Source organism: Sphaerodactylus townsendi, linkage group LG07 (assembly GCF_021028975.2).
Source record: "Sphaerodactylus townsendi isolate TG3544 linkage group LG07, MPM_Stown_v2.3, whole genome shotgun sequence".
NCBI classification, from domain to species: Eukaryota; Metazoa; Chordata; class Lepidosauria; order Squamata; family Sphaerodactylidae; genus Sphaerodactylus; species Sphaerodactylus townsendi.
This window is the reverse complement of record NC_059431.1, coordinates 90,685,656-91,262,371: the sequence shown is the minus strand read 5'-3', so window position 1 is coordinate 91,262,371 and position 576,716 is coordinate 90,685,656. Positions and strand designations below refer to the sequence as shown.

The window sequence follows — 576,716 nt, the reverse complement described above, 5'->3', positions numbered from 1 at the left end:
TGAGAAAAGCTGAGGGAATATCAAAACCTTAAATGTATGTAAAAAAAATTATTACACTGTACTTACAAGAATTGTATTAAAACATTTACAACCATTTAAAATTGAGGAAGAAATATAAATCCAGGAGATGCATCTCCAATAATACCCCAAAAAAGCACAATACTAGCATGTAAACTGTTACAATTATTGATCCGATAGCAAATAAGCTGTTGCCAAGATTGACCTGATGCATTTTGACCAAAGATCTTCTTCAGAGGTCAAATTTTTATATATATACACACACAATTACAAATCATATATTACCTTAGTATCAAAATAGCCAAACCCGTAGGAAGGGTTGCATATAAATTTCCAGTCAAATGTAGGTCTTTATATGTACTGCAAATAACAGTTTCCACAAATTTAGGAATTCATATTTTAGATAGTATCAGAGTACTTCCAATCTTTCCATACCAGATCAACTTTCCCAGTGTGTGTGTGTGTGTCAGTGCTGAGTCAAAAAAGGAATGAAAATCCTCTAATTTCAGCCCATCCAAGATCTTGAGTATGCATTGTAAGGTGAAAACAGAATGGAGAACTATGACTAAAAATAAAAACCCTAAGATAAGGTAAAATGTCTTGCACCAATTTGATCTGGGTTCAAGTTGATGCTAAGCCTTATTGTTCCTTGGGTGGCACTGGGCTGTGGAAACATAAAATGAGCTGAACATGCTTTTGTGAAAATAACATGACAAAAATGTAATATATAATATATAAAAATGGTCATCACCATCATCACCATCGAATCCATCGTGCTATGTAGCATATTGGGCTACAAGTGCTCTCCAGCATTTCCAGTCTTGGGCAAGTGTTTCAGCCTCTTCCCATGCCTTCAGGTCATGTCAGCCTCTTCAGTGCCTTCAGGTCTTGCTTGAATGTTCTCCAGGTGTTTGGGGGGCGTTCTTGCTGTTGTTTGGCATCAGGAGGTATCCACCTCATTGCTGTCTTTGGGATTTGACCGTTCTTTATGCAAAGGACGTGGCCAGCCAGTTGAAGTCTTCTTGTGCAACGATGGTATGGCGTTTGCACATGCTGCTCCTTCGGAGCACTTCTCCGTTAGTGATGTGGTCATAATATTAGATCTTCAGAATTTGGCGTAGGCACTTGGAAGACATCGAGCCTGTTGTTGAAACTTGTTGATGCCTTCCAGGTCTCGCCAGCATAAATGGCAGTCAGGATCACAATGGAGGTTAAAAAAAATCTAGCATCAATAAATAAGATCTTTTCAATACTGTCACCTCCATCCCTAGAAAGACTTTTAGTTAAATTGTAACAGTAGTAATACACTGTGGCTCATTCCGCACATGCAGAATAATGCACTTTCAAACCGCTTTCAGTGCTCTTTGAAGCTGTGCGGAATGGCAAAATCCACTTGCAAACAGTTGTGAAAGTGGTTTGAAAACACATTGTTTTGCGTGTGCGGAAGGGGCCTGTGATTCACAAATATCCCTCCCCCTCCAAGTTGTTTGTGGTAAAGTCAGAAAATGACATGGCATGGGTGGTCACTAGAAGTAATGTACTAGTTGCCAGGTGACTGGATTTGGGAAATTGTAAATATATCTTATTGGAATGATTATAGTTTTCAAATGATGTAAACTACCATTTCCTTGGGCCTTTTTAATGCTGTGTGGATTGTTCTTGTAAGCTGCTTAGAACTTCAGATATATCAAACAGAGGGAAAGATTACCACATGTTCACCTACTGCTCAAAGTGAAATAGCTTATTAAGAACTAGCCAGGGATCCAAAGGAGGAATGTGTACATAGTAGAGAACCGTGTATCCAATTGAAACTTTGCTCGCTGTTTTTGCCCATAGCAATTGCCACTGTGTGAGTCAAGGTAGATGGGAAAATCTGTGATTTGCAGCATTTTTAAAAAGCAAATTGCTGGTCCACATGGCTGAATTTAGATCAGGGCTATGCTGAGAGATGGAATTTACTCCTTTTTCAAAACACAGATCTCCCAATGGCTCACAAACCGTATGGTTTTCTCTTATGAATTCTTGTCTTTACTTTAGTCCCCAGGCCTGATGGGGTCCTCATGACCACTGGGCTAAACCAACAGCATTTTGAATCCCTGTGGAAAATATTCTAGTGAATAACTTTTACATATTACCATCATAATATTTTGAGGAAAAACAGCTTTGTTGTCAAGGGTGACTTCACCCTGTCTCTGTCTCATGGGTGACTTCACTCATTTTTGGGTTTTGTAATGTTAGAAAACTTCAGGATTTTGTTTCAGGGTGTAGCTAAAACAAATATGGCTTCATCCAATTCATCTGACAAGGAGAACTTAGTTTGCTAAAATGCCCATATGGCTAGACAGCTTTCAAGGGCAGAATTAAATAACAAAGTTGTACTGTATTATGAAGAGATAGAACAATTTATTAGATTAAGCAATGTTTTCTAAACTGGGTAAGAGATAGTTATGATCTCAGAAGCAGGGGAATCATTCCTAATTTTGACTTGAGGGTGCAGAGATAAAGAGATTGAAAAAGCAAGATTCAGCAGTATCCACGTGCTCATTCATGTTTTTTATAAGATATGCATAAATGATATGGAAGGAAGTTGTGAAAGAAACAGACAGGGAACTCTGGTAAAATACGAACTGGATCTCAAAGTCACCCAAGGGAGTGGTCTAGGGAGCCCTTATAGTTCTCTCCTTTCTCTCTCCCCAGAAATGGCAAAATAGCAGACTAGAGGACAAGAAGGGCTTTAGCTAAGGAACTTATATAACTGAGTTGGTCCATGTAACGAACTTGCCCCACCCTGAAGGGCTGGTGTACAGCAGGCCAAAGGGAGAAGGCCTTAGCAACAGCCAGAAAAAGAAAAAAAGGCTCCACAAGGAGAGAACCGACCTGATTGGCTGAAAAAGGTCCAGTAACGTTTGGCAAGAGCTAGGGGGAGCCAGTGGGCTTAGAGCACGGAGAGTGGAGTTCAGTGCTGTTCGGAGTCTGTCAGAGAGCAGAGCAGAGTTGGGCAGTCTGTCAGCTCTGACAAGAGAAGGATTCTGACTCAAGCTGAGGAAGCTTGAGGGAGTGTGTGGAAGGCCCTGAGTCTTGGTGGAGTGTGAACCGCCGCTCAGGTGCCTGGCAGCTAGCCTGCCCAGACATAGTCTGTTCATCCCCTGTTCTAAACCCAGTCATCAGAAGTCCAGTCCGAAAGGGGGCATTTTAGGCCTGAGTAGGGGACTGAGAGGGTAGGTGGCTAGTGTGTGCCAGTCCTACCAGACTTAGACTTGGGGGTATATGAACGAGAAAGGGGTGTGTGGAACAGAGACCATCTAGGGTCTGTGAAGTAACATCTTAAGTGAAGTGCCTGAAACCGTTCAGTTTAAAAACAATATTTCTCTGTAACCGTTAAGCTAGAACAAACTCTCTCTCTAAAACCAACAAGCGTTAAACCTCTCAAAGTTATCTGAGAAGCCTCTGTTAAACCGCAAATAAAAGTTTCAGTTTTTGTTCATTATAAAAACCTCTCCAGTCATTAGTATTTTCGTCTGTGTGTCTGTGTTCCCCGCAAAGGGTGGTGTCTGGGGAAAATCAGTATTGAGTGGGCTATAGAGGAAAAATATTATTGGTGGCAGCGCAGAAAGCAGAACTTATATATGAGTGGCCGGCTTTCGTTACATTGGTGGCAGCGGTGGGATCCGTGTAATATCTAGATCCAGTTACTAACACGCGGAGGAAAGCCCATTTCATTTTGTTTTATTTTGTTTTTCTGATTTGTGAGGTAAAACTGTGAAATTTTCTCCTCACAAATGGCACCACCTAAGACACAAAAGACAGCTGGTGAGGGAAAAGCCCCAGAGACAGGTGATATTGAAACACCTAAAGAAGATCCCTTTCAGGATTGGGAGAGCATGAAACTGAAGCTGGCCAGTATAGATGCTGAGATTGAGAAAGCTAAGATGGCTTCTGGAGTTGAAAAAGCAAAATTAGAGGCTAGAGTGATGGCTGAAATGAAATGCTTGAAGGTAGAAATTGAAATAGTTAAGCTACGGGCTGAAAGGGCCAGAAAAGAAAGAGAGTTTAAAATGGCGGGAAATCGTGAGGCAAACATGAGCCATGAGAAGGACATGTTTGATTTGAGAGTGAGGGAAATGAAGCTCAGAGCAGAGCTGCCCATCCCCCACATTGTTGTGGAATTTCCCTCAGCAGATGAGAAAATGGAAACAGTTTCCAGGGTTGCCAGAGTACCAGATGAACTGGAGGGAAATCTTTTCCCAAATGCTGATGGGAAACCCTCAGAATGGCACCCAGAAGATGCAGTTGGAAGTGACAACGCCAACCCTGCAAGGTGTGCCTTGCCAACGTTAAGAAGTCCAGGAGGCGCAGAAAACTCCTTAACGCCTGACTTTGTGAACCAGGCTGAGTCTGCAGCAGATCCAGAGTTGCAGATGGACGGTGTTCATGCTGACTGGTGCCAAGAAGACCAGAGGCAGGATGAGTTCCTGAAAGAACTAACAGAGACAGCTGAGCTTGCTGACCCCAAAGCTACCAAGGTGGTTCCAGTTCAGTGCCAGGCAGTTCCAGAGGTGGAGGCGAAGTCAGTTGCCAACGCCCTCCCAACGTGCCCAGCGGTGCAGCTGAACGACGTTCCTGCGGAGCAGTACCCAGGAGATCGCGAGACGGTTCCTGTGAGGGAAAAGGAGGCGGTTGCCAACGCCCTCCCAACGTGCCCAGCGGTGCAGCTGAACAACGTTCCTGTGGAGCGGTACCGGGAAGTTCGCAAGACGATTCCTGTGAGGGAAAAGGAGGCGAAGAAGACTGCCAATGTCTGCCTAACCAACTTTGCGAGGCAGGAGGTTCCAGTTCCTGAGACGGATCCAGTATCCAACAAGAACCGGGACATTGTTGTGCAGGACTTGTGCGGAACAGTGCAGGTCTGGCAGAAACATCAAAATGAACTGAAAGCAGCAGCAGCCGCAGACCTCAACAGAGCGCTTCAGCAGCCAACGATGAGGACTGTTGTGAAAGCCCAACATTGCAGCTGCCCAGCAGAAGACCAAGCTGAAGTTTGGCATACCAGACTCAAGAGGAAACTTGAGGGGACCGTGGGAGGTCAATCTGGTATAAAAATGAAACGGTCTGATAGGCATTATTTGATAAGTGTGTGTTCTGGTAGAGGGCACTGTAAGAACGTGCTTTATGATAAAATGACAAAGCCTTACCACAAAAGAGGCAAAGTGGTAAAGAAAGCCAGAGGTGTAAAACCTCAAGCTTTTGATTTGGCAGAAAGGGGTAAGTTTAGAAGGAAATTTACCTTGCCTAATGTGGTGTCACCATCCAAATTCACCACTGCACTCAAAGGGCAACTTAACCTTGCCATGAGTGAGCATGAATGTCCAGCTAGGATTTGGATAACCACCAAGAGGAAGCCTTACTGGAGGGATAAAGGGAAAATTTACCCTGTGCTTAGAGCACCCACCAGTAAAGACATCTGAAGGAAAAGGTAACAGAGAATGTATGTAAATAAAGTACTGAGTTTAAAATATGCTTATTGAAATATAATGCGTATTGCTGAAATGTTATTGATGTATAATATAGGATTTATGGTAAGTTTAGCATGGTAAGAATGTTTATGGTAAGTGAACTTTAAGGTAAAAAACTAAATGCATTTGAAAATGTGAAATTTTTTTTGACAACTGTTTAGTTTTGGTTAACGTGTGTAAGCTTTATTTACACACATTGCTGCAACTAGGCTTGTAGCCTCGTAGTCCGCAATGTTTTAGGGAAAGGGGACATATGTAACGAACTTGCCCCACCCTGAAGGGCTGGTGTACAGCAGGCCAAAGGGAGAAGGCCTTAGCAACAGCCAGAAAAAGAAAAAAAAGGCTCCACAAGGAGAGAACCGACCTGATTGGCTGAAAAAGGTCCAGTAACGTTTGGCAAGAGCTAGGGGGAGCCAGTGGGCTTAGAGCACGGAGAGTGGAGTTCAGTGCTGTTCGGAGTCTGTCAGAGAGCAGAGCAGAGTTGGGCAGTCTGTCAGCTCTGACAAGAGAAGGATTCTGACTCAAGCTGAGGAAGCTTGAGGGAGTGTGTGGAAGGCCCTGAGTCTTGGTGGAGTGTGAACCGCCGCTCAGGTGCCTGGCAGCTAGCCTGCCCAGACATAGTCTGTTCATCCCCTGTTCTAAACCCAGTCATCAGAAGTCCAGTCCGAAAGGGGGCATTTTAGGCCTGAGTAGGGGACTGAGAGGGTAGGTGGCTAGTGTGTGCCAGTCCTACCAGACTTAGACTTGGGGGTATATGAACGAGAAAGGGGTGTGTGGAACAGAGACCATCTAGGGTCTGTGAAGTAACATCTTAAGTGAAGTGCCTGAAACCGTTCAGTTTAAAAACAATATTTCTCTGTAACCGTTAAGCTAGAACAAACTCTCTCTCTAAAACCAACAAGCGTTAAACCTCTCAAAGTTATCTGAGAAGCCTCTGTTAAACCGCAAATAAAAGTTTCAGTTTTTGTTCATTATAAAAACCTCTCCAGTCATTAGTATTTTCGTCTGTGTGTCTGTGTTCCCCGCAAAGGGTGGTGTCTGGGGAAAATCAGTATTGAGTGGGCTATAGAGGAAAAATATTATTGGTGGCAGCGCAGAAAGCAGAACTTATATATGAGTGGCCGGCTTTCGTTACAGTCCACATGACAATATATTCAGAAATTATTCTCCTAAATACATCTTCTGGGATATAAACATTGTGTACCTTTCTACAAAACTATAGTAAATAAGATGCACCTGAATAACCAGGGGCAGCCATTGCTGCCGTGGTGAGCAACGCAGCAAGATAAGGGGCATGCATGGCCTGGCGGCTAGCTGCAGAACCGGGTGCAATGATTGGCTCCCACCGAAAAAGGCGGGAGGAGCCTGGGTATATCTAGACGCCTTCCCCGGTCCGCGCCCTTCCTGGCGGCGAGAACCAGCAAGGCGTGGTCGTGTGTTTGGCGTCTCGCGTAAGGCCTGGAAGGAGACTGGCCTTTTCTTTCCTTTCCTTTCGTAGCTGAATTTCCTTCTTCCTCTGGCCCTCCTCGCTTCTCTCGTTTCAACCTTTTCTTTCCTTTCACCTCTTCTGGGCCGGTCTCGCAGCCGCCATGGGGCCGAAAAGGGCCAAGAGCAGGGAGCCTGCTGCTGAGGCGGCGGTGCCATCGGGCAGAGCGCGTGCTCTGCTGAACAGGGTCCGGGCCCAGACTGGCCCGGGGACGTCGGACGATGGCCCGGTTGTTGGGCGAATAGGAGCAGCGGCGAGGGCGGCCGCGGGCTCGGGCTTGTCTCCCATCGGCAGGGGACGGCCGGTCGGCATGGCGGGACAGTCTCCCCTAGGAGGGGCCCTCCCCGCGGTCCCAGGGGTGCCGGCCCGGCATCTTCCCGGCCCGAACATGTCGGCCATATAGGCACCGATCCTGCCTTGGTCCGCAACCTGGCGGACACCCTGTTGCATCTTTCACAAGTCCTCGGCGGAGCGGCTGGCGAGTCGGGGCCCACCTCGGGGGTCGGGGGCCCTGAGCCCACCGCGCCGGCGGTGGCTGGTGCGGCGCCGGCGGGGGCCTTGAGCGGAGCAACGGATGAGCTGCACCTTTCGCCACCGGTTAAGCGCATCCACATCGGTGGATGCGTCCGTCGGCTTCGGGGCGCGAGGGCAGGAGGAGGAAGCGGTGCGTCAGGGCGTTCCCGTTCCTCCAGGCGATCCCCCAGCTCTTCGTCGTCGGGTGAGTCTACTGAGGATGATGACCCGCAGGCACCTGTGGAATTTTGGGTGCGGGGGGAGAGATTGCCTGCTCTCCCATAGTGCATTGCAAAGCGCAAGCGTTTCGGGGGCAGCTGTGGCGCCATCCCCTGGCCCGGCTCAAAGACGCACCGCGGCAACCAGCCCGAGTCCCACCTCCCCAGGAAGCTCCGGGAGCGGGCGCTGGATGGGTATTACGTGGACATCTTTAAGTTCCCGCGGCGGGAGGAGGAGTTGGGTTTGTCGGGCGGGAAGGCCGACAAAAAACGGAAGGACCCGGCAGCAGCCGAGCGGAATTTTAACAACTGGCTGCAGGGCTTCACCGAATTCCTGGCCCTCATCGGGGCAGCGTATCCCCTGTGGGCCTGGCACCTGGCAGCTCACATGGCTCATGTGCTGCGGGCTCGGGCGCTGGCTGGGGAAACTGTGGCCATCGCTTACGACGAGGCCATCCGCAAGAACGCCTCGCACAAGTGCCTTTTCTGTTGGGACCTCATCCACGACCAAACCTGGATGGTCGTGGTCCAGCCCGCCATAGGAGGGGCGGCGGATCCTCCTGTTCTTACAAAACCTGGCAGAGCCTACCCGGGGCGGGTGGGGGCTAAGGGGTTGTGTTGGGAATTCAACAAAGGTGCTTGCCAGCGGCCAAAATGTAGATTTGAGCACTCTTGCTCCTTTTGTTCCGGCAGCCACAGCAGGATCAGCTGTCCCAAGCCGGCGGGACGCCCTCCCTTTCGGCAGGCCCGGTTGCCCGGCGCCGGGCCCTCACACAAAGATGCCGGTGGCCAGGGCAGTGCTCCCGCCCCCGCAAAACACTGAGATGCTCGCTCAGCTGCAGTCTCTGGCTCCTACACCCGTTCAAGTGGGGGTGCTTTTGGAGTGGCTGCAGCGTTATCCAGACAGGGGGGCTGCACGCCTGCTGGGGGATGGTTTCTCTTCTGGCTTCCGCATCCCATACCAAGGCCCAAGGAGGGCTTACCAAGCCAGCAATCTAAAATCTGTCCACGATCTCCCTGGAGTGGTGGCTGATAAGCTCAACAAGGAAATCCAGGCCGGCCGCATTGCTGGCCCTTTCAGTCACCCTCCTCTCCCCAACCTCAGGGTCTCCCCAATTGGCGTCGTGCCTAAGAAAGCCCCGGGGGAGTTTCGCTTAATTCAACACCTCTCCCACCCCTGGGGCGATTCCGTGAATCATTTCATTTAGGAGTATGATCTCTGGGCTTCCCTTCCCGCCAGTTTCCCATTCATTGGGATGTGATGTGCGACCCGTTTGCCGCCCAGCTCTGATGTAAATAGTTCTTGTTTATATGTTTGTTGTTTAATAAACGGGCTGCGGCCCATTCCTTTCCAGCCTGTCGTTGTGGTGTACTAATAGAGCGAGGGAGTCTCACCATCTACAGCAATTTACTTTTGACTGCACAGAATCCAAGTTTCTAATCCTTTACCTTAAATGACTAAGAAGAAAAGCAGGGTATAACTTTCTACATAACTTGTTGATTTGATAACTTAACTACCTATATATTTAGAGCTTTTGTAACTCTGACATCTTTTAATATGGCTGATTTTCAAAATCATTAAAAGATACTGTGTTCATGCTGCCTTCATGCTTTTTTGTGAAGTAATTATTGAATGCTATTAAGTGAATCATCCTCTGTACTAGCCATGGACTCTGACTTTCTCATTCGAAAGCATGAGCTTTACCTTGAAGTCCACAAATAGTTATTGTAATCTCATTATATATTGGGCAAATATGGATCGACAGAGCTGTAGAACAGGTTTTGTTGTTTGCTTCTAATGATCAAGCCATGGTGCATCACCAATAGAATTTCCTAACCTATTATTTCTCTTGAAGACTTGAATAATATATGCTGAGAGTATGGGTGTATCTAGGGGGCAGGGGCTCTCATGCCCCAGACACCACTCACCTTGGTCACTTTAAGGTGCATTTGACCACCAACCCCTCCCCCCATGCCAGGAAGGGCAAGCAAGGGCCAGGAAGGCTTGTGATTGGGTGAGAAAGGTAGGCAGGTGAGCCTCAATTGCCCACAGGCTTCTCCCTCCTCCCTCACACATGCAGCCAGGAAGAGAAAGCAGGGCCCAGGCAGGCCAGCAATTTGGCAAGAAAGGCAGGCAACCCCCCTTCCAACTCATCGCCTGAACCCTAAGTGATCCTTGCCTGCATGCAAAGGGGGGCAGCAAGTCTGTCCAGAAGTGTGGGGAAAGCTGCAGAGTGCCTGCTCAGAAGTGTGAGTGCTTGCTCAGAAGTATGTGAGGCTAGAGTTGCAGAGCCCCAATGGCGCCAGCACCCAGCCCCTGTAGATGGGTTGTTTCTTTCTAGGCTTCACTACCAGGACTCAGAGGCTGATGCATCCAATCTTTTCCTCCTCCAGGGTGTTAACCAAAGTGGTGGGAGTCTCTCCCTTTTACAGTGGGAAATTAGTGAGAGCAGACTCTTGGCTTAGCAAATGGTCAGGCAAGCGCAGGTCTTTATTGCCTATCTATACCAAGATCAGCTTTTGCAAAAAAATTCTGCAGGAGAGCGAATAGAGCTTAACTATTTTATTTAGGGATAATGGGAGTACATAAGCACACAGTAATCAAAGTAGCAAAACACACACAGTTCTAGGATATAAGCAGTTTTGAGGGAATAAGTTTGGAATAGACGAAGGGAATTTTGGAGAATAAGAGTTATAATAACCTGACCTTGGAGCAGAATAGTCCAATGAGCAGAGCTGAGCAACCCATGCTTAGCTCTGGTAGAAGAACAAAGCATTGTGGAACAATATCATAGAGGTATTGTTCCAGAGATATTCCAGTGTGAAGAGATATTGAACACTGGCTTCTGGGAGATGGGGCTTCTTATAGGGAAAAGGGAACCCTCAGGGTTATGCAGAGTGACCCTTAATTTCCCAACACAAAGAGGAGTCCTGACTTTCCATAGAAAGACAAGAGACAGATATTAAGTGTTGGGTCATTAATCTAATAGGTTTAGGCATTAGCTTGATGGTCCAAGCTTGGGAGTTCCTGAAAGGAAGAAGGTAGCTGATGGAATTACAGCTATAGAACAATGACAATGCAAATAAGGTGAGAGGTTAGTCAAAGGAAGAAGTTCTTGGGCTAATGCAATGCTTGCAGGAACACTTGGGGCAAAAACATTAATAAGTCCTTTGTCTTTACAGAGTGTATGGTCCAGTGCTGGAGATGGGAACATTCTCCAGGGCAGGGATATAATGTTTGTTTAATCCCTTCAGGAAGGGTGTGAGAAAGGCATTATGCATGACTGATCTGGCGAGGGCAAATCCAAACAAGCTTTTACTGTCTCCTTGTGGGTACACTAGCTGATGCAGAGAATGGGCTCCCCATTTTGGCACTGCACTGCTAGGCACTCCAACAGTTGGCAGGATGAGTAGAATCATCATTGTCTTAAAACGGGCGGGGGGCATGGGTTGGTCTGGCAACAAAGGTAGGTCTGGTGTAGCTTTGCTTACCCTGCAGCAGTCTCCCACCTGTCCCACTGGAGTGCTCCACCTGCTTCTCCTTTGAGCCAGCTTTGTTGGCACCCTCTGGCTCCTCTCCTCAGTCTGCAGGTGAAGAAGGAAGATTCTGGAGTAGACTCTGATCTGGGGGGTCGGCAATGCAAAAGGGGAACCATGTCTCAAGGCATCCAAGACTGATATAGAGCTAAGCCATCTTTTGACACTTAAAAACAGAAACAGGAAAAAGGAAAATGCAAGCAAGAGTGAACTTCACTCTTATAGATGGCTTCAGCCAGTGAGGTGTGATATGGAAAGAAATGAACAGGCAATGGAAAAGTCTCCACCTGGAAAAGAATGTACCTGCCACATACTGGAATCTGTGACCTTAATTCTGGAAAACCAAGAACAGCAAAGCAGTACCCAAGAAATAGAGTGAATAAAATCCAATTTTGAGGAAATTAGGGAGGGGAAAAAATCTTCTTTTGAGTTTGTCAAAAAGAAACACCTTGACAAGTGTGACAAGTGGAAGTAGTCAGGGGAGAGAGGGGTGGGGAGCAAATGGCCAGACACTAAAGTTGGGATTAGAGAGAGAAGGAGAGATCAGAGCGGGCTCTTCCAGACTACTTGAAAGGTAATCACAACTTTGCTGCCTGGCCCATTAATGTACTGTGAGCAAACTACATGTTTGGCCATAAATTGTGTGTGTGGGGGGGGGGGGGTTGGATGTACTAGTAGCCAGTATGCTTGGATGGAGGGGTAATTAGAGAGGTTATTGGCACACTTGTAACACATTTTCCAATAATCCAGTCAGTTAATCTGAACTGTAGTTTTTGTTATCTATGGGTCTGTGAACCCACCAGGTAAAATATGAACCCTTTCAAATACTTCTACCTTGGAAAGCCTTATTAGTTGAGAGGGGGCGGGGGAGAAATCCATGAAAGAAGGTTGTAGCATAACAAATAAGATGGAAAGGCTGAGAAAAAACTTTCTCCTGAAATTAGAACCTGGGATCTCCCTAGGAAGTTGAGTGGCAGACTTGGGAGGACAGAGGTAGGTTCAAAAGCAAAGTACTTCACACAATGCATAATTAACTGAAGGAATTCATTATCACAACATGCGGTAAAGGCCATTAGTTCAAATCACTTTAAATAAGGCTTTAGACAAATTCATGAAGGATAAATCTATCATCAGCTGTTACCTATAATTGCTACATGCAACCTCCACATTCGGAAGCAGTACACCTTTGTTTACAGAAAATGGTAGTTTCTACCAAACTTCACTTAAAAATTTTTAGAGACATTTTTGTTGGTATTGGAAACAGAAAGCTCGACTAGACTGAACTTGGTCTAGAACTTCAAGGCAAAAGAGGGTAAAATGGGACACTTCCAACATGTACAAGTTGAAAAACAGACTTGTATGCATCTTGTCTTATACCCAGATGTATTACCCAAGTAGGAAAATAATCTTCTCGCTTACAATTGCATACCCACAATTGTGCCAGAAAATCAAGAGTTGATAGCAAAAATGCTAATTCCAGTGGCAGAAATGTGCTGCTTTCATTTGCTTTGCTAGTTAAGCTTCTGGTACAATAACCTCACTGCCCTGGGGATTTGAAAATCTCTTAGGGAGGACAAAAAAAACATGATCTGTGTGTTCTCTCATGGGTGTTAAGGGGTGGGGGAGAGATAATAAACCAAATTAATAACATGGGTGATTTCCCATTCTCTTCGGTGTACTTTAAGCCAAATGCTTTTATGCATTAAGCTATCTGGCTGTATTGTTGTCAATGATTTCTATGTGAAGTGCTAGAGTTATTTCAATACATAGGTAGGCAGAAAAGAATTCTTTTCCCCCTCTGTCTCTTTTCCACTGCCCACCCATCCTCATTTTTGTTCTTGTCATGTATCTCTTGGTTCCCAAGGTCATCCACACAGAGCTGGTTGCTGACTGACACAATGCCTTTTTCTTCTTTCCAACCGATCCCTCATACAGGCATCTATAATTCTCTTTATTGTTCATTTGAAATGCAACTTTCTTATCTGTGCGGAGCCAAAAGGGCTATTCTAGCACTTCTGACTTATAGAGTAGCAGCTCCATCTTCTGGAATCCGACAGCATAGCTAGATTGTGTTGCCATTCATACTCGGAAAATCATTGGAATGACATTTTGTATTCCTTTGGGAAAGAGAGTAAGCTATACTATCACCATAAACACACCCCAGATCAAGGTGTGGTAGGATGATTTAATCATGGTTTGTAATTGTGATTACACAACATTTTCTTTCCAAGGCATACACAAAGTTAACAGCCTTTTCTCTATTGACAAAAGAGAAATCTATATATATAAAAAGCTAACAGTGACTTTGTTAGTCACGCCCTAACGCCGAAACGGCTGGACGGATCGCCCCCAAATTTTCACATGACGTCCCTTCCTCTGGCTTTATTAGGTTAATTTGAGCTCCCAAATCTCTCCCACTAAAGACTTTGGTATTGTTCACTTCAGCAGGTTTCATTTGTAATTCCTTCAAGCACCTTCCACACACTAGTTGCATACTTCAAGGGGATTTGCTGTTTCTGTTGAAATATGTGTAAACCACCAAAATAACACACACACACACACACACATTTACAAATCAAAACACAGCAGTCATATTCACCACAGTTTTGCTAAGTGGAGCTCCTGCCATTTCTGATCCTAGTCAGAAATTGTTTGAAAATAAATGACTTTTGTGCTTCTGTCAGATAGCGTTTGCGAGATGGACTTTGGAATTTTTGGTTTTGATTTCTGGGTGAGGCTGATGTATAAATACATGCAAATGTGTATGAAGCCTTAACAGCTTAAGCGGCAGAGCGGGGAATCAAACCCGGTTCCTCCAGATTAGAATGCACCTTCTCTTAACCACTACGTCACTGCTGTTATAAAACAGAGACCTTTTTGCCAATCAGATCTAGCACGGATGACTCTTTGGATAAGTGATATAATCCCAACAGCTTTTATGTTAACTATATAGAAAACAAAAAGTTATAGCCAAAAAATGTCACTGAAACTTACAGAAAATAAAATAAATTGAATTATTTCATTACATGTCTGTTCTCTTTTATTATCATTTCAAAACAAATGGAGCTTTTAAAGTCTTTTTTTTTCATTTTTAGATAAGTCTGCACCCTACTATTTACAAGTCTTTCAAGTTATTGAAATTGAAAGCAGTTATTTTAAGTGGGAGGGGTTCAATGGAAAACACAACAGTTTGTTGCTGACTATTCCCATGTTGCTTTTATGACCATGTTTTCCGCTGCCAGAATCTGAATCAATGTAGAGACTTCTCTTTGGCTAGGTCCAATGTTATGCCATCTTCAGTTCCTTATGGAAGATTCCAAAATGTAGCATATTCAGAAAGGCGTTACCCCTATAATGTGGGATGCATTGAAACTATTCAGCATTCTCTATTGTCCTTTTTATTTTGAGATCTGAGCCAACTATATAAGCCGTATTCTAATACATAGGACAAGACTTCCCGATTCTGTTAAGCTGATATTTCATTTGAATAACTCCAATCTTGAATTAAGCATAGCCAGATTTTTGCAAGAAGCTATAAAGTTGTGTCATCCTAAGAATGGGAGATAAATTGTGGTATTTAAAAATGTATTTCTGTAAAAACAGGCCATTCTTATTTTGTTTGTTTTTAATTATATCGTAAATTTTCACTATGTATTATGTAATATGTTTTTATGCCAATAAAGGCCTGTGGATGGATGGACCATGTTTTGTTCTTAGATTACCATGTACAATTCCTCAACCAGTGGCATTCCTCAACAAAACATAAAATGCCCAGCCTCCAGCCGAATTTCTACCCCCCACACCCACTGAACTCCCCTGGCCACACTTTTGCCCCTGTGCAGGAGAAGCAAACAACCAAGCAAGCAGTGCAGCTTCCCTCCCTCCCAGCTTCCTCCCCATCTTTCCAGAAGTTTTTATCTGGTAAGTTGGAGAAGAAGTCAGGAGGAAGGGGGAGGCCATGCCACTTGCTTTCTCTCCTACCCTGCATGCCTTGGAGTGAGCCAGAATCACTCTGGGCGATTTTGCACTCACCATGTGAACTCAAGTTCGACCTATGTTCAACCCAAGTGCTCCCCACATCTGGTGAATCTGACGTGGGTTCGTCCTGCTCTGCTACGTTCTGCCATTAAATTTTCGACTCCACCTCCGAGGTGGGGTAAACCGGTAAAGCTAGGTTGAACTCAAGTGAAGCTGACGGGAGTGGCCTGTTCAGCCAATCACAAATGTTTTGGGCATGTGCAGAACGGAAGACTCGCGCCGGCAAAAAGTGCGCCTTTCCCCCCCGCTTCCGTATAACACTGACGACCATGCGCAGTAACGAAGGACAGATTGCACACCGTTCATAGCAACGAAATGGCAACATTTTTCCTTCACAGCACCGTTTCGCCCAATCAATCACACCTCATCCTTCCTTCCTTCCGGGTGGCATGTTATAAACGTTTGTCATTTTGGAGGGGACGTCAACACTACGTAGCTGTAACATAAAAAAAAATTGGGGAAAAAGGGACGCACGTTCGCATTCCCGCCCGAATGCAGCAGCCAATCAGGCACAACGAGTGAATGACGCGCTGAGGTGATCCCGCCCTCTGAACTTGGCTCCGGCAGGACAATCTCGGCTGCTGTGGGAAGTTACGAGGGGATTGACATAGGTCGACTCTTTCAGCCTGATGAGTTGACCCTATGTCAATTCTCAAGTGCGAAATCGCTCTCTGAGTGCAGAAGGCAAGGCCCAGCAAGGAGGCCAGGAGCACACCCTGGGGAGGCTTTCTTTTTGTGGCAGCGGAGGAGAGTTTGGCAGGGAGTGGTGGGGAGTTCAGCTGGGGGGGCTGCAGGGGAAAGTGGGGCAAAATGCACTTCCTGCATGACCCAGGTGGATGGCGCCTGGATCAAATGACCCCCCTGCCACCTGGATACACCAGCGTCCTTGACCCTTCAGCAAGAGCAGCATACATTAATTTTAAAAAACAGGTCTTTAGGAAATTTATGGATATGTTACCATATTTGTCTCTTTTCTTGGAGCAACAGTTTGTGATTTGAACAGCCCAAAACAGGACTTTGACTTTGAACTATTGATCCCTGGATGGTGATAGCTTCTCTTTTAAAAAAAAGTTTGTTTTCCACTTTCTGTATTCTAATGGTGCTCTTTTCTTGTTCCTTTATCTATAACGCTTTACAAACCAAATGACATTTCAATCACCCAGTATCGGAATCTTGGGGCACTCTTCTACATCACTCTTTTGCTGTTATGATTTTTTTTTCTGGCTCTTTTTCCTGACTGTGGCACAGAAATCCAAAGAAAGGAGGAACATGAATTACCAGTCATTCCGTCCAGTCTCTCCCCTTTCCTCCATTTACTGCAGTCCCTAACCTATGTGCAGTTTGTCCATGCAGGTGCCATGGTCCCCAGGACAGCCCTTTTCTTGAATATTTTCTTGAATATGGCAAACCTAATGGATGGATAAAATGTGGAACTATGTAATGTTTTTCAGAATATTCTGGGAAAGTAGTGTTTAAGAACATGAGAACATAAGAACAAGCCAGCTGGATCAGACCAGAGTCCATCTAGTCCAGCTCTCTGCTACTCGCAGTGACCCACCAGGTGCCTTTGGGAGCTCACATGCAGGATGTGAAAGCAATGGCCTTCTGCGGCTGTTGCTCCCGAGCACCTGGACTGTTAAGGCATTTGCAATCTCAGATCAAAGAGGATCAAGATTGGTAGCCATAAATCGACTTCTCCTCCATAAATCTGTCCAAGGCCCTTTTAAAGCTATCCAGGTTAGTGGCCATCACCACCTCCTGTGGCAGCATATGTTTCTTTGCAGTGGAGGAACAAGTGGTTTTCTATGGGAAATTTGTGGTACATGTTGAGGGTTAGTTTTTCTTGACAGCTGTTCCCCCATGAAATTGACAGACCCTGCCTGCCCGCAGGTGGTGTTTAAGGGAGAGGAATCAAAATGGCTAACAACTTTGGTCAGTAAATCAGCTATAACTCTATTCTGAATGGCTATATACCCCCAATGGAAGTCAGTTTCAGGTAGTCAGCTCAAAGTTAACTCAGCTTCCATCCTTCCAAAGGTCAGTAAAATGAGGACCCTACTTGCTGGGGGTGAAGTGTGGATGCCTGGGGAAGGCAATGGCAAATCACCATGTAAACATAGTCTGGCTAGTAAGTGTCTTGATGTGATGTTACCCCAATGACCTGGCATTTGCACAGGAGACTTTACATTTTTATATCATGCACATCAACAATCAGGTTACATATTAAAATTATGTGAAAGAAACAGCTTTCCTAGCATCACTGACCAATCCTCTCAGGTTTCTGTGGTTTTTCCCAAGAAACAGTTTGTGAAACAGTAGTTTCATCCCCTCTAGGCTTGGAGTTCCCGGCAGTCATAAAATAACCGCAGTTTGAAAAACCCACAGGGTTATATGCTACCACTCTGCTGAGCTAGCAGTCCATTAGAGAAAATGCACCTTTGTCTAAAGGAAGAGCTCCTTTTCCCAAAGGAAAGCTCTACACTTAGCTCAGCAGAGTGGTAGAATACCATTCTCTAAAGCAAACTGTCAAATAGATTATAAGACTTATATGTTTAACTGAAATGTCCAGCATCCTGAATGCCCTTCCCAATATGTGAAGCAGAAACTTCTCACTGGAGAGATCACAGGGCTTCAGTATATGTGATATAGAGCAATGGATCCACATCCACCGTCCACATATATTCTGTGAATTGTGTTCCATTCAGTTATTTTCTTATAATTTGAAAATATTCATTATTTGCACCTCATACATTTTTTACTAGTCATCCCTAGCGGCTCAGTCCTTCTGTCTTTTCAGCCACAGAATTACTGAGAATAATCTTTTAAATTAAAGAGCCAGATGAGGGATAAACCTCAGTCCACAACCAAACTGGGGGTAGGCCTCTAATTGCCTTATTCTAATATTTGAAAATCACTGGACGTTCTTAAGCAAATCCCGTGGCTAATTAGTTGCCCCACAGGAGTAGCGCATGGCTCCAAATATTGGTTCACATTTATTAAATATCCCACACAAAAACCTTCTCTCAGAGCTTTATGCAGCATTGTGCAATCTGACAATTTACTGCTAACAGGAGTGAGTTCCTCCTAATCAAGTTTCTCTTGCTGTGCAACAAATTGTGTTTTCAGATAAATGGGATATACAGCTGCTTAACAAACCTGTGCTGAGTGGCATCCATAACGCTGAATCGTTAGGAGAAAGACCCTTCCTCCATTCCTCGTGGTTTCTCCAGTGAGGCAAACATTGCCTCTCAGAGGTTAGTCAGGAAATGACTTTGTTTTCCCCACTTTTGTTTGGATCCAATGGTTCACTTCCACAATTGAGGGAACAGTTCTTCCTTTGAATGAAGTATTTATATTGTCAATGGAAAGACATCTTCTCCCAAAGAAGGTTTTTCGCCTAACTGAACAGAATAATTCATCCTACAACCCACCATCACAGTTGCTGGCATTTGCCAATCTCCCTGTTTTCCCCTCCCACTAGTGGCCAGACTCAGCCCAGGAAAAGTTTATTCCTGTGGTTGCAGGACCCACATGAAGTAACAGCCATGCAAGATACGAAGCTGTAATGAGAAGGGAGGAAGGAAAACTGCTCCCTCTTGTCTCTTCTGCTGATAAAAGAGGACAAAAAGAGTGATTCTCTCTGTCTTTATCTTCTACATCTTCCAAAGCCATGTAGTTTTTCATCCATATAAGTCCTGTGTCCCCAAGAATAAATTTACCCCAGGCTGGAATTTCTGCCAGTGGAAGGGGAAAGGTGTGAAGGTAGACAAACCTTGTATGGTCCTTGCACTGGATCAAGACTCTTGTTTGCTAATCCTTAAACTACCAAACAAAAGCCCTTCCTTTTCAAAGTCTCACTTCCGCTTGATGCTGTATTTGAATATTGATGTGAAGAATTATTTATTTACAAGCTCTGAAACTGTGACTTTGAGCCCTGCGCCAGCCTACAATAGCCACTTCAACCACTGCTTTTTGTTACCCTCTGGCTAATTTAATTTAGAATGACATTACAGCTGAGAACAGATGTAAAACTAGAATAAACTTAAATAGAAGTGGGTCACGATGAAGGACATAGCAGAAAGAAAGCCAAATTGGAGATGCATCATTTCAGTATAGTAAGTGAAGAAATCTTTTTTTATCATCATCGATAGACTCAGATAAAAGGTTGACCCATCCCATCTCAGGTTTCTTGAGCCAAAATTACATGTATATTTTCAAGAACTTTGGTGGTCATTTAGGAATTTTTTCCCACTTCAGTTGATCTACATTAGCATTGTTCACAAGTTATACTTTCACATTAAGTGTCATCAAATCCCCCCTAGTTAATCTAGTATGTTCCTCTATTTATTAATGCCAAATACTTGCCTATTCCGCCCTGTGACTAGATTCTGAAGCATTCTCATAATGATACAGGTGAGGACAGTCCGAGAGATCTAAACCAATCTGCAGAAGGAAACTGCAAGATGATTCCCATCCCAAAATAAAGAGGAATAACATAGTTCTATATCTGCATGTTTCCAAAGCAAAACTAATACTGCAAACATACCACAGTCTTTCTCTCTCTCTGTTTCTCACACACATATAGACACATTCACAGCATGTGTGTAATTATTGTGGTGTACTCAGCATTTAAATTTATTAGCTGGTAAAAAGTGTCTTGCACCATCTGCTTCCCTACACTAACTTCCTGTAACTAAGAATTCAAAAAGCCCTGGAGAAGAAGCATGAGGTAAAGTAGATTCTCTTAAAATAATTGAACATAATTGTGCATTTAACAGTTTAATGTTAATATTACTCAACAGATGTGCAAATAATAGTAGAGTTATTCATCACAAACCATATGTTGAAGGTTAAGGAGAAATACAAGGGACTGGAGGAACCCTCAACAAGGCTGATTAGTGGTTATTAAAACATGCCACAATTGAGGTCTCAGAAATAATTCCTTGTAGGTTCTGAAATAGTATTTATTATTCTTTTATGCCCTCTCTTGGCCAATAAAAGTAATACAACAAAATCCACTTGTATGTAGGCTGCAATGCAGCAAATAATTTCAAATGCAATTGTACTTAAGGTCTAAGGCTGTGGTTATCAAACTGTGCTCCATGAAATTTAGAGTTTCTCAAAATGTGTCAGTGTTCCTTAATGCAGATAATAATTGCAGACAAATTTCCTGGGAAGGCAGCTTTCCCTCTGTTACCAATTCCAGCTGTCATTCTCAAGTAGTTCAGGATGATGGTGAGACATAAAAGCCAGGCAAGAGCCCCCATGAATTAACAGTGTGCCTAAGGACACTTTGCAGCATCCTCTGCAATGCACACTTCTGTGGAAAGGTTCTGCTTCAAAGTGGGCACGATCCCCTGAAGATTAGAATGTTTGATCATCACTGAACTGTCAACAGAACACTGCACACTGAATTATCTACAATGGCATTGTGTTCAAGGCAAATGGCATAGATCCATCTATGCATGGTGCATGGTGTGTTCATTGCAGACCAGTTATTTTGTCTTACTTTGAAATATTAGGTGTGTCATTTGGGCAGGAACTGATGTTTCTCCAAAGTTCAGATTGACTTCAGTTCTGCATTGTGCCAGTATGATTAATGTTGTTATCGGCACAAAGATGTACGCTCATGTTTGGACTGGTGGAACATCCTACATTTTGCTCATCATGTTTTCCCATCAGAGATCTATAGTTATTCTGGCCCACTGGGTTATCAGATTGGCCTTAAGGTGGTGTGCAAATGATGAATAAGAAAGAGTTTTGCTGTGGGAAAAGAGAATCTTGTGTTTGGGGACAAAGAAGTACCAGTAGCTTTAAGAGGTTTCTAGTTCTAGGACAAAGCTAGAATAGAGATTTTAAACAGTCAAATTGGAAGCTCCTATATTGGTCAGATGCTTACATTTTCATCTTATAACACAGTCACAAATATAACAATAATATAGAATACACAGTATTTCAGCTGTGGTTTTTGTACAGTCACTCACTGATAAATGTAAATATATATGTCTCTGTGTGTGTGTGTGTGTGTGTGTGTGTGTGTGAGAGAGAGAGAGAGATTTAGTGAGTTAAGTAAGTATATGAGATTAAATGGAGACCAATGAGACATTAACAGTGTAACCCTGGCCTCCATCCCCTGCTTTATAAAATATTGAAGTTCATATTATTTCTCATACCATGTGCTGCAAAATGCCAGTTTCCATGTTTGTATGGGTGGATAGCAGAGTGTCCCAGCCAACAGCAAGCCTAAGGCAAAACAGCCTGTTTTCAGAAAACTAATCTATGAGTTACCCCAAGCAATTATCTGGACGTCTCATAACAAGGACATGCATCTTTGATTATCTTACCCTACCAGAGTACTACAGTGACATAACGGAATCTGCACATCTCCTGAATACCACACCTCGTTAAGCTGCTTTTGGAAGCTCCTTGATACTGTGCTTTTGAGAAAACATTTCTTTAAACAAGTGCTTTCTCCTTGCATTTCCTCAACCTATTGATACAATTTCCCTAAAACCAATCAATCCCTTCCTAATCTGATGCCTCAGCCAAATTGGAATAACCTGAGTGGAGGCTCCAAAGAGTTACTCTGCATAAAGCCATTCTGTGCTTCCTGATTTAATCTAAGAGCAATAGATGAGCTTTTGAATAGATGAGCTTTTGATTAGCTCAAGCCAGCAAGTCCAGCATCGGAAATTCCAGAGAATTTAGGAAAACGAAACTTAAACTTCCCTGTTCCCGCCCCTACCTACACAAAAGGATATAAAAATACTGTGCACCCCAACTCCAGTGCTCAATACTGACTTGCACCTCTCTTGGTCTAGTTGGGTTGAGACACGATATCGTCCTTTGCCTGGATTCAGATGCTGGTCATTTGAATCCTTGCCTTCTCCAAGATCTCCTTCAGCTGAATTTAGGTAATGTATGATCCCCGCTTCCCCAACTTCCTGCGCTATTATCCAACCTATCTCCTCCTCCCTGTTTATATCCTAGGAACTGTGTGTATGTGCCTTGACTTCTTGCTGTATGACTGCTTGCAAACAAAATTTATATAAAAATATTTAAACTGCAATTTGGTCTTTTGTGAATTCTCTGCAGATACGTTTCAAGCCGTTTCTGGTATACATAGTCTTAAAACATCCCTACCCAGCCTGCCTCTCACATTGCCAAGCCGAGTTATTTTCCCCATTGCTACTTAAAATAGTTGTGTGCTGTTACACTCTTAGCAGCTGGTGGAGATTCCTTAGAAATAAGTTCACAACCTGTGAAAGCTGGGTAACAACAAAATGGTAACAGTTGGACACCCATATAGTATTTCAATCAGCCAGTAACACTGTGTACCAGACTTTAAAGTTGCTAGACTTCAACAAAAATATTTCAGTGGGACTTCACAGTGAAGCCACTGAGTTGGAATCTGTCACAGATTTGATACTTGGCACTTGCTTAGGTCTCAGGAATGGTGAACTCACACTAAGAAATGTTATGGTTCCTCTTTGATGTATGTTTACATTATTCATCTTTGCATGCCGATTATCACCAGACTACATGTATACCAGCTGGATCTCATATTTATGAAGGCTCTGCACAGACATATCAACTGCTGTATCATACATCACACACCATTCATTCAGCCTCAAGTGATAACTGTATCTCACCCACAAACACTTATTCAGCAAAATATATTTGTTGCACACAACTTTTTGCACACAACTTTAATGTTACACACAACTTTTTGTGGGAGAATTCACAAAGAAAATATTGGCCAATTTGCATGGCAGTCAGTAGAGGCAAAACAAGGACAACTCACATGATCATTTGGGGTCTCACAACAAGGCTAGGCAGGGTACGGCATGGATCTAGAACTTTCAACATTAGCCCTGATAGTCTGATGAACCTTATTTTCTGGCTTATTAGCCGGTGTCTAGATGCTGCTGACAAAGAGCAAGTTTTAATATCATAGTTTGATACTGAAAAGACTTTCATTTTCCTCTGTTCTCATCAGAGTCTCATGGACTTGGCCTATACAATACAATCTCTAACATGGAGAGTTTTACAAAACTGTGAATAACGATTAGGTGAGATTTGCTGTTTGTGTGTGAATTGTCATCAGGTCACAAATGACTTACAGTAACCCATAGGATTTTCAAGACAAAAGGTGAAGAGGGGTGGTTTGCCATTGGCTGCCACTGTGCAGTGATCCTAGACTTTCTCACCGCTCTCCCATCCAGGTGCTAATCAGGGCTGAACTTCCTTCGCTTCTCAGTTCTGATGAGATTGGGCAGCCTGTAGTCCAACATACAGGCACATTTTTAGCTTTTCTTTGTAATACATTGTCTTTTGGAATGTATTTCTTTTTGTTGGGGGTTGTCTGACTTGTTTTTTGATAATGGTATTTGAGCATACAGTTTAATTCCCATCCACCAGAGTGGTTAAAATGGAAAACAGTGAGTAGGTAATTGGAGGAAATAATTGTTCATTATAACTGGCTGCGTAAAATCATTTTGGCTGGCTTTCTGGAGTTTCTTAAAGGTAAAAGGGGGCTCCGAAAGCAAGCACAGAGTTGGCTGCTAATAGCAGAACATCATGTCTTCGGCAGTAATTTGTTCTTCTCTAGGCCACTGTAATAAACAGTATTAGAACAAATGGGCACAGGTTGTACTAGAGTGACTTCACAATGATAACAGAAAAGTATATAAGGCAGAAACTCGGGGCAGACAGTGCCACTTATGAGTTTTTGACAAGCATTGAAGAGAGGCTTCCTCATAATGGTTGGTCAGTTGTTGGATCTTACCCAGTAATTGCATCATTAAAATACAGTGTAGCTGTTTTCAAAGTCCATCTCTTGTCTGTTCAGAGCCTCAGTGGGGCATTTATTAAGGTTAGTTTTCTGTGTAATACCGAACCCATGATAATATCTCCATGGACTGGGTCTATCAAGATCAGTACTGTGCATGTAGACTGGCAGTAGCTTTCCGGGGTATCAGACAGAGGTTTTTCACATCACCAACTACTTTATCCTTTCAAATTGGAAATGCCCAGGTTTGAATCTGGGACCATCTGCAATATAGGTGTTTGTTATAGGCCTATTGTTGAGATTTTGTGGCTGATAATAGGCTTAATCATATAATTTGCCTGAGGACCTGAATTTGGGTATTAAACAGGGACGTAGGTATAGATTTTAGGGGGGGTTGGGGATGGGGCCACGCCCCCACTTGCCCCTGGAGCATGGCCACGCCTCTCCAAGCCCTGCCCCTGGCCTCAGTGCTTATAAAAGCAGCTCTCTGAGGCTGGGAACGGCAGACTCCTTGAACCAAACTTCACCAAACCAGGGTGGGATCATCAGGAGAGTCTCCTAAAGATACCCTGAAAGTTTGGTGCTGCTAGCTTAACAATTGCACCCCTGACAGCAGGCACCCCTCCCCCCAAATTTCCCAAGATTCTCCTTTTAATTCCATCCCCTTCGGCATGGATTTAAAGGGAGAATCTGAGGTCCCCAGTTCAAACATTGAAAGTGATGCTGTTTCAGGGTGGAGATAATCCACCCCAAAATAGCATCACTTTCAATGTTGTTTTAACTGGGGACCCCAGATTCTCCCTTTAAGGTGGATTTAAAAGGAGAATCTGGGCTCCCTAGTTTAAACACCATTGAAAGTGATGCTATTTGGGGGTGGATTCCAGCATCACAGCGGCTGCCCATGGGGGGGCCCACGCCAAACTCAGATTTTGCACCGGGCTCCATTTTCCCTAGCTGTGCCTCTGTTCAAATTAAACATAGATATACTTATAACCCAAAAACATACTACAATATCATGTGCTAAAACATTAAAATCAAGCTAATCCAGTTCTCTTACGACAGACATTACATTCATTACATGCTTACTTTCAGTATATTTAGCCCATATCTTTTCAGCAACTACAGCAAAACATGCAACATTGTAGGTAATTAACAGATCAGTATCACAGAGACATTTTACCAATTTTTCCATATCTGTTAGGCTCCCATTGTCTAAGAGTAATTTATTTAACAATTTAACCCTTTCGTATATAATGGACAAAAAAAATGTAGTGCATTACATCCTCAGGTACATATTATCCACAAGTACAGTCTCCATCACAACTGTGCGGGTATTTGTGGATAGCAATCAGCTAAATAAGCTATAGACATGGTTTGGAAATGAATCAATGTAAAACCCATTCTTAATTTGAGAGGAACAATATTTATCAAATAAGAGGCTCTGACATGATCTTTTTTTATCATGCAAAACCATGGTGAGAACATTGTCTGAGAAGTGGTTAGTTTATCTTTTGCAGCTTCACAATGGAGCATCCGGTTCCTAACCTCAAAACCAGGTATCAGAGGGTCTAATGATCTATCAACAAAGGAATACCAGCCCTTAATGTTAAGGTGGCTTATCCAGATTGCATTATCCCGAGTCATCATTCGGAAGCACGGGTTCAATAGTTAGTCTGTAATCTTTAGTCTGTAATCTTTAATATGGAGGCATTTGTTTTTTTTAATGTGCCTAAATCATGCTGATTGTAACAATTAGCACACACACACTCACAAATTCTATACTGCCATTCTACCCAAATAGAGTTCCCTGAGCCCTCCGGGGGAGGGCAGTATAAAAATCCAATAATAAATAAAATAAATAAATAAAAAGGTGAAGAACATTAAAACAGCATTAAGAAAGTATATATAACTTTTAAAAATTAAATAACAACATAAAATGCATGTGAGGGAGGATGTCATCTGTTCAAACTTGTCTGGTAACTGTGAAACCTTCTTCTGAATACTATGGAATTGACTGGGTCTACTTGTTGGCAAAGGACAAAGGCACCCAAGCCACCCTGCAGTGACTCAGAAGCATTATGACTTCACATATTTCTGTATTTCACCCTAGTATCGAAATCAGACTGTGATGCTGTATTTGGGTGAGTGAGACTCAGATTAAGAACTGGAAAGTGGTTCTCTGTGGATTGTTACTGTTAACACTTCCACACCTCTCTGTATGCGTGAGTGAATATAAAACTATCCTTGCATGCAAAAGGATGAGCCCTCTTGACTGTGATTTGTATGCAATGGAATTTGTCATGAGATCTGGTGGTATCCACTAGCTTCTGTGGGCTTTCAAAAGGATTAGTCAAATTAATAGAAATTAGGTCTGTTTACTATAGTACCCAATGAAACCTCCATGTTCAGAGGATGTATCCCTGTGAATACTGGCTGCTATGGCCAAATAGGAGAAGTCTGTTGTCTGTGCTTGGCTTCTAAGCTTCCCAAAGGCATTTGGCTTACCAGTAGAAAAGCATTTTGATCTGATCGAGCTGAGCAGTGCTTATTTTCTTACACAGTGCAACATACAAAACAGCCGCACCTCCCATATATACACTCCAGTTATGCCTCTGAATTTGCATAGACAAGTTTCATTTGCATTTACACAATGGACTTGTTCCTAGAACAAAATACAAGCAACTAAAGGAAGTGTTATTCTTACATTTGTTTTCTGACCATACAGGCAATAGTTCAATGACATCCTTTCGTTGTCTAGGCAACCAACTGAGCACCTTGGGACCAGGAAGGATGAAAGTCCCAATATTAATTCCCATCTATAATTATTATTATTATTATATATCTCCATATATATATATCTCCAAATTGCAGTTCCCTAAACAAATGAGCTATGTAAAATCAAAAATGCTGACCTAAGGTAATGCAATAATAACACTTCTAACAGGGATCATTACTGTTCAGCTATAGACTAGTCTGAAGTAATAACAGGCAATCTGTATATGTTTCTAAGCAGAGGTGCTATTTCAGGCCATAAAGCACTCCTTGGGTATAATAATTTTGGCAGATAATGGAAACAAATCATAATTTCTTGCTGCAGTGGAATACACTTATGTGCCATCCATATGGCTGCCATGATGTGATCTGTCTGTGACTGCCTGAAAACTCCACTGACAATATGTCCTCTTTTAAAAGTAGAGGATTTCATTTGCGTAAGCCTCCTGAGAGGTTCTACATAGGGTGATGTTTGGTGACATGGCAATTACACAGGAGCCTTCAGAAAGTTGAGACTGTCTTCTCTTATTAGATTGTATACTAGGTGAGGCAGATGCTGTGGGTCTTGAAAAGCTATTGCATCCAGTGCTCCACATTCCAGGTATCTCAGATGACTTAAGGAAACCTTAAAATCTCAAGCAGTTTTAATGGTAGAATTATGTAGCATACATATTTTATTCTTTTCTATATGTAACCTCCCAGAACAAACAGAAGAAGTAAAACTTGATCCTTCCAAATGCCACCTCCTCGCTCCATTTAGACAACTCACACGGCATACAGTGTTGCTCTAGTTTGTGTTTTCTGAAAGTCTACATCAATGACTCTTATCCTGTAAAAATCTTGGAGGGCCTTCAGAATTTTAATATTGTAGACAGCCCTTCTCTACACTAGCAATGGCTTTTGTCAGTGGAAGAAAGTTAGTTTATATTGTATATCCCACCCTCAGGATAAAATACATATGTATATAATTGCTATCAAGTCACAACTGATTTATAATAATCCCAATATGGGGCTTTCAAGGCTAGTGAGAAACAGAGCTGGTTTGCCATTGCAGAGTCCCCCTTGGTGGTCTCCTGCCCAAGTACCAACCTGCTTAGCTTCTGAGGTCTGACGAGTTTGGTGAGAGGAATGTGGTGCAAGGAAATAGAAATCAAATCTAGCTTTAAAGAACTAACTAATGGCCATTGGGTACAAGGGTCTCATTAAACTTTCCCCCAGAGGTTCACTGGGCACCTACTCTCTTGGAGTTTTGGTGCCTGGTGAAGCCTGTCCTCTTCACCTGGCCGTTTGGCTGACTCTTCCTGTTGGGAGGAGATCCCTGAGATGTCTATGCACCCCTCCCTTTTGGGAGATTTTAGATTGTGTTTGGGTTTTTAGGATGGGGTTTTATTGTTTTTTTATGGTCATTATTTTACTGTTGTATGGTTTTTATTGTAACCCACTTTGAGACTGTGGTAAAGGGTAGGTAATAAATGTAAATAAATAGAAATAGTGGGGAAAGTCTTTCTTCCTCACAGAGCTCAGGACAGCTGACAACATACATCTATATATATAAAAAGCTAACAGTGACTTTGTTAGTCACGCCCTAACGCCAAAATAGCAGGACGGATCGCCCCCAAATTTTCACATGACGTCCCTCCCTGTTCTGGGCAGGTAATTGGACCTTCAAATCGCCGAAAGTCCATACCTGAGCCATGTAAAACGTCTTTTTCCTGGCACACCAGGCCATGAAGCTGGCTGTGTTTAACTGCCACCCTTAGAATGTTCGTGCAGCATGTCTGTGGCCTGAGGGCTTGGTATGAGGGCTTAGAATGTTTGTGCAGATGGGCAGAGATGACCAGTGAAAACAGTAAATAGGTAATACTGTTAGGTAATAGGAGTGGAAGTGAAACACATGCACACTTTGCTGTGTGAGACGTCAGGTGGGGTTCCCCCCTCACACGCAGGTAACTTTCATTCTCTGTGCCTCACCCACTGCTACCACACAATACACATCCAGCTCATCCTCACACACCTCACTCTGCCCTCCCTCACATCCAACCACCACTTACCCACTTCCTCACCCATATTCACCACAGCTCTCTTTTACTAAAAGCGAGCTGGAGTTTGCCTTTTTCGTCTAAGAAAATCTGTGGGGTGGGGGCGAACCAACGCTACATATTGTCTACTTTGGTCTGCATGTAACTTTGGATAAAACTATGTGAACGAGGAACTGCATGCAACCCACCTACACATGTAGCATGGCTCATGACACTCATCGTGCACTGCTGGATTCCATAGCCCTATTGGTTGCAGCTCTCAGCAGAGGAGCTGAGTGCTAATGAAGCACCTGAAGAGATGGGTGGCAGTTCATAGGCATGCTGTCAAGAAGCGCACTTACCAGTCTTTAATGAAAGAGAGTCAAATTTTGGACAGTGAAACTGAGTGGAGGTTTAATCTTTAAATCTCCTTTTTATTCCCTGTACAACCATGAGGCAAAATGTGGCTGCATGAGTCCACAATTTATTTACAGAAATGTGGCAGTGATACTCATCTTGTGTGTTTGAGCCCTAAATGATGTTAAATCCCCAGAACCCAAAGCCTGATGGGGCAATGCCTGCGGAAGGAATGATGGGCCTGGGTGATGTCATTCTTTCACAACAAAGCAGCCCACTTATTTCCTCCATTATGTTGACTGCAGTCCACATAATGGTTCGCTTTAGACATTCATACCACTTCAGAATTCCACTAATGGAAGAAGGAAACTCGTCATTATTAGAGATGAGCAGAACCACTTAGTTCCTCTCAGAAAGTGGACTTGGGGATCTGAAATGGATTTCCCAACTCTATTGTGAACACATGTAGAGAATATAGTGTTAATACAGACCCTTTGCTGTGTTTTCATTTCTAATCTTCATGTCGCTTTGAATATCTGAGTAAAAACGTTGCCCTTTCCTTGTTTTTGAACAGCCGACAACTAGTTTTTCATTTAGAGGGTTTTTTTCTTTCACTGTGAAAAGTAGAAAGAATGTTGTATAGTGCACTCACTTCTTCATGCCAGTTAGGATTGCAAAGCCATTACGGCTTCCTTGTTATCGCTTAAAAGTCTGCCTTTCCATTTTGTCTAACAGGCTGTGCATTTGACTTCCTCTAAGGGAGAAGGTGACAGCAAGAGAGAAAGGGACACTCTTTGAAGAATATGTATTTCCACTACAGAGGAACAAAATGGGTAGGGTGAATATCTTCTACTAGGTCAACTTTAGCTGGTGAGAGGATGTACAAAGCTTTCAAGATTTCCAGAGCTCTTCCTCAGGCAAATCTGAGAAGGAACCAAATAAATGTTTCTTCCAAGTGAATGAAGAAGTAATGAGATACCATAAAAACATTACAGAATTAAGACTGGTCTAAGGTGACCATATAGGGAAGCTGGAAAAAGCCAGTATGTTTGTTTTTAACCCTTTGTTTTTTACGTTAAGATGAATGATATTTGCAGCTCATTTGCTGTATACTGAGTCAAGCCATTGGTGTATTAAGATCAGTATTTTCTGTTCTGACTGGCAGCAACTGTCTGTGGTCTCAAGTCAAGGTCTTCCACATCACTCAGTATAACCTTTTATTTTTCAACTGGAGCTCCTGAAAACTGAATTTGCTACCTACATGCAAATGAGATACTTTGCCATGGAGCCAAAGTCTCTCCTTCCACATCCAATCCTACTTGGATTTTGAAGCCATGGCAGGTGTTAAAAGGGACATAATCAGAGGTGATGATGAAATGTAACTTCCAGGACGTACGGTTTTATTTGTTTGTTTGTTTGTTTGTTTGTTTGTTTGTTTGTTTGTTTGTTTGTTTGTTTAATAATCTACCCTTCACACTGAGACTCCAGGTGGATTACGCAGAGTGAGTCATTACAGTCAACAGGATGGAACATTCAACAAACAGTGAAATAGGATTTGAGTTGTCAATCCAACCAGAAGTCTACAAAACTGATCTGAAGCAAAGCATAAGTGTTAACATGATACATTAAATGAACAGTACATTACAGTAGTCTAGTCTTGATGTCATTGTGGCATGGATCCAGGTAGCCGGATCAGCTGCGTCAAAGTAAGAGGCTATTTTTCAAGCTGGGCTGAGTTGGAAGAAAGCCTTTTTTAAAACAATTACATTAACTTGCAGCAATAATGCTGGGCCTTATGTGAGCCAAAAGGGTCCCCTGAACCTCATTGGACGAGGGGAGCACAATGACTCAATACCTCTGCCTTCCCAAGCAGCATTATACGTCTGTCTTTCTAAGGTTTAATTTTCATTTGTTCATTCTGAGCCATTTTACCACAACTTCAGTATCAACTTCAACTTCAACTGACCTTTATTAGGCATATCAGTAAAAATACAAAATACAGGACAGAGCGGGTGTTAAAATAGGACATAAAACTGAACAAAGCACATAAGGTTGGTAGAGACGAGGTGATCAAGCTTCCATTATGTCTTTGACTTGAGCACTTCTAATAAAAATTCAGTGGTTTTTCCAGTTATCCTGCAGTAGGTATTATTCAGCTATTATTTGTATGCTCCGAACAACTTTTTTTATTCCCTAGAGCCAGGTAATTAGGAAGTAGGGAGAGTCTAGGTAATGCATACCTCAGGCAGAAAACATAATATGCTCAAGGGTCTCAGTGATATCCTGACAATATGCACATGTTCTATCTTAAAGTGGAATATTCAACTGTCAGCCCTTAAGAATGACAGAGGGGAATGCATTACATCTAGCTCGAGTAATGATCCATCTCTACCTGGGCTCTGACAGTTGGGATAGACCAGTGATGGCGAACCTTTTCGAGACCGAGTACCCAAATTGCAACCCAAAACCCACTTATTTATCACAAAGTACCAACACAGCAATTTAACCTGAATACTGAGGTTTTACTTTAGAAAAAACGGTTGGCTCCAAGGCATGCGTTACTCGGGAGTAAGCTTGGTGGTAGCCAATGGCTTTGCTTTGAAGCAACTGTGCAACTCTTCCAACGGGTGAATCACAACCCTAGGAGGGTTTACTCAGAAGCAAGCCCCATTGCCAGCAACCGAGCTTACTCCCAGGTAAAGGATTGCGCTTTAGTTCTTCTCATGAAAATCAGTGAGGTTTAACAGCGCTTAACAGGGTTACCTACACTGCCTCCCCAAAACTAGGTCTTAGGTTTAATGCTAATAATCAAGCCCAGGCCAGCCGAGATGTGTGGGGGGGGGGGCACTCTGTTTGCGTGTGCCCACAGAGAGGGCTCTGAGTGCCACCACTGGGATAGACATTTAGCTGTGAGGCTAATTTCAGGATAGATTCCATAGTGCAAGCTGCACTATGTCCTGGCTGCACTCAAAAGAAGTCCTGGCTGCACTCAACAGCAACTGGTATTCCTGGTCCAGTAGCCTTCTTTTTAGGGATAGCCAAATTTCATTTGCAGATTGCATAAAAATGGTTTCTAAGGAGAGACCTAAAGAGGTTATTTTGGCCTCTATACATTTCAACCACAGTATCCAGGCAGGGGTCTAGAACCTCTGCGTATAGTCTGGATATTAATGATAGCCAGACCCAAACTAGGAATGAATATGATCGTAGCCTATGTAGTACCCTACAACATAAGCCCCACACTGATGATAGCTGGACAATACCCTTCTGTAGGAGTTTTAATAGTTGGATGCCATCTTTAATTTTAATTGATATAGAAACTGATTGCTGCTTTTAAACTGTTTTAGTGTCTTATATATTTATTGTTCCATTACTGTTGTGAACCGCCCTGAGCCCTTCAGGGGAGGGTGGTATAAAAGTAAAATAATAAATAAAATAAATAAAAATAAAATAATGGCAGTTATTTTGATCCATCTATGAGGAACAAACCAATCCAATACAGTCCCTGATGCCTACTTCTGCTCCAGGTGCCTCAACAAAATAGCATGGTCCATTACGTCAAGGGCAGCTGATACATCCAGCAGGCAGATTAACAGGAAAGTTAAAAAGATTTCCTGCACCAAACCTGTTGTGGTTCTCACAACTATCAAAACACGTCTTTTCAATGAGTAATTATTTCCATGTTGGATTTACCTAGGAAGAAGTAATGCCACACTGAGCCAGATTCAGGGTCTCCCCTACTGGGAAAAGGGCCATGCCTAGGCTCCTCAAAATGCCCAATTATGAAGGAAACAAAGAATAAAGGGGGGGATCACAAAGAAGCATATTCCTTATCTGTAACCCTGAACAATGATTTTCACTGTATGAAAGTTGCCATTTCATTTTACCCTCCCCCACCCAAACCTCCCCATTTCACCCTCCCCCCACCCCTCACTTTTTCACCCTTCCCCACCCCAAGCCAGCCCTTCCAACCCTCCCTCACTCCAAGTCTTATCTTTCAACCTCCCCCCCACTCTAAGCCACACTTTCCGACCACCCTCACCCCAAGTCTAATTTTTCAATTTTTCAACCCCAATCCTCACCTTCCCACCTACCTCAAGTCACACTTTTCTGACCTCTCCCACCCCCAATCACAGACCCAGGACCAGGTAGATGGCAAGTGTCATGCCTGGGACAGGGGGGGCTGCTGTGGCCAGGGACATAGGTAAGGGGGGGTTCACGGGTTCAACCCCCCCTTACATCTTCACATATTTCTTAAAGGGCAGTTCTCCAAAGATTGCTTAAAGGGGAAAGAACTTCAAACTGAGTTTCAGTTTTAAGCAATCATTGGGGAATTGCCCCTTTAAGAAATATGTGAAGGCTTCACAAGAGAGCAGCCTGCCCAGAGGGCGAGGGAAACTCGCCCCTTGACTGCTAGGAACTGGCAGGGAGGCCATGGCGGTGGTGGAGAGGGGCCACCGCCACCTCCCTGCCTAGCAGCCGTAGGGTGAGGGGAACTCGCCCCTTGGCTGCTAGGCACTGGCAGGGAGGCTGAGGCGGAGAGGGGCCGCTGCCGCCACTGCCTCCCTGCCTAGCAGCCGGAGGGTGAGTTGGTGGTGACAGTGGAGAGGGGGCACTGCTGTCGCCGTCTACCTGCCTAACAGCTGGAAGGCGAGGGAAACTCATCCCTAGGCTGCTAGGCACTGGCAGGGAGTTGACGGCAGTGGCGGAGAGGGGCCACTGCCATCTCCCTGCCTAGCCGGAGAATGAGGGAAACTTGCCCCCCCCCCACCTGCCAGGCTGGAACCCTGATTACTCGTGAGTAAGTGGGGCTCCACACATGGGGGTGCCTGGAGTGGGGCTTGTCTCTGGGCTCCATTTGGCCCCAGTATGCCTCTGACTGCGGACACAAATTCCTAATAAATATGGGGATGCTTTGCGGTGGGCCAAACAGCCATGTTGGGAAGCTCACCTTTTCTTTTTCTGGTTTTCCAAATAGATGGGGAGGGAGCTGTGATTTTTCAGGCTAGCAAAACTCATTACATGTTAGTAGTAAGTTACTTAAAATCCACCTTACAGTAATCTTCTAAATGCAAAAGAAAAGAGAACAAATAGCCCCCCCCTTTAAAAAAAGCCCTTGAAGACTGAAAGAGGATGGGCAGAGATGCAGCCAGTTCTTTTCAGCTGCTTGATAAGAGCTTTGATTTCCCCAGAAAGTCCAGGTACAGCTTTGGGAAATCCGATGCAAAATTCTTTTGGCTTAAATTTCATAGAATTTGGAGTGATTCCCTCCAGCTTGGGGGTCAAGGTGGGGGCGGAGCTTGGGGAGGAGTGGCCACATCCATTGGTGAGGCCCTGCCCCCTGAACCCCGCCCCTTGAGTCCACCCCATAAAAAATTTATACCTACATCACTGGCTGTGGCCCCAGTAAAGCCTATTGCAGGGGGGGAATGCTTGCTCCCCCACCCTTTGCTATGACCCATTGCATCTCCCCCACAATGGGCTTTGCTGCTAGTAAGTAATGTAAGAGCCTTTATGATAAAGTTTATAAAAGATCTGTGATTCTGTGCTTAGGTGCATAAATTCCTGGATTTTTTAAAATTAATTTAAAAAGTTGTGGTTTTTTACGTTTTTTCCTGTGGGGAAAAATCCTAAAATTTGAAGGCACTTTTTGAAGACACTGGGATCTAGGATACTTGACAGAACCTCTGACAGTCTCTTCTTGTACCAATTTTTAGAACAAGATAACAAATCCACATCATGCCCTTATATAAAAGGTATTACATGAATTTGTTTTGTTGTTCTGGTCTTTGTGACATTCTATTTGGCTGCATGCAACTTTCCCTCTATTTTTTTAAATGAGTTGAAGCTCATTGGTCTTTAATATCAAATATATGGATGTGGGGCAAAAGTACAGATTCTCCCTTAGCAAATCCAATTATTATTTGGTTGAGCCTGAGGACAAGAAGTCCTGGAAGGTCAGCAACTTGTGGTCCTAAATGACTTGCCCTGGCGGTGGTGGAAAATGTCATCAAGTTGCAGCCAACAAGTTGCAGGCAACCTGGCAAGAAAACTTTTGAAATCATTGTCATTGCCGGTCTCTGCATAAGATTTCCTTGGAGATCACCCACCAAGTACTAACCAGATCTGACCCTGCATAGCTATTTGCCCTTCCTCCACTGAAACTTAAAAGTGACCTTACTGCTGCCAAACCATGATCATAAGAACTGGAGAAAACTGGAACTGATTTGTGAAAGGATTTGCACATGTTAATTTCAGTGCATACTATGTTGATGAAGAATACAAGTGTAACAAAATGGAATGGTTTTGAGTACCATAATACTGAAGTCCTCAGCACCAACCACAAAAACAAGTAAAGCTTGTCCCTGCCGGAAGAACCAAAGGATGACAATCCTATCATAGCACAGCGAATCTTACAACCACTTTCACACATGACATATGTTTAGGTGTACTACAAACGTAATTGCCATCTCATGATTCATACAGGTATGCTCCTCAGAGAGCTTTGAGGGATTACAAATCCCTCTGGAGTGTCAATTTGATGACAAATGTGCCTTTGCAGTAACGAATGTAAAAGCCCTTATTGTTGAAAAAGTAGAGGAGGGAAGGTGTTACAGCTCAAGCCTCCAAGCTATGCCATCTGCACCTTAATCCTCAGAGTGCTGGGAAAGACGGTACTTGTGATTTCAGATGAGCTTATCGTCCCTTTAAAGAAGTCTGAAATGATCCTTATAACTTTGCAGAAAAATAGCCATCTGCGACCACTGATAAGTGTTTAGTCTGATGTTACATGTGACCTGCAGAAGACTTTCATAGGCTTCAGAACAGGCAGCTGAGTGGTAGGCCAAATGATTTTCATACATAGTCTCTTGCTGTCACTCCACTTAGGCCCAAACTTCCTAGGAACTAACAGCAAAGATGCCATTGTTCCCAATTATCCACCTCCCCCCAGGTCTAGAGATTATGGGTTCCAATTCTGAAAGCAAGCACTGAGCAAATATTGTCTTTGCCTCATTCAGAAGAATGTGAAGGGCCTGGGCCCTCCATTTTAGCATCATTCAAAGGCTAAAAGTGTTTGCCATTTTTTAAAGCACCTAAGATTTTTTCCCTTATGCAATATAAAATCTGCATCGAGAAATCAAGCAAATGTGTGTAATTCTTTGCATGGATCAGGTTTGAAGAAACCAAGGGAGGAGAGGGTACTGAAATCATTCTCCAACTATTACCAGTCTGTTCATTTAAGACATCCATCTGTCTTTTGAGATTCCAGGAGGCATTTCCCACATACCATCAAGCTTATTTGCTTGAAGCAGCAGTGGCGTAGAGGTTAAGAGCAGGTGCATTCTAATCTGGAGGAACTGGGTTTGATTCCCCGCTCTGCCACTTGAGCTGTGGAGGCTTATCTGGGGAATTCAGATTAGCCTGTGCACTCCCACACATGCCAGCTGGGTGACCTTGGGCTAGTCACAGTTCTTCTGACCTCTCTTAGCCCCACCTACTTCACAGGGTGTTTGTTATGAGGGGGGGAGGGCAAGGAGATTGTAAGCCCCTTTGAGTCTCCTACAGGGGGAATATAAATCCAAACTACTACTACTACTACTACTACTACTACTACTACTACTATTATTATTATTATTATTATTATTATTATTATTATTATTATTATTATTATTATTATTATTATTTGTATATTATAGCAATAATATCCTAGAAACTTGTACATGCTGAATTTGTGACCAATTCCACATTCTGTGCTTCCACAAGTAGCACATATATAGTCCTTCCCATTTCACCTTTTATGCATCATCCTCTGAGTATAGGTTTATGACAAAACATGTATTCACATCCAAATTCAAGAGTCTAACAATAAGCCTTCTGGGTTTTGGACTAACAGTGACTACATGAAAATTATCTGGTAAAATGGCAGCATCAGAAAGACATACAAAGATTCCTTCAAAGTATGTGTCAATGACATTTCAACTGGAAACAGTTGGAGCCAAAATAAAAAGTTTTCCCTGTTGCTAAAAAGTCTTCAGTTTTTAAAAAGCTAATAATAATCTGAGATGAAATAGATTTCAGAAAATATGCAATTGTGAAAAGATCAGTCCTCTCTCTCATTCAATTATACAGAAGTATCCTGTATGTTATTTCCCCACAGTCCCTTAATCATTAATTACAGTGTCTTTTTACTGTCTCCCATGTTGACTGCATGTCTGATAGCACAGACTGCTTATCAAGTTGATTTAACACCTTTGCTAATTGCTCTGTGGTGCTAAGCTTTAATTTTCTTCTTTTCATTCTAACCAGGGGTTTTCAAGCAAGATAAAAAAGCAAGAGTCCTATAGCACTGTAAAGACCATCGAAATTTCTGGCAGGGTATGAGCTTTCATGAGTTATAGCTTACTTGGGTACAACTTTCCAAAGCCATGACTCTCCAAAGTTCATACCCTGCCAGAAATTTTATTAGTTTTTAAGGTGCTGCTGAATTCCTGTTCTTTTCTACTGCTTCAGACAGACCAGTATGGCTGTCCATCATGATCTATCGCTTAAGCAAGACTTTCATATGTATTGTTCTCTCTTATCAGTAGCATCTATAGAAGCCACAACACACAGGGAGGTTTTGCAACTGTAATTTCTTTACAAGTTTTTGATGGAGTGCCCAGAGGGGCTGCATTACATTGAGCAGTCCAAAAACAGAAGGACAGCAACGATTGTATCACTCTGGAAACAAAAATCAACAAGTACATGTTAACATTTGAAGAGAGGGTATTATTACCAGATTGACAAACATGTGGGTAGAGGGAACCCATCAGTGTCTCTACTCATCCTGCCAACTTTTAGGGTGCCTAACAGTAACAGTGCCATAATGGGGAGCCAATTATCTGCATTGGCTAGTGTATCCACAAGGACACACTTGCCCTCGCTCATATTACACCTGTATCACATCCTTTTTGAAGGGATCAAGCGAATACAATACTCCTGCCCTGGAGAGCATTCTCATCTCTAGCCCTGTACTATACACCCCTGCAAAGACAAAGGACTTGTTAATGTGTTTGCCCCAAGTGTTCCTGTCAAGTATTGTACTACCCAAGAACTTCTTCCTCTGACTAATCTCTCTGATGATCACCTTATTTGCATTGTTATTGTCCTACAGCTGTAACTTAACCAATTACCAACCTTCAGGCACTCCTGAGCTTAACCCATCAAGCCAATGCCTCAACCCATTAGATTAACGACCCAACACATTAAGGTTGATATTTGTCTGTTGTCCTTCCCCAGAAAGGCAAGACTTCTTTTTGTCCAGAGAGATTAAGCTCTCTTAGCATGGCTAAAGGGCCCAATCTCCCCTATTAAATAGGTACTCACCCAACACTCAGTGCTCAGTGTGTCTGGACCACAGGTCTGGCCACACTGTTCTGGCCAGTACTTTTGGGCTTGCCTTAATCTTCAGTTACTGGTGCATGTCATCTGCTTTCTAAATTTCTTCTTTGGAGCCCAGTGCAAGTCTCTGGACTCTGCTTCATGGACTCAAAGCGACATCAGGATCTGGTACAGCATTACACCTAAGAATCCCCCCAATGAATTTCCAGTGGAAAGAAAAGTATGCAGGAACAGGGAAGAGCCCAGGAAAGGCCCTATCTTCTGTGAGTTGTAGCACCCATGCCACTGTCTTCCTATTTTCTGTGCCACTACAGGCAGGTCAGGCTGGGATCCTAACATTAAATCCTCAGTACAACACAGCTACCACAATCCAACATCGTTACCACAATTGATAGATTAATATTATCAATGGGGGGTTTTAACCACGGGTTTAGATATTTATTCCTGGCTAAACTGTGTAACGGGCAGTGTAATATCACGTGTTGGATTGATTCTTCGTAAGCTGAAATGCAGGGACAAAATCTTTCATTAAAAGGCACTTTCTGTATTCTGCCCTGAGTGGTAGCTGAAGGGAGAATATTGCACCTGGCAAGGGTCAGGGCTCGTCGCAATTTGGGTTCTAAGACCAAATGGAAATACTTGGCCATGGTATAGGGTTTTAATGGTATACCCAAGTGCAAGGGAGAGCAGCGTTTATTAGCCTGCTGCATCAGGTGACTATACTCGAGATCATACAATCTCTTTTTGATAGTCAGCTTTAGCTCATTGGCAACATTAAATCCTATAGTCCCCCTGCACTGGGGAATGGAATGATTCTACTTCTGCATCACAGCCTACTATGTATTCTGCAGTCCCTTTGTCTGGCTAGTTCAGCTGAGGATAGAGGCGTAGCTCCAAGGGAACTGGGGGGGCACGACGCACAGGGCGCACGTGCCTGTGGGGGTGTGGCAAGGGCATTCTGGGGTGTGGTGGGGCATTCCAGGGCAGGGTGGGGGCATTCCAGGGTGGGGCGGGGTGTTCCAGGATGGGGGCGGAGGATGCACCAGTGCACCAGGTGCTTTCCCCCCTTGCTATGCTTCTGGCTGAGGGAAGCTACTTATGTTAACCCACTGGCCTTCCTACTTAACAACTGTTGTTCTGATACAAGTACTTGTAGGGTTTCCAGCTTAGTTGGCAAACCACTCAGGAGATCTTGCAGGGCTTGCCAGGAGATCTCAGGGATTAAAGCACAGGTTTTTAAGCAAATCCTAGATTGACAGTGTGATATGATGACATCACTCCTGGTTTTGCAATGGCACATTCTGCAAATGCCAACAAGCCTACAGGATTTGCCCCATCAGCCTCCAAAGAAGTGGTAGGGAACAGGGGCAAATTCTGAGAGGCTCCCTAGGTACTTGATCTGTTGTGGGGAGACTGGACCACACAAAACAGTCGCTTGATAATCATCTTACTGCATAAATAACGTTTGTCACGAAGAAGCTCTTAGAATCTCATGTCATTTGGATAGGTATAAAGCAACGGAATAAAAGGTTTAAAATGTGCAGAATGAACTCCATGGAGAAAAACATTTGAAATTTGAAAGCTTGTTAATAGAGACATGAAAGAACCTGTGATCAAAGATGCGCAGGCACTTGAGAAAGTGAGAAAACCTGAGAGGGAGTATTGTACTTGAAAGTAATTTTGAGCTGATCAGTATTCCATGACTCAGCAACATTTTCACCTTCCAGAGGCCAGGGTTTGCAGTAATTAAGTGGTCTGAATAGGAATGAGCTTAATTTCTGAAGAGAGCAACACTAAAGTAATGAGAACACACACACACTCACATGCACAAAATCCTGTTGGTGTAGAACAGAAGCAAAAGAAATGGGACTAGAAGCAATAATCCAACTACAATAGATGGTTTAAACTGAAAAAGTTTCTGACTTGCCTTGATGGAATTTTTTTAAAAAAACAGTGTTTTTCAAATGTGCATTAAAAATTAATCTGCTTTTTCTCTTTCCTTTAAATTTCAATCTTAGTGTTTCTTTTAAAAAAATAGCCTAGCTCAAAAAGAAAATCAGAACTAAAACGCATGCACTCTAAAAATGTCTTGAGTTAAGGATTGCTGTTCTATGTAAACGACAGACCCGTGAGGCAAAATACCAGACTTCTGAGGTTAAGCAAAGTGCAAGAATTCATGTATTGTGTTTATTACTGCGAGTTTCTGATTGGAGCAAAGATACTTCAAGAAAATGCTCTCTAGAATCATCCATTAAGCCCATATGATTTCAGTTTTTGTTTAATTGGAAATATTTGTATCTCACCTTTTTTATAAAATACATTCAAGGCAGCTTCCAAGAGTAGTTAAAGCAGTAAGGTAACCTCACAGTAACACTATTAGTTACAATAAAGACTTAAATTGTACTACTATTATGAAACATCAGCTATGAAACAAACCAGCAAACAGCAGCTACACTATCATTAAATGTTAAAATATATGTAAAAGGCTATCAGCACGGCTTCATTCTAGCCGCAGTTCGCCTTGTCCTCCTTATTCAGGTCCCCGCTTGGTGGCCTTATCCTTCCCTCCCTGCTCTTGCCAGCCTCCTGATCCTGGCCTGCCTCTTTGGGCCTGAAACCATCCACCTTGCTCCTGCCCATGTTGCTGGCCTCCTTGTGGTCCTGACAGCCAGGGCCTCCAGGTAAGACATGATCTTGTTTTGCTCAGAGGGGACAGGGCAGCAGAGTCTGGCATCACAGCTTCTGCAGTCCCTGGACACCTTTGGCTCTTGTTGAAAGCAGCCAGATGCTCTTCAAGCCAGGGACCACCAGCAGGTTGTTACTAGCAGAATGTAACCCTCTCTGAGGGACCTATCAGGGGAGGCAATCCCACAGATACTCTGGTCCCATATCATTTAGAGCTTTAAATGTCAGAACTGAAACCTTGAACTGGATTCAGTATTCCAATTGAAGCCAATGCAGCTGATGGAGCACATGTTGAATAAGTGCCCTCCACAATATTCCTGTGAGTATCCATGCAACTACATTTTGAACAAATTGGAGCTTCCAGATCAAACACAAGGACAGCTCGGTGTAGAGTGAGTTACAATAATTCAATCTCGAGAAGTCTAGTGCATGGATCATTGTTGCAAGGTCAGAGCAAGACAGGTAAAGCATCAGTTACCTGACGTGGTGAAGATGAAAAAATGTCAACCAGGTGACATTTGTGACCTGGGCTTCATAGAAAAGGAGGCTTACAGGATCACATCCAAGATCTTGGCAATGGCTTAGGTAACTAAATGTTGATGTCTAACTTGTATTGGTCATTTAATGCAACATACTATGATTTTATCATCCATGCTAGGAAAGGATTTTTAATATACCATTTTGGTTTATGTGAATTTAGATTGTTGTTTTGGGCTGCATCAAACTTACAGAGCAGAAAGATACAAATGTTTAAAATAAAAATAAATTGTTAAAGCCTTCTTGATCTAGAGGTGGGCTGGAGCTACAACAATATTCACCTCAAAGACATTTCTCCTGTATTGGTGCTTTTTCTAAAGCTTAGTGTTTTTTTCAGGTCTCAGGGCAATTTCTTGGTATCCCGAGAATAGTGAGAGAAGTTCTTCAGTTTGCTGGGAAAAGATACCCTTCCAGTACTGCAAGTGAATCTGTTTTTATATAGATCTTCATTATAAATCTCGGTTTATAGAAACATTCAAACTACACTGCTGTTCATGAATATAATTTTGCTGAGCTATAATTGACTAGGCAATAATTCACTTGGGAAACAAGTGGCCCACGCTGCTCAATAGAGAATCATTGCTGCAAGTTCAAGGGGAATGAAATACAATGTTAAAAAACTACTGAATCCAATTAGGAGTGATTATTATAATGTTGCATCCTCATATGGGCTTAATTTACTTTAATGTAAATTCTTTTACTCTAATGAGAAAGATAAGGAATGTAATGTTTATGTGTGTACTCATACATTCTTTTATTTAATGATGATAACATAAATCCCTGTACCAACTAATTAAGTAATAGCTGTTTCCAGTAACAACAATACCATCAGGAGGTTACATTTTGTGGTTCTGTAAATTTGGCTGAGATGTAAGGCCATTTACAGACAATTTTTATAAATCTGATGGCAAAGTGGGTCTAATGCATACTTACATTTTCCTGTCTCATATACCTAGTCAGAGAGTTCTGATCTTTCAACTGCTTCAAATGCCATCAAATGTGTTCAATCAGAGAATGTAGTGCAGCGGTTCCTGTGGGCCCCATGGTGCCTGCCATTGGGTTTCCAGGTATCCATTCACTTTTTTGACAAAATATATCTTCCCCAAAGCAAGGAGCTGAGTTAACTCCCCTCACCTTCTCAACTAGCTGAGGTGGGCAAACCACTTTCTGACCAGGCTTGTCAGATTTCCCACCCCTTCTGCACACCTTTTTTAGGGACTGAGCTGCTTAAGATGGTAGTGTGTGGTATTATAAAAGCAATATAACTCAACCCTATTAGCTACCAGCCCTACAGCCAAAAGGTATAAAGAATCCATTAATTTTACTTTCCAGGCTAACCCCTTGATAAGGCACAAAATAATACTGAGGCAGATTTCAAATAAAATAGAATAAAATATTTATTTAATAGAGGCTGATTAAGCACAGGCAACATGGATTCATGGAACCTATTTCAGTTGCCTGTGCAACCGTTAGCATGGCAGCTGCATGGGCCAGCTGGGATCACTGGGATCCCAGTGGCAGGAGGCAGCATGGTTTGCATGGAAACACTGTGTTTCCATGTGAACCGTGTAGCCAGTGGTGGGATTGAAATAATTTAACAACCGGTTCTGGTGGTGGGATTCATATAATTTAACAACTGGTTGTTTACAAGCACCATTTTAACAACCGGTTCCGCCGAGGTGATGCGAACCTGCTGAATCCCACCACTGTGTGTAAGTCAAGAATCCCCCTACCCGAGAATCCTCCCACTCAAGAATCTACTTCCGCCCAGGAAGCTACACCCACCCAAGAATCCCACCAACCTACCTCGTGGTATGGTGGCTATCTATTAGAGTATATAAGTTTTGGTTGTAAACAATCACACATTGAGACGTTAAGGCACATACACACAGTTCCTAAGTATATAGATAGGGGGGAAAAATAGGTTGGATGTTGGGGAATCTGCAGAGAAGTTCCAGAAGAAGGCAAGGATCTCTATGCCAGCATAGGGACCCAAGTGAAGGACGATATATCGTGTCTCACACCAACTTGACCAAGGGAGGTTCAGGCTAGTAATGAGCAATGAGCTTAAGGTAGCAGGACTTTTATAGGGTGGATCGCTAGTTTAGCGGGGAAAGAGACCTTTTGCATTAGGTTTCGTTTCTTGTCTCTGTGCTGGGTTGCAGGGCTGAGCTAATTAGCAGCTCTATCTATTGTCTATAAACCCCAGGGGTTGGAGCCAATTGGTCCTAAATTATATCAGTGAAACCTTGAATGGTTTATACAGAGGTGCTTCCTAAAGCCTCTGCCTTAAGTATTCAAATTTGGCTGAGGCTTGAGTGAATCAGGAAGGAATCTTGTTAGGGAGATTGTATCTGAGTGGTGGAGGAAATGCAGGGAAGAGGCAATTGTTTGGAGAAATGTTTTCTCAAGAGCACAGTATCAGGGAGTTTCCAAAAAGCAGCTTAGCGAGGTGTGGTGCTCAGGAGTTCTACAGATTCCATTATGTTAACGGAGTACTCTGGCAGGGTGGGATAATCAAAGATTCATGTCCTTGTTATAAGACATCCAGATGATATCACTGGAGTAACTCATAGATTTAATCTCTGCAAACAGATTGTTTTGCCTTAGGCTTGCTCTCAGCTTGGACACTCTGCTATCCACCCATACAAACATGGAAACTGGCATTTTGCAGCACACAGTGTAAGGATTAATATGAAAATCCAATAATTCATAAGGCAGGGGATGAAGGCCATGCTAACAACAGGCTTATTAAGTTTGTTCAGTTACAATTTCAAAAGCTTAGACATTATAAAGATATTTCCTGGGATGGCACAGTTACTTCTGGTTTAAGGATTGTACACACAGGATTCTGGTACTTCACACAGTAACCTCACTCAGCCTTCCTTCAGCCTTCCCGCAGTTAGAAACCCTAAAATTAAAATGTAACCCACTCACTCTGGCAGTAAAACAATAGCAAAACCCCAATACACCAAACTAACTGGCCCCAGGAATTCTTCTTCCCTCTCTGGAAGATCTATTCTTCCCCGGTTATATTTAGACCCACCTTACCTTGGACCCATCAATAACCCACCATCAGTTCTCTTCTCTGGTTATTATATTGCTTTCACACAGCACAGGCTGTTACCAGTAGAACCAGTCAGGTTTTCACATACACACTGCCTGAACTACTCTCTCAGAGAAGATATGTTTAGCTCAGTTAACGCAGATAGCTCTTTACTCAAGGAACTCCAAAATCCAAAAAGCCTCTCAAATTGTTCTTGACAGAGGCCCTTTCCGCACGGGCATTGTATGGCGCCCTGGGGACGGCAAAAACGCAGTCCCCAGGGAGCCATTTGCACAGGGGGCGCAGCTGCTGCACAGCCGCTCCGCCCTCGCGCCGCCCAACCGGCGCCAAGCCAGCATTTCCAAAGTGCGCTTGGAAGCGCACTTTCCTGGAAACGCCGGCTGGGAGCCGCTGCCGTGCGAACGGCAGCGGCTTCCAGGCACTTCCCCCCGACTCCCTCCCTTCACTTACCTTGTCCCTGGCCCTCTGGCGCGTCGCCGAGGCCTGGGGACACGCCCCCCTGCTCTGCGACGCTGAAGCAGGCGCGCAAGGCAGGGGAGGCGTGTCCCCAGACCCCGGCGACGCGCTGGAGGGCCAGAGACCAGGTAAGTCCACCGGACGACGGCACCCTGCGGCGCCGTCTTCCCGGTTCTTTCTGGGACCGTCCACGCGGACGGTCCCGGCAGCGTCGGGTCGGCGTCAGTTACGCCGACCCAAGCACTTCCGCCTCCGTGCGGAAGCGGCCAGAGTTATTCTACTTCCTCTCTGTCGCCCCTTCTGCACAGCACCGGGAGAGTGGGTTGCAGGCGGGATAAAGTAACCTACTCTCCTGCTGTCCTATTGGCATGCCTCCGGGCAGGCAGTGAATGGAGCCCGCAGAAGCAATGCAGAGACACAGGCTATTCTAATAATTCTTGAAAGAATGATACAGTATTTGAACCCAAACCACAGAACATTAGGCCCTTTTATCACAAATGGTAAATAAAGTGACAAAACTTCACAAGGACTATACCACTTCTAGCTACAGGCTGCGATTTCTATGACTAAATGATCCTTCGTATGAAAACTAATTGTTACAGAAAAGCAGCATAGCATATTTTTCAGAAATAAAACTTTTTAGTTAACTTTGTGTTATAATAAACACCGGAAAAAATGAGTTAATCATAAGTTACACAAGCAACTGTGTGAAAGATTGGCCTCCTGGACGGTTGGTTCCCTGTAGGGGAAACTGTTCTGCTAGGGAAGAAGCTCATTTATCTATCTAGGCAGAAAGATACTCCGGTGAGGTCACACTTTCCTCTTGCATGCTGGATACAGTGAAGTTGTAAAGCTAATCAAGTAATAACCCTTTCCTGGGGCATAAATATGATTGGTTTGGAATTATATTTTGCATCTCTCATCTGCTTCAGTGAGGGTATTATAGCAGCCCCTTCTGAACCATGAAACCTTCATTTCTGTCTCATGTCTGTTTTAACGAAGCTTGAGATCTGAGCTGGGGGCCTCCAAGGTCTGTTAAGGAGTGGTGTGGTGTGTTCCAGCATTCCTCTATATTCCAGTGACATGATTCTGAATTGACTTGTATAAGAGTGAACTGAATATCATCTTTAAATTCTATGGGACAAACGGGCATTTTCCATACAGAATGTTTAAAATGTCTTGCAAACATTTTAAAAAGAACCATTTTGGCTTTCCTTGTCCTCATAGCATGAGAAAATAACTCATTTCTGGCAGCAGTGGTTCTTTCTGGGGGGGGGGGTTCTGTGAGCTATCTTTGAAGCTACAGAGATATGGAGACTTGCAATCTGCACATATTACTGATTCTCTTATTGTGTCTCTGTAGCTTCAAAGATAGCTCGCAGAAAACAAAACACACCAACACATTCCCAGAATTGGTGGGCAATATTGATTTTATTCATGTAAAGTCACTGAAATGGCAGATAGCTGCGATGCCAAAAGAGCAGCCATGAATCATCACGGCCGTAGTTGCTGCCCAGGAAGGGCAGGAGGAAGGGCTTCCCAGTAAGGGCAGATGGGGAGCCTCCCAGCCATGCCCCTTGAGGGCAGGCACAACGTCAGCCAGGGGAGGCCAGCCAGTGCCTACAAAAGGCCAGCCTGGCCTTTGTGCCGATCATGTGATCTGCCCTTGCCTGCCCACCTTTCCTCTTTATGCTTTGGTGATGTGTTAATGCATGCTTCTTTGTCATAGCCATTCGGTGGTTTGGTGAATGGGAATTGATCTGAGGGGTCGGGGGAGGGAAGCTAGGGAGCTCCCCCCCCCCATTTTGGTATGAATTGCTATAGCAAGAGGCCGACCGCCCAGCTGAGCATCACAGCGAGGCTACAGTAAGAGGCTGACTGCCGCTGGAACCCCACAGCAGTGGCAAGGGCATCCACTCAGCCACCAGGGCGGCGGGAAGAGCAGCTTGCCCAGGAGGCACCCCTGAGGAGGGCTGCCCAGTGTTACAAATCAGATCAAAATCCCATGCTGCACCTCATGCTTCTTACTGTGTAATAAAATGGTTCGCTATGGCCAAGTAATTTACCCCAGCCAGGAGTGTGGTGTGATTATTGGGTCAAGGGGCTCCGAGAAGTGGTGGCTCCATCCTTGGGCGGCAACTGAGAAAACATCCATGGGAAACATTTAGCAAATGGTGGACAGCATGGAAAATCCTGAAGCAGCAGAAAATGGTGGGCACGAGAAAATGAAAGTGAGAGCTTTAAATTCAGGTAGGAAAAATAAAATGTTGCCTGCTCTCCTCACAGCAAGCAGGAAACATTTTGAAAACATTCCAGTAAAAAAGATTGCGAGTCTAACTTAAAAAAAAACTGTTGGGGGCACAAATAAAACATTTTCAAAACATTTGGGAGGGCAGGAACTGCAGAATTCCAGTCCAAAACACATTTGTTCCTGTTCTGAAAATGTTTTGTTTGTGCTGTGCAGAAAAAGCTGTGATTTCTTGGTACGAGAAACATGTGGAATAGTAACTGAATAAGATCTGGGATGAGGTTGCTTCTCCTCTGCCTTTAGGTATGCAAGCCTGAAAGAAGCATTTCTGGCAAGAGAGAAAATTGGGGATCTCTTACCCCAGAGGCGTAGCTCCAAGGAGACAGGGGGTGCAAGAGCATTCCGGGGGTGGGACAGGGTGTTCCAGGGGCATTCCAGGGCGGGATGGGGGCAGGGGATGCACGGTGCACCGGGTCCTTTCCCCCTTGCTATGCGTCTGTCTTACCCTATGGCTTGTCTTAACTATCCAGTGATTCCAGAAGGTGGTTTCATTATACTTTATTTTTTTCTCTGTTTATTTAAATTTTATTCAGGTACACTTTGTATTTAGGTATAAACCACTTTGGGGGATAATAGAAAGGAAATAAAAATTGTCTAAATAAATACATTATAGTTGCAACTTTAAATTCTGTTCATTTTTACACATCTTGAGCAGAATTAATTTTTTCTAAATTAAGGCTTCTTTCACTCTACTGTAATATTGGAACTTTACATACTTTTCTTACTTCTCTCACATTTTTACTTTACATTTTTATTAGCCCTTTGATGCTATTTTATCAGTTTTTCATAATGTATTATATAATATGCCTGACCTGTTTTCAAACCATTGCACAATCCAGTTAGGGGATGATATTTTCTTCCCACTAATTTCCATACTATTAAGCTATCTTTCTATACTATTGAGCTTCCCATACTAATTTCCATACTATTAAGCTATCTTAGAACTAGCTTACTCTTAAGTACCTAGTTCACAATGTAGCCTGTTGTGTTAACAAGCTTGTAGTTTCTGTATTTCCAAATTGAATACCTAGTGCTTTGCAACTTAAGAGGCTCCTTAAAAACACCATTTTAAGTCTGGAATTATTTCTGTCCCACAATAATTGAATGTAAAGTAAGCAATGAATCCATTAATATCAAGTGTATTCCTAAAACTGAATACATCTGAAGCCACACTCTGTTCAGTTATGTTCACAGGTTTGGATGGGTGGAGCCTGTGAAGGTTTTGTGGGTCAGATCCTTTTTGGTGAAATTGAAGATACATTTCTAATGGACTTTCTGCTTAATCATAGAATAATAAGAGAACATAATTAGTATTCTCACTGGGACCAGGAAAATAGTCAAAGTGTAATTTCTTTTGTTACCAGATACATTTTTGTATAGGCTGACAAATCTAGCTCAGTCTAAAAATGTGTACGTTGTTTGCACCTTTGAACTATCACTGTGCAAAGTTCTGCAGTTGACTCATGGAAATCTTGTAGAGTTTTCAAGGCAAGAGTCTAACAGAAGTGGTTTGCCATTGCCTAGTTCTTGTAATGGCCCTGGACTTCCTTGGTAGATTCCCACACAAATATCAACCAGTGTCAATCTTGTTTAGCTTCTAAGACCTAATGAATTCAGGCTAGTCTGGGCCATCCAAGTCAAGTTATTCTTCTGGAATGGAGCTTCTGAATTCAAAGTCAAACATCTGGGGTACTGAGCAACTTGTGAAGGATCTGGGGGTTGCTTACAATGTAGATTTCTGTGGCTGACTGATGTGTGCTAGTTTGGTTAATGAGCCTCCATGGTCATTATCTGAATGCTGAAGGAGGGCCTCTTGTATAACTATGAACAAAATATTGAATTTATAATTGTGAACTATTATGGATGTTACTTGCAGTAGACCAGACCTTTGCAATCTGTGAGGCATCAAGCAGATCACAATCCACCTAAGGCACAATGAACCTAGGCCTTTTTCTGCCTACTTGGAAATGTTGAAATATACCTACCTGGCCTCCATATTTGGCTGGTGGTTTTCAGCATGGCAGATTGCAAGTTATACGCCCCGGGCTTGTATGAGCTCATTGATTACAGACTCATTCATAGGGCCTTTCCCCACTCTTTTCCATCCCCCCTATGCCACGCGCTGCTCTCAGCACGCTGCATCCCAGGCACGCTCCCGGGCGTCCCCACGACCCCGCGCTCTGCGCAGGGTTATCAAAAAGCACCCTTAAGCAGAGCACCTGGGATGCTGCGTGCTGAGGGGGCGCGACAGTGGCAGCGTCGGGGCGGCTGCGCTGTCACCGCCCCTGTTGTGGGGAGTGCCGGGGGACCCCGTGCTACTCTCCTCAAGTAGCGCGGGGCTTAAGGTAAGTGGGGAAAGGCCCTTTGTTAGAATAATAAAGTATTGCAAGGGACCACTAAATATAAAATTAACACTGTTAAAATTGCAGGTCCTTAAAACTGCCTGAAATTACTTTAGTAGAGGAAATTTTTCCAGAAAAACTACAGACCAGAAGAGTCAGCAGGGTTTTTAATTCACTGTTCAACTGCTAAAGACTATAAGTTACAACATATGCTTGTTTCTTTTTCCCTGTCTCATATGTCTCAAATATTTGAAAGATACTTTAATTTTATTTTTTTTAAAGAAACACACATAATAGTTCACAAATTTAAAAATATGATATATTTGGGAGATTTTAAAAAATACTTCATTGAACAAGTGTACTTCCTTGTGAACTGGAGGAGAAGGCTGGTAAAATTCAAACCTGGAGTTTTTAATCTTGAATCCTTTGTGAATTACATGTAAAGTGCAATCCAATATACCCTTCTAAAGTCATTGATGACAATGGCTTTAGAAAGGTTTATGTCTGCTCAGGATTGCAGTGTTAAACGGCAGGCACTTGCTGAGGAGAATGAGAAGATTTTGTGAGTTTCCTGGTTAAATATTATCAGAAGTGAAACGCGTTGCATGCACAACATTTTTAGTTTACTATAGAAGCTGTTGTGTCTACAGCTATTTGTTAAAGAGTTAGTGTTATTCACACATTAGTAAAGTTATGGATTGGATTGGCCTTAATTGACAACTTTCATCCATTTCTCCTTCTCACTGTAGACTTCCTGCCCATTACGTCATTTCTCAGGGTTTCCCATTCCTTCCAAGGAGCAGCATTTCATAAAAATTAGTTGACTGCCATTGGAGGAGAGAAGCAGGAAAGTCCAGTTGTGCAGATGGAAAATTTACTCCAGGTCCAGCCCCATGGGAGTGCAAACAGAAAGCAAAACTGAGTTGCCTGTAGCATGAACATCTGAAGTACATAATGAGTTTCTGCATTATGTCATCCACTGGGCAAATGGTGTTTATCATGCAATTCCAGCCAAGTAGTTCCACATCCTATGCTTGTGCTACCTAGGATTATCAGTTCCGGATTGAGAAATATCTTGAGATTTTAGAGGTGGAGCACTGAGTGGGTAGGGTTTGGGGAGGGACTTCAAAAATATATAATGTCATAGAGTCCACCCTCCAAAGTTGCCATTTTCTCCAATGGAACTGATCTTGCTCATCTGGAGTTCAGTTGTAATTCCAGGAGATCTCCAGGCAACACTCATACCACCTCTGTCTCTCTCGTTTATCCATCTGGGCAGTCCAGACCCTCAGATCACTGAGCTTGCTTCTCCCTTCCTCCCTTTCCAGGAGCACCAGGCCTAAGACATTCTAAGAGCTGGACCAGTCAACAGCTGTCAATGCTAGGTAGCTACAAGGACTCACAAACTAGCAGAAGGCCCACCATGGACCTTTCCTGGCACTTCCAGCACCAGAAGGGTACACACATGTGTGCAAGGAAAGTTCCACCTAAGCTAGTCCAGCCTAAGTATCCAGTTCTTCTCCTGTTGTTCTGGGATATCCTTCAAAATGGTTACTGTACTGTTTACATTCCCTGGACATTGCCCATTGCTAAGTGTGTTTCTGATGTGAAGTGAGCATGAGTGTGTGAGAGATACAGAGAGGGGAGAGGGAGGAGGGCTATATTGGAGCTGGGAGCACTTTTGTTATCTGATTTTATCATCTTCTCTATTTTTATAATATAGTTCTAGTACCTGGTAGTTCCCTGAAATATCATCAATACACTTTGTCTCTTGACAGTATTCCTATGGTGATGGAGATTACACATTGCTTTTGGGGTATATACCTAATGATGTAATACATCATAGTGTCACTACCTGAACTTTACTGAAAGCATGCCTGGCTTGATCCTACTAGTGAGCCATTTGTTTTCCTGTGTGCTTGAGTTTGGATTATTGTATCAGGGACTGAGAGGGGACCACACAACAAAGGGAATGGTCTGAATTCAAAGCATGTGATCACTTTCAAATGTTGCAGGGTTTTTCTCCTCAGACAGAATTGGAAGCTTTCAGATGCAGCCCCATCCTATGAAATGAAAGGTCTATCAGCTCTTCAGGGACACAAAATGACACATGTTCATGGAGAGCCCTTACTGACATTATGGTGCTTGTCCTAATTTCCTCATCTCATCTACAAGAAATCACATTGTCAACAACTGGAAAGCAAAACAGGAGGACTGAAACAGTTCTTTTGCTTCACCCCTCAGATCTCTTTGGCTTGGGGAGGAATGGCTATGACAGATTGTTCTGATTGCTGATAAATCATTGCATACAGTAATCCAGGATAGTATTCTGGCTAGAAAAAAAAGTGTGCATCTACAAGTTAAACAAGGAAACCATACTGTTTATAGAAATCTCTGGCTTTCGCCTGTATAAGTTTACCAGTATGCAGACAGAATCCTATCATTTGTTTTGTTCTCTAGAAAGCTACTTGAATAGACATAATACAATGGAAAGCTGAATTCTTAAATTAATTTTTTAGAAGAACCTCACTTGCCTAAATCAGAAGCAGTGAACATTTTAGAAGAGAATTCTTCATACTTTGGGATACTGAACTTTGATTTCTTTAAAAGCCTTCTTGCAACTAAGTTAATGATTTGGATAATTTACTTTGGTGAAGAAGCAATTTTCTGACCTGAAGGACAAGATGGATGAATGTGGTGACAAAGTTAACCTGGAGACATACAACTATAATTCATTCTTTTTCTTCTGTAAGTGGTGGTCTGGTACTATTTATGAACCATAGTTCATAGCATCCCATTCAAATCTTTTTTTACTATCATGTCTCCTTTCTTTTGTGAGGGGGAGAAGAAAACAACCCAGTGAAAACAGAATTACATTTCTACCTTAGAATGCCTAGCAACATTGGATGAATACAATCCAGTCACCAACTCCATCAACTGTTTGATTATTTAAATTGAATCTGATATTTTTCCTTACAGCTGACTGTCAATATATATGGGTCACTAATTGCCCACTCTTATCAAGCCAGTTTGGCTGCAGAGGTGCAAAGGATAAGATAAGAACATTTTCTTTTCAATAAGGAAATTTGTCAATATGAGCTTTCTTTGCAATTCTAAAGAAGATTTCACTTCCTCGGTGCTCAGAAAGCCAGCATAGGCTGGTTTAAGCACTGTCTTGACACTTTTATCAGAAGAGAAAAATTTAGAATTTGTTGTACCATTATAGGCTTGCCTGGCACTGGTAAGGAGGCCTTCCACTGGTAAGTTCCAAGCCTGGCAATTGGCATTACAGATTGGGATGGGGACATGGGGGTGGGGATAATATTGGTGATATTGCTAAGTAATATCTGGAAGTGAAGGGGGTAGTTTTAGGAATTTCTGGAAACTCTATGCTACCCTTTTAGTTCCAGGTTATATCTGCAAGTGATTTAGTGATGTCATCAGCTTCATGCTCATTCCTACATATCTCTGCCTCCAGTCCTCCTATTGGTTGGCTTGGTTTGGCAACCCTGCCATACAAATCTGCATGCATTAGCAACTGCAGCCATATTTCTAAAGCTGTCATTTTCTACTGTCTCTGGCAGCAGAGGGTTATCACTACCTATACCCTTTTCAACATAAAGAACCAAGGAGATGTGTAAATCTGCCACATCTTCCTGGATCTTTTTTATGTTAAATGGTCTGCTGGGTCCTAGTACCTGTTGTCGCCCGCCCCCCCTTCCGATTCTCTGTTCACGTCAGAGAGTCATATTTAAGTGCCTCTTCTGTCAACACAATTATTGCCTGCCCTGTTAAACATCGACCTTTGTAAAAAGATCATTTATTTTGCCCGAGACAGCTAATGGCAAAACTTCCCTTTTTATAACGTAGCTCCCACCATTTGTTTCACATGGCAGGAACAGGAAACAAAATGGTGGGTGCAACTTTACAAAAAGGGAAGTCTTGCCAATAGATGTCCGGGGCAATATAAATGATCTTTTTACAAAGATCGATGCTTGCTTAACAGTGCAGGCGATAATGGTTTTGACAGGAGCAGCACTTAAAGACAATTACCTGATGCGAACAGAGAACTGGCACTATTTGCAGCAGTGGAAACATGCTGCTGCACTTCCACCTAAGGACGCAGTATACACAAAAGTAAATGCTGATTAGACAAACAAGGAACTGCTAGTTGTACAAGATCATTGCAACTGCTGGATTGGTGAGGGGTGTCCAGTCCCCAGGGGCTCTTCCAGCTCTGTGATTTTATATCTTTAGAAAGATAGTTCAGCCACTGTGTGTTCAAACTGCACACATGTCAGTGGTTAGTTACAGAATGCCAACTTATATTTTCCCTGTCGTGTCTCTTTAAATAAGGCTGCTTGTTCTTTTAAAAAAAAACTGTGGTTGAGTGATGGCTTCTTTCCTCCTTTCCCCCCTGTAGACTACATTAATATATAACTTTTACATCTGTCCCTTTTGATTTTTGCAGCCGTCTGCAGATGCACATCTTTAAACCTGACAGCAAACCTCCAAGATGACTCATGGGCTAGCCAAATCACCATCAACAGCAAATTTGGAAGTTAATACATTTTAAAAGTTATCGAAGGAGCTGAATAGATTTAGGTCATTCTTCTGCCTTAAAAAAAAGAAGAAGTAACATCCTGCAGTGAATTAATTTTTGAAACAGAAGGTGTCTATGATGACTGAAGGAACAGCATCAATTAAAACTCCAATCTTGCTTAAACCTACTTCATGGAAATTTGTAACATCACGCCATATAACTGTTAAAAAATTAATGTCCCACAGGGACACCTGAGATTTGATCTTCTAAAGTAAACTTAGGCTACAATCCCCCACCTACTTTCAGGACTTATTCTTTATTGTGTTATGCAAGATCTTCTGGAGAGCCCAGTGCTAAAAGCGACCATGTAATTTACTGTATGACTCAAACCAAGAAGCTGACAGATAGACACAGGTTCTTTGTCACCTTTTCAACTTGGACTGTTGATCAAGCTTGGTCAACCTCATGATAGTTCCAAACTCTATGTGTCCAGTGTCTCAGGTTGACACCTGAGGGCTAATCCAGGTATATCGTAAACAATAAAGTGCTAAGGAATTGAATATCACTATGATGAACTCTTGACTAATGAGGGAGCAGGACTCATGGGTCAGAGTTCATCGCCCTGATATTTGATTCCCTACCCAAAGAGCAACGGGCTGCCAGAAACCCTCCCACCTCGCCAAACAGCCAGACCGGGAGGCAGAGCAAATGCCCCCTGCGCCCCCTGCCCTCCCTTCCCCACCCCCAGCAGCTTTCCTTGTGCACTGCCCACTCCCACTCCACCCTCGTCACCTTCACCCCTCCAACACCAAGCTGGGACCTGCGGAGTAGCTCCGCCTCCCACCCCCAACACCCTGCCAGGGCCCATGGAGCAGCTTACTCTGTCACCTTTAAGTGAGGGAGGCCACAAGGTTTTCCCACTGCACAGCCAAACTGGTGGTATTTGATCTTTATTATCTGCTCATTCACCTCACGAGCATACCTTTGGGCCCCATATCCCTACCTTAGCCATTATATAATATTATTTTAAGTAGGATTATTTTAAGTATTTTAAGTATTATTTTAATCTTCAGGCCCAGTATCAGCATATCTCACAATGGGGTGGCTGCCAGAACCCAGGGCTTCTGGTGGGTCCAGTGCTGTTTTACCCCAACCCTACTGGTGTTCTCCCACTTGCTCTCAAACCTTCCCACCACATTCATATCCACCACTCCCAGACCAGGGCCCCTCAAAATCTGAAACTGACTCAGCTAGGTGGGAGGAGAAAGCCCACACTACAACCTCTTCCTGCTGCAAGTGGAATTGAAATGTTGTTCCTATGTGGGACTTAATAGCACTAAAGATTATAGACCTGTGGAGTAAATGAGAAAAGCATTCTTTCAGTTCCAGTGAGACTCAGGCCTTAAAAACACGAATAACAGCAGCTATTAGCTGATTTTGATGGGGTTTTAAAGGCCACTTCTTGAATAGATGAATTAATTCTGGAGAACTACCCCTCTGTCCCTGTCCTGAATAGATGGCACCCACAACGCTAGCCTTGACAATTCCCATCCCTGACATATGTTTGCAAAAGACCATTTTAATTTCTGAGCAGTGGCTGAGATGTTCTAGAAATTTGGTTTTCTGAGGCTTGCTAAGCATCATCTAGAATCTTATAGTGAAGAGACTATAGGTGGTGGCTTTCCTAATTCTACTTTTTCAAGCATCCATGCAGTACGCTCTGCTCATTGAACGAGCTGCTTACATAGCAAACCTACCAGATTAACAATACTATATAGCTCACAGCTTATATTGCATACACTGGAATGCATGGAACTGATACCATGACAAGGCGGGGGGGACGGGGACCTCTTCCACATTGAGAAAGTGTGCTGTGAACAGCAATCACATGACTGTGTTAACAAATCCTTCAAAATTGTTCCTAAAATAAATCAAATCCATCTCCATCTGCAGGTGACTAATTATTAAAATTCAGCTTGTCCCTTTTTCAATAAATATTGCTTTTCAACAAATGGTCCTTCTTTCCTTTTCCTGTGCTGACTGATTTGTATTATGGCTGTTGTAATAACACCTAATTTCCATATAGATTAAAATTTACCTTGAAGCCTATTTACACCCTGATGAGCCAAAGACAATACAACAAAATGCTGATATACGGGTTCCATTAAGTCCATGTTGCATGAAATATTAGAATGCCTTAAACATCGGGATTTACTTCCATAGGTCACTTAGGCAAATTGGACTTTGAAATACTACCATTGGAAAACTTTGCAAGAGAATTAACCATTGCATTCTTGTTTATTTGTTTTGGGAAAGTCTTGTCTGATCACACATGTCTCTGAATTGTATTGGATAAATTCATGGAAGACATGTATCCCACTACTCCACTGAGTATCCCACTACTCCACGTTGCTCTATTTCCAACAGAAGTGCCACTCAGAGAAATTTGATTCAAGTCCAGCAGGACCTTAGAGATCAACAAGATTTTGAGGGTATAAGCTTTCAATAGTTAAAGTTCCCTTCATCAAGTTAGAGGAAGATTTCTTACACTGGAGGAGTCACATAAAATATATGACCATTAACCATAAGAGCTATGAAAGAAATGTCAACATTAATGAAAGTAATATACCTTTACTTACAGGTGCTGGCCATGAATAGTAGGCTCTGTCATTATGTTCTGCTTGTGAGTTTGTCTGAGGCATCTGGCTAGCCACTGGTTGAAAACAAGAGCCAAACCTATAACTTTGCAGATCTGAAAAAATAATTTGTAGGTAAAAATCTCCAATCCGATACAGGTTGTGATGTTTCTACCAACAAATTTAAGTACTTAGGTATCAACATAAATGGTCAACTGAGCAACTTATTTCAAGATAATTATGGGGTAACTTGGAAGAAGATTCAAGAAGATCTATAAAGGTGGTTCAAATTCAAACTGTCCCGGCTAGGAAGAACAGCAAGTATTAAAATGAATATCCTGACTAAGATGAGTTTTCTTTTTCAAATGCTGCCTATATACATTAATGAAAAGATTCTGAATACATGGCAAACATACATTAACAAATTTATCTGGGCCTACATAAGACCAAGAGTAAGATTTAAAGTATTAAAAGATGTGTGTGTGGGGGGAGAGAGAGAGAGAGAGAGGAGGAGGAATAGCATTGCCAAATATTAAATTATATTATTATGCAGCTGGACTAACTTGGATCGCTGACTGGATACTAAACCAGCTCACAATCTGGTAAAATTAGAATTGTGGGTCTTATATCAGGTATACATAGCTATTTATGGCAAGAAAGAACAGATTCAAAGAAAGAGCTGATAAAAAAAAGATTCACACGTAATAAGAAAAGGTTTATTTGAAATATGGAAAAAACACACATTCAAGACTCAGTCCTGCAACTTCACTTCTAAAGTCTTTGATAGAAGCGCACTACGACGTTGAAACCTTGAAGAAGAATGGCAATATACAGTAATATAAAAAGAAGGGATCCAGTGCCAAGGTGACATTCAGGAAAGTCTGTAGCTGCTCCAACACCACTCTCTCAATTACCTTGCCCAAAAATGAAATATTCAAAACTGGGTGGTAATTGGCCAGATTACTAGGATCCAAAGATGGTCTTTTCAAGAGTGAGCAGACCACCATCTTCTTCAGCCGGCATGGGACCTCTCCTTGCTCAAGGGAGAGATTGATGATATCCAACAGGTGGCCTCTTAGCTCTTCTAGACTGGCCTTTATCAGCCAAGAGGGGCACAGTTCCAGAGGACAAGTAGTAGGTCTAACAGCAACTACTATCCTGTCTACATCGGCCTTTGAGAGTAGAGAGAACAGCAAGATCTCTTAGGATTTAACTGTAGATCCTGTTGTCCTGTCTGCAATTTTGAGTTCTGTTTCATAATCATCACAAAAATACCATTGCTGTTAATACATGGTAGGCTGGAAAATTACTGGAAAAACTTCTATGGACTCTGTACAAAGGTAAAAAGAATGCTTTGTAAAACCAGCATCTGCTAAAATGACACAACAGGAAATGCAAATAGCAAATCCTTGCAGAGAATAATGAATGGCTTCTTTTCCAGGACTGGAGAGGTTGGAAAGAAAATCTATTCCCACATCCAGTGTAAATTAGATTTAGATCCTTATTATTATGATCTAATAAATTCAACCAAATGGCATGTTTTAGAAGAGAAAAGGCAATATACTACAAAACCATGTTTATGAAAGATTCAGGTGCAAGGTTCTGTAATTACTATTACTGGTAATTGCATTGAAGTGTTTGTCCAAAATTGTGCTGTTCCATATGCCAGATATCCAGGTTCTACAAATGCCATGGACTTGAAAAAAATATTAACAGTGAATCACAGTAGTCCTTCAAAACCACTAGTCATCAGACACAGATTAGTAGCTCATACATTGCCAAGAGTCAGAATTTTTGGCTCTGATCAGACGCTGGCGCAGGGGAGTAGGGCTTCCAGGTGGCCAGGTCTTTCTTTCTTTTTCCACCACCTGGAAGCCTTCTGGAGGCGGCGTGGCAGCAGCACTGTCCCTGGCTGCCTCAGGATCTGGACTGGGCTGTAATTTAATTTAATTCAGTTAAAACTCTTCGAACTTTAGTTTTCCTTTCATTTATTATCAGCCTTTGGTCCACAGTTTTGATTTTATTCTCTATTTATATTTCAGTAAAGATTTTTTCTTCAAAATTTTGAAATTCAGTCAAAAGGATATCCTGTATAGAGTCTAAAGAGAAGGATAAAGGGGACTTTAAAAATGGTGATTTTTGCAGGAGCTTTTTTCCCTTTTGGCATTTTACTCTTTTGTTATCTATTATAGATTAACCTTCCCCCCTTTTCTCTTACTCTTCTTTTCTTTCCTTCTCTTCTCCTTCTCCCTAAAGTATTTAGTATTCCTAGTATTTCTGCACAAGTCACCAGATGCTACGTTTTCTTCCACCAGAGGCTACGTTCTACTGTTAAAATTCTGCATGCTTTTTTTACCTTTTTACCGTTCTAGAACTGTTTCTAGCTAACTTTTTCTCCATTGCTTTCACACTTTTACCACAATATTTTTCTCGGTACCTTTTCTGAGCTAGCTTTCCTTGAGTCTGCAGTCATACTGAATTGGTATTTACTTCCCTGCCCGTCCAAACACCTGGCCCCAGCAGCTCCATCTATTAATATCACTCCCTAGATGAAAGCAAGCAGAACTTATCATAACCAAAAATAAATGTTTATGTTGTTAACAGCTGTCATTTTTTTAAAAAAATGAGGGTTAGTCAACTGTTCGTTATCAGGAAATCTGCAATTGTAGCAACAATTAAGCTCAGATGAGTTAAATATTTTTTATAGCAAATAAGGCATTCTTGGTCTTTTCTTTATTTGTCATGTATGTTGTTCACATGGCGGTACACAAAGGTAGGTGTGTGTGAGAGAGAGACCAATTATATGCTGCTGTTCTGCTTCGCAGTGAGGGAATGTTTCCTTCAGGGCAGAGATTTCTGTACAGATCCCAAAAGCCCTGCTGTTAGTGAGAGTGGGGCAGACACATAGCAGCAATGGGGACATCCACGGCAGCTTGTCCCGTGCGCCACCATTGCCATTATGTGGCGGGGGTGGGGTGTGTTGGGGTGGGGTGGGGCGTGTCAGGGGCGGGAGGGGTCCGGGGGCAGTTTCCCTTTCCTTCATCACTAGAGTGGGGAAACCCTAAAGTTTTCCCTCACTTCAAGATTTCCACTCCTTTCCATCTCCCACTCCCACCCCCCCATTCTTCACGGGCATTCCCTGGGAATCTATGGCTGGATTTTGCAAAAAGCACAAAATATTGATATAACACAGAAATATCGATAGAGCATAGATGTATTGCTATAGAAAATTTTAAAAAAAGCTAGCAATCTTGCGACAACCAAGATCGGTCTGGAAGGGGGGGCAGGAAAACTGCACAGCAGGCAGCGGGGTGCCTTCTCACATGTACACAGGGAAATGTGAGGAAATCCCACTACAACCCCACTGCGCAGCAAAGAGCCCCCAAAAAAACACTCCATACACAATGTGTGTGTTAGGAATTTTTTCTTTTATCCAACCCTACCATAAGGATTCAGAACCAGCCACAATAAAAGCATAAAATCATAATCTTCCTTTATGTTATTCATTTTATCTACCTGTGAGGTAGACCATCAAACCAAAGAAGTGTGAACCTGGTTCTTCCCCAGCAATTACATTTCCTATTGTTACATTTCCCATAGTTACCACTGTGCAAACCGGGAGAGCTCAATACATATGATTCTTATTTTGTCTATATAGGGCATTACAGCTTTGGATTATAGGATCAGAAACCCTGAATTTCCGGAGTACAAATGCACGTTTATTGAAACTGGATATGCATACATTGCCGGATTCATGTAAAATAGTGGTTGCATAAATGGAAACAATGGGCATACCACGTTTTCCCAGTATGTGCAATAGGAGCACCAGAAATGTAACTGAAAAAGGCTGATGTTTGATATTCTAATTTCACTATGCTGCACCAACAAAACAATAATAAGGAACAGTCCCTTTGTAAGAAGGGTGTAATTCCATTTAGGATCATGCTGCAGCTCTCATAATGATAATGACACATCAAGACAACTGTTGAAAAATAAAAATATTCTTATCAGGAAACAACAGTGCAAATCTGTCTTATATAACCAAATCAAACAGTCTTGGTTGAAGATTTTGTATTATACTAAGAGACAGAAAAGCAAAGTCTTCCTTGCCTACAGTTTTTGTTTCAAGATAGATCTTATTGTAGCTGAATAAGGCCTTTTTGGCACTTATTCAGACAAAATCTCTTCAAGGTGACACACCAAGACCCAAGCTTTGTAAAGCAAGTGAAAAAAATTAGTTACATCAGTTTTCAATAGCTAGTTTTCTGCTGAAATGCTGTTTCTTTGTGTGTTAATCTAAAAAAATGGATTATAATATTTATCCAGATAGTTAAATTTTAAAAAGCCACTGAAAATGTATTTACTTAATTAAAATATTTGTAACCACACGCTGTTTGCTGAGGCATAATCCCAACATAATTAAAACAATAAAACATATCAACATTCAATAACATACAATCATACAGAGAATAGCAGCACTAAGGTAACTTTAAAAATCAACTTTGAAAAGGCCCCGTAGTAGCAGATTAAAAATAGCTTCATAACATTAAAACCTATAGAAGAAATTATCATATAAAAACCAATACAAAATAACAATCTAACAGGAGTAGCTATAACTCAGTGGAATAATGCCTGCTTTGCTTGCAGAAGGCCCTGTTATGAAGTCCATTAATATGATTTATGATGGAGGTAGATTGCCATGTATTGGGCTTGCACCAAGTGAAGCACCAAATTCTATTTCATTAAGATGGAAAGATGGAAATAACACAGTGTCTTTCAGATGGAGTGAGAATATATTTCTGTTCATGATTTCATCAGGTTTCTTCACACTTGACATCTGACATCTGATGAAACTGGTGGTTAAGATTTGTAACATTGTAGGATCTGGGTTCTGGCGACCTGTGGACCAAAACATGTTTCTGGGTGAGTTGTGTTTGGGTTTGCCTGACCCAACACATGTTCCCTACAGTCACACAGCAGCTGCAGAGAATATTATTTTAAAGATCAAAAGGGAGCCTTTTGAAATTCAAGGTGAGGCATGGACATTGGAGGGGCTCCTGCTTCCTCCGCATAAAACATTTAAAGAAACTTCATTTATTCCCCACCACCACCACCACCACCCCTCCACTACCACCCGCCCCCCCAGAATTACTTACCTAACTTTGGAGCAGCGCATAGTATATTCCCAGTATGAACCGGCTCCAAAATTGTGTAATTTCCTGTCTTTATCTTTATCTTTATTAACCTTTAATAGGCATAAATAGATCAAGATTTACACAGACACATTCTTCAGTCTCAAATATAGTTCAGCAGCAAGAAAACAGATCACATAACCTGACGGTTGACCCCAAGGGGCTCAAATCACTTCAGATTCCTTTTTTTAAAAAGAAACAGCCAGAGCAAACAGCAACAAATACCCCTACACATCAATGCAAAAATACAATCCAATATAAAATTGCAATAAAAATAGATCTGTTTAGCAAGTTAAAAGCAAAATGATACAGCAATAGGTATCCTACCATGCAGATTAGACAGATTGGAGACGATACCTATCTTTTATAGGAAGTTCTACGTTTGTTTTATGTATCATATTTTATATTTAAAAATTTGATTCTGTGCCAAATAATAAAAAACCAATTTGGTTTAGTGTACTGGTATAATATATATATATATATATATATACAGTTAAAAGTAATAAAATGGGAATAAATTAGCACTTTAAAATGGTTGTCAGGTATAGAGCTACCATACGTGTTGTATAAGCATTGTAATCTCCAAGAAGAAAACGTATGGCAACAGTAGGGTTAGAAATTTTCCTCGCCACTAGTAAAGGGTGAATTAATCTGAGACGCGCATCTGCATTTATTTGACACTCTAGGAGGACATGGGTAAGAGAGTCAATGGAGCCACAACGACAGTGTCTTTGTTGTTTTGGAATTTGGTGATACCTTCCGTTGGTAGAGGCTGAAGGAAGACTGTTGAATCTGGCTAACATAAATGCCCGACGGTGGGCAACCGGTAAAGTAGCTGCTAGGTAATTGGCTAAAGCTCCATACTTGGGAAGGATGCCCAAAGCTCGAGGAGAACAGACTGGAATTTTGGATGAATAGAAAGCCTGGCGTTCATGGTCTTTCAGTCTGTCTTATAATTTCCTGTCTATTCATTGCAGCATCTGAAAATATCATGTGGGAGGTGGGGAGGCACCACACTTCCAAGCGATCCCCTTCCCATTTTTATAATGACATTCCTTGCAGCTGTCTGTGTGTCTGAAGGGAATGTGAGTTGGATCAGGGAAACCTGGACATAACACGTAACCTCAGGCTGGTGGAACCCAGACCCTACATGTTAAAATTATAAGTAGTCTGACCTTTAGCCAGTGTGGTATAGCGGTTAAGAGCGGTAGACTCTAAACTGGAGAACCAAGTTTGATTCCCCGCTCTTCCGTGGAAATAGATAGTGTGTCTAGAGGGCCAGTTTCTCTCTTGTAGAGTGCATTCTCTGATAAATACCCTGTAAGACACACAAAAGAGTTGTTCAGGAAGGATAAATAAGAATGACTCATGATGCAAGCCTAATTTCACACTGCCTAAGGGAGGCCCACAACATCACATTTAGAGTGGTACATGCTAATTTTATAGATCCTGTTAGCACCATCACCTCTAGCAAAATCTGCTGGGAAGAGGTGTCATAATTCATGAAGAAATAGTCAAGCCTCCAAAGTGAGCAAATTTATATGCCATGTACTGTTTCTCACTAAGGGACTCAAGCAACTAAATGCATCTAATTAAAGTCTGTACGAACATGGTGGCCTGCTACTCATAAATCATGGCTCTGATGCTTCTGTTAAAAAAAAGGACCCTTGCTGAATGTTTATCATATTTCTTGATGTGAATACATTAAGATTCCAAGAGAACCGTGAACTATTTATGAGTCACAATGATGGGATTTCTTGGCTTCAGAGTAATTTTATTACATCTGCTAAAGCTATCTTTAGGATAATGATTTTATGCAAAGTTCATCACAAGAACTCCACTGCTCCTCTATCAGGTATATGTTGTACTAGGTGCCCTGTAACATGCCCAGTTGTTCAGCTAATATGAGATAATTTTGGTCTCACACAGGCATCAAGTGGCTCTGCAACAAGAACAGTGCATCTAATATACTGAGCCACACGGTCCTTTACAACTAACCCTCAGATGCCACATGTTCAAATCTAAAAACGTTGACAATGTCTGCTAAATTCCAAGTGTGTGGAGACAAGCCGCAGCAGTTCATTGAGGGGAAGCAGTCTGTACCTACTTGGCATTTTATGTTGTTAGGATAAAATTAATTATGTTTATTTGTGGAGATGACTGATGACTATGGCTGAAACAGGAAGAGGAAGAAGTAAGGAAGATCCTGCTAGCTGACTAGTAGCAGCTGAAGAACATCTAGCTGAGTTTGTTTCTCCTCTGCTCCAAGCATTTTATCCTGGGCTTAGAAAGAAGACTCAAATACATAGTAACAGAAAAAGAAAAGGATACACTTTCTGAATGGGACTCTGCTCTGGGAGCTACTTGGACTCCAGCAACAAGCTTGAAAGGGCTTGGATCCTGAGCCTTGCTTCTGTTTGATAACCTCTTTCTCCATTGCAGAGGCTATCCTCTGCAACACAGGTGTTTTCCAGGTTCTTAAAAGCTGCATAAACTGCATAAAAGTCTGATGAAGAATTCTGGAGAAGACAAAAGTTTGCACACTGGTATGCCTTTATTTTGTCCTACTAAAAACTTTTCCTCAATTTTTGTTTTGGGAATAGTTATACAGTAGAATTTTCACTTAGTTAATAAATTTAAACAAATCCCAGTCTCTATTTTGGTTTCACCTCAGTTATGTTTCCTCAACTGAGTTTCACTTCTCCTGAACAAAAGAGGACCTAGAGCAGACTGAGGTTCTTTGGGCTTTTACTGATAGGTTGGCAAAAAGTTTCAGGTTCCTTTTTTAAATAAATCAGAAGATAAAGCTTTTTTTAATTATATGGCAATATACATCTGATAATGTTTTCAGATCTAATAACAAGAAACAGGTGTGCTATGTGGATAGTGTGTTGGGAGTTTGACCTAGAAGCCCTGCTTTCTGACCCCTGAGAAGTAAGGTGGGTGGGTTTTTTCGGTGCTTGTACCTCGCCTTTGAAACGCCCTCCCTGTGAGGCTCACCCAGTTGCCAGCCTTCCTTTCCTTTAAGCACCAGGCTAAAATACTGTTTTTTACCCAGGGTTTTAACTAAAAGATTTTTACCTCTTTTAGCAGTTTTAAGGTCCTTTTCCGGCCTAATTGTTTTATCTATATAATGTAGGTCACTTGATATATGTTGCACTGTTTTCATCTCCTCGTTTGTTTTTATGTCTTTGCTTTTAATGGCCATGCTTTAATTGCTTTGATTTATTGCTTTCATTATAAGCTATGTGCAGCAGGTCTCTTGGGAAGTGCCTTGTAATTTTTCCAGACAAACAGACCAGGCTGGCCACAGAACTTAGGTGACCTTAGGCCTGTCATAATATTTCAGCCTCACCTACATCATGGAGGTTGACCATGTAGTTTTTTTGGTGGAAGGATAGGTTAGAAATAAATCGCTGCTGAAGGCATGGCTACATGGCTGATCAAAAATGTCAGTGAGCTATTTCTCATAAGCAAGTACTTTCCATTCATTTTGTCCTCATTCATGTACAACTTCCTCTGTTTCAAGTTCAGGGATGGAAAACTGCATACTTAACGAAGTGAAAGGGTTATTCAGAGTTGCTTTGTCTCTGAACTGTGGATACTGTTTCAGCTAAGCTTCCTTTTTCTTGTACTAACGAAGGCTTTCACAGCCAGATTCAACTGGTTGTGGTGGGTTTTCCAGGCTGTGTGGCTGTGGTCTGGTAGATCTTGTTCCTAACATTTCACCTGCATCTGTGGCTGGCATCTTCAGAGGTGTATCACAGAGAGAAGTCTGTCTATCTAGACACTGTGTTTAGTGAGAAGTGAATGTTTAGTGGGATGTATATTGTCCATGTCCCAGGGTGGGAGCCAATCAGGGTGGGAGCCAATTTGGGTGGAACTTGTTATGCAAATGTGTGATTGAGTGCATTGTATTGCAGGTGGGGTTATCAGTCCATTTATATTTGTAGTTGCGTTTGCATTCCCTGCAGCAGCAGTAGTATTGGTGAATGCAAATTCTGTGTCTGGGTGGAGTCCATTGTCCATTAACTTATCAGGCCCTTGGCCTTTTATTCTGGTGTTTTAAGTACTGGCAGCCAAGCTTTGTTAATTATCAGAGTCTCTTCTTTCTTGTTGAAGTTGTCTTTAGGTTTCTTGTTGAAGTTGTATTTAGGTTTCACTTTAGGTGGACAGAATCACAAAAAAGCTTTAGTCTTCCATTTTATCCCTGCCAATGGCTAACTCAAGCTTAAGATACTGCTAAATATTATAATTTTTAAACAAGATTTTGTCGCTCTAGTAATTTGTAAACAGTAACGTTATCTGTTTATTTGAAACATTTCTAGGCTGCCTTTCCACTCAGATAGGAGCTGAATAGCAAACATCAAAACATTTCACTATTTAAAAAGCAAAATAAATAATATTTCCATCATTCAATAACAACATATAAACAGACATAATACTAAAAAACCCAGGGGATTTTCTTATATGTTAAAAATTCTAAATCAAGTCTTCCAGACCGCCAACCAGCGGAAAGAACACGCCTGCGTATTACGCGCACGTTTGCCTAGTAAACATCCAAAAGGCGGAGCGAAAGAGAAATGGTCTCCTCAGTTTTCTCCCATGACTTCCGTGTCCCATTACCCACCTCGGACTCCTCCATGTAAGGGGAAGGAGGACAGAAATAAACGCGAACACTTGTTAAAAAACATGCAGAAAGGAAGGCTCCCGTTTACTATAGTGCATGTCAGTAATCAGACCGTTATAACACAGTGATAATACGCAAAAATTCAGTATCCCTATTTTGTTTTCTTCAAGAAGTCACCAAGTCGAGCAAAAAAAAAAAAGGGTTTCGGAAATGGGAGACTTATCTATATGTATATGAGGTGGCTCCCCCCGGCCCAGCATTGTCTTTTATGTTTAACTCGTATCGGAATGACAGCCATGAACGAGAACTGGCAGCTTTCCCCTCTCTGGCCCTCACCAAGGCACAGCCGTCAGGTTTTCACCTTTCCGAAGCGCGCACGCGTACATCTCCCGAAGAGCAACTACTCGGAGAACGCGCAGGCGCAATGGGTGGAGCCTCTGCCGAATGTTGAGAGCCAGGAGGGGGTACCAGAGCGTTAACCGGTGTTCTCGGTGTGGTCGGAGCGAGAGCGGCTGCGCGTGCGCACAAGGGAGAAGGGTGGGAGGCACCGCTGGGAGGAGGGCGCCTTCCCGAAGGCGCTCGTGTTTTCCTTCGCGCTGTTGGTTAACCCGTGCGGGTGAGTGACTTCGACTGCCCCACCTGCCGTGGGGTCCTTGCTTTTGGGGGCGCCTCTGGGCTGAATGACCTGTCAAGGAGAGGGGGGGGGGGATTCCCTTTAGCTTCCCTTTGGAAACCAGTTCTGGTCAGAGATGCTGGATGACAGGTTAGGTTCTGATTTCAGAGGCCTCGCTGAGTTCCCAGTCTTTATGAAAACAGCTCTGTGATAGGGTCTGATATGTAGCCCGTTTTATCTCTGTGTTTAAGGCTCGGGGCATACTGTAGTAGTTTATGTAGCCATTTTCTCCCTTCCTTTTTTTCCTTGGAAACAAATTCTGCTGTTCTTGCAATGTGGACTCTCCCAAGTTTGCCCATCAGATTTCCTTTTCAATGTGCAAAGGAGATAATTGCTTTGTGTGTAGCTTACGTCTTTGAAAAATGACTTGAATTGGGGATCAAGCCGCAAACGCAAGTTGGTATCCTAAATTCATGCACTAACTTTTCTCCTTGAGGACTGGGTTCAAGAGAGAGAGGGCACTGGGCACTATATTTTTCCTCTTCTGCCACCTTGCCCCCATTTGGAATGAACGTTAGTGTTGGTTTGGTGTTTGAACTTGAAACGTTCATTTGTGCCTGAATGTGCAAATTTCATATTTCACAGCGCAAATGTTTCACTTTGCTTAGGCAGTAGTGTTTGCTTGTTTGTATTCTGAGCTTTGGCTCTTGTTTTAAAAGCTGCTGGCAGTATTTTAAAAACACGATGTCATTAAAAATGTTACAGATAGTGGGGGGAGGGAGAACCCTATTTAAAAATGTACCCATGAAGAAGGAGGGAGGAGAAGACATTAAAAAGGAATAGATTGAAGAAAATTAAAACCTGAACACAACAATTTTAAAAAATGAAAAATTACTCTCCTCCCAGTAGAGAAGAATAAGGGCCTGCTTGGTGTGGGGTTGATGCTAGACAATTAAGGACTGCTTCTCATATTAGGAGATCTATAGAAAATGTTATTGGCACTGGTTACATATGAGTACTTTGTATGTGCATGAAGAACATATAAAAGCACTTCAGGAATTATTCTTCTAACCCCAGCATCTTTATTTGCCAGTTGTGACTCACAGGTGTAAGGAATTGCCCTGGCTTGAAAATAATAATGGATTTGAAACTGGGATAAGTAATTTCAAATCATAGATCTGCTCCCTTAGGAAAACATTTTTAACCTTTGCCCTTCACCTGTCAAGTAGATATAATATTGAACTGTCTTTTGTGTAGCAATGTAATACCGAATAAGGAAAAGATTTGGAAGCATTTTGCATTGTGATTTCAAAAAGTGTAAATATAACTACTGTTCCTGCCTTTAGCTGACTTGGACCCATGCTAGCAGTGTTGTTCTAGTGACCAGGGCTGACTGGGATTGCGAGCAGAATGAAGGTACTTACAGTCCTATTACTGAAAAATCACTTGACAAGAATGAACATGGGCCATGTAAAGTTACGGAGCTAAGGAAATGATGCCTCTCAACCAGTGGTGGGATTCAAATAAGTTATCGACCAGTTATTCTTGTGGAAGCTTGTGGTCAGGATTTTGTCTGTGGTTGAGATCTTCAGAGGTGTATCACAGAGAAAAGTCTGTTTCACACTGTGATACAGCGTGTGAAACAGACACAGTGTGAAACAGACTTTTCTCTGTAATACACCTCTGAAGAGGCCAGCCACAGATGCAGGCGAAACGTTAGGAACAAAATCTACCAGACCACGGCCACACAGCCCGGAAAACCCACCAGAACCAGTTGAATCCGGCCGTGAAAGCCTTCCACAGTACATAGCAACTGGTTGTTTACAATCACCATTTTAACAACCGGTTCTGCCTTGTATTTAAACATGAGTTTTAAAAGGTCCCTAAATGTTAGGCAACCAGGGAGAAAACACACACGCATATCTAAGAAAGTCAAAAGAATATCTGTGTAAGTGGATTTGAAATAATATTATGCTGGTAAAGTCTATTAAAAAAATGATGATGTTTGTTTTTTTTCTCCCTCTGGGATAATTGGGGGGAGGGGGAATGTAGCCGCTGCTCACCAAAATCTGCCATTGCTTTCTCCCTGCTTGAATATTTTTTGGTCTGTCAGTGCTAGCTAGGCTCCTTTGTTCTGTAAAAATGTGTGCAAACCCCATGACAATATCTATACAGTTACGAGCATTACTTTTAGTGCCAGTGATTCCTGTAGTCGACCCACGCGGTCAGCGTAAGAACGAGACGAGACGCGGAGTGTGTCTGAAGGAATGTGAGTTGGATCAGGGAAACCCATATAACATCGAACCTCAGGCTGGTGGAACCTAGACCCTACATGTTAAAAAAATTATAAGTAGTCTGACCTTTTAGCCAGTGTGGAAATAGCTGTTAAGAGCGTAGACTCTAAACTGGAGAACTAAGTTTGATTCCCCGCCTTCCGGTGGAAATAGATATGTCTAGAGGGCCAGTTTCTCTTGTAGAGTGCATTCTCTGATAAATAAATACCTGTAAGACACAATAAAAGAGTTGTTCAGAAGGATACAAATAAGAATGACTCATGATGCCTAATTTCACACTGCCTAAGGAGGCCCACAACATCACATTTAGAGGGTATACAATTTTATAGATCCTAGCTAGCAACTATCACCTCTGAAAAAAATCTGCTGGGAAGAGGTGTCATAATTCATGAAGAAATAGTCAAGCCTCCAAAGTGAGCAAATTTATATGCCATGTACTGTTTCTCACTAAGGGACTCAAGCAACTAAATGCATCTAATTAAAGTCTGTACGAACATGGTGGCCTGCTACTCATAAATCATGGCTCTGATGCTTCTGTTAAAAAAAAGGACCCTTGCTGAATGTTTATCATATTTCTTGATGTGAATACATTAGGATGCCAAGAGAACCGTGAACTATTTATGAGTCACAATGATGGGATTTCTTGGCTTCAGAGTAATTTTATTACATCTGCTAAAGCTATCTTTAGGATAATGATTTTATGCAAAGTTCATCACAAGAACTCCACTGCTCCTCTATCAGGTATATGTTGTACTAGGTGCCCTGTAACATGCCCAGTTGTCTAGCTTAATATGGATAATTTTGGTCTCACACAGGCATCAAGTGGCTCTGCAACAAGAACAGTGCATCTAATATGGCTCGAGCCACACGGTCCTTACAACTAACCTCGATGCCATGTTCCAAACCTAAAACGCTTGGACAATGTCTGCTAAATTCCAAGTGTGAGACAAGTCAGCAGCAGTTCATTGAGGGGAAGCAGTCTGAAATTCTACTTGGCATTTTATTTTATAGGATAAAATTCATTGTGTTTATTTGTGGAGATGACTGATGACTATGGCTGAAACAGGAAGAGGAAGAAGTAAGGAAGATCCTGCTAGCTGACTAGTAGCAGCTGAAGAACATCTAGCTGAGTTTGTTTCTCCTCTGCTCCAAGCATTTTATCGTGGGCTTAGAAAGAAGACTCAAATACATAGTAACAGAAAAAGAAAAGGATACACTTTCTGAATGGGACTCTGCTCTGGGAGCTACTTGGACTCCAGCAACAAGCTTGAAAGGGCTTGGATCCTGAGCCTTGCTTCTGTTTGATAACCTCTTTCTCCATTGCAGAGGCTATCCTCTGCAACACAGGTGTTTTCCAGGTTCTTAAAAGCTGCATAAACTGCATAAAAGTCTGATGAAGAATTCTGGAGAAGACAAAAGTTTGCACACTGGTATGCCTTTATTTTGTCCTACTAAAAACTTTTCCTCAATTTTTGTTTTGGGAATAGTTATACAGTAGAATTTTCACTTAGTTAATAAATTTAAACAAATCCCAGTCTCTATTTTGGTTTCACCTCAGTTATGTTTCCTCAACTGAGTTTCACTTCTCCTGAACAAAAGAGGACCTAGAGCAGACTGAGGTTCTTTGGGCTTTTACTGATAGGTTGGCAAAAAGTTTCAGGTTCCTTTTTTAAATAAATCAGAAGATAAAGCTGTTTTTAATTATATGGCAATATACATCTGATAATGTTTTCAGATCTAATAACAAGAAACAGGTGTGCTATGTGGATAGTGTGTTGGGAGTTTGACCTAGAAGCCCTGCTTTCTGACCCCTGAGAAGTAAGGTGGGTGGGTTTTTTCGGTGCTTGTACCTCGCCTTTGAAACGCCCTCCCTGTGAGGCTCACCCAGTTGCCAGCCTTCCTTTCCTTTAAGCACCAGGCTAAAATACTGTTTTTTACCCAGGGTTTTAACTAAAAAAGATTTTTTTTTTACCTCTTTTAGCAGCCTTTTGCCAGTCCTTTTCCGGCCTAATTGTTTTATCTATATAATGTAGGTCACTTGATATATGTTGCACTGTTTTCATCTCCTCGTTTGTTTTTATGTCTTTGCTTTTAATGGCCATGCTTTAATTGCTTTGATTTATTGCTTTCATTATAAGCTATGTGCATGCAGGTCTCTTTGGGAAGTGCCTTGTAATTTTTTTCCAGACAAACAGACCGCCTCAGGCTGGCCACAGAACTTGTAGGTGACCTTTACGGCCTGTCATAATATTTCAGCCTCACTCTAGCATCATGGAGGTTGACCATGAAGTTTTTTGGTGGGAAGGATAGGTTAGAAATAAATCGCCGCTGAAGGCATGGCTACATGGCTGATCAAAAAAATGTCAGCGTGAGCTATTTCTCATAAGCAAGTACTTTCCCATTCATTTTTGTCCCTCATTCATGTACAACTTCCTCTGTTTCCCAAGTTCAGGGATGGAAACTGCATAATAACTAAGCGAAAGTGGTTATTCAGGAGTTGCTTTGTCTCTGAACTGTGGATACTGCTCTGTTTCAGCTTAAGCTTCCTTTTTCTTTGTAATTAACGAAGGCTTTCTACAGCTCGTGGATTCAACTGGTTGTGGTGGGTTTTCCAGGGCTGTGTGGCTGTAGTTCTGGTAGGATCTTGTTCTAACATTCCCCACCCTGCATCTGTGGCTGGCATCTTCAGAGGTGCATCGCAGAGAGAAGTCTGTCTATCTAGACACTGTGTTTAGTGAGAAGTGAATGTTTAGTGGGATGTATATTGTCCATGTCCCAGGGTGGGGAGTTTCAATCAGGTGGGAGCCAATTTGGGTGGAACTGTGTTATGCAAATGTGTGATTGAGTGCATTGTATTGCAGGTGGGGTTGATCAGTCCATTTATATTTAGGTTTGCATCAGATCCCTGCAGCAGCAGTAGTATTGGTGAATGCAAATTCTGTGTCTGGGTGGAGTCCATTGTCCATTAACTTATCAGGCCCTTGGCCTTTTATTCTGGTGTTTTAAGTACTGGCAGCCAAGCTTTGTTAATTATCAGAGTCTCTTCTTTCTTGTTGAAGTTGTCTTTAGGTTTCTTGTTGAAGTTGTATTTAGGTTTCACTTTAGGTGGACAGAATCACAAAAAAGCTTAGCTCCATTTTATCCCTGCCAATGGCTAACTCAAGCTTAAGATACTGCTAAATATTATAATTTTTAAACAAGATTTTGTCGCTCTAGTAATTTGTAAACAGTAACGTTATCTGTTTATTTGAAACATTTCTAGGCTGCCTTTCCACTCAGATAGGAGCTCGAATATAAACATCAAAACATTTCTTCACTCATTTAAAAAAAGCAAAATAAATAATATTTCCATCATTCAATAACAACATATAAAACAGACATAATACTTTCAAAAAACTCCAGGGATTTTCTTATATGTTAAAAATTCTAAATCAAGTCTTCCAGACCGCCAACCAGCGGAAAGAACACGCCTGCGTATTACGCGCACGTTTGCCTAGTAAACATCCAAAAGGCGGAGCGAAAGAGAAATGGTCTCCTCAGTTTTCTCCCATGACTTCCGTGTCCCATTACCCACCTCGGACTCCTCCATGTAAGGGGAAGGAGGACAGAAATAAACGCGAACACTTGTTAAAAAACATGCAGAAAGGAAGGCTCCCGTTTACTATAGTGCATGTCAGTAATCAGACCGTTATAACACAGTGATAATACGCAAAAATTCAGTATCCCTATTTTTGGATCCCTATTTTGTTTTCTTCAAGAAGTCACCAAGTCGAGCAAAAAAAAAAAAGGGTTTCGGAAATGGGAGACTTATCTATATGTATATGAGGTGGCTCCCCCCGGCCCAGCATTGTCTTTTATGTTTAACTCGTATCGGAATGACAGCCATGAACGAGAACTGGCAGCTTTCCCCTCTCTGGCCCTCACCAAGGCACAGCCGTCAGGTTTTCACCTTTCCGAAGCGCGCACGCGTACATCTCCCGAAGAGCAACTACTCGGAGAACGCGCAGGCGCAATGGGTGGAGCCTCTGCCGAATGTTGAGAGCCAGGAGGGGTACTCAGAGCGTTAACGGGTGCCTCGGTGTGGTCGGGAGGGAGAGCGGCTGCGCGTGCGCACAAGGGGAGAAGGCGCGGAGGGCACCGCTGGGAGGAGGGCGCTCGCCCGAAGGCGCCTGCTTTCCTCTCGCGCTGTTGGTTTTCAACTGGTGCGGGTGAGTGATTCTGACTGGCCCCACCTGCCGTGGGGTCCTTTTTGCTTTTGGGGGGCGCCCCTCTGGGTCTGGAAATGACCTGTCAAGGAGAGGGGATTCTATTTCCCTTTGGAAACCAGTTCTGGCCAGAGATGCTGGGATTTATGACAGGTTAGGTTCCTGATTTCAGATGCCCCGCTGAGTTCCCCAGTCTTCATGAAAACAGCTCTGTGATAGGGTCTGATATGGTAGCCTGTTTTATCTCTGTGTGTTTAAGGCTCGGGGCATAATTGTAGTAGTTTGCATGTAAGCCATTTTCTCTCCCTTCCTTTTTTTTTTCCTTGGAAACAAATTCTGCTGTTCTTGCAATGTGGACTCTCCCAAGTTTGCCCATCAGATTTCCTTTTCAATGTGCAAAGGAGATAATTGCTTTGTGTGTAGCTTACGTCTTTGAAAAATGACTTGAATTGGGGATCAAGCCGCAAACGCAAGTTGGTATCCTAAATTCATGCACTAACTTTTCTCCTTGAGGACTGGGTTCAAGAGAGAGAGAGGGCACTGGGCACTCATATTTTCCTCTTCTGCCAATCTTTGTTCCCATTTGGAATGAACGTTAGTGTACATTTCAGTTTGAACTTGAAACGTTCATTTGTGCCTGAATGTGCAAATTCTCTATATTTCACATACAAATGTTTCCACTTTGCTTAGGCAGTAGTGTTTGCTTTGTTTGTATTCCTAGAGCTTTGGCTCTTTGTCTTTAAAAAAGCTGCTGGCAGTATTTTAAAAAAACACGATGTCACAAAAAATGTTACAGATAGTGGGGAGGAGAACCCTAGCTTTGGAAAAAAATGTACCTCTATGAAGAAGGAGGTGTGAGGAGTAAAGACATTAAAAAAGGAATAGATTGAAGAAAAGTTAAAACTCCTGAACACAACACCTGAAAAATGAAAAATTACTCTCCTCCCAGTAGAGAAGAATAAGGGCCTGCTTGGTGTGGGGTTGATGCTAGACAATTAAGGACTGCTTCTCATATTAGGAGATCTATAGAAAATGTTATTGGCACTGGTTACATAGGAGTACTTTGTATGTGCATGAAGAACATATAAAAGCACTTCAGGAATTATTCTTCTAACCCCAGCATCTTTATTTGCCAGTTGTGACTCACAGGTGTAAGGAATTGCCCTGGCTTGAAAATAATAATGGATTTGAAACTGGGATAAGTAATTTCAAATCATAGATCTGCTCCCTTAGGAAAACATTTTTAACCTTTGCCCTTCACCTGTCAAGTAGATATAATATTGAACTGTCTTTTGTGTAGCAATGTAATACCGAATAAGGAAAAAAAAGATTTGGAAGCTACTCTTTGCACTGCGTGGATTTCAAAAAGTGTAAATATAACTACTGTTCCTGCCTTTAGCTGACTTGGACCCATGCTAGCAGTGTTGTTCTAGTGACCAGGGCTGACTGGGATTGCGAGCAGAATGAAGGTACTTACAGTCCTATTACTGAAAAATCACTTGACAAGAATGAACATGGGCCATGTAAAGTTACGGAGCTAAGGAAATGATGCCTCTCAACCAGTGGTGGATCTAAATAAGTTAATATTAATTGCTTATTCTGGTATTTCATTAGCCAGAGTCTGGTGGATTTACCTTTATCGTTGGCTTTCAGAGGTCTGTGGTTGAGATTCAGAGGTGTATCATGAGAAAAGTCTGTTCTACACTGTGATACAAGCGTGAAATAGATAATATGTGAAAGCCAGACTTTCCTGTAATACACTTGAAGAGGCCAGCCACAGATGCAGGCTAAAACGCTAGGGAACAAATCTACTAAAGACTAATGCGCCATTAATGTTCCGAAAACCCACCAGAACCAGCTGAATCCGCCGGAAAGCCTTACAGCATTAATATAGCAACTGGCTACTTATAATCACCTATTTCCGGAATAACCGGTTCTGCCTTGTATTTAAACATGAGTTTCAAAGGTCCCTAAATGTTAGGCAACCAGGAGAAAACATTACACGATATCTGCTAAAGAATATCTGCAAGTGGATTTGAAATAATATTATGTTGGTAAAGTCTATTAAAAAAATGATGATGTTTGTTTTTTTTCTCCCTCTGGGATAATTGGGGGGAGGGGGAATGTAGCCGCTGCTCACCAAAATCTGCCATTGCTTTCTCCCTGCTTGAATATTTTTTTTGGTTCATCAGCGCCAGCTTTGTGCCCTTTGTTCCGTAAAATGTGCAAAACCGCATGACAATATCTATACAGTTCACGGCGGCCATTTCGAAAAAAAGCCAGTGATTCCTGTAGGGTCGACCCACGCGGCCGTAAGAACGAGGATTTAGACGCCGGAGATAACACATCTGGTGGATGATCGCCAGCAGCGGAGACCGAGGTCCGCGGTTCCAGCTTAGGCCCCGCCCGCCGTTCCTGCACCTTTATTGTTACCTATCGGTGGAGGGAGGACTGGGGAGTCCGGGAGAGCTGGAGGTCGGGAGGATCACTGCGTGATGCGGATCTCATCTGGCTACGCATGGAGAGGAGCGCATTGCCTGGATTTTAATCCTCACCTGGGGCAAGACCATTGTCCTGCCTCGTGATTGAGCTGTGATGTCTACTTACCTGCGGACTCCATGGGGATGAGGAGGGTGCTGGCGCACGCAAGGTCAGCAGGTCCGCTACGCCCCAACGTTTACTTCGCATGCACTGCTGGGCCGGCAGTGCAATTCACTAAGCATCTCCTCCTTTTACATTTTGAAAACGGGGCCAAACGCTTAAGGGCTGACGAAGGGACGCTTTGTCTCCTCCGGCCGCTTGGCCGGGTTGGATCAAGCCGCTTGTGCAACATTAGAACTTTGCTGCGGGTATGGGAAATGCCAGGGTCCCTTTAAGCACACGCTACAGGCAATATTAGATAATTTGATTGAACGCAAACAAGATCCGGCAACAAGCGCACACAATTAAACCAATGCAGAGCTGTACAATAGCACTCAACCATCCTCCCGCAGCCAGCTCCAGAATAATTCACCAATGGGGCAAACATCATACTTCAGATTAGATACAACTTCTTGTAGCCTACGCACTTCATGTGGATCAACTGGGAATTATCAGAAAGATTAAACAACACATGGCTATGTGATTCTCACAACCTTTGGTGGGATGTACCAACAACAAATAATCAATAGCCGCACGATTGTCTAGCGTCGCTTGATTAAGTTCCTAAGCTGCTCGAGGCCAGGCATCTAGAGCGTGGAGGTAGAGTTGATGACTGCATGGGCACAGCAGGCCAGCCGCCAATAGTCTTAGCATTCTCAGGAAGCAGTCCGACTCACCAGGAAGGCGAGGGAGACTAACCTCGCTCGAGAGGGCTACTCGCTCCGGCTAGGAGTGGGTCAGCGCAGAGCGGAGCCGGGCGGGCGGCAAGGCCCCGGCTCCCGGGTGAGCCTGCAGGACAATGGTGGTGAGGCGAACAGCAGCAAAGAGCTCCGCAGGGAGTCGGGCGGAATGTAGTTAACGCCCTCTCCCCGGCGAGGTCCAGAACTAGCCCCTGGGGAGCAGGATGCTCCCGCAACACGGGAATGTCCTCCATGTGTGTGCAGCTCCAACTGGCCGCAGGCCATTTAATCGGCCCGGCCGGTTCCTCGCCTGCTGCGCGTGATGGGCGCAGGTGTTGGACTCCTGCGGGTTAGCCACCGCCTTGGGTGACAAGGGAAAGGAGCGCCAGCCTAAGGGTTTGACGACGGGTCCTTGGGGCCGGGCCTTCTATGCAGGGAATATCTGATGGATTTGTGGCATTCATGAAGGGCTCAGCCCCAGACTCCGCCAGAAGTCTCCGGTGCTTTGCAGATCGGGAGCAGGCAGGAGCTTAGCAGGCTCCGGAATTCCCAGGTACTCAGCTCCAGGCAGAAAGATGAGACGCTGGCAGCGCAAGCAAACTGCTCCCAGATGCTGGTCTGGTGAAGCCTAGGTGGGCCGCATCGCCATCGGCAGCTGGGCAGAGCAGTGCGTGCTGGATGGTGCCTGAGCTGGGTGGTGACGATCGCAAGAGGGCTGCACAGAGGTTCTCGGTGTCTCGGGTGGTCTTGCTGCATGAGCAGCTGCTAGGGCCTGGCTGGTGGTCAGCCTTTGACGCCTCCCAGGTCATCTGGCTCCTTGGGCTTGGCGACGCAAGGCTCCTGCTGGATCAAGCATGGATCTCTAGGAGATGCCCATCTCCGGGATAGGGGTTGGAGCCTCCTGCCCCATTCCAGTAGGCTGGGTTGGCCTTGCTTAATCGAGTCCACGGAACCTGTAGGAAGAGGGACTGAAACACACACCTCTAGGTTACGTAATTGGTCCTGGCTTTGCGGCCTGGGGCTCTAGAGCCGATGAAGGAGATTGGGACGAAAGTTAGTGCTTAGATTTAATATGGGAAGGAAGAAGGCTTGTTTTATAGCCTGGGTGAAGGTTGCTTTAATGCAACTCCCTCCCAAATGCCACACCTCTCTTTGAAGTTGCTCTGGCAGGGAGGGGCAGGAGGCAGGTGACTTAGCGGGAATCTGGCTTCAGAGCTGGCCATCAGGGTGCGCCATGGTAGGGTCCGAGCCTCGACGGGAGGGAACAGGCTAGTCCTGGGGGGATTGTGGGTATGCATAGCGACCAGCAACATGGGCTTTGGGAAGCACCTTTTGGGGGATGGGTGCATCCGAATGAAGCAATCAGGCAATTAGAGGCAAATCTCGCATTACCAAAGGAGGAAAAGGAAGGGGGGTTTCTTTCGCAAGGAGCTGCACTTACCGCGACCTTCGGCGGCTAATGGTAGTTGATGGTGCTAAAATTTTGTGGATTGAATTATCTGGAACTGGCAGCCGCTCACGACCGCCCTTAAGGGCGGTTTCGGCCGGAGCCTGGCCTTTGCACATGGTAATTGATAAAGTTGCCAGGCGCTTCGGCAGCCATAACCCAAACGGGTTTGGGTATTAGGCGATAAATTTGGCGGCAGCCCCTTTTAAACTGGGCCCGTCCTGACAGTGCTACGGTATCAGGATGGGCCTAGATTTTCAATCCAGGAGGCCAGTCAGCTAATTGGCCCTCCCACTTTACTGGTCGAAGAACAGGCCGAAAAGAGGAGGAGAGGAAACACAGTTTCTGTGGAAATTAGGAGGCAATTTCGAGGCAATTTCATTGGAATCAATGATCCGCGGATTTTGCCTTTACCTATCCCAGACCAGAGTCGCTTTAACCTGGACTCATGAGGTCTCTTCCCAGAGATTGACATGGATGTCTAGAACGATGTATGGACTGTGAGCTTTCGCCGCCAAGTCCTGTTGACTGCGGAGCTGGCGGATGCTCCGTCTTCGCGGTTTGTCTCCCCTACTCCCCAGATGTGCGCGTAGCCTCGCCGCCACTGGTCGCTTTTACTCCGCTGCTCTGATGACGGTAACATCAGCCAGTCCACTCAGGCCCTTTTGAACTTGCGATCCTTCTGCGGCGTAGCCTCCAGATATGGACGGAGCTCCTGGATAAGCGCCCCACCGCGACGGTGGTGTAGGCTGCTCTATGTTAGCTGCTGGGGCCTGAGTCTTTATTAATCGGCAGCTATAAGCGATGTAAGAGAATCGCGCTGAGCGAGTCAATTCCCGCCAAGCAGCCCTGTGGGATGTCGGTCCAGACCTGGAGTGCGGGATGGTCCTGCGCGCGGAGTCGACATCACTCCGGGACGCATGAACAGTCCCTGTTCAGCTGCAGAGGCCTTTGGCAGCATCTTAGCCCAATTGTCCCGTAGGGATGGCCTGGTCATAATTGCCAGTGTTTACAAGAACCCCGGGGAACTTCAGCGAGATGGGCTGCGCATGCTGTTTGTGATGCCACGCAGAGGGGGGGTGGTTTCGGCAGGGCCCGGCGCTTCGGGTCTGCTCTAGTACTCTCCTCCTGGTCCTGGCTTTCAGACGCCTTTCCGCTTCATCGGGCAAGTCGCTTTCTCCAATGGAAGCCCTTCTGGCAACGCGGGCACCGGTTTTGGTGGCCTCCTGGGGAGGACCTCCTCCATCGGGTTGTGGTGGCCCTCCATTGGCTGCCTACACTTCGAAGTGTCCGGTTCACGAAAGGCAGTCATCCTGCATCGTCTCCCGCCGGTGGAGAGCAGCGAGGCTAGCTTTGCGGGCTGGAGGATCCAATGTCCTGGCAAGCCTTAAGCATGTCGCCAGTTCAGGATTTTTTGCTCTAGGCCCGATTGCCCTGCTGCACTCCATGGAAGCTGCCCTATGCAGGCGCATATATCGCCGCCTTTGGGCCTCCTCGCCATCTACTCTGCCTCTTGGAGCATTTTCCTGGAGCCCGTTCCATGCACCCAGCATAGGGCTCTTGGGGGGTTTTGGGCCGGATGGAGGAGAACTCTGGGTTGGCTACTGCATTGGGACTCTTGATAAACGTTTTATAGGCTTAATCTAGAGGCGCATCGAAGGGCGATCGCAGCAATACAACTGGATCGTTGGGATTGGTAAAGCATCACCGTGAGTTGAGCGGCGTAGGCGCCAGAGGTGGCTGGCTCTTACAGCCATTGCTGGCTGGTAAACCTTACTTTCCCAGACCACAAATTGCAGGCCCAGGAGCATAAAGGTGGTTTCCAGTCAACCGGAACCATTAGGTGGTTCCTTGCGATGGCTTCCAGCATGCCTCTCTACGAAGCAGCGGATCGGCTGGCCCCTGCATTGCTTTGGCGGAGCTCGTAAGGATATTATAATTCAGGGCGTACCATAACTCACTAACTATGCCATCCTCCCCAGTATCTGCAAACGGGATAAAGTACAATGCAAGAATATCGGCATCGCCTTCCGCCAGGGTTTCCTTCTTCTGCAGATCGTGGCTAATACGCTCTGCAGAGTTTTGAAACCCAAGGCCATTACGCATGCTTCTGACGGAGGTGCAGTGGCTCGGAAAATGAAGCTACGGAGCAGCAGAGGCGGCTGGAGCCGGAGAGTTTGAAATGGGTGAAGGAGCGTAGGGCAGAAGGAGGACAGGCCCAATTTAGTGGATAGAGAAAATTCCGGGTCAAATTGAAGGTGAAGATCGGGAAGGAGGGCGGCTCAGGCGTAAGGAGCCAGAGGTCTGCAGGCTGATGGGCGAGCAAAACATTGTCTCCACGCCAGTAGCAGCGACATCGGCGCCAGCTTTGCGGCCTCCAGCGTAAGAGTGCCTGGCGTTTTCCTAGGTCCCAGATTCAATGTCCTCTGGGTAAATTTCATGGACATTGAGCCTCAACTTCCTCAACCACCCCATGAGCCCTTCTCTCTTTACGGGGACCTCCTGCCGCATTTCGCTAACGCTTTCGAAGTTCGGCTAACGCGTTTGTCATAAGCCCTGCTTTGGTAAGCTCCCATACTCACCGGTGTTCCGGCTTCTGACGAGAGAGCGTCCTAGGACGCTGGTGTCCCTGGATGTTTCGATCCAGAGGACAGGCGAGTACCGAAACGGTGGTCCCTGGACGCGCCGATCCAGCGGATTTCGGTATCGCTGCCTCTTCCCCAGGCCACGGTGAGCAGGGTGGGAGGGTTCGAGGATTCCCGTGGCTCTCGGCACCAGCTTCTGTAGCCCACTCCACGCCGGGCCGCTGCAGAACGGTGACGAGACGCGGAGATAGCCGATCTGGTGGAGATCACAGCAGCGGAGGACCGGAGGTCCGTGGTTCCTAGCGAAGTCTCCCTGCCTGCCGGTTCGCTCCACCTTTTATTGCTACTCTATCGGGGGCGTGTAGGAGGGAGGACTGGGGGGAGCCCCGGGAGAGCGCGAGGTCGAGAGATCATCATGCAGATGCATGATCTCATCTGGCTACGCGGGCGGAGGATTTTGACGCGCCTGAGCCTAATCCCTCACCTGGGGGCAAGATTTCATTGTCCCTGCCTCCTGTGATTGAGCTTCGTGACAGTTCACTTCTACCCGCACTCATGGGGGGATGAGGAGTGGGGGTGCGATGCGACCGGCAAGGCCGCAGGTCCGTTGGCGTCCCAACGTTCTACTACGGCACTGCTGGGTCGGCAGTGCACTACTACATCTCCTCCAAAGAATCATGGGAACGCTAAAAGAAATATTTCATTTAGAGTTCTCTATGACATGACTATGATGTCCAGTGTTCCATCAAAAGAGGAAATAACTATTTATGTCTGTAGTGTGGATATGCTTCATAGTGATACTACAGAAGAAAGTAAGAATTATCCATCTTTCTCTGTCAGTTCTCATAAAAGCATAGTGCAATTTTAGATGTGCATTTGCCACATCACTGTTTTCTGGCTTTTATAGTATTCCCCATTGTGTATACAAATAACAATTTTGTTCCCCAAAATTTGCGTATTTGGGAGTCGCTTTCCAAAGATAAACGTAGGTGTGTTACTGGAGACGTGCATTTGCTTATGTACTGATGTTCAATAAAATATTATTGAAGCAGCTTAACATTTCAATGTAATATTAAAACTTAACAAATAAAGCAGTAGTAAATACATATCAAGGCAGAAGAAAAACTATTAAAGAATCAGCAGATACAAAATAAAGACAATTGATGGTCTCCGGGCAGGTGGGAAGAGATTGAAAGAAATATTAGTAAGCTAAGCAATTTGGCCATACAGTCTGAAAATATGACCTTGTATTATTACCATGATCACATCAGTTATTTCAGTTTATTAAATCACAGTTTAAATCACAGTTTATTGAATCACTGTTTAAGCTGGTATCTTTGATAGCTTTTCTTCTTATGAGAAAATTTGTATTGTGAGTATTTTTTTTCATCTACATCAACCAACTGCATAAACAGTTGGTTTTTGTGTTCTCCTGCCTTATTGTATTAACGAAGATACATTTTACACTAGTGGTATCCAGCCACGCGTTGCTGTGGCAAATTTCCTCTTCATCACAGTCCGCAACCCACACAGATGTCCATGCAGGTCCAGTGATCCCCAGCATAACCTTTTGGGCTGGTCAAATAGAACCCCTCTTTCCCTTTTCAACAGCAGATTGGATTCACAATGTTGTATTATGGTTTGTAGTTTGTTTAGTATAATTCAGGGATGGTCCAACACAGGCTGGCACTGACAGTTCAGACCTAATTTACCTTGGAGTACGCAATGGCAGAGCCTGGTGGCAGCAGTCGTTATCTAACCACTCCTCAAAGGTCAGGGCAAACCCAACGCTACTTCGCAGTAGGCATTTACAAACCTCAAACCCAACATTACTCTGGAGTAAGCACATACCGCATGTTGGGTTACTTCAGAGATCTCAGATTAGAACTACCTGCCCAGCTCTGTTTCGGAGTTGGCACTCCAGCAGCAGGTCAACCATACCCCTACTTTACTCCAGAGTAAGCCTCACTGCGAGCGGACGGTGTTGCAGCCTGGAGGCAGCCAGGCTCCCAAAACTTGCCAAGCTTCTCAGCAGAAGAGCTCCCTGCTGGGCCCCGAGGCTGAGTTAAGGCCTGCTCTACCGCACCCCGCCTTGGGCCAAGGGAAGGGGGGCTCACCTCATGTAGGGGCTGGCGGCGGCCAAGTTGTTGGTGTGCACGGGGATCTCAGCCCTCCTCGCAGAAGGAGGTGAGTGCCCGCAGGAGCCAAGCTGGATGCTGCAGGTCCAACACGGCGCTGCCCGGTGCATCTGCAGACATCCCTTCCTCTCGCCGGGCTCTCTCTCTCTCAGCCGCCTTCCCTCCTTTTCCCTTAGAAGGCCTCAGGCGGCCTTTCCTGCCGTCTCCCCAGGCTCCTGACGTGCAGACCGGAGTGCTTCAGCCGGTAGCATATGGTACTGTTGCTGCCAGGTTAATCCGGCACTGCTTGGAGGCAATTCTAGTGTGCAGACCACCAAAGGACCATCCCTAGTTTAAGCATACAGCTCTTTTGACAATGTTATTTTTGAAGTGGCAACTTCCTCTGTGGGGGTTCGAAGACCAAATTGTCCAAGACGCATCACAGCATGGGTCGCGTTGCGGTAGCATCAGCAGCGTGCATTGCGTTAACGGCCACAGTGCGTGTTGCGTCACCGTCCAGTAGGTGGTGCTGGTGTTTTTGGGAAAAGACATTTTACCTGGGCCAGGTGTGAAATTTCAGGTATGTGATCATCTAAAAACACGCTTGGATGCGAGTCCTATGTTGTCTGAAAATTTCAAAGCATTCTGTCCAGTAGTTTCGGAGAGCAACGATAAGAAACAAACGGACACTTTGTTTTTTATTTATATAGATAAGAATAAATCAGAGGGTCTTAACCTTTAATTCATTAGTGCTCCATTATCACTGAATGCCCCATCAATTTATTTAGTAAGGCAGCTTACCAAAAACCTTGGCCTGCTGGCAACAGATAATTTTTTTTCTTTTTTGAAAAATACAGCTGTACAACTTTTTTTAAAGTAATACCCTCTATGTGAAATTAACTGTAAAATACCCATCTAAAAAGGCCTTACAGAAGGTGGTTGGCATAGAACTCTCAATGCCTTATTGAGAGTAAAGTTTTCGGGGCAGGAAGGTTTGGATAGCTGGAGCTGTGAGTGAATGGCCAGCTCAAAGGCAAGGCTTGGGAAGGGAGAGGATTTAAAATAGCAAAGCAGCTCATGACAAGTTAAAAAGATGAGGGCACGAGAACATCGCTCTAGACGAGGCGATTTAATATCGGTTATGATGTGGTGTATGTGTAAGATCCGCAGATCTTAGGCAAGATTCAAGTCCAGTAGTACCGTAAAGATCACCAAGGTTTCCAGAGTGTAAGCCTTCAAGAATCAAAGCTCCCTCAATCAGATATCTCTTCATATCTGAAGAAAAAGAGCTGTGAATTTTACAAGCTTACATCTTGTTGATCTTTAAGGTTCTGCTGGACTCCAGTCTTGCTCTTCTACTGCAGACCAATGCAGTTGCCCATCTGAAACAAATCTCAGGCATACATTAAAAACTCCATATTGTTATGGCTGATATCTGTGTGATGCTTTTTGAAAGACCTGTGGGAGAACGTGAGTCTTGGGATTTTATCCTCAAGGTAGGATTAGCAGTGTATTTCGCATTCTCTGAGGAACTATTGCAAGTGTGAAGGAGGTGCCTCGAATCCTGAATTGTGCCCTTTTTTATATTTGCAGGTCACTAGGGACTTTGTGGCCACTGTCAGAAATCGCTGTATATGAGGCAGGCTTCTTCTGTTTCTTATCTTCTGGAAATTTGTAAAACCAAAGAGAAGAAAAAACCAGAAGTGTATCTGCTAGGGATTAACTTGAGTAAGGAAATAGAAGAAACTTGTAAGTTATTTTATTATTTGATAACTTCTGCTAGACTTTCTTTAGCAAGAGATTGGAAGAAAGATCTCCATCAAAGTCTTGGAGATGTGGTCCTTACATGAAGTCGACAAATTGACCCACCTAATTAAAGAAGAAAAAGAAGAAAAATTTGAGAAGATATGGAGTCCTTTTCTTGATTATATGAAGAATTAATATTAAACTGCATAGTAATAGTAAAGGAAAATAACTAGAGTAAATGTAACTAGTAGAAAATATAATATAATGTTTTGAAATTAGAATAAAAGAATAGTGATGAAACCTATATCCCTATTTCATTTAGCAGCTCATTTCCCCTTATTTTTAGTTGTCGTGGTACAAGAAAGACACATTAGATATAGAATTTATAATTACTTCAAATATGAGAACGCCGCCCCAACTTAGAGGCAGAAGTAGTACTTTTAGGAGCGGCAGTGGCATAGGAGGTTAAGAGCTCGTGTATCTAATCTGGAGGAACCGGGTTTGATTCCCAGCTCTGCTGCCTGAGCTGTGGAGGCTTATCTAGGGAATTCAGATTAGCCTGTACACTCCCACACATGCCAGCTGGGTGACCTTGGACTAGTCACAGTTCTTCGGAGCTCTCTCAGCCCCACCTACCTCACATGGTGTTTGTTATGAGGGGGGAAGGGCAAGGAGATTGTAAACCCCTTTGAGTCTCCTGCAGGAGAGAAAGGGGGGATATAAATCCAAACTCCTCCTCCTCCTCCTCCTCCTCCTCTTCTTCTTCTTCTTCTTTATGGATGACGCAGAGGGAAATCGTCTTCGATAGAACTTTGCGAAACATTTATACTTTCAATGATTTAATCAGGGTTTTTTTGTGTATTTGTTTATTCTTTTGTGTGTGTCTGTATTGCAGTATATTTCATCATTATTTAGATTTTATTTGTTAAAATCAATAAAGATGATTTTATATCGAAAATCGGTGTTGGTCTGGTTGTAGTATGTTGCATACATGGACCTTAAATTTCATTGTGAAACTCACATGCAATTGATTTATTCCTCTGCTTGCAACAGAATGGAAATGCATGGCTTTTACATAGAGCAAAGCCAGAAGTAAGTGCAGATGACTTTAAAGCAGTTGTAAAGAGATTGACAAGGGCCTATTAGACGCACATCTGCATAATCTGCTGCGTGGTGGGGCAAATGTTCGTTGCAGCAAGTTTTCTTGTGTGGACATTTTCCTTGAGCTCCCCTTTCACTTTCTATTCTCTCCGCAGCAAGTGACACCACTTCTAGCATGACTTTAATTTGCTTCTTTGCCAGAGTGGGGCAGATTCACCAGTGAGCACAGGTTTGCCCCATACATCTTCCCTAGTCCCATGGCCAGCCTACCTAGCTTCAACCATGATGTCTTCCCCCCATTCACCATGTTGCCAACTTCTTCCTTCTTCCCACTCTCTCGTTGGCATCTTTTGGTAGCCAGCAAGTGGAAGTCAAAGAAAAGAAGCTCAACCACACAGGCTTAGCTGAAACACACCGACCTCTGAAATCCCATTTTGATATCTCGATATAATATTAATAGCCTCTCTCTCCTCCTGCAGCAGTGGCAGGAATTGGGGGTGTGGAGGGGATGGGGAGAGAATATCATCTCTAAAACATGGTCCCCTTCAGCAGTATGTGGTCCAGAGAACTGCCTCTTTCATTTAGGGGGGAGATTATTTTTGGCAAGGGCTACAATATTGATATATCGATATAACAGTAATTAAAAGGCCAGCAATCTTGAGACTACTGGGTGTGATGAGATCTGTGCCTTTAAGAATGACTTGATGGGCAAAGTTAAGAGAATCAGAAAAAGCAGGGACAGGAGAGTTCTCAGCAGAAAAGCTGTAGGGCAAGAAGCGAGTCCATTCTCACATGTAAACAGAAACACGAGGTGACCCTACTACAAGCCCACTGTACAGTGAAGAGCCCTGGGGTAAGTGTTCCATGCATAATGGGCCAAGGAAGCAGAAAAACAGATTGAACAGTATTCACTTGTTGGAGTGTACAGTTCTAAGCCAGAAATAAATATACTTTAAGATATGAGAAATTTTCTTTTCTACTATAACTTTTATAAATTGACCTTTTGTGGATGCAGCTGATTTTAAGTATCTCTGTGATTGATATGATATTTAAGCCTTATGTGTTTCCAACTCATTTTCTAGGTTTTAAGAAAAAGGCTTTGATGATGTGACAACTGGGGTCATTATGTCTGCTCTATGTCCTCCTCCTTCTCCTGCTGTTGCCAAGACTGAGATTGCATTGAATGGAGAGTCACCACTACTGGCTGCTACTTTTGCCTACTGGGATAATATTCTTGGTCCCAGGGTCAGACACATCTGGGCGCCAAAAACAGATCAGCAACTCCTCAGTGATGGAGAAATAACATTTTTGGCAAACCACACTTTGAATGGGGAAATACTTCGGAATGCAGAGAGCGGTGCAATAGATGTGAAATTTTTTGTTTTGGCTGAGAAAGGAGTCATTATCGTGTCCCTAATTTTTGACGGAAACTGGAACGGGGACAGAAGTACCTATGGACTTTCAATTATACTTCCACAAAATGAGCTTAGCTTCTACCTCCCCCTACACAGAGTGTGTGTTGACAGGCTGACACATATTATACGAAAAGGAAGGATATGGATGCATAAGGTAGGTTTCAGCTTTATTGTAATAAGGAAGTAGAAATGTACTCTTTTTTGTTTCTTTTGTTTTCTTACATTTTCATTGAGAGTCTGCAAGTTTCACAATTTTGTTGCTGGTATTCCAGTTGTGTTAATTTTTGCTTCAAGTTGGATAAAAACAACATAAAACAATGTTATGACGTGCATAAAAATAATGAGAAAAGTTAGGTGCCAGGAAACAGAACAGAGCGAGAAAAAGCTCACAGGTTCAAACAAAGGGATTATAAAGGCAACCGTTTTCAAAGGTTGCAACATTTGGTGGCTTCTGAAATTAAGACCATTTCAATTTTTTTCACAAAACTGCTCTGGGCACAGTTTGAACTTCTAAGATTCTAAACACTTTGGAGCATACTACCTAGCCTGCCAATCAAGATCTGTCTCTGCCTCCCTGCTTTCAGAGGTTGAAGATGGATGGTGACTAGTCAGGGCTTTTTCTGTGGTGGCACCTTGCCTCTGGAATGCCCTTTCCCTTGAGCTTCTGCTGGCATCTGTTTAACTTTTGGGGGGGGGGGGGATGCCAGGCCAAATCACATTTTTTTAATCCAAGTTTTTAATTAAGGGTTTTATTTTAGCAGCTTTTTAATAGTCTGCTTCTGTTTTTTGGATAGTTTTTCTTTCTGTTTATGCCCAGTGGCTTGCTCTTTTATTATGCTGTTTTAATTGCAGGCTGCCTTGAATAGAACTCTGAAGGGAAGGCATAGAAATAGATAAATAGCATGGTGAATACATCTTCCTTCCTATGGACAGCAGTTAAAAGTAGATTCAAACATCCTACATTGTGCCTTGTCTTTGAAGTCTTGAGACCGTCATCCATACTTAGAAGAAATTCAGCATTTTCATAATTGCAGCAGTATCCCTAATGCCTTTTAGTACTGTACGACTGTGTGGATCAGTCACATTGATGTACACTTACAAGTGAGTTGTACAGGGGTGGAGCTTCCACAGGGGCATCTGGGGGCAAATGCCCTGGGTGGCCATTGTTCAATTATGTGCGCCCCCCCCCGGAAAATCACCACCCACACTTCTAGCCTGGGCCATCCAGTCATGTGCGGGGGGGGGGCGGGGGGGCAGCGGGCACCAGCCAAGCCCTTGCACCTGGCCTCTTCTGCAGCGTGGCGCCTGGTGGACCCAAAGCTGGCCAGCTCAGCCCTGGTACAGGCACTGCGCCGAAGGATTGGCTGGGCACAAGAACACAGCCGGAGCCCAGCAGCTCACTCCCTGCCCGGTTGAGTTGCTTGCCACAGCCGCAGGCCTCCTGCTCTCCCCAGCCTCCATCAGGCCCAGCAGGGAGGGGAGGAGGCCTGTAGCCGCAGCAAACAACTCAGCCAGCAAGCAGCCTTTTGGTGGGCGGCTCAGGTGCAAGCCACAAGAGCCCGGTGGTCCCAGCCTCCTGGGCTGGCAGGCTCCTGGCCCATCTGCTCCTTTCCTCTGGCCAGGTGAGGTAAGGGGGGGGTGCTTGGGCAGGTCTTGCTCCGGGCGCAATTTCCCCTCCCTACGCCTCTGGAGTTGTACTGTGGTGGGACTCAAATCAAGACACTTATGGCCTAAATGTGGGTTATCCTTTGGGAAGCTACTGTAGAATAGATTCTATTAATCAATCTGCATTGATAGAATATATGCTCTTTACTTTTTGCTTTTGCTTAGAAACCTATAAACCTTTGTTCACAAAATTTCAAGTATTTCTGCTGAAGATATGCCTGATCAAAACAAGTTGAAAATATCTGTACTACTTTCATGTTCAGAGATGTCACTTTGTTTGGGTACTAGTGCCTATCTAGGTGTGTTAGGCAGATACTAGGACCCAAGTGGGGCATTCTAAAACAAAGATGGTCCAGCATGTGGCAGACAAAGTTACAATTCTACTTGGTTCTTTTTTTTTAAAGGATATAGTTATGGAATCCAAGCCTACATATATTCCTTAAAGAATAAATCTCTACAGACTTGTTTACGTTTCTGCATGCCTCTGTATCTTACCTACTGTATCTGGCTCTGTATCTCACCTACCTGTATCTCTGTATCTCACCTACCTACTCTGTATCTCTGTATCTCACCTACCTACCTCACTCTATCTGTATCTGGCTCACCTACTGGCTCTGTATCTCACCTACCTTGCCATCGATACTTATGTACCCTGATACTGCAATGAAAGCTGGTGCATGAGAGGTATTAAACTGCACCTCTTGGTTAAATTGCACTGAAGTATGTAGCCAAAAATGTATCCTTAGAATCTTAAATCTGTTGTCCAGGAGAATAGCTATAGCGAAGGGGTGTTATTCCCACAGACCACAACTTTCTGTGTTTTACCTTCTGTGTTTTACTGTGTTTGCATTTCTTACAAAGCCCAGAAATACTTATAGGGTTCATTGCTTATGATGGTAAAGGGGAGTGCTGGTATATTCTTTCAATGGAATGAGACAAAAGAATGGACTTGCATTTTTACATATTCTGTTACATGAAGCATTTCTACCGGAGGCGGGGGGGGGAGATGTTTCATATGGAAAACTAGCATACCATGGAGTGAATGAGACTTATATTTCTTCCTTAAGGTACTAATTTTTTGCCGAAAGTTCTTGTATGTGGAAAGGGTTTTCCAAAATGACATTCTTTCCAGCTTAGGTCCATTCTACCCACTCAATCTGTTTCCTATGTAAATCAGACCTTATTGTATTTTTCATTAACACCTCTTATAACTACTAATACTTCTAAGCGCTCAGGGTTCTTTTTCTAATTCGTGACAGAGTGTTCTCATATAGTTCCTCTTGAAACTCATCCTGTTCCTCTTGAAATAATATGGACCTCTTTCAGATTTTTGGTTGAAGGATAATAAGTGTGTGAACTGAAACCTAGAGGCATGGGAGTAAGTCTTTCAAGTAATTGGGATTTTATTTGTATGCTTTCTTTCATATAAGCTGCCTTACATGGAGTTGTCTCACTTAAGCCTACAGAACCAGGATTTTTTGTTTTTTTGCTATCAAGTCATATCTGACTTGTGGCGATTCCATCGGGTTTTCAAGGTGAGAGATGTTAAGAAGTGGTTTGCCATTGCTTGCCACTGCATCACAACCCTGGTATTCCTTGGAAGACTCCTAAACAGAGTCGATCCTGCTTAGTTTCTGAGATCTGACAAGATCAGACCAGCCTGGGCTACCCATGTCAGGGTACAGAGCCAGTTAGGCTGAGAAAAACCCTGTGAGTTTTATGAGTGGGCAAGAATTTTAACTCACTGGTTGACGACTTCTTCTCTAACTACCACACAATCTCTCCTGTAAATATACTCAGGATTTGCCATAAAATTGATTTGATTGAAGTACATTGATGTGACTTGCTTGTGTCTCTAGGCTTGTTTTCTAATCAAAATATAAACAGAAGTGGTATGTTGTGCTTATCAACTACACATAGACAAATACTGTTTTTTTTTAACTCAGGAAAGGCAAGAACACATACAGAGGGCAGTTTTGGAGGGCACAGAGAGAATGGAAGATCAGGTAAGAGGGATTTGCTGGATGTGTATAGTAACATACAGTCCAGTTGAAGACAGCTGTGTAAGTTCCCTTGGCTTCAGTGGCTGAAGTAGGACTGTGTGTACTTCTCTCCTGTTGAATTTTGCTCAGCTATAGAAGTTATTACTGTGAATTTTTGAGTGTTGTGGAAATAGTGAATAAGAATGAAATGAAGGAAAATTAGTAAATTGGCAAGAAACATACCCCATTCCCAAACCTCCAATTTTGGAATAACAGAAGTTTGATTATTATTTCCTACTTGTTACTTATTCAGTGCATTTAGTCTATTGTCATCTCATCTAAGTTCTGAAGTTGCTTTTCCCAAATGATTGAAACTTATTTAATAGCTTGGTCTTCATGTTTAGAGATTCATTTTTCAAATTGCATTCTTGGGTTCCTGTGATTTTTGTTCTTTTGAAGCTTGGTAGCTTGGAATGAATCCGAAAAGTAATCTTTGGCAAATTCCTGATTGCTCGTCTTAGTGCTGTCTTCAAAAACGGTTCAGCCTTTTCATGCTCGTGTCTTTAAAGATGAACTCTCTTTTTCTACTGCATGCTCAGCTTTTTTATTTCGTAAAATCTTATTTATTGCACAGGGCCAGAGCATCATTCCAATGCTGACAGGAGAAGTAATTCCTGTAATGGAACTCCTTTCATCTATGAAATCACACAGTGTTCTAGAAGAAATAGATGTAAGTCCTTACGTTAGCTGCATCATGAAAGTCAAGAGTTCTGTCATTCTATTCCTACTTTTTTAATTGCCTTCGGTGAAATAAACTATTACAGGATAATAAATTGGTATCCTTTTGACTTTTTGGCAGCAAAAAGGTCCCTAGGCAGACTTTTTGGGAGTTTCTTTTCTAATACTGATTCATGTCTTATAAATATCTTGCCAGCAGCCATAATTTTAAACTATTCTTGGTTCAATGGCTTGTGTTCTGCATACCGTGCTTAAAATATAGAAACTTGGCAAAAGTGATCTAATATATATTGGTACAATTAAAATTTTAAGAGAATCCAAAGGTAGAATATTCAAGATGGTGTCGTTTTTTTGTGCGGGTAAGAAACCAGCAAAACAAATATGGCAGTATGCATGTATGTATGGAATCTGGATGAAAGTATAACTTTGGGTTATTTTTCTTTTCTGTGTAGACATAACCATAGACTGCAGCAGGGTAATGATCTCTCCTTCTCTTTTGGATGATGCTTATTTACCTTAACCAGAACTAAAGCTCATGGCTGACATCAGCCATGGTTCATGTCACCCAAGATGTGCTCCATTGAAGATTTGAAAGCAGGATTTCAAGCTGGTGTCAGAACCTTGGCAAATAAGCACTATATTCTTTTCCACTGAAAGATCTTAAGTAAAATTGTAAATTCATCCATTACTTCATCCTGGACTTTATTTGTGGTAGGATGCTCCATGGGGATCCTAGTGCCTGCCTTGTTCTGTAGACAGGGAAAGAGCAAAGAGTGAGCGAGCAGAACGTGTGGAAGAGGCAAGCCAGTTTGTGGGCTTACCCCTTTCTGCAGAGAGGTAAGCTGGCAAACTGACCAGCCCAGGTCTCTAAGCTAACCCGTGTGTGTGTGTGTGTTTTCTCCTGCTGGTTTTCCTTCCTGAAGTGAGTAGTTGGGGCGCAGGAATGACTGGCCAGACATGGGGAGGTGACCCAGGCAGATGCATGGGTGAGCAGATGCTCAAGAGAAAAGGTGCCCCTGTCCTGGCAAGACATGGATTGTGGTGTTGCTGCAATGAGGCTGACTCTTCGGCATGGATGTAGGAAGTCTTGCCAAACTATCACAATACGAGATCCTCGAGGTATTAGCTTAAGGCAGCTGCAAGGTGGGGTTTGGAGCTAGCATGCTGGCTCCCTCCCTCCCAATGCATTTTCCCAACCACTGATCTGCTTTTTTATCACCCATTCAGATTCCACAGTAGCTCTCAGCTACCTTAGACTATTTCTCAGACCAACCTACCGTTCAAGGGTGTTACGAAAATAAGCGCATTTTACATATTTATCTTGCTTCAATCTATTCATGTGGGCATGTATGCGAAAACAATAATAGATATCACCCTAATCTGTTTGGAGGGAGGGCAAGAATAAAAATGTTTTAAATGGAATTGCTACTTTTTCCATTCCTTCCACTTGTTTTGCCCCTGTATCTTAACAACAACCACAAGGTGAGCCCAGTTTTCCCCAAATGCCACAACCAACACCCGATGAGCAAGCAGCCAGCCATTCCTTTCTCCCTCCCCTCCCACCCTGTGACAGTCAAGAAGGGCGACTGAGACCTCCAGGGACCACATCTTCCTGCAAACAGAGGAACAGCAGCAGCTGCCTGCTGTGCGAGCTTCCATAATAGGACACTGTTCTGAGCAGGGTAGGAGTGCAACACGACAAGGGCAGCGACATCCCCGGCACTCATTCTGACACACCAGGCTCTTCAGTCCCTGATCCCTGCTACTGTGGGTGCCATCTTACTTCAGCATGTCCAAGCAGGATAGGAATGCAACACAACAAGAGTAGTGACAGCCCTGGAATTCTCTCTGCCACACTAGGCTCTTCAGCTCCCAATCCCAGCTTGCAGCTACCATGGGCGCCATTTTGCTTCAGCGCCTCCACCACTCTTGACTTAGACCAGTGGTGGCGAACCTATGGCACTCCAGATGTTCAAGGACTACAATTCCCATCAGCCCCCGCCAGCGTGGCCAATTGGCCATGCTGGCAGGGACTGATGGGAGTTGTAGTCCATGAACATCTGGAGTGCCATAGGTTCGCCACCACTGACATAGACATTTAGAACTACTTTCACTGTGGAATCCTTTTACTTCAGTCGCACCACCACTGACTGCACTTAGATCTTTCAGTGGAAAAGGGTATAGCTATGGTCAACATTAACCACAGTTAAGACAGATGAGGGAAATTCTGTAGGAAAGGCAGGAGGATGCATGCGATTCTGAGCTTGACCAATGATATATTTGCTCAGCTCTTAACTGACAAGTGCATAACTTTGGGTAGTTCCTTGTTTTGAATTATTCCTGGAAATGTGCTTAAGATTTATTGACTTCTAATGTATTCAACAATATGGTCACATCTGGCTAATTTTCCTTCCCTTGTTTTATTTCATTCTAGATACGTGACACAGTCCTCAGCGATGACGATATTGGAGATAGCTGTCATGAAGGTTTTCTCCTGAAGTGCGATCATTTTTCCCTCTTGATTTTCTTTACTGTTATGTTTCCAAGTTACGCCATCACATCCGGTACAACCCATTTTGTGACTAGGGCTCCATTCTTATCGATTGCTGTTCACAAATAATGGTGCGATTGTGCAGGGCAAAGCGTTTCATTTGAAATAGGCACAGTTTTGTCTCGGGTTACAGTTTTGTGCATAAATGTAATTTTTTTCTGGCTAATTAGAAAGGGTTTTTTTGACATAACACCACAAATTGAGATTTGTAGTAATTGTAATTTCAAATGACCATATAGTTGATTCAAATGAAATGACCATAGTTGATTCTGAGGCTGCATTCAAATATCATAGTAATCCAAGTTTGTGCAAAAACATCGGTTGGTGCTTTACTCATGTGCACACGCCCCCTCCCTCTTCCTGTGCAAAGTGCAAGTGAGGATTTCTGGTTTGAAACATTCTGGTTCCTGTGTGAATAAACTGAAAATTGCTTCCTTCCTGCAAGCCAGGATTTTAAACTGTAGTTTAATCTAGAACCTTTGTTCCTGGAGTATAAACAAGCCCTTGGTTCACCCAGATATACATGTAATTTATCTCAAACCAAATATTTGTAATTCAAGTAAGTAGATGAATGAGTATTCATTCACAAATCATATTTGGTGTAGCTTGTGACATCTGAATGCAGTTTGACTTGATTTAAATACTAGCCACCTGTCAAACTTGGAAAAGTTAACCAAAAGGGGACTGTATTGTCAAAGGCATTCATGACCAGAATCAATTGGCTGTTGTGGGTTTTCTGAGCTGTGTGGCTATGGTCTGGTAGTTTTAGCTCCTAACTCCATATCGTGCCACGGAGAGAAACACAGCTTACCATGAGAAGGTCTCTGAAGATACTAGCCATAGATGCTGGTGAAAGGTTAGGAGCTAAAACTACCAAGCCATGGGCACACAGCCTGGAAAACCAACAGCCCAAAAGGGAACTCTTTGACATATATGCTTTCTTGAGTTTCAACATGTCAAATTTCTCTGCAATCTTGCATTGTGTTTAATTTTCAGAGCTATCAGTTCACACCTGCAGACCTGTGGTTGCTCAGTAGTTGTAGGAAGCAGTGCCGAAAAAGTTAATAAGGTGAATTTTTTTCTGTGCATTATATAAATAAGATTCCTGATTACCAGAGACCAGCATATTACCTACCATCAAAGACATGGAAATTAGTGCTTTTATTCATAAAATATCTAATTAAAAGAGTCTGGAATTTTGAATTTTCCTCCCCCAGTAGCTGTAAATTTTGCTGTGTTTATGGTTTTGGAACTTTAATTATTGGTTGTGTTTAGCCCAGTTTGTCCGATTTTACATACAATTCAAAACGAACTAATTCAACTTAGTGTTATATAGAAGATATGGGAATGGCGAAATTACTTGTTTACATTTAGAGCCTCATTCAAACCTGGAGTTGGTGGGCTATGGCGCTGGTGCAGCACCGTCCCACCACCTCCAAAGGGCTTATCTATGGTGTGGGTGTAGGGAAAAGCCCTGGACCTCCCCATCGCCAAAAAGCCCCATAGGGCTGAATGGACATTCACCACAGAAAGTGTGGCATACATCTGAGGGTCAGTGCGCTGTGCAACTGACCCTAAACCTCGGAAGGGAGCCTACTAATATTGACTCCGTTCCCAAGAACACCCTGGCCTGCCTCCCCTCCACGCTGGTGTCCGAGCAGGCCTGAACTTCTTGGTTCCATGGCAGTGGAACTGCAGGATGCATAGCCACTGATGCATCTGCTTCCTTTGCTGGGGTAAACACCCTGGGGAGGGCAATTGTGCTGGTTTAAGGCCAAGCCACTCCCTATTGCCCTTTCAGTGCCCTCCTCCCGCAGTTTGGATGGGGCTGCGCATCTTCTTTTTCAAGATATGTTTACATAGAGAAGAAGAATGCAAAGAGAAGAATACTTCAATACTAGTGTTTGCTTTAGATGTTGTAATGGCCTTCCTAGTAAAAGTAATATATTAATGATTTGCTCCTTCTATGATGTTAGAGTGGAAAGCATTCAGCCTCTAAATTTTAAATTCTCAAAATGGTGTTGGGCAGGCTGCAATCTTGAACTCTGTTGCAATATCATGAGCTAATAGTTACTCATAGCCCCTGTACAGATAATAGTCAGTTCATTCAATGGAGTTGAAAGCATAATATTGCAATTTATATGCTGAGAAATTCACAGAGCTGAATTTATATCTGGGGAGAAAACATCTGGGTCTCTTGTAATGCATGGTCATTGTGCAGTACGGCACTTGTCATTATAATTAATGTTTGTCTTCGCTCAGTTGCGTTGCCTATGTCTTTTACAATGTTTTTCCATTTCAGATAGTGCGGACTCTGTGTCTCTTTCTTACTTCAGCTGAGCGAAAGTGTTCCAGGCTCTGTAGAAGTGAAACTTCTTTCAAGTATGAGTCAGGACTTTTTGTGCAAGGGTTGCTCAAAGTAAGGTCTTTATTTTTGTTTCCTTAAACTGAACTCTCTCTAAAAGCCAGTAACTTGAATCCTTAATTTCTAACCAATGCATGGAAATGTACCAGTGTTTTTTCTGCCAGAATCACTTCTATATCTGTTTTTCTGACTGGATGTTGTACTTTTTCTTTATATTAAAATGTATATTTCCATCCCGATATTTATCACAAGTGGGGAAAATCTACTTAATTTTTTTACCCTATTCTTCTGCCCTAGTGGCTCCCTAGACCTAGATGATTACAAATGTAAAAGAATTTAGCAAGAAACAATAATACAATAAGCAACTGCCAATTTCAATTATATAAAAAGTATATAAGTAGTCATTCTATTTATAAAATACAGTGAGAGCCATAAACAAATTAAAATTACACAAAAGCCATCACAATAGGTCCTGAAAAATATCTCAACTATTGAAAGAAAAGTCCCTGCAAGAATAGAACAAAAGAGATGGTGAAGATTATGTATTTTTATTTGGCTGAATTCATTGCCAACGTAAATACCTCTTTGCCTTCTGTACAAAAAGTAGATTTGGTAGCTGATAATATATACTGGACAATGTCATAATATTTATGTCATCATACAGGATTTAATTAAAATGCTAGTGTGACCTTGTCTGACAGAACATCAGATTTTTGATATGTAGGAATGGGTAGCACATGTTCTAGTCTGGATGAACCTGTGCTGGATGCATAAAGCTGCGTTACATTGAATCAGGCCATCCAGGTTGGCATTGTCTGCTGTGATTGACAGTGCTTTTTCAGCATCTCAGGCCTGATCTCTTTAACCAGAATGTCAAGGATTGAACCTGGGATCTTCCTTATGCAAAGCATCTGTTCTATCACTGATCCATGGTCTTCCCCATGCATGGGTAACCTGCTTCCAAACCACTTAGGAGTGGAAGGAAGAGTATAGTATTTATAATATGGCGAGCAAAACCACAAAGCAAAGTTCTGTTTCTTCTTCTGACAAATGAGCTAACTGTGGTTTTGTTTCAAGAAAGAGTTGTGGCTGACCAGCTTCCCAGACTGAGTTATGAATTGATGAAAAACATCCTCAGTTTAGATTCCCATAACCTTCTGGATTCAGAGAAACTCACAATTGTTCCTGCTTCCACAATAAGGCATGCTACACAGTGTGACAACCACAGGTTTAAAATGAAAATCCCAATTATAATTTTACTTACTTGGAGATAAGTTTTGATTATGTCAGTGAACCTCTCCTTTGAGTTTCTCATAAAGACGCTGTCTGTCTTGAGCATGCTGTCTTGAATCAAAAGCCTGCCGTCAGTAGTTTGTGAGCTCACCGTTGATGACTTTGAGAGCCTAAGTAGTGTGAAATCAGTTTTTTCCCCTTTAGCTTTCGTCTAGGAAGGCCCTGCTAGTCCAATTCTGCTTGCTGCCTTGGAAGCTTATATTTGAAGGAAATGTGGGACAGAACTCTTTTAAATAATCAAGATTTTGAATGTTGTCTGTACTGAAAAACCACTTTTTGTGGCAGCTTGGCATTATTTAGTTGAATGATCACATCTATTGATTTTGCTTGAACAGTATGAAAAATTTCATGATTTTAATTCCTCTGACTCTTTTAGCAAGTAGGAGGTGTTTTTTTTCCCCCAATTTGACAGGATGTAACTGGAAGTTTTGTGCTGCCTTTCCGGCAAGTGATGTATGCTCCATATCCTACCACTCATATTGATGTAGATGTCAACACAGTGAAACAGATGCCTCCGTGCCATGAACATATCTATAATCAGCGGCGGTACATGCGTTCTGAGCTAACAGCATTTTGGAGAGCCACTTCAGATGAGGAGATGGCTCAGGATACCATTATCCATACAGATGAAAGTTTCACTCCTGACCTGTAAGTATTCCTAGAGAGTTTACAAAGGAATCAAACCTCCCATAGCTTGCATAATAGACTTTCAGATATTGATATTTGTTGGAGGTTCAATATAGCACAATGGGAACAAGACTTTATAGGCTCTATCATTTTGTAGTTGGCCATCATTCGCTGATGACTGCCAGAGATCAGGGCTGAGTTCCCGAAGGAACAATGAAAAACTACTCTGTGTTGTTCCAGTGCAATCCAATACTTGAATGCTGCAAGAGATTTACAATTACGTTTCTAGCACTAGTTTAACAGTGCAGTACCAAAACTGATATACTCAATTATTTTATACTTTTCATTATCTTTACAGGAATGTCTTTCAAGATGTCCTGCATCAAGACACTCTAGTTAAAGCTTTCCTGGATCAGGTAACTACTGGTCTTATCAATACATTAAAACTGAAAATTAATATCTACTGGTTTTGAAGTAGTTTTCTCTGTTTAGTACAACAGTCCTTCACAGAAGATCACTGTAGTCATCAACAAGAACAGCTGCATTTATTTCCATCCCTAGTGTGAGGCTTTCCCCTCAAGCAGGCATGCAACTGGTTCACGATTGGAACCACTACCAACCATAAGCCCCTCTGGACAAGGGCCTTGCCTACTTTCCTGAAACAAAGGGCAGGTGCCACAGTGGTGAATGATGCTCAGAAGAGCCATAGGTAGAATGTCGAAGAGCCACATGTGGCTTCCAAGCTTCTGTTTATTAAATTAGTGGATGTGAAAAGTTTGATGTAAAGCAAATGAAATTATTGAAGGGTTTCATGGCTGGATTCAACTGGTTATCGTGGGTGTTCCAGGCTGAGTGGCCGTGGTCTGGTAGATCTTGTTCCTAACGTTTCGCCTGCCTCTGTGGCTGGCATCTTCAGAGGTGTATCACAGAGGGAAGTCTGTTACACAGTGTAACAGACTTCCCTCTGTGATACACCTCTGAAGATGTCAGCCACAGAGGCAGGTGAAACGTTAGGAACAAGATCTACCAGACCACAGCCACACAGCCCGGAAAACGCACAACAACCTAATGAAATTAATTTCTTGCTTGCTGTGAAATGCTGTATTTGGTAATGCTGGTGGCAATGAGAGCAAAACCAGCCATCTGTGTGTGCTGCTGAGGAGCTGGCAGGAATTTTGTAGGAATGTGCAATGACTTAGAGCTCATACTAGTGCCCAGTGGTTTCTGCTGTAGGTTGGCAATGCTGCTGGTATTTAAATAAAATGAAGTTTATATAGCTGTCCATGCAAGGGATAGTGGGGGCAAGTGGGGAATTCAGGAACATATACTGAATCTTTTCCTGCCAATTTGAACAGGTCTTTCATTTAAAACCTGGACTGTCTCTGAGGAGTGTGTTCCTTGCTCAGTTCCTATTAGTTCTTCACAGAAAAGCCTTAACGCTAATTAAATATATAGAAGATGACACGTAAGTATAAAGCTAAAGGGGAAAATGGGAAAAGTACTTTTGGAGCTGTTTTAAATTAAAGTACTCTGTTTAACCACAGCCTTTCCCCCAATTCCCCAGGCAAAAAGGTAAAAAGCCTTTTAAATCCCTCCGAAGCTTGAAGATAGACCTGGACTTAACAGCAGAGGGCGATCTTAACATAATAATGGCTTTAGCTGAGAAGATTAAGCCTGGTTTACATTCGTTTCTCTTTGGCCGACCTTTTTACACTAGTGTGCAGGAACGGGATGTTCTAATGGCATTTTAAAGGTGCTTGTTTGTGATGTGAGTTGCTATAACTCCACAAGGGTGTTTAGAGATATTAGAGACAGAAATGCAGTGTTGCTGTTTGAAGCACATCCTGCTGTTCAGTGCAATTTAACGCAATGTACACTACAGCCCGCAGGAGAAAGGGGAGCTAGTGCTATAAGGAGTAAAGTCCCTTCAACTGAAGTTCATTTTGTTTATAGTGAGAGTAAAACGTTATTGTCACGGGATTTTTTAAAAATATACAATCAGTCTCTGGTATTTTCTAAACCACCAAGCAAGGTTATGATTTATATTTAAGCAAGAGGACTTTTAAAAAATAGGCTTTTAAGAAGCTGCACTGAATTTAACATGTTCTCTTAATTTTGCTTGGGTGCTGAGGCCCATTTGCCCATTTTTAAAAACTGTGGATAGTAAAACAAATTTCAAAGATGATTTTAAAGATGCTAAGGTCAACTGTGCTTGACAGCATGAGCAGTATTGTCTGTATGGCTTAAAGACAAACTTTGGAAGTCACCAGAAACCTGGAATAACATCTAAGCTTATAAATAGGCATGGGGAATGCAGGTGTGTTGTTACAGGAGACAAAATTGGACCTCGTTCTTCAGAATGTTATTTTTAGACTAGGTCATGAATTACACTACTTTATGTCCAAGTACCAAGTAAGGCTATTCATTGGCTGATTATGTTGGATTATCAGGCATGCTACAGAGTTTTAACGACTAGCATAACTTCCAAGCAGAAAATAGAAACATGAGAATTTGTATTGGACAGAGCGGTTGCCAAATTTTGTCTAATAAACTGTTGAGTAAAATCCAGCTAAACCCTACATTCCTGTGCGCATGTTATTTTTTTTTTTTAAAAGTTTTAAATAGCCAGGCTTTGGATTTGAAATTAACAGGAGTAGCAGTAGTGACACAATTATGGTTCATTAGATGTATTTCTTCAACTCCAGCACATTTACATCTCTTCTATTGCTTTTTCCATATGATATATTTGTGATATATTTCACAGAACACAGAAGGTCTGCTATCTTTCTTCATTCTATACTGTATTTGATGTGATATTTTAGGGCCGTGGTGGCGAACCTTTGGCACTCCAGATGTTGTGGACTACAATTCCCATCAGCCCCTGCCAGCATGACCAATTGGCCATGCTGGCAGGGGCTGATGGGAATTGTAGTCCATAACATCTGGAGTGCCAAAGGTTCGCCACCACTGCTTTAGGGCATGCAGCTGTGTTCACTCTCCCCCCCCTTTCCCCTGGTTGAGGTCAAGTACAGAGGTCTGCTTATCTAAGTGCAATATTTTTGTATTCTTCTTTGACTTGGGAAGTTTTTTCTCTCAAAAATGTCTGTGCCCATTTAGCCAAGATTTTTGTTGCTATATCCATTCTGGAACATTCTATAACCTGTGTTTTCTTACGTGACTACATTCATGGGACTGGGTGGGGGGGAATTCTGTTCTGTAGAGAGACTATAAGTACACCTGTCAGACATTGCCCATTAGTAAGGCACTATCTGTTTAGATGATGTTCAGTTCGTATATCGGAGCCCCACAGATTTCAGGATCTGTCTCAAAAAAGATTACAGTGTAAAAATATTGGAGGGGGTGGCTGTTGGGGAGCAAACTGTCAAAGTATGTAACCTTGTGAACAATGGACATGATAAGAAACCATAAAGGTGTATCTTCCTCTAGCTCAGTGTGGACAAGTGCTATGGGAAAGCACGAAATAACTTGAAATAAAAAAAATATATCGTTCAGTGAACCAACACACCTGCATTTTGCACAATAAGGTTTAAGCCACATGTAGTTGCAATGTCAAGGTCAGGAGCCCTGGGCAGTTTTTTGCAGTTATTGTACAAAAACCTGGATACAAGGGATTGATATTTTTGAATGTATCTAATTAATATGCTTCGAGGAAAGCTGTCAGATACCTGAAATACTATTTTCTACATCTATTACTATATTGACTGTCTGAAAAGTTAATGTTAGAGAGCCTATACAAGTGTTCAATGACTGCATGTGTAAATCAGCTAATTTTATTGCAAATCACTGTGTTCTTGTTTACCCATGTAATTTTACGTTAATGTTGCACTAGCATCTGGCATATGTTTTGGAAATTGCTGGGTAGTGGTTTAAAACAAATGTGGTACCTACTTATCTATGTATCCAGGGTCTCTGTATATTTTTCATACTTCTAGAATTCTGTTACAGCAGGAGATCTGAAAAATCAGTGTGAATTATTGCTGACATGATATAGTGATAAGATGCAAACTTTATCTGCTATTTTATAAAAAAAAGTTGCACAATACGGCATTAAGGGTCGCTAATGATTTTTATGTTACCTGTTAAACTCGTTTACTTGGCTTTAGAGTCCTGTTGAGGAACTGCTAGAGAAGCTCCTAGGCGGACTCCATTGTAAAAGCATGTGCTTAATAATGTTAGCTTTCCTTTTGAAAAATATGTCGTTGGCATTACTAAAAGGTGAAAACACTGTTGCCTGAAGCACATCATAAAAGTTGAAATTTCACTTTGAGACATCTAAATATCAGAAACATGATTCAAATGTTGATGCACTTTTGTTCTGCTTGCACAATAAATAAAATATTATTGCTTCTTTATGTGTTGCTTATCTTCATTGCTCGAAGTAGAATCTAATTGGTAAAACCAATATTGCAAAAAAAATTAGAGTAGTAGCTACCTTTGTTCATTCTTTTCTCTTTGATCTACTTGGCTTGAGCCTAGTGGTTGAGAGCAGTGGGCTCTAAACTGGAGAACTGGGTTTGATTCCTCACTCATCTGTATGAGCAATGGACTCTAGTCTGGTGAACCAGGTTTGTTTCCCACTCATTCATATGAAGTTTGCTGGGTGACCTTGAGCTAGTCACAGTTCTCTCAGAACTTTCTCAGCCCCACCTACCTCACAAGGTGTCTGATGGGGGGAGAGGAAGGGAAGGAGTTTGTAAGCTGCTTTGAGACTCCTTATAGTTGAGAAAACCAGGGAATAAACCCAAACTCCTCAATATTCTAAGAGTTTAGAAAACGGCAGTTCTAGTCTCACTATACCACCCTACTTGGGGGTGGGGGTGGGGGGCAGGGAAGTAGTTGTAGCAGTGTTACTGTAGTGCCATAATATATGAAGCAAATCATCTCTAGTGTTGCTGGTATATTCTTCCCCCCTTCCCACGTCCTTATCACATCAAGACAACGTGCCGTCTTTATGTTTCAAAGTAGCCCTGTTCCAGGCTGTAGGGTCTAAGGTATCTTTAATAGTATGTTCCTGTGTACAATTACTCAACTTTAAACCATTTGTTGTGAATAGGTTTAGACTAGAGTAAATTAGCATAGGGTTACTCTATAAATGACTTGTATCAGCACAGTGCTGATCTTCTGCAAAGGTGATGCAATAAGAGAATCTCCCTGAATTGAACAAGTCTACTTGCTTTCTGGTAAAGGGAGGTGCCACTCAAGGTGAGACCAAGGCTGCAGGTGGTGGTAGTGAATGACAATAGTGAAGCAGAAGTGCATGGATAAAATATGTTAAGTGCTATCTCTTAGATTTGCTCTATCTACTATCAGATTAATTTTAAAGTCACATGTATTGAATATTCCCGTATTTTTTTCAAATAGAATGTCTTGAGACTATATAACCTGCAGAACATCTGAGATGGTTGGGATTAAAGGAGTATTGCTAATATTCCAAGTGGAAGGGATCAAAATTAGAATAGGAACCACATCTGAATATGTTTACGTATAAAAAGTAGAGGTTCTTTTCATTTTAGGAATTATAATTCCTATATATTTTGCAAGAATTTTAGGATAGAGAACTTAAAAGAATTTGTCCTCATGAAATGAACATTTTAGATTTTTGAGATGAAGAATTGGATCCTTCTTTCAGTTTCCAGAGCACTATAGTTGGCGATATCTCATGGTTTCACCCACACCACTCTTTAGAACATCTAAAAACCCTGCTTACTTGGGAAAGATAGATTGTGTGGTGTTATTGTAGGATTGGTCATTCATTTAGCAAGTGTGGAAATTGTAGACGTTATTGTGCATAATCTTGAAGTGACACTGGGATGTTACACAGCTCTAACTTGTAAAGAGGGACCTTAGATGCTTTTCTGGTTTTGAAGATAGCATGTCTATTTAAATAAAGCCAGGGCGAACAGAAGCTTTGGCCAGTTTCCAGTAGACCCCCTGGTGTTTACTGGTTGCTGAAATTCTTGCAAAGAATGCTGGACTAGATGAACTTGCATCCAGGAAGACATTTTGTACATTCTTAAGCAAGTGCTTACGTAGAACTATTTGCATAGGCTAGTCCAGCCTAAACTGGATCTGCACTTTTGCTTTGCAAATTTAAAACACTGGAGTGGGCAACAGAAATTCTAGTATAAAAAAAGCTATAGACCAGGAGTTTGCTAATTCCCCTTTTATGGTATTCAGTTTTATGCACTGTTTTTAAAACTTTTTAAATGGTATGAAAAGTATATGTTCCTGCACTCTAGCCTGATGGAATGTTCCAGATAATCCTGCAATAGCCTTTTGGTTTTAGAGGCAATTGTCTTAGAAGTTTCCGAAACTGTTTATTATGGCCATCATGATTTCTTTCCAGTTCAAATTGGAAGGAGTTTCTTATCATAGTCATGTGCATTTTGTTGTACCCCCCTTTCTTTGTGGAATTTAGTGAAAGAAAGAAAGAAAGAAAGAAAGAAAGAAAGAAAGAAAGAAAGAAAGAAAGAAAGAAAGAAAGAAAGAAAGAAAGAAAGAAAGAAAGAAAGAAGCTGAGGCACTTGCGACCATTGTATTACTTTGTGAGCAGGAATTATGGATTACTGACTATTTCAAATGCTTAAAGCTCCACATGGAGAAAAATGAAGCCATTATTAAAAACAGTGATTCTTGTATGTTTAAACACAATTGACCCACATAGTTTGCATGCTATTCAAAAAAAATTTCCAGGGGCCTGTGTAGGGCAGTGTGTGGTATTGAGCTTTAGATGCCTATTAGAAATAACATCATGTTCCCCTCTATTTTATACATGAAGCAACAATCCTGTGAAAAAATTTAAGCTGAAAGGGAGTCATTGGTCCAAGGTCACCCAGAAATCTTCCATGGCAGTGAAGATTCAGTCTGTAGTCTTCCAAATCCTAGTCTGACACTCTTACCACTAAATCATGCATCCCTGGTGACCCAGAGTACCTCTGCTTTAATAAGGACACAAAAAGGAGATCAAATTTTAACAAAGGAAGCAAAGGCTCTTGAGTTCCATCTTTTCCCCTCTCCCCTCCCTTAGACCTAGAGCTGTCAGTGGCGTTTATACTGCTATGCCTTCCCATACTCTTGCAGCATCTCCATTGGGCAATTGTTGCTGGGAAACATGGCTCCAAGGTTGTTCTGTCTCTGCATCAGTTCTTCATTGTGAAATGCCCTGTTAGGGGACAGAAGGGTCATGTTCGTGACTGATGGGCCCTGATTCATCTCCACCTTTTTAACCTATAGACAAGCTGGTCTCACAGAACTGGCTTCAAATTGCAGACCTGTGAAGGAATCACCTCCTTGGCCTCACCGCAGGGCTGACACCTCTGCAGGATGTGGTTTCAAGGCATTCTGCCACAATCACAGCTGCATAGTTTGTGACCCAGTGGATCAAATGCAACCTTCCAACCAGTATGACAGCTTTCCCAGGAGCTTAACAAACCTGTTTTGTGTATTTTACGTAGCATTCCAACAAATAGGATGAAAGTAAACAGGGACTTGGCAGGATCATAAGTGGGTTTGGAGCAGTTTCCTCTGCCCATTTCTAGTCTATCAAACAGTCATGAGTGATCTGAGCATTGCACCCCAGTGGGATGTTGGTGATATATATCTCAGACTATGTGAGGCTGCAGCTTTTGAGCTAGTCTTGGAGCAGCCCAGCCAAGATGACTGATAGACTTTTTCATTCACTTAAGACATGCTAGCCTCCTTTGTAATTGCTGTCCTACACATTCAGAGCTACAAGTAGATCAGGCAGTCACAGTTTACTTCCTGTGTTGCCTCTTTTAAAATTTGTAAAAAGCCATGACCATTTAACATACCAGGTCCCTCTCTCACCCACATAGACACTACCAGAAATGGTAGCTTAGTCCCTTTTAATAGTCACTCCTCACTGACACAGTTTATTTATACATTATTTGTAGTCTCCCTTTCTCACTGGGACTCAAGGCGGATCACACAGTGAGCCACTACAATCAAGATGGGGCATTCATTGAACAGTGATATAGGATTTGGGATGTAGATCCAACCAGAAGTCTTAAAAACAGAACTGAAGCATAAGTGTTAACATGACACATTAAATGATGCAGCATTACACAACGGGAGCAAACTACAGTAAAATATACCACAGTCCCCAGTAATTTATCCTTTGGAAGTAGTATGCATGCTGCATCTAGCTCCTGAAAATAGCTGAGTTGTGGCATTCTGCATGAGTTTCCAAATTGATTTTGAGGGGAGTCCCTTGTACAGTACAATTGGGGCTGGGGACTTGAACATGGCTTCCTTCACATGCTGCCACTATTTATTTATATCCTAATACCTGTTTCTATATAACCTAAGATCTTGTGTGTGTGCATGTGTGTGTTTTCGAGCCAGAAATATCCAGGTCACAGGGTTAAACAAACAGGTTAACTTTTATTTGTGGTGTTGGCACAACATAGAAGTAAATTAGGTAGAAGTTAACCAAATGTCATTGCAGTTGAATTTTTGAACTACAGTTATCCCTTCCACATCATGACTTTCCTCATCACTGTGTGATATAAGAAATTAAATGATAATTTTTTTTGGAGTTTTGCGGAAGCTACAGACAACATGCAAAGGCCAGCAGACAACACAGAAAAAGTGTGGAAACTCCAAAATGCATAAAATGTACGTATAGTATTATATAATATCAACATATTTTATGTTTTAATACCATAAATATGCACAATTTATTTTTTAAAGTTAAAAGAAAGAAATCAGACTTATTCTCTAGTACAAAGGGAGGGCTAAAAAATGTTGTAGATTTCCAGATGAGGGGTGCACCGTGCCCCTAACCCCAGAGGTATGGAAGGGATAACTGTATTTCCCTATTCAAGCATTTGGGATTCTTGGGTACAAGTTGACCTTTTTCCAATCGGCCATGAGCTTCTCTGCCCTAGCTTAACTTAGGCTCATTCCGCACATGCAGAATAATGCACTTTCAAACTGCTTTCAGTGCTCTTCGAAGCTGTGCGGAATAGCAAAATCCACTTGCAAACAGTTGTGAAAGTGGTTTGAAAAGGCATTATTTTGTGTGTGCAGAAGGGGCCCTAGTTAGATTGACTGTTGTATTCAATTGTCGCTCTCACTAATAGTCCATCAGCTCCCATTGGTTGCTGTTAGGGAGAGGCGGAACCTAACCTGTCCATCACAGTTATGCCTTCTGGACCTTAACATATAACAGAAATGACTTCCAGGTGATCTTTTGACATTACAATGCTTGCCTTTACCCGTCAACTTAACGTTTCCTGGCATCTCTACAGTGATATTACCTTTGAGGTGAACTCTCACCATGGTGTCTTGCCGCTGCCTTAAACTGATTTAAATATAGGTGTGAGAAAGATTATAAATATTTTGAATGAAATAGTATTGAACAGTGGGCAGGATAGAGGGGATACTAGAAAAAATGTGCCACTTAGATTTATTTTGTCTTTTCTCCGAACAGCTCAATGTGGGGTACACCCTTTCCCCATTTTATCCTCACTACAGCCCTACAGCCCTTTGAGTTAGGCTTAAACTAAGTGAGACTGGCTGGCTTATGGTTTCCTGGGTGTGGGGTTGGGCCCAGTTTTCCCCAGCTGTGTAGTCCTTTTAAAACACAACTTTTCTCCTTCAAAATGCTCATAGTAGAATGGGAGGAACTGGTTTTGATGATCAAGATTGAGTGGAGATTGAAGGGTTAATCCCCCTCCCCTCCATTCTTGTAGAGTCCTGCATCAAACTGAGGCTTCTCTGGGCTGCAACTTGCATTTTGTGGACCTGCACTAATCTCATTACGGGTCGCTCTTGAATCCTAACCACTACACCAGTGGTGGCGAACCTTTGGCACTCCAGACGTTATGGACTACAATTCCCATCAGCCCCCTGCCAGCATGGCCAATTGGCCATGCTGGCAGGGGGCTGATGGGAATTGTAGTCCATAACATCTGGAGTGCCAAAGGTTCGCCACCACGGCACTACACTATGGAGGATTTCCTACTGACAGAAGAAGGGGAGGGGAGAGAGAGAGACTCCTGAAACTTTTACTATTTTACTATAAAGGGAGGAAAAAATAAGCTGCCCCACTCCCACCCCCTTCATGCTAGAGTGGGCTCTCTGTTTCTTTCCTCCCCTTTCTTTAGCTTATGTTTCTCATTAACTTTTAGCGAAAGTCATGTCTTAGGGTGTGTTGCTGTTTATTTTGTGTATACACAAAAACTGCAAGCGATAAATGTTTGCCAATTGAAAGAGCTGAGTTTACCAAAAGCACAGCACTGGGTGCCTTTTGCGGTGTCCTTCATGTTTTGATGCTTAAAAGCTAGTTGTCTTTGAAAGACCTCAGGTGCTAGATTAAATCAAAGCTCCTTACATATGATCTCTGACCTTGAAAAGTAAGCTAAACAGTGCTAAATCTGAGCTTCTAAATAGTTTTGATTTAGGTAGGGATGCCTGGCTCCATGTCCAGGCTGAGTGGAATAGCAACGCCTTAAATTAAAGCATTATATTGGGAAACATCTCTTTTTTAAAAAAAATTCTGAATGAGGAATAAGTTCTGAATGAATACCAATATTGAAATACTTACCCTACTTCCTTGGCTTTGCTTTCCAAATGCCTCTTCCCTGGAGAGAAAAATGCATTAAATAATGAAAATGTATGCAAATTTATCTGGCTGTTTATTCCCCCATTGATGGAAAGAGATTTTATGTCTTCTTCTTGGCAGTTTTGGTACATATTCATGATAACTGCTTGTAATTAAATAGTGTCTTTAAAAAGCACTTTTGATATACACTCGTTTCTGCTTTGAATTTAGATAAAATAGCTCCATTAATTCAAACAGCCAGCTTTGATGTTTGTTTCAGCACTTCTTTGAACACGAAACGCTTCAGTCATCTTGAACCCTCTTGGCAGCATTTCAGCCCAAACCCAGCTGTTGGAACTTAGATTAGTTATTTAAATAGTAAAATGGAAAAAAATAGGCACGATCACTTGCTCCCTTAATACACAAGTTGGAAGGATGGCTCTTGTTGCCAAGAGTGCGGGTGAATCCTTTCCTCCTCCTTACACAGAACTGAGAAATTGGCATGGGAAGGAAAAGTGAGATCTGGAAAACCTTTAACCATTCAGATTTGAGAATCTGAATTTTAACATAAAATCACTTGTTGCTAATGCTTCAATTGTGTCTTCATAAGTTGCTTTAAAAATAAAACTAGCCCTCTTTCAGCTCCTTAGATGGACTTCTGACAGCCATAGGTTTACCAAGTGAAGCTTTTCCTGACAAGTGGTGAGACCAATGGTGGAAAAAGTTCCAGCTTCTTAAATTTGTGCTCCTCAGGTTGCTGTTAAAGACAAAGGATTGGATCCAGATCTGCATAAGGGGGATGATTTCTACCCCTTCCTATGTTAGCTGCTTGTGTCACATGCTAGACTGGTCCACAAAGACCCCTCTTGCCCAGTGGTGTATCTTCCTAGGGACAAGGGGTACCCTTGTACCCCTAGTCACCGGGGGCCACTCTTCTGCTGCCTCATCGTTTCCGTGTGCCTCGACCCCATCCATGTTTCACTGACATGGGCCACTGACGTGGGCAGGGCCAGTGTGCTCAAAGACTATTCCTGCCTCATCGTCTCAGAGAACCCCTGACCCCGCCCATGTCAGTGACACATGGACGGGTCAAGGTGCGCAAAACCGAGGAGGCAGCAGGACTTCCTGCTGTTTCCAAGCACCCTCAACCCCACCCATGTCGCCATGAACTCCCCCTCCCTTCCCACTCTGCTGGCTGGATTCCCAGCCAGCAGCCGGTAGTCTCTTCTGACCTCCCCTCTGGGCAGGCCAGAAGAGACTGCAGTCCCTGGCCTCGGAGACCTGCTTTTATAAACACTGAGGCTGGGGGTGGGGCTTGGGGAGCAGGAAGTCCCACCCCTTCCTGCTCCCCAAGCCCCACCCCCAGCCTCAGTGCTTATAAAAGCAGGTCTCTGAGGCCGGGACTGCAATCTCCAGAGGGGAGGTCAGAAGGGACTGCTGATGGCTGGCTGGGAGCCTAGCTGGCAGGGGGAGTCGGGGGGGGGGGGTTGGGCACCCTAGACCTTGCCCATTTCTGGGGTCGAGACACCGGCAGTGGTGGGGAGATGGAGCCTGGGGGCATCAGGGGGCGGAGCCAGGGTGGTGGGGGGGCAGAGCCTGGGGGCGTCCTGGAGACAATTTGTCTTGGGGCGCCATTTACCCCCAGTACACCTCTGCTCTTGCCTCATGAGTGGATTTTCGGGATAACTTATTGGTGAAATTCGAAGGCCCAGAAAGATCCAAGGGGAAGGGAAACACACCTTCCATTTTTTCTGTTTTTTAAAAAATATTCCCAATGAATTTTGGGAATACTGAAAAAGCACGCCTCTTTTTATCTTTTAGAATTTTATCTTTTGAAAGGAGTGAAGTGCTTTTTAAAACAGTTTTCCTCGCTTAGACTATGTAGTGTGAAGCTTTTAATTTCAAGGCAATCTGCAGCAAGTGCAATGATAATTGCTGTTTATTCTGTGGACAAATATACCTTTTTTCAAAGGTACTGTTTTTAATGGGGCTGCTTTAAATGTAGTGAGCAGTACATTTTAAATGATGTATTCTGTCTTGTTAAAGTAGTAAAATGTTTTCCATTTGACAGCGAAGTACTGCATATCTCAATCCCCACCCCCAAATATCCATTGGTGGGGGGACCCAGGTGTTTTCCATAGCTTTGAAATTTCTAGAAATCTTGCATCTCTATGCAGAAGAATATAGCAGGAAAGGGAAGGTGGGAAAGCCAGATGCTGTGGATCTAGGCTCAGAAATTGCTACCACAAGCAGGAACACATTTTACAGCTGGGTTTCTTTGAAAGCCGGCAGGTCCATTCAGCAGAGGACTAGTTTCTTACAGAAGACCTTCATAGAGAGATCCTTTTAGCTGGCTGTTCTTACTGTTCCATACAAAGCAGCACATTAGCAGATGAGCTGTAGTAGCACAGCTCACCAAAACACTTTAGCTGAAGAATTATCTCACTAGGCATGGTTTTACTCACACGTCAGCGTAAATCAGATTACTGTGGAATCATGTGTTTTAATAGGAACAATACAGAGCTTGATGTGATCAGCAGGGGTTAAAACCAGTGCCCATTCCTTTTTTGCCTCCACTGGAGTGACCCATGATCTATTGTTCCTGTGGTGACAATGAAGCAGATTAGGTGAATACTGGTTACTTCAGGGAAAGCCACACTCCCTTGGGCCCACCCTTTCTTGGCCTGACTGGGATGAGGGCAGCTAACAACAACATAATTTTTTTTCTTATGCGTCAGCTATTAAAACAGGAAACATATATTGGCCAATTACGGACAAGACATCTGCTGAGCGACAAGTGCAAATGTGCATTGCTGTATTTCCTCAAGCCCCGTTTTCACTTTTTGTCCCCATGGCAAGCAAGACCACTTCTAGCACAAATCTAATTTTGCTTCACAGAGTGGGAAGATTTGTCAGTGGGCACAGCTTTTCCCTGGACTTCTTCCCCCCAGCCAACCATCCCACTCCTCCCACTGCTATCCGTGTCTCCCCTCTCTTCCCCCTTCCATGTTGCCGACTTCTTACTCCTATTGATGTATTGATAGTATTATATTGTATAATGTACTCAACAATCTCTGCGAGCAGCTGGCACTCCACATGGGCAAGAGCACCCGGCCACCACTCGCTTCCCTAGGTCCCTGGGGCTTCACCTTCAAGGAGGGCTGGGCCACGGGCCAGTGCTGCCCACAGAAGCTGCCAGAGGAACCAGGATGAGGAGTCAGTCCCCACAATATGGTGAAGCTGTGGGTGGCAGGCAACACTGCCAGCCTGCATGAACAGTGCTTCCTGCCAACCAACGGCAACACGGAGGGGGGGGTTGTCTGTAGGATGCCACGCAGTCCGTTTGTTGACTGCCTGAGCCCCAAGTGTGTAGGGGGAAGGGGAAGAGAATTCCTGGTGTGATGAGCTCTGTGCCTTTAAGGTTGTTGATGGGCAGAGTTAAGAGAAGTAAGAGAAGGAGAGGCCAAGAGACAAATTGTGATGCCAGGCTGTGGGCTGCCTTCTCAAGTGTAAACAGCAAAACATGAGGAGAGCCCACTGCAAGTCCATAGCACGGAGAATAGTCCTGAGGTAAGCGTCCCAGGCGTAATCAGCCACTTATTATCAATATTAACATTGAAAAGTCATGCTCAGTCGGGATGTAGCTGCGAAGATCCAATTTGTTCTTTGCCCCCTTCCATGTTGAATTATTCAATAGACTTATGGGCACATCTCCTGTTTATTCGTTTAGCAACTTTTAAAAAACCATGTTGAAAATTGCATGACCCGGCCTAAACGAATGGTCCAATGCAATTCACTGACCCTGGAAAAAAGCGATCCTCTGCCCTCCTGCAAGACAAGCAAAAACGAGGACAAATATACAGGCCAGATGGCCTTCTTTGGCTGTTTTCCTCCACTTAAATCGCTTTTTCCTCTCTGTCTCCCCCTCCCTCTCCTGCTCAAGACGTCAACTTCAGTGACGCTCCTTGTGCCGCTGGCCGGGGCTTGCGATGACCACCAGCGTCCGCCAGGGGGTTTCGTTCCTGCAGTCCGAAATTCAACAGCGTGAATCCCGCCGGAATCCAGGGCGTTCTGTCGATGTCGCAGCGGTGTCGCGCGCGCGGGGGACCCGCACGGGTTTTCCCCCCACGAGGAAAGGCAAGAGGCGCGGGCATGCCTCTCTGCTCGTTGTGATCTAGCGAGGGCTGCAACTGACCTGTTTGGGATTGCACGGGTTTTTTCACCCGCTCCGGAAACCTTGGCGAGTGGAAGCAGCGAGAAAAAGGAGAGAAACTGCAACCAGTCTAAGGATTGAAGGTAAATCCCAGAGGAGTCTCTACCTCTTGGGCCGGGCGGTGGGGTTGTGTTCCGTACCCGCCTTGGTGTTTTTCTTCCCCGTGAATCTGGGATCTCTTAGGAGTCTGGATCCGGAGTAGAGAAAGAAGCAGGAGGGCGTGTGTGTATCTTAGGAGCACAGGAGAATTGCGCATCTTTAATTGTGCAATCGCACGAAGTTGGCAAGGCCTCCTCTTCTTCGCCTCTCCCCCCGGAGCCCTGCAGCAGAATTAGAACCTGAGCCAGCTCAAGTTTATTGGGAAATAAGTTTTGGGAGCGGGGGGGGGGGGGGGGGTTGGGATTGACTTCAGAGTATGGCCGGGATCGCTCTGTTGTTGCAGCTCGTTCCTGGGCATGTTTACTCGCTGGGCTCAGTTGAATAGGGAATCGGATTGCAGACTCGGGGCTTCTATGGTATTGAGAATTGTCTTATTTGGAAAAATCCCAAGGAAGGACCCGTAATTTCTTGTTCCCTATTTCTCTACAAGTGTTTGTACGATGGTTTGAATTAAGAGCCTGCAAATGTTCCTATTAAAAACCTAGCCTCCTTGGAGTCATGTGGCTGGCTGTTGCTTCTGCTCCATTGCTTTTCTCAGGAAGAAGAATCGATATCCGAATATGGAAAGAAGGAATTCCAATATTTTTTTAAAAAAATTGGGCGGGGGCGGGAGTTTAGTACCTGATGAAAGGGGGGGGGGCGGGAATTGGGATGTTGTAGCGTTTGTTAAAACAACCCGTCTACCTAGAAGGTTTTTTTAAAAAAAAAATTAAAGATCCACATGCATGACACAACCACATTCCATAGATCAGACTGTAAGGGTTTTTCCTCTGGAAGAAGCTGGAGATTCGGATCTGGCAGCTGGCCGGAATCTTCTTTTTGGAAATTCTGTCGAACATCTGGATTATCAGCCCCGCCTTTGAATGCAGTGGGAGCTCCCTTCCAATTTTTTTTTTAAAAGATCCTTTCCAGTAAGGACAAGTAAACCTTTTAAACAACAGACACCTACACAGGCAGCGGAAGTCCCCCCCCTCTTTTCAAGCCCCTTTTCAAGGGAAAAAGCAGTGCCCCTCTGACACAAAACAGTGATTGGGCTTTAGTCATGCCTGTTGGTTGTAACCCCAAGATCTAGGCATGAAGAGGTCGTGGTGAAAATGCTTTGGAAATAGCAGAATTATAAAGTCTAATTTGAATGTCTAGAGACAAACTTGAGCAACAGCACATTCCTTGCCCTATTCCATGAGGCCAGAGGGTTATCCCATGTGTGATCACGGCTGTATTTTATTCCCTACTGAAGGGATTTGCCCGGTTTCTGTTAAGAGAGGTCTTATTTATGCCTTGAGGGAGACGCTGACCGGTTATTCTGGGTCTACTGCTTTGAATAGATTTGATGTGTATCTCTGCAGGAAGTTGAAGCCCAAGCTAAGATCCAGCTTCAACAAGTGTTGTCTGAGATGGGAGAGGAACTTGGGGGAAGAATTGAAGGGGCCCCTTCTGAACTCTGGCCAGCCGCCCTTCTGCCGCCCCCTCTCTTAAGCCACAAGGCAGGAATCTCAAAAGCAAGCCCTTTCTCTGGCAACGGCTTTTGTAACCACTGCTGAGGGATGGTGGCTGATGGGAAAGGAGGCCCTGAGCCAAAGTATGGGGAGGCTTGGTGACCTGCTTGTTACCTCTTCTTAGTAGCTGCCAGGCAAAGCTCATTATCGATGGAAATGACACATGGTTATATAAATGAAAGGTCATGTTAATAGTGGGTCATGGCTGGGTTGTGAGCCCAGCTAAATTCTCGCTGTGGTTTCTTGTGCCGTAAAATCAACCACGGGAGCAGCGTATCTCAGAGGATAAATTCTGGGAAATGTGCAAGTGGCACACGGTTGCCGTTTTTTAATGTGGCAAACTTTGGATGCTCCAGTGACTGTTTAAAAACAAATAGGTGTTGTGGAACTTACTAGGGCCTCTATATAATCATGGGTATCCAGCAGCATTTTAATAGTTTTAATTATGAAATACGGGGCTGGAAAACAGCTGGCAAACTGTCATTATAACCCTCTTATTAGTCTACACAACAATTTCCGTTTTCAGAGTGGATAACGAATAGCCAGCTTAACACATGCATTACATTCAATGAAATCTCATATATTTTGAAATGGAAGCTGAGGCTGGTGAAAGATTTTCGAACACAAAAATCTGCCTTCATAACTGGAAAAAAACCCTTGGACAGTTGCTAATTTGATCTGGCTGAGATGTGCATATGTAGTCCTGTCCGCAAAGCAGGGTAGCTTTAGGATGGGGAATTACATCCACCAGCAACCATCCTGCTCTTGGTCTCTCCCCCCGCCCCTCACACACACAATTGTTAGTTAGCTACTTCATAGCTTTTTGTGCAGGGTAAGCGCATCTTAGGCAGCTGACTCTGACAGAGTAACAAATGTCTGCAAGACTCAAGTGCACATTCATTTCTTCTTACAGGTAATACACACCATACTCACCTGAAAGGAAAACAATTCTGAATGTAAGATGATCCCCTAAAAAAAGTTACATGCAGATTTTTTTATTGCTACACATAAACGTAACATATGTGCAAATTTAAGTTGATCCTTTTTTCCCCCATTTATGGCACCTGGAAAAGAACCTCCTAGTTTTCCTGTCAAATAAATAGAGTATATGGAAGCCTGGTGCCATGTTTGCCTTGTTCCTGGGAATCTACCTGTAATACGTTTTTCAAAAAACTGATATCAGATGGAGTTTCCAAAATGAACACTTCATAAAACTTATGAACAGTTGGCAGTCCGTGGGTGGGTGCGTGTTTTCACAGTTCATATTTGAAAAATGGAACCCAGTCTGCTTTTTTCACATGACAAACTCAGGTTTTAGAAGCACGGGTACAACCAAGAAGTTCATATTCTTGTTTAGGTTGTAAAACGTTTTTTTTAAAGGGTTAAAGTTTGATTTGATAGCCTCTGGTTTGGAACACTGAGAAAATCACAAGTTTTCACATGCTAAAATACTTCATATTGAATGACCCTTTCACCTGTGTATGTGTTTTTTTGTTTGCATGTGTGTAGGTTTTCTGTCTGTTGCTGAGCACATTTGTCTTTTGTTATTAAGTTCAGAAGGGATAATCAATTGGCTTTTTAACATTCACACAACTGTAAATGACTTAATTAGTATGTCGTTTTGTAAACATCTCAATATCCTGGAAGAAGTGATGAGTGAGACTTCATCTGGTACATTTCTGTATGCCAGAAACCCCTCAAAGGCCCTGGAGCATGGCCAAGAAATAAAGTTAACAGCTCTGTTTAAAACTGCTGTACACTCTAGATTGCTGGAAACCAACATATCTCGTTTATTTCTTTGAATTGTGTGAACACTGTATATGGTGCTTGGGGTATATCCCTGCTTGGAGCTGTTTACAGTCTAAATATACTTAAAGTGCACATTTTCATGTTTTTTTCTAGGTGCTTGTAGGGTATAAAATGCCTTTTGTTTCTTAAGGAAATTGCAACTGAATGCTCAGATTTTCATGATTACCAGCTTCTGCCACATACTGTACTAGATGCTGTATATGGTTCCTGGTTAATTATCCTGGTACATGTGCATTGATTCCTCTTTCTAGGTTTGTAAGTGGCCATTAAGCAGTGTCAGGGGCTGAAGTTTGGGATGTTAGCTCTGTTGCAGCTCTGTGTGTGTGTAAGTGTCATCAAATTGCTTCTGACTCTTGGTGACCCAATGAATCAATGTCCTCCAGAACACCCTATCATTAACACCTTTGGTCTGACAGACTGAGAACCGTGGCTTCCTTTATAGAGTCAGTCCATCTCATGTTGCCTTCCTGCTGCCATTTCAACTTTTTCAACACCATTTCCTGCTGCCTTCAACTTTTTCCAGCATTATTGTCTTTTCCAGTGACTCTTAACTTCTCATAATGATAGTCTCAGTTTAGTTATTTTAGCTTCTAGGGACAGTTCAGCTAGGTTTGATCTGGCCTTTCAGTGATGTCAGTGTATACAATTGTCTATTTGGTTGCCTGAAAGGTGTTCATGATGAACAAACTGTTGTCTTCACAGAATTATATAAGTCGTTCTCCCACTTCATTTTGTGCTCCTAGCCCAAATCTGCAACTCTCTCATACAGACTCTCTACATATAGGTAACTGTTATCTGAAAACATTCTTTTATTTGCAAAAGTATTTATATACAATACAAAAACACATATATACATTTTCCCATTGATAAAAAACATAAATTATACAAAATTCCAAATATCTTTAAATGCAGTCTAATCTTTCTTTCTTAATCCTGTCAACTGAATTAGTAACATTTGCTATGGGATCATTCTTTTTGCACATACATTTGCAACATGAGTTCCATTATTGTTACATACCACATTATCTGCAACCAGCCTTTTCTATTTGGAACTACCTTTTTTCATACACATGCTATTGACATTCTTGTTGCAGTTATCCAACTGTGATACTCACTTTTAATTCCATTAAAAATATAATTTAAGGAATAAACAATTGGAGAAAATTCAGATGTATGATCTGTTACTGTTTCAGTATTTCTCTGAATTGCAATCCTGATTTTAACCACATCTCAATCATACATGTGTAATAACATACCTTCACATTTGTTAACCTGTTCTATCAATGAAATATATGTCTTCTGACAATTTGGATTACAAAGTGCAACTGCAGAGCCCTGGTATTCAAAGTAAAAAACAATTTTTTTGGGGGGAGGGAGAAGGCAAAAATGTGAAAGAAAGAAACAAGCAAACTAACTTACTTACTTGCTGGAAGACTAATTTTGGGAGTCAGTGAATTACAGTCCCTCAATTTCTGGGTGTTATGTTTTTTTTTAAAAAAACTGTTCACTTATTTACATCTGTTTGTGAGATTTACAGTGCAACCGTAAGAACATTTTTCTGGGAATAAGGACTATAAAATAGTCTTGAGTAGGTTTTTGAATGGACCTATCAACAATTACTCTCTTACAGTGACATCTTAAGCAGAGTTAGCCTGTTGATTTTAATCACTTTAGAACAGTGGTTCTCAACCTTCCTAATGCCATGACCCTTTAATACAGTTCGTCATGTTGTGGTGACCCCCAACCGTAACATTGATCCATTTTACAGATAGTGAACACTGATGCAGAGAGTCTTAGGCGACCCCTGTGAAAGGGTTGTTTGACCCCCAAAGGGGTCACGACCCACAGGTTGAGAACCGCTGCTTTAGAAGGATGTAACTCTGCTTAGAATTCCACTGCCAGTGTCCTTTCCTTCTTTCCAAGAATTTAGAGTGGCTTACATGTTTCCTAATACATTTCCCATCCTGTTAATGCAGTGGAGTGATAATGTGTCTGCAGATCATTTGGGGACTGTTTCATGCAATAGAGTAGTTGTTTAACCACACTATAAAATTCTTCAGGGTGTGTGTGGTTCTAGAAACATTCATCTTTCCTAACCCCTTTAAGAACACTATATATTATTGCATGGGTGCATTCTCAGTGGCAGTAAACTTTCATATGGATAACTTGGTGATCTCAGCAGGAAAAGATTTTTTTTTAAAAAAAGAGGACTTCTCTTGTAACTTGGCTGCGCTTTATAGATTTCCCACCGATGTTCTTATGTAGACAGAGTCAGTTTTTCCCAAAGTCTTACCCAGTTCACTGAATCCTCTGGCACTTGTTAACCAGTTTCCCACATAGGATCGGCACTCCTTTCCCTCTCTGCACAAAAGTGGATGCAATACCTTCGCAGGAACTTTGTTGCACGGAACAGAGAGAACTGAATTCTCAGGTTATCGTTTGTTCAGGATTTTAAAAGTGCTATATGCAGCCTAAGAATTCCACATGGTGAATGATGCAGGCCGTGAAAAAAGGGTTATTGGCCCAGTTTTTGCATTAGTTTTGATCTTCTGTATTTTGGCTGGAACTGGAAGATTGGCAAAATGGCCCCCAGTGAAATACAAACCAAGCTGGAATTGTCATTTTCTGGCGTCCATATCCCTTAAATTTTGAATGGGTTGATGAACAAAAGCTGCTTTCACCTGTTTGTGAAGGAAAAGAAAGATTGTCTTCTATATGATCAATATTTTAATTTATTGCTTATGATTTTTACTAGTTAAGCATTAAGAATGTACAACTGGTTTTGCTGGGTCAGATCAAGTTTTCTCTTTGCAACAGCCACAGTGTTCTGAAAAGCTACAAGAATGTTAGGAGATAGATGAATAATGCCATGGAACGCAGAGCTTCCATTTCACCAAGTATCATGGGGGATAATGACTATTGTATTCTACTGCTACTTATTGTAATAAAGCCAAACAGCCCCATCCAAAGTGAGGGGATGAATCTGTCACTGGGAGCAGCAGGGCCTTTGTGCCAGTGAATTCACCCTCTCTGGGGCACTTACCCCGGCTGTGAAACAAAACCGCTGCTGCCCTCCCCCGGTGGTGAGGTGCAGTGCTGGATGCTGCTGCAGTATCCCTGCCCCTCTGCTGCCACCATCGGTATAGTGGGAGTGAAGCTGGGCGAGGAGCTGACATTAGTTGCTTCCTTTGTGTCCTTTGCTGGCAATACACCGGTGAGACACAGCCCACACTTAGGCCAGCCTTTTGACTGCTGCAAGTGTGTTGTAACCCATTGAGACTTCTTGGTGTGGAGGCTTTTTGCCTTTCTCATATCGCCGGGAAGCCTCTTTGGGGACAGCAGCCAGGTGCAGCTGTAAGCAAAATACTTGATGTTCATTATACTTGTATGTCAGTTGTGAATTAAAAAGTTTGAATTAATTATTTACTTTCCCCCTTATCTATTTGGTACATCCCTGAGATTTTTCCAAAGAGGGAGGTGCCTCATCCCAAGTATCCCACTACCCTTGTTCAGTTGCTGAATATATGTGACAGACAAAAACAGCAGCTGAGTGGATGTCAGTAGCTTATTACAAAAACAACACTGTGGTTGAGGATGTGTTGGGAAATCCATTCAGAGAAACTGACTTGGCAAAACCAGTGAAAATAGATGTTGCAGTAGGTAAGCCAAAAGACTCAGAAGGTTGCAGTAGAAGTATTTTGCAGCAAACTTATTTTTATCAACTCTTCTGTAAACAATAATATACTGTTAAATTCTTTCTAGCATACTTTAGGGTGTCAAGTCAGTCTACTGATCAGAGGAACCTTTCAGACATCTGTATTTGTATGTGTCATGAACAGACCAAGGGCCTGGTGTAATGCTCCCAAAGACATAGGCTGCATTCCAAAGAACACTTTCCTGAAAGTAAGCCCTATGTAATAGGATACGTGTATATAGGATTGCTCTCATAATAAATGCCATCACCTCTCTTTTCTCTTCATTGAGAAGGATCATAATGTGAATCCTAAGAATTCACAATTTTTGTAACCAATGAATGGCTTCAGGTGTGATTCAGATTGGAAGTGTATTCCACAGCTCTGTATCTTGTCAGAAGACCAGTGAGATATACTTCCTCACATTCATTGAGATGTGTCTCTGATCTGTGCATTGGTGGTCTTTGGCAACAGAATCCTAATAATACTTTTCTGCTGTAAGTCTCGTTGAATCAACCTAAATAGGATTCTGAGTAGACCTGTTTAGGTAAATGGCGTAATCTGTGCAAGCACCAGATCATTACTGATCCATGGGGAGATGGCACATCAAGACGTTTACTGGGCAGACTTTTTTACAAGGTGGTTTGCCATTGCCTTCCCAAGTCATCTACATTTTCCTCCCAGCAAGCTGGGTTCTCGTTTTACTGACCTCGGAAGGATGGAAGACTGAGTAGCCAGTTACCTGAAATCAACTTCTGTTGGTATCAAACTCAGGTCATGAGCAGAACTTTCACTGCAGCTTACCACTCTGCACATCAGGGCTCCCTACCTTGTTAGGACTGTTCTCTCAATCAAGAGTTGGTGACCAGTAGCTAAAAGTTCACCAAGCATTATCTCCCCACCTGTCCTATAACCATACCTTTAACAGAGTCGTTTTAAGAATTGTGGATGTAATGTCTAGAAAACGTTTTGTACGCTTACTGCTAAAGAAATGCTAACCACTAATGCATTTTAAAATTATAAATTTCAGAAACAGCACATGTGCAAATGTAATGCTAAATTTTAAAGAACAGAAGTCTTCGGAATTGTAGTACTAGATAACTTAGGCCAGATTGGATTGTTTTAAAACGGGGAGATTTAAATCGATTTTCCTGTTTTACAAATCATATATTTCCTGAATAGAGAATTAATATTTCTGGAAATTTACATATCGTGCAGTTTTGTACAGAACAACTCCAGCCTAAGCACATTGATTAGAGTATCTGTAAATAGCCTATTGTAATGTTGGTTGCCATGTAAAATTGTAGTACTATTTGGCATATTTGCGAATTTTAAAGTATTATTCCTGTGATTTCCTGGAGGCGGGATTGCTAATAGTTCCTAATGCTAGATAAAAAGAGAGCTGCAAACCTTGTGCTTTCATTATGTAATACTATAGATGATTTTATATAAAAAAGTTCTTGTTACTCATTCTGAGAAAAAAAAACCCTTGTCATAATGATTCCATTGAAAAGATAAAATATTTCCTAAGAGTTTTCCTTATGCTCCTCCCAATTTTTAATTTTTCAGCTGGAAAAGTCCTCAGAGCAATAAATGTTTTTCGGGAACTTTTTAGTGCCCCCTCAGGCCTTTATATCTCTATTCCTGAGCAAGCATTAAAACCTCTTGGTTTGCAACTGTGTACAGACTATGGCTACTAAGCCCATGTGCTTTTTTGCACTGCATTTCAGAACAGACAGATTTCTGATTGGATGTTACTGAGTTTGTGTGAGGATACAAAGAAAGGTTATTTAACTGACTCGAGAAACATATTTTGGGGATTCTGGTATTTATGTTAATTGCAGGGTCCACTAGGAAGCCCACAATAATAAATATACAACACTTTTCAGGGCAGAATTAATGTTAGGTGTACTGTGATTCTTTTTGGAACATTGTGTACATGCATCACAACTTCTTTGTAGAAGGGAGACGGAAAGCCAGCTCAACGGAAAGGGGTAAAGAAGACCACCTTTTGGCCCTCAGCTGTTTTCTGCTTTTCAGCCCTCAGCAGCAGCACTGTATTAAAGTTGTATTGAAACAAAACCCCAAAAACTCTGCAAAAAAGAGTTTATGGAACGACAGGTAACATGAAATTCTGTCCATATACTACCATTTATGAGCCCAAGACAAAAATCAGACTCTCCCCCCCCCCTTCATTTGTTCTCTCTTTTACAAAGAAACCCATTATCCAAAGTTACCTTGAATTGTGGGTTTATCATAAATGTAGACTTCAATGTGTTCATTTGTATTAAATTCAGAATCAAACCTGGTTATTTTTTAAAACAAACACTTTAAACATGATTTTACAACTAATATGAATAAAATAATTCTGAATGGTTTAAAGTATAGTAATTTTAATTGGTTTAATTTTCTTCAGTTAATAGTACTCAGTAGTAATGTCTATGAATTTGCTACTTTTTCATGCAGATGAATACATAGACAACAGATCAAGCTTTGTAAAATTTGGATACAGCAGTTGCTCAACAAACTAGTGATACACAACAGTGCTCATTTTATTTCTATTTGTTTTCATATGCTGCTGTTGTGAGCCTTGTCATTTTGTCTGTTTTTTTGTTGCTGATGTTCCCAATAAAAATAAGGTTAAAATTGCACAAGTTTAAAATGAGGAAACAAAAAAAATGGTGCAAGAATTAAAAGTCAGTGGTTTGGTTTGCACAGGTATATGAAGAAAATACTTGAATACATTGAAAGTACTATAACATTGGGGTTGAGCAGTAGTTTGGATCCACTAACATTTTCACAGATGGAGGGTTTTTTGTTAGTGGATGTGACTTCCTTACCTCCTGCCTCTGTATGCTACCCAAAATACCAGAAACAACATCAGGGAGGGAGTCCGAATTCTGCAGTGAGAGGGAAGAATTGGTGAAAGTTCTCCCCGTCACATCTGCAGATACCCTCTGGTGCGCCAAACTATTTTCCCCCCCAGTAGTTTAAATGGAGGGAAATGGAATTTTATAGAGCCGTGGGAAATTTTCCAATTAAATATTTTCTATTTTGGAATGACTAAAGCTGAAAGAGCCCAGGGTCCATGAGGGAGGAGAGTATTATTTGTTCTGTGGGAAGTCAACACATGCAAGCATTCATTGAGACCCTGCTACTTGTTTACTGAGAAGTTGCCATCAGCAACTAACAACTGCAGTATAGCAAGTCCCCACTGAACTGTGGTGGGGATTTGTCCACTGCTTAAATTCTTTATTTCTCCCCTCAACTTTTTAAGTTCTGCACAGAAAAATGATAAGTTTTAAAATTACCTTATTTGTTTAGCATTTCAAGAAGCTGTGTCACAAACAGATAGCGGTTTATTATTTCTACGTGGATCACCTTCCAGGCACATGTGCTGTACTGCTTGTCTTGTAGGAAATAATTTATTCTCTGGAAGTAGCTTTGGACTTGCAGAATCAAAGGATATACTTCATGTTTAGAATCCATCAGTTCCTTCTGCATCTTCTTTAAAGCAACACATTTCTCCAGGTGGTTAACTTGCTGATGAAGGCTGATCAGGACGTTCCTGGTGCATGTTGAGTTCCAGGTATCATAGATCTTATTGTTGATGACAAAACTGAAGAGTAGTTGGAGCATCTTCTTTATAATTATTACTCTTCCCCTGTTGCTAGCATTGAAAAGTTCCAGAGGAAATCCCAAGTCTACTATTTCAGGTAGGCATTCCAGAGGAAACTGTCCACTTGTCTTGCAGAGATCGTATACATCCCTCCTAGTCAGTTGGTTCTGGACAAGAAAAATGGGACATTTGGAAAGTGAAAGTTGACTAGAATATGCAAAGAGCATGAACACAAGACAAAGCTGTAGTACTTGGTTTTGACTTGTGGCCATGACGATCAAGTTGTTAACATATCATCCAAATTTACAAAGCGCAGCCGATAACAGTGACAGCTGCCTTTCCCATTGGAGCTCTTGTGTGATCCAGTATTTAAAGGTGTCCTATCGTCACAGCTGTAACTGCCCCATCTCCTGGAATCTCTTTAAATATATTTTGGAGACTCTGATATAAATCTGCCATCCCTCTGAATTTATTTATTCAGTGTGAGACACTTGGATTAATCATAATATGAGGTTTTTTCCCACCTCCTAGACTCCAAATGCCTTTGAGGGCCATCCTTGGTTACTTCCAGTTTCTATTAAATGTTTCAGTTATCTTCTAGTATTTTTTAAAATATTCTTGAGCAGTATTGATATATTATGTGTCACAATGTACATTCGTGTTGTATATTACATTACGACAGAGCTTATGAATAATTAGAAGATTTCATGTTATACCTTATGTAAAATGTGCAGCATTATGTTCTACTTTTTATGTCTAGGCCTTGATTTTTTCATTATTTAAATGAATGTTGCATTTGGTCATCTATTAAACTGTGAGTTTTGTCCAGTGGTTTCAGCTCAGGGAGGAATCTTCTGGGGGTGGGGTCTGGAATCTTTCTAAAGACTTTCTGTTGTGGGAATGATTCCTTCCTCAATGAAAAGAGCCTTTCCTCCACAAGTAGTTCCTCAGTGAGAACCATTGGATTCTTAATTTTGAGTTAGTAATTTTCTGCCTGCTTCTCTTCAGCACCTAAGTTTTATCATCTGTTTCTTCTAGATAGCAGGGATGCTTTCTTGTGAACCTTTTGTTCCAGCAATTGCTACTGAAAATGACTGCCAATTGAGGGTTTTTTTTAATATTTATCTTTCACAACTTACATATCTATTCAAGGAAGAAAGCCCTACTTTGCATTTCTACTTCGTGGTAATATTGCCTAGCTGGCACCATACTTGAAAAACCGGGTAATATACCATCGGATAATCTGTTTTAGTAGAATTTAACATTGTTCTATGGGAGTCATTGGGGTACCTCAGCTCCTCTGTCACTCTTCCTGGTATCACTTGAATTACTTGTTAGTTCCAGATTGGTGAATACAATCTCCTTTCTATCATGTTGAAGGAGACACAAAAAGAAGAGTTTTAGCTTTGGTTTGGGTGTGCAGGTCAAATCAGAAGATTTCATAACTTTTTAAAATTTGGTCATTGTATTTTTTAATTTTTGCCTTTTTTCTCCCCTTGCACCCCATTTTACGTGTATTCTCTCACATAACTCTTAGGGATAATTTAATGGAAAACATTAATTACAGTTTTGAAACTGCTGGGTAATATTGTATTGACAATGACATCCATTGATTGATGTGGATATTGTAAAACAGTAAAAGTCTGTGGAAAATTAAAGCATTGGCCGTATCGAACAGAAGTAGTGGCAGTATTTTAAATTTAATAGTGCTGGCCCTTCTTAATAGGGTTGGCAGGATCCTCCTTCTATGAAAGTAAAGGGCTCTTCATATTGATAGGGACCACCTCCCTTTGCGTGTACTATGTATGTTGTTCCATGTGCTTAAGTGTGTTGAACCTGTTGAACCTTTTGAGATTCTGCCCTGGATACATATACATTGTAGGGGACACTTAATAGTAGGACCCAAGTTCAAATCACATCTGTATCTCTAAAGACTTCATAGGTTTACAGTGGCTGATTCCGCATGGGCCAAAAACAGCAGTGTGAAAACGGTGTAAAAGGGTTTAAAATGGTGTAAAAGGGTTTATAATGTTTTCACACCATTTTCACACCGCTGTTTTTGGCCCTTGCAGAATCAGCCAGTGCTAAGTAGTGTTAACCCGATTGATTTCAATTGGCTTCAACCAGGCTAACTATTCATCAGATTGTAGTATGAGTGAGTTCTAAATTGTTCTTGGGTGGGGAAGCTAAGAGATACTTAGAGGCATTTGTCCAGTCAATTTCATGAGGGACAGGATCAATTTTGGAAGCTGTTTAGATGATCTGGAAAAAATGATATTCCATGAACATCTCCTGCAGTGTTCTACTGGCCACATGAGTTGATCAATCATGTATATGTGGGCTTTGTGCAAACCTGCCAACTAACTTCTAATGAAGAGGCCCATGAATGTTATGGTTCCTCCAACTACTCCAGCAATGTTGAGCTTGGAATTAATTGTTTGAAACATAACTAATGTGGACAGATCTTAAGTTCATAAGCAGTGTATAATTTACCATTTGTCAATTTATCAATTTATCATTTTATTGTGATATTATATATGTAATGTACACCGCTCTTAGCCCTTCTGGGGAGGGCAGTCTAAAAATGTAATAAATAAATAAATAAATTTGGCATATTAGATTCCTTTTTCTCTAAAACCTGATCTTTTATGATGCAGAATTCCTCTGAGTTTATGGATAGTTAGAAGAATATTTAAATCTCTATTTTTTTCAGCACAAGTACCAGAATTGTCCTCAGTAGTACAAGAATTGACTGACAATCTAATCTTATCTAGTGTCTTCATCTGCAGTAATATAATATGTGGTGCTGTGACTTACAGTCTCAGTTCTCTCCTCCATAGCTGGCTGATTTAATACATACATGGTTATCTTGCTCTGTGATTCTTTGCATATGCTGAAGAATAAGGTGGCAATGAAGTTAGTTGAATAGACCGCATTTTAATTGGATGCAGGAATGAGATTCAAGCTTTGAATGTTTCTTGGAAGAAAGTTGGGACAAAAATATGATAATTAAAAGTTCACTGATTTTCTAGAAGTGTTAGTAGTTATTTCTGTATCTAGTTGTTATTTCTGTATCTTGCTTAGAAGCTTCACAGATCTATCCGAATTGCAACTTTATTTTGGTTTTGGAACAGTTTGTCTCTTCTTCCAAGGAATCTTGAGAATTGTACTTCAGTAGTGGTGAAAATTCTGTAGTGCAGGTGCAAGTGTCTCCTATAATTCTCATGTTCATGTCCAAAAAATGTTCCTTCTGATTGTCTTTTAGGCCTTTGAATATCTGGTAACTCAAGGAATTGATATTTCTAAATTTTCTTTTATTAAGTCTTTATTCTGGGAATATTTAGTAACACAGAAAACCGTTTACAAATTATTGGGGAGCTCCTGAAAATAAAACTTAAGAATAAGCAGGGTCAACTATTTGGCTGCTTCATAGCTTTTTTTGAAACTGTGCTACAATACAAAGCATTTGCAGGGAGCAATCCTCACAGCAATCTCATTCAGAAGAATATATTTCATTTTGGGTTTCTTCTTGCAGTCATAAGCAAAATCCTCATTAGATTTGTTTTCTGACCCTGAACATGATTCTGGGAGAACCTGGAGGTCTCTTCTGCTGCTGTGCTGCACCTGTGCTTTTTTGAAAATGTAGGTGTGTGTACACAAATGATAAAAGATGCATATCAATCTAAGGGCAGTCTTAGACACTACAAAATAAACTTGGGTTCATATGTATGATTCATGCTCAGATTGTGACCTTGCAGATGAGAAAATGGTAATAAAAGAGGACATCAGTTGCTTGGACATCCTGCAGCAATATCTTAAACATTCCCTAATTTTGAAATAGCCAAACACAAGTCAGACATGCACACTTTTCAGGGAGTTTCGCAGTTCAACTTTTCACATTACTAACCCATATATTTGGTTGTTTTCAATTCACTTCTCTATGTAAGTTTTTAAAGCATGCCCTGGAAAATATAACATCAGAAGCAACAGTTACACTCGTGTGGTCATTACAGCATAACCAGTATTACCATAAAATCAACTCCATAGAACACAGTCAGCCCAATCCAGAGGGCCCCGGTGGCTGGGGACAGCACTGCTGCCATGTCACCGCATAGCCAAAACAACTCCAGAGGTCTTCCAGACTGTGCAGGAAGGCACCCCAGAAACTGCCCAGCCACCTGAGAGGGTGGCATAAGTTTAAGGCCTGTTCTGGGGGCATTCCCGGCTCAAAAACTGGATGGATTCACCCTACTCCTCACCCCCATTAATTTTGTTTGCAGAAGCTCTGGATAGTATGTTGCAAAGTAACATTAATGTGATTTGTGCAGATTAATACTTCTACAACTGTTTCCTTCCAACCAGTGGAAATTTGCAATCTCCAAATTTGATTTCAGTTATAGATTAATGTTGAGAAGTATTTAGTTGTGGAGAGCCCAGATTTCTTGAATAGCTAGCTGCAGATTATGATGAAAAAGGACATTTTCCATTTCACAAATCCCCTTTGCAAGTTTTGTTAATTCCCTTATTTCCTAGCACGTACTACACCTGCAACAATTGGCTGCTATCCATGAGTGACGTCTTAGCTTGTTAACTCTCATCATGACTCTGCATAACTTTGTGGGTCAGATGATTAACATCATACTAAGCATTATTTGATAGCAAAGACACTGACTAGACCTAACTGTTCAGACAATACACTCTTAATTACAGTGCCTGCCCTCCAGCATCCTTGGCAAGAATAATAATTGTTGTTTAAATGAAAGCGTTTTTTCAATCAAATGTTATGAGTAAGGAAACCATCATTTGCGTTACTCAGACAGTGGTTTTTTTGTACGTGTGTGTGTGTACGTAATGTTAGGATATAGGGATACTGGACTGGTTGAAATCTAAAATGATCCATTGCAATAAACTGTCCACTTAGATTGGTAGTTTTCTTCCAAAATTACAGACAGAGCTGTTACCAATTCTGCCACTGAGAATGTTAAGGTACCAGTGCCAGGTTTTAAACTTTGGGATCTTTCATCTTCAAAGCATGTACTCTGTTGCTGAACACTGTTCTCCGTCCAATTTTTTTATCATCTCTCTGCGTTATATGTTGTGAAGTTCACTTCCAGTTTATGTTGTGAAGTCACTTCCAGTTTTTAGTATAAGGTAACCCTTTCCATTCCACAACGGAACTGTCCAGAGTGTGAATCTCGCTGTCTATGAGGCTGGTTGACAGACACAGTCCTGGCTTGGGTAAGGCAGAACTGGGGCAAGGAGGCTATCCCAGTCAGGCAGCAGAGGCAGGGTGGTGAGGCGCTCAGATCAAGGCCAGCGCCCTGGGTTCTTAAAGGGCCATGTGCAAAAGAAGCAGAGGCAGTAGTGTTGGTTTGCCCCCACCCTGCGGATTTTCTTAGAAGAAAAAGGCAAACTCCAGCTTGCTTTTAGTAAAAGAGAGCTGTGGCGAATATGGGTGAGGAAGTGGGTAAGTGGTGGTTGGATGTGAGGGAGGGCAGAGTGAGGTGTGTGAGGATGAGCTGGATGTATATGAGAGTATTTGTGTTGTGTGGTAGCAGTGGGTGAGGCACAGAGAGCGAAAGTTACCTGCATGTGTGTGTGGGGGGGAACCTCACCTGACATCTCACATGGCAAAGTGTGTGTGTGTTTCACTTCCACTCCTATTACCTAACAGTATTACCTATTTACTGTTTTCACTGCTCATCTCTGCCCATCTGCACGGACATTCTAAGCCCTCATACCAATCCCTCAGGCCACAGACAGACAGGCTGCACGAACATTCTAAGGGTGACAGTTAAACACAGCCAGCTTCATGGCCTGGTGCGCCAGGAAAAAGACGTTTTACCTGGCTCAGGTATGGACTTTCGGCGATTTGAAGGTCCGATTACCTGCCCGCAACAGGGAGGGACGTCATGTGAAAATTTGGGGGCGATCCGTCCAGCCGTTTCGGCATTAGGGAGTCACCAACAAACGGACGGTTAGCTTTTTATATATATATAGATTATCATAATCTTGGTTTCCAGCATCACTTGTTTACATTTAATGATCTTTTCTGGTTTCTTCATGGCTGCTCTATCCACTCTCAGGCTCCTTTCAATTTCTTGGTTGCAGCTGCAAATAAACTCACATCTAGTTTTCCAAAACTCTTGCTAGCCTGCTTCCCAGTGATTTGAAATCTAGAAGAGTGATGGGGAGACAAGCATTTAAAAATGTGCAGAACCTTTTGAGCATATCATTGGAATGTCTGCTGAACTGAAGTTGAACAGAATATGTTACTTCATAGGATCTGGAGCAAATTTTTCTAAAGTCATGCAGTACTTAAAACTTGCTTATCTTAAAATTGTCCTTTTGACAAATTTATATCTATTATTATTCAGTACACAGGTTCCTGCAATGGCTTCCAAGTGTAATCATTTTTTAAAATTATGCAGTTTACCCTTAAAAAACAGAAGAAGTAATCCAGCAGCAACAGTGTTCAGTATAACCAAATAATCCAAAAGGCTTGAAGTAATAAAAAATAAAATTAAAGTGGGGTAAATAAGAAACAAAATGAACATTTAATTCTAAAGTTCACCTAGCTGTATACCTGGTAAACAGCTGTCGGCAGAAATTCCAAAATCATGATGTCACAACCAGTGGCATAGTGCCAACGGGCAGGGGGGTGCGATGGCAGGGGCGCAGGGCCCACGCATGCCCCGGGCTCAGTTTCCCCTTGCTCTGCCCCTGACCACAAGAGAAAGGATTCAGCCTCTGAAAGCCACCAGCTTTACCTTTTGAATATTAGGGCATGGGCAGGAGTTCTGTAAAATTGAGTTCTTCAGCCTTTCCAAACCCAGAACCTACCTTCAACATCCAGAAAGCTGCATGATCTCATCTGAGCTGCAAGTACGTTGCATGTGACAGGAAATATCATAGGAGCAACCTTGCTATTGGGGAGAAGGCTCTACTTTGCAAGTGTGTGCAAAGCACTGGAAGACTAAATGACCCCAGGATGAGTGAGCTAGGCCAAGAAAGAGAAAGAAGGCAAACAAGAGCTTTGGGGGCAGGGAGGGTCTTCCTGTGATCCTCTTCATAGCTGAGTGACCTCTCTGCCTTCCAGAAAGCAACAAAAAGAAATTATCAGAGCTCATGGCATGAGGTTCTGTGACCTACCTCGGGGTCCCAACCCATAGGCTCAGGGACCACTGCTGCTAAGATCTTAGCTGATGAGTAGGTTCATATGGGAGCAGGCTTCTATTTTGATTTATTATTGTTCTTTCTGAAAGTCAGAATTTTATGAACTCATGGAAGTGTTTCTTTCAAGAATGTCTAATATGTTAATGGAAGGTTTGCTTTGCAAAGTCAGCTATAAGATGAAATAGGGAAAGATATTTCAGAAGAATAATGACAATATAGTGACTGTTGAGGGTTTTTCATTTTTTTTTGTGGCAATATAGTTGTAAAATATGTCATCAATAAGAAAATGTTCTCATAATATGCTATATCCTGTATCCTGTTAAGTTGAAAATATTAGCATACCAGCAAATTGCAGAGATATTTTTTGTCATTTAATGCTGATAAATAAAATAACAGCATTTGTGTATATATGCTTGAATAACTATAATTACTAGAAGAACAGTCTATGTCCCTTGTAGAGAGCCATCATGGTATAATGGTTAAGAGTGGTGTATTCTAGTCTTGTGAACTGGGTTTGATCCCCCATTTCTTTACATGAAGCCTGAGAGGTGACTTTGGGCCAGTCACAGTTCTCTCAAAACTCTCTCAATGCAGGCCATTAATGGCAAACCACTTCTGTATGTTTCTCGTCTTAAAAATCCTATGGGGCTGCCTTAAGCCAGCTGTGACTTGTTAGCACACACACATCTCTTGTGGCCTGCCAAATTAAAGGAAAAAAATCCAACCCAGTAGCTATGCCATTAGTAGTTTGATCAGTGTGTACTTTTTGCTGCCTGTCAGGAAGTACTAAAACAGGACTTGGCAGAGACCATAATACAAAGCTAGTGAGCTGTGCTGGGCATTGTAAGTCGCAAATAAAGCAGGCCTGGGGTACTGGAAAGAAACAATGCAGCCCTATGTAGAGTTACTCCAATCTAAGCCTATTGTTACCTTAGAAGGTAAATGTATCAGCGCCATATGTGGAGGACTAGTATCTTGTGCTATAAACGTGTAATTGGGATCAAGGTTTTTTTTTCTTTTTATTTATTTCATTTATTCACTTCAATTATACCCAGTATGTAACCCTAAGAAGTTTACACCTTTCTCCTCTCTTCCATCTTAGCCTCACAACAATCCAACGATGTAGGCTGAGTGTGTACGAACGGCCCAAGGCACAGGTGTCAAACTCGCGGCCCTCCAGATGTTATGGACTACAGTTCCCATCATCCCCTGCCAGCATGATGCTGGCAGGGGATGGTGGGAACTGTAGTCCATAACATCTGGAGGGCCGCGAGTTTGACACCTACGGCCCAAGGTTACCCAGCAATGTCCCATGGCAGAGCTGTGATTGGAACCTTGGTCTCCCATATCTCAGTCTGATACTTTAACCGCTGCAGCATAGTGGCTGTTGTGTTGTTTATGTGCTTTTGTAAAGTAATTTATTTTTATAAAATTTATTTTAGAAAACAAAAAAAATAATCAAATATAGCAGCTGTGTATTATCTGCTCATATATGCCATTTACCGTGATGGATGTGTACATACCACAAGCAACCCACGTACAGGAAAACAGCCTTTTAAAAGAAAGATCTTCCTTACCGAAACATGTGCCATTGTTCCCAATGATAACTAGGGCAAATTAAGTGACTTAGATCTTTACACATGGCAAAGGCCATATGGTGAAAGAGGATTACTTAAGCATTCTGCTGCTGGATAGTATCAAATAATTCCAGGCATTACAAGGATGTAAAATGGGTCAGATTTAACCATTGGAGGAAAAGGTAATCCTGACCTAGCAAATAACCCTTTAGTGTGACAGCAGACGACATGCGTGGGAGTCTGTCTTTTATAGGCTCACCTGGTATGTGAGTGTTAACTGTTGATGGACTCAGGGTAAGGCCATCCAAAGATGGCAGGCAGGTTTTGTCCACAATTGTGAAGTCCCAAAACCTGGTAAATTTAACCCCTTTTCTCCATGTCAACTTATTTGCTAAGTTCCACTAAATTCAGTGGAAAGCATTTAGATTTACTCAGTTTTGCTGTCTTTGCTTTTGTTTCTTAGCCATATTGGGATTTAATAGAGTCTTGGAACTGGCTTTTAATATATAAGGCTTTTATATTATGAAGGTGGCTTCCTGTCAGGTACCTGAAACATAATTCATTTAGGACTTTTGTTATGGTACGCATCTAGTGCCTGAGAATGAATACGAAACCAGTGTAGGTGATGGAGAACTAGTATAATGTGTGAGATCCAGTTAGGGTTTCTGGTCCTTAGTCAGAAATTCCTGGGAGACTCTTGTGTGTGAGTGTTTGCACATCATAGAGACACGAACAGTGTCCCATGATGGGGCAATGTCACTTCTGGCTATGTAACCAAAAACAATATCACTTCATTGCAGGATGCCCTTGTTATGTCCTGAAAACCATAGAGTTTTAGGGAAATGCTAAACTATCCGGTGATGTGTTAAAAACACTTCTGGTGTACAGCCAGAAATAATGGCATGGCCTCACTGGATGTAGTCCCTCCCCCTCCCCAATTTTCTTCTGTCGATCCATTTAGTGCTGGTGGGAAACTGTGATTCAGGCAAGTTTGCCTACAAAAAATGGGCAAATGGCATCCATAGATCCAGCCAGCTTTTTCTCTGTCATGCCCAATTCTGCTGCTTTACTATAGCTGCTGTACTGCAGGGTTTTATACATATCGGTCCCATGATGCTTAGCATAGTTTTTCTCCTCTGAGCAGGAAGACATCTTCAACTTGACTTGAGCTTCATTCGATCTACTTTTCAGGTTCCTAATATACTGTGTTCAGGATAAAAATGACAGGTGATTTGTGAATTAATCCTCCATTCCTTGGATTGTCTTTGTTCTAGAACAGTGGTTCTCAACCTTCCTAATGCCGCGATCCTTTAATACAGTTCCTCATGTTGTGGAGACCCCCAACCATAACATTTATCCATTTTACAGATGGAGAACACTGATGCAGAGAGTCTTAGGCGACCCCTGTGAAAGGGTCGTTCAACCCCCAAAGGGGTCCCGACCCCCAGGTTGAGAACCACTGTTCTAGAATGCTCACCTTGGGGACAGAACTAGTTAGGCAGAAGGACCCAAGCAGAGCACTCTAGAACAAAGATGGTTCAGGAAATGGCAAATGAGTTCACAAATCTCTTGTCATCCTGAACAGCACATAGATGGTGGTTTGAAAGAACCAGTGAAAGAACACAACCAAAATTGTAGCCTCTTCTTTGGAGCATACCTTTGAGCTCTGCGCTGAAGTCATGTCTGCATCAAATTAATTTCTTATCTCTGAGATGAAGTGCCTTTTCCCCAGGGAATTAAAAAAAAACCCTCTTGTTATGTAGCTGTTCCAGAATCAATCACTTCCTTCCAGTTTATCGAGGGAAATCAGTTGGCATTAACCTGCATCAGGTCTCTGTATGAGCACATGTAGAATGTGAGCCAATGTTGCAGCATCTGTGTGTCTGCCTGTTTTTATGACAGGTGGTGGTTTGTCTATAGGACTTTATGGGTGGTACAGTTTAATCTCATTGTGAGTGCTCTGTATATGTTTTGGAGATCTCTGAAAGTGAAGTCTCACCACCTCATGTCCGAGAGCCAAATCTGCTTCTGACTACACTGATTACTTTTTGTATTCTGTTTGTTAGCCATGCTAGGCTGTGAGGGAATGTGGCATATGCTTAAGGATGAATTGGGCACATGAGGAATTCCAACGGGATGTGTGTGTGTGTGTGTGTGTGTGTGTGTGTGTGTGTGTGTGTGTGTGTGTGTGTGTGTGTGTGTGAGAGAGAGAGAGAGAGAGAGAGAGAGAGAGAGAGAGAATATGAGGTTAGATCAGGGGTAGGGAACCGCCATGCTGACAGAGGCTGATGGGAATTGTAGTTCCTGAACATCTGGAGAGCCGCAGGTTCCCTACCCCTGGGTTAGATGGATAGTTTGTTTCCTGCTTTCATAACCTCAGATGTCTGTTATTAAGGCAAAATTGCCCTGATTTTTGAGGTTAGATGAGTAAGGTGTTTATTTAGCCCTGGATCTGAGTCAATCTACACCGAAGAGGCTTATTTTTGTTACAATTCATACATGTTCGTTGGATAGAAGAGTTGAGGAATGCAAGTTTTCTGGCTTTTATCCATCGTCTCTATTTATGCCCTCATCCATTCCAGGATACTATGAGCTATTAGTTCCACCTTTTGAGATTGAAGAGTCATACTGTGCAACCCTAAGAACATTTTCCTGGGAGTAAGCCCCATTGTAGGTAGACTTGAGTTAGGATTCTGAGTAGACCTGGTTAGGGTTGTTCTTCTAAAATGTGCTGATATGCATATAAGGATGCGTGCAATTAGAAACAGAAGAAGCAATTTTGATCCAATTCTCATAAATTCCTCAGCAGTTTCAAAATGGTCAGTAGAGAAGGTAATTAGGGTTGGGAATGTTTGCCCTGAACCATGCATCCCCCAACACTAATCTCCTGTGCTGGAATGCTGTAAATTAAAAGAAGTTCAATCAGGGCAATTTGGTTTTTCATGCCAGTTGACATATGGCTGCCCTCTACAATCCATGGGTCCTGGAAAAGAGTGGGCATGCTACATTTTAATGGGGATGCTTGTGGCTGTGTGTTGTGTGTGCAGAGGGAAATTCTTTATTTTAATTTATAGACTAATTTTTTTCTGTGCATCTAGGGAACCCCTTCAGTATGCCAAAATTCCTGTCTGTTGTATGGTACTGTTTCCCTGCTCCAGTGATAGGTATAGGAGCATGTACCTGGGTATAGTTTTGGATAGAAGATTTAAAAAAACCCTTTTATTGAATTTTATTGTATTTGTTTAAAACATTTTAATGCTACATTTACATCCAATAGAGTTACATCACAGGGAAAACACATAGAACCATAGATTAATGTGATATTGACATTGGGGAAAGGTGCATTGTGTGGAAATGGGCAGAATCCCAAATGTTTTTATGCAGGTGTACATTTCTGCCTAATGCCCTTCCCTTGACTTGTATTGTCTTACACTCTGTTCATGCAGTTCATAAATCAGCTGTTATTAAATAGCTTGCCTAGCACTGCTGCTGTGTTAGTAAAGAGGTTTTCTTTGAAGCCAATAAAATTAGCACTTGGTGGGGTTTAACATAGCATTGCTTGAGAAGAGTTGGACATTTGTGCAAGATTCCAGACACTCTCCAGTTTGTGCCAATTGAGTCTTTGGACTACTATCTGTTCCTTAAAACTTTCCAGGGGAAAAAGCTGTGGGGGAGGGAGAGAAGAATCTAGTTACATTAATGTCTTGTGTGCATGTCTGGTTTATTCCTGAGAGCACACAGGCTCCCAACAAGATATTAGATTATCAGAGTGTTCTAGCCATGTTGGTTCCTTGAAATGAGAGACTGGAGCAAAAATAAAATCTTGTTACATGTTCAGGCTGATGGCTGTTCAGTTGGGTCAGACAAGGGAAGCAAGTTAGCACCGGCTTGGTTAATAAGATAACTATTACCTATACCTATTACTGCCACAGCGGCTATTTTAAATGTAATCATTGAGACAGTATCTTGGAGACAAATGAACTCAGCTAACAAATCAGATGCTGTCATTTGTTTTAATGACTGTATTACTGAAAAAAAAGTTGTATACTGTATTATGAAGATGATGATGAAAATTTGTCAATTTTTCTCATTAAAATTATTGAGATAGAGTTGAATGCATCTTTCAAATCGAGGAAAGTAACATATAATTTATTTCAATATTGATGTATTTCTTTGCAAGGAATGCAAGAATAGAGCAGTGGTCAGTAGCAGACTTTTCCTGGCAAAACCTGATTTGCTCTATTCCTAAGATGTTGTTGGCTGTTGCCTGTTCAGTTAGTTTTATTTCTAGATGTTTCACATATAATTTCCTGATTATTGATAATAGGCCAATGGGCCTGTAATTGCCTATTTGGTTAAGAGTACCTTCTTTTGTGTTTGTGTACAATAATAGAGATTTGTCATGCATCTGGTATGATACCATATCGGGCATTTAGTGTGAACATGTTGGTCTGTGTGAACATGTTGGCCAGTCCGAGTGGTTCTTAAGCATTTCAGCTGGAATCCCATCTACTCCTGGAGCTTTGTTTGCTCTCAGCTGTAAGCAAGGCTTTTGTCCAAGCTGAGAAAATTGGGGAAATAAACTAGGGAAATAAGCAACAATAGCAAAATTAACAAACTTTGTGAATAAATTATCAATCAGAGATACTCAAGATAATTGGAAAGTGTATTTATATTATGCTTAAAAATGTGAAATGTGAAAAATATTGCTGAAATGGTTCATATCAATTATCAATGACCTTTATGACAGTATATATTATCCAGAAAATGGAAAAAATTAAATAGACAAACAATTAATGATATCATGAAAGATGACAATACTATGTCAATGTAACTCTTATTTTGTGAGAAATTTTTTAGAAATGTATAATAATAATAATAATCTGCCAAGAGTGTCTTAAATCTATTTTGAATTATTAGAATTTTTATGAAGAGTAGCCTTTATCAGTAATTTTTATAATAAAATATATATTTAATTTTATTTCCTTTCTTAGTCTTTAGAACTAACTGTAACTATGATTTGATTCCATTTCTTTTCTTCTGTTAATTTTTATCTATAAAAATGAAAAATATTAATAAAAGAAAGATATTTTAAGGATTTAACTTTTTATTGCTAAACAGCACTGAAAGTAAGTCATATGTGTAGGGAAGTAGTTATGCTAAATTAAAGTGGTTGCTCTAGTTTTTAAGGTAAATTGGTCCCAGGCTGTACAAGGCCTTAAAGGTCAATGCTAGCACCTTGAATTATGCCCTGAAGCAAATTGGAAGCCATTGTAGGTGGAAGAAGGCTGGAGAGATATAGTCCAAAACATCCTATATGTCCGTGGGATCACTGTTTTTGAAATCTTTTGGCAGCCAAGGAACGTGGAAAAATTTGCAATTCTGCCCCATCTCTGTATGCTTCTGGCTAGGCTTGTGAAATCAATGTAAAAATCAAGACCTTACAGGTCCTATGCTCTTTCCACATGTACAATCTCAGTGGATGCAGAGCATGGAAGAAGCAGTGTCTAAACTATCCGAACCCGATGGACTGCCACTATCACTTTGTCAGTGATTCACATAAGGTGAAGTGAAGGCAGTTTCACATTAAGAGAGCGGTTGTAGCCCATTCTTCTCAAATTACACTATTTTGTTCAGCAAAGTGGGTCATAGCCTCAGTGAAACTCTAGTGGTGTTTTTGGGCCCTAATAGAACATGGCTACATCCAGCAGTAGAATGTAGAACATGGCCATGTGCAAGGCTCCCCATTCCTCTGTTTTCCTCCTCTTCTTCCAGCCCTTGAGGCCTATTCCTTTGTGAGTTAGAAATGTTCGTAGAGCTGGACTGTGACTAGATAGCACTGATCAGTCCTGTTCACAGCTAGCTTTGGTTTCATTGAGGCTGAACTGTGGAGAGGCAGAGATATGTGCACATTAGCCAGGGTGATAGCACTTCTCAGCTGACCTCACAACACTGTAAATCTATCTTCTTTCTGAAAAACACAAACATAGGCTGTTATGTGCAAAGAATATCCATAGGGATGTGCTGCAAGGTTTTAGTGTCTGAATCTACTCATAGCCTCACATTTTTGTTTTTGGAGGTCTTATAATCTTTTAGAGGGGTTTTTTTTAAGGTAAATTATTTAGCCATGATGAGAATTTGCCAGAAACATGATTATCAGGGAAACTTACCTTGGTTGGTCTCCTTGATTGTGTGTGTGTGTGTGTTTGTGTGGTGTGTGTAGTGTGTGTGAGAGAGAGAGTGAGGGTGGGTGCGTGCGTGCGTGCGTGCATGTGCGCGTGTACACACACACACACACACACACACACACACACACACACACACACACTTTACCAACAATTGGTATATTTTCCCAATAAATTATTGCTTGTCTTTTAGGCCTGCACAGTTAACTCTATATATTAATGAAGTGTACTTAAGAACTGATGACAAAACTGTCTAGGTTCATGGACAGACACTAAAGGCACACAGGCATACTATTTAGGCACACTAAATAGCAACTCAAACATTTGAAATAGATGTTAGGGGTTTTTATCATTCTTTTAACACTTTGGGGGTAGCAAGGCAAGCCGATGAGGAGGTGACTGTGAAAAAGTCTAATCTTGCAAGAAGGCACTCTAATCAAGTAGACATATCCAAATTCATTCTGACATACTCAGATTCTTCAGTGAGCAATCAGCTTCCTAATCACAATTAATATGAAGATTGCAAGCTACATCAGTGATCAAGTATCCCTTCACCAGTCACAATTAACATAATAATTTTATGCTGTGGGATTTTTAAAAAAATAATGGATACTCAATCTTGCTTGTAGATCCAGTGTAATTGCTGTTTGAAAACTGCTAATCGGAGGAATGTAATAAGGTTTTTCCACTCAATCTGAATGCATGTTTACTAGGCAAGCTTGTGGACTACTGACATATTGCTTGTTAGACATTCAAATGTGCTGTTACATAATAAATTCATACTTCTATATAGGTGATATTGGATGTTGGCCTGAAGACAATAAACAGACTTCTGAAAACTCTGTTCATTCTGCACTGGTTAGGGATGTTTAGATCAGGTTTCATCCTGTGCATAGTAAAATCCAAGTATTCATGCCAACAGATGTGAGTAATCCTGGAGGGAAAGGGATTATTCATTCTAAATAACTAGTAAGTAGCTGCAAGGGTTCCAGGTGTGCCACGTTCATGTATCTACTCACCTTGCTGATTCATTTCCAGAGAGACAGTAAATAACTGCTAGCTCAGAATGAAGATTGACATACTAGGAGAATGGGCTTGTGAAGTGCTGAGAGTGCAGGTTCACAATGTCAGAGGAACACACGAACAGATCTACTGATATGGAGAATCTAGTGCTCTTACCCTTCTAGGCTTGCTTCTCCATTGACTTTTCAGTAATTCTACACCATGGATCAGTGCAGATATTTTCCAGTGTCTTAACCGTACTTAAGAAATTGAGAGCCCTTTCCCTCAGGCTGTAGTTTTTCTCCTTACCTCTCCTATTCGAATTCCTGTTAATGGCACTGACTGTGGTTGGCATCATGTCAACACCTGTTTCAACATGAGTCATAGTTCTGAACCTTTTAACCACAGCTTCAAACCTTGGTTTGAAACTCTCTTGAGGTTTATCACAGAGGTTTTAAAACTGTTTTAACACAGTATTTGATTCAAATTGTAAATGGGCATCCTTCCAAGACATCATGCATAGCTGAATGGCTCTTCATCCAAAACATTTCCCTGAATTTAGAAAACTAGCAGACCTAAGAGAAGACTAGGCTAGAACATTTTTTTGTGTGTGGAAGTATTTTTAGCGAAGGAACATTAATTACAGTACATGTGAGCTCTCACAAGAAAGCTGAAGTGCTGTATCCAAGTTCGGAGAGAACAAGGGCTAGTTCTCAGTTCTTGAAAACAAAATTGTCATCCTTTTGAGTAAAGTCTTGAGTGACCTTTGCACCACATCTTGTTATTGGGGACAAGATACAAGCCATTTCTAAGCGATGAATCAAGTTAAAGGTCAGTAGCTGACCATCTATGTTGTAAGTTACATTCCTGTTTCTAGTGAATTTGGCAGGTGCTTGCTCTCGATATAGATCTCCTGTAGAGACCACTGAATTAGTTCAGATTCCCGTTGTCATTGAATTTTTTTTTATTGGGACTAGTCTTAGTTTATGGTAACATTGAAAAAGAAGTGAATCTTCAGATGGGTTACTGCTATGCTTGTTCTTTTCGTTGCTGGATGTCGGCATGTGTCCTCCTAGGTGGATATCTGTTTAATCTCTGTGAAATCATAAACCCTGCACATTTGATCTTGAATTTCCTTCCTGTTGGAAGTCCAATTTATTCAGTTTCCATTGCTGGGCTGAAACTGAACACTTCCTTTTTATATCCACACTTGTATTGCTTGGAAGCAAAGCTTGGATTCACTACTGTTCATGTTTATTTTTTATTGATCACCTCTCGATTAAAAGGTCTCCAAGGCTGTTTATAGCACCATAAAATAAAATTAAAATAAACCAGTAAAATACAATAAAAACAAATAAATCTGTAAAAAAATGTATAAAATAAATCTATAAAATACAATAACACTCTGTTAAAATCCAGTTACAAAAGAAAGACTGTGAAATTGTAGACATCTGTATAGCTCAGGGGTAGGGAACCTTTAACACTCAAAGAGCCATTTGGACCCATTTTCCACGAGAAAAGAAAACACTTGGAGCCGCAAATAATTTTTGACATTTAAAATAAAGATAACACTATATATAGGTTTTTTTTAACCTTTTACTCTGCTCATTCTGAGAAGCGCATGGATGCACCCGCTCTGCTGCCTGCAGGGCTTGAGCAAGGAGATGAAGTCGGCGGCTTGGCCTGCGCCCGACGCCCGGGGAAGAACCCCGCCTCCCGCTCCAACGGGGCGGGCAAGAGGGGAAGCCCACGGTGCGGCCCAGCCGACCGTGGGCAGTTGGTGCGTCCGCCCTGCTGCCTGCAGGGTGGGCAAGGATGGGGCCGGCGGCTCGGCTCGTGGAGCCACAGTGCAAGAGCAGAAGAGCCGCATGCGGCTCTCGAGCCGCAGGTTCCCTACCCCTGGTATAGCTCTATGTATTCTGTTCGCATGACCTGAGCAAGGCTGTCCATGATAGGACATTTTGGAGACCATTAATTCATAGAGATACCATGAATCAGAACTAACTTGATGGCACATAACTCATAGATGTGTTCTGTCGTTGGTGAACCTCTAATCATGTTAATGCAAGAAGCAGTTGGATCCTAAACAAGGAGACTTCGTTGCAAACTGAAGTGTGAAAACAATTGAAAACACTTAGATGATTTTTCCCTCCATTTTTATTCCAGTAACAATGTACTTTTTCAGAGTTTCAAATATTATGAATTAAGTACCCATGGACCTGTCGCTTTGTAGACACAAAACACAAGAGGTGTGCCTCTTGATTGGAAGGACCAAGTTCAGTGCACTGACTTGTGCAGAGTGACAGTCTGATAGGACCCTCTTCTGGGCAGGTAACTTTGTCATATCTCCATAAGGAGTGGCTGAATGCAGAGGCGTACTGCCTATGGCAGTGGTTCTCAACCTTCCTAATGTCGTAACCCTTTAATACAGTTCCTCATGTTGTGGTGACCCCCAACCCTAACATTTATCCATTTTACTGATGGGGAACAGTGATGCAGAGAATCTTAGGCAACCCCATGAAAGGGTCGTTGGAGCCCCAAAGGTTGAGAACCATTGGCCTATGGAGACATGGGGCCACCCATGTTGCCGGGCGCACACCTGTGGGGCGCCCAGCAGGCTCCTGCCCCCCCTCGCCCACCTCACCCCTGCCGCCCGCTGGCCCCCTCATTCACTCTTTACTTTCCCTGCAGGCTCTGAGGCTCAGCTTCAGGGAAGCTGCCGCTCTGGCAGCCTGTCTCTATGACTTTCTTAAAAGGGAAGCTTTCGCTCGGACAGCCTGTCTCTATGACTTTCTTAAAAAGGGCAATGCTCCAAAGATTGCTCAAGAAATTTTAAGAAAGGTTGCTTAAGCAATCTTTGGAGCATTGCCCTTTTAAGAAATCATAGAAAAAGGCTGCCCGAGCAGCAGCTTCCCTGAAGCCGAGCCTCAGAGCCTGCAGGGAAAGTAAAGAGTGAGTGAGGGGGCGCCCGGAGGGTTTTTGGTCTCTGGGCACCATTTAGACCCAGTATGCCACTGGCTGAATGTAACGTAGAATTGGAGATCCACTGCTCCTAGAGGACATCAACCGATCTTGCAGAGAGACGCAATCAGCCTCTTTTGTGTAAAGGTGTTTTTATGTGGCATTGTATATTGGCAGTTTTTGTTCCTCAGTGCATACAATGCATGATTTGGGTATTGGAGAAAAAAATGCATATCCAAGGTTAACTTCATTTCCTTTCTGCATTTGCCTGCAAGCAGGGCAGGTTTGTTACTGTGTAATATGTCAGTTGGCCTCTGAAAGGCAGGCAACAGGGAGAGTGCAATGTACTGATTCAACTGCTTTTCATGAAACACAAAGCAGCCTTCTGAAGTTTTATTGAGCAGAGTTTCGGCTGTGAAATTTGGAAGCTTTTATTCTGCTTTACAAGACTGTCTAATAAAAGGGACTGTACCTTTGTTTCCCTGCCTGTTATCTGCCATACACAGTAATACAGCAGTTGCCTTTCTAAACTATGCTAACCTTAAACCTCCCATGTGAACAAAGGGAAAAACAGGACAATGAATGGGTTAGGCACATCCTGGGAGGGACATTTATGTAGCATTTTTTCCTGCTACAGTGTCTGTGTAATGGTGTCACAATTCATATAAATCGACATGAGCCATTGTAGATAGTGGAAATATGGCATGGACAAAAGCTTCTTGTTTGCAAAGTGACAGGAGGAATGGTCATTTTGTCTTTTCTACTTCTTATAGGTGGGGAAGAACATGCAGCATTCACCTTCTGTTTAGTTAATCAATAACAGAAGGTTCTTGAGTTCTTATAATGAGTTATTGGCAGTTGTGTTTAAAGAACACCTACGTTTTGCATGAGCATAAAAAACCTGAACTATGCAAACTTTATTTTGCAAGTGAACACAATTAACTTCACTTTCACAGCTCTGGTCAAAGCTCTTTGAAATAGCCAATTTCAGATCTTTCCCTACACAGATGTGGTCTTTGGTTCAATGTGCTCATCAAACAAGGGATTGCAATAAAACCCAGCTATGTGATTAGTGAGCCTGTTTTCAGTTTGATAGACACTTTATTTTTTTAAGTGTAGACTTTAAAAAAGTTATGTGCAATGTGTCTCAAGATAGTAGTTAGTGTAGTTAGTGTCACTGAAGTAGTCTCTGTGTCTCAAGATAGTAGTGTCGCTGAAGCAGTTTAATCTGAACTGAATCTTTTTTCTTTCAATCAGATGAGTTTATTACCATGTGCTTAGACTATAAGCGCTTGCACTCTGAAGTTAACTTTTGCTGCAGGTGGATTTGTTCAGTAACTTTTGCTGTGAGGTGGATTTGTTCAGTGGCACTCAAATCCCCTAAGAGGAGAGGTGAGGAAGGGGGTTCCTCAGCGGAACGTCACATTTGATTTATTTGAGGGCTTCTCGTTTGCTTTTGGCTGAATGTTGGAACAAGGGAGATCTCAAGAGAGAGAACCAGAGGCACTACAGTTTTCTGCTGCAAGTTGAGCAGTAAAAAATGCCTTCAAATGATACAAGTCTGTTTGAAATGTGATTTAGCATTGCTTATCACATTTGCTAAGACGCATAACAGGTAGAATTGTACCGTACTTTTAAGCTGGAATTTTACATGTCCCCCAAGATGAGGTCCCAGTCCCATTATTATTTCCCACCAGAGGAAACAATGAGGTAGTACACAGGTGTCAAACTCGTGGCCCTCCAGATGTTATGGACTACAATTCCCATCATCCCCTGCAAACATGATGCTGGCAAGGGATGATGGGAACTGTAGTCCATAATATCTGGAGGGCTGCGAATTTGACACCTATGAGGTAGTAGAGGCTTGAACAGCAGCAGAAAGTGTGGGTGGAGTAACAACAGCTGTATCATAGCCAATGTTAAAATTGGATATCTCTTGCTCAAAAATCTTAAAGGGTCCACACTCCCCTTTAACCTTAACCAATAGGTTCATACTATCCAAAGAACAGATGGCATAGCGGTTGCTGAACAGATCTTTGCTAATTTCCCCATTCCCATTGCAGCCTCCCACTTTGCATCCAGTGCTATTCCTTGACCCCCAGGAGCACTGGGGGCAGGGGAGTTGTTGCCAAGAAGCTGTAGTGGAAAGGCAAACAACTGGAAAAAATCCATTTTGCATGTTCTGCCATTGTATTCTACATTGGACTGATGCATGTGTTTATTATCTGTGCTTATGCAAATTGTTTGCAGACCTGTAGTTTTGTATTAAAAATGATCAGCCGCGGTAGGTTCTCAAAAAGAGTGAGTCAAAGGCTAACCAGTTCAGTTTTTCCCCCTTTCATTGGTGATGATTCCATCCTTTCGCCTGCAAATGACATGATATTAAAGGCAGAGTAGGCTTCAGAGAGCAACAAGGTTTTCTGAATACATGCTTTAAGAGTCAAAGTTCCTGTCATCAGGTTCTTGTATCTTACACAGGGTGCTCTAACTCCTGAAAGCTTATATCCTGAAAATCCTGGTGGTCTCTAAAGTGCTACTGGACTCATATCTAGCTCTTTTACTGCAGTCCAACATGGCTACCCTCAGGAAATACCTAAGGCAGAAGCTCAAGGTACTGCTTAAGTCTGCATTCATGTCAGCTCTGTATGTTTTGTGAATGGATATATGGAATAGCAAACACTGCAAGACTAACATTGGGAATCAAAGTGGGGCAACAAATAAAAATCCATACGAAAGGTTGTTGTGCCTCAAAGTATCTAGTCCTGGCAGACCTCATGAGTCACTTGCAAAGCTTCTGCATTCCATTAGGATCAAACTCCCTGCTATCAGCATAACCGATGAAATATTCTTGTAAAAAGCAACTTAGTTTAATTAGTTCCATAATATGAGCAAACTTGCCTGGTTGGGTGGTTTTTGTTTTTTTGTTTTTGGGTCGATGTCTTTGGCTTCTGTTCAAGAGAGCCCATTGTGTCACTGCTTGTGTTTAGCACGTTGAAAGGCTCCTTTCCTCCTCAGGAGCCTCATATAACTTCAAGGAGGTGGATCAAGATCAAATAGACAGACCTGGCTTCAGAAAAAATGCTAATTAAACCACAGTGCAGCTATGCACTGTAGAGTTGTGCAAAAGCCAATTAAACTACATTCTTCCTTTACTGGGTTGGGCACGGTGGGCTGTGTTGATTGATTTGAAAAGCAATAAATTTTATTCTTTATATAACATCTATTTCTTAATTATATAAAGTTCAGATAGTAAACCTTTAGCTGAGTTTTGTCCACAGGGAGACAGCCAAGAGATCCATTTCATGCAATAAAATGCAAAAATGTCAATATGTAGAAGAAGGTATTTAAATGTATGTAGACTTGAGGATTCCAAGAGGTTCTTCCATTTGAGATCATGTCATTCTGTCAGTGTAACTCACAATGCATTCACTCAAAATAGTCAGGATTGATGGTTGGTTTTTCTGCAACCACCAAATCCATCCATCACCTTCAGGGAATCAACAGCTGCTATTATGTGATAAGTTCCCTAGAGAACCATCTGAAGATACACAGCATGGATCTGTATGCAAAGATCTAACCAGGAATGATCCTGTAAACCACCTAGATGGGAGACCATAAGGGTGCCATTTCTAAATTGACCCTGAGCTCTTTGGAAGTTAAGTATGGTGTAATAAAATGAAGGAAGGCATGAGTATTTGGTGTGAACTTGCCCTCAGAACCCTGTCTTCTGTATCTTTCATCTTTCTCATTTGTTTATTTAAAGCTATATTTTCAGTGCTTCTGGAAGAGCAAATAATGTAGTTGTACTTGCCAAGTCCTTAAGCATCCAGGGGAGGGGAGAAAGAAGAATCAAGAACTTGTCTTTTGAGAAAACCTGACTGAGGCTTCTGTTTTTTTTCCCCTTCCATATTAGCTATAAGAAAACATGACTTTTTTCATGTGTCATAATTGGTTCTTGTTCACAGTTCCTGGAAATTCATATATTTGGATCTATATATTAGAATTTGAGTGAAGATTAACACTTTGTTTTAGATAAGAAGAAAGACTTGGTAAAATTTGAAATATTTCCCAAAGTTGTTCCTTTTGGTTTGTAAGGTTCCATGAGGAACTTCTTTTTTACAACTGTCATTACAAGAAAAATAGTTGAATCCAGATTAAATTGAAAATTTCCACCCATTCCCCTAATGTTGTTCCTCAGAGTCCCGTATCTTCCAGGAACAGCATTTTGTGAAGATCAGTGGGAGAGGAAAGAAGAAATGTTCCATTCTGCCATTGGAAAATTTAGTGTGGATCCAATCCATAATTTCCACATGAACCTTTTCATTGGGTTGAATAACATATTTAATTTTTTTGCAGATTAAGTACATGTTTCTGTTGGGACATAAATTTTACATGGGTTACTTTTTAAAAAATTGATGACTAAGTACAAGTCAAAGTAAACATGCAAAAAATCAGATGATGCTCTTTTTAGGCTACTGGAAAAAATGTCCAGTTCTCATTTTTTTCTGGCAGACTTAAATCACTGGCTTAAATTCAACGAGTGGGGAGGCTCAGTGGGTAGTAATAATACTGATGGTTAGGAATCTGGCTAAGCTGGGAGTTCCAACATGTAGTACATGGCATTGAAATGCTCTTAGATCCAACGCTGTTCCTGGACATTCACATGGAAGTAGCCAAGAATGTCTTTTACCAGTATAAAGTAATAGCACTTAGCTATAATTGGTGCTGTAGTAACATTTAGATTACTGTAGCACCCTCTACCTTTGGAAACTAAGGCTGGAAACTATGGCTGATAGAAAATGTGATTATTTTGCTATTGCCTAAAATGGGCAGCAGGAAATATATAATGTCAAGTTTGCAACATATCTGCTGGTTCCAATTTGTTTCCATGCCCAGTTTGTTTCCATGCCCTTAAAAGTCCAGGCCCAGAGAACATTAAGAACTGCTTTCTTCCACATCGACCAAGCTTCTTCAGATGTCCTGCTGCATGTTCTTCCATTGCCAGAGGTGCAGTGAGAGTCCACGTATCATAGATTAGAATTAAACTATGATACTAAAATTAGAGGGGCCTGACCTTCCATGAAGGTCAGTGAATAAGGTGGAGTTCACTTGGCCAGCAGTCCCTAAAAGATAGAGGAAGGCAGAGACTCACTGGAAGGCTGTCCTGTGACTCCACAATATCATGTGTGACAGTGTAACTGGAAGTGACATCACCGCATTGTGGTGTTCTCTTGTATTTTCATGAAATTTTTTACAATAGAGTTCGAAGGAACTTTAGAGCAGCCAGTGATGCAGTGACATCACTTCTGCTGTTCTGGGCAACTGCAATATTGCTGCAGCATCACCAGGTATTCTCCCCACCCACCAGTCCATTGAATGCCAGTGGGGAACAGGGGTACTTCAGCTGGACTTTGCCCACTGAAAGCAAGAAATTGGCACCTCTATCACTAGATAGCTTTGGACTTCACCCTCGGTCAGCATGGCATGATTGCATGAGATAGGCATGTTATGCTTTTTTTTAACTTTATTTGCTTTATTTTTGTGTTATTCATGGCTTCTGGCTCTAAAAAAGGCCTCCATGGTAAAGCTAATCAAACGAAAATTCTGTGAAATACCCAGTTGCTGATTGAAACAAATATTTAAGGACATCTCATAAAACAATATTATCATAAAATAATGTCCCACAAAATGTCAAGGATATACCCCACCTACTGATGTTTTCTTGATTTCAAGACATGAACTTCCACTTTTCAATTAAGCAGTGTTTTGTACAGATGCTGGGTGGTTTTTAGATTCTGGTGTTGTTAAAACCATTGATTCATCTTTGACTGCCTGATAGCAGAATTCAGGCTAGAAAAGTGAAGACTGATCATCTTGTTTACAAAGGCTGACCTTTGTAAACTTAACTAAATTAAACTAAACTAGCCACTAACCTGGATAGCTTTAAAAAGGGCTTGGACAGATTTATGGAGGTCGATCTATGGCTACCAATCTTGATCCTCTTTGATCTGAGATTGCAAATACCTTAGCATACCAGGTGCTCAGGAGCAGCAGCAGCAGAAGGCCATTGCTTTCACATCCTGCATGTGAGCTCCCAAAGGCACCTGGTGGGCCACTGTGAGTAGCAGAGTGCTGGACTAGATGGACTCTGGTCTGATCCAACAGGCTCTTTCTTATGTTCTTATGACCTCACTTCTGCTGATCTGTGCTAGTTTGTTTCCTCAGCCCACCCCCCTTTCCTGATCAGTTAGATCCTGCTGGAGAACTTGACATTTCACATTTCATTCCTTTGGAAGAGGTTCCCTGTAATTATTGCATTTTATGAGGGAGATTCACCAACAGCTGCTTTTTTGGCATTGGAGTATTTGACTTGGTAATAAAGGGAATTGATTGTAGAAATTTGACACTGTTTTATAGTTTCTTTGCTATCAATTTATAGTTCATAGTATTTTATATTTTTGCAATCGTGTTTTCAGGCATCGTTAAGAATGCTTGCTATTCAATATACCAATTTTAATTATTGGAAATTAGTTTCTTCTCAGAAATGAGCTTGGATCCAGCAGAGCTATTTATTTCATTATTGCCCATACATCTTGTGCTTCCTTTAGTAATTCGGCAGTGCTTACACAGGACCTCTGGACATTACCCCATCCTGGCATTAATATGATAGTCTTAACAGTATGGAATCATCCTGTGCTTTCCGACACTAGAATTGCAGAATGAAGAAGAGATGAAGAGTGTGTGTGTGGGGTGTGTGTGTGTGTGTGTGTGTGTGTTATACCCCACTTTTCTGTACCATAAGGAATCTCAAAATAGCTTACAAATTCTTCTGTCATGTGAGTTGCAGTGCCAGCCTGCTAAACATCTTACGCAGGCGTCATTGTTTCTGATTAAATGAATGTAAGCTCTGTCTCGGGAGTTTGCAATAGTTTTCGCTGGGTATCAGTGTCGACATGTGATAGCGTTGTGGAAACTGAATCCATGTTTCAGTGTAAGAAAAGGACAACAAATGCTTGAAGTGGCATTCTCCTGGAGGCGATCTCGGGCATCCTGGATGGGTGATTTCCAACCTATACTCAGGGAGGCAGGACTTAATTGATGTCATTTCCTGTGTTGGGTTGGATCCTCCCCTTGATCCCCAGTCTTCTTCCTGCCTGCAGCAGGGAGTGCAGCGCTTGTTTGGAGCTCCAAGCCCAAGCAGTACTTTTCTGTCTACCTACGTGTCTCTTGTGTCCAGTCCTTACTGTAAGTTTGTCTATTCCCCTGTTTTGTCTTCCCAGCCCTCTCCCTCCCAGCCGCAAGCTATTATTCACAAGGCGGCCAGGGCAACATGACTGAGCAGCGCTCTTACGCGCGCTCCTTCTCCCCCCCCCCCAGACTCCTTCGGCAAGTCTGCAGCCGAAAGCACTAGGGCGGCAACCTGTAGGGGATTGCTGGAGCCCAACGACCCTGAAGCCTCACAGGAGGTGCGTGCTTCCTCTTCAAGAGCCGCGACTGCGGCAACTAAAGGAGGGAAAAAGAGCGCGAAAGCCCCGGCTGAGAAGAAAGCGCGCCGGGAGCCTACCGCAGCCCATACACAGAAGCGGAGCACCAGCGTCCCACTCAGGGACGTGGATGGTGAAGCTCCACCTCGCATCCCAGGAGAAACAGCAGAGCAGTTTCGGGCCCCAATCGCGGCCATTGAAGAAAGCCGCGAAACGGAGCTGGGGGGCGTGGCCGACTCGCGCGCCAGCCAGCAGGGCGCCGAAGCCCGCCTTTCTGAGGATTCCTCCCCTTCTTCATCCAGGCAAGATCGAAGGGACATGGGGAGGGAGGGGCTCTCTCATCCCAATCTAGCCACCAATTTGGCCCCCAATCTCGCAGATCCGTCCTCCTGGGCTAACACCTCCCCTGAGTCACTAATGGGGCTTTTCAGAACAGCCATGAGGGGAGGAGGATTTTACAGCATGACAAAAACAAAAAAGCCTTAAAGCGAAAGGGAAAAAAGCACTCTCATACCAAGAAAGCACACAGACCCAGGCACCATTCAAGCTCTTCCTCCAGATCTCGCAGCACCCCCCTCCCACCCCTGCTTATAGGGACCCCCTTAATTTACCCGAGGAGGAGGGTGTCAGCGAAGGGGAGATTGGTGACTCTTCAGAACATTTTTTCTGAGCCTGAGGAGACCCTTTGAGGGTTCCAGTGAGCAGTGCTGCTAGGGGTTATTCAAAAGAGAGGTGATCTTGCTCCCCCTTATGGCCTGTGCTATTTCAGCTTTGGAATTGCAGGATCCCATAGATGCCGAGGACCCCCAGGGCCCATCCACCTCAAAAGATACAGTCATACGTCTGCCCCAAGGGAAAGAAGGGAATACTCCCCCAATCGGGAGGACCCCCCCCCCAGCCTTCCCATTACCAGAGTTCTTCGAAAGGAGAATAAAAAGAGAGTGGCTTAACCTAGAGGCCAGTAAGAGCTGCCCTTCATTTCTCAAGAGCCTCTATGTACCCCCCCGAGCATATCCACAACAGCATCAAGACTCCCCTAGTCGACACCTCTGTTGTAGCTTCCAGTCTGGCTGCCTCACACCAAAGATGGGGAAGGCAACCTGAAAGACCTAACAGATCGCAGAGCGGAAGTTTTCCTGAAACGGATCCATGATAGGGAAGGCTCTGTCTATCAGGGCCCTTTGCCCCTCTTCCACCATGGCCAGAGCCACCATCGTGGTGGTTACTGCCAGTTTCTCTGCTTATGCTTTCCCTAGAGGCCCAAGGCCTAAGAGAGAAGGCGCGTGGAAAGGGTACTGTGCAGTCTCCTATTGGGCAGACTCCACCTTCGACGCCTTAATGCTAACTTCTCGAGCCCTCGTGACTTCGCACCGTGGGTTGTGGAGACAGGCCTGGTTGGAAAGCATGGTCAGCCAACTTCCACTCCAAACAGGTGGTCTCCCCACATATGATTACTTCGGTTCCCATTCGGGAAAGAACTTGACGCCTCGCCCTAGTAGAAACTAAGGGCAACAAGAAGTCCATGCCTAGATATGTCAGGTCTGATCAGTCTTCTTCGTCCTTTAGACCTCTACACCTTCCTAACGTTAACGCATTCTTTGCTAGGTCACCAGGGACGGTAAACGTTGGTTTTCGCAACAGCAACCACAGCAACAACAACAACAAACATTTCGCAGAACGTAACACCTTCAATAGTTCCTCTTTCATTCCTACAACCTAATAATAGCCAAATAGGCAGAGAGGGGCAAGACAATTCCAGAATGATCGAACATCCAGAACCTGACTACATCTTCAGGGTCCCGGTAGGAGGTCATTTCTTCAACATTTTCACCACCAGTGGACAGTATGCGACTATGTAGACAAGTGGGACCAAGGAGGTCACTTCCTCCGGATATCTTCTAGAATTCTCCATCCTTCCAAGGTCCAGGTTCCGAACATACCCCCTTCAATGCAATCCAGACAAACTAAAAAAAGAACCCAAGAGGCAATCCAGCACCTGCTGCGACCAAGCAATCGAACCTGTACCCATCTCCGAACGCTCATGCAAGGTGTCTATTCACATTTCTTCACCGCTCCTCTAAGAGGAACCAAGCGACTGGCGTGCCATTCTAAACCTCCGCTTATGTGAACAGATTCATCCGTCTGCGCAGGTTCAAGATGGAGACCCTCCGGTCCATCGTGGAGGCACTCCTCGTCCAGGCTGCATCACCTAACATCCCTGGACCTCACGGAGGCCTACCTGCATGTCCCCATCAATCCTCTACACAGAAGATTCCTTCGTTTCGCAGTGGGACAAGACCACTTCCAGTACAGATCTCTCCCATTCGACCTCGCCTCTGCCCCCCCCGAAGTTTTCTCGAAGGTCCTTCTAGCACTCCATCATGGGTTTCGGGAACGGGGTATCTTATATACACCCCTATTTAGACGACATCTTAGTCCGGTCCCCGGGTCCCGAGAACAGGCACTCAAGGACATACAGATAGTTATTATGCCTCTCCACCAACATGGGTTCCTAGTCAATCTACAGAAGAGTTCCCTGAACCCATCAACTCGAATGGAGCACCTGGGGGCTATAGTGGATACCCTTCACAATCGTCTCTTCATTCCCCCCTCCAAGATAAGCAAAATTCAGAAGTTGGTAAACACCTTCCTTCCGGCCAACAGGGCCTCTCTCCTTCAACTGGCCAAACTGATGGGACTGTTTATCTCTGTCATAGACATGTTGCAATGGGGCAGATTCCACGCATCTAACACTACAGCTGTTTCTTCAGCCTCTACCAGTTCCAGATAATGCAGAAAAGAGACAGATCCCTACAGATCAACAAGCAACTACGCGACAGCCTAGTGATGACCACGTGGCCGCTCTACAAATATCCTCTAGTGGGATATATGTTCAAGAAACTCCAAGAATAATCCCAAGTCTATTTTGGGGTCTAACTATTAGAACTATGTAACTAAGAGAACTATGCAGCCTTTGTAGGAGACTATAGCATCAGGGAGGGCCAGGATGCCCTCATCGCCGTCCAAGCGCACAAACCTATCCCGGGGCAAAGTCTATCTTTACCCTCACAGACCGCAGCTGTTCACGGATGCCAGCCTCCGTGGATGGGGAGCCTCTCTCCAAGAGGACATTGCACAGGGTGTGTGGCCAGCATCCCAAACCCACCTTCCGATCAATGTCTTAGAGATGAGGGCCATCCTCCTGTCTCCTTCATCACTTTCAACCCAGAACTCCAGAACTGCCACCTCCTAGTCAGAACCGGACAACATCTCTGCCAAAGCCCACATCAACAATCAGGGGGGGTTCTCGATCCCGGCGTCTTCATCAGGAGGCGTACAGCCATTCTCTCTTGGGCAGAGATACACCTGCAGTCCCTCGCGGCAGAACATATACAAGGAAACCCTCAACACCCAAGCAGATTGGCTGAGTCGCCAGTCAATTAATCGCAGGCAGAGTGGGAGACTCCACCTCCGAATCTTCCTACAAATTGCCCAGTCGTTGGGTCAGCTCCACTATGGACCTTTTTCGCCTCAGCCCTCAACGCCCAACCACCTCGGCTTCACAAGGTGGCTCTGTACCCAAGAGAGAGGGGAACAGATGCGTTAATCCAGCCTCGCGGGCTAAAAGGAACTGCTTTACGCTTTCCCTCCAACCCCGGTGCTGCCCAAGCTCCCCAGGGAAAAGTTGGATGGAGGGGAAGCAGAGGTCATCCCAGTGGCAAATCTGCTGGTGGCCCAGACGTCCATGGTTTTCGTCCACCCTTCAACTGGCAACTTCTCCTCCTCTTCATTTGCCCACACCCAGCGACATGTTATCACACAGGGCCCTGTACGCCACCCCAATCCTGGTGGTTCTTGTCTGACCGCCTGGCGCTTTTGAACGCCAAGCCCTAGCACGGAAGGGCTACTCCAACCAGGTCATCGCCACTACTGGTCAGTCTTCCAGAAGGGGCCTCCCACCACGCTGGGTATTTACAATTCCTCCTGGAAGGACTTTGTCTCCTGCTCAAGGGAAATCAAACAGATCCACCTGTCCTCACCCCACAGGTCCTCCAGTACCTGCAGCATGGATTTGACAAAGGCCTCAGGGAGTTCAACTCCATGTGACGGGTTAGCCGGCTCTTCCACTGTATGGCAAAAAATACAAGGCCTACCTGCTACTAGGCATCTAGACATTTTGAGGTTCCTCAAAGGAGTCTCCCAAAACAACCTCCGGGTGATTCATATAGGATTCCCCGCTTGGGAGACTCAACACGGTCCTGTCTGCTCTTACCAGACCTCCTTGAACCTATCCAGGACATAAGCCTAAGTGGTCTGCATGAAGCTACTATTCCTCATTGCTATCACTACTGCCAGGAGGATATCGAGATACAAGCTCCAAGTCAGTCAACCTCAACCAAAGGTGATTCCATAGGGACAGAGAAGTCATGCCTTGTTCCTACCTTTCATCCCTAAAGTGGCATCTGCCTTTTCATCTCAAGCAAGAAATCATCATTCCAGCATTCTGTCCTTCACCATCCCACCCAAAGAGAGACTGGCATCACCTCATGTCAGAAGAGCACTCAAAGCCTTCATTATTCAGATTGAAGCCATCAGGAACACTGAGTCCCTTTTCATTACTGTTACGCCCCTAACTTAGGGCTCAAATGTCCAAAGCATCTCTGAGTTACACGCCAAAGGTTTCCCTGCATCACTGAGGCATGCATAAAGCTCTCCACCTCCGTCTCGGTATCACATTCCATCAGGGTCCCACAGCTAACGAAGCTAGGACTTCATCCCACTAGAGGATATTTTAGAGCGGCCACTGCGGGTCATCAGTCACATCTCCATTAGACACTATAAATTACACACCATTTCAGCTAATGAGACAGCCTTTGGCACCTCGTGGTTTTGGAACATAATTGAGACTAACTGCCCACCCGTAAAGGACACTGCTCGGGAGGTCCCATCCAGGATGCCCGAGATCGCCTCCAGGAGAACGGTCCATTGGTAGACTTACCCTGAAGGGGCCTTCTCCTGGACAGCGATGAGGGCATCCTGGCCCTCCCTGATGCTATAGTCTCCTACAAAGGCTGCATAGTCTTCTTTAGTTACATGTTCTAATAGTTAGACCCCAAAATAGACTTGGGATTATTCTTGGAGTTTCTGAACATATATATATATACCTGTGTTATGTTCTACATGTTACCTTACCTTGTTGTCATTCTTCCTGTTAAAAACCTTTTGAGATCCTAAGTTCTGCTATACTACACAGCTAATCGGAGACTGGGGATTGGTAGAGGATCCAACCCAACACAGGAAGTGACATCACTCAAGTCCTGCCTCCCTGAGTATAGGTTGGAAATCACCCATCCAGATGCCTCATCAGTCCAGGAGAAGGCCCCTTCAGGGTAAGTCTACCAATGGACCGTTTTCATGCTCCCATAGTTAAAGCTGTTTCATTTCATTTTCCTATTAATAAGGAAATTTTCCTATTAATAAGACAATAAGTGTTGGGGAAATCTGATGTATTTTTGGCCAAGGAACACAACAGGTCAAAGCAGGTAAGGTTACTGATTACCTACTAGTACCTTGTGTTGAAATGCTCCTGGTCAGGGGTATATCTACAGAAAATAGCACCTGGGGCAAGCAGTGAAATTGCCCCCCCCCCCCACATCAAGCACTTTCCACCCCCTCCCCTTCTAAGATTCAGCTTGCCTTGACCTGGGTAGCCTGATCGAATCAAATCTCAGAAGCTAAACAGTATACTTTATGGCATTATAGCCTGCTAAGATCCCTTCCTGCCCCAAACTCTGTCCTCTTCTGGCTCTCCCCCCTCCATATCTCTAGTTTTGTAACCCAGAGTTTTCAAACCTACCACTGACCCATTAACAGGTACCAGTTCTTAACTGCTTTTTCATGTTAGCCAGCTGTCAGCCGTACAGAAGTCAGGGCATCTTACAATGTAAATACAACATTGCAAATAAAACAGCAAGTGTTAAAAAATAAACACAAAAGACAACAGTTTAAAATCATAATTTGGACTTCCAATAAATGTTTTAAAAACTGCATTAGTTTGATGCCATCTTAATAACACTGTCTTCAACTACCTGCTAAAGTATGACGGTGAGGTAGCTAGGTGGACCTTCCTGGAGAGGCTGTTTGATAATGATGGGGTGTCCCCTGAAATAGTCTTCTCTTGTATACTCACCTGATTAACTTGTTTGCTTGATGGGACAGTGGAAAATCTTTTACCAAATTGTCTCCAATTTAAGTAGGCTTTGATTATAAAAGTAAAGAATTTTGTGTGACAGAGTCTCCGAATCTTCAGTATTCTTAAAGCTTAAACAAACTCCGCATTTGAGTTAACTTTTTGGTCAAGCTCATACCACGTAGGTGTGGGAAGTTGCATGTCTTTAGTATCACGTGTAATCTGAACACGTGGTACAAGGAATTATTTAAAAATCCAGATCTGCACTAATATAGTAACTTCTGATTTATTTATTTTTGGTTCTGCAAAATATCGCACAGCTTTCTTGTTAAACAGACACACTTTTTTCTTGAATTTATGTCTGGGAACCAAATGAAAGGGAGCAATACTCTGACAAAATTAGAGCTTTGGGGAAATGCTAATAGAGTACCACTATGGACATGACATTTTAAGTGATGGTAATTTTATTAAGAGGTAGCTACCGTATTTATATCTAACTAGCCAGGTACCTACAGTTTTAAGCAATGGTAAGCGAACGTCTGTCAGAAGATGAATGGAATGCAACTCTACTGTTGAGCAAGGTATGAGACATACACCAGCTATGCCAGAGAAAAACTAATTGGCCTTGTGGACAAATGTAAAATGTTAATGGATTCAGTCCAGAAGGAGGAAATTTAAATAATACATTTTGGGAGCTTTGTTGAGGGGAGCTGTTGACTGGGAAACTGGCCAGATCTCCCCCTTCAAGGGCCCACGTTAGCATATGTATAGGATATAGTAACTCTTGCAGTCTTTTGTGTACAAGAAACACCAAGTGCCATTAATAATAAGCAACCCTACTGAGATACAGAATTCGTGATTTCAGCATCTGGTGATTCTGTTTATGCTGTCATAAATAGGTTCTCTGCCTGTTTGTAAGGATTCTCAGTGGGGTTGCAAAAAGCTATGTAGGATCTGAGCAAAAATACAAATGAGAAGAATGTGGGGAAGGGGGCAGTCACTGGAGAACATATGGTTTTAGTATGATTATAAAAAAGAGAACAAGGCCTAAAACAGAATCATCCTAGTTATCATTAATTTATATGTTGGAATGTGATACAATGAAGAAAGTTTTTTCTTCCTCCTATCATATACTCAGAATGTTGGGGCACTAATGTATACACAGATCAGGGTGGACAAAAGTAATTAAATTAAAAATAATGGACTTCAAGGAATTTACAATCCAATCTGGGGAAGGGAAGGGATTTGTGAAGGTGGTGGGGCCCTAAACCAGTGGATCTGACCTTTTTGAGGCACTTACCCCAGTAGTGGGGCAAATCTGCTGGCCAACGGCCACTGTGGCCCCCCATAACGGCCAGAAGTGGCACAGAGCCCTTTATTAGGCTCAGTAGAAAAGCCCTTCATTGGGCTCAATGGGCTTGCGCCACTCAAAGGGGCTCCAGCATCCTGGGAAGCGAAGCTAAGCCTGCGTAGTGGGCACTTTCCAGTGGCATAGTGGTAGCATTCCAGAGGCATGGCCCCAGTGGCATCACCCCTGACTGTCCAAGGGTGTAAATTCTGTAATCTAATATAAACAAAATATAGCAATGGCGACTAATAAATGGGTTTAAAAGAGGGATTGAACAGATTTATGGAGGATAGATCCATCAGCTGTTGCTAGCCATGATGATGAAAGGGAGCCTCAATATTCCATGGCAATAAAACTCTGACTACCAGTACTAAAAGGCAGCACAGAGGCTGTTGTTGGTTTGTTGGTCCTCCAAGGCAAATGCTTGGCCATTATCAATTCAGTCCTGAGTGCAGAGGTGCCAAATGGTTTAGGATGTGGCATGAACCCTGTGCTGGCAGAAATGCCACCTCAAGCCAGTATACATGGCATTTATGCCAACTCAGTAGCACTTTATGCTGGTGCTGTGAAGCCATGTGGCTCTGAAATGTCCAGGTGCTGACACAGCACCAGCACCCCTCCAGTGCAGGAGCCCATGCCAGCGCTGATAGGGTCGTTACAAGGGGTGGAGCCAACTTTATTCAGCTTCCTGAGACCTTCAGCCTGGGAATTCCCCCTTTTGCTGGAGTGCACTTACACTGCCAAAATGGCAGGCACCCCCACCCCCTGAGGGGGCTAATTGCACGATCGTAGGTTTTTCCCTCTTTTCTTACAACATATGCCACTCGGAGCCTCTTTGCAGGTGGCAAGTCTGTTCTGTTCCTGGTTGCTGCAATTATAACACACAGAGGCTGCTTCCGGCACGGGCGGGCGAACGGCGTAGGTCGGGCGATTATGGCTGGCCGATCTGGAAGACGCTTGGACCACCTTGAAGACGGCTCCTTGAAGCAGCAGCCGGCACCGCTGAGCCGGCTGGCTCAGCCGCATTTCACACCTGGTGCCTCGGTAGCGGCCGCCGAGGCTCATTTTCATTCGCCAGGCGCCAAGAGCTTCAGGCGCAGAATGGTCCCCAGGCTTTCGGCGACGCGCGGAGGCCCGGGAGAAGGTGAGTGCCGGGTGGGGAGGCGCGAAGTCAGCGTCGCTCGCTTGGCAGTGATAGCATGCCGCTGCTTTCAAAAGAGCTTGGCGCTCTGGGGAAACGCGCCTTCAGGCCGTTGGCGTTACGGCGGCTGCTGCGTTGCAGCAGCGCCTTACGTCAGCTGAAGATGGCGGCCTGGAGACGGTGTTTTTACCGTCTCCAGGCCGCCATGAATTGCCCGTGCAGAAACGGCCAGAGAGAGAGAGAGAGAGAGAGAGAGAGAGAGAGAGAGAGAGGGAGAGAGAGAGGAATGGGCCACCTATGAAATAGGCTGGGCTCATGAACCAAAGTTCTGATCCAGCAGGACTGTTTTCATATTGCTTTGGTAACCCAGATTGTTTCCATGGGCTCCAGTTGCTACCTGAATGAGTGAAGGCACATTTGTGAACAGGAAAAAGGAAAATAAGTTCTTTTATAATGACTGCAACCTGCTATACTTATGCTGTGTGGAATCCACCGAAGTTGTCTCAAGGTAGATAGGTGATTGCCAAATCTGACCCCATGTGTTGTGGGAAGTAGATATACTTAGACTGCTTTCTCTCTACATAATGTTAGGTTACCAGAACAAAATAACAAGCCTTTACGCAATCTAATTGCAGGGTAGTGATCAGAATGAGTTTTGGGGAATTTCACTGTGGAAGGAATGTTTAGCAAAGTGTCATGGGGACTGAGTTCTAAAGTTAGTTCCTCACAGAGACTCTTTTCCTTGCTTCGTCACAGGGCTCTCCTTTGAAGTTACAAATCATGGGATTGCTGAAAGCTTGCCATCCATTCACTGACTGAAATGATTGTTGAGGTTGTAGACTGGCCTGTCCCCATGGGAACTGCTAGACAGCAGACGTTTTGAAGTACAAAATTACCACATCTAATGTTAGGGACCGTTATGACGCCATAGTCCCTCGGAGTAACCCAGGCAAGTAGGACAGAGTGTATTTTAAGATACCATCCTCTGGTGAAGCAGAACTGTTCTTAATCCAGACTTGAGCTGTAGAAGCTTATGTTGCATCCCTTTGTACTTTGACATGAATTGTCAGTGAAAACATTGATTGCTGTTTTCAACTTGCCTTAATGGGTACTCTGAGATGCAACTTCTCTTTGACGTGAACTTTCAGAAAAAAACATTGATTGCTCCCTTTAACTTGCCTTAATAGGTGTTGTGTGCATGTAATAAACTATGGAGTTGATGAATCCTAGTAGCTGTAGAAGAGAGGCTTTGAATAACAATGCAGACGTTTTGAGACGTCTGCATACTGAGTTCTCTTTTTGGAGCTCTGTGGAAGGGGATAGGGCAAACAGCATCTCGAGTCTAGCCTAGAATTGCAGGGAACCTGCGGTTTTCCAGATGCTCAGGAACCACAGTCCTATCAATTCCTACCAGCATGGCCAATTGGCCATGCTGACAGAGGCTGATGGGAATTGTAGTTCCTGAACATCTGGAGAGCCGCAGGTTCCCTACCCCTGGGCTAGCCCAACCTCAAGACAGGGTTGCCGAAAACTGTCATAATCCCTTGACAAAGTTTTCTTCCTCCCACTACGGCCTAAACCCAATCCAGACTGTGTATTGAAAAAAAATCACTGGACTTATGCATAAATGGCATAGTAATTGGTGTTATCGACATATGCCTAAATAATTTTTCCCATTCCTTTCCTCACATTTATATCCCCCCTTTCCACCAGTGGATTCAGAGCAATGTACACAGCATGTGGCCATTTTATTGTCAATATTGTCCTATAAAATAGATTAGACTAAGAGATAGTGACTAACCACAATTCCCCCCGAGGGGGCTGCTGAATTTAAAGGAACATACCAGGAGTGTCTTGCCTGGCTCCCAGAACCCTCAGCTAAACTGGACCATTGGAATTTTGAACCTGTCCCATCCCACATCAGCTCCCTTTCAAGAGGCATGTTACAGTTCCTGGAATCTAAAAGTAATGTACCATGGGCTTCTGCTTGATTAAATGTAGTGAATTCTTGTAATAGGCTCATCAGAGCTTTAGAATCCAAATATTACATCAAGAGCTGCTGGATAAATCAGCAACCACGGGAAAAAAGTTTTTCTTTGACCTCCTGTCCGGTATTTTTTATTTTCATTTTCCACAATGAACACAGATGAAAAAAATCATTGAGCTTTTCTGCCATCTCCCCAGCTTCCTTTAGCAATTTCTTTATCCCTTGGTCATTCTTCCTGCAGGACGTAGGGAAGTCTCGGGCGATGTAAGTGTTCCTGTTCTCTTCGCTACCCAGGAGGCAGGATCTGCCTTTAAAAAACGTAATTGCTTCCCCTTTGACCCCTCGGCCAGGGGTTAAGATCCCCAGTTGACTTCCTGCCTCTACAGGAGAGCAAGGCTTTTTCCAGAGCTCCTCAATACGCTCAGGACTCTAGGTTTTAGCTTCCCCTTTTCATCTTTCCTAATGTATGTTTGTGATCCCCTCCCCCCTTTCCCTCAACTGTAGCGAATGAGAGATTATTTTTCATCTCAGAAGGCTCCTTACCGTCCACGAGAGCTTCACGGAGCTCTAACGCTCCCACTAATGGAGAGTGGCTAAGACAAGCGCCTTTTACGGTAGTGGCGCTTCACCGCTTTTGGATAGGCGCTTATGCGAAGAATGACTCCGCGTGCTCGCCGACTCCATCCAGTCGGGTCGCTTTGGCGCCGCAGACGGGCTTCATTTTGCGAACTCTGCTTTCTCATGCGGCCAAAACCGCGACGCTTCCTCAGAGCTCTGTTTCGAGTAAGCTTTTTTTCCGTATAGTGGCCGGCAACGATGGCGGGATGGCCGCTTTTCCCCTGATGAGGGGAAACTCTATACCGACAGCCGCGAGGCCACCTGAGTCCGCCCACCGGCCAGAGCTTCTCCACTCAATCCAGGCAGTAAGGAGAATCGCTCCCTCAGCGGAAGACGCAGCCGCTTAAGTCCAGCAGTCAGTTAGTGATGTCCAAATCCGGGCGCCTAAATCGGGCGGGACTAACAACCCTTACAAACGCCATAAGGGCACAGCCCCTAAAAGCTTGGGTCCTGATACCTCCTCCCAGGGACTCAATACGACAAAGAAGCGACAAGAAGCAATATCGAGACCCAGGTGCAAACAAACTCCTTAGAACCCACGGCAAATGTAAATGTGTCCCAGGGGAGTGTTGATGTTGGGCAACCAAACTCCGGGTTCCTGCCAGGAGGGGAGGCCAGGTCAACCTTCTAGATAACTCCAAACGCCTGGAATTCTATTTCTCCCCTGCAGTTTTGCTAACTTACTTATCCAACAACTCCCAACATCAGGGCACTCCAGTACATGCACCTAACTGCCTCCGGGTTGGGTCAGTTCAGCCCCACTCCTAACACATGAATCAGAGAGCTAAGCAGGCATCAGCGTAGGGGATGTGTATAGAAGAAGGAGGAAAAGTTCTCTGACACAGAAGATAGTCAGATCCCCTAGAACCCAGTGAGCAAACCCCCCAGATTTTTTCTAAATTAGAAGACCTTTCCCTTTCCTGATCTCTGCAGAACCATTTCTGCCCTGGATCTCCAAGAGATTCTGCAGAGGCAGAGGAGGTCCCCTAAATTCTCTCAACAACTCAAAACTTATCAAAGGCAGACCCAAGTGGGAAATCATTAGGGATTACTTCCCAGCAGGAGGGAACAGACAAATCGCGGGCTTCCCTCATCCCAGAAGCGCTCTTCAAAAGTTTACTCAGGGAAGGAGTGGCAGAACCCCATCATCTAGCAAAAATCCCCCCCCCTCTAGCTAAGAAACTCTAACGTCTTCTCCCAACGTGTATGTACATCATCCAATCCATGCATGGTTCCCCTAATTGATGCACCTCCAGTCGTGAGCCATCCAATCCGGAGGTAGTTTAGTTCCCAGGGATGGAGATGGCTCCATCAGAGACCCTCTCAAGACAGGAAGGCAGATCTGCACCTCAAAGGGCAATAATGAGTGCTCTAGCCATGTCCATGAAGGCACTTTCTCCCATCCGGCTACTGTGGCTAGAGCACTTCTAGCTTGGCTCAAAAAAAGAATTTCGGTGAACTCTTCCACCCGGTTACTGGTGAGCCATCAAAGTGCTAGTTGAATCGATAGAGGGTCAGAATAGGGAGCCTCACTTTTTTAGCGGATTCCGCACCTTGATGCCCTACTAAGGATACAGATCAGTGGCCCATTCTGTTGCCACCAGATCACTCCATTTGGCTACGGCTCCTGGAAAGTAGATGCCTCTTATCTAGAGGCTGTCAGCCACCCACCCACCATTTTCAGGGAGAGAAACTTTTTGGCCAAGAACTGGATCAAATCCTAGTTAAAGACAAAGCATTGATAGGGAGGAACCCTCCCATCAGCATTTAGACAAGATAGTTCTTACAACAGGGGTTCTCTCCAGTTCCTCTCCAGATCCTTTCATTCTCCTTTCTGCCTTTCTCGAACCGAGACAGAAACAGAATCAAATTGCAGCAAACAATACCAACCCAGTGGAGCTCCAAGAAGGGGATCCTTTCGGCCCTTTAAGAGAGGCGACCGATTCTCCAAGTCAGACAAAACAAATAGGCAATGACTGTGCTCAGATCCCTGTGGGAGGGAGGCTATCTCACTTCAGCCTACAATGGGAACAAACCTCAGATGCTTGGGCCAGGGAAGTAGTTCACTTAGGGTTACACCATAGAGTTCTTTACACTTCCCAAAACACCTGATTCTTCCCATCCCCACTAAGCCCAATCCCACAAAAGAGACACAGAACCCTATGAGCATCCAATTCTAAACACCTTACTCTCCATATACAAGCCATCGAACATGTACCTGCAATAACACAAACACACCTGAGTGTAACTTCACACTTTTTTTATGGTCCCTAAAAAATCCAGGGGATCTCATAGCGCATCCTCAACCTGCAATAACGTGGAAATCAACACATAAGGATGCGCGATGGTAATTCAAGATGGAAACGCTTACATGCACTATCACAGCATCCATCAGGGAAGGAGAATTCCTGACCTCCTCTGCGACCTCACGGAGGCATACCCCACGTCCCCACATCCATCCAAGACACAGAAAGTTCCTTTCCAGCTTCATGGGTGGAACAGGAACACTGATTCAAAAAGTCTGTTCAAGGTTTTGGCTGCTCGAGACTGGCATCTATCTGCACCGAAGTTTTCTCCAAAATCTCAAGTTACCCCCCACATAATCCATCACTTTACGCGGTAAACATCGAAGGGATCCATCGGCCCACCCTTACTTGATCTACGACATCTTAATTCGTCCAAACCAAAACCGAAGCGCACTAGCAGACGCCAAATTAGTAATTCAAACTCTTTCAACACCCGGCTTCCTTATAAACAACAAGTCCAAAAGCTCTACCTAGACCCACAAGTGCAGAATGGAGCATTTAGGGTGTAATTGTAGACACAAGGTTAAATTCTCTCTTCCTCCCAAAATCCAGAAAAGTCCAGAAAATTCAGAAGGTTTCCTTCCTCATTTCCAGAAAGCAAAAAGCGGTCCCTAATGCACCTTGGCGTAGCATCCTAGGCTGTGATGATAGCGATGCCATCGAGCGCAGTTCAGTGGGCAAGAATGCACGCATAGCACCCCCCTGCAGACCTTCTCCTACGCCAGTACCAATGGGACACATCACCCACAAAGCGGGATCAACAAATAACTGTTCCTCTCTCAGTGAAGTCTCAGCCTCAGATGGTGGACCAAACACACAATCTCTACAGGGAAGATCTATCTGGTCCGGTGAAGCGGGCTCCAGATCTTCACAGATGCCAGTCTATCCGGGCTGGGGGGGGCTACCCTGGGAACTCAGATGGTCCAAGGGCACTGGTCACAATCTCAGAAAACCCTTCACATCAACCTTTTAGAGACACGTACAATCCTCCTAGCCCTCCTTCATTTCAAGGATCAGATAGTTCACCAACACGTACTAATCAAAACGGACAATATAGCCGCAAGGGCCTACATAAATCACCAGGGAGGCTCCAGATCGCGACTCCTACAGAAGGAGGCGGACAAGATCGTGAACTGGGCCGAGGCCAATCTATTGTCCATCCAGGCAGAACACATCAAGGGTCAATTGAATATCACAGTGGACTGGCTCAGCCGACAGACCCTGGACAACGCGGAATGGTCGCTCCTCCCGGAGGTCTTCCAACAGCTCATGAGTCATTTTCCCAGTCCAAAGATAGATCTTTTTGCTACTCAGAACAACGCTCAACTGCGCCAGTTCATGTCTCGCTACTTCTGCAAGACAGCCTTAGCAACCAACGCACTGATGGCACCCTGGCCCCAGGAGACGCTCTATGCATTTCCACCCATTTTACTCATTCCAAAACTACTGAGACGTCTGTTCCAGGAACAGGCAACAGTGATCCTGATAGCCCCATACTGGCCACGCAGACCCTGGTTCTCCACCATACTAGAACTAGCAGTGGGGGAATCGATCCCCTTACCTTCCAGACCAGACCTCCTGATTCAGGGCCCAGTATGGCATCCGGATCCAGACAGATTACGTCTAACCGCATGGCTATTGAGAGGGCAGGGTTAGAGGAAAAAGGTTACTCAACTCAGGTTATACAAACCATCCTAGATTCTAGACGCAGATCCACTACCAGAATCTACAATTACACGTGGAAGGTGTTTGTCAAATGGGCCTCCCAAAGACAGGTTAACCCCCAAAAGCCGGGGTTGGCGCACATCCTAGACTTCCTTCAGGGAGGGGTAACAGAGGGCCTTAGAGCATCAACCCTCCGCAGGCAACTCACAGCCCTTTCAACGGTTTGGCCCAAAATCCAGGGTCACCGTGTGTCAGTACATCCAGACATCCTGTGGTTCCTGAAAGGAGTCTCCCAAACACAGACCCCTAAGACCCAACAGGTTCCCTCACTGAACTTTACACACAGTACTATTGGCCAATGCTCACTAGATCTCCTTTTCGAGCCAATCCGGTCCATTCATCTCCATTGGCTGGAGAATGAAACTCTTGTTCCTTCGGTGGAGCATTAACATCAGCCAGTGAGAGTTTCCAGAACTCAGATCACTCAGCATCTCTCCCTGCCTGCTGCAACAATATACATCCGGATAGGGTCATCCTAAGATCAGATCTCCTTCCTTCGACGCCCAAAGTCAGCCTCTAATTTCCATTTAAGACAAGATATAGTGGTTCCTGCCTTTCTACCCCAAGCCCACCAATGATAGAGAAAAATTGTGGCACAAATTAGACGTACGCAGGTCCCTTAAAATGTTCCTGCTACGTACAGAGGATATCAGGAAATCTAACGGCCTGTTCATCAATGTGTCCCATCCTAGGCTGGATGACCAAATGTCAGGCGCTGCTATAAGTAACGCCATTCGCACCTGTATTTCAGAGGCTTATGCTTCCACCAATTTATCGGTGCCAACCGGTGTTACAGCTCACTCTGTCCGCTGTGCTGCTACCAACGCAGCTATTAGACAGCAAATCCCAGTCGAGGACATTTGCAGAGCGGCCATCTGGTCCTCTTCATCTACCTTCGTCAAACACTATAGGTTAGATTCCTGGTCCGCAGTACAGACTGCCTTCGGATCCAGGATTCTGGACCTGGTCAAGGAAAACTGGAATTTCCCACCGGGGAGGCAGGGACACTGGGCGTTGTAGGTCCCATCGCAGACTTCCTACGGCTCTACCGGAGAATGCGGCTATTGGTTCACTTTCCCACCGTGAAGAGCCTTTCTCCGGTTAGGGCGTAGGAAGTCTCGGCCCTCCCTTGGAGCAGTTTTCCTCGGTCCAGATCTTGAATGTTATCCTACTCAATTCCTAGTTATATTTCCTCATGTTAGGGGGTTAGTTTTAGTTTTAAGACTGTTTTCTCTTGAGTGTTGTTTGTTCAGACTACGTGGTCAGTTCGCAACTGGGGATCTTAACCCTGACGAGGGGTCAAAGGGAAGCAATTCGTTTTAAGAAGATCCTGCCTCCTGGTAGCAGAGAACAGGAACACCCATCGCAGACTTCCTACGCCTAACCGGAGAAAGGCTCTTCACGGTGAGTGAACCAATAGCCGATCCAATTGCTTCTCTGGCTGGTTTCACACTCAGGATATTTTAAAAGAAATGTTTATTGTTTGTCTTGATGTTTTAGCAACCAGATCCTCAAATTCTCTTCTTTTCATACCTAATTATTGGCTTAATCTTTTTTTTGCCAGACCCTGTTGTCCTTTCTGTTCAACTCATTGCGGCAGATCTTTCACTTTTTAAAAGAAGCCTCTTTACTTTTTATATCTTCCTTAACATGTATTATAACAATGCAGGCATTCTTTTAGATTTAGTACCTTTCCTAACCTGTGAAGTCTTCTTTCTGGGCTTGAATTCATGTGTTTTTAAATAACTTCCAAGCATAGAGATTTGATTGTCTTATGTTTCCCTTTCAGCTTCCTTTTAACTATTCATCTTATTTTTTAATGAACATTACATTTTTGAACTTTAGGGGTAACTTTCCATTGATATGAGTGCTGAACTTTATAGTATCGTAGCCACTGTTCAACACTCTCAACATCTCTCAACAGGTCTTGAGCCCTGATCAGAACCAAATTCAAGATCACTATCCCTCTGTTTGGCTCTGTAATCAGCTATTTCAGGGAACATGCATTTATGATGTCTAGGAATGTCATTTCCTACTGAATGATGGCAGCACATATTTACCCAGTCATTGTGAGGATAGTTGAAGTCTCCCAGTATCGTAACATTATCCGCTTTAGTTACTTCCCTTACCATCATGGTATAGAGGTTAAGAGCAGTAGACTTTAATCTGGAGACCAGGTTTGATCCACTTTTCTTCCACATGAAGCCTTCTGGGTGACCTTGGGCTAGTCACAGTTCTCTCTGAACTCTTTCAGCCTCACCTACCTCACAAGTTGTTGTGGGGAGAGGAAGGCAAGTATAAGCTGTTTTAAGACACCATAAAGGTAGAGAAAAGTGAAATGTAAAAACCAACTCTTCTCCTCCTCCATTGCAGGATAAGCCTCAAGAGTTTGATCAGGCAGGCGATAGTACAACTCTACTGTTAAGTACCGGTTAGGGGCCAGTATTTTCATCAGTATTGCATCTTTTACAGACAATTCCCCTGATATTTTCAAACTTACAGTGGAACCTCGGTTTTCATTGGTAATCCGTCCGAAAAGAATCAATGAAAACCGAAACCAATGAAAACCGAGGCAAACTTTTCCATAAGAATCAATGTAAATCCAACTAACCTGTTCTAGGCACTCCAAAAACATACCAAAAACACATTTTTTGGTGAATAAGCATAGTGTTTAATGCTGAAAACAGTAACAGACAATAACACTAGGACCAGCTTCAGAGCCAGTGGACCAATGTCGCACCAGAAAGCTGTCCAAAGAAGTCTGTTTCTGATGCCTCTTTAAGATTTATCTGAAATGGGGCAAGACATTGTCATTAAACAAGTTGCAGACACGGCCTGCAACAGCTTTGTCTGGGTGATTTTTCTCCACAAACCTTCACCTTACTGCAAATCAATGAAAACCAAGGCAAATCAATGAAAACCGAGGCAAGTTTTTCACTGAAAAAATCAATGAAAACCGAAATCGATGAAAACTGAAGGCAATGAAAACTGAGGTTCCACTGTATTTGATTCTTTGCTCTTCTTGATATACAACACAACACTTCCCCTATCTTGGCCCTCCCTGTTCTGCAAGGTTGTTTCTCACTAAATGACTGGGCAGAATACTGACTGTGCCTCTCTATATTTACAAAGGTTAGAGATACAATTTTTAAAAGACATGAAAGCTGGAAATAATTGTTCAAGAAAACACATGGTGGCATCCTCAGCATTGGGACAAAGCCCAGCCTTATGGAAATCCTAGACTGGATGACCTCTGTGTTCTTAAAAGCTCAGATAGCTTCATCATAGAACTGCAATTCTTTGTGATTGTAGACAGGTCCTCTTTAGTTTAGGGAAACATTTTGTGGAATTTGATCTGGGGCTGGTAAAATTAATGTGAACAGTTACACACATACTGGCATGTCTGCAGTTATATTTAATACCCAAGGGCAAGCAACCATGCAAATCAAAAAATCCAATTTGGTTAACAAAGTATAAGTGTCATGCATAAATGGCAGGGATGAGGCTTTTAGAGGCAGGGGAAGGATTTGTTCAGTTGGAACTTTAAAGTGAGTTGCCAGTTGTAAGTAGAAGCTGTAATGGGAAATCCAAGTTCAAATTCCTACTCTGCTATGAAAAGTTTTTTGGTTACCTTGGGACAGTCACGCACTCTCCCTGACCCTGGCTAGTATCTGGATGGGAGACCTCCAAAGAATACCAGGGACCTGGTGCAAAGGCAGGCAATGGCAAACCATCTCTGAACATCTCTTGCCTTGAAAACCCTATGGGGTCTCCATAAGTCAGCTGTGACTTGACAGCAAAAAAAAAAGTTGGAAATCACGCCAGTCGCGAAAGCAGAAGTAAGTTACCCACAAACCACTAGGGACCCTAGGTATGCTGAAAGATATTCTTCTATGAAAAAACATTAACAATGACCTGTTGAAACTTGAATATACTGCTGAAGGAACATGCTAACAGAAATTGAGTTTTAAGGGGAGGAACTAGAGAAAAAAATACTGCTTTGGTAAGAAATGTGTGGAGAGAACAGAGGGGTTGTTGGCTGAATTCTTCAGCTAGCAAATCTGTTGCAGCTTTAGTAGCTGGGCTTTGAATAGGGCTAAGACCCAAATCTAGCATCAATGTCTTAATTTATTCCTCTGCAAATTGGCGTAAGCAGTTCGCCAAACGATAAATGTGCCATCACAACAGTTCTGTTTTATTGCTCGTGGAAGGGGATACCAGTTCCTACGGGCTTTACTTGAATAATGGCTTATATTGTTTCTCAGCTCCCAATGCTTGGTGTGATTGTTGCTGCTGCTTGCAATTTCACTGCTGCTATGAACCTTTGATAATCTCGAATGAACTCAGAGCAACAATGAATATAATCATTGTCAGTATAGCAATGTGTCATGGTAAAAGTCATATGTATACTGTTATTTACAATAATTACCTGTAAATTGTGATAAAGGGCCCTTAGCCCAGTGTACAAAAAGGTCTCAAGAGTGAAATAACAGAATAAGGCATGCCTGCAGATTGATCTGCATAAGACAGAGTGGTAGGTAAGGCTAAAACTTCTTTTTTAAACGGATGTTATAATTTGTCAGGTTCTCTATTAAGGAGAAACTACATTGCCCCAGAGCAACCACTGTAGTTGTTGCTGTGGTGCATTACCAGGTTTGGTACTCTTACATTGGAATTACATGTTCATTTCAGAGCACCTTTGTGCACCTGTTCATTTTAGTGGGGCTTTTGGACACCTTGTTTTCCTGAACTACTGCTGAAGTTTGTATCCTCAGTAGTGCAATATACTAGCTCTATCCTGACTCACATCTCTTCAGGAAACCGTGTGACTCAACTGGGTAATTCCATTATGACTAGGGCTGGCTCCTGGGTGACAAAGTACAACTGGGCCTCCCATGGCCTTTTGTATCATCTCTTCTATCTCTGCCCCACATTTGCCCCTTTCCCTTGGGTCCATTCATTCTCTTCTAATCACTCCTCTTGCAGCTGAGGAGGGCCTGCTCCCCTGGCAAGAAAGGGTCACCTTTTTCCCAGGATCCGGGAGGATGGAGCAGGGTGAAAGCATCTTATCATTTCCTGCTTGCCTTTTCCATCCTCACTGTTGCTTTGCTGAAGCCAGAATGTGTATGGGGAGAAAACTGCTGCTTCCCACCCTCCTTCTCTGCCCTCCTTGTTCCTAAGCAGGACAGAGCAAGTTGGGAGGATGTGGTGGCCTGCTTTGTTCTTGTGCCCTGTCTTCTCTGGTGCCCAATGTTGGTGGGGGCAATTGCCCTCAACTCTCTGACTGATGACACTGGTCATGACAGTGGCGGGCAGGAGTAGTCGCCCTTAATAGTAGTCATGAAGCAGTGGCACTGAATTCCTTATTTGAAAGCTGCTGTAGACTACAACAGCAACAACAAATACCTTTAATGGCATAAAAGAGAAACACTTGTAACTAATACAAAAGAAATGCAGTGCACACTAATTCAGGTTCTTTTGCACAACAACTTATGCTAAACATTCAGCCATTTTTGTTGTAATTTAAGGATGTGTTTTTAGATCAAGTAAATGAAAATAATATGTCCTGTTTGCCGTATCCTGTAAACGGCATTTCTGGATATTGCCTTCCAGTAAATTTAATTCCCTAAGTACAACTTTTCTGTGAATTGTGTGTGTGTAAAGTGCTGTCAAGTCACAGTCAATTTATGGTGACCCCAGTAAGGGGCACTCATGGGAAATAAGTAAGCGGAGGTGATTTGCCATTGCCTTCCTCTGTAGAGTCACCCTTCCAAGTACCAACTCTGCTTAGCTTCCAATACCTAATGAGATCAGGCTAAAACCATGCTCTTTTTCCTCCCTGCTTTTCAGTGAATTATAAGAGGACAAACATAATTTTGGCAGCATTGATGAATCCTCAGTTTACACAAAGAAAATGGATGGAATAATTATGGCAATCTGAGAAGAAAGGGCTCCCCTTGTACAGTTATTTCTGTTGACAGAGGGTGCAAATCACAGCAGAAAGGATTGGGAATGATCTCATGTGGGGTTGGTTCACCACAGAATCTCATGAAAGTCATATGATAGATGAAAAAAATGCCTATGCACGGAAGGAGAAAAACTTTTTCCTCCTATTAATTGCAGGATTTGTATCTGCCATTTTCACAGTTCTTGGTTCACATTGATACAGAAGATCAAGATCTGTCTTGCTCTACTAGCTTTCTCTAGAGTTTCTTGGAAACTTATCTAAGATTGGGGTGCTGTGTGTTTTCTGGGCTGTATGGCCGTGTTCTAGCAGCATTCTCTCCTGACGTTTCGCCTGCATCTGTGGCTGGCATCTTCAGAGGATCTGATAGTTGGAAAGGAAAGCAAGTGGAGTATATATACCTGTGAGTAAAGGTCAATAGGTGAGGGCATCTGAATAGGAATGGCCTGGCAAGTGAGTAACAATGAAGTGTAGCATGTGATTCAGATGCCCTCACCTATTGACCTTTACTCACAGGTATATATACTCCACTTGTTTTCCTTTCCAACTGTCAGATCCTCTGAAGATGCCAGCCACAGATGCAGGCAAAACGTCAGGAGAGAATGTTGCTAGAACACGGCCATACAGCCCGGAAAACACACAGCACCCCAGTGATTCCGGCCGTGAAAGCCTTCGACAATACATCATCTAAGATTCATAATGAGATCAGTGGTAGTAGAGGTAGCCCTAAAACATGGCTTTCTAACTGCTGTCAGGCATTTTCTTAAAGGCAGCTGGAAGAATTCTGGACGTTCATTGTATCCAACCATAACTGTGCATTACTTTACAGCACTTCCTAGATTATTCATCATAGTGACCCCACATGACTTTAGAGCACTTCCTAGATTATTCATCATAGCTGACCCAGCTTAGCTTTCAGGATCCAACGAGATGGGGCAAGCCATAAAACGCAACCTAAAAATATTCTTCCACTGTAGTGGTTTAGAAGACAGCTAGTTTCGCTGCTTTTATAAGTTTTAGCCTATTTATGATATTTTATGACTGTATCCATTGTATGCTGTACGCCGCCCAGAGCCCTCCGGGGACGGGGCGGGATAGAAATTTAAAACATAAATAAATAAATAAACATTGTTCTGAAAATAACTGCTGCCCATTCTGGGCACACACAGGCTATTCGTGAATGGTGGGAATGCCTGTTAGCAGGTTGATTATATCTTTGCTACAGTTTGTTTCTTGTTGGGGAGACTTTTCTTCCACTTTGCAAGCCAAGAACCAACTGCCCCCCCCCTTCTCTAAAATATGCTCGTTATTGAAAGTCTGGTACACCTGAAGACCAAACTGGCTTCTAGAACCTAGTCATGATGTATAGATTTACTGGATACGTAGATCAGCTAGAAGGGGTCAAATACATCACTTGTTCTTACCAAGAAAAAATATGGCTTTTGGTTACCTGTTACCTAAATGTGGCTGGAATAGTGTGTTATCCATCCTACAAAAAGCTTATTAGAGTTATATTGGCTGCTACCAAACTTTGTGTGGCTCAACTGTGAAAGTCTTGCCTTTCTCATTGCCTCAGTCTCTGGCTCACTAGATGCTGGGATATAGTTATCATGTGCAAACTCCCATACCAAGTAATGGTGGTCAAGAGTTTGAAAATAGAAAGTTGAGTTGGGTAAGGGTTCATTTAGGTGCACACACTTTGCTTATCATCACTGTCTCTTTCCCAGTGAAGGTGATTCCTTCTTTGTAGCATTGTGATGGCTTTCTATACTACCATATTTATGAAGGTTGTATGTTTACCTTATCTTTCCCTTAAAACAGTTTTTTTTTAAATCAAGTTATAAAAATCATCAGGGACTTATTTCCTCTCGTCCATAAATTTATTAGTATCATAGATGAATTAACTGAATCTTGCTTGGATCAGAAACCACATTGTCATGTGTCTACTAATTCTATTTTTTGTCAGAATCTTCCCTGTTTTACCAACAGAAATATTAAATTTGGTGCCAGCTGGCTGTCTACAGATGTCAGTACTGCAATATTCCAGTGTCCCATTGACTCCCAGTCGTACTGAGTTTACTCATCGAATGGTAAACAGAGAAAACATGATTGCTGGTTTATTTTTATCCTGTATACTTTTGTAGTCATTATTCATCTGTTTATGTGCAAAATAAAACCACTGGCTCCCAAGCTGTGTATTAGTTTATTTCCTTAAAATTCAATCACCTTCTCCCTTCCTTCCACACTCTTTTCTGTCTCTGGTTAACCTTCTTTCTGATGGGTTTTTTTGTTTTTGTTTTGGAGGGAGGGGGTAGGAAGGAAAATTGACTTATGCAAGTCCCCATGTACAATCTGAATTGATACAGCTCAAACACGGGTTTATCTTCAAAGTGAGAAGACTGAAATCCTTTGAAGAATTTGGTTCAGTTGCTGTTGAATTCTGTGAGGGTCAGTGTTGCCTCTTTTATCATTTTTTCCTTTTTCATGAATGGATGTCTTGTGTTCATTGCACTTTTGTTTGTGAGCCACCTTGCAAGTATTTACACTGTGGAAATGTGGCCTTTGGAACTGCAAAGTTAACAGCTACAGCGTACAGCCAAGAAAAGCGAGACAGCAATTTACAAGGAAGAATCTAGCTTGGTAGCCTAGCTAGAGGGATTCTTTGGGCCACGAGTAGTCTTTTGTAGATTTGAAAATAAAAGTAAAATAGTCTCTGACAGGTTGGAAAGTATTACATTTAGCATTAACATGTAGATTTTTCCCCCTCTGAACCTTTAGGAACATGAAGTCTTCTAATAAAGCTTTCAACAGGAAGAGCTAGTGGATGAAGTGTGTCAGCTACAGAAATCTCCTCTGCCCTTGGCTGTCATTCTAGTGCCTCTTCTTTTTGCCTCCTGAAACTTGACAGTTGTGAGACATGTCCATTGGACTCAAGCAAGTTTTTAATAAGGACAAGACTTTTCGCCCCAAACGGAAATTTGAACCAGGGACACAGCGGTTTGAGCTCCACAAACGAGCCCAGGCATCACTGAACTCTGGGGTGGACCTGAAAGCAGCTGTGCAGCTGCCCAGTGGAGAAGATCTAAATGACTGGGTAGCTGTTCATGTGGTTGACTTTTTCAACAGAATCAACCTGATCTATGGAACTATCTGTGAGTTCTGCACAGAGAGGACCTGTCCTGTGATGTCGGGCGGACCAAAATATGAATACCGGTGGCAGGATGACCTGAAATATAAAAAACCTACAGCACTACCGGCACCCCAGTATATGAATCTTTTGATGGACTGGATTGAGGTTCAGATCAACAATGAAGACATATTCCCTACCAGTGTAGGTAAGTTTACACTTGTGTCTCAGAGTGTCTCCCGGAGGGTCATCCTAGAACCTTCTGGACATGAGTTTTTAAACTAGAATTTAAAAATTCTTGTATTTTAAATTCAGTTTATTGTAGATGTTTTCTGCCTTTATGAAGTTGTGACATAAGGTAGTGGTATACTTATGAGCCACCCACACATTTTAAGAAGTTAGATGCCAACTGTATTGAAGGAACAAGGAATGCCTGTGGCTATGCTATTATCTCTGTGGTATCTATGAACTTTTTGTGCTGTGACATAACATAGCAACTCCGTTTACATACTTCAAGAATTAGGAGTTGTGCTGTGTTCACATTGGGTAGCTACACTCTAAAATGTGATTGGTAGCCTCAGGAAGACATGCAAGTTTCTAGACCTTATGAGAAGCTAAAGAACAGAAGAGAGTCATTGTACTGTGTGCAATGTTTATGGCTTTTGCTTTGTCATGCACATTAGTTATGCATAGTGAGTGGCTGCCTCAAAAACATATAGAAGAATTGGTATACTGCCAGAGGTGCTCTATGTGTGATATTAATATTTGGTAGCTTTGTATCTCAGTGATGGATCTTTAATTTTTTATGCATAGACGAGAAAGGTATCAGACTGCACATATTCACTGTTCATTTGGACCCTGACGGATTTCAAAGAATGTCCTATTTTTTGTGGCTAGAGGGAAACTTTGCATCTGCTTTTCAAGGGCTCCTTTGCTTAATGTTATTATTGACATTTTGTTTGGTTGTAACACGTGGTCTGTATTTATGAACCAGCATTATGAACCTACCATTTTCACTGAGCCAACAAACCTGCATCTGAGAATTTGTCTTTCACTGGTTTTCTTCCTAAACCATTTTTTTCAGGTGTGAGCAGGATAAAGACACTTGAAAAGTGACTGGGGAAGAGATCTTGTATTCCCAGGGGAGGGGGGGGTACTTTTTCATCTGGGCGAGAATCCTCCAAATACCCTGACTCTTTAGAAGCTGTATGGGGCAATATTGCTGCTGTCTAGCTGTTTTGTCAGAAATAGGCATTACACCAGTCCTGTCAACTGAGGCACCCAATCTTAAGGAAAGCGACCAAGGTGGGAAGTCTGCATACAAAAGAGAGCAGTAACAGACACAGCAAGTCTATATGGATTCCCACCTTTTGGCAGGCAAGTTGCTAATCATGTATAATGTCCTGATCATTCAACATAGGTAAACCGATTATTTTGCAAGAGGGGTCCAGAAGAACCATTTGTGTGCTGAGAGACAATATACTGTAAATTATTTGTATTGTCAGTAAGTAGTTGCCTCATTCATTTTATTCTTAAATCCCCCTGGCGTCTTCCTGAGAAAGCTATGGTGGTAATTTACCTGCTGTGGAAGATTGATTCCCTGCTGCCTCTTGCAGATTGTTAAAGGGACTCATAATGTACTTTGTTATGCTCTCTCTGCTCCAGAACAAAAGTGAAACTAAAGAACAAAAGGATCGATACAGGATCCTCTGCCAGCTGCTCCAGCGTTAAACCCCTATTTCTTAGAATACACAAATAATTAGAAAAGGGGGCTAGAGGTTATAGGCAATAGGGGTTAGGGATAGGACAGAAAGCCTTGGCGAAGAAGTAGCCTGCCTGGTGCATGTCTGTGTAGAATTAGGATTGGGTCTCCAGCCTGGGAAATTTCTGGAGAGTTGGAAAAAATGCCTGGGGAGAGTAAAGTTTTAAAGGGAAGGGACCTTGGTCTGATGTTATAGAGTTTTCTCTCCAAAAATGACATTTCCCCCAGGGAAAGTAATATCTGTAGTCTGGAGACCAGATGTCATTCAGTGAGAACTCTGGATATCCCCTTGAGTTTGGTAATCCTACACTGAACTAGAGATACAACATTTCTGGAAATTTTATACACACAATTTACTTTCTTATCAAGCCTAATTTGTTTTCTGTTTTAACATCATTACATGTAGCATTTATAATTTAAGTTAGCATATAAAGTTGGGACATGTTTATGAAATGTAGCAATGTAAATGCTTTAGAATGCCATCCAAAGTAGACTTACGCCCTTCTAAAACTTCAACAGCCTTGGAAGAGTGCACCTCTGTTTAGGGTGAAACACTTTTCTTCCAGTGACTATATGAGAAATATGAGTGAGAGCAGTCCTCAACCTGCTACATGTTGTGGAGCCTTAGCACACATATCTTAATTTTTGCTTCCTAAGATGTACGAAACAACAAAAGTTGAAAATAAAAACGTACTCTAATGCTGTTGATTGTCAACATAAAAACCTTCATACTACACAGTTTTAATGAGTTAACTCTTATTGTAAGAAGTGTTTCATTCCATTCCAGAGACATTCCATTTTCCAAAAAAAATCTTTCCATAATGATTTTTTCCCCAGTAGTTCTCTTAAGTTTTCTACTGGAAAAAAAAGTTGAAAAAAGTTTGCTAGATGAAACAAAAACATTTATTTCATCCCTGAGTTTCACATTTCTACAAAGAACTATAAAGGGTAGTCCCAGAAAGCTACATGCTTCTGTGAATGAGGGAGGTATTACTGTCTCTTCAGTTTCAATTAACTCTGGCAATGAGGAGGGGGGAAATGGGCATTTTGTTATCCTTTCCTTCCTCCCCCATGGATAAACTCAACTCTGTTCATCCTGCTGGCAGCATAAAAATTCTGCAGGTGGTTGGCTTGTTCTTTTTGCAAACAAACCCTCTGTAGCAAGATCAAAGAACAGAAAGGCACTGTGAGTTTCAGGCATGCGTGGAACTGTGTTTCTGCCACCGCCACAGCCAAGGCACTGATCTCAAAGCAGGGCAGTCAGGTACAGGAAAGTGTTGGCAGGAAGTGGCCCTGCTATAACATTGACAGTGTGCTGTTTGAGGAAGGAGAGAGATTGGCAGGAAAATAATTGTTGTAACCTGGTAACTCTTCATAAATTTGGATGCCAGAAATATTGTTACTTTTCTTGGAGCCATTTGGATCTGTTTTCCACGGCACCGAAGATCTACCGAACCAGAGAAGCAGCTCCACACGGGGCCGCCTCCAGTTTGGCCCCTCCACTCACCTTTCCTTCCAGCGCTGGGAGGCTGGGAGGCAGAAATCCCCTCTGCCTGACGAAGCAGGCAACCGCCTGCTCCGTGGGGCAGAGAGGAAATGGCGGCCGTGACCTGCCGGATGCCGCCGGCTCTGTCAATTGACCTTGGGGGTTACATCGTACTCTAATATTAGTATTTTTGTATAGCCTTTTAATCAAAAATAGAAGGCGTCTGTCTATATTTGATGCTTCCAGTTTATCCCATAATTTGGCTCTGGATATTGAGTCAAAGGTTGATTTTAAATCTATAAAGGCTGTATAAAGTGAAACTGTAGATTTTGTAGAATATTTGGCAATTAAGTGATCTGAAATCAAACAATAATCTACACATGGTCTTCCTTCCCTGAAGCCATTTTGTTCCAAAGCTAGGTAAATTTTCTGTTCTAACCAGTCCTTAAGCTTCCATTGCAGGTGCTTTGCATACAACTTGCTTATTACATTAAGCAGGCTGACCGGTCTATAGTTAGAGGGATCCCCCTATTCCCTTTCTTAAAGATGTGGACTATTATAGCCACCCTTCAGTAATTTGGCATTTTCCCTGTCACTTCTCCTTGTGCAAATCAAAGCTTTGATTCTTTATTCTTGTGCCATTTTCTCTTTCCTTCCACCAGGTTTTTCCTGTCAAGTTGAGTCAATTTGTGAGATTATGAGTGTGTTGATAAATCATCATTAATATCATCCAGGCTGCTGTAATATGCCCCATGTGGGGCTGCCCTTCAAGATGAGTTGGAACATTTAATTGGTCCAGAATGCTGTAGCTCCTGCCGAAGTGACTATATTAAGCTAGTGCTTCACCCGCTACATTGGCTTTCAGAATTTTTCTGGGCTCAATACTTGGTAGTGGTTTAGATCTTTAAAACCTTATTAACTTAGGCTTGTAACTTAAAAGACGGACTTCACCTTCACCAATTAACCTAGGGGGCTTCAGGAAACAGCGTTAATAGAGCTTCAGTTAGTGGCTCCCTGGATAAGGGAAGCCTGTTTTGTCTGTTTGACTCCCAGCTTTGGAAATCCCCTTTCCCCCAATAGGGTGTTAGCATCTGTTTCCTTCTGGATGGGTTTAAAGATATGCTTTTCCCGGAGGCCTTCGAAATAGATCAGTAAGGAACAGGGTGACAGGTGGAGTGGCATTATTAGAAGGCTGATTTTGTTGTTGTTGTTTTACTACATTTCATTTTTGTTGTACTCCAGTTTCCTTTTACTATATTTACCTGTTTTCATCTACTTTTGTTCTGTTTTATTGTGCTAGACACTGCCTTGTGAGCTTTTTACTTTAAAATGTAATCTGCATATTTACTAAATAAAAATGAATGATTAAAAACTATTTGTATAAATTCCAGGCAATGCACATCTTTCCCAGTATTTTCTGTCAAGGAACCTTGGGCAGTAGTGGGAATACAAATGAAGCATTGCTTCACCTATTTCTGTTTCTCCTTCCATGTTGGTAGGAACTTGTTTCCACTTCTGAGAGGGATGAAGGCAGAAAGCCAATGAGTAGCCTGGAGCATCATCAAGTCTTTCTTCTTTCCTTCAGACACTACAGCTGTTTCCACAAAGGCGAATAACAGCCCCCTAGGGATCATGAAAACACCGTCCCTGGGGTGCTGTTCGGACAGAAGGTTGTCCTGGCCAGCCCTGAGCGGCATGAAGATGCTGCTTTCAAACCTCACGCATTGAGTGAGCTTTTTGAAAAGCAGCGTCTTCCCACTGGCGCACTGCAAACAGCACCGGCGGGAAGACGCTTCTTATCTCTCCATTTCGATTTTTTCTTATCCAGTGCTGTTTGAGGGTTGAGGACGCTGACGCTGGCTCCTCATCAGCGCGCACTCTCTGGGAGGTCGGAGGCTGGAGGAACCTTACTGCAGAACCCTCCAGCCCTCCAGATGAGCGCTGGATGGAAAAGTCAGTGGAGGGGCCAAACCGAAGGTGGCTCTGTGCGGCTCCACCGGGTTTGGCAGATCTTTGGGGTTGCTCGCATGTTACCGTGTGAGCAGTCCTTGAGCCTCCACCAGCATAATTTATGCTGGTGGAGGTGCGTTTCCGCCGCCATGAGGAAACAGCCTATGTCATAAGTCTTAATGGTGGATTTAGGCTTCTGAACTGTTGTCAAGTGTCTAGTTATAAACAGTGGATTTAATTTACTGCTTTGTGCCTTTTCAGTGTGGTGTCCCTTGTATTTGATTCCTTCAGAAGAAGCATACTTTGTCTAATGGATTTGAGCTGTCGTTTCCATTAGCAAATGAATCTGCCCAGGAAAATGTGGGGCACAGTGACGACATCCTTCAGAATCTGTAGCTGTTTTTCTGGGTTAATCTTATTAAATCCTACCTCTTTAATTTTACATGCATCCATGCAAAGTATTTAGAGAGGATTTCAAGAAATGTAGCTAAGAAGGGCTTCTGATAAAGAGCTAGTTGTAAAGGGAGAGAAAATTATTTCAGGACTGTGAATCTCTTCAGATGAATGGCTCTCTCTCATTTCTCTACGATCCCAGTGCAGTTAAGAGAATAAATTAAAAGTAGCATCTAGATGGATGATTTTAGAAGAATTTGGAAATAAGTTTCCCTATGTATTGTCGAAGGCTTTCACGGCCGGAATCACTTGGGTGCTGTGGAGCTTTGGAGCAAGCGGAAACAGAAATTTAGCATTTTCCTGACGTTTCTCCTGCATCTGTGGCTGGCATCTTCAGAGGATCTCTGAATGATCCTCTGTATGATCCTCTGAAGATGCCAGCCACAGATGCAGGAGAAACGTCAGGAGAGAATCCTGCTAGAACACGGCCATACAGCCCGGAAACCACACAGCACCCAAGTTTCCCTATGTTAAATGGAGCTAACAATCGTTAAAGCTTGCACAGATTCTTGACTTAGCTATAGTAAACATTTAGAAGAATAAATACCGTAGCTTTGTTCAATCAAAACTGCAAATGTATCCAGTACTAGAGAGAGCTGTGAACTTCCGCAACCTTTGGTGCCTAATCACATCTCTCTACCATGTAGGAAGAAATAAGAGTTGAAATTGAAACCATACATTTTTAGTGAATGACAAAAAATATTATTTTGCTGTAAAACAGCACATGTTTTTCTTCACTATTTGCATGTCAAAATAGTGAAGAAAAACATGTGCATGTGCCAGATAAAGAGCATGGTAGCTGTGTGTGTAATCTTTGTCCCTGTGATTAAGAACATTGCTTGTTTTAACATTTCTGTTCACAGGAACAGTGCCCGTGTTTTGCGTGCTGTGCTGCAGGTGCATGCTCCCTACCACATGCATTACCCAGCATTACTGGGGAGGGATATGCAGGTGGTGTCGAGTGGGGTTATTTTCCAGCTATCATGCATAGGTGGATGGGCAGGGCCACCATAGTTTTTTCTTCTTCTTAAAGTATTATAAGTATATGTGTGTAAAGTGCTTTCAAGTCATAGCTGACTTATGGCAACCCCAACAAAGGGCTTTCAAGGCAAGTGAGAAGCAGAGTTGGTTTGCCACTGTCTTCCCTTGCAGGGTTTTCCTCCCTTGGTGGTCTCCCTTCCAAGAACTGACCCTGCGTAGCTTCTGAGATCTGATGAGATCGAGTTACACCATGCTGCCTTCCCTCTCTCTTCTTATAGCACAAAGATTAAAAAAATCACAAGCAGAATCTCTGCCTTCTCTTGTGTGTAAAAAGCTACTGGAAGGACCAACATTATTTTGGCTCTGGTCCACAAAAGTTTCTGCTTTTCAAATTGGTCACAGAACTGTTTTTTTCCTGCCATACCGGTTTACTCCTATTTGCTTTCTGGGGATTCTGTTTGTTCATTAGTATCTCTGTAGTTTTAGGTGGCAATCCAGGTGGACATAGTGTTTATCAGTTCTGTTGCCAGGGAAAACTTGGGGGGTGGTTACTGCAATTTGTTAGGCAAGCATCGTGCGGATGTCATAATTAGACTGCATGCCCAAACTGTGCTGTTTTCAGCCTTCCACCCTCGCTTTCTGCTTTTTCTTCTTCAGAAGCTCACACAGAGCCTCTGTTTGGTGGGCTGGCTGATAAAGTGCCCCACAAAACCAATAACTGCTGTTCCAAAATCACAGCCTTCTTTCTAACTAAACGGCCATACTTTTTCTCTCTGACAATCACAAAGGGGTTTACAGAATTATTAGAAGCCAGTGTTTCACTCCAATGCTTTTCTTGTTAAGCTGAATACAGTTCATGGAATCTCTCCCCCCACCCCATTAGTGTACATATAGTTTTCAGAAATAGTCCAGACATGTTCCAGATTCAATTACTGTTAATTGCTTAGGGGATCAACAGTGGTAACTTGTGGTGGTCCATGCCTTGTCATGTCATTTTAATTTGTGGATAGTCTGTTTTGCTCTTGGCACAGAGTCAAGCTCTTTTGAATTTGTACACGCTGAATACATAATTGGTATAATTCAAGCAAGATAGGAGGCTTTGAATACTCAGGAAAGCCTAGGACACAGTAGCAAGATCACTCAGCCTGGATCAGCTACCCCAGAAAAGATTAACACCTTCTTAACACTCTTGGGGAGGGGGATCATTTAGGGTTAGATGAGATTTTGTACATGCATGTCATATTCACTCTTTGCACATCATCTCCAAGAACTGCACATCGCAACAGGCAGCATCAAAAGCACCTCTGGACAAAATCAAGCCCCCAGCCCCCATGCACTTCATTAATTTGTTTTGCCTAATTACAATTTGATCATCCTCTGTGTACATTCATGAGTTCTGTTTGGCTGCCAACATCATGTTGTCTCATACACACAAACAGCCTTTGTTTCATGGCAACACTAGTCACCATGCAGGTTATACAGGAATAAATATATTAAATTTAATCACCAGCCTAGCACTTAGTTATGGCTGACGGAGCTCTAGTATGCTGATGAAGCTCCCCTACAAAATACATCCCTGTTCTTTTTGGTCAAACTTTCTGATCCTTCTGACATGCTCTTGTTGTACCCATTTAGATAAATAATGCAGCCTACATACCTCAAAATGCTATTTGCCTTCTGAGGATGTGTGGGTCTCTGAGGGGTTAAAGCCAAGGGTTGGGGCTTTTTAAAGTCATGCCACCATTAAAATTACTCGTACAATCTTAATTTTGAAATTGCCCGGCTGCCTTCATAACACTTTGCGGTGAACCATGTTCAGAACTACACAAAGAATGGAAAAGGGTGTTGACTTTGAAGAGAAACTGCATCAAATTAGGTTGGGTCAGAATGTAGGAAAAATCATTAAATTTATAAACTGGCAAGACTGTATCTATCATTGGATTGCATAGTGATTCTTGTTCTTTTTTTACAGACTTCTTGAAAATTGAACTGAAGCATAAAATAAGAAAAAAAATGACCTCTGATGATAAAAATGACCCCTTCCCTCCCCTCCTTTGCATGCCACCCCTCACTCCCTCCCCTCCCTTGCATGCCACCCCTCCCTCCCCTCCCCCTCCCTCCGCTAGGGTGGGTGGGCCAGGTCCAGATGCCGGGTCCCCTTCCCTCCCCTCCTTTGCATGCCACCCCTCACTCCCTCCCCTCCTTGCATGCCACCCCTCCCCCTCCCTCTGCTAGTGTGGGTGGGCCAGGTGCAGATTCTGCAGTGCACGAATCCCATTCTCCTAATTGTGTCTTGAGTTTTTAAAACATTCTGTAGCGTTAGAGTGTAGTATCCCCAAGCACTGGTTTGCAAGTCCCACTGAATTTTTGCTGCAGAGAGAGGATGGTCATTGACAGTATTTTGGTTTGGATCCTGTGGTAGAACGAGTGGAAAGGCCTCACAGGGTCGGACCTTCTCTGCTTTCCCCCTTCTCCTTCCATCCTCTGAAAATCCTCTGCTGAAGCGTGTGGGATCCTGGTAGACAAACTGCATTGTGGAATACAGGGCTGCCCCCTTCTACAACCAGAGAAAGCATGGTGGGGTAAGTTTCACTAGCCAAGGACGGAACTGGAGGTGATTTTGTCTAATACTCTGCCAAGGTGAATTTTCCAATGATCAGCAGACAGTTTTCAGGGTTTACAAAGGTGCTGCTGGAGGAAAGGAGATTGTATGGCAGAGTTTATTGATTATCTGTGCGACAAACTGTACAGCAGGCCTTGTGAATTATGTCTAAAACAACTTGGTGTGCTGTAGTGGATAGAGTGTCAGACCCAGATTCAGATCCCCACTGTCCCACTGAAGATTGGTGATTGGCCTTCAGCCAGTCACTCACCCTCAGTTCAAGCTACCTCACAGAATTGTTGTTGACATCAGATTGAGATGGCAGAGGCAAGAATGTTAATGGAAGCTGCTTAGGGTTCCCAGTGGGGAGAAAAACAAGATGTAAATAAATGACTAATAAACTCTTAGGCCACAGTGACCATGGTGGTGGAAAGTACCTTAAAGTTGAATCTGACTAATGGTGACCAAGTAGAGTTTTCAAGGGAAGAGACCAGAAGAATTGGTCTGCACAGCGACTCTGGACTTCCTTAGTGGTCTTCTAGATAAGTATTAACCAAGGCTAACCCCTGCTTAGAAGAAGAAGAGTTTTGATTTATACCTCGCCTTTCTCTCCTGTAAGGAGATTCAAGGTGGCTTACAAACTCCTTTCCCTTTCCCTTCCCCTCCCCTCCCCACAACACACATCTTGTGAGGTAGGTGGGGCTGAGAGAGTTCCCAAAAACTGTGACTAGCCCAAGATCGTTAAGGAGTGGGGAAACAAATATAATTCATCAGCTAAGAGTCTTCTGCTCATGTGGAGGAGTGGGGAATCAAACCTAGTTCTCCAGATTAGAGTCTACTTCTCTTAACCGCTGCACCATGCTGATTTACCTTCTGAAATATGAGATTAGGATAGCCTAGACCATCCAGGTTAGGTCATAGTAAACGCACAGCTTGTTAATTAAATTATTCACTTATTTGCTGATTTTTTGGCTTGTTCTTTCTGCTAGTCACCATAGTGATACTAGGCCAAAAGCTTCTCTTCAACAACATGAAGGTTTAAACTGGAGAATTGTTTGAGACAAAATTGGAACATGCTTCTTCAAGACAAAAAGGTTTGTCCATGGCTTGCTGCTGAACTCCTGACTGGAGAAACAAGGTCAGCTTTACAATTAACTTCCTTAAGAAGAACAGGGAAGATGTCAGGAGAACAAAAGAGCCATATGGGAAATGGGAGTGGAAGGAACCTGCTCAGTGTTGCTGAACCAATTTGCTTGCTGTCCTCTTGTGCCTTTGGATCATTTTTACCTGGACCTATGTAAATTTAATGGGCAGTTGTCTCAACTGACAATTAAGTGCCTACTGGAAGAGAGGATGAAATAGTATAGGCTAGCAGGTGCCAGAGGTTAAAAACACAAGTCATGGAACTACAGCAGAAGAGTTAATTTCACCAGCCTTTAACTTTTTTTCGCTATTCCATATGCCACTATCTAGTAAATGCCAAAATAAGAGTGGGAGGAGACCTCTCTTTCTTTTTAGAAAGGCAGCCTTTTGCACTGATTTCAGCCTTTACCCAGTATGACTGTAAATGTGGTGGTAAAACAGATTTATAAGAGACCTAATCTAAGGAAATGGTGGCATGTAGCAAGGGGAGGTCATCTAATATTTGTTGCTAGTAAATTCCTGCCAAGTCAGCCGTTTTTATTCATCTGCTGCCTGTCAAACAAAGGAAACTGGTGTTAGCACAAAAATATTCATCTAGACTGAGTAGGTGGACACTGCAGTGTTTATACTGTATAACATAGATATAAATCTGTTCTAACCAGGAAAAATTGGAGTGGTTGGAATAAGCAATGTGCACTTTACATATACTGGCCTGTTGCTATTGTAGCCAAGTATAATAAGAATTTGCATCCAGGACGTACCTTACCCAATAGGGCAAAAATTGTGTGATTCTATTAAAAGAATCAACTTAAGAAAATCTTTGCTGATAATGTAATAACTATTTTCCCTAAACATCAGAAGTAGTCTTTTTATAGCATATACTGGTAAGCTTTACACAAAAATAGACAGAATAAACAAAAAGCAATATTCTCAATAAAAGATCCTTAAAGTGTAGTCAAAGATGCCACCTCCAGATTGATGTAGAATTTCATATGTTCTTCAAGTTTGACAAACTGTAACATAATATAATGCAATAGAGATAATGAATGCACATTATTAACTTAATTAAAAATTATTATTGACAATATGTGTATTCTCACTTACTAGTTAACAAAAGTAAAAATTATTCCTTTCAGGATATAGAGATCTCTCTTTGGTCTTCAAATGAATAATATATTTCAAAAAAATACATAAGCAAAATGAGTTGCCAGATGCTTTGTAAATCATAGAATCTTAGAGTTGGAAGAGACCACAAGGACCATCAAGTCCAACCTCCTGCCATTCAGGATATATTCTAAAAGTAATATTCACTTACTGTTAATAAAGAAAATCTAAATTTCTGCAGGGTCAATTTTAAGACTTCTTTTAAGCTCTGCAAAATGTCAAAGTTTTTTTAATATAAAATAAACATTTTATAATAAAAACTTGAAACAAAAATACAATGCACATACCCCTCTGTTGTTGCATAAGCTCTCACAATCTTCACATAGGATCATAAAGTAGGAGGCAGAGAATAACACAGATAGAGTTGATATAGTTAACATGTAATTAAACACAGGTGTTATAAGAAAGGTGTAAAATCTATGGCTTGATTAAATCCCCTTGGGGAAGTAGTTGCCAACTCCAGGCAACTACTTGGTTTCAAGTCTCCTATGTTTATTATCAATTTGTTCTTTGGAGCCAATGCTGTCAACATGGTCTATAACAGAAACCCTCATATCATCTATTGTGTGACCATTCTTAATGAAATGTTAAACAATTGGAGCATCCAAATTCATATTTCTGAGGCATGAACAGTGTTCCAAAATGCATATGTGTAATAGGCGTAATGTTTTCCCTAGATATAAATATTTACAAGGGCATTGAATTATGTAAAATACTTGTGAGGAGTTACAATTACTGAAAAAGTTTAACTGTTTTTATAACCCTGATGTTCAAAAATGTCTTTGCATTCACAAGTGATCTTACATATGGAGCAATGAACACATCTGAAATGCCCCTTGATAAGTGGAGGTATTCTGAAAGTACCTTTAACATCTGCTTACATGAACAAGGGAAGCTTATCAATGGTTGAAGATGGCAACCTGGTAGATCAGATACCAGAGGCCAGTATTTATATATGATTCTCTTGATGGAGGGCAAGTCCTAAATGAGTGAAGTCAAAAGAAGTTATAATGCAACTATTGGTCTCCCTTATTCAACCATATCAACTTTCTCTCTAGCTTGTTTAATGATAGACTATAGGTAGCCTCTATTAAGGAAGTTAACTTCCATTTTGTAATCTTTAGATGTGGTGGAATTCCATTTAGCTCTAAGCATTACACTGTAGAGAATGTTATTTTTTTAAGTAAGGTGGGTAAAAACTCTGCCAAGGAAGATAAGAATCTCTGTCTGTAGGTTTATGAAACAGAGCAACTGCTATGGAGTTGTATTTGGTAATTTTAACTTCAGCATCCCAAAAAGGTATTTTTTCTTTACTATAATCTGTAGAAAATTTTAAATTGGGATGTAGAGAGTTCATCCATGCATTGAAATCTTGTATTTTATTATCATTTTTCATGATGAAAAAGAAATCATCTGTAAAACGTTTACAGAAAACAATTCCTTCAAAAAAAGGGTTAACTGTCTTGTTTAGGATCGTGTCATTTTCAAGGATAGGAATAACTGTGCAACAATAGGAGCTACCTTGCTCCCCATGCTTAAACTACATTTTTGTTTATGCAACAAAAAAATGTGCTCTAAAATAATATCAGATAGCTGAATCAAAAATGTGTGGGAGGTGATTTAGAAGACCTTTAACCAAGGAATCTATTACCATTAGTTCCTTATAAACTCTGAAGCATAGAATCTAGGAACAGTTTTACCACATCATCTGATGTTTGTATAGCCCTGATCTGAGCTGCAAATCGAAAAGATAAAAACTTTATTGTCATTGTGCACGCACAACGAAATTACACACATTCCCCGATGCACATTACTTCAATCCTCACACCCCATCTTCCACACTCCCCTTCCAACCATCCCTACACAGCCCCAGTCACGTTAACGCGACACCATGGAGTTCAGCATAGCCACAGCTCTAGAAAAGAAGCTATCTCTGAGCCTATTTGTCCTTGTTTTTATGGTCCTATATCATCTGCCAGATGGTAACTTTTCAAAAAAAGAGTATGCAGGGTGAGACGGGTCTTTCAGAATATTCCGAACTTTCTTTAAGCAGTGGGAATCATAGAGTTCCTCCAAAGAGGGGAGAGGGCAGCCAATAATTCTCTGGGCAGTAGTGATCACCCTTTGCAGTGCCTTCCCATCTGCCACTGTTCAACTGGCAAACCATGCACAGATGCAGTATGTTAGGACACTCTCTATGGCACAGCGGTAGAAGGTCACCAGCAGCTTTTCATCTTGCCTGTGGCCCCTGAAATGTTTCCAAGTTACCACTTGTTTAAAGTTTGTGATGGGGAGGCGGGGGAACAATGGATTTTTTCACTGTTTTCTCTGCATTGAACATACAAAGAAAGAGTAAAAATTTCACACCCAGCCATTGAGTCTTTGTACAAACCCAAATTTGTTAGTAATGTGATAAGATTATCGAAATACTGATCTGTAACAGTGACTGCTCACTTTTTTATTTCTTTGAAATCACAGTGGCAGCTGCTGCCTGTAGATGACTTGGAAAGGTTTACAGCAAAACAAGTAATGGCATATAAGTAAAAGCTGGAGGGGTAAATTAGAATGTTGCCTTCCGCTGAAATGACTAGTATATTTATTGTCTGTTGTGTCTGCCAGACCTGATTCTTGCTCATTTGTGACTGGGATTTCAGCTGTTATTTCGCTTTTGATATATACAAGGTTAGAGAGCCAGCTTGGTGTTGTGGTTTAGGTATCAGACTAGGACCTTAGTAACCCATTTTCATATCTTCACTTGCACCATGGAAGATTGTTGTCTTGATCCCTTTTAGTTTGGGGAATTAGTCGGGGACAGACCTTGCACTGCAAGAGGGAAGAAGGGTAACTTTTCCCCCAATGTATACAGGGGATTTTCCCTTCAGAAATCTGCAGGAAACCAGAATTTAAATGAAGTTCAACCATTTTATTAAAGAACAAACTAATAAAAGATACACACGCAGACTGGCAAAACACACACATACACAGAGTTTCAAGGAGCCTAGGATATAGATAGAGATAAATGGTAGATTGGGAAATTACAGAGAACATTGAGGGAAGGGTGGTATTTACTGTTCTATGAAAAGGTTCAAGGAAGCAGGGCCAATGCCAGTACTTCTCCCGGGCACAATGGAACAAGGTCCAAGGGTAGCACCAGGTCCAAAAGAGAATGAGAGACAGTGGCCAACACTGTTCACTGGCTCAAGAAAGACATCCAAGTAGCATATGTAAAGACCTGTAGCGGTCATGTTAGCCCACCACAAGCTAGGGGCTCTCTCAGTAGATGATTCCTTTGTGTCTTCCACAAGGATAAGTGGTTCTCCACACAAATCCACTCTTCCTCCCCAAGGTGGACTCCAGGTTCCATAGGCAGGAAGGAGATTTACCTACGCACCCTTTCCCCTAACCCCCAGCACCCAAAGAAAGGGTTTGGCACACCCTAGACTTAAGGAGGGCCCTTAAGTCTTACATTCTACATACTGAGGTGATAAGGCGCACGGACGCCATGTTCATCTCACTGACCCCTCCCAACAAGGGAAAAGGGATCTCCAGCCACGCCATTGGGTGGTGCCTGAGGGAATACATAGCTGAGGCTTATAAGGCCTCGGGGCTGGCTCTGCCCAGGGGCATCACGGCACACTCGGTTCAGGCAGCAGCAACCAGTGCAGCATTCGCTGGCGATGCCTTGGTGTTGGAGATTTTCAGAGCAGCCACGTGGTCCTCAATTTCTACCTTCACCAGGCATTACATGATGGACAGGTAGGTTGTGGCAGATGTGGCCTTTGGCTGCAGGTTCTTGATGCATGTGCTGGTTTCATGACCTGACCCATCCGTTTAAGGGACACAACCACAGACCCATCCGTTAGAAAGTTCCACAATAAGATGTCCTCCTGCTCAGGGGAGAATGACCATTGGACACTTACCATAAAGGGTCCTTCTCCTCTGAGTGAAAGAGGACATCTTGCCCATTGTTGGCTCCTCCCCTAGGAAAAGCCACTCCCCCTGAACTGGCATTTGATTGGACACCAACACAGCCACTATTGCTGGCCTCCCTTCTGGGACAGCCTTCCAAGGTTGCCCAGCCCCTGGCTCCAAATTGTCTTCCAACTCCAGCAAAATTCTGAATAGTAGTCTCCAGGGATGCATTTTAAAGAGGTCTTAAAAGGATCCCCTGAAGATTCGAATGAAAAGTTCAGTATGGAACAGGCAGGTTGGAAGTAATGTTCAGCCACAGATTGCATGCCTTCTAGTCCATAATACTTTGATGTACAGGTTTATTTGTGATTTTGGCAGTGGTTGGGTTCCTCCCATGTAATTACTACCGGAATACTTCCTGTGCTGTGTTCAGTAAGCTTTTCTTATAGGACTTACAGATTCAGGATGTAATTTGGTGTTTGTGGCCGGAGTTCTCACTTCCTATTCACTTACTCACTTCATTTCTACTTGAAGTGCTCACCTTGGGTTCTGTTAGAGGCCACTAACGTTGTTGTGCTGCACTCCTGTCACTTAGGACAGGAGAGTTCATTATCCACTCTGACAAACTAGAAGTATAACTGAATATGTTCTTCCCGTCTGTTTCAGGAAACTTGTGCTCTCCATCTCTGCTAACAGGAAAAGTACTCATGCCGTGTAAAACCAATCTTTGGCATTTTGGCATGCACAGCTGCTGTTACATTCATTCTGAAAACACTTTTCATTAACAAAAATAAAATATATGAGAGACTGGTGAGGCAGTCCTATGAACAGTTCTTGATTTCATTGGGCTTAGACTGGAGTACCTCTGTGCAGGATTGGGCTGCAAGATTAATGGTTTGGTTGTTTGCAAAAAGAACCAAGTGGAGAAGGGATTTCCTTTTTCTGACTTCTTAGGTCAGTGTGTGTTCCTCAGTGGCTCAGTGTTGCTCCTCTGCACTCTAGAACTGGTGGCAGTGAAAGCGTTACATCTCCTAAACGGACTCTGTCTTCGGCTAAGGTAGCTCTTGTCTCCTGCAGCCAGATCCCAGTGCTTCTGATAGTTCCAGTTAGATCTGCAAACTTCTTTGTTGATTGTGGACATACCTGAGCTCATTTGGAGGAGAAGTGGTGAGTTCTCCCTTTCCTTTGTGAACTTGCCCGGGTTTAAAATGTAAAGAACACAGGAATTCTATATCATTAACCCACCCACCCACCCACGGTAGCATAAGTCTCACCTCTTTTGCTACATTTTATCCCTGGATTAGCCATGAAGCAACCTTCATTGGTCTGACAGTGTCAAAATGTTTTTGCCTACTAGAGAGCCAGTGTGGTGTAGTGGTTAAGTGTGGTGGACTCTTATCTGGTGAACTGAGTTTGTTTCCCCGCCTCCTACACATGAAGCCTGCTGAGTGACCTTGGGTTAGTCACAGTTCTTAAAAACTCTCTCAGCCCCATCTCCGTTATAATGTGATGCATGTCTGGTGTGGAGAGAGGAGGGGAAGGAGTTTGTAAGACTTTTTACAAGAGAGAAAACTAAGGTAAAAATCCAAACTCTTCTTTTTCTACTCTGAATGACAAACATTCTTGATGACTTTCTAGTTTGTGAGGCTCACGTCATTTACATTTTTCTCTGGCTTCTCATTTTAGTAAGCCTTTTATTTTTACGGGTGGATTTTAAAAAACTTTTTCCTGTTAAAAATATAAAGGCTTCTTTCTCAAACAAGATAAGGGGAACAGAAAGAAATGAAGGTTAAAATAAAGGGAGAGATAGAAAAAGGTCAGGGAATAAAAAGAAGAAAAGCCTGAAAGGAACCACTGTCCAGTTTACAAGATAGAAACTAGATTTTTCACTTCAGCCTTCATCTCATGAGATTTTGATTGCTGAAGTTGGACGATAACTAGCGTAGCTCTTTTTAGTGGTGAAGGAGATCTCTTGTTACTTATTCATCAGCGGAAAAACTGACTCGACCCAACCTACAGCACTTGTATTTCTAGACCTTTCGAAGCATCAATTTTGGTACATTTGTGAAATTAAGCCAGAATTTAGATCAGGAGCAGGTTTGATATCACTGTCATGATGGGCACTGTAATGTCTGTACTGATGTCTTCTTTTTCACAAGTACAACAAAGCAGAAAAATCCCCTCAGTGACATTTTGCACGCAACTTTTTTTTATAACTCCAGTCTTCAGGTGTTGGAACTAGGAACTCAGGTACAAATCCCTAGTATGCATGAAGCTTGCTGGGTGACTTAGGTCTCTCTCTCTCTCTCTCTCTCTCTCTCTCTCTCTCTCACACACACACACACACACACACACACACACACACACACACACACAAACAAACACACACACACAAAACACCTAATCCACTTTATAGAATTGTTATGAACTGCTTGATGGAACTATTTTCCCTATTCCGAGGCTACAATCCCTAAACTAAGACATGGTGCAAATGAACTATTTCAGAAATTTTAATTATAATGGTTAAAGGAATATGAATGAACCACAAGCTTACTCCCTTCCTCTTTTATGTATAATTCCTCCTATACACATACAGCCTTTTTGAAGTTAAGCATAGTGCATCATTATATCCGCCCACAAATGTATATTAATGCTGCCATAGTTTGTATTAATATAAGAGCAGATGCATTCCAACCCTTGGGAATCCACTTTTCCTCCTGTCTGCAAATAACTGAGGAAGTTTGGCTTGGGCAATTTGGCTCTCTTAACAAGTAATTTCATGGCTTAGAATATACTTATACAAGCCAATGGTTTTCAGATTTCCTTCCCTCAGGGATTTCTTTCTACACTGGCTAACTGCCCCTGGATGTTGCAGAGTATTATAGTAATACTCTAGTGGCACACTCATCCCACCTGTTGCTTTCTCCTACACAGATTGTGCGCTAGAATTCACTCAGCCCTCCCTTATGGCACACACTAGGCTTGGAGATTTGGGTACAACAAATTCTGGATTCAGCCCAAATCTGGGTGAATTTGGGCATATTTGGGCCAAAATCAGCTGAATATGTTCTGCCCAAATATGAACGAATCCAAATGCAAGACATTCGGGCTCTTGGGGGGTATTTTTTGGTGGTTTTTGGGTTTTGGATTGCAGGAGGGCACATTTTTCAAGCTAACAGCACCAAAATTTCAGGGTATCCTCCAGAGGCTGTCTTGATGATACCGCCCGAGTTTGGTGAAGTTTGGTTCAGGGGTGCCAAAGTTATGGACCCCCAAAGGGGGTGCCCCATTCCCCGTTGTTTCCAATGGGAGCTAACAGGATATGGTTCTACACCTTTGACGGTCCATAACTTTGGCCCTCCTGACCCAAACTTCACCAAACTCAGGCAGTATCATCAGGACATCCTCCAGAGGATACACTGAAATTTTGGTGCTGTTAGCTTTAAAAATGTGCCCCTGCAGGCCGAAACACAAAAAAATGTGTCCCTGAAGGCTGAAATGCAAAACCCACCAAAAAATACCCCACAAAAGCCCGAATGCCTTGCAGTCAGATTCGTTCATATTCGGGCAGGACATATTCGGCTGAATTTTGCCCGGGGAAGGGGGCAGGTTGAGAGAGTTATGAGAGAACTCAGCCAGCAGGCTTCACATGCAGGAGTGGGGAAACAAAATAAGCCTTTTAGGGGGCCCATAAAATTGAAAGAAAAAAAACCCAAAAGCAGAGTTCACCAGATCTGGATGCCTCTATCATCAAAAATGTGCAGCCTGCTTGCACACTCAGAAATTCCCCATTGGCTACAATGGAGCCAAGGCGCTGCAGAGCAGAGAATCTTGGGCAAGTTCTCGAAGTGCCTGTCAGGGGTGCATTTTTAAAGCTAGTGACACCAAATTTTGAGGGTTTCATCTGGAGACTATCCTGATGATACAACCTGAGTTTGGTGAAGTTCAGGGGGGCCAAAGTTATGGGCCCTCAAAGGGGTAGTCCCATCTCCTGTTAGCTCCCATTGAAAACAATCGGGGATGGGACACCCCATTTGGGGGTCTATACCTTCGGCCCCCCTGAACCAAACTTCACCAAACCTGGGTGGTATAATCCTGACAATCTCCGGGTGATACCCTGAAATTTTGGTGCTGCTAGCTTTAAAAATGTGCCCCCTGCAGGCCAAAATGCAACCCCCCTGAAAAATACCAAAAAAAACCCAAAACCAGCGAACCCGAATTTTTCGGGTATATCAGAATATGTTATTTGTCTTATTCGGGCATAGAGATAATTTTATCCCCAAATAAATCCAAATCCGAATTTTACCGAATTTCTAGGGTATTGAGCAAGCCTAGTGAACACTAAAGGCAAGATTTGTAAGAATGAGCAAGCTGTCTGTCAGGGACACTTCTCATCCATTATTGAGGTTTTCTTCAAGAAGTTTTCATAAGGAATTTTGGGATTTCTAGGGACACATTTTACAAATGGCCTTCATTTTGTTTTGCTTACAAGTTTAAATAATAGCTCTAGAGGCTATTAAGGGAGAGGCAGTTTAATTCAACCAAATTAACTACCCATAACCTCATTTTCATTATTTCCTGTACTAGCATGTAAGTGTTCACTCCCTTCTGGGCCTAGCCATTGTTAATGAATGTCCTGAGTTTGCTGTTAAATATACTGTGTTTTGTATTTTTCATTCTGTTCTGCATCTGCCCATGATGGCTCTCTTCCATGAAGATGTTCATCCACTAGCTATAATCGGAAAAGTTCTATTTTTAAGTTGATCAATATGATAAAAATGGATAAAAATGGAAACCTTCCTAAGGTAGAGAGGGTTTTTTGGCAAGAGCTGAGCTCTCCTCTGTGTTCTGAAAAAAGGAAAAGACATCTGGACTGAGTGCAAAATTTAGATTTCTCAAACAGAGGTTACATTCTTTCTTGTTTCATTACCTGACTAGTTACCTGGAAATGAAATGTTTTAATTTGCCTGAATCATTGTAATGGGTGAATAAAAAGTCAAGTCTCTGTTCCCCTGTGGATTTCCCAGATGCTGTGTTGAGCCAGGTAAGTGCTGCTTTCTTTTAAATTTTGAACATTAATTCCAAGTGACTAAAGACAGATGTCGAGGCAGCACTTAAAAGACAATCAGCTGTAAATTCCAGCTGTTGGGCTTGACCAACAGGCCAATTGTGCCTGTAGCAGATGTTTCTGCTTGTTTTGCTCTAAATCTGAAATGGGCTACTTCCCCTTCCCTACTACTAGAGCCTAACATTGAGTAGCAAAGTCATCTCAAGGATGCTCAAAAGAGACCTATAAAAGGTCCCATCTGGTCCCACATTTTTAGATCGTCAGCTGTCTGTTAACAACAGAATTATTCTAACAGGAGATGCAAATATAAAAGATCAGAGTTCACACTTTAAGCACAGACTTTGTTTTGAACATATTGGCTGCCCATTCCTTTTATAAAAAAAAAGTGATGTGGCAATGTAATAGGCACCAGACTTTTAAAGCTTGTTTCGACTGTGCAAAAAAGAAGGAGGTTAAATTATGAGCTTTGACTACTGAGTTATTCAGATATAGGCATAGACATTCATTTCCTTTGTACAGAAATTCCCCTACATTTTCTGAAGAAGTTTGAGTTTGTGTGAGTTACACTGATCAGCAAAGCAGTTTTAAAATGTTTAAATGACCAAGCTGAAGGCATTGGGGGCAAGATGGGATTGTATTATTTGGAAGCTAATCTGATAGCCCCTAGAGTACATCATGACAGCTAAATAAAGGATGGAATATTCTATTTTGTACTTCCTTGAGGGAGGGGGTAGCCCCATCTACTATTAGCTTCCATTGGAAACAATGGCCCACTCACCCTAGTGGAGGGAGGGGAGGGGTGGCATGCAAGAGATGCGGAGGGAGGGGAGGGAGGAGTGGCATGCAAGGGAGGGGGCCCAGCATCTGGACATGGCCCATCCACCCCAGCAGAGGGAGGGGTGGCATGCAAGAGAAGGGGAGGGAGGGGGCATGCAAGGGAAGGGGAAAGGAGGGGGAGGGGTGGGAGCTATGGATCCTTGAGGGATCCATAGCTATAAAGGGGTCTGTCTGTCTGCCTGTCTGTCTGTCTGTCTGTCTAGAGATACAGAGATATAGAGATATAGATATATATATGGAAATATGAAAGTAGCTGGTACAGTTGCAAGGAAAATGTATAGAAAAGGGTTGTCCTGATTTTCAGCCTTATGAATTCAAACTCTGAACAGTTTCCTCTGAAAACAAGAGCCCTATTGGATCCGGTCAAGGCTCATGTAATTTAGCATCCTGTTTCCATAGTAATTAGCCAAAGCAGGACAAGCCCAAAAACAGGTCAAAAAAGGCAATAGTCCTTCCTGGGTATCTCTCCCTCCACTTCTCAGAAGTTTGCATTCATTGGCTTACTGCCACTAAATTTATAGGTTCTTTTTAGCGATTGTGACTAATAATGGTTGATAGGTCCATCCTCTAATCTCTTTTTAAAAGCCATCTAAGACAATTACCACATCTTGTGGAAACAAATTCCATAAATTAATTATGTGGTGTGTGAAGCTCTTATTTGTTTTTGTTTGTTTTCTGCCTGTCCTAAACAGAGGTGTACCTAGGCAAACTGGAGCCCTGGGCAAAACCTGAATTTGATGCCCCCTCCCATGGGCGGCAACCCTCCCCCACCATGACCAAACAATGATTTTTTTTCCACCAGGTCATTTCAAAGTCACCATCACATTATAGAACATCCCCCAACTCATAAATCTGAACACAACAATGGGCCATGCCACACAGTAGAAATAATTTTTGGACAACATTTTCAAAATGCTTTCAAAATATTTTATTACTACTATGAAAACATTTTATGGTGTTGTATCCAGTCCCCCCAATTGGGGGAAAAAGCATCACATTCAATGTTATTTAAACTGGGGACCCCAGATTCTTCCTTTAAGGTTGATTTAAAAGGAGAATCTGGGCTCCCTAGTTTAAACAAGTGATGCTGGAATCCACCCCCAAACAGCATCATTTTCAACGGTGTTTAAAGTAGATTCTCCTTTTAAATCCACCTTAAAGGGAGAATCTGGGGTCCCCAGTTTAAACAACATTGAACGTGATGCTATTTTGGGGTGGATTCTCCCCCACCCTGAAACAACATCCCTTTCAATGTTAAAACTGGTTACCTCAGATTCTCCCTTTAAATCCATGCCGAAGGGGGTGGATTTAATAACAACAACAACAACAACAACCTTTATTAGGCATTGAGAGAATAAAAGAAAGAAAGAAAACTAGCATTGGCAGGCAGGGAGTGGATTTAAAAAGAGAATCTGGGGAAATTTATGGGGTGCCTGCTGTCAGGGGTGCAATTATTAAGATAGCAGCCCCAAAATTTCAGAGTATCTTCGTGAGAACCTAGTGATGATACAAAGGTTTGGTGAAGTTTGGTTCAGGGGGTCCAAAGTTATGGACCCTCAAAGGTGTAGCCCCCATCTCCTATTAGCTCCTATTGGAAACAATGGGGGATGGGGCACTCCCTTTGGGAGTCCATAACTTTGGACTCCCTAAACCAAACCTCACCAAACCTGGGTCATATCATCAGGAGAGTCTCCTAAAAACTGCGCCCCTGCAGGCCACAAATGGAAAAAATATTGCAAATACAAAATCCCCCACAAACGAACCTGCAATTTTGTCGCCCACCACAAAGTGGCGTCCTGTGCAGCTGCCCACTTTGCCCAAAGGGAGGAATGCCTCTGGTCCTAAATTTACTTCCAATCAAATTTCATCAGGAGAGAATTAACTGTTGTATTGATGGAAAAAGAAAATCTCCTTTTCTCTCCCTCTCTCTCTTCACTTGTCCATACCCTGAATAATTTTATAAAAATTCTGTCGTATCATGTCCCCATTTGCAGATACTTAAATCCATGGATTAGGGCCATGTACCAAAAAGTTATACTTAAATCCATGGGTTGGGCTGTTTACAGAAAAGGGAGATATTTATATACGCCTGGGAGGACACTGAGATTTGCACAAAAATTCCAAACCTTTTCAGAATTCCAAACCCCTCAAAAAAACAATAGTTGCCTTGTTGGATCCCGTTTAATTTCATTCAGAGTAGCATTTTGCCTGGTTCCCTGTAGTCATGACAAGTGGAGGTCTGACCAGATCAGGACATTTTTAAATGAAGCTCCAGGAGCAGGAGGTGGAAAGTTGCTGGCCAGAGTGAGACCAGTACAGTCACAGCAATAAGCTGTGTCTTGCCCAGTCATAGTTTAATTAGAACTTGTCGTGATATCTGAATGCAGCCCTCATTGGCTACATAAACTGACCCAAAGTATGTATATTGTTACCTCACATGAGATACATGCACAATTAATACAGCATGATGATATTTTAGAGCATGGTTTTATCATTTTGCTCAGTGATAACCACTCTGTGTGTAAGAGAGAGAGAGAGATGCTGGATGAGTGTTTTTGTTAATGAAGTTCACAATAGTCAGCAGAGGTGCTGGCCCACAAGGAGCAAACGGAAGGCTGACAGGAAGCTGCACAATGACATGATGGGATTAACTGGTTGAGTGCTGTTGGGCACAGAAGAAGGAAAAAAAACTCTCGCTATAGAAACAAATGCTACCACTGTGATGTAGGGGTGCCCTTAAAAGAAACACCCATCAGAGCAGGAATTCCCAAGCCTGGTCAAAGAAACAATCTTATGTACTAGAGGGGCTTAAACCTGGTAGGTACTATATGCTCAAAGATGATAGTTATTTGAAAATGGCTAGCAGGGGAAAGAACACTTTGCAAGGGGTTAGGCTTTTTAAAAGCTACTTATAAGCTGGTCTTGCTCAGTCTTTTTGACAGGGATTTATTCACTTACTGATGATTCTCAGTCTGTGTATATTGTAAGTTAAAAAACCTGCTACATATACGTGTGGAACAATTGTGCATGTACATTTCTGAAACTGGAGAGCTCTGCTCAGAACAGTTTGCCTCTTGCTAGAAGACGGTTTTGGCAGTTCAGCCTGAAAACATGTGTGAAGTAGTCAGCCCGATAGGAATGGCAAATCCCTTCATGGTTCAGAAATTGGCTGAGCTTTTCATAATAATTCAAAACTTCCCATTTGGAAGAAAGTAAAAGCACTGCTAACCAGGCACATCCTTCCTTTATCTCTCAGTAACAACATTCTTCCTTTTAACACTCCCCCGGATATCTCCCTGGTGTTGAAAAAGGTCCCTATCTCTGGGTCACAGAGAGTGCTGCATATTCTTGAGGTGGGTTAATGAAGTGGAATCCAAAAAAAGCCATAGAGAAGTTTTGCAAAGAAAAATACAAGCTGATTAATATTTCTGCATTCCCTTTGCATTCTTGCCATCCAGAGCAATGAAAGATCTTTGGAAATTCAAAATGTATGATACTAACAATCCTACTGATATATACAATTCAATCCTAAACACAGTTACACCAGTCTAAGTTGCTTGGAGTCAATAGGCTCAGAAGGGTGCAACTCTGTTCAGCACTGGCCTGCTAGTTACTCCTGTAACTTTTGTGTAGCTCCGGAATAGCACGTGAGGAGATGTTAAAGGTTTCTGTGCCTACGTGTTTTAAACCTTTTTATAAGTAGCTGCAGTATTTAGAAATTCACAGTATCTCACATGTCTGAAAGCTTACACCCTGAAACTCTTGTTGGTCTCTAGCCACTGGTTTCAGATCTAACCAGAGTATCGCTGCAATATGCTACATTTCTACAGAAGGCACATCACTATCCACAATATTTGGAAATTAATTCTATCAATTTAAGCATTATTTCCTACTAAATGTGCTTATGACTGAAAGTGTAATTATTTGTTACCTCTGCAGGGCAAGGGAACCATTTCTGTTTGGTTTTTCAGGTAATGTAATTTTGCCTGAAGGAAATGGGTCTCTTTATTGTCAGGAAGGCTCTGTGGGTTTTTTGGCAGATAAAAGGCTAAAAGTTTTTTAAAGCCCTTGGTTTGTAATTATCCAGTAGTAAAATGCATTAGTAATTACATCTGGAAATGACAGGGCAGGATGCTTTGTTTGTTTATTTCTTTTACAGTACATGGTTTTTTCCTGCAGCATGCTGCCATTTTACAGAAGGCAACAGGAACTTTATCAGTGCCCATTTTCCTTGCCTTTGAAGAATAATGTACGTTGACATTTCTCTAAAACTAAAATGCTAACTTCAAGGAAAGTAGACTCTGCAACAAATATGTATTTTATATTGTGCAAGAACCCGACCATGTGCACATATCCTCCTTGTGTTACAAAGAAATAGTTGCACAATCTATAAAGCAGTCTGGGATTGCCACATAAAATACAGAATACTCTTTCAGCAGCTTCCATTTCTCAACCTGGGAGTCAGTGTCATGAAGAAGTAATGAGGGCAGATGTACAACTGAAGCTTGGTTTGTCATCCAGATGGCACCGCTTGATCTATTATGTTGAACCAGTTCTATGAAAAACAGCTCCAGTATTGTCTGTTGAAAAGCAGCCGGCAGTGAGGGCAGTTCTATAAGAAAAAATACATTGTGTAAAATGTTATATGATTCTGTACAATACTTCATTTTATGAGCCAGGGAGGGAGGGAGGGAGGGAGGGAGGGAGGGAGGAAGGAAGGAAGGAAGGAAGGAAGGAAGGAAGGAAGGAAGGAAGGAAGCGAACCAAATGATTGGGAACTAACCTCTGTGGACCAAGAAGCCTGCAAATTCTCTGCATGTTACATGGAGCCTAGCAGTCATCTTGCTTAAGTGTATCCTATGCGTACATTGTATGGAGAGATGAATAATAGCAGACAAGCCATAACCAGTCCTCTCCACAAAGGTACTCCTAAAAAGCTGCTGAAGAACATCAGGATTCTTAGGAATGCCACTTGATGAACACTGGTGAGAGGCTCTAGAAAGGATTGCTGTGAATAATCAATGTAGAGACCATGAAGCTGCTCAGAGAATTTTCCTCTGTAATCTGAAAGGTTATCCTTCTATGCTCTATAAGGAACCAGGGTGCAGAAAAATACATGATGGTTGCAAGAGCTGATAGTCTGGAAGGAAATTGTCTGTAGACCCTAAATCTTACAGAATTTCCTTGAGCTACCTTGAACAGTCATGCCTGTCTATACTTTCAGCTTCTGTCTCAGTAATCTTTGCCTTATGCTGGTGCCATGTTATCATCTGGCACAATTAGTTTTAGTCCACATGGTCTGTGGCTGATGTATGAAAGGGATGCAGTTGTGACAGTAGAATTGAGGCATTACTGAAAATGTGTCCAAAGTGAATGATGATTGTAGTGTGTCTTTGGTCTCTCAGGTCAGTTAGCCTGCCTAGAGATGTCGCTGGACAATATAAAGAATGGGAATATATAATGGGACAATATAAAGAATGGGAAAGTCTCTGGATATCTTAGGAAACCTAAAAAAAAATAGAAGTGTCATTTTTAATTTGTGGGTCTGTTTAAACCAGAAAAGAGCAAATGGATACAAAAAATCTCCAACTGTATGATTATCACCCTGACCTGGATGGCCCAGCTAGCCTTATCTTGTCAGATCTTGGAAGCTAAGCAGGGTCGGTCCTGGCTTGGATGGGAGACCATCAAGAAATATAAGGGGCACTATGTAGATGAAGGCAATGGCAAACCACCTCCGTTGGGCGGATTCCGCATGGGCCAAAAACAGCAATGTGAAAATGGCACAAACCCCTTTACACCATTTAAAACCCTTTAAAAAACCATTTTAAACTATATAACTTCTTTGAGGGCATTATAAAAAGTGTTTTGGGGAAGAAATTCACACAGCTCTCTCCCCCAAAACATCTTCAGGACGTTTTATTTCTCTCAACCTGGGTTTTTCAAAAATCGCTAAACTAAAGATCTTTTTGTCCACACAGAGTGAACACAAAAATCCAAAAAATGTATCTTTTAAAACATCTGCAGGATGTTTTACTTCTGCTGTGTGGAAAAGACCTGTGTCTCTTCCCAAAAGCGAGGATCTGATCCCGATGACAGCCATTTGGTGATGGAACCTGTTCCCTTTTCTCTAAATCCCAAATGCCAAAATCACAAAAGATAGGGAAGCTGAATTAAAAAATCCAAATTCTGCTTGTCTCACAGAATTACACATTCACTATGTTTTCCCTTTTCTACTGGGGGGGGGGGGAGACATCTTGCTGGAGATATGCTCATCATTGCTTGCAGGGAGGCAGGGACCAATCAAAATCTTTGACTGGACTGGAGAGAGTTGTTTCTAATGGCTCATTGTACCCTATTTGGGTTTAGCAGTGTGATATTTATCAGTTTTCAGTCCAATCTCTTACAGATAGCACTCCAGAATCATTAATACAATATGGTATCACTGCTTGCACACAAGATAATCTCTTTATTTTCTAAAAGCTGTTTCTGAGGTTTACCTACTCTCAATCTCTAGGTCAAATCATCAAATGCACAATGAAAGCTGCACTTTAACAAATCCTAATGCAGTTCCATATTTATAAAATATGTAGCATCTGTATTTTATTATATTTTAAAGGCTTTGGTTTTTTTATCTGTGTGTAAGTTAAAGAGAAACCACAATTGCTTCCTTTTAGACACACCGCGTATTAGCAAAACATCTATTCCCAATTTAACTTTTTTAGAATTCAATAAAAACTATGCTTACAGCCAACACTGTTCAAAAAAGTTGAGTTTATAATCCACTGGACTTCTTCCCTTAGTGTTACATAATATTGTTTCATCTTTCTTGAATACTTTCTTTCTCTTCCTATTCTGTAAAATGCCTGCCAGCTTTTACTGTTTTAGCAATACTAGCTGGTTATCAGATTGCAGCATCAAGTGCTAACTTGTACATGGGAATGAGCAATTACAAATCAAACACTAGAAAGAGAATTTCCAAATCCTTTAACTTTCCCCAAGGCACCATGCTGTTTGATGGAGTTCCTTCATGAGATTAGCCAAATCCTCAAGAAGTATACATGGATGTGCAGACTGACCCTTTTAAAGTAGAACCTAGAGGGAATGAAACTCTGTGATAATGCAGTGTCTGAATGGAAAATATAGAGAATGGTATGTACTGATTTTATTTATATTTATCCAGGGGTCACAAGTAAGCATTTTTTATCCTCATAAATCTGGCTCAGCCAGGTGCTTGTAAAGTATCAATAAGAGGAGCTGTGGCTCAGCAGTACAGCACTCATGCTTTTCATGCCAATTATCCTAAATTTAGTCCCCAATATCGTGATCTCAGGTAGCAGGTACTGAGAAACACCTTTCTTTGTCTGAGGCACTTACAAGCTGTTGTCAGTCAGAGGAGAAAATACTAAGCTAGATCTACTATTGGGGTAAATAGATATGAGGCAGCTTCATTTGTTTGTAAGATAAAATGAGTGTTGTAACCCAACAAATCTTCAGGTCAGTACTGTCTGTCCGATTGGCAGTAGCTCTCCAGGACATCAGGTAAGGGTCTTTCACATTGTCTACTATCTGATTCCCCCATCCTCCCCCACTTTTCTCTCTTCTTACCAGAGATGCCGGGAATGAACCAGGATCCTTCTGCAATTCAAAGCAGATGCTCTACCACTGAGTCACAGCCCCTGTCTCCTGTCACTGAGCCACAATCTCTCGCCTTCCCTCTACAAGTCATAAGAAAAGAGTAGTCTGTTCTTTATTTTTTATTTATTACTTAGATCTGATAGACTGCCCACCCCCGAAGAGCTCTGGGCGGTTCACAGTACACATTTTAAAACTATTTCCTTGGGTCTGGCCATTGGATAAAGGCAGCATCTGGAAAGATGAGAGTATCTAGCAAGTAGTCCAGTTTATCTAACAATTTGCAGCTGTCAGATTATTTGGGGGGGGGGTGCAGAACAAAAATCTACATTGCAGAAATTATTTGAATTGGGATTCAAGGCAGATGCTTCCTTGAGTAAGAAACTGGGATAACATGAAGCAGCTGCTTTGAACCCCTTAGCAGCAGCTTTCAGAAGCACTACAGTATGAATTGTTCACAGGATTTTTCATCTAATGCTGGGAGAAAGGGAAAGGGGGGGAGCATTAGCTTCAGTTCTTCTAGATATTCATGAAGTGTTTAGGGTTTTTTTGTTAAACTAGCACATTAATCATTGCTCCTCAGGCTATGTTTTATGCCCAACCTCATTTTAAAATTGTATGTGTTCATTCCACCAGTCAAAGTCAGTTTGTTTTCTTTTCCCATATGTGTACTTTAAAAAAATGGGTACTTAGAACAAGTACTGAAAAAAAAAGAAATGTTAGGATTGGCAAAATACTGATGAGACTTCAGAGCAAGTGTTGGCTAGAAAATATTGGTCTTCAGCCAGAGAGTAAACTTCATGCAGGCAACTTAATTTTTCAGCCGCCGGTGTGGGAGGGGGTCACATTGGCGCCGACCCCCTCCGTCCGCAGCCTGGGGGTCCACCTGGATTTGTCTCTCTCAATGGAGACCCAGGTGGCCCATACAACCCGGGCTGCTTTTTTCCACCTTCGTCAGGCCCGGCGACTGGCCCCCTTCCTCTCCAAAGCGGATCTAGCCTCGCAGCGGTCCATGCAGCGGTCATCTCCAGATTAGACTATTGCTTCGGCTTCGCTCTGGCGCGGGCCTTCCAGCATGCGTTTGACCCGGCTGATTAAAACTGGTTCACCATGCAGCAGCACGTCTGCTTACAGGCAGCTTTTCGAGGTACATTCAGCCTGTGCTGCGGCAGCTGCATTGGCTTTGAAGCAGAAGTCCGGATCATCTTCAAGGTGTTGGTGCTTTTGACCTTTAAGGCCATTCGCGGCCTGGGGCCATCGTATCTTCGAGACCGCATCACCCCATGCGTCCCCTCACAGCGTCCCTCTCCGATCGTGAGGAGGCCAATCTACTAGTGGTCCCCTGGCCCCTCGGCATTATCTGGCAGCTGGCCTCCACACGGGCCAGGACCTTTACAGCCACAACGTACAGTGGAGCGCTCTTCCACCAGCTGTCCAGACCCTCGCGGGACCCAAGGAGTTCCGCAGGGCCTGTAAGGCCAGAGCTGTTCCGCCGAGACGCTGGAGGAACCAGCGGCTAATAGTGCCCCTTCCTTGGCCCTTAACATCTGGGCCGCTAACCACCTAATGAGACTCGCCATGCCTCCCTTTACCGTGGGGAGGGAGGGACTTTATATTTTTGGAACGCTGGACGCCACCTACATCTTGAATTTAAATTCAAATCTGAACTTGAGTTTTATATTTAGTAATTATATTGGGAAATTTTATCGCTGCTTTTAAATGTTTATTTAATTATATTGCGTTTTAAATGTTGTACACCGCCCAGAGCCCTTCGGGGATGGGGCGGTATAAAAATCTAATAAATAAATAAATAAAATAAATAAATTTAAAATTCCACAGTAGAGTAGCAGATGCTTAAGATTAGGGTATCTTAATATTCTGTCCTTCAGATCTTTTTAGAAGAAATGAAGAAGAGTTTGGATTTGTATCTCACTTTTCTCAATCATAAGTAGTGTCAAATTGGCTTACAAACTCCTTCCCTTCCTCTCCCCACACTGGACACCTTGTGAGGTAGTTGTGGCTGAAAGAGTGCTGAGCGAACTGTAACTATCCCAAGATTACCCAGCAGGATTCATGTGTAGAAGTGGGAAACAACCCTGGTTCTCCAGATGAGAATCCACCACTCCTAAACACTACACTAAGCTGGCTTTTTAGTTCATGGCCAACTTGTGCCAATGGTGCCATCAGTGGCACTGGCAGAGAAGGCCTGTGTGTACAAGCAGGAAGGTTCACAAGTTGGGCAGTGCAAAGCAGCTGCGCCCCCTATGCGAACAGCTTCCTGGGGACGGCATTTTTGCTGTTCTCAAGGCGCTGTATTTGGCCCGTGCGGAAAGGGCCACAGTGTCTGATAAACTGATTTTTTCCCCTCTTGCAATTTATTTATATTTACTGAGCCCTTTGGGGGAGGGCGGTATAAAAGTGGAACTAATAAATAAATAAATAAATAATGTCAAACCATTTAAATGTTGCTTTTGCTGTAATGTGGCAACAAACATAATATTGTCTGAGTGAGCCAGCATGAACCTTTGATGGTTGTGGGGAAGAGAGAGGGTCATATTGTTGCTAAACTAAACAAGTGAGGAAACAGTAATTTACCCAGACATAGATCGAAGTCCGATCAATACCGGTTGTTCTTGGGAATTGATTGTGTTCCAAGTATTTGACTGGATTCTGTTATGTGCCGCAACAGTAATTGTGCCCAGGCTTTAATGCTAGAGCTACCTATTTGCAATTAGATCAGTGTAATTGACAGTAAAGAATATCTGTTTGTATTTAATCAGATGTTGGAACTTCTTGTTTGGGTGTATGTGTACTGATATGCAGGGTTTAGATGGAACCAGTGCACATTGATGTTTGCTAAAAATTAATCCCTTGCCTCCCCTGCACTGGAATGTGCAGCTCAGTTAATTCCAGGGTAAATAAGCAAAGATCCTGGATGTCTTTAAAAACTCATCGATTTTGGCATGGCGTGGGAAATGTTATTTATTTTAAATTATTGATGTTGTATTTTGACACTGAAGGCCTAGAGTCTGGGAGCTGGGAAATCCTCTGTGAATTATGGGGAAAAAACCCCAAAGGTTCTGTCAGGTGTTCTGACAGTAAAAGAATACATGATTTGCTCAGTGACAGTTCTGGGTTCATCCTTGGCATTTTTAGTTAAAGGATCTCACGTAGCAGCCAGTGCCTTAGTTCTCCCGAGAGCCCCAAGAGCTACTGTCTATCAAAGTAATCAGAAGTGAGCTAAATGGGAAATTCTAAGCAGATCTACACACTTACAAGGCCAAGGACAAATTCTGGACTTCTGAGCTCAAATCTCCAAACCAATCACCCGTGGCCAGGGCTTCCAGTTGCGAACTGCTGAAATATATGACCAACCAGATTTCTCTCCCTGCACTGCAGTAATGTCTTTTAATTTCTTATAGGTGCGAATAGCCAGCAGGCTGAAAAGAAGGCACTCGCTTTCTTTGCTAGTTTATTACTTTTGCATCAGCTAATTAATAATGTACAAGGAGGTTCTTGCATTACTACAGGCAAGCCAAAACAACTGCATGTTACTCAGGCCCAGGAGCAGAGGAACTAATATTCCCCGTTGTACAGCGTGCCTCACTCCAAGCTGCAGAAGAGGAAGTAGGATTTGGGTGTGTGTGTGTGTGTGTGTGTGTGTGTGTGTGTGTGTGTGTGTGTGAGTGAGTGAGTGAGTGAGTGAGTGTGTGTGTGTGTGTGTGTGTGTGTGTGTGTGTGAGTGTGTGTGTGTGTGTGAGTGTGTGTGAGAGAGAGATTTTTTCGTATTTGCAAGCTTAACCACTGGTTTCCATAAGAACCGAGTCATACCTTTTCATACATCTCATTATATTTTAGTGCACTTTCACTCTTTCATGAACATTTTCTTTTAAGTTTTAAAGCTCCCAACTGACATAATCATTACCGCAATCAAGCAACACTCCAGGGCCTGACATTTAATCCACGTTGCCAAAGACTGCCTAATGTTCCCCGATATGGTCTGCTATCTTTGCTTTGCTTCAAAAAGCAACTAAGGCTGGCCATTTGAATTAACCAGATAGGCCAGATACAGGAAAAAAAACACATGAAACTTACCATCTTACATTGTTCCAACTATTAGTCACAACCAGGAACCTGGGTTTTTTGGCAGACGGTTCATCTATTCATGACACCATTTGTGGGTATTTTGCAAGTTGCTTCACTGTATCTTACATTCTAATATTCAAGCATTTTCTAATATGAGGATATTAAATCCATAGCTTGGGGTCACACTTACAAACCAAATAGTTTTGCAAACTTGGGAAATGCCCCAGGTTTATAGAAAAATCTGAAAACCTAAATATATTGCATAGAGGGGATTAATACCCCCCCCCCCCAAAAAAAAATAATGAGCGTTGTTTGTTCATCCGCTGACCACAGACTTCCTTTTGTTCTGGAGAGGCAGTGATGGAGTCTGGAAGAGTCAGAGAGCTGTTCCAGGAGCAGCAGTAGTGGAGAGCAATTCTTGGCCCCACTGTGGTGCTGCTGATATTGAAGAGCCACTCCTTACCACGGCTGTGGCAGTATTAGAGAGCCTCTCCAGCCCTGGCCGCAGATGTCCAGAAGTTGTGCCCAAACACCACCATCGTGGCTGGGCCCCTGAGGCAGCTGCAGAACCCTGGAGTCACTCTAGGCTTGGTGGTGAGGGGGATGGAAAGGAAGGGCTCAACAGGTAAGGAAGGAGAATAGGATATCCCTGCAAGTCTTGTGGGCCCCCACTTGTTCCTTCCAGAACAATACAATTAGCTGGGTATGTGCGCAAAGTTCTCACACAGCCGAACTGAGTTCTTGCATCCCCAGCTTTGCTGTGCTGCTCTGCTCAGCAGGCAATTGTTTACAGTTGAATGAATCCTGGATCTTATAAATCAGTAATCAATTTGTGCTTTGTTGTTGTTTTAATCCTACCATTCAGTTTTTGTCTAAGTAGTTCTTAATGAATTTAATGGCTGCTGCTGGTCTTTGAATTACCAGTGTTTTGTACATGTACACGCGGGGGGGGGGGGGGGGTCTGTTCAGTGGGCATTAGAATCATTCAATCCAGAACTTAATGGCCCTAGTGATTGATATAGGAAAAGGGAAGGGACTCGACTGCAGATGTGCAAATAATTCTATAAGGATAAAAAACCTCAATACTTCTAGAATTATGGACCTGGTGGTTGACATAGGTCTGCTTGTCACAGTTGACCAAGAGCAAGCTGAATCAACATGAATGCTGGAACCATGGCAGTTGTTGAATCCCTTGCTTACTGGATCCCTTCAGGCAATCCAGTTCAACTTGAACTCACAGTTTTGTAACTGGATACATAAGTCCAACTCAGATATTCATACATTTGTGTCATTTGTGAAGGGCACATGCATTTATTATTTATAATTCAGAGAAACAGTAACCAGGGGGTGCATAGTATTCTTTTTTTAAAAAATATAATTTTTGAAATGCATTGCAACACAAACATTTCATTACAATAACGACAATAAAATAACGCATGAAATTGCAAGAATGAACTCCACAGATCCATACACATAAACATAGCAATACTTCTTAACTCAATGAGTTATATATAACTCAGTGAGCGAGCATAGTATTCTTTAGTGGTTTTCTGCACAGGGCAAATATAACAGGTAGAGGACGCCATATAACCCGGGTTTTTTTTGGGGGGGGGGACACTTTGCACAGGTCCTGCCCCAAAACAAGCCTGCCCCGTTTTACTTCCCTCAACCCAGGTTTTTCTAAAATTGCTAAACCAGCAATCCTTTTAAAAAAATCCTGGGTTGGAGCCGCTGCCACGTGAATGGCCAAGCGAGAGGCGCTTTATTTCCCTCCCTTCCACCGTGCCATCCACAGCCAGGTAGAATCCACCTGTCATTGCAGGGAGGTCCATTTTTCTTTCTTTTATTTTGCGTGTTGCACCTGCGTAGCTACGCAGGCTAAAAGAATTTCCTATGACTGGGGATTTTGCCATAGCAAAATTGGGCATGATTGGCACACTGCATGATACTTTCTTGTGTAGAAGACCTGGGTGCCAAATTTAAGCAATTCTCTAACAACTGGTATCTGTCATGTAAAAATGTTATAATTGTAATTTGTAGTCTGGTAGCTAAACACTTTTGTTACTGTATGACTTTTGATCATTGAGGAAGGCCAGTTGGCTGAACCGCATCTGTTTTTAGGTATCAAACAAGTGTCCCATAGGACCCCACTGAGTATAATAATTGTGATATTGTGTCCATAATGCAGGCTAATACAGATGCTTCATAAATGCAGATGATTTTAATTTGTAGTAAATACATGTGTTTTTGATATTTCGCACTTTTATATTTAGTGGCCCCTTTAGCTATTTCTTGATCTTTTAGGTACTTAATTCTAGTTTTGTAATGGTGAAGTTTGTTTTCTACTGTAGGTGTGGGGCATCTTGAATGGGTGTTCTCCACCAATTGCAGAGAGGCAGGAAGTAACCAAAAAACTTCTCCGTGTCCTTCCTGTGTCGTGCCCGGGGTCATCTTCCTGCCTCTGCAGAGAACAGACGTGTTTCTCAGGCTCTTACAGAACCCTTCAATTTCTGTTTGTGTTTGGTGTTTGTTTGTCCGTCTGAGGTCTTGTGCGTTCCTAGAGGTGGTGAGTAGGGGCGCTCAGATTTAGGCTAGTCAGCAGCAGGAAACCTAAGACCTTTTCCATCTGCTCGCCCCCCCTCCCCCCCCTCAATCTCCCGCCCAGTCAACCTCCCCTCCGTGCAAACTATGGAGGCCAGATCCTTCTCTCCGGAAAGAGAATCCTTTACCGCCTCAGCAGCTGAGCGAACGCGCTCTTCCAAAACAGACAAAAAGAAAGGGAGCACAGGAGAGAAAACTGCAAAAGGCACCAAATCGGCTGTGGGGAAAATGGGCGCCAAAGAGACCGCGCCATCGGCACAGACCTCAAAGAAGAGGCGTGTCCAACCTGACAGGAGCTTCGTGCCTTCCCAGGGCGCAGCTGTAGCAGGCAGCTCCTCGGACGACTCCTCCAGCCTTCCCAGGTCTTCGGAGCAGTCGCTTCCTCCCGTGGGCGGGGCTACCGCTCTGGTGATCTCCCCGGCTAATCAAACGCTGCAGAATTCGCCAGCCCCAGAGGCCTCTCATCCAGTTGAAGGGCAGTTGACTCCAGCAGCAGCTTGGATGAACGCCCCACCAGCAGCATTCGCTGACTTCCTAAGCAGGCAAATAGAGAAGGCACTGGATGCTAGAGATCAACGTTTAGCCTCTGCCCAATCTCACTCTCAATCACAGTCCCTTAGAGTCACCCACAGCCCTTATAGAGGGGACTCTGGATCTCACAGAAGGGACCCCCTATCCTTCCCTGATGAGGAAGAGGAGGGGCTCCCAAGCATTAATGATAGTGAAGAAGGGGGAAAGTTTTCTGATTCTGAGGAAACTGCTGAAACTGCTGCAATCAACACAGATTGCAAGAGCAATCAACACAGATTGCAAGAGCAATCAACACAGTTTTTTAAAGTGGAAGAGATCCAATTATTAATTTCAAAGACTATGCAAAGGGATTTGCGTGATGCTGAAGATGCCGAAGAACAGCCTTCTCAGTCCTCCTCCACTTCTAACAAACCAATTAAAGGATTCCCTAAGGGAAAACCTGATTACTTCCCCGTAGATAGTGAAGGGGCTAAATTCTTCCCAGTACCAGAATGCTTCGTTAAAAGAATACAAGGAGAATGGCTCAATCCTACCGCACATAAAGGTTTGCCCAACAATTTTAAGAAAAAGTATCTGATGCCCCAACAATTTCATGTCTTACTGCAGAACCCCCCAGTAGATGCCCCGGTTACTGTTTTACACTCCGGAGCCCTTGTAGCCAAGGAAGGGGAGGGAAACATCAAAGACCCACTTGATAGGAGGCCTGAAGCCGCCTTGCGTAGATCCCATGAATGGCTTGCGGCAGCCATCAAAACCCTGACCCCCTCATCCACAGTGGCCAGAGCCACTATGGTTTGGCTAAAAAGACTCTTAGAAATGATCCTGGTTGAGGCTAGAGGCATCAGAGAAGGTGTTGAGAGAATCTTGTCAGCAAACTCATTCATAGCAGATGCCACCTTCGACGCTATGGCCCTGGTGGCGAGATCCATCGCTTCTAACATGGTAGCCAGACGCAATGCGTGGATTCGCCCATGGCAAGCGGATACCCAATCCAAACATGTGGTCACTGGCTACTCCTATTACGGAGGGGCTTTATTTGGTAAAGATCTGGAAGAGGTCCTAGTCCCAACCAAGGACAATAAAAAGACAATGCCAAAATCGGTCCGGGTTTCTGATAGGCAAAACAACACTAATAAGTTTACGTTCAGATCCCACAAAACCTTACCTAGAACCCAGCGGGAAGGTCACAGACCAAATTGGCAAAATCAACAGTCCTTTTGGAGTTACAAACAACCCTTCAGAGGCGGGTGGCAGTATAACAAACAAGGGAAGTCCGGCCCCGCAAATAAAAACAAACAATGACTATCAAACCATCCCGGTGGGGGGCCGTCTTCAATGCTTCCAGGACGTTTGGCAGGGCAGTCACGTGGACAGATGGACCCGGGAGGTCATCTCCACAGGTTACGTGATAGAATTCAATACGATCCCACGCCACCACGTGTTGATCTCTCCCCTCTCGAACGACCTGTCCAAAGCAAACAGAACTCTAACAGCGGTCTCCCACCTGATCCAGATTCAAGCGATTGAACCTGTGCCTACAGTGGAACGATTCTTAGGGACTTATTCGCATTTCTTTACAGTCCCCAAATGAAACGGGGACTGGAGAGCAATATTGAATTTAAAACGTCTCAACAAATTTATTCGACTACCAAAATTCAGGATGGAAACTCTCTGGTCAATCACTGCAGCTCTCCGACACAGGGACTTCTTGACTTTGTTGGACTTAACCGAAGCATACTTACACATCCCGATTCACAAAGCCCATCGGAAATTTCTTCGTTTTGCAATCCAGGACCAACACTACCAATTCAAAACGTTGCCGTTTGGGCTGGCCACAGCCCCGAGGACTTTCTCGAAAGTCCTCCTAGCTCCGGTCATCTTGCTACGCGAACAGGGCATCCATGTATACCCTTATTTAGACGATCTTTTGGTTCGCTCAAGATCCGTCCATCAGGCAAAGGAGGATGTAAAAAAGGTACAGGACACTCTGTCACGGCACAGTTTTATCGTGAACAAAGAAAAAAGCTCTTTCGTTCCTTCCACAAAACTGAACATCTAGGCGCACTTCTGGACACCTCCAAGGATTCACTCTTCATTCCAGAAGAGAAGATCGAGAAGATATGGCGCGCAGCACTGGACACGATGACCAGCAAACTCAACTCCCTACTGAAGCTCGCAAGTCTCCTGGGATTATTTATTTCAGTGATTGATCTAGCTCAGTGGGCCAGACTGCACGCAAGACCACTGCAATTATTTCTGAGACCATACCAACTAGACATCATCAACAAGAAGGACAAAAAACTATCACTACCACTGATAGTACGACACAGCCTCCATTGGTGGACGAAACGGTCCAACCTGCGACAAGGGAAACGATACCTACATCAAAACCGCAGTCAGATTTTTACAGACGCCAGTCTTCACGGATGGGGAGCCACTCTCAACCAACAGTATGTTCAGGGAACCTGGTCCCTGGAGGAATCCAAAATGCACATCAACCTGCTAGAGACTCGCTCCATTTTCCTGGCTCTCCGTCATTTTCTACCGCAGATTCGGCGTCAACACATCCTGATCCGTACGGACAACATAGCCGCCAAAATGCATATCAACAACCAGGGCGGCTCAAAATCAGCAAAACTCCATCGGGAAGCCATGAAAATCCTTCGATGGGCAGAAACGAACCTCACCTCACTAGAAGCCTCACACATCAAAAGAATTCAGAACTCAATGGCAGACTGGTTAAGCCGTCAGGAAATATGCAAAAACGACTGGAAACACGATCCGGCAGTTTTCAACCTGATCTGCAAAACCTTCGGTCTCCCAGAGATAGATCTTTTTGCCTCCCAGACAAATTCCCAACTACCGAGGTTCATGTCCCGCAATTATCATCCAAACGCGGTGGCAACGGATGCCTTAAACACGACATGGCCCAGCACGCTCCTATACGCGTTCCCTCCATTTCCATTAATACCTAGACTACTGCGCAAGGTGATTGCGGAGGGTGCTTCAATGATCTTGGTAGCACCCAGATGGCCCAGGAGACCGTGGTTTTCGACAATTCTGGAATTGGCCTCAACAGATCCATTAACGCTACCCATCACTTCCAACTTTCTGACTCAAGGTCTATTAGTCCATCCCAATCCCGCTTGGCTAAAGCTAACCACGTGGCTCTTGAACGGGACATCCTGATAAAAAAGGGATACTCCGACCAGGTGACATCTACGATATTGGCAGCCAGACGGCGATCCACTGTTAATATCTACAACTCATCATGGAAAGCCTTTGTTAGATGGTGCCAACGTAAGAAAGTCGACCCCATAGGACCTTCGGTCAAGGACATCCTTGAATTCTTGCAACACGGTTACTCCATGGGACTCAAGTGCTCCACATTGCGTAGACAACTGGCTGCCTTCGCCACTGTACTGCCCGTGGTGGACAACTGTCAGATCACGAAACATCCAGACGTTTTGAACTTCCTGAGAGGTGTGAAACTATCACAACCAGCAGTAGTTCATAGGTTTCCCTCTTGGCGTTTACATGCAGTATTGTCAGCCCTCACTAAGGCCCCCTTTGAGCCCATCCAAACGGTTCATCTCAAATGGGTTAGGATGAAGACTCTATTCCTGATCGCGATAACGTCAGCAAGAAGGGTCTCGGAGTTGAGAGCCCTCTCTGTAAACTCGAAATTCTGCGTGTTCCACAAAGATAGGGCATGCCTTCGCACGGACGCTACTTTTCTGCCAAAAGTGAACTCACAATTTCATGTACGACAAGAGATCGTCATTCCAAACTTCATGCCAAACCCATCGCATCCCAAGGAAAAACTATGGCACACCTTAGATGCACGTCGGGCCCTAAAGGCTTACATCATTAGGACAGAGGACATCCGCAAGACGGAGACCCTATTCGTCAACATTAATCCGCCCAACACCGGATCTCAGATGTCTGGCAGCGATAAGCAGCACTCTGAAAGCATGCATTTGCGAAGCTTACAAAGCATCAGGTCTCCCTATTCCATTGGGAATTACCGCACACTCGGTTTGCAATGCAGCAACTAACGCCGCTTTTCGGAATCATGCCTCAGTGGAAGACATCTGCAGGGCGGCATCTTGGTCTTCCATATCCACTTTTGTCCGTCACTACAAAATTCAGTCCCTAGCCTCGGCAGAGTCAGCCTTTGGCAAAAGGGTACTGGAGAGTGTTATCGGGGACTAATGAAACCCACCCGTATTCGGGACACTGCTCGGGGAGGTCCCATTCAAGATGCCCCACACCTACAGTAGAAGGATCCACTGGATACTCACCGTGAAGGGTCTTTCTACTGTAGGTTAGTGGGGCATCTTGGCCCTCCCTGGTTTGTATTGCTCCCGATTCTACTCTCCAAAATAACCAGAACGCTTATATGTTCCTCTCATGTTTAATAGTTTTAGGGTTTCTGTTGAGCCGTTGTTTGTCTCCATGTCAAAGTTATATGTTAGCCGTTGCTTGTTTTTTGATACTACTATGCCAGGTGGGGGAACTGAGGGAAGATGACACCGGGCATGACACAGGAAGGACATGGAGAAGTTTTTTGGTTACTTCCTGCCTCTCTGCAATTGGTGGAGAACACCCATTCAAGATGCCCCACTAACCTACAGTAGAAAGACCCTTCACGGTGAGTATCCAATGGATCCTTCCCCCTTTTTTGTTTGTGTGTTTTGTTTCCAGAAACTGCTGTTAACAGTTGTGGCAATAGGGACACAATTTAAACCATACTTCCTCTATTCACAGGAGTACCATTCCCAAAGAACTTCCTCCAAATCTGCAAGAAGATTCTGTGCAGGCTCTTCAGAGTGTTCGTTCACGTCTACATTCATCATTTTGACCGTATCATCATCATGGGGGCTGAGGCTCACGTCAACACCTGTTACAAGCACTTTTATTATTTTGTGACTGAGCTCAATCTCATAGATCGCAAGGAACTAGAACCTTTGGTGAGTGTTCATACCCATCTGGGCAGAAAGGGTCAGATAGATGCTTCTCTGTTTTGCTTTTGACTTCTCATTTTCTCCCAAAATGTGTCTTTATTTTTACCATAAGGCAAAAAAGCTTTGGGACATTAGACTTAAAGGAATGTGTTCTTCATCTGGGGGCTTTCTCAACAATGGCAACCTTTACTGGAAGTTAAAAGTGGATGTTTAAAAGAATCAAGTTTGAAATTGGTAGTTTAAATAAAAACTACTATATGTGGGTTTACAACACATTCTGCCTTCCCTAGCCTAAGGTAGCTTCTTGCAACAAGCTATTAGTTATCTCCAGTATGTGGCAGGCAGGGGTGACTTTTGCTTCTACAAGTTCATGTAATAGAACAAGGCTTAGTGTTGCCAGGAAGTGTCAGAACAGCATGCCCAAAGTTGCTGGTCCAAATCTCACATGTAGCCAGAAAGAAGTCCTAGGTAGAGCTTTTGCTCAATTGACCAAAATCAGTTGGGATGGGGTGCTCATGTTGATTGGCTGGCTCACACACTGGCATTTTGGTTGGCAAACCTCCATTACCCTTTCTCTACTGCTCTGTTCATCCCCATTCTTTCCCATAAAGCACCAATTAGATCACTCCTTCAGTCCCATCCCAATGCTGGAGGCACCATGGAGCAAGCTGAAGTTAGTAATGAGCTGAGGATAAGCACTGTTCTCCATGTGTGAAATTCCAACCAGGCAATCCACACATCCATTGAACAGCACCATAAATACTGGCAGCAAGTCAGGTGAATGGGGTTACCACCTCTCTTGTTCCAGCAAATGCACGTATCAGTGACAAACCACATTTAGGGCTGACCATATTTATTTATTACATTTATACCCTGCCGTATCTCGACGACTCAAGGCAACTTACAATAAAAAGAATCCAAAAATACTATAAGTATACTATAAATAAGAACATTTTAAAAGCATAAATACATAAATTTAAAAGCAAGTCCAAAGATGACATAAAAGAAGTCCAAAAAGGGAGCACAGAAAACCAGAGTGCACGTGCCACTTTTGAACAAGGACTGAAAATGATTTAAGAAAAGAGGGAAGGTCCAGCTGGCTCGACAGAAAAGGCCCAGCAGAACAGCTCTGTTTTACAGGCCCTGCAGAATTACGACAGACTCTGCAGGGCCTGGATGTCACCAGGAAGAGTGATCCACCAGGCTGGGGCAAGGTCATGAAAGCCCTGGCCTGTGTCGAGGCCAGCTGAATGGTCCTGGGGCCCGGGACCACCAGCAAATTCTGCGAGGGGTCTGCGAGGGCAATATGGGGAGAAGAGGTCATGCAGATATCCAGGTCCAAGACCACTAAGGGCCTTAAAGGTTAGTACCAAAACTTTGAAGACGACCCTGTACTCGACAGGCAGCCAGTGTAACTCTTTCAGGACAGGTGTAATATGGTCCGTGCTAGAAGCTCCACTTAAGAGCCTAGCGGCTGCGTGCTATACAAGCTTCAGTTTCCAGATCGACTTCAGAGGCAGGCAAGCGTAGAGTGAATTACAGTAGATGTTACCATATTACAGCATGCCATGAGAGAGATAACAGTGTTGGTCAGCCATGCAGCTTGCAGTGGTGCAAAACTGTGGCTTTTTAAATTACTTTTTAAAACGTGCAGATATTATTTTGCATGATTTTTCCTGTACTATATATTGAATAGTCCATCAGACCTGTTCTCTGCCAAAGCACATTTATTTTGTTTGGCAAGACAAAATGACTTTCTTCTGGGCCAGTTTGGTGTCAGCAGTTTCTAGAAAGAGGTAGTGTGAGTGTGACGTTGCCATTTTCCATAAGCATACTTGGATGTATTTTGCTGAACTTCCTCAGGATCAAGTATGTGCACTAATCCCTCTAACATATATGCCTGATGTCAACTTTGAATTGGCCAGGTAGACATTGTATACATTCAATGCTATTACAACTGTGGGATCATGCGTTAAATTAGAAATTACTTTAATCTTCCTTTCCCCCGCCCCCCCATGCCTGTGTAGGAAGCATCCTCCAATGATATTATTTGAAGTATAGCCTATGTGTTCTTCTCTCTTGACGTATGTGCTACCATTTGGAAGGATTTGATCCAATCCAGCTACAATTGTATGGGCTCTAAATTCTATAGACCATGTATTACAAAAACAGAGTGCTGTGGCATTTTGATAATTCTGTGCTGTGTCTGCCATTTGTCTCTGGTCCCAACATGTAAGCCAAGCCCAAAGAGCAAGTTGGTTCCTGCACTTAAAAGCCCCGAAAGTAGGTTGGAACTGCCAGCCCCACCTCCTACTCAGAGCTTCCGGGGTGGATGGAAGGGGGTGGATGGGAAAGAACCCTGGAGTAGAGTGGAGAGAAACATTGCAGCGCTGGATCTCACCTTTTACTCCTTCCCAATAAAAGCTATTTCCATTCCACTCCAGTCTCTTTCCTAGTCCTCTTATCAGTCTCTCCTGTGAGCGCTCTTGGAGGTCAGCTCCTGCTCCAGCCAACCATCATCCTCCCCTCCCAGTCCTTGGGAGAAGCTTAGCCTCTGAATGGCATTCTAGTCATGGGCAGCAGTCCCTTCCCAGACCAGGAAGCAGGAGCCAAGCCAAGGCACATTGCCCTGCTGTTGTAGAAATGTCTCACTTGCCCTTTCCTTCTTTACTTTTGTCCTGTTTTGCCACGAACGTGAGCCGTCCTGTTTTAAATAAGCTGCTTCTGATAAAATTAAATGGAAAGCCTGTATGATAAAACAAGTGAATTTTATTTTTATGGGTTCTAACCTGCAGGTGGTATAAGATATTTTTATAAGCAAATGATGAGGCAGATTCCAGAAACTGTGACACCTGCTTCTCCAGAGACCTCTTTGAGGTGACTCAAGTGATACTGAAAATATTGTATTTGTTATGGATGAGTTTGTCCCTGAAATTTACATGCAGCTCCAAAGATATTTGTCAAGGCCTTTGTTAGACTGGTTGGCTAAGTTTAAGGAGTGTTGTATTTTCTGAGGTGAGCAAGAACAGGAAAGCAAAGAAAACACCTTTCTTTTTTGTTTCCAAACTATGGTTACTATAGAGTTAATTTTTATATCCGTCCAAGAGAAGAAAAAAACAAATAACTTTCAGTGGGGAAATCCATGTGTGGTTTCCAAAGGGCCTGAGAATGTAAACTGTGTTTGTATATCCAGTGTGTACTTTGGAACCTGTAGTTTGAATCCAGATGTTCAGGTGACCTAAACAGATCTCTTGAGTTTTTGTTGGTCAAAGAGCTGAATTTAAGGTCCAGGTCCTCTGAGCCTCAGCATAACTGCTAACTTGTATGGTTTTTGGAGACAGATGCTGGCTCAGTTTGGACATCATGTGAAAGCATGGTTTAGTTAAAGTAGTTGTGTTTAATGTAATTGTGTGAACATGGGCCATGCTACTATGGTGGTTATTTGGAGTTCACCAAACTGGAATGTGAAAGCACAGGTTGATTTATTAGCCATGACTAGTTTTAACTGGGGTTTTGTGTGATATGCAAATACAGACATCCAGATTTATTCTTGCATGTTCCTTAGTTTCTTTCATACTGAATTCTTGATCCATGTGTCTCTCACCCACTTGCTGCAGCAGTTTTTTGGGGGAAGGACTTCTACACAACTGTGTGGCTATCACAGCTGATTTATGGCAACTCGGTGGGGTTTTTCAAGGTAAGAGACATTTGGAAGTGGTTTGCCATTGCCCGCCTCCACGTGGGCTGAGAGAGCTAAGAGAAATGTGACTGGCCCAAGGAAACACAGCAGGCTTCATGTGGAGGAGTGGGGAATCGAACTTGGCTCTCTAGTTTTAGAGACTGCTGCTCTTAACCAATACTTCATATTGGATCTCATGTACCTATTACCAGTTCTTTAAAAAGTAGTAAAAAACCCCACAGTACTGAAAGGAGGAGTAGCAGGCATGAAGAACAAGCACAGAGAAAATCCTCCTATGGAAGCTTTACTGCGGCTGCAGATGTCTTTTCATGTGCAGCAGCAATGAGAGCAAAACAGGAAATTGCCCCCATGTAGAATTGCCCCCATGTAGAAGCACAGCTGATGAAATCAGCACTACTTAAGGCAAACAAAGATCTGAATGATCACATGCAAACAAAATAATTTAAGTTAAAGTAAACTATGGTTTTGTTTTGTGCCTGGACTGAACTACTGTGTTGAAACAATAGAACTATCCAGCACTACAAAACTTGAAAATAACAGTATCCAGTATGACTCAGGCTTTTAAAAGCTAAACAGTTTAGGTGTTTTCCCTGCACACCTATGCAGTAACCAGTCTTATCTCGCTAATGGTTAAGTCTGTTGTGTTAAACCTTGCTTACTGATTAACTCTGCACCCATATTTAATTATTCTTGGATTTTCCCTTTCATTTCTCATTCCAATGAATTCCAGGAAATCTTCTAATTCCATTCAAGAACAGGGAATTCAAAGAAAAGGATAATTGATTTCCTGGTAACCAAAAGGAGCATATGTAACCCTGATGTCTAAGCCTGAGTGTGACTTTATATGTATGCGAATTGTTAGCATCAGGAATGTATAAGATGAAAAAGGATCATTTTAAACTTAGAAGCTATGTACAGTGAAAATACTTCCCATTTCCTTTCTGTTATGCCATTGAGCACCCTGCCATGTTCATAGTCACAGTAGTTAAAGAGGTTGCCCCACGTGAATCACTTTAGCATGATACAGGTGACACAGTGCCCCTGAAAAATCCACCCTGAGTTTGGAGAAATCTTGGGATAGCACAGATAGGTGGGTTATTGGGTAAACACTACCACTTTACAGAACACTTTTAAAAAAGTCCCCAACATTTGCCTAGCCCAGCCTTATCAAATCTCAAAAGCTAAGCAAGGTCAGCCCTAGTTAGAACTTAAATGGGAGACCATCAAGGAAGACCAGGGTTGGTACACAAAGGCTGGCAATGGCAAACCGTATCTGAACATCTCTTCCCTCAAAAATCCAACCAGATGTCAACATAACTTATCTGCAACTTGATGATTAAAAAGTCATTATATTTGGTGCTCTTTTTTGTTTGTTTTAATCTGTTGAAGTTGTACCATAAAACAGAAGACCTATTTCATTTAAAAGTTCTTATGGTTGCGGTGGGGGGGGGGGGGGTAATTGATTCAGATGGGCTAGGTCCCAGGGCAATAGTAGCAAAGAGAAGAAAATGAGTATGTTCTGACTGTGAAGTTTTGTTCTGATTGATCGTTCTAATGCAAGATTGTCTACACTGGTTTAGTTAAGTGAGAGCAGATATTATGCCTGTTATATCCATGACATTGAAAACTGTGTCCCTGTGGCAAGGTGTTCTTACTACTACTGCTCCACTTTGATGTTTATGGACACGTACCAGATGAGATGACATGGATCATCTTGTCAGTTTCTCTGCCTGTACATGTGCCGGCCAGTGACAGTAGCTGAGAGATAGGCTTCCCTTGTGTTGGTTCACATGGTGAGTGTCCCTAAAAATCACCAGGATAAGGAAGAACTCTACATGGGAATGTGATTTTTTGGAAATGCTCCAAAATGAGGCTTAACATCTGCTCCGGTTCTTGGTGCTGGAGCATGGCTAAGAGCAGTTCCACAATAGAGCAGCAAGCATTGTATCTTTCAGCACCACTTAAAATGTGTTTAGAATGATCTATGGGAGAATTCAGCAAGTATTAAATGCATCACTGAAAGAGCTCTTACAGACAAATTACGTTTTGGATTAACTAATGCATATACATAAGTTTTTTAGGCATTGGTAAGGGTCTGTTAAAGAAACGTAGAGTAAAAATAATTTGAGTAATTGAAATTAAATTCTTCTGCATCTTAACAGTCAAATTAAAAGTGATGCTCCAGTTGCACTTTTTTTATTGTGAGAAAGGTTTTTTGTATGATACTTAACATATTCTGCTTCTCTGTTCTAATTTCAAAAGTGGTGCAAGCATGCTAGCTTCATATCAAAAATATCCAACGTAATCATTGTATTATTGCTATGAAAACCATGCAACCATGGGCGGTTTCACTGGGCAGATAACAAGAAAAGAAATCCTGCTCAATAATGCTAGCAAATTCTGTCGCAGTCTTAATGTAAACAGCATAATAGCATGATCTGCCTGCTGGAAGGCCCCCCGTTCAAACCACTATTCATTTCTGTAAGATTAATATAATATAATGAGCAAATATCCATTCTGTGATATTATTTGATTAAAATATTGTGATGCTGCTTTTCTCTCAAAAAGAACTCAAGGTGGTTTACAAAAAAATAACAATTTTTTAATTTTCTGTCTTGGCATATTCCCATACAATAGCTTTGTTTTACCTAGCAAAGTCTATTATCACTACCCCCATTTGCTGAAAGGTATTCTACAGGGGTCCAGACTGGGGCTGTCTGAGTTGCTGCCCCGCACTTGTGATAGTCTCTGCTTTCTTGGCTTTTCGGTGAGGTTGCAAAACAGAGCTCTTGAGAGCCAGTGTAATGGCTAAGAGTGTTAGAATTTCCACACTGCCATGGAAGCTTGCTGGGTGACCTTGGGCCAGCATACACTCTTTCAGCCTAACCTACTTCATAGGATAAATGTAGAGGATAAAATGGAGGAGAGGAGTACAGGAGAGCAGATGGCCCGGCAGGCTCCCTCTTGCCCAGCTCCCTTTTGCCAGGCCATTGGCGGAGCCTGCGCAGGCGGAGCCAAACCAAGGGAAGGAGAATGGACGTGGCTGGGCCTCAGCATGACGTGTGCGCTGCCTGGGATGAGGCCTGCGCGTGTGCACGTTGTGCCCAGGCCCCCCACACTTCCAGGAAGGAGGAGAGGTGTGGCTGGGCCTTGGCGTCTGCTCCTGTCTATGCCATAAGTGGGTTGCACGGTGGTGTTGAGTGGTGTGGCATGGGGGGGGGGGCAGAAAATTCAGAGTTTGCCCCGGGCTCTATTTGCCCTAGCTACTCCACTGTTCCCAAGCATCTGTCTGGTTACTGTTGGAAACAGAAGTCTGGGTTAGGTGGACTTTATTCTGATCCACTATGGTGGCTCTTACTATTGAAAGTTATGATGGTCAATCCATTCCTATTAACTTTTTCCTTTCACTGACTTATTTAAACATGTAAGAGTTACTGCCTGTTTAGGTTCGCATCCCAAATAAAAACAAAGGCTCTGATAATGTGACAATAAGATGCCAACAAATGAAAAGAATTAAAATCCACACTCCAGAATAGGAGGTGAAATGTTCCCAAACTGATATCCTTAATATCTTCCTTTATTGTTTATAAAACCCCTTATAAAATTCTAGACACTGTGGAATTACAAAACCAAGAGGGAAAGGATGAAATCTTTGCACTCAGCAGATTTTGGAACAAACAAAGACTCAAAATAGGGTCTGTATAATAATTAACACACAAAGATAAGGGAAAAAATACAAGAAGAGGAGGGGGGAAATGTGTGCTTAATGATTTGCAAAAATGCAACAGAGTTTGATGACTGAGAGAAGTTAAGACAAAATGAGTTGGAAGAGAAAAAGCTCAGATGTGAGAAGCATTACAAAGGAGTGGGGGTTTAGTAAGAAAATCATGTTTGAGAAATTAAGAGAGTGAAAGCAACAGTACAAAACAAGAGACTTCAGAAGATTACAAAAAAAGAATAAACTTAATAAGAAACAATAAAGAAAGCATGTAGAAACATAAAGAGATGTAACTTGTTTAAAGTACAACTAAATTAACCAAGTAGTTACAGAGCACAAAGAAGTTAATAGTGCCATCTAAATTGATGAACTTAGAAGAGTGTAACTCTCCTTGGGACTGCATCATGAAGTTGTTGTGATCACTCATAGACAAGCAGTACTTTTCAAGCTTGATTATGTTGTTGCACTAGTCTTACGTAAGGTGATCGCGTCCATCATACTGGAAACAAATGTAGACAAGAAACTAAGGTTTAAATAGTCCTGTATCCCCCCTCCCCTTCCAATTAGTCGCATAAGACTTCCTGAACACCACTACCCACTCACAAAGTTCATTTAAGCAAAGCACACTCTCAGGCTCATGAACTACCTTGACAACACTAATTCTAAGAAAATTGGATTGAGATAGAATACTACTTCCAATAGTGTCTCCCTCTCCCCACCCGGCCAAACTATCAAAGCTCACAGGGCATATTTAAAAAGTGCTCAGAACATATGATTTGGTGTGCTTCAAGATTGGATCTGTGCTATAATGTTCATGTCTCATTTACTTATTTTCATTTGTTTTTTTCCAGTCCAGTTTGAGGGATTAGAAGGACCTACTCCAATATAATAGCTGACGGAAGTTGTCACTTGGTCACTGGCCAAAAGATCCACATTAGCACAGAAATGGCCTTTCTGGTTTTTCTCCCCATGAACCGAAGAAAGATCTTTTCCTCCATCCATGTAACAAACAAAAGGGAGGGGCCATGGCTCAAAGCACCTGCTTTGCATGTAGCAAGTTCAGTTCTTTGCATCTTCACTTAAAAGGGCTAGGTAGGAGATTGAAAAATCTCCAGAGCCACTGCCAGTTATAGTAAACCTTACTGTCTTCAAAAGACCAATGGTCTGATTGAAGGCAATTCCAAGTGGCCTGGGGTCATCACAACATGAAGATGGTGTGTGACTGTAGCCCATTTGCCATCAGATCCCATACTCTCCCAGAGGTGTGTGTTACAGATCTGAGGAGGGAAGACAGAATCTACACCACCAGAAACCTCAAGGGAAATGGACCGGGAGGTGGGGCGTGGGAGAAGAACTTTACTTTAAACAGGGGTCCAGTTGTACCATAAAGAATCCAGTGGCACCTTAAGTGTATTTATTCTGCCATAAACTATTATGAGTCACCGTTTTTAATTTTGTTGTCACAGACTAACATGACCACCCCTTGGATGCTGAAGTTACTAAGTAAAAAGGGCTTATAATGCTCATCTTCCATCTGAGACATGCAGCATGGGACCAAGATTTTTCAGACTTGCAGCCCCAGAGAAGAATCCCTCCTTGTCCCTTCCTCTCCCCCCAATCTTATCTGACTGTGGATCCAGAAACCAAATATTTCTATAGAGGCCTCTGGGACTCTTTCCCTTTCTCCCACTGGCACCTAAAATGCTGTAACAGCAATGTCTCAGGTGCCCAGATCTTGGGAAGCATAGTTCTGCATGTTGCCTGTGGTTATACAGAATAGGCATGAGGGGGAATCAGAAACAACATTTGTAGGATCATCGCATGGTGATCAGGAGTTAGTCCAAAGGTTAATTTGACATGCAAACACTCAAATTCCAGGTTGCATTTGCCACTTCAAAACGAACAGGATACTGTAAACTGGGAGCAAGTTTCAGCAATGTGGACAAAAGATAGCGTAACATGTTGTTTCATATCCTCACCTTATACCAGTAAGCTTGGCACCACCCAGTGGATATAAGTCAAAATATGAATAGATCATGTCAGCCTTTTAGCAAAATATTTCCAGGAAAAGTCAGATTCTGTAAACCTATGAATCCTGACCGAAGCCTCTGAATATGGCTAGTTCCCACAAGCGTATTGTTGTAATTAATGGTCCTTACCAAATCATCCATAGCAATTGCTATTCACCAGGAATCTAAAAAAGAAGTTCTTGTACAGATATTTTAAAATAATAGGAACTAGCCTAGAAGACTGATATCTCATCAGAAATGACATAAATAGGAAGGGACCAGATTTAAAGGAGAATGAGAAGGAATGGGAAGAAAAAAGAATGAGTCAGGTAATAATCGGTCTTTTGGAGAGAGCAGTGAGAAAATGTTAACTCAGAGAAGGGAAGAGAAAAAAAGGAGAGACAAAGGTAGATAAGGATAAATAAGGAACAATTGCGAGTGATGGTACTTAGTCTGAAGATCCTTCCTAACAAATTCACAGATTTTATAGAAAACCTATGAAATGCTTTCTCTCCCTGTAACACTTTCCTGTGAGTAAGGAAATAAACTTCAAGGACCTGATCAGGATTGGTCTCTTTCCCTTACACATGTGCTTTCTCCCTCTGTCAAGGATATTCAGGCAATCTGAATATCTCCCAGAAGGCACCCTTCTCATTTTTAATGCAAATATCAGTTGAACCATGAGGTGGAGTACAGTTTTGATAACCATTCTTTTAAAATTATTCTAGATTTGAGAGATAGCGATTAAGCAAAATAAAGCACTTGTTTCCAGACCAAGTGAGTGTAGATCAGGCATCTGCTGACCAGTCCTGCATGGTCTGTATTTTGTGATTAAAAAAAAAACAAAAACAGCAGAGCATCATGATAAGGCATTGTTAGATCAAGAATGCATATTGGCATCTCTTCAATGTGCTGAGAAATGTAAAACATCTAAGTAGTCTAGCATTTTAACATGAATCCTTGCAAGTACTAGTTTTTTTCTGTTAATGTGTTGTCTAAGTAATAAAAGAAGTTAGATGCTTATGTCCTGGTAAACCTAGAGCATGTTTTGGTAGAAAATAGATCATAGTCTACTATCCCAAAACTGTCAGATCCTAATGTTGCATGGAAGGGAAAGGTGGGAGGGACTAAGCCATAAAGTACACAGTCTTTATATTAAACATTACAAGATTTTTATACAAAACAAACGATGATTTGAATGATTTGGTGTGAAAAACTTAAGTTTTCACTCTAATTGAATTAGTTCCTTATAACCAGGACAAATGGAATGAATTTGGACACATATGTAAATGATGTTCTTTTACTAACACGCATTTTGTGGGCAATTTCTTTGTGTATGCATTGATATTATAATTGCTGTAATGTAAAATAAATGCAGTGGTTTTTATTCCCTTATCCCTAAGACACTGTACCAAATATAATTCTGTTAAACAAAAATATGTTATAAAAATGAAGCATTTATAAACACTACTCTTTTGTCTGTTTTCTTCATATGTAGTAGCTGGACTTATTGTATGCATGGTTTTACATATGGCAACAGTTAAGTATATAACTCAAATCAAATATATTTCCAGCCAAAAAGTAATCAAACCCAACTTCAATGTAAAGAATACCAGTACAAAGATGTATTTTCTTTCTTTCTTCCTTTTAAAATAAAATTTATTATTTTTCACAAAGTATTGTAACAACAAAAGAGAAAAGTATTGCCGAAGGCTTTCATGGCCGGATTCAACTGGTTCTGGTGGGTTTTCCGAGCTGTGTGGCCGTGGTCTGGTGGATCTTGTTCCTAACATTTCGCCTGCATCTGTGGCTGGCATCTTCAGAGGTGTATCACAGAGGGAAGTCACAGTGGGCACAGTGTGTAACAGACTTCCCTCTGTGATACACCTCTGAAGATGCCAGCCACAGATGCAGATGAAACGTTAGGAACAAGATCCACCAGACCATGGCCACACAGCCTGGAAAACCCACCAGAACCAAAAGAGAAAAGGATACAAGGGAGAATGAAACTGAGAAGGTGGGAGTAGGAAAAAAATGGAGAGGCAGATTCTAAAACTGAAGGTAATTCACTGATCCTAGATATTTTCAGAACTAGCTGGTCTCAGATAAGGCCCATCTAGTCCACCTGTCAAATTTGAAGATCTTAGAATTCTGGAGAGGCTACCATCAGATTCAGTCTGCTCTGATGCTGGTAAGCCCCACCCTTTTCAATAAAGTTCAGCAGGGAGCTTCTGCAAGGTGAAACCAGTCAAATTTCCATGTTCCCCAGAAGTCCAAGGATATATTTTCTTAAAGTAACAATGAAAAGAATTTTGCACTGCTCCAGCACAAAGCTGAAAGGCTCCTAGATTGTGCTTATTTCGATGGTTTCTCCATCTGAAGGTTCCAAACCTTTAAAATTCAATTCAGGGACTGCGTTACACTTAAGTATACATTCAAGAGTATAACCCAGGCAGCCCAATCAGAGGGGGTGGGGAAGGAGCTCTTGGAACCAACGTGGGGCTGTGCTGGTGTGTTTGCCCACCCTGCCAGTGAACATGGTACTTAAGCCAGCAGGGAGGGAAAACAGGGTGTTAGACAGGCACGTGCAACTTGGTGGTCCCTGACTCAGAAGAGCCTGCTGCTTGCAAAGTCGCACCAGCCTAAAGCTGGATGCTGGCACAGTTGGGTGCAGGCGAGGGACATTCCCAGGGGTGGAGCTTACATGTGTCACAAAAACATGTAAGTCTGTTTCCCCTGGAGTTCCCCTGGAGTTGTCCAGGTAGCAGCAGGGTCCGTTCCCCCCCCCCCCTTGCTTGCTGCACCACCTGAAGCTTCATTGCAGGAGGCGCCATAGTGCCTTCACTGGGCTGTCACCAACTGCTATGGAACACCCCCTGCATCTGGATTGTATTGTTAATTTCCTCTACAGTGATTCTTACCCATGACAGTGCTGCAATTGCTCAACTCTCTGTGGAGGAAATTAAAACTTACACTCTTGAATGTATATGTAGGTGCCGTTATAGTGGTATATTAAAATATAACCTTTACCTTCTCTTCTTTGTTTCACAGAAAGAGATGACAGCCAGGATGTGTCACTGAAGAGTCACTACAGAATGAAAGAAGAAAAATAATGCAATTTCTGACTAACTGAAGAACTAGGGACTCACAGCCCCCGGGAGCAAAACTTGCATGTTAATCTTTAAAAAGCAGGAAAGTTGGGACCAAAAGATCATTCCTTTTACAGACACTTTGCACCATTATGTATGCTCTTAACCCTAAAAAATGCTGCTAGGCTGTTCCTTGGAATTAAGTAGATTTCTCAGAAAGAAAAGTGATTGTCGATATTCCCTGAACAATCAAGGAGGAGCTCGCCAGACTACAGACTGGTTTCCATTCACCTTCCTGCTCTAGAAGCTGTAATTTGGATTTCCAGTTGTACTTTTGAAACTGACTTTATTGTTAAAAGGAAAAAATGTAAAACTATATTTCTACATGCAATTGTTGTGTACAGCTGTGTTAAGAGCAAACACAAAATTTCAGTTCAACCTGTTTGTCTCTCTAATTTAGCTTCAAAATAAGTCAGCCAGACATTTGCTTAAAAGAAAATCCCAAAGACCCTGCACACTGTTTGACCAGAAAAATGAGATAAATTGTTTCCATCAGGGTCCTAGATAACTACAGATGAGCAGAAAAGAAATTGGTGGAATGGCCAAAATTGGCCTGCATGTTAAATCTGTTGGTAGATTATATTCAAGAGACCTCAGGAAGGATGTGTATTTTTCTACCTGCAATATGGCTATCTAGGTAGATGAAGACTTATTGGAAATCTTGGAACTAGTAGCTAAGATCCTGGCAGCAAGTTCTAGCTTGGTTGGCTTAGGCAAAGTGATGCAGTGCTGAATTCTTTTTTATTCACACGTTTCATAACAAGGTATCTTGAACACCAGTGGGATTTGCTGCTGGAAAAGTACTGCAGAGAATGTCCTGATGTGTGGGACTGTAGTCAGAATGTTTCAGACCAGAGAAAAAGAGTATATATGTCCGTCACATAGAATGATGATCCCAGACAAAAGACTGGATGGGGGCATTTAGTGTTTGGGAGATGGAAGGTGTTTTTTTGCCTGGGTGATAGGGAAAGGCAGATCTTATGCAACACAGCAAAGAAGAATTACTGCAGTTTTAGGCTGGTGCAACCCTGCATGGAATTGCAAACCAAAATACATTGGGATTATTGAAACCACAGCAACATTCAGGGTGCTTCTAGAGGGCTCACTCATGCTTACAGACAAGCCATTTTGACCAGAGTTAAGTGACAATTACAAAATTATACACTGAGACACTAGATTCTGTGTTGCAATCACACCTATGCAGATATCTAGACTGTTGATATACTACTCAAAGTTTGCGAAAAAAATGCTCCGAAATACCATTGTGCCTCAACTATGTTTTTAATTAAAATATTTGTTTTCTTACTTATTTCATTAACCAAGAAGCTGGTGGCCTGTTTGCAATATTCATTATAATGTTGTGCATTTAGAGGAAGGTATTAAAAACTTTTTTGAGGGAGGTATTAAAAACTAGCAAGGCCTCAAGGCAGCATGAACTGAGAAACAACCAAAACACAAACACACGCAGGCTAGATCATAATCCATGCACTTTGTACGTGCAGAGATGTGTAGGCGACGGATTGCATATGTGGGTGACTGAAATGTTTGATGCAACATTTTTATTCAAATTGCTCTTCCTCGTTATTGGTTGTCTCTTAATTTGAAAAAAAAAGACATTCCTTGTTGAAAATTGCAAGGATGATGCTGTTCTTTGGTATCCAGTAAATACTGTGCCATCTATATTCGGTAAATAAGATGAATAAATAAGTCAGTCTGATCCAATCAAATTAAAATTGGTGACATCAACAAGCAGCCAATGAATATCCATGTTAAATTTGTTAACCAGCATTTAGTAAGACCATCTTAAGAACCCTAGAAAACAGATTAAAAGAACTACTGTATCATATTTTGCGTGCCTTTTAGCTCAGATTTTTCCTCATGCAATTAATTTTTTAATTTTCTTCCCCCTGATTAAGCATTAATTTGTGCATCTCGTAACCACTTTTCCCCCTGAGTTCTTCAAGGACTGGCATTAATCCCACCAGAAAAATAGCAAGCAATGCTATCGTAGATGAAAGGGACAGCATGTATTAATCTTATAGCATTATATAGATTTTGGAGAAATGGAAGAAGCTGTTTTTGTTGTTGTGTACATTTATATTCCTGAACTGCTTTAACTTTTAAAGTGAAAATGAATCTGTGGAAGTTTTGAATCAGAATATCTGTATGGGAGTTTATGTGAAATTGCAGTGTCTGTTATAGATCCATTCATGAAGAATATTTCACTAAGTGGTACATTTACAGCCCAATCCAGATGGGGGGATGAATGGGCTGTGGGATTGGTGGAGGGCAGTGCTGATGTATTTGCCCACTCTGCTGGCACAAGGGGCACCCCTGCTGGCAGACAAGGTGCCAGTGGCCGAGCACCCTCAGTGATGAAACCTAGAAGTTGGGGCCACTGCAGAGCAATACTTGTGTCAAATTGGACACCGGAGTGAGAGGAGCAGGCTGGGGTGTTCCTAGGGGTGGAGCTGACTTTAATTGCCTTCCTGCCCTAAAGGCCAGGTGGAAACCAACTAAAGTAACTCCATTAAACCCTATGGAGGACTTCTGGGTGGTGGGTTTTTTTCCCTTGTAGCTGCCTCCCTGACCTGCCTGTAAGCCTTACGGAGGCTGCCCTAAGGATCTGGATTGGGCTGTTAGGGTACATGCAAGTGTATCAAAAGCAGAAATTGATACATTTTTTTCTCCTTTCTGCCCAAGCTACATGAATGAATTGACTATGGCTGCAGAGTCTTGCTCTTCTCTCTCTGCCTTAAAATAACCATCCACCTATTGCTTCTGTTGAAAGTTGTGTTTGCATGTCTCTCTGTTTAAAAGTTCACTTTGCATCTTGATGAAATCATGAATGTTTTAAAATGAAATACTGCCTTCTGGTATGGTTGGGGAAGTGTTAGGTGGGTTCCTGATAATACAAGTTTAAGCCAATCAGCGCTGTGCATATCTGACTTCTACTGCAAACTGGTCCAAGCTTGATCCTGAAAAGAATGTTGCATAGCCAAACAAAATGTAAACACCTTTCTGCTCAAACCATAATTGCCAGTATATCTGTACTGCAGGGTGTTGTTGATACATGCACTGCTTTCTGTCCATAGGCCCATTTCTGCTTGATAAACTGTGAAATACAGAAATTAAGGTAACGGGGACACTAGGCTCAATGGGTATGTTGCTATAGTGAGAAAAGACTATTGGCTGAGCCTAATTTATTTGTGTCCAAGAGCCTCTTCAAATCCCAGCCTTGTTTGTGTGTGTGTGTGTGTGTGTGTGTGTGTGTGTGTGTGTGTGTGTGTGTGTGTGTGTGTGTGTGTGTGTGTGTGTGTGTGTGTGTGTGTGTGTGTGTGTGTGTGTGTGTGTGTGTGTGTGTGTGTGGTTGTTAGATTTTGCTGCTATTTTAAGCATTGATTTGAAACAATCTGTACTTAGTTGGCTTAATTTGATCTGGCATTTCAAAGTGCAGGATTAAGCCTAGAAGGTATTCTGGGATGGCATTTTAACCGCCTTGGCAAAAATCCTTTGCAATGAAATTAATGGAGTCAGATCTCGCTTTAAAATTTTGTGAGTGCATGCCTTTCACTGTGAGAAAGAATCATATCCATTGACCTGGCCTCGTCCAATCATTTGGACATTGATGTTAGTATTTTCATTCTTCTGAAATAACAGAAGGTCATGATTTGTGGATTACCTAATGTATGGAGCAATCCAAAACAGCATTATGCCCTTCTGAGTAAATTTAAGTCAGTGGGCATAGAAGATAGGGACTGATGTGCAGAAAATGTCCTACTGCTGTCTCTTGATATATGTTTCCATTACTATTTTCATCAGATACATAATTTTAGTAAAACATGATGCTAATATCTGATTCCAACGAAGTGTGTCTGAGATGCAGGGGAAAAATCATACAAATAGATCATGGGCATATTCTATGGATACTGTCAGAGTTACCAGAAGGATCCAATAAAAACCTTCCTACTTTGTTCAGGTAGTATGCATACTACTGGCTCATCTACTATTGGGACATTAAGGCTTTCTCGGGCACTTGCAGTTTTGATTCTATTCAGTCATAACTGTTGCCTATCTATTAAATAGGTATCCAGAACTTTTGTGGGCCATTTATTCCTATCTATTTTGTAAGAAAACACTAACCAACTGATTATGAACGTTTTCAACTGTCATTTGACTTGCCTGTCTCCTGCTCTTGCCCTTCCAGTGCCTAGTTCCTTCTGATCCGGTTGGATACCTAATCAAAGCACTTCTGCCAGCAGATGCCATGTTAATGCTTCTGGTGCTGTGGGAAATGTAGCGCGTGTTCCTTGCCTTAATTTGGCATTTGACATTTATCTTAACATATTATCTCAGAGGAATGTACATAACAGCAGCCTGATTGTGTTGATCTGAATCATTTAGTAATTTCGGAAGGACAATGGGATAGTGAAGCAAGCCTTAACAAGCAAACCAAATCACACTGTTATCAAGTAGCATGATGGACCTCCGTAGTGTTCCTCTTCAAAGCATGCAATGACCAAATTCTAAACTCTTTACTCAGGAAAAAAAAGTTGCTGCTTTCAGAGGTCCAGAGAGGTGGAGTGTGTGATCATTTGCATGAAGCCAGAAACTGAACGTTTCAAAAGCAATTAATTCATACAGAAGGATTGAAATTCAAATCCCTAAAAACTGGCTGAGAGCTGTTTCTTTTTTGTCTTGTGAATATGATAGAACATAAGATAGAGCTTGACAAAGAGGCTTAAGCAGAGACCCTGTTCCCAGAGGATTATCACATAGAAGATAATTCTTAATACTACTAAGCTTGACTTTTTTACAATTTCATCAGTGGTAAACCCCTCACTATCAAGAAACCCTAATGAAAAATAATTAGCTTGAGGGAGATATCTTTTATAAATGCACAAGGGCTGCAAACTGGATGAAGTGCTCTAATAGGAGTTTGTAGACTGTCACATTCTGAATTTCAGGAATTGTATAAAAATCTTGAAAAACCTGATGTATTTTAATGTTTATACCAGGAAGCTATTGGAAATGGAAAGCTAGCATATAGGTGTTACTTCAGAAAAATAATTACAAACTAATTCCTCCTGATTTTTTCCAAGTTTTGAATAAACCTTGGATGGTATCTGAAACATGAACAGTTGTTAAAATCTGGACACAGAATTCAGCCTAAGCATACATAGATATGTCCTCTTATTCCTTCTTATTCCTTTTAAGAATTATCCCAACAAAGCCAGTCATTTAAAAAACTGATCAGTAGGATGCTTGTTTTTCCATTGTACAGATCTTCCTATTTTGAAATGGATACAGTTTTATACTGGAACAGTTTTCCAAGGAATGCAGTTATGCTTCTTACCTGGCATGAGAGGATATCCCCCCAATTAATTTAGAAACTTTCGATTGTTTTTAGCATAAATGTCTCTTTTAATCACATGAATTATTCAATTCCATTATTTTTCTGTTCCACCAATCAAATTTCATCAGTGTGAATATTTTTTAGTAATGTCAATGCATTTGTAGAATATTTTAGTTCTGTGTGTGATTAAATTAAGAGTTCAACTATATGATGAGACAAATGTTGTTAATTAAATGACTTTTACAACAGTTGTTTTAAAAATGGCTAATGTCACATCAGTTCTAATTCATGCTTTCAAGTAATTTGAAATATCAAATAAAAGAAGCATAACCCCAATGGAGTGTGGAGTGTTTAGTATCTTTTTTAAAGTAACAAATGTGCACGCAATAGTTTGGAGGAGATCAGACTCTCGGGTTGGAATTATGATGCACTCGAGCAAACGGAGGACCACGGCAAAAGAATTCTAGCTTAAATAAATGAGATGATGGGAAATAATTATTAAATCTTGTGAACATTTCCGCCTTGCTCATAGCATCCCTACAGGGGGAGTGACGAGTTAACCACACACATTATTATCACGAACTCTTTGAGTTCCTGGTCGCCCCTTTGGGAAAAACATACCCATCAGGACCAAGCAGCAGATCTGTGGGGCTGTTTTAGGTAGGGAGAACGGTACAGGTTAAACCCTGTTGCTTGTGCTATAGTCCTGAGCCAAATTGGAGCCCTATGAAACTGGTGTTTGGAAAGTGAAATCTGTTGAGTCAGTTGTCCGTGGAATGCCCAACAATGTGTCTTGTCTACATTCCTGTTTAGCTTCAATTACCCAGTGAACAAGCCGACTGGCCTTATCTAGTGCAAAATGGAACTATGGTATTGCTCATTGAGAAGATTGGTATCAGGGCTCATGTACTATAAAAACTAACACATAGCTACTTAGGATTGGTTAGTGCGTTCTGATTTGCATGTTCAGTTCATGGAAGATCTTGGCTTTGTCCAAAAGGGCAAGTGGCAAAAGGCAAGGTGAAAACCAATTGGCCAGGCTGGCAGGGGCTGATGGGAATTGTAGTCTTTGAACATCTGGAGTGCCATAGGCTCGCCACCACTGCCATAGAGGGTTCTGTAGGGTAACAGTGCCCTCTATAGGGAGATAATTTTGGGGTAGATTGAGAGTGTCATGGCTTGGTAACATGACAGGCAAAAAGGGATTAACTCTGAGGGAGCTGAAGTGTTTTCTTGAGGGTAGGGATGAGGATTTTTCTATGGAAGGAACTCCAGAGAAGACAGTTTGTGCAGTGAGAAGAGCAATTAGTAGAAGAGTGGTCATCTTCTGATGTGGGCCTTTTGATCTCGATTGTTTTATGTCTCTTCCTGTGAAGAAGATATCCCCTTTCTTTGTCATGCTACTGTAGTAAATATTGCATAATCCCAAAACAGCATTCCCCACAACCACATATGAGTGAAATTACCAACAAGTCCTCTGGAAACTATTTCCATTCATCATGATAATAATTATGCGTGTTAACATTCCCACCCATGACATTACTTAAAAGCAGAATTGCAGCTTTTGTTGAGTTCAGCAAGCCATGGACAGAGCAAATTTAAAGGAAGGATTTCTCCCCCTTTCCATGCAAACTCACGTGTTCTCTGAAAAGCTGTTCTTGAGGGTTAGGGACCTCCAGAGACAGCGTGCGATGCAATGATTTTCCCCTGAGTGACAACTCCCCTATGCCTGCAGCAAACCATTCTGTTCCTGAGGGTACTCTCTAACCTTCAAGAGTAGAGGAGGGGGGAAAGGTGGAAAAGATCCTTTCCATTAATTCCATTAATGGTTCATTAAATCAAGCTGTTTATGTTCATCATGGTGTTGGAAAGTGTTGCTAAGTTGCCGCCAACAACTGGCAGCCTCATACAGTTTTCCAAGCAAGAGATGAAAAGTGGTTTGCCATTGCCTGCCTCTGCATAGCAACCCTACACTTCCCTGCTGGTCTCCCATCCAAATACGAACCAGGGCTGAGATCTGATGAAATGGGTCTAGCTGTTCAGGTCATAGTGATCAAACCAGGCAAAACCAAAGAAAGATCTGAAATAAAATTGGGCGACCTCCCACTCCCAGCCCTGCACGTCCCTCTGAAAGCACAGCTAGTGGTATCAGTTGAAAATAGGGCTGTACTTTGACTAAACAGAGTTCACATTCTTGATGGACAATATAGCTATTTCACAACATCCTTATTTTTGCAGTCTCAGGCATGCAGGTGTTATAGCAGGACCCAGCTGAGTCACCATATGGTGGGCTATGATCTGTGTTGGGCTGAGCTTTGGTTAGGCTATTTCTTTCAATAGTACAACAACAACTTGTCCTGCTGAAAGCTGATGTGACAGATTGCAAACCCTATTAGTTTTGTCTATTATAATGTCAAGTAAGAATTCTGCTGAAAAATAGGGTTGGATCCAACATAATGTTTCCATGGATAGAAGAATTTCCATCTATGGAGCTTCACTTTCTCATTTGTCCCCTCTCAGTGCAGCCTAAAATGCCCTGCAAAATGCTGGTCCATCCTGCAGCAGGAAGGAAGGAGATGAAAAGGTCATGCAGTATAGGTAAAAATCCTCCTATCTAAGGAAACAATGCTATGGAAACCCAAGCTATACTTCCCCACAAGGTGGCAGGCTAATGTAATGAGCAAAACACACTTTTGGTCTCTGTGTGGCTTTTGCCCAAAAGTTCACTTCTGATACAGCATTTTGTATTCACTACCTGCCATTTTAGAGGTTATTTGAGTACATTTGTACTCTTCTAGAACTAAATCTATTGAAGGATCCAACAAGAACCTTACATCCTTTTCAAAGATTCATCTAGAAGATGTTATAATCCCTGTATAAGGGTTTGTCATATTTAGGCCTTTATCCCTGTACATATTGTACATATTTAGGCCTTTATCCCTGTACATATTGTAGAAACAGACTCACTCATAAGGTTAAGGGGATTTCTAAAATAGGTGTGTTATGCCTTAGGTATGAAAACACCCACTTTTCTGTTCTTTTCAGCAACTTCATTCTGAGATGAAAAGCTATGATGATGTCATAGTGAGCTATGATAGAATATGACATGAAGGATTCCAGGAGGAAAAAGCAAGCCTCCACCAGAATTACCTGAGAAGTTGGACTTGAGAAGTTTCCTTATGAAGCTCTCACTGATTATCTTTTTATCTTTACTGATATTTACAGGAACGGCTAAAAATCACGCATCTACTGAAGGTATGCTCTCTTTGATGGCTATTCTAAGAACAACTTTCTTTTAAGAGCTTTTTTTTGGTATGATCTAGTAAAAACAGTGCAGGTTTTTATTCTTTAACAACCTACAAAACCTATCTGACCACTGACAATCGTTGCACTCAGACCTCACATTAAAACATGGTTTGTGAAATAATCCCTGGTTAGTCACCAGTTAGTTTGTGTGTAAATCATGGGTTGTCTATGAATTCAGAAAATGAATTCATAAAAGGCAAACTATTTTAGAGCCTAACAAAGGTTAATTACAGCTACAAACCCCAGTGGCTTTCATTGGACTGCCAGCACTCGAGATAAGTAGATGATACTTAATCAAACTATGATTTATTGTGACATCTGAATGCAGCCAACAGTAAATTGGTGTGATAAAAAGAACTTTGTCACACCACATACAAAAAACCTATCTCCCCTCTAACTTTATCAGCCCTCCATTTAGCTGGATCCTATTAATCACTGGTGAGACTGTTTAATATTCCTCATCAAACAGTTTTACATTTAATTTTTGATACCCTGTCTAATGAGAACACATTTTTTGAGAGGTGACTAGATACCTTCCTTCATGAGTTCATTTCATTCTCAGGTATTCTTTAGCTTTTTTCTACTGTGTGGTGATTCTACCACAAAAGATCTTACATGTGACACTGTTTGCAAAGAGTTTTATTATGGTGATGTTTAAATTTTATTTACAGTATTTATATCATACCTTTTTCCCCTATGGGGACTTGCTCAATGGGGACTCCTATTTTATTCTCACAACAATCATGTGAAGCTGATTAGGCTGAGTGTCTGCCAATGACCCAAGGTCACCTAGCAAGCTTTCATGGCAGAGTGGGGTCTCAGGCCTGGATTTCCTAGATTTCCTAGTCCAACACTCTTAACCATCACACCCCACTGAATAAAAGAAGTTACGTTTCTGTCAAAGGGCTTTCCCAGTTTTAAAAGTAATGTCTAGAATAATAAGACAACAAAGTATTTTCACACCAGATTGAATATAAGCTGGCAAAGCATGGCATACAATAAAATTTAGGCACTACACAAATTTCAATGAAACTATTAATCCAGTCAAAATCTGCATGATTTTGGAACGCACATTCCCTGTAAGCTACATGTGTGCATGGCTGCACAGCTACCATATTGGTGCTGTGCAGATAAGGGGATGTCCAGCAGGGGAAGCTCTCCCAGGCGGCTCAGTACTGGGGAACGCTAAGCACCAGGAAATGCTAAGAGGGACCATTGGTTGCACCTTTAACCCACTAGGAAGAAGGGAAAACAGCTGCCTCCAAAAGAAAATTTTAAAAACCAATAGTTGATCAATGGTTCAATTGTAAACAGAGCTATGCTATTCAAAATCCACTGATGTCAAGGGGTTTAAGAGTTTCTAGAGTGTCTAGAGCTTAAGTGCCTAGGTAGTAGCATTCACCTACTGGCACCAGGCAGAAAACACAGGTCTCTTTAAAGCAGGGATATCCAACCTATTTATGGACTACAATTTCCAGAGCCCTGCCAATTGGCCATGCTGGCAGAGGCTGATGGGAATCATAGTCCATAAACATCTGCAGGGCCATAGGTTAAAGACTCCTGCTTTAAAGGTAGAAATCAGTGGAAAGCATGATAATTTTTATGTTATCAGAACCGGAAATTAATTTGGGTAATACAACTTAATGTTGGGGGAAAAGAAACCCAATAAGTATAGCCTCTTCCTGGGTCATCTTGTGTCAGTTAAAAAAATCCCTCTGCTTGACAGATAATTTCATTATTTCCAAACAGGGGTGGGAAGCTGCTGTAAGTCAACAGACTGACTGTAAAAAAAATTACAAGATTAGAAAAATTACGATGAAACATAGCTGGCTGATTCTATTTCTGTGTTCTCCTTTATAATTAAAATGGAAAACAGTTTACTTTTTTCAGGGCCAGTTCACATCTGGTGATGATTCTGTGGTGAGCTGCACCTTGGGTACAGCCAATTCTACCTAGCTGAAACGAGGACTGCACCCATATGGATATACCATTTTGTAAAACAGCAACTCTGCACCTGGGGCTACAGTGCCCACAGTGATTTCTACCACTGCAGTGGAATTTTTTAAAGCTTTAGTATTCATGCAGATCATGGCAGCTAGACCCCAAAGCATTTTACACAAACACAACGTTCAAGTAAAGGTGACCCTGCAATTTTTTTAGATGTTTGTACCAGGACCTAGGAAAGTATAAAACAGGCTTTTAGAATGTAAATGTGGGGAAAACTGTGATAGATCATGAAAAAGTTGCAACTTCATATGAAAAGAGATGGACAGTGGAGCAAGCTACATTCATGCAGTTATGTGAAACTTCCACTGAAGTCCCGTAGCATTTATTTCTTTATACCCCACTTTTCTTCCCAGTGGACTCAAAGCAGCTTCAAACCATCATCCTCTCCTCCTCTGTTTCATTAGGTATTTATACTTCACTTTTCCTCCCAAGAAACCCATATCAGCTTCAAACCATCATTCTCCTTCCCTCCATTTCATCTTGTGAAGTTTGTTAAGTTGGACAGAGCGAGTGTGCCAAGATCACCAGATCACCCACTGAGCTTCCCTGGCAGAGTGAGGATTCAAACATGCCTCTCCCAAACTAGTTAAAATGCCTTGCACTCAATAACCTGTCATGTTTCAGAGCTTAAGAGCAGAATTTAGGCAGATTAGCATACATCAGTTTTAATAGATTTCCTTCTGGTTGCATATGTGAATTAGAATTTGCAACTGTTTGTTCAGAGCTGAAATAAAGAAGAGAGATGGACCCCAATCTGAAAACAAAGGGAAATAAGTGTACAGCAATGTAGGAGACTAGAATCCATGGAGAAAATATAGGCTCCGTCTTACCCACACTGAGCTGTGTGAGAACTGCTTTCTCATGGTACTATCTCATATGGCTGCAAAAAGTGAATACCACCACCATGTGGGCAGGAACAATATCATGGACCTGTCAAATACAGTTGATGTTCTACTGGAAAGAGGGTTCCAATTAGGTGGTAAATATATGTGCCATGTATCTTGCCCATACAATTGTGAAAGGCATCTACATGATTATGTGGAATAACATCACAGAGAAATAAGACACATGCAAGTTATGGAATATATGGAAGTAGTTTCAAATTTTTAAGCAACCAGTTAATTATGCAAAAGGTAATTGTGCATAAGGTAGATGTGTATAAATTCCTCTCTGTGATAGAAACAGAAATGGAAAGCAATCATGGATGATCCAGCGTAAACTTTTTGTTTCTCAAATATTTATTTGTTTATTTTATTAATTCTATTTATAGGCCACCATTTCCACTGAGGGCTAAGGGCAGCTTCCAACAAAAGATAGCAATAAAATCAATACAATTTCTCAGTATAAAACCTCTAACAATCTATTATAATTCCATCCAGATGTTACAAAACGTCTCTGTATCTCTGATGGCATTAAAATAACTTCTCTCTATTTCTGAAATCAGATATTCTTGGCATTTTTAACAGGCAAATCTATTCTGTGGTTATCAATGACATCTAATGTTCATGACTTGTCTAGACTTTTCCAGAGTATTTATTCCAGTTAATGATGAGGAGGAAGAAGAGGAGAAGGCGGGTAATAAGAAGATTGCCATACTGCATCCTGTTGTGAATAAGGTTTACTTAGACAAAGGTAAACCTTAACAGGACAGCAAATATATTGCAATATACCCCTGGTATTTTTTTAAACAGCTTGTTTTGTACTTCTACCTAAATCATCCCACATACCGGTAATAGCACTGCTAATTTTATTGACTGGGCGGATTAATCAACTAGACCTTTAGCTGATTAACCAATGAAGACACAAAATAAACATTATATTTTAACATTTTCCTTTCTGCAGTGACACATGTAGCAGATTGTACTGTGTCCGAGTGCGGGGGTAGCCCCGACCCCCTCCCCGGCCTTGGCCCCCTCCCCGCAACCGGCAGACGACTCCCCGGCGGCGCGGGAGGCTGCCGGGCAAGAACAGCCCCACCACCACGCCAACGGCTCGGGGGATCGCCCCGCTCCTCTTCTGGCCGGCGGGGCATGCAGAGGCTCCGCCAGTGAGGGAAGCCACGTTGGTCGGCCGGCAAGGAAGCCGGACGACGAAGAGCCCCACCGCCGCGGCTGCAAAGCAAAGGCCGCACCGGGCGAGCGGGGCCAGCTGAGCCCTTTTGGGCTAATTAGGGAGCGCAGAGGCGGAGAGGCGGGGTTTTCAACCCCCGCCTCACGGAGCGAGGGTATAAAAGAGAGGAAATCTGGCGTGCTGGGAGGTGAGGACGGGAAGGAGGGAAGGAGTGGGGGCATGTGCGTGAGGGGAGAGCTGGAAAGAGTTGGGGAAAGGCAGGGGATTTGAGGCAGGGGAGTGTCCTGGGGGAGAAGACCCTAGAGGGGGAAGAGGAGCGGAGGCCAGAGGGAAAGGTCGGGGGAAAGAGGAGGAACGGTGGGCAGACAGAGCAGCCCAAAGCCAGGGGGGAGAGAGAGGCTGCCAAGGCAGGGGCTGGCAGGGAGGCTTCCCTTCTCGCCTGGCCTAGTGTTCTGCGGACCCTGGGCCACCCGTGGGTTGCAGGGGCATCCTGTGGCTGAGACGGCTGTCTCAGTTAGTTCACTCCCCGGAGAACGGGAGTGAGGCCGGTGGTTCCAGCAGCCGGGCAGGGGAAGGTGGGTTGGCAACAGGGGTCCCGGAGGGGGCCCCGCCCCAGGCGCAGGACATACTGTAAAAACTTAGTGATACATAGTAAGATGTGATTGAGATTATTTTATGAATGATTAAAAGTTAAAATACTCAGTGCTGTGAGTTAGAAGATGCAGATGCTCTCTCAGATGCTCTCTCAGATAATTGAGAATTATCTGAATGTATGCATTAGCAACACTGGGGAATCGCAGGGGAACTCAGGTAGGAAGATGCCGCTGCAGTCATCCTGCGGTGAGCTCTCCAGAAGTAGCTGGCTGGCTGCTGTGTGAACAAAATGGGGGACTTGATGGACCTATGGAGTACAAATTTAACTGGTTGTTAGCATTGTTATGTAATTATGCTGTGGATGCTTTTAATATTTCATCAAGAATCTTTACCAATAAAAAGTCCTACTTCTGGAGAGGATTCTTCCTAGACATACTCTCTTAAAATTTACACTGGCATAAAAAATGGCTATGTTTGGATTGGAGTTTGCTTAAAAGGCAGAGAGAACTCTTATATGAATTCTCATTTCTGAAATGTATCATTTCTTGAGTTTGCAGGCAGACAGGTGGTGGTCATTGAAGAACATGTAGGGAAAGCACTGTTCCCATCAACAAATGTTTAATTACACTTCTTCACATACCATTTGCTGCCATAGTGTTCTTATGTTATCTTGCCAAATGGTGAGGAGGAACTGTGCCTGGTCAGCAATCCAAGGCTTCTACTCACCAGTTGGCAGGGAAACATGAACTTTGCCACTCTGAAAAAAAGATCTCCCTCACTCCTATACTTCAATGAAATCCTCTCCCTTCTCATACCTGTGATTTAAAAAATGGCTACCACACATAACAAAAATTATGCTGACATGTGCTCATGGCCCAAATGCTAATTTTGGCCACCAACATACTCCAACTTGTTGTTGTGGGTTTTCTGGGCTGTGTGGCCGTGGTCTGGTAGATCCTGTTCCTAACGTTTCACTGGCATCTGTGGCTGGCATCTTCAGAGGTATATCACAAAGAGAAGTCTGTTACACACTGTGTCCAGTAACAAACTTCTCTCTGTGATACACCTCTTAAGATGCCAGCCACAGATGCAGGCAAAACATTAGGAACAAGATCTACCAGCCCACAGCCACACAGCCCAGAAAACCCACAACAACCAGTTGAATCTGGCCATCAAAGTCTTCGACAATACATGCTCCAACTTATTAGAACCCTCTTTTGTTACACAGCTCAGTTACTTCCCTTAGGAATGAGCCATAGGCAAGGGTATTAGCAGCAAAGTTCTCCACTGATTGACTTCCATCTGTTCAGTCTTATTTGCTTGTACCCTACTTGTCTTAGGTAGGTAATGACTGGCTGGAGGTGTCCTGTCAAAATAAGGAGAAGGTGCTGTCAAATTAAATAGTGCTATTTATGCTAGGAGGAAGATTAGAAACACAACTGTAAATGTTGTGTGCTTAACAAAATTGGAACCTTGCAACAAAGTAAACTTTTCCTGGTATAAGCTCACTTTGTAGATGCCTGGATCTTGCAGATCCCCTGACTTTGTCAGATACCTAGGTCTCATAGATGCTGGTCTGACACTCTATGTTGGCAATACATACTGAATCGTAGTATGTGATAAAGTGACCCTTGACTTATGAAAGGTTATAGCCGTGGTGGCGAACCTATGGCACTCCAGATGTTCATGGACTACAATTCTCATCATCCCCTGCCAGCATGGCCAATTGGCAGTGGCTGATGGAAATTATAGTCCATGAACATCTGGAGTGCCATAGGTTCACCACCACGGGGTTATAGCCTGGAAAAAATGTTGTTTGCCTTCAAGGTGCTACTGGATTTGAGTTTGGTTCTACCACTACAACCTCACATGGCTAGCCCACCTTGAACTATCTACATAGATAGATAGTTTATTAGAAAGGGCCTTTCAGTTTATTAGAAAGGGCCTTGTTTGAATAAGTCACAGGCCTGGGATATAAATATATTTTACATCAAATGTGTAAGTATAAACATGCAACAACAATGAATGAAAGACAGATGATGAGAGGAAAAGCCAGAAGTGGTTGTTGGATGTCATCAACAGGTGTGAAGTGGTGGCAGATGCTAAAATATTGGAGAACACAGTCCAGTGGTGGCGAACCTATGGCATTCCAGATGTCCATGAACTACAATTCCCATCAGCCCCTGCCAGCATGGCCAATTGGTTAATTGGCCATGCTGGCAGGGGCTGATGGGAATTGTAGTTCATGAACATCTGGAGTGCCATAGGTTCGCCACCACGGACATAGTCTATCCTCCTCCAGAATTTTGAAAAATTGGCTTACCAATGTGCTTACCAGACTTACTGGCATATGAATTTGTACACTGAATTTTTAATTCTTTTGGGTGTATTATTGTACATAGGATATATAACAGAAGTTTAGATGTCTGAAGATCGCAACATCTGTAACACATATAGATGAAGAATTGTGATATTACCCATATCCAGTAATCATAAAGGTTTATTGTTGTACTTCTCTAGGCTGTGTTTGGGATCATACGGCTTTATACAGCATGGCTTAATACACTGTTCTTTACATCTTCTGTACATACATAGGTATTTCAGAACATCAACCAGAAGCCCATGATGGTGATAATGATAACTTAAAGTTGCACAAAAGTTTGCAGAGCTTGCGAGAGTACTGTAAGTTGTATTATACACAAACATTATACACAAAATATATATTTGGCTTGGGATCACGCATGTCATGTTATTCCCCGGACCTATGAGCTGCCATTTAAGCCTTGCAATGGATTGTATGATCCCACAGAGGGCAATGGCTATGGCCTCTTGCCTACAGCAGGATTTTTCAACCTTTCTTCTTTCAGAGTCTCTGAAAGACACACTGACTCATTTGGGAGGTATGATATAGTTCACACTCTCAGTTTAAAGGCAGGCCAGTTAGAACTTACCATTGGTATATGTGAACTGATAGCGCAACTTAGGTAAACAAGCTAATTTTCAGTCCATCATTATTTATACTATGGACTATATCTGAAAGTTTCCCCCACAAAAATCTGCATTTCATGGAGAAAGTTATTTGAAAACTGCTTTCTAAGGGCCGTTCAAGTAGGTCTGGACATTTCAGTTTTTGCATTTGGGTCCATCATACACTGGTGCTCTGCCTTGCGCAATTATTTTGGGGCAGAGCTTCTGTTATGGGTGCTTCTCCCCACCCCCACTCCCCCTCGGACTGCACAGCAGATCCCACAATCTCCACTGGTTGTGAGAGTGGGCAAAAAACAGAGCAATCTTTTCCCATGATTTGCAGGGAAGACAAAAGAAATGGCCCTGCATTCTTCTTTGATTTTGGTTTTTTGGCTCCATCCTACCTCCCCAGTTCTACTTCCGCCCTCCCCGAGGATCGGGAAGGCTTTTAAAAACTTTATTTCAACTTCAAACATTTATACCATATTAGCTCTATCAACATAATGATAAATCTAATACAGGAATATTGAAATACCAAGGAATATTGAAATAACAAGCCTCTCTCTCCTCCCACAAAAGCAGAAGTGGCAGGAAGCATGACTGAATGTGTGTGTGTGTAGGAGGGAGAGAGAATATCAATTCTAGGACATGGCCCCATTCTTCTGCAGAATGTGGTCCAGGGAATTACTTGGCCTCTTTCATTTGGGAAGGAGATTGCTTTTGGAAAGGGGCTACAATATTGATATAACAGACATTTAAAGAGGTATAACAAAGTCAGCAATCTTGAAACTACTGGGTGTGATGAGATCTGTGCCTTTAAGAGTAAGTGGATGGATGGAGTTAAGAAAACCAGGAAAAGCAGAGACCCGAGGGAGTTCATCAGGCAAGATGCACAGCAACAGCAGGCAGTGTGGTGTCTCCCTGCGTATAAACAGAGAAACGCAAGGAGGCCCCACTACAACCCTACTGTGCAGCGAAGAGCCCTGAGGAAAGCATTCCATGCATAATGCACATGGATTTCTAGAAGGCATGTGTTGGGTGTTCTTCTTTGTTAAGAGAGTGATGTTGCTTCTATCATAATACACAACGAAGCAAACAAGCACACACAAGCAAACATGCTGGGCCACTAAACATATTCATTTTGCTTTGCAGTAGAAATGCTCAACAGAAAGAAAAATCAAAAAGAACCATCTTACAAAGAAGAAACTTTCGAAGGTAAGATCGCACCATAATACAGCTACCATTCTTGAAACACAAGCAATTATGTGTTGCTTTGATTCTGTGCCTGACCAGATTTTAATTCTTTTACAAATAACTTGATTCAGATTTCTTTTTTATTGAAATCTGTTTTTCAATAATTTAATAAAAGGATAAATGTCTGCATTTTCCCATAGCAAGTTACCTAAAGTCCTGTTTATAAACGGCTTTGTTGGAAGAGTTGGGATTACTGGATTCTGGGAATTCACAGGGAATGTTATTTTTCACAAGACTAACTATAAAGTGAAGTGCAGGTCTTAACTATTTTTGGGCATCGCTCATAAAAACACAGAAGAAATTCCCATGTGTGCTCCCTGCCTGTGGATACCTGAATCTGCAGACGAGGTACCTCCTGGATCCGCAGAAATTAATTAATTTATTTAGGTAATTTAAACACCCAATTAATTAATTAATTAATTGGGTGTTTAAATTACCTAAATAAAGTTTTTTCTGTGCATGCGCAGAAAATACAACTACCTTTGGTGGCTGTGAGCGTCCCCAGGCCCACAGCAGCTGCCGACACAGTGACAGATACCAAGAGAGGCTCCAGGACCACCCACCACAGCAGGCTTACAGTAGTTAGAGGGGCCTGGAGCTGCGATGAGGGGGGCGTGGAGGGTTGGAGGAACTCCTGGCTTGTCCACCAAGATCTGGACTGTTGAGAGTAGTGGTAGGGGCCTCAGCTGGTGAGGCTGGGACAACTTTAGGCTCACCTGCTGGATAGGAACTGGGAAAGGTTGTCAGCCTAAGCGATGGGGGTAGATGAGATCCCCCCAAGTTTCCTGTCATATAAATGATAATAATGAATGATAAATAAATATTGAGACGGATTGGCTTCAGTTTTCAGAACTAAACGTCCCATTCCCTGTTGCCTTCAAGCAAATTCTAATGGTCATTTTCATTACACAGTACAATCCTTTCATGAGAGTTTGTTTGTTTTCTGTGAAGTCCCATCTAAAGTCCAGTCTCCTGTGAAATGTGAAATCATACAATTGCATGAGAGGACTGTGGCACATCAGAGCATGAATATTCTCAGAAGTGATGGTTCAAAAGGTTACTGGCTGACTAGAAACTCTTAATTCTCACTGATCTTTCTTCATATGGTTGTCTGTCTGTGAATATGTATCTAAGGTGTTTAAATCAGCCCGAAGGTGAAGGTTCATGAGAACTGGGCTGCACACCTTTTCCCCATATACTTATTGAACCTTTCTAAACTTCTAGTGCAATTTTATCCCATCTTTCCTCCAAGGAGCATGGAATTTGGCATATATATGCTAGCCCTGTGAAGGCACCGTTAAAGGAAGATTCATAAAGGAAGATTATGAAGATTCATAAACATGAGAATATGAACACTATACTTTTTAGCAGCCAAGTCTGAGAGTTAATTATTCAGTATAGCTTGATTCAGATTGCCACACTAGCAAGCTCTAGAGGGCAGCCGCCAAATATGATGTGTGAATCTTTCAAGACAGCCTGGTTTACAATTTCATAATATGCAAGGAAGCCTACAGTGCAATTCTAGACAGTTACTCCAGGCTAAGACTATGGAATAGGATTGTTCTAGTAAAACTTAAATGCAGTTTATTTTTCCTTAGTACTAAGAATGTGATGCTTGGTTGTACATTGCAACAAACCAGTGCAAATGGTGATAATCAGCATTAAGTTTTCCCTAAGTTGGTATTATTTCAGAGCCTGCAATTAATGCTATTTTTTTATCATGAATTTTAGATAATGGACTTGGACCTCACTATCACATCGTGTACACAAATGAACCCTCTATGGAAATGCTGCCAGAAGGTACGCTGCAATGATATGGTTCCGAGTACAATGGGAACGTTTGATATAAGCTGATTGAAGTGTGGGATAAAGTAAGGTATACCAGTACAGTGGGTTGGATCCTAAGATTCTGTCATGAGCATAAGTTACTTCTATAAACAGAGCTCCATTCTCAGTTCTTTAGGTCTAAACCAATATTTATTCATGTGTTCATTTTTAATATATTTTAAACCCACCCTATCCTGTAGTTTAAGGAGTCGCGTGGCGTAGTGGTAAAGTGCTTGCACTGCCACTCACACGGTCAGGAGTTCAAGCCCCCAGTGGGTCAGATATCCTGGCAGCTGGCTCATGGTCAACTCAGCCTTCCATCCATTCCTTGGTCGGTAAATGAGTACCTAGCACATAGCTGGGGTGTAAAGAATAGCCGTGGAAACTACCCCACAAAAATGGCTTGCCTATGAAATCACTGCTTGCAGTGGTACCCCAGGGTCGAACATGACTGAAGGGGAAACTTTTTTATCCTGTAGTTTAACTGTATATTAATACTTTCAGAGACTTTTTATCGCTTACCTTCTTTTCTATTCTTCTGAGTTCCTTCAGTATAGGTGAACCAAACCAAATACTGAATCTACACTACTACAGAACTTCCATGTTACATCAGCAACCACTTAACTATTCAATATTACCAAAATAAAAAGTCATGGCACCTTTGGATTGCATTCAGAGAGGCTTCCTTTTGTGCAATTCATGGAAACTATGCATATCTGGCTAATAGTTGATACCATATTCCATTATCTTGCCTCTGTGCAGCACTTCCTGAGTTTTTCTTCTTATAAAAACCTGTGTTCTATCAAAGAGGTAGATTTTTTTCAAAATTATTATAAGAGGAAGAGTCATACCATCCCTCTTCTTAGCTATTATCTTGTACCTCTTCCATATTTATGAGGGATGATGGGCCAAATGAGACATAATAGTAGAAGAATTGCTGACTGATTTGAGAGCCCTAAATCAGGTCAGGCTGTGGTTGATGGTAGCTACCTCTTCCCCCTGAGACATTCTGCCAATTTAAATGACCTCCCAACAGCAACTCTGGAGACAAGAGACAATTTAAGTTAGGAAAACGTTGTAGACATTTCTCAAACTTTATAAACTGCCTTTTTAAAAAAGCCCAGTTAATGATACCAAGTACAGGGATTACTATAAGAGTTTAATAAGGAGGAAGGATGAGGGTAAGGGAAATTGAGGTAACTTCTTTTATATATAGTCTTAAGTGGCTTTTAAAGTGGAGGGGAAAAGTTGAATTTGAAAAAAGTTGAATTTGAAGGGGAAGGTAGAAATGATTTGCACGTAATTCTCGTCCCCATCCCTTCCATAGAATTGTTTGACGTCACAGAGCTCCTGTCTTGCAGAGCAGGGAACAAAGTATTTCAGGGAAAAGTAATTATGGGGCATTGAAAATATTGGGGAGAGGACCCTGCTTCACTTTTGAGGCTTGTTTCACAAACTAAAAGGAAACAGGCTGGTGCAGTGGGGCTTCCCTCAACCCTCACTATCCTCCTGCTGCCTCGTGCGAAGGTGCCCAGCACTGAGATGTCATTTTCCCGGAGTTGAGAGGATGCTCTTTGTGCTGCTCTGCTGTATGTGTTAAAGCATCTTTCAGTGGGAGCTGCCACTAGTATTGGTTTTATTCTCTCTCACTGCCTTCCCAACTATCATAACTGGAGTGTTTTGCCGGTCAAGTGGGGCACTGTAGTCTTGCTTCCTCACCAACTCTGCTCAGGCTGGGGAGCAGGGATTAGTAGCCTGTGCAGGCACTTCCAACAAGGGCAGCTTTGGTGTGCAGGCCCCTCAAACCTTCGCCCCTGACTTGCCTTTTTCTTGCTGCCTTTTTGTTCTTTTGCTGCAGATCTGAAATGGCTGGGAAGGGACAAATGCAGAAATAGGGTAGCTGACCAACCAGAAGGAAGACATGGGGAAGGGCTGGCAGGGAGTCTTGATGAAATCCTCATATGCTCTAGCATGACCTGGAAACTGTACATATTAACACAGTAACATGCAAATCCTGTTTATGTTGATAATTTATCCATGTTCTCTGCAATGTTTTTTGCATGAAGTCTGATGTTTATGCACATTCTCCATTTCATTCACATTAACTACAACATACATTCAAATCACTGCTTGTACTGAAACACGATTGTCTTGTGTTTGTGTTTGCACAAATACTTCTGGGGGGGTGAGAGGGCAAAGTATATTAATTACAACTAGAGATCAACTGATAGGAAACACCCCCTTAACCTTTTAAATCGCCATAAGTTTACACTAGTCATACTCAGTACCTCTTCTGCTATATAATCAGATATTGAGTAGGAAAAAGGTTTCAATCTCTCTGACACTGTAATCCAAAAACAACTGAGCCAAAGAGGGGGGGGGGGAACCTAGAGGTCACATCTGCAAAAAATGGACACAGTGTTTTTCTCTGAAACAAAAGAATTCAGATTTATATTTGTCTATGGCAGTGGTGGCGAACCTATGGCACATGTGAGGACTCAGAGATGAGTCCTCTTTGTGGGCACGTGCACCGTCGTCCCAGTTTAGGCACACGGCAGTAACATAGCACCAAGGGGACGAAGGGTGTGCAACGCACTAGGTGTGCGCCCCTGCAGGGGTGTGGTTAGGGCATTCCAGGGGCATGGCAGGGGTGTTCCAGGGGCGTTGCAGGGCAGGGGCGTGGCAGGGGCACAAGGCGCACGCGTGCCCTGAACGCAATTTCCCCTTGCTCTACCCCTGGCACTCGGTCTCTAAAAGGTTCACTATCACTGGTATGGCATTTAACGATATTACTTCTTAATTTCCATTCTGTTTACTCTGTTTATTCATTCATTATTTAATGTGCTATAAAACGGAATTCTGTGTACATTAGTTTTGAATGTTATGCTGCAATAGTGTATCCTTTCCTTTTTGCTCATGACTTGGACTATGAGCATCAAATAAATGAATGAAAAAGACTGGTTCTGGTGGGTTTTCTGGGCTGTGTGGCCGTGGTTGAATCCGGCCGTGAAAGCTTTCGACAATAAAATGAAAAAGAATTTATATTACTTGAAAATACGGCCTAAGAATCTGACTCAGCATTTAATTATAGTAATCAATACTCAAAATTGCATAAATTATAATGCAGTTACCAAGGTCTGGTACTCACAGATTACTGTAGCTGTTTTTATGATTTCCTGAATTGAGCATTCATTAGCTAAATAAAGAAACCCATGTACATAAAACAACAAAGAAAATTTGCTTTGCAGTTGAATTGCTGACTTCTTAACTTTATTACAGAATTACAGGGTGAAGAAAATGTTGGTGACAATCCACCCAAAGATCTCTATTTCAAACCAATACCAAGTAAGAACAGCTACTCTCTACTCCTGAGACTATATGGGAATACCCACTGGTCATCCAACCTAAATAACATCTTTCCCTGAGAGATGCCCTATTTGTCACACTCATATTTAAGGCTGGAATTTCAGACAACTGGTTTCATATTTGTCAGAAAGGAGTTAAAATATTCCAAGCTCCTATGTGCCAAAGGCAAAATTTTAGCAATCATTTGGGTGCCTGGGATCTTTGAATACCTGCTCATAAGTATATAAGTATTCCATATTTGAAGGGTGGGTGGTATACTGATTTCACAATTGGCACCTGTTAAAATTATGTGACAAACTGTCCAACTAGGTAATGTCCATTTAGGGAAGTCAGTGAGAATTTCTTTGTCTGGCATTCCACCAGCTCCCCTCTGCATTCTTTTTGTACTCTGTATTAAAAAGTACTGTGTGCCCCAAGCTCCTAAGAAAAAAAGTGCATTGGTTAATTGGTGAGAGTTTCAAAATGACACCCCACCTTTTGATTTATTCAACAGAGAACTGAATTGTCTATAGCACAAGTGGAAATTGGTGTGGATTGCTTGGCCTCTTTCTGGGGCTTTGTCAAAGTTCTGAGTCTACACTATCTGGCTATGTAGTTGGCAGGAAGTGATTGTGGGAAGTCAAAACTGCAGGGAGGATCCACATACAATTTCTACTAATGGAAAGGGGCATTTTGTGTGTTTTATGTCTATTGTCAAGATTGTTTATTTCCTTCTTTTACTATTGTCCCAACCAGCTAGGCAGTTTTAGCATTGGGATGGATCCTTGGGGAAGAGAAAGAGCCTGCATGCCCATCATCCTAGGTGAGGGCCCCATTAGAGGTTTTTGAGATGAGGGTTAAGGAAGCATGCCCAGTTTGAGAGATGTTTGTCTGTCCTCACCCTGATCACACAGTGGCTTATTTGGGTGTTTCCCAAGTTGCTGACATCCCAGGATTGCCTGCCTCAGTAGCTAGGCTGAGGGACAGAAGTTACAAAATTGGGTGCCAGGAAAATTATCCAACCTTCGCAGCTGTAACCAGTAAAAGTTGTGGCCTGTTATACAAACACAGTGTTGTCTCAGTTCTCTACCTAGCACCTGTCACCTCCATACTTCTATTTTTTATATTATTATTATTTTTCTCTGTAAGTTTCAGACAAGATCGGTATGGCTGAGAGAACAGGAAAACAAGTTGGAACAGGAGGTGGACAACAAATCCGAGAAACAGTACTGCTGGCTGTATCCTCGGCAACTCTTACTATATTATTATTATTAACTGTGTTCTGCGCTGCAGCTATTTACTATTGTACCAAACCATATGGGTAAGTCTCCCCATGACACCTTGGCTGAATTCTAAGAACTGGTCTATGTGCTCCATAGGAAAGTGTTCCATAAGGACTGATTTGCTGGATCAGACCAAGGACAATCTATTCCAGTGTGCAGGTTCCTATATCCTGTTCAGGATAAAGATGACAGAAGATCTGTGAATTCATCTGCCATTTTCTGGACCTTCTTTGTTCTAGAATGCTCCACTTGTGTCCTAGTGCCTCTGGGACAGAACTAGGAAACCCAAGTGGAGCATTCTAGAACAAAGACAGTCCAGGAAATGGTTTATGAATTCACAAATCTCTTTATCCTGAATAGGGTATAGAACAATCAACAACACCTTCTGTAAACTCTCATAGAGAATACAATAGTGATCTATCCACTGTTTATCCAGTATGCAATTCTGCCCAGTATTTCATAAACAGAAGAACAGTGACTCAGTATGCAGTTTCAATACAGTCAGCCTACCTAATAGGCATCAATTATCTCATCATTAATTCATTCATCTATATTCTTTTCCATGGAAAGATAAGATTAGAATTTTATATTAATCTGCCACATGCTGGACCTTCTCTTTTGTAGAATGCTCCACTTGAATGGATTGCATCAGGTCCTGGTAAAAGTGATCTCACTCCACAGCCAGCACAAAAGGCTTAAAATAACCTAATATGCCTCAGCCTCCCGCAAAATATCCCCAAATCCTGCCTTGCTCTTCTTACAATCCCAAACTTCCCAACTATATAGCAAACACGAGGCTTTGCTCCCAGTTGCTGCCCATGTGCACAGGCAATCCAGGTCAATGCCTAAGCAAAGCACAGCGGAGAGGCAAACAGATCAAAGCAAAATTGAGATCACAAGCCTTGGTAAAAAAAAACTGACAATGCCCACACATTGCTGTAGACACTCAGTTGCACTCACTAGGAGGCCCCCAAATGCCACAAAAAGAGATTGTTCCACTTTTGACAGGCTAAAATGCAGGCTTGTTGAGCTGCTCATCTGACAGGACCTGCGATTGGGCCTGGCCTCTCCTGGACTAGAGCAGGAACATCAGGGATGAGTTCCGTGCGAGCTCACACACTCACAAAAAATGCATTTATATCAAAGTGCCATGCTTATCAATGCACAGGTTATTGGTTTTGACAAAGGCAGCACTTAAATTTAATTGTATATAAAAGCCTATTTACATTGCAATCCACAGGGGGGAGCAGTTTTGCGACTCCTCACTGTGGACTGAAAAACTCCCCAGCTGACTTGGAAAACCCTATTGCCACCCAATGGGCTACACCAACTAAAACGTGGCGTAATTTGCCAGGCAGCATAGGGAATCTTCCCAGTCTAAAAGCCCTGTGGAAGCCAACTAAAGTTGACTCTACCCCAGGACTGCCCACGAATCTTCCCCACTGGTACCAGCACAGGCTCCCATGACAGAGGAGCATCAGTGTGCACGGCAGCTTCTAGGTTTACGAATCATGCAGTTGCACCACACCCTGCTACCAACTTCAATGCACCTAAGGCGGATTCCACATGGGCCAAAAACATCACTGTTTTTGGCCCATGCGGAATCTGCTCAAGAATCACTTCTAGGAGTCCTTCCACACCCTCCCACAGTGGCTGAAACTGTTAAACTTTTAAAAGTAGTTAATTGACAGGCAGTCCAATCAGGGGGAGGGGAGCATGACCTGGAAGCGGCGTGAGCCCATTTGCCCACTTGCCAGGGTAAGTGGTATCTAGGCCAGTGAGAAGGGCAAACAACTTGGCCGTCATGCAATTCTGTGGCTCCCAACCTGGAAGGGGCTGCATCCCTCAGAGCTGTGCCAGCCTAACTGAGGACGCTGTGCCAGCCTAACTGTGACTGGAGATGGGCTAGGGGAGTTCCTGAGGGATGGAGCTGACTTTAGTCAACTTCCACTCTTTCAGCCCAGTTACGCCCTCCTCCCCAGCGTAAGACTTACACCATGGGAAACTATGGCAAAAGCCTGTTTGGCCTATGGGGCTACTCAGGCAACAGGAGGGTTTTAAAAATTTCCTTCCTTCTTGTGCCGCCCAAATCCCTTTGGAGGCAGTGTGGCATGGCCTTTGCCACGCTGTCCCTGGTCCCCACGCTGTCCCTGGTCCCCACTCGGTCTGGGTTGGGCTGCATAATACTTTGTTGAATCTACCATCCACTTTACGGGGTGATCTAATGTTATTACGATAATTTATGAGGGAGTAAAACAACTCTCACCACACCTTCCATAAGTTTACATGCACTATTACGATTCCTGTTAGAATCTATTTATCAGGCACTCACTCTTCACAACAACTGCAAAGTTTATTCTTATTTTTTGTTTATGCTATTTATAGTCTGCCTTTCTCAATTTGACTAAAAGCACATTATACAGAGTGGGTCAACATAATCAACAGTATGGTACATTCAGTAAACAATACAATAGGATTAAGAATGTAGAACCAATCTAAAAACACAATGGAAGCAAAACATAAGTATTAACATGACATAATAATTAATACAAAAATTACATAGTAAGAGTTTCAGCGAGCTAAAAACACTTGCACAGATAGTCCCTACTGATCTAATGAACAGCACAACTCTGTTGCCTGCACACAAAAGCCCTGCTGAATAATTCAGTTTTGCATAGTTTGCAGAAAGTCAGGGGAGTAGGATCCTTCCTAACCATCTCGTGCAGGCCATTTTATAAGATGGGAACCACAATGGCCCTGGCCCCTGCCTGGTGGAACGCTCTTCCCTCAGCTGTTAGGGCCCTGCGGGACCTTGGTGAGTTCCGCAGGGCCTGCAAAAACGAGCTGTTCCACCAGGCTTTTGGGGGGGCTGGCCGCTGACTCCACCCCTCTCTGGTGCCCAATGTACTATCTGCTTATTTGAAAACCTGCCAGTCCCCTCCCGGGGTTAGGACCAGACACCATTCACCTAACTATGGGTGGGTCATTGTTGCTACTGATTTTATTGTATTTTATTGATTTTATTAGGGTTATTCGATTTGTTCTTTCTTTTTAGTTGTAATTTATTGTTTTCCTGTTTGGCATGTACACCACTCTGAGCCCTTCAGGGGTACAGCAGTTTATCAAAATGAATATATAAATATAAACAAACAAAGAAGAATGTGTACAGGCAGTTGCTGATTTTTCCCATTTCCAAATTGACACCTGCAGAAGATCTTGATCAGATAAGCAGATCTATCATGGCAGTGCATGGGAAATAGGGTCCAAGGCCAGGAAGGGCTTTGTATGTGATAAACAATACTTTAAATTGAATCTGGTAACTGATGTAGCGACTACAGAATGGGAGTAATATGTGTGTTCCATCTAGTTCCCAATAATAGCCAAGCTGCAGCACTGTGCACCAACTGGAGTTTTTGAATTGGTTTTGTGGGGACACTAACATGCATTACAGTAGTCTCTTGGTATTACTGTGGCATGGATCCAAGAGGCCAGATCAGCTGTATCAAGATAACAGAGTTTTTTGGGGGGCTAGGCTGAGTTGGCAGAAAGACTTCTTTGCAGCTGCATTTGCTTCTCTACCAATAACACTGAGTCCAGTATAACTCCAAGGCTCTTAAATGAGTCAGCAAAAGTCAGGAGCACAATGTTGCTCAAGAGCTCTGCCTTTCCAGTCAGCATTACCTCTGTCTTTTCAGGGTTCATTCACTCTTAGTCAATTTAGCACAGCACAATTAATTTACATATGAATCACCTACACAAAAGGTGCATGCCGGGAGGTGTTTTTTTTTCTAAATGAGTGAAGGTCTTTAGAAATAGCAGACACTGAATCCCCACCCAAAGCACGTGCTGCACATAATGATATCGATAAAACCACTGAAGAATAAATCAATTATTTGAATGAACCAATTATTTGAATGAATTATTTGATTCCCTTTCCACCCTTAATTGACAGTCAGCTACTCCTGACATTTCATGCTTCCTGGAACATATTTTGTCTTTATTAAGTTGTTTGGGGTGCTTTTCTTTCAGTTAGTTTACAAAGTTATATTTTTGGGCATACCTGGGGAGTTCCTCAAAGTTCAGACAACTGAGTGGCAGCACACAAGAGTTTTGGGCTTGTTCCATGAGACCTGTGTTCAAATCTAGAATCATTTCATATATACCACACTGAACTTTTTAGAGAGTGGTATACAATGTATTGAGTAATTATGGGACTATTTTGTGCAGCATTTGAAAATCTGTTGTTAATATTTAATTAATTTTCTCCATGTTTTCTAGGTACATAGATGATTTCTCCCTTACTTCTTCTGAAAAACGAGCTCTGTTGTGTCCATCTGATTCTTCATACAGTAGAACTGAAGATAGCAGTTTGCTATGGAATGAGAGACTGATAACAATACAGGGCAGCTCAGACCCTAGACAACCAACATTTTCTGCCTACATAGATGAAGTATCAACATTTTCTGATGAATCAGCACGTACTGCTGAAAGAGACATAACTGAAGCACAATATAGGTTGGCACCATACCAAGCTACACCACCATCAGCTAAGGCAGAACCACCAAGTGTGCGCAAATCTCACCAGCTGGAGGGGAGGATCGAGTACCACCTGAGGGGAGGCAATACAGTTGAGCACGCACCCCAGCTGAGGGAGCAACCACACCCAGTTCTTTGGCCACTCAGGATGGTACCTCCGCAGCCACCAGCTGCATCTCCACAGCCTCTCTCTCTCGAAGCACCACCTCAGCTGAAAGGAGCTCCCAATTCCCACCAGAAGCACCACCTCCAGCTGAAGGAGCTCCGCCACCAGAAGCACCCCCTCCAGCTGAGGGAGCTCCGCCACCAGAAGCACCACCTCCAGCTGAAGGAGCTCCGCCACCAGAAGCACCACCTCCAGCTGAAGGAGCTCCGCCACCAGAAGAAGCACCGCAAGAACCTCCAGCTGAAGAAGCACCACCAGAGTAAAAGTGCTGAGTAAACTGAACAAGAAGCAAATCCAGCGATGATACCACAGTCTTGAATCCCAGAGTCAATGTAACAATGGTTATTACACTTTAAAAATGCATGAATTTATGATTAAGCAAAGGTCACATTTTGCTGCTCCGTAGGAAAGCAGAGATCCAGCTTCTGAAGTATAAAGAAAAAGTACACAACAGCTGCGCAGATTGTGCTTGAAGATATACATGTATACTCAGCGTTGAGCTGGAGCCAAATAGATAACTATGCTTGGACAGGAAAAAAGTTGTCTAAAACAGTCCTCCTACGAAAAACTGGAAAGTTTGTATTATAGTGGGGGGATGGGGGAAGTGGGAACTAAGAAGGCATTGAATCCCTAGCCAGAGCAAATGCTACATAGAATTATATTGATAAAACCTCTGAACAATAAATCAGCTATGTGAATAAAGCACCGTCACCCAACCCTGAGGATCTAGAATTAGTGGCTTTTCCAAGCTGATTAATATAGGCTGATTACGCACAATGCATCTGCTGCGTGATAGGGCAAAGGTGTGTTGCCACAAGATTTCTTGTACGGACATATTTCCTCAAGCCCTGCTTTCCCTTTCGAATCTCCCTGCAGCAAGTGAGACCACTTCTAGCATGAATTTAATTTTGCTTTGCAACCAGAGCAGCCAGTGAACACAGCCTTGCCCTGGACATCTGCCCTTTGCCAGCCCGCCTAGACCTCTGCCCTCCGCCAGCCTCAACCACCACACACATACTCCCTGAGGCTGCTTTGCACACTTTCCCATAAATCCTTGTGTTGATAAATCAATATAGTAATGACAGAGAGTTGGCTTTTTCAAAGGAATAGCACAGCACAATATAAGCAGGGTCTCTTTCTGGTTCTACATCACCTCCCCTGCTCTGCTTCTGGCCTCCCTGATGGTCCAGAGGGCATTTAAAACTCTCTTTCAGTCAAGCTTCTATTTTAAAAACAAGCCTCTCTCTTGCAGCAGCAGCAGCAGCAGCAAGAGAGAAAGTGAGTGGGAGTGTGTGTGTGTGTAGAGGAAGGAAGGGAAAGAGAATATCAGTGAGATCTATGTCTTCAAGGATGCTAATGGGGAGAGTTAAGAGAAGCAGCAAAAGTGGTTGAGACTTCAGCAGCAGCTGTGGGGCAGGAATTGGGCTGCCTCTTCTCATGTAAACAGAGAAACTTGAAGAGACCCCTTTGCAAGCCCACTACACAGAGAAGAGTCCCGAGGCAAGTTCCCTCCATAATCGGCCATAGAGGTCCTTAAAACTGTGATGAGAACAATGGTCTCCCCACATGAGCTAGTTCTTGAGAAAAGCCCAGATGAATCTGTAGGATATACAGAACATTGGTAGTACTCCTATTCCTGTGCCTTTTAGTTGTGATCTGACACAGGGAAATGTAGTAAATGAAACTTTCTCAAGCATACAGAAGAAGCAAAAGGAAAAAGTTTTACTCATCTAAATTCTTTTTCTCAGGCTGTTAAATGCAAAGTACCAGAGACAGAGAAACACTGGCAAATCTCCCTTTATATGACTTTCGGAGGACTGAAAAATGCATAAAATCAGAATTGCTCAGATAGTGTTCACTCAGATCAATAGCAAAAATACCACAGCAGTAATATAAACAAATGCATAGACAAAATAAAGTTCTGACCCCTTCAGAAGAACATAGTGGCTATTGACGCACAAGTGATCTCCCTCACTTTCAGCATACATTCCCATAGACTTTTTTTTGGGTACTCACACATTTCCTTCTCTTCAGCAGTGACCTCATTTTCAGTTGTGTGATTACCGGCATTTTCTGAATGTTCTCAAAATGTGACTTTCTTTTTCCTTTGCAGAAAAAGTGAAGGAATCCCAATGTGTAAAGATTTGTCTTGAGTTTCTTCCCCCAATCCTCCCTGCCTCGCCTTAACCACACCATAGTTCTTCCTTCCACTTTATCACATACCTCTCTCTTCTCTTTATTCCCATTCCCATGGCACCTCCATTTGGGGACTTTTATTATGGAAGTTTTAGAATCTTCTTCCTGGTAGTCTGTGCTCCAGACAATTATGGCAGTGGTCTCCTCCCCTCTTCTTGTGCTTCCTTGCCATGGAGCCAGAGGTGCTTGCTTGGCTGGGCTCAGCTCAGCACTGGTGCTGGGATGGAGCATGGAACTCTGCAAGAGGAATGGACAGATTGTACTGGAAGGAGAGTGACCAGCCTACACTAAAGGACCTGGTCAGCTGCCTCCTCAGGAGCCAGGGGCCACAGGCACTCAAGAGGAAGCAGGAGACCAAGGAGAGGAGCCCAGGTGCTGAGCAAGGACGACACAGCCTGCTTGCCCTGGCCATGGCCTCCAACTTTAACAATACAGTCAAGCAAAACTAAATAAAAATACAGTAGTTTCTGGGGTTTTTTTAATTAGCAGCAGTCATATATTGAAAGAATGATGAACCTGAGTGAAACTGACAAGACTGGATTCTTGGATTTAATTAAGCATTTTCCATGCTGCTGCATCTCTTATAGATTTTGCACCAGGCTCCATTTTCCCTAGCTATGCCTCTGTTCTGGGTACATAATAATAAAAACTGCAGAAGAAATGATGCAAAATAAATACAATGTTTCAGATTTACTCAGTTTATATAATTCATCAAATTTAGTTTGCCTAGTTTCAAAATTTGAGTATTTGTTAAATTACACTATGCACCCAGATTTTCCAATTCAAATATACTGGAGATACGATATATTTGAGGCAAAATAAGATACATCTGAGGCAAAATTAACAGAAACTAGGTGCCCCATTTCCCATTCTAAACATAAGCATGGATAGAAGGGGAGAAGTGCAAAAACAATTAAATATACATGGTCCACCAGTGATGTTGCCATACAAAGCTCAAGTATAGACAAGATCTGCACAGAGAAGACATTCCAACAACATGAGCACTGGACACTATGCTTATTTTGTGTGTGTGTGTGTGTATCAGGAACAAGTCATGTTTGTATAAACACACAGGCAGTCCATTCAGATTCTACACATTCTTTGCTTTGCTTGTTACATTCAAAACACCTACAGCTAAACACATAATTTAAATCCCACAGAGACCCAGCCACTAGTCCCAAGTTTTATAAAACAGCTCTTTCTTACAAGCATGCATATCGAAGATGGAAAACTACACTCCCCTATCAGAGGAAAGTGTCGCACTCTCTGAAACTCACCTGCCTTTCCTTCTAACAATAACTCACCTGCCTTTCCTTCTAACAATAAGCGGGCTACTCAGCGAGGAATAATCACTTCAACGTAGGGAACAGAAGGCCCCGCCCCCGAGTGGGTAGGAGGGCGGAGCTTCTCCGCTTAAACGCCAGAAGGCGCTCGGGTTTCAAATGCCTCGTGGTCGTGGCGTCGGGCGGAGGCGTCAGCAGTGGCACGCGGCCTTTCTCTTCAAACTACCGCCATGTGCCGCGCGAGAATGTCTTGAGGGCGCGCGCGGCGTTTTGCCCGCCTTTTTCTGCGCTCTCCTCGTGGGCGGAGAGGGAAAAATGCTGCGCCCCGCCGGTTTCTTCAGGCGCTTCTACTGTCCCTTTGACACCCGCGGGTGCCGGCGACCTTACTGCCAGTACAGTCACATATCCAGGGGCTGGAGGGGGCCGCCCACCGCCCAGCAGCAGCCCTTGAGTGGCTCCCCTTCGCCGAGTGAGTGTGGGGAGGGGTGGGGGGAAGGTTGGTATTTAACACGGGGGGGGGCGGGGTACAATGCAGGAATGAAAGGAAGGCGCCACACGGACACCGGTTGCATTTCATCTATATGACTTCGGCTGTCTGGCCATATGCACCCAGTGCCCTGGAGAGAACATTGTTGTGATCTCCCCCTGCCCCGAGATCTGTGGGTTTGCGCTCACTTGACACCGTACATGTGCCCATGCGTTTGTGCGATATTTGTTAGGCAATAGTTTCGGAGCCGGTATCCTTGCCAAGGGAAAGCTTGGCTTGTTCAGGCAAAAATGGAAGTAAGTCCTGTTCTGATTGACAAACCCTTCGGCCAAGAACATTTCTAGAATGCGAGTCTCATTCTGTGTGAAATTCGGACACAAACAGCTTAATAGCCCTTTTTCGTATTTTATACTCTGGAGTCTTGTTGAATGCAGTCGCCTCTAGATGGCGTAGGAACACAGCGGCTAAGCAGATGTTCAGGAAATATTTCGGTTTTTTCAGATAGAACTGCAAGCCCCCCAGATAGAATCCCGGCTTTCCAGATACCAGAATCGTCTCCCCCTTTCAGCATAGCCAACTGGCCATGCTGAAAGGGGCTGATGGGAATTGTAGTTCCTGAACATCTGGAGAGCCGCAGGTTCCCTGCCCCAGAGGTTTAGGGCGCTTTCGAACACGTGCAAATTCTTTCAGAGTGCGCTTACTTTCTGTTTGGAAAGCAGTCCCTATTCCCTGCTCCAATTGTTTAAAGGGTTTTAATCGAATAAAATTAGCTCTCCCAAATGTACATTGTTCTCAGAGCAAAGCTATGCAGAGGTTCTGCTAATCTCAATGGGTGTAGTCCTAGTAAGGACGCTTTCCTAGGAGTAAGCATCATTAGGATTCTGAGTAGACTTGTTAGCTCTACATTGTTGGTATCCAAGTTTTGTTGACAATGGTTTGTACCAGCTCCAAGGTCTGGTATCTGTGAGTTATAATTTGAAGATGCTATGAATTAATAATCTCCAAAATAGTCTGTCTTTACCACCCTTGCTCAAGTTTTGCAAACTGAAGACTGGCTTCCTTTATTGGTTCCCCCCACCCCCCACAACTTTCAACTTTTCTTAGCAGCCTGTTTGTGATAGCCTGTTGTCTCCAGTGTAATTTGTGTAAGATGGTATCCTCAGGTATTCAAAGTTTCTTGGCCTCATGACTGCAAAAATAAAAACACCCTGACCAATAAACTTTGCTTCAGTGTGCAGGAAGGTCTGTTTCTTGTCATGTTTGCCTTTCTGGCTGAAATCTTAAAGAGGAGTTGGACCTTATGGTCTTCAAACATGTTTCTTTTCAGAGGTGCTTAGAGTGACTTCTCCACTTCTACTAGTTCTACTTTTGAGGCAATTCCAATAATCATATTAATAAATAAAATTGTTTTCTTAATGTCTAGGTTAAAAGCCACTTGAAATAGGATTTTCTTTGTTGTTTTTAAATCGAAAGTTTACCTCAGAATCATATGTGGTTGAACAAGAGGAAAAATAGCTTAGTGCTTTTATCAACAGTTATTATAGTAAATCAAGTGGGAACTATCAACATTTTAATATATATTTAAATGTAGTGTTCTGAGTGAGCTACATTAACAACAAAAAGCCATACCAAGATTAACTACAATGGTGTGACTATATTGTACTACTAGTTTTAAAAGCTTTGTAATTGTAGGAGTTAATATATTGACGCCCCTGAAATCATTAGTTCACATTGATTCAGTAGCAATTATTTGAATTATTCTTCATGAACATAACTTACACTAGAAAGCTATGTTGGCTACAGATTTGTATCCTGTAGTCTGACCACTTAATTTAATGTTGTAAATGATTATGCCTTTTTGAGTGATTCGGTATGTAACAGAACTACAGGCTTTAATGTTTGGTTTTAAAACATAGGTAAACCCATTGACTAAGTACATTTCAGAATTATATAACTTTCTTCCAATCAACAGGGCTGGGTGACAAGATGCAAGAGCTAAAAAGGATCAATGAAACCATTCAGTCATTTAAGACTGAAGTTGAAGAAGGAGAAAAGAAGCTCTTGTATGATAACTTGGTGCAAGCTGACTGTAAACAGTCTTTGGCACCTGCAATAAATGACCCTACAGGAAATATTTCTTCGTTTGATCAAGGTCAAATTAGGAGTGCTTCTACAAAAGATAAAGTTCATGCCATTTCAACCTCAAAGGACTCTTGCCAATCCAATAAATATATTATTGACTGTAGTTGTCTGGTCACTGATCTTGAGTATGACCCATTGCTTAATTATTCTGCTGGTCTGCTTAGGTCTTCCATGGAAGAAGAGGATAGAAATGACAGGCAAAAAGTAAAAATGTTCCCTGGGGGAAATTTGCAAGAATCAGCAAAGTTGCCATGTGAAAAGAGATATGGATTTCCAAGTAAGAGATCAAGAGGTTCTTCTCCAGTAAAACTTGAAAAAAAACTGCAGCAATCAGATGGTAATACGCTTGTAATAGATACTATGCCAGTAAGAATGTCAAAGAAACCAAGAATAAGTAAGTCCTGCAAAAAATGGAAGAAGGAAGAATGTGAATTGAGTTTTAAAAGTACTGCAGAAGCTCAGAAAAGCTCAGAGAAATCAAAGTCTTCATATATAGAGCGAAGGAGAGCAGAAGGTAGCACAGTTGCTCTCTATATTAACAAAAATGATAAAAAAGAAACTGAAATAAAATCTGTAACAAACGAAAACTCTTACATTCCAAATGTAAAAGTGACCACTTTGAATGAAGAATGTAATCCCAATGATCAAAGAAAACATCATATTTGGAGGGAACGTAATATATTGTCACACTCTCAGATGAAGGATGAAATTGCCAGAGAAACTTTTAAGCAGGATTCTGTGAACATCTCTGTGAACAATGAAACAAATAATATGAAGGAGCAGATGAGCAACTGGAAAACTTTGCTGAACAAAACCCACGCTAAAACATGTTGTGAAGACAGCTCAAAGGATAGATTTGTACTGTTGCAAGACATTTCCAAAAAATCACCTGATCACTTAGGGAGCATGCAGCTGTATAAAAAAAATGAAGTGCAAAATAACGTGCAGAGCAGTCCTGTGGATTTGGATGAAAAAAAATCTTTTTATGAAGATGCCTTATCTGAAAGCTGTGATAAAAAGCATGATGATGAAAGCGTCTATATAAATGTCAAAAATGAGGAGGTAATTGTAATTGACTCTTCAGAAGAAGACAATTCTGAGGAAGGTGCAGAACATTCTGATGATACTGTGGAACAATGTCGAAAATTTTTTAATGAGTTTGTTGAACGTGAAGCACAAAAAGACAAACTAACAAAGCAGGTATCTTTCACCAGTATTTGTAGAAGACCTTTAGAAGGGGGGAGGTAGGGAAGGAAGGAGTTGTTCCTGTTGCATGTACATTTGGTTATTTTAAAAAAACTTTTTCATTGTATTTTGGGGTGCCAATCTAGTTTTGCTTTATGAAATGAAAATCATTTGAGAACCCAGAAAATATAAGCTAGCAGTAAATATATGAAGAGAAACTAACTCTTGTTTCACTAATGTGTTCTGTAATGGTAAAAATTTCAATCTGATTCCCCTTTTCAATAGAAGTGAAATCGTTGAAAATAATACCTTATACTGCATTTATGTTTTATTTTTAAATTATGGTACTTAAAAGGAATATCTTGAGATGGTTGTTTTTTTACAGGCATTTGCAGTGCAAATAGAAGCAAACTCTGTTTCAAAGACAAATATGCTTCTTGGACAGAAGAGAAGAATTGCACACACTGCAAAATTTGATGTAAGTTTTCATCTGAGAGGTCATGAGAATTTTTTCTTATATTGTACTAGCAGGCCCAGCCACGCGTTGCTGTGGCAGTTGTCCTTCTCATCACAGTCCGCAACCCACACAGATGTCCATGCAGGTCCAATGATCCGCAGCATAGCCTTTTGGGGTGGTCAAAAGGAATCCCTCTTTCCCTTTTCAATGCACATCGTTATATGGTGCTGTCTTTTTTTTTAGTATAAGGTAACCCTTTCCATTCCACAACGGAACTGTTCAGATTGTGAATCCCACTGTCCATGAGGCTGGTTGACACGCACAGTCCTGGCTTGGGTAAGGCAGAACTGGGGCAAGCAGGCTATCCCAGTCAGGCAGCAGAGGCAGGGTGGTGAGGCGCTCAGATCAAGGCCAGCTCCCTGGGTTCTTAAAGGGCCACGTGCAAAAGAAATGGAGCTGGTAGTGTTGGTTCGCCCCACCCCATGGATTTTCTTAGAAGAAAAAGGCAAACTCCAGCTTGCTTTTAGTAAAAGAGAGCTGTGGCGAATATGGGTGAGGAAGTGGGTAAGTGATGGTTGGATGTGAGGGAAGGCAGAGTGAGGTGTGTGAGGATGAGCTGGATGTGTATTGTGTGGTAGCAGTGGGTGAGGCACAGAGAGTGAAAGTTACTTCCGCGTGTGAGGGGGGGAACCCCACCTGATATCTCACACGGCAAAGTGTGTATGTGTTTCACTTCCACTCGTATTACCTAACAGTATTACCTATTTACTGTTTTCACTGCTCATCTCTGCCCATCTGCACGAACATTCTAAGCCCTCATACCAATCCCTCAGGCCACAAACAGACAGGCTGCATGAACATTCTAAGGGTGACAGTTAAACACAGCCAGCTTCATGGTCTGGTGCACCAGGAAAAAGACTTTTACCTGGCTCAGGTATGGACTTTCGGTGGTTTGAAGGTCCAATTACCTGCCCGCAACAGGGAAGGACGTCCTGTGAAAAATTGGGGGTGATCCGTCCAACAGCTTCTGAGGGAGACCATCAGGCACAAACACACTGTTAGATTTTTATATATATAGATTAGTAGTTGGATTTACCAACTTTCTTATTTAAACTGAAGTTGACACAGTGATAAGAAAGTACACATGTTGAACGTTTTGTGTAAAAATGAAATCTTGGCTATTCACAAATTCTAAACAATATTTTTAAAAATAATCCAATAAAGAGCCATTTTACTGTATTCTGAGATGGTTACTTACTCGGTATAGCAAAATACATTCTAAAGGTGCTGAAGTTTATAACATTTCTGAGAGACTGTTTTAGAGCTACAAAGACAAATCTAAAGAAATCGTACTCAAAGCCCAAGGTGGCCAAAGATGGTGCCATGGCTGCACTGCCATGCTGCCTCCAAAGGGCTTTCAGCCAGTGTGGGGAGGCAGAAAAAAAACAAAAAACCCCTCCCCAGCTGTCTGAAAGCCCTCCATGGAGTTGCAGCGCTCACAGCATGAAAGCCCAGATGGAAGCTGACTATTGTTGGCTTCACCCACAGGAATGCCTCCAGTATGCCCCTGCTAAACCAACAGGGCCAGTGATAGTGCAGGATTGATGGTGTGGTACACAGTGCTCATCCGGGTGCCCCAGGGGCTTCAGTGTCTACCCTAGGGTTCTGCAACCTGCGGCTCTCCAGATGTTCCAATTGGCCATGCTGACGGGCTGATGGGATTTGTAGTCCACAAATATCTGGAGCACTGCAGGTTGCAGACCCCTGGTCTACCCACTGGTATTTCCACCCCTCCACCAGAATAAGTGACCTGGGGAGGATGAATTCACTGGTGTACCCCTGTGTCACATCTAGAAGTCGATCCAACCCCCGCCCCTTTGGATGGAGTTGTCAGTATCATATTACTCATTTCAGTGAAGCTTACTCCACATAAAGTGTTCTTAGGATAATTCTAAGTGTTTTCTAAACCGTAAAACACTTTTTAGTTTAAAGGTGTTAAGTATGAACTTGCACATGGAACTGATCCATCTGTTTACAAAACTGAAGAGAATTTTCATGTCACCTAAATACTTGGAACATTTCAAGGGGAAAAATTTACACAATCTTCAGGTGTTTATATAACCGTGTGATGAGAAATCAAACTGTAAATTAGCCCAAAAGGCAGATTGTCAGATGCAGATCAGTCTGGCTGCGATTGAACCAAATTAAATATATATTAAAATCAAATTGAACTTGATATCCAGCTGTTTTATGAACTGTTTATCTTCTGGAAGATATTTCTGTTCAGTTTTTAGATTTAATTTTGAACTTGTACATAGTAAACATGGTATCATACTTGCTGAAACGATTCTCTGCTAATTCTCACCAGGTTAATGCCACCAAAGAAATAATTGTACCTTTTAAGGCACCTCTTCCACAACAGACTTACCATTCCAGAATCCTGCAAGCGCAACAGCAGGCAGTGGAAATAATGGCTGCTGTTAAAAGTGGTCAAGCTTTTGTTGCTGCGACTTGCAGCTCGAAGAAAAGTGCAACAGTAACACCAACTACTCGGATTCAAAACATGGAACCCATGGGTATGATCAATTGATACAAAATAGTTTCTTAGCCTTAATGAAGGTTGTGTTTGTATTGAGTGGATTTAGTTTGCTTTTCAACCTGATTGCTCTTTGAGATGACCTGAGAAGAGTCTTGAAGTCAGTGCTGCATCTCCTATTCCCTCCCCCCCATGAAACATACTCTTGTGACTTGTGCTCTCAAATATGCAGATAATTAGGCAGTTACTGTTTTGGTCTAGAGCAGGGGTCTGCAATCTGTGGCTCTCCAGATGTTCATGGTTTACAATTCCCATCAGCCCCTGCCAGCATGGCCAGTTGGCCATGAAAAGCCTGAAAGTTCTCATTAACAGAAAGATATTCCTGTTCCCTGATCATTCAAATATTTGAAAGGGGCATTCATTACTTATAGTCACTGAGAGATGATTTATAGGTATGCTAGGAACAGAGCCCTCCGGGGATGGGGCGGTATAAAAATCTAATAAAATAAATAAAATAAATAAATAAAATAAATTGTATACCCATCTGTCCCCACTTCACTAATCTATGCATAAATAAGAACACACACACACCCCCAAGCCAATTTCTTACTGCTGTTGTACTTGATTGGGGGTAAGCAAAACCAAAGCACTTGGGGCTAGTAATTGCTTTCTAATATTGAGAAAGAGAGTATTTTTCATTTTATTAACTTTATAAACTGCCCTCCCCCACAGGGCTTTGCCTTCAAAGGCTGCAAATGATGTCCATTTCTGCACAGAACATTTCACTTAGAGGCAGGGACGGAGCAAGGGGGAACTGCGCCTGGGGTACTTGTGTGCCCTGCGCCCCTTCCACACCCCCGCAGGGGCGCACACCTGGGGCGTTTCGCACCCCCTGTCCCCTTGGCGCTACACCACTGCTTAGAAGTCTTATCATTTATAGGGTAACCTGCTCCTCTGTTTTAGTTCTAGAGGAATGCCTTAACTGTTGCTATGTTGTTGCTATGTTAAATATCTTATCCTTTTGGGGAAAAAAACAAAATGTGATTTTAGCTGAACAAGGTACAGTAAGGAAAGATAAATATATACTTTACAATTAGCAATACCTAGTATTCTTAGCAAAACAAGGGAGACGCCTTGAAATAATCATGGTGAAATTAGTCTTGGTTTACCAAGAATAGCTTTGACATTTGTAGCTTTATTCATTGTTGTTACTTGCCATAAAGATAACTTATCAACTCACAGGGTTTCTGTTGCTTCCAAAAATCAAGGAAAATTTGTGTATAAGAACAGCTGTTAGGAATTAACTGCTTGGTCCAGCAGTAGTAGGGCAACCTTTCATGAAATCAGATGACAATTGTGACAAACCATTATACCCATTGCATAGATCAGTTAACACATGAAAATTATTTCATCCATATGGTTGGCATGCCACGACTTCTGTATCTCATTGGGATTCAGCTCCCTATTACAAAATTGGCATTTCAAGAAATTGAGCTTTATTGATATATTTTCAACGAGAGCGGCAGTCTGGCCAAGACACAACAATTTGCCAGCTAAGAACGGACAAGAAAATACTTCTAACATTGTATTTAAGTCATAACATACTCTGTATGAGTGAACATATAATTCAAAGGTGCAAAACCATCAATCTAAATATCCAATATTAATATACAATCATGTGTTCAAAGGTCACTGTTATCTATACCATCATAATCCTTAATAAGGAAAAAGTACCATTCATAAATTCAAGGCAAATAACATCATAGCCTTTATAAGGGAACAAGGTATCGTAAATTGTTCAAAGCAATTGGCCAATTTCTCAAATTGACGAAAGTCAATGGACAGAAGTATACTATTCCATAATCGGCACCACTGAAAGACGGTGGAGAAAATATTTCACATCTGAGTACATAAGATTAATGATGTTGGAAAGCAACATCATTTTCAAACAACTGTATTTCAAGCAACTATATTTATCTATTTCAGTTCGTTTAAATGTGTTCAAAGATCAGCCAGTTGGAACAAGCAGCAGTCACATGAATGTACTACATCCTGGAAGTACATTGGCAGCAGTGCCATGTAGGCTTTCCAATAATTCAGTCAGAAGAATTGCTTCAGTGCCATTTAAGGTACTACTTTTTTCCCTTTACTACTGAGCAAATGTCTTCTGCATAGGACTCACATTGTAGTAAATAGTTAATTTACTTATGTATGAAATTTGCAGTGCCTATCTTTGTTTTACCTTATTTTTCTTGCTGATTTTGCTGTGTTAGATTTAGTTAAAAGGGACTCTGCTTCTGATCTCACTATTCCCGATTTGTGATAGGTTAAAGCAGAAAATTAATATCTATCAAAGACATAATGACTAAATATGCATGAAGAGAACTTTGGAAATGTGGATGGGGTGTTGTCCAGAGGAATTTTATACAAAACTTTTTGGAAGGATCATGAAAGGGTTGACTTTTCTTTCACCTTTAACTGCATTGGCTGCCTTTCCATATATTTAAATTTATGATAACTTATTATCCCTTGGAAGCTGGGTGAGTAAATTCAAGAAGATCGTTAAAAAAATTAAGGCAATGTGTAGACCGATGTCAATGCAAAGACCAGCAAATTTTTTGGTATTCCTGTCCACACTCTTCACTTGCTTTTGTGAACTAAATGAATGTGCCATATACATCTGCTCTAAACTTTTAAAAATGTATTGTTGCCTCATTGTTTTTGGTTAGCTTGTAACTTTAACATCTTTTTTATTTTGAACAGGAAAATTATTTATTTATTTATTTATTTGACTTAATATACCACCCCATCCCCGAAGGGCTCTGGGCGGTGTACAATATAAAAATCAGCATAAATACAATTTCCATAAATACACTAAAAAAACAGTAGTGTTATAGCCAAAAAAGCCAAAGTATTATAGATATTAAGGCAAATCTAGCACCTTGATTATCCAGCTGGAGTAGGAGATGGGACAATGAGAGTCTGTAGTGATAATAAAGAGGCATATTAAAAATAATGCTGCTCTATGTCTTAAACCCTTACACATACCATATTAAAAATAAATATAAATATAAAATACAATTTCAGGTGTCAAGTCGGAAAAGGTCTTCTGTTGTTCCAGAACTTGGATCTAAAGTACCACATGACATAAGGCAACGATATATCAATTTTTTTGTGGAAGAATTCTTTAAAGTTTCTGCAACTGTAAATGAAGCTTTCAAAAAGGTCTGCATTTATTATGAAGAACAGTATAAATATTCTAAGCAGTTACATGTACTACAAAATGCTTAATGGATAAAGAAAATAATCACTTGTCTCATTGCTAAGAGATTCAGTCATTCTGTCAATAAGCTATTAGACAATGTTTTCATGAAGTACAAGCTGAAGTTTAAGCTATAGTAATTTCTTTGCTTCCTAGTGCTTTGGCTTCTTTTCTCATCCTACTGATACGTTTTGGTTCATTTTTCTTATGGGTAAAAATGATTGGAATATTTGCTTCAAATTTGTCCTGAGAAGAAATGCTTAAAGCCTTGTTCTAATCAGTGATTAAGAAAAGCATACCGTTTTATTAATGAAGCATCTAGGAGACAAATGCATTGAGGACTAAACCAAGCAAGGTGATGGGAGTTCTGTGATGGGTACTTCAAGCTTATTGAAAAATATAGCTATCAGACAAGCTAAGGGATGATTTTGGTTTGGTCCACAGCTTGTGGGGAGAGGGATACTTTCATTTTCCTCTGCACTGCAGTATGTATTGTATTATATTAACTTTATTTTTAATGTAGGCATTGGCAGAAGAAAAGGCAATATATGACCGCTGTGGTGGTAAAAATATGTATTTGAACATAGCTGTGAAAACACTTAAAAAACTGAGGGATCATGGCAGAGTGTCATCAGATGGTAAGACTTGTGTGTGAAGGAAAATTGGAATAATTACTGGTTTCTTTATCATTGACAAATGCAACAATTTAAATTCTTTGTAATAAAAACTTATAAATGACATACAACGATTGTAAAAATCAGTTTGCTTGGGAATGTAAGGTGTTCGTAGCTTTGGGAGATAACTCTAATTTTTGTTTTATGTAGGTCAGAATTTGAGTACTGCCACTGGCCTTAGAAAACAAGAAGAAAAAAATGGTAAAACAATATTATTGTTGTTTCCTTCCTTAAAAAAAAATTAAGAGCTTGTGAAAATTCATAGATGGTTGCCCATAAACTTAAATCTTAACATCTGAGATGTGAAAATACGTGTATGATGGCTCTTCAGAGCTGTTAAAAATTGTTTATGTACTTAAGATTTTACAGGAATTGCTCTCTACAGACTTCTAAAAGACTATGCTCTAACTGAAGAACAAATGAAGGAAAATGGCTATCCCGAACCAAATCCTAAGAAACCTGGTAGTGCTATGTTATGCCCTGGCAGTACTAAACCACCTGTATATGACTGTGAGTAAATGACAGCAAAATGATGCAGTTAAAGAAACTGTATTTTTTAGGAAAACGAGGAGTTTGGGAAGTATTTTTTAGGAAAACAAAACAGTATTTAATTAAAGGTTATATTCACCATATTCTGTTGCTTCATAGATACTATATTGCAAATTTATTTTTTAATACCAATGACAAAAAAAGTTAGATATATTTCTAGGTTAGCCTGGATATTTTCTTGGATATTCTTCATTTGTTATAGTCCTTTTTTGTTTTATTTAGAGTCCATTTAGAGTCCTTTTCTCATTGAAACTCAAGACAGATTATAGAGTGTAAAACAATATAGTGAAATATCTTGAGACATACAGTAAACAATGCAGTAGAGCCAGGAGTACAGAAATTAGAAAACAGTGAAAAATTAATTGGACATGTTACGCTTCAATGGCTAATGGATATAGTCCAGCTAACTTTTACTCACTATATATAAATGTAGAAAAAGTGAACTAGTTTTCAATGGTCTGGCTGAGCTACTTGGATGATTTGCTGTTTTTTCACAGAAATGTGCTTTGTGGCTGGATCTGTATTATGCCTCGTAGGAGCTTTATCATAACTTAGAAACAAATGCAGAAAAACTTTTCACAATTGTTTATGGATAAAATAATTTGAGGGTAAGTGTGTCTTGGCATAGGTAGTATAAAAGAAGACAACCCTGCAGGGAGCAGCATAAAGAAAGCTAGTCAGATTGGAATTGTGGGAGGAGGGGGCACGGTGCCTACTATCTTTTCTCTGCTAAGTAGGGATGACAAACTCCAGGAGGGCCCTGGAATTACAGCTCATCTCTAGACTATAGAAATCAGTTTTCCTATAGAAAAGGTATGTTTTCAAGCGTGGACTTTGAGGCATAGGTCCCCACTGAAGTTCCTGACCTACCCAGACTCCATCCCCAAATCTCCAGGAGTTTGCCAGCCTAGATCTGGCAATCCTACCTTCCGCATCCCCTGCCGGTGGCAACAGAGAACCTGGCTACACTACTGCCAAGTGTTATTTCCTCATGTGTTTCTAGAATGCTATTCCTGTGTTTCAGAAATGCCAAAAAAATTATCTCTCTAACCCTACAAGTTCACTATTTCTGTCTACCTCCTTTTCTACCCAGTAGGTTAGATTGGTTCCTTAACTAAAATCTATTTAATCTTTGCAGTGTACTCACTCAGTGGTAAACAAATAAAATTCAGCCGAATTCCAATTTGACTTGACACTGACTTATGCTATTGCTTTCAGCTTCTAGAAGAGTGTGTTGTAGATGTGGAGAAATGTATCGTGTGAGTTCATCAGGGAACCATGTCCGGAAAGAAGAATGTAACTACCATTCTGGTAGAATATTGAGGCATAAAGGTAAAAATAAATTTTCCCCTCTTCCGCGCTATTTGGAATTGCTATTGTCTGAGAGGCTACTATAGAAATATATATTGAAACAGTGATAAGAGGTTACTCTTTAAACCAGGGGTCTGCAACCTGCGGCTCTCCAGATGTTCATGGACTACAATTCCCATCAGCCCCTGCCAGCACCACCAATTGGCCATGCTGGCAGGGGCTGATGGGAATTGTAGTCCATGAACATCTGGAGAGCTGCAGGTTGCAGACCTCTGCTTTAAACTAACATGAAGGATGGAAATACACATAATTTTTCTGCTTATACATCCTTTGTTGAATGAGTCGTTGACTTTCGAATGCATAAACAACAAAAATGTAGCATTTATACATCTGTTATTTCTGTGACTCACTTGGCTTCCTACAGTACTTTCAAACACAGACATCCCACCTTTAACTTAGTGTACTTTGTGAGGGCCAAGCTATGTTCTGTGACTAGAATTCCAGGTGTGTAATTTGTCTAAAAATGCAGATGTAGGAGGGAGACAAAATAGTTTGAATCCAAGAATAGTGGAATTAACAGCCCAATCCAGACAATGCCACCCTGTGCCACCCTGCCACCTCCAGAGGGCTTTCTGGAGCTGTGGGGAGGGAGAAAACAGCAAAAACCCTCCTGGCCTCTGGGAAACCCTCCATTGAGTACAGTGAACCTACACCACTCAAAAGGATGGCATAAGTCCATAGCTAGAGCTGTGGCACAACTGCCTGCAGACCCAGGATCGGAGCCAACCAATATCAGCTCCCTCCTCAGGAACACCCTGGCCTGCTCCCCGCCCCCCATGCTGGTGTCTATTTTGGATACTAGCACCACTCTGCCACAGCTGAGACTTCCAACTTTTGCAGTGGCATGGCTGAGGGGCACCTACCTATGTATCTTGCCCTCCGCTGGCGTATTTGCCCCTTGCACCAGTGGGGTGGGCACCCACGGCAGCACAAGGCTGTGTCGGCTCCATAAGTAAGTCTGCCCCCATCCATTGGAATGTAAGTTCCCCCTAGTCTTCTTTTCAATTAAAAATGGCTCTCCTTTGAGCCACTTTAGGACTCAGGAGGGAAAGAGCTGAAACATAGTATAGGAACCTGTCTGTCTTCCCTGTTTTTGCCAAATCATCTGTCACAGGTGGAGTTAGACACAGGTACTTTTAAGGACCAAATTATATATTAGGACTTCAAATCAGGGAACATCATCAAATGAAGTTTGGCTTTCAGTCTGTGGGAATTTCTCTTTCCAATAAAAAAAATGGGCAAGTAAAGGATTTTGGACTCTAGGAATTCCAGCCATATGTAGAGACCTGAGAGAAAATGGACAAGAATGTGAGTCAAAAGTAAAATTTCTTTGGATTGAGAAGGGTAAAGCTAACCCTTAATGTATCTATTGTAGCCCCACCCACCTCACAGGGTGTTTGTTGTGAGGGTGGAAAGGGAAGGAGATTGTAAGCCCCTTTGAGTCTCCTACAGGAGAGAAAGGGGGATATAAATCCAAACTCTTCTTCTTCTATTTATCAAGGTGAGATCAGGGCCCTGCGGGACTTGAGTAGTTTCTGCAGGGCCTGTAAAACAGAGCTATTCCACTGGGCTTTCCCTAACAGCCAGCTGGGCTAACAGCTATTTTGGTCTCCCGGGGAAAGGGAGGGGAGGGACTACTGAACTTGCAAGTAGCCATCTGGTTTTAGTTCTTTTATCACTGCTTGTATACTGTATATTGTATCCTGTTTTAATTTATTCAATACGATTTTATTGTATTTGTTTTTAACATGTTGTTGCCACCCTGAGCCCCTTGGGGAAGGGTGGGGTAAAAATAAATAAATAATCTGGGAATTCACTTTTTAAAAAAATTGATATACTTTAAACAATGTACTCATTGAACATGATAATTGATAGATTCATATTTAGAATAGATAAATGTATTAACATTAAGAATAAGAAATCATATGCCTTTAATGTTTTGTTCACAGGTGGTTGGGAATCACGGTATAGCTGTTGTGAGGGAGTAGTTGGGTCTCTTGGGTGCCAAGTTGCAAAGGTAGGGGTTACTTTACAGCACCATTTTTTCAGAATTTGCCAAACATTATTCCCTTTGTTTCTTTTTGGTTTCTGTATCGTTGCAGCTGTGTACCTCTAAAAAGGAAATGTTTAGGAATACCTGTGTGCCTAGGCCCTAGACATTTCTGTTTAACTGTTTTCCTTTTTCACCATGATGGTGAAGAGCCAAACCAACAATTTACATCTAGCCCTTCTCTTAACTTCAAAGGCTGTTACAAGGACTGTAAGACTACAGGGGTTATGTCTGAGACATAATTTGAACACTTCACTTTAATTAACTATAAATACTAATCGTTGTCATGTAACGTTTCCCAGAAAAGGAAGGCTTAAGTTTTAATTATTGACAATATAGCATTGGAATCTTTATTTTGCAGCTACATGTTCATGATAGAAGAAAGGAAAATATAGATGGATTTGTGAAGACTTTCATCAAGCCACCTCCACTTGATGGAAATCATGGTGTATTTGCAGTAGACTGTGAAATGGTAAAGTATAAGATTCATTGCAGATTTTTTTAAAAAAAACTATTGATTCTTTGGCAATTCAATCTAATGATAATTAACATCATTTGTGACCTTTTGCACTTCGGAAGTATAGTTACCAGTTAGTAAAGCTGGTTATGTGGGTACATGATGATTTGACATGTGCCTCCTCTTCAGCTACCAGTACAGCTTAACTAATCGGACTAGTCTCTACAAATCCGAGGGTGCATTTTTTTAAAAAAAATACTATTGATTTAAGATCTGCATTTTGGGGAAGACATGTTTTTCATTATCACAGAATTTCTGGAGTTTTCATTACTTCTTCAGGACTTTTTTCATGTCCTGAAATTTTGGAACTGTTTCTCCATCTTATGCCAGGCATCAGGAGCAGGAAGTGAAAGAAAGAGAAGAAGCTGGTCTTGCCAGACAGGTGCTAGCTGGCATTTACCATCCCTTTAAATTTTAAAAGGACTAGAAGCCTGCCTAACATCTGATGCTACTTAACTTCAGATAGAGGAATGAATAGAAACTAGGGGCTTTTATGCACTTACTGCTTGCCTCCAAACTGTTTGCTTCTTAGTGGGGTTTCTGTTTACACAAGAGATTCAGCTGGAGCATTCAGGCACTCATTCTCAGATCCATTCAGCAGAGACAAGCTAGTCCAGAATAATAGATTTTATTTTCAAAAAAGGCACCTCTTACAACCATCAGCATTAGCTAATATGCAAGAACTAGAAACTGAAACCACGAGCTCTACTCAGTAGGACCAAACTAAATCACACAGATAATAGGGAGAGCAGAGTCTTCTGTTCTATACATTTATACACAATAGATCAACCATCACTGTTGGAACAAAATGCGAAAAGGAAAAGATCCCCTTCAGACTCCCAACTACCAACTCAAGAATCAACAGAGAAGCAAGTGTCAGTGACATTCACTGGAAAGGGAAGGGTAATATGGATCATAGTCTACTGGAAGAACTTATTAAGTTGAACTCCCCTCCTTTAAAAGTGGGAAGAGCTTACAAGGAGCAGAATCAGTGTAAACCAATTATACAAGATAAATGTGGACTGGACCCTAGTAAAATTTTGGGTAACACTTTTGCAGCATTGGATGATGGAAAATCTTGGGCTCAAGAATTGCTGGAGCTGAAACAAAATTCCTCCGCCTGGCTACCAAAAGGATATATCTAAACCGAAAGGAAAAGAAAAGGGTTCCAATATTCAGCTAAAATCTAAGAAGTGACCCAGTGTTAAGAGATCAAGTGGGTACATCTTCACTGATCATGCAAGTCAATTGGATTTAATTATAGATGCCCCTTTTTAAACCATGGATCTGATATATCTACCAGGAAAAGACCAAATGACTCACACACTTTGGATGATACTACTCAACCCATTTTGCCAGAAATACAGGTGACACCTAGTATGGGACTAACAAAGCCACAATCAGAGAAAGCGATAAATAATCCTTTGGAAATTATATCTTGGAACATTGCAGGTTGGAAAAGATGTTTAGCCACGGATAACAACTGTTTACTGCTCCAACACAAATTTGACATTATAATTCTGTTTCTGCTATAACTTTGTACTATGTATTCAACAGATTTTAAAAGTTGGAAACAGTTCCTACTTGATCTATACTTCATGGAGGATTTATAAAAACAAAAGAGTAAAAGTTGTACATCTGTCACTGTTTCAAAATTATAGCATCTTTTCAGAACTGTGCCAAAACTTGACTCATAGTTATTCTCTGGGTTAACTTAATGATTAAATGTTCGATTTGATGTATTTTCTTTTTTAGTGTTACACAACACGTGGTCTGGAACTCTCCAGAGTGTCGGTAGTTGATCCTTCTCTTCAGGTTGTCTATGATAAAGTTGTGAAACCCGATAATGAAATCATAGATTATAACAGTAGGTATGTGAGTAATTTAAACAAATGACAGTGTTTGTGATGGGTTTTCCGGGCTGTGTGGCCGTGGTCTGTTACAGCCCGGAAAACCCACCCAACCAGTTGAATCCGGCCGTGAAACCCTTCGACAATAAAATGACAGTGTGATCATAAGCCTTAGCTCTGGTCCAGTGTCATTTTCCAACTGATACTATTGCTTCTTTTTGCTTTGGCAATTCTTTGTGCACTACTCAGTTACTTTTAAAAGACTTTTGTACATTGAGGCCTTAAGTGCTGTTTCACATTAGAGAAAAGGTGGACAAATGAAATAAACTTAAAGCACCTATAAATATCTGATTTTTAAAACATATTGAAACATAGATACTGTTGTTCAGGCAGCGTGGCTGTACAGTGTACACAACTTGGGCTAGGTAAATAACCAATATACAAGACCAGTATAGCACCTAGTCACTGGTGCTTGTGCACCGCAAGATTCAGTATATTTGTATATGTGAAAATCTTTTGAAAGAGGATTCCCTCAGTTTCAGAACTAGTGTTTTAGAACAAATGTTAGCCAGTGTCTTTCTTTTTATTAACTTATTAAATTGAAGTTTTAAAGGAAAATACGGCAATATTAAAACCAGTTATAGGTCACTGAAAATCCTTTAGTAATATTGACCGCAGGTCAAATTGATCTTGAGAGATAAATGACCTGAATTTGTAATTTCTCTGCTTTAATTGCGCACTAAAATGCTTTTTTTTTTGTTTCTTTAATCTCTCCTAGATTTTCTGGAGTAACAGCAGAGGACATGAAGAATACTGCAATATCAGTTAAAGATGTTCAGGCAGTATTGCTAAACTTGTTCAGTGCAGACACAATTTTAATTGGTCATGGTTTAGGGAATGGTTTATTTGCTCTTAAGGTGAATTAGTACAGAATAATAAGATCTTGAAAGAATAATTGTTAGAAATATTCTAAAGTTTTCTGCTTGCATTTTTAAAATAAAAGCTTCCCAGATCAAAAATTCCAACAGCGCAGTCCTAAGAGGAATCCCTTCTATGTCCTGAAGTCAATGTGTTTCAAAGGCCATAACTTTGTTTAGGGTGGCACTGTGAGTTATGTTATGCTATACATTTGAGATGTAATTGTCTATACTTTATATAAAATTTCATATTGGTTCTTGTGTATCTCTCCTTGCTGCTACGAAATCAGGGGCATTAGCCGTGGGAACAGAGTCCCCATACAGCAGTTTCTCCTGCATTTTAACTGCTTCAACCCATCATGGCCAGTATTCTCCGCACTCCTCCAGAGGACTTTTTAATAAAACAGGACTAGCTAGATTGCTACAATACTATAATGAAGAAGAAGAGTTTGGATTTATACCCCCTTTTCTCTCATATAAGGAGACTCAAAAGGGCTTACCAACTCATTTCCCTTCCCCTCCCCAAAACAGACACCTTGTGAGTAGGTGTGGCTGAGAGGCTTCTGAGAGAACTGTGACTAGCCCAAAATCACCCAGCAGGAATGTGTAGGAGTGGGGAATCAAATCTGTTTCACCAGATAACACTCTGGAAACTAGTCAAGTTTGGGAATGAATTGTTACAGTGTGATAGCTCTTTGGTGATCTAGAGGTTTCTGATTTTTTTAAGCCCAAGAACATCTTCTAGTTATGTGTGTGAGAGGAAATGGACGCTCCCGGGGCTGAGGCAAGGCAAATAGTTCTGATTAGGAAGGGAGTTTCAAAAGTGCACAGCTGCCAAGACTGCTGTTTTCCTAAAAAGATCATAGCAAATCAGACTTAGGAAAGCAGGGGAAAACACAGAAGCAGATCAAATAGAGGACATCATGTGCATACTCCTGAAAACAGTGCTGCTGTAAAGAAGCCAAGCCAAGCTGTAAAAGTGGTCCATGTCAAAATGTGGTATTAGAAAAGCAGCTACATGAGAAGTAGCTTTTTAAACCACAGGAATATTTTAGGAGACAATTTAAGAACAAAATATAGTTTGAAGTGCCACTGAGTCACTTCGCTTTATTTTTCTTGCAGCTGTTTCACAGTAATATCGTGGATACATCTGTGGTTTTTCCTCATCGTCTAGGTTTCCCTCATAAACGAGCATTTAGAACTCTAATAGCTGATTATCTCAGAAGAATCATTCAGGATGATGGTGAGAACATTTGCAAAAATGAACACTGTTTTTGTACAATTTATAGTAAAGAACCAGTAAGTGGCCAGAATAAGTTTTGCTGTTTTCAGATTTAAGCAAGTAATTGACCATTTTGTCCATTCACCTTATATGAATTAGATGCTATAAACTTACAGCATTTGAGATTTGAATTGGATCCTGCAGTCCACAGGCACAACATTACTGACTGCCAGTCCTTTCTACTGGCAGTTCATTGGATCCAAGTCATTGTGCAGTCAGTGAACCCTTCACACATGCAAGTAATACTTTGATGTTTTAGTAAGTTATTTGTTTGTTTCAGATTTATTCTAAAACACCACCAGTCACTCAAATTATATTAAAGATGTCATAAAAAGAAAATTGTCCTCATCTATAGTTCCAAGCACCTGACATCCAAATTCTTTCAGGCCAAGAAGGAGAAACCAAGTTCCAGGCACCTGATCTGGACAGTCTGATCTCCTTGCTGTGGCATTATTCCTAGGAAGAAAGTGGTGTCTGATTGGCATAAATCATGCTGTATTTCCTGTTATGTCTGCAGCTTTCTAGGTTGAGTGGATATGTGTGAAACAGCTCTAATTTGACAAGGAAGAATTAGAATTAACACATCTTTGTTGGAGAGGTTCTCCAATTATCATTTGTTCTTCAATTGAAAAAGCAATGGTATGAGACGTCCCATATGCAGTTGCCATTGCCCATTCTCTAGACAGTATGTTTACATGACCTGGCTCTGAGGTGGAGGAATTGAGAATATTTAATAAAGCAAATACAAGGAATGGGGAAGAGGTTACGAGGGAGCAAACAAAATAATTTGTGCTTCTTCTACCTTCCTGTTTGTTTTTTGTGCTCTTCTTCCTGTTCATTTCTTCCTTACCTTATCCATCATTCACTTTCCTTTCTCTTTATTTTACACTGGATTGATCAAAGTTGTCCAGTCACTGAAAATCGTTTTTGGGTAGCAGAGTGACCTATCACTCTTTGTCTCCTAAGGATAAAATAGACCCAATATTTTAATGGCAGAAGACCTTTGCTCCTAAAGCTGTGGCTATGCTAAACTCCGCTGCTTCATATTGATGTATTTGGGGCTATGTAGGGATGGGTGGAGGATGATGATGTATGAGTCTGAAATTGCATGAGTCTGAAATTGTATGAGTCTGAAATTGTGTGCATCGAGGAATGCTGCTGTAAATTTCGTTGTGCGTGCACAATGACAATAAAATGCTTATGCTTATGCTTATGCTTATGCTTATGCTAAAGCAGTGGGGGACAGGATTGCTTGCTGTGGCAGCTCCAGATAACTTGTCAGCAGCAGGGCTCCGAGCAGGTTGCTATCACTTCCCAAGAGCACTCTGAGAATAGCAATGTCCTGCTTTGATCCTTCATAGAATATGGCTTCCTGGAGGCATCACTTTCAAAGCTAGTGAGGGGATTCTGAAGCTTACAAGCTGCAGATGCTTATTTGCTGGGTAATAGTTACTTAGTTGTGTTATTTATTATTTAAGGTTTTAAATGGTATACCTCTTTGCCACTTAAATGTACTTTTGTAAAGTGCTTCTCCCAGTGCTAATGATTCTGCCCCAGTGGACTGTATCCTTTTAAAGCAGTGTTTCTCAATCTGTGGGTCGCGACCCCTTTAGGGGTCGAACAACCCTTTCACAGGGGTCGTCTAAGACCATCGGAAAATTACAGTTATGAAGTAGCAATGAAAATAATTTTATGGTTGGGGGCCACCACAACATGAAGAACTGTATTAAAGGGTTGCGGCATTAGGAAGGTTGAGAACCACTGTTTAAAAGGATATTTTAGAAAGGATGGGAAATGAGATTTGGATGTGTGTAACTGATTATTCCTGCCCTCCACTTATTTTCCTCCCCCCTATTAGGTTGTAGGGAGGGTAGAGGCTTGCTGCTGGACAGATCTCTGTGTTGCTTTTGTCTTGGAGGATTCCCTTTACAGTCCTGTTCCAAACAATTTTGAGAAGTGTTAAACCCCCCCTGAAGGTGAAGGAAGGAGTCTTTCTGTACATCTGCCGGTTATGAGCGGTCATTTTTTTTCAACTTATTGATTGGGACAGGCTATTAAATGCTTAGCGGGAGCTAGCTGGGATCCCACAAAGATGAGGATGGGTTAGAAATGCCCACACTACAAAATCTCTACTTCCAGGATTATATAAAATCTCAAGGGGTTGAGTAGGGTGTTGTCCCCCACCCTCAACATGTTTCTGGAACATTTTTAGTCAGCATTAGGCTAAGTTATGTTTTTGTTCATTAACTTAAGAGGCCATATTTTTCTGTGTACCTGGGGTGTATCCCCCCAATAGATTATCCTATCTATTGATAGCCTGCTTTTGATTCTCTTGCCAACTAAGCAGGTAGCAACTAGGTTTCTATAGCTATAGTGATGATAGTACTTAAGGTAGCTTCCATATTGCTGATTCTAATGGTTAAGTTCATGGTAGTTGAACTACAACAATATTTCTGACAGTAGTTCTAGATGGCACATGCAGTCAATGCTCATTCCTCCATTAGTTTCTACATGCCATTTCATGTACAAATCATTTGTTTCAGTTAACTTTCTCTTGCAGAAACATATCTCCTTCCGGTTCTAGTGGGTTTTCCGGGCTGTGTGGCCGTGGTCTGATGGATTTTGTTCCTAACGTTTCACCTGCATCTGTGGCTGGCATCTTCAGAGGTGTATCACAGAGAAAAGTCTGTTTCAGTGTGAAACAGACTTTTCTCTGTGATACACCTCTGAAGATGCCAGCCACAGATGCAGGCAAAAGGTTAGGAACAAAATCCACCAGACCACAGCCACACAGCCCAGAAAACCCACCAGAACCAGTTGAATCCAGCCGTGAAAGCCTTCAACAGTACATATCTCCTTCCCCTCACTGACATAGTGACCTTTTATCTTTCTTTATAACTCCAATGAAATAATGGTGATGGAGAATTTGTGAACAAATTTGTGGTCATACATGTAACAAGGGTACAGCTCCACTACAGTAGTGCAGTTTTACAAATCAAAGACAAGAGTAGGCTGTAGGCTTACATGAGTGAGAAAGGTGTGCCGTATAGAAACCTTTAAGCACACAACTTTTGTGAGTAATTAAAAGCACAGTATTGCTAAAATCTGCCATGATGAGAGTAGGCTGTGAAAGGTTGTTCAGTTCTTACTTGGGTATGTGCCATTTTCCAGCTTCCTTGGAGCAGGGCCACCAGATTTCACAAACTGTATACTTAAGGCTGATTCACACCACATGATCCCTTCATCATGGGCCATGCAGAAGCATGTATTGTGAAAGGACAAGCACTGATTTTTTAAACTCACCTTTGTTGCACCTTTTAAGAAACAGATTGGTCGCTGGTCTCTTCACCGTTCTTATTTGTCAGTGCACTAGAGTGTATAATATTACTATTATTATTTATTAAATTTAGTATACCGCCATATCCCCTAAGGGCTCAGATTAATAGCCTTTGCTAGAGTACACATACATTTAGTGAGGGAAATTTTTCCTTGTGTTTAATGCATTCTGAGGGGAGTTCACAATGGTGCTGGACCAATGATCTTTCCCTGCAGAAACAAGGTATTAATAAGCAATCATTTCCCTTTTTTCTTTTTCCTTACAAGTGAAACTGGGAGAGCTATTTAGTGTATTGATGAAAACTTGGTAGGGATGCCAGAATTGAGTTAAAATTACTTGAGAAGTGAGATCCATGTGATGCCTATTGGCCATCCTTGAACAAATTAAGCATAATACCTCATCCCAAGACAGATTTGGGTTGTTGTTTGACATGATTTTAGAAATTAGTATTTATGTATATCCATTTTGTCCATTAGTAATTAAACACACACACGACCACTTTCCCTTTACTACGTTCCATATATAGTTGAAAAGGGAAGTGAATAAATCAAGTGTTTGTTACTTCAATTACTAAATATTGGGTTTCAACATGAATAGACTATTAAATAATGTGCACCAATATTGTTCTTCCTAGTGGGTGGACATGATTCTAGTGAAGATGCAGCTGCTTGTATGGAGTTGATGCTTTGGAAAGTGAGAGAAGACAATAAAGGTAGAAGATGATTTCTCTAAACATCTATCAGAATGCAGCTTTTCTTCATCATTAGCAAAAGATGACTACCATTAAAACATCTTCAAGAAATTTTATGCCACTGTAATTATATCTATTCAGAGAAGAACTGTGCTAAGTATATATTTTCTTAGGCTGTGCAGGAAGATTCAGTTAAACTCCTTATTTAAATTATGATTACAAGAGCTTTCAAAAATCCCAACATAAACAGTGAAAAAATTCTGATATTTATTGGAAAGAGCACTGTATTTTATTTTTTATGAAACGTGCATTTCCTTCATGCAAATATTCGGTCTGTCTTGCTTTTCAGCTGTCTGCCAAAGTAAAAGCTCATAGCCTATTTCCAGCTTTCTTAGGGACAAACAAATGGTAAAAAATTATGTTATTCTTGCATTTATTTACTGGATCTTTCTAGAAGGTATGCAGATAAAGTTAAAAATGCATATTTTGTATAATTTTGAAATAGTGTGGTAGAAAAATATGATTTTGTGTATTGAACTGCACTTAGTTAATATCAGCAATGAAAAGAGTTGTATATTCTTCTGATTAAAAAAACAGAAGTCTCTATTACTGTAAAAGCTGTATACATTCATTTTGTTCTCTGGCACTTCCTGTCAAATCCATGACCCTGTGCGTCTCTAATTCTGTGAAGCAGCCTGTGGCCTTAGTTTATATAAATCTCGTCACAAATCTTTCAGTCTGCTTGAAACATTTATGAGGCCTGCAATATCACCCAAGTTATGAGAAGACTTTTTATTGCTGCTGTTTTATATAATGATGAGCATTTGTATCAGATTGCTGTTGTTACTGACTATAATATAACCATTTAATATTTCTAAAACAATGGGAAAGGTAAAAATGTATGCATGCAGTATCACTTTGTAAAGGAATGTTCCCAAGCCAAGGGATACATTTTAAAAAATGGCATCCCTATGTATTTTAAAGAAAGCAGGAGCAAAGACTTAAAATATTTTGTAGCTTGTTAATTTTTTCACAAATTGTGTCGACAGTATGGTGTAGGGATTAAGAGCAGAGGACTCTAATCTAATGAACCAGGTTTATTTCCTCCCTCCTCTACTTGAAGCCTGCTGGATGACCTTGGGCTAGTCACAGTTCTCTCAGAACTCTGTCAGCCCTACCTACCTCACAATGTATCTGTTGTGGGGAGAGGAAGGGAAGGACTTGTAAATTAAGAAATGTAGGGTAAAAATACAAACTCTTCATCTTCTGCTAGTGAAAGGTTGAAAAGTAAGCCAAAAGTACCCTTTAATCTGCTGGGATGGATTCTAAGCAAGGCTGTCAAATGTTTCTGAAGTGGGGATGCTGCATATTATACCACAAGAGGATGGAAACTGCCATGGGAAATTATGCCCATATTTTCAAAAGGCCTACTAACAGACAATGATGACCACTCTACAAAATTCCTTTTGGTGCTTTGTCTCCTGTCAAAACTGAAGTCCAGTGGCACATTATAGACTAGCATTTATTTAGCTGTCTTGAGTCAGAGCTCCCTTTCCTAGCTGTAATGGAAAGAAAGAAAATAATTTTCACATGGTGAATCACAGACGGAAATGGGAGGAGGAGAGGAAGGAGTTTAGCAAAGAGGGTTGGTGTCATAAATCAAGTGTGCTCAAGTGGCATAGATAGTTATACATACTGGGCAATGCAGGGGGCTCATACAGTGAGGATTTAAAGAAATAATTAAACATTAAGGAAAAAGAACATCATTAAAGTCATATGACATGGCATGTTAAGAACAGTTCATTCAGGTTTCTAAAAAAAGTCCTATAGGGTTATTAGAAATTAAAATGAATGAGGAAATCGAAATCTTCAGTTATACAAGGATGACAGAATATTTAATTTCTTGATGAATTCTAACTTAGTAATTTCACATTATATATTCCCTTGGAAGCTTTTTTGACACAATAGTCTCCAACTCCTCCTCCCCCCCCCCCTTCAGCCGTCTTTCCTCTAGCTGCCTTCTCAGCCCCAGCTCCCCTTGCCACCAGGGGAGAAAAGCAGTTGGAGAAGAAGACAGCTGACCACTCTGTTTGGACTAGGATGGAGTGACTGGCTGATTCTCAGTGCCCACCCCCTATTACTCTGCAGCAGTCCTCATTGGTTTGGGAGGGCTGCCAAGAACTACACTGGCTGTAGCTTCCCTCCCAGCACATACATTGCTGGTGGGTCATTACCTGCTGCCACTGGCTGCTGAACCTTTTCCATGCTGCCAATCTTCACCCAATGCATCAGGATTTCTAGGCAACTCCTGAGAAGGTGGCTGATTTTATGACATGTTAGCACAAGATGTCATTCGGAGCATTTGTAAATCCTTGTCACTTTTAAGATTTTTCTTAAAAACTGGGGGCATCCAGATTTGTAGAAAATTTCACTTCTCTGTACATGGCCTTGTTCTGCCTATTTTTCTATCCACAGTATTGCCATGTTCAGAATTTGATATTAGTAAGGGCACCCATTTTTCTTTCTTCTCTCCTACTCACTGACAAATTTACATGTTGTCTACTTATTGTTTATTTACCTCATTTATAGTTAGTTAATACACTCCCTTTATCCACAGTAGCTTGCATTATTCTGTTCCCCCTTTTCTCACAACAGTGCTATAAGATAAGATAGTCTGAGAGTGTGTAACTGGCTCAAGGTAACTCAGTTTCAATAGCAGAATGGTGTTCTCCAGATCTTTCTATCTGCAGGGATTCATGGGATTGCATTAAAACCAATTATTTAGAAAAGAAATCAATACAAAATTGTCTGTGAAATATAGAACAACATATTTATTTCAGCCATTTTTCTCCAAAAAGCATGTATACGTTTATCTAATGTATGTAAGTGTATATATGCACTCTTTCTCAAACACACAACTCACACACACACAAATTTATGTACATAGTCCTACAGGATACTGACACAAAACTCACAGTAAGATACTGATGTTTAGTTAAAAGGTCCTGTACAGAGAGCACAATATGCCATTTATACATCACTGCATGTTTTGTGTCCCAGAAGATCAAGGTCTTCGGGACCTTAAACTGATAAATAGATGAAGCTCTTCCATCCTATGCAGCTTCTTCAGCAGAACAATCAATGCCTGCATAGGTGAACTTCTCATACAGGGTAGTGTTCACATATGTCTGAAAGAAGACAATAATAAGCACATGTTTCATTTCACACTCAGAAGCCAATGTCAACTCTGACTGTATGGAAATCAACCCACCTCTTGTCCTTTATCTTGAAACATCTTAGATCAGGACATAGCCCACCAGAGATATATGAAATATTATTTGGATAGCCCATTGGAATAAATGCTATTGAGAAGTAATACTAATGCAAACTATCTGCATAAGCCAACCTACTCAGGTAATATGTGGACAGCTATTTGCTATGTGGTCCAGAAGCTTCCTATGGAACAATCATCTACGCCCTGTGGAAAATTTCTATTAAAGGAAGTAGAGAGTAGTTTTTGCCGGTTCCCTTGCTGCAGACCTCCAACTCTCTCATCATGCTGTTCTTAGGGGTGAACTGCCCAAGGCTGCAGGTTGGGGGGTGGGGGGAGAGATCAGGAAGTCCCACTCTGTTGATGGAAATTCCCTCCATCAGTAGAAGTTTACTATGGCATCCAAGCTAATGATTTGTATCAGCAACCATGCCAAAAAGGTAACTCTGTAACGGGTTGAGAATGTTTTTTATTGTCATCCATACCTTTCTTTCTTCCAGCATCCTGTTCAACGATACGAGTATTTGAGCAAAAGACGGTCTCTCGTAAGGCTTCTCTCTCCAGCACTGTCTCATCAGGTCATAACTGAAGGGGTAGGAAGGCTCACTATCAGATATAATAATCTATTTATGAATTAGCATACTTATTTACTAACATCTCAAAATTTAAACCTGGGATTTTTCCACAGTCTCTGATTAACTGTGGCTGATTCCGCATGGGCTAAAAACAGTGGTGTGAAAACGGTGTGAAAACAGTATAAACCCTTTTACACTGTTTTAAACCCTTTTACACCATTTTAACACCGTTTTCACATTGCTGTTTTTGGCCCATGCGGAATCAGCCTGTGAGACTTTGAGTATTAAAAGCCCATATTCAAAATCATCTCGTTGCAATATCTTTTATAAAGTTCATAGAAGAAATAATGTTCTCCTGCTCCTCTGAAAGCTGTCATCAATCTAGAATTTCACTTCTTAGGTTTCCTGCTCTTCAAACACAGTTCATTGAAGTGTATTGTATTCTTGTACTCTGCCTTATTACTAACCTGATCTTGCCTCTTCCTCTATGATATTGATGTGACTGGGATATTTCCAAAATGCCATCAGCCAAACAAAAGTAAAGAAGAAGCATTGGAAAGTTAAATTACTTACACCTCATCATCACAGTTGAGAGGTTTCTCCAGTCGGTATCCTTGTGGCAACTTCTCATAGAGTTCCGCGCAAGTCATTCCACAGTACGGTGTTCCACCTAGTACAGAGGATTTAATGATGCTTAACTTTTTTTTGTTTTTCACTGCTATAAATGACAGTGTGATCAACTGCCTTCTTAAAAGTACAAATGATACATCAACAGTTGGGGAAATCAGATAATTGCTCTAGGTAAAGTCCCTCAAACCCACCAACCCAGCACAAGCCATCAGCCATGTTTGCCGACCTCCAGGAGCTTATCAAACTTCCTATTATTGCCTTCTACTTTGGGATGCAAATATTGGCAGTGCTGTTAAGCACCAGACAGGTTACAGTACACTGCATTTTCAAAAGACTTAGCTTCCATTTTCAGTTATTCCTTTCACATCATGGCTTTCCCCATCACAGTTTTGATGTATTGAGGGTCAGCGTAAGAAATTAAATGGGAATTTGGGGGGAGTTTTGCAGAAGCCACAGAGACATGTGAAGGCCAGCAGACGGCATAAACAGTTTAGAATCTCAGAAATGCATAAAATCTATGTATAGCATTGTACAATATCAACAATTTCTTTTAATACCATAAATATACACAATTTCTTTTTAAAAGTTAAATTTTTTTTAAAAAAAAATCAGCCTTGTTCTCTGGCACAAAAGGAGGGCCAAAAATTTTTACGTAGATTTTCAGATTGTGGGAAGCGCTACGCCCCTAACCCCAGCAGTGTGGAAGGGATAATTGTACTGATCACTTGCAGTAGGCAAAATTAAACAAGAAGCTGCAGTACCTTAAAGACTAACAAAATAACTTTCTTTAAGAAGAAAAACTAACACATCAATCAAGATACATGAATGACCATAGAAACGGACAGAGAATTTCATTCCTCTCCTACAGTAATATGGAAAAATTTAGAATTATTCATTGACATTGATTCTAATCAGAAGAAAACAATTCTTCACATAACACAAACAACTTATGTAATTTGCTGCCCTCATAGGTGGTGGTAAAAGCAGTCTCTGGCTCAAATGGCTTTCAAGGAAGCTTAAAGAAAATAGTGGCAAATATTCAATCTGTACTGCTGTTTCCCTCTACTGTTAAATCTAGAGCTCCTCCACTTCACAAGGAACATGAGTCTGAACACTGGTTGTTGGGGAGGAAGAAGTGGTGTAGAGTTGCAGCCTTCACATTCAGCCCCTGGGCTTCTAGAGCATCCATTTGGTTAAAGTTGGAAATAAGAGTTCTGGACTAGATAACCTCTTTGACTCCGTAGGTTCTTCACTGAAATAATCGTATTAAAAATGGATACTTACCTAAGCTAACTATTTCCCACAACAGCACACCGTAGGACCATCTGCAAATGGGATAAGAAAAACCACAACACCTTAACATTAGTTGTATTTAGGAGGATTAAATATATTATGAAAAACTAATACTGTTTGCTCAGACAGGCATCAAAAATTATATCTATTTCTGACATCCAATCCAAACCTACCATGGTATGTTTGGTGTTAGTGAAAAGTATTTTTCCATTATGCAAGTTAGATAATGGTATACAAAACAATAAATATGAAACCATCATTGATAAATATGATAAAATGACTTTTTCATTTATACCTTATTACCTGAATTATTCCTCAAGGAAACAGAGTCTTTCCCTAATAACTTTAGCAGGACTGAGACTTCTATTGTCCAAATAAACAGTCCTAATACATACTTAAAAAAACCAGATAATGTTGCAAATTATTGAATAATGCTAATACACTGAACTCTGTATTTAAATATCTGTGTGAAAATTGCAGTTTGTTTATTTCTTGCTCAAACTGACATCCCATGGTGCTAATCAAAACTTCAAACAGAAACAAAACTTTAAAAATCGTATAATACTGTAAGTACTGCTAAATTCCAGAAGCAATTCTTCCTATTATTTTATGCCATTCTTAACATTTTGTTTTTTCACCACTGTGCTTTTTTTTCCTTTTAGTTTTTCCTTTTTTTTCTCATTGTGAATGGACAAAGCTCCTGTCTGTAATACTGTCCTTGTGAGATTATATATATAATAGTGAGATTATATATATAATATAATATATACATACACACTAAAAAACTTAGAAAACTCTTAAGATTGCTTACACATCACTGTTTGTAGTATACACACTGTAGTTTAGGGACTCAATTGCCATCCATCTCACTGGAAGCCTTCCCTAAAAAGACAAAAATTCTAATTATGTCACAGTACATCATAGCCATCTATGCTGAGAATGTGAGGTGTACTCAAAACTCTCCAGTCCAGAGCAGCTTCCTCCTCCTTGTGTGCATTTCTCTGTATAAAGTGGATTGTTTTTTTCCACACTGAAATGCGTGAACTGAAACACCTGATGTTGCCTTATGCTGAGATGGCCACTGGACTGTCAAGGTCAACTTTGTCCACTTGTTTGGCACCTGGTCTCCTAGATCTCAGTTAGAGGTCCATCCTGTCACCTCTTATCTGACTCATTTGACAGGAGATGCTGGGGATTCATTCATCCGCAAAGCAGATGCTCTCCATCTGAGCTACAGCTTCTCCCATAAAATGCTGTGAATGAAAACCTCTTTACCCTGCTTGCTCAACAGATCCTGGTGTGGCCATCTCTGTTAGTGGTATACATCAGGTGTCACTGTTACGCACTTTCCTGTTTGTATCAACATTACCATAGTAAGTTCCGACATTGTTGCCAGACAGCTGGTTAACCCTATTGAGATCCACTGAAATACAAAATGTATCACATAAACTGTCACCTGAAAAAGGAAGTTACTATGACTCCAAATCAGTGAAACTTATACATCTCTAAACCTGATACTTCCCACTAGCTTATACTTCATCCTACATCCTAAGCTGAAGAAACGCTCATGAGTTGCAAGGGAATCTACTTACAAGTAAGTGTGCCTTTATCCCACTGATTTTTGAGCTAAGTCTAGGTTTAAGTTCTGTTTTTCTTTTAAAAAACAGAAAGTTCTAGTTTTTACAGCTAACACAATAATGTCACAAATCCCTCTGATAAAATTTCTTCTGGCTCTTACCATAGTCTTCTTAACATATACCTCTTGGCCTCTAGACAATCCAAAATCTGCAATTTTTGCAACATAGTTTTCTCCAACCAAGATATTCCTTGCTGCCAGGTCTCTGTGAATAAACTAAAGAGAAAAGCAATTCTAGAATTCTAAGTTCTAGATCTTAGATTGTATCTTATATTTCATACTGTCTGCTATTGCAGAAAATGTGCAAAGGTATTAGTTGAACAATATATGTAATATATAAATTGAACAGTATATTTTGAAGCACTTGATAGGACCCAGAAAGCCAAGAAAAGTGGAACACAACTCTAAGAACAACTAAATACAGCTATATTTTATTCCAAGAACCCTTTGGTTTCCAGTTCTATGATAAACAAGAAGCACTGTGGCCTGGGATCCTAGATTTTAAAAATTTGGCCATGAACTATCTACTATTGTCATGGAGTAGATTCAAATCTGCCTGGCTGGGTGACACTGCTGTCATTCTATCTGAACCCAACCTACCTCACGGGATCATTGAGAGGATAACATGGAGGGGAAAGGAGAACATGTACACACAGCTCCAAGCAACTTGGAGGCAGATTGAGATAAAAATTTACTAAATTAATACCAAACAGATGACTTTGGGACAAGTTTCATTCAGCAGTTTAATCACCAGGTTGCAACCTCCTGCGTTTTTAAACCTGCTTCTGAAGCAGGGCATGAGGCAGCGGTGGCTTCTCCTGACTGCTGCACCCGTTTCCCCCTACCCCACCCCCACAAGTCTTTAATCTGTCCTCTCCCTTGATTGTTGTGTCAAACTCAGAAGTCTGCCTCGGTGCAGCAGCTAGATAATGGTTGGGCATGGAAGGGTGACAAAAAAAACCACACAAAATAAATAGGAAGAAATTACCACTGTCCCTCTGACTCACAGCAAAAATAAAGATACAGGGAAGATCTCTGGACTGCCCTCTGGCAGCCCTGCTCAGTACAATGTGTGTGTCAAGTCTGCTTGGAAGGAAATAGTAGAGTCCTCTGGGAAGGTCTTCCCTCTCATCCCTGATACATCTGGGTTCTCTTTAATTATTGATACTCATGAGGGAAATTGGACATGTTCAGGGCCAATTTATTCTTGCTTTGTAAATTCCAGGCCTGAGCCCTAGAAACAATTGCTAGGGTGGAGCACTGGTCATACCCGGACGAATTAACTCTCATACCTCATGGGGTTTTTTAGTATCACGGCATCCATGGATATCATTTTGGGTTTTCAGTAAAAATAAAAAGTGGCTGACCTGTTTTTGACTCAGGTAGTCCATCCCCCTGGCCACATCAGCTGCAAAGTGAAGAAGCTGCTGGGAAGACAGCGTGGAAGCTGTACTGTTAGCAATGGCAAATGCCGGATCGGTCTCCAGGACCCGACTCTTCCGCAAGAAGTCCAGCAAGTTTCCATGGGGAGCGTATTCAATAGCAAGGTAGAGATACCCTATTACAGTACAGAGAGAATGGGCTTACGACACATGTGCTAAACTGAAGACTCCTATAAGCAGAGCTGCTGGGAGGATTCATGAGCAGACCTAATCTACCCCTTTTTACCAAAAAGAGGGTAAGTTCCTACCCTGTGCTTTGAGAATGTCAGACCGCTATACAAAGTTTTGGCTTTTTCTTCCCCTGAATCCCCATATGTGCTACCCAAGGCCATGCATGTAGTGTGTGAATAGCTCCATCCATAACCATTCCCAATTTAACTCTGAGCCCCAAGCAGGATGGTCAGACTAGTTGGGACTAAAGGAGTTGGGACTAAAGGAGGAGGCACAAAGTTTCTAGGAGCAGATGTTGCTAGGTAGCGAGTCATTAACCCATGCTGGACACTTGGTCTTTACAGGTATGCATCTACATCTTCCAATGTCTTCTGGTGGTCATTGGGTCCGCCCTCAGCTGCAATGGCTATTATTGTCTGCCCTATCTCACAAGACACTACTGCTTACAACACTTCTGAAAAATGCTCTGCTGGGCAACTCAGTAGCAAGAGGGAGCTCCATACTTTAAAGACAACCACTGAAAATGTCTTGGCTTTGCTATCTGTACCTGATAGGTGGTATCATTTAGTATATCTCAGAAATCATGGGGGTCATATGGAAAGAGATAGTCTCTGCAATATGTTAGGCCCGAATTGTTTAGAGCTAGATGGGTTTTAGCCAGCACCTTGAATTGGGCTATATAGGGAGCTGAAGCCAATGTAGGAGCACTAATATATGCTCCCAGTGGCCAATGCCTGTTAGGAGCACCAGTATCCACAGAAGTATCTACAGAGTTTTCAAGCACAGTCACCATGCAGAAAGCATTCCATTAATATAGTCACAAGAAGACTGCTTCATTTGTCAGATAGCAAAGGTTACAAATGCAGATTTTTTACCAGGATGAGTTGATGGAAGGCATTTACAGCCCTTGCTTAATTTGGGCTTCCTGATTCAAAACTTTGGATATAGGATACATATCAGAAGGCAAATGAATGTATTTTCACCGCTCTCTCTCTTTTTTTGCAAACAGTAGGGTTATCTGTACCAAATTCAACCGATCTTATTTTCTAAAATACCTTTTAAAACCTTACACAAGAGAAAAACATACCTCGATGTTCACATGCTCCCAAAAGGTTTATTATGTTAGGATGATGTCCAAGTTTACAAAGTACTTCCAACTCTCCAGCAAAATCTCGGTGATCATCCTTCGAGGCATATTCTGGTACAAAAACCATTGTTATGTATTTATTGCTTTTAAATGCAGTTACCTAATATTTATAGATTAAACTAAGGCTGCCATCTAAGCACATTTAGTTTTAAAGAACAGATTACAACAAACATGAGTTTGCTATAGGGACTCCCATCTGTATTGTAGCTGCAAATTCCCAATGGGAATTCCATTTAAAAGCCCTGTGGGGCCCTATTTCTGTTTAGAACTCTGGCATGTGGGGTGGAGGGCATAAGATGCTACTTGTTTTGATTGTAGGACTTTGTATTTAGCAGAATAATTGATAAAACATCTTTGTATTTGATTCTTGATCCTCTGTGGAGAGACAGTTATGTTGGGAACCTTTCAATTAAGAACTTGGGCAAAGGGAAGTCTCCCCAAGAATACAGGGAATCCTAGCCAGTCAACAGCAGCTACAAGTAAGGATGCATGGCCCATTAGTCTGTGATTTTCACATATAACAAAAACAACTTTGCCAAGCACAGGGCTGTTCTGGTGATGACTAATGGTCCCACTAGATGAGGTACTGATAAATCCATGAATAGATCCGTCCATAGTTTTTAAAGACTAGACTTTCAAAATTTCAATCAGGGTCTCCTGATTCAAATTAGAGCTGCATCAGGGTCAAAAGGGTGTTTAACCTTATCCCCACTGTGTGATTTCACCAGTCAAAACTACCACCACCCAGTTATTGTCAGCCCTGAAATGGAAAAAGACAGGAAAATGGCTACTAGGGTCTCAGTTTCAATTGTACGGTTTCACATAAACTGCAGTTAGTTGCTTACAGGCACACTGAACAATGTAGAACCATTTTGCAAGGTCCAGCATTAGCGACTGTATAGAATGCTCCTACTTTCTAACCATTGGAGGCTCCATACCCTTCTATTGGTTCACTCACCCTTCATCCTTTTGATGGCTGCGTCCATTCTCAAACCATCCTTCTTGATTCGTGCTTTGAGAACTTGGCCAAAATTGCCTTCTCCAATCACATCTTGAAATTTGATGTCATTCCACTCTAGAACAGGGTAGATAGTTGGTCCTGAGCTGTTTTTGGCTTTCCGGCTTAAGGTAAGAGTTCCTGAATTGAACTGTACTGCTGGCTCATCTCGCTGAGGAAAAAGTTAAACAAGCACTGTTCAGTAGATTGTGAGGAGAGCCAGTGCAGTGTAGGGGTGAGAGTGCCAAACTAGGATCTGGGAGACCCACTCTGCCAGGGGAGCCTGCTGGGTGACTTTGGGCCAGTCTCAGCCTAACCTACCTCACATGGTTGCTGTGAGGATAAAATGCAGGATAGGAGAATGATATAAACCACTTTGAATCTCATTGGCAAGAAAGCTGAGATATAAGCTCCTTCAGCACATGCAGAATAATGCACTATCAATCCACTTTCACAATTGTTTGCAAGTGGATTTTGCTATTCCGCACATCAGTTGCCTCCTCTCATTAAAATCCCCCCCACACACACACACACACTGTACACAGCACTGACTCTAGGGATCCCCTGGCCCCTAAGAATAAAATGCCAAAGGGTACAGTAGGCAAGGGGAAATGGGAAAGTTTGATTCCCTTTGCTGGGCTCTGCCCAAACAATCTGTCTAGTGCATTTTTACCCTGCTCTCCATTTTAGGAGGTCACGGCAGCACCTGTGGCTCTCCCTATGAGGGAGATGATGCTGAAAGAGACTGACTGGCCCAGCCCCAACATCAGCCCCCGAGCTGCACAGCACAATGGGGACATGTTAGGTTGCATCTAGTCCCAATATACAATAGGGGGAGATGCTCTTCTATTTCTATTAGGTTCACTCTAGTTACCATCCAAATGGTGGTGGTCTCTTCAAAACAGGAAGTGCTAATCCAGTTGTGTTAGAACTGGAACACCTTGTTTTTACTTCGATGCCTGATATTCTGAAAAGCTATCAACTTACCACAACATTTTGGAAGGCCTGGGCCATTCGTCTCTGGAAGTTTGCTCGCTTCAGCTGCAGCATGATGAAAAAAGCCAGCAGTATTGTTAGGCAAGTCATCCCTGCTGAGCCAAGTATCGCGATCAGCAACATCTTCCCTCCTTTTGACTCATGTGGAACTGTAAGAACAGATTAATTATTCTCAGGTTTTAAAAGAAGAAATTCCTCTGCAATTCACTCTCATTTGTCTGAAATTCCTCTGAAATTCCTCTGCAATTCACTCTCATTTGTCATTGTCTATAGTCATTGCTGCAAAGTCTCTATTTTGGCTTGTCTTTCTCACCCTCCATTTTGATATCAGACCAGTTTCCTCCTCAAGTCATGAGGCCAAGACATAGAGTTCCTGCAAGGATGTTGGATCACCCACTCATTTCTCTTGCATCCTGCTCTCTGGTAGCAATCACAGCAACTAGGCTTTTTCTCCACCAGGGTCCAAACCACCAGCATTGGTACATGTTTTCCCCCTTTGGATATACATTTTGGAATATTCGCTGCCTGAAAACCTAGGTCCATGCTTTGGAAATTAGACTTTTTTTTGGTTGACCTGTATTGATAAGACAGCTATAAGTCTCCTTTACTCTCTTGATCTTCCTTTGGTCTCTTGCCTATCCTGGACTGCTACAAGTTGCACACTGTGTGTGGGGACTTGGAGAGTAATGATCTCAACATGTGCATTCTAGAGTCAGGAATTATACTGAATGATGAACATGTGGAGGAGCTTCACCAAGTCATCCCTTATGGCCATCTGTATAGGGCACCAGGGTTTGAGATGGTCTGTTAAACTAGAATCGCTAGAGTCAAACATTACTGTTTCAACATCACAGACCATTGATGTGATCACTAGGCAGCATCTAGAGCATCCATCTGGAAAAGGAGTCACTATGAGGAGTAGAAACTGAGTTCTGATTTCAGAATGATTCTATGTTCAAAGTTCTCTTCCAACATTACACTCCACTTTTAGCTCTTTAAACGGCACATCCCCTTTTTCAGCCCAGCTGTGCTGTGCATTTACAGTATAACTGGCTTGGGAAAGTGAAGGGGAAAGGGGAAAGCTACACACATGAATGCCCATCAGTCACTAAAAAATTTAGAAGGAGGCTTCAGTAACAAAAATAAAACAGTCCATTGTCTTGAGTTCCTTGGGGGAAGCAAAACAAATTTAAAAACAGGAATAGGCCTGTAATGTAAATCTGTTCTTGAGAAATTATAGTCCTGTTATGAAAGTATTCTAGGATAGCAGGATTAACCAAGGACTATTTTAGCACTAACTGCTACTCTAAAAACAATCCGCAGTCAGTATGACTACACTTTAGCATTTGTTCGGGCTCTAAGGCAAAATCCAGAGCATGCTAAATGCTCCAAAGTACATAACTCTTTAAATTTCACCAATTCCTGTTGGACGTCTACTGTTAAGATAATTAAATCATGACTATTCATACATGAAAGTATCTGGGAATAATGCATAGGGTTGCCCAAAGAAGCAGTTTGTTAGCTTTGCTCCAGCCCAAGTATTCATGATTCTATGTTCAATCTGACATCAGTACTGTACTAATTAAATGAACTTTGTATTCTTCCTTAGCATTCCATATAGCATGGCATCTGTCTATATATAGTCTAATGCAGAATATCATATAAGATGCAATGTAACTTCTGGAAAACTGCAACTTCCATTTAGGCAACAAAAACAAAAATTTCCAGTCCAATTAGAATCAGATAAAGATTTTTAAAGGTGTAAGCAGCATCTGTTGAAGAAGTCTCCTAAATGAAAGAGACCTTGAGCAGGGGGGGTTCTATTTGCTCCACTGGCCCCTACTCCTGTTCTATACACCACTCTTGTCTATTACACCCTTCACCTGCCGCCCTTAATCTTAACAAAATATTCCGCAGCCTGCAAAAATGCAAGCTGTGTAATTAGAATAAAATCATGAAAACATATTAAAAAGTTGTTTGATTTGCATTGCGTATTGTGTGCAGAATGTTTAGTATACTTTGTGCTGAACACACATACAAACACACTCACAGTTTCACTTGCTTTGCCTATATCATCTAGTGCAGAAGTCAGCTCACATCATAACACTAACCTTCAGCTTCTGGTAAGGTTTTCAGTTCATAGGAAGGGTTTGGGTTGCTCTGTCCCACATTATTATAGGCACTTATTTGAACCAAATATTCAGTGTTTGGCTCAAGCCCCTTCAGCTGGTACTGAGTAATGGTGGCATTTTTTATTGTTACATCAATGTGGTTGTATTCAGCCTTGCCATAGATTTTATAGCTGAGCATGATAGAGGAGATGGAATGTCCTTCAGCTGTTGACCAAGATATTATTGCAGAAGTGTCCGTGATGTTTTCAATCCTGATGGTATCAGGTGATGGTGGAATTCCTAGTAAACAAGCAGAATGCGTAAAACGTAACATTGATTTCTGTTCTTTATAGGTTCTAGTCTTGATTTTAATTATTCATAATGAATCTGGATATCGTTTTCACAGAATGACATCCTGAGTTAAACTTCACAATAGTGAATTCAGTAATCAGCTTAAGTGCTAGCATATCTTATACATTTGGCTATTGATTCAATTATTTGGTACGGGGAGGGGAGGGGGGAAAACAGTTTTGAGACATCATTTCCTGTATTAGTCATGTGGAAATGCAGGAAAAAGTGCAAGAGTCTGATGGCTGAAGCAGGAAATCCTCACTGTGGAATCAGCTGAGGTAATACTGTAAGGATGGTGCCAGCTTTTATGATTTCTGAAGGGTGGGGATAGAGAAATTAAGACTAGTCCACCAGCTCACTGCATTAGGTTATGTTGATATCCCTTTTGTTGTGATTACATCATTTTTCAGCTGAACTAGGACTGTTGTTTGACTCAGGTTTGACTCCCCACTCTGTCATGGAAACTTACTAGGGAATCTTAGGGCAGTCACATAATGGCAGCCTAACCTAACTCAATGGTGTTAGGAAGATAAAATGGAGAAGGGGACAATGTGGTAAGCCACTTTTGGTCTCTATTTGGGGAGAAAGGTGGGGTATAAATGAAATAAACAAATGAAAAAATGTATTCCGTTCACTTACGATCACTGAAGGTCCATGCATACAGGTAGTGACTCCATTCTCCTTGGGATTTGCTGTTTACACGGATTCGACACATATACTGGTGTCTGGGCTTCAAATGCTCAATAACCAGTGTAGACTCATTTCCTGGCAGACTAAAGCTTGTGGTGCTATCTCCATTTTTATCATTCACGCTCTTCATTTCTACTTCAACATGGACATCATCTTCAAAGGGCTGCATAAATGGTTCCCATGACAACTGCAGGGATGTTGTGCTTTGAGGAACAAGCGTGAGACCTCTTGGTGGAGGGAGACCTTAGAGAGTTGAGAGAAGAAGAAGAGTTGGATTTATATCCCCCCTTTCTCTCCTGTAAGGAGTCTCAAGGGGCTTACAATCTCCTTTCCCTTCCCCCCTCACAACAAACACCCTGTCAGGTGGGTGGGGCTGAGAGAGCTCAGAAGAGCTGTGACTTGCCCATGGTCACCCAGCTGGCATGTGTTGGAGTGCACAGGCTAATCTGAATTCCCCAGATAAGCCTCCATAGCTCAAGCGGCAGAGCTGGGAATCAAACCCGGTTCTTCCAGATTACAGTACTCCTGCTCTTAACCACTATACCACTGCTGCTCCCATAATAGTTTTGAAGCACTTACAAAGGTAGGTGTTCCCTTGTCTCTCAGTAGCAGCATTTGGGGAGGGCATTGTGGGCTGTTCAAGAAGGGTGGGAAAGAGAGAAGGAAATCATACTGTATGAACAAAAATCCTTCCATTCTTGGAAATACTCTGCTGGGCCTAGCCAATTGTGACAATCTCCCTGCCTTCTTGACCACAGCAGTTGTAATTAGTAAATTGCCTCACCATCTGCAACTGTATATAGCAAGACCTTGTGGCAGTGTAATGAAACTGAGAATATATATACAATGCACTATTCTATTGGATGTAGCTATCATCATAGCTAGCTAGATCAATAGAGAGAAAGCGCAAACATATGTTCATCATTTTTGGAGAAATAGCTGTGCCATTGCACAATGATGCTTGAAATACAATAGTGGAATAAATATTCCTTTATAGAAAAAGCTCAAAGAACTGCGTACCAACAGTGGCTGTAGTGAAACTGGCCTGTGGACCGGGATGTCCTTCTCCTGCTTCTCCTCTGCGAGTTAGCTGCACACAGAACTGATATTCTGTTTTTGGTTCCAGATTGTCTAGTTTTATGGTCTTTTCAGCTACTGAGTTTGAGAAAACAGAAACAAAACAACACACTGGATACTGATACAAAAGGAAGGCTTCAGTTAACTCACATAGGATTCTTGAGTTTTACTGGGACACAACTGAGTAACGATTGTAGGTTCCTATTAAGTGACCATAGTTTTTACAAGAGTTAAATGCAGCTTAATTTCTTTTACATCACTTCTGGTCTGACTAGTTTTGCTGGCCTATGGAAAGTACCTGTACAATTTATTTACCAAAAATGAAACAGGGATGTGTGTACATATCACAAACAATTTCTCTCTCAAACTGCATTAGCTCAGTTTTGTATCTTAGCTATAGATCAGAGAATGGATATCCAAATGATAAAAGCATTAATGAGACTAGTATCATCATAATATTAAAAGTTAAAATCACTTAAATCTTTAAATACTCTTCAGTAGAACTGAGAGAAAGTCTGAGGCTATAAAAATAAAGTGTTTATATGATACCTACCATCAATCTGATTACTAAGGATTAGACCAGGGGTCGGGAACCTTTAAGATCCAAAGAGCCATTTGGACCCATTTTCCACGGAAAAGAAAACACTTGGAGCCGCAAGGGAGTGGGTGGGGACAAGCGACTGGGCTCCGAGGACGCATCAGTGGCAAGGCCCCTTGCGAGGGGAGAGGCATGGCTTGGGCTGTCAGGATGCTGAGCAGTGCTGCCACAGGTGGGGGAACTGTAGTGCAGCTTGCTGTGCGTCGGGGCTTTGGAGCGCGTCCAAGAGCCCCGCGGAGCCCAACAAGGGCAGTTGCTGTGGAGCTTGGCCGAAAGGCCCCCCCCCCCCCTAGCTCCACACTTCTTCTCGAGGCACCAGCAGGGCTGCAAGCATTGCCTCGGGCTGTCTCTCAGATGCGGCACCTCCTTTCTCTCTCCTCAACCCACATTGCTTGGAGCCCTGCAAGTGATCCCAAGGCACACTCGTCCGTCCTTGCTGGGAGGTCGGCGGGAAGGGCTGAGCAGGGATAGGGGCTGCCTGCACCTCCTGCTGCGGCCAGTGGGGCTTCCGTGGGGGGAGGAGGGGGGACCTGCCGAGGAAACGGTGGGTGCCAGCCGGCCTCTTTCCCTTCCCTCCGGGCGCGCGCGCACAGGGGCTGGAGGTTGCCTGCTCGGCTGGCTTCTCCCTGCTCTGGCCCCCTCCCCTCTTCAATCTGGAGTACCGCCAGGTAGCTGAGGGGTGGGCTGGTGGTGGAGGGGAGGGAGGTGCCCCAGAAGCGGCGGCAGCAGCAGCACTACTTTGCCATGTGAAGGACCAGGCTGGGCCGAGGCGTCTCCGCCTGCCAGCCTGCCCACCCCTACCTTTGCTGCCTCGCCTCCCCTTGGCCAGAGCTCCGGAGCGCGGAGCAGACCCGCCAGGAACCTCTCTTTTTCTGCCCGCCCCCTCGGTGGCATGCTGAGGGAGCGGTGTCTTCCCCCTCCCTTCCTTCTGCACAACTAGGCACTGCTCTCCACGCCGCCCCAGGAGCCAGTTGTGGGGCTCGGCGTTGGCCATGTGGGGCCACGCGGCCGCCTCTCTCCCTGGCCCCCTCGTGTTGAGCGGCTAGCCGCTAGCAGCTAGGGTCCCAAGAAGCCATAGAACAAGAACAAAAGAGCCGCATGCGGCTCGAGAGCCGCACGTTCCCGACCCCTGGATTAGACTAAGCAAACTCTGGTGAAATTCACATTACAAATGTATGTCAATTTTATACCTCATTATACCTCATTAATTGTCATGGCTGCCTCTAAAGAATCTTGAGAATTATGAAGAAGAAGAAGAGGAGGAGGAGGAGGAGGAGGAGTTGGGTTTATATCCCCCCTTTCTCTCCTGTAAGGAGACTCAAAGGGGGTTACAACCTCCTTTCCATTCCACCCACCCACCCCCACAACAAACATCTTGTGACATGGGTGGGGCTGAGAGAGCTCTGAGAACTGTGACTAGCCCAAGGTCACCCAGCTGGCATGTACTGGAGTGCACAAGCTAATCTGGTTCACCAGATAAGCCTCCACAGATCAAGTGGCAGAGCAGGGAATCAAACCTGGTTCTCCAGATTGGAGTGCACCTGCTCTTAACCACTACACCATGCTGGTTGGTGAGGGGCAGAGAATTATCCATTTGAGAGCTCCTGCATTGTACGTGGAAATAACTGTAGCTCAAATGTGTCCTAGATCTTAAAGTAGGCTGTCTCCTGGGATAAACAATTATTGGCCTGACCCTTACCTTCCATTGACTTCCAGGGATAATAGTATTTGGCAGGCCTGTAGAGAATCTTGGTTGACACAATAGGTCCATCCCCAGTATGTGAATCAGCATTCACATCAATGATGAGAAAATTATGTCCTCTCCCTACCAACTTGGGAGCATTTATAGGCACAGGAACAACTGATCAGAAAAAAGAGTAATAACACAATTATTATGTGAAATGACATTTTAAAAAACCCATTAGCATGGATGGTATTGAATACATTTAAAGTAATACAGGGACCAGAGGGATTGCTAGTATGGATCAATACAATGTCTTCCCTGCTGTTCTGTCTCTGAGAGCAAGTTTATAAGTTAGTCAGTCAAACTGGCTCAGAGATCCAATCCAGGGCTACTCCCAGGTTTTGAGCCTCCAGCAATACAAAAACAAAACAAGGCACTAAACAACAAATGAGACATCATTAGAAACTTTTTAAATTAATAAAGGCTTTTCTTTGTCAAATTAAATCCACACATTCCCTCCTCACCAGTCATTTGAGCTTTGGTGGGAATAGGGCATTGTGGGTGGGAGTTTGTTTAGCACAGTGGTGCCCAATCCTTTTGGTATGATGACCAATAAGTCCAAACTTATTGTCTTTGTGTTGACCCATCCAGGGCTGGTCAAAGTATGAACCCCAAACAAGTGACATTCTGAAGTACCCAACCTTTACAAATGGCGGTTAAATTGCATATGGAGGTTAAATTTGACCACCCTGTTCTCCATTTCTCTCTCTAATCCCCTCTAATATTCTAAGAAACTCACTTTAGTAACCATCAGGGCATGTTTTACTTGATTCTTTATCAATCAGCATGCATATGCAGTGAAGAAAAAATACCAACTAATGTTCAAAATGGAAGATACTGTTTTCAAGATCAGGTTCAAAATACAGTTCAAAGGTTTGCCTCTATAAGCACTGAATTTGGTTCTTCTAGGAGGCACTTCACATATGATGATTTTACCACAGATATTTTTCTGTTTTCCCACAGATATTATACTGGAAAGTGTGTATATACCTATCACTGGTGGTCTAATGTCATGGTTTGCTTATTGAGATGGCAAAATTGGTTGCATTCATCACCAATGATAACATATATTATTTTGTTTACAAAGCAGAATTATTAATGACAGTAAATCTTGTAAAAAAAGGGCCCAGTTTCAAAACTCAATATTGTGCCGGGGGCCTAGCATGGTACTGTTCCCAGACAAACCCATGGTGAGTGGGGGAGACCTGTTTTTAGGACAGCAGTGTCCCTACCTATCCTGCCAACTTTAGAAGTGACCTAGTGATGCATTGCCAAGATATAGGCCATCAGCTCAGTGTTACCACTAAGGCAATATCTTGCCTAGGCAAAGATCTGCTGCCAGCATTAACATGCAAACAGCCCGCCTCACCTTTTCCTAAAGCAATTAGGAAGAGAGTAGCCTCTAGCCTGGGAAGACCAGTTCTCATAGCAACAATGACACATCTGTTTTGGGGAGACAAAGGGTATGCTAGAAAACTTAATCAAGAGTTCCTGCCAGTCATTCTTCTGAATACTAATCCCATCATCTAGTTTCCTGACTAACCCCTGCAATTGACCACCTTCATCTACATTTGGCATTATCCTGAAACTGTAATGATAGCAGTTCCACCTAAAATCTAATCATCTTTGGGCACTCCCTGGGCTTGAGTCATTAAGCCAAAGTGTCCACCTCTTGTTCTTCTCTGGAGAACAAGAGCCATTTTTGTCCAGGAAGATTTAGCTTTCTTAACATTGCTAGAGGACCAGATTTTTTAAATAAATTAGCTGCCCACTTGGCATCCAGTGTTCAGTGTTTCCAGACTAAACCTCTGGTCTAGTTACACTGTGCCAGTATATTCTGAGTTGCCCTGGTTCAGTTACATTGCCTGCCAGCGTCCTACCATGTTTCCTTGGAGCTCAGTGCAGGCACTGAACTCTGCTTCTCTGGACCATTTCTTCAGGATAATTATCGCCTTTCCCCCACAAATTCCTGTCTGATTCCAGATATTTACCCTCACCTCTATCTATATCCTAGGACTATATGAATACTCTGCGTGCTTTGACCATTTGTGTGCTATATGTTTATTATTTTATTTTTCTAAATAAACTTTTACTCCTGCTTCTTGCAGATTTCTCCATAAACTCTGGTGGAAAAGATCTCATATTAGTTGCCCACCTGTTGTTAAGCAAGGTCTGTCCTTACTAATTCCTCTAAAAAGGAGCAGACCCCAGCATTTCAGGTAACAGTACAAGCTTCAAAAGACCTCTAGTTTTTATCTAAACTTAGAAGACATTTGTTTATCTCTGGAAAGAACCAGCATGCTTAGAAAGGTAGATGCTATTCAACAATTACTTTGCACACATCTCCTCTCATTTTTCCATGGCACATGAACAGCTCCCACTTACTCTCCAATCTTCTTTCTCCTTCTTTCAGCTGCCACCATAAAGTTACTAGTTGCTGGACAGCTATTTTCCCTTCATTACTGTCACACAAAGGGAAGAATAGGTGAGAATCTGAAAAGCTGGCAAGGAAGAGGAGAGAGAAAGAGAAGGATGCAAAAAGCAGAAGCCACCATTTGGAAGAGCTGGCCCACTTTCAGAAGCTGTGGGTGATCAGGGCCCTTCCCAGCATGGGGCCCTGGCAAACTGCCTTGTTGTCCATTGGCTAAGACTGACCCTGACCTCAGGAAACTTGGAGTGTGCTTTTCAGAACAGACGTGGACATTCCTGAACTCTGTTGATACTGTTTTCATAAACTGCCTTTCCCCCATCATGCAGGTTCAAAAAGCAAAGATCCCTCGCAGTTTACAAATTTAGGGCCCTTTCCGCACGGGCCATATACGGCGTCCTGGGGACGGCAAAAATGGCGTCCCCAGGGAGCCATTCGCACAGGCAGCGCCGACCTGGCTCCCCTCCACCACCCCCAGGGCGGCGTCAGGCCGCCTCCAAAAACCTCCCTCCTGGAGGGAGGTTTTTGGAAAACAGTGCGTTCCCACCGGCGTGGTGCGAACGGCATCACCGGGAACACGCTATTTTCCCCGTCCCTCTCCCACTCACCTCGTCATCCTGCATCGCTCTACTGGACTGCTGAGACCTTCCCTCGCTGTCCTCCGACCCCTGGAGGTTGGAGGGCAGCGTGGGCGGGTCTTAGGAGTCCAGCAGGGCGACGGAGGTGACGAGGTGAGTGGGAGAGGGACGGGGAAGAGGAGGCTCCATGCGGAGCCGCATCTCCCGTGCCAGCCTCTGTGGGGGCCGCTCGCACGCTCCCGTGAGAACGGCTCCCACCCCTCCACCGGCAGAATTCCTGCCGGTGCAGGGGCGCCCTTTCCGCAGTGCGGAAAGGGCCTAGGTGTCACATTAAGATGATCTCTCCCTTGGTGTTCTTTGGTTGCCATCACTACTGTAGTGATTCCCAGATGTCAGTACTCCTGCGCATTCTCTATCTGAAGTCACCTGCTAGCATCATATATTGGCAAGCCCATTTTGTTTTTATTATGAGAGGGAATTTTCTCCTCTGTGTCTTTTTTTTTTCAGCACAAGACTAGGCCAGGTTATTCAACCTTATTGGCCCACACAAAAGTTGTTCAACCTTATTGAGCCACACAAAATCTAACCACAAGAATGGAATCCATGTAACTCCTTTTATTAGGATCAACCCAATTGACAGAAAACACTATGCACTTTTTTGAGCTTATAAAATCTTTCTTAATCAGGCTGGATTTGACAACATTCAAAAAGATGAAAAGGCAGAAGGCAAATTTTTAAGGCTCTGTTTTACTTGCAAGTATTCTGCATTTCTACAGAACAGATGAAATACAATCATAAAGTGGATATTGGTGTGTTCTTTTTCAGTTTCCATTATCCACTTGTTTAATCATGATAAAGCGAGGTACTTTTAAAACAGGATTTTAAAAGCAATATTAGAGCCCAGAATTGTATTATTTTCAACATAAGTGATCTGTTCCCGCTTCTCGACCACACTTCCAGCACATTGGTGAGTATGCCTTGTTAATTTTAGATAATGTTATAGGGGTTAAATAATTTCGGTAGAATAATTTCAAATTGTGTTCCCAGTGATCTGTGTTAGGGGTGTGTTTATAGATATTGATCCAATATTTCTGCCACTGATCCAGCATTATTGGTTTGTTTATATTTTCTGCCCATTTGATCATGTTGGGTTTAATTACTTCCCTTTCCGTTTTTTGTTGAAGTAGGCATTGGTAGAGTTTGCTAATTATTTTAGTGTCATCTCCTATTAGGATTTTATCTAGCTCTGTATGAGTTGGGTTAATACCCCAATTTTTTATATCATAGTCCCAACAATTTTGTAACTGTAGATATGTGAACCATTGACAAGGTTGTCCAGCTATCTGAATCAGATTCCTTGGTTTAATTATTGTCTGGAGGCAGATGATTCTCAGTTACCTTTAACTGTAACTTGGAAAGGTTTTTCCGTCATGCCTGCTACTGTCTCAACAATGCATACCCATGTTCCAGAATCAGGAGGCTGGACTTTTTTGATATAAAATGTAGCTTCTGTCTGATTGCTTCTATTTGTCACTGAGGCAGGCTGAAACAGCAAGAAGTACAAAAGAACTGTTAGGTAAGGGATGCACAATGCTCTCTGTAAAAATTCATTAGTTATCAACTCAGTTTTATTAAAGTTGGCGTGAGTTAGTGTGATCATCCAAATATGGGCCAGGCCACTAACTATTGTCAGTGGGGGTATGCCAGACTAAGATCTGTAACCTGAACATGGTTACTCAGAATTGTAGTTTTGTGTGAGATGAAAACCAGTCTCATGGATTAATCCTGACTCGTTCTCTGGAGATCTGAGTTTCTCTTATTCCCATCTCCTCTGTTAATAAACTTTAATTCTGTTCTTTGAACCTGCTTCGATATTATTTTGTGCCTTGAGAAGCAGTTTGCCAAAAAAACCAAACTAATGGGTTTCTTTTACCTACTGAAACAATTATAGGGCTAAGTAATAGTGCTTTATTTCACCTCACACTACCATCCTAAGCAGCTCAGTTGCTGTGGTAATAAAAAAAATATTTTAACTTCCTGCTTTATAAACAGTACAATCTCTCCAGGTCAATGTTTCTACATGTTTTTTTACAAAGCCAAATTTAAGCAAAAATATTTCTGAAAGTTTAAATTTCAAGAGTAAAGAAGGGGAGAAAAGCACCAGGAACAGGCAATTAAAGAGAATTACACCTTTCTAAATCTATTAAAATCAAAAGAATGAATTGATCATCAGCTTACCTTAAGGACAGTCCCATCTTGTTTTAGCAATTTAAATTCTTCTTGCACAGGAAGTGGCTTGCCTGTAGCTATGCAACTAGGGTGAAACTCTGAGCCAGAATTGAGTTCCAATGCATCTCGTAAGTTTTCTATCTGGGGTGATTCATCTGCTGAACCTACAAAAGACATGAGGGAATTATAACATGCTATTTACACTTTTCTGTTTTACAGAGATAAAAAGGATTACCATTCTTGACCTTTTGGATAGCCTGTCACCAGTTTACACCATAAAGCCTAGAAAGTAGAACTGACCGATCTGATCATTTTAATCAATACAGTAGCCATATGAAATTAGCAGATGATGTAACTGAGGCTTTGTTTGGTTAATTAGAGGGGGCACCTTTTAATTGATAAAACTTGAGAATTAGGGATGTGTTTGTTTATAGTCTGGGGCTATTTTGATTTGGACGTATAACTCTAATAGGATGCTGCAGACATGGATTGTCCATGGTTAAACAATCTATTCAAATTTTGAACAATCCATTCAACAAATTTTGCAGAGAAATACATCTTGCAATGTAAAGAATGATCAGGTCACTGGTTTGCAATACTGCCATGGGAAAGTTAATATTAAGCTCATACAAGTTTACATCATATATTTGAGACAAATTAATTGGTTTTGATCGGGTCGTGTGAGTTTCATATCGCAGAGCCTGTATAAGACAGTCATACCACCAAACATACCAGAATTTCTCAGCATTTTGGTGAGAATCTCAGATGGTCAGGTGCCTAGGGTCACCCAGCAAGTTTCTATGGCAGAGTGGGTATTTGAATCTGGGGCTGATTCCGCATGGGCCAAAAACAGCAGTGTGAAAATGGTGTAAAAGGGTTTAAAACGGTGTAAAAGGGTTTATACTGTTTTCACACCATTTTCACACCACTGTTTTTGGCCCAGGAGGAATCAGCCTGGGTTTCCCAGATCATTTCCAACACCTTAAAAGCTACTCCACCCTGGCTGTGGTACATTCTAGCTAATTTATGACAGCCTTACAGAGTTTTACCTCCTTATTTTGTAATGCATGAAAATACTGGGTTATGCTGATATTCTGCCAGTAAAGTGATGACCTTGTTAAACACAAGTTTGTGCATCATGTTTTAATTATGGGTGCGGGGACAAAGTAACATTTTCACGTTTCTAGCATACTAAGAAAACTGCCTCCCCTCTGGTTGTTCTCCTTTTGTGGCTATTGAGGGTGAATGACTGGACGATAATACTCTTATCTCCTTCTTTGGCTTCTTTACATGATAGTACGTGTGATAGTCACGAAACCTCTTTGCGGGGCTGGGGGAGCAAAGAAACTTGGAGAGGCATTTTGCATTAAGAAGCCCCTCCTTCTGTGATTCTTCTGCTGAAACTGGTAGCCTCCTGTGCAGCATAAAAGTTTTTAAATACAGATTGTGAAAATGGTTCATATGTCCCCTGATAGTTAACCTCAAATCAAATTTATGAATCTGTTTTGTTAATCAAGGATTCACTTCAAGATATAAGCAAACTTTGAGTACAGGACAAAGGTTTGGAACAAAGCCAGGAGGAGCCATGAACTTTTTGCACAGATGTTACATGGAACACAAATATTTATTGTTGCACAACACTGTTACCTTTGCTTTACCTTCTTTTTCACATTGTAGGCCGTGCCAGCCGGGGTTGCAGTCGCAGCCCTTAAATCTGTCACACCTTCCTCGGTTATTGCAGTTGTTACATGCCACTTTGCAATCTGGCCCATAAAAATTAGACTCACAAACTGCAAGAGAACAATCAACTATTGTTGAAACAACAAAACTCTCACTCGGGCAGCCCCATCTAAGCAGAGAGGCTTCTCAGTGGCACGGGGATGCTCGCAAACTAAAACAGCCTCCCTGCCACTGAAAAGCCTCTATGGGACTGAATGGACTCAGGTAAGTCCAAATTCCCCACCGCCAGCATAAACCAGTACATCGTTGGAAGGAAGCCACTAATGTCAGCTCGTCCCCTGACCACACCCCTGGACTGCCCATGATGTGGGAGCAGCAGGGGCGCTGGATACTGCCACAGCATCCTGTGCCATGTCCCAGCACTGAGGGAGGGTGGTTGTTGCCACATAGTGGCATTGGCTGCACAGCAGCGGTTTCATTCCTCTGTCTGGGAAGTTACCCGGGGACAGCGAATTGCCGGCGTGGCCTCCCCACAACTCCCACGAACAGATTCATGTTTAGATCAACCAATCATCATTTAATTTGAACCTGCTACTGCTATCCATGGCATGCCTCTCCTCAGATTCCTCTCTCCCTCAATCTGGTAGCACAATTTTCTGATAGTATAATTTTCTAACATATTTTCTGATAGCACGATTTTCTAATGTATTCATACTTGAAATACAGGTGACTACTAGCATTTCTATTTTGGTGGAATTCAGTCCATCCACATAGCATATCTGCAACAGAACTCAGAAAAGACTTTGAGGACTGAGTAAGAGTGGTCTGTAAGATTTGCCAGAGAGTTGTGGGTCTAGATAGTCCTAGCAAGGTTTTCTTTTTTTATCATTCAGCTGTGAATTCCCAGCCTGAAAGTATTTCTCACTACCACAGTAGTTTGGGATTGGCTAAGTCTTCTGTATACATTCTGTAAATCATTGTGCAAGAGAGAATTGCCTTGGATTGGATAGGCATTTGGATTCTCATATCAAGTCTGTGAAGCTTTGAAGACACATCCTCTAAAACAAAACAAAACAAAATAACTGGCAAAACTATATATTGCTGAAATCAGCAAGAGCTGAGTTCAGCCATGTACTTTATTTATTAAAAATGCAGTTGGCCACAATGCTTGCAGATCAAACATCCCAGGAGATCTTCACAAAACACCAGGTGCAATGGAGCAAATCACCAGCGGGGGGGGGGGGGGGTTAAAGTAACAAGGCAATAAAAATAACCCAAGGGGGGGGGGCGGGCTGTCTCCTCAAATACTTTATTTTGGTCTGTGCTGTGTGGACAAAAATGAAGAGACGGATTTGTTTAAGATGTCCTCAGGATGTCTTATTTTGATTGTGCAAAAGAGGCCAGTGACTGACTGCAGAAGAGTCCTCGACACTGAGGGGTCAAAGTAAAAGTAGTCCCTTGTGAATCACATTTACTAGGCAGACCTGTTTACGGGGGTGATATGCCATTGCTTTCCCCAGTCATATACACTTTACCCTCAGCAAGCTGGGTATTCGTTTTACTGAAGTAACACTAGACCAGTGTTTCCCAACCTTTTCGAGGTCAGGGTACCCTTGACCTCACTCTTCATATCTCACGGTACCCCTGCCGCCACCCTCCACCTTCCCCTCCCATTGCCCCTGCTTGCTACACCCCCCACCTTCCCATCTCAGGGTGAAGGGTAGCACTGGGGGGTGGCTGGCTGCTGACCTTGTGGCAGGCCCTGCCCCATGGGCCAGCTCCATGTCCTTGCTGGCGCCGGTGGGAGACACCACAAAAATGAGGGGTGGTGGTAGTGTTGCCGCGGTACCTCTGGGACATGCTCACAGCACCCCAGGGTACCAGGGAACCCTGGTTGAGAATGGCTGCACTAGACCAAAGATGGCAGGGGCGGGGTATGTGTGGAGAAACAACAGGCAACCTCCCCAAATGGAGGCTGCAGGTAGGCAAAATGGCAGCTTGGCTTGGCTAGAGACATTTTGCAGGAGGAGGATCCCTATGTAAAGAAAAAAACCTTCCGGTAGAAAACCCACCAGTGAAGCAAACAGCTGAGGGGTAAGTAGTGCATGCATAAATGGCCATGTTCTCAAATTCCTTGGAGCCGCTTTTTGTCCTATTGGAGGCCAGTATGTTGATGACTTAGTTCCCCAGTTGGATAAACTACAATGCTTGTGAGAGGGAAGAATTTGAGATCAAGAAAATGGTGCTGAGGAAAAGAGTTAGTACCCTTCCAGAGACTAGCATTGTAGTTCATAGAAATTAGCCCCTCTCCTTTACATGTCATTTATTTTCATGCTTTTACCTTCATCGCATTGGAGTCCTTTCCACCCTGATGCACAAGAACAGCCATATGGATCAGGCAGACAGAATACAAAATATTTGCAGCCTGAGTCTTCCTTACAGTTCTCTTTGCAAGTCCTGCCAAATGTGTTTTCTCCACAAGCTATAAAGAATAAGAGTAAAGTTATCAGACACATGAAGCATCCACTGAGGCAATGCATATGCGCAATAATAATTCTTGTTACCCACAAAATACTGGACGTGTTATCCGAAATACTGGATAAATATTGTGAACCATCAAAGCATATTCTAAACTTTTCCAGAGTGCTCTAATGGAATTAACTGAATCGTTTAAATTGGATTGCCTTTGGCACATAGAAAACGATAACAACCAAGCTCTGCTTTTAAATGTTATGCAGGTCAGCATAAATTGACATACCTTCATTCACTCTCCCAAAAGTTCCCGCAAATGACCCAAACAATAGCATCAAAATTAAAATGTGAGATTAGTTGCATTGCAAACATATTAAACGCTTTAAAATACAGTGCATGTAGGTTAAAGTTAACAAAAATTCTGTCAGATGTTATAAAGCTTGAGAAAACTGAGAGCAATACAAAAAGAACCATTCCAAAATATCATGTGGGTATAACTAAAGATCTGAATGTTCTCCAGAAGAAAGCATAACCACCATAATCAATTGTGATCCTTCAATTCAGATCCTCTCAAAAATGATGAAGATAGAAAGATTCTCAGTCTCAGTTCGATCCCAATGAATGGCTGGTTCACATCTCTCTCTCTCTCTCTCTCTCTCTCTCTCTCTCTCTCTCTCTCTCTCTCTCTCTCTCTCTCTCTGCTTAATCTACTTCACTAGGTTGTTGTGAGAATAAAATGGAAAAGGGGAGAATAACATTGTCAACTACTTTAGGTCCCCATTGAAGGGTAAAGTACAGGACAAATATCTAAATAAATAAATCCTGTTCTAGTGAGTTCTGGGCTGTTGTGGGTTTTCCAGATGGCCTGATGGTGGTTTGGTGATTTTAGCTTCTAACATTTCACCTGCATCTGCGTCTGGCATCTTCAGATGTGGCAGTCCCATGGCAGCAAGTCAGCAGAGTGAGTTGCCCTTATAGCTGTTCAGGGAGCGAGGTGAAAATATTTTATGAAAAAGTCATGGTTCTCATGGTTCTGATAACTGCAATGGGATAAATGAATCATTTTGAGAAACAGCTATTGGCTGCAGCATACTACAGTCCCTTATCAGATACCCTTACCGTTTCACTACAGAATGAACTGGAATGCCATGAAATTTTTATAATTGTCCAAGTCCAACTATGTGTCACTGGAAGCTGGGATATTCTCTTGTGCTTTGTTGTATCACTTGTTACCTATATAGTTGTGTCACAATTTATACAGTAAAGTGTGTTTATTTATTAGGTAATTAGCAGGTACATCTTGCGTTATTTTATATAATAGCCCAAGAACAGTTAAGTGTTTTCAGGTTGTTATATGCCTCTGAATATGCCAGCCACAGATGCAGGCAAAATGTAGGAGCTAAAACTACCAGACCACAGCCACACACTCCAGAAAACCCACAACAGCCAGTTGATCCAAAGCCTTCAACAATTCATATAGGCAGAAACTTTTTTTCTCTTCCCAATCCATAGTTGTATAACTCTCTATTATTTTTCCCTTTAACCACCTCATTTTCTAACCGAATGTGTTTTTTATGTAGGGGAGAGCTAGGGTACGTGCTTCAAACACTCTGTTGAGGTGTCTGCTATCCAGCAGACATTGGAATGGCTGAAATGGATGCAATTTGGCTCATTGGTATTAAATACAAGATAATACTTCCTCTTACCTTTTTCACATGTTTTACCCATAAAGCCTGGTGGGCAGATGCATTCCCCAGTATCCTCATGACAGATGCCACCATTCTTGCAATCAGGACAGTGAGAACTACAGTCGGGTCCCCATTTCTGAGATTCACACCCTTCATACAAAAATAAGATTTGATGAGCTAAATAGTAAAGAGATTCTGAATCAAATTGTTGTTTATCTTGTGTGATAGCTTTTAAGGCAGTGGTTCTCAACCTTCCTAATGCTGCGACCCTTTAATACAGTTCCTCATGTTGTGGTGATCCCCAACCATAAAATTATTTGTGTCTCAGTTCCTAAGACCATCGGAAATATGTGTTTTCCGATGTCATTCGACCCCCAAAGGGACCCACAGGTTGAGAACCGCTGTTTTAAGGCTTTGCACAGTTGCCTCTCAGTGGGGTGGATCCAACCAGCCTCTAAGAAGCCATTCTCCCCAACTTAAATTAACCTTTTAATGCAAAGACTGAAGGAAGGGTGTAAACTTGAGCCAAAAGGAAAGGTGGGATATAAATCGGTCAATAAACAAAAATAATCTTTGCTCAGTAGAGAGGTAGTATAAGTGCCCACACCAGTTATCTCTGAAATGAGTGAAGCGACAGCTAAGGCAGATGCCACACAAAAGAGGCCACCAAAAAATGGCCACATTTGGCTGTAATGCAGCCTACCGGTCATACTAGCCTGCTAAGGCATCATTACACTTCCTGGTTTGTTCCATGAAGCTACAGAATGGGGTGGGGGAAATAAAAAATATCAGACAGACCTTAACATGTGGCTGGTGGATTGTGACTTGACTTGGGGCTTTCCTTGATTTTATTGGCAGCTGATCCACAAGCATTAGGATTGGTTTGGGCATAGTCCTTCCATACATCTGTCCTTCTTGTGCATTTTCACAGTTGTGGAATAAGTTTATTTTCTTCTGCAGATTCCTTTAACAATGGGGATTTTCAAGGGAGGGAGCTGCTGCCATCAGTATTGTCCTCAGTGTCATCACCAAGGTTCTCTGAATTCCTAGTTTTCATTTTTTTAAGTCAGTCTCTATCCTTTTCTCTCACAGAGGTAGAAGGAGAAATGTATACCTCCAGAAGGGAAGGGACTAAAGGCCTACTTTTTTAAAAAGAGAGCTGGGAATTCAGAGAATCTGCTTGAACTATTATTACAACACCATATTGGCATATTGATATTTTAAGGCCTTTTAAAAAAATGAAACCCAAAACCAATCTTTAGGGTGGGGGGAACAGAGGGAGTTGCTTGATAATGATGACAGTCCAATCACTGAAAAGTGGGCTAAGAGTGAGTGGGCACAGAAAACTGACAGAAACATTATGCACAAGAAAAAACCTGACACAAAATTGACTTCCAGAAAAAGATTGTGGGAAAGGTGGTCTGATAAGAACCTGGAAAAAAACTGGGGGGTGGGGGGGGCAAAGTGAAAACTGAAAATGTGTGGAAATTAAGGAATAAACCGGAGCAGTACAGGGCAAAAACTAATGGGGGAAAACATGCAAAAAACCCACCTTGATATCTCTTATGAACAGGTCTTCAAAATACCTTGGCCCATTCTGCATAACACAAACCATTTTGAGGCTGATATATAAAACCTTTCCACCTGAATTCCACACAGGTTTTTTCCTCCAAATCTTTGGAAGATGGTTTATTTTTTTCCTCTCAAATGTTTTATTCTGAAAACACTAAATATTTTTTTCTTTTTTTCTTTCTTTTCCAATTATACATCTCTGGATCCAACCCAGTTATTTACTTGGGCCCAAGGATTCTTATCTGGATTTCAAAGTTGAGAAACAAGTCAAAACTTACTCCGTACTATCAGCCTAGTATAGGCTGAGTTAAAGTGGTTTCCTCCTATGTATCTGGCAGAATAAACTCCGGCATCTTGCAGCTGAACCCCCCTACCAATGGGCACTTTCAGCAGTTCTGGAACTTCCTGCCTGAGGATAGAATATATGAAAGTACCTGTAGAGAGAAGAATACAACTGAAGATGAGAGCAAATATACGTGTGCACTTCCTGGAGAAAAGGATATGAAATAGAATAAAGCAGGAGTTCAGCCTCACCAAAGACTAACAACACTTCTGTTTTATTTTGCCACAACATACTAACATGGCTACCCCCACTTAACTAAGAAACAATTCAGGAAGCATTCCCGCTTGTATTTTTATTATCTAATGACTAGCAGCAAAGCCCATTGTACAAACAAATACAACAGACTCTAGAAAATTGTCAGTGGGTTAATGCTGTCCACTGGGGGAGCCAACCCTTTCTGCCTTTCCTCCCACTTGGCCCCACACTTTACCACAGATAACGAAAACCTAGCCTAGTTATTCAATGAAAAAAACCCTGACTTACAGATTCCCCCACCCAACCCACAAACGCACCCAGACAAGCTCCCTAACTTTCCAAATAAGTTCTTCCATATCAGCAGCAGCTTAACACAGTTTGTTCTGAGTTTCCAGGCAGGAACGTCTTCAAAGTTCACCATAGGGACCTAATCCTGATAGGGAGAAGTACACAGTGTGGGAAAGAGGGGAATATGGCTTCCTCCTGCACTTTCCCCCGTTTCAAGGCTCACTATCACCAGGGAGAAGCACACCACCAGGGAGGAGGGGAGGCTTTCTACAGCAAGGGTTGCTGGGAGGTGTAGTCCTTGCCCCTCCAGGAGGAGCTGGAATCTGCCCCTCCAGGAGGAGATGGAATCTGGGCTGAGGATTACACTTCCCAGCAGCCCTTGTTTTTTTCTTGTTTGCCATAAGAAACATGCTGCTCAATTATGTAGTAAGATAGCAACATCAGTGACCCTCTTAAGTGAAACAATTATTATAGATAAAATAAAAGGCTGATTCCACATGGGCCAAAAACAGCGGAGTGAAAATGGCGTGAAAACATAATAAACCCTTTTACACCATTTTAAACCCTTTTACACCATTTTCACACCATTTTCACACTGCTGTTTTTGGTCCATGCGGAATCAGCCAAACTTTCACAGTTCCTGTCAGTGGAGTGAATCCAATCATCCTTCAATCATCCTCCAATCAACCTTCATTCAGGTTGGAAAAAGATTCCTTAGGCTGGAGAAAAGCTTCAAAGGTGTGCTCTGTGGGGTGACATGATAGCGTTGCCAGCTCTGGGTTGGCAAACACCTGGAGATTTTGGGGGGAGGCTCTGGAGTAAGGAGGATTTGAGATGGAGAAAGTCTTAAGTGGGATATAATGATATAGAGTCCAAAGTGGCCATTTTCTCCAGGGAAACAGATATGGGTTACTTGGAGATTAGTTACAATTCCAGAAGATCTCCAGCCACTACCTGGAGACTGGCAATCTTAGGTTCAACCCCATCATCTCAGAAACATCACTTTTCACTTCTAATGTTCAACTGGCAGTACTCTAATTATGAGAGAGAGAAAGTCCCAGCTCTGGCAACAATCTGGGCAGATGACTTTTGGGAAGGTCCCTCTTCTGTTCAGCATGCAGTATAAAGCTATGAAGCAGGCACTCTATCAGGCTGCCTACACAGATGTGCGATGGCAGAATCATAGCTATTCTTGATGACCTTGGTTCAGCTCTTTAATAAGAACCCACATCCTGAACACTGTGTAATTTCATCATATGCACTCAGGAGTCAGAATGGAGAAACATGGGTACCATTTTTGTAGATCACTGCATCTTCCTCCTTAACCACCTTTCTGTGGAAGGGAATGGTGATCCATTCTTCCTTATTCGCTGTAATAGTTAAGGCCACTGGAAGGAAGGAAGCTAAAACAAAAATAAATGTAACAATGAGGATCAGTTGCAATAAATATGTCTCCCTTATGAATCCTTCCAAACAGAAGATGCACTGATACACTGGGGCTGAATATATGTTGTTAAAATGCAACTACACAACACAACTCAATTTATTTAGAAATACATAGGAATGTTGTAGCACTTTAAAGACTAACATTTTATTCCAGCAGGAGATTGCATGGACTAAAACTCACTTCTTCAGATGCAACAAGTAGATCCTCACAATACAGACATTTTAAGTATGGATATGGAAAAACTCTTCTGTTTCTCCCCTGAAAGTCTCAGCACTTCAACAGATTAACTTTAGAGAGACTGTACTGGGATGTTAAATTTCATTCAAATTTCCCTCTTGGTTTGAACAAAGACTAGGGATTTCTCATTTGTTACAAAACAATTGCAGAATCTGGGACTGACCACCATTACAGAGATTAACTAGATTGGCTTAACTAGCAAAGAACAACAAGCAATGCAATCCTAAACAGAGACTAGGTCTAGAATTTAGGCTTTGAAGGGTGTAACTCCATTTACAATTGCACTGTAAGTTTCTTCGTGCATGTGCCATCAATAAAAAAAGGGGCCATCTTAAATTCGCAAATATCACGTTACAATTATGTACAGTAATAAAAAACCTGTTTGTGTATAACTTTTTTTAAGGGGATCGTCTTACATTCAGTGTTGTATTGCTTTCAGGTAAATACAGTAGTAAATGGTAGCTGCTTTTTTAGTGTTCAGATTTAAGTTTACATAATCACTTTTCACCCTGTACTTCCTGCTGTGTTTGAACCTTTGCAAACAAACAGGCTTCACAATACATCCAAGTTTAATTTTGGCTTCCCTGAGTCACCCTTCCAGAGCCTGCCTCTTTTAACATGTTGTTTAGTTTACCCACACAGTCCAAGGTTCACAGAATTGTCATAATGGAAAGGAATCCATGTTCTTCAGTGGGCTCAGTTCCAATGTATTTTTAGCTAGTGCCCTATATTTGAGCTGTTGTTTTGCACCCTTCCAGAGCCTGCCTCTTTTAACATGTTGTTTAGTTTACCCACACCGTCTGAGGTTCACAGAATTGTTATAATGGAAAGGAATCCATGTTCTTCAGTGGGCTCAGTTCCAATGTATGTTTAGCTAGTGCCCTATACTTGAGCTGTTTAAATAAGAACAATAACTATGTTTCAGCAAGATCTGTTCGCACCACTTGTTTAAAAGTCTTATTTCAGGATCCATCACTTCCATGAACCCTCTGCACCATGCACCTTTTGACCTTTGACTACTGCTGCTGCTTTAGAGGTTGCTCTTAGAGTCCCTTCTTACCCACTAGCTCAGTAATACTGTATCTGATGCTAAGAGTAGTTGCATGTGATAGTGGTTTTGGAAGGCTTCCTACGTACACATAAGCTCTAGAGTCAGCCCTGTCTGCTGCCCTGATAGGGTAACCCTGAACAAAGTTATACTCTTCTAAATCTATAAGGTGAGACTTTGTTTAGGATTACTCCCAGAGTATAGCTGTGTATAGCTTCAAATATAGCTGTGGAAAATCAGCTACCACTTGGGCTCTCGCATTGCCTGCTACATACTTTCCAACACCCATTTTCCAGCATATTTTTTGTGACCATGAAGGCTAAAAGTTGCTTCTTTTGAACACTGAATACCAGGATACTTAGAGAATGGAAATATATGACCAGTTCCACATCCTGTGGGTTTGCTAAACCATATACATGGATCCCTGTTTATACTTCAGGGTTTAAATGCGTACAACTGTGTGTGACTCCAAAAATGCACTGAGGTACAACTTAAAAACGATTTAACTTGATCCTATCCCACATTTAATATTTCTCTTTCCTTAAACACTGATCTAGGAGGTATTATTTATTTGAGGAGTTCTCTGAATCTTAAAAAAGCATATGCCATCCTTGTAATAGTCATCTAAGGAAATGGTACAGATACGATGTAATGTAAACAATAAACAAATTATGAAGCATAGTAGCTTAGTTTAAAGTAGCAAGATGATAATCAAGAAGACAACTGGGCTGTAAAACTCAGAGACAAGGGAAAAGAAAAAAAATCAACCACCCAAACCACAACCAAACAGACTTTGCCTAGAGGGCATAAGAGACCCCCCCCCCCCCCGATTTCGTTGAATCTGTGGTCACTTGAAGAATGTTGAGAGCAAGGAATAGGAGCCTCCACAGAATGGGTGCCACAGTGGGTCAGGGCCAATCATAAAATGGGTATCATGGAATACTAGAACCAGTCACAAAATTCTGCAATGTTGCAAACCAAGCATCCTTCTGCTATGAAAATGGCTGTTTCTGGGTTTTTCTGCTCCAATGAACTAGAGAAAAGCTAGGACTGGCATTTTTGTTTTGGGAAGAGATCATTTGGGGAAGAAGCAAATAGGCACCAGGAACCCCCTCAGTGGGCACCATAGTACCCATGGGACCATGTTGGGGAATTACTGTCTTAAAAGATGTCAAAAAAGGTATTTTGTACTGGGTTGTGGAATAAGAGTGCTTCAAATTACCTTCTTGTGGCATCTTCATTGTGTGTATCCTTGTAATTTGATCTTTGAATTTTCCTTCACAGAAATAAGCGCCAATGCTTTTATCAGATTGTGCTCTTTGCCATACCACCTTTTTTGCTGTTCCTCGTGTCTCATCTTCAGTTACTATTAAAGGGTCTTGATGCTGGTTCATCAACGCTTCATAGTCTCGCCCAATGGTAAGAGAATCTGAGGACCACCAGGTTGGTGCAATACAGACAAGTGATGTCTCTGAATCAGCCACAGTAGGAAGAGAATTGATCAGCATCAAGTCCAGGGCTGTTCCCACATTACCTACAAAAGAAAGGAGGAAGTCTTATTCCAATGTTTGAAGAGTCCATTTACCTCTACTTCAGTGGTTCTCAACCTTCCTAATGCCGCGACCCTTTAATACAGTTCCTCATGTTGTGGTGACCCCCAACCCTAACATTTATCCATTTTACAGATGGAGAACACTGATGCAGAGAGTCTGAGGCGACCCCTATGAAAGGGTTGTTCGACCCCCAAAGGGGTCACAACCCACAGGTTGAGAACCGCTGCTCTATTTGTTTCTGTGCATGTTGCCAAATCTACATTTATTGAGATAACCTGAACTGGAAAAGTGGTGATGGGGTATTTCTCCTATCCCTGACTCTTCTCACCCTAACTATGCCACACTCATACTGTAGGACAGTATTTCTCCTAGCCACATTTAAGGGAACATTTAAAGTTCCCTGGATGGCTATTTATAGAGAAATCAACCACCAATTTTGCCCTGCCAGTTTGCCAGCCCCTGTATTTGCCCTCTCTGGGTTGGATCCAAGGTTGCTTTTTTGCTAGTAGAGGAGGAAGTGAAGGAATTTTTTAAAACCCATTTCACCCACCTGTCTATCTTTATGCTGCAGGGTTGCCAAACACCAGGTAGGGCCTGAAGATCTCTTGGAATTACAACTGATCTCCTGAAGAAAATGGCTGTTCTAGATGATGAACTCCATGATTTTATACCTCGCTGAGGTTCCCCTCCCCTCCCCAAATCCTCCCCTCCTCTGGTTCCACCTCTAAAAATCTGCAGGAATTTCTACACAACATGTGTTGAGGCTAAATGTTTGTGTCCTCCCTTTTTTAGCTTTTTAAAGAAGGCATAATTTTCTATTTCGTGTTGTGATTTTTCTCGTCAGTGAAACTAAGAAAACAAACAAGCATTACTTTTTTCCCTCCTGCAGGATGACCTCAGCTTCCTCTGGCCCATGCAATGCAAAGATGCATAGGCATACCTTACAACTGCAATAACGATTTACCCATTAGTCTTCCTACCTCCATCCAAGTTTCAAGGAAGCTGTCTGCCTTTAAAAATGATTTAAAATGGTACATGAACATTTAATGCATTGCCATAAAAAGTATACTTCATTGCAGTCAGTTGGTTCAAGACAGTGTCCACGTGTGAGTTGATAACATCATGAGTGCCAGTCAGTCAGTCATGAGACCACAGGCCTTTACAATACCAAGCTTATGCTTGTACCACCAATCAAGGCCAGGACTACTCTTCCTAAGGAACCACACACCTGTTATTTTATTTTAATTTAATTGGTATTTGAGTTAAAGCACAGCATGAATGGAGACCCAAAAGTGGGTTATGATTCTCTTTCAGGTGATTCTCTTCCAGCACCCACCATATTGTGCTGTTTTTTCATTTTTTCTTCCAGGATATTTCAAATCAAATTAGAAACCAAGGGGCATGAGTTATTGTAGAGTTGCTGTCTCCCTGCTCATTCACACACTGTGCATTCAAAGCCTAGACCACTAATGCCCAACATGGGTTCCATGGGTTCCATCATACCCACCAATGTGTTTGCTTGCCCCCATTTCCTCCTTCCTCAGTGCAAAAAGCTTTCCTTCATCATACTAAAACTGCAGGGTGTACCCATTTGGAAACAGCTACCTCAATCATAGGAGGATGTTTGGCTTTGAATCTTTCAGTGTTTTGTGGTTGGCCCCAACTGCCTCGGCAGCCACATTATAGTTGGTTGCGTCCCTCATGACAGCTGCTTTATGGTGGCACCAAATTCCAACAGTGGCCATAGGATGAACAAGGTTGAGGACCCCCACCCTAGCCAAACCTCAGAGTCATTTCTCTCAAGTCAATCAGCATGGTGACCAGCAACTCTTCCTAAGGAACCACACACCTGTTATTTTATCTTAATTTAATTGGTATTTGAGTTAAAGCACAGCAGGATGTTTCACAAGGCACCAGCACTTTCAGCAGTCACCTGTGCTAATGATTCTCAGACTATGAATGGAGACCCAAAAGTGGGTTATGATTCTCTTTCAGGTGGTTTGCAAGGCCAGGACGCTTAAGGAGGAAGAGGATGAGCTGGGGGCAAATCTGAGTTTGCCTGTGCCTAATGTGTGAAATGACATTATTCGGTTTACTTCATTTATTTACTTCATTGGTTGATTGATTGATTGATTTACTTCATTTATACCCCCAGTGACTTTAATTGTTCTCCTTCCCTCCAATTTGTCCTCACAGTAAACACCCTGTGAGGTGGGTTAGACTGAGAATGTTACTGGCCTGAGGTTGTCCAGAAAGCCTCCATGGCAGAGTGGGGATTCAAACCTGGTTCTCCTAGACTGTGGTCCAACACCTGCTAACCACTATAGCATACTATTGTCAAACCCTGAATCTATGACTCAAATCAGACTCTGTAACTTGAAGGTTAAGCAGCCTTTATTGGTAGATACATGGGTAAGAGGGAAGAAGCTGGTTCTGCCAGAACATTCACACAACCCCAGTGTATCAAACCTGTCTCTCCTTCCCCCTCCCTAGCCCAAAACTATATAAGGCATGAAAAGCAGGAATGCAGGATGAACTCAAGGTCAAAAGATTGAGATAAAGCCTTTAGCTGTGAGAGCCTCTTCCCGGGAAAACGAAAGTGTTTTGGTCAATTCTGTGGAGCTCCCGCTCCCCCCTGGCACCTCTCTGCTGGTTGCCAGGCTCCAGCCTGACAACTATACAGAATGCTATACATTATAAATAATACACACAAAAATTATATACTTCTTCACTGATAACTGATATGAAACTTCTATGCAAAGTTACTTGGCAAGTGGGTCCTGAAATCTACAGCAAGAAATTACAACATATTTAGATGTGGTTCCCACTTTGAAAAGTCTAAGAACAATCCCTTATTTCAGTGGTTTGCTTGAACAGAACACATTATCAGAAACACAGCAGAACACATTACCAGAAACACAGCAGCAGTGGTGTAGGAGGTTAAGAGCTTCTGTATCTAATCTGGTGGAACCGGGTTTGATTCTCCGCTCTGCCGCCCGAGCTGTGGAGGCTTATCTGGGGAATTCAGATTAGCCTGTACACTCCCACACATGCCAGCTGGGTGACCTTGGGCTAGTCACAGCTTCTCGGAGCTCTCTCAGCCCCATCTACCTCACAGGGTGTTTGTTGTGAGGGGGGAAGGGCAAGGAGATTGTAAGCTCCTTTGAGTCTCTTACAGGAGAGAAAGAGGGGATATAAATCCAACTCCTCCTCCTCCTCCTCCTCCTCCTCCTCTTCCTCTTCCTCTTCCTCTTCCTCTTCTTCTCCTTCTAAAGTGGTTGAACTACGTACATGTTTATTAGAGTCTGTCCCCTTTTGTTGGTCCGTCTCTCTGTTAAATCACTGTCCCTATTTTTACCTTTTAGAGATGCTGTCAAAAGTGTGACATACTTGGAATTGTCTTCCTGTCAAGTCTCCAGAAGTTAAATTTCTGCATGGGGTTGGTAGCAGACGTATCTTGTCTCCAAGGCACATGCATATGATACATAGATATGAATATTAAAGGACCATGTTGTGTACAGCTGAATTTATAGCAGCATCCTATGATGCTGCTAAAAAACATAAGCATGGTTTAAGGGCACACAGCCAAGCAGGCATGGGTATAGACTGTGTCAGAATGGAAGACCACTTGGGAACCTATGTATTGCTTTGACCTTTATAGAACAAGGTCTTTTGAGGGTTTTCTTTCCTAGACAATATTGGACTAAAACAACTTTATTGGTTTTCAAATTAAAGGAGAGCAGGCTATGGAAGAGCAACCAAAAACTGCAGGTAAACTCTTGATGAATGCATTTTTATGCAAGAAAATATAATGAAACAGTTCAGGAGTCATTTAACAAGAGAATAGTACTACACATTGCCATCTGTACACTGCACTGACTTCTACCTTTGTTGTAATCTCTCTTCTCTTGCATTGTTTACTAGATGTCTCACACTGTTTGATCAGTTTTTAAAAACCATTTTCTGATCTGTCCTTTCAACAAAAGATATACCGGTAAGCTATAACTGAAGCAAATAAATACATTCAGCAACGTGTAGTGATAGCAGAATTGGGATGGGTCTCTAGCAGTGACCATTGTTAGGAAAATACAGGGCTTTTAAGCATGTCCCATGAAATGCTGGAAAGTATTTATGAAATGTTGGAAAGTATGTGCTGCTGTCTGAATGATGTTATGATCATCAGAATCCCAGAAAAGGTATTTGGTTTGCTTTCACTTTCATATTTAAATTCAGCTGCACATAGGGTAGCCAGATCCAGGTTAGAAAATTCTTGGAGATTGGGGGAGGGGGCTGGAGTTTGTGGAGGGAAGACTGTGAGGAGAGGGAGGACTCCAACAAAGTTTAATGCCTTTAAAGCAGCCATTTTTTCCCCAGGGGAGGACAGTTATAATTCTGGGAGATCTCCAGGATTCACCTGGAGGTTGGCAACCCTAGCTGCACACTTTGAACATTACCTACTGTTGTAGCTGCCTGGGTCATAGAAGCAGAGGGTGCGGACTTAGAGGAAGATTCTGAACAAGACAAGTGAATTTAGCATATGTACTTTGGGCTCTTTTCCAAGGGAGGAGACAACTTTCCCGTACCAGCAGTTTTCTGCTGATGAAAAATGAAGCTGAAGCACTCACCACTCCCAGTTTATCTGTCCCAGACCCTTCCTGTAATATGACTTTGGGTAACCTCAGCTTCTGTCACTGGCCTTCACTAAGATTGCCAGTCTTCAGGGGGGACCTGGAGTTCTCCAGGAATCATAACTGCCTTCCAGTCTACAAAGAGCTGTAGTTCAAATATAGGAAATGGCAGCTTTCCAGGATTGTATCTGGCATCATAACCATGTGGAGCTTCCTCCCAATTCCACCCTCCACCAAATCTCCAGGAATCTCCTAATCCAGAGTTGGCAATCAACATATACCTTCCCCAGTCTCTTTCATCCCTAGCCATAACACTGTATTAAAGTGTGTGAAAATGGACAGCATGGGAAGGCATTATGATCATTTATTCTTTTTGAGGCCTCACATTTCAGAAGCTCAGAGCAGAATAGCTTTAAGAATTCAGAGTAACGCACACTAATATCTCTTAAAAGTTCCCAAATCTTTCAAAAGGGTATTTTGTCTTAATGGCTTCATTCACTGAACTAGCAAGCAAAGACATCTTACTCAATGCTGTATTAATTCATGGGACAACGCTATTGATTTTGTACAGGTAGCTGAACTTTCTCTACTTTAGCCAGGGGTGTAACGAGGCAGCCCTGGGCAAACTGTAGCCCTGGGCAAAACCTGAGTTGGATGCCCCCCCCCATGGGCAGCCACTCAACTCACTCTAATTCCCAATTTTTTTTCTGGCACCAGTGACATTGGTGCCCTCGCAGTGGTGCATGTTTAGACATATCAGCACCAATATTTCAGCATATCATCAGGAGACTGTCCTTATGCTACTCCCCAGGTTTGGTGAGGTTTGGTTCAAGGAGTCCAAAGTTATGGACTCCCAAAGGGGGTGCCCCAACCCCCATTGTTTCCAATGGGAGCTAATAAAAGATGGGGGCTACAGTTTTGAGGGTCCATAATTTGGCCCCCCTGAACCAAACTGCACCAAACTTGGGGGGTGCAATCATCTCCAGATGATACCCTGAAATTTTGGTGCCGATACATCCAAAAATGCACCCCCTGCAGGAACATCCTAGAAATTTGCACAAGAATCTTTGTTCTGCATTGAGTTTTCTGCATTGCTGTCAATGGGGGTTGCAGGCTGTGGGGGGCACATTTCTGAAGGCACAGTCTCAAAACTTTCAGGGTCTCATCGGGAGACTGCCCAAATGATACCCCCCCAAGTTTGGTGCAGTTTGTTTGGGGCCAAAGTTATGGACCCTCAAAACTGTAGCCCCATCTCCTATTAGCTCCCATTGGAAACAATGGGGGATAGGCACCCCCTTTGGGAGTCCAATAACTTTGGGGAGTATCATAAGGACAGTCTCCTGATGATGGTTACACTGAACTTTTTTGGTGTCGCTAGCTGCAGGTAGGGTAGGGAACTCATGCGGTCCAGATGTTCAGGAACTACAATTCCCATCAGCCTCTGTCAGCATGGCCAATTGGGGCTGATGGGGCTGATAGGAATTGTAGTTCCTGAACATCTGAGAGAGTCATAGGTTCTCTACCCCCCCAAGCGCTAGGCCTAAAAAACTGCGCCTCCTGCAGGCTGTAAAAAATGGAAACCACTAAAATACCCCCAAAATCCAACTCCAGCATTTTTTTTGATGTCCTTACTGCACAAGGTGATGCCCTGGGCAGCTGCCCACCTTGCCCAATGGGCATTACGCCAGTGACTTTAGCCAAACCAACATTTCAGTTTTGCTAGCATGAGTAACACAGAATGAAACCATCTAAAACCAGCACAAACACCCAGAGACAGGAAACCAAACATTTCCAAATCAACAAAGATTCTCTGTGTTTCCTTGAGACAGAACTTTGATCCCCGCCTTTCTCCTTGCCATCTGACCTCTTCAGGAAGACATCTTGCTATGTGTGCAATGTGGGTTTCAAGAAACAAGATTTTCCCTTCCAGTTTGATAACAACTTTGGAAGTAGGTAGACATTCATAAAGGAAATCCGTGAGCCTGCCAGTCTTCTAGCAGTCCACTCTCAAAATGCATCTCCTTCCTTTCTGTTTCCAGGCTGTTAGGTTCTCTGAAAGAAACAGTCCTAAAGCATGAGTCCCCATTTTGATTTAAAAGTTTTCATAGATCTTAAGACCTCTTCTCCTTTATCATGCACCAGAAAGTATTGTCAAAGGGTTCAGTATGACACATGGCACATGGAAGCCCCTGTCCTCCAGTGATCTCAAAACAGTACAGTAAGAACCTTGTCAGCTAAATTTTTTAAAAAAGTTTAAGAATAATGTTTGCTTTATCGATATATGTCCCACAAAGTCAAGGGGTAGAAGACTCTATAGGGCCACAAAGGGCTCTGATTTGCCTTTTTTAAAGATGAAAAACAACAAGGGCTCTGATCCAAGGTTGAGTCAGTCTTCAGTGGTTTGGGAGCCACCTGTGGCTCTTTCACATTCCATTGTTCTCCAATGTGGCACCTGCCCCATTTTTAAAGCACTTGCCCAGTGAGGCTTGTGGGTTTTCAGGTTGTTCCCACCTTGAAAGCCACTGTTGGAGGAACTGGCAATTTGCAGGTGTTCCTGAGGTATAGGCCTCATGCTAGGGACGAAAGTAGATGTGGCTCCTTTGGCTGATGGTAATTGTGAATGTGGCTTTTCGTGAGCCATGGTATTCATACTCTGGTATTAAATGGTATTAAATGTTATTAATACCCCTTACTATCTCTGGCTCTGTGCCAGAGACAGTAAGAAATGTACTTCTTGATAAATAACTTCTGCTCAAAGACCATCTGGAGTGAGGAGGAGGCCGGAAAATTTTTAGCTGTTCATAAAACAAGGAAAGACAGCATCACACAAAGTCTGAAGTTCCAGTATTTCGCTGGTAAACACAACCATTATTTTATATAGATTCAGAGCAGCATTTCTACAGTGACATCCTTTATATTTTATATCCAAAGTAAGTAAGATGGCTATATTAGGACTAGTACCACCTTGGTGCCACTCAGATAATTAGAGGATTACCAGTTACAAATCAGCACGTTTTCTGGCTAGGGCTCTGAAGTGATCTGGAAGTCACCGGACTGAAGATGGTGATAGTTCTGTGAGTTTCCACCCTTCGAGAGAGGGGAAACCTGTTCTGTCTCCTTTCCCTGAGGTGGAGATTCCCTGCCACAATTGGTATTAGTGGATCTCAGAACAACGCCAGAAACACATTTATACACTGGTCCCGGACTTTCTGACTTCATGAAAAGGGAGCTAATACCATATTAGACAATCAGTCCCATTTGTTGTACTAATTGCATTACAGAAGCCGGGGGGAGTGTCTTGCTTTGCAGAATTGCTGCAATATTGTGTGCTATAAATGAACAAGCAGCAGTCAGTGCAGTCCTTTTGCTCTGTGGCTTAGATCCTTCAGAGTGTTTCATGACCAGAAATACTTCCGTCAGACAATTTCTTACCTCCCTTTTCCTGCCACAGCCTCAAATGCTTTCCAAACTCTGTATCTCCCCCCCTGTATTTCTTTTGTCCTGTATTTTTTCTTAGTTCTTAGACCTTTCTTGGTTTTTATGTGCTCTGTGCAATGGGAATTGTAAGCACCAGAAAGAAATGCTATTTTTCAGTCATTTGGAGCGTTACTTCCAATGATTGGTGAATTCTTTACAATCCTTTTTACCTTGCAATAGAAAGCCTCAAACATATTTGCAAAATGGAGGGAATTAGGACAAAACAATGGTCAATCTGGGCATGAGTGGAAATGTTTATACAATCAATCTGAAACAACAAACGCTACTCCAGAGGTCAACTTGGGCTGACTTTCAAAAGTAAAATACATATTTAAAGTGGTTCAGCAGCCATATGGATATTTTATTTTGTATTAAAATTCTTCCACTTGTAAGCCAGTTCAAGTACTATTTTAGTAGAAAGTGAGGGTATGTTAAATACATATATAACACAATTAGTGCCTTCAAGAAGGCCACAAGAGCAGTCAACTTAAAAGCAAACCTTTCAGACGTTGTATGGAAAACCCCACAGCAAATATAAAAATCCTTTTCAAAGTTAGAGTTGTCATCCCCAGTCTCAAAAAATACTCCCCTGTGAATGTGACTCAAATTATGATGTATTCTTCTCACATTCTCAAAGTTTCCTAAAGCCTCTGACCAACATCCTATATCGGGGCTGTTTGAGATGAAAATAATCTGGGGTTTGCCCTTGGACCCCAGAATGAAGTTTCAGTTAAAGTTAGCCCGAAGCCTTCAGGGCTGACTCTGAGAGCATCCTAGAAGTTCATCCTGAGCCTAGATAACATCCATCAGTTGTCGATGTTCAGGCACTGGCCAATTGGCCATATCAGCCTGACGTAGGAGGCTGATGACCGGCAATTGTAGTTCCTGAACATCTGGAGAGCCGCAGGTTCCCTACCCCTGGGCTAGGTAGAGAGAGAATGGGGTTGGATCCAACCAACGTTTTCACTCAGTCTACTTAATTCCCCTACTTATTCCAGCTCTCATTGCACATGCCTTTTGCCTATACAGGCCCCATGATTCCCAGGAGTGTTTTTGGTAGCCAAATATCCTGTCTCTTTTTTCACCAGGAGAAAAGTTGAATGGACTCCACTCAATGAATTGCCATTAGCAACCTAGTGAGTTTCATGATTGCATAGAGGGTTGGAACCCCTTGTGGCAACATGCTTACCCCAGTAACTCTGAAACAACATTTCTTTCCAATTATCATTGGTTTGGCAAGGAGAGAAAGAGAACCATCAGCATTCCAGCCTTCCCACTCACTCCACGGGATCTCTATACACTGAATCCTGTCCTATTTCAAGAAGTTCCATCTTCCAGCCTAGATTGTGAGTACCATGTACATTAATATAGAAAATCCATGCAACTGGGTCAGCCATAACTAACAATTGTTTTAGACAAAAACATCCTACTTTATTTTCAAAAATTGGGGGTGGGAGTTAACATCCCTAAAAGCTTACCAGAAAATTTGTGAACATACATGGTGGTAAAAAAAAGAAAAAGCAAATTCCTTAGATTTCAGGCATCATTTTGGGTTGATACAGCAATCACAATGGAGGCTAAGCACCTACCTCAAGATTCAGAAGAGAGATTCCCTCAGTCTGGTATTGGACCAGGATAAACATAAGTGACCTCTGCTCAGAGGCCTCACACCAAATCTCAAGGTGGGTACTTCAGCATCCATTGTGATCGCCATAGGATCCCACAATATTGCCTGAGAGCTCACAAGGCTTTACATCCCCAAGTGCCACCTGAAATCTGTGGTGGCAGCAAGGAAGCAGGAACAACAGCAAGGAGGAGATGAAAGAGAGAGTGAGCTGGAAAGGTTGGTGAGCAGGACAAAAAGGAGGTGAGATGGGGGACAGAGAAGCGGCCATGACTTAGTGGTAGAGCATGTGTCTAGCATGCAGAAAGAAGGTTCTAGGTTCAATCTCTGGCATTTCCAGTTGAAAGGAGAGAACTCCGGCAATAAGTGATGTGAAAGTCCTCTACCTGAATCCTTGGAGAATTGTTGACAGTCTGACTAGGAATGCCAGCTTCCAGGTGGGACTTGGGGATCCCCCATAATGACAGCTTATGTCCAGATTATGAAGATCACTTGCCCTGGAGAAAATGGATGCTTTGGAGGGAAGACCCTATGACATTGTACCCCACCTAGGTTCCTTTTCTCTCCAAACTCCATTCCCACATCTCCAGGAGTCTCCCAACCTTAATCTGGCACCCTTACCAGCCCCCAACCTCTGCCAGGGCCCATGAGGCAACTCCAGATTTGACAGAACTGACTGTGATGGACCAGGGGTTTGATTAGGTATAACACAACTTCAAATGTACTAAGGAAACAGCAAGGAAGATAGGAAATGTAAGGGTGGGGAATTAGATTCCCTTCCCTTGAAATTTCTTGTGGGTCCCCATACTGGCCCTGATATGGGTAATGAAAACTGCATAGCAGACCCACCAACAGAAGTAGGGCAACTCAGACAACTCCCTAAATATGCAGGAAAAAATAACTTTGTAAATTAATCAAAAAGGGGGAAAATGTTCCAGAAGGGTCTGAATGTGGAGAGTTGCTGAGTGTCAGTTAGGGGAAAGGCGAGAGGGGGGAGAAATAAGCCTGGTCAGCCCCCTGAAAGGTTAGAGCATCCCAGGTGGGGAGATTTTTGGGGGTGGATTGCAATTTCCTAATTGTTTCCTTCCTGCGATTGCATGTAGAAACTCCCTTGCCTGCTTGTATTAATAATAGTAAGGATATACCCGTGTCACAATTATTAGCTAAAGCTAACGTGCTTGTCTTGAGTTGATAATGCACTCTGGTCTGTGGGTTAATTATTTGCCTTCACTCTGTGTTTAAATCGAAATAGGAAACAAGAATAATTTGCGCTGTGGGTGAACTGTTGTCTGTTGTTGAGGCTGCTGAAGGTCACACAAGGAAAAGCAGTAAAAGTATTTTGTATAAATTCCAGAGGTGCGGTCCCCACCTTGGAACGAGGGTGGAGTAGGATTTTTTTTTTGCCCTCTCAGCAGCAACACCCACAACAGATTCCCCTCTTTCCTTTCCCCCACCTCTTAGGACAAGGTTAAGTGAACTTAAAAGTCTGCCAAGGGCATCGACTTTAATGCCTCCCTACTCGGGGAATGTCAATACTGCTTTCCTGGACTCCGCCTGTTGTATCTAGAGGAAGGCGGGTTCGTATTGTCTTCCACTACTCGCCCCAGGAAACATGATATCACACTTGAACAAAAGCGGGAAAGCTGACAGATCTACTGAGATGGGTGTGACTACAATACACACCTAAAGCAGTCAAACCTTATGGGTTGGCAGCATTGCAAGACTTGAGTTCGAATATGCATGTAGGGTCTGCCCACATTATCTTTTTACGCCCCCCTTCCATATTTGTTTGTTTGGCTTCTATCCTTCCAGCTTCTGATTAATTGGTATTTCCTTTAGCTTTTGTAGCTCAAATAAGTTAATGTAGCAATGATATTATCCAATCGAATACAGAGTGGATACAGATTCCAATACAGACTCCAATGCAAATGCTATGCTTCAATGGAGGGTAGAAAGGTGTACAGTGGTGCTCACATCTAGGCTACTTTAAAGTATAGCATTTTTAATAACTATAATAAGATGTTTTGAATCTGCACATAAAAGGAGTACCACCAACTGTTATGCCAGAGAAATATGAATATGAGAACAGCTAGGTCAATACCTCAGTATAGACTGAATTAGGTGACAATATGTGCAAATGTATTCCCATTTGTTATCTAATTTACCCTCACAAGCAGCTTGTCACTGTTATTTTCATTCTACAGACTGACAAATGAGGTTGAATAATAATAGACTGACCAAAGCCATTTTGTCCATTTATGACTATGGAAGGATTTCATGTCACTCATGTCCATATACAGCATATTATCTAAAGTTTTGACTGCCAGGTTTATTCTTCCCCCTTCTCCCTTTCCAAGTTTATCTTCATGTTTCAGTAAAGCCTGACCCAAAATAAGGAAAAAGAAGAAAGGGAGAATAAACCATACTTGTGGTAAAAAATATAAGCACCAATGAGGTGAACAACACAGGAAGAGAAGCATTCTTATTTTGTGTTTTGTTGTTGTATTTAAATAAAGAATAAACGGCTTCAACCACTAAGAGATTGCTTTTAATTTATTAGCACTAATCATCATAAATGTTGTACTGTATTAGCTATATTGATATAAACAAAGAATGATAATAGTGCTATCCTAAGCAAGTATTCTCACAAGTAAATCCCTCTGGGTCCAATAGGACTTACTCTCTATTATGTGTGCAGTCATTGTTATGTGTGTTTAGGATTGCAGTTTATGAAAGCCATCTGTGATGCAGTCAATCAAATAAAGTGTAGGTTGCACAAACTGTTAGTCCCAAGATGCTGCTAACTGGAAGAGTCACAACATTACATAAAACAACATAGCGATATCCAATATAACCATATCTGTGTGTACCTTTTGTAGTCCACAGACTTGGTACTGGTCAGCATCATAGAAACACGACATATAAGGAACAACACTGACCCAAATGTTCCCATAACCCAGATTAGTATCAGTAAAGTTATCAGCCTGCATCCAATTAAATTCTTTTAAAGTGTGTGAAGGCTGACTGAGCAAAAATCATTTTTGCAATAATATAGATCCAGGAAGGCTTTTCTGGTTTAAAATGGCTAAATAATTACAGAATTAACACAGAGTCCGGATTTGGGAAACTGATCCTTCGCAATGTTACACGAGTTAATTTATACACCCTGATGTTCCAGAATAATTAAAAGAATCTTACCTGATAGCATAAGGCTGAATCCGCAGAGAGTTAAAAACCTTACAAAAGTCCACGGATTGCCAAGTATATCCATCCAGTTTGTGCAGCAGCCTATGGAATAACAGAGGTCCTTTCAATGGCGCAACCCTTCTTTGAGGCACTTTGTTTGTATCGTATGGCAATGTAAGACCATCACCAGGGAACAGCAAGTTAGCTGCAACACTGGAGTAGGCTAAAACAGTCTCTGTGACTGTCTGAGCACAGGGAGTTTTAAGTTCCTTTTTCCTGTTTCCTCTGTAGATTAGGATGGGAAAGGCAGGATCTTAAAGGCATTATGTATCAGCAGGATTTCTGAGGCTGTACAAGTTCCATCCATCTAATACATCAAAACACTTATCTGCTGCTGTGGGGAGGGGGAAGAGGACAGCTCTTTGAGAACCCCACAACAGGTCATGGCCAGCACTGTCAGGAACAATAGGGACATCCTCCAGTAGGAAAAATTACGAGAATAACAAGCCCCCTCCGCCTATGCATGGTATGTGAAAATTTACTGTTCCATCTTTTTTTTCCGAATTCCCTGTCAGCTAATTACTCTCAGAGACACCACTTAAGCGATAAGGCTGCATAAAAGGCTTTCAGGATGAAGATTTTCTTCTCTTAATTACTTGATTTATCTGTTTATAAGTATAATTGCTGACATACATCAAGGATGACCAACTTCTGTATTCTTGGGAGCTCCTTTATACTCCAGAACCTGATCCAAAGGCAGAAACTAACAGGGTCTCTTATGGATGGTGTGGCCAGGCAGATTTTATAATAGACATTAACTAGAAGTAGGGACTTGACAGATACAGAGCGTAAGTGCTTGGATGATTGTAGACCGTTGCGGTTTGGAGTGGGGAGGGGAGTTGAAGAACAGACATGCTGAATTATCCCCTTCCCGCAGTGCACATTCACCTTCCCGCAGTGCACATAAGTAGACAAAACTAAACTCGTACCTAGCAACACTGGATCAGACCTTCACGGTAGCTACACTGGATCAGACCTTCACGGTCCATCCACTCCACCTTCCTGTTTCCAGTAATGGTTGGTCAGAGTCTACAGGGAAGATCTTAAGTGGGGGCCCAAAGACCCATTTTTTTCCTATATATGAAATTATGATTATTATTTTTTAAAAACTCACACTATGATTAAACTTTGGTAGTACCTTCTACAGAAATTACTTCAGGAGTTTTACCTGGCCTGAAGGTCACCTGTTGACCTTTTGGGATTCAATTATATAAGAACCATTAGGAATGTCAAAGATACCTGAAATCATGGAGCTTTGTCTTCTCCTACAGAACATTTAAACAAACCATCCTTCCAGAAAGTCAACATGGTTCTAGAAAAGCAGGAAGAATATAAGGCCCCTCCTGCACATGCATAATAATGCACTTTCAATCCACAATTATTTGCAAGTAGATTTTGCTATGCTGCACAGCTTGCATAGCACAAGTGAATTGAAAGTGCATTATTATGCATGTGCGGAAAGGGCCTATGAGTAAACGCAGGAAGCTGATTAACTGTGGAAATGTGTTGCATGAACAGTCATATTTCAGGTTTTATTTCAGTTCTGCAGAGAGGCAAAATGAGCCTCCTCTTTAATTCTTCTCCTCACCCCTCCCTTCAAAAGTCAAAAGTAAGAGTTGTTTAGTTTGGGAACAGTTCACTTCTGCCTTCCTGGCACTTCCTTGATGAATGTCTCAACATTGTTCTTGGTGGTGTAGCCACCTCTGTGCACCGTAATCTTCTGGCACATACAGTTCTTATGATGTGCTCAGCTTCAGACTGATTTTATGATTTCCGATGTACATCTACTCCATCTGCACATAAAATCTACATACAGATACTGGACTGATAAGTCTCTCACTGATATGTTCCACGGTGCCCTTCTAAAGCACTGCTTGGGAAATTTAAAGCCGCAAACCAAAAATATCAGTGCCAAGACATTTTGGAAAGAACTCCAATTTGAAGGAGGATAAACAGGAGCCTAGTGCCACTTGTAACACTTCCAAACATTTGCAGACAATCTCTACATCACACATATAAACTGCCCCTCTGGTAACAGTCTTCTTCTGTCCCTTTGAGCTCTTCACTGTTCATTGAAAGTAGACAGTGAGAAATCTGCTAGACCACAGTTTCCCCTTTGGTCACAATATCAACACTCAAGAGACATTGTTTTACAGTGCATATATTCATATTTCAAAACCAGACACCTGGAGTATTTGACCCCTAAATCATATTCAATGCACTAAAAATGCATTGTGGCCAAGTATGGCTTCGTTGATGCTATTATTTTTAAACTGTAAATTGCCCTGGGTTCGCTGTCAGTTTAAGGGAAGTGATATGAAAGTAAATCAATAATTACAAACAAACGAACAAACTAGGTATTAGTTTTGCTGTCTGGTGAGTCCCCTCTCACACGGAACTTTCAAGCACCTAGCAGGCCCAAATGCATGGCTGATAGGCTGCACTACAATTGTGTAGGCTTTTTTCTGTCATAAGAATGAGAAACAAAGAACTAAAAGTAAGATTTTCACTTTAAATTGTCCTTGTGTAAATTAGCAGATATTATTGCTTCTCTTGTTTAAATGTAAGAATAAAACATCAGATCATTTCAACAGCAGTTATTCCACACAGACTGTCTTCTTGCTTTTTTAAAAAAGCCCCAACTGCATGGAAAACTGAAATGTAACAAGACATGTTTCATCCTGTGAATTTTCTGATCGATGGAAGCAAATACAAGCCCTTTGAGCAATGGAACATTTGAGAAAAAGTAGGGTCCAAGGAGATGCTCTGAGGTATCCCATGAGAGATATTCACAACCATCCATCAGTGGGAGATACATTCATTATTAATTTTGTGAGCTTACTCAGGTGCGTGAGATTCAGGTGTGTGCATATGCAATGTTTCCTGAGTAGTATGATATTGCCATCACAGCTCAAGTGTACATAGTGTACATAGTGTACATAGACACTTTGTTTTTCCTATTGCACCACAGTTTTTGGTTTTACACCTAATCTTTACTCCTTACCATCTCATTTTCTCGTTTTTTTAATCACCTGTTTTCATTGAATTCTTTGTTTCCCCAATCCAGTGGTTAACACTTCTTGGGATTTGAAATATTTTTGAAAGGCACTAACAGGACTTTTTCTTTCAACAAGTCTACTACTCCAAAACAAAATTCTTTTTACTGTCTTGGTTGCATGACCAAGCAAGGTTTAAAGCCCTTTAAACAATGAGAGGATTTATAAATTTATGGGTATTATAGAGAAGTTGTAATATTTTTGCTCTGACAGAATTCCAGCACTTTGGGTAAGCTGATTTGCAGCACTAAACAGACAACAACTCCCCCTCCCCCAAAAATACAAAACACCATTCTTCTCTATGGAGTGTATAATTAATAGAGAATTCACTTCAACATAGTCAACAATGTCCCATTAAGCCTCCGTAAAAAGTACAGGTCACTTTTTCAGGACAGCTGGTAACCCTACATAGGATTGCACTGTTCAATTCTGCATTACAGTTTGTTTGCAGGCCAAAGTAGGTGCAACACTGGGAAGTTTGTTAAGAACTTTCCAAGGGAAAGAGAAACAATGCAGGGGTGTGATTCAGATCAGAGCAATGATGCAGAGACATGGACTGAACCCTCTCCCCATTTGTTTCTTCAATTGAAAAAGACCTTCCCTGAAACAGTATTGTTGAATAAGAGCCCAATCCACTGAGTGTGCATGGGTGGGTGAGGGCGGACTCACCTCTGGAGTTGGCACAGACTTGCCCTGGAATGAGTGCCAGTGCAAGGGGCAAATGTGCTGACAGAGAGGCCAGATACACAGCCTGTAACACAGGTGCCTGGGAGCCCCCCCAAAGCCCACTGGAGGCGGCAGAGCAGTGGTGCAGCAGTGCCATTCCTGGCCGCCCCAGGGTTCTAGATTGGACTGTAAGGTTCTTTTGTAGTCCTCCCTCTCTTCACCTTTTCAACTAGTAAAACCGAGTGCACAAAGATAAGGATTAAGCTCTTTCCCTCCACCGCTACAAAGCACAGCTGGGATTCTGTACAGCTGCTTTTTTGGGAAAAATGCTAGGAATTTATATTTACAGATCTCCCATCATCACAACTAGTACGAGCCTGTGTAATGTCTGAACTGTTCTCAATATTAAAAAATGAGAGGAACTGTAAAGTGAGTCCAGGTAACTAAAGGAAGTGAGAAAAGCACAACGGTTAAGAAAATAAAAATGATTTGCTTATGGTGGGAATCCAGCAAAAATCTGAACAAAGCCCTGTGAACTTTCTCTTGCTATCTTGCAAAACCAGGGCAATAAAGAGCCCTAGAGCCCTTATGAAGAGCAACAGGGAATTTCATTCAATGTGTTTATTCAGTATGCAGCTTCTTTCCATTGTTCTGTCAAACTGTGTTGTTTTAGCATGAGGGGGTTTCAATGGGCAAAACAAGTGGCTGAGAGAAAGGTTCCTGCGAGGATATTAGACTTCAACTTTACCTTGGTGACTCTCCCCCTCCACCCCACCCTGGTCTCTCACTGGAATAGCTTGAAGCTCTCTCCAAAAGGAAGGAAGAGATAGAAGTGGGAATTTCCCCTAGATAACAGATTCTGGTCTATAGAAATCCTGTTTTGTCTTATCTAGATACTGTAATATGAAAAACAGAAAGCAACAGATTTACGGAGTTACAGCAGGAAATAGGCAGTTCTCTAATGGAGGTCCAACTGAGCTTGCTCTTCAATGGAATGTGTTCTTACTTTCTTTGCTCAAATTCACTGAGGGCAGAATTAGATGCATGGAGGTGCCACTCCTCTATATTTCTTTCCCCCCTCTTCCTGGGAACGTGCAATATAACACAATGTCTGCAGCAACTTCATTACACAGAGAAGTCACATAATTTGTATTTTACCACTCTTTATATGCCATTAAAGGTCTTGTATTTGTTGTATTTGTTGTTGTACACAGAGAAATCTTTGCACAGAATAATGTCACATTGCATAACACTCTTATGTTCCTAGGAAAAGTAACAGTAACTTTGCATAGAATGGCTATGTGAAATGATTCTAGCAACAAATGATTTAACAGTCAGTATGAAGTGCAGGTGATGCTTCCAAGGATAACCCGAAGAATAAAAAACAATCTGAAAAAATGATCTACCGGTAGATTACATAGCTTTGAAGTCATATATTTTGGAGAAAAGCAGTGCAATCCAGAAAGGGGTGTGTATGACAGGGCTTAGGAGGCAATGTGACACTGGCTTAAATGCCACTTGCACTGATGACAGGGGATAAATTTTGGTGGTGCTGAGGCATTTGCATTGGCACCATGGAACAACATGGCAGTGTGATGCGCAAGCATCAGTCCAGACATGGTAGCGGTGCGCCTCAGGTGCAGGGCCTCATACCTGTGCATTCTTGGGGGCCCGGGCTGTTTTTAGTCTGCTCCCTGAGCCCCTCTGGGCTAGGATATGGCCCAATCATGGAATCCCATTGTAGAATAGTGAAAAAGGTTCCCCCATTGGCACCACCATGCCTCCATGGCCACACTTGTCTCTGGAAGCTGATCAAGCTGCTATCCAATGGGGCAGCAGCAGAAGGTGGCCAAGAGGTTACTCTCCATTGGGTGTTGATCTGTAAATGACAGGGCTGGGAGAGCTGGAGGGACACAGACAGGATGGGGGCCGGAAGTGGGGGACAGGACAGGCCATGGAGGGGCACCAGTAAATTCAATTCAATTCAAATTATTGGACTTAATAAGCTGCTCCTCCCCTTCTGGATTTTTACATACAAAATCCAGATAAATAATAAGCATTTTAAAATTTAAAACAATCTAATCAATTTGGTCCAGGAAGCAGTAACTATCCTATAGAGGTGTGCCACCATAGTATACAAATTAACAGAAGATAAAAGGGAAGGTTATAAAGAGGGAAAGGGAGTGAATAGGGAAAAGAGAAAAAGGAAAGATAAGATAAGAAGGGAAAAATAAAGAAAGAGAAGAAAATCTACTGGACACATACCTGCAGGCCCCCAGAAACTCTTTGTGCCACTGGCTGCCCAGTCCCAACTACTGATGTTTGCTCTGATAGGGGACATGTTCAAAAAGCAGACCCTTGGAAGCCCCATCCTGGACTTTTGTGCAGGGGCCCAGAATCACTCACCCAATGCTGCTGCTGCTTCTCCAAAAAGTAACAAGCTATCTAATTTAACAAGTCTGCTTGCTGAACAAAGTGGGGAAAGGGACCCATCTCCAAGACACCATCTCCTTCAGCCAAGGAGAATACCTCATTATGATATTTCAACCAACAGAGCAAAATGCTAAGGATTTAAGCTGGAAACCTCCATTTCCTCTTGTTCTGAGGCATACTAAACTTTGAAAAACAACGGACACTGGACAATACATTGCATATCTTTATTTGGTTATCCTTTGTTAAACAATTCTAGGTCATTTTGGGTACAATTCATACTTTCCCCTTTGGAAGTTTTATAGAGCGGTTACATACAAGGATATAAACATAAACAAACATTCTGGCCATTTGAGAATATGCCAAAGTCTTCTTATTAACTGGGGCTCTGAGTTGCAACTACAACTTCTACTAGAGTAGAGGATGAAACTTTAATATTGATTAAAGTAAGTCACTTACTAATCCATGCCAAAACATTGTAACGAAAGGTGACTTCACTTGACACTTTGCTGAGAATACAGTATAACACAGAGAAGAGCTAAGAATAAAGTGAAATTTTATAGGTTTAACTGTCCAGCAGATAGAAATATGCACACTTAAACATTTCTATTGCACTGTGGAGAAGTATCAGAATTTTCTACAACGGATTCCAGAACAGTAGTTTGGACCTCTGGCTTATGGAGGAATTGCCTGGTTTCAGGTCCTTGTGTTTTGTAAAGTTTCAATGAGAGTTTTATTATACTCTGCAATCTGCTTTGTCACATTCTTCACTATGGGCTGGTAATCACTTTCCTGACTTTTTGTAGCTATAACTGATGAAAAAAAGTTAAGGAAAAAGGTTTCTGATAAATATCTAAGTAACAGATAGTTAGCAAAACATTTGTAATGATTTCTTATTGCAAAAAGAACTCTGAGAGATTTTACTGTTTGATCAATTTACCAAGTATGTTAATATTCACTGGGACTCAATGTCTGATAAAATCCTCGCTATCATGTTGCAGAATGATACAGGTGACCAAATGGATGGGAGGGCTTACTTGAGGGTAATTGGGCTACCAGTGTGGGCTCTGTGTTTGAAGGTAAAGTAATACCAACATTACTTTATTTAACGACCCACTGGTGTTAGATAGAAAACACCAATTTCTCAGAGGTCAATACTGCTTCAGATTGTCAGCCACTTCATGCCACTAATTTGTGGAAAGAGTTTTTTTGCTGAAGAATTTTTTTTTCACACTCAATATCTCTTAAATAAATAAAACTGTATTACACTGCATGCAAGGGAGGGGAGGAAGGAGGAGGGGGCCTGGCATCTGGACATGGCCCACCCACCCACCCTAGAAGTTAGAAAGGGAGAGGAGGGAGGGGTGCCATGCAAAGGAAGGGGAGGGAGAATGAGTGAGGGGTGGCATGCAAGGGAAGGGGAGTGAGGGGAGTGAGGGAAGGGTGACATGCAAGTGAGGAGAGGGAGGGGCCCCAGCATCTGGACATGGCTCACCCACCCTAGTGGAGGGAGGGGGAGGGAGTGGCATGCAAGGGAAGGGGAGTGAGGGAGAGAAGGGAGTGAGGGCAGGCATGCAAGGGAGGGGTGGGAGGAGGCCCAGCATCTGGACATGGCCCACCCACCCTAGCGGAGGAGGGGTGGCATGCAAGGGAAGGGGAGGGAGGGGGTACAGCACATGTAAGATACAGACATTAATCATTTCTTCAAGTGTGCTAGCAATGTATTGAATGGTCATCACCTACAAGAAACTATTCCTTTTCTGTCATATTTTGCTTTTAGTGCTGGCAATAGCACAATCCAATCCAAAGTTTAACACTTAATATATTAAATAGTAAAGATTTCAGTTCCTACTTGACTCTCTTATTGGAATAAATGGGAGTTTAAACAGATTAACAGCTTTGTTCTGCAGTCAGGACTGACAGCTTGTGTTTATTCAGACGAAAAACATCCAATTGGTACAATTCTAATTGCTTTCACAGGAAATGTCAGTAATGATTTGCGATATCTGAGAATGGTAAACATATTGATCTAACTAGACAACACAAAATGAGCTCTCCATGGTATCTCCAGTACAGGGGCATAGCTAGGGAAAATAGAACCTGGGGCAGAGACTGAGTTTTCTGCCTCCCCGCCCCCCTGTGCCATTCCCCCCTGCGCCCCACTTACCTTAGCTGGCAGTGAGGCCTGGCGGGGCAGGACCGGGCAAAGGTGTCTGGCAGTGGTCTCTGCAGGGCTTGGCTGGGCAAGGCTGGTCCGGCAGTGGCCTCGGGTGGTGGGGTGTGGGGGCAATTTCCCACCACCACGTGACCTCAATGGTGTCTGCCTGGGGTGCCTGTCCCTACCCCTGCCCGTGGTAGCTACGCCACTGCTCCAGTAAAAGGGGACTCCAATAGTCCAGTGGAAGATGAGCACCTTTATTAGTTGGACCATCAAAACAATTTGTGCTTCTGAAAGTTAAACTAATGCATTTTTGAATTGATATTATTTACACACCTGTACTCTTTTTGACTACATTCTCAGAAAAAAATCCTGATGTCCAGAACTCTCTTGTTATTAAAATGAAAAGGATACATTCTTTCATCACAAAGTTATTTTGCTCATGGTGTTGCCACTTCTTTTCCAAATTTGTAAGCTGAAAAGTCCAGAATTGGAGGGGGGGAGGAGATTAATAACAGCCAAAATGAAAACCACCATACACCTTCACTTACTTAAGGAGAAAAAAAAATCCATACAATTAATTTTAACTGTTTCATTCTGGCAGGTTACAAAAATTAAACAGTACCTATTGCTTTTTATTCCCACTGATTTCACAGAAGAGAATTTAGCTGTGTCTTAGACAATGAGCAGCATAAACATTAGGGCAATGGACAAATCAGGACGACAGGAATGTGAAGTATTAAAAAACTGGCCGCAACGAATATAAAAAGTGAGGACACAGAAGATAATTATAGCAGTATGTGGGGACTATGATATGCATCTGGCATTAAGACTGGCACTTGATTCTTGTTATCTGAGTAATTACTGTTTCATATTATAAGGTTTATCATACAACATATCCTGACACCATATTTGAACCCTAAATTTTGAATTGATATTATTTACACACCTGCACTCTTTTGAGAACCTTCCTATTTACCATAGTTGGGGTTGCTATCTGATGTTAGAAGCTGTGACAGGAGCAGGTCTGTACTGAGAAGACTGGAAGAATGCTGGTTAAATGTTTGGATTTTGACAATACTTTCAAGCATTAACAAGAAACTGATGAATGCTTCCTAACAATACCATTTTACAATACCATTCTTCTTGGCTGATGCTACTATTCAAAGTTTTTGTTTCAAGACATATGGACTATTTGACCTGAATATTTCAGAACAATTTTGAGGCAGCCAATATTTTACAGTTCCACTGGTTTGCATTTCCCCTTCATATTGGGAATGCAAACCAGTTTGGAAGACAGTTTGAAATCCTGGTTTGGAGGGAAATTGTAAACTCTAGGTTTGGATCCAACAGGCTTTCTGCATATGGATGGGGAAGCCTTTTTAATCTCCACGGCAGAGGGAATTTTGAGTTGCAGTATGTGTGTGTTGTGGAGGGTGAGTAGAGAAAGTTGCACCCTCCTGACAGAAATCCTTTCTACCAGTGGAAATTCCCAGTGGATCCAACAGGTTAACTGACTGGAAGTAAAAGGAAGGCGGAAGTACATGGGCCTAAGACTCAGGCATGTTGTGTCATCATGATCTGAAATTACATATAAACAATGGACATGTGTGCATGCGTGAAGAATGTGGTAGTGAACTGAAACAAGAATCTGTTGTTTCTATGGAATCCACATGTGCACTGGAGCTGTTGGTCAGGGATAATGAGCTGGTTTTAGCAAAGCCTCTAGAAACTGCTAACAATTTTACAATGATTAAGTTATCTTCAAGGTTTGCATGTCTGTTTAACTGTCTTGCACAATTCTTATTCTCCAGTCTTCCTTAAGCTGAAATTCTCCACACTCAGCATGCAAGACAAATAAAAGCAAATTTGAATAAAATGTTCCAAATTTGACCAAATTCAAATTCACATAGTAGTTCCAAACTCTTGAACTTTTAAAAAATTCCTTAATTGTTATACTTTATTACAACAGGATCAATATATCTAACTTTTAACATACTCCATCAGTGGATATGCAAATCTGTAGACTGGGGCCATAAACAAACAAGACAAATGCAGAAAAGTCTAGAATCTAATAAAAATACCACTGGTAACTCCCACCCCCAATAACAGAACTAGTGCTGATGTTTTCTGTGGCTGTTGCTAGGCAGCCACAGTAGTATTGCCAGCACTCAAGCCTTGGTGTCTATCAGTAAAAGGCAGGAGAAAGGACAAGACTCTTTCAAAGTTTGTTTTGACCTTTTAGAGTGAACGCATTGGGGCCAGGCCCATCACTTACTACCACCTGATTTCCATGACTCATTCAGGTCTGGCTTCTTGCTACTCTTCAACAGCAGCTAATAAAAACTACTGAGGTACAGTGGTTAGAATTTCAGAATAGGATCTGGGAGGCCCAGGATCAGATCACTACTCTGCTATGGAAGCTCACTGGGTCAGTGGTAAGGTCAGTTATGCATTCTCAGCCTAGCCTATATCTCAGGGATAATGTGACGATGAAATGAAAGAGAGGAGAATGACATAAGTTGCTTTTGGTCCCCAAATGAGAAAAGCAGGGAATAAATGAAATAAATAAATAATAAATATATATATAGAAAAAATGTAGATTGGTTCATTGTTGGGAATGAGAGAAGGAAGTAAGGAATATGAGGATATGGAGGTGCTAGGAGAAGGGAAATAGGAAATAGCATGGGGGAGATGATACAGGAGAAATTAAAGTGTCCTCTAGCTCAGTGGTTCTCAACCTTCCTAATGCTGCAACCCTTTAATACAGTTCCTCATGTTGTGGTAACCCCCAACCATAAAATTATTTGTGTCTCGGTTCCTAAGACCATCGGAAATATGTGTTTTCTGATGGTCTTAGGCGACCCCTGTGAAAGGGTCGTTTGACCCCCAAAGGGGTCGCGATTCACAGGTTGAGAACTGCTGCTCTAGATAGTGCAACTAGGCCTGGCCAGCAGCTGGCACAATGAAAGTTTTCCAGGGTAAAAGCTGCTAGGGAAGGGAAAGAGGGAAAGGTGAAGACAGGAGGGCAGGTGAAGGTAGACTGGCTGGTAGGCGGGAAAGAAAGCAGGAAAAGGCTATAGGTGCTTTCAGGGAAGCAAACGAAGAAATAATTGGGAGGGGTCATTTTGCTTTCTCTTTCAATAAATGCTGGCTAGTGACCAGAGCCCTATAACAGTAAACTAAACAAAAGGTGCTGCTGTACAGACATTTGAATAGTTTCTTAGCACCAGGATTCACCTTTTTACAGAGCTTAAATTCTGTAACAATAGAACAAAAAACTGCACTGAGTTTAAACAGCCAGAGAAAAAAAGACCATTCGTATACTAGGGACAGGTGCCATATACTGTTCATAGCCCGGATGAATGGAAAAACTCAAATATCTTTTAGTGTCACGCAATATGGCAGTTTGTACATTTTAACAATGATACAGTGACCATGTAAATGTCCACATTCACATTCCCTTTTCTTGTAAAACAGAACTGAATATATCTTGCTTCCAAGGTGGACTATTTTTTCTAGAATAGTCTTCATTATTCCAAAGCTTTTTAAAAATGTATTTAGGATTGCAGCACATACTGATGAATATTACAGTTCCCGGGTTCGAACTTTTTAGAAAGAAACCTAGGCCCCTTTCGCTCGGGCCATTTACAGCGGCCCAGGGATGGCAAAAACGCTGTCCCTGGGCAGCTGTTCGCACAGGAGGCACTGCTGGATTGCAGCAGCACCGTCCTGGCCGCCCAGGAGCAGCGTGAAGCAGCTCCTAATAACCTCGCTCGTTGAGCGAGGTTATTCTAAAACGCCATCTTCCCATCAGTGCGGTGCGAACCACACCGCTGGGAAGATGGTGCTTTCCCTGCCCCCTCCACTCCCCTCGTCCTCCAGTGTGCTCTGGAGGCTGTCAGGGACCTGCCCACGCTGCCCTCTGACCTCCAGGGGTCGGAGGACAGTGTGGGCGGGTCCCTGACGGCCTCCAGAGTGACGCTGGAGGACAAGGGGAGTGGGGGGGATGCAGAAGAGGCGGCTCCATGCGAAGCCACCTCTTCTGCCCCAGCTTCTGTGGGGCCGCACGAACGCTCCCGTGCAAATGGCCCCCACCCCTCCATTGGCATAATTTCTGCCAGTGGAGAGGTGCCCTTTCCGCACAGCGGAAAGATGCCTTGAATTGATTTGAATCAAAGATGCCTTGAATTGATTTGACACATACACTGACATACTATGCAAAACTTTATACTTCTGGAAAGTTGGAGATGGGCAACTACTAACAGCAATAGCTACCTGTGCATGTGTTTCATTTTCCTGCAGCTGCACCTTCAGGTCTTCATATTCTGTGTTTAGACGCTCTATGGTTTTCTTGAAAGCATCCTTGCACTTTGTTAGTGTTCTTTTCTCTTCTTGCAGTCTCTTTGTTCAGGGGAATGGAAAAAAGCATTAAGCTTCAAAAGTATTGTAACCTCTATTCAAAATGCAGGAACAATGCATCAGACATTTGAATCTACATGTGTGGCACACATTGTGATTACAACAGATGATCATGCTTTTGTATAAGTGAAGTATGGGGGAACCGAGTGTCACAGAGTTAATCTCCAAGAAACTGGAAAAGTGACGTTTTTCCCACATGTAAAACATTTCAATTTCTTTAGGAACAAAAAGACACATATTTCATATAAAATCAAATCTAGCCCTGTATGCTCCCTCCTGAAGAGCAGATTTTACAGAACTATGAGTATGCAACATCAGCTGCTAGAGCAGGCCTGGGGACTATACACATAATACATATTTGCATGCTCAATTCCTCATTCGGTTAAGAAGGGTCTCCTGTAATTGTTAGGTCTCGGAACCTTAAGCCAATAAACAGACTCTGAAGTATTGATCAGCAGCTTTTATTGATGAGGTATCAAAGCACCACACTTGGCAATGCCAATTCAAACAAAACTGGCATTCACAGTCTCCTTTATTCCTTGCTGAAAGCCTGGCGAATGTATGAAAAAAAAAACAGTCTTTGGGTAGACCAAAATGCTCTAAGGTTAGAAGACAGATAGTGAGAGAGCTACCAGGCTTCCTGCCCCACAAGATAACAGATGTATTCTTTTCTCATGGGACAGTGGTGCCAAGGGAAGCCTAGTTTCATACAAAGCATGTGAAGCCATAAAATAGAGATCAAGGAAAGAATGCACAGATGGCAGTGGTTACATATAACAGACTGGTCACATATATCTTTTGAGCAGCACTGGTTTGGTATTTCAATCAGTTGCATAGAGTTAGGAATGCATCTCAATCACTCAGATAACATCCCCCTGACAGTAATACCACTAACAGATAGGGAACAATATGCTTAATGTTAATGAAAAAAAGGTTTTGATCTTGGGTGTCAAACTAACATCACAGTCTCCTGAAGGGCAAAGATCCACACTTGAAACATGCAGGAACTTTGCTGGCAGATTAGAGAAGCAGCAATATCTGCCACCAAGTACCTCCAGACAATCCCCCACTCTGGATTTGGAAGCCACAAAATGTGCCACACTGCTATTCCAGTTGCACTGCTCTGTTCCTTACATTTGAGAAAGGCAGCCAGAATCAGTTTGTGGTGCTCCTTCAAGTATGTATGAACCTTTTCTGCTTTTTTATTACCAGAACAGATTGTGAGTGCAATCATTATATTGTAGTATTCTTTCCTCGGAACAGCACTACAAGATTATTTTCAGATTTTCTCCTGATTTCAAGTGGCTGAGACACACAGCTGCGATGAAATTAAAGCACGCTCTCGTGTGAATAGAGCACTAGAGCAGCAGAGGACGGTGGCACATGCAGGTCAGACAAGTAGTGAGGAAGAAAGAGGGATTGGCAGACAAGGCATATGGGCAGTTATAGCAGGTATTTTTGCACAACTATCTTTTTGGAACCCAGCAACTTGTTAAACCTTTGCTGTGTTACAGAACATCTTTGGTTCAGACCATCTTTGGTTAATGTATTGTCGAAGGCTTTAATGGCCGGAATCACTGGGGTGCTGTGTGGTTTCCGGGCTGTATGGCCGTGTTGTAGCAGCATTCTCTCCTGACATTTCGCCTGCATCTGTGGCTGCAGGGTTCTCACTATCAGATCCTCTGAAGATGCCAGCCAGATGAGAGAATGCTGCTACAACACGGCCATACAGCCCGGAAACCACACAGCACCCCATCTGTGGTTACTTCAGATGTATTTTAACTTCCCAGTTTCAAGTCTAGAACAGTTTGAAAATAACACCATTTATTTTCATTTTTCAAAGTAGGATTTTTTTCCTATGCTTTGAAGAAGACTTTTCCACAGCACTGAAAACTATGGCAGACTCTTTCTGGTAGCACTATCTGATACAGCGTGTACAGTGGGTGTGACTATTACAGCCACAGAAGTGAGGGTGGTCATGTAGGCTCTTCCCATGTGCTTAAGTTATTCAGACACATTCTGCAGCCCCATGGGACAGCACTGTAGAGTCACAGTCCATACATGCCATCATGCATGTGGTACATGCATGACAAGGACCCCAAAATGACACATAGGCTATATTTCACTATGACTACTTCAATAATTGGACCTCAAGCAAAATATCACCGATGTGGTTTGACAGTTACTACCTTCTTCTTTTCTTCTCCTGCAGCCTTCAGAGCTGGCAAATTATTGTATAGTTCCAAGTCCTTCGTCATTTGTTCAATTTTCTCCTTGAGAGTAACCTGTTCATCAGTCATCTTGCCTTCCAATAACTCCATTTTCTGCAGGTCCATCTGTAGACGCTGACTATCTATAAAACAGAAAAATAGCTAAAAAGCATTGCTGAATGTATTTATTACATTTATCTCATTAGTTTTACATCCTTCCCCTTTTGGGCTCATTTTAAAACATTCAAATTTATATATAAGTAACAATCTAGAAACAGTTCTACCCATTTGAAAATATATTGGAGTATATTAATCAGCACAAAGATAATTTTAAAATTTTTCCTTATTTAAGGGGACAATCAACTCCTGCTTGCCTTATTCACCTTGGCCTTGGTCCAGTAAAGCTCTTAAGTATATCTTTATCTTTCTCATACAAATATCCATTATCTGATGAACTAGTAGTGTAGCTGGGAACAGTGTTGACACAGGTTACTGATTGCAACAAAAACTACTTAAAGGAAATTAGCATTGTTGTGTCTTGTTTGTGCTTGTTCATAAAACAGTATCTAAAAAGATCCGCTATCTCCTTTAGTTTAAAAATACACAAAAATATTATAAACTCTCTAAATGATCCAATCTCTCCCTTTACTGGTACTTCTTATGCTGAAAAGATGCTTGTTATGTACTGAAATGCTGGTGATTTAGGGCAGAGCACATTAATAGTCATTAATAGTAATGAACTGTTCAATAAGGAAATATTTAAGTGTTACCATCACATGTAACCATTTGATCATATCTGAACTCACCTGACACCTGCTACTTGTATGTGAGTGCAGAACCAAGCATGTATAGTCTGAACTATAAAATTCATATATCACATAATGGGAATACAGAGATCGTGGGGTTTGGTCCAATACGTATTGGGCTTTATATGTGTAGACATCTATGCAGAGGCATATGGGAGGAAAATGGCGCATAGAGACAGCTGTTCTCTGGGCACCTCCCCGCTACGTCTTGGGGCAGGGCTCAGTGGGGGGTGGCCCCCAAGCTCCGCCCCAGGCCTGCCCCCCCCCGGCTCCCAGCTGGGAGCAGACAGTCCCTTCTGCCCTCTGCTCTGGGGAGAGCAGATGCAACTGCAAGGTTCCATCCTCGTTTCCTTTGCTTTTCTAAGCATGGGGCGGGGTTTGGGGGCGGGCTTGTACATGCTTGTACATATTATAAATCCTGTAAACCTTGACAAAATAAAATGGATTAATTTTAAGGAGTCATTTTCTAAAATTATACCAACAGATAAGAATATCTTTTAAAAATCCAAACTGAAAAAAGACAAATGTTCCTGTCACCTAAATCTTAAAATATGATAATCCCTAGCTGAGCTTTTGCAATTATTTTATTCTTATAATAAAGTACCTTTTAAATAAATATACTGAAACAAAGCAGTACATCAGCAGATTCTTTATTTTAAAATCCTGTTTAAATTCATATAATTGTTTAATGACTGAATCAGAATTCAGAGAACTAGCCTTTTTATTATGTTATATGCCCAACGGTCAAACACCAGCTCAATCATAAATTTAAAGGGTGGACCAATAACAACTCTCTCTGCCTCAAATTCACTTTTGTACAAGGTAATAAACTGGCATATTTCGTTGGGTTGTTGCGGAGGAAGGAGACTATTTGTAAATAATTTTGTGTGACAAAAGTGATATAAAATAGTTAATAATAATACACTGCAGTAAATAAATTAGAGTGGACATTAGTGACTTGCAGTGTTGGTTTACAGCAGTCTTCATCAGTGGCGAGCTACCTCTCAGGAGAGGAAGAGATAACAGCATTCCTTTAATCAGCCAGCCTGGCTGATCTATTGTCATCTGGCCCCTCCCTTTCAGACTACACCAGGGCCAATCATAATGCAGACAGAAAAGAACAAGAAGGGAATAAAAATTGCACACTTTTGCTGTTGCCTTGTTAGATCTTAATAGAATGGGTTTATTACTTCAGTATCATAAGCTGCCCCATGAATTTGTTAAACTCAGAGGGCAGGATATACCTGAAGGCTGTGGATTCAAATCCTGATGTTCCTTTGGGCTGAGTGTAATCATGTTCGTACTTAGAAAGTATTTGGGGGACAAGACCTAAGTTAGCAGCTCAGAATGTGGTTGGCATGAATTACAGGCTCGGTCCCTGGTATCTCCAATACAAAGGATCTCAGATAGCATGATTGGGAAAACTTTTGCCCAACACTGTGCCAAAGGGATCTACGTGATTGACTCAGTAAACAGCAGCATCTTATTTCTGTTGTGTGATTTGTACTTTGAAAATGGGATCACTTCTGGAGTAAAAAAAATGCCACTCTTTCTAGGGAAAAGGGAAGATTTTCTTCATTCAAAAACCATTCTGTTGGAGAAAGAAAGAGAGCAAAAAAATCTTCTCTCAGGGAAGAGACAGGAAGAGGATGCAGTCCAGTTCCTTCTGATATGCCACTAATTCACAGACTTCAGCAAGCAATGTGTACACAGCAGCAAATTCTGAGACAAAACTGCTTTGTATTTTGACCCAGGGAAATGTTGCTGGAAAATGCTGCCATCAGCAAATTTGTTTACTCTCACCAGTTTCCTTTAGGGAGGGTAAGGCAAAGCTTCTGACAGTATAAAAAGTGGTCTCATGGCCCAGTGTATATTTCAGTAAATGCATGCCTTGTTACACATAAATGAACATCTTGTGATCAATTCCCCTTTGCATAGGCGAGGAAACTAAATTAGAACCTGGAATCTCATCTTGCTTTTTGTTAAAGCAAATCCAAGACTTCACAGTTGCAAAGTTGTTTAAAAATGCAATAACAAAAATTTCCCAGGTATTCTTGGTGCCCGCAAAGTTCCTGGTTTCTTTGCTTACTTCAATTATACCCTGTCTTTTTTTTCCCCAAAGGAAGCTCAAAATGGCTTACATTGTTCTCCTCTCTAATCTCAGCTTGCTTACCCTGTACGAATTCAGTGATATTACTTTTTATTTATTTACTTTTCTCCTCAAGGAGGACCCAAAGAAGCTTATATTATTTTTATTTCCTCCATTTTACCCCCATAACTACCCTGTGAGGTATATTAGGCTGCGAATATGTGATCAGCCCAAGATCACTCAGCAAATTTTCATGCAAGACTGAAGATCTGAACCTGGTCTCCAAGATCTTAGTCCCTCACTCTAAGCACTTTATCATACTAGCCTTCTTGGGCTTGTTTGAACATGTTTGCAAATGTATATAGTGCTCACAAAATTAATTTATTCATAGGTTATCGTTAACAGTTGATTATTACTTAAAGTCTTAATATTTGTACTCTGCTTTCCTAAAGTTAAAGCTTTTTTAAAAAATCCATTTAGTTTTATGGCTCTGGATCCTTGGTTATGCTAACTGTCTGTACAACTGGGTCCAATAATAGATGTGATTAAAAAATAACAGATTTCTTCATATGGACACATATGGAACCACCATTACAATTTACCTCTCTCATAGGAAAATCTACTGAACATGATCTATTAGTCCTTTAATCCCTTTCAGGCTAGTGAAGAAATGTGGAACTAGGAGCACTGAGTGCTGGTTTTGTGAGGCTGTCAAGAGAGAATCCATTTTGGTTGCTAGAGTGCCTAACATAAAAATCCTTTTTCTCTTACATGAATTTACAAGAGTTCAGAAAGCAGGTGTCACTGATTGGAGAGGAGAGTACCTAACTCCCAAGCTGGTATCTTGTTAGTGAACATGAGATCATCCTCATCACTCCACCAAGGATAGAGTGTGGCAGAGGATATCTGGATAAGTTTCTGTTTAGGAAAGAGGAGGGGGAATTTGCTCTTTGTCGAGAATATTCTCACCAAGGTATAACCTAATTGTTCAATTGGTGATCATTTGATATGGCCAGTTTAGACCATAAATTAGTTACATCAGTGTTAGCAATTATTTTTCATTTTCCTTTGTCCAAGCTTTGCTTTTACTCTGCCTAAAGACTGTAAGGGACCTTTGCAGATGCACTGAAGATATCCTAGTACCTTTTGCCTGCAAGTATTTCTTTTTGGTATGTAGGCTTTAGTCTTGTTGTTTTATTATGTATCTCTGAATTGAACTTTTGATTTTGTGTTCACTGTCATGTTTTTAAACATCTGTTTTACAACCTTTCTTTAACAAAAATGTAAAAATACAGTTTTTGTCTGGAGTTCTGGTTTAGAGCCCACAGCTACCACCCTGAAGGCCAGACTGGGTCTTTGACAGAGGCAAAGCTGAGTACAGCTTTTTTTTTTTACAGTGGCGGACATGTAAATGGGAAACAGATTACTGGAAACAAAAGGCAGAAATTAAATAGGTCAGACTGGAGACGGATTCTCTATTAGACAGAAATCTTATGGTTAAATTATGTAGCTGGCATGTCTAAAAATCTAATTATAATGGCCTCATTGGTCTTTGCTACCCCTTTCCTTTATAAAGATCTAAGTGTGTTCTGCTGTGGAGGTTAAAGCAGTGGGTTTCCACTGCTGAAAATAGTGCAGATTCTCTTTTTGCATTAGAGAATCTTATTTAAGTGCCATTTCCATCAAAACCATTATTTCCTGCACTGTTAATCATCAAACTTTAAAAAAAAGATAATTCATATTGCCCCAGATGGGTAATGGAAGAGGGGAACGGAAGTGGCACTTTGATGGAAGTGCCATTTAAGTAAGGTTTTCTAATGCTGAAAGAGAAGCAGAAAGTAGAGTGGAAGTAGGCACTAGAACCCTGGTGGACCTTTCCACCACAAAGAAGGTCCAGGAAGATGTGGAGGATTAATTCTTACATCTCCTGAGATCTTTATGCTGGAAGCAAAAAACAAACAAAAAATCTTTGACTGGCTGTTGAAAGTAAAAGAGACCAACATGTTGGTGAAACTGACCTGCCAACAAAATAGAGATACTTTCAGATTAGATCCAGAATGGTGGAGGGTTATACAGGGAGCATAACATGAGAGATCAAGCTCTTCCTTTCACCAGGCTTTTAGTTTGAAGAGGCAGGAGGTGCTCCTCCTTGACAACTGCACCTTGCACGAGCCAGCAGGGTAAAGGCAGGGACCACGATGCTTCCCTCCTCCAAAAACACAATGCCTCTGCTGGAAAAGGGTGAAGCTGGATGAAGAGAAGTGCTGCTGTGCCTGTGCCACTCCTCAACAGCCTAGGCATGGTGGAATCAGTGAGGAAAAGAATAGGAGATGCCATTCTCCTCTTCACTGGCTGCATCATGCCCATACCAGTAGGATGATGCCTGAGCTCCTATTCACTGGTCTGGGTGACAAGGAACTCAACCATAGTGGCTCACAAATTTACCTGATGCCAGCAGCATGCATATTCTTGCTGGCCCCACTGTTGGGGTGGGTGGGTCTTAGGGCAATGGCCCACTGGGATTATCCCCAGTAAAGTAAAAGGCTATTTACTCCTGTGTGGATCAGTTGCTCACTTAACTAAGGCTCATTCCGCACATGCAGAATAATGCACTTTCAAACTGCTTTCAGTGCTCTTTGAAGCTGTGCGGAATAGCAAAATCCACTTGCAAACAGTTGTGGAAGTGATTTCAAAATGCATTATTTTGCGTGTGCGGAATTCTCATGGAAACTAATTATGTGAATAAAAGCTGCAAACTCTGAAACACTAATTTTCAGAAAAGAAATCTCACCAAATATGCTATGGCAGTAACCGTGACATTAATGAGTGACTTCAAGTGTACCAAAGGAGCCCACAAACTAATATTTTTGAATGGATCAACTGCATAGATTCAAATGATCTGCAAAGTCTACGTGCCTTAAAGCATTCTCTGACACCTAATTGCCTCTGCATGACTTAAAGACAACTCTTAGCTGAAACAAAACATATGCAGCAGTAAATCTGTATAGTAAGTAGAGGAAGTCAGCTGCAGTAGCCTGATACCACACCACTTCTGGGTGGTTTCAAATGAAAAAGATAAAGAAATGGACACTCCTGTTCATGTTACATTTCCACCTATCAAACCCAGAAAATATTGACCCAAACACTTGTGAAAGGCCTAAAGATCATGAAAAACACCTCAACACCTCAGCATTTACTTTTCTACTAAATTTCCAAACCGATGATTTCATAGAAAAATAATGCAATAATCCTAAAATCAAAGAAAAAAAGAATTAATAAAAGCTCACTAGTTGTGTGCTCATAATTATCTGAACTTATGTTACAAATTAGATTTGGTAATATCCCACTAATACACTACCAGCCCCTCCATAGTCCGAGGCGACAGAATATGGTGCTGCTACTGCACTGTCCTGTTGCCTCCAGAGGGTTTTTGGCTGGCACGGGGAGGCAGGAAAACAACAAACCATGGGTCTGAATGTACTTACACCACTTGAAAGGCCCCAAAGTCCAGTTCCATACCCGGCCCACCCCCACTGCACTGGTGTCCAATTGGACGGAACATCAGCTGCCCTTCTGGGTCAGGCACCGTGAAGGTCTGTGGTCCCAGGTTACCCATCCCACTGGCACATTTGCTAATGTTCTAGCATGAGCTTGCGCTGCTCTAAAGACCCATTCACCCCCACCTTTGGATGGAGCTGTACATGAAACAGTCTCTGCAGTTCATACTATTCAGTGTTCTAAAACGAACATAAATGACTGATTTCACATATGTTTGCCTTACCAGTTCCAAGGTTTTTAGCAGTACTCTGTGATTTCTGCATTTCACTGGATTTGAAAGTGAGGTCTTCCTGCATGATCTTCAACTCTTGATTTGTTACAGAAGATATTTGCTTCATACAATTTACATTCTGTACATTAAAAGAAGAAGTGAACAAAATGTATTCCAAACTCTGGCAGTTTCTCTAATTACTTAATTCAGCTACAGCAAGTACTCTGTACAGTATTTTTAATTTCAAAAGGGGGTGGTGGTAGTGTCGGAGAAGACCTAGGTAGGGACTAGGATGAAGATGAAGCATTTTACAACAAACTCTGTTCAGTATGTGACAGAGAAATTTACAACCCTGCTATCATCTTTATGCAGAACAGAGTATAGTGCTATAACTAGAAGAAGAGTTTGGATTTATATCCCCCCTTTCTCTCCTGCAGGAGACTCAAAGGGGTTTACAATCTCCTTGCCCTTCCCCCCTCACAACAAACACCCTGTGAGGTAGGTGGGGCTGAGAGAGCTCCGAGAAGCTGTGACTAACCCAAGGTCACCCAGCTGGTGTGTGTGGGAGTGCACAGGCTAATCTGAATTCCCCAGATCAGCCTCCACAGCTCAGGCGGCAGAGCTGGGAATCAAACCCGGTTCCTCCAGATTAGATACACGAGCTCTTAACCTCCCACGCCACTGCTGCTCCTAAAGACATATCAGAAGGCAAAATGCACTGGCGTAATGCCCATTGGGCAAGGTGGGCAGCTGCCCAGGGCATCACCTTGTGGGGGGCATCAAAATGCTGGGTTCGTTTTTGCATTAGTGGCTTTTCCTGGCTCTGGCCCGCAGGGCTTAGGCTTCTTTAGGCTAGCGCAGAGGTCAGGAACCTTTGGCACCCAGGGAGCCATTTGGACCCATTTTCCATGGAGGGGAGGGCACTTGGAGCAGCAGATATTTTTGGCATTTGAAATGAGGATAGCACTGTATATGTTGTTTTTTGCCTTCATACTTTGTATAGAGTAGACAGTTGTAGTGTGTTGTTATGGAGTCCATGCGGTGCTACAGAGAAAATTGAATTTTACTCAGTGGAGTGGGATTTCGGAACATTTTTTTGTGGGGTGTGCGGTAAAGGGTGGAGCCCTCATGAGCACTCCCCTCTTCTGCACTCAGCCCTCCACCTTTTTTTTTCGCCTCGAGCTTTTTGTCGGATCCATAAAGTTCCCCCCTCTCCACTGCCCCGGCCCAGGCCGGGTTCCTCCTTCTGCTTCCTCCTCCCTGTCTAGTAAGATCAGTTCCGCCTCTGCTGGGGCCGGGCCGCCCAGCTGCTGGCGCAGCTCCCTGTCAGCCTCGCTGCCCCTGGCTGATCCTCGCCAGGTCCGGGCGGGCTCTATGCTGCACCGCTGCCATCTCCGCCGCCATCTCCTCGGGCCCCTCCTCCCCGTCCCACTCCAGCCGCTTTGGGCGGCCTTCCGTAGCCGCCTAACGCCCCCCCCGACGCTGCCCACTCCTGGCAGATGGATCAGGGCTGCGGCCAGCCATCTCCACGGGCTCTCACTCGCCGGAGCCACCCGTCCGGGCTGGCTGGGGCTCTCTGCAGGTCCAGGAAGGGGAGAGTCCCCACCCCGGACAACTGTGTTGTGCCCCCGGGCGGAGCTGTGCAGCGTGAGGGAGCCGTGATGTGGCTCCACGGTCAAGCAGGTTCCCGACCCTCATTAAGCGGGTAATCGAATTAGCGACATCAGAGACTATTCCATAAGCTACTTTGGTGAGGTTTCAGGGAGTCCGTTATAGATTCTCAGCGGGGTGCTCTCTTTATCCTCTCATTGTTTCCAATGGGAAAGAGTTGCAGGGTTAACCTTTTGGCACTCCAGATGTTATGGACTACAATTCCCATTAGCCCATGCCAGCATTTGGCCATGCTGGCAGAGGCTGATGGGAATTGTAGTCCATAACATCTGGAGTGCCAAAGGTTCGCCATCTCGGTAATAGGAGATGAGGTCTACAGTTTTGAGGGTCCATAACTTTGGCCTCCCTGAACCAAACTGCACCAAACCTGGGGGGTATCATTAGGTGTCTCTCTCGATGAGACCCCTGAAAGAGACAGCCCTCTCAGAAATGCTCTGTCTCTGTAATTCCTCATTGACAGTAATAGTAAAATTAATGTAGAACAAAGATTCTGTACTCTCGATGTTCTTTGGTGGGAGGCATTCTTAGATGTATCATCACCAAGATTTCAGGGTATCATCTGGAGACTGTCATGATGGCACCCACAAGGTTTGGTACAGTTTGGTTCAGGGGGTCCAAAGTTATGGACCCTCAAAAGGGTATCCTCCTTCTCCTTAGCAAAGAATGTGGGATGGGGTACCCCCTTTGAGGGTCCATAACTTTGGACCCCCTAAACCAAACTGCACCAAACATAGGGAGTCCCATCAGGACAGTTTCCAGATGATACCCTGAAATTTTGGTGCCAATACATCCAAAAATGCGCCCCCTTCAGGAACATCCCAGAAATTTGCCCAAGAATCTTTGTTCTGCATTGAGTTTTCTGTATTGCTGTCAATGGGGGTTTCAGGCTGAGGGGGGCACATTTCTGAAGGCACAGTCTCAAGACTTTCAGGGTCTCATCAGGAGACTGCCCTGATGATATCCCCCCAGGCCTGAAGTTTAACAGCCAGGACCCTCAAAACTGTAGCCCCCATCTCCTATTAGCTCCCATTGGAAACAATGGGGGATGGGGCACCCCCTTTGGGAATCCATAACTTTGGACTCCTTGAACCAAACCTCACCAAACATGGGGAGTAGCATAAGGACAGTCACCCGATGATATGCTGAAATTTTGGTGCTGATATGTCTAAAAATGCACCCCCTGCAGGCACCAATGTCCTGGTGCAAAAATTTTTTTGTTGTGGTGGAGTGGCCGCCCATGGGGGGGGGGGGGCATTCAACTCAGGTTTTGCCCAGGGCTACAGTTTGCCCAGGGCTGCCTCGTTACGCCCCTGGCAAAATGTAGGTGACTCTGTGAAAGTGGGCAGACAGTAGGACCAGAATAGAAGAGAACCTGGTGCAGAGACACTAATGGCAGTAATGAAAAACTGTGAGGCCACCTCAGAAAGACAATACCACTCTACAGCATATTTCCCCCTCCAATTACAATTGCAGTTCAGCAATACAAATGTATCCATGCTTAGTGAAGTGGAGAAGCTGAAGTGAGGAGAGGGAGCACGTATTTTCAAAGCGGGCTCCTGAATCACTGAGCACAGTTAAAAGAACTCTGCATTATGTTTGCATCCACCCAGAATGAATAAAAGATGTGAGGAGCTGGTATGGCCATTCTTGAAAGAGGGAAGAACTCAAGTAGGGTTCTTACAAGCACAGTTATACCCTTCTAAGACCACCATCTGTGAAGAATCACATCTAAGCCACTGCAATCCGTTACGGGGTTTGATTTAGGAAGACAAGTGGAATAACACAGAATACATCATTGACAAATAACTGTTATTCAGAATATACCAATAACTACACTTGATATTTAAATACAAATATGTATATCTTATCAAGTTATGTTTACTAACATTTTATGAAAGAAAGATGAACAATCCTGACCCCAAGACTTTCATTCAGTGGTAAGGGCAGAGTATCCAAGCAACATTTCTCAGCAAATATATTTAGAGCTAAAGCCAAAGCCACCTACCCTGCTGGAGTGCTCTAACAGTGCCACAATATTGGCCTCTATCTGTGCTTTCCGTTCAAGTTCCTGGTTCCTCGAGTCTTCAAAAGATTCGAGAAAGTCTAGAGATTGAAAAACAAGATAAGAGAGCCTACTGCGTATAAAAAGAACAAGCGACAAGCTCTGAAATGTTACCAACAGCAATACGCAGTCAGTATTTAAACGAAACCCTTTAAAATATTAATATAAATGAACGATTCAAAGCAATTTAAAACAGAATAGCAGATGGCTTTATAGCAACATTTCATTTGTATGAAATTCCAGTTTTTGCTGCTTTTTTATTGCCATTTAACACCCATGTTTGGAATCCAAAACACACATGGAGATCTACCAACTATTCTTCTACAGATCAGACAGTAGATTGCTCAGCACTTTAGAAGAAGAAGAAAAGTTGGATTTATATCCCCACTTTCTCTCCTGTAGGAGACTCAAAGGGGCTTACAAACTCCTTACCCTTTCCCCCTCACAACAAACACCCTGTGAGGTAGGTGGGGCTGAGAGAGCTCAGAAGAATTGTGACTAGCCCAAGATCACCCAGCTGGCATGTGTTGGAATGTACAGGCTAATCTGAATTCCCCAGATAAGCCTCCACAGCTCAGGTGGAAGAGCGGGGAATCAAACCTGGTTCCTTCAGATTAGAGTACACTTGCTCCTAACCATTACTGCTCCTTTAGAGTGTACCCTTAATATATGCATGGTTTAAATTGTCAGTTTCTTTTTTCCATTCTTTGTTAAACCATGTGTACACATTTCATATGTAGTATTCAACGGCTATCTGGAGATGACAAGTTGGTGCATATATCATCAACTCTGTTCAGAGATTTATGAATACTTTTATGGAATGTTTGCTGAAATCAAGCTTTCCAGCACTTCAGTATGGGTGACAGCTATGTGAGTACAATGGGAATTTAACCACAGAACTTTCCTGATGTTTGGACTATCACAAAAGCTCTGGCCTATGCTTGTGTGGGAGCACTATGACTACCCAAAGTTTCCAATATAAACAAGGAAGCTCCTCAATCAGTATGACCCCATCAAGTTAATACCAAATGCATCAGTTAACTAATTCAACTTTTATGTTATGAGTGGGATCCATCAAACAGATCAAGCTGCAGCCCTTGAGCTTGCCAGTATCCTTGAAGATGGTGTGGGGCACAGTTTAGGAGGCTGCAACTTGGAGGGAAATCTGCCAAAATTGTAGAAATCCTCTCTTCTCCCCTTGCATAGTCCAAACACTCATGCCAGAACACTGAAAGCTGTTAAAACAGCTTTGGTCAAAGTTGTTCACATTTTGACAGCACAAGGCTACAAATAAATAGATACGAAGCTACTTACTATCCATGCTTTCCTCCCGCTTCTTCAACTCTTTGTATTTCAAATTTTTCTCCCCTAGAGAAACAACCATTTAAAATTAAGTACTGTTTTTTAAAATGATTTTTAAGCAACAAATCCAAACATTTTGCAAAATGCTGAAGATATCCATTATGTTGTTTTAACTCCACATAATCAGGATAAGGAAAATTTCCATTATCTTCAGTTAAAATTCTGCCCACCTTCTGATTATTTAGTATTCACCACTTCTAAAACTGAATATTTAACAATGTTCAATCAATGTAATGTTCAACACTGCCATCCAGATGGGGAGAGTGCACAGAGGGGGATGGCGATATAAAGGCAAATCACACTGCCTCCATGAGGACTTCAGGGGGTACAGAAAGGAGAAAAAGTTTAAATCCCTCTGGCCACCCAAATCACACCATTGAATGAGCCAGTTTATGTCATACTTTTGTCCGGTGTACGTCTGCAGAGTCAGGGGCTGACGTTCCCAGGTGGAATGCTACTGGAAGCTCACTAAAGTCATTTTCACACCTGTGAATGTGCCGCCGCCCCCCCCCCCCCCGCCCCGGGCATCTACTCAAATGTTAGTGTAGCTGACTAAAGTAAGTTCCACACCTGGGAATGCCCTGGCCTCCCCCCCCCCCCGACATCTACTCAGATGTTAGTGTAGCTCCATGGCAACTTAGACTACTGGGTTTGCGCACTGTGGGCCGGTGGAGGGGGCAAACGTGTTGCTGTGGCCCTCCACCCCTCCCACAGCGCAATCGGCCTTCCTCATCTGGATTGGGCTGCCCTTCACATATCAAAAATTATTACTACGTATGAAATGTTTTCTTTTCTGTGTCAAATATTTGAAAGTGTATCTGTGTATAAACAAATAAGCACATATATGGGCCAAACCATATATGCACACAATAAAATAAATGCTAGCTTTTTTCCCCCTGCGCCCAAAAATCTGTAAATCATGTCTGCTGGCACAAGTTTTCGGATGCTGGGACAGAATTTATTATTACTGATTTATAATACTTTAGAGCCCTTAACAATTATAGATCCTTAATAACAACCTTGCAAAGGGCACTGAGATTTATGGTTAAGCAGAAGTTTCATACTGGATCTCCCAAGGAAAACAGAATATTATCTCCACAGATGACCCAGCTGAAGTTAAGTACTTTACACTAATGGGATTAAGTCTATGCTGCCCCTAATTCTTAGGTGACTGGCCACTTCAGACGTTTTCTTCAATTGAAAATGTGTTTTGATCAGGCCTCTGTATTGAGTTAGACACATTAAGCAGTGATCTCCACTCAAATATATCACAGCACATGACTGAAATACAAAGGAAGGTATGTAGGAAACATTTTTAGGATAAGTAATTTAGAAGAATCTTAAAGATCATGGCCTCCTTAAAGGCCCTGGGAACTTCACTTGCATAAGACCTACTGAACATCTGTGCCCTTTGTTCTCCAGCTTGCTTCAGTGGATGTTGCACAGCTAGGGACGGGACATCCTCTCAATGTGAGGGTAAGGTTTTTTAAATATATATATATATATATTTAAGCAGACCAGGAGGCCATGAGTATAAGAAAATGTTTTGCAGATTCTTTGTGCATTTTCATACGTTGTATCTTTTTTGTGTTACCCATCATGCTGGTTATCTTAACAAAATTAATAAAAATAATTATGTTCAGGGATACCCGAGTTTCTTAAGCAGAAAAAAGGCTAAGCTAAATATAGATACAACACTGTAAAGAATCTTACCCACCCCTTTCCTCTCAGTATTATACCGACATCCCCTCTGCTTTCCTTTATATCTAGGATGCACAAAACATAAACATGTGCATTGGCCTCCAGGGATCATCATTTTCCTGGAGTTTCCTTGCAGTTGCGATTCTGTTACTTACTACTCTCCCTTTCATGAGACAGGAAATCTTAGCTACTGAGCCTGAAAAATCGAGCCAACTATATGATAGAGATATCCCCTCAGCATGTTTCCATGAAATATGGGAAATTAACAGTCTTCTCCTAGTCTCTAAAAAACTTTTCAGGGAAATGAAAATTCAACAGCAGCATGTTCCAAAGTTTCAGGATATTGAACAATGCACACTATATTTGCCAATGAATACACTGGCATTTTTCTACTCTTGTCAGCTTCAAAAAGAATTTGGCATGTTGGCAAGAGGGATTGCTCCTTGAGAAACAAGAGCCCAAAGCTCTACTGGGTGTACGGAACTAATTGCACAGTTTTTTGGATTTTGGCCTAGGTTCTTAGTACTACCCCATTTCTCCACAAAAACCCCCTCATGCTATTAACTTTTTAAAGTGGTACTATAAACGTTGTAGACAGGATATGGCTACAAAATTATTCACTATTTCATAGAAATGTACACATTTTCTACTTTAAATGACTGGACAGTGATTCTGATCTATCAAAAAGAAAGGCTACGGTATTTAAAACCTATTTAGCTGTAACCAAATAGCTAGTCACCAGCATTTGAACAAACTCAGCAAACACCTTAATTACCAAGTCCATGACAAAAACTCTTATGGAAAACCCATCCTGCCCTACAGATTTACAACAAATCTCTGTTACGCAAATCAGCTTTCTTTAATATCTATTCCTTTAATTTATTTGCAAAATAAAGATAATCAGCATTGTTATCACAACAGCAGCTTTACCAAAGACAGTGAAACAAGGACAAATGCTACATTCTTGTTGCTAAGGTATAAATAATAAAGCAATCAATTTCTTACCATCTACAGTCATCCAAATAACAGAAGAAAGTATTTGCAAAAGCAAAATGGAAAGACAATTATAAAAACAGAATGGTAAATTGCTGGCTGTTATGTGAAAATGGAGGCAACCATTATGGTCAAGATAGCACTTACCAAGCCTATATCCTGGGGAATGCTACAAGAAATAATGGCCATTCCCTACCCCAAAATAAATTTAAGATCAGCACTATCTCAACTCTTTATCAAAAGTTTTTTTTTTTTGGTTTGTGAAGTTAAATGCTATTATGAAATTTGTCTGCAAGGGACTCAAACACTCCAGTCTGAGAGGTCCCTGGGGGGTTGGCTGCATGCAGGCCTCCTCTGAGTAACACCATGTGCAGAGAGGCACAGCGGTCAGTTGGCTGGTTGTGTGATAAAAGAGACAGTGCTGGATGGTGTGATGCACATTGACTTGTGCCTATACTGAGAAGTACACAGATTATCTTCTATTCAGTTTCTAGAAGGGTTGACCTATACTTGGAACTTTTTTGTACAACCACTATCACATGTCACAAACATATATGATCCACTAAAAACCTGTTGATATTACAGGAGGTGGAAGGTGTCTTCCACCTATGGAAAGGCTGTTTCATACCTCAACTTAGAGCAGCTATCTCCATCTTTCCAGACATAGGATCCACCGTAAACCCCTAAGCAGCAGTCTGGGATTATCACAGCAGCAAGCATGTGACATCACAGCCAGAAGTAATGAACTCATATGACAGAAAGAGAACCAGCAAGAGTAATGACACCCCCCGTGGCAAGATTCTAGGCAGCAAACCAAGGAAGTAAGGGAAGGAACCAATGGGCTGGATATAACCAGGTATTCCACTGGTGAAAAAGGGAAGAGGGGTTTGGCTATGCTTTGACCACTAAAAAGGCTATACTAATTATCATGGGATCTGCAGGACCAAAGTCATGTGGATAGAAGGCCATAGTAAGGATGGCAATTGGCCAAGACTGAGCAAAAGGTGCTCTTCATTTTTATGCACACACACTAACAGTAGACCTTTCCAAAAAGTAGTAAAAATGACAGTTCTACATAAACTTTCACCTCAAAGGTGGAGTCCTATAACCCACCTGAATGTGTTCACTTGTAGATTGAAGAACATTGTTTTAGAGCATTGTATGAGAAAAATGAAACTAAATTGGAACATTTTTCTGTTTGCACAAGCTCTCATTCAAACAGAAACATGAAAACTGCACTTTATACAATAGCTCTTAGGTAAGTATTTGCAGAACAATGCTAGCAGCTATTTTAGTTCCATTGATGGTTCTTTGTAGCAAATACACAGTATGCAAATATATGCATACCTGTTGCATAATTAATTGTTATTACAGAATCTGCATTTCCATCATGAATGGCTCAGTGTAAAAAATCAATCTATTTCTGTTGAAAGAACATGCTGTTGCCTATAGTAACTAGAATAATCTCGTAATTTATCTTCATTCACTACTAACTCACATGTTGAAATCAGACAAGACAAGAAAAAATCTTCCTTTTACAAGCAGTTTATTAGTGAGCAGCCACATCTGTGTAGCCATATGCACTTCTGCAATTTCTATTAGTGCTAAATGATCCTAATGGACAAAGCAGTAACCCATTTCTAAATCAAATAGGTCTATTCCACACTAAAGTTTTGAAAAATCTTATGTTTATTTTACCTTGATGCTCCTCTAGATCCATGTCAAGCTGCCGTATTCCTTCATTAAGATGGCTGATCTTTTCTTTTATATCTGTTAGCCTAATATAGTGCAAAAACTTGATGAAGAAAACTAAATATACACAGCTTTTATTTGAGGAAAATATCAAAGATATATTATTTAATCAATGTAATAGCACAGTGATATTTTAACTCATCTTGGCATTCTAGACACAATTGATTTTATGTGTGGCTTTAATTGTACATGTTTAATTTGACAGTTTTGTATATTACCATATGGGTCCCCCTGCTGGTTCCTGAACAGCTTTACAATAGAAGAATGTTTGATTCAACTGCATTGTGCATCAAGTAAATCAGAGATGTCCAACTCTGGCACTTCAGATGTTCTTGGACTACAATTCCCATTAGTCGACTTCTACCCCGGCTTTGCCTCCTGGGTCACTGGCATCTGGGGCATGTAATTCAATTGAGCCCAATGGAGACCTTTTTGGTGATGGAGAGGTTTTTTTGTGTTTTGCCTCCCTGTGCCACCAAAAAGCCCTCTGGAAGCAGTTGTTGGTACCATAGCAGCCTCGTCTCTAGTTGCCCCAGGACTCTGGATTGGGTTGCCCAGAATGTTTTGCAACCTGCATAGAGAAGCTATGTAGCTGCATTCAGATTTAAATCAACCTGTGGAACAAGAGTCTAACACAGGGGTCCCCAAACTACGGCCCGGGGGCCAAATGTGGCCCCCTGAAGGCATTTATCCGGCCCGCCAGGCATGGTGGCGATGGCTCCATTCATGTGCAGTGGGGGCTCGAGGGAGAGGAGGAACCGGCCCCAACGGCTGTTGATTGCAGTTACACGATGGCATCCCCAAATCTCCATGAATTTTCTGACCCAGAGTTGGAAACCTTACATGTGGCAACTCCTGCTCCGCCCTTCCCTCTCGGCTACTCCATGTGTTGCTCTCAGGCTTTCTGTTCCGCCTCACTCCCATTGGCATCAGCCAGGCTGGCGAATTCTCGCTGGCTGCTAGGGAGGAAAGAACCCAGGAAGATACCTGATCCTGGGTTAGATGGAATGTTTCATTGGGAAAGTTCTGCTTTTTTTTTTTTTTTTACAGGGGAAGGTATTCCACAGCCTCCCCAACAATATTTGGAGCCCACCCTGTACTTGACATACTTTGGTCACTGTTCTAAAAATAGACCATGACAGAAAGGCTGAAAGGTGAAATCAAACATTTTACAATCATTTGTGCATAGGAATTTGTTCATAGTTTTTTTTAGTCCGGCCCTCCAACAGTCTGAGGGACAGTGAACTGGCCCCCTGTTTTAAAAGTTTGGGGACCCCTGGTCTAACAGAACACTCTGAAGAAACACTCACTGTCTTTCCATGCTTGCTATTTCTTGATTGTCTTCTTTAACCTTAACAAGAAAAAGTAAGAAACAGCAATCTGTTAAATAAAAGGGGTGCTAAAAGAACATTGGTTTACACAAACCTGTAAAGAAATGGGTTTATTCAGTTTCATCAAGAATGGAGGCTCAATGCTTAAACACAGATTTGGTTGTTATTGATTACAAGATATAAAAATAGGGATTTGTAAGAGAAGAGAATTCCAATTTCTCCTCCTCCCCAGCTAACATGGTATTTCCTACTGCTTCTGCCACTTGCCCATCTGGTTTTCTTTCTCTCTTCCTATCTGTTTGGTCTTCCCACTCTCTGCCTCCCCAGTCAACCAGTCTTCCCTTCCTGTACATTTCCCTCTCCAATTAAGGTAGTCCAGGAAACTTTGGACTGCTGTCCTGCTCAGCACTCAGAGACAGTTATTTGCCTGGGGGACCAAAGCAAGCACCCGAAGCAGTGGCACCACCACTGGAGCTCAGCTTATTCCTAAAATGCCCATCCAATTTAGTCCTAATTTCCTCCCTGCAGTCTGTTAGCTAGCACCCCAGCAACTTCAGAGGCAACTTGTGCAAAAATAACTCTACCTGTTCCATACATTTCATTCCTCTTATTATCTCTTTTCCCCACAAAAACTGCTCCTCTGCCTTTTCAACATGAAGGTTACCATTCAAGTCTCCACTCTAGACACCTACTCAACCAACCACACTAAAGAATATTTGCCTTGAGTCTGAGGAGATAGGGTAGCATAGAAATGTTTTAAATCAATAAATCCTTAGTTCAACATTTAGAATTTGTATATTAAAAGTGCAAATCTCCCACGCTCTTCTCTCCATCTTCACAAGCTGCTTTCCGTCATGAGACAAACCCCTGGAATTAAAAACAAAAGCTGATAGAGAGGTGGGCCCTACCAGGTTTACCTCAGTTAAGATCTTGGACATTAAGCTCTGCTTTGAACAGAATCAAGAACATGGACCTAAGTTATCATTTGTTAACCATGCTACAGAAGCCTGGGTGGAAAACCATGAAATGGAGTAGCAATAGTTTCTTTACCTGTTTTAGTAACCTCTCTCTCTCCTCCTGAGGGGATCCCATACTTTTGTCCTCTGCAATCATTTGATCCCGATGTTCTTCTAGACGATGAAGCTTTTCATATAGCTGCAGTGCCTCCTGCTTAACCTGGGAGTGTGCTATTTCCTGCAGAAGGAAACAGTTGTTGGCAAATGCAATTTCTAGTTGCAGAAGACCACATAAGTTTGTCATTTAAGCAACACAAGCAGTCATTTAAAACAATTTATATGAACCTGATATACAGTGGTTATAATTCTAGAGCACTATTCAGCTGCTGCATTAAAAAAAACATGAATAGACTGAGTGTCCAGGGAGGGGGTGCTGGATGGCCACTGCTGAGGGACTGTGGCAAGGAAAATACAAGAATTCAAAAGGTAGACTCCCTTTCCTTGAGCAATAGCTGTGATCTATACTAGGCTAATGAACCATCCTGTCTCCTTCCCCTTTCCAGTTTTTTTAAACTATGTTTTCACATTATGTCTGAACTCAGAAAAATACTTTTATTTGCTCATACTCTGCCAGGGAAGCTGCTACCAGTCATTACAGACACCATTTAGTTAGATGAACCAGTGTTTAGAGTTGGGCAGCTTCAGATATTGATACGTACAGCTTCCAGGGCTTGCTCTTTTACATTCACTGCATCCATTTCTTGCTGTAAAGCATATAATTCCTAGGAGAAGAAAACAAAATCAAAATGCATGGTTAAGAAAAGCTTCCAGAGGCTGGATAACTTATACGCAGGTCACCCATAAAAACCACAATATTCAACATACACATGAGATGTGGCTGATAGGATTTTCTATTTAGTATATGATTAAGAAGTGGTCTGCATGAAAGTTACTCCTCTTAAAACAATCTGCCTTTGGTCTTCTGCTTTGAAAAGTTAACAGATGGAAATCAAGTACATTTTGTGCAGTAACTGGAATTTTGGGTTTGGATGTGAAACTGGAATTTTGGGTTTGGATGTGTATAAGTGGTCACTGACCTCCAGTTGCCCCAATCTGAGTCCCCTGACCTGTCTTCCGAAGGTTGGGGAACTGTTAGAAGTGGAGATGAAGGATATCAATATTCCCATCCTTCCTCTATCTGGAAGTTATCTGGCCACACAGTAAGATCTTTTGATTCACATCAAAGCATTTTATGAATGATAAATGTAATGATGGCAACAATCAACAGTCAAATAATATTGTACTCCACAGAAGAAAGTTAATAATTAATGGAACTTTCCCTCTAACATCAACAGGACTGAAACTTGCCAGGGTGGGGTTGATAGTACCGTCCACTTAGTTTAATCAATACTTAAAGTACGGTGGGATTGATCAATAATCACCTGCAAAAAATTTTCATTTGCCACTCTCATCTCCATATATTTAGCTTGATTTTCTTCGGTCATATTTTTGATGATGTCTTCTGCTGCCTGTTTTTCCTGCTGGATGTCATCTTCTACAGCTTGGATTAACTTTTCTTTGCTACAGGAATGTAGGCATTTCATAAATGAGATTCAATCACGGTTATTATTTTTTTCAGGTTTTGCATTAATTGTGGCAAGAAGGTCTTCATACCAAAGGACAGTTAAAGTAAGTTAAAGCAAAATGAATGAAAATGTGAAAATATAAGAGATCGAAATACAAAAGCACTAAACAATAATGGAGTCAAAACCATTGCTCCATAAAAGACAAAATGAATTTTACAAATTGGGATCGATCCTAGACAGGCTTACTTGGAATTAAGTCCCATTTTATTCACTGGGGTATAAACTCAGGACAGCAACTATCTTCTGGTATAGCGTTCAAACAATTTTAAACTCACAACTGTCAATGTAACATATAATGGAAGAGACTCAAACATTCAGATCCTTTTCAGGCTACAAAATAAGAAGACTAAAACAATTTTGAAATTCTTAACGAAGCAGGAAGAAGACATCGGTAAAATTCCAGGTTATGATATGTCCTTAAGTCCAGTTAACAAAACAACACACTATTAAAACATGATTATAAAATAACATGGATGAAGATTCAAGAGGAATTGTAAAGATGGTCCAAACTAAAAATGTCATGACTAAGAAGAATTTCCACTGTGAAAATGAATGTACTGCCAAAATTATTTTCTGAATTCCAAATATCACCAATTCATATACAAGAAAAAAACCCTGAAAGAATGGCAGGAACAGATGAAAAAGTTTATATGGAATGGCAAAAAGCCAAGGTTCTGATTTAAAGTTTTACAAGATGAGAAAGAGAGGAGAACTACCAGTCCCTAATATTAAAGTATATTTCCAACCAGCTGGTCTGGTTTGGATCGTCACTTTTAACATACACTTTCTGTGTGCACAAGTACCCACATAAACAAAGATGGATATTTCTTCATCTGTGGTAAATACAGCCCACCTAATAAACAAGCAACTATTCTTGATTCTGAAGCCAAGAAAACTCCCTCTGCTGTAAACTCTTTACAGCTATCCTACTTGTTCTTTTCACGTCATGAACATGTAGCTTAACCATATTCTTTCACTTCCTGATTGGCTACAGGGCTCATAAAGTCTTATACGAACATGAAAAAAATTGCTCAACCTAGTTAATCTTTTGCTAAAAATCCCTCAAGAGGTTGTTTTTTTTTACATTTTATTTTAAATTGTCCATCTGTTAATTGGGTACAAAGGTTGAAGCCAAGCAGAAGTAACTTTGCACCATGCATTCCTTCCTTTTCATCCAGGAAAACATGCAAACATGAGTTTGATGTTCCCGAGAAAATCTAGCAAGGTAAGATGTTTTGTGAAGCGGTAGCAGAACAATTTACATGCAAATAAGGAAACATCTTTTTTCATAACCAATGTCATAGATAAATACTATCTGTGTTTGAAAACTTTTATGAATCTTGGAAAAGCCATGAATGATTTATACTTTGCGGGCAGCCATATTTGAAAAACCTGTTTTTTCAGATGCTTTCCTTCAACTGAATCCTGCAAGCTGTACTTTTCATCATTTTAACAAATGTGGAATTGAAAATGGAACATTTGAAATCCATAATGATTCATTTTTACTTTTTAAATATGAACATGGATTAAGATGAGACTGAGAGAAGCTTTAACAAATAAAATTAACTGCAACCTGTTTGTTAATTTGGTTATGACCAGTATACCTATTATACAGTTTGATGTGTTTTCCCTTTAACTTTGTGAGACTGATAAAGCTGTCTACCAATGAAGTTATGCAAAACTCATCAGTGCAATGATTTCTGCTCATGTGTTGTGTAATGGTACATAATGACGCTGATCAGTGGCACCATTTAATATTTCCATGAGGGTGGGAAGAAGTTTTTTTTAGCAAGGTTGAGAGGCTTAGTCTTGGATATAATGAAAATTAAATTGCAAAGGAAGAATATCTTTAAGAGAATGTGTTGCAGCTACTGTTAATACATCATAATCACAGCAGAATTAGCAGCATATAATATGTACCTTTTTCTGAAGTGAAGGGCTTGTGCCTTTGGAATACACAGTTTGGATATAAGTTATGCAGTTATTTATAATCAGAAAGTTATTATGTGAAACCAGTAAGGCCCTTCTGAGGAATAATCATATATGGCATAAAACAAGGAAAGGGCCATACCCCCCCTCCCGATTGCTCACCCTATACAGAGCCCCTAATCTTGAAACAGTGACTAGTACTAATTCGTACATGAGACTTCATGGAGGCAATTCCTTTCCTTTCCCTCTTAGAAGCTTGTTGATTCATAAATTTTGAGCAGCATAATTCTAAATCTACTGTTTAAGGGATACAAGGACTGAGAAAAATTTGTCACAGTCAATGTAACCTTAGGATCGCTGTCACTTAACCAAGAGGGTATTAGACACAGAGATCCAATCTGTTAGAAGAGGAATAATATAACTTGATCTTAGATGTTCACAAAAAAGACATTCGGGGATCACGTGCGTTAGAAAATTAATAGAACAAGAAAAACACAGGCAGGTCCCTTCCGATTATGGCAGGCTCATGAATCTACCATGTATAACCATAGAAGGGGTAGCATTTAATCTAACAAGAAAAAGAACTCTTTAGAAACTAGGGCTCATTCCGCACATGCAGAATAATGCACTTTCAAACTGCTTTCAGTGCTCTTTGAAGCTGTGCGGAATAGCAAAATCCATTTGCAAACAGTTGTGAAAGTGGTTTGAAAACGCATTATTTTGCCTAGGAGTTTTCAAGATATAGATATCAGAAGGCAAGCAATGTTGGGAAGAAATTCCAGTGAACAGAGACGAGCAAATGTGACCAACACAAAATGATGGATTAACATAACAATCTCTTTAATACCCTTTTCATTTCAGAAAATGCCTCTCATTTCCTAAGATCTCTTTTCATATCCTATAATATGCCATATCAATGACAATTTCTCATCAAAAACATTTTTCCCATGAAGATCTATATGAGTCCTATTTTTTTTAAACACTAGATATCTCTCAGTGCTTAAAAACAGCTGGACAGTCCAATCCAAAAGGGAGGGGAGCAGAGAAGAGGTTGGGGACAGCACTGCTGCACTACCTCCAAAGAGACAATAGGTGGTGTGGGCACCAGGGGACAAGGAGAAATTCCTTTCTCCCCTAGGAAAACCCATAGTGGAAAATAACTTATGCTGTTTTTTGGTGGTATTTGGTGGTGAAGTGGCAGGTTCCAGGGCCAAAAATCCCCAGGAAACACCCTCCTCCACACCAGTGGGCATTTGCGACAGTGAACAGTGACTGCAGGGGCCAGCTTCCTGGTTCAGGTGCTGCAGCTGCCGGTTGCCAGGGTAGTGCCAGTGTCCATGCCAGTTTGCATGGTGCTAGCAGCACGATTGCTGGTGCAACCCTTCCTCCACTTCCAATGCAGATTCAGCTCCCACCCTTTGGATTGCACAGTTGTTGTAGTTTAAAGGCAAACAATCATCATGCCCGAGCTTTAAAAGACATTTGCCCAAACTCAAAACAAAGGACAACACCAGTGACGCACTAAGGAGCATTTAACAGCCTTCATAAAAACTGGAGCACAGTATGCTCTATAGATTCATTAAAAACGACCAACAGACTCATTAAAAGCAGTTATTCAAATAGCAGCACCAAAAAGAATATCTGGAATAATTTTTAGATTATTTTCCATCTTTTAGGTATAATTTCCACTTTTGGGATAAAACTAATTAACAATTGTCCCAACATCAGGTTTGATTTTATTAGACATAGCTTTTTGATGGGAGTTCCAGTTCAGATTATAAGAAAAGAAAATACCAAGATAGAAAACCTCAATATTAATGCCCTGTAGAGAGCAATTCTCTCTTCTTAGAGAAAATCATAATCTATGGTTCATTCCACACATGCAGAATAATGCACTTTCAAACTGCTTTCAGTGCTCTTTGAAGCGGAATAGCAAAATCCACTTGCAAACAGTTGTGAAAGTGATTTGAAAATGCATTATTTTGCCTGTGAAGAAGGGGCCTTTGATTTATGGTAATCTATGATTTATTGGAAGACCTTCCCTAAAACAATACTTTGCGATCCAGCTCTTGTGCAAGAAAAAAAGATCTGCATCATCAGCATAAAGAAAGATTGGACTACTATGGTTTGCTAGCTTTGATGGGAGACAAGCCCTTTGAAAATTCATTGCTAAATCATGCAAATATAAATTAAACAATAAAGGAGCAGAAAGCAACCTTGTCAACCCCCCAACCAAGTTAAAAGGCTCAGTCAATTCCCCTTGGTCACCACAGCAAACCTGAGCTATAAGATTCATATGAAATTGCTGTATGAACCACAACTATCTTCTATCTCTGCTGGAATTAGATAATTTACTCCAGAGTTTTTCTCCAGGAATAGTATTGAAGGCTCCTTTAAAATCTATGAAGCCAGCATATAGAGCCCCATTAAAAGGGGAAGAATATTTCTTAGCTAAATGTGAGACCAAACAATGGTCCATAACCATCCTCTTCTAAAACCAATCTGCTCCCAGCCAAAGATATCATTTCGCTCAATCCAAGCAAGTATGAAGTATACAGTTTGGCCAAAGAAGATAATAGATTGGGCAATAGCAACTTGGGTCAGAACACTAACCCTTTTTAAAAACTAGAACTATTATAGTGTGTCTCCATGGTTTTGGAACGGCTCCCAAAGCACTGATCTGTGTGAAAGGAGCAACAATTTCAGACCACCGACAAGGATTCACGCTAAATAATTTGTTTGGGATTAAATCAACCTGGGGCTTTCTGCAGACAGAAGCAACCACTGAGGGCCTTATTTCAGCAAGGGAAAATGGGAGCAGCTGACAGTCAGAGTGCACACAGAAGCTCCTCCCAACCTGCCTGTTGGAGTAGCCAACGGAAAAGGGTTGGTATAAAGGCTGGAAGAGGCGGAAGCTACTCTTCCTATCCATCCCCAGCATTCTGGGAGGCAAGGCCAATGTGCCAGACATGAAGTTGGCTGTCATGCACCCCTCCCCCCCCAGGGATCATATAGGGATCCCATTAGCTCAGAGTCATCCTGTTCATCTTACCCAATACAAATGATGCTCCAGCTTAAGGCTGAGAGCAAGGCTTATGTGTGTAACAAAATGGTTGGCACACCTTCTCCAAAATCATACATAAAGAACTGTTTTAGGTTAAGACCTCACAATATCTGACAGAGAGCAGGTTTATGTGCTCAAAACCAATACACCGATTTAATCTATAATTATGAATTGCCAGGTAGAGAAGTAGACATGTTAGATAGATGTGTGTACAGGAGTTCTGGACACAGCTTCCATTCCAGCAGGTCATTACCTGAAACTTTAAACCTCTCAATTTAATATGCAAACAATAGTTTGAGATGTTATGTGGGGGACTGACAAAAAAAAATCCAACTTGAACTTACTTTTCTGAGTGAATACAGCACCTCAATGGAACATGGCTTTGTAGGTTTAAGTGTTACAACACCAGGCAAAATTGTCTCCTGTACACTTGACAGATATCAGTGGCTTTTTTGTGGCAGCCTTATGATACAGACACGGGGGGAAAAATCACAAAGCTTAGTGGGTAACCTTGGGCAGTCACTTTCAGCCTAACTTTCCTCACAGGATTGTTGTGGAGATACAAGAGCAGGGGAAATAAGACAATGCACCTTGCCTTGACCTCTTTGGAACACAGGTGAGGCAAAATGAAGTAAATAACACAGTTAACATTTCTCATAATCCACTGTGTTTTGTAAATCTACTAAAGGGGCTAGGTTTGGAAACCACCGTTCTGATACCATTGTGCCACAATTTGCCATGAACAAACCCTAGGTAAAACATAATTCCAGAATCCTATAGATTATCATAATGAATGTCAGCATTTCATAATATTCCAGAGATAACATACACCTTATATCCTTAATTCACAGATTTGGAACATGAACTTTGCTTGGCTCCCACTAATGGTTGCTGTTCTTTTTCTGTTCTCAGAAAATGTAAGTTTTATAATCAAAATTAACTACTGCTCTTTATGTACTCTTCCTAAAATGTTCACTATAAGCTCCCTACCAACATAATGGGATAATGAAAGCTGTTGTAACATGCATTAATTTAATTTATAGATATTCATATGATATTAATGCTATACAACATGATATATTATATACCAAAGTTTAAATCACGGTGCTGGCATACAATACCTGAACAAGTCTTAGAATTCTAATCATTTGCAGAACAGTTACTTCTTTCATAGACATCCTTTCTTAATTTCAGGAAAGAGTTCCTGGATATTGGTTTCTACTGTGTGGGTTGATATATGATCAGAGATTTCAAACTGCTAAAATCAATACCCTCTAAGAAAAAAACAGTTTAGCCCTATTTGATGTTTGAGTTCTGACACTTCATTTAAAAAGTAGTGGAACTATTCTCCTGTAGCCTGAACTACAGAGAAGCAATATATTGTTGAGGTTAGATACATATACAGATTAGGACTGCGGGGATCAGGCTCAAATCCATACTCAATATGAAGAGAACCACATATGTTGCACTAAGTTCCTGGTAGAAAGAGTGGCATGAAAAATTAGGGTCAACTTCTCTCACATGTTATATTTTCCCAAAGAGTGTATTTGGGGGAAGTGCAGATATTCATAGGGTGATAAAATATAGATTTTCTCCATATTGATAAAATACGGAAATATGGATATGACATTAAATAATCACAACAGCTTGATATTTAACATGTACCCCTCTATTTCTGTCCACATTTTCTTTTTTAATATTAGGCAATATCTTTTTATCTATATCCATAACAGTTTTTGTCTTTTCTTTAACAGGGCAAGTCTGATGCAATGGCAAACAATTCTTCTGTTGTTATTCCTAGTAACAATAACCTCACTTTAAATGGTAATGATATAAAGATTTTGCACAAGAACCATATCTCACAGAACTATACCTGAACAACAACACTATTCATGTTCTACGTAACAACAGCTTTTATGGTCTTTCAGAATTAGCAATTCTAAACATCAATAGTAATTCTATCCAAACACTTGAATGAGCAGCATTTTCTGGTTTAAATCAGCTAATAGCTTTATATCTACAGAACAACGAAATTGCTCATTTAGATTCTGTATTTCTAAAGAGCTTGAAGCATTCTCAAAGGGCGGTAGACCTCTCTTCTGCAGTCCAAATGCTTTTCAATGGGAGTCCTCCAAGCAGCTAAGATTCTCTTATGTGAGTCTGTGTATTTTCGAAGATAGCTCCTCCAAAGTAATAATATTTAAAAACCACTATATATTGCCAGAATCAGCAGAAATTTCTGAGTACAGCTATGTAATTTTCAGACTGAAAAGGCGCCAGAATCGGAGCCTGCAAACGTCCTGAAGCAACCTTCAGCAAAGGGAGGCAGGGAGAATCCCTTCACTATCAAACAAAATGTCGGGCGAAAGCAGAGGGTGAAACTGACTAGAAAGCAAAACGGTGGGGCAGGAAAAAGCCTTTTTTCCCCTCTGACGGCTTTGCCGTCCAAAGCCAAACTAGCAGCTGCCTCTTTTTAATATGTCCTCTTTTTAATATGGACATCTTATTTTGGGTGTGCAGAGTGAAAAGAAGCAGCCACCTCTTTTTAAGATGTTCCACAGAGATCTTTTTTGTGCTGTGCAGAATGGACCAGAGATACACCACAAAAATTGTGGTGCATGTCTGCCAGTGGCTCCGCTGGCGAAAGGAGGCTGTCCAGGCTTGGGAGGTGACTAAGGTCGACCCAGCACCCAGGTCTGCTCCTGGTGATGCCAGCAGAAGGAATTTCTGCTGCTGCAAAAATTTGCCAGCAAAGGGAATTTCTGCTGCTGCAGGAGTGCACCTGCTCCAGAGGGGGACTCCCCCCCCCGCCCGGATTGGGCTGTTTGTCTCACTGATTTAGTTAACAAGTCTGATGGGATATTTCTGTAATCATCATAAACGGAAACCTTAATGGAGGGAAACTTAAAGAAGGAACTGTCACAAGTAAGGCACATTTTGTTTTGAACTATTATTTAATTAATTTAGGTCCAAGAGTGGGCTATGAAGGGCATACGTCATACATTTAGAAACTGGCAACAGACTTACACAATAATTTTCTCTGATTACACTTTAATAACTGAATCCCTCAAAGAATTCCTGGAGGTAGATGGGCAAGAGGGAAAGGAAACAACCTGTTTTACTAATTTTCTACAGAGTGCTCTCAAAATGATGGGCAAAGTTAGACATGATAATTTTAATCAGGTAATTTTAAAAGTGAATATGTTAATCTAACAATACCTTACTTCTGACAACCTATATGGATAGGTTGAATCTTGTAATAAGAAGAAATGTTTGGATTTATACCCCACCTTTCTCTCCCGTAAAGAGACTCAAGGTGGCTTACAAGCGCCTTTCCCTTCCTCTCTCCACAACAGACACCTTGTGAGGTAGGTGGAGCTGAGAGAGTTCCGAAGAACTGTGACTAGCCCAAGGTCACCCAGCAGGAATGCAGCAGTGTGGAAACTCATCTGGTTCACTCCTCAGGTGGAGGAGTGGGGAATCAAACCTGGTTCTCCAGATTAGAATCCACCTGCTCTTAGCTACTACACCACGCTGGCTCTCTGACTCCCTTTTTATTTTTTATATTTACAGATATTGAAAAAAATACCGCACACACCGTTCGAGATAAGCAAAAAATACAAGCCACCAAAACAGCAATTATATCTACTTATAATAGAAAAAAGAAGACTGAAGCAACCACCAAACTCCACATTTCCATTAATCCTAGCAATGATACTGGAGTTTCTGCATGCAATGACACAGATGGAAAATTACTATGTTCAGGTATATTTCAGTTTTGATTAACAGCATATATTTTGTGCTATGGTTCTTGGTACAGTGAAATAGATCCAAAAGAAACTAAAGGATCATTTAGATGCAGAATTTAAAACATGGAAATATACATAAACATTTAATTTTACATGTAAACATGAAATTACATGTGTATATACATACATACATACATGTGTGTGTGTGTGTGTGTGTGTGTGTATCTATATATATAAAAAGCTAACAGTGTTTTTGTTAGTGGTAGTATAACTCAGTAACTGCTGGGCCAATTCCTCTGAAAATTCCCAGCCATTATAGTCAGCCAGTTGAGAGTGTTTTTAGATGTTCACATACCTGAAATTTCACACCTGGCCCAGGTAAAACACCTTTTTCCTGGTGCTCCATGGTGAAGGACATGCAGCTGCCTGTGTGTAACTGTCACCCTTAGAATGTTCGTGCAGCTTAGAATGTTCGCTCAGATGGCCAGATATGAGCAGTGGAAACAGTGCATAGGCAATAACTCAAGTGGAAGTGAAACACATACACACACATACACACGAGGGAGAGGGAAGGGAGGGAGAGGGAGGGGTGGCATGCAAGGGAAGAGAGGGAGGGAGATGAAAGGGAAGGAGGGGGAGGCATGCAAGGGAAGAGAAGTGAGAGAGGGGAGACAGTGAGGGGTGGCATGCAAGGGAGAGGAGGCAGGGGGCCCAGCATCTTGATATGACCCGCCCACCCTAGCGGAGGGGAAGAAAGGGAGGGGGAGAGGTGGCATGCAAGGGAAGAGAAGTGAGGGAGGGAAGAGAGTGAGGGGCGACATGCAAGGGACGGGAGGGAGGGGCCAGACACCCTAGATTCCCTGAATACTGCAGTTACAGTTAAGAAAACCAGGCATGCATTACTCAGGAGTAAGCTCAGTAAAGCAACCATGACATACTTTGAATGGCTGCATCGCGCCCCTCAGAGGGTTTCCTCAGAAGCAACACCCATTGCCACCAACCAAACTTACTCCCAGGTAAAGGATCATGACCAGCCAGCCTAGATGTGTGGGAGAGGTGCCTTTCCATTTCCCCCCCCCACCCCCCCCACCCAGGAATGCAGGCATACACATCACTGACATCGCACAGTATCAGGCTGCGTGTTTGGATGAGCATGTACTGCTGGCCTCTGCAATTGATTTGCTGCTACTGTTCCTTTCCTATTTCACCACAATAAGCCACAGCAACGCGTGGCCGGGCCCCGCTAGCGTGTGTGTGTGTGTATACACACACACACAAACACACTTATATACATATATATGTATATATATGTGTGTGTGTGTGTGTATACACATACACACACATTTAAAACATTAATCTCTAGGACTTCTGTGAGATAAGAAGATTTACAATGCTGGGTGCTTTAAGCAATGTTCACCATCTGAGGCCAAGAAGCCACGCTTTTTTTAAATTTATGAACTTAACTTGCTTTACCATTTTGGGAGCATAAGCTTTCACAAGTCAAAGCTCCCTTTGTCAGATACATGTTGAAATGGAGATCTGAGTCCTTATAGCCCAGTCAGATTCTGGGATACAAGGACTCAGATATCCATTCCAACTCATATCTGAAGAAGATAATGATTCTCAAAAGCTTGTACCTCAAAAATGTTGTTTGTCTCTAAAATGATCACACTAAGAGAAAAAATTTGAAATGCTTTGTGCTGAGAAATACTAAAAATGATGTTCCTTCCCTTATTCTTAATCATGTAGGCTTTCAACCCATTGGGAAAAGCTGGAGATTTTTGATTGGTGTCCTTGTAGTGATTGTTACTACTACATTGCTGATTATTACTGCTATCAAATTCCCAGTGTGGTACCGTCATTTGGTTAGCTATAACCACAGCCGTCTGGATGAAGACGAACCTGAAATGTATGAAGAACATTTCTCCACAGATGCGTTCAGTTTCCCACCAGCACCAGATACTAATGAGAATGACTCCATAGTGGTATTTGAACAATTTCATACTTTTGTTCCAGAAGAGGATGGATTTATTGAAGATAAATATATTGACACATGAAGAATTACTGAACTGAATCCATTATACTGTAATATTAACACTGACTCACGGTATATGTACTTTTATGAACTTCAGAGCTAACAACCTGCTGTTGCTTTTATTCAATCATGGTATGCATACCTAAATTTTATAGTTATCGTGGAAAAATACTAGTGGGCTAAAGGAGCATTAAGCCTTTCCTTGAATAAAGGAAAATATGGTTTATATGTTTAAGAACAGGAAGAAAAACAGACCCAATTCTAATTAAGACAAGGCATATAAATCACTAATGAGGTTTGTGTGGAGTTTAAAATGTAACAGGCAACAAAAAAGAAATAACCTCTTGTGTTTGAATGTAGAACATTTAAAAATAAATTTTATCGATATCAAACAGCTTTGGGATTTTGATATCACATACAAATACAATGTAATGTTTTATATTTGTTTGTATTTACTAGACTTTTTTAAAGATTACAAAATCTGTTTCCCAACAATTAAAAAGAACAATTCTTCAAGCTTCTTGCTTTCTTTAAGTTTTTTCTGGAGAAAAATTACAATCTCATGTCAGTAGCAGACACTGTGGCCATGCCCAAAACTATGATTTCTGCCATTAACTTATACTGAAGAAAATATGTTCACTGACAACATTTGACATGAGAAAGGCATCCTTGAAGTATTAATTGCTTCAAAGCACTTAACCTATTAAGGTTTCAATTACAAACCTCAATTATATTTACCAGGAATGTAAATTCCACAGTAACTAAAGGGCTTTTAAATTCCATGGAAGTATGCTTAGGATCATGGTACTGACATACCCTAAAAAACCACTGGTAAATACTGAAAGAAAAGTTGCATCACAGTGAATGCGGCAACTGTGTTTGCTATAACTATTATATCAGCAACTTTGCACATTTTCAGTTTTCAAAGTCTATTTTTGGTGCTTCATATACTTACGCTTGTCTTTCTGTGAAAATGATGTCTATGCTCTGAGCTTCACGATCATTTTGTGCTTTCAACTATTAAAAAGACAATTCCATCAAAAACTGTGAGGACGTATTTCCCACTTCTACAGCAAGTACAAAAAATCCAATACTTCTATTGCCTTCTATTCCTCCATATTTCCTGCTATGATTTCATAAAACAGGCTGTAAAAGAGTTTTAAGAATGACCACCTGACCCTATAAATATTTATGAGGTTTAATATAAATCACAATTTAAGGTAGCTTTGAATGTAATTTTACCAGCTTGCATTCACAGTAGCAGGACTGCTGACACAAATAACAGGACTGCTTATCAGAATATATTAATGAATCTCTATAAAGGGTTAGAGGTTTGAAGCCAGACCCCTACTCCGACTGTCTGCTCTTGCAATAGTATTGGATGAAAGCACATGGATGAAAGCATAAAGAAAATCTAAGCATGCAAACTGCTGTTTGGCAGGGATGGGGAAACAACCATGAACAGCAGCCTGTTCCCTGTCCTCAATAGTTGACTGGTATAATCTATTCAAAACACCTTTATTTTGCCTTTTAACCCAAAAGCATCTCCAGTACCAGAGGAACGTTCCTATCATATTAAGCACTATGGAACACAGGACTAGTCTTGTTTGTGGGCTTCTTAGAGGCGCCAGTTGGCCACTGTGTGAACAGACTGCTGGACTTGATGGATGAGTTAAAACAACTATATAGCGGCTCCTCCCACCCGAGAGTTTGAACAGGAACAATTCTATCTAGGAGCAATCAATCAATACATGGTGGCAAACAAGTAGGCCTAATCATCTGCTTATAATCTACCTACAGGAGTCTAAGCAGTTCTAAATGTGGACTGAAGCTGGTAGAATAACAACATGCAACTAAGCTGGGGTAAAACAGTAACATTCTTCTCATTAAGTATTCACAACACCAGCAGTAATTTAATGCTCAATTACTACCAGTCACATGCAAACTCTACAGCAGTAAAGGACAGTCCAACAATAAACAGTCATTTCACACACTCAACACTGTGCTAAACTTCTTATTTTAACACTTACTAGGTTGTAGTCACTCATCACTTCCTCCATGTCGGTATTGGTGTTGAGCTTATCAACCAGCTAAAACAAATGTCAGATGTTTAACTATTTATTGTTGTCTCTAGATGTATACAAGAACATAACAAAGCAAGTAGACAGGGCTTTCATAAACATTCATCCCCAAATATAATTGACTAGTTTTATGGTAACAATAGAAAAACTACAGAAATATCTGCACTATAGCAATTCTCAGCTAAAACTGAAATGTTCAATTCACTTTAAAAAAATACAACTAGAAAGAGCCAGTGTGTTGTGACAATTACATTGTGAGACCAGGAATGGGGAAAACTGGGCTCAAATTCATAATCAACCACAAAGCTCACTGAATGACTTTGGGCTAGTCACAACTACTCCAACAAACTTCTCTAGGTTAGACCTCTACCTAATCAAAGGCTGTTGTGAAAATAACAGGGATGGACAAAACCACCTTGAATTCCTTGGAAGAAGGATGGATAAAAATGTAGTAAATCTGGAAACAACCAGCATACCATGTTGTAGTCTGCTAGCTGTCCTTGAAATTCTTTGATCTCACTAGCTAAAGACTCTGCCCTAAATGAGAACAGAAAACAGATTATTAAATGCCACTGCTTATGCATTAAAAATGCAAAGAAAGTTTCACATTTTACCATCTATATCTCAAATATACTTGTGCACTTCCTTAATGACTTCATTGGCATGAAATTGATTTATTGGTTAATCAATCAAAATAGATAACTACTGACTACTATTAAAAATTTTAAAAAGATGTTAAGAATGCATGCAACCTGACTTACCGTTTTTCATATGATAGGTAGACAGAGTTCTCCTGGTTATGCATGTCAATTTCTTTCTGAAGCTTGCTAATTTCAGTAGTAAGCTCATTTATTTTGCCTCTGTAAAAAATTAGTTATCATCTTGACATTATAACATTATTTACCGCTTGTAGAAGAATTACTTAATTTATGTTAGGTGGGTGGGGACAACCCAGCTCCTCCCTTTCTTCTTGACACCCCAGAGCATCAGTGTCCATCAGGGCCCAAGAAAGTCCATGGACAAACCTTATAAACCACATGCCAGCTATATAATCAATTACAACTGATCCTTTAACAAGCCAGCTCTCTGACAATCAGCTGTCTGACAGCTCCATCCTCAGGGCAGAGAAGTACAGTGGCAGGGAAGAGGCTTGCCCACTTGGCGTTCTCTAAGCCTCACGAGGCCTTTAAAAGGCCTGAAGAAAGGGGTTGTGGAGGACATACTGGCTCAAGCTAAGAAGAGAACAGAACTAGGTAAGAGGAAGTTGAATAGGGTGGTGTTTAACCCCTACCCCTCTCAGTCTGAGGCCAAGAAAAGTCATTTCAGTCAAATCATACCCTGACATGATGGTCATAGTCTCGGACCTAATCATTTATGTCATACCTTTCCAGAAAAAGTACTATAAAATGGGTCACATTGTTCTAAAAACCCCATCAGCAGCTAGCTTTCCTAGAGGGCTACTTTCAGAATAAAGCATGTTATCAGTGGCAGAGGGCTCAATCCCCATCCTATAATGTTGGCTTCCTGTAAATTCTCTATATTACAGATATCACTTTCTGCACACCTTCTTATGCCATGTGAGTGTGTGCATGCAAATAAAATCGATGAAACTGGATTTTGTCCAGGAGTTGCAGCAGCTGAATGCCAATTTAGAGCAATGAGAGTCAGCATTTGAAAGGATGTCATGTTAAGGAGGGAGCAAACTTGTTTTCTGCTTTCCAGAGACTAGGACAAGGAGTAATGGATTCAAGGTACAGGAAAAGAGATTCCACCTAAACATTAGGAAGAACTTCCTGACAATAAGAGCTGTTCGACAGTGGAATACACTGCTTCAGAGGGAGGTGGAGTCTCCTTCTTTGGAGGTTTTTAAACAGAGACTGGATTGTCAACTGTCAGGAGTGCTCTGATTGTGTGTTCCTGAATTGCGGGGGTTACGTTTGATGGCCCTTGTGGTTTCTTCCAACTCTCTGATTCTATGGCACAGTGGTTAAAATATAAGATTAGAATCTGGGAAACCCAGGTTGAAAGCCCTACTCTGCCATGGAAGCTTGCTGGGTGACCTTGGGCCAGTTATGCATTCTCAACCTAACCTACATCACAGGGTTGTTGTGAAGATAAAACAGAGGAAATGAGAACAATATAAACCACTTTAAGTCCCCATTGGACAGAAAGGCAGGGTATTATAAAATAATAGTATCTAACTAGCTAAATAATTATAGGTAGGTGTTTGTTCTAAATACATTTTTCAGCTATTATATTTTATTGAAAAAATGGAAAGGTCTTCCTACATTATAGTTCCGGAATAAAAACTCCTGTAAAATATCCCAACTGGAATGAAGGAAACTGTAGCAACTTCTCCTGCTCCATCACAGAATATTTGCAGAGAAGGAGGTGACACAGTTTTATCCTGCTGTAAGTTAATCCTGAGTCTGATATCCTCATGGCAGGAGCAGTTTGTGTGTGTGATTGTGTGTGTGAGTGATTGAATTGGAGGTAAGAGGCAATCTTTAGTAAAGAAAGAGTTTTTCAAGAAGTCAGATGAGCACCAGTCACATTACAAGGTATGGTACACAGAAAAAGAAACTTCAGAAAGAACTAGCTCAATTTCCTGCAGTCAGAAAGCAATGTGTATGCATTGAGTACAAATAAATGGTTGAGAAAGTGTTGCAGACTAAGTTGGGCAGGAGATAGCTGGGACAGCCCTTGGGGCATGTGCTGATTACAGAAAACAATTGTCTGGATGGAACACAGGGAGGAACAGCTGCCATAGAGGAGAAAGACTTAACACATCTTTCTCTTCACTGCCAGGACTGCAAGGTACTAGGGAAAATAATGGAGGAATCTATGCTGGACCCCAGTTACACACCATATAGAATTACAAACCCTTTAATGAGGCTAAGTCACCATGCTTGACACAAACTGCTTACATGGTGATGCCGCAAATCCTGGTGCAAATTATATTTCACATACCTAAGCACTCCAAGGTAATATGATTTATCCATAACTTGTCTCTGTGGGCCTAAGAAAGATGAACAGATGTCAGTGAATATTTTTAGACAACAACTCACAGAACAGTCTTGGGGAGGTGGCCCTGAAAATGCTCAACGAGCCAACCAGGTGCTGCAACAGAATATCTCTGAGACATACCAGCAGAGTATCCTGGTACAGTTGCATCATAACCATGTGCCAGCACAGGTATACTTAGAGTGCCTCCGGCACCACCCCCTTTGCCAGTGCAAGAAGGAGGGCCCCCAGGGGTGTTACAGCAGTTCAATCAGCTCCCTAAGCTACCCTAGCCTGGGAACACCCCTAAGCTACAGTGTAGAGTTGCATTCTTAAAAACTTTGTAGCATAGTCCACAGATACCAAAGAAGTTCAGGAACAGCAACATCCAAAACAGCTGCTGTGTCCCCAGAGCCCTAAGAATTACAGGAGGCCGAAGCCTGCTACAATCTACACACATTGGTCCCACCCAAACCCCCATTCCGCCTCCACTGCCAAAGCTGGCTCCTGGCAGCCTGGATGGCCCAGGCTAGCCTGATCTTGTCAAATCTCAGAAGCTAAGCAGGGTCGATCCTGGCTAATACTTGGATGGGAAGCCACCAAGGAATACCATGCAGAGGAAAACAACAACAAACCATCTGTGTTAGTCTCTTGCATTGAAAACCTTACTGGGCTGCCATAAGTTGGCTACCACTTGGTGGCACTTTACACACACGTGTGTGGGCAGAACAGATGCTATATCATGTGGCAGAGAACTATGTTGGTCAGGGCTCTGACTGCTGGACGTAGTATCTTGTAGCACTCCAGCAGCTCAAATATACACTCAGGGAAGAAACACTCAGGGAAGAGGGAATGGCCACACCAAACATGCACAACTGGCTGACATGGCAGAGATGTGGAAGAGGAACCAGCCACAGAATGCTAGCAGACACCCATGGACCTTATTCTTCCTAAGGAAAGTCCCTGTTGTCAATGTTAAGGTGCACACCATATCTTTTCTTCAGGCACACTGAACTGGAGCAGCCAAGGAGGACACTAGATGACTGGAACCCTTGGCCAGCTCTCATGGCAAGAGGGCCACAGGATGAACAAAATGAGCTCAAGCCCCCCCCCCCCTTCCCCTCTGCCTCTCTCCCTTTCCCTCCAGCAGGGACCAAGGCGTTATCTGAGCAGCCATGGTTCTGTAGTTCTGTAGTAAGTGCCAGCACAGAGCTGAGCTGTTTAGGGGTTACCTCCAGAGAAGCCACCCTGAGCCTTACCCACTGCTAAGCCAGGAGCACTGCACCATGAGAGGTGCAACTCAATTAATACCCAATCCCTGACCAGAGTGGCATTGTCACCATGGATCCATACAAAAACCCAGGGGTTGGTGGTCAGGTCTACATTCCATAAGTGCACTATTCCTGACTAACTTCCTCCTCAGGTGGTACACAGCCAAGTAATAGTCCATGGCAGTGGAAAGACTAGCGTTTCCCCCCCACGCCCAACTGTCCCCAGCAGTTGGCCCAGCAAAACAGGTCCTGACCCACCAGGCATATTAGAGAAAGTGGGGCCAAATCTATGGCTGACTCAACAGAATACACAAACATGAATAGACAATCAACTTTACTGCAACTGTGCTAACACCTTCTTTTCAACAATAATAACAACACAAGCAACTCAGCAATGGAGAGGACCCACCCTGAGGAAAGGACAAGTGAAGCATTACAGATGTTTCCACCTGGCCAGGAGAGAGTGGCTACTGTACCCCTTTCATTACCTTTCATTCCTGTTTTCATTCCACTTAGCCCTTGCTGAGTCACTGGACGGTCTGCAACTTTAATCTGTGAGGAGAACACCACTCCAGTACCTACAGGCGTACCACGTGTACCAGGCCTTGCTGTGCCTGGAGGAATCTGAAATAGAAATTGGAGGGGAAAATTATTGGGGTGGGGAGAAATTAATGCAGCAAGTCTCAATAACCTTGAATACTCTGATCTGTAACCTAGGAATAAGCAGCTGGAACAGTAAAATTAAGAGAAATTTACAGTCTAACTATAAATGTGCACTTTAAATGCAAATGTTTCTCAGAATCCTAATGACCAATTATTGGATTTCAGAGAAGAAGCAACTTCAGCAAGAAGCAATTTTTCAAAAGGAGAATGTTCGGGGATAGGGGCAATGAACTGCAATAGGGAGCAGAGGAAGAGTGGATTAGGAAAAGATTAAGCACCTTACTTCCTGCCACTTTTATGCTAAAAACTGCTTATCAAAACTGTTAAAAAAGGTGATGCTTTGTTATGCAAATTTGTGCCTTTAGAGGTCTTTACATGAATGAAAGAACTTGAGTAAGAAAATGGAGCAACTTGAATTATACTACAGGATGAAAAACAATGTTAACAAAAAGTTGACTACATGTAGAATCTATTAATGTTTGTGTGATGTAAGAAATTATTATTAATATTCACCCTGAAACCCAAAAAATGGCTTACAATCTAAAACAATAAGAAAACAGAAAGGGTGAGATGCAAAAAGAATGGAAGGAGAGAAATCAGAGTGAACATTTTTTTAAGCTGCTGCTTTTGGACTATAAACTTCTCAAAGAATGATCCAGTAATTTGCTTGTATTTGTTTGTAAAATTCCAATGACATGTATTTGTTTGTAAAATTCCATGCCAATGACATGATGCAAATAAAATAATAAGAAATTTACAATGCAGACACAAGTAATGACCAGAAAACGTCACACCATAAAATAAAGAAAACGAGAAGGAACATAAGGAATTCAAGTTGCAAGCCTTAAAAAATAGTTATATATCACTCACAATTGATCCCTGATCCTTGTATCATATAGGTTTAGTCACTGAACATACCCCGCTGCCCAACAAGGCTGCCGATGGAGGTCGTAATGAAGTTGATGGAGGTCTGGCTCCTAGCCCCATTCCTGCTCTTGAAGAGGGACGAGATGTAGGAGGCTTGTGATTACTGGCCATTCTATTCCTCTTCTTTAAACTTCCCTCTGGAAATAAGCATGCATTATACATTATAGTCCTATATATAGATTTCTTATACTTGAGACAACTACAGACTGATAAAGCCATTTATTTTGAAAAAGCCTTCAGAATTTCCTTTATTACCTATAAAAGTTAACTCCAGAGAAAGACAGAAGTAAAAAAAATAACAAAAGGACAGGCAACTGGTGGGATATACCTGAGGAGAATACACTTATCATTGGGCTGGATCTAACTGCTTTTGTTTTTATGGCAAATCATCTTTAGGGAACTATTACAGACAGTTGGTCTGTAAGGAATCCCCCCCCGAAATCAACAGTTATGTGAAGAAGCTAGAAGCTGAAATGCTGAACCCTCTGCTTTGTTTTGTTCTGTTAAAAATAATAACTATTACATACATTATACTACATAACACCTTTTTTGTCATCAAGTCAAAGTGGGCTAATTGAAGTGTTTGGTGGTGGTTTGTCATTGCCTGCCTCCATGTCACACCCCTGGTATTTCACTAGCTCCATCAACTCTGTTTAAAAATTTGCAATCATTTCACAAAACATAAGATCACAGTTATTCAATAAAAATGGGATTGCCAGTACATCAGCTGAATCCTCCTGAAACAACGGAATAATTGTGGCATATTTCTCTCGAACTTTGATTTAAAAGATTCCTTTTATTTTCGTAATGTAAAAACTACATCCACAGCACAGAACACTAACTCATCATATTTCACTCTAGGGTCCCTTCCACACATGCAGAACAATGCACTTTCAATCCACTTGGCGGCTGTGCAGAATAGCAAAATCCATTTGCAAACAATTGTGAAAGTGGATTGAAAGTGCATTATTCTGAACGTGCAGAAGGGGCCTCAGTGAATCAATTCAAGAACTGGTCTCCCCGAGGTGCTAGTTATCCACCTGCATGATTCAGATTCATCACAAACTTACACGGGAACATTTTAATAAATCAAAACATCCAAGATTCCCTAATTTTCAACCTTAAGCGATGTAACCCGCAGGACCACGACTCTACTACCTCGCCCCTGAGGAGAGGATTTTGGGTTTCCCTTGCAGGCTTGGAAGGGCAACCGCGCCTCAGTGGAAGCTCCGCCCCCACAAACGACACCCCGACTTCAAACGTAGGAGCGCGAGCGAGCCACGTCCGCTCCAACGTCCAGCTTTCCTGGCTCTCCCTCGCAGGGGCGCACGTCGGAATACAAACGAACGGTCCTCCTCCGCGCGCTTACTAACGTATCTTAGCAACCACCCCAGCCAACCTTACGTCAATGTGTTTATCCAAGCCACTCTGTGCAACGTGATTTTGTTTTCTCGCTGCTCAATTCCGCCTCGCGAGATTTCACCACGGCTCTTCCACCCCTCGCCAACACCCGGATTTCTTTGCGCGTGCATTCTGGGAAATGTAGTTTTCTCCCCCCACTCATACCTTCTCGCAAGCTGCGGCTCAGTCTGGACGGCGCATGTTTCTGGGCGCCCCGTGAATGACGATAATTCCGGTGAAGGAAGGGAGAGGAAGGAAGGAAGGAGGGTGGCTGCTGCTGTGTCAGGGTAGGAACGGGGGAGGATCATGGCAAGCGCAGGGAGCAACTACCGGCTCCGGTGCTCCCTGGCGGGGCACGAGCTGGACGTGCGGGGGCTCAGCAACTGTCTCTTCCCGACGGGCTCCTTTGTGTCCGTGTCCCGAGACCGGACGGCGCGGCTTTGGGCCCCGGACAGGTCAGTGTTGGCTTCAAGGGGAGAGGAATGGGTCGGATGAATTGAAGTTGGACCCTAGCGCACCTCGCTCCATGGAGAGCCGCTCTGGAAATGTCACTACACTGCTGTGTACCAACCTGCGACTTAAATCCGAAAAGAGACCAGCCAGCAATTTAAAATATGTCTAGGTTAAACAAACCCCTCTTTAAGCTCCTGTTCTTTCGTGGGTCTTCCTGTGGTTTGTCATCCAAAAGGTCTGCTTCGTTTCAGACCGCTTATTACACCAACAACAAATGCTAAGTATTGTCGAAGGCTTTCACAGACGGAATCACTAGGGTGTTGTGTGTCTGTGTTGTATGTCTGTGTTGCAGTAGCGTTTTCTCCTGACGTTTTGCCTGCACCTGTGGCTGACATCTTTAGAGCATCCTAAATGCTAACTAGTTTGTTTGCCTCCGCAGACAGAACTATTTTAATGCTGTGTCTTAGGCTCATTCCACTCCGCAGATTTGTAACGAATTACAATTGTTATAAATGAACTCGTTTTCCCTAAATGGAAAATGAATTCAGTTGTCACGAATCTGAATCTGGTAATGATTGCAACTCGTTATAAATCTGCTGTGCAGAATCCACCTCGGTGTTGTGAAAGAAATGTGGACTTTTCCGGATTGCAGTGTCGAAGGGAGGGGGAACTGCGCCTGGGGCATGAGCTGCCTGCACACCCCCTCTTGCCCCCACTATGCCCCCAACACGTCCCACCCCTGACACATGGTGGCAATGGCGGCACCCGGGACAAGCCGCCCCGGATGTCCCCGTTGCCGCTACGCGTCTGCCAGATTGTAAAACCTACTGCCTTGTCCACTGGAGGCAATTCTTGTTATAAATAACTAGTGATTTATAAATCTGAAAATGACTTTGTTCAGGTTGTGGGGCCATATCATTGCTTCATATCTGTGCTGGGAGATTTAATGAAGCGGTGTATGCCGAAGCAGCAGGATAATGGCTTGGTCACCCTGTCACTCAGCATACTGGGAATCTGGATGTGGTAGGAAATGGAGCAAGCAAAGTGAACAGCTGCAGGAGTAATTCTGAGAACTAAGATCAAGTGTGTGCTTCAGCAGCCAGCAGTGTTATAAGGAGCATTTGTTATCACTAAGCTTGGAAAACATCTTGTTTCTGCTTACTTTATCAGGAGCTGTTGTAAACAACTCTTATAACTTGTAAAAAAAAGGATTTTCATAGAAGGTCTGTTGATTTGGCCATTGTGCTCATTATTATGAACTGTGAAATACTTGTTTTTGGCAAGTAGCTCCTGTTGTATTTATGTACTTGTGTGAAGGGTGAGGTCATTCCCTGTGTCCTTCAGTGATGGGGTTGTGCTGGGGAGAGATGAGGTTCTAAAAGTATGATGAAGTAGTGTCGAGATTGTCCTTCATAGGAGAGACATGTCTCCAGCCATGAAGTGCTTTTCAACAATTTTGGTTGGATGACTGTAATAAATGATTGTGGGACTGCTTTTAAAGTGCTCTGGGAACTTTAGTTAGTTCAAATTACTGCAGTAAGCATTGTTTTATGTTTAATTATGGTTTGTGGTTGTGATTTTATTCTGTTCACCGTCCAGAGCCCTTTGGGGGTGGGCGGTATACTAAATTTAAACAAATAAATAAACAAACTGGGACTCACTACAATGAGCATACCTCAGCAGTATTGAAAAAGCTATGATGGCATCCAGCCTGTCTTCACACAGATTGGAGTGAATCTGTGGACCTGTAAGATCACTTTTTCCTGTATGAATTTTCCTGCCTTTTAAAAGGTCATTGAAGATGAATTGGAGACTTTTCAGGCAACTGATGACTGACCAACCTCAGCTCTGCCATTACACATTTGTGACACTCCTGCCACTCAGCTTTTTCATATATGTCTAATCAACACTGCTATTTTCTTTAGCATTCCTAACTATTTCTGTATACATATGTTTTGTTGCTATTTTGTGTTTTATTTTCAGAATTGTTTTATTAGTAATTGTTTCACTGATAACTGTTTGTAACTTACAGACTTAATGTTGTTGTTTTCTGGTGAGAGATCTTGAACTATCTGCATTTAGAAAGGAAAAATTTTGGTTAATGAAACAGCTTCATATTTCAGGAGGAAAAATAAATTTACTCTGTTCTCTCTAGTGCCATAAAATCAGCAGGTTTTTTTAAAATCTCAAGACTAGGTAAAAGTATTGAAAGAGATTATTATAGCAATGTCAAATTATTGGACTCTGTTTTGTGTTTAGCTCCAACAGAGGATTTTCTGAAATGCACCGCATGAGTGGTCATTCCAATTTTGTTTCTTGTGTGTGTGTCATCCCTCCAAGTGAGATCTACCCCCGTGGATTAATTGCCACTGGTGGCAATGATAACAACATTTGCATCTTCACTCTGGATAACACTGCACCACTTTATGTTCTGAAAGGCCATAAAGACACAGGTAAGAAAAACATCAATGTTTGAGGTAATGTGTGTGATATACTAATTTGAAATTGGATATAATGGTTACATGTCCACTTATTTCCTCTATTTTACCCTCACAAGTATCCTGTGAGGAAGATTAGACTGATAGGATGACTGTCCCCCATACCACCTAGTCATATCTCCTCAGTCCTAGTCTATTGCTGCCTCTACTACACTATACCATGCTCTTTCTCACTGTTAGATGTTATGTGAAGAATGTCATACATGTGATTATCTGTACATGGGACAGAAATTGTGGGTGTTCAATGTGGGGAACTCTTGGCTACAAGAGAATGGGTTAGTTCACTTAGCTTGTTTTGCTGACCCTGAGAAACAGAGAGACAGAGAGTTATATGGATGAGACCTTAAAGGACCTGTCACTCCTGGTGCTGACAGCTTTTGTGCTGTCATGGAGAATGAGGAGCTTGAGGCTGGAGGGCAACATACTGATGAAATTGGAAATAATCCCTTAGAATCCATATCTCTCTTACCAGAGATATGACACTCATGTTGGAGGTGGTTGTAGGCTTTTGGTAGCAGGAGGTTCAGTCTTTAGGAAAGCAGAGAGCGAGACTCCATTCACTAGCAGACTTTAAGCAGCAGCTGGACAAACACTGGGATGCGATCCTGCATTGAGCAGGGGGTTAGACTAGACGGCCTGTATGGGCCCTTCTAACTCCTTGATTCTATTATGTCTGTTTATAGCCATTTTTGCTTTATGGTGATTTGGGTGAAAAGATTGCAGACATCACGCCTTGTCTAAATAGTCTGATAACTAGAATGGGAGAAGAGTGAGTAATCATGGTGCACACTGGGACTGATAGTGTTGATAGTTACATTGTCCTGAAGTATACATTTATTTAACTTTAGAGTAGGCTTAAAGGCGGGTGTCCAAATTAGCATTCTCAGAATCTCTATCTATTCCAAGTTCAGGCCAGCTTGACCAGGGTTCCCTATCGTGGTGCTTGTAGATGCCATGACACCCACCAAATGGTTTTGAGAAGGGGATAGGGCCAGGTAGGGCTTTTGCTCAGCGATGTTTTTGCTTGACTATTAGAGCATTGATTGGCAGATTTAAAAGTATATATTTCTTTGGCACCAGCTGCCACACAGGTCAAGGATCTGCACTATCACTGGCGTTAGGTTGTGGCCATCATTTTGTGACTAACTCAGTTTCTTGCGGCAGCCATTTTGTTGCTGCACGCACCATGCTGTGTCAGAATTCAGAATGTCCCTGCTGGCTGAAAAAGCTTGGCAACCTCTGAACTAGACAAACATAGGTTATTAGGGGTTTCAATGCATTGATAAGCAAGTGTTGGGAGGAATGGTTGAGGTTTGTTTGAGGAACATTCTGGGGCAAGTCAAACCTGTACAAAAGAGATGGGTTTCACTTGAACCAAAAGAGAGTCAGGCTGCTGACACTTAATAATAACAAAGGTGGTACAGCGGCTTTTAAACTAACTTCTGAGAGAAAGCTGATTGGAGCTAGAGAACCTCTGGTTTGGAATGACTTGACCCAAAGGAATGGTGTGGTAAATTGTTGGGAAGATATGGATGGGAGGGGGCTAGAACTTGAGAATAAGAGTAAGGCAATAGATGGCCCATGTGAAGAAACCGGAGGGCCTAAGAGAAGCTAGGAATCTTAGAAAAGGGAAGTTCAGGTGCATCTGAGAAATCAGGGGTACCAGGAGATCTAAAATTTCCAGAAACTTTGAAATACAACTAATAGAAGAACCACATCTTAAAACAATTTCAAAGTATTAAAATTAACATTAATTAAAAAGACAGGATAAAGTAAGGTCAGAATAAGATAAATAATAAGATAAACAGGACATGGAGCAGGGCAATACAAATATGATATAGATATATAATACAAACATTACAGATATATGCATATATAAAAGACAAATACTGACCAAAGTTCTTTTTGCTCCACCTCCTTCTAATCTTTTTGCTCCTTCTTGCAAAGTCAGGCAAATAAGGTGCTTTCTACCTCATCTGCAGGCCTTTTCACCTTGTCTCTGGGCAAATGTGTTTGAGGGAGAGGGGAAAAGACCAACCATGTCAGATCTAAAGGATAACAGAAGGCATCCAACTGTTGAGAAGCAATGAATGCCGCTTCATAAAGTTTTGGTATCTTTCTAGATACACAAATACATCTTGAATTTAAGAGCTGCATGTGTCTGCAGCATACCCATCTTATCTTCATAAGCATTTCACTCATACTAAAAGAGAAAATATTTCATAGAAGTTTTTCAGCATTTCCCCAAATGCCCAGTTTTTCCATTGGAAAAACTGAAAAAAAAACCCTTCAAAAATGGGAATTTTTGAATTTTTCCTCTCCCCCAGGCCCTTACATGTCTGGGGCACCCAATAAATTGTTGGGAAATATGTTCAGAGACAAAAGGAAATGCTTCTTTACTCAGTCAGTAATTAAATCCAGCAGGCTCTTCTTACCAGGATATGCTTTTTTAGTGCACGGTCATGGGGTATTACACAGTCCCACTATTAATCTAGAACAGTGGTTCTCAACCTTCCTAATGCTGCGACCCTTTAATACAATTCCTAATGGTCTGGTGACCCCCAACCATAAAATTATTTGTGTTTCGGTTCCTAAAACCACTGGAAATATGTGTTTTCCAATGTGTGAAAGGGTTGTTCGACCCCCAAAGGGGTCACGACCCACAGATTGAGAACTGCTGATCTAGAAGAAACATGGTTACATGCCACAGATGTTAGTAGAAGCTTCCTGGTGTTGTTTCCCTGACTCTGTGAGTAAACAGGAATGGGCATTCTCTTTAGCACAGCCTAAGGCTAGTCCTGTACTCCACTGCTTTTCTTGTTGCATTCTTGCTTTCCCCTTGTCATCCTATACCTCCTTCACTCCTCCATTCATACAATCCAGTCAAGCATTTTTAACCATGCTGTTACGTCTACTTGTATTCCTGGTGCTGTGGCCCTGACACAGTGCTGAGATTTTCTTGCTTTTCCTCTCTTTGAATTCAGATGTGGTGTTTGCTAGAAACAAGAGAGCTGATGTGGTTGATCGGTTAGTTAATGGGGCATCTAGATAGTTCAGCCTTTGTTCAGACATGTATATTAGGTGAACCTGGTCAAAGCAAACTCTTGCTGTGCATCAGTTGCTGCTTTGTAAAATATGATTGTCACATGGTAGTGAGATATTGAATGATGAGGGTTTTAAATTATTGTTGTCAGTAATTTAGAATCCTCAAAATTCTTACGTAGTTCTCATTACAACCTGAAATATGTCTTCTTGTTTTATAGTTTGGCAACTGATGCACAGAAGTGCCACTTGACGTACTGGAAGGGAAAGGACAGAGAAGTAAAGTTTCATAAAAATTTTTAAGTCTTGGGGAAAAAAATGTGGTTTGGGGTTTTTTTGGGGGGGGGAGGGGAGTGGATGGAACCTTTCAGAAAAATTGAAATATTTTCAGTTTTTAAAAATCAAACCTAACCTTACTTTGCAGCTTTAGTAACATAAAATGCATCATTTATAACTCAGTATATAAAATTCTGCTGTTTAGTACGTTTATGAAAGTTAAATGTACAGATGCTTTAGTTTTCTACAAACAAAATTGTAACTGTACCCAGTGTTAGAGAGTGTGGTGTAGTGGTTGGTAAGTTGAATTTAGATTTGGGAGGCCTAGTACATTCAGAGAAATCTTTTAAAAGGTTCTTTTTATTTTTGGGGAAAATGTGTGTTCTTTCCTTTTTCCAAGAGAAACACTGAAAAAAGAGGCAGCAAAAAAGAGGTATTTCCAGGTGAACACGTACTGTGTTGTGGTTGTGGCCATTCTGTCTTACTAACAGTAGTGCACGTGAACAGAGGGAAGGAACAAATTGGTGTTTTTTTTTTTGAGGGGATGGTGGATTGTACGGCAGGAGAGAGAAACATGAGGAACCCTATGATATGCATATGTTACCCCATAGGACTATTGTGTTCTAAAGTCTTTTATCACACAAGACTGCCTGCAGTTACACATGCTTGCCTTTTAGTGTTTCGGGCAGTTAAATTGTTATAGAAATCAAGGTAGGGAAACATGTCATGAAAGAATGTTCTAAGACTAGGAGTATTCATTTGGAAATATATCAAAAGTGGGCGAACTGCAGTTTCTTTATTTGATCTATCAGAAAATCTCTCCTGATTTGACAGGATTAAAAGTGAAATGTGACTTGTGCTGATTTAATCCTCTGTTCTAGTTTGTAGCCTCTCATCTGGGAAGTTTGGCACCCTACTTAGTGGCTCATGGGATGCGACAGCCAAAGTCTGGTTGAATGACAAATGTATGATGACACTGCAGGTATGGTAGCCCTCCATTTGTCAACAGATAACTATCAACACCTAATACATTGTGCTTCAGAAACAAAGCCAAAATAAACAACAACAACAGAGGTGGTCTCTTGGCGGCTTTAATTCTATTTATTTTTACAGGGCCACACTGCAGCAGTTTGGGCTGTGAAGATATTACCTGAACAGGGATTAATGTTGACTGGTTCAGCTGATAAAACCATTAAACTCTGGAAGGCAGGTAGATGTGAAAGAACTTTTACTGGTAGGTACTTAAGTGAAATGGTTTTTGACATGCTGCTTATCTGCACATTGCCATTCCTTAAGCTTCTGGGGCTTGCTGGACTCCATTTTATTCCAGGATTTTCAAAATGAATCAGTGAGGTCTATTTTTCCACCTTGTATTGAATTTTGTATCCTGCACTGTCCTAAGATCATGGAGAGAAAAGGAAATATGACAGGTTCATCAACCTTTTAATTTTTTTAAAAAAAACCTTTACATTCTAAAAATATAGTTATATTCTCGGCTATTCCAGAATTTTTGCCATTAGTCATACAAATGTTCTGTTTCCAGAATCGTCTAATAATCAAATATCTAGCAGTCAAATATCTGTGTATCAGATTTCAGTTTTCTAGCTAGATTGGATGTTCTTTAGCCAATTTCGGGGACCCTTTTATGCCTTTGCAGTAACACTGTACTTCTTAATATGTGTGATTGATTAATTAACACATTGATCAATCAACTTGCAAAGTCCATCCTTCATAAGTGAAGCTGAGTCAGGATCATATCTGAGGGTATTTTCATTGTATATCCTATAGAGGAACAGATATTCTTGCAACAACCATGCCTTTTGGCTGTTATGGGTTTCCCAAGCTGTATGGCCATAGTCTGGTGGTTTTAGCTCCTAGCATTTTGCCCTCATCTGTGGCGGGCATTTTCAAAGGTACAGATGCCAGCCACAGATCGGTCACACAGCTTGGAACACCCCCAACAGCCAGCTGATTGCAGCCGCAAAAGCCCTCAGCAATACAAAAAATGGCTTTTGTCCAGTTTGACGTGATATACTCTTCTTTCTGTAGTTCAGAAATATTTGTATTGAGGTTACGGCGGTAGGCAAACCTTAATCAAATTAGTTTAAAAGGCAGATGATTAATCAGCTAACAGATCTTGAACTGGTAAACAGGCCTGATAATACAGTTTTGGGGTATGAAATACCACAGAATAGAGTAGGATACTTGTGAGGCAACATTTGAGAATACCTCTCCATCTGTTATGTTAGAGCATTTCCCAAATAATACAGTACATGACTGGTTTTTAGTAGACATAAATGTTTACGTTGAAGCACCACCATCATATGTACCTAGGGGCTACAGAAGGGCACAAGCTGAGCAACTTCATGGAGTACCAGTTGTAGCCTAGAGTCTTCATTCAGTATACTCAAGATGTAAAGTGGTTATGAGGCTGAAGTTACAAATGAACGAATGATCATTGTGATGCCTGCTCTTAGAAGAAGTAGCTGCCTGTTTACCTGTTTAGCTGTAATATCAAGGCTGCATATTCACTGACTACGAGAAGTAAGACTGTATTGGTGCTACTATTGTCCATTAGTGCCTCAAATAGCATCAGAGATTTTTTTTTTAAAAGATCATATTTAGACAGATTGACGGAGGTTAAGTCTGTCAGTGGCTACTAGCGATGGTGACTGAAGGGAACCTCCATGTTCAGAGGCAGTAGGTTCTGAATCCCAGTTCTAGAAGGTGACATACGGGGAAGGTCTCAACTGTGACCTGTTGTTGGAGCTCCAGAGAAACTGGTTAGCAACTGAATGAGACAGGATACTGGAGTAGGACCACTGGTCTGATCCAGCAACCTCTTCTGACGTTGTAGCAATTTTTTTCATGTTTGATTATTTATTAACTTCTAAAAAGATATTAAATGTAAACAACTAACTGTAAGATTTTTTGTGTGTGAAATTTTCATTTCACGAAGGACATGAAGACTGTGTGAGAGGCTTGGCTATTTTAAGTGAGATGGAATTTCTTTCTTGTGCAAATGATGCCAGCGTTCGAAGGTGGCAGATATCTGGAGAGTGTCTTGAAGTTTATTATGGGCACACAAATTATATTTACTGCATATCTGTCTTCCCAAACAGTAAAGGTAAGACTGTGACCTTCAGGTACTCTTTTTTAAAATTATTATTAAGAAACCAGGATTATACATTTATGGAATGAACATGTTTTCTCATTTTAGAATTTGTAACCACCGGTGAGGATCGATCTCTCAGAATCTGGAGACATGGGGAATGCACACAGACAATCAGGCTTCCAGCTCAGTCTGTTTGGTGCTGCTGTGTGCTAGAAAATGGAGACATTGTTGTTGGAGCAAGGTATCCAAACCTCAGTCTACTAATGCAGTGTGCAAAGCATCAAAGCAGGTTGAGTAGAGGTGGTGTTTGTACTGTGCCAAGATAGGCATTGTGTAAATAAGTTTCATTATGTATTTCATTAGCAGAAGGTAGACTGTAAATTACTGGATGAAATATGGTGGCTTTCTTGCTAAGTATAGGTAGCTTTTGTAAACTGCAGTGGTCAATGACTTGGGGCTCCATTTTCATCTTTGTTTTAGAGATGGGGGTCCCGTCTTCAACAGGAACAGAATTTTGGAGGGCACTCTGTGCTATGTTGGCAGGGGGAGGAGGAAGAATCACACTGCATGGATGAAAATGCTTGCACTCAAAGAAACATCTAGTCTGGACCTATCTCACAAGGTGTCTGTTATGGGGAGAGCAAGGGAAAGGAACTTGTAAGCTACCTTGAGTCTCTTTACAGGAGAGAAAGGTGGGATATAAATCCAAATTCTTCTTCATTTGGCACAGGCAGACTGAGGACAAATTTTAGTGTTTCCGCTTTCTCAAAGACATTGAACACGCAGAAGTCTTCCATGGGCTCCAACCACATAATTCTTGCTTTGTAAACTTGAACATATTCTAATGTAAAAAGGGAGAAGTACATTATAGAAGACTGAAGTTCACCTATGCCTCTCACGTTTTGCCGATTATTGTGAAGTCACATCTTTCTTATGCTACATTGCTTTGCCATCTCTTGGTGGTGATGGAAAGTGCTGTCAAGTTGCTGCCCACTTGTGGCGACACTAGAGGGTGTCCAACTCAAGAGACCCACGTGTGGTTTGTCATTGTCTTCCTCTGCGTAGCAACTGTGGTCTGCCTTCATAGTCTCCCCTCCAAGTACAAACTGGGGCCAACTCTGCTTATCTTCCAAGATCTAGTGAGATCAGGCAAGCGTGGGATCTCCAGATCAGGGCTTGTCATCTCTTGTCTAGGGTAGATGCCAGTGCTAAAAATGGAAATTAAGCTATATCTCTGTTGTAGTATTCAGTATAACCTCTTGAAGAGATCTGTATCCTGGGGTAACAAATATTTTTTCTTTTTCTTTAGTGATGGCATTATCAGAGTGTTTACAGAGTCTTTGGAGCGCACAGCTAGTCTGGAGAATATTCAGGCTTTTGAAAAAGAGCTTTCTCAAGCGACACTTGAATCTAAAACTGGTGATTTAGGGGATATTAATGCTGATGATCTTCCGGGTATCGAGCACTTGAATGAACCAGGTATAATGCTCAGTTTCTCTGACATTGCTTTTAGATTGCAGGCACTGGCAGAAAAAACAACAACAGAGCCTGTCTAATATACACGCTTAAACACTTTAATTACTAAATTATCTTTTTCTGTTATTTACAGACAGATTTACAGCCCAGTCTCTAGTGGTGATGGAAATGTATGAAAGCTAGATGTAAAGATCATTTCCAACAAAGTCACTTGGATCCAAAGTGCCTTTGGATGAGTGGGGATCACTTTTACCCATATAAGGGAGTCTGATTTTCATAGGTTTTCCATTGAGAAACAGTCTAATGTCCTCCATTCTGCTCCATTGCTGAGGATCCCTGTGGTTTAGGAACAGCTTTTGGGGGGCTGTTCAGAGGCCTACAGAAGATTGAGAGACGGAGTTTTCACCCATAATGGAAGCTTCTGCGTGTGATTCTGAGAATCGAATCCAAAGATTTCAAAAATATCACCTGCTGCATCCCAGCACAATCTATAGAAATGGATGTAAACTGAGGGATAGAGATAGTTATCCTGTTTTATCTAGGGCATATGGGGCCACAGAAACAGATTTCCACACTCAGGGTCTGATAAGTGGGTTCATAGAGGCCATATCGATTCTGTGATACTAGTTCAGGAAGGTGGGGCTAGAAATTGAAAAGTTCAGCTATAACAGACCTACTTTGTCCTGAACACTGTATCATGGTGGTGAAACTTACTTTCTTTAAGTGCGTATGTTTATTCAGAAGTATGTCCCAAAAATTGTTATTCTTCAGTCAGTCTTCTGAGGGTATCTCCTGTAGTCCTATGCACATGAAGCTTGCAACCCAGTCTTATGTAAAAATAAAAGTAACATAGTTTTATTCTCAGACAGTTGTTATTGTCACTGATTTGCTGTGCTATAAATTCTAAAGTTCAACAACACGGGACAAAATTACTACACCTTTTCAGTAACTTGCTGCTGCCTGAAATGTCTTTGAGCTAGGCATTTCTGTTTAGCTAATATCTGGATTGAAGTCTCTATAAACCATTTCAAAGCAAATAGGCTTATTCCTAGGATAGAGTGTACTTTAGAGTCTTTGTAGTGGTCCATATTCCTAACAAAGCAATGGTTAAGGTATGGCACCAAGACTGAACAAATTAATGGAGGGTAAATAAGCTATTAGGAATGACTGTTAAAATGCCAGTTCCGTAGTCAGCAGAAGTATACCTCTGATCATCAGGAAAGTGATATTTTTGTCTTACCCTGCTTGTAAGTATCACAGAAGCTTACAGGGCAAAGACTTATACAATTCCTTCATCAGCATGGGATATAGAAGCTTTAGCTGAAGCTGGCAATCGGGGCAATATGACCAGAGTCAGAGGCATGTGAAGTAACTAGTACCTTTGAGTATGCTTTTGATTATTGATTATTGATTAGCACACATTTTGGGAATTAAAGCTGCTGTTCTAATCATTGGCCCTGAGCTGGCAATTAGCAGACAAGACAGAGTTTTATGTTTTCTTGAACAAGTCCGTCCTACTGAATGTCTCATCCTCCATCCCTGGAAGTCTGTACTACCACCCAGGAAAAGGAAGAGAATGCAATGGAGAACTCCTTTATTTCTGTGGGATTCCTTTCAAAGCGGGAATGCACAGGATCTGAGCTTATGTGCTTATATGCCCTTAAAACTTATATGCCCTCAGTGAGGGCCCCCAACTGATAAATAAGCAGGAAATTAATAGGATGAGACAGCTGCAATGTAGTGACAGATGTGAGAGGAGAGAGAGTGAAAGATAGATGAAGAAGCTGTAAACAGAACCGAAAATGAACGACATCAGTGAATTTAAGAGGAGGAGAAGAGATATAATAGATCGGAGGGATGAAGAAAAGTGGAGCAAATGATGGAGAAAAGGGTGTGGGAAAGGCTTTGAGGGGGAGAACAGGTTAGGAGAGAATGGGAGAGGTTAAGTGGGTAAAATACAGGGAAGAAAGGAGAACATGAATATACAGGAAGCAAGAATGGGAGAGAAACTTAAGGAACAGAATAAGATAAAAGATAGTTGAGTGACAGAGATGGTGATAGTGAAGGACTGAATCTGAAATGATAGGTTGGGCCAGGCAGGTAAATGAGTGGTGGTAGAATGGCTGGACAAGATAGCAAAGAACCTCTGGCATTCCTTTGATCAGGGACTCTCCCCACTGCTTGCTTGAGTTATGTCAACCTCAAGTAAATTTTCCTGTCCTGCCATGAATTTGGACTATCGTCTACTTTCTGAGCACTAGACAATGCCTTCTGCCCCACCATCTTGTTGCAGTGCTGAGCAAGCTCACTCTGTAGCTGTCAAGCATTTAATAGCGAGATAACACTAGGTGTGTGCTGTGCATTCAGGGCACAAAGACAATGTTTACCACAACACAAGCATAGCTTCTCCCACTTGGCGTAATTGGGTCTCTCCATCCCAAGAAGGCAGATACTGGGTGTACAGTTGCTCTCATGCCTGAGTGGTGTTTTATAACACTGATGCTAGTGCTGTTTTCCTGAAAGCTCTGCCTGTATCTAGCAGCCATGCTTGGGCACCATTGAATCAGAGGTAGTGTAGTCTTGTTAAAGTCAGAAAGTTTCTGCCTAAATGCTTTGTACCTTAACTTTTAATTACTTTTCCTACAAAAAGTTTGAATCATGTATTTGTTCTTGAGTGGGACAAAAAATATATTTAGGCTAATAAACTGAAGCATAATCCCAACAAGACAGATGTGCTACTGATGGGCAGAATGTGACTCCAGTTCTGGATGAGGTTGCACTCCTTTTGAAGGAACAGGTGGTCTATTGTTTGGAGAGGCTGTGGGACCCAGGCCTACTGCTGATTAAGCAGATGGCAGCTGAGGCCAGGAGTGCCTTTTGCTAGCTTCAGTTGGATAGCCACCTGCAGCCTTTCTAGGCTGAAAAGATCTGACCACTATGTCACATACTCTGACCACTATGTCACATAGATTAGATTACTGCAATGTGCCCTGTGTGAGGCTGCCCTTGAAAAGTGTTCAGAAATTTCAATTGGTATAGAATGCTACAGCCAGGGTGTTGATGGGAGTGCATTGTAGGGAATATATCACTGTCTTGGCCCATCTGCACTTGCTCCAAATTTGTTTCTGGGCACAGTTCAAGATGCTGGTCTTGATCTTCAAAGCCCTATATGGTTTGGGAGCAACAGACTTGAACAACTGCCTACTCCCTTATGGACCTACCTGAGTTCTAACAGTCAACTTCAGAGACCCTGCTTCAGATGCCTCCACCATCTGAGATTAGGCAGGTAGCAGGCTAGAAGAAGGCTGCCTTGATCATGGCACCAAAGCATTGGAACTCTCTTCCCAGGGAGATTTGTTGGTCCTCTTCTGTTGCTGTCTTCCTCCAGTGGGTGAAGACTTTTTTTTTGCTTTTTTTTGGCTTTTTAATGTTTTGTACCTATTTTTACCTTGCTTTTAATAGTCTTAATAATGTGTGTTTTGTGTGTAGCTTTTAATAGTTTTACAGTGTGGTTTTATTATGTTTTGAATTGTTAGCTACTTTAGTAACCCTCGTGAGGGAAGAAAGGTGGGATGTAAATTTTCTAAATAAATATTAGTGGATATACTTTTTGTGTTTATGTCTACAGTTTTTCCCCCCTTTCTTTGTGCTTCAAGGTACAAGGGATGGACAAACAAGGCTTGTTAAAATTGATGGGAAAATTGAAGCTTATCAGTGGAGCATGAATGAAGACAGATGGATGAAAATAGGGGATGTTGTTGGCTCTTCTGGAGCCACACAGCAAACATCTGGGAAAGTTTTGTTTGAAGGAAAGGTAAATACTCTTTCATTCTTAATTTCTTCAAAACATTTAGCTTTCCATCTGTGGTCAAATGAGCCACCAGCAATGTCAGTCTTCGGTCTGTTTTGTTTAGGCTATGGATTGAGGTGGTAGGGTTCTTCAGTGAACCGTACCATACCACTTACTTCTGCTTTTCCATGGCCACCACAGGAGGAAAAAGTATTTCTTTAAGCTTTACCTTTGAGTATGTGTATTGGTTTTACCCAAACTTCAGGTTGTCAACTGTGGGCTGGAAAATTCCTGGGAATTTGCAAGTGGAGACTGGGGAAAGTATAGTTTGGCAGGGATGGTGTTCAGCGGGGATGCCATCGAGTCCACTCTTTGAAGCTGCCGTTTTTGTCTTGGGGAACTGATTTCTTTAGTCTGGAAATCAGTTGTAATTCTGAGAGAATGCCTGGTTGCACCTGGAAATTGGCAACTCTACTCAATTTTATTGTAAAATCGCAACTTCAGAACAAATTACATATTGCACAGTTCTCCTGGTATGTGGCTAATAGGCATAACAGAATACCAATTTCTTGAAACAAATACTTTGTGTGAAGTAAGATACATAATATCCCTACTTCTGTTCCTGTTAAAATTTGTTTCACCAATATTAGCAAGTGGATAGATTCAGAATAAACAGTTCTTTTGACTGTCTAGATTAACTATATCATATCTGAAAATCCTGAACTGTTACCTGTGTTTGCACTGGAAATCTTTCTTTGTCTAACTCCCTAGACTTCATAACTCTTCAGCTTTAGCCAGTTGACACACAATGGGAATCTCTGTCATCTCTTCAGCTCATTTCTTAAACTACTCTCATCGTTGTCTTCTTCAAGACTCTAAAAATATCTCCCTACTTGGCTGTAGGGCTGTCTATTGAGCCAATCCTACCAGTGTTGTTTACTAATCAAGACAGATTTTACAATTTCAAGCATTTGAACTCTGTATTCTTTAAAAGCTAAAACACATACTTAAAACATCTAAAACATGTATCCAACTGTAAATCATTTTGTTGTACTATCCAATTCTTAATTATGTTTTTGGAACTATGTCAGATTTTTTTTACTTCCTTATAAAGGAATATGATTTTGTTTTCACTATCGATGTGAATGAAAGTGGGCCTTCCTACAAGTTGCCATACAACATCAATGAAGATCCATGGCTGACAGCGTACAATTTCTTGCAGAAGAATGATCTAAATCCCATGTTCCTGGATCAAGTGGCCAAATTCATCATTGATAACACCAAAGGGAAAACACTGGGGAGTACAAATACTGAATTTTCAGATCCATTCACAGGTAAAGAAAAGCTGCTAATTATTTGCCTCCTTCTGACATATGAGTGACTGATAAGGCAATTACTCTGTAAATAAAGAAGAGATAAAATTATCAAATATCATGGCAATCCCTTACCTCTTTTGCTTTTCTAATATACAGCTTTCCCCCAACATATGTCAAATCTAAAAGTTATATTTTCATTGCCTCCTGAATAAGTGGTGATATATCCAAGAACTTCATGAAGAGTAATAAATCTCCCCATTTTTAGGCAACAATGCCTTCTTAAAGGATTTGAATAACAAAAATTCTTCTTGTTAGTTCATCAAGCTGCTGCTTCTATTATTTGGAAATTAATGTGCCATAATGGAGTAACACATTACATTTGGAACAATATTGTCTTTCATGCATTAATAACCACCTTGAAGCTTTATTTCTCACAAGGCTGACTCTTAGTCTGTGAAGTTTCAGATCTGCTTCAGCTGTCATATAAAAATAGAGAGGTCAAAGTTTGTTCAATTGCAAAAATATGGTTGCTCAAATCAATTTTCTTGCCATCTGTTATGCATTAATTTGTTTACACACATAAAAACAGTGTGGATAAGGCAATTACTCTGTTTCAGAGTTCATAATGTGCGATGACTGATGCTCCCAGTTATTCTGTGAAGCATAAATTTGCCTTTTCATATTGCAAAGTACTAAGCTTGTAGGTGTGAGAAGATGCCCTGACCTGGATAGCCTCAGGCTAGTCTGATCTCATCAGATTCAGAAGTTAAGCAGGGTTGGTCCTCTCTAGTATTGGGATGGGAGACCTCTAAGGAATACCAGGGTTGTGACACAGAGGCAAGCAGTGGCAACCCATTTCTGAACAGCTCTTTGCCTTTAAAACCCTATGGGGTTGCTGCAAGTCAGCTGTTACTTGAAGGCAACAAAAAAAGTGAAGACATCTTTTGAAGGCTTATCTTCAATGTGATGGGATAGATTCTGTGTTTCAATAGTACATCCTAGATAACAAGCATGTTTTGCTGTTGGATCTGCTTTTTCATAGGTGGTGGCCGCTATGTTCCAGGTACGTCTTCAGGAACCACTGCTGGTTCTGCAGCAGATCCATTCACAGGTATTACTAACTTCTGTGTTCATGGTCAAGTATACACATGCGTGTATATTTTTATTACTGTTTAAACATTTTTCTCTTATACAATACAGATATCCTCACCATCCTATAGGAATCTTGGGGGATAAGCTTTTTAAAAACCCTTACAGATCTGTTTAGGATCAGATAATAGTGTTACCAAACAGTTGAACAGCAGTGACTTAATATAGCTCCAGATGCAAACAAAGCTGCAATATTCCTTCAACGTTTAGGAAATGTGTAGGCTGTGCATCTCTGTGACTGGCTTTACTTAAGACATTACATAAATACAGGAAATTAAAGCTGCAATCCTGTGCCTCTTTGGAAATAAGATTACTTGAGGTGCCAAAGTCGGGTGTATGTTTCAGAAATAAAAACTTGGAACGTCTTTCTGAATAAACATAAATTGATTAGGCTGTATGCAGAAAAAGTACACAATGAGGGTGTGGCGGAATGGGCTTGCTTTGCTGGCAGGCCCTATTCTGCACTCTGCACTCGCCCAGGGGTTACCATTTTTTCCTGGGGAGGGCTTGTTTTCTCTCTGGGTAAACCGCTGCCACCACCTGACCGAGAGGAATTGCCTGCTGGGGAAGGCCAGGATTCCCCAACTTCCTTTCCAACCATGAGGTCTCTGCCTCAGTTTCCCTTGGTCCCCCTCTCTCTGGGTCCCAGAGGGCAGACCGGACGTCCTGGAGGAAAAGCTGCTCAGTCTTCCTCTCCCTGCTGTTTAGATAGCGCAATCAAGACCGTGGGGCATTTGTGGTAAACAGCAGGGGGAGGAAGACTGAGCAGCTTTTCCTCCAGGACCTCCGGTCTGCCCTCTGGGACCCAGAGAGAGGGGGACCAAGGGAAACTGAGGCAGAGGCCTCATGGTTGGAAAGGAAGTTGGGGAATCCTGGCCTTCCCCAGCAGGCAATTCCTCTCGGTCAGGTGGTGGAAGCGGTTTACCCAGAATATTTATTAAAAAGAAAAATGGTTACCAGTATATTTTAGCACAGCACCAGATTGAGCAAGGGTTTCCAAAGCAAAGAAGATAGAAACGTAAATCCCCTTCCCCTATCTGTTAACATACCCTAGCTAGGAGTTGTTGAACATAGGGTAGGCATGTAAAACTTAAGAGGTTTGTAATTTTCAAAGACTTCTAATTACTTGGCAGGCTGAGTGAGCTCCCTGGATGAGCACATGGTCCAAAAATGGCTGCTGCCTTCACAGCCCAGGCCAGAGGTCTGCTCCCCAGCAGAAGGAAAGAGAGAAGAGGCCCCCGCCTCTTCACATCCAGCAATTTATCAGATCCCAGACCCCACCCTCCTTTGACCTGGTCAGGCTTGGTCAAGATATCTTTTCCCCCTAGGTCAGGTAGTCCTTCCTGATGTCCATCTGGAATTTCTAAGTCCTCCAAATCTATGGTACCTGGTTGGAGAAGGGGAGGAGGAAAGAAAAACAAAAGGGAGGGGGGGAAGGAACCATTTCTCCACAGAGGGGATAGACGTGCTTCCAGGATATATTAGTGTACCTGCCAAATTTAGCCTGTGGAAAATCTGCAGAAACATTGTGATCAGGATTTTATTTATGAAGGAAACATTTGCGTTAATTACTAATTGTTAATGTCTGTGTGTAGGTACTGGTCGCTACGTCCCAGGTTCAGCATCCGATACTGCATCTGCTCTAAGTGGAGTTGATCCATTTACAGGTTGGTAAAAGACTTCTGTCAGATTCCCCGTTCAGACAATATATCACTTGATTGGTTCAAGGCTTTTATTGAAGACATGTCAGGAACATAGAAAGAGAATTCTGGCAAAAACTGCGCAAAACTCTTGATAATATGAGTGCAAGATCCCCACCCCCACATGAGAAGCAGACAGTTTGCATTGTCCGGCCTGGAGTCTCTTCCCAGCTGCAGGACTCCAAGGCCACAGCTAGCAGTGATAAAACTACACCTGCAAAAGTAAAAGTGATTTCCCCCCCAATGGCACCATTATGACAACTTCCCAGTTGCGAAGCAAACTGTGTTAAAGCTCTATTTCAGCCATGTACTTGGCCACTACCAACTTGTCTGGAACAAATACCTACAGACTGCAGCAGCTTTAGCAGGGCACCCTCCTCAAGAAGTGGAGAAGCTGGAGTAAGTAGGCCCTGGAAAAGGATTAGCATATTTTGGGAATCATTCCTCCTCAACTTTCAGATTAACACTTATACTTGCTCCATAACACAAACCATTTGTGTGAGAAAGATGATGGGGGAGCATCTTCAGGTCTAGAGTGGTGGGCACTTGTGTTCGATTTGGGATTTTTTTTGTTCTCTGCTTCAACTGAACTATCATTTCTCAGACAGACCACTTTTCGCATCTTTGACATGTGATACCTTCTACAAAATCAGCAAGATTTGTAACTTCTTATCCTTTCAAACTTTGGTTCAGGCTTTAGGACCTACATTAAAATAAATAAGAGTGGAAATTTAATTATGCTAAGTTACACTAAATTACTAAATGACCTGTCCCAGACTAACCAGTGAAATTAACTGCAAAACAGATTTTCTTTAAAGGTGTGTGGGGTATAACTTAAACTGTAGGTATGTAACCTCTTCAATCAGTTACATTTTATGTGACACTTTTGGTTAAGGAGCAAAAACCGATTCACTGCCTCTTTTTCTTTCTCCTTTCCTCTGTTTTTAGGGACTAGTGCATACAACTCAGCTAAAGCTGAAAATATATATTTTCCAAAGAAAGAAGCTGTTACTTTCGATCAGGCCAACCCAACACAAATACTGGGTGAGTTTTTTTCTTATATTTGATTCATAGAGAGACACTTCAAAGAAGCAAATAGCTTTCAAACATGTTTGTCCAGTAAGACACCTTAATCCCCAGCCACTGTGAAAATCCTTTCATCCTGGTTACGTGTTTGAGAATACCCCAAACAGGAAGGATTTATGTTTTTAATACAATAAAGCAACCACGTCTTGCAAAGTATATATATATATAAACCTTTAATGGCATAATTAAAACAGCAGCAATATACCAGAAAAATGGCGACCTCAGTGTAATGATACAATCTCCAGTACAGTTATAACCGTTTGCTGATGACAGAGCACAAAAAGTTAGCCAGCGCTTCCAATACACTTGCAGAACCACAATCCAACATCGTTACCACAATTGATAGGTTAATATTATCAATGGGGGGTTTTAACCACGGGTTTAGATATTTATTCCTGGCTAAACTGTGTAACGGGCAGTGTAATATCACGTGTTGGATTGATTCTTCGTAAGCTGAACTGCAGGGACAAAATCTTTCATTAAAAGGCACTTTCTGTGTTCTGCCCTGAGTGGTAGCTGAAGGGAGAATATTGCACCTGGCAAGGGTCAGGGAGGCTTGCGTCAGCCAATTCTGGGTTCTAAAGACCAAATGGAAATACTTGGCCATGGTATAGGGTTTTAATGGTATACCCAGAAGTGCAAGGGAGAGCAGCGTTTATTAGCCTGCTGCATCAGGGTGACTATACCGAGATCATACAATCTCTTTTTTTGATAGTCAGCTTTTAGCTCATTGGCATTCATTAAAACCAATGCATCCAAGGATAGACCCATTTCATGGATTTTACAGCCTCAACAAAAGGACCACCACTCCTTTCGGTTTTGGCTATGAAAAGAAAGAGCCTGGTAGTGTAAAGCTTTTGTGACAGTTGTTAAAAGCACAATTACATTATCCAGAATTGGAAGTTGTCATGCACACCATGCTCTTGTATGGAGTAGATGTTGGCCCACCTCCAAACAGACCGCAGCATATGGGGACTGAGTGAGGTAATGCCGAGCATACTATAGAGAGAAGCATGACTGAACTTCTTTCCATATACGCAGCTCCATGCTTCTGTATCCACAGTGGGATTCCGTGTATAGTAATTGCATGGTGATTTTAGCATTAAATGCCTTAATGGCTGCAGGTACAAATTCATGACCTTTGGTCGCGGTAAAATAAGCGGCTAATGGCCTTGCAACTAAGTTTGCTTGCTTGATTCATCGGCCAATTTCCTTTGGGTAACCCAAGAGGAGTTATAATTAAAGTGGAGACCCAGGTATTTAAAATGTTTGACCTGTTCAAGCTGTTCATTATTTATTGGCCAACTAAATGGTCTCCAAGAACAAGCAAAAACCATTATTTTTGACTTTGCAAAATTAAGCGTCAGGTTATTATGACTACAATATTCAACACAGCGTGCCAGTAAGCGTTTCAAGCCAGCTTTTGTACGGGAGAGTAATATAGCGTCATCAGCATACAAAAGTAAAGGTATGGTCATATGATTCAAAGCAGGGCAGTCTTGCAAAGTATAAACACTGTAGGTCAAGTTCCTAGTACATATCTCCTGTTTATCTAGCAGAGCTTTCCCCAAGAGGAGAAGGCAAATGAATGCTTTGGTACTCTATTAGATATTGAATAATGTATGCATATTGAATGTCCTTGTTTTTTTGTCCCAGTGGTAAGCTGTCAACCCCAGTCCTCCCCAACTAGCAGTTTCATTGTAGCCTGTTTCACTTTACAATGAACACATGTATATACTGCCTGTACATGTGTTTGTCTGTTGCAAGAAAGTCAATGCATATTCCCGTTAAAAATTAAACCAGGACCAGTATATAGATAAATGTGGGGTTAGAAAATGTTCAGCTGTGCATGCATTGAATGTGTGAGCCTTGCAAAAAATATTTATTATTAAGAGGGATGTTACATGCTTTCATCTGCATGGTTGTCTCTCACCTGGAAACATGCCCTCTATAGCAGTGGTTCTCAACCTTCCTAAGTATTTCTTGCTGTGTTGGACTGCACAGTAAAATAGAGGTTTAAAAGCACAAGTCAGTCAGTGGAACAAGGTGCCATTACAAGAAAGCGGGGAAAAACCTAGGAACAGGCGAGCGCTCTGATTGGGTAAGCTGATCTGTGCTCTTGTGGAGCAACCAGCTGAGTCAGAGGCCTTTCCGCACCACAACGGTGTGGGGGTGCGTCGACATATACAATGCCGACACACACACCCCGGGACCAGTGGTGGGATCCAGCAGGTTCTCTCAGGTTCCCGAGAGTAGGTTACTAATTATTTGTGTGTGCCAAGAGGGGGTTACTAATTGGTGATTTTGCCATGTGATTTTTGCCTTAGTTACGCCCCTCCTCTCAGCAGTAGCGCACAGAACTTGAAGCAGCCTATCAGGAGGTGCACCGGCGTGCGTGGCAGCCTGCGCCTGCATGCATTTGTTTCCTGCCCAAGGACCGCCGCAGTGGCTGCGTCCTTGCCACACCCCCGCCCAGGAATGCCCCGCCCCCGGAATGCCCAGCCACACCCCCATTGTGCCCCGCCCAGCCCCATTGGTGCTATGCCACAGTTTGAATCCCACCACCATGGGAACCTGTTACTAAAATTTTTGGATCCCACCACTGCCCTGGACCGTTCACACGGACGGTCCTGGGAGGGAGGCATGCAGCGGTGCAGCCTTTGCACAGGCTGCGACGTCGCTGAACGCTTACCTCGTCTCCTGGCTTCCAGCTTGTCGCAGAGGCCAGTCGACACACCCCCACAGGCTGGAGCGACGGCTCTGGAGTCCCAGGCCAGGGGGGCGTGTCCCCTGGCCTCTGCGATGAGCCAGAAGCCAGGAGATGAGGTAAGCGTTATGAGATGGTGTGGGGGAAATGGCACCTTCCAGCCGCGGATGCTGCTTCCGAAAAACCTCGCTGGGGGAGCGAGGTTTAGAAGCAGCGTCTTCGCGCTCCTCGGGGGTTTCGAGGCCGGTGCTGCTGCGATGCGGCGGCGGCTGTGCAAACCTTTCCCCAGGGATGCTGTTTTTGGCCGGTGCCTCTGCGATGCGGTGGCGGCGGCTTTGCAAACCTTTCCCCAGGGACGCTGTTTTTAGTGTCCCTGGGGCGCTCTTTACCGCTCGTGTGGAAAGAGCCAGAGAGGGAAAAGGTATCTCTCTAAGAGGAAAATTTGTGTTTTGGGTTTGGATTCCTGTGAGTTAACATCAGGTTCCTTAACTGCGTGTGTTAAATATCTACTCTGGGGGAATTTCAATTGGGGTGGATCTGACTTGAAATATACTGAGTATCAGTGTGGGCTGAAAGCAGAAGATACTCAGACAAGAAAATTGGGAGTTTTATTTCATTGCCAAGGCTGAAGGTGGAATAGTGAGACTTTCCACAGGTGACCATAAGTAAAAAGGAACGGAATATATCTTTTGGCTGTAGAAGAAGAATTACTAAGTCAGATCGGGAATTATACACACAGGTGGATTCCAAGTCTGGTGTATTAATGTTCTGCTATAGTTACCTCATAAAGGATATTTATGTGAAGCTAACTGTGTCAATGCTGCATGTGTACTGTATGAAAGAGTACCGGCCTGTTAGAACCCACAGTCACTGTGAATCTATGAGCCAGTAACATCTAATCTACCATCTTAAAGTAGAGAACCTCTCATAACACCTCAGCAACTGAAGAAACTTATAAAGCTTAACGAAGACCTCAGCCTGTGCCAAAAGTGATGTTTGTATATAGTTAATACCTGCCGGATTTCCATCCACTGGCATATCTCTTGATCACATCTAGTTTTTCAGTAAATGTTATTCTTTTTTTGTTGAACTTGCCTCAGTTCTCATTGGTGTCTTGAAAAGGAGGTTTTCCCACTGGGGGGTGGGGGGGTGGGAAGGCTCCCTTCTCCTTTCTGGAGTTCCTAAGTATGAGCAGACAGGCATAAAAAAACCTTCATATGCTACCATCAAAACAGTAATAGAAAAGGCAGGAAAACCCTGCCCAGCAGAGTTAGGAGGCTGCCTGAGGCTGCCACAAATAGTTAGGAGGGTGAAGGATTGGCGACACTTGCTTTCCCCTTTCTGTGCTGCTGGTGAAATATGACAAACAGTGAGCAACAGTCTCATAATGGATCTGTCTTATGGCAAGTAGACTTTTGTGCACAAGTACCCAATGCTCTTAAAGCATTGAAAAGTAAGGTTAGTTTTAAGATTGTTTATTTCTGTTATTGTTTATTTCTGTTTGCTCAGGGAGTGGATATCAGAATACACTTCTTAAATAAACGGGGGCATTATTGTAACCTTGGTCCTATTCAGACACTTAACCTCCTAGTCAATACCCTGGCCTTCATAGTAGGAGACCTTTCCACTGTGCATCTAAGCCAATTGGCCATGATGGCATGGGGCTGATGGGATTTGTTGTCCATGAACATCTGGAGAGCCGCAGGTTGCAGACCCCTGCTCTAAAGGAATGTGATGCAGGTGGTCTCTGTGGGAGACCTACACATACAGAAGTTCAATTTTACTCAGTCTTTCTGCCTCATTGCATGTAACAATTAAGTGTATGGAAGAAAGGATGTTCCTCTATCACGCAAGTCTCTGAACTAGCTCAGACTTAATGTAGGAATACGTATTATGTAGGAATACATATGCAATATGATGATGTAGATAAAGCTTTTAGAACAGTATTGCAGGTGTAGTTTCAAAGGTACTGCAGTCTTTTACAGTCGTTAGAGTTTGTGAAACTAGCCAGTGAAAGTAGGACATCCTTGAAAAAACTCTTGACTACAAGTTATGAAGCAATACAGTACAAAGAACATCTGTGCAAATGCTGCAGCACAGACTATCTATGCCCAATCTGATCTGAAACTGAGCATTTCTATATTTTTGAAACTCAGGATATTGTTTTATAAGGTGAGTGGTAGCCATCCACATTAGTAAATCAGGCCTGTAGGCTGAACTGTGGGGTATTTATGTGTGTTTCAGTGGGGCTGCTAGAGTTTCAATGAATCAACAGTCAGCAGATAGTATTTTCATAATGTCTTATTTTCACAAATAAGTGTCCGGGTTAAAAACTTAAAAGAGTAATTTTAAAACAACTCATGTTTTGATAATGCAGGCAAACTGAAAGAACTTAATGGAACTGCCCCGGAACAGCAACAGTTGACTGAGGATGATATAAACAATCTAGAAAAGATGCTGTCTATAGCATGCAGTACATCTATGGAAACACCATCAGCACAGCAACTTCAAGCTTTGTTGAAAGCAATTAGCTGGCCAACAGGTATGAAATAGTTGTTGTGGCCAAGTGGCTTATTGGGAGAACAAATTACATGGACAGAAGGCAGTATAAAAATCCTGCTTTCATTCATTCTATTTTTAAAAGTTTTTTTTAACCCACAAATTTTCTAAGTGAAAGGAATGTTTTTTTCACACCACTCAAACTGATCACATCTAAATAAGCTTGTTGCCATGGGGCCCAGACTTATGGAAATTACTGAAGAGTTCCTTCATTGTTCTTTAAATTTTCCCATGGGATATAAATGGCAGGAATTCACACATGGGAGAACAAATAAAGACATCGGTGGATTGAACTATAAAACATACCATGTTCTGATGATCCTAGGGTTTGGTGTGTTTTTTTTTTTTGGTGGGGAGGATTTCCCTTATGGGTTGCAGGCTCTACAAATGTATACAACTGCTGATGTGGTATGGTGGCTACAAGTGCTAGCTGGGAAATGCATGGTCTTAACCCATAAAAATATTAGTAACCCATTGAAGAATTAAGGAGAGCCATTTTAGAGTTGCACACTAGGATTGAGGAGACCTGGGCTAAAATTCCCAGCCAGGTGCAAAGCCCACTGGATGACTTGTAGCCAGTGGCTTTTGGTCAACCATCCTAATCTATCTGACACATCTGTTGGGAGCATAAAATGGCAGGTGAGATATCCAGGTACACTGTGAGTCTCTTAGAGGAAGGGGCGGGGTAGAAGAGGTAGAATTATTGAGATGTTGAGTATATGATGTTTAAAATGTTCAAAAGCTTTCAAATAGTACACTTTTCATCCTAGAACTTCATGTTGGTTTTAGCTAGCTCACATTGCCTACATGAGAAGTGCTCCTTTTAAAAATAAAAACATGCTAATGACAATTGTGTGCATGCTTACACAAAGTTTGGGTGGTCCTGGTGACCATTTTATGTATTATTCCTTGAAGATTTTGTTGTCTTCATCTCTCATGATGAAAGTCTCATTTTCTGACTCCACCTCCATCTTTCTTCCTCTGGTCACCTTTCTTTCACATGGAACTTTAAATACTAGAGGCATGCTCCCTTCTAGTACAAGTGTGTGCTAGATGGAGACAGGGAGGCATGGATGGCCTTCTCATTTTTGCCAGTGGCTTAAGAACCTTATGCCTCTCTGTTCTTATGTAGTTACTATGCCTGTACTAGCTTGAATTCATTTTAATTAAAGAAGATAGAAAAATGGGATAACTTCCTCCATGTGATGCTGTAAGGTCTTTGTAATGTACATGAATGCATAGATGTATTTGAAAATCTGTTATACAGTTAACTTTCAAATTTAAACATCTGTCTTACATTGGAGGTCCCTGAAACTTTTTTTTCTCATATTAACAGTTGCCAGCAGTCTACAAGATATTGAGCTTCTGCAGTAGGGCAAATGAAGTTTTATTTATTTAATTCATTTATACCCCACACTCTCCCCCCCCCCCCAATGGGGCCGAAAGCAGCTTACAGCATTTTATCTTCACAGCAACACTGTAAGGTAGGCTAGGCTGAGGGAGTGTAACTGGCCTAAGGTAACCCAGAAGGCCTCCATGGCAAAATGGGGTTTTAAACCATATACTAGAGACCACCACTCTTAACTACTATACCACATTGGCCACAGAATGTCATGTTTCTGAAGTAGGGTAAAGGAAGATTCACATATTTAAAATGGGGTATTTTATTTAGTCTGTTTCATTCATATGTGCTGCTCAGTTTCTCAGTCCTTAGCTATTGAAGTATGAAATGTTAGCCAAGGAAGCATTCTGTTCTTACTCTAGCTATAATGTAGGGTGAGATAACAATTCAACATACATTGATTTTTAGCGTAGCAATTGTAAATCTACTTAAAACCAGTCAAAAAATTCAAAATGATAATATAACCTGCTACATTTCTGTTCTCAGACATTGTTTTTCCAGCGCTAGATATTCTCCGATTGGCAGTCAGGAATCCCAGTGTGAGTGAAAACTTCTGCAGTGAAAAGGACGGCATTCAGTTCAGCAGCCATCTCATCAAATTTCTGAACCCTTCAGGAAAGCAAGCTAACCAGATGCTGGCTCTTAGAACGCTCTGCAATTGTTTTGTCCATCCAGTTGGCCAAAAGCTCATGATGTCACAGGGAGATGCGATAATGTCACAAGCAATAGAACTGAAACTGAGCAGCAATAAGAACATTCATGTTGCACTGGCCACCTTGGCTCTGAACTATGCCGTTTGTCTACATAAAATTAATAACATTGAGGGTAAAGCTCAATGCTTATCAGTAATCAGCACAGTCATTGAAGTTGTGCAAGACCTTGAAACGATTTTTAGACTGCTTGTGGCTCTTGGGACAGTTATCAGTGGTGATTCAAACGCTGTACAGCTAGCTAAGTCTCTAGGGGTTGATTCTCAAATAAAAAAATATTCCTCTGTATCAGAACCAGCTAAAGTGAACGAATGCTGTAGGCTTGTCCTGGATTTACTCTAATTTTTTAAAAGCAGGTGGGAGCCTAGTACTGTGCTAGAGATGATTTTACAAGAATTGACAAAGTACTGTGGGTTAATTATCTGGTTGTTAAGTTAAACAAAAAACTAAATAAATTTTTTTTGCACTGATTTTTGCTGCAATATATGAGAGTATGCTGTGCGCTTTGTCCTGGTACTAATGGGTCTTAAATTTAGCATCAAAGCAGAATTCACAAGATTGTCTTGATTCAGCAGGATACAGTTTGAAATAAAGACATTCTAGCTTTCTTTAAATTTTACAAGAAACTATATTATAGTATTTTAATTTTAAAGATTTAAGACTATCTTGGGTATCATCATTTTGTATTACGAGATATCATGCCTAATGTAATCCTGATTTTTCATGAATTTATGCAGACTACTACGATAGGGTCTTCTAGTTTCATAGGAACTCAGTGGTGTGTGTATTCAGCTCCTTGATGTGATGAGATTATGGAAAAAAATAGTATAACATCAAGCATTCCAGCAAAACTGGGTTTAATTTTCAGGTGAGCCATGGGCTTTCCCTTTTTTTCAATTTCTATAAAATGTTCTTTCAGAATGCATATGGTTCTGTCGTTCTGAGGATTCAGTGATAACCTTCTTTCTGGGAAACCTAGTAATGTTATCTGTGGCAAGCCAGATTGCAGTAAAAATACTGCAAAATGTGAACTGCCTCATTCATATTGATGAGATGTTCATTCTAAAGCCTAATCTGTTCTACCAAAATGTCAGCATTATTCCTAGTTCCTTATCAGAAACATGAAGCTCATGTGCTTATCCTGTATTCTTGTCCATTTAGAAATATACTAAATATGTGAATAGTACATTCAGTTTCTAATACCTAGTTTATTTTGTTTTGGAGAAAATCTTTCACCTTCATCTGGAGGTACTGAACTAAATCCCAGTGTGCTAGTCTATGGTTTCTCAGAAATACCTTTTTGTTTACTCCATGTTTAGTTCTCAGTGTACTTCCCTTGAAAAAAAATCACACAATAATAGTAAATATTGGAACGTGCAAATATATGCTCCTGATTAAGACTGATGGACTCTTATCTGAATGCCTAGAGTTTGATTCCCCACTCCTCCACATGAAGCCTGCTGGGTGACCCTGGACGTCACAGTTCTCTGAGAACTCAGGCCACACAGAGGCAGGTAATGGCAAACCACCTCTGAATGTCTGCCTTGAAAACCCTACAGGGGCTGTCATAAATCAGCTGTGACTTGATGGTGCACACACACAAACAATGGATGTCCACTTCATGCATTTCATCAAGTGATCTCTGACTCAAGAGCATCTTATGCCGGAATAATTTTTTTAGAATTTAATGTGCCACTGGGCTTCTCTTTTATATCTAGAGATGTCTGATGGGTGAAAAATAGCTCTTCATCAAGCAATTATGTACTGTGTATGGAGACAGGCTATCACAAGTTGAGAGAGCATTAGTGGATTGGTAGATACCATTAATATTTTACAATATCGTTTACACATTTCCTTTTTTTCTCAGACTGGTGAATTTAAGCATAGCCCAAACCTTGGAAGATATAAGTAGGAAAAGAGTTGCATCTGCCCTGTTACTATAAGAGGCTGCCTTCGTAGGGAAGGGACCTTCTAACTGTTTCGTTGTAGTGTAAATGCGCAAAAGAGCTCTATTAGCAACTGAAAACTGAAGCCTAGTAAAAACAGACCCATTCCCCTTTAAGTGTAGGCCCCTGCTACCTCGTTCATGGGAAGCAAAAGGAATTGAAAAGGACTTTTGTAAGCAGTCTTCATCATGGATGCTCCAGTTGCTTTGGGAATATTTTCCCTGGCCCTGTCTGTGACTCAACTAAAGTACTTTCCTCTGAAGATGCCATCCACAGATGCAGGCGAAACGTCAGGAGAAAATGCTCCTAGAACACCGCCATGCAGCCCGGAAACCACACAATACCCCAGTGATTCCGGCCGTGAAAGCCTTCGACAATAAAAAGTACTTTCAGTTTGGTCCCTGCTCCTACTTTGCGATTTTTTTTTCAATGGTGGTACAGAGAAAGCGGAAGGAAAAATAGTTCCAGATTGCTGATCAGAAAGAAGAAATCCCAAATATTCAAGGAGTGGTGGTCAATAGATGTTAGCTGGAACGGAGTCCCTTGCTAACTGGTAGGGTGGGCCCTTTTTCCTTCCCAATTCCCACCCCAGCAGTGTGGACGGGAGGACGAGGCGCCGTTCCATCTTTCTCCCACCACCTGCTGCTTAGCATGCTCGAGAGAAAAAGATGGGCCAGTGACTGCGGCCGTGACAAGGCATCGGCTTCCTTCGCGGGTCTCCGCTCGTCTGCACCGAACAGTATTAAAACACCACCAAAAGGCAGATGAGCACCTCGACTTAAAGAGATGCACAGGATCGGAGTGACGTCACAAACGCGCGCCCTAGAGAACGGCTCTCAGGCGACGCGCAATTCTGTCCTCAGCGCGCAGCCGTGGAGGCGGGTGCACTATGGACGGTTAAATATATATACATTTTAACAGTACTGTTTGCAGAGAGTGCCATGACAGGCCGTAAACTGGCTAAAGAAAAGAAGCGGCATCGCTCCCGTTTGTGCTGCCCGGAGGAGGGAGGCGGCAGCGAGAGGAAACGGAGGAGCACAGACTCGCTGCACGGCCTTCCGGAGGTAGAGCAGTCCATTAGCCGTCGGCGGGGATGGGTGTGGGGTGGTGGTGCCATAACACGCATGCGCAGATTGCTTTGCAGAAGATCCGCTCCAGAGAAGGGCGGCGTTTCCCGTCACAACTCCTTCGTTTCACCACATTCGTTTCGAAGTCGGTGTTTTGCATTTCTCGTTCGTACAAATATTCTTTCCTTCCGCTCCGAAAATATGACTTGGAAGGAGGCGTGTATACCCGCCCAGATGTACGACCCAGCCCAGTTTCAGCGTGATTTAGTCCATTGATTTTTAAAAGCCCATTTGGGGTGGCTGTAAGAAAGCCTGGTTTGCAGAAATAGTCCCAAGAACGTTTACAGGCTTTCTTGTTACCAATGAGAAGGGGTAACAGTTCCGAAATGTGAAACTCGTTTTAAAGGAACTCGGACATTTCAAGTAATAGAACGTTTCCGCTGGAAATCAAATTTCAAACAAAGCATTTTAGAACTAATACTACTGTTTCTGTAAAAAAAAACAGTTAAGGAAAACAGCAATTTGAAGTTGGAAACTTGATGAAAAGAAACTTAAATATTTTGGTGGATCACACCAAAGGGCCATCAAATCCTTGTCTTCAGCAGCAAATAATGAGGACTTGATTCATACAGTTGTACTCTACAATATATTTACTGTATTCAGAAAGAGAAGCCACTTCTGAATATAACTTCTTTTATTTTTTACATTGTCTTGGCAAATAACTGGTGTACCCATTGTACATTCCAGAGAAGGGTGTTGTTGAGTCCTCTCTTACAGTTATTTTAGTTGGTGCCCACTGTTAACTATTGTGGCAAGGAGTTAATTATAAATTACATGAAGACAGATTTGAGAATTGGTGTGACATTATTACATAAGAAGAATGCAGAATCAGCCCATTCATGTCGGTCATTCCCAGAACTGTGTATTCTGTTCAGAATCACCTTCCAAATGGAGGTCTTTCCCAATCTGCTTGAGACACTTCAAACTGGTAGTGCCAGGAGGTACCATTGTATTCTCGAGCCTTCTGTGTACAAAGCATGTGCTATGCCTTTCTTTCCATGACACACAATGAAGGAATGGGACTGTAGTCTATTGCAGTGTTTACTTGTATCTGTTTTTCTTTTGAAATACTGTATTGTACCTTTGTTAAGCCACTTTGTGTGTTATGGCACGGTATGCCTTAGGCCAGTTTTTGTTTATCTGCATTGTTTTCTAATTATGTTAATATTAGGTTTGCTACATTGTTCACATTTTTTTTTCATTTTGTAATCCACTTGGAATATGAATGAGATAGGTGGGCTGAAAATGAAGTAAATAAAAACATCAGAGTGGCTGATTACGCACAATGTGTCTGCTGCATGATAGGGGCAAATGTCCACTGCAGCAAGATTTCTTGTGCGGACCTATTTCCTCAAGCCCCACTTTCACTTTCTATTCTCCCCCTGGCAAGCAAAAGCTCTTATTGCAAGAATTTAATTTTGCTTAGCCACCAGAACGGGTAGATATGCCAGTGAGCACTGCCTTGTCCCAGACTTCTTCCCTCCATCCAGGGCCAGCGTCCTAGCTACACCCTTCCTTGCACTGCTGTCCACGTCTTCCCTCTTGCCCCCCTTCCATTTGTTGTTTAGTCCTTCCTGCTTCTCTAAGTACTTATACTGAGATTTTTATATAAGCCAGTTGCTTTCTGGCTCCAGCTCACCTTCCCTGTTCTTCTTCCACCCTCCCTGGAAATTGGGAGGGCTTTTTAAAACTTGTAGCCCCTTTCCCTGTTCAAGTACAATGGGCTGTGCCACTGATTTTGCTGGCATAAGTGTGCTTTGGCTAATGGAGGTGCTCCTGGCCTGAAATGGCTCAGGAACCAACTAAAGCTGACTCCATGCCCAGGAATGCCTCCTTCAGCACCAACCTGGGCTCCTGCATTGGAGAAGCACTGGTGCTGCCGCTGTTATAGTGCTTGGATGTTGGGCTGCTGTGCAACTCCCCACACCAGCATAATTGCCTTTGCACTGGCATAAATATCCCTTATTCTGGCGTAAGTGACATTTATGGCTCTGCAGGGGTCACACCTCCTCCTCAGCGGTTCCACACTGGTAGTCAACTGTTGTTTTGTCTGCTTATTTGTCTTGAATTTCTCTTTCCAGACTTAGAGTGGGACGTACAATGAATAAACAATTAAAACACAACACAACAAACTGCTCTACTTACAAATAGTCACAAAATACAATTATAATCCTTTCCGCACTGCTATAACAAATTCAGTTTTACATTTCTTCCAAAAGCCCCAGAGGGCCAAAGTTAGCCTCACAGACACTGGTGTAGGCTGCCATAGTCCTTATCTCCTTACAAGAAGGAATATTTTACAAAACTTGGTGCAAGGATATTAACTTCTTCCATATAGGAAGATGAGGTTTTGTGAGTCTAAGGCTCATTCCGCACATGCAGAATAATTCACGTTCAAACTGCTTTCAGTGCTCTTTGAAGCTGTGCAAAATGGCAAAATCCACTTTCAAACAGTTGTGAAAGTGGTTTGAAAATGCATTATTTTGCGTGTGCGGAAGGGGCCTAAGTGTCCCAGGTTCTATCACATTATTGTTCTATCATTTATGTTGCTGCATGTCCAGACCCAATCTGATATGTTAGCTGAGGAATGTTTGGGATACTCTAAAGTGCCATATAAATGCTGAGTGTTTTTATTGTTTTGTTATTTCCCTGAACAATCAGTTTCAGTAAGCTACATTTAATTGTGATATTTGAAGAAAAGAACTATATCCCTCTATCTACTCTCTCTTCACCTTTCCTTTGTAAACATAATTGCTGACTTTCTGATTTTTCAAATCAGAAATGTGGAATTCAGCAGGCTTATGCATCATGTTTAAAATACTGACATACACAATTGCATTTGTCCACTTTAAGGAGCTCTATGATTTTGGATTGTACAAAATTGCACAGAAAGCTATTACCTTCTGTATACAAGCAGCTTGATTGACCCTGACTGCAATCCTAATGACATTTTTTCTGTGAATAAGATCCTGGCATGGATAGCCCAGGCTAGCTTGATGTCATCAGATCTCAGAAGCTAAGCAGGGTTGACCCGTGGATGGAAGACCTCCAAGGAATACTGGGGTCATAATGCACAGACAAGTAATGGCAAACCACCTGTGAACGTCTCCTGCCTTGAAAATCCCCCCAGGGGTCGCCATGTCAGATGTGACTTGACAGCAAAACAATCTATTGAATAATATGAGACTTACTCCCAACTTTGCATTGTTCCCTCAGTACTCTAGGTACAGCTTGGTTGCTGAGATTAATATGCAGTCAAAGAAGTGTTCTTCCAGTTGATAACTGATACAATTTACTCTCTTTATATTTTAGGAAACAAAATGTTCTGCACAAGCTTCAGAAAAGGAGGATGGGGGAGAAGAGCTCAGTGACATAGAAGAAGGTGGATTAGACCTCAGTGTGCAACTGAAACCAGTTAGTTTCTATATAACAGACAAGAAGGAAATGCTTCAACAGTGCTTTTGTATCATTGGGGAGAAGAAACTGCAGAAAATGCTGCCTGATGTTTTAAAGGTACTATTTATTACTCTGAGAGTGCTTATACCCAGTATTTTGTTGTTGTTTTTTTAAATTAGTCACCATGAATAAAGATTTCTAAAACATCAACATGACATGAATCTCCCCTCACCAAATTAATATACCTGTAATGTCATATTTCAGACAAATACTTTTTATTTGTATATATATTTATTTGATTTAATGTGCTGCCCTTCTCTTTCCAGATTCTGGGCGGCTCATGACATATAAGTATAAAATTTAAAAGCATCAAAGACAATAACAAAACATACTAAGTGGCGGTAATCTTCCAATTGATAAGACTAACTAATAGCAACAACCATAACTCCGAAGAACCCTGATGACTAGATAAAAAGTTAGAGATCAAAGATTGGGGGGAAGGCCCTGATGGTTAACCATAGTTGTCTCAACCATTTGCCTGGTGGAACAGCTCCTGTCTTGCAGGCCCTATGGAATTCCATAAAGTCATGCAGGGTTCTCTTGTCCTCAGACATGCAACCAGGCTGGGGCCAGTGCCAAAAAAACCCTGGCCCTGGTTGAGGCAAGCTGGATCTCCTTGGAGTTGGGGACTACCAGTAAGTTGGTATTCGCCAAGTGGAGCAATCTTTGGGAAACGTACCAGAAGAGACAGTCCTGTAAGTAGGCCAGTCCCAGACCATTGAGCGCTTTGTGCATTAGTATGAGAACCTTGAATTTGATTGGGTGCTCCACTCGAAGACAGTGCAGCTGACGAAGCATAGGTTGTATATGTGTCTGCCATGAGGACCTCATAAGGTACCTTATGCCACATCCTGGTTGAATTGGAGCCTCCGGAGCAGGCCAAAGGTAGCCCTGTGTAGAGCAAATTACAACAGTCTAGTCTACAGGTGACTGTTGGATGGATCACAGTGACTTGATTAGTCTGAGAGAGAGAGAGGGTGCCAGCTGCTTCACCTGGTGCAGATGAAAGAATGCTACCTGAGTAGTGTGCGCTACCTCAGCTTCCATAGTCAAAGAGGCATCCAGAGCTACACCCAAACACTTGACTGTTGATTCAGCTGTGAACTGCATGCTGTCCAGTGTCAGCATCTGGCATTCTCCAATCAACCCTCCCCGATCCAGCACATGACCTTTGCTGGATTCAGCTTCAGCTAGCTCTGTTTCATCAATTCCATCATGTCCCCCTGGTAACTGGCCAGAACTTCCAGATGGCCGTCCAACAACAGATATAATTGTGTGTCACTTGCATTCTGATGACAACCTAGTCCAAACCTCTGGATTCACCAGTAAGGGATTACATATAGATGTTAAACAATATCGGTGACAGAATCGCCCCCTGTGGGACAGTGTACACCAACAGATGGTGTGTGGAAGTTAGGGGTGCAACCTGTCCTGGCCATGGAGAAAGGAGCACATCTACTGTAAGGCGTATCCCTGTATTCCTATGCTGGTGAGGTGGCTGGTTAAAATGTCATAGTTGACCAAGTCAGATGCTGCTGATAGATCTGAAAGAATCAGCAATGCTGACCCACCTTGGTCCAGGTGTCTCTGGAGGTCGTCCATGAGGGTGACCAGAGTTGTTTCAACCCCATGGCCTATATTGAAACTGGATTGGAATCATCCAGGGCTGATATCTCATCCAGAAAAGTCTGGAGATGTCTTTTTAACTTTTATTAGTGTTTTGTAATGAAAGTTAAGGGGAACATAAAAATAAATTTTATAAATCAAGACTCTTATTACAGCTCATTTGTGTGGAAGGGGGATCAGAAAGATGTCAAAAGTCCTCTTTATGCTTCCTGTAGTTATTGTATTTGAGCTGGAATTAGAAAATTATTTCAAATATTAAAAGTGTTATCTCCTGTTGGCTTCAATCCTGTGTGAAGTAAGGGTGCTTCAATCTCACTGACATTAGAAGGATTAAACAGCCTAACTGCATGGACAAATGCAGGTTTCATCTTTTTGTTGGATTACATAGAGGAAGCAGTAGAAGTGGAATGAAGTGATTTTTTGCCTACTGAATTATTTGATCCAGAATCAAAAGAAATGGAAATTGAAATGAAATTGTTGATTTGACTCAAGATGGGTTAAATAATTTGGGAATATATTATTCATTACCAACCATATCCATTTGGTTAGGTTTAGAGAAAGTGAAGGAAACTCCAAAAGGTCTTGATCCTCTATTGAAAATTGTGAACTTTTTGTTATGTATTGGAATCATTAATTGTAATCAGAATATTCCTGTGGTTAGTTTATTCTCTTAATGGTAGAAAGTGCCATCAAGTTGCAGTTGACTTATGGTGGCCCTTTAGGGTTTTCAAACAAGAGGCATTCAAAGATGGTTTGCAAATCCCTGCCTCTGCAGAGTGACTCTGGAATTCCTTGGTGGTCTCCCATATGAATACAAATCAGAGCAAACCCTGCTCAGCTTCTGAGATTGGGCTGACCCTGGCCATCCAAGTATTGCCTTAATAGCTCTCTTTTTATTTCTATGAGAGTTATACATATGAGTTTATGTATAGATTCCAAGGATTAGATGACTACATGAGTTTTCTCAGAGCCAGTGCCTCACAGGTCTCATTAAATATTTGAAATACGCCGCCATCAGCATCAAGTTTCTGTGTCCTCAGGTAATGAGGCATCTGGGTTTTCCAGCCATACCCAAAGATCAAACAACATTGCTACAATCTTCTTATACATGCTTGTGATTTGCCTTTTTCAGTATTATCTAATGACTGTTGATGCCACAGTGTCAGTATTAGAACTGCCAGCTGATTAGAGAATTTTTAGTTGGTTAATACTCTTCCTCTTAAAGAGCTCTAAATTTGCATATCAACAAAATTGCCTCATGCTGATATTCACGAGAGGGGAAAAACAGCTTTCCATTTAATAAACAAGGAATTCCCAAACATGGATGTGAAAGAACTGTTTGCTACAAGCAATAATTAAAAGCTCCCATGGGCCTAAAGAACCTACTTGCGGAGGAAGCTGCCCTCTGCATGAAACGCTATTCTGAGCTTGCCTTCTTCCAACCGGAACAGGGGCTCAGAGGAATAAACAGGGCAGGGAGGCAAGGGCTTCTGTGCAAGCAGAAACCTTTTTCCGTGCCACTTTCTAAAAGTAAACATCTCTGAATGCAAATGAAGCATGCCGTCAATTTTAACTCAGCAAAAAGTGCGCATCAGTGATCAGGAATTTGGAAAATGCTAGACAAGAGCAAAGCTGTTACTCTGTAGAAAAGAAGAGGCAACTTTAATATTTTTTCATTTCTGTGACCTGCAGGTTTGCCAAACCCCAACAGTTAAAATGTTTTCTCACTGATTAATCAACTAAGCCTTTCACTGATTAACCTACCAATTAAACCTTGGGAGCCCTATATAATACGTGCCATCCCTGGCATTTATGATCTGGTTCGGCAGTAGATCATCAAGATCAGACTGCTAGGAAGACATTCTGTCTGTGTATCTTTTAAAAAAGAAATACTGTTGCAAAGTCCTTGGCACTGAGCAGACTGGAAATGTAAATAACATTAATTATGGTGGCATATGGAATAATGTAGTGTATAATTATAGCATTTCCATGGGGATGTTGAAGTTTTTCTTTAATTTGATGTAATGCCAATGCCATCAGAGAGGAGTGTGGCAACCTGACAATTTATAAATAGGTTATTTATAATTTTAAAAAGAACACTACTCCCAAGAGACTTCTGATCTCCTTGCTAGGAAATATAGCAACTCTAGACAGTGGGGACTAGCAAGGTTTAAGAATAAACAGTATAGTACACATTTTGTACTCTGTCAAAGCACTACAGTGTTTCCGTAGGTGGATTGTCAAGGAAAGCATGAGTATTCAGATTATAATACAATGTACCATCTTGGAGTTAATGATTTTTTTAAAAGCAGGATTAAGCAGAGAGAGAGAGAACCTCTCCCCCTAAAATGCTCTTTCTTGGTTGCATTTCTTCTCCAAGGCTCTAGGAGGCTCTGTGTCTCCCCTTTCACGTCCAGGCAGCTACCCTGAGCTTTTCCTCTACCTTAGATATCACAAAGTAACTTGGCAGATGAGTCTTCTAGCCTCCATACATTTTTATAAGCCTGCCTACAAGAAAAAATAACTTTCACAGTTTTACTAGCTGGATAGCCTGGTGGCTACCAGGCAAGTGGCAATTTGCAAGCCTGCTGCAGAGACAGAGAAATAGAGAATCTGGAGTGGACTGAGGAAGGGTGCCGCTATGGCTGGAATGGCTTGGAGTAACTTAAAATTCTGAACTAATGTAGGGTTTCTCATTCCTGCTTTTCTGACAGTAGGAAAAGAGAAGAAAAATTAACAAAACTAGGATCTGAAATAACAGCTTGGAATTAGTTTCAGATCTTGGGGTAAAGGCCACCCTGGCTAGGTGTAATCACAGCTAGTGTTGTTTTGCTTAATTGTTAAAGGGGGTTTTAGTCAAGGAAGGGGAAACTTTCCTGTGGCTAGCAGTCTGTAGGGAATCAGTGCTTGCATTTAGACATCTGATTTAACTGTAGCTAAATAAAAATTTCATGAGCCCAGCTTATTCAGAGCTTGCATGCATACGTGCTTCTTTTCTATTCCCGAATTCCTGCTAACTGGGATCCTAACCTACTCAGTTGGGGACAAGAAGTTCCAGTGTGTGCTTGCTTTCATATCTCGCAAGTAGTCTTTAAGTTCATGTCAGGAAGGATGGGGGAGCTGCAATCAGGGTTTGAGCACACTTTAATCTAACTGTACAGTTGTCCCTCCCACATCTCTGGGGTTAGGAGCACAGTGCCCCCTGCAGTTGGAAAACTATAATTTTTTTTGCCCTCCCAATCTTTTTCCCTCTTCCAGCTCAAGCCCCACCTCTTCCTCTGGCCCTTTAAGACCATTCTCCTTCCCCAATCCTCTTTGCCCTCCTTGGCTTCTGATTGTGACCTGCGGGGGTGGGTGGGAGGGGGCGGGTGCTACAGGCTTGACTGTTCTTCCTCCGCTGTGGCTGCAGCTTCACAACGCCTGCAGCTTATCCCAGGCGCTTGACCCATGCCACTGCTCCATGTTGCTGGGCCCATTTCGCCTGCCTCTGGTGGCTCCCAGCTCCCTCCTTGGCCTTGGGGCTGGCTTTCTGCCTCTTTGGTCTCTCCCTTGTCCCTGGCCTCCAGGTAAGTGTGGCTCCAGTGTTGTGTTCGGTGACGACTTTCCAGCCGCAATCAGTCAAAACTCCGTTGTGGAAGGTCATGATTTGGGAGGGATGACTGTAGTTTAAATAGACATTGACATCAGTCAGTGTTACATCAGCACCCATATCATCTGATATTCTAAGACATTGATGCTTTCATAACTCATATAGGTTAGCTTCAAAGTTCACTAACTCTCTTTGTATGATCAAAGTGCCTTGAACATCATTTCATAGAGAAGACTGTATAAAAGTTTAGGTGGTAGACATTTCATAGCAGCAAGACAGATCTTTTCTATAAAGCTATAGACTGTTTTCTTGAGTATAATTAACAAAAAACAAAAGTCTGAATAATCTGTATTGGATTGTCTGGATTCAGATAGAAGCGTTGCTAGCATTCAGAAATGTGGGACCAGGCATCCTCAATGTAACTTCCTACCGATACCTTTTCTGGTGCCTAGTGTTTTCAGAAAGCGGGTGGAATTTATAATTGGCTTTTGGAGATCTTGGCTGTGCAGCTTTTGAAAAATGTTGCTTTGGCAGCAGTTGCCACCACAGCACAAAGGTCTTTCCTGTGTGACTGAAGATAAGCTTTTTAAAAACAAGATGTTTTAAACAAGATATTTTAAAACAAGATATTCGTATTGAAAGGCATCCTATTAAACAGAGCTTTTTCGCATGATGGTGAGGTGTTACTGTTATCCATAACCTCACTCACTGACATTTGGTGGTTGGCTCCTCATTCTGTGACAGCCATTTTGTGGTTGCACCCACTAACCTGTGTTAAAATTTCAAAGGGGCTGCATGCTTTAAAAGGTTGGGGAGCCCTGTGTGAGAAGATTTGGCATATCTGTTGCTTACCTAACTTTTTACTTTTCATTGTTTTTTGCAATTATAAACACTTCAGATTGTAAGCTTTTACCTTTTAATAACAGTGCTTGACTTGTCCAGACTCTTTTCTAAAATGTTATTGTGTGAAATCTTTTTTAAAAAACTTTGTTGTGCCTAGACCTGTTCCATAGAAGAAATCAAAAGACTTTGTCTTGAACAGTTGGATCTCATGTCAGAGAAGAAATTACTGAAAATTCTTGAAGGTAAGCACTACTATAATATACAACAAAGCATTTATATTGATATTATATTACTCTGAAATTATGGAGTGATACTAGTCAAAGAATAGCAAAGAAAGGTGAAATCACTTTCCTGATTCTTCCATGAGTGAATTAGAGTTTGCTCCATTGGCATGAGAGGGGCCATTTTGCCCCATACCGACCCTTGCTATAGCCCCTTATATCTGCACAGTGTATTGTTATTGAAGGTTTCCAACCCCAGATGATTCTTTGCAGTGGGTGGGATGCAGGCAGCTGCTGGGGTAGCAGGAGGTTTAGGAAGATCTAGTTCCACAAACGAATCCAATCCATTATTTTTATAATTAACCCCTAGCATTTGTTCATTTTTGACTCTGCAATGGATTAGATTTATTTGTTCCGTACTAGGCTTCTTGTCCATTCTCCATCAATGTATCATTTCTGCAGAGGCCAGTTTCTTCGCCACACCACGACTGTGATCTTCATTGTCCTTTTCTTTATTGATTATTGTTTCATAGCATGACATGAGCAAAAAAAAAAAAAAAAAGACCCTGCCAAATGGATTTTACATACCAAATTGTGACAGTAAGGAAGAAACAATAGGAAGGAACAGAGGAAAAATTGAGTCCAGGCTGCTGATTGGCTTCATTCAGAGATGAGGATTGAGGGATTTAGCCCAAAACTTTTTTGGAAAGGGTGGGTTTTGAGGAGAGAAGAAAGAAAAGTGAGAGAAAAGGCAAAATGTAAGATTTTTGGGAAAGAATTTCAGGCATAGCACATGGTAAGGGAGAATGGCCAGCGTGGCTAAAGAAAGCAGGAAACTTTGAAGATCACTTTCTTGTAAAAAGTCAGTTCAATCAAATGGGACTTACTGGGGTGTTGTGTGGTTTCCCGGCTGTGTCACAAATGGGACTTACTTTGCATAGACCTACTTAGGATTTCTATACAATACCAGTATAGCAGTTTGACAAGTAGGGGCTCTAAAAGCATTAGGTTAGACTTTGCTGGAACAATTTGATAAAGCCTATTTGGCTATCTGGTACTGTTTCCACCGCTTCAGACAATAACAACTTTCGGGGCAGCCTGTTACCATCATAGCTATTATGCAAAGAGAGGTTATTGGTGGTGTATAATGTCTGCTCATTTATACATGTGCAAGTTGAGCATGAGAGAGCAAGCATGCACTATTTGTGAAAGGAGCTTACCCTCTCTACAAAGAAATAGCCCACCCTTGGAACTTGCTAAAATTCTTTCTTGTTGACCTACTGCAAACTCAGGCCAGTGTCTCTTCCACTGATGGCATTCAAGTTCCAAAAGGTTTCTTCTCTTCAGGCTTCACCCAAGCAGTCACACTGTGTCACTTCATTTGTCATCCATAACAATATTTTACTGAGATACAATATTAACAAGACAGAGGAAATACTCCCAAGATATTGAAACTCACAGTAATGTTTTATTTCAAGGTGAGCATGGTGCTGATTCTGACAGCGATGTAGAGGCCAGTGCTAGTGAAGGGAAGGCCGGCATTGAATCAATTAGTCAGTAAGTATTTGTAATTAAGAGCCTTATGTTAATCAACCTTTCAGGATTTTGTTTGCAGTTTGTTTTGCCCTGGAAATGGCTGGTGAAAGTGCCCTTGTCTAGAAATTCCAAGAAACCCCCTATTAAATACCCAATAAAATCACTACTGAACACGTGGTGAAACTTTTGTGAACCCTCCTGTGAGTCTTGGTAAGCTTAACTGACAAAACTTGATTTGGCTCCAGTGAAATTTTGGTGAAACCTTTGCAAAACTTGGTCAATTCTTAGTTAAGCATGTCTCCAGTCTGGGTAGCAATTTGCACAACAACTGTAAGGGATCTTTGACAAACATCCCTGCTAGATTCTAATGCTATTTGTGTACCTTGCCTGTGCTGTGTTTCAGAATCACAGATTTCTGTTTCCCCATTTACAAACATCAAAGCTGGTTGAGTGTGCTTGCTGTGCCTTACTTGCTGTGTACATTTCTGGTCTTGAATGAATAAATAAATAAAATGTAAATAAATAAAATGTAAATATGTGAAGTCTGTGTATAGCAGGATTTAGTGGGGTGCATCTTTTCTGTGGACAACCTACAGTGCAAACTTTAATCTCGTCTTTTCTTTTCCTTCTTATCAAAAAATTGTTCCTACTGTGGAGAAACCTGAGTATATCTTTTTGCAGTTTCCTTTAAGCTTTGTATTTTGATTAAAAACTTAACAATGAGCATGTTTTTTTATTAGCCAAAAAGTGCCAACAAATTGGTTGATTTCCCCAGAGATGCACATATTATTTCCTTACTGGTCACAATAGTTTTGCTGCCATAATGGTGTTTAAAGTATGTGATCCACTATGGTCTGTGGGCCTGACATGATTGCATTCATGGCTGTTCAGCTTGAGACATTGAGAAGAAGTCTCAAATCCCACCCTGCTGCTTGATTATTAGCAAGCCTGGAGGGGTTTTTACATATTATGGAGTATGCACAGATTGGGTCTGGGGTCCCCACCCTATGTCAGCTGTAACAAAATCACATGTCAGTTGTAAACTCTGCTCAGTTCATGCATGTATGTTGCTTAGTTGGGATTATAGAAACATAGAGTTGGAAGGGACCATACATGCTACACTATGCAGTGGCATAGTGGTTAAGAGCAGGTGTACTTTAATCTGGAGGAACCAAGTTTGATTCCCAGCTCTGCTGCTTGAGCTGTGGAGGCTTATCTGGGGAATTCAGATTAGCCTGTGCACTCCAACGCACGCCAACTGGGTGACTTTGGGCTAGTCACAGTTCTTCTGAGCTCTCTCAGCCCCACCTACCTCACAGGGTGTTTGTTGTGAGGGGGGAAGGGAAATGAGTTTGTAAGCCCCTTTGAGTCTCCTTACAGGAGAGAAAGGGGGGATATAAATCCAACTCTAGAGCAGGTGTACTCTAATCTGGAAGAACTGGGTTTGATTCCCCGCTCTGCTGCTTGAGCTGTGGATGCTTAACTGGGGATTTCAGATTAGGCTGCGTACTCCAACACTCACCAGCTGGGTGACCTTGGGCTAGTCACAGTTCTTCTGAGCTCTCTCAGCCCCACCTACCTCACAGGGTGTTTGTTGTGAGGGGGGAATGGAAAGCCTCTTTGGGTCTCCTTATAGGAGAGAAAGGGGGGATATAAATCCAACTCTTCTTCTTCATCTACTCCAACCTCCTGTTCAATGCAGGATCAGCCTAGAGCATTGCTAACAAGTGCTTGCCAAGCCACCAGAGGTGGAACGCTCACGGGGACATGTGGGGTCACATGTCCCTGGGCGCATTCCAGTTGATCACATCTGGGGGTAGAGAATCACCCCCCACACCCCTCCCCCAGGCCGCGCCCACCAGGTTGCTCCTTCAGGCAGCGGAGCCAGCTGTCTGGCGCATCTCAACCCCACCCTGTCAGGCTCCTCCTTCAGCCAGCAGAGGTTCCATGGGCTGAAAGAGCAGCCTGGCAGGGTCAAGGTCGGGCAGAAGGGTGGCTTGTGGCAGGCTGCTGCCAGCTAAGGTAAGTGGGGGGAGTAGGGACATCCAGGGGCACAGGGGGGCGGTGGCCAGAGCAGGTGTTGCTCCAGGTGCCATTTCCCCCCTCCCACACCTCTGCAAGCAACTGCTTGAAGACTGCTGAAGAGGAGTTGATTTCACTGCTGAACTCCTCTTGTGTAAAAAAAAAAATCCTAATGTCTAGGTCAGGGGTAGGGAACCTGCGGCTCTCCAGATGTTCAGGAACTACAATTCCCATCAGCGTCTGTCAGCATGGCCAATTGGCCATGCTGGTAGGGGCTGATGGGAATTGTAGTTCCTGAACATCTGGAGAGCCGCAGGTTCCCTACCCCTGGTCTAGGTGGTATCTTTCAACTTGTAATTTATACCCATTATTGTGAGTCCAGTCCTCTGCTGCCTGGAACAACTCCATATCCTCTTCTAAGTGGCAGACTTTCAAACACTTCAAGAGAGAAATCTTGTCTCTCCCCACCCCACTGTTTTCCAGACTGAACATTCCCAATAGGAGTGTGCATTCAGCTTTGCCAAACCGAAAAGTGCAAAAAACAAAACAAAAAAACCCACCCCAGCCCACACCTTTTTTTGGCTTTTTCAGCCAAAAAAGACATCCAGTAATGGCAGCCAAAAAAAGCCACATTTGAAAAAGCTGAAAAAGAGAGGCTTTTTTCCGAGCTTTTCAGAATTCAGTAAAATCCTCCATTGAAGGTCATGTGGAATTGTTATGGCAACAAATCTATAGCATAATTGTTGGTGACTCTCATTATAAGAATACCTGAATTTGATAAAGGTTGAGTCGGGGGGTGGGAGGGGGAGGCAATTTTATTGGCCTCTAAATGGAGGAAAAAATAGGGCCAATAAAATTGGACCCCCTGACTCAGTCATTACCAAAATCAGTGGTTCTTGTAATGAGAATCACCAACAACTATGGTGTAAATGTGGTGCCTGTCCCTTCAAAAACAGCATCCCCACAACTGCAAAGATTCCCCATAGGATATAACAGTTGAACATTTTTGTAATTTGTGAAGCTGGAAAAACCCATACTGGTATGCGGTACCAGTACCCCCCCCCCCCCAAAATCCCCCAAAATTCCAAATCTGAAAAAGGTGTTGTTATTTTTTTTGGTTTGCACCCCTAATTCCCAAGATTCCCTACTCCTCTGCAGGAAGCCTGCTAGGTGACCTTGGGGCAGTCATAGTTTTCTCAGAACTGTCTCAGCCCCACCCTGACAAATATTTGGATGAGAGACCTCGAAGGAATACCAGATCACGGCATAGAGGCAGGCAATGGCAAACCACCTCTGAACATCTCTTGCCTTGAAAACCTACAAGGTCACCATAAGTTAGCTGTGACTTGACAGCACTTTCTACCACCATACGAAAGAGCTGTAAGAAAGATCCAGCACCTGGAAACAGTTTTGGATTTTCACCTCTGTTGACAATTGACATTCAAAATATGTGGTGTAGTCCTTCAGTATTCTATTAATATGAATTCACCTGTGATTCCTGAGAAGAAAAGAGACAAAGTTGAACATATTTTCACATACCAAATATTAGATAATAGCTATCTAGTAGTTTGGGTTAAAAATTAAAAATAGAAAAGATAAGAGCCAATGATGTCACTGTTAGACCACAAGATGGCAGAAAATGCATGTGCATTAGTTCCTTGCTCTATGAAAACTCCTCAGTGGCAAAGTATTTTGAACAGCAGATTGTCTATATTAGTGTGTGTACCTTTCTTCTGAACTAGTTGATGTAAACCAAATATCATAGAAGTTATGTAGCTGGTTTTGTACCAGGCTGTTCGTTGTCCAAAATAAACATAACTAGCTTTAGTAATTGAATATAATTATTTTTTGTGACCTGCATTTAAAACCAAGTGCATTGTTAGAAATAAAGAAGTTGCTGTGGGAATGGTGCCAAATGAGTAATTCTGGTTGCTGGATGAAATTGGCAGGAAGACTCAGGACAGTGGGGGCTTTATTATCCTGGTATTTGACTTATTAATTGTGCTAGATCATCCTCATGATTGTTTGCCCAAATGGCATGTTTGATATTAACATTATCAACTAATTCAGAAGTTGATGTTTCATCCTGTGCTTGGATGGGAATGAGGGATGTAAATTCCAGGTTAGATTTTCCGGATACTTTTATTCTGCTTAAAACAGCTGAGGGTGAAAACATGCAATAGCCTATGGGTGTGTACGTTTCTCCTTCATGGGGGTGATCAAAGAATCCTTACAATCTTACTTGTAACACAGATCGGCTGCATAAACGTTTTTATACCTGTGATAATTATATCCATGTGGGGGACCTACAAAATCCCCACTCAAATCTCCACCTCTAGAATACTGTAACCACTTAGCAGTTTGAGAGATAACAATTGCCAGCCATTTTCCTTATCTTCCTATGTGTTCTTTCTTTCTGATTTAGTGAAAGGAGCAAGCTCCATCAGGCAATTTTAACAGCCTTTTAAACATTTTTATAAACTAATATTTTTCTTTATGCCTGGGAGATCACCTGACTGTACAAAAATCCCATTTGGTGAATATACAATTTTTTTCTGTACCTCGAATATGTATTTTTCCCCCTGTACTATTTGAGTATTGAAATCCTCATCTTTTCTACGGGTGGTCTGGATTTGCTGCTTTTGTGGTAGGCAGAAGCCACCCATTTTACAATTAGACTCTACAGATAAATAAATGATGGTATATTTCTGCCTCCAGTATAAATGATTAGCCTGGAATGTCAAATTAATAGCTGTCTCTTATATTAAGGTTGGAGAGAGGGAAAAAAACCCTAGAATATTTGGTAGCTTTTGTATCTGTTTAGCTAAGAAAGTACAAGTGGAGGAAAAAAAGGCTTCATGGAAATTTTAAATCGAGCTGGCTAAAAATGAATTTTATCTATAGATAAATGTATTAACAGAGATTTTAAATCATATCTTTATTAACAGTACTTAAAACAACTGGATATAAATAATTAAAAGTGAACCTGTGAAATTAAGTGTTGAGGCGACACATGGGGATGACTCAAGCCTTTTTAATGGTACCGTTTAACTCCTGTCTATAAGCTGGATGCTTTGATTGCAAGCATATTAACAGGATAGGTACTTCACAAATTTTAGATAAAGTAGTTGAGGTATGAAATTGGTTAGATGAATATAAAATAATTTTATGGTCAAAATGCTCATTAAACTCAACAACTGGACTCGCCTTTCATGATTTCAAGATCCCATGGAGAGCTGTATCCTGTCCTCTCATGTGTATCATATAACCTTTCATTTTCTTGCTTTCTTTGTATAAAATCATTTGATAACTATGGCAAGATAGCAGATAACATTTTTAGCCTTTTCAGCAGTTTTTGAGCTCTTCCCCGAAAGTAGCAGTCAAACACATAGAAATTTTTAAAGCAGCATCTCTCCTCCCCCCCCCCCTCCAAACTGGAGCTCTTTCAGATATATATAGGCAATACACACACACACGCACGCACGCGCACGTTTAGAGTACCATGTCCAGTTCAGGGGGCATTTTGATAGGAAGGACATAGAAACTTTGAAGTGAGTGCAGAGAAGATCAACAAGTATGATTGGGGTTTGGAGCTTAAGCCTTATCAAGGAAGATTGAAGGAACTGGAAATGTTGAGCCTGGAAAAGAGGAGGTTGAGGGGGATATGCTTTTTTATGTGTTTGAAGGGCTGTCATTTAGAGGAGGGTGGTACCAAGTTAGTACCAATGGTTTTAAATTATGAAGGGGAGCATATCAGTGGGATATTAGTAATAACCTTTTAACAATAAGGACAGTGGTGGAATTGGTCACCCAGGGGTATTGTGGGCTCTCCCTCCTTAGAGATGTTTAAGTGGTGATTGGACATTTATTTTTCTAGGATACTTAGGTCAACCTGCATAGCCAAGGAGTTGGACTGTGGATGGTCTTCAGGCACTTCTTATTTTTTTTAAATATGAACTACAGTTCAGAACCAGCATGGTTTAATTGCAAAGGTATTAGACTGGGATTGTGGAGAGTCAGGTATAAATTCCTACTCTTTCAGGGAGGCTGTTGGGGTCACCATGGATCAGTCACATACTCTCCATGGGGATGTTGAGAATAAAATAGAGAAGAGGAGAACTATGTAAATCACTTTGATTCTCTGACAGGAAGAAAGTGGGTATAAATAAAGTAAATAAATAAATGGTGGACTCTGTGGGTTTTAGGAACAGAGGTTAGATTTCTTTAAGGTCTCTTATCAATGTGGTAATAGTGTTAGTAGTGAGGAGGCGCACTGGCGAATAGTCCAGACCAGGGGTCTGCAACCTGAGGCTCCAGAGCTGCATGCGGCTCTTTTTTCCTTACACTGCGGCTCCGTGTGGCTTGGGTCCTCTCAGCCTTTTTTGGAGAGTCGCCCTAATGATTAATGGGAAAGAGCCCCTGTTCCTAGAGAGGCACAGCCCAAGACAGCTATCCCAAGCCACTTCCAGCTTCCCGGTCCCAGCTACCTGGTTGGCTGATGCCAGTGATGATAGTGCGGGGCCGGGCAGAGCACCACTGGTGGATCCTCTTGAACAGGTGAGCGGCGAAGGGCAGGAAACAGGAGGGAGTTGCAGGAGTGCAGATTTTCAGCGCAATCCTAACCTCAGTCCGCCCCCCTTGAATGGGGGGCCAGGAGTTGGCCCTGCTTTGGGTGGCCTCATTTCTCCCTCCCCTGGGTCCTTCTGGGGGGGGGGACACCACATGGGGGACCCCAGCAGCACCACTTTGGGTTGCATCCAAGTGGAATTTGAGGGAGTTATTTTGTGGGGGGGAGGCATAACCAGTGTCTTTCAACACAAGAAAAGAGAAATGTGTGAAACGGGGGTTCTATTGCTGGTCATTTGAATCATATACAAAACTACAGACTCCCCCCCCCCCTTTGCTTTGATGGGTAAAAATGGGCCCCAAAGAAGAGAACTTCTCCCTGCATGAGAATAAAGACAGTGTTATCTTCATTTTAGAAGTCAAAAAGTATTTGCAGCTCCAAGTGTTTTCTTTTCTGTGGAAAATGGGTCCAAATGGGTGTTAAAGGTTGTTGACCCCTGGTCCAGACCCATGTATGTACGTGTAGATAGTAGAGGCAGGGAGATCTGTCAGAAGTCTTGGCCATACAACTTTCCAGTCACCCATAGATTTCTTTGTTGCATCTTTGTAGCTGAGAATGGTTTTATGGTGTCCTAATCCAGACTGAACAACTAGCCTGAAGGAAAAACCTGGACTGGCCATTACTGGCAAATTTGGTGCCTTTGGATACTAGTCAAGGCAGTGTCTCACAGCTGGGATAAAACAAGAACTTGCCATATGGTGGAGGAAATTTTAGTGGAGCTGGTGTAGATATGGTTGTTCTCATACGTTCTGTATTTAGGCCTTGCAGAAGTGTTTTTCTCTCTCTGGCAGTTGTCTGTAACACTGTGCTTCTGTTCCTGTTAATTTTCTCAGGGCAATTAAAGTGGATTGTTTCTGGTTTAGAAAAATTGGCATCTGCTGTAACTGTCTTAAAACTAGGCTGGAGCTTCTCCCCCAGTCAGAGATATAATCATGTTAATTTGACTGTCGTTGGCTCCTGGGGCCAGACTGCCCTATTAAACCTGAGGAGAATGACAATTCATGGAAAGTATCAATATTTTTTGTCTGAATACATGAGGTGTACTTACAGAATTGTAGTTCCTTACTATGTCGCTGTGTATTCTGTCTTGGACATAAGATACTACTAATAGTGATGGTTCATTGCAGGATGTATAGCTGTGAAAATAATTAGTTATAATTTCTCACCCTATTTATGTAAATCTAAATACAGGATTGTATCCAACAAACTGCCAGTACAGTGTGCACACATTTTCATCACACTGCCGTTCCCCCAGCAGTTCTTACTGGCCCCAAAATGATGTTTGCAGTTAGACGTCCAACGGGAACAAAAAACAGTATGGGTTGGGGGTTGCATTGATCAAGGGGAATTGAATGAGATAATCCCCTCCTCCTGTTTACAGAGCTCTGCTTGTGGAAGAGGGATGATTTTGTCGGATTCCCTTTCTTCACAGCAGCCTCTCAATCCATGTAACTGTTTGTCCAACAGGGTCCTGCAGTTTCAGGCATTATCTTTCCAGGGGTCCGAGGAGGCTATGGGAGAAATAGAGTGTAAGGAAAATCTGCATCTGCGATTGTCTTCTACTTGCTTTTGATTTAACACAACCTTCACTGTTCAGTAAAGAACTGAGCTGCTCATTCCATGCCCCGCAAGAAGCAGGGTTAAGTTAAGACATACTGAGGCCCTGAGCTATGTCAAGGTTAAATAGCCCCATAGCACTACCACAAAAAGTATATTAGTAAAATTTAATAAGCATTTTTAAAATTTAGAGGCTCTCAAAAATGAAGCCTTAAATTGCAGCTTACCTAGCTTGTTCATAAACCCAGCTCTGTCCAGTGGGTCTTGGGCTTGTATTTCTCTTGCCATGCCACACGGATAACCACTTCTGAAACTTAGGAGAATTTCAAAAAGAGTTTACTTCATGGCATGGAGGTCTGCTGCTCAAACAAAAATGATTTTAAAAGCATATTACATACTTGGCCTTAAGCATATTACATACTTGGACTTAGGCGTACAGAAATTAGTTCTTTGGATCCTGGTGAAACTTTAGGAAAAACTGTCAATGAATATGCATTATAGTATTAAATATCTGTAGACTAATTTCAGATTTGGGGGCAGGGAGGGTATTGATATGCTTGATTTGGTTACTTTTATATAAGATATGCTAACCTAAATTGGTTCTTTATTGTTCACAGGCAAGACAATAGCATAGATTCTACTTCTTCTGTGAAAGAAGACAACAAATTGGAGGGGTTGGACCCCAAACATGGTGAGCTTTCCTTTTAAGTATTGGTTCCCGAAATTCTTTTTCTTGGTTATCCTAGAGCAGTGGTTCCCAGGCTTTTTAGGGCCTCTGCCTTCTTCATTTCATAAACTTATCCCGAGTGCCCCCCTACCCTACCCTATAAAAATCATTATTCAGAATAGCAATTTGCATCACCCACTAAGAAAAATAACAAGAACATTCAAAACAGTAACAATTAATTGACATTTATTCAAAATCCAATTAAAACTTTTTAGTTTAATTTATTGAGCAAAAGTGGTAAACTTGATAGTGATACCAGCTTTTAAAAGTGTGATAGTCATTTAGCAAGAATCTTAGATGCAGTATTTAGTAGGCACTTCCCTGCTCAGTAGATTTTTAATGCAATAGATAGACTTGATGAAGTAATACCAGATTCCCAATGTCTGATAATAAATGGCTTGAACTTAAAAAGAATAAAGAGGATGATTTTAATGTATTGCCTCTGTTTAATTTAATTAATTTAATTAATTGCCTCCTATGGCACAGAGTGGTAAACTTGTGTCTGGATCACTGTAATGAGTTCTACATTGAGTTGTCCTGGAAGATAATCTGAAAATTGCAGCTAGTTCAGAATGTCACACCTTGATTATTGTCAGGACTAGCAGGTGGGAACAAATGTTGCCCATCTTAAAGAAGCTATATTGGCTTCCTGTTCGTTTCCATGTCCAAGGTGCTGGTTATGATCTTTAAAGCACTACCTGGCCAAAGACTCCCATATCTGAAGGACTGTCTCCTCCCATAGGTCCTTATGCACCAACACCAGTCTTCCGGCTTCCCACCTGCTCATTGTACTCCACATAAGGTGATTTGCCTATACTATAGCCTGTTCCTTTTTTATTATACTTCTCACTCTTTGGAATGGCTCCCTGAGGAGGTGAGGGTGACAGCATCTTTTGAAATCTTCAGGAGTCACTGCAAGACTATTTTATTTGCCATAGCTTTTAATGGGGTATTATCTGTAAGGATCTTTGGGGGAGGGGTGTATCTTGGGTTGTATCATATTGGTAACATTTCAACTGTGACTTGGAAGCCACCTTGAGCCACAAGGAGATCAGGATGTAAATATCTAGTAAAATTAATAAGTGCTAACTAGCGAAACTTCAGAGTGAGCCTAGAAAAGTTTCACCCTCTTCTTTTTTGAGAGGATGGTATAAAAATATCCCATATAAAACAATACTGTACTGATTGCAAAGAAACATGTAAATTTACCTTTTTGTCTGCTGAAGGCAGGCATGCAGACAGTGGAAACTCGTCAGCTGTGCTGTGTGAAATAGTATGCTGGATTAAATGGACCACTGGTCTCATCCAGCAGGACTCTTCCAATGTTCTTATGATCAAGGTATTATAGATCTCCCTCACTGACAAGATGGAGGTGAAGCTAGTAGGAAAGGCTGAGGTCTTGAAGGACATCAGGTTTCCCTCATTTGATGGCATCCAGCTGACTCAGTTAAAAACTTAGGGGTTATACTAGACCTAGCACTACTACTGGAGATGCAAGTTAAAGTAGCTGCAGGCAGTGCTTTCCATCTTAATTTAGTCTGGAAGATAGCTCCCTATCTTGCCGTAGTCAATTTACCATATGGATCTATGCCATGGTAACTACAGGTCTGTACTGTTGTAGTGCACTGTAATGCATTACACTGTGATCCACTATAGATAGGTCTGTCCTTAAAATCAACTCAGAAACTCCAGTTGGTACAGAACACTGCTGCTCGGTAACTATACAGAGCTAGGTAATGCATATCATACCCGTTCTACAGTCATTCATTTGGTTACCAATCAGGATTCAGTTCAAAGTTTTGTCTATCATGTACAAAGCCATCTATGGTCTTGGACCCCCATGTCAGTAGAACTGTCTCTCCCAAAATACTTCACATGAAAACTTCCATCATTTGTGCAAAGACTTCTTAGGGAGCCAGTTTGTGAGTATGTAAGATTGGCAGTTCCCTGTACATGTGCATTCTCTGTTGTAGTTTCTACCTTGTAGAATGTGGGGAGACCTGAGGAGGTCTCCCCACATTTCCAACATTCTGCAGAATGTATGAAACAGAAATGTCCAGGATGACATTTTCAGAAATGGAATGGAAATGCAGTTTATTGCCATCTTTAGTGTATGTATCATCTAGCTTCTACTGCACCATCTACCTGTATAAACTACTTTCTGCATTGTTTATGGTAGACCCTGCCGTGGACAGTTTATTGTTTGACTTGTTTTCCAGTCTTGTAATTCTAGTTTTGTTGCATTGTTTATTGAACATATTTTGCTGTCTGACTCTGCTACTTTTATATTTTGTAATCTGCCTTGAGACTCAGTGAGAAAGGCAGGTAACAATATGAAGTAAATAAATATGATTCCTTATGAAGGCAGGTCCCATTCTTCAAGAACACTATGGTGGAAATACTTAATAGGGAGAATTAAACCACACAGAGACAGTTATCATACGGTAGCCAAGATATGCATAGAATGCTGCTGCTTTGTGAAGAATGCTTTAAATATTGCTTGTTGCACTTTCTGGAATGACCTCCGAATTGACATGTTTCCTGCAGACTTCCTCTCTTCCTTCTGTGCTATCAGAGGGAATTGATGACTGTTGCAGGTGATTGCTTCTCTGTCCTTTTTATGACTTTATCAGCCACTGTTTCGTGATGGCTTTGGGCAATGACAGCAGCGCTAGTCGGGATGTTCGCTTTTTAAAGAGCTTTTGAGACGGTGTGGGCATAAATTGTAAAACTTAGTAACTCTTCTCCTTCCACACTCGAATCGGTGAAGTTTGAGATTAAACATACAAACACTGAGGGGGTTAGCAGAAATGAGTAAAAAAAATGGCTAAAAAAAGAAATTAGTGCTCGGAAATGAATTTGACAATTCTGAATTGACGGGATAAATATAAGGTATCAAAATTGGAAAAAAACATAATGAGGAAAAGCAGCATCAGAGACTTTTATTACAATATAAAATTAAAGCTGGGAAAAAAAGGGAAATGAGGCAGTTCAGCTAATTAAACATTTTTTGCTCCAGTAGGGCTGGGTGACTACCATGTGTTCTGTAGATATTGCTGAAATGGAAGAGAATCCTGTAGTTGATTGTACTTTTAAGGTTATGGTAACTTCCTATTTCTACAGGAGAGGGATTAATGGTTTTCTCCGGAAAAATAGATTTGTCTCATTCCTCCAGATCAGTGCCCTTTTCACTTGGATCAGTTGGCCTTTGGCAAGAAGAGATGAGTGCACTGGAACATAACTTTTGAACTTTGAACCAGGCTTATTCAGAGAAAACACTTTCTCTCTGTAGAGAGATTCTTTTCACTTGAACAATGCATTAAGTAAATATGGACTTGTGCCCTGCAGCAAGGCAAAAGAATTTCCATTCCTTAATCTTATTGATTCCTATTTCTTTTGATCTCTTTTGCACTTTGTTTCTGGCAAGTTAAAAGCTCTCAGATGATGTTTGGAGTTCATGCCTGCCTTTCTGTAGGTGGTATGTAGCAGAGAAAAACTGTATTTTGCAGATTAAAATTGGGTGTTGTTTCTGACAACTGTTTTTCATCAGACTGATTGAAAGCTAATATTTTCATAGGTGTCTGAAGTGAAAACACTGTTGCATAGCTATAAGAAATAAGAAAGTGGTCATGCTGCTTAGATTTTTCTAGTCGGGACATTTGCCTAATAAATGAACTTACAATAATATAGTTTTGCCAGTTACCTTACCTATGGTGTGCATTTTATAATGATAGAGGTTTTTTGGCCAATTGATCTGGTTCTACTATTTAATAACTGCCTAAGATCTTACTTAATTACAGGAATTAATCACATTATAGGTGGTTAGGTTTACATGGATCCTGGCTGTAGCCTTGGTTTTACTTGAACTGGACATACCAGCAAAGTTGCATTAGTGGATTTTTTTTGATACTATGGTTGTACTGATTTGGTCATAAAAACATGCTTCTGGGCTATAATGGCCTATTTGCATATGTTTCTAGAATTTAACATACTGCTGTTCTTATTTACTTTCTAGTTCCTTTATGAAAGGCTACCTCCTACTTTGCAGGGGAAAAACATTTATTATACATTTCTTTTAGTGTTCAGTATTGATTTTTCTTGCGCCTCCAGATACCAGTTATATCATAAAAAGTCAAGGAAAATATGTTTTTCTAAAGATTTTCTTCTTTGCTCATAAACACAAGAACCAAGTGCACACAAACAAAGTTAAGGCTTTTCTTTCTTAAAAAAAAAAGATTTAAGGCCAGGATAGACTTTTCAAAGCCTTGATTTTTTTTCCTTCCTACTTCTCATTTAAGAGAAGGGGAAAAAGCTGACTTCTGGCAGCAATCTCGCTTGAACTCCTTTTGGAACCAGCACAGATTAATTTCAGTAGTATGTATTCTGCTGCTCAGCCTTTGTGGAGAACTTGTGGAGAATGGAAAGTATCCAGTATAAAGATCAAGCAAAGAATATTGCCTTTTATGTGTATGGAGAAGTTTTCACTTCGTTCCATTTTCCAAAAGAAGCCCTCATACCTGTATAGCCAACCTTGTGATAGTGTGCTGTTATTGCCAAGGGTACTGAAATATTTAAGAGGACAGCAACACACTTCTAGAATCTTTGTTTTTAGAAACTTTTCATGATGAGCAGAGAGCAGCACATGTTAGAAACGGATTTCTAGCCCTCAAAGGGCATTCTCATTAGAAAGCCAAGAATGATGAATAACCCTCTCAGAACGTCTTGCAGAAGTGAAATTCTATCTATTAGTAAGTTGAGGAAAGCCCTGCAATAACAACAATCCAATCCCAATGTTATTGTGGCTGGCAGTCTAAGTACTGATTTGCGTGGCTTCTGAACTGTGTGTCATTAGGTAGCATTGTGGGTAGTTTGAGAGACTGACATGGTAGCATAACTGTTCAGGATTATGGTTCCAGTTAATTACTGGTGGAAACCATTTTGGAAAACATGCGCAAGACAAGCCCAAAGCATTGAATTTTGTCATTCAATCGTCTTTTGTTCTCTGTCACTTTCCCACTGTTGTGACTCTTGATTCCCACTGTTGGTAGGTCTGTTTTACATTGCCTTATCTTCTGTTTGTGGTCTGTCCATGGTCAACATTTTCTGTCTACCTGGTGAGGTGTTTCGAACAGCACTGTGGTTTGCAAGCTTGTGTGTTTGCATCACACAAAAGCTCTAGTGTAGCAACACAGTTTTGCTCCATATCACTCTTCTGTAGAACATCTTTGTATGGCTTGGTAGTTGGCAATTGTGCATTGGTGTGTGTGTGGGGGGGGGAATGATGCATGCGATTGAACTCCTTATCAAAAATTCACAGAGTGATTCTCAGTTCTTCACTGGCTGCTTCCTGAAAAGCTATTTTGAAAGGAAAGATAAAAGTGTTTTAAAGAATTGTCTAGACTGCTTAGGGATGGTCACTCCAAAACAAACAAACAAACCAAAACTGGCATTGGCTAGCAATAAAGCAGGTGGTTTAATGGCTTGTTTTTATATGAATACTTTTTGTGTCTGTTTTTATGATTTCTTTAGCTTTGTTAGTGGCCCCAAACTGGTCTTCAGAGAGGCAGCATATATGTTTTAAAATGAAGAGCAAAGACTAAACAACTACACAGCATAATCACTGGGATGGATTTCACTGGTTATGGAGGGGTGGGGGTGTCCCTAAGGAGGTGTCTCTGAAAAATCCCTTCAGGGTACTGAGCCAGTGGTTCTTTATTTTTCTGGAATGCACAGAAATTAGCATAGCAGTAACATAAATGAAGAAGCAGCCATTGTTGTCCTGGCTTTTGACTTGAGTCAGGCCAATGAGGGGCAAATGGAATTACTTAAGGTTTCCAGGCCACCAATTAGCCAACCATGACTTAAGAGTCTCAGATGTTCCTTGATGTTTAGAATGAGTGGGCCACTCTGTGTCTGTGTCTAAACCATACAAATCAGGGCAAGCAGAAAGCATAGTTTCCACATTCCGCAGTAATAGGAGACCGAGTTTTGTGGTAAATAGGAAGTAACTTATTGAAGTAGACTATGCAAGGGGAATGAGCATACGGCTCATTCCCGTGATTTGCATTACAAGCAAACAAACCTATAATGTGAACCAGCATCCACTTTATAACTGAAACTTTACTGGAACTGAAAATTATTCAGTGGTCAGGATCTGCAATTCACAGGTAGCTTTGTATTGGTTTCCAGTATATCAGTGACTGTGGTCTTGATGAGCAATAGTAGCAGATCAATACTGCTTCTAGCCTTGGAGATTTGAAAGAAGAAGCTAAAAGAAAGAAACTGCTAATTCCGTAAAAACACTCCAGTGAGAGAAAATATCACTGACCGAAAGGGAAAAGGCTAATTTAAAAAAAAGACTCCCTAAGAAAGAGAATGACTTATTAAAGTATTGATTAAGCACATAATTATTCCTAGGTGTTATGGTCTAATGCTATCATTTTATTATCATTAATGGCATATAGAAGCTTGCAAATAGATGCACTGTTACTTTATGTTTTTCTTCTAGCTCAAACAGAAAAGCTGTCTGTATTTTAAACCACCCATCAATGTAAATCTGCAGAGTTTTCAGTAATAATCGTGGCAGGCATCAGTGACAACTGTTTGGTAGCCAAAACAGATATAAACAATAATTGTTTGGTAGCCAGAACAGATATAAACAGTGACTGTTTAGGCTAACATTTTTCAAAGTGGGAACCAAGGACATAGTGGGACTACTTGACTGCGTTTTGTGACCTGCTGCAGTAAACTGAAAACAACAGTTGTGCATTTTATCTCTGTGCTTTCGCTAGACTGTGTGGAAACAGTTGACAAGATTTTTCTCCTTGTCCGTTAATAATACTGTACATAAAGAATTGCTCAAAGAGGAAGATACGGATCTTTAGCATAATAGGTTTTATGTCCTTTAAGGAAGACCAGTGGGTAAGCAGTTTTGTATGCAGCATTTTAATATAAATAATGAATTCAAAATTTTGTCTAGACTGGAACATCAAGTGTAGGTGGAGAAGTACATGGCACAGCAAATAATTTATTTCAACTATTTATATCTCACACTTTCAATTCAAGTTGCTCCTGAGGTGGCCTGCAATCTGAAACATTAAAACAATAACACAATTTCTTATAAAATAATAAAAACAACTTGGTAGATAAAAACAAAACAATAACGTTCCAGAAAATTACAGTATTTTATCACAAAAGATCAGAGCAGTGAAATCAAAAACAATGTACCAAGAAGAAAATGTTTTGAGCTGTGGGGATTAGACTTACACTGCCCAGGAGTGTGGCCTGTCACAAGAGATGAATGGACTGCAGAATGTATCAAATTCATCATACACAAATAATGTTCATTGGTAATTTCAAAAATATGCTGTATGGTCTATGTTTGCAGAAGTCACTCCGAAAGGTTTCTAGTGCCATGGTTGGAACCTCCCTTAACAGCTTAATTTCCTTCAGCAATTTCAAAAGGCAAATGGAATTTCGGAAACAAAGAAGGATGTGCAGGAGCATCTCATTTTCTTCTTTCCCTTCCATGAAAGCCCCCCCCCATAGCATCTCCTTTTTCCTGCTTCCTTTTGTCCTTCCCACCGACCAACTAATCTAGCTTTATTTGACCCCCTGTCTTCAGCTTTCCCTCCATCCCCTTTCCCTGGCAGCCTCTGCCTGGGAAAACTTTAGCCAAGTTGGGCAGTGCTAGCTGGCCGAGGCCCAGCTGTGCAATGGAGAACCTGCAAGGACTAGCAGGGAGTACTTCACTTTACCCTGTATCCCTTCCCCAAACTATTTCATTTTCTTCCTTCTATGAGAGTTCCCTTAGCTTCACCTTTCCCTAATTCCTTTTCTCTATCCTAGACATAAACCTTTTATCTGTCCTCCATCGTCAGGTTTCAGCCTTTCTCCTTGATATGGATCCAAAACGACTGATAGCATTTTCCCCTCCTCCATTTTATCCTTACAACCCTGTGAGCTAGGTTAGGATGAGAATGTGTGTGAATAGAATTTCCACACTGGGGATGTATCATAAGAGATAGCTATCCACATTATGTCCTGCTTATTGTCCACTTCCTAAGGGCATCAAGCTGGCCATTGTGGGAGATGGGATACTTGACTACTTGGGCCTTTGATCTGGTATGTTAGTGCTTATATTTTCATGACATGAATAATCACAAGATCATGGACTTTTTCTATAGTGGGCCCTGTGGAATGACGTGCCAAAATTGTTGGGGAGGGAACCTTCACCTACTACATTTGGAAAGGCATGTAAGATACCCTTATTCCAGAGAACATTTGATGGAGAATACATTAATTCAGTAGATTTAGCTGTGCTCATTCTACTGTTGTGTGTTTGTAGACCCTTTATGTTTTAATTCTTTAGAGGCCAACAAGATTTTGAGGGTATAAACTTCGCTAAGTCAAAGTTCCTTCCATTAGATACTAATGAAGGGAGCCGCCTTAGTATCTGACAATACTTCATCAGTATCTGTCAAAGGGAGCTCTGACTCTGCAAAATGTATACCTTCAACATCTTGTCAGTCTCTTCTGGACTTGAATCTAGGTGTTCCATTGCAGACAACATGGCTGCCCTCTGAAACGATTTTAATTCCTCTGTGTTTTAAATCTGTTAAATTTGTAACTCTGCAAGTTGGTTGCTGTGCTGTTACTTGTGGACTTAAATCCAAAGAGAGAATGTAAATCAGAAATATTTAAATAAATTTAATTAAGAGCCATTGTATTTTAACTGTTCTACTGAGTCAGGAGCTATTCAGGTTAAAATCCGCTTTCAGCCATTGGGCTTGGGTGACCTAGGGCAGTCACTGGGTGGTAACTTATCTTAGGTGCAATGAAATTTCTCCGGACTTAGGTGTCTTACTCCTACTTAAGTGCCTGTTGTCTTGGGGGGAAAGCCACTTAAGTTGGAGGAAGGCTCTTTTTTCAACAAGGGTATGACCACAGATTTTGTTTAGTGGCTGGTGGACCATGGGTCAGTGTTTCACACAGTTATTCAGAGAATATACAAGATTGTTGTGAAGGCGAAATGGAAGACAGGAGATTCTTGTTTCCATACTGAGTTCCTTGATGGCAAGGTGGGATAAAAATGTGGTAAATAATTTTTCTATATTGTTGCACTAAATTGTTTTGATATTCATCTGAGTGATAAACAGTGATCATGGACGACTTCTACAGTCACTTAGGCCAAGAAGCCACATCAGTGGTTTTTTTATTACTACTAAATTAGAATAATGCCAAAGATTTGACTAGTTTCCTTGTATTATTACAATATTATATTAAAACATTCTAAAATCTGTGCTTTTAATTGAACAAAATGGCTTTTCTAATTGTGCTTGAGATAATGTAAATTTAAATACTTCATTAAAAATCTCTAATACATGTACTGGTACACTGATAACTGGAACCTATTTTTTACAGTATATAAAGTAATATTAGGAGTATTTTTAGACTACACTTTAGGAATTAAATTCACTTTTAAAATAATAAACAGTAGTCAGTCCCAAAGGCTCTCTACATCAACTTTCATTTTGTAATGCAGACGCGTCCTTGTGATATAAAACCTTATGACATTTTAATTAGGAAAATAGATCATGCAATTCCATATGATGGAATAAATTTTTCCAGCACTGCAGCTTTGGTCTACTGCATGTTCTTCTAAATTGGAATAAAAATGCATTAAAACTTGTCTAAATTAGATCAGTCTTAAAGTTGGGGAAGGGCAGAAAAGGGAGAAACTGTTGTTTTTAATTTATAGATGACCTTTCCTATACTCTAAATCTGTGTAAAGGAATATTTTTATGCTGAGGCCATGTTTTGCTCATTGAAAAGCCATTCTTGTTAGGTTTTGAATTTCTCTGTTTGCTTTATTAATGTTGTCTTGCAGGAAAAGGAGAAGATAGTGATGTTCTCAGCATCAACGCAGATGCCTATGACAGTGATATTGAAGGCCCGTGCAATGAAGAGGAGAATCCCAGTGTGCCAGAAAGGACTGTCAGAAGCGGAGATGGTCAGATAGATGATCTTCAGAAGGACATTGAGAAAAGTGTGAATGAGATCCTGGGGCTTGCAGAACCTTCCTCAAAGGAAACTAAGGCAGCAGCACTAGCAGTTCCTCCAGCAGATGATGTTCATCCATCAGCACAGCAGCTAGAGCTCCTGGAGCTCGAGATGCGAGCCAGGGCTATTAAGGCCCTCATGAAAGCTGGAGATGTAAAAAAATAGCTTCTGGGTGATTTCATTTGCAAGTTATTTATATGTATTTTGATGGGTGTGATGTCAGCTCCCTTCAGTGAGAAAATGTATTTGGACTGGATTTGACATTTCTCGTTGAAACATTGTGTATCCTAACCCTTGGCTGAAATAGTTGGTGGCACTTTGTCACTGCCATTAGTAAACTTCCTCTGTGACTTGCTTACATTGTCTGGTTTGACACAGACTCTGTTGGTTACTTTTTCTTTGTGCTAGCATATTTCTTGATGTGAATTGTGAAACAATAATGACATAGTGCCTCTCTGGCCAAATCTTGGAGCCTTATGGAAGAATTTAGAGAGCAATGTGGGGTATTTGCCATCCTAGCTCCAGCCTTTTGCTTTTGGAAGCCATTGGGCAACTTGGGGTAGAATGTCAAATGTAGAAAGAAGGGGGTAGAAACAATACCTGACAGAAGTTGAGAGGTATAGGGCATGTGAATTGAGAAACCACTCCAGAGTCCCTCAAAGTGCAAGAGCAGACTCTGGAGCTAAATCACTCCATTGGTGCAGTGTCTGAGCAATTAGAAGTACTGTCTACTGCCTCAGACCTGGATACCCCACATAAAGGCCTAAGATGGTGACACTGGTTCTCAGTGGCTGAACCCCCTAAAGGGTTTGACCCATGGCTACTACTTGACCTTGTCACATATGACCCTATCCATAGACACTCATAATCTGTATAGTTTGCACTTAAACTTGTTTCTTGTTTACCCTAGTATTGATGTGTTCATGTCTGAAATATCTTTCTTCATAAAGAACCTTTGATTGTCTGGGAGTACTTAACATGTGAGTCTGTGTGATGCTCAGCTTCTGAATTAAATAATTAAAATGACTGACTTTTTGCTTTGGAAGATTGAAAAGTGTGCTTAAATTGTGAAATACACGTGGCTATGGATAATTTTTAAACTCAGCATTGGAAAGATACAGATACCTAATTCATTCCTATGCCCATTTTTTTCAGACTGTTGTTTCATTGACTGTAGTGTTTTCTACCTTCTTTTTAGCAATACAAAGGAGATATTTGTATCAACCTGGAATTGAATTTATTTGTCACACCATATATCCATCATGTAAAATGATACAAAGCATGCCTTATTGCACCATCATGAATATAACTTGCAGATGTTTATTTTGCAATGCACAGCATGCCGACACCTGCCATCTTGAAAAAGGGAGGGGAAAGAAAAAAGAAAAATCAATACTTGTGCAACTTGAATCAATACCCATGACGCCGCCTTGTATTGAATCAGACCATTGGCCATCAAATCAGCATTGTCTACTTTCACTAGCAATGGCTTTCTGGGGCTCTGACTGAGGTTTTTCACATCACCTATTGCCTCACCCTTTTGACTGGAAATTGAACCTGCAATATTTGTTCATGCAAAGCAGATGCTCTTCCAGTGAGCCACAGTCACTCCCCTGGGTGACCTGAATCAATAAAACTGATGTTGCTTTCTCGCACGTGACATTTTAAAAGATTGAGATTTTTGTCAAGACAAGAGGAGGTGCATCAAAAGGTTTCCAGGGTTTGCTCCCTAACTTCCCTTACAGAGTCTTTTTGAGCACAGCAGTGTATGGGTAGTGGACCATGTATGCTTGCTTGTCTTGAATTCTAGTGGATTGTTGCTGATTGAAAGGCAGCTGCTTGTTTTAAATTGTAAACTTTTGTTTTCCTGGACAGATAGGAGAACAGATAAGACTGCATGTAGGTTGGAAAAAAATGAAGGAATAGTAGAACTGGCAATGACTAGAGTTTGGGGACTATCAGCTGAATGAGGGAGACAGCTGGAATGAGTCAGAAAAATGACCAAGAGGGGACAAAGGTGGTGGTGGGGGAAATATTCTCTTTTTTGGTTTTAGAGTTTTGATTCTCTGGCACTGTCGACCTCAGCTTTGCATTAATTTCTGGCCTTGGTCAAATAACTCTGTCCAGTCTGTTTTACCACTCTTTCCAATAGTGGCTGGCCAGATACATCTTTACTATAGTCAAAATCAATTAATTCAAATCACAGGATTGGGTTTCGTACATCAATAGAGTGTGTATTAACTTCATCATTTAAAAAAACTCATGTATTTGGGAGTGTCACAACTGACTTGAAAGGAATTATGCATTAACTGGGGATGTTTTATGCCATCTTGTATGGTCTTTCTTCAAGGAGCCCTTCACCTTCTCACAGCCAGATTCCTGTGTTGTTCTCTCAAGAAAGTTCCTCTGAAAAAATTGTGGGGTCAGTTCAGAAGGAACATTTTGTATTTAATTTTATGTGTCATTTATATTAGATTTTGATTCCTAATCAGCTACTTTGGGAACCAGTTTTCGGTTGAAAAACAGTAAAAATCTCAAGTGGACACAGGAAAGTTCAACACTGCACTGACAAGTTATTGGAACCCTTATGGTCCAATCGGGGGGGGGGGGTTCTATTCCTGGATGTGGCCCACACTGGTATATTTGCCTTCTCCAGGGCACTTATTCTGGCAGAGGGGCAACAATGCCAGTGGGCGAATTTTGCTGTTCTCTGGGGCACCCAAATGTGGTGCTGGGCAGTGCGTCAGTGTTCCCACGCCACAATTGGCCCCTGCCAGTGCAGTGGGGATGGGCCAGAGATGTTCCCAGGGGTCAGCTCCCACAGTTGGCTCCCCCAACTGGGCTTTAGAGCTGGCCCAGGCCTTGGAGTTACACCACCTTTCCTGACTTATGGAGGGCTTTCAGGCGGCTGTATTTTTCTTTTTTTACTGCACCCCTGCATCACCCGAAGGCTCTCTGGAGGAGGTGCAGTGGTTGGCTGAGCTGTCCCCAGCAGCCTCCGGATTTGGCTGACTATGATTCCAGGCGTAAAAATGTACCATATAGCCCAATTTTTATCATGATTACTTGACAGTAAGCCCTGTGTGTTGAATGAGTCATGCATTCAAGTAAGTACTTAACACTATAGTGATTTTATGTTGATGTAGCAGTTAAAGAGATTTTTGCATATTGATACTTTTTTTGTTTACTTTCAAAAAGGCTGTGGAAAAAAATCACAATGTACATTGGAACAATCACAGATGCCAAATGTTTCACTAATCCTGACGAGGCTATCGAAGGGCAGGAGGCAAGCAGATAGCCCTGAATCCCACTCAACTGAGAATCTCCTTCAGAAGGAACATTTTGGATTTAATTTTTATGTGTTATTTGTATTAGATTTTGATTCCTAATCAGCTACTTTGGGAACCAGTTTTCTGTTGAAAAACAATAAAAATAAAAAGCTTTTCCTAGATACAAGAAGGTTACACTCACATTCTAAAAAACAATCATAGGGCTTTAGTAAACTCAGCACTGGGTGAACCTCTGAGGAGCAAATAATTCCTTAAAGCCTTGTCTGTGCTGTGCTTATTCACTTCAGTCAGTGAACAATATAGAGCAGGGCCTCTGATAATTATCTTAACTGGTTGGCAGACTCCTGCAGTGAGACGGTCCTTCAATTACCCTGGTTCAAAAATATGTAGGGTTTTATAGGCAAGAAGGGGAGTGAACCAGAGAACCAGAAATCCTACTCTGCCCAGCTTCTTCCCTTTCTGTTCCCCTCCCCAACTTTTCCATCATTACTTTTCTCCTTACCATCCCATTTCTGTTGCTGTTCCCTCCCACAATTCTCAAGTCTCATTTCCAGTACTTGGAAGGACTTGTAGGGAAAGTGGATCTGCTTGCACTTTCTGCCGATAGGTCACTGGATGCAATCCAGTCTCTACTGTAGTCCTCTGTAGGCCACAGTTTCTACAGATCACCTTGACCCTGATATAATGCATATTTATTTGTTTGTTTGTTTGTTTGTTTGTTTATTGCCTCATCATTATTATATTAATTATTTTATTACATTGGGAGTAACTGGCTTCAATATTGAAACTATCAGTTTGGGGTAAACACTACAGAGGAAATCTGTGTCTTCATGTGGAGCCTTGGTCTAAAAGTGCCTTCAAGCTGTGTATCTGCCCCTTACAGAAGAGGGCAACATGACCCAGAACAGGAAGACCACAGTCCTACATTAGAGTTATTATGAACCATCAGTGCTCTAGATTTATCTGAATTGAGCTTTACTGATAGAGTTTATTGTAGTCCTTGGCTGCAAACAATATTGTGGTTGTAAATGAACAATAGCATAAACTATAGACCAGTTAAATCTGGGAACACATGAACTTTTGAGGGATAGCTTTTGGTGACCTACAAGAGGAATCCATTACTTCCCAGTATTTTCTCCACTAATCCATAGCAATTGGGGATATTTGCCAAAGTTCACTTGCAACAAAAAATGGGGTGAAGCAATTAGATGTTACTGAGACCTCTGTGTAGTTAAGTTTCTCAAGTATTCCTTTTGTTCTCGGCTGCTTTGGGAGATAGGGATTACTGCAAGATTGGAGGCAGATAGATTGAGGAGGAACGGGTAATAAGGGAAGACCGATGGTGAGTAGGTTTCAAACTGTTCATGAGACATAAAAAAGCTGTGAAATTTTAAGGTAGATCAGGATTTAGTAACACATATGGGTAATTCTTTTTGAACTGCATTTAAAACAAACAAGAACTTGCATATAAGTACCAAATATGTTTTCCAGGAAAAATTACACATTAAACCAGCAAATATGTTTTGTCCAAATATATAGCTGCTGGTTAAGATGAATGCACAGTCTGAAGTATTTGCAGGTAAGAATTAGCAAATAGGAAGGGGATGAACTGTGGCTCATCACATGCAAAAGGTCCTGGAATTTCCCCATCTTCAGTTTTAAAAAAATCAGGTCAGTGGCTTAGCGTGGCAGGGGGGAGTGGGTGACACCCCAGATGGACCAGCGGCAGAGGCATGGCCGGGCTGTTGAGGGGGCGTGACGGAGGCGTTCCACATGGGTCCCAGGCACAGTTTCCCCTTGCTGTGCCCCTGGATCAGGTGCTGTGGTGATTTGAAAGTCCTGAACTTGAGTTCCTGGAAAACCATTCCCAGTCAGAATACACATTACCGATACTGATAGACCAATCATCTGACTCCATATACAGCAACTACAAAAGGGTGACTTATCCTGCCTTAGATACACAAAGTTGCCCCTACAAATAGTCCCCAAGCAATGTTCCCCAAGCTAAGCTGCTTCAGGTATGGAGAGAGGACTGAAAACCGCTTCAGTTTCTGTAGAGGAAAATTGGTGGGAAGTGGGAAGGTAGGACTGAGTACTACAAGTCTGTCTTCTGGTTCTCCTTTCACTTTGTTAGGAGATAAAACATATTTGATTCATACTATGTCATTTTGCACTTAGAATGTGTTTTTTGCCTGCTAGCACTAATATTCTGTTATATTAGTGGAGATATTTTGAGTGTGTAATTTGAATGATTGTAATAATTTGTAATTTGTTTTGATGATATTTTAATGGATTTATATTTGAGCTTTGTAATGTACCTCTGAATACAAATATGTGAACAAGCATTTCATCAACTGCCCCCCCACCAAAGATTTTATGTAAAATATTTATGTCCGTCTATCTCTTTAGTTGCAAATACTTTACTATTGTTGTTGTCAGCAACAACAAGATTTTTACCTTGCCTTTCTACCCTCATAGGATCATCAAGGAGGCTAACAAATGCTTTCAAAATGTTTTATTACTGCTATGAAAACATTTTATGGTGTTGTATCCAGTCCCCCCAATTGGGGGAAACAGCATCACTTTCAATGTTATTTAAACTGGGGACCCCAGATTCCCCCTTTAAGGTGGATTTAAAAGGAGAAGCTGGGTTCCCTAGTTTAAACATGTGATGCTGGAATCCACCCCCAAACAGCATTATTTTCATTGGTGTTTTAACTTGGGAGCCCAGATTCTCCTTTTAAATCCACCTTAAAAGGAGAATCTGGGGTCCCTAGTTTAAACAACACTGAAAGTGATGCTGTTTTGGGGTGGATTCTCCCCCACCCTGAAACAGCATCACTTTCAATGTTTGTTTGTTTGTTTATTATTGGGTTTTGTATATTGCCCTACCCCCGGCGGGCTCTGGGCGGTGAACAACATAAATCACATATATACAATAACTCTTAAATACATTAAAACAATTTAAAACGCAGCGATCAGTAACAATGTCCGCAATAACCCTCATTAAAACCTCCCAAAAGGGGGAAGAAAACGGGTCCCATAGATGGTAAGAGACCCAGAAAGATGAAGAAGAGGAAGAGGAGGGGGCACCTATCAGCGACTGGACACTCCAAAAGCCCAGTGGAACAACTCCCTCTTACAGGCCCTGCGGAACTCACCAAGATCCTGCAGGGTCCGGACAGCTGGAGGAAGAGTGTTCCACCAGGCAGGGGCCAGGGCTGTAAAGGGCCTAGCCCAGCGTGGAAAACCAGCCGCATCATTGAGGGGCCAGGGACTACCAGCAGATTGGCCTCTGAGTGCAGAGGCCTAGTAGAGACATATGGGGTAATGCGATCCCGAAGGTATGAGGGTCCCAGGCCATGTAAGGCCTTAAAGGTAAGCACCCATACCTTGAAGATGGTATGAAGATGGTTTAAACTGGGGACCTCAGATTCTCCCTTTAAATCCATGCCGAAGAGGGTGGATTTAATAATAATGAGGATAATAATAATAATAAACAACCTTTATTAGGCATTGAGAGAATAAAAGAAAGAAAGAAAACAAGCATTGGCAGGAAGGGGGTGGATTTAAAAAGAAAATCTGGGGAAATTGGGGGGGTGTCTGTTGTCAGGGGTGCAATTATTAAGATAGCAGCACCAACATTTCACAGTATCTTTGTGAGACCCTACTGATGATACCACCCAGGTTTGGTGAAGTTTGGTTCAGGGGGTCCAAAGTTATGGACCCTCAAAGGTGTAGCCCCCATCTCCTATTAGCTCCCTTTGGAAACAATGGGGGATGGGGGCACTCCTTTTGGGAGTCCATAACTTTGGACTCCCTAAACCAAACCTCACCAAACCTGGGTGATATTATTAGGAGAGTTTCCCAAAAATCCCTGAAATTTTGGTGCTGCTAGCCTAAAAATTGCGCCCTTTACAGGCCAAAAACGGAAAAACACTGAAAATACAAAAAAATCCCACAAACAAACCTGCAGTTTTTGCGCCCCCCACAAGGGGGCGCCGTGGACAACTGCCCACTTTGCCCAATAGGAACGCCTCTGACCACCATACTTTATCCGGCTACTCCTTCAAACATCCTGCCTCCTGTTTTCTGCTTTCTGTTACAATGGGATACATTGCTAATCTTAAACACGTCTAAAATTGTCTTAATACATTTATCTTTTACATCTCTCACTAACACACAACAGCATATCATTAAAACCATTTAAAACCAGAGTTTAAAATAAATGCAAAAGTGGGGAAAACTGTTAAAATGTTGAGAAGGAAGGAGGAATCACTGAGGGAACACCAAGTGAAACGAGCCACTGGATATCTACAGTGAAAGGTCCTTCTCAGAGGACAGGAGGACACTTTGACTGGGTGATTCCGACCTCTTCCTTCAGGGAGGCAGGAACTAAATCTTGAACTTCTTGTCTCCTTCTGTGGGAGTCACCATCCTTACCATCCTCAGTTCAGTCATCTCTAAGCAGTCTAACTTCCTATTAAGTAGAGCACAAACTTATAACTGTAACCTCAATTAACTGCCTAATTTAATAGTGTTTAGAGACAGAAAGAACAAGACACAACAAGAAATAAAAGAACCTGCTGTAGAATTAGATACAAATTAAACAAGATCTGCCATGGCAAAAGAGTATACAGATACTCTTCTGTATGAGTCCATGAGGGTCAAGACATCTTCCTGTCCTCAGAGGAGAAAGACCTTTTACGGTGAGTATCCAACGTCCCATTGTCCCTCCGAGGCAGGAAAACATCTTGACAGGGACATTCCAAAGCAGTGTCTTCAAAAGGGTGGGACATTGATCAGCACTTTAAAATATGCTGTAACACTCTCTTGCCAAAGGCTGCTATAGCAGAGCTTTGCAAGTCTAACTTCTAGTGCCTAACAGAGGTGGAAATGCTAGACCATGTTCAGTCTTGCATATCTCCTCCACAGAGGCATTTTTGGAGAATTTTGCATTAGCAGTGGAACTGTGTAAAGAATGTGCTGTAATGCCTGTTGGAACCTTCAGCTTCTGGGCTTTATAAACTTCTAAGATGTGTGCCTTGATTGTGGATCTAATTGCAGTTTGAACACAGCTTCCCAATATTTGGGTGACTTATGGAAATGAACAGTAGGCGGATCCGGATATGCCAAAAGAGTTTAACATTCGACAAAATCCATTCCTGAGTACAAATAGTGAAGGAATCTTCTATACCCATTTCAGTAAACTGTTTCAGTTGACTGGGCCTACTACACCAAAAGCCCACAACCAGTTTCCAAATGGACAATTGTAGAAGAGGGCATTACTAAAAGAAGACTGTCAGAAAAATGCAGCTGGTGGGTGGGACTAGACTCGGTGTTTCCCTTCTCAGCACAAATATTGGATTTGGCAGGCAGTGCAGTCTATGCATTTAAATGTGCATTGTACTCTTGTTTCACTTTAAACTCTATGTGAGGAAAGGATTGTTAAAAAGTGGTGTCATTGGCAAAAGAGGTGGAGTCATTGGCGGTGGTGTCATTGGTGAAAGAGGAGGAGGAGATGCAGCTGGGCAGATGTGCAAACTTCCAAGTTGAGGCAACACGTGTGTTCCAATAGGTCCCACGAGGAAGCTCCCGTTCCCAGAAATAAATGCTGCCCATCTGTGAGCTTGAAACCAGTTCTTGTGCCCTTAATAGGATTGCCAGCTGCGGGTTGGGAAATGCCTGGAGATGTTGGGGGTGGAGCCTAGAGAGGGCAGGGGTTTTACAGGGAGGAGGGACTTTCTGAGGTTAGGAGTACCAATGCTATAGAAGGATCCACTGCTTCCAAAGTGGCCATTTTTCTCCCAACGGTGAGCAGTTGACGTCACCTGGAGATCAGTTGTAAGAGAGGGAAATCTCCAGCTACCACCTGAAGATTGGCAACTCTAGCTCTCAAGGAGGTGGATGGGGATAAGTGCAAGCTGGTGTTTGTAGGCAAGCAACTGAATTCTATCACTTAAGCCAAGAACTGGCATTCAAATTGATTATTTTTTAAGCGCGCATTGTGTAAAGTGTAGACTTTATATACAGATGACTTCTAATTAGACTGAAAATTCATAGAAAGACTTCAGGGGAGAAAGATGCGGAAGATGTTTGCCAAAAGAAGGAAATCAAATTAGTTCAATTCATGGTTTGTACATCGTGGCGTGGGGAAATTAGCCTGTGCAACCCCTTGATTCCAGTTGCTTCAAAAATTAAAACGTTTTGGAGCTACTGCATTACTTTGATTTGAAAAACTAGCAGCCATATTTTATTAGACTTTGCACCATTTCCTGCTCACTGGCTTTCCAATATAATTAAACCTGTCAAAATATCTTAAGTGCTTACCAGATCACTTTTTTTTCATGATTTCAGTTTTAAATGGCTCTTAGATCATTCTGCTGTTTTTGTTTTTAAAAGAGGAAAAAAGAGGGCATTGGTTGGAGAGGCAATTTGCATGTAAAATGTCTCTGAATTATTTATGGAATATATACTTAATGGAAGTCCGCGTCATTGTTTATCCTAGAGTAGTGGGGTGAAAGCTTCAATAATCGGTGACCATATGGAGCTGTTGTACCTGTTGTACAGAGTCCAGTGCTGCCCTTCCCTTGAGAAACCAGGGCTCATGAAACATGTACCTTGCTATAGCACGCAACCAGAAAGGAAAGAGCTGTACTGCCAACACAGCCTGACACTCAGTACTCCAGCTATGCTGATGGCACAGCTGTAAGGCACCTATATGGAGCTCTGATCAGAACTTCAACCAGCCAGGCTCTGGCACCTCATATTGCAAAACAAAGTTGGCTTGGTTATAAGATACCTTAATCTTTTTCTAACAACTGAAACTCTAAAAAGCTGTCTCCCCACATGCCGACCTCCCTAATGTCTTTTTCCAGAACCAAGCTCTATAACATCCCAGGCCTGAATCAGGTGAGAAGATGGAAACAGTCCCTTTTGTTTTGCCCATGTCAGCTCTGTGATTTGGATTTATTGTCATGTCATCTGTGCTTCCTGTACACACAACTTTCCTACAAGTTATCTAAAAACTTTTCTGAAGTATATTAAGTGCCCTTTATTAGGCTGTAGTCATTAGTATTTTATTCAATTATTATATATCTGTGATTGATAACTGTTTGTAATGGTGTCTGGGTGAATTCAGGCCTATTAATGAGCAGATTACACAGCAATTATTTATGTGACTAAAGGTGGTGAAGGGACCAGATCCTAAACAGAGTTTGGTCTAACTTGAAACAAAACCATCCAACTTCCTTTTCTTCTTCCCATTATGAGCGCTGACCATCTCTCTTCCTCCTGGAGATCAGTTTTAATAGCAGGAGATCTTCAGCTATCTCTTGGAGGTTGGCAATCCTAAGAGAAGAAAATGAAATCAATGGGGAATGGAAACAGGATTGTCAAAAGGAAGAACTTTTTTTTACTCAGTAAGTGTGGAATTCATTGTTAGTGGATGTAGTGAGGTTGGATTTGAAGCAGGGTTTGACAGATTCATGGAGGAGAGGCCTATCAGTGGCTGCCATGGTGATTAAAGGGAACCTCCACTTTCAGAAACAGTAAACCTCTGAATATTAGTGCCAGATGCAACAGCAGGTGAAGGCCTTAGCCCAGGAGTTCTATCCAAAGTGGTGATCTGAAGCCATCAGTCAAATGAAGCTATTGGACTCCTGTCCTGAGAACCTTTGTTGCCCTGCTTCAAAGTCAGGAGGAGAGGAAATCTCACACTAGATTTATTCCAAACTTGTTCAGAATTTAAGGAGGGCAGGGAAGGGAGGGAGAAACAATCCTTCTTTGTCACAGACAAACAACTGTGTTTGATATTGGTCAAGCAACAGGAAAAAAATCAACTCAGTAGGCCTCAATAAATGAGTTGCAGAAGAATACTGTTTCATTAAGCTGTTCTTAGCTACTTTGCTGTGGGCAAGACAGCAGTTGGATTATCTAAATAAAAAGGTGTAACTCCCCCAAGAGTCAGAAGCACCAATTATTCCTGGCAAGAGGCTTTAATACTGTTTTTATGGTGATTTGATAGAGAACAATAATTAGACTTCAAAATGTCACTTTTAAAAAGACAAATTATAGGCATTTCTCCTGAACTATTCAGGCTTGTTTGTAGCATTTTCTTCTATTATAGTGTTTTGCATTTGGAGGGAAATGTTTTGCTTAGACAGCTCAGAAAACCAGAGGCCTGGTTAATTTGCTTTTGAATGTTAGCCATTTTTTGTTTGTTTATTTCAAATAATTAGCTGCAAGGTATTAATGCATTGATCATGAAGCTAGCAAGCTAGTAAATACTAATTAAAAAAATCTCCTAAAGGCAACATCATAAAGATGCTACTAACGTAGTCACTGTCCTTCAATGTTTAAGCTGTGAAGTTAGTGTTATATATAGCCTAGAGGCCTCAGAGAAAGGAATTTAATGTTTTCTGGTCAATGTCTCTAAGTGAAATCACTGGTGGGGCCCTTCGTAAGCATGCCAGAAATTTCCTGCTCTGTATCTGATTGTACTTGGCAGTAGGCAACAAGTAAACACAGAGACTAGCTAGACTTAGGCCCTTTCTGCACAAATCAAAACATTTCTAAAACATTTTCAGTCCCCTTTTTACAATGAAGTATGTCTGCACTCACCCCCTTGAAACAATTCATGGCTGCCATGACATGATGGAGGAATGGAAAGAGCTCAAATAATGGCACTAGGAAGACGTTCAGGGAAGCACAGAAGCATGGGAAACGTAATCAGTGGATCACACAACAACTGAAGCTGTTTTCAAAATGTTTCAACAAGCAAATTGTTTTAAAAGGAGATTCATTAAAAATGGTTCGTGGCTGCAAATAAAACGTATTTATAAAATGTATGGGGGTAAAAACAATGTGGAACTCCATGGAGGAAACATTTTACTTCTTGCCTCTAAATGTTTTTAAAGGTTTGTGTGGAAAGGGCCTTAGAAAGAGCTGATCTGCACAGACCTTCCAAAACAGCAGAAATGAAAACAGGGACATGTTTGTGTCTCATATCCAAGATCACAGCCTGGGGACTCCTCTCCCTTACCCACTGCTGAAAGTTCTTCTCTACCTGCTGTGCTCATTTGCTCTGTACTCCTTTAGTCGGTTTGCTTAACCACAGTTTTATAGGGTTATGGTGATGTATGGTGTCCAACTGGTACAGAAACTATAGAGCTGTGAAGCAGAGGTGGCAGAGAGGTAGAATGAGGTGTCAACCATACCAAAATATGAAGGGAAAGACCACAGCTTCAGGAGTTCAGAGCCCAAATTAAAACCTGATTATTAAGCCCTGCAGTTGAGTCATGAGAATATAAAGCTTCATGTTTATGGCAAAGTCAATCTGCAATATGTGCCCAGGAAAAAAAAAACCTGTTTATTATGTTTACCTTATTTACGGCCAAATTTAAATGTTAAAATACTGCAATTTTTTTTGTCAAGACTCATGTTTTATGGTCCTTTCTTTCCATTAATATTAAAATATGTAAACAGGATACATAAAAGGTGAAGAAAAGTCTGAAGCCCGTAAAAAGGTTTTTGCTGCATACCAATTAATCAAAGTGACTCTGTAGTCAGAGGGGGAAAGCACCAAAGAGCGTAACAGTAAATATTGCATAGTTATTAAACTGTGGAGGACAAGCCATCATCTCCTTTAAAAAATGCATCTTCATATGGCCAAACAGCCCCCTCTGGAAATCCATGGCCAAATCCCATCCTTTTCCATAGTTCTTTTTTTTAATAGTTAATGCCTATATAATGGGAGTCTTTTGGTGCTGCTCCCTTTTGCTACCTGCCACTTGAGAACTACTTTAGATTGCAAGTTATTTGTATAAAGCCATGTACTTTTCTGCTTCCCTTTTTCTAATTCAACTCATTTGCACTCAAATATGAGGTGTTTGAAATAAAGATTACAGGTTCTATTCAACTAACGCAAAACCAGATTATTTCACTGACCTCTTACCTAAAAGAAGAAGATCATATTTGCCATGGGCTGATACAGGAAAGACAGGATACCCCCCCATTAATTAATGAATACTCATGGAGAAAGCTTTAGTAAATTGTTCTTTGTTGCTAGTCCAGATGAAGGTTATGGAGTTGAGGCAAAATCCACCCTGAGTTACTCACCCTTTAAACTATGGATTTTCAAATGAGAGCACTGAGCAAAAGTTTAATTCTCTCCTAGAATTAGTGGAATTTTGTACTTGTTCTGGTTTATGTCCTTACAGCTTGATCTTATGTATCTTTTACTCAGAAGTTACATCCAAGTAAAGACTGTTTGTATCCGGCTTTAGATATTTTTTTAAGCTCCCTCAACCTCAAAGTTTCTGGGTGGGAAATAAAATCTTTAAAGTCACTGAACAACCAAATTTAATATCAACAAAATGGGCAAATGTACTAAATGATCCACTCCCCAACAGAACTGGCAAAGCTGAGTTGGGAATGTCCTAGGCATTTGAGGGTTTAGCCTGGGGAAAGTGGAATTTGGGGAAGGTAGAACTTCAGCAGAGTTTAATGCTAAAGAGTTCTCCCTGTAAAGCAGCCGTTTTCTCGAGGGGAACTGATTCTAAAGTATGGAGATCAGTGGTAAATCCAGAAGATTTTCAGGTTCCAACTAGAGGCTGATACCCCTGCTCCCTACCCAATCACATGCTTACAGTAAAAAATAAATTCATTTGGGTATATTATATTCCCACTTTCTGTAAACATTGGTAGATATTTTGATATGTGTGGTGACCGAGGTAAACAACATATGAATATCTGTCAGGATACACTATTTAACAAATATTTTCAGTTGGTTAATTGCATTACTATTCATAAATGCTCTGAACTATCCCACTGGTATGACTGCACCAGATAATTTTACCTATACTTTGAACCAAACATCAAGTCTGCACCTCATCAATATTTTTATGCCACCTTTCCACCCAATCAAGGTCCCCAAGGCAGTGCACATTACAACATGTGAAGAATTAAAAACAATATTTAAAATAATACAATAATACAATAAAAGCACAAATAATATCAGAATCAGGGAGGAGGACCAATAACAGTTATCGGAATTATGCCAAATGAACATGGGCAATCTGTAGATGAGCATTATCTGAAATTCCAATGGCGATCCAACTCTATAAAAACAAAGAAGGATTGTGGAGAGCTATTGGCCACCAGCAGTGCTTCCTTTCCCATTTGCTGCAAAGGCAGATAATGTTGTCACTACTGTTCATTAAATATCAATAGGCCAAAGGGAATGAACCTGGCAGAGTTAGATATATGGTAGATGAAGAACTGCAGGCCTCATAAAGCTGTTTGGCATATAATATATGCTTATCATTGAATGCTCTAATCAGCCCCAAGAATCAGTCAGTGGGCAGTGGCTGACACACTGGATGTATAAAGTTGATGGAGAATTTAATCTGAAAGGCGAATGTTTTTATTCAGGGCAAAAGAAGGCTGGGTGCAGATTTTATTTTATAAACCCCCCCCCCTCCGGGTCATGTGCAAATGCAGGGAAATTCTCCTAAAGCAAACCTTGCACGAGCTTTTTGCATCTTGCATGAATAAGTGAGGAGTAATTTCCTTTGTGAAAGTTATAAATTGGGCTAGATTTTTTAAAAAATCGAAACAAGCTTGTGTACTCAAAAGCAATTTAGGCACACTTGCTGTATTATGCCCTTCTACGCCTACTGAATTTCCCTGGACTTACTTAGAATGCCAATGTTGGTGTGCATCAGAATTCCTGTTATCTTAAACCTTACACCAGAAAATAATATATTTTCATGAGGGAGGAGACCCAGTGCCAAAGTAGAGTCCAAAACTAACGCAGGACTTGTTTTGGACAAGGCTATCCTTGCCTGAAAAGATCAGACTCAAAGTTTGTACAAGCAGTTAGATCCAGCATTGTAGTAGCAGTTGTAGCCTCCAGTATCAAAGCTTTTATCTTGTTGGCTAAATACATGAAGCTGTCTCCTCCTGCATCAGATCACTGGCCAACTAGCACAATATCCTCTACTTTGGCGATCGATGGTGACTTCTCAGGTCTTGGTAGCTGCAGATCTCATGGGATTCATAGCAAGAATATGACAAATGTAGAAATTGTTACAGGTCATGTTAAGAGTTCTAATTTTAGTATGTTTGTGTGTTATAAGGTTGTTTACCATATAAGGTAAAACTACATGTTGAGAATTTAGGAACTTAAATATTACTGTAGGAGGAGAAAAATAGGCAGAAAAGAACCAATGGGGGAGTTGTTGCTATGGCATATGCTTGTTGAACTGTATAAAAGAAATTGTAACCAGTGTCACAGCGTATCTGTTATTTTTGAGCTCCAGGCTGACAGGGTGTCTTTTGTAGCTGCAAAATAAATTGTTTTTTTTTCTTTCCACTCTCGGTAATAGTTATTGGGTTTACTGATGCCAGGCAAGATCCTGGAACCCTGGATCCTGTAACAGGATTACAATTGATCTCTAGGTGACACAGATCAGTTCACCTGGAGAAAATAGCTACTTTGGAAGGCAGACTCTTTGGCATTATACCCCATTGAAGTCCTTCCCCGCTCTAAATCCCACCCTCCTCAAACTCCACCCCCAAAATCTCCAGCTCCAGGCAGAGACGTAGCTCCATGGGGACGGGGGTGTGTGACACACCGGGCGTGCAACCCTGAGGGGGTGTGGCGAGGGCGTTCTGGGTCATGGTAGGGGCGTGGCAGGGGCGCTCTGGAGCAGGACGGGGCGGAGGATGCACCAGTGCACTGGGCATTCCCCCCCTTGCTACGCCTCTGGCTCCAGGTATTTTCCAGCCCAGAACTGGCAATCCTACCCACGTCCCACGCAAAGCAGTGACTTTCCTAACATATGCTACCTGAGACCTTTTATGGCAGGGATTGAATCTCAGACGTTCTGCGTGCAAGGCATGTTTTCTGAACCTGAGTGATGGCTCTCTTTTGCTCTTTCGGGCCAGTATATCTTCTGCTTACAACATTTCTTTTGATGCAGTTTGATGCCAAATTTGGACAGGCAATGGAAATTAATGGTGAGAGTCAATGAATGGTGAAGAGTAGCCTGGTACAACTCCAGACTTTCAGGGAAGTAACTGCTGGGGGAGAAGGAGTTGAAGCAACCTCTTCCCAACCCCAGTGGGTTCCAACAACTGCAATGACACTTACCTATACAGAACATGAACTCTAATGTAGAAGCAAATCCAAAAAGGGTGGTGGTGGTGGTGGTAATAGTAACAGGGATCTGCAAGTCCCTGCCAAGGCCTTTCAGTGCTTGCCAGTCAACTACCAAGAGTTCACAGGTTTCAGGTCCTTTCTCCCAGCTCTTGCCTGACTCGGTACAACAAAGTCTCTACCAAGAGCTTCAGTCCTGTAGCAGGAACCCCCAAAGTTCTCTGCTTCAGTCCTTAGTTCTCACTTTCCAGCTTTCCATCCTCCTTGGCTTGTCCCTCACTGCTATCCTGTACTTCCCTGACAAGGCCCACCAACAGTCACTCTCCTCTTCCCTCATCTCCTCTGAAAAAAGGAAGGCTAGCCTCTCCATACTGCTGGGAGATGCAGTCTCCCTGAAATCCCATTACAGATGCAACGTTCTCTGGGTTTTTGTGCACTTTCCAATTCCTGTGTGGCTATGTGCTTTGCAATGGGTTTGCCATTTATAGGGTAGTCTTCAGCTGTGAAGCATCTCCCAGTTGTACAGATTCACCCTTTTGCTTGCTCCTCACTTCCCTGTTCTATCCCTCCTCCTCACTTGCTTGCTCCTCACTTGCTTGCTCCTCACTTCCCTGTTCTATCCCTGCTGAAGGAACTGCTGTTAGATGGACAGGGAAAACCAGGAGGAACGAGAAAACTTGGGAAAAGCAATTACTTTTGCTTTCCCAGCAAAGCTGGGGCGGGGCGGGGGGGGGGGCAGAGATGCACTTTACCAGGTTTTGGAAACCCCAACAAGAGTCTGTTCTTAAGCATGATGTGTTCTGAAGAGGCTAAAATGTGTGTTAGAGAGAACCAGTCCCAAAGGGAATCAATGCTCACTGCGAAGTAGACCACAAGAGCATAAATGGTCTCTGCTTATTCTATGTTCTAGTAGTAAGATTTGCCTGACAAATGCAGGGAAATGTTTTTGACAAATTTTTACAAGAACAACTTTAGTGCCAACAAATTTGGAGGATGAAAGACCAGAAGTGACACCCTTCCTAAGACAATCTTGTGTTGTTCCTGTTAACACATGCTTTTGCAACAACATCTCACATTGAATTACTGCAAGGCATTGTACATGAGGCTGCATTTTTAAAGAGTACAGAATCTTTAAAATTCAGTGGCCAGAGTAATAATGAGGCCTATAGAACTGGTTGCATCTCACCAGCGCTTAAGGTTCTTCACTGTCTGTCTATAGTTGATCCAAGTATTGGTTCTTATTTTAACACATCAACAGTGCAGCCTTCAGCAGAGTGATATCATTCAAATTCAATGAAATTGATGGACTTAGAGAAGGAATTAATTTATTCTGCTTAACAGTGTACTATATATGATTGAGAGCTAACCTAAATGACCACCTGTTTCCATATGAAACCTGCACATGCTTGAAAATAATTTGGTAATTATTTTATGGCTCTTTTGTGAGCTCCTGGAGGAAGTTAGTTACCTGTCTTTGGAAACAGAATGCTGAACTACCGGTAAATATAAGGGGAGTTTTGAACCTGTGAGAGAAACATGTATTTTTTACTTAGGAGAGAAGAAATAGGTGCAGAATATGCAGTGCCATCCTAAGAGCACTTTCCTGGGAGTAAGCCCCACTGACTAGTTTGGAATAGGGTTCTGAGTAGACTGGTTCAGGCTTGCTTGAATAAAAACCCTTCTTCCTGTCTGTTACCTTTGTCTATATTTTCAAGACTTTAACAAATGATCATGCTAACACACATTTTAAAATGGCAGGGAAAATGCTGTGGACTTGATACATTAATGGCTCTGTCACAGGCATGGGCCTCATAAACACTGGCTAGTTTTCTCATGCATGTGGCTTCAGGAGAAAGCTTTGCAACCTGTGAAAAGTGTTTGGTAGTGGTTCAAAAGCAGCTTCCACAAGCTAGGTTTGTCCTTGCAATACTCTGTCATTTTGTTCCACCATCTCTAGAGCTAATATTTCCTACTCTGAACTCTATACCTTGCCTGTTCCAGACTCCTTGATCTTCCTTCAAAAATGCCAAAATATTTTAAAAGCGTAATAACTGATTAGATATAGACAGATCAAGTTCATTTGAATAATTCAGGCAGACCACAAAAGTTTCCGTTTTCTTGGTGAATTCAATGGTAGGGCAATTTCAATCCTATCTAGTACACGGTTGCTAAGTAGTAAACTACAGTGAGACAAAAAAAGAGAGATTTTGTGAAAGAAGAGATCTTTAAAGAGGAGTGTCCTGTGGAGAGAACAGAGTACCCTGAGGAGGAACCTAAAGAGCTGTAGCCACTGGAGTCCTATAGCAACCCCATGAGGAGCAGCATCACCACAGAAAGCAAGCCAAGCTGTAGGAAAGACTGAGGCTGAGAGACTTTTGCCAGGTCTGAGAGAACTAGACCGGGAAAGAGTGAGATAGAGTGAAAACACTGGGTTGCTTTTGGGTTCCAACTTTAATTGTGTTGTCTAAAGTCTGTTTATACCTTAGGCTCATTCCGCACATGCAGAATAATGCACTTTCAAACTGCTTTCAGTGCTCTTTGAAGCTGTGCGGAATGGCAAAATCCCCTTGCAAACAGTTGTGAAAGTGGTTTGAAAACGCATTATTTTGTGTGTGCGGAAGGGGCCTTAGTTAGGTTGCCAACTCTGGCCCAGAAATTCCTAGAGATTTGGAGGTAGAATTTGGGGAGGGGAGAGGGGCTCAGTGGGAATATGATGACACTCCTCTGAAGCAGTCATTTTCTCCAGCAGAACTGATCTATTTCATCTGGGTATCATTTGTAATTCCAGGAGAATTCAGGGCCCACCAGGACTTCCCATCACTTTTTATTGAACAAATTCTGTTTGTATTTTTAGTTCTATTTGTAAAGTGGGAAAAGTGACCAGGGGGTCTGTGGGTTTGCTTTGAAATTGTATTTTTCTTTATTTTGCCTACTGGTGGTTCTTTATTTTACTTGCTGGTTCAGATTAGTGGGAGCTAGTAAGCTAGAATCACTTTTATTTTTTCCTCTTCACCCCCCTTCCATTAAACAACCCAGGTTCCATAATTTTTCCCATCAGCTGTGGTTGGTGGGAGAAGCTGGGATACTGTCCCATACTAGCTGGCATAAGCAAAGGATCTTTTCCTGCTTAAATTATACACACTTAATCCTGGTCCTACCCAGAAAATTGCTTAGGGATAGCCCTGAGCTGAGTTTTTCTTGACTTGAATTGTAGTACAGTTAAGCGTGGTGGTGTTGTATGGTTTTCATATGCATGGAATGGAACTGTGTGTTCTCCATTTCCCTAACCACATTTTAAAAAATCAAAACAAATGTTGCCATTAAAACTGGTGCTTATTTTTGTGTCAATTGCTGTAAATGTCCTTTCGAAATAAAAAAAATGGTGCATAATATAAATGGCATTTAAGTGGTATTAAAACAAAACATAACATAAAAGAAGCTGCACTAAACAAATAATAAAAATGAAACAAAATAAACTATATGTTCTAATATATATATATATATATATAAAAATATATATATATTATATATATATACACACACACACACATACATACATACATACATACATACATACTATATGTGTTTTTGCAAAATAATTATTCTTTTGTTCTAAATAATTAAATAATTAACACAACACATTACCCTCTAAGCTCTGATTATAGAATAATCTATGTCTTACATCTATGTCTTATAAGTTTATCTCACTAAGTGCAAATGGTTTAAATAGCCCAAATAAATGTAGGAAAATTTTCAGATATCTAGAACACCAAAATACTGATGTTATCTGCCTTCAGAAACCCATATAAAAAAAATATGAAATTTACTATCTTAAAGCAAAAAGGCTAGGGACATTGTTTCACACTGAATTAATTTAAAGGACATTTTTTATAAAAATATTCCATAGATGGTACTATACCCCTGCTAATCTAGCCAAATTTAACAAGACAGATGAAAATAAATGTTGGAAGTGCAAAAAGAAAGTGGGCTCCTTCTTCCACATGTGGTGGGAATGCTGTCAAATATGAACCTTTTGGAATAAGATAATTGACATTCTAGATAAAATATTTCATACAAAAATAGAAAGACATACTGAAACGATTCTTCTAGGCAATAATTAACAACATTAACTTATTCCTCTATTTAGTAACAATTGCAAAAATAGAGATCACAAACATATGGAACTCAAGTGACATACCAAAGGGGAAGAATGGGAAAAGAAAATAACATCTGTAATGTCTATTGACAGAGTGACTTGGAAAATAAGAAACAATCCCGAAAAGTTTACTAAAAATTGATACTTGTTAATAAAATAAGGGAATATAATTGGTTCGCAAACTGACGACACAAAGTTTATATTTTATGGAATATTGGATTCAATGTATAGGACTTGGTGTACTATTTTAATGGCAAGATAACTCCTTTTGATTTTATTCATTTCAATTCTGTTCACGCTAATGCATTCAGAATTTATATATACTAACTCTATATTTTGTACATTAAGATATATTGATTTGATTGTATAGAATTTAATGAGTTTACTGTAATGATTGAAAAGGTTAAATAAATGCATATTATATTTTAAAAAAGAAAGACAAATTAGACATTTATTTGACTTAAATGTTGATACCTTTGTTTCCCCTTCAATGTGGACCTAAAGTGACTTACAACATGACATCCCAATCTGTGGTGTGTGTGTGAATTAAGTAGTGGAGGGGGTGGGGTCCTATGCCATCACATTTGTCCTCCCCGGGACACTTATCCTGGCAGACGGGCAAATCTGCTGGTGGTTCGCCACTGTGGCTCTCCATGACAGCCAGCACTTCAAGACAGTCAGTGCCCCTGTGCCCCCGCTGGTGCAGCAGGGGACTTCTAGAGGTGTTGTCAGAAGTGGAACTGACACTAGTCGGTTTCCATCTGGCTTTGCTTCCCACAACTGGCACCTGGGGCTTCGACTATGGCACCCTTTTGGGTAGTGTAAGCTCATGGAGAGATTTTCAGCAGCAGAGAGGGGGAGGGTTGCCTCCATGCACCTCCGAAAAGCCCTTTGGAAGTAGCACAGTGGAGTTGTAGCTGGGTGGTCTCTGGCCATCCGACGGCTCTGGATTGGGCTGTAACTCTCCCTTCCTCCATTTTATCTTTACCACAGCAACCTTGGGAAGTGGTTAGATTGAAACAAAGCAACCGGCCCAAGGTCACCAGTAAGTTTCCAGGACAGTGTGGGAAGACAAACCCAGGACTCCAAGATCTGCTGTGAAGCTCCAATTCCTATACCATTCTGGCTGTTTAAGATAATAAACACCTGCTTCCATGTGGCTTTGCCCTTAACTGGATCAGGGCACCAGTTTTAAGTTTTAGCTTCTTTATGTGTTTGCACGGAAAAAATAACTCCTGCACCCTGTTCTCTTGGGGACGACATAAGAAAGATATCTAAATAATTCAGTGGGTTGTGATGGAATGACACAAGCCCACCTCTCTTGAATTCAAGTCTTTCCCACTTCATAGAGGCCACACACCCCCAACATAAAGCATAATGGCATCTTCTCTCTCTTTCTTTTTAATCCCCTAGGCTGCTATATACCCAAAGCAATAGAAATATTTTACTATGGCAGTTTGCTCTTTGTGGCTTCTCGTGTTGGTATTGATAAAGTGTTATAATCAACACTTCGTCTTGCTACCTCATTTTAATTTTTTCTCCCTGTGTGTTTATCTCAGTGGGGAACTCTAAACTATATTTTTATAATGTCCTCTTTCCTTGCAAACTTTTATCTTCAGCTAGTGAAAGAGATTAATAATCCCCTTACCTTCACTGCAAAAGGTTTAATAAACAATGCTTAATTAAAACAAGAGAAGTACAATAAACCCAAAGGGTTTGGCTTTGGAGTTGCATATTTGTGTCATTTTTCTTGTTTGTTGTTGGGGTTAAAAAAAAAGAGGGTTGGGGGGTTGGGTGGGAGGGAGGGAGGGTAAGGGCCGGCAGAGAACATCAGAGTTTTATATTTAATTGAACTAACAGCATGTGCTGACAAGTAATAAATAACAGCAGAACGGAGTGACTAAATAAATTGGTTTCCCCGAGCAATGATTCATCCTCTGTCTTTCATTGCCATCAAGTTAAGAGAGAGCTTCTTTTTGTCAGCTAGTAGGGAAAATATTAAATAGTGCAAGAATCTTTTTTTCCTCTTTTTCAGCCATGGCAGACCCCTAAGTGTCCAGTATAACAAGAAATTATAACAAATTAAAAAATGTAGCTATTAACCAACCCCTCCCCTCAATAACAGGAATGCCACCCCACTGGTCACCTCCCTGTGTGTGCTCATAAGCAACCTGTCCTTCTGGAAAGCATCTTGTAGGGATTCAGTTTCAGCTGATTCAGATAGCTGGCAGTCCAATGAAATTGATTAGTGATTGGTTCAGGTTGACACCTTAAAGTACTCCTTCACAAGCTGCATATTTAATGTATAGAATTCATTTCCATAATGTATAGAATTCATTTCCATTCAGGATGCCTTCTAGCTTTGATTGATTGATTGATTGATTGATTGATTGATTGATTTGTAGGATTAGATAAAGTCATGGATGTATATAAATTCATTAATCTGCTTACTAACAAAGTAAGCTTTGACTCTTCGAAGCTTATACCTAGAAATCTGGTTGGCCTTTAAGGTGCTACTTAAACAACAAGAAATTCTAGCAAGAAATTCTGTCTTTGTCACACTGACACAAAAATCTTCAACAGAAGGCACTGGGGTCACTTCTGCAACACTCTAGCACAGAACATCTTCGTGCCCTGAACAATGTGTCTCAGCAGAAAGGAGAGGTGGTTTCTTTCCTCTGAGCTGGGCTATTATGGGAAGACCCAGCAGCAGCAGCGAGGAAAAAGCAGAGAGAAGAAGACAGAAGTTACGGGGAGGTTTCAGTGGCACAAATAATGGCAGGCTGCAAAGCCAAGTCAAAAGTTAGTATATCCCTGTTCTTGGACCACAGCTCTATGGTTATGAGCAGAGGCGTATCTCGGAAAAATGGAGCCTGGGGTGAAATCGGAGTTTTCTCCCTCCCCTCAGTTCAATTTTTCCTAGATACACCCCTGGGCTGTGAGGGGAAAAGGCTAACAGGGGCTTCCCTGTGGCGGAGTCCCCTTCTGGCCAGTCAACCAGGAACCTCTGGGAAGTCCCCACCACAAGATGCCCCCACCCCTCCTTTTTGCCTTGGTCAAGCTCAAATGTGGAATGGTGGGGCGGGGGGGCAGGAGCAGTCCCCCAGCTCCCTTGCACCTCTCACTTTGGCCCTGAGTGGTCCAGCCACAGAGCCCAGGAAGTGGCCCCATAAGAGGCCTGTGACAGTCGCTGGCTGAGCAACAGAGGCTGTGGGCCTCGACCCTCCCTGCCTGCCTGCAGAACAGCCACTTCCCATGGGGTCCCCTGGTCAGGCTGGAGCCCTGCGGGGAGGACCCCGCACCCCACCTGGGCTTCGGCTGCCTGAGGAGGCGGACTGGGGAACCCCGCAGGAAGCATCTTGCTTCTGCCCTCTCTTCCCTCCCTGTCAGGCATGGGGGGCATCCTTGGGCCTGGCAGGGAGCCTGGGGAGGGCAGGAGGTCTACAGCCATGGCAGTGAGTGGCCCCTCGACGGGTGGCTCAGGCTCTCCACCAAGTTGCCTGCCACAGCCGCAGGCCTTCTGCCCCTCCCTGGCCTCACTCATTCACATGGGGAAAGGAGGAGGTGTGTGGGCGATTTTCTGTCCCCCCATGTGACTTAATGGTGGGCCCCCGGGAACATATGACACCATATGTCCCCCTGACCAATATGGCCCTGGCTACTAGTCACCACAGCTCAAAGCAACCTACATATTCAGAGGACATCTGACTTTGTTCTCCTCCTGGTCCACGGGTGTTTAAGGTCTGGATGTACCCAAGGGAACAAGTTGAAGGGCAAGATCTAAAGTACTTTTGTCCTTTGACCCTTAGCTTAAGGGTTGCAGACAGAAGCTGAAGCCAGCAAGGTGTAGTGGTTGAGAGTGGTAGACTGTAATCTGGAGAACTGGGTTGAGAGTGGCAGACTCTTCTCTGGTGAATTGGATTTGTTTCCTTCCTTCAAGTATTCTGATTTGCAGAAATATAGCCTATGTGCAGCAATGATCCTACTTCTTGGAACACTTTTTAACTAAAAAAGTAAAAGTGCGTGCCAAAAAATACCCAGCTAAAAACTTGGGTTCTGGGATGTTCAGTCATGTTCCGTGTAGGCTTCTTGTCTGCTTGTCAGTTGTGATCAACACAGTTGAACATTTGACAAACTGTTTGCTGGTTTGAATAGGATGAATGATTGCAGTTGTGGTAAAAGTTGATTGCATGGTCTCATAGTGCTTTCCCACACATTTCCATTCCTATATCCACCTCCACCATTGCTTCACCTCCTGTAATTCACAGTGTTGTTAAAGTAACATTGCCCGAGTCCCATATGGGTTCCTGGCCTGCTATTCAGTAATATCAAAGGTTGTCTAGATATTGATGGACTCATGAATGTGCATTCTTGCAGTACAAGAAGTGTAGTTTCTCCTGCATCTTCCAAACTCTTATTGTTAAAATTTGCTTGTTTGATTGATTGATTTGGGTGACTGTATGTTTTGGTTCATCAGACCTGCATAACTCAGTGTTTTAAACAGAAAATTGTTCAGATTGAGAATATTTTCACATACAAATTATTACATTGCCCTATGGGAACTATAATGATTTTTGAGGAAAATCCTTTAATTTCTTAGACAATGATGATGAGCTGCTACATCTGACTACAGCCCCTGTATTGTAAGGAAGAAGTTTTTGAATTATTTGCAGCTCATATTTGCAACTATGTATTTACCAAGGTATGACCTACCTCTGATCCTGTAGCATATGAAGCTATTTATGTAGGAAATCCTGTAGAAATGGCTACTGCACAGCTACCAAGATGCTTGACATGGCATTCAAATAAAAGTCTGAACAAAAGTGTTAAAGTGATCCCATGAAAGGCTTGACTTGCATATAAATGAGTAGATCATAATGCTAAATTTGAATGTCTATCATGTTTGTTTTGATGTTCTTAGCTTCCTCTTGTGCAAGGAACTTGGAAAGGGAGGCACGAGACAGCCCATCTGCTGGGTGAACAGTAAGCAAAACACTGTTCTGAAAAGTGTGCTAAGTGCAAGCTTTGAATTGTTTAATTAATAAGTTCTCTAGGGAGCTATAGTACAGTTACCAATATGAGCAAAAAGTTGGTAGTTTTCAGTAGGTGGTGCTATTGCACCTCCTCTTCTTGTTTTTTTTGTGCTGCCAGAGTGAAACTGGTCTTGGGAAGCCATATTTAAATTTCTCCAATTCAGAGCAGAATAATAACATCCTGTGGTAAAATACTGCTTTGAAAAGGAAGACTCAAAGATTGACAAGGAGTATTCATTCTTCTCTTGGCCTACGATTTTATCATTATTAAAACGTTGGAAACCCCCAGCCCTACCATTCCTGTGAAGTTTAACATACCAAGTAATGTGGGAAGTAGTCATTTTAACTGAAAGGAATAGAATTGTGGTTATTCAGTTAGAGTGATCTGGAAAATACACATTACCATGTTTCTGTAGACAGAGTCTTCAAGCATGACATTTACTGATCAGCAATTATTGCCTTTTCCATAGAGAAACAGAACATCCTCTAGAAATATCACTTGGGCCACACAAGTAGAGAATATTATTTTAAATAACTTGAGTAACATGTTGAGCATAGTATTTCAAATAACATGAAAAACTAGCATTTTAAAGTACAGAATATAGATTGGCTCAGTGTTGTGCAGACATATCTTTAAACATAAGAAGTTACAATGGTCTTTGACATGTTGCTAAACTATTCCTCTATTGGAAAAAAATGTTCATAAAATTTCCAGACAATCCCAAATCTGAATAGAAAAGCAGTGCTTGTCTCAGGAGCATTTGAGTGAAGAAGGGGACATAACCAATTATTTATGACTAGAGGATATTTTGTGGCCCTAATTTAGGATGCAATATAAATTCATTATAGAAATTGTTTTCCAGGGCTGTGGGGAAGTTAATTCTAACATGTATCTCAAAGTAATTAAACAGACAGGCTATTTAATAAGTGAGATGGAAGAAAATGATAATGCTTATCATTAGTGTATTTTAAAAAAGATTAATTATCCCAATTTGTTCTTTCTACTTTCTAGATCCCCCCCACCCCAGTTAGTTTCATGAGACTCAAATCCTTTTTGGAATTGGGCTTTTGGGGTTCAGTATTTAAGGATCTTTGATGCACCACAGTCTAAGAAATACTTAGCATGAACGGAGACTTCTAGACTGAAATGAAATGGTTCTGCAATAAACACTTCTTCAAAGCAGCTAGTTTGTTTTTCCAAGAATACTGCTGCCTTGTGTGTGTGTGTGTTGGGGGGAACATAGTATAAATGGCAATACTGTGACACAAAAGTTTGATTCTAGCATCTCCAGTTAAAGGACCTCAGTGGTGTGAGGAAACACCTTTCCCTACCAGAGATCGTGGAGAGCTGCTGCTACTCACAGGAGAAAGTTTCGATCGATCAGTGGTCTTGCTTGATGCAAAGCAGACTCAAACCATTTTCTGTAGGTAGCAAGAAAGCTCTTGCAAAACAATGGTATAATTTGGCTATTTATATATTCCATTGGCAACATATATCCTCACAGAGGCGTATCTTTAATAAGTTTTGAGTAAAATCTGTTTTGTCGAAAACATTATTAAAACAAATCCATCAATTCTATCAGATTGTTGCTTTTGAAAATATGCATCAGTCTAGTCAAGGTTAACGGGCGCAAATATGCATCAGTCTAGGCAAGGTTAACGGGCGCATCACCACAGTATTCAGGAGAGCATCTGAAAAAGCCATCTGCCCTTTCAGAGATGCACAGAAGCTAAATTATTCACAACTGCTCTTTGGGCAGGACAGTTGGTTTTTTATGGCCTCAGAGGAATCTGACTGAAGAGGCTGAACTTGAAGTCAGGGTTTTGCTTTTGCCATAATATTTGGCCTCAAAGAACACTGCAGAAATGTTGGATTAATACACCACACTTTACCCCACCCCCAGGCTCTGTTGGAAAATCCCCCTTTTAAAGAAGAAATTCTGCCACTATGCCATGCATTGAACCAGCTGGAGGTAACACAATCAGAAAGGAGTAGTCTATACGTGACTTAGTACTTAACACAGGTTAGTCAAGTCCATTTTCTCTCAGCCACCTAGCTGTTTCAAATTGTGCTTCATTTTCAAGAAACTCTGCCTCAGCTTCCAAAGCATGTCAGATAGCGAGCTGGAGCCACCAAGGCTAAAGGGCACCCTTCAGATATTCTAAGGTGCAGAATTAATGCACATCTGGAGAATGACAGCAGCAGTAGCAAACTCTGCCCCATCTTATTTATTAAATATATACACCCTGCTTTTCTCTTGTGAGTCAACATGGCTTTCAATTCCAAGATTAAAAACACAGAAATACATTAAAACCCTGTTAGCACCCTGTCCCAAGAAAATACTTAAAGCTTGAAACCCATTAGAAGCCCTTTTAAAAAAATATAATGGCTTCTAAAAATGTTTAATGATGCTATGCTCCCTTCACCTCCTGTAGAAGAAGAAGAAGAAGAAGAAGAAGAAGAAGAAGAAGAAGAAGAAGAAGAGTTTGGATTTATATCCCCCCTTTCTCTCCTGCAGGAGACTCAAAGGGGCTTACAATCTCCTTGCCCTTCCCCCCTCACATCAAACACCCTGTGAGGGAGGTGGAGCTGAGAGAGCTCCGAGAAGCTGTGACTAGCCCAAGGTCACCCAGCTGGCGTTTGTGGGAGTGTACAGGCTAATCTGAATTCCCCAGATAAGTCTCCACAGCTCAGGCGGCAGAGCTGGGAATCAAACCCGGTTCCTCCAGATTAGATACATGAGCTCTTAACCTCCTACGCCCGCTTTACAAGGTAGGTGCTACTATAGAGATAGAATGGGGCACTTTAAGTGGGAGAACAACTAAAATATGCCAACCTAAGGTCTGTGACCATTCAAGAATCTATGTCCATGGTGGCGAACCTTTGGCACTCCAGATGTTATGGACTACAATTCCCATCAGCCAATTGGCCATGCTGGCAGGGGCTGATGGGAATTATAGTCCACAACATCTGGAGTGCCAAAGGTTCGCCACCACTGATCTATGTACATATAGATATATAAGCATATGGCTGTCTCCACACAAGCATCTTGCTTTTTCAGGATACTTGACTGTATGTGTGGAAAGAGTCACCTGCACATTCATACATGTCTTGGTTCAATAATACGTTCATATTATCAGGGTGAAGCTTACCAACACAATCCTGCTTCCCCCCCCCCCCCCATATGCATGCATGCTACTCGCTTAGAATGTCTGAAGAAAGTCAAGGTGCTGTCTTGTACTGCGCAATTGCTCCCTGATCTCAGGGATGCAGGAATTCTATCCAGCTCGTGTTATTGTGATCAAATTGGATAAATTTTGATGTATCAGTGATTGATTGATAATGTCTGAAGTGTTGTATAATCACAGCGATACAAGCGTTATCAGTTAAATGAATCTTCGCTTTGCTGCACCAGCTGACTTCGTGTGAGCTCCATTCCCAAATGCACTTCACTTCCAACAATGAAAAAAAAAATATTTACAGTGTAAATATTATAAAGGACATTAGCATATAAATAAACACAGATAATGGAGAAAATAGTATGAAGATTTTTTTTACTGCTAATGTAATTTCCTTCAATGAAGTAACACCAGATATTCGCGGATGACTCACTAAAAAGGCTATTGTTAAAGAGTACAGGTGAAGGTTAGGCTTTGTTTCTAATATAAATTCTGAATAGGTTATAAACCATATGTGTTTAGGAACTCATTTCTTTCCAGTGTTTAGTGGTAGAATGGCATTCACTCCAAAGACCTCCTTATTCATTTTATATCCACACAATGGGACAGAATAATGAAATTTTATATTCACATATCAGTGCTTGCAAATCCACTGGATAAAAGGCTGGCCCTATTTAAATGAGTAGTCCTTTCGTCCATAGACTTATTTATTTGGATTATTAAATCAGCATGTTCCTGAAAACTTCTGGAATGTAAAAAGTAACAGTTAGGAACAAATCATCAAAATACCTTTATATTTCAGGCTGGGAAGCTGCAAAAAGCGAAGCCTTGCTTATCCTCAACTTCAGAATGCTTCTAATTTTTTTACATTGCTTTAATAAACCATTAGGCCTTCAACATTGCTTAGAAATAGATGGCCCAAAGATGTGGGAACAGTCAGAAAGAAGGCTTCTGTTTGTGCCCTTGATGTTCAGACTTTGCTTATGGATGAGTGCTTTTATTATGCTTGTTTCCAATAATTTCTCACTACAGTAAGGGAAAGTTTCCCTTTCAGTCATGTTCGATCCTGGGGTACCACTGCAAGCAGTGATTTCATAGGGTAGTTTGTGGGGTAGTTTGCCATTGCTTTCTCCAGCTATTCTTTACCCCCTAGCTGTGTGCTAGGTACTTATTTACCAACCAAGGAATGGATGGATGGCTGAGTTGTCCATGAGCCTGCTGCCAGGATATCTGACCCACAGGGGGCTTGAATTCCTGACCGTGTGAGTCAAGCACTTAACCACTACGCCACGCGGCTCCTTCTCACTACAGTACAGTACAACAAAAATTGTTGATATTAAATTAGAACAGTAGATGGTTACAAATAACCATTGCCACACATTTTATCATATATCTGCATCTCATGTGTGTGACTTGCTCCTTTACAGAGATGATGCAGACAAAAGGAGATACTGTGAAGAATCTGGGTTGCTTGCGTTAGCCCTTTATAGTGTCTAGTTTTTCTGGACGCAGAACAAAGTTTTAAAACATCTCTGATTCCTTCCCAGGCATACAATCCATGAGTCACAAGAAACATGTTGTTGTCAGGATATTGCAAAAAGCAATGTGTGACATATGCTGGTCTTAAATGTGCAAGTCAGCAGAAAACTCACATCACAGTTCAGGTGTTTCTGGGTGAGATCATCCTGTTGGTGTTTGGATGGGCAGAACCAGCATAACTATAAAGGAGGCAAACAGAACAAGGGTGGCTGAGTTTGGTTTGCCTTGTGAGTGGAGTAGCGTGTTATACTGTGTGTAAATTCTTAGAAAACGTTGTACAGCATCTTGTCTGTGTTCCTGTGTGTGCAACAGAAGATAAAAGCCTTCCTGTTTGGAATGAGACTTGCGGTCTGCGTGTTTTTCGTAGATGCCAATAGTTACCTACTGGTATTCCAGACTGTCCAGGAGTGGCTTCTAGCCCTTCCGCTGGATTTTGGCTGACATTTTTTTTTAATGTGTGGATACTTAAATCCATGGATTAGGCCTACACTGACTAAAGTGGTTCCTTCAATTCTGAAAAATACAATTTGTGGGCTTAACCCCCTGTTTTCAAGGGCACTGTCTATACAAGTGTAGAACAATGTACCTACCTCCTCTGTCAACACAGGACACAGATTTCCACTTCCTCCACTATCACATAAGCTCCTGGTAGCAAATCATCCTTGTGGGTCCCTTGTGGGACACTTGTTTCTACTTTATTTTCTTTCTACTTTATTTCTGAACTATTATAAATTGATAGGCTTGAGAAATCTGGATTTATAAACTTCCTGGAGATTTGAGGGTGAAGTTTGAGGAGGGTGAAGTCTGGGGGGCGGGGCACATAAAGTCATAGATTCTAACCTCCGAAACTGCCATTTTCTCCAGGGAAGGTGTATTCTGGAGATGTGATTGTAATGCAATAAGTTGTGTTTGATATATGTGGGAAGCTAGATTGTAACCTTGAAGCCTGATGACAATTGGGATCTTCATATTGTACTTTAGGTTTTCGTTTCTTTTAGTGTTTTTTTTTATTATTAATTTATTAAAATAATTTTATTCTGCCTTTCTAAACAATCTTGTCTGTGGCATCCAAATAAACAGTAAAACAATAAATAATATAATTTGCTTAAAATAATTAGTACGGAGTGACATAATTCCATCCACAAAATTCTCAACAATAAAATAAAAACCAGTACAATCAGCAGTATACATTTCTACCCAATTAAATACCCATCTTGGGCAAAAAATTACTAAAAAACGTAGGCAAATAGAAATATTTTCATTTGGAGCCTAAAAACCAATGAGGAGTCAGGCGAGCTTCAAAGAAAAGGATTTTTCACAACCAGAAAGCCCTTTTCCTACTTGCCAGTTGTCTCACTTCTACAGGGAAGGGCACAACTTGTGATGAAGATGTCAGTTGGCAGCAAGGAGCCATTCAGTTCTGGATCTTGCTGTATTTTTTTTTTAAAAAAACTCTCATTGGTCCTTTCCATGCAGTTGAAATAATGCAGATGCTTTAAAAAGATCTGCTTTGGCTTTTTGTGTCCCCACTGCTGGCCGACAGAGCTCTAGTCAGTTTCAGAGTTGCATCCACCATTTTGTATGCTGCTGCATAGACTCTCCTGCCTCCACCATTTGGTGAAGGTGTCCATGAAAGTTCCCCCTGCTTGCAGCTCATCCACACGCGATTTCCATGTAAAAAGTAGATGAATAAAGCTTTGCCTAGCAATCCCATGCAATGTCATTTTTCCTTTTTTTTTTGGTTTTGAGGAGAATGTCTGCAAAACTAGGATGACACAAATATGTTTATTGCAGCTTTTCTAATTGTGACACTGTAGCTTCGCAGACATGCCCCTCAAACAATCAAAACAAAGAAGGAAAACAACATGCGCGCAGGATCGCTAGACAAAACAAACCTTATTTATCTACTTTTTAAAAGGAAATTGCGTGCAGATGAGCTGCAAGCAGAGGAAACCTCCGTGGGGAGCCTGCATGTAGAATCTGTGCTGCACCACACAAAATGGCAGGTATGAATGGCAAAAGAGATTTGGACAGGAGAAAGAAAGCGTTTTCTGCCTGCCTTTGTTCACTCAGCAGGCAGGAGATGTCTTCAAACTGGGTTTGGGGCGGGGGGGAAAGATCACCAGTTTAGTGATTTTTGAAATACCTGGGTTGGAAGAAATAAAATGTTTTGAAAATTTTTGGGGAAGAGAGCTGTGCAAACTTCTTCCTCAAAATGGGTTTTAAAATGTCCTCAAGATGTTTTACTTCTGCTGTGTGGAAATCACAACTCATTTTCGGTTCAGACACTAACTTTAAAACTGGTTTGTTATCCAGACCAGATGCTTTGAACCAGTTCTGAACTGATATAGATATGTTCCATGAAGAATCGTATTACACAGTTCAGTTGCAATGTGACTTTGTAAAACGGGCAGGAAAGAGACCGCAGTTTGAAATAGAGGGGCAGATTGTGTTTTGCAGTTTTAACTTGATCATTTCATTAATCACTCTGCATCTGTGCCTGACACCTCCCTGGGTCATCGGACCTAATTTTCCCCCTCTGGCTACTGTAAGAACAGTCATTCTGTATGGCTTGCTTTGAGGGTTGTTTTTTTGTTTATTTGTTTGTAACTTTTTGGCAGTATCTTACCTCCAACTTTCCTCTAATTTAAGGAGCCTTCCTCCAACTTAAGTGATTCTTCTTATTTATTTCTTTGTTTGATTTTTATCCCACTCTTTCCCAACAAAAATTGGCCTCAAAGCAACTAACAGCACTATACATGATTAAATAAATAACACAGGACATATAAAGCTGATATAAAACTCTAAAACCTGAATTAGCAATTTAAAAGATAACATTCTAGTAACTAGTTCCCTTAAGAAGGTGAACCCACAGCAATGGCCATAGTAACAAGGGGCACAGCACAAGACAGCTGAGGATAACAACCCTGGAGAAATCCAGCAATCCAAGTTGATGTACAACTGTCGCTAAACCATAGGCCTGTCACAACATGTCCATCTTAGAGGCCTTCAAAATTGAATCAAGTTCTGGAAGGCTCAGGTCTCATCCAAGAGGAAGTTCCACTACCTTGCCCCATTCAAGCAATCAGCTATAGACTAAGGGGCAGGGACATGGGTTGTGTGTGTTTGCCAACGATGTGATGTCACTTCCAGGAAAACGCAGCAGTGACATCACACCTGTCTAGGAACTGGCTGAAACTCAATGGTAAAAATCTACAAGTCAGAAGTGACACCCATTCACTCTAGGAATTGCTGAAAACTTGCTGATTTTACCACAGAGTTCCCAGCCAATTCCTCAAGTGGTGTGATGTCACTTTTGGGATTCCCTGGAAGTGACATACCATTGGCCATATATTTGTTTTATTTTTCTCTTGCTGCCACTCTGAGTGGTGGGAAATGTGATCTGGGGACCGGGAATTCCCTGCCTCCGCTGGGGGGCTAGCAGAACTAGGTTCTTCCATTTGTACTAATATTAGTTTGCATATATTGCATATACTGATTGAAGTAAAAGTCTTCATTGTCTTTCAGATTGCACTGTTAGGGTTTTAAAAGTGAGTACCAGCACTTTGTTCCTTGTAACAGGCAGACATCCCAGTGTGAGCTTTTTATAACAGGATCTTTTAGCATGATTAGGATTTTGTAAACTCCATGCTATTGTTTTGATTTATTTTTCATCCATCCTTACTGTAACTCCAGGATACAATGTTTCTCTCACAGCTTCTATTTTTGTAAACGTAACTCTGCCCAACCTTAAACTGTCAGAGTAAGCTAAAATAAGGTACATTTTTCCCCAGTAAACCCAGAATCACTACTAAAAAGGAGACAGATATGTATGGCCAAGAAGATTACAGGCAGTTGTTGCCTTCATATTGTGTAAGAAAATTTCAGTGTTTCAGATATATGCAATCTTCTTGCTAGCTGGAAACACCACTTGATGGTCTACCAAGACTGGTTTTTCTTCAATCATATTATTGATAACGTTCTGTGTAGCAACACCTCCTCCAAGAGATACTTAATGAACTCTGGGGAAAAAAACTGTTCTGAATAGAAAAGGTTCTATTATCAACAAATGGTAGCTGGAAAGAACTAAATAGGATTATGAAGATTATCCTTCTTTAACAATGCCTTAAATTTTTATCTCCTTATCCTTTCCTCATTGCTTTCTCTTTCAAGACATTATGGTTTATTGTGTCTCCGCAAGGTACCTTGCATGTGATTTACACACTGAACGGTCTGGCTTTCAGAGGAAGTTAATGATATAATATCCCCATTTATATTCAGAGCAGTCAACACTTTCTAGCTCTCAGAATAATAAAACCACCTGCATTTAATATACATGGAAAAATGGGAAGGCAAATAGCAGATATGGCACAATCAGATAAGTGTAATCAGATAAAATATCACAATATTATAGCAGATCAGCATCTGGTAATGACTTGAATTTTAAAAGACTGACAAACAGCATGGCCCAAAGCAATCAGGCATACCTCATTCGGAGCTACTTATCCCAGATATGATTGCTCTTCTCATATGTTTCTGGCAGATTAAACATTCAGGATTTCTTAGCTTAACACTTCTTGCGCTGGGTGTCTCTTTGGCAGAAAAACACTAGCATTCCCTCCTCCCCTGCTTAAAAGTGACAGCACATGATAGAATGGACGAGTGACTAGGGCTTGCTTTAATTGTTACAGTTGACTGAGCCAAGTCATTCCTAGCAGTCTTGCTTTATTGATGTACACAGCTGCCTGTGTGATCTGCCACCTGCCTTTGCGTTCACTACTCTGATTTTTCCATGTCTACCTCATTCCCAAATATTGATATTAAACACAGGAATCTTAGAACTGGTCACTCTGGCCCAGGGATTTACAGTCTTGTTAGGCCTGTGGGCACTTTAGGAATTTTAAGAAAGGATGGTGAGAACCACCACATAATGATTGTTATGAGGGAGGAGGAGGGCAATCATTGGTTAGCATGGCAGACTAGGTCCTATAACACCTGGGTTCTAATCCCCACTATATCATGGAAGCTTGCTAGATAACTTTGGGTCTGTTACACTCTTACAGCCTAACCTAACTCATAGAGTATGGATAAAGGTGGAAAGAATGATGTGACAAGCTGCTTTGGGTTCCAATGGTGAGAAAAGCATAACAACAACAACAGCAGCAACACCAATTAATGTTGTAAGATTCCAAACTAAGGATCTTCCCATGATAGAATCAACTATTTTTGAATGGTTGCTCCTTGCAGACACAAGAGTGATGTCTCATAGAGGACACATAGGCAATGTAGTCCAATTCCCATCTCAATGCAGGATCAGTCTAAAAAGCATCTCTGACAAGTGTTTGTGTACCACCTCCATAAGTATTCGATTCCAGTGCTGGATTATTTTCATTGGGAAAAAAAATCCTAATGCCCATTCTGCCTGTAATTTACACCAATCACTATGAATCTTATCCTCTGCTGCCAACAGGAAGAGCCCTCCTCTAAGTGTCAGCTTTGCAAATACTTAAAGAAATCAATCAACCTACTCTTTTCCAGATTGAACATTCCCAGGTTCCTCAGCCTTTCTTCATAGGGCTTGGTCTCCCTGATCATCTTTGTCACTCTCCTCTGCACCTGAAGTCTCCTGAGGTAACTCTGCCCCAACAAGGTAGAGAAAGCCGGAAGTGCCCTGGCCACAGGCCTTCAACTCATGGCTTCTCTGGTGCTCTGTGCTGAGCATGGTGGTGTTAAAGACATGAGGAGAGGGTGTTGATTCCACTATATCCTTCTTCTCAGACCATCCTTTCTGACCTGCCTCATGGCTTCTTATGTTAGCATATTCAGAACTCTGCTCAGGCCCTGTCACAATCCCGAACCTTTTATGAGATCCCCTGCCTTCCTGGGAGGCCAGGGAGCTGCTTTGCAACAACAGCCCAATCCCTTCCATGTCTCCTCATTGCCCTCTTCCTTGGATGAGGGGTGCTGTCTCCTCCTTAAATGCTGCCTCCTCCTTAAAGAGTCTACTCGATGGTTTAGTCTAGCCACTTAGCATGGAGGCTGTTGGTGGGGTGGGTAGGTGGGGGGTAATTCAGCTCCTGGGTTACCAACAAGGCCAGGATCAGGCTGAAGATGGATACTGGATCTCCCCCAAGTCTTGGTGATGACTGATGTGTGAATTACTTTGGGAGAGGGTGGGGACCTGTTTCTGGAGTCTGGATACAGGGTCCCATGTCATGAAAGGCTTAAAGGTAAAAACAGCACCTTGAACTGAACCAGAAACAAATCGGTGACCAAGGTAGCTGATTTGAAATAGATGTTATATAATCAAATCTAATTAGCAGATGAGCAGCTGTTTCTGTACCAATAGAGGCATTGTCTTCAAGGTCAGCCCCACACACAGTATTGTGGATTCTGCACAGCAAATGCATTGCAGTCATTATAAAGGAACCCATTTTTCTTTTTCCTGTTCACATGTGTGCCTTGCAGGAAGCAATTTGAGCCCATGGAAACAATTTGGGTTCCTTTCACACCTTTGCACAGAGATGCTTCTCTCTTTTTAAAAAATTTCCTGCAACCCATGCATAGCTGTGTAGAAATACAAAAATGAATCCCTGCGGCCATGCCAATCATCCCACAATCCAATTGGCTGCACCTGCATAGCTGCACACGTACAACAAGCAAATTTTAAAGAAATTTTATATTTGCCCAGTGCAGAATCCACCTATGCTGGAATAGTATGTCAGTCTCTGCAAAACTGTACTAAGTTATAGTGGGAACATGAGCCAACAACCCCATAGAATTTAAGCAGCTGTTGGTCTGTTTAGTGCCTAGAATGGGAGATCTCCTTGGAGTCTATGCACATTGTTACGGTGGAAGAAAGGACAGACTTAAAATGTCATAAGTAAATTAATAGTCTGCACAATCGTGGCAGCACAAGAAAGAGCTTCTGAGATCTCACAAATTACAATGGCTGTGTGTCCACCTTCCAAGTGGAAGTTCTGGTTCATGGAAACAGTAGCATGTCTAACTTGTATAGCAAGACTTCCTGTCTTTCCCTTTCTACTGCAGCCCACTAATTCACTCCCTCCTCCTGTTGTTATGGAGGCACAATCAAGAATAGCAGAAGGGGGGAAAGGGAAGGTCTGTAGTAAGAGAAGGGAATCAACAAAAATTGGTGGCCTTCTCTTCTGCCAGAACTGCCGTGCTGTTTGAGGACTGAGGCTGGATACAGGTCAGCACCTCTTGGCTGAAGGTTCAGTGGCAGTCCTGTATGCTCCTGACACATTTGAGAGCACTGCTTAGTGATGAACTGCCTTGAGGCACGTCGTAACAATTGAAGGCATTTTGCAATATTTAAACACTGTCCCTGACTTCTGAAAGGAGAATTGGTTTGTGATTGACTCTCTGCATACTTTGCTTTCTAAATTAATCTCTGGCTTTGGTAGAATAATAGCTGTTGCATTTCTGTTCTCTGCCTTCCAAGGCAATATATATTGCTTCATTATCACTTTGCCCCCAGAAGGGCTTTTCGTAATGCAAATTCCTCCAGCAAGGTCTAACTATTTGTAACTCTATGAACTATCTCTTGTCAAAATTTTCCTGCTCTTCTTTTTAAAGATCGCATGCATTGACTTTGTTGCCATTATCTCTGAACATGCTGATTTTTTTTTCTTGTTGGTGCATAACATGGATTGGTTGGTTGTTGGTTTTTTTCAGTTTGCCGTGGTTTTGTTCTCTGTGCCTCTTGGCTTATTTGTCATACTGGGAATTGTTCAACTCCACATATTCCACATCTTCAGGATGTTGTTATTTTTAATTTCCTTTGGAGTTCATATGAACATTGAATGCTTCAGTTTATAATTAAGGTTGTTACCTGTTCATAATGTTGATGGATTGTTCATATGTTAGGAACTCTGCTGCAATAAGAAGGAGGCTTGTAATGGATGGAGCTTGTCCCTAGTCTTGATTGCAATAAGTACTTTCTTATAAGAAATGGAAATAAAATGAGCTATGACTTATGAAGGCAACATTGTGTGTCTGAAATAACTCAATTCAGAATAGGTTGTTGATAAGAGAAGGGCTTTTGGAGATACCAAGGATGTCATTGTGTGCACAGTTGCTTGAGAGGAAGCCTCAATGAAACCAGACAGGCTTACTTCTGAGTAAACACAGCTGGGATTGAATTATAAATGGTTTAAAGCACGGTGATGTGTAATAATGTTCTTTATTTATTCAAAACATTTATATCCTCCCTCATCTCCTCAGACTTAAGGAGGCTACCAACACAACACCAGACTGCAAGGGAACAAAATATAACAATCCACTTAATGAGATTTTAAAAATGCACAGATTGAAAACATCCAGAATTAAAAATTAAAAACAAAACACTATTTTATCATGTGTACACCAAAAACTATATTGTGGTCTATAACAAGGGGGCTATAACAGATATTATACATCAAGTGACTTGCCTTCCAATTTTGTATTTAATAATTGCAAACAATATACCGTATCTAGTTACCCAGTTATAAAGTGGTAATGATAAATCCTACGGTGTCCTACTCATTTTCCTCACTGACTGCTACTTACTTTTAATATCCTACTACAAAATGCACGTATCTGGCTTCCTTTACGGTACATCTGCAAATAAATCCTGACTTTTTGTTACAATGTTCAAGTGAATGGCTACTGAGAAATAACAGATGCTTGTTCATACATGTGCCTTAACTTGGTTAGCTCCACTTCATAGCAAACACATGAAAAATTAAGCTACCTTTAGGGGCCTATGTATGTTTTTCATAATTGACTTGAATACAAAATACATGTGATGGCCTATGTTTGTTCTTCAGCATCATTGTTGCAGGCCAGGTCTTTGGTGTCCCAGTGAAATTTTCTAGGTTAGGCTTCCCTGCTGATATGAGAAGTACCGTAGGAGACTTGTACTACTTTGCCATTTGTTCTTGCTCTGCCTTCCTTTTACCAGGGTCAGGTTTGACAGTGGGCATGTAAGCAGCTGCAGAATTGATTCTGTAGACTTAATGCCCCCACTTCCCCCATTTTAGTTTCACTAATCCTTTAATTTCAGTTACTTGCTGCTCTCTAGCTGCAGCTGATTGTGTACATTAGAGGCTGGTACAAATACATTGTTTTGTAGCCTAGGTAATACAAGCATCAGTGCTGAAGGGAAGTTTTAATTGCCTTTTGACTTCCCAATTGACTGCTCCAGAAAGTCAGATCTAGGGGTGAGCTGATCTGAGCCTTTTCCATACTTCTTGGTTTTGTTTATTGTCATCTGGTTTTAGTTCATCTCGGTTATGTTGCTGTCATCTCGGTTATGTTCACCTGCACTTTTCACAAAGATTTTGTTGACAAATGTGTTGACTTTGCTTGGGGAAGGGGAAGTGAGAAACTGGTGTGAAAATGAACAATCAGGGGTTCACTTTGCACCTTAGAGAAACAAAACTTAAAATGAGGATATTCACATCAGTTTAGCTGGGTTTTAGAATTTGGTTTTATCCTTAAGCAGATCACATCTGATATCTTGGAGAGTTCATTCTCTTTAATTTGCCATGCCCACAGCTAGACTTTGCATACTTTGTACATAAAGACTGCATCTCCAAGTAAGGGCGATCTACATTCTCGATTTTGGAAGAATGCAGTTATGTTATGCAAAATGTTTTCCTCTCCCACCTTGCTGTGGTAGCTCTGAGTACTCATCCTTGTGTTTGCTGGAGCATCAGAGGAGTACTTCACAGTGCTTAAAGAACAGCGATCTTGAACACTACGCTACAGCATAACAGAAGGAAAAGAGGAAAACAAACATTGTGCCCTTCATTGATCTCATCTGTGATTCTAAGTGGGGATTAAAGAGGATCATTATATTCAGAAGTTATTATTCAAAAACTCTTACACAGTTCAATAGTTCTTTTCATCTAGTTTTGAAACAACATTTTACCAAGCAGAAGTATGAACTAAAGCCCAGAAAAAACTGCCTCTTGGACAGAATGGGACAGAGTGTGATGACATTGTTTCTGAATAGTAGGTAACTTTCACGCATGAAGCTTGGAATAGTTTTTGTGTCTATCAGGTTTGTAACATGAATGTTAAAAGTAGCTAGAATGGTCATTCACATTACAAATGTCTATCCTCTGCTTCCTCTTTCCCATGAACAATGACCCAATGTTCACATTGTGCTCACAAGATGCTGAAAGACATATGAAAACATGTGTGAAATCCTCTTATCTCCCTTGTGTTGTAAGGTTGTAGTGTAATCCTAAATAGAGTTTCACCCTTAATAAGGGTAATTTGACTTCAATGGATTTAGAAGGGTGTGATTCTCTTTAGGATTACACAATGAATTAAGTTTTTTTTAAAAAAAACCATCCTTGAATAGATGTTCATTATAAAAAGGTTCCCTGTCTGGACCAATCAGATATCCACCCCCCCGCCCCATTCCTGGCTAGACCTGTGATGACCAATTAATTCCATACAGCCAAAAGAGGTGATGGGAACATAGGAAAAATGCCACATGAAAGTATGGCTATAAAGACTGGAGAAGCCATCTTAAAGATCGGCTCCCTAGTCCCAGATTGGTTGCTTGTGGTGCACAAAGTCCTTAACAGTCAAGCCACCCATTACAAATTTCTTTGACTCCCATTCCTTCTAAGAGGAAACTGTCTCTTTAAAATGGAAATTAGCATTACAAATACCTCCTTTCTCCTTTCACTTCTACATTACCAGTGAACAGATGTGGGGGAGACAGGACGTTCAAAGGCAATTTCACTGTCATACGTGAAACCAGTATGAATGCTGGTAGCCCAGGAACGATCATTTCCTTTTCTTCAAAAGAAGAAAAGACCATGCCTGGTTATCTTGTTTGCTTGGATGCAGCTCAAATGCACAATCATACTAAACAGAGGGTTAGTGGAAAAGGGAGGGACAGATTCCTCTGACTACCCAAAACTGCTATGCTGGGAATGATGGAGATTTCACTGACAAAAGCTGCAAGGGACAGTGCCTGTAATAAGGAAGAGAACTTGAGAAGACTGAGTGAAAAAGCTGGCTGGACCCAACCTTGGGCCCCTTCTGCACGCACAAAATAATGCATTTTCAAACCACTGTCACAACTGTTTGCAAGTGGATTTTGCTATTCCGCACAGCTTCAAAGAGCACTGAAAGCAGTTTGAAAGTGCATTATTCTGCATATGCGGAATGAGCCCTAGATTCTATATCATCTACCATGATGTTTTTTTGAATATCCCTTGTTGCGCTGTAATATCAAATAATAACATTGAATAATATTTGAACTGCTTTGCAATTCTCAGTAATTCTTCTGGTAACCAAAGTAGATCAGTATTATTTCCCCAAATTCCAAGTGGAAAGACGAGGATGAACCAGTGGCCTACATAAGGCCATTTATTTAGGTCAGAGTAGAGGTGAGATTTATTGGGGTTTTCGCCATCAAAACTCAGCAACTGCACTATGCAAGACCTCCAGTGATAGTCTCGAGAGTCAAATATGGCAAAGAGATTTTGTGTGGATCAGAATTCCCATGGAAACTGGATGCAACAAAGGCCTACAAGCCCAACATGAGGATGTTCTTATAATACAGTATACTATCCATCATCTGAAACCCGGTTACCTAAATTTTCTACATTTTCTAAAATGTCAACATAACCCTACATGAATGGTACCCTTATTTATAGAACATCCATGTTCTGCAATCCATGTAACTGAGAAGATTAGAAGGTGGCTGTAGATTAGTAAATCAAGTGCATAACTGGAAATCAAAGTCAATTATGAATCCTGCCTCTTCACTCCCCTTTGTAACTGCTCCTGTCAAAATGATTTGAGAGTTTATTCTTAATAAAACAGAAATTGAACTCTTCTTTTTGGGGGGTTGGTTTCTGTTTTCATATAAAACAGGCTTCTTACCAGCATAAAAGAGTCAGAAAGCATTTATAACTATTGTATTTTCCTCCACAGAACGGTATATTCTCTTCTATTCCTTGGTAACTGCTGGAGATTGTTGAGCAAATTTATTAGGCATGCATTGTGTCTGTGGAAATAGATGAGGGATGATTTGTCATGAGTCTTTCTCTCGCCTTCTCTCTTTGTTTCGACAAAATGCACAACTCTGAGATGAAAGATGTATCTGTTTCTCTTTTGTCTTCTCTCTCATTCTTGTCACCTTAGCGCCTGGGGCTTTCGGTCTATTGTCCTCTTGGCTTTTACTGCAATCTCTATTTTTCCAGCTGCAATTGTTCTCTTCTAACGGCTTTGTCTTTTACAGGAGAGTTCAGCACTGTGCGGTAATGGAGGGTCCCCATCGCAGGACAAGGGGATATTATTTATTTATTTAAAACGCTTATATCCTGTCAACCTGGACCAATAATTGCATACAATAAGGTGGCACCTTTTTGGGGTGGTAGACTGACTTTTACTCTGTCTACTCCCTTCTACTTTTTGGACTTCATTCTGGATGGATGTAGTCCACTGCCACCATTCCAGTTATGGGCAATTTGGGAGAGCCTGGCGTGCCCTTGATTTCCCCTGGCAGTGCTTCCTTTATCATGAGGAAAGAATTATATGAACTAGTGAGTGAATCTTTTAAACACCCGAGTGCACAGTATCTAAAAGTAAGATTTCTAAAAGCTTGATTTTTAAAAATTGCATTCAGAACAGTAAAAGCAGTAGGAACACAAAGTAGTGAATAACTTGATTAAGAGAAAGGCTGTCCAAAACCATGGAGATCTCGCAAAATAAATAAATAAATAATAACAACTACCTTCATTGCAAAGCAATGGGATATTGTGCACAGATGCACTGGGCACTGAATTGTTGATTTGCTTGCACTGCAGAGCAGCAACAACAATTAGGGAGGCATTCAGTACACCTGTTCTCTGCAAAAAAACCCTCAATGGGATTTGAAGAAATAAACACACACCCACTGGGCAAAAAGTTTAGTACAGGCCCATCACCCAGGCAAAGAAAAACTATAGAAATATCCTGATGCAACCAAACAGAACCTGACCCTTGCAGTCTGTTTGTAGCCAGGTTGTCCTATCTATTCCTTGGAACCAAGTAAGGAAGGCTCATGCTTCTCATGTGGAGACACAGATTCCATTAGCAGCAGCCTACCACTCCTGATAAAGTCCAGGAAATGCATACTAGAGTTTCTTTGCTGGGAAACCTTTACAGACTGTCCAAATAACTTGCACCTCCCATGAAAATGGGGTGCATTTTGTCACATGGATTGGCAAGGTTGACTCCTGAGGCCTGATTTTCACCCAAGAGACTGAGGGCAGAAACAGAAGGATTAACACCTCTGCCTAAGAGGAAAAAATATTTTTCCATCAAGCACTCTGTTCTTTGGCTGTGACTCAAAAGCCAAAGAAGAGGCTCTGGGCATCTGAGAAGGAAAGGGTTTCCTGGTCCCTTGCAAGGGTTTAAAAAACCACATACACTGAACCCAATACAGGAACCATCAATTGCAATTACTAAACAAATTTTAACATCAGAATAAAACAACACTGCCAGGGACACCTTTTACTTAGCTGGTGTTCTTTCATGTTCTTTCATCAGCTAGTCCCAATATGGGGGTTTATTGTCAGCCCTGATACCGGCAGCTGTTGTTTTCCTGTGATCTTAAAGTTTGTTCAGTAATTGCAATCGCTGGCTCCTGTACTGGGTTCAGTGTATATGGTTTTTGATAACTCTAGGGGTGGCACTTGAACCCTTCATTTGATGTTAACCCTTGTAAAGGCTGCCATTGGCCTAGAGAATAAAAGTCTGTTCTGTTAATCATGGCCAAATGAGATGTTAGTTACCAGGTGATATCATTCATTTCCATGCCATAACAAGCTTCAGCTGTATTTCCACTCAGTAAGCTTCTGTTAAAGGTCCTGTGATTTTATTTCATGCCTATTGGCAGCTGTAGCAAGGGTTGAGGAAAATCAGCAAAAGGTAGGCGAACATCATAATGAATCAGTACGCTCTGTGGTACCACACAATTTAAAATACACACTTTCAGGTAGCTCCAGGGGCCGCAGTAAAAGGGAAATGTTGAAAAACTGGTGGAATTTAGATGTTTCCACTACAAAAACAGAGAACAAATTCCAAATGAGAACCACATTGATTAACCTATGTGTAAGCAATGACAAAAGAAAATTCAAGGGGGGAAAGAACCTGAGGGCAAAGATTCTGCCCTGATGTAAATATAAGTTTGTTGGATCGCTAATACAGAGGACAAGGAGAGAAGTTGACTATTGATTCAGAAGACTTTCATGTTTCTAACCATATGGGGAGCCTGTAACTCAATGGCAGAACACATACTTTATGTGTACAGGTTTACTCCATAGCATCATTTACATACTGGCCACTAATGCTTATCAAGAAGCAGCTATATTTCTTTATTGCTCTAAAATGCCACTTTTCATGAGGTAAAACTGAAGTCCAGACGTAATACATAAACAACCGACCAAAGTTTCAGGCAAATCTCTAGGTACTTGATATATTTTACCCTGTCATAATGGCAAAAATGACAATTATTCATTACACAACTATCACGTCTCAGCCAAGCATGAAGAGAAACACTGATGTATTTTTATACGCAAATGTCAGATCCTGATTTTTCCCATCTGAACTTTTCTTCCCAATATCTCACTTCTAAATGCAAATTAGACATTTTCACTATCCACTATTTATCTGCGCTTCTCCCCGTCCACCATGATTGGGGTAAATGAACATTTAAAAATATGTGGGGATGGGAGGAGAAAGAATGAAAGTCCAATTGTCTGACTGTTAAAAGAAAGGCAGGGGAAATGGTTCCAATGAAGTCTATAGGAAGCAGCAACTGTAAGTGCCAGAAAGAAAATGCTTGGCTTATTCTTCCTTCCATTCCCTTATATCAGTCAGCGATTAATATTAAAGTTTTTAAAAAATGTTATATTTTCCACTGGGTAAGTAGTTTAAAAGAATACAAACAATAACAAAATACATGTTTAATTCTTGTTGTTACCTGCCAGGCATCTTATCAGAAAGATAAGACTAAAATATTTTAAATACATATCATTGAATTTTTGGAATAATGGAAAAGGGAGACTTTTTTTTTAACTGAGAAAATCCTGGGTTGAGATTATGTGGATATGAAGAAATAGTAGTTGTTCAGCGGTAAGGAGAAGGATCTCTGCACATACTCAGAAGCAGAGCTTGCCTATTACCAGAAAACAGTGGGAAATAGTTGAGCAAAAGGTAATCTCTCTTGGGTCGACTTACTGTGAGGGAAAAGAGGGGAGAAACTAGGAATGGATTAGTGTGTGAAGGGGAACACAAGGTATGCCTGCAGTTTGTTAGCACTGGAGGTGGAAATCAGTGCTTGGTTAGTAGAGAGGGAATTACTGGGACTTAATCTGTGTGGGAAATATGTATTTATGTAAACCTTAATTCTAATTCTAGGAAGTGGACAGATGATAATTACTTAAAGGAATGTGAATGGAATTTTGCATATGGTTGTGGTCAGATAGAAATAGCTATTCCAACTGGAAGAGTAGATTGCAGTTGCTCTGTGGTGAGGGAAAGCGTACTGCATTAGGGATTCTCAAACACAGAATGTGTTTTTCAGGAGCTGTTCAGTAGCTGGTGGCTGTCCCACATGCCACTTTACTGTATTCCTTTTTAATAATTCCTTCTCCCTCTTTTGCTGTCTTCTGCCAGTGGGTGAAAACTTTTTTTTGGTACTTTTTGGGTTTTCTCAGTGATTCCCCTATGTTTGATTCTCTTTTTAAACTCTTTTAAAATTGTTTTAATGATATATGTTTTGGGAGGGGGCTGATTTTAATGGTTTTATAGTCTAATTTTATCAAATATGTTTTCAATCATTATCCTGCTTGCCTGCCTTTATAAGGGCAGAAAGGTGGGATATACATTCTGTAAATAATAACCATAATAACTGTGCAGTACAGAATAACTTGCTTTTTAGGCATGTGCATTCTCACACTGCCCAGTTAAATTCTACTACTACCTCAACCTTGCTGCATAACTGCTTCACTCCACTTTTAATTGTTGAAATAGGAAATTAAATCAGTCGCAAATCATATAAACCAGTCTTAAGTAAATGCTGTGTTTTAATAAAATCAGTTTTTGGCTAACTGTTCCCTAGTGATGCTAATGGCTGCCAGTTGGTTTGAGTTGACAGTGTCTTTCCGCACACACAGTTTTTTCAAAACCTTGACACAGAACCTGTTTGGTAGGCAATTATGCTGTTTGACACAAACTGACGAGACTGATTCGCATTTGATCACAGTAAGTTCAACTAGCACAATGCAGAGCATTCCAACACCTCTGCTGCATGCCACAATCACAGATTGACAGCCTGTCCCCCTCTTTTTTCTCCCCCCATAGGAGGGCAAGGTGGTTTAGTCCAAGTGTGGAGGCGGTTGTGCCGGTTGGCATCGGCGATGAAAACAGAGTTCTTTGTCCTTGTGAACCAAGGCAGTTGGCATAAGGTAAACAAGTTTACTTGAGGGAATGTACGGAGGCCCTGCTTAAGGGGACCGTGCTGAAACTTGGGGGAAACAGAAATGTTCCTGTAACTCGTCACCCTAAAAGATGTCTGTGGAAGCAGAATGATGTGGAAATCATTGTTGATGGTGGACCTAGGGGAAGTAGGGAGCCGGGTTCCTTGTGTGCTCCCACTCTTTCTGCCTGGCCTCGGTGCATCGGGTCCACTCTCCAGCTACTGATCCAGCACCTCATGTGAACTGGCCCGTGAGAGATCAAAGACAGTTACCTCCTTCTATAACCAGTCAGCCATCGACATAGCAGCCGAGAAGCCCTCTGTGAGGTTGACACCCACCACAATGTTGTATACGGGGCGGTCTCAGGATGGAAGCCACCTGCTGAAAAGTGCCCGTTACCTGCATCGTGAACTACCTGTCCGCATAGCACATCGTATCAAAGGTTTTCAGAGTCTCCCCTTCATTATTGGCTGCAACCCTACCATCCTCCATGTGCATGAGCTTTACATTCGAGCCTTCCAGAAACTGAGCGAATTTCCTCCCATTACAGACCATGAGTCAGAAGCCCAGTATTGCAAATTGGTCCGGCAACTCCTTGATGACCACAAAGACATTGTGACACTATTGGCTGAGGGCTTGCGAGAATGCTCAGCAGAAGCACATACAGGATGAGAAGCTGATTCGCTCTTTTCTGGACAAGATGCTCACTTCCCGCTTGGGTATCTGGATTTTGGCCGCTCACCATCTTGCTTTGCATGAGGACAAGCCAGCTTTTGTTGGGATTATATGCACCCGCCTGTTCCTGAAGAAGATCATTGAGAAATGGGTTGATTTTACCAGGCAGTTGTGTGAACACAAGTACGGGAATGCTCCTCGGGTGCGGATTAATGGGCACGTGGCTGCTTGCTTCCCTTTCATTTCCATGCCTCTTGACTACATCCTTCCGGAGCTGCTCAAGAATGCCATGCGAGCCACCATGGAGTCTCACTTTGACACACCCTACAACGTGCCAGACATTGTCATCACCATTGCCAACAATGACATTGACTTGATCTTAAGGATTTCAGATCGAGGTGCGGGAATCCCTCACGACCATGTTGACAAGGTGACTGATTATCACTTTACCACCGCTGAAGCCAGCACCCAGGACCCACGTATGAATACTCTGTTTGGCAACTTGGTGGAAATGGTCAACAGAGCCCAATCAGGGCCTATGCATGGGCTTGGCTTTGGGCTGCCAACCTCCCGTGCCTATGCCGAATACCTGGGTGGCTCTCTGACCCTCCAGTCATTGCAGGGCATTGGCACAGACGTCTACCTTCGCCTCAAGCACATCGATGGCAAAGAGGAGAGTTTCCGCATCTAGAAAGCCCTCTCTTGATGGGCTGAACCCCTCTCAGCTGCTGGACAAAGTTTTTATCTATATCCCCAACCCAGTCATGCCTAACCCAGTCATGCATGAGTTTTCATTTTACGGGCTTCTAAAACTGCTACTCTCCTGAAGCTCTTCTCTCCTGGATCTTTGGACACACCTCTTTCTGGTGCAGCTCCTGAGAGGGCATCATCACTTGCTGGTTATTCCAGCTCTCTCTTAGAGCACGCTCTGTGGTTCACAGTCCACATTACTGAGAAAGCCTGTGGACAAACCTGTTATCTCCTTGCCTTAAACGGGTTTATTTAAAGCCACAAAATGGCACTGGAGGAGACCAAAATCAGTTTTTGAAATTCCTCCATATTCTACCAGCTCCTTCCAGGCTTATATCACTGCATGTTCCCACCTCATTTTGTCCTCTTGGGCTCTTCTTAAATTGAAAGGAAAGACTTGTCTCAAACTTGAGGTGCCTCAATTTTTCCTCTTACTGCATCATTCTCTGGTGAGAATTTCTTCTGTGGCATCCTGGCTGGAAAACCAAAATTTACACAACAGCCTTCAGAAGGGGAAGGCTAGTTGTGTTGTGAACTGCACTGAAATATCCTCAGCTTGAGTGGGAAAGGCTGTCACAACATCAAAATGGTACCTTCATCACGCATTGTGTGAGTGGATTCCGGAATATTCTCCCACCTTCCTTACATGGTTACATGTTTTATCTCCAGTCTCTCTCACAACTCAATCTTTGTGCTGCCATGAACTCATTGGGGTTTTTTAAATTACAGGAATGTGGAGTTTCTATCTTCCCACTACCCTTTGGAGGCAACTGGTTACAAGACAGATTTACTTCTTCTTTTTTTGCTGTGGTAACTCCAATAAAAAGCTCCACTTCCACTTCAGATTCCACTTCAACACCCTATATTGCTTACAGATACTTTTTTATCACCTGCTTTTTCTGCTTCCTTGCAGTGAATTCCAGACTGGTTTTGAACAAGTCCCATTTGGTGGGTTGCTGCACCACTGTTGAGGTTGGAAACTTTGGCCTGTATACACTCCTGAATCCCATTTTCTGCTTATGGTACATTTGAATTTGATTATAGTGGTGCAGTTTGGTAGTATTACTATGCAGAATAATACTTGTCTAAGACAATTAATGTTGGTATACAGATAATCTCTGAACTTATTGGTTCTATGTTCCCTACCCCAGTGCAGAAATCAGCAACTGCTGACCTCATATTGTAGCCTGAAAGCCTATGCACACTTACTTGGGGATCCAATTGAATGCACTGGAACTTCTTATATGAGTAAGCATGAATAGGATTTTACTGACTGAGACTGGAAATGGTGAACATTGTGAGATACAAGACGGAAATCTGAATGACACAGTGATAAAACTAGATATATATACTCTCTGTTTGTAAATGTAAATAACATTAGGGCGTATTCAATCCAGGGCTGCTTTCAGATGAGAACGATTATTTGTGTAGCTCTTGCTGCTGCTATGAATATTGAAGCATCTGCATTGGCAACAGAATATCAACATGGAAGTTTTCTCTGCACTTTTCTTGCCTCCGTTGTCTGTTGTTTCAGTTTCCTCCCTTTCACTTATCAGGCTTTATCTTTTCTTTTTTAAATCAATAATAGCTATATCATTGTAGCATTATAACACTATGACAATTCATTGGAATTGGAATGACATACTTGTTCCCAGCTTTTATTAGAGTAAGCCACTAACCCTTTTGGCTGCAGAGTTACAAGGAGAAATTTACATAGCCAGTAACTTTCCCCTTATAACTATGCAACCAAAAGGCCAAGATGGCTTTTTGTAAAAAAGAAAAGAAAAGAAAGCTGCACACTAATACAATGTTGCAATAGATCTTTATAATAGTGCCATAATGATATAGCTATTATTAATTTTTTTTTACTTAAAAAAAGGTCTTCTGGTGTGTAGATGCGGGGTAGTCTCTAGAGGTCTGAAGCAAGGAAACTGACTCCAACAGGAGAGCAACCTGAAAAAAAGACAGTCCTCTCAAGGCACTCAAAATCCAAATGCACTTTGCAATCTTTCCTTAAAGGTGGTGTAAAGCCAGATTTGGTAAAGATGGCAGCAAAGCAGGAGAAAACACAGAAACAGGATGAGTAGAGGATGTCATGTGGTTTCTCCTGAAAAACGCACAGCAGTGAGGGAGCCAAGAAAGAATTAACCACTTAGGAGGAAACAGCCAAGAACAGCCAACATTTTCAAATGTTTCCATCACCACTGTTACTGTTATTTAGGCTGCTGATTCAGTGTTGTCACTGGACTGTGGGTGCCAACACCTCTCTAGAAGAAAAAAGAACAAGAAGAACATACTGTTTGATTTCAGCATTTTATTGACTTAAACCTAATGGTGGACATGTCCTTGTTAGACAGCTCTGAAACTTTGCTGTAGCAAAGTCTACAAAATCATTTTTACAAAAACAGGGAAGAAAACGTTCAAAAGAATCCTATTTGTTCAATTAGCAAAAACCACCCTGGCATTTCAGAGGCATTCTGCTCTGATTGATAAAATGCTGAAGCATCTCACTGACAGGAAAACACTTTTTGAAAATGGCTCACTGGGGTTGAATTAGCATTCTACAAATGTATCAATTTTATGGCTGGGCATATCTTCGGTCCTGTTCAAAATTAGTAATGCCAAATACTAAGACCCTGTTAATGTCTTAATAGGCTGATGGGCCCAACCAAGCATGCACAAAAGATAATTTAAATTAGCAGTCAGTTTCTAAGAGCAATTCTATGTTTCCTTCTTTGTCACTGTACATCCACCAAGAAATTGTGAGTCCAAATCAAAGATATCAGTTTTACAAATGGGTCTCGGGACCCATTGTAATTGAATCCCCTTGGATTTATTTATGTTATATAATTTACTTACATTTTGCCTTTTTCTCCAAAGATGGCCCAAAGTGACTTACAACGTAGGCAACCCAATCCATGCATGTGTGTGCGTGTTTGTGTGTGAATTTTTTCTGGAGTCAGCAACTCATTGGTGCAATGGGCAAATGTGCCAGTAGAGGGGCCATTTATCAGGGCGTCTGGGTACTGCGCAGCTTCATAGTGCCCAACTGATAAGCTGCTGCCATCATCACCCAGGCATGCTGGTGCAAAAGGCTGCTCTGGTGTGGCCAAGGGTAGGTTGAGGACAGGGCATCTTACAAATAATTGCAAATAATTGTTTGCCAGCCAATTGATCAATGACAAACAGCCGTCTGGCAGCTCCACTTTGGGGGCAGAAAAGGGGAGTGGCCAGGGGAGAGATTGCTCTGAGGCTGCTATTGGTCCCTCATAGCCTTGGGTGCTGGGTATGCCTCAGGCCTTGCTTGGCCTTTTAAAAGTGCTGAAGGAGGAGACTAAGATGGATATAACTACTCTGGTTCCCATTTCAGAAGGAAATAGAGCTAGGGGAGAGGAGGTGGAATAGGTTGTTGCTCAGTGCCTGCCTCTCCCCATCAGATGCCAGGGGAAAGTGCTGCAGTCAAAATGAACTTCAACACACATGACTACTGTGGCCCTCATCCTCAGCAAACTGTAATATGCAAATGAGACAAACACTTGTTTGTGTATATCCTGTAGGTTCATTCCTCATCCAACCATAATTGATTGCAGATGGAAAAGCTGAAAGCTCATAGCTGAGGGGAGGCATTTTCTCCAATACAGATTTGGCTTTGCTATAATGTAATGTGTCCAAAGCCCACCAAATCCAAATTCTGAAATTAATTGTTTGCACTTTCAATTTCTCAGCAAAGCAAGAAATTCCTGGGGAAGGGCTACAGGATTTGATTGCCTTTGGAATGGGAGAGTATTGGTGACTTAGGCATTTTTGTAATTCTTGCTTAATTTACAGTTACACAAGAACAGCCCTGGTGGAGGGAATAGGGCACTTTTTCATGGTAGCAGAGTTACTAATCCACATCAGATCCCCACATGTAGAGATTCTGCACCCTCAAGTACCTCATCTTCTGTGAAATCACAGCTCTTTCAACCTTTACTCTCCTTGTTGGAAAGCTCAAAATGGCAGTGCCTTTTGTTTACACTCATAGACCTCTGACCCTTCTCCTCAGCAGAGGGTGGGCAGCTTCTTCAAGCTCTAAGCTATAGAGTTATTTGCTGTCCACTAACAATTAGAGAGCTATAGGACTATCTAATAACAATTTGATTAATTGAACATAAGCTGACCATATATATATAAAGCTAACAGTGTTTTTGTTGATGATAGTATACCTCAGTAACTGCTGGGCTAATTCCTCTGAAAATTCCCAGCCACTATAGTCAGCCAGGTGAGAGTGTTCTTAGATTTTCACATACCTGAAATTTCACACCTGGCCCAGGTAAAACACCTTTTTCCTGGCGCTCCATAGTGAAGGACATGCAGCTGCCTGTGTGTAACTGTCACCCTTAGAATGTTCGTGCTGCTTAGAATGTTCGCTCAGATGGCCAGATATGAGCAGTGAAAACAGCACATAGGCAATAACTCGAGTGGAAGTGAAACACATACACACACATACACACGAGGGAGAGGGAAGGGAGGGAGAGGAATGCGGGCACACACATCAATGACATCGAGCTTACAGTGCATCAGGGTCTCGCGTGGTTTGGCATGATCCACTGTACTGCTAGCAGCCTCTGCAATTGATTTGCTACTACTGTTCCTTTCCCATTTCACCACAATAAGCCACAGTAACGCGTGGCAGGGCCCCGCTAGTCTATATATATAAAAAGCTAACAATGTTTTTGTTGATGACAGTATACCTCAGTAACTGCTGGGCCAATTCCTCTGAAAATTCCCAGCCACTATAGTCAGCCAGGCGAGAGTGTTTTTAGATGTTCACATACCTGAAATTTCACACCTGGCCCAGGTAAAACGCCTGGGGATGCATGCAAGGGAAGAGAGGGAGGGAGAGGAAAGGGACGGAGTGGGAGGCATGCAAGGGAAGAGAAGTGAGAGAGGGGAGACAGTGAGGGGTGGCATGCAAGGGAGGGGAGGTAGGGGGCCCAGCATCTTGATATGACCCATCCACCCTGGCGGAGGGAAAGGGAAGGGAAGGTGGGGGAGGGGTGGCATGCAAGGGAAGAGAAGTGAGGGAGGGAAGAGAGTGAGGGGCGACATTCAAGGGACTGGAGGGAGGGGCCAGGCACCCTAGATTCCCTGAATACTGCGGTTACAGTTAAGAAAACCAGGCACGCATTACTCAGGAGTAAGCTCGGTACACCAACTGTGACATACTTTGAATGGCTGCGTCGCGCCCCTCAGAGGGTTTCCTCAGAAGCAACACCCATTGCCACCAACCAAACTTACTCCCAGGTAAAGGATCATGACCAGCCAGCCTAGATGTGTGGGAGGGGTGCCTTTCCATCACCCCCCCCCCAAGGAATGCGGGCACACACATCAATGACATAGCACAGTATCAGGCTGCGTGTTTGCATGAGCACGTACTGCTGGCCTCTGCAATTGATTTGCTGTTCCTTTTCCATTTCACCACAATAAGCCACAGCAATGCGTTGCTGGGCCCCGCTAGTTCTTGATAACCAAATTCAGGAATGGTCCATCAGTAGCCATAAAATTGTTTGGGGCAGACTAATCTGAAAGGTAGATATGGATAGATATCTGCAAGACTCCTGTCAGTGATTAATATCACGTGTCTACGACATTGAAAGTGAAGGACTTTACACTGTCTCCTGCCTCAATGACAGAGGGGCAGATAAGAAAAAAGTTTGTCCGCCTTTCATTTAATGTGGTCTCCCATGTAAACTTTGGTGAAAAAGATCTCACAACCCATCCTTTTGCATTGCCTGGTCTGTCTCTTGCTAGTTCCCCATCCTAAGAAGGGACAGAACCTGTTGTTTTGGGTAACAACCCCACAGCAGGACAAACGGCACATATCCCTGACCATTTTGGTTGGGAAAATCATGCCAAAAGGAAGGTTTAAGCCCTGCCTTACCCTGTGCCACATCATGTGCCAAATTGAATCCCAGAGCACTTGGCAACTTTAGTTCCTCAATGTTATTTGTGGCTGGAAGTCAAGTTGGGAGCACTGACCAGGCTTGCATCACCCATATTGTCTTGTTGGGCCCTGAGACAGTAACTTGAAAACATCTTTAAAACAAACTAGGAGTTTGCTTAATTCTATTTTGTGTGTGTGTGTGTGTGTGTGTGTGTGTGTGTGTGTGTGTGTGTGTGTTTCTACCACATTTGGCTTGGGTGTTTGACTGATTGATGCCCATTACCCCCAAACAAATAGCTTTTTCAGAACTTGCCCTTCATCAGCACTTGGGGGATTTAGGAAGTGGATGAATTTTTGGTTATTGGTTAATTGCTTTTAGGTATGTTTTTCAGGAGATTTTATCTGTTATGATGGTGTTTGTATTGGAATGTTGGATGCATTTTTAGATTGTGTAAGCTGCCCTGGAAGGGCAGGATAGAAATCTACTAAATAAATAAATAACCAGTGATGGAAACCAGTTGAGAACAGTGAGGGCTAGCTGGCTATTAATAAGACTATTGTTTTACTCTGGTCAACGAAGAGAATTAGGGCCAGTGCCTAGAATAAAAGAAGTTGTTTATATAGCGAGAAAGAACAAATTAAGATATGAAAAATGATTCCATTGCTGTCAAAAAACTAATCCATTATTTGCAAACTGAAAAAAAACTAACCAAAGCTTAATCATTTTTATTAAAAGAAATCCCACACAACTTTTTTTTAAAAAAAGGAAAAATGAATATATTTTTATATTAAAAATCTTTTGGATCTGAGATATAATCATTTAATTGAAGAAATGAAAACAAGAGAGAGTCATTCATTTGTCTTTCTTAAGGCTTCAAGATGAATGAGGATCAAGCCTTCCATAGGTGTTCAAATAAATCATGCCTGCTTATATGAATCAAAATAGAGCCATATGACACATGGTAGAAATTTCTTCATGACTGAATTTCTTCTCAAGTTTATCCTACTAAAACAACTTAAAATGTTTACGCTAGAAGCAGAAGAAGAAGAGTTTGGATTTATACCCTGCCTTTCTCTCCTGTGAGGAGTGTCAAAGTAGCTTTTCAAACTCCTTCCTTCCTCTCCCCACAACAGACACCTTGTGAGGTGGGTGGGGATGAGATAGCTGTAAGAGAAGTGTGACCCAAGGTCAACCAGCACGCTTCATGGGCGAAAGCAGGGAAATTAAGCCAGTTTACCAGATAATAGTACACTCCTCATATGGAGGAGTAGGGAACCAAACACAGTTTTTCATCATCATCATCGTCATCATCATCATCATCATCATCATCATCATCATCATCATCATCATCATCATCATCATCATCATCATCATCATCATCATCATCATCAATTTCTTGTCATTGGGCACCCACAACGAAAATTACAAGCATTCCCCAATGCACACTATTTCAGACCTTGCACCCCATCCTCACATTCCCCTTCCTCCAACCATCACTACACAGCCCCAACCACATCAGCACGAAACCATGGAGTTCAGCATAGCCACAGCTCTAGAATAGAAGCTGTCTCTGAGCCTATTTGTCCTTGTTTTTACAATCCTATATCATCTGCCAGATGGTAACATTTCAAAAAGAGAGTATGCCGAATGAGACGGGTCCTTCAGAATATTCTGAACTTGCTTTAGGCAGCAGGAATTATAAAGTTCTTCCAAAGAGTCCACCACTCTTAATCACTGCACCATGCTGGCTACTCAGAGAACCTAGTTCATATATTTAGTGTTTATTGTCTCCTGTTGAAATAGGCAAGGAACTGCCTCTTCATACATTACAGAATACATAGGTTGAATCTGAGGTCCCCCCATCCCAAAGTCCATGGTGGAATATGAGTTGCAGATTCTCTCAATTCCCATGCACTCAGGGCTGATTCAGAACTCAGCTATGGTACTTATGGAAAAAGGGCTTTGACCACTGCCTCTGTGTCTTTTTCCTGACCTGCCATGGTCCTGGGGCTGTGCACTATTGGCCTGCTAAGGAAATCCATGCCACACTTGTGGATTTCCCCATAAAGCCAAATAGCACTACCAGGACTGGACCCTTGTTCACTCTGTAATGTATGAAGAGGCAGTTCCTCATGCTAATAAAGTTTCATTGGTAATGTTCTCCTTCTCCCTAGCAAAACTATTTCTGAGGAAAGTCCTGGCCAAGAAAAAAGTTTGACAGACTAACTTTGTTGTTTGGAGCTTTGAAAGAAAGAAAGAAAGTCAAACTGGTCAAACTGTTATAATAATTGTAACCTTTGCTACAGCATACTCTGTAAAGTGATGCCCTCAGAGGCTGAAGTGTAGAACAAACACACTTTACCTCACTTCAAGTTTACTCCTAGTGATCATAAAATGGCTGTTCCCCCTAGCTTAAATTTTTTCTGAGAGTAATCCACCTCACTCCTTCCCCCCCATGTATTCAGTCACAAAACACAGTTTTTCATTCTATCATTACCAGTTCCTTTTTAGATTTCTGCCTCTTGATGTTGTCACAGGCATCTCAGTAACCGAAACTCTTTTCTGAAGTTTTACTGGCATGTTGTGTTGTAAGCAGAGGCATATCTGCCCGGTGGCATGGGGTACCACGCCATCTGGTCACGTGGGGGGTGCAAAATAGCCCCCCCCCCATATGACCAATGAGTCAGCCGCCCCAGGACTCGCAAGGCGGCAACTCAGGAGGCAGGAGCATGCTAGGTTCATAGATAACTCCACCCAGACACAGGGTTTGCATTCACTAAGACTGTTGCTGCTGCAGGGAATGGAAATGGGAATCACTCCCTGAACTGAAAATCCCCACATGCAATACAATACTATCAACCACACCTTTGCATAGCAAGTTCCACCCAGACACTTACTGATTGGTTCCCCTGGGACATGGACAATATATACCCCACTAAAAACATTTCCTTCTCACTGGACACAGTGTGTAACAGACTTCCCTCTGTGATACACCTCTGAAGATGCCAGCCACAGATGCAAGCGAAACATTAGGAACAAGATGTACCAGACCATGGCTACACAGCTCGGAAAATCCACAACAACCAGTTGAATCCGGCCATGAAAGCCTTCAACAATACATAAAAGGAAATTGTTCCACACCAATAGCTATTGAATTGATATTGCTGTGCTTATCTGTCCAGTATAACTCTGTTGTTGACCATTGGTAAAAAATCTTTTCAGTGCATTTACATTTTGTTTCTTTTACATTTTTTTTGTAAAGAGCTAGACACAAACACCTAAATCCAGGAAAGAAAGAAAAAAGGGTGAAGGAGAGGGAGGAACTTTCCATTTTGTAGTTCATGCTCATATTATTTATTGTATCGCTTTGTAGAAAAATCCCACCGGGGCCTACCTTTAACATCCCAGACTGCTCCAAAGGCCACACTCAGTTCTAATTACCAGTGTAAATGGGGATTCTTCTCACAGATTTCAGTGGTGTTACTTCAGTTTTACACAGGTATAACTGACAACGGAATATGCCCCTGGGTCTTTGGATGAGAAGGTGAAGAAAATCAATTTCAATATTGAATAAGATGCCTGTGGAGAAGGTCACTACACTCTATAGCACTGGAATTTTAATGAAGGAATCTAACAATATGGGGTATCAAGGCAACTTTAATACGTGTTTTTCAGAAATGAACGTGGGCACAATTTATGCATTAAATGAAGCTGTTTATGCAAAGGAAGTAGGATGCTGGGGGTCTATAGCCTCAGGCCCTGAGATTTTCGTTGTGGGGATGGAGGTGGAGAATAGGAATTCAGAAAGGTGTTAACATTTGGTGATTGAAAAGAAAAGAGATGATACCACTCCTATCAATGTCAGTGGAGGATCGTTGTATACTTTACCTGGTATTTATTATGTTGGTCTCACTCCTCTCAATCCCTCTGTCCTGCAGGAAGAGAGAGAAAAATATTGAAAAGAGAAAAATGTTGTGGGGAAAATGTTTTCTACTGTACAGTTAGGTGAAGTGGCTGGGGTGGGGACCCCTGTAAAATAGCTTTCCCCTTGCTTCTGGCTGCTCATCCTAAGATTTATTTGTTTGCCTTGAAGTTGCTGAGAGGATGCCAATATCCTGAAAACTGAGTCAGATCCTGAGTCCTGGTAACTTTTTATGGGAGAGGGAGTCTGCAATTTCCTCTTCAGATTGAATGAGAATTTTTTTGTGACTATATGTGACTGCCAGCATCCCTGATATCCCCCCCCCCCCCGCCAAACATCATAACCCTTAGGTATGCTTTCTTGGGGGTTTACCTCTCTGTATGCCTCTCCCTGAGCCCCTAGGGGGAGGGCAGTATATAAATTGAATAAATAATAATAAATAATATGTCATGAGGCATGTTGCTGTGTACCGCTACCTTAGGTTGCCCCCATACACATGCATCCCTAGTATTGGCTGTGGGAGTCCGTATTGTCAAGGCAGCATCTGCAGGGACTGGGAAGGGGGTGCAGATTTATGGGCTAAGCTTGTCAGATAGTTGCCCCTGCCTACCTCTCAGTATGTGGTTGTGATTTTGGTGTTTGTCACTGGACATGGGGAAGCTGAAAGATGCTGAAATGACAGTCACGCGGCAAAGAGATTTGCTCCCCCTTTGGGAATAAGTGCCTCTTGTGTGGCACCCTCTCTGGCCATTTCCCACAATCAGGTGAAATGCTGTTTGATCTGTGTTGAAGACCTCAGAGACAGATTCCCATTCGGCAGGGCAGGAGGTGTGGCAGCCACTTGGTAGAGGTGTGATTGGCAGTGGCCATAGTCAATATCCTGTGCAATGCCAGAGCTTCTCCTATGGGAGGGGCACTTCGCCTTTTCCATTGCATTGGTGCCTATGGACTATGCTGCCATGTTTGATAGCATAATGGGTCGTTGCCAGGCTGAGATCGACTTAGTGACATCTAACTTGAGCCATCCCCCTTCCCCCAACTGGCACAGAGGGTTGTAGTAGCAGTATTCTTGAGTGGGTCCATGGCATTGCTGTGCCAATGACCAGTCACAGTGTGGCAACAGTGGGACTTTTAGCAGCTAGTCACCTCCCTGAGCACTTTTTGACTTCCCACTAGGATTGCGCTGAAACACCTGTAAACAGATGCCCTCTGTTTAAGAGGTTAGCACTGAAAGACTTGAAATGAAGCCTGTATTCAGAACTGCAAGAAAAAACTATGTAAAAGAGCAAAGGGAAAAGAAATACAAATTAATAAATGTGCGGGTGAATGAGTTATGAAGAAATATTAATTTAGAAAAAATACCAGCAGAGAGAAAAATTGTGATTTAAAGGAAAAATGGATTTGAAAACATTGTGCAGGTATAAAAACAGAAACTCTGGAGATTAATATATTAATTCTTATCTTAAAGAGTACTGGTTAAAGAAGATTTAATAAAAATGAAATGAAATCAGATAGAGCTACTTGAAGAAAGTACATTGAAAAAGCACAGGCATATCTCTTCTAACAAAGGCATGCTTACATTTAATGATATAGTTTACTGAAGTGAATTATTAAATATGATTTTTAATGTCTTCCGCCCAAGGCAGATTTTTAAAAAATCTAAATCTTTACTTTGTTTTTCTTTAACTTTGTTCATTCTTCTTTGAACTTTTACTCTTTAGATGTATGGTTCATTTTAGGTGGAATTTGTATGCAACATCTACAGTTCAATCCTAAACAGAGTTACATACTTCTAGACCAGGGGTAGGGAACCTTTAACACTCAAAGAGCCATTTGGACCCGTTTTCCACGGGAAAAGAAAACACTTGGAGCCGCAAATAATTTTTGACATTTAAAATAAAGATAACACTATATATATTGGGGTTTTTTAAACCTTTTACTCCACTGATTCTGAGAAGTGCATGGATGCGTCCACCCTGCTGCCTGCAGGGCGGGCAAGGATGGGGCCAGCGGCTCGGCCTAACCGGCCGCCCAATGGGCTGGGAGAGGAAAGCCCGCTGGCCGACCGCGGGCAGTTGGTGCGCCCACCCTGCTGCCTGCAGAGTGGGCAAGGATGGGGCCGGCGGCTCGGCTCATGGAGCCGCAGTGCAAGGGCAGAAGAGCCGCATGCGGCTCTCGAGCCGCAGGTTCCCTACCCCTGTTCTAGACCCATTGACTTCAATGGATATAGAAGGTTCTTCAATGGATATAGAATGTTCTTCATAGAAGACTTCAGTGGATATAGAAGGTTGACTTCAATGGATATAGAAGGCTAAGTGACTCTACTTAGGATTGCACTGTCAGTCACTTTGATGTTCAGTGGGATTTCTGTTCCTAAAACAATACTGGTCCAGTTCATATTTACTAGTATTCTCTAACTAGGGTGGACCATGGCCAGAGTAACATGGAGAAAGTAATGTATTTAATTTGTTTATTATCTGCCATTGTCAGTGATTCTCAGCATGGGTTAGAAATTATAACATTATAAAGCAATGCATGATGGAACTGTGAAGTTTCTTGGTGTCCCCTTGTCCAAGCATGAGAGGCAAAATATGGTCATATTGTCACTTCTGAGAAAGTAGATTGTCCATTTGGTTGGGCCACAGGTTTCCACAAGCCAGGACCATTGCTAGTAGAGGGATTTCTATGTAAGATCTGAGTTTAAATGCTTTATACTGTGGATGTCTGGTAAAAATGAACACATTGCTTCCCACTGTTGTGTAATATTATTGGCTATTTCTTCCTTGCTAAAACAAATAATGAATGGATACTGTATTTTACACTGGAGTCTGAACAAATTGCATTGCATTAAAATACTGCTGTTTTGGCTAGAGCAGTGAATTAGATGAGGGATATCCTGTAGGAGGTTTTTCCTACTGGGCATAATACCCAATTTATTTTCATTTACATTAATTTTTCTACATCAATGGCTCCAAGATGCATTAAACTATTAAATGCAAGCAATTCCCAGAACCCGAGATGCAAAATTGAAAGGTGTAATGAATACACATTTATAACGTCTATAAACCCCCACACTGACATGGATGATTCGTATGCAGAATTGTAGGACTCTGTTTAATCAGTCTGTGCAATCAGATGTCATAGAAGATGGCAAATATTTCAAGGGTTCCAGTGGAATAGGAGAAGAAATGCATTCACACAAAACCTTACAGTGTAATACAATGATGAGACAATGAATGGAGTTTTCAGAAATAAAAATGTGGAATTTGATAGACCTGTTGTTGGATCAGGGAGCAGCACTCTAACTTTTGTATTTTTTCCTGTTAATCTTTTTGATTTCTGCAACTCATTAGAAATTTATATCTTTCCTGATAATTGTCTTGCTTAAAGGACCCTTACATATATTACCACAGTGGATCAGGTACTGCATCTCCAAAACTTCTACACGTGGCACAATGCCAACATTTGGTAACCCAGAACCACTGGAAGGCGAACAGTCATAAGGTTGTCTATTCTCTTGAAGGAAAGTGGTACTTTAATGTGGGACATATCTACATGATTGGCTCCACCCATTTTGTTTCATCTTTGGCAAATTAAATTGGAAATGTGAGAGTTTCAGATACAAAGATGACCTTATGTGGAACTCAAAAGAATGAGAGTGTATACACAGAAGACAAGAAATGGTGGAGAGAAATGACTGATTCTTGCATACATGTCTAAAAGTCCCACAATTCAGTGATACTGAATTTGTAGCTGACTGCCTAAGCAGTTTTTATTTAGGTAAGACATTGCAATAGTGTAAGTCATCACTTTGACTTCTTTCACACTTATGTATTCATCATTTAATAGTAAACATGGTGGCTGGCATGTGTAAAAAAAATTCATCATGGGCCAAATACCTTATATTGTATCACCTTGCACCACCAAAAACACATCTATTAGGATCACATGAAGTACGAGCTCAGTGGTACATGCACATGCACATCTTTCCCACTCTCCTCCTTTCCCCAGTAGGTCTCAGGAAGAGCCGAACATCAGCTTTGCATACAGAAGATCCTAGGTTCAGCTCTGGCATCTCCAGTAAAATAGATCCAAGTAGTAGATGATGTGAAAGACCATGATGTGAAATGATAGGATAGACAGAATAGACAATAGAAATGTCAGAATGGAGAATACTGATGTTGACAGAACAGTGGTCTGACAGAAAAGCTGCTTCATATATTCATGTATGTATTTATTCCATCAGATCTTTTTAACTCATTGGATCATAGGACTCACATGGACAAAGGAGTCTATAATAAGGTGGGCTGAAATCTTCCCATCTCTGAGCCATAGAAGCTCTGTTGGTGCAAGCATGGACTGGGGCAATTTCACCTGGTTTTTCCTCTTCACTGTAGTCACTCAGGCCACGCATGTCATGTAACCTCCAGTATCAGGTTGTCAGAAATCTGAGCAGATTGCAAAGAAAAAGATCCCTAACTGGCAGCGTATCCACATATGCATAATACGATCCAATGTGCATAATATGATCCAAGCGTATAGTAATCAACTGGAAATAAATGGGATGTGCATGCATATGTGAACCAGCCCCAAATCTGACTGACATCTGTATGAAACTTTTACCATGAAGGTAGGAATAGTGTCAATTAATTGATGTGATGTTTTCTTTGGGATCTGGCTTGTACTCAGATGGTAATCCTCACCTTTCAAATATAGATTCTGGAATGAAAATGCCTGATTTTATTAGTCATAACATTGTTACTGTTGTGAATTGTGAGTGTGTAATTTAGAACAGAACAGAACTGGGTATCATTCCTCAAAACTGTTTATTCTAATGAGGGATACATCTTTTAATATAGATCATTGTGTCCAGAATCGTAACATTTGGGAATGGAGAAAGGGAATAATTTTCAAATGCTAATTAATTGAGAAGTTCTTGCTTTGACTTGCATAGATTTATAAAAGCCCCACTTCTATTCTGGTAAAATAATGGTGAATATAGTTTCCAGTATTAACATAGCACAGTATTTCCATTACTTTTCACATCTGGGAAACAGGTTGCTTTTCTGGATTAGAATCTGGAGCACGCTTCACTCCTACAATTAAAAAACTCCGGTACAGTATGAGTTTGGCTGTGAATTCACCTAATATAATGTGAACTCTTTCTAGGGTCTGTTCTGATCAATTCTGATGCAATGAGCAACAGAACATTGGTAATTCTTTATTCTTGGAATCTGTCTCAAGCCTTAGAATTTGAAAGAGAACCAAGAGAATTCCTGGCGGGTGTTTGTTTAAAATGGACACAACAGTGGCAAGTGGTTTTCGTAGAAAGTCCATAACTGTGTGTTTATCGACTGGATTTTATGGGGATTGATTTTTTGTGGCAAAAAACCTCAGCCGAAGACTATTGGCAGGTTTATTAAAGAGTTCAGGTTTGCTTCGTAGCTATTATGGTCTCGCCTCTGCATTTGCGGCCACAAGGTTACAAAAAAAACATCACAATTCCCCAATCTCACATTCAAAGGAAACTGAGCAGTGTAGTGATGCCCTGGACCTCTTCCTCAAATAACTGGAGAAGGCTTAGCCGTTGATTAGTTTCAATAGCAATGGGCAGATATCCTCCTTACTACTGCAAGGCAGTCCACTAAAATGTTGTTCTCGGTTCTCTTATCTCCTTTGTCCAATCTTTGTGTCATAAGTCAATGGTAGGACAATTGTGCTTTCTGGAATATTGAAACTATTCTGAGATTTCTCTGTGCCCACCAGCTGTAGCATCAGGAAATCCCAGCCCATTTTTACTGTGTTGGGATGATGTCAGTATTCAACACGGCCCAAGAAGAGGGATTGATGCTGCATGAGAGCTCCCTTTTCCGATCATGGAAAGGTGGATGGATCCCACATGGCTGCTTTTCCCCACCTACCAGCCATATAGCAACCCGGATAAGGGAAGTGAATCCATCCCGGATTGGCGAACTCCATATTTCCAGGTTAAAATTGGTATACCCTCGTGGGGAGATTTCGCTTCGGTAGAGCCCACGGCTTTAAAACAATGAAATGCGGTTCTTTTGATATTAAAGCCGCCAAATTCTGCCTCCAAAACACCCCAGAGGAGACGGGTTAGCTCTTTATCGCCATTTTATTGCCTGCTCTCCCGCCCTTAGCTGTTTTCAATCGAAACGTTGGAAAAACGGAATCTACGTAAACATACACAAACTACACAAACTACATAAACATATATGTTCATGTGGAAAATGAAAATAAACTGGAGGTCATGCATAATTCACTGGAGTTCTTCCTCCCAACCTGAACACACTGATGGGCAGCTGTGCAAAGGGAGAAACCAGAATAAAAACTACCCAGGATATTTTGTCCATGAGGAAAATGCCAATGTGCTTTACTTTTTCAAGGTCATGTTTCAGCCTCTTTCACACACATCTCCCACATAAGTTTTGAAATCATGGTTCTCGTGATAACCAGGAGCACTGTAAATATGTAAAGACAAGGATTGCTGCTATTTGTTTATTCTTGTATAGTAGATATGAGATAAGAATGTTAGGTCCTAATTAGATGTGAGAGTGGCAAACTCATTGGATCTGCTACCAAATCCAAACACAGTGTGTGGGTGATACGACATGCAGGATTGGCAGAAGGGAGAAAGACAAAATCTGGCTTGGGGTAATGTGGAACCACCATGAAAACTGCATTGGGGGGGGGGGGAGGGTTCCACGACCCCATCCTGTCTTCTGAGGCTGAACTTTTAATCCCTCCTCTCTCTATATAAAAATCTAACAGTGTGTTTGTCCCTGATGGTCTCCCTCAGAAGCTGCTGGACAGATCGCCCCCAAATTTTCACAGGACATCCCTCCCTGTTGCGGGCAGGTAATCGGACCTTCAAATTGCCAAAAGTCCATACCTGAGCCAGGTAAAACGTCTTTTTCCAGGCGCACCAGGCCATGAAGCTGGCTGTGTTTAACTGTCACCTTTAGAATGTTCGTTCAGCCTGTCTGCCTGTGGCCTGAGGGCTTGGTATGAGGGCTTAGAATGTTCACGCAGATGGGCAGAGATGAGCAGTGGAAACAGAAAATAGGTAATACTGTTCGGTAATACGAGCAGAAGTGAAACACATACACACTTTGCTGTGTGAGACGTCAGGTGGGGTTCCCCCCTACACACACATGCAGGCAACTTTCACTCTCTGTGCCTCACCCAATACTACCACACAACACACATACTCTCATACACATCCACTTCATCCTCACACACCTCCCTCTGCCCTCCCTCACATCCAACCACCACTTACCCATTTCCTCACCCATATTCGCCACAGCTCTCTTTTACTAAAAGCGAGCTGGACTTTGCCTTTTTCTTCTAAGAAAATCCGCGGGGTGGGGGCGAACCAACACTACTGGCTCCGCTTCTTTTGCACGTGGCCCTTTAAGAATCCAGAGAGCTGGCCTCGATCTGAGTGCCTCACCACCCTGTCTCTGCTGCCTGACTGGGATAGCCTCCTTGCCCCAGTTCTGCCTTACCCAAGCCAGGACTGTGTGTGGCAACCAGCCTCATGGACAGCGGGATTCGCACTCTGGACAGTTCCACTGTGGAATGGAAAGGGTTACCTTATACTAAAAACCAAGACAGCACCATATAACGATGTGCAATGAAAAGGGAAAGAGGGATTCCATTTGACCGCCCCAAAAGGCTATGCTGGGGATCATTGGACCTGCATGGACATCTGTGTGGGTTGCAGACTGTGATGAGAAGGACAATTGCCACAGCAAAGCGTGGCCGGGCCTGCTAGTTTTCTATAGATTTGTCTTAGCCCAAGTTGGCCCAGTGCTTTGTCTCAGCCCAGTTTGGGTCTGTTGTCTAGTTTGACTCTTACAGACCACAGCTCTGAAGTTTCCTGAAAAATATGAATATTTAGTGAAATACGTTCCCTTTTTAATAGGAAGTAATCCATTTTGGAGAAGCATCACACATAATTTGGTGCAATTGAACTTCGTCTTTAACCTTTTGCTATGATTTATGTGATTAGGTCACCAGAGAAAGTAGTTTTCGAAAGCATGATTAACCACTTTAAGGAAATCATTTCTGTCTTCAAGCACTTTGTGTAACTGTGCTCTTCAAGTGTTTGTCCGTCCTCATAAAATTGTCTGGGGAGGGGAGTCGGATATGTGGAAACATTTTGCTTTGAAGAATTATCTCTGATTTGAACAGTATGGAGCCTGGAGGACAAAAAAGTCAGTAGCAAATTGATTGGAGGCAGTTTTCTCCTGGTAAATATCAGCATAGCTGGGATTTCAATGGACCAATGTGCAGAATAAAGAACTATGTTTCTCAGAAACTAAATATTCATTCATAGCTTACAGGACCAGAGCCATACATTATCAATTAGCACATCTTCTGTGGCCTGTGATGTATTATCTATTCCTGTGAACAGACAGCACATGCTAATATATCAGCTGTTTCCTTTTTATATTTTAATCAAATTTTCTAGCATAACAACACTCTAGAATAATTGCTACCGAGGTTTGAGTTGTGTAGTGACTAAGAGCTAGATCTCATCTCACAAGGGAACATTAGGCAAGTCAGTATTATCTCACTCTCAGCCTTGCCCCTTCTAAAATATGAGGATAATACTTATCTACCTTGGAAGTCTGGTTTTACAGGTGGTTGAGATAAGTATGAAATGCTTTGAATTTGGGGGGGCTGTTAATTCACAGCCAACCTATGGTGACTCTGTAGATTCACCAGGCAAAAGACATTCAGACCTGGTTTGCTATTGCCTGCCTCTTGGTAACAGACCTGGACTTCCTCAGTTGTCTCCCATCCAAATACTGAGCAGGGACAGTCTGAGATTGCTAGGTTGGGCTATCCAGGCAAGGACATGCTTTGAATACGTTCTTAAAACAACAACAACCCCCCCCCCCCATTAGCTCTATACAAGTAGAAATTCGTGAAGCCAAATGTAGTTTATCACATATGTATGGCAAATCACCAGGGGCTCAGTATGCCTTCTGATTTTTGCTGCCTAATTTGTGCTGTTCAGCATCTGGCAAAGTATAAGATACAACAGATGTTATGCAGATCTGCCTGTATCTGTTTTTTTTAAATTAATGCATCAATGTCAATGCTGAGGGATGTTTTCAGTCATGCCTTGTGGCCTCACTGAGCATGTTGATTGACCCTGAGGCCAATTGTCAACTCTTAGCCTTTCATCTGCCCAATACCACATTTCTGTGATAAAGAAGGAGCTCCTAAGTTGTGCATCCAAACTGTTCCTTTCCCCCATACCTCTGACACTCTCACAAGAACAACTGTGCATGCATATGTGAGACAGAAAAAGATAGAGCAGGAGATCCTTCTTCAGTTTCTCCCAAGTCTCTTTTCACTTTTCAGCTACTATTAACATACTTACTTCTGCGCTGGGAATGTGTTCTCCTTTTCAGTGACTCTCCTGTCTATTGCCTCTCTGTCCCCTTTCAAAAATTTTGAATTTCCTATTAAAATGTTTGTCGCTTCTCAAGTTCTGTATGTTCTTGGCTTTTCTACTAGCACTTCTGGCTATTATTTCATCCTATGACTGATATTTTTTACTCTCTACTTCATGCAAGTTTACTTGCTGTGCACTGGTTAGAGGGGGAGATGCAGCGGTGGAATTCAGCAGGTTTGCACCACTTTGGCAGAACCGGTTGTTAAAATGGTGCTTGTAAACAACCAGTTGTTAAATTATTTGAATCCCAACAGTGGGGAGGTGTTTAAGTCAGGCGCTGCATAGACCAGGGGTAGGCAACCTTTACCACCCAAAGAGCCATTTGGACCCATTTTCCACAGCCCCGAAGATCTACCAAGCTGGAGAGGCAGCTCCGCTCCAGTTCGGCTCCTCCACTCACCTTTCCTTCCAGCCCTGGAAGGCGCCGGGCAGGGAAACTCCCTCTGCCTGATGGAGCAGGCAGCCACCTGCTCTGTGGGGCAGAGGGGGGATGGCGGCCACAGCCTGCCCAGTGCTGCCACCTCTCGTGCTGCGAGATGCAGTGGTGCTGGGTAGGGAAACCCCCTCTGCCTGATGGAGCAGGCAGCCACCTGCTCCATGGGACAGAGGGAGGATGGTGGCTGCAGCCTGCCTGGTGCTGCCGTATCTTGCGCTGCGGGAGGCAGCGGCGCCAGGCAAGGAAACCCCCTCTGCTCGATGGAGCAGGCAGCGGCCTGCTCTGTGGGGCAGAGGGGGGATGGCAGAAAGGGGATAGCGGCTGCTCTGCAGGGACACACCCATGCTACCCTCCGACCTCCAGGGGTCGGAGGGCAGCGTGGGCTTGTCCCTCCAGTCCTCCAGAGCAATGCTGGAAGGAGAGGTGAGTGGAGGGAACGCGAAAAGCAGCGCCCTCACACACAGACCCTCCTCCGGTTTGGCCCCTCCACTCACCTTTCCTTCCAGGTGGCTGCCTGTTCCATCGGGCAGAGGGGGTTTCCCTGCCTGGCGCTATCCTCTGACCTCCAGGCCATGTGGAGCCGCAGTAGAAGGCTGAAAGAGCCGCAGGTTGCAGATCCCTGGCATAGACTATAGTTGTCAGTTTTTCTCACTGTGCAGAGTTGGGGGAAGAGAGCCTGGAAAAGGTAAAAGATGGAAGGGGAGGAATGAAGTGAGGAAAGGACAGAGAAGGAGATAAAGCTGAAGAGGGGAATAATGATAAGTAGGTAAGTGAATGAGTGGGACAGTAGGAAATAAGCAAATTGGGAAAGCAGTGTGGGCAGCCAGGGAGTGGAAAAAGGAAATAGTGTGGGGAAAGGCATATCAGGAGAGTTGACATCCTTCTCCCAAGTTCTTGCAGGTTCCTTGATTGTTTTAGTATCCTATACAAACAAATGATGTACATCGCATGCATAATAATCACATGAACTGTTCATATAAACTGTACATCATACTGGTAAATCACAACTTTAGATTCAAACACATCTATAAAAGCAGTAGGGCTATTGTAAACTATGTAGACAAATATCAAAAAGAAATGAAGAAGGGACTCTGATCATCACTGCATAGTGGTAGATAGTAATTTAGCTGCATTTAAAGGAAATGAGATAGGTTCGTGGAATGTATGTCCATCAGTGGCTTATGATTAAACTTCCATTTTCCAGAAATAATAATTCTTTGAATGTCAATGCTGGGGGCAACAACAGAGGAGGGCTTTGGCCTCTGGCTTTTTGGCTGTCTGGGAGCATCCAGATGGCCACTGTTAGATACAGAATAGTGGACTAGATGGATTAAAAGCCAAAAATCCCACCTCTGGGTCAAGCTCTAGGCTGAACCTGCAGATCCCACTGATCCTGAGGCAAGATAAAAATGTGATAGATGCTCTGAACCATCTTCAGTGACATCCCTTATCACCCAATTGTGAGAGATAATCAAAGTCCAAGTGTGAGCATCTTTTGGGATTGTTGTAGGATCTATCAGTTTTGAGTGAACCTTGGAACATGGGGTAGAGTTATCTCAGCTTTTGGTTTGGGTATCTGCCTGAAGGTTATCAATTGAGATGCTCTATTAATAAAAATGATAAATAAAAGTAATAAGAACATTACAAATATGTTGTACCAAAGAAAAGTGGGACTGTAGCATTTCTTGTAACTGAAGAAGTACAGTGCTACTATGTATAGTACCAGTCAAAAGAGCCCAGGAGAGAGATTGCTGCTTTTTTGCAGAAATGTATCTAAATACTGACATCAAACAGAACAATTCTCTCAAAGGTAAGAACCCTTATGATGCAAGTAAGCCATGGAATACCTGTGGATGTGTGGAAATCTGGATTGCAGCCATTAGCCTGAATTGCAAGCTGTTGCTGGCACATTTGCCATAAAAAAAGACTTTTTCTGCAGACTCTGCTAGCTAAAAAAAGGCTGGACTGCAGCTGTTGCTGGCACCGTGAGTTGCTTCTGCATGCCAGAAAAAAAGAAGCTGATAAGTCTCCCATTGAAAATGGGAGGTGCCCGAGGCAGTTGTAAACTTCTGTAACACTAACTGTGAAGGGGGAAGTCTGAACTATTTAGCTTGGTTAGTGAGCTATCTGTGTTGTTTAATCCTTAAAGGTGTCTCCCAACCTATTGTCGAAGGCTTTCACGGCCGGAATCACTGGGGTGCTGTGTGGTTTCTGGGCTGTATGGCCGTGTTCCAGCAGCATTCTCTTCTGACGTTTTGTCTGCATCTGTGGCTGGCATCTTCAGAGGATCTGATAGTAGGAAAGCAAGTGGAGTATATATACCTGTTGGAGTGTCCAGGTAGATTTCCCCCACCCTGGACACTCCAACAGGTATATAGACTATACTTGCTTTCCTACTATCAGATCCTCTGAAGATGCCAGCCACAGATGCAGACGAAACATCAGGAGAGAATGCTGCTAGAACACGGCCATACAGCCTGGAAACCACACAGCACCCCAGTGTCTCCCAATCCTTTAAAAATAATCTACTGCCAACAATCCAAGAATAATCCACCATTTAACACTGGCGGCCTTTTAAAAAATGCTACTGGCATCTATTTTGTTTTGCAGGCATGCCCCAAGTCAATTTTTAAGTAGGAAATGGTACCCGTCTGATGGACACTGTAGTAATACATGTATAGCTCCAAACACCTTGGGAATGATTTTGCCTCTTGTCTCCTGAGCTGTAGAGCAGGCAGCAGCAGGGAAGACAGGCAGGAATTTATTGTGGTTCTATTATGGTATCAAGCCCATTATCCCTCCTTTCCAGCTCCTATCTAGGAGTACTTCACCCTATGCTTCTTTTACACTTATGGAACACACGTAACATAATAGCCATCCTTGATATAGGTGAAGCTGTAAAGAGAATATGTGTTTCAAGTTAAGCCCTTATAAACAATAACTTCCTTAAATTAACCATCTTTTCAGTACCACCTCATTCTCAGGAGAGTACAAGGGGTCATTCAAACATTTCAGGATAATTCAAGCATAAGGGTGATGGTGATCTTGAAAAACATGCTAGCAGAAATCTTGGACCTCAGTGGGAGCTTGATGCATTCCCATTTTTACATGGTTGCCATTGATTTTTTGTGTGTGAAAATGAACGTTTTTCACCTCTGAAAGGCTCTCATACTAGAATAGAATAAAACAGAATAGAACATTAAAAGGTCTCGGGTCCAAATTACTGCCAAGTGGGATGAACCAATGCCTTGGATAGTATTGGAGTACTTTTTGATCCACATTGACTGTGACCCTGGACCAGGCAGGGAGGTCTCCCCAAAAAGCTTTTTTTTTGGTAGATACCCACCTAAATTCTAAAGTCACAGACACTTAAAGAAGGGCATTTGGAGGTTATTTCAAGTGAAATATGGGAGAAAACAGTCATTATATCATTGACAGAAATGGCCATGAATGAGTGAAGGAACACAGAGCCGAGTAAGAAGCAGCATACTTACTATTTGGAAACCCAACAACCAGTACAGGAATGACAAAGCAGGACAAAACTATAGTTGAATTTATCCATTATATACCGGTAGTTTATTTATATCTGGACCATGTATCTGTAAACATGAAAGAAATAGCCTTCTCTTGGATTCCTTTTGTCATTGGGCTCAAAGGAAACAGGTTCCACCAACCCTTCATTTTTTTCTTTCTCTCCACCACTCTGATTACCATTTTAACAGTGTCAACCAGACTGCCCTTTCCCATACTGTCATTTCTTGAAGCTGTCACTGGGAGAATGAACCTAACTATAACACGATACATCAAGAGGTGCAGCACCAGATCACATGGTCAGGCTGAGCTCCATTGTACCTAACCCTATTATGGCATAAGTGGTACTGGTCTGGGGATAAACAGAGTCCAAAATGAGCAAGTAAACGATGGTCCTCAAGCAGACTGATTGATACAGTTTCATCTCCAGTAGATGTTTCCCCTGGCAGGCCAAACAAACAGTGGGATTAGTAACATACATGTAGAAATATTCTTCTTACTTGTGACCCTTTGGGTGCCTCAATTAATGATACAGGACCCACTACTTTAACAGGAGGGAGAAACAACCCCCCCCCCCAATTTCCAGGAGTCTATAAAATCTCAGGGACTTGGGGAAGCTCATTCCACACCCCCTATTTTTGCCTTTAACTTACTCTCAGCAGCTCGCACTGTGCCGTTCAGTTATCAGGAATACGAGTAAATTCTACTAGACATGATGCTGAAGGAAGAGGAAGCTGATTTGAATCTACTTTTTCGATGGCAACTGTGCATTAGTGTCTAGTTTCAACTAGAGGTTATAGAAAAATTAATTCATTCTCAATTTCCTTATAATTTGCAACATTTTTTAAAAGCTGATTTCAAGATGGAAAGCTCTCAAGAAGATAAAAATGCTAGACAGACATACCTTGTGTTAAATTTTTTTTGAAGCATGGCTTCACAACATGCTAACACTGTCTCCCCTAGACCTTTTCTTTGTGAGGTTTCCTTATGATTCAGCCCCAATAATAGCAAAGAGTTTACTTTATGAGATCTTCTGATATATAACATTTAATATTCTACAAATGGAAGCTTATGAGTCAATGTATTGCATCTCTGAAGGCCTCTGACAGGCAAAGAAATGTAGCAGCTGCTTTGCAAAAACAGCCAGACTACTATCAGTTTTGGTCCCTTTGGCACTTGAATTCCAGTGATTAAGGCTTGAAGTGATATAAAGTAATTGACCTTCTCTCTCCTTGCCTTTATTGGACTTTCTCGTTGGACCTTTCCAAACCTTTATAAAAGCTTATCAATAGTGGTGGAGCTGAGGGATTTCCCTCTCCCCCCACATAAGTGCCCTCATGAAATACTCCTCCAGGAAAACCTATTGCTTTGTAGGAAAGGAAGACATGAGGGCTGTTTCTCTTAGGAAGACATTAGATACTGACTCATCTAGATACTTCTTAATTTTGTTCATATTTTTATGTGAAAGAGTCGCCATGACTAGCGGCATCCCAATTGGAGTTGGAACACTTGGCTATGTGATGATGTCATTGAGAGCAAAAGAAAAACAACTCGGAGAAAGTCAATTGAATACAATAATTCTTTTTTTTTGGTAAATAGTACTATGAAAAATAATCAAAAAATGTTTCAACAGAAGAATATTCCCCCTCCCTCATTTTTATTCAGCCCTAACCGGAATGTTAAAAGCTGGAAGATTTGTGAACATGATCCCAAATTCCTGCTAGAAGACCTTTCTTTCAAACACCACAAAAGTCATTCTGATGTAGCAGGTTTCATATCATTTCCGCTGCAGGAAAAGGGGACAGTTTCTAAATCATTCCCCAAAGCAACATGAGAAGCAGCCCTCAGAGTAACATTCTGTGGGTTGACACAATTTTTGTCACTGCAGTGGAGATGAAGAGGGGGAGGAGAGGAATTTCAGTACTTTATGATAATGACTTTGGGTGATAAGCAGGCTGCTTTTCTGATTATTTCCAAAGGCAACGAACAGGTTCAAAGTCTTATGTTATTCGAACTTTAATTAGGAGCCTAGTTAGCATATATTTTAAATGTTAATCACTGTTCAGCCAGCCAGAGAAATTTTATAGGTCACAACCTGCCTGCTGTAGGAACAGTGTGTGGGTTTCGGCTGGTGCTCATGCCCACAACCAAAAAGAATACTATATGTTCATGGACAGCAACCTGGCCTCCAGCAAGGAAAACTTACAAGAGAGAAAAGAGCCACAGAATGTGTCTGATCCTTCATCTAAGGGCCAAACTAGACTTTACATGCACATGCCTCAATGTAGACCCTGACAGTGGCATTCTTTTTGGGGAAGCAGTGGGGTGTTTGTGTGTATGTGAGAATTTGTAGAGAAACCCTGGTGATTTAATTCCTTCTCCACCACTATTTTAGGCTTCTAGCTATTATTTATTTATTTGATTTATGAGACGCTGTTTCCCATACGGGCTCCTTCTGCTTCTTTCCGTTCCATGTGCTTGAAGGTAAACCTGTATCTGAAACACCACAAGGGAAAAGCTGCTTGGAGAAGACAAATAAAGCAGAAAAAACAGAGGGTGAGGAAAGTGTTAAGTATTTGCTCCTACACCAGTTCTTTGCTCTGAATCACTCCCCCACCCCACGCTGCTCCCTCCCAATAAATAAAGTGGCAGACTTGCAGGTTAGTCCACAGGCTGCAATCCTTTGCTTTCTTACTTGGAACAAGAATGACTGGGACTAAATTTGAATGGGTTTGGATTGTAACGACATTAGTTGGGAATGTCCTGTGTTATCGCTTTCAGGGGAACTCACTTTAAGTAAGCAGGTCTGCTATTAAGTTGACAGCCAAAAAAGATGGTGGAGGAAAGTAGCATCAAGTTGCATCCAACTTATGACAATCTGGTAGGGTTTTCAAGGTTAGAGGTGTTCAAAGGTGGTTTTCCATCACTTGCCTATGTATAGCAACTCTCGACTTCCTTGGAGGCCTCCCATCCAAATACTAATCAGGGCTGACATTGCTTAGCTTCCAAGAGCTGAGGAGACTGGGCTAGCCTGAGCCATCCAGGTCAGGGCAAAAAAGGAAAATTATGACTGAAAATAAAAATGCCAAACAATTTTGCTGAAAGTAGCCATTTTAAAGTCCAGCAAATTTCAGCATCAGAAAGCGGCAGTGCAATCCTAAACAGTTATACCTTTCAAAGCCCATTAACCTCAGTAGACTTAGGCTGATTTTGAACTCCAAAACTGCCCCTCTGTTGGCACGGGGAATGCCCTGATGCAATTGGGAATTTTGCAAAGTCCCCAGTGCTGCAGTTTGACTGCCATGTTTCTGCCCCAGAGCCGCCCCGCGGAAATGGTTTTGCTCCATTAATTTCCTGAAAAGGTTGAGGTCCTTCTGAAATGCCCCTTTGTTGCTCCGGAGGCTTCCGCTGCTGTGCAAAACTCCTCCATAGCAGAAACGGGGCCAGTTTTCCTACCCTGCCACTCTGGCCTGCCCCACCAATGGACAGGTGCTGAGAAGCGGCGCCCTCCCCCCTCGCATTGAAAAAAAAAGGAGGGAGAAACCTTGGGCAGAAAATGGCGTGTGCAGGCACTGCAAACGGGAGGGCAGCCATTCTTTTGCGCACACAAGAAATTTAGATTTAGATTTTAGATGGGGGTGGATGGGGGTGGAGGATGGCAATTCTGTTGCACACACAAGGATTTTAGATGGGGGGGTGATAGCGCCGATTCTCAGTGCCTGATTTGTGTTCAGAGTCATGTAAAACTAAAATAGTGAAAGTGAGTGGGGGAAATGGGGCAAGATTCAAACAAGCCGAATGCAGGAAGTGGAGGCTGCCCGCGCATGTGTGAAAGAGACTACAGAAGAACTCGTGGTGCTTGTGGGGAACCATTCGGGGGGTCCCTCACCAGCCCTGACTCAAGCAAAGAAAGAACTGGGCAGCAGTGGGGAACTACAAGCAGGGTGAGAAGCCCTGCAGCAGGTATGATCCCTGACTAAGATACAGAGCATTTAGAAAGTGCAAAATCAGCCTAGAAACATGTAACTCTGTGGTGGTAAGAATTAGCTGCACTCTCTCCCTGAAACTTAAACTAGAGGCTTCAGATAAACAGGTAGGTTTTTGACAAGAGATTTGTGAAAAAAGAGAGGTGACATTTTCTTCTGTGTTATAACTGAGGTTTCTTCTTGATGCTCCCCAGACAATCACGAGCTAAATATCTTGATCAAAGTTGGTGTATTCACTTGCAATCCTCCTGGAATATTTGAATCATGTAACAATATTCAACATTCCTGGAAACCAGAAACTCAAGCTCTTACAGCATCTCAACAGAGGCTATTTCCCACAGATACTTTAAGGGGTTCATCTTTAGCAAAATGGTCAGAAAATTGCCAAAAATCGCTTTAGGAAAATTGGTAGTAGTTGACAGGCCCTTGAGTGCCATATTTCAACATTTCATTCTCTGGGGAGTATCTTTCTTTCTCGAAGTCCTTGAAATGATGCCCATGACAATGTAATCCCCCTCTCAACTTTTTCATGATGGCAAACAAATCTTTCTTTAAAGATGATTCAGAATTATATTGGGTAGCTGATTCGTGGTCCCTGGGTTGAGTACACCTCTGAAGCAACTCTATCTGGCCCCAATGACCTTTCTAAATATTAGTCAAGGTGTAGTTAACTTTTTTCCCTCTAAAAATGCAAGAACTGTCTATCCATTTTCATATAAGTGCTGTGTTGCTTTATCATGCACCTTCTGGAAAGGCAATAGACAATTTCCAACCTGCCTCTTGAAGTGATCTTTCAGGAATAACATTAATTTCTCTTTTCCACCAGCAGATGACCTCATTTTGTGCAAGTGCACATGCTCCACATATACAATGTCCTCCTTGCTAGGAGATGCTGGCAGTATGCTAAAGACAGATCATCAGCCAGGCCATAGGACTGGCATCTGGCAAACAGAATAGCTCCCTAACATACAAAAAGTTTGTTGTCCCTGATTTATATAACAATCTGATAGCAATCAGGTTTCAGGCGCCTGGCATAAAAAGGAGTTGTATATCATGCATAATTTTTGCATCATTAAAAATTAAATCTCATAAGTATAATGACTCAAACATCAAGCCATGACAGTATCTGCCTGATGATGAACTGCTGTATGTTAAAAAACAATTCGCAAGGTAATGGCACAATATTTTTTTTGTGTTTAGACAGAATTTAATGGGAAAGAAAAACTACTTCACCTCAGATGTTTTCCTGTCAGTAATTGGCCAGGAGAAAAATGTTGTTCAATAATAGCATTCATTGTGATCCATACATATCCCAATTGTTGCCATGATTATTATTGCTATTATTAATGCTACCATGTTGCAATGGGAATTGTAGTTTCTTAAAAACCCTATGAGGGAGACTTTGGAGCTGCAGACTAAAAGCAAGCTCTTGGAATCAAGTTGTTCATCCCATTCTTGCCATCTCTGGTTTATTTGTGACAAGCTCACTTGCTTTCACATCCCTGAGCCCATGAATAAACCAACTCTTTCTTGCCATACAAACTCCGATCTCCCTATCATGTCTGAATGCAGTCTACACATTGATTGCTACTTTTGTTTCTTGTTTCACCCTGCTCTTTCACTTTTCTTCCCTAGAACTAGATTGAAAACTCTTTAGGGTAGGAACGTTGTGTTTTAATAGCTGCAGTTTGTTTTCATTGACAATATTCAGAGGTTTACCCCATTAGACAGGTTGTAGTCTGTTGCCAGACAGACTAGATCCCTGGAAACTGAAAGGAAAAGAGCAGAGTAGGAAGAGGAAATAAAGATGGAGGAGTAATTAGAGCAGGGGCTGTGAGAAAGACAGAATAATAAAACCTCGTGACCACCAGCACCAGCACCAGCACCACCAGCACCACCACGAATACTACACCGATACATTACAACTTCCCAGGCCTCTGAGTGAGGCTCGAATTGTAATGAAGGCCAACAACCAACTAAAGATCAGGCAGCTGTGAAATCTACCATAATAATAAGCATTTATTGTCATTGGGCACCCACAATGAAAATTGCAAGCATTCCCCGATGCACACTATTTCAGACCTCACACCCCATCCTTACATTCCCCTTCCTCCAACCATCACTACACAGCCCCAACCACATCAGCACGAAACCATGGAGTTCAGCATAGCCACAGCTCTAGAATAGAAGTTGTCTCTGAGCATATTTGTCCTTGTTTTCATAATCCTATATCATCTGCCAGATGGTAACATTTCAAAAAGAGAGGGTGCCAGATGAGATGGGTCCTTCAGAATATTCTGAACTTGCTTTAGGCAGCGGGAATTATAAAGTTCTTCCAAAGAGGGGAGAGGGCAGCTAATAATTGTCTGAATTTCTAAGCTTTTTCTTCTATTGTCTACTTTACATTTCTACTATATAGTATAGTACTATATACTATACTATATTGTCTACTATACATTTCTGCAAATCTACTATAATCTCCTTTGTCTTGTTAGTATTAAGAACCAAATTATTTTCCCTGCACCATGAGAGCAACCGGTCCACCTCACCCTGGTAGGCAGACTCATCCCCTCCAGAGATAAGCCCCACCACCGTTGTGTCATCTACAAATTTGATAATGGTGTTACTATGATAGACAGGGGTACATCGTATGTATAAAGGGTGTACAGTAAAGAACTCAACACACAGCCCTGTAGCGTTCCCATGTTGAGAGTAAGAACTGAGGAAACCCGATTACCCTGTCTAATCCTCTGAGAATGTCCAGACAAGAATGTCCAGGAAACCCGATTACCCAGTCTAATCCACAAACAGATTGAATGTGAGAGTCCAAGATCCAGAAGCTTGGTCACCAGTCTTTGTGCTAGGACTGTATTAAACGCGGAGCTAAAGTCCGCAAAGAGCATCCTCACCTAGTTCCCCTGTCATTCCAGATGAGTCAAAGCCGTGTGGAGATTAATGGCTATAGCGTCCTCTGTAGATCTGTTAGTCCTATATGCAAACTGATATTTATCAAATGTGTTTGGAAGGCAAGAACTAATATGCCTACGGACCAGTGTTTCAAACACTTCATGATGATGGGGGTGATTGCCACTGGTCTGTATTACTTGATTTAAAAAAGACCCATGTGCATCAGATGAAAGCTAGCTTGATGTTGTAGTTAGAATGCCAGACTAAGAAAGATCCAGGTTCAAATTCCCACTGCACCATAGAAGCTCATTGGATGACCTTGGACCAGTCATTGGTTGATTCTGTATGGGCCAAAAGATACAGGTGTAGGGCAGCATTCAATTTGTTTTGGAGGGGGACTTTGCACAGGTCCCACCCCCAAACAAGCTTGCCCTGTTTTATTTTCCTTGACCTGGGTTTTTCAAAAATTGCTAAACTAGCAATTCTTTTGAAAAATCATGGGTTGGAGCCTCTCCTAAGTGAATGACCAGGCAGAAGATGCTTTATTTCCCTACCTTCCACCACTTCATTCATGGTAAGGGAGAATCCGCCTGCCATTGCCTGGCCACTGCAGGGAGATTCGTTTTATTTTTTTTTTAAAATTGCGAGTTGCATTTGAGTAGCTACACAAGTGCAGCCAGTAATATCATGGAATGATAGGCATGGCTGTTGGGGTTCATCTCTGCATGCCTACGTAGCTACATGTGTTTTGCTGGAAATTTAAAAGAAAAAAAGAAGCATCTTTTTGTGAAGATGCGAAAGCAACCCAAATTGTTCTCATGGTCTCCAATCTCTGCCTGCATGGAACTCATGTGAATGTGAATGTGAAAACTGGAAAATGGGTTCCTTTATCACAACTGCAAGCCATTATACATTTGCTGTGTGGAATCGACCATTATCTCAGCCTAACTCACCTTACAGGGTTGTTGTAAGGACAAAGCTAGGTAATAAAGGACAAAATTGTACCACATGGCTACAGTTTAATGCTGACAAAATAAAGCCTCCAACAGGAGTGCAATAACAACAGACTTTTTGCTTACCGTATAAACTCGCGTATAAGCCAAATTTTTCAGCCTTTTTTTAGGCTGAAAAATGCCCCCCTCGGCTTATACACAGGTCACCCCTCCCCCTGCGCAGAGCCACAGCACTTACTTATGAGTGGCGAAGCCTCGTCCCCCTCACTAACTCACGCTTTCTTTCTTGCAGGCTCAAAGTTTAAGGCGTTGTTTCAGGGAAGCTGCTGGCTTTCTTTCTTGCAAGCTCTAAGTCTACAGGGAAGCTGCCTCTCGAGGCAGCCTGTCTATGGTTTTCTTAAAAGGGCAGGAGGCAGCTTCCCTGTAGACTTAGAGCTTAGAAAGCTGGCAGCTTCCCTGAAGCAATGCCTTAAACTTTGAGCCTGCAAGAAAGAAAGCGTGAGTTAGTGAGGGGGAGGAGGCATTCTCTGCTTCGCTTTCTCCTGCTTTCAGCCACTTTCCCTCTCCCCAGACCCGTGCGCGCCACCTCGCCCCTCCTTAAAAAGCCTCCCAAAGGCTTCTGGGGCGCTCCTTTCCTCCAGCTGTGGCTCCTTTGCTGGCTCAGCACCCTGCCTCCTGATGGATCTTTCCCACCCTCGGCTTATACGTGAGTCAATAAAATTTCCCAGTTTTTTGAGGTAGAATTGGGTGCCTCGGCTTATATGCGGGTCGGCTTATACGTGAGTATATACGGTATATGTTTCATTACAAACTTAAATGGAAATGTACACAAATTTACAAGTATATAACAAACTAGCCATCTATATAAGAACAAGCTAGCTGGAAATCTAGACTCAGCGCCAACCTCGTAATGAAACTTCAAGGCTCACTCTGTAGAAATAATAACAAAAATGCAAATAAATAGAAAAGTCCATAAGGAAACCCCCAGCCCCAAATATAAAGTTTTTATACTTCCAAACTGAATGATACTAAGAAACACAACTTGTTACAATGAAATAGAATAATCTACAAAAAAAGCAGTATATGGAAATACAATCAATTCATAACCAAGACCCATAATGTAAACAAAATAAGAATGAAAACAGAAATAAAAAAGGATACCAAATGGGACTGCGCTATGCTAGCTTGACTCCCACTAACGTCTTGCAAAGTCCTTAAAGGATCCAGAATACAAGGCTAATTATACAGTCCACAAAGAGGAGAGAGAGAATAGCCAGGTGCAACATTCCCTCATTTCAAAAACGGTCGAAAGTCAATTGACTGATTCAAACCGGAGGAGTGGAGTGTATTCAAACAACAGATAAACTCTTGAGGTGATGTAATTTGCAATCCACATCCTCTTCCACATCAGAGATAAGGGCTAAAACTCCAAAAGTAGTGAATTCCAAGGATAATTCATACGCAGAGAATAGTCAACAAGCAGAGCGTCCTTAATTCCAATCCTGATACGAGAAGAGTGTTCAAATATGCGCAATTTCAATTTTCTCTGTGTTTTACCAACATAATATTTTTTGCCGGTGCAGACTATGAAATATACAGAATTCACAGAATTACAGGTGGAGAAACTATCCAAATCTTTGAAGTAATTAGCCTCAGGGAAAGACACACTCCTCATTTCAATTGCTAAAGGACATGCAGCACAGTTGCTGCATTTAAAGTGATCTTGCACTGATAAGTGTTTTCTTAGTTGCTTGCCAAAGTCTGAGCAGATCGGAATAATTCCCAAATTCTGGGTTCTTCTAAAAGTTATCAAAGGGGAAACAGAACAACCAGGGAGGTCTTGGAGAAGTGGCCAGTATCTAAGAATAATATCTTTAATACCTGAACTTAATTCAGTACACTCAAAAGAAGATACAATCTTAGCTGTATTAGTGTGAGCATTTGGAGTAATCATTCTTAGATGAGGGCAGCTAAAACAATAGAGGTTAAGCTACCAGACAGGCAATATCCATAGTCTATCATCCATAAAGTGAGAATGTGATCTGACAGTATGTCTAGGGAGGCTTTGTTTACTCCAAATACCTATTCTTAGGTATTGGCCATGGAGAAAACATGGAGAAAATCAATTTTTGGAATAAATCAGGTGATTAATCAATAGGAGTTAGTTTTCCTTGGTAAGTCTGCCATTTAAGAGAATGCTTGCTTACTTTGAGGCTATTTTGGATCCAGTATCTTGGTGAATAAAGTAGATGTTACAGTGGACCTTTTCCTCTAAAACTAAGTAGAAGCTTTGTGTATGAGTTTGTAAGTAAATTTTGGGCATTCTTTAATATGTTAAAAGAGCACTTATATCAAGGGTATTGTCCAAATGTATTCACTTTAACAGGTTAATTAATCAATTAAATAGTTAAAAGACAATGATGAACTAACAAAAAATCTTTACTAGATTGATAGCCATATTTATTTAATAAGAATAATTAATCATGTAAGCTGAGTAAGGAAAACTTGCTTTTTGTCTCTAGAGCCAAAGTTTGTACTAATAAATAGGTTCTGTTCATACTGAAGAACAGAGATATTGACATTGGCAGGAAGTCTTTCCTTGTATCATATAATAGATTTAACCATAACCCCTTTGGCCTGATGGCTCTGTGAATCAGCATGGCATCTGTTTTCCAGAGGCAGTTAATCTCATTCCAGAGTTGATGGAAATTGTCCTCCAAAGCTGATGCTGCAGTCCGATAGAATCAAGGTACCAACAAAGTTAACTGGAAAAGGAGATTTGTATAAATGATGTTGGATTGCTTGGCATTAACTTTAATATCTGTCCGCAGTGGGATGTATTATTAGATACTGATGTTATGATCAGCGTTATGCAGGACGTAAAGGAGAAGAGAGCCTTGACTTGGAATAATTTTCAATCTAAAATCCCCTGAGATATCAGCTGCAGACCCACAGTTCATGAGTCAACAGACAGTATAATTTGGCACCCAGTCCTTGAAAAAAAATGCTTTTAAGCATTCTAGTGTCACTGTATGGCAAAATATTCACTGACCAAAGGACAGAGTTCAGACATCAAGCTTGTTTTGCTTATGTTGCATTACTCCAAAAGCAACTGATGACTCTCAGGAAAGAAAGAAAAAACTTGTGTGGTCTTCCAGATGGGGTTTAAATGGTGTTGTTACAGGAAGGCAGGGGGTTGGATCCAATGCAGTATTTCTGAGGGGACAAGAATTTTTTCCCACGAAATGTGACTTTCTTGGCTACCTCCAACCATGGGCAGAGATCCTTGTGCCTACTGAAGTGTTGTGAAAGATCCAACTCATCATTTTCTACATGTTTGATACCAGCAGCATAGTACTTTTTGCTCAGGATTAGAATAGGAGACACTCTTTATTCTTTACACTTTTTCAGGTTATGTATATATTTGCTTGATTGGTTCCAGAACTGTTTCTGAGCATCCTCCTGAGCATGGTAGGATAACCCATTCAATATTACTTCCCGGGGATCCAGGGAAAGTTAGGACTGCAACTGAAAGCTGTAGAAGAAGAAGAGTTGGAATTATACCCCACTGTTCTCTACTGCAAGGGTCTCAAAATGGCTTACAAACTCCTTCCCTCCCCCTCCACACAACAGACACAATGTGAGGTAGATGGGGTTGAGGAGCAAAGTCATATTGAGGAGCAAGGAAACAAATCCAGTTCACCAGATTAGAGTCTGATGCTCATGTGGAGGAATGGGGAATCAAACCTGGTTCTCCAGATTTGAGTCTCCCACTCCTATACACTACACCACACTGGCACCCAACTCTTAGGGCTTACACATCACATTCTTAATGAGTTGGATCAGGGTTTTTCAGTTCAGACTTATTTGCTCAATTTTGGAATCCCATATGGAATAGTCGAAGCACCTGTGGCTCCAAAGTTATTCAAATAATTTTGGCATAAGAAAAAGGTGTATGGAGGGAGACAGGAGTCCTTCTCTCTCCTTCCTGCTGTCCTTTACCAAACTGGGCTTCTGCAGTTTTTAAAAGTGATGGATTCCAAAGCTGCTGCACGAGCACAGGAAAAGTGAGTTGGAACCAACCCACACCCAACTAGCTAAAAATGATACTGTGTACTTTGACCCTCAGTTTACAGTGAGACTGGGAGTGGTTCAATTGGAAGTATCTCCAATCCCCCCAGGAACCTGCTCTCTGTCTTCAATTTCATTACCTTACATTGCCCTCCAAATTGTCCAAAAATAGACAATTGACAGTGGGCTTCCAGGCTTATCAGCTGTATCAGTGATTGCATCAGAGTGTCCTGAAGCATTCTTATTCAGTCCTTCAAGATGATGGAACTATCATATGGCTCAGAATGATGGATTTGTCTGACATAGTGTCTTTGCAAACCGTCTTTTCTTGCATACCTTTTGCATGTCTAGGCATGTGGTCTGGAGATTAATGAAGTGATATAAACAATATGAAAATGCCCAGTTGCCTAATTCAGACAGTCTCTGGAGATTGTGGCATTTCAGAATGTTTTTCTATCTCATCAATGGGGTGCTGTGTGGTTTCCAGGCCGTATGGCCGTGTTCTAGCAGCATTCTCTCCTGACGTTTTGCCTGCATCTGTGGCTGGCATCTTCAGAGGATCTCATCAATGTTTGAATAACTCTCCCCAAAGTTATGTAATGCACCACAGAGAGAAGTTCATTTTTTATCAGCAACCCAAGCTGGATCTAGATTTTAAGGGGTTTTGTTCCAAGAAGACATGAGAAAAAGCCAATGGCATTCTTAAGAACATACAAAGTATTTCCCATATCACTACACACACAGCCTTACAGCACAATCCAGAGCTGAGGCGGATGGGGATGGCACTGATTGAGTGCTGCATGCCTGTCCCACAGGACTTTCTTGCAGTGCTGGAAGCCCCCCAAAGTTTTTTTAAAAACCCTCCAACTTTCCCATAGGGCAGAATAGAGATACCCTGCGAAAATCGAGGCGTATCTCCTCCAGCAACTCTGCAGGCATACAAGGGCTGAAAGGGATCTGGAAGTGGTTCTGCCCCCTGGAATGCCAGCAAGGCCAGTGCGTTGCCCTTCTCCTTGCAGGTTCGGAGTGGTTAACAATATAATATCATACAATATAAGCCAAAATATATCTAAAACAATTCTACTTTATGTATTGTCGAAGGCTTTCACGGCCGGAATCACTTGGGTGCTGTGTGGTTTCCGGGCTGTATGGCCGTGTTCTAGCAGCATTCTCTCCTGATGTTTCGCCTGCATCTGTGGCTGGCATCTTCAGAGGATCCTCTGAAGATGCCAGCCACAGATGCAGGCAAAACATCAGGAGGGAATGCTGCTAGAACACTGCCATACAGCCCGGAACCACACAGCACCCAAATTCTACTTTATGCTAATTTATGGAAACCTAACAAAAGATAGTGACATACTTTACACATTTACCTAAAATGATATCATCATGCTGCCTCATAGAAGTGACCTGAATTTAGGTGGAAACCATATCTAAGTTGCTCTTTAGATTAAAGCTGTTTTGACTACTTATGCTATTGATCTCTATCTTAGGGCCCACAAACATTGTACATTGTGGATATAGCAAATGATGATCGAACTACAGAAATGTGACTTGACCGTGACTTGTACAACAGGTAAACTTTTCTTTGCTGCTGATGCTTTCACTGGCTGTTTCTCTCATAGGTGACAAGGAAAATAATAATTAAGCATGAATTAGAAGCATATGTGAATATGATTATTACTTCCCTTCCAGTGTCTACCAAAGCACTGCATCATACAAAAGATGTGACTGCTAAAGATTTATCTTTACACTCTCTTATTCAAGCTGTCTCTGTCAATGGCCTGAAACTCAAGATACCCATGATTTGACTATTCATGATTTGACCTGCATACAATTCGAGCTAGCTTGAGAGCTAGTCTTCTTCTAGGCTTGCCAGTGGTAAGCTGGGGGATGGTAACATGGGGGGTGGGGGGTTGGTCACTGGTGATGACATGACATCACTTCTAGGAAAAACCTAGACTCAAAGACACACTGTCGGGTTCTTGGCAATTCCTTGAGATGTATTATGGGCTGGCAATCCTATTAACTTCTTCAGTGGGTGGGCAAGAGCATCAGAATAAAATATTGACTTTTCCCTGTTATGAGGCTTATCTCTTTCTCATGTCCGCTGTCTTCGTAGCTTTGCTGACAACAACTGTTCTGTTTTCACAAAATGCTGTTCTACTAGGAGGTCATGTTAGCACAGGATGAGAAGATTCAGAAACACACTGAACCAAAGGAAACTTTGAAGATGAGAACAGGCTCTTTTCATATTTTATTAGTGTCTTGATAGAGACAGCATTCATAGACATTTATCTTCTATTAACACAAGCCCTTTTGAGTAGAAGAACAAAACTGTTTCCACCAGGGCAACTTTTGAAAAGGAAAAGCAAAGCAGGAAAAGGGAGGGGAGAAGAAGCAAGCTCCTAGGAATGACAATTAGTGGTTAACTATAAAAAATGGAGAAAGTAATTGAGACAGATGACCAAATTTAGTAAAAATAAACCTCACCATTAAAAACTAATTAAATATTTGCATTTCAGCATCAAGTTTCTACAGCAAAGTTTGGGGAAAACAGCAGGGTGATAGTGAGGATTATTGACTAATTTGCTGAAGTTTTAAAATGAGATTAGTTATATGCAATCTATGGAAGGTTTACTCAAGCTTCCACACAGCTGCTTTATTATTCTTTTGAAAGTGAATCATTTGTAACTGTTCTCAAAGATCTTTTATCAGCCACTTATCTCCTTCAGCTGGACTTGTGATGTGAAGAGATAAAATGAATCGCCAGCTAATATTGGGAGAATTAATCAGACAGAACAGTGGGAGAGTAATGACTTAACTTACAGTTAAGTATTTGTATTTGGCAGATATTTTTAAGACAAAAAAAGGCATCAAAAATATGAAAGTGGTTTCACCTTTGCCCCGACCTAAAGACTGAGAATTCTGGCAATGCTGGCAGATATCAGTGATTTGTAGCAGACTTGTAATTCAACGTACCATGGAGGCAGATCAGTCTCTTTCAAAATGAGTCTGGCCCACTCATGTGTAAAGTGGAAATGGGTGTGATTTACACTGGAGTTACATTCTTGGAACCCAGAGACAAAAGTGTGGCAAAAGTAATATGAATACAAGTTTGTCAATTCAGAATGCAAACTGTAAGCTTGGACAACTTTTTTTTGGCTCCTGGAGTGTGCACAGAAGTATTCTTCAACATGCATTTGTTTCTGTTTACTGGCTACTCGATTGACATTTTAAAAAGAGTGTGTGTGTGTGTTTTTTAAAAGATATACTTTTCTTTAAAATCCTAATAGAATACAGTAGGTTTTGAATAGTGATACAGAGTGGGATTGAAGGTTTGAGACTACCTTCCTTTCTTGGGCCATTTCCCCACTCCCCATTTGATGCGGGCTACTCACAGCAAGTAACCCGCAGTCCAGCTGCACTCTCCACGGCTGTGGTGGCGGAAGTGCAGCCACCCCGATTCTGGAGCTCTTCAACCCCGTTAGCGCGTGTCATTCCCACTCCTGTTTGCAAGAGTGTCTTTAGGAAAATCCCTCGTAGAGCGCTGGCCGCTGCTCCTAGTGACGTGGACGCTACCGTCCAATCAGGCCATGGTGGGGCTCCAGCCAATCAGAAAAGAGACCCGCATTCCTGACGCCGCGGAAGACAGCGAAGCTTTCAGAAGGCACAAGCTGCGGTGGGGTGCACGAACTCGAGCTGAAAAGCAGCGGTTAAAGCAAGACCGGTTTGCCTCAGCTCTTTTTTTAAAAGTGGGGAAACAGCCTTGCACAGCCCAAGGCAAGCTGAGCCTGCAAGAGCCTGCAGTTGGCATTTAATGGGTGGAATGAGACGTGTGATCATTTCCTGGTCTTGAGTCCCGTATTAAGAATGTGAGCATTCAGAGCATTTTTCACAAACTTTAGAAGTCTGCTGCCTTCACCTTTCTACTTTGGCTGCTATTTATCCCCCTCTTCCACAAGCAAATTCATCACATACAACTCATTATTATGTAGGCTGAGTGAAGATGTTTTGTAATTAAGCATGGAATTTCAAACTCACCTTAATCACTCAGTTTTCTGTCTAACACTGTATATTGTCTTTATCTCCAAATATCAATAACTATTCCTGTAGTATTTTTTTTTATTCAGGAGAACTGCATACATGGAACAAGGTCTTTGAAACTCAGTTGAACATCAAGCCCGCACATTAGCTTTTCTGGCCTGCCACAGGAAACCTGCTGACCACCTGGCCACCCCCTAGTGGTCCTGTCCTGTGCATCTAGTGTGGTCAACTGCCCTTTCTCGCCACTCCCTCTTGGATGGCAACAATGGCTCCCTGGGGTTAGTTGTAGCTGCATTTAATGGTAGGAAGAATAGTGGGATGCACTTAATTATATTATATTTCTGTGCATGCATAAGAGAAAGTCACAGTTAGCATAAGCTTCTACAAGGTAGTATACTTCTACATTGAGACTGTTTTATGGGATTTATTTTCAGAAATGTCTTCATATCAATGCAGGTAGTAGTCCAATACTGAATCCCATCATTAATATATTTAGCCCCATGTTGTTTACTGTAATGGTCAGAGTAATTGTAAGGTATAATTGGAAGTCTCAGGTTGAACTTCTTTCTCAGTCTTGTTACCTGACAAGCAGCTTAACATGAGATACAGTAAACTCAGAATCTTGTGCATGTCAACCACCGTTTCTGTTCTGACTTTTTAGGCCTTTCCCAAGTTTCTTTAGATGCAAGAAACTGTAATATAGGAAGAAACTCAGTGAATGGACAGCGCAGTCCTGTTTCTGAACAGAAAACGACACTGCCCCAGATCAGCTTCGCCATACCAGGTTACAGTACATAGATTTTACTATGCAATTTTGTAGGGACAGATAAGAAAGGTTTTATTGTACAGCTATAGCCACAGATAATTTACTTTTCTAAATACTTTTGTGGATACAGGATGGCTCAGGGGGTTGGTAATGCAATGAACAACCTCTCACTTCTAAGCCATTGATCTGAATCAATCTCATGTCGGTAGCGACCCAAAGTCATTATGATCTGATAGCTTGGTATAGTGATTTATGTTGCTCAATATAGTTTTTAGTAATGGTGTAACTTTAGACAGCTTATTAAGGCCATGAATAAAAGATACCATGCTGTTTTTTCCTTCTCATCTGAATTGGAATTGGGGGCTTCCAGTGGATTTTGAGTCATGATGCAAATGCTACCACTGCAGCTGAAAACTGTTTGCACCAGTTGACATTTTGCACCAGTCTGCCATACAAATTTGGTCCTGAGTACTGATTTGTAGTTCTTGCATTCTCATTTTTTTCTTGTAGACCTTTGGACTGTAAATCCTGCATTCAGGAGTATAACATACAGGTATGTAATTTTGAATAGATAGATCTTTGTTTGTAAGCTCTTGCAAAACCTTAGATTTTGCCAGGATAATATCAACTATTTAAATTGAACAAAAACATAAAATATACATGCATCACAATAAAATACACTTACAGAAAAACATCAGTTAAAACACAGAAGGGCAGAAAGAAGAAGAAGAAGAAGAAGAAGAAGAAGAAGAAGAAGAAGAAGAAGAAGAAGGAGGAGGAGGAGGAGGAGGAGGAGGAGGAGGAGGAGGAGTTTGGATTTATATCCCTCCTTTCTCTCCTGTAGGAGACTCAAAGGGGCTGACAAACTCCTTTCCCTTCCCCCCCCCACCAAACACCCTGTGAGGTAGATGGGGCTGAGAGAGCTCCAAAAAGCTGTTACTAGCCCAAGGTCACCCAGCTGGCGTGTGTGGGAGTGCACAGGCTAATCTGAATTCCCCAGATAAGCCTCCACAGCTCAAGCGGCAGAGCAGGGAATCAAACCCAGTTCCTCCAGATTAGAATGCACTTTCATTCACTGGAAGAAGGTGAGAACAGAAGGGGACAGGTGAGCTTCTTCTCTGGGGCAAGAGTTTCAGAGTTTCAGTACCATGACTAAGAGGGCCCTCTCCTGGGTTGCAACTTGTGTAGTATTAGAAGATGGAGATACCCAAAGCAGGTCTGAGGAAGTTCCGAGAGAACTGTGACTAGCTCAAGGTCACCCCAATGAAATGGAGAGGAAATCTTCAGGCAGGGAGAGAATGTTTTGGTCTAACTGATGAAATGGCCCTTGTTGAGCAATTACAAAAAGTCTTAATAATACTTACTTGTGAGAAGAGACATTGTGAGAAGAGACAGGGGAAATACTAATGGGACAGATTCTTTACTTGCTGGAATGCACAGTGATCAATTGCTAGGAAGTATTGGAAAAACAAGGCTTGTCTAGATAACAACCAGTAGTAGTCTGGGTGGTTAGGAAGATAAAATTGGGGGGGGGGGTGCTATTGGCACAATGGTGTTATAACACTTGTGCCCAGAAGTGATGTCAGTCCATTTTAAGAAATGTCAAAAACTCTATGGCAAAAGGAAAATTCCTCCTCCTCCCCCCACTTTTTTTTGCCTTTGCGATCTAATAGCTTTTGTGCCTTCTGGAAAGTAAGTAGTTCCATGTTTGACAGAAAGGGAGAAAGAGAAGGTCAAAATGGAGCCATCATGGCAACCTTACAAGATGTGTTTGAAAGACAAAAGGTGAGGAAATGTGCATCAGAGATATACATTACAGAGTCAGGATTGGCTACAGCTACCTGTTCAGTGCACACTCTGTGGTGTTTCTGCCTCTACTGCTATGAACTGTATCAGATGGTCCCAATATACAAACAAAATGAGAGTTAAGAAAATCAAGGAGCCTTGATTTTGCAGATGCTCCTTAAGATTTTTTTCTGGTTTCCAACTTCAATTTCAACAATGTAAGGTATTTTTAAAGTATTAAAATTGGGAAACTTAGCTTATTAGGACAAAGTTGGCTGCTCCTATTCCCTTCAGTACATATGAATGTTGATTTTTACCTGAAGAACAACATTATTTAGCCATGGATTATCTTTTATCTCTATGGGCAAAGCTGCTGGGAGCGTAGATACTGAGGTTCAATATCTATCTCCTTAAAACCTCAGCTTCACAATGCAAACATGATGGTAATCAACAGCTTTGACCTCACAACACATTAATATGCAGAACATACAATTCTTCACCATAATATACCTGCCTCCTAGATTAGGTAGCAGTTTGAAACTGCTGCCCTTGGTGGGAAGAGGGGTATGAAAGAGTGTGTGTGTGTGTGTGTGTGTGTGTGTGAGAGAGAGAGAGAGAGAGAGAGAGAGGGAGGGAGGGAGGGAGAGGGAGAGAGGGAGGGGGGAAAGGGTGACAAACAGCACCAGCAATGTAATTTACATCTGGATCCTAATCTGTTAACCCAGTCGTGAATTTGATTAATTTTAATGAGATTTACTTCCAAGTAAGGATGTTTAGGATTGTAGTTTGATAAATCCAGATTTTGCTCTGCAGTTCCTGAAAACAGGCTCTAGGAATTGGAGATAAGGGAGAAGAGAATGTCCGTCCTCAAATGATCTCTCTTTTTGGCAAGGTAAGCTTTTACAGGCTGGTAAGGAGCGCCAGTAAGAAAGTGGCCAAGGTAGTTTCTCCCATCTTCTGCTTTGAACTTCCCAAGAATGATAGTACTGTTAAGAAATGTATTGTTTTCAGCAGTGGCATAGCACTAAGGGGGTGGGGTGTGCGTGATGCACCCGGCACTCGCCAGTGTGGGGGCGTGGAGGGGGTGTTCCGGGGCATTCCAGGGGTGTGGGCATGGCGGGGGTGCAGGGCGCACACATGCCCCGAGTGCAGCTCCCCCTCGCTCAGGCCCTGCCTTTCACCCCATTCTCTTTTCTTCCGTGGCATAGTGGGGACTCAAATCTGGTTGCGCTAATCTTAATAGGTCTATAACTTTTGGAATGAAAGATGCTGAATGGAAAGATGTTCTTATATGTTGTTTTCTGGACTTAGTTATTGCTGTTTGGTGTAAGACTTATAGAAAGCTGAGTTACTGGGTTATTACAAACTCTTTGCTGAGAAAGGGGAAAAAAATCAAATATGTCGCTATATCAACTGCCTGAACCGTGTTCCTGGTTGCAAAGTTCAAATGATATTACTTGAATGTAGCTTAAAAGGATTTGTGAGGCTTATTGTTTTTGGATTTTACTATGAACCTTGCTCACTGCGGCTACCCATATCCTCTCAGTGTGGGAGAATTGTCCATGGCAGAAGAGGGTTAGAGCTTTTAGTAGTTGCTACTTTTAAACTCTTTTACTTCTTTGACAACCCCAACAACAACCCTGTGAGGCAAATTAGGCTGAGGGTATACAATTGACCCAAGTCACCCATCAGGCTTCCATGGTGAAGGTGAGATTCAAACAGGCACTATCCGACATTGTCATCAGAATACCACACTGGTTCTGAGTTTGCTGCTACATCTCGGGAGAACAGTGATTTTACCTTTAATACTTAAAAGCTAACTTTTCAGCTATGTACAGGCAAGGTTTCCTTGGGCATGTGGCTTCCTTGGACTTGTGGCTCCATTTTATGTTTAACAAAGCATTTACTTTTCATAATTTTGTGTGTTCATTTATTTATTTTTCAGATGTAAGTGAAAGGAGGCCCATGCCTATTGGGCACCCAGACATATAAGCTGGAGGTCTTAGAGCCGTGGCTGCATGCTCTGTTGCCTTCCTGAGCCACGTGTACTACACCTGTGATTCTTATGCTCAGTCATGGAAGGTGTTGGGCACTTAGTTATCAAACCACATAAATCTTGATTTTAAGAAGCACAACACATACTGTATTGTAACAAGCAGGACTAATCTTTTGTAATACACAGGGACTTTAATAATGGCTGTGACTATTCCTTCCAGTTTTGTGACATGTAGAATCAGAATATGTACCTTGCAGACAAAGCTACAGAGTAGCTTTAGATATTAATTGGAGTTGCTAGAAAAAGGGTCCGTCAATGAATTTGCCCCATATGACAACCAATCCATGACTATAACGGAATGGCTAGAAGTGAATCCTGCACGCTGATTGGTGGGAAATGAGTTGTTGCCACATTCAAAAACTTAGACAATTATGTTTTAGGATTAAATACTCTGGTGTACGAACAATATCTGAGTAAATGCAGGGGGAGACTGAACTAAAGCCTCTTACTGGACTAAGACATAGTCCACTGTAACACCTTATGTCTTCCAGCCATTCTGCTATTGTGGACGTGAGTCCTGTGTGCTGATTGGTGGGAAGTGCATCCCTCACTGCCCAACCAGTCACCTGTTCATGTTCCCCCTTGACATAGGAGAATGCTGGGCCTGGCAGGGAAGCAGCGGCAAGCCACCCCTCTGTTGGGCCTGGCCCCAGCCTCCCCTTTTCCCCACTTACCCTACTTTCACCCCAAATATCAAGCCGGGCCTGGTGGAACATGGGTGGCCAGTTGCCCTTTCTTGGCACAAGCCTCCCCATTCCCCTGCCTGCCCAACTCCCAAATACCTGGCAGAAGGAGAGCCAGAGCCGCAGCTGCCAAACCTTGAGGAGAATAGTGAGGGGGAAAGGCAGAGTAGTGGTGGAGGTGGAAGAGAGGATGGGATGGGGTGGGGGGTTGGGGGCATCCAGAGCAGCCAGGGCTTTGTGCGTCCCCCTTCTTTCTTGCCAGTCTTAAAGCCCATTGTGGGAAAAATGCTTGCTCACCCCCCTTTTCTAGAGCCCATTTAATTTCCCCTGCAATGGGCTTTACGGCTAGTAGTAGCATATTTCACCAGAGATCCAGTTGACTCTGCACCTCCATTTAGTTATATGGGTAAAATAAGCTTCAAGTAGATTCTTCTGCAGAAAATGGGGCAGTCCACTGTCTTGTCTTAGAAACTGATTCTTCAAAGTGCATGTAAATATAATGACTAAGTAATAAACCATTTTATAGGTGTTAAAAAGGGTAGGACATGACAGGTGTTAGAGCAATTAATTGCTTCTTTGTGTCTGGTATTTGATACCATTCCTACTGACAAGTCTGAAAGATGTTCACAGTGGCTTAGGATATACAGTAAATACAGCATGTTTCATATAAATAATTGAAATGTTAGCCTTAATGCTGAAATAGTCAATGTACAAATTAGAAGTCTACCTGTATTTAATAAGACTGACTCCAATTTTGTAGATTGAACATCTTGCTAAGTAAACAGGATTTGATAGATCTTCTCTAAAGGATAACAGAGAGTTAAATCCTTCTTGAAATAAGGAGTTTCATGGTGAAGGAGCACCACTAATTATTTTAGTTCAGTGACCTTTCTTTAGAATGTGAGGGCACCAGAGCAGAGCCTCAAATGAAGGTGCATTGGGAAGGGTGAGGGGGGGAGGTGAGAAGATGTAGAAAAAGAGAGGGAGGAGGAATTTGTATTTATACCACCCCTTTCTCTCCTGTAAGGAGACTCAAAGGGGCTTACAATCTCCTTTTCCCCCCCCCCCCCCGCAAAAAAACCAACCACCCTGTGAGGTGGTGGGGCTGAGACAGCTCTGAAGAGCTGTGACTAGCCCAAGGTCACCCAACTGAGGTGTGTTGCAGTGCACAGGCTAATCTAGTTCCCTAGATAAGCCTCCACAGCTCAAGTGGCATAGCAGGGAATCAAATCTGGTTCTCCAGATTAGAGTGCAACTGCTCTCAATCAGTATGCCACTGCAGCTCCTAGAGGAATAGAGGTAATGCTCCATCAAATATTACAAACTAACTGGTGGTTCAAATGTCAAAACCAGCATGTTGATGAGCATGGAAGCTAACTGAATCCTCCATATTACAATGTAGGTTTGCTAGCACAAGGCTGGCACCTGACAGGAAATTCCAGGAAATGGGACATACCTGGTTGGCATTATGCTGTAGCCATGACATCATTTCTGGTATGACCCGAAAGTGATGCTGTGGTGTTTGTACAATTCCAAATTGCCTCCCTCTCACCATTCCTATAGTCCAATTACATTCATATAGGTTCTGGATTTGTCGATGTAATGCTGTAGAACAGGGATGGGTTGCCAGTTGTCGACAATTGCCACATTTGTTTGAATTGCAATGTGAAAGAGAGATAATTTATTGGCTTGGGGTGCTTTGTTTCTGCACAACAACTGTCTAGTATGATGCTTCGCATGACCTGGAATAATTTGCTTCTGAATATTTTGAGTTCTACTGTTCTGTGAGCTGTTCTTTAGATTTTGTTTTATTGAGTAGCATGTGTTTTTGCCACCCCTTTGTTTTGTTAGCTGCTTTGAGGGACTTTTTACACAAAAGGAAAAATCAGGGAGTTTGGATAAAAGAAACTGTTGAAAAGGGTTAGTTTGGAGCTATGTTAGGCTCACCACCTCCCCTGCTCTTCCAACTGGCAGAAGAAAAATATGCTAAAAGTCACCATTAATTTGATGGTATTGCATCACTGCCAGGAGAAACCTAGAAGTGATGTTTTGCCTGAGATCACTTTTGGATTTCTCCAGAAGCAATGTAACACCGTTGTGTTGGTGGCACATTCCCATTTCCCTACTGCCCCCAGTCTCCTGCCAGTTGCCAGCTATGTGATAGAAGAATATAAATTCTCAGAATTGTGATAATTAGCGGTCAGAGCAAATTATATTTTCTTTCTCTAGTTTTACTAGAGTGCTAAAGTAAAGATTGCCTATTGGATGATGGGTCTGATCAGGATTGCACCTGGTGTTACCAACTCTGAGCTGGGGAATTCCTGGAGTTTGGGGTCTGAGGAGGGTGTGATTTGGAGAGTGGAGGGATCTCAGTAGAATATTAATGTCATAGAATTCACCCTCCTAGGTGGCCATTATCTCCAGGGGAACTGATCTGCAGTTCTATTGAAATTCCAGATAATCTCCAAGCCCCACCTGCAAGTTGACAATTCTAATCCCAGTATATTTTCTCCACAGATGGGTTGTTGGTCATTTAGTTGTAATTATCAATCAATCAATCAATCAATCAATCAATCAATCAATCAATCAATCAATCAATCAATCAATCAATCAATCAATCAATCAATCAATCAATCAATCAATCAATCAATCAATCAATGACCTTTATTAGGCATAAGATAGAGTTTTAAAACAAGGATAACCAAAATAAGATCAAAGTCAAAGTTAGCTAACATTTTAACAAAGTCAGAACTAGGAAATTTGCTATGTCTTCAGTCTGTTTGGAACAGTGATCATTTAAAAGTATCTGGATCTTGGCCCAATTGGAGAGAGTAGGGTTTAAATTGATATGCGGCTCAATTAACAGTTTGCGTAAATCTATATGGCAGGCACAGTGCTGCAGCATGTGTTCCGTCATTTCAATCAAAGTCAAGGAGCAGAGGCAGAACCTTTCGTGCAAAGGCATGCAAAGATATCTTCCTCGAGTTGTTGCTGTAGGGAAATGTTGAAATGGGCCTGCAGAAAGACAAGGCATAGGGAATGGTATACTACACAATTTGGTAGGCCAAGAAGAGTTTGATGTGATACTTTTGTGGTAGCTGTGACTTTTTTGGCCGTTCTCATCAACTGAAATTGCTTCCAGCCAAGAAAATACATTTCACAGGTTATCTGTGTTGGATTATCAGTAAATTGTCAGTATAGATTGTGGAGATGTGCTTTCAAGGAGTAGCATTCCTGGTCAAACCAGGAATCACGGGGCAAATAGGGGTGGTTACCATTCATTGCAGCATCCATCTGGAACAGCAACTTGGGGGTGATTATAGTATTTCATAAAGGGTAACTTGGGGGTGATTATAGTATTTAATAAAGGGTAAGTTTGGCCCATAAGTTATCAGTTGCTGATCTCAAGTTAATTTGACTGTGTGAAATATTAGAAGCAGGAGAGACTGATCTAGGACTGCTGTGGGATGGCACACATTGTGCTGTCCTTCTATTGGTTCCAGTGTGGGCAGTGGTGTGAATAGATCTGAATTCCCCTTTTATGCCTAGAATCGAAAAAAGATCACTGCTATCTGCTATGCTTGGCTGAAGTCCCCTGCACTTTCTTCTATGATGTATGTGTCACTTTTCATTAATTCTGAGAGGCCTGCTCCTTGAGAAACCAGGGTAAACAGAGTAGGGTGTTGGATTAGATCTTGGCTGTGAATAAATTTATTTTCCAGCAAGTGTGAGAAGGGAAAAAAAGAGCAAGGCCAAAACCCCTCAGAGCAGAAAATGTCACAGTGATTGCTAATACATTACTGCACAGAGAAATGCCTAATAAAACCCCTATTAGGATGTCATACCTGCTTACTGCTGAATTCTCCAGAAAGTTTATTTGATATGTCTAAGCCAATTATCAAAGTCTTGGTGATAAGAAGCAGCTCACTGGGCCCGAATATGTCAGATTAGAATGACTAAATTGTGGGAATTCATGGGCCTGTGCTTTGAATAATTAACTTGACTCTTTGTAAATGCATACTCTGTGCAAAGTAATTTTCTCTTTACATGAAGCATTTTGCCCTTGCATTGCCTTTGAAAAGTAAACTGGCAGAAATGGTATGTGCTTTCTGTATTCTAATTGTCACTCCATCGTCCCCTCCCCTCCTCTCTTCCTCACTGCCTTGCCTTTGCCCTGGCTAGATATAATGATTGCGTCCAAATGAAATTTGATACAATAAAGTCACTTCCCACTAACAGGAACACAAGCATCATTTCTCCAATGGCATCCTCCCACCCCACACTACTGCTTTGTCTTCCTTCCCACCATGGATTCCATTCTAGGAACAGAGACTTATTGCCAGTTTACATCCAAGACTGCATGTATTCTGTACTGATGCATGTACACTATGCTAATAAATGCTCCTAACATGTGTCAGAGCAACCCAAACTTTACATCATTTCTGTAATCTGTATAAATCTATATAAATTATGCAGCACCTGCCTGTTGCATGTAGTATTAATCTGCGATTTTTTCCTCTCCCCTTGAATGGGAATTTAGAGACAAGGTGTTATGCTGAGCTCTGAATTACTAAAAATCTTAACAAGTCAAGGATTACCAGGTTTATCACGATGGCAGTAAACCTCTCACCAACAACTTCCACTTCCTGCCACTCCTTCCTGTGGAGGGAGAATTTTTTTCTAATTGCCGTTGTCATGCATGATGTGACATAATTGCTGAAAACTCTAAAATATGATATCATTCCCCAGAAGTGACTTCACATCTTGTCTAATAACAACACATCCCATGTCTCTGCCCTCCCATCTTCTTTTTTTGACCCTTTACCTGGCTTAGTTTGTACATTTTCAGGAATAAATTTTTACAACTACAGACAAAAATCAGGTGATCTTAGAGAGCCACAGTCCACTAAATTGGCTGGAATGTCATGGTTTGTGTAGGGCAACTGCCAGTCTATCATCTTGGATATCCAGGCCATGCTGTATCTGTATCTAGACTGTATCTTCTGCCTATTTTGCTCTCTGTTCCTTGTACTTGTTCCCTAGATCCCACCCATCAAGTTTTACATGCCTGAACAGATGCTTACAATTACTTTGTGAGTGATGGCTAACTAGCTGGCTTTTATGGGGTTCTCATCATGACGAGACCTGATAAGAGTTTATTCTGAATGTGGAAAGGGCTGGATAGCATCTGCCTCTATAGCCATACCCTTCCCTCATCTATTCAGTTCTGCATCCAAGCAGAACTCTGTCATTTGATACACCTGGACGTTCTTTCTCCCTTGCCTCATTGTCATAATTCAGCCCATGTATGGGAAGATAAGAACTCAGAAGACTCAGCAGGAAGCAACATCTAATGGGGGTTTAAAAACAACTGAAACACCTCAATCCAATTAGATAACATCTTTTTTGCATTCAGGTCTCCCATTCATTTCCACACTTCAGTTTGTGTACTCTGAGATCATTTCCATGGAAACTATATCTTTTGTTTCTTCGCTGTTTTCTCTTGCTTTGGCTGCACAGATCTCCCACCTGAAGCTCTAAAGCCTGTATGGTACCAGAATAATTTCCACAGAAACTAATTGTTGTGTTATAAACAGTCGATTATGCATGCAGGTGGAGCACAAGCAACCCCACTCATTAAAATGTTTGAAAAATAACCATCTTGTATCCTAGCAATCAGAAAATAAAATGAGCAATGAGACATACGCATTTGGTTAAATCATTAAATTACTGCGGTAATGATGGGTAGCTTTGGAGATGGCAGTTACGATTTTCCATACTTTATTCACCATATTTTTCTTCAGAGTTTAGGTCCCAATCAGACTCTAGATCACAGAGATGTTGAAAGCATCCAAAAATGGCACAGGTTTCATTAGTGAAATTCAGCAAAAGAAATACTTTATAAATAATGAAATTTTTAAAGTGGGCAAAGTCCATGTGGGTTAAGGTTTGCAAATGATGAGTGTCTATGCAATTTTCTTGGGCGCTTTACATTTATGTGCACAGATCAGTGTTTTTACAGTCCAGAAGCAAAATATTAGATCTGCAGTACTGCTGACTTGAAAGTACCGGTAGTTAAATTTTATTAATACCTCTGAAATGACTTCCGTAACATGTTCACATGTGCATTAATTATTTTTCAAAGCTGAAAATCAGTGACTGAAGGGATAGCCACAGTTCTGCCCCCCAAAAAGATAGCAGTGGCTGGATAGAAGTTTTGCAGAAGGCTCAGCTGTTGAACATCTCCTTTGCATGCAGAAAGTCCCAGGTTCAATTCCAGGCACCTTCTGTTAAAAGGATCAAATAGCAAGTGATGAAAAGGCCTCTGCCTGAGACCCTACACTCTAGAGAGTCAATGCTGGTCTTAATAGACCATACTGACTGTAGTGTTTTGATATGTAATTATTATGCATTTTAATGTGCATTTTTATTTATATATTTCAGTGGTTTAAAAAGGCAGGTGGGTTGGATGGGGAGTTTTGAGCGAGGCAAATGAAAAACAGCAGCATCCACCTGGTGCCAAGCGAACAGCACTGGCCGGACACCGCGGTTTTCCCACCTGATGCTTAAAAAAAACCCCTTACTGTGATGAAGTTGTTCTGTTACTGTATCAGGCAAGTCACACTAGGGCTTTGATCTTCGGGTAAGGAACCAAATGGGTTCAATACATTTACCCAAAAGGAAACCACCAGCCAAATGGCCATACATCAAAGACTGGGCGCCGCATGGCAGGAAATGGAATTATCCTGGGGACAAAGGGACAAAGGTTGATTCTAATCCAAGCTGAACTAGAGGGAGCATCTTTAAACTCAGGGGCTGAGACAAGCCTGCAGGAACCATGCTGTTAGCTATGTTAGAATGTTTTATTGTTTTCAATAAAATCGTTGAGAACTCAGCTGGTTTCAGAGTATCTGGAGAAAAGAACCCAGAATATACAAGGCAGGCATGGCCCTCCCAGGCCTGGTCTTGTGACATGGTGGCAGCTTAAGCAGGTCTAGTACTCTTTTGGTTCTGGAAAGCATTTTGTTCCTGGATTTCCCCTTGCAGCAGTCGGTGGATGGCTGGAGCATAATACTGTCCAGGATGCTTTCGGCAGAAAGGGTCAAATGCAAAGGCTGGTGCAATCTTACGTGTGAGGAAGGATGTCACTCTTCGTGAGATGTCTCTGGTCTGCGGAGAGCAAGAATGGAGGGCGGTGATCATTGGGTCTGATGATGCTTCAGACACCGAGATGGAGTGCCAGGATAGTGTGAGTGATTGTGGAACAGATGACCTAGGATCCAGCAGGGAGCAACCATGGGACCAGGGCTCAGGGCTTGAGTGGGGCATCTTGGGGGCGATCCCAGGCAGTCAGGTGCTTCAGACGCCAAGATGGAATTCCAGGATAGCATGAGTGACTGTGGAGCAGATGACCCAGGATCCGGCAGGGAGCAGCCACAGGGCCAGGGCTCAGGGCTTGAGCAGGGAATCTCGGGGGCGATCCCAGGCAGCCAGGATAGCTGGATGGAGCTCCTGAAAAGTTTCACGCTGACAATTCTCTGCTGATGAATTACAACCGGTGAGCTCACTCTAGGTGTTGCCTCCTCAGAAGTCATACTCTCCTGAAGTTGTTCAGCCTGGAGATTTCCCCTCTCCTCCATCCCAGCACGATGTGCACCCCGGGTTCCTGAGTAAAATTGCATTCCCACTGCCGGTTTCTCCCTTCTCTTGGGACAATCTTTTTTAAGGTGGCCTGTAGCTCCACAGGAAAAACATGCTGGTCCATTCAGAATAGGTACAGCTGCTCGACTCTTTACCTTAATGGGAAAGTCCTTCTTTTGGACAGAAGCCGCTGATCCTTTGTGTTGTCTCAAAATTTGTGGGACTACCAGCTGTCTGGTCACCTCATTCACACCCATAGATTCCTTTCTCAGGAATTCTCTGTACAGTAAATCTCCCATCCACAAACATCTAAGAGAGTTACTCCATGTTCCTGTGTAGCTCCATCAGGATGAGGGGACACACCCCCTGCCCTCCAAACCCTGGACCATTGCCTGGGCCACTGGGGCATATCCCTCGTCCTGATGGAGCTACGGAGGGACACAGAGGTAAGTTTAAAAAAAGCTCCGTGCCTCGTGTGTGAAGGGCCTCGGGGCTACACCGGCATCCTTTACGCAGTACTCTGCCGCTCCCTGGGCCCATGCAGAATCCAACTAAGACTCAAAGCAGATTACACCTTACTGAAATCCCCTATTACCTTAGACCACTCCCATGTGCTGACTGTTCTATCATTCTACCAAATATAACTAAGCCATCCTTCTCTTTGGGTGCAACTAAGAATCCCAAGGGAAGACCCTTTGGTGTCAATGTAAATAAGCAGGAAATGTTCAGGAAAGCAAGGAGACAGCACGATGAACATCACCTCAGAACATCCCAGAGAGGTGCCTTTACAGGTATTACTCATAAAGAAGAGGTCTCAGAAAAGAGCAAAATGTTACACTGACCCTGGAAAATGAGTGGTTTGATTCAGTAGAAGGCAGCTGCATGGGTTCATTATTTTAAATTGCTGGTTATCAAGCAATATGCTTTGACAGACTATATTCTGTTCTGAAGCATATTCTGGTTTCTTTTACAAAGAAAGTGACTTGACTATCCTCAATAAAGGCAAGACCTTTTTCGATAGTGGGCCTTTCCTAGTGAAACTCTGTGCTGGACGACATCTAGGTCCTGCAGGATCTTTCTAGATGCTGTCAGACTTATAACACAGAGTTGTTCTGTCAGGCGTTCTGTTGACAATGATGAAGGCCAATTTTTGGCAGCAGTCTGGAATGTTGGTTGTTGGGTGCCAAATGATCATATTTTATTCAGATCCTGGATTTAGGATACTATTTTATAGATTGTATTTTAAGATTTTGTAACTATGGCTTATCTCTATTGATAGATTGTTGAATGCTGTGACCCAGAGGAGGTATGCAGTATAAGTCTAAAATAAAAAAGGTGCTTCACATATGTACTTTAAAAATAATGTGTGATGAGAGAGACACTATGATTCTTCTTCATTGCATAAAATACTGAAGCTAATGTAGGAGAAGCAAAGAAGCATTTACAGTCTTTTACCACAAAGTGACAGTTTCTACTATACTCAGTTGACATTACTTCAAGAATGTTGTTTCTCTGAATTTTTTTAGACTGCCACTATGGCACTCCTACTAATCCGCTATGGCACTCCTACTAATCCACTGAGCAAAGTTTGAAAGCTTCTTCCAGTCTAAGGAACTTTCCTCCACACAGTAGAAATGTGTCTATATCTACAATTAAATACTTCCAGTTTGCTTTAAAATAAGTAGTTGATCAAGTTAAATATAGTGTTTTGCTTATTCTCTACATGCAACTCTACTGAGTCAGTTAACACTGCTGTGATGGTTGTGGGATCAGTCATTATTAGTCTTCCCCTGCCTACTCTGCTATGTTTTATTGCATAGTCAATCCTTGCTGTATGGATTGAACCAGCATGGTGTAGTGTCCTGGCCTGCCAGGCTCACAGAGAGTCAGGTTCTAGATGATAGCAGGCAGAAAACTGTTAGGCTTTCAACAATCTTGCTCCTGCAACTTCCATTTCTTAAAGCAGTCTCTTATAAGCCTGTGTTGTGGCTCAGTCTTGATCCTGAGCTGACTCACAGCATTCTCTGCACTGTCTTAGGGTTTCCATACACTGTGCCTTTTAGAGTGCAGTTCCTGCTGGGTGCCAATCCTCAGCTCAGCTGCCTTACAGACTCAGGTGAGCTGAGTTGACTGTGGCTGGAGTTGCTTCTGCAAACACTCTGGCTTCAACTTGGGCCAGCTCTGTCTGCATTCTGTGACTGTGAGGCTTCTGGCTGTTCTTGAGGTTCAGTTGGCTGGGGTACCAGCACAGTAGGGTCATCCTGCCAGTGCTTCTCATCAAGGAATTCCTGGCTGGCTGACTGTGACCCCATGACACGTAGTGGTTAAGAATGGTGTTCTGTAATCGGGAGAATCAGGTTTGATTTCCCATGCCTCTACAAGAAGCCTGCTGGGTGACTTTGGGCTGGTCACAGTTCTCTCAGAGCTCACTCCCAAGGTGCCTGTTGGGAAGAGGAAAGGATCATGACTGTAAGTCTCTTTGAAATGCCCTAAGGAAGAGAAAAGCAGGGTATAAAAACCAGCTCTTTTTCTGCTTTGCAATAGTTTTCTATGTTGTCAGTCAGTGGAGTTTGACTTCCTCCCATTTTGCTAAAGTGGTCTGCAGAGTTCTTGAATGTTTCAGTATCCAACATAATCTGGACACAGGCAAGCATTCATTAAAACAGATACAGTGTAAGTGTGGCTGCTCTTGCAGATAGTTTCTTTTGTTACAGTCCAAACAGTGATGGACATTTCTTTTGTCCCTAGGGTTGTGCTTTCTCTTATCAATTGCCTTAGTGCCCTCCACCCTGCCATGATCTGGCTTCTCTGTCCTTAAAAAGCCTTGGGGAATATTCCTTGTTCTAAAATTTGGACAAACCATGTGTTTAAATACCATTAACTTATCACTAGCTAATTTTTATAGTGGGCTTTCTGACAACTGAATGAACAAACACCACATTACTCACAGAATGGGCTTCCAAGCTCCTGCTTTGGATCTGCTTGCTTATTCTTTCCCTTTTCTGCTTGCTGGTTACAGATCCCATTAATGATTGTCACAGGTAACCGAGGGTGAGAAAATGATACTTCTAAATCATTACTTTATTTCTTCACGTGCCTTATTGAAGGGAGAACATTTTAACTGCAAAAAATTAATTTAACGGTATATCTTTTTAAAGCCTTTTTGCTTGCTAATTAGTGCCGGTTATTTGCCTTAAGTGTAGCCACTGGTAGAGAAAGGATTGAATGGAAAAGTAACACATAAATAAAATATTCCTATTGTCATCTTTAGTTATATATCAATGACCCTAGCAATTTAAAAAAAAATAAAGGTGTACTTGCCCTTTTCTAAGGGGCAGATTCCCACCACATTTTTAAAAAGCAATTATATATATATATATCCTGAGCTATATATATATAAATATTTGTATTGTGATATTGGAGAAGAACTTTAGGAATACCATACCAGAAAAAAAGTGGGTTTTAGATCAAATCAAGCCTGAATTCTCCCTAGAAGTTAAAGTGACCAAATTTAGGCTATTGTGCTTTGGCCATATCATGAGAAGACAAGACTCATAGGAAAAGACAGTTAAAGATAGGAAAGTTGAAAGCAGTAGGAAAAGAGGTAGGCCTAACTTGAGATGGATTAATTTGATAAAGAAAGGCACATGTTTCAGAGTTCAAGACCTGAGCAAGGCTATTAATGATAGAACACTTTGGAAGTCATTAATTCATAGGGTTAACATAAGTTGGAAATGATGTGGCTACATATATCAAACAAAACAATAAAAATCAGCAAAAAAGGGAAGTGTGGGAACATTTCACCCTCTCAGCCTATTCAATAATATGTTTAAAAGATGAAATACTTCAACAATAGATTTCATGGGGAGACTCTAGTTAGAAGTTACAAAGTTTAAAATTCACAAGCTAATCTGACACCATTTGACTCAGCAGGACCTAAAAGTAGTTAGCAAATTCCAGAAACCAATTTTTCAGGGTTCATGCCATTCTTTCATCCTACTTTGCTAATTAATCAATTGTCCACAGCCACTTGTTCTTGATTTCATTTGCTTTTTGTAATGTAAGATGCCTATGTCTTGATACTGGCTGTTCTTTGTAGTACTCTTTGTTCTGCAATTTGCGCATTTGTTTCTGTCTGTGTATTTCTGTCTCTATGCTAACCAAACCTAAAATTTCACACATTTGACAAAGTGGGCTCTGATTTACCATGAAAATGTATTTTTAAGATGCCATAAATTTTGTTTGGGCTGCAGTAAACCGACATAGCCATGCTTCTGAAAATCTAGCATAAAGTTTGCACAAAGTTAAAATAGCCCCACATGCCCCAAGTAAGGAAGAGAAATCCAAGATCAATGCCTTGTTCATGCAAATCAGAAGATTAAATGGGAAAGATATTCTTGGACAGGATATTTACAGATGACCTAACCGAATACTCATTCATATATGTGAATTCCCTGAATGCTGAAAGCCAGAGGTTGGGAGCAGGGCCCTTGTAATTTATATATTTTGACACCTATCATTAGCTGGGAGAAGGTGAGCACAGGTCTGTTGCTAGGGCTTCTGGATATCACTTTGCACCTGAGCTGCTGCCCTCATAATGTAGTGCCCCATGTGATGACTTTAGGATAACTGAATGATGACTTGGCCTCAGTCAGGGAATAAAGTTCTAGCATAGCCTTCTCCCTTGTATGCTACTTTAGACTGTACAGAGTCCCCTCCCTCTCCAGGTTTAAGCATGTTTAAGTATACAGGCATAAGACTGTCCTGCTATTGAAAGATGTCCAGTCAGAAGCAAAGACAGAAGAATATAGTGGGGTAGTAAAAGTGCATGCCATTAACCACAGCTAAGCACCTGTAGTTCTCTCTGTCATGAACCCAGAGATATAAGGTGTTTTGAAGCTTAGCAGGATTTTCCTAGCACTGTGACTTGTTTTCCTAGGAAAGAGGACAGTAAAATGCACCAAGAGGTCAGAAAGAGTGGAGATGTTTTCCACAAACAGATAAGCATTTGCTTTACCTGTGAGATGGGTAGTTGTTGTAAAACATGATCTGGGTCTTGAGATGTGTAGAACATGCATTCTTAGATGATCTGGAGATAGGGGTTCACTGTCCTATGTGGGAACAAAATCTGGATTGGTAAGAGACTTCCAAGCAGTTAGAGCAGGAAGGGTTAAAAGGCTGGAAAATCCAATTAATGTTAAAATGCTAGGAATTTGATTCCCCTGCATGGAGCAGGTAGGGGTTAGGATTCGCGTTTTCTTTAGAGACATCTAAGGAGGGAAGTGGAGGCAAAATTTCTGTATTGTTAAGTTTAACTTAGTGATTTGATTTTTCTTGTATTTTTAAAAATCTTAGATCTATGTAGATAGTATGCTTGATAATCATATTCCTTTGTTTTGTGCTCTCGTTTTATACTCTGTATCAAAACACTTTTCCTGTTTAAGAGAACATACTGTGTTTCAAACTCCTCCCTACATTCCTGGCCCCCTTGGGCCTCTGGTTCATGGTAACATTCATGCACAGGAGAAGGGCTGAAATAATTGGTAAACTCTGCCCTTTGTACATGCCTGGGGCAGCCTTTACTAGTGTACCCCAAGCACTGGTAACATGGGCATCTGGAGTTAGTTTGCCGTGGTGGTACTGAAGAAGTAGAACATGCTTATGAACACAAAAACATACTTACAAGCATGTAAACACACGTAGACCCAAGGAGGGTTTCTGATACTTTCTTGATAGTTTCATATTTTCAACATGACCCGACCTTGGAAAATAAATGTGATTTAAAGAATAAGGAACAATAGTGTCTTGCTGTGGTCAGGTGTCCCATTTTGAGGATAGGTAGGGGATGGCATAACAAAATGGCTACCTTGGGGGTTAAGTCAACCACAATATGTTGAGAGCTTCCATAGAATGTCAGGAAGTTTTAAGATGGAGAGAGCTGTTTCCAAATGGGTTGATCCCTGCAGATAAAGTTGATGCCTCCTGGGCCCTTCAGAACAATTTCCAACAGCAGAGGAATGAAGGAGAGCCGAGGTTGGTTGTTTGCTTTGGCAAAGAGCTATTTAGGGGAAGTATGAAACAGGTTGCAGAAACACTGCTGGGTACTATGGTGTTCATGGGTAACATGAGGGAAATTACTGGGCTTGTTTCAACCAAAGCCTAAAAGGGAATACCGCTTACGTATGGGCCTGCATGGCTCACAGCCACAGGAATATTTTCACACAACTTCTTCTCCCAGTCACCTTTGTTTACTAGCAGTTTGTGGTGTATTAAGTAAGCTGTCAGTATATCAGCTCACTGTGATTTGCTGATATGCCAAATGAGTGGAAAAAGCTCTCTGGCTTAATGCGCTTAAGATAAGGGAATGGCTTCTTCTCCAAAGAGTGGAAAGATCCTGTAGCTCTCAATAAGCCTGTCCAAATTGTCTGCTGGGCACTGGAGGATGAAATTGAGTTTAGCACTACAACATGTACTGTCAAGTGCAGGGCAGTGAGTAAATATTTAAAAGATGTAGTTTAAGCTTCTCCGGTGCTCTACCTGAATTTTGTTTAGATGACAGGAAGTAGCAGAGTGCACTGCAGAGTGTGAGATTAGGTGCTTAAAATGAGGTTGTGGAGATTAAATGCTTATTTCCCAAGAAACCCTTCATTATGGTTAAATGGTTGTGGACATATCTTGCAGAGAGGGAGAGAAAAAGTTCCACTTGGCTGCATGATTAAGCATTCAGAGGACTATATAATTGGTAATATACTTTTTATATTCCCATGTAAATAAAATTCTTTATTTAAATTGTGCAACGTAGAATACTTAAAATCTTGTCAGCTAATAACTCACAAGAGATGGGAAAGCGTAAAAGTATTAGAATAGGGGTGACTGTGTCCTCTCTATTCCCCTCCCACAACCTCATGGGATGTTTGATTGCTGAGAGGAAGTTATCACAGAACTGTAATTTACAAAATGCAAATATGTAGACCCAGCAAATACAGTAACTGTACAGGGGGGATTTTTTCTCATAAGATCTTTTGCTCTTTGGATATGTGGCTGTAATGTAGCATTGGCTACTTGGGGATGGGAAATTTCTGGGCATTCCTGGGGCAGAGACTGGGGAAAGTTCAGGGCAATATTATTTACAAGACTGACTCGGCTGACTCTAACTCATCAAGTACAACCAAGAGGCAGCTTATAAATACCTGGGAATTTTACAGCTGGATAACATCAAGCATGGGCAAGTGAAGATTGTGGTCAGCAGAGAATACACCCAGAGAGTCAGGAAATTAAACAGCAGAAATACCATCAAGGCCATCAACACTCGGGCCATACCCGTTATCAGGTACACTGAGGGACTCATCAACTGGACACAGGCTGAGTTGGACGCATTGGATAGAAAAACTCAGAAGCTTATGACAATGCACCATGCCTTACACCCACACAGTGATATTGATAGATTATACCTTCCCCGGAGATCTGATGGCAGAGGCTTACTGCAAGTAAAGCAAACAGCAGAAGAGGAGAAACATGCACTGGCCAATTATGTGAATAAAAGTCAAGAACAGGCATTGATTGAGGTGAAGAACAGACATCAAGGACAAGGACCAGGTGGACAACGAAAATACTTGGCTGTGGTTAACAACTGGAAGTCTGAAAAAGGAAACTGAATCCCTGATTTTAGCAGCTCAAGAGCAAGCCATTAGAACAAATTTGATCAAGGCCACAATAAAAAAATCTTCGGATGATGCAAAATGCAGTTTGTGCAAAGAAGCTGACAAAACTGTAGATCATGTCCTCAGTTGCTGCAAAATGGTTGCCCAGACTGAGTGCAAACAGAGGCAATGGCCAAGATGATCCACTGGAATTTATGCAAGAATTACAACATAAGAACAGCTAAGAACTGGTGGGAACATTGTCCAGAGAAAGTAATGGGAAATGAGAAGGTCAAGATCCTGTGGGACTTTTGAATCCAAACGGACAAAGTGTTGAAACACAATACACCAGACATCACCGTGATCGAGGACAAAAAAATGACCTTTCCCCCAAGTCTTTGCCATTTGATATCCCAACTTTGTTTTCTTTAAAATTACTGTTAGTGGGATCATGGCGATGATAAACAGTAAGGGCGATTCCTTGGAAAATTCCTGGCTTAATGTTGACTGTTCCAAAGTTTTCATTTCCGACTGTCAGTTCAGTTTCCCACTGTCTCATCACTTTTTCAGTGAATACTCGAATGTTTTTGCTGATGCCAATTGTTTCCAAGCATTTCATGATCCAACTATGGGGCAGTGAGTCAAATGCCTTCTTATAATCGATCCAGACCATATGCACATTTGTTCTTCGATTCTTGCAGTTCTCCTTTATCATTTTGTTTATCAGGAGTTGATCTTTTGTACCCCGCTCCTTCTTTTGTTCCCTTTTTGCTCCACCAGCAGGATGTTATTTTCTTCCAAGTAGTCCATGATGTTATCTGCTATTATGCCGGTGAGCAGTTTGAGCATCGTGGGCAAACATGTTATTCGTCTGTAGTTTCCAGGTGTTGTTCCTTTGGCTGGGTCTTTCTAAATCAAGCATGTCCTTCCAGTTGTTAGCCATTCATCCATTTCACCATTTGGCATGGTTTCACTGAAATGCTTGGCCATTGTTGGGTGCAAACTGGTTAGGTATTTGAGCCAGAAGCCATGCAATTGATCACATCCTGGTGCCGTCCGGTTTTTCACTTTCTTGCTTAGATTTTTTATCATATCAGTTGTTATTTCCAGCTCTTGCATTTGTTTTTGGCCAACATTTTTCTCAAAATCTTTTATCCACTGCGCCTTCCTGTTGTAATCCTTCTCGTTTTCCCACAGATCTTTCCAAAACTGAAGCATTGCATTTACAGCCAGATGTGCAGATACTTCGTAATAAACACAGAACACGGCTTGGATTAAATTGGGCCGCAGCCCTTTATTGAACAGAACAGAAGCTGGGCGAGCAAGAGGAGCACATCTATAGCAGCCGGTCAGCTCCCATGGCTGTCCCCAGCGACAACCCAATCCTTATTGGGGAGGACAGATTGGTACTGGCCACAGGGCTTTCGCCCTTCCTTGTGGCCCCTAAACTGCTGGGGTGTCGGGCTCACCTGCAGAGGCCTCCACGGCATGTGGCCTGAGCCTGCCCCACCCCAAGCCTCTTATGGAGGCCCCCATGCACGGGTGTGTGTGTGTGTGTTCCGGCATGCAAGCTCGGCCCCCCCCCACAATGATGCGCTCCTCTGCCCAAACTGCCTAGAGCTGCGACAATGAAGAAATTAGACCCCCAAATCCCTTATAGTAGGGAGGGTGGGTGGGCACAGTTTGCTTCCAGGCGCCGAAAAGGCTGGAGCAACTGTGTGCTGCCTAATAAATAGGGAGCATGCTCCACCCTAATGCCCCTATGTGTGTCGCACGATCATTGCCGGGTAGTTAGCTCAGCCACCGGGCCGGCAAAGGGTCATGCATGCTCCTCGCTCCGGAGATCTTACCACGTGCCCTGCCCCCTGTAACAATTACAGGCCTAGCTGATTCGAGTGCCGTGATTTTTCTCTGGTTTTTTGCTTTCAACATGTATTGTTATTGTTATTGTTAGGTGGGTTTTTGTTATCTTTGTTTTTAATATGTAAGCCACCTAGGTGGCCCTGGGGAAGGCAAAAAGGCAGGCTATAAATTTTGTACAGAAATTAAAAAATAAATTCTATCTGATCTACGTAGTGATCACATATCTGAATATGGATATTCTCATTCTCACTGTATATTTTGACTGCTTATTGTTGTGGATTTCTTGTTGAAAATCAGGCAGATTAAAGGATAATAAAATAATGCTGTGAATTTGCAATTGCATTTGCAATCATATTTGCAAAATCCAATAGAAGTACAACTTTAAATGAACTCCACCCAAACACGTGCAAATGTGCTCCTCCCCACTGTGAAATGGACAAAATATATACCCCACTACAAAATCACCCTGTATTGTGCCATGCAGAAAAACACATCTTATTGTGACAGGCCTTTGATGTTAACACTATAATAGCAAAGGGACAAGGTGTACAAAATAGTGTAATACAAGGTGTAGTGAAACTACAATGCAAAATGGTATTTGTGCAAGCTTAGCCCAATATACATCAGGATCATATACAAGCTGTTTTAAGATTAAGCTTGACTTGAACATTTGCATTATGCGTAAGCGATACTTAAGGTGTCACTGATGGTTTGACCGCAAAACAGGAGAAAAACATATTTGATGTTTCTGAAGAACTAGGACTATCTGAAGAATTAATGACTTAACTGTTTTGAGGCTTTATGAGCCAGGACTTATTCTTTGCACTGAAATTTTTCTATATTGTTCTTGTCCTTGTTTGTGTGTCTATGACACATTGATTTGTTGCATGTTTGCTTGTATTGTCGCTTTGTTATCTTAGGGGTATATTCATTGTTATTTGTATGGTGCATGTATATTCACTTTACTTGCTTTTTTGGCACTTATTAAACCAGCATTTTTGCAGTCAGTTAGTACTGTGTTACCTATAGTGGTGTAGAAGGTGTTCTTTCAGTGTATTGTAGGCCTCTGGAGTTGTCAGCCATAGATGTTTTTGAGCAAAAACTACCAGACCACTGCCACACAGCCCAGAAAACCCACAACAACCAAATCAACAGTGCTTTAAAACCTTTAAAACCACAGAAAATGGCCAGAAGCCCAAGGCTTGGATTCTACAGAGAAGAGTCAAGGTTATCTTAATTAGGATCTTTTATCTTTAATTTCTAAACGTAAATTGTCACAGAGATAAATCCATTTAAAAAAGACAACAGTTTCATCTTGCTGTGTTCAAGATAATGGGAGAATGAAAGGAGATATTTGTTTTATGGAGGTGTTGGGTGGGCTCAGGTCAGCAGTGGTGACTCAGTTGTGACTGCAGCGGTGGCTCAGTCAAGTGGCACGGATTCATTTTAGCATGATTGCACCAACACTATTTATTTAGATAGAAAAAATGCTTATGCTGCCTCTCCAGAAACCTGTCCTGAGTGGCTTATTGAAAAGAAATAAAGCAAAACATTAAAAGGTATGAATTGAAATCCTGCACTGAAATCTTTTCCTGTGCTCAGTCATGACAAGTCTGCTCAAGTCAGTCTGCTTCTGCTCACAACAAGTCTGCTTCTGCAGGTGTCAGCCTGAGAATGGGCAAAATCAACAACTGCCCATACATGTGCCTTCTCTGTTGTGACTCCTGTGTTGTGGAGTGGCCTTCACAGGGAGGTCAGGAAAATTCTCCTGACCTTCTGCAGACTATTGAACTATTTAGGACTTCCTTGTGAAAGGGTTGCATGCTATGAAATGGTTCACAAAACTGTTGCTTATCATGCTGTGTGTAGCTTACTGTGAGTACGATCCTATTATGTAATTTTTGCTCCATTTCATGTGTCCTGTTTTTATGCTATGCTTCAGTTCCTTCTGGTGGTTCCAGACTTCTGCTATCCTAATGGGTTGTTTTTTGAATGTCCCATTTTGTTGATTGTGCTAACCCACCATTCGTAATCTGTCTTGAGTCACTGTGAGAAAGGTGGACTGTAAAGAATATAAATAAATAACCTCATCCCAACAGACAAACATGGGCCACAAAAACAGACCACTGACAGTTTAAAATAACAGTTTCCAGATTAAAACAGAATTTAAAGATTAATGCCTTAAGTAAAACCCCTGGGTAAACAGAAAGGTTTTTGGCTTGGTGTCTGAAGATAATATTATAGATGTCAGTAAGTCTTAAGAGCTAGGGTATTCCTCAGATGATGTGCTACTGCTGGTCTGTGGCTGCTATCTGCCACAAAGGGCAGGGCTCATGAGGTAGATCTTAATGAGCAGGCTGGATGATATGTGAGGATAAGGTAACCAACTGATGACACCACAGATTGCTACCTCCTAGCTCATTCAAACACATTTTTTCATTAATTGGGACCAGTGTGATAGAATGTCCAGATAGGCACTTAAATCCTTTTTCCCATGCTGTACTCTCTGTGCCGCACCTCAGAGAAGAGGTGAGTAGTGACCAGAGATAGGCTTATTTTCAATGGTGGCACCTTGCCTTTGGAATCTTCCTAACCTATAGTCTCTTCCTAAGCTTTCCAGGTTGCCTGCTGCTCTTGCCTGCTGAGTCACAGGAGTGTCAAAAGAAAATGGGAGGAGGGATGATGTTGTGGATTTGACAATGCCACTTCTGGTCACTGTGTTGATGATGCTCTAGGAATGTCCCCAATCTCTATGGACTTTACCATAAAAAGGTGGGGAATTCCTAGAGCATTGCTGATCCGGTGACATCACTTCCTGGAAGTGACATTGCCATATCAGTGATGCTGCCACTCCACAATGTTCTGCCTCCAAAAATCATATTTTTAAAAAAATTCTGCCACGTCTGCCCAGGACAGGGGCAGGCAATGTCAGCTAGGTGTGGGAAATAGCCAGCCCTGACTGAGGGCCTAGAGGCCCTGAAGCCAAATCTTTCAGGTTGCAATTTACTTGCTTAATAGTTCATACTCTTGAATATACAAAGATTTTTGATCAAACAGGCATATGATTATTTCCTTAGTAGGAAATTAAAGGCATTCTGCTCATGTTGTAAATCATTAGGTTGATGGAGCGTCCTGTTCTTTTACTTCCTGAAGGAAAGGTACTGGCACTCCTAAAAATCTCTTTTTTGAAACCAGCAATCCATAGCTTGGCTTGGAGTAGGTAATTAATTAAAAACCCGGTGATGAGGCAATGCCTTTGACATTTTCATATGACCAAAAGCCTTCTTGCTTTGTTTGTGTTAGTTAACAACACGGAAAGTGAGTTCTTGAGCTATGGGTCTGGAGAACTGATCAAATTAAGAACATAAGAACATAAGAACATAAGAACAAGCCAGCTGGATCAGACCAAAGTCCATCTAGTCCAGCTCTCTGCTACTCGCAGTGGCCCACCAGGTGCCTTTGGGAGCTCACATGTAGGATGTGAACGCAATGGCCTTCTGCGGCTGTTGCTCCCGATCACCTGGTCTGTTAAGGCATTTGCAATCTCAGATCAAAGAGGATCAAGATTGGTAGCCATAAATCAACTTCTCCTCCATAAATCTGTCCAAGCCCCTTTTAAAGCTATCCAGGTTAGTGGCCATCACCACCTCCTGTGGCAGCATATTCCAAACACCAATCACACGTTGTGTGAAGAAGTGTTTCCTTTTATTAGTCCTAATTCTTCCCCCCAGCATTTTCAATGAATGTCCCCTGGTTCTAGTATTGTGAGAAAGAGAGAAAAATTTCTCTCTGTCAACATTTTCTACCCCATGCATAATTTTATAGACTTCAATCATATCCCCCCTCAGCCTCCTCTCCAAACTAAAGAGTCCCAAGCGCTGCAGTCGCTCCTCATAGGAAGGTGCTGCAGTCGCTCAACCATACTTGTTGCCCTTCTCTGCACTTTTTCTATCTCCTCAATATCCTTTTTGAGATGCGTGACTGTGGGTGAACTGGACATAGTACTCCAAGTGCGGTTGCACCACTGCTTTATATAAGGGCATGACAATCTTTGCAGTTTTATTATCAATTCCTTTTCTAATGATCCCCAGCATAGAGTTTGCCTTTTTCACAGCTGCCATGCACTGAGTTGACATTCCCATGGAACTATCAACTAAGACGCCTAAATCCCTTTCCTGGTCTGTGACTGATAGCACTGACCCCTGTAGCGTGTATGTGAAGTTTGGATTTTTTGCCCCTATGTGCATCACTTTACATTTTGCTACATTGAACTGCATTTGCCATTTCTGAGCCCACTCACCTAATTTATCAAGGTCCGCTTGGAGCTCTTCGCAATCCTTTGTGGTTCTCACCACCCTACATAATTTGGTCTCATCTGCAAACTTGGCCACCACGCTACCCACCCCTACTTCCAGGTCATTTATGAATAGGTTAAAGAGCACTGGTCCCAAAAAATTGAGACCTGTACTTTTCATAGCCTTTTATTATCTCATAAACCTTATTCTTCTGAATAGTATGTTGAGTTTTAAGAAAGAGGGAGCAGGTGAATGTATGTCTCTTCTCCTTTGTATATGTCTGTTGTTATTGCAAAATGGATGGTTGACATCTGCACAGTGTCTGGTGTTCTCTCTCTTTACAACCGGACAAACATTTTTAGAAGGTCTTCTGAATACAGCTGATTTTTCCTGCGTTGCAGTGGAACAAGATGGAGACATCTTGGGACTGCCTACTGTTGACTGTGGCTCTGCCTGCCATTGATTTCGATGCCCTCTGTCTCACCAGCCCCAACTGGTACCAGCTGTTGACAAGACTAGGCTCCAGGTAATTAGGGTCAGAAGAAAATTCTGAGAATATAGTCTCATCGAGGTGTTTTTCAGATGGGCAAAATATCCCAGGGGAAAACCGGGATCATACATACCGGGGTGTTTCTATCTCTGTTTCTCTCTCCGCACGGCAGCCCGTCAGCGCATTCAGACTGGGAGGAAGAACTCCAGGTGATTAAACACAACCCCCCGGTTCACTTTCATTTTCCTCACTGACGTTGCTGCACAAGCGCGAACTGTCCTGTTTTTCCGACGTTCTGATTGGCTGCAGGCGAGGCAGGAAAAGTGAACGGGTCCGTCTCTCACAGTGTTTGCATGGGAGTGGGAGCGCCATGGTTTTTAAAAAAACCCTGCCAATTTATCATTTTTTGAAAGGCGCAGGATAAGGGAAATCTCATAGGGCTGGCCTGAGTTAGACCCAGAAGTCATGCAGAAGTCTTGGCCAAACTGAGATGTTTCACCTCCTTACCCCAGGATATATTGGCCATGGGGAAAACCCCTTGGATGAGTTTTTTCAGGATGAGAAAAATTAAACAAGATCAAAATCTCTGCGGTGACCTTGAGCTAGCTTAGAGCAATATTTGCCAGTTGTTTGAAAGTGTACAGCAAATTAAGTCCAAAGTACACAATGTTTCATTATGCATTACCCACTGATTCCACAGCTTTCTGTTTCTGCATAGATTACCCTGCTGCAAATCATCCAAAGCAGACCTGAGCTGATCCACCATTTTGGCTGCCCAGAGTTTTTCCCCCAAACAACACCATTTTTGGGTGCCTTTTTTGTAATGCAGGAGCTAATGCCCACCAGCCTATTTCTTGATTCTGTTGCTTGCCATCTTCTTTTTCTTTTGTGTGTGTTATGTCCAGTGTTACTTTGTAATGCAGTTGTCCCTTCCACCAGCTCTCCTCTTTCTACAAATGACCCCCCCTTTGCTCTCAGGCATCGAAGTTTCCCAAAAAGCCTCCCCAAAAAAGCCCTTTGATTGCTTTGGAACTCAGGATGGGGAAAGGCGAGGAGGAGTGAGAAAATCTGAAGACTGAGTGAGAAAATCTAAAGATCCTCTGAAGATGCCAGCCACAGACGCAGGCGAAACGTCAGGAGAGAATGCTGCTAGAACACGGCCATACAGCCCGGAAACCACACAGCACCCAAATCTGAAGACTGTGTAACACAGTGCCATCTCCTCTGCTTTCCCATTGATGCCAGGGGGTAGAAATCAAGCTTTGCCTGCTCTTCAAAGCCATGGGGCTTCTGGGATCTGTGGTGCCATGACTGCAAGAGCCTGTGCACAACTGGAAATGTGCCCTGAAGGAAATGTATGCTCATGCTGGGGCAGACCACATATGCATAATAGGTCATACTACAGTAGTCAGGCACCCTGACCTCCTGTGCTTTAGTGTATATTTTTCCCCTTTAACAAACTGAGCTTGGAAATGAAAAGCTGCATGGAGAGGAAGCAGTCAGCAGACTTTCCTCTGTGTCAGCCACTGGTCCTCTTCCATCTGACTTGAAATACTGTAAACCTCCTCTAGCTTGAATCACTAGTAGTGACATGTGCTGCAGATTGGTCACCTAGAGACAGATGTCCAGGATGTTTTTGATTATTCTATCAGAATATGGGTCCAGAGGCTCAGAAACACATGAGAACTACCGTATATACTAGAGTATAAGCTGACTTTTTCAGCACATTTTTTATGCTGAACCCCCCCCCCCGGCTTATACTCAAGTATATACAGTAATTCCAAGATGGCGGCCCCAGCTGGTGCTGCTGTGGGGATTCGGTAAGCATGTTGCTGCTTTTTTTCTAACTCACCAGAGAGCCGTAAAAACAAGCTGAAAGGACAGCCTGCACAGCATTACAACTAGGCTCTGTGTGTGTGTGTTAAAAGAAACCGAGGCATTTCTCTCCTAAGGGTAATTGGTGCGTTGCATTCTACATGAATACAATTCTTCATACAGTAGTTTACTGCCAAATACTGATGTTGCTGAAGACAAAGACTTTCTTTGGAGCAAAGTTTAGGCTGGCATGGCTATGAATCCCAGAATTATTCTACATTTGGAGGAAAACAGTGGTTCATTTGTGTTCCTAGAGTGCTGGAAAGCTGCTCATCCCTAATACAAACTCTGTTAAGCAACTCTATCTCATCTTGCTCCCAAATCTTCTGTTTTTAGCTGCTACTGAGTCAAGTTCAAAGGCTTATACTCGAGTCAATAAGTTTCCCAGTTTTTTTTGTGGTAAAATTAGTTGCCTAGGCTTATATTCGGGTTGGCTTATACTCGAGTATATACGGTACTTCAGCTTGTCTTGGGCAAGTGTGCACAAATCAAGTCCAAGCTATGCAAAAGTGTGAATTGTCCCAGTTGAACAGGTGCTGAAAATCTGATTTGCGCCTACATGTTATCTCCAATCTTTTCATACAAGAAAATCTTTCTGGCAGGATATGCATGCATTATGCAGAAGCCAGAAATGTGAGAGTGTATCAATCTGCAAGATGGTTAACGCTGGCACCAGCAAGATGTAAAAGCTGCATGGCAGCAGATCTGTCTCACAGCATCTTCCTATGCTATCTCTCTGTGTCTACTTCGAGAAATCTAAACTGAGCATTGAAAACCACTGGTGAGAGAGTAGGATGTACATGCCGTAATGTATGCATGGATAAAAGAGTCTAAAACTAGAAATTCTGATGTAGATAGTTGCATATCTACATTTTACTGCAGTCAATGCCTTGGCTAGTCAAGACAGTATAATCTTTACTAGGTAACAGTAATAAATCAAGGTGGTTGTTCTCTGCAAAGATCCACGGTGCACTCTCCATGCCGTAGATAAAAGCCATCTTCATTGCAGTATATTACTTCTGTCAGAGCTTGCTGACTGGAAGAGAGGCAGGCAGGCAGGCAATCTAAGAGGCACAAAAAGAAGAGCAACCCGGGAATACAGTCTGAGGGATGTTGGAGTCAGCTGCTTGATAGGGCCAACTGGAACCAGATTGGTCCCTTGCATCAGCTGATATTGAAATAGTCATTTTTAGCCATCTGCATCAGAGGTGATACAACCACAGGTCTTCCTTCTACTTAGCAAGTGCTAATTGATTCAAGTGTCCAGGCACCCTACCGTAGCCATGAGTTAAAAATAATAACAAGTGGTGAAATGGCCAGTGAGGTGTAGTGGTGTAGTGGTTAAGAACAGTGGACTCTATTCTAGAGAACTGGTTGTTGTGGGTTTTCTGGGCTGTGTGGCCATGGTCTGGTAGATCTTGTTTCTAACGTTTTGCCTGCATCTGTGGCTGGCATCTTCAGAGGTGTATCACAGAGAGAATATACTGTGTCCAGTGTGATGGGAAAGTTTAGAGGGGTATATATTGTCCATGTCCCAGGGTGGGGAACCAATCAGTAAGTGTTTGGGTGGCTTTGTAACTCTGAAGTCAAGAATTTGCCAGTTCCTATGTGTGTCTGGTTGGCGCATGCTGGGTTGGTGCATGCTGGGTTCATGGACAGTGGACTCTACCCAGACACAGGGTTTGCATTCACTAAGACTGTTGCTGCTGCAGGGAATGCAAATGTGAATCACTCCCTGGACTGAAAAACCCCACCCGCATTACAATGCAGTAAACCACACCTTTGCATAGCAAATTCCGCTCAAACACTTAATGATTGGTTCCCCACCCTGGGACATGGACAATATATACCCCACTAAACGTTCCCTTCTCACTGGACACAGTGTTTAACAGACTTCTCTCTGTGATACACCTCTGAAGATGCCAGCCACAGATGCAAGTGAAACATTAGGAACAAAATCATCCAGACCATGCCCACACAGCCTAGAAAACGCACAGCAACCAGTTGAATCCGGCCGTGAAAGCCTTCGACACTACTAGAGAACTGGGTTTGATTTCCTACATATCCATATGAACAGCAGACTTTTATCTGGTGAACTGGATTTGATTCCTCGCTCCTACACGTGAAGCATGCTGGGTGACCTTGGGCTAGTCCTAGTTCTCTCAGAACTCTCACAGCCACACCTATCTCACAAGGTGTCTGTTGTGTGGAGAGAAAGGAAATGAGTTTGTAAGCCATTTTGAGATTCCTTACAGGAGAGAAAAGTGGGTTATAAATCCAAACTCTTCTCCTTCTAATCCAAAATGTTATGTGCATTCCTATACTCAGTGACTTAAGTGGGTTTAGAAGGGTGTACCTCTGTTTAAGATTGCACTGTAAGGTAGTTGTGGACCTCTCTGATCTGAAGTATAAGACTGAAAACAAAATGTCTAGAGACAAAATGCTAGGGAAATCTTTCAGTAGCTATTACTTAATTTGCTTGTGTTACAGGAAACCCAGGTCATGTTATTGCCTCATTTTGTTTGCCCAGCGACACTGAAAGTAGATTAAGCTGTGATTTATAGTGTCATCTTAAGAACAGCTGCACCCTTCTGAATATATTGATATATTAATTAAAAAACGCATACCCTTTCTTTGTAGCTATTGAAGTCACTTATGTCACTACTTGTGTTATGACTTAACCAAGGCTAACTAGAGAATCAGTCTATCGAATGAAGATTATTAAACAAGGATCTCCGACCTGGGGACTTGGGAAAGGTTCATATAAGGTTCCCAGTCTGTAATCCCTACAGAATGTTGAAAAAGTCACTATTTCTCATCAGATTTCATATCTAAATAGGAATATTCCATTTTATTGAGATCAAGATTAGTTTTTTTTTTAAAACATGCTATAGGAATGATAGTACTGAAGTGATAGACTTCAAAATTATGTTGGTACAAAAGTTGCCTCTTTGTCTTATTTAAGGCCCAGCACTGTTATCAACAGAGAATGGAGGCAAATAAATTAGATCTTTTTTTTAAGCATTAAAAGTTGTATAATGGAGATGACATTGCTTTTGGGATCTATGCTCATCCTGCTGTTGCTTCCAGAAAATGGATTGTATTGGGAGGTTGTTAAGTCCTAGTGTCCTAAGAATTGGACCAAGTCTGTGACGGAGATAAAAGATGGACAAAAGTACAGTCTCTATATGACACTGAAAGCCTACACTGTACTATTTTCAACTATCATATGTTATAACCTATATTTTGCAGCTCTTGAATTTTGCAGCCACTTTTCTTGGGTCAGTAGTATGTCCAGTGAGCGGTCAATTCACAATATGATACATGCTTCAAGATTTGCTGCATAACCAGTCTAAGGACAACTAACACTGCAGACATGCCTTAAGGACTAACTTCCTTCTGGAGCTCTCCTTCTAGAATGGCATGGTCAGGTAACATGATGAGCCGGTTGTCCAAAAGTTATCATACAATATTTTTTCTTCCCTCCTGCTCTGATTTCCATAACTCTGTTATGGAACTCTGTTATAGAGCCAGCATGGTGTAGAGGTTAGGAGCAGGTGGATTCTAATCTGGAGAACTGGATTTGATTCCCCACTCCTGTACCTGAGTGGTAGAGGCTTATCTGGTGGACCAGATGTGTTTCTGCACTCCTGCATTCCTGCTGGGTGACCTTGGGTTAGTCACAGTTCTTTGGAATTCTCTCAGTGAGGAAGGGAAATGAGCTTGTAAACCACTTTGAGTTTCCTTACAGGGGTGAAAGGTGGGATATAAATCCAAACTCCTCCTCCTCCTCCTCTGCATTCTCAGTGTGCAGGATGCTTCCATCTTTTCTGGCTATTACCAATTTGAACAACGCATGCAGAGCTGCCACAGAAATTTTGACTGAAGTGAAACTGAAGCCAAATTGAAGAATCCTGCCTCTGATGAAAGATTTCAAAGAGTTTCAATAACAGCCCAATCTGGATTGGGCTGGGAGGGGGGCATGGCTGCTCTGGTGCCATCCTGCCCTGTTCAAAAGGCTTTCCCACTGTGCGGGAAACCTGAAAAAAAACCCCCCAAAATTCCATGCTGGAATCAGCCATAGGGAATAATAGAAATACATAACAAAAAACAGGGTGTATCTCAAAGGTTGGCTCTGCTGGCAAATGCAGGCTGAATGGGCCACCCCTGGCAAGCCCCCAGCCATGCCAGCACAGCTTTCTGTGCTGAGAGGCCTGGGCACAGATGGCAGCTTCCAAGTTGGATGCTGTGGAGCCATGCAGCACTTACCTGCCAGGGCTAGTTGCCCCTCCACTGGCATATTTGCCCCTTGTGCTCATTAGGTGGACACCCATGTTGGCGCATGGCTGCACCGGCTCCAGAGATGGGTCTGGCCTCCCCACTCTGGATTGGGCTGTAAGACTGTTAAAGTGTATGAGTGGGAAGGGTGGAAGAAGATTCTGTACATACCTAATTTATTAATTGAATTCACCTTCAAATCAAGTTCCCGCTTTTGTGAGATATCTGGAAAATTTTGAGAGAACCAAAGCAAGAGACATTTCTCTGGTAGTGGTGGTTCACACATCCCTAGTTAACTGATATTTAATAGGGCTGAATGCCCACCAATCTAATTTGCAGTTCTCTCTGCATGGAACATTCTTCTTATAGTCCTATAGCTACCACACCAAACCATAGGTACAGAAGCCTGACATCTGGATGAGCTCTGAGAAACCCTCCTCTTCAGTGTTTTCATCCTACGAAATATGCTGTTTATATTGTGTTTTCCCTTCTGGACCGGAATGCCATTGTATTGTACTCTTGCCCAGAGCTTATGTTGCGCTGCAACAAGATGGAAAGCTGTTTGATGTTAGTGTCTATTAAAGATTCTGCCCTTAACATTAGATTTTAGTTCACACTTTCAATGATTATGAAAGGTTTGGGCAAGATCCCAGTATCATCACCATAATTTCCTTATCAAGCGATATTGTGCCATGTTCTATGAGGGCCAGTGGCCACAGCATATGGTAAGGAATGATGGGCAGGATTCAGTCTAGGTGGCAGCAATCAGATCTGCTTTGGACAAAGGAAATAACTGGAAAGAAGTTCATCCAGGAAGCTGAGACAGTCTCTTTGCATCAAAAGGTCTGTGCTTCTAAGTCAGAATTCTTTGCTTGGTGAATAGCTAGGAGATGTTCTCCTGGCTGTATACTGATGGCTTTCCTTTTTCTCTTACTTTGGATATAACTTTCCCTTTCCTCAACTGCCCAGTAGCTGGGCCTGAGAACTACTGTTAATTGCATTTCAAATCATTTGGAGGTGTTTTGTGTATGAAAAGTTGTCTTTACCAAGTCAGACTGCGTTTTGCCCTGTTCGGCTCTCTGGCCTTCCCTAAAGCTCTCGCTCCTCAGATAATTCCATCTCCTATTGACCTTTTCTGACCGCGGAGTATTGAACCACTTGAGGACTAGTAGTGTCAGCTCTTGGTGATATATTCTACATCTGCACGAAGCTTGAGAGCACAAATCCTTTCTTATTATTTTCTTTTAAATCAATTTCTCATTTTTTTCCAACTCATTTTGTTAAACTTAATTTTATGAGTTTCTGACAGAATAATTTAAAAATGACAAGCGTACCCTACGAAAGAAAAATATTCTTGCCACCCTACTCCTATCCCCCAACAATAAATCCAGTAACCTTGTATTGAACATAAAGAGGACATTGCTTACTGGCACTTGTACTTGAGTAATCAATACATTTCTAATTACAATATGCTTCATGACTGCCCCCCTCCCCCATGATCTAACAGTACTAATTGTTTTATGTTGTGCTGTCTCTGTTTGCAAGACTATTGTTCACCTTCATTTTACAGTTAACTTCTTATGTTTTTTTTTGTATTTGGATTCCAAAGTCACCTCTCTCCTCTCCTTCCTTCAAGCCCCCCTTCTTTTACCTCCACTTTCTGTCTCCGGTGCTCTGATGGGGAGGTGGAGTTAGAAAAAAATTCAAGATTAAAATACCGTTATTGCCTTTTGATGTAATGGCACAGATTAAAAACACTTGAATGTAGCTGAGTCGCAATGGACACAATTGAAAAAACTTCATCACTCTTGCGCTGTCTTTAAATGTAATGATTAATGTACCATTGCAAGATGATATATATGCCCATAGATTACTGTTTGTGTTTTATGACTTATTGTTTTCCCGAGATCTCTGAACATTTTATTTAAAGATCAGTGAGGGATTAAAGCTGCACTTGCCTTTCATCCTCAGAAAGACTTATATAATTTTCGTTCTAAAGGGGAAGGAACAGGTAAAAGGATGGCTTGTACCAGGCTGAAATTAAGTGCCTGGAATCAAATCAATCATTTGTCACTGAGCCTTATGAAAAGTTTAATGCACATTTAATGGTAAACAAGCCCAGAAAATAGATGTTCTATGAGAGAAGGATCTTAATGCTGGAGTCCATCTGGTCCTTCATGTATTGAGATGCAAGTGCCAAAAGTATAAGGTAATGCCTCAGAGATAGCTAAAAACTGCTGAGGAAACCCACCCACCCCTCCCCTTACACTACCACTGCTGACCTTGGCCTTCTCCACAGTAGCTCTAGAGAATAAGCTAGGGTTCATTGGAGCTAAGTTGTTATCAGATTTGGGATACAGTCACTATGGTCCATCTTGGGTTAAAATGGATTGACTAATATAGGTTCAAAGGTGTGGCCAGGTAGAAGTAGAGTCCTTACCACAGCATTTGGTTGAATATATTTGTTTGATTTTATATTACCCTTTTGTCCAAGGTGTTCAGGGTAACTTACATGGGTTTCATTCTTTCATCCTCACAACAACCTTGTGTGGTAGTGTTAGCCAAATAGAAAGACTTACCCTTAAGGTAGGTGAGCAACATGCTAGTATGGAGAACCGCCGGCTCAGTTTGGAACTCTAATCATTATACCACACAGGCTCTCACACTAAACAAACTGAGAGAGAAAAATCTAGCGGCAAGTGAAAGTAAGAACATAAGAACATAAGAACATAAGAACTGTTGGAATAAGCGACTTCTGCATGCCTGGACACTGGGGGGTGCTGTATATCACTCTAACTGTGATGTTGCCTCTCTTGTTTGCCCTCCTTGTCTGGGCCAGGAGACCGCCCACTAACTTCCTTTCTTCCCCATGCTAGCTTCACTTCTGCTCTAGCCTTTGAACCGAGCGCATGGTCAATGGCAGCCTGCTCAGTGGGGCCTTTGCCACTGCAGCATCCACTCACTTCCACACACGTGATGGCGCGTTAGTTGTGCCCACTTGTCATAGGGAAAGTAATCTCTTTAGATAGGGTTCTTTCTATTTACCTTTTCTTGGAACAAAGTTGTGAACTGAAGATGATTGAATAAATGTAAGTTTTACCTTTTACAGTTATGTCTCTGGAGAACTTTCTATAAACTGCAGTCACACACACTACTGGGCATATCCATGACTCTAAACGAAATCTAACATGGTAGCAGAGATTGATGGTTATTTTTGAAGCCCAGATGTTTTAAAGTTGGAGCAAATTTTTTTTCCTTGCATGGCTTAGCAGCTATTGCCTTGGTTCTTGTGTTTTTTCTTGCTCACCTGGCTCTAACAGGCCAGCCAGTAACAAAAGTGTTGCATAGCCTGAAAAGCTTGCTTTCTCTTTCTTGTGTGTGTGACTCATTGAGATTGCAGAGAAAGCCTTTTGCATTAAAATGGCTCAGCGTAAGGCAATTCTTGAGAAACTTACAAGCCTGAATTTTAACTCATGGCTCTACAGGATTCAATCCCAAGTAAAGGAAGAAGGCATAGGTTTTGTTTTAACTACACCAAAACCAAACAGTGGAAATGAAGAGACCAGATGGCAAAGAGCAGATGAAAAGGCCATGAATGTAATTGTTAGTACCCTCACAAACTCACAACTGGTGTATGTTAAAGGACAAGATTCTGCCAAAGACATGCTAGAAGCATTAAAAAGGGTCTTTGGAGAGCAAGACAGAAATAGCAAAGTGAGTTTATTTAAACAACTATTTTCAATCAAATTACAAGAAAATGGAGATGCTGATTGCCATATAGAGAAATTGCTGAATCTGATTGATAAGTTAGCAACCACTGTGCACAGTTCTCAAGGAAGAACTGAAAATTGGACTGCTTTTAAGCTCATTGCTCTGAGAAATATTCAGCTTTTGTCTCTCACTGTAAATGGCAAAGACTGCACATTTGAGGAAAATTCTAGGACTAACTAGGGTCTGAATTCTCAGCAGCAAGAGTATCTCTCTGGAGAGCAGAGGGAAGAATGGCTCAAGTTACATTGCCCAAGAAGCCAGAGGCAAGGGGGCGGGAACTAAATTATTTGAATACAGAAAATACAATCCCACAGGGGAAAGGAGGAGCCCACCCATTTGTTTCAAGTGCAATAAACCTGGTCACCTCCAGAGGGAGTGTCGACGTAATAAGAATGCTGAGACTGGCAGCAAGCCATCTCACACTGCTTATTCACACAGACAAAGGGATTTTTACTCCTAAAAAATTCGTTCAACTTTTGCACAACCCACATGATACAAACTAATGAAAAATATAAGCCTTGATTATTGATAGCTGTGCTTCTAAAGGCACATGGCTTCAGATGTTGCTTTGTTCAATGAATTCAGACAGAGATGCTGGATGCAATGTGTATTTAGCCAATGGAAAACAGATTCCAGTGAATGGAAAGGGCAAAGTTACTTTACATTGCCAACTGAATGGTAATGGAACTGAGATTGTGGCTGAAAATGTCCTGTACATTGCAGACCTTGCGGCTAATCTGATCAGCCGCCCCACACTATCAGAAAAGGATTTGCTGTTCACTTTGAGAATAATGTGTGCACTATCTCTGATGGTGAGCTATATTCCACAGGTACCCTAAGAAATGGAGTCTTTGAACTGACTGTGAGGAACCACAAGCCTGCACAGCCAAGGTAACTTCTACCCAGCAGTCTTTGGAGCTCTGGCATAGGAGGTTTTGCCCAATCGCGATAAAGAGGACATCCTGAAACTCAAAAGCAAGGACTTGGTAACAGGTATTTCCATAAAAGACTGTCCCAATGATAACCAATTGTGTGATTGTTGTTTAAGAGGAAGGGAACTAGGCCTTCATTCCCAAAGCAAAGCCAAAGATGCTCTAAGCAGCCCCTTGACTTAATTCACTCTTGATCTATGTGGACCAATCAAACCAGCGTCAGCTGGAAATAACACCTATCTGATATCTTTCACTGATGACTACTTGAGATACACTGTGTATTTTTTGCTAAAAAGAAAAGTCTCAGACTGAACAGAAATTAAGAGACTATGTTGCTATGGTATCTAATAAGTTTAATAGGAAACCCAAGTGTTTTCTAAACGGACATGGAGGTGAATACAATTCCATATCTATAAACAATTTCTTGAGGGAACATGGGATCCAACACAGACTTACTGTCGCCCCATTCCGCCAGAACAAAATGGAATTTCTGAAAGAAGAAATCGCTATATAATGGACATGATTCGGTGCATGCTCATTGATTCAGGCCTTCCCCGCAAGCACTGGGGAGAGGCAGCAATGACTGCAGTTTACCTACAAAATAGATTGCCAACCAAAGCCACAGAAGCAACTCCATATGAGTTATGGCATGGCAGGAAACCAAATGTAGAACACATCAGAGTCTTTGGATGTAAAGCTTATGCTCACATACCAAAAGAAAAGAGATCCAAGCTAGACCCTACTACGCAAGCAGGTATATTTTGGGCTATTCCTCCAGAAAGTAAAGGATACAGGATTTTGATCCAGAAACTAACCAAATTACTATATGCAGAGTTGTGTACTGAATGAAATGACCCAGAGATGGCAAGCCTGCTGTGATGGATGACCATTCAGAGGGAGATGGCGAGAAGGACTCAGCTGATCCTACATCGCCCAGAGTCCCAGGGATGACATCACCGCAGATGCCAGCAAATACTCAACCTGAAGAGGGAGCAGCTGTGGAAATCCCCGACCTGACAGGTGAGGCAGAGGAGTCACAGACTACTGCGGAGGCAGACAGACCTTTGGCCCTCAGGGCCA

The 576,716-nt window shown here is 41.9% G+C and overlaps 8 protein-coding genes and 1 pseudogene across 18 annotated transcripts; 7 read left to right on the top strand and 2 right to left on the bottom strand.

The window, feature by feature from the left end:
• The first annotated feature begins 67,501 nt into the window (after positions 1-67,501).
• On the top strand, positions 67,502-101,708 carry C9orf72 (C9orf72-SMCR8 complex subunit). Of its 5 annotated transcripts, none has more exons than XM_048503567.1 (11): positions 67,511-67,656; positions 87,550-88,035; positions 91,493-91,552; positions 92,163-92,258; positions 94,701-94,765; positions 95,814-95,886; positions 97,120-97,236; positions 98,888-99,123; positions 99,461-99,518; positions 100,458-100,567; positions 100,667-101,708. In XM_048503567.1, the coding sequence occupies exons 2-11, from the start codon at positions 87,592-87,594 to the stop codon at positions 100,851-100,853; spliced, it is 1,446 nt and encodes a 481-aa protein (XP_048359524.1). In that variant the 5' UTR covers positions 67,511-67,656; positions 87,550-87,591; the 3' UTR covers positions 100,854-101,708. The 5 variants fall into 5 exon arrangements, with proteins under 5 accessions (XP_048359528.1, XP_048359524.1, XP_048359526.1 ...); XM_048503569.1 differs by lacking the exon at positions 67,511-67,656 and adding an exon at positions 74,143-74,153 and having other exon boundaries at positions 87,549-88,035; XM_048503568.1 differs by lacking the exon at positions 67,511-67,656 and adding an exon at positions 75,549-75,619 and having other exon boundaries at positions 87,549-88,035.
• An 11,928-nt stretch (positions 101,709-113,636) lies between these two features.
• MOB3B (MOB kinase activator 3B) lies at positions 113,637-232,542 on the top strand. 3 transcript variants are annotated; one of them, XM_048503282.1, is made up of 4 exons: positions 113,637-113,986; positions 175,122-175,674; positions 216,452-216,654; positions 220,266-220,327. In XM_048503282.1, exons 2-3 carry the CDS (start codon positions 175,261-175,263, stop codon positions 216,611-216,613), a joined length of 576 nt encoding a protein of 191 aa, XP_048359239.1. In that variant the 5' UTR covers positions 113,637-113,986; positions 175,122-175,260; the 3' UTR covers positions 216,614-216,654; positions 220,266-220,327. The 3 variants fall into 3 exon arrangements, with proteins under 3 accessions (XP_048359239.1, XP_048359237.1, XP_048359238.1); XM_048503280.1 differs by having other exon boundaries at positions 113,640-113,986; positions 175,122-175,678; XM_048503281.1 differs by lacking the exon at positions 220,266-220,327 and adding an exon at positions 229,127-232,542 and having other exon boundaries at positions 113,694-113,986; positions 175,122-175,678.
• Positions 232,543-237,819: 5,277 nt separating this feature from the next.
• Positions 237,820-258,211, top strand: LOC125437017. Its single transcript, XM_048504388.1, has 7 exons — positions 237,820-237,835; positions 245,153-245,239; positions 246,677-246,739; positions 248,510-248,578; positions 251,885-251,950; positions 253,100-253,271; positions 257,512-258,211. The coding sequence occupies exons 3-7, from the start codon at positions 246,682-246,684 to the stop codon at positions 258,209-258,211; spliced, it is 1,065 nt and encodes a 354-aa protein (XP_048360345.1). The 5' UTR covers positions 237,820-237,835; positions 245,153-245,239; positions 246,677-246,681.
• A 3,427-nt stretch (positions 258,212-261,638) lies between these two features.
• Positions 261,639-285,281, top strand: LOC125437016 (RNA exonuclease 1 homolog). The gene is made up of 16 exons (XM_048504387.1): positions 261,639-261,883; positions 263,874-265,243; positions 265,614-265,706; positions 268,054-268,261; positions 270,208-270,350; positions 271,309-271,446; positions 272,007-272,130; positions 272,308-272,358; positions 272,518-272,667; positions 273,925-274,038; positions 276,027-276,094; positions 276,489-276,599; positions 278,400-278,515; positions 279,273-279,411; positions 280,534-280,654; positions 284,665-285,281. The coding sequence occupies exons 1-16, from the start codon at positions 261,730-261,732 to the stop codon at positions 284,751-284,753; spliced, it is 3,189 nt and encodes a 1,062-aa protein (XP_048360344.1). The 5' UTR covers positions 261,639-261,729; the 3' UTR covers positions 284,754-285,281.
• A 2,256-nt stretch (positions 285,282-287,537) lies between these two features.
• Positions 287,538-334,418, bottom strand: TEK (TEK receptor tyrosine kinase). 2 transcript variants are annotated; one of them, XM_048504762.1, is made up of 23 exons: positions 334,136-334,418; positions 320,878-321,189; positions 318,216-318,326; positions 316,376-316,531; positions 314,544-314,675; positions 312,707-312,847; positions 310,344-310,475; positions 308,695-308,849; positions 307,855-307,999; positions 303,406-303,567; positions 301,052-301,186; positions 299,981-300,274; positions 298,991-299,290; positions 296,871-297,028; positions 295,845-296,055; positions 294,827-294,937; positions 293,494-293,684; positions 292,229-292,342; positions 291,302-291,372; positions 290,482-290,522; positions 289,141-289,237; positions 288,478-288,577; positions 287,538-287,909 (listed from the first exon to the last, which is right to left on the bottom strand). In XM_048504762.1, the coding sequence occupies exons 1-23, from the start codon at positions 334,206-334,208 to the stop codon at positions 287,835-287,837; spliced, it is 3,417 nt and encodes a 1,138-aa protein (XP_048360719.1). In that variant the 5' UTR covers positions 334,209-334,418; the 3' UTR covers positions 287,538-287,834. The 2 variants fall into 2 exon arrangements, with proteins under 2 accessions (XP_048360719.1, XP_048360720.1); XM_048504763.1 differs by having other exon boundaries at positions 301,052-301,183.
• Positions 334,419-340,548: 6,130 nt separating this feature from the next.
• On the bottom strand, positions 340,549-389,383 carry IFT74 (intraflagellar transport 74). Of its 4 annotated transcripts, none has more exons than XM_048503659.1 (21): positions 389,056-389,383; positions 387,977-388,122; positions 386,884-387,019; positions 385,092-385,140; positions 382,883-382,981; positions 382,598-382,658; positions 382,071-382,130; positions 380,996-381,057; positions 369,060-369,198; positions 368,337-368,399; positions 367,712-367,855; positions 366,641-366,681; positions 365,277-365,356; positions 363,591-363,593; positions 360,837-360,890; positions 359,466-359,563; positions 355,802-355,928; positions 349,105-349,268; positions 346,772-346,897; positions 342,908-342,968; positions 340,549-341,147 (listed from the first exon to the last, which is right to left on the bottom strand). In XM_048503659.1, exons 2-21 carry the CDS (start codon positions 388,094-388,096, stop codon positions 341,032-341,034), a joined length of 1,803 nt encoding a protein of 600 aa, XP_048359616.1. In that variant the 5' UTR covers positions 388,097-388,122; positions 389,056-389,383; the 3' UTR covers positions 340,549-341,031. The 4 variants fall into 4 exon arrangements, with proteins under 4 accessions (XP_048359616.1, XP_048359614.1, XP_048359615.1 ...); XM_048503657.1 differs by having other exon boundaries at positions 389,106-389,383; XM_048503658.1 differs by having other exon boundaries at positions 389,144-389,383.
• Positions 389,384-389,611: 228 nt separating this feature from the next.
• PLAA (phospholipase A2 activating protein) lies at positions 389,612-417,135 on the top strand. The gene is made up of 14 exons (XM_048504095.1): positions 389,612-389,841; positions 392,099-392,292; positions 396,537-396,637; positions 396,769-396,889; positions 398,615-398,782; positions 398,876-399,011; positions 400,080-400,249; positions 403,903-404,060; positions 405,151-405,370; positions 406,395-406,463; positions 408,097-408,168; positions 409,150-409,245; positions 414,372-414,536; positions 416,442-417,135. Exons 1-14 carry the CDS (start codon positions 389,693-389,695, stop codon positions 417,005-417,007), a joined length of 2,385 nt encoding a protein of 794 aa, XP_048360052.1. The 5' UTR covers positions 389,612-389,692; the 3' UTR covers positions 417,008-417,135.
• Positions 417,136-419,449: 2,314 nt separating this feature from the next.
• CAAP1 (caspase activity and apoptosis inhibitor 1) lies at positions 419,450-451,228 on the top strand. Its single transcript, XM_048503897.1, has 6 exons — positions 419,450-419,675; positions 423,051-423,251; positions 429,410-429,494; positions 430,952-431,030; positions 439,833-439,906; positions 449,832-451,228. The coding sequence occupies exons 1-6, from the start codon at positions 419,553-419,555 to the stop codon at positions 450,167-450,169; spliced, it is 900 nt and encodes a 299-aa protein (XP_048359854.1). The 5' UTR covers positions 419,450-419,552; the 3' UTR covers positions 450,170-451,228.
• A 45,743-nt stretch (positions 451,229-496,971) lies between these two features.
• On the top strand, positions 496,972-498,229 carry LOC125437135 (annotated as a pseudogene).
• Positions 498,230-576,716: the final 78,487 nt, after the last annotated feature.

Coding starts and splice junctions, on each gene's coding strand:
- C9orf72 (XM_048503567.1), top strand. CDS start 87,592: ATGTCTGCTCTATGTCCTCCTCCTTCTCCTGCTGTTGCCAAGACTGAG. Junction 95,887..97,119: donor GTGCCGAAAAAGTTAATAAG/GTGAATTTTTTT, acceptor TTTCCATTTCAG/ATAGTGCGGACTCTGTGTCT. Junction 99,124..99,460: donor GAAAGTTTCACTCCTGACCT/GTAAGTATTCCT, acceptor TTATCTTTACAG/GAATGTCTTTCAAGATGTCC.
- MOB3B (XM_048503280.1), top strand. CDS start 175,261: ATGTCCATTGGACTCAAGCAAGTTTTTAATAAGGACAAGACTTTTCGC. Junction 175,679..216,451: donor CATATTCCCTACCAGTGTAG/GTAAGTTTACAC, acceptor CTCTATTCACAG/GAGTACCATTCCCAAAGAAC. Junction 216,655..220,265: donor GCAAGGAACTAGAACCTTTG/GTGAGTGTTCAT, acceptor CACTTGCTGCAG/CAGTTTTTTGGGGGAAGGAC.
- LOC125437017 (XM_048504388.1), top strand. CDS start 246,682: ATGCTCAACAGAAAGAAAAATCAAAAAGAACCATCTTACAAAGAAGAA. Junction 248,579..251,884: donor TATGGAAATGCTGCCAGAAG/GTACGCTGCAAT, acceptor ACTTTATTACAG/AATTACAGGGTGAAGAAAAT. Junction 251,951..253,099: donor CTATTTCAAACCAATACCAA/GTAAGAACAGCT, acceptor TTTCTCTGTAAG/TTTCAGACAAGATCGGTATG.
- LOC125437016 (XM_048504387.1), top strand. CDS start 261,730: ATGCTGCGCCCCGCCGGTTTCTTCAGGCGCTTCTACTGTCCCTTTGAC. Junction 265,244..265,613: donor AAGACAAACTAACAAAGCAG/GTATCTTTCACC, acceptor GTTTTTTTACAG/GCATTTGCAGTGCAAATAGA. Junction 268,262..270,207: donor TCAAAACATGGAACCCATGG/GTATGATCAATT, acceptor TATCTATTTCAG/TTCGTTTAAATGTGTTCAAA.
- TEK (XM_048504762.1), bottom strand. CDS start 334,208: ATGGATATACTTGGCAATCCGTGGACTTTTGTAAGGTTTTTAACTCTC. Junction 308,000..308,694: donor AAGATGGGACTGTCCTTAAG/GTAAGCTGATGA, acceptor TTGCTGTTTCAG/CCTGCCTCAGTGACAAATAG. Junction 288,578..289,140: donor CTCAACTGTGATGATGAGGT/GTAAGTAATTTA, acceptor CTACCCCTTCAG/TTATGACCTGATGAGACAGT.
- IFT74 (XM_048503659.1), bottom strand. CDS start 388,096: ATGGCCAGTAATCACAAGCCTCCTACATCTCGTCCCTCTTCAAGAGCA. Junction 369,199..380,995: donor ATTTTCACAGAAAGACAAGC/GTAAGTATATGA, acceptor ACATTCCTGTAG/CAAAGAAAAGTTAATCCAAG. Junction 365,357..366,640: donor ATAGCAAGCATGGAAAGACA/GTGAGTGTTTCT, acceptor GCACTATATTAG/GCTAACAGATATAAAAGAAA.
- PLAA (XM_048504095.1), top strand. CDS start 389,693: ATGGCAAGCGCAGGGAGCAACTACCGGCTCCGGTGCTCCCTGGCGGGG. Junction 392,293..396,536: donor GAAAGGCCATAAAGACACAG/GTAAGAAAAACA, acceptor CCTCTGTTCTAG/TTTGTAGCCTCTCATCTGGG. Junction 408,169..409,149: donor TGGAGTTGATCCATTTACAG/GTTGGTAAAAGA, acceptor CTCTGTTTTTAG/GGACTAGTGCATACAACTCA.
- CAAP1 (XM_048503897.1), top strand. CDS start 419,553: ATGACAGGCCGTAAACTGGCTAAAGAAAAGAAGCGGCATCGCTCCCGT. Junction 419,676..423,050: donor CGCTGCACGGCCTTCCGGAG/GTAGAGCAGTCC, acceptor TTTATATTTTAG/GAAACAAAATGTTCTGCACA. Junction 431,031..439,832: donor GGCATTGAATCAATTAGTCA/GTAAGTATTTGT, acceptor TATTGTTCACAG/GCAAGACAATAGCATAGATT.